This window comes from Rhinatrema bivittatum, chromosome 1, assembly GCF_901001135.1.
Source record: "Rhinatrema bivittatum chromosome 1, aRhiBiv1.1, whole genome shotgun sequence".
Lineage (NCBI taxonomy): Eukaryota > Metazoa > Chordata > Amphibia > Gymnophiona > Rhinatrematidae > Rhinatrema > Rhinatrema bivittatum.
In genome coordinates this window covers 571,626,753-572,182,784 of record NC_042615.1, presented here as the reverse complement: position 1 = coordinate 572,182,784, position 556,032 = coordinate 571,626,753, and the positions used below count along the sequence as shown (strand labels likewise).

General features: G+C 46.5%; 2 protein-coding genes across 2 annotated transcripts; one reads left to right on the top strand and one right to left on the bottom strand.

The window, feature by feature from the left end:
- Positions 1–76,174: 76,174 nt before the first annotated feature.
- On the bottom strand, positions 76,175–422,186 carry HABP4 (hyaluronan binding protein 4). The gene is made up of 8 exons (XM_029617782.1): positions 421,809–422,186; positions 339,180–339,330; positions 280,803–280,964; positions 280,563–280,634; positions 185,606–185,689; positions 121,539–121,704; positions 87,619–87,807; positions 76,175–76,788 (listed from the first exon to the last, which is right to left on the bottom strand). The coding sequence occupies exons 1-8, from the start codon at positions 422,092–422,094 to the stop codon at positions 76,732–76,734; spliced, it is 1,167 nt and encodes a 388-aa protein (XP_029473642.1). The 5' UTR covers positions 422,095–422,186; the 3' UTR covers positions 76,175–76,731.
- Positions 422,187–486,702: 64,516 nt separating this feature from the next.
- Positions 486,703–553,025, top strand: ZNF367 (zinc finger protein 367). The gene is made up of 5 exons (XM_029617755.1): positions 486,703–487,565; positions 518,453–518,603; positions 530,454–530,573; positions 532,226–532,364; positions 552,683–553,025. Exons 1-5 carry the CDS (start codon positions 487,164–487,166, stop codon positions 552,906–552,908), a joined length of 1,038 nt encoding a protein of 345 aa, XP_029473615.1. The 5' UTR covers positions 486,703–487,163; the 3' UTR covers positions 552,909–553,025.
- The last annotated feature ends 3,007 nt before the right edge of the window (positions 553,026–556,032 follow it).

Sequence of the window (556,032 nt, the reverse complement as noted above, 5' to 3'; positions counted from 1 at the left end):
CTCTTGCTTCTACCCACAAGCTAGTACTGGAACTTTTGTTACCTCTGTCCCATGTATAAAATTTCCAGTTTTAATAAGACAGCAAGAGTTTAGTTAATACACCTTTCTCCATTAGGAGGTAATAGCTGATATCTTCATTTACATGGGTGCTAAGCAGTAGCTACAGTTCTCCATCCCCCCCTTTTTTTTTTGTGCCTATACCTCTTTCCTGCATAAGCAGTAAAGTATGTGTACACAATTGCAGGTAACATTTTCTTTGCTGAGTGCACATTACTTGTGGCCCCATCCTAGTGAAAATCATAGCAACCAGTTGTAGGACTTCTTTCACTATTGCAGAACTGACCAAGTGGAGCTTATTTTAGAGGCAGCTACTAGCACATCCTCCCTTCTGAGAGCATAACTAGAGCTTCCATTGCACTGCTAGCCCCAGATAAAGACTCATGGTTCAAGAAGTGAACCCATATCACCTGCAAACTAATAGCACTACATCTGTGTCATTGTACAGCTTTTGCTGCCTGCCTTTAACTGAAGAAAAAAAAACAGCCTTTCCTGAACTTTGTGTTGAAAGAATAAAGAGAGAGAGCCTGGGGCTGAGCTTAAGAATAATAGGCTTAGCAAAGAAGAATAGGATAAGGTAGACCAGGATACTTGGTTTGTCTTCCCTTTCACCTGAAAGCTGAGCAGTAAGCCTTAAGGACAATATTAAAAGGACTTTCAGTAATAGGACTTGCCATGACAAGCAAACATGTAATAAGCCAGATAGAAAAGGACTTAAGCACCAGTAGCCACTAGCACACAGTTAAACGCCTTCAGCACTGCACCTACAAAGGCCACCCACTTAACTGATGCAGATGTGGGACTGAAGATAAGAGACTCAATCCAGTGAGAAAGTAGAGGATCAACTTGCTGGTGGCTGAAAAGAATCAATAAGTACTGCTATTGGGGTATATTCTTTAGTGTGTTTGTGTATCTATTAAATAGCTAGTCAGAAGACAGGCAGAAATACCAGGAGTTTTGTGTGTTTGTATTAAATAGCTAGTCAGAGGACGGGCAAAAACTAGAAGTTTGCATGCTGGTCTTTCCCTCCCACCCACCCTTAGCTCACCCTGTAATTTATAGGCAAGTGACACTAAAAAGCAAAAAATCTGCTTTTTAAATTCAGAAATTCCCCACACCTTATCAAGAGTTTAATCATTCCCTTGTAGGTCACTGCCAGATAAATAGGGGCCGATTTTAAAATTTAAGCACGTGGGTACATTTGTGTGCTCTACCTGGCACACACAAATGTGCACCTGATTTTATAACAATCGTGCGCATGTTATAAAGTCAGGTCAGCGAGCGCAAGGGGGTGCACACTTGTGCACCTTGCGTGCGCCAAGCCCAGTGGCTTTCCCTGTTCCCTCCAAGTCCGCTCTGAAATCAGAGCAGCCTTGGAGGGAACTTTTTTTTACTCCCCCCCCACCCCCCCCCCCACCACCACCACCTTTCTCTCCCTTTCCCTATCTGACCCACCCCCCAGCCCTACCTAAATCCCCTCCCCACCTTATCTTGATGAGTTCCGCCTGCCTCTGGCAGCGCCGCCGAGCCTATGCAAAATAGGCTCAGCGCACACTGGTAGGTTTTCGGGGGTTACGTGTGTATCTTACGCGCGTAACCCTTTGAAATTCTACCCCATAGTGAATACACTAATACATTTAAAGGACCCTAACTGTTCGTATTCCTACTCCCATAGCAACCTAAACTTAACTAAGAACTGAACAAATTTAAGATGAAGGCAGCAGTCCAGCAGGAAAGGGGGGGGCTTCCCAGTCTTTTGTAGCAAGTGTCACGTAATTTTTTTTTTACTGGCCAGTGAGAAGTTGTATTTGTGCACCTAGTGCAAAGAGCTCCTGTTTCTCAGATAGAGAGTCAGATCTCTGAAGGCTAGAGTGGCAGACCTGGATAAGCTAAGGCAGATAGAAAGGTATATAGATGAGACCTTCAGGGAATAGTAGCCAAGTCCCAATTCTAGTCTGGCAGCCCTGGTGCTGCCTTGGAGAAGGAAGGTCTTCTGATTGGAGAGTATCAGTCTGGTACAGCAGGAAATGATCCTGTAGCAAGGACCTGCTCTCCAGGTGGTGCATTGTCCTCACACTGAGGATTTGTCTCCCAGAGCTACTGCCCAGGAAGGAAGGATTAAGTCGTCAGTCATAGTTGAGTGGCCGGTGGGTGAGAGGATCGCCTGGTAACATGCCCTACCTGGTGTGAAGGTCGTGGACTTCACGTGTTACCTAGATAGGATTTTAGACAGTGCTGGGGAGGAGCCGGCTGTCGTGGTACATTTAGGCACCAATGACATAGAACAATGTGGGAGGGAGGATCCGGAAGCCAAATATAGGCTCTGGTAGAAAGCTGATATTCAGAGCCTATAAGGTAGCATTTTCTGAAATGCTCCCATTCCACCCGCAAGTCCCCAGAGGCAGACAGAGTTCCGGAGACGATGCAAGGAAGAGGGATTTAGTTTTGTAAGGAACCGGGCAACCTTTTGGGGAAAGAGTCTTTACCGAAGGGATGGGCTCCACCTTAATCAAGGTGGAACCAGGTTACGGGCACTAACCTTTGCAAAGGAGAGAGAGCAGCTTTTGAACTAAATCAAAGACGAAGGCCAACAGTCATGCAGCACATTGTGCAGAGGGAGGTATCCTCAAAGAATACTAATGAAGCATTAGAGTTAGGGCATTCCCTCAGAGAGGTTCCAATAATAAGAAAAGTAGTCCAAGTGCCTATCATTAAAGATTCACCTGAGCTTACAGATTCCAATTTATCCTGTCAACTGAAAAGCAGAATGTTAATACAAAATGTTTGTATGCTAATGTCAGTGTCTAAGAAGATCGGAAAATTAAGAATGTTTAGCAGTGAATAACAGATTTAATTAGTATCTTAGAGACATGGTAGACGGAGGATGGGATAGTGCTATACCAGGGTACAAATTATATCGCAGTGATCGAGAGGAGCAATGTGGTGGTGGGGTGGTGCTTTATATCTAGGATGCCATAGAGTCCAACAGGATAAAGATCCTGCAAGAGACTAAATGTACAATTGAATCTTTGAGTAGAAATCCCTTATGTGTTGGGGAAGAGTATAGCGATGCTGTCCACCTGGCCAAAATGATGAGACTGACAGTAAACTTCTAAGAGAAATTAGGGAAACTAATAAAAGTGGTAGTGCAGTAATGGAGATTTCCGTTACCCCAATATTGATTAGGTAAGTGAAACGGGACATGGTAGAGAGAGAAAGTTCCTGGCTGGAATAAATGACATTTCTATGGAGCAACTGGTTCCAGAATACAGCAGAGAGGGAGCAATTTTAGATCTAATTCTGTGTGGAGCACAGGAGTTGGTGTGGAAAAGGTAGTGGGGCTGCTTGCCAGTAGTGATCATAATATGATCAAATTTGAATTAATGACTGCAAGGAGGACAGTCAGTAAATCCACGGCTCTAGCACTATCAAAAGGGAAACTGATAAAATGAGAAAAGTAGTGTAAAAAAAAAAAAGGTGCAGCTATAAAGGTGTGTGCAATAGGCATGGAACTTGTTAAAAAAAAAAAAATAATAAAAATCTTAAAGTGCAGTCCTGATGTATTCCATCCATTAAGAAAGGTGAAAGGAAGAAGATCAAATTATTGTTGCCATGGCTAAAAACTGAGGTGAAAGAGGCTATTTTAGCCTCTGTTGCTGAAGAAATTAACCCTCTTCTAACTAACGGGTCGATACTCTAAGGCCGCGGTAGAAACAGTGCGGCAGTGTCAGGCGCACCCTCGTTCCCCGCACGCACAGTTCTCTTCACCTACCGCTCTATACTCTCTTCTAATTACATGCAAATGCATGCCGCGGCTGCGAAGCCTTAGGCAAGCGTTAGGCCCGCGCAACCCATTTTACTGTATAGAGCGCCTATACAGTATCCTGGGTTCGCGGGCCTAACGCTTCACGGCCGCGCTGGTATCTGTCATTTCAAATGTCATTTCAAATGTCATTTGAAATGACAGGTACCAGGAAGTGGACAGTTATGTTCCCCGATGCTCGGCAAACTATCCCCCAGCCCCCGCTCACCTGCCCTGGCCCCGTCCGGTCTCCGGTGCAGCCCCAGTCCTGTCTCCTCCTCCCGAAGCAAAAAAAAACAAAACAAAAAGTAGCAAGGCTCGGGCCTGCTACGATAGTCCCTTCTCCCTTCTCTCCTCCCGATTTCGGCGCTCAAGGCGGTCGGGTGGGCGTGCATTCATCCAGGCAGAGGGAGCCGGCGGCGAAAGCAGCCTCCGGCTCCCTCTGCCTGGATGAATGCACGGCCCCCGCCGGCAGCGAATGAATGCCCGTGCGATTTCGGCGCTCAAGGCGTGACGTCACGTCATGTGACTGCCTTGAGCGCCGAAATCGCATGGGCATTCATTCACTGCCGGCGGGGGCCGCTGGATGAATGCACGGCCCCCGCCGGCAGTGAATGAATGCCCGTGCGATTTTGGCGCTCAAGGCATGAGCGAAATCGCACGGGCATTCATTCACTGCCGGCAGGGGCCGCTGGATGAATGCACGGCCCCCGCCGGCAGTGAATGAATGCCCGTGCGATTTCGGCGCTCGCACGGGCATTCATTCACTGCCGGCGGGGGCCGCTGGATGAATGCACGGCCCCCGCCGGCAGTGAATGAATGCCCTGCGATTTCAGCGCTCCCGAAATCGCACGGGCATTCATTCGCTGCCGGCGGGGGCTCATGCCTTGAGCGCCGAAATCGCACGGGCATTCATTCACTGCCGGCGGGGGCCGTGCATTCATCCAGGCAGAGGGAGCCGGAGGCCGCTTTCGCCGCCGGCTCCCTCTGCCTGGATGAATGCATGCCCACCCGGCCGCCTTGAGCGCCGAAATCGGGAGGAAGGGAGAAGGGACTACCGTAGCAGGCCCAAGCCTTGCTACTTTTTCGGTTTTTGGGTTTTTTTTGCTTCGGGAGGAGGGGACAGGACTGGGGCTGCACCGGAGACCGGACGGGGCCAGGGCAGGTAAGCAATGTTTTTACACTTTTTTTACACCATGTTTTACACTTTATTCCCGTTTTAATTTTCGAACACCACACTAACACCAAGTAGAGGGTAGCGGTAAACTAACAGGTTAAGGACGCGGCAAAATAGCGGGTTACCAAGGAGATAATCTGAGCGCGCGTCACAGTATCTGAGGGGAATAGCTAATTCCTTCATTATACAGCTAATTCGTTCATTTACATATATACATGCTGCGTGCGGAAAGGGTTATGCGTCTGTTTTAAGAAGCGCTAAGGACGCGTGAAACTGGAGACTGTATAGCTGAATCGCCTTACGCGTCCGAATTGTGCGCTCCCAGCACGTTACAGACGGGAAATCTTCAACCGTACGTTACAGTATCGACCTGTAAGACAGTCAAACATTCCAAGACACTCCAACCTTGGGACAATAGTAATATCAGGCACAGTAAATGCATTCTCACAGGACAAGCAGGATGGTAGTCCTCACATATGGGTGACATCACAGGATGGAGCCCAATCGCGGAAAACTTCTGTCAAAGTTTCCAGAACTTTGGCCCCTACTGGGTATGCCCAGCATGACACTAACCCTGCAGCCAGCAGGGGTCACCCTTCAGTCTTCTTTTTTATCCGCGCAGCAGTAGCCTCTCGGTAAAGGAGCTTTGAAGAGATTCCTGACAGGAATTTTCCTCACAGAATTACTAAAAGTTAAATTGACTGCAGGAGTCCCTCCTCTAACTTTTGTCAGTCCGTGGTACTCTGGTAAGTTTTTATCCGTTTCCCGTCGATTACCGTCGAGTTTGGCCCTCGCGGCCTACTGGCCGTCGACCGTACCGCGACTCAATTTTTTTCAATGGCCATGGCGTCTGGGTTCCGTCGGTGCCCGGACTGTACTCGCACCATGTCTATCACAGACCCCCATAAAGTCTGTGTAATGTATTTAGGACGCGAGCACGATGTCTTAACCTGTACCAAATGTGCCCTAATGACACCGAAAGGTCGCAAGGCCAGAATGGAGAAGATGGAACTTCCGTGCTCAAACCCCAACTTCATCCATTGCATTGACGTCGTCAGAACCGGCACTATTGACTTCGCGCCAGCATCGACCACCGACCAGCATCGACGACTTCTCGGCCATGGACCCCCTCTACTCCCCCTCAGGATCGAGGGGATCGCAGAGAGAAACATAGCCATCGACACCGTAAGACTCTGACCATCGAGGGAGCGAAATCATCAACTTCGCCGTTGTCCGAGCCGCTGTCGAAGAAGCCCCGACCAGGAAAGGCACCGACCATTCCTGCGACCGGGTCTCCGAGGCAACCCTCACCTGATCGGGAGCGTGACTCCGCCTTTAACGGTGGTCCCTCCGGCTATGCCTCTGCCTCCTTCTTTTGTTCTGGAGCCAGGGCTGCTTGCTCCAAGTCTCCCAGAAGAACTGGACCGGATGGTTCAGGAGGCCATCGACAAGGTGATGCAACATCTTCAGGTTCCTACGGCACCGACTGTGGAACCAATCATCGACCCGATTCCGGCAGAGCTATCCAGGATGGAAGGCCTAATGGCCGCCTTTCCATCCATGGATCCCGGGTCTCCGATGGTTCCGTTGTCCTCCCCACTGACGGCATCATCGGGAGGAGAAACACTGTTCCGCATTCCTCCATCCGCAGTTCTGCCTCAGCCATCGATGCCTATACGTCCCTCGCCACTGACCTGTACATCGGTGCCGATATGTCCATCGGTGCCACCGAGTCATCCATCGATGCCATCATCGGTGCCTCCGATAATTCCTCCGATCCCTTCAGAGCCTAGACCAGGACCTTCAGGTATCCAACCACCCTGTCCCCCTCTACTTCCTAGAGGGAAGGGTGTTGATCCTTATGATACCTGGGGAGATGATACCTCATCAGACACCGATGACTTACCTTCACCACCTTCACCCACTGAGAGTAGAAAGCGTTCTTCTCCAGAGGACCTCTCATTTATAAATTTTGTGAAGGAAATGGCTGAATTGGTTCCCTTTCAATTACAGGCGGAACAGGATGATAGGCACCAGATGATGGAGTTACTCCAATTCCTGGATGCCCCCAAGGTAATAACCTCTATTCCCATCCATCAAGTTCTTCTCGATCTCCTCAAGAAGAACTGGGAAAATCCTGGATCAATTGCTGCAGTACACAGGAAGCTAACACTACTTATTTAGTGCAGTCAGCCCCAGGTTTTCAGAAGTCACAGCTTGATCACCACTCCGTTGTGGTAGAGTCTGCACAAAAGAGGGCAAAAAGGTCAAAACCTTACTCGTCTGCTCCTCCTGGTAAGGAACAGAAATTCCTAGACAACATTGGTCGCCGAGTATTCCAAGGGGCCATGCTCATCTCCCGAATTGCCGCCTATCAGCTTTATATGACCCAAGATAACAGGGTCATTTTTAAGCAGATAGAGGATTTTTCAGACTCCCTGCCTTAGCAATTCCAAGAACAATTACAAACCCTTGTAAGCAAAGGTTTTGAGGCAGGCAAGCATGAGATTAGAACATCTTATGACATTTTTGACACCTCTACCAGAGTGTCGGCAGCCGCTATTTCAGTGAGACGGTGGGCCTGGCTCAAGTCTTCTGACCTTCGCCCAGAAGTGCAAGACCGGTTGTCCAACCTACCTTGTGTGGGAGATAACCTGTTCGGCGAACAGATCCAACAGACGGTGGCAGAATTAAAAGACCATCATGAGACCCTAAAACAGCTCTCTTTGATGCCTTCTGACTTCTCCTCAAAGCAGCCCTTTAGAAAGGACTCTAATAAGTTGTTCTACCATCCAAGGAAGTCCTACCCACCACCAGCCAGATCCCGTGCTACGAGACCTTATCAAAAACCTCAGTCTCACCAAACCCGAAAACAAAAACCACAAGCAGCTCCCCAGCCAGGGCCTGCTTCAGGATTTTTACTTCCACTTAGAGAGCAGCAGGCAGATTCTTCTGTCGCACATACCAGTGGGAGGTCGACTGTGCCACTTCCACAACATGTGGCATTCAATCACATCTGACCAATGGGTATTGGCAATCATAGTCAGGGTTACCATCTGAACTTTCTAGCCCTGCCACCGGATTCCCCACCTCTACAGACATGGAGAACATCTGATCACTCCATTCTTCTGGATCAAGAGGTCTCCCTCCTTCTCCAGTCAAGAGCAATAGAACCCGTTCCACACTCTCAGCAAGGCCTAGGGTTCTATTCCCGGTACTTCCTAATCCCCCAAAAATCGTCCTGTTCTAGACCTACGGGCCCTCAACAAGTACCTCCAGCGAGAAAAGTTCAAGATGGTCACCTTGAGCTCACTTCTACCTCTTCTACAAAGAGGAGACTGACTCCACACTCTGGACCTCCAGGACGCATACACCCATATTGTGATAAGTCCAGCTCATCGCAAATACCTGAGATTCCTAGTAGGCCTCAAGCACTATCAATACCGAGTGCTTCCATTCAGCCTTGCGTCTGCACCATGAGCCTTTACAAAATGCCTTGTAGTCGTCGCACCATTCCTCAGGACACAAGGTGTTCATGTCTACCCCTATCTGGATGACTGGTTAATCAGGGTTCCCACTCAGCAAGCTGTTCTGTCGTCTCTCAATCTAACCTTACACACTCTAATTTCGTTAGGATTTCTCGTCAATTACGACAAATCCTACTTAGTCCCATCTCAAACCTTATCGTTCATTGGGGCAGACTTGGACACCTTGCAGGCAAAGGCTTTCCTGCCTCGACAATGAGCACTGACTCTCGTGTCACTTGCTCACCAGCTGCAGTCTCAATATGCTGCAACTGCATGCCAATTTCTCGTCCTGGGACACATGGCATCCTCAGTCCATGTCACACTAATGGCCCGCTTGGCCATGAGACTCATGCACTGGACTCTGAGGTCTCAATGGACTCAAGCTATTCAGCCTCTGTCGGCCATTGTCCACGTCACCAACTCACTCCATCTGGTGGAAAAATCTGACTTATCTCCTCCAGGGATTGCCCTTCCAGGTTCCGAATCCTCAAATCATTCTCACCACCGATGCTTCCAACCTCGGGTGGGGAGCCCACATAGCTGATCTGCAGACACAAGGCTCTTGGTCTCCAAAGGAAGCCAAATACCAAATAAATTTCCTGGAGCTTTGAGCAATAAGATATGCTCTCAGGGTATTTCGGGATTGCCTGTCCAATCAGGTCATCCTAATTGAGACAGACAACCAGGTGGCCATGTGGTACATCAACATGCAGGGAGGCACAGGCTCCTTCCTTCCTTCTGTGTCAGGAAACTACACAGATATGGGCGGAAGCCCTCTCCCATTCGATGTACCTCAGGGCCACCTACTTGCCGAGAGTGGACAATGTGCTGGCAGACAAGCCGAGTCGCGTCTTTCAACCGCACGAGTGGTCTCTCAACCCCTTGGTAGTGAACTCCATCTTCCAACAATGGGGATATCCTCAGATAGACCTCTTTGCGTCCCCTCAGAACCGCAAAGTGGACAACTACTGCTCCCTCATTCACAGCGAACACTCTCAGCCCAGAGACGCATTCTCCCTCTCATGGGCAACCGGTCTGCTTTATGCATTCCCTCCACTTCCTCTTCTCTCAAAGACTCTCGTGAAGTTACGTCAGGACAAGGGAGCCATGATCCTGATAGCACCTCACTGGCCATGCCAAGTGTGGTTTCCAATACTTCAGGATCTCTCCATCCGCAGGCACATTCCTTTGGGGAAGGACCCGCTCCTGATCACTCAAAACGACGGGTGCCTATGCCATCCCAATCTTCAAGCCTTGTCCCTGACAGCATTAATGTTGAAAGGTTAATCCTTCAGCCACTTAACCTTTCAGATCCAGTTTCCCATGTCTTGATTGCTTCGCGAAAGCCTTCCACGAGAAAATCTTACTCTTACAAATGGAAAAGGTTCATGTCATGGTGCTCTTTTCAGTCCCTTGACACCTTTTCCTGTCCATTCCCGAAGTTTCTGGACTATCTCTGGCATCTATCAAAGTCAGGTCTTAAGACATCTTCCATTAGAATGCATGTCAGTGCGGTAGCCGCCTTCCATAAAGGTGTCGGGGATGTCCCTTTATCAGTACAACGCCTTGTTACACGCTTTTGGAAGGGCTTGCTCCACATCAAGCCTCCACTGCGTCCCCTGGCCCCTTCTTGGGACCTTAAACTGGTTTTGGGTTGGCTCATCAAACCACCGTTCGAGCCTCTTCACTCCTGTGACCTTCGATATTTCACATGGAAAGTGATTTTCCTTTTGGCTATCACTTCAGCTCACAGAGTTAGTGAATTGCAGGTTCTAGTTACCTATCCGCAGGATCGGGCGGTATTCCGCACTCACCCTAAATTCTTACCTAAGGTAGTCTCTGATTTTCATCTAAACCAATCTATCATACTACCTACCTTTTTTCCCAGGCCCCATGCCAACCCAAGAGAATAGGCTCTGCATACCCTTGACTGTAAACGGGCTCTAGCATTTTACCTAGACCTTACAGCTGCCCACAGGGAAAGCACTCAATTGTTCGTCTCTTTCCACCCTAACAAGTTAGGGAAGCCTGGTTGGCGGACTGCATATCCTTCTGCTATCAACAAGCGGGCATTCCATTTCAAGACCGTGTTAAAGCATACTCTGAGGGCCATGGCGACTTCAGTAGCATACCTACGATTGGTGCCGCTTCCTGACATTTGCAGAGCTGCAACCTGGAATTCTCTCCACACCTTTGCAGCCCACTATTGCTTGGACAAAGTCGGAAGACAAGACTCCATCTTCGGCCAGTCTGTCCTTCGTAACTTATTTACAATGTAACGTACCTACACCCTTCCACCTGCCCGGTGGGGTTCAGGATGCCCTCTACCAAATTCCACCCCAGTTGGTTGTGCCTGTTGCACGCCTTTGGGTACATTTGGTGCATGTTCAGACATCCTCAGCTCGGTACTCACACATATGTGAGGACTACCATCCTGCTTGTCCTGTGAGAAAGCAAATGTTGCTTACCTGTAACAGGTGTTCTCACAGAACAGCAGGATGTTAGTCCTCACAAAACCCGCCCGCCGCCCCGCAGTGTTGGGTTCGTAACGTTTTGTTTTATTTTTCAGCACTGCCTGTAGCTTTCAAATAAGACTGAAGGGGGACCCCTGCTGGTTGCAGGGTTAGTGTCATGCTGGGCATACCCAGTAGGGGCCAGTCAAAGTTCTGGAAACTTTGACAGAAGTTTTCCGTGATTGGGCTCCATCCTGTGATGTCACCTGTATGGGAGGACTAACATCTTGCCTATTATAAAGCATTGAAAGATCACACTAAGAAGGAATTTTATTCTAAAAAAAAAAATCCAACCATAATCCCAAAACATTGTTCACCATAGTTCAAAATTTGACAAAAAACACTCTCTTCCTGAAAACAGCTGCAATGAAAATGCAGAATTTTTCAAACAGAAAATTGCGAATTTAACTACAAATATCAATTCCACTCAGAATCAACAAATTAGGCTTACTCCTAGAGATATCCCTAAATGGTCAGTATATGAGGAAACTTCCTCTATGGAAATTGAAGTATTAATCAAAAAACTTAATCCCGCTCCACACCCTATAGACAGCATTCCTATCTTGTCATTAAAACCAATTGCTCAACCTATTTCTATGGTCTTAGCACCTATAATTAATCACTGCCTCAATAAAGGAAATGTTCCTGAACTCATAAAATGTGCAATAATAAAACCAATTCTTAAGAAACATAACCTTGACTCAACCAATTTAAATAACCTACAGGTTAATCTCAAATCTCCCCTTCGTCGCTAAAATCCTAGAGAAAGTAGTACAGAAGCAACTTACTGAACATCTTGAGAATAATATCTTATATCCCCCCCTACTGCTTAATTTATCTCTTTCTGATCATGATCGGTTAATGTGTCCTTTTGTAAGAAATAGTATTTGGTTCTAAGGTTACATTGTTATGGTTTTACTTTTATTTTATTCTTTGTACATTGTTTTATTGTTTTATTGTATCGCCCACCTGAGTTCTTTGTAAACCGGCATGATGTGCTGCACGAATGTCGGTAAATAAAAGTTAATAAATTAAAAAAATAAATAAATAAATAAAATATCCTTCACAGTCCTGTTTTAGAAAACAGTGCACTGAAATTTTACTGCTAAATTTGTGACACAATACTCAGGATTTGACAGCGGCCAAAAATTCCTGCTTGTTCTAATAGATCTATCAGCAGTGTTTGATATGGTTGATCATAATATTCTAATCGATAGACTTGCAGAAATTGATCTAGCAGATACCACCTTGCAATGGTTCTCATCCTACCTAAGCAGCCGGTCTTTTCAAGTAAAAATTCATAATTCCATCTCAAAGAAAATAAATTTAGAATCCGGACTACCGCAGGCGTCATTTCTTTTGACCATGCTGTTTAACATTTACATGTTACCAATTTGTCATCTTCTAGCAGACATGGGACTGACTTAACATTTATGCAGACTATTCAATTTTTAGTTCCAATTCAAGACTCCATTGAAAAGGCATTCAAGACAACTTCCATGTACCTATCTGTAATTAAAACTCTATTCCCTGTACATACCTGGATCAGTCCAGACTCCTGGTTTTGCCCCCCCTCTAGCAGATGGAGACAGAAGTTTATCAAACAAAACTCCGCCTTATATAGGCTGGTGCCACCTAGAGTCTGGCAGTATTCGTCTGTCTCCAGCAGGTGGAGGAGGTGCAAAACCTACAGCCTGTGATTTCAGGCCTAGTTTGTGTTTGAGACAGGGTAGTTAGGTGTTTTAAAAAGAAGAAAGAAAGAAAACAAATTTGAAGACAGCAGCAGGTTTGATTAGGACCGCAGTGAGTTGCCTGCAAGTCCCGGTTATAGCCTCCCAGGGAGTGGTAAGGTCCTGAGGGGACCATTTCTCCCTGGTTTCAGAGGCAGCTGAGGTACTGGGTGGTTAGCCACTATTGCCAGCTTGTGGAGGTCGCTGGGGGTGATACCGGGGAGTCCGGCTCACTCCCCCCAGCTTGATCCAGGACCCGGAGGCCTTTGGTCGGGTATTTAAATTTTTTTTTTAAAAAAAGGTTCTTCTTGAGGGAGATCACATGACACCTTGACGGGAGCAGACGTGTCTTCCCGTCCTGGAGCGTAGGCTCGTCCCATCCACCCACATCCTGAGGCTAAAATTGATTTTTTGCTGATTGCCCGGAGGGTGCTCGGTTCCCTGTCTCCTAGCGACTACTTGAAGAAGGGGCATGGCGGCGAGAGCTGGAAAAAAAGAAAAAGATCGCGACAAGGCCCGTACGCTGGACCCGATTCCAGAAATGGCCGCCGACGCGCCCGAGACGGGAGCGGGAGTTTCGGGCTCCACGGCAGAGCTGACGGCGGCGGTGTTAGCGGCTTTAAATCCGGAATTAAAAAAAATTTCGGCTCAACTACAGGAACTTACTGCGGGGATGGCGAGTATTGACCGGCGCTTCTCTGAAGTGGAGGCCCGGATTTCTTCCAACCAAGATGGCCTCCACGTGGTACAAACAGAGCTGGCTGCCCTGAAACGGACCGTGGACACTCAAGCACAGAAATTAGAGGACCTTGAAAACCGCTCCCGCAGAGCTAATTTAAGGTTGGTGGGGCTACCGGAGACTCTCGCCGAATTTCAGCTGCCCAAGTTCCTTGAAGGTTGGCTCCCGTCTGCGCTGGATCTCTCGGGGCTTTCGGGCACCCTCCGGGTTGAACGTGCACACCGGCTTGGCCCTAAACGCGACGATTCTGCTAGGCCCCGGGTGGTGATCGCGAAAATACTCAATTACTCCCACAAAGCAGCTATTATCCGTGCGGTGCCCTATACTGATATTTCAGGACTTTTCGTTGGCGGTTTCCCAGCAGCGCAGACTGTTGGCGCCATACTGCTCTCAGCTGTACAAGAGGGGCATTCGGGCTGCGTTGCTTTACCCTGCTCGGCTTCGGGTGCCCACGCTGCAAGGCATAAAATGGTTCACTGAGGTGGAGGCGGTTCAGCAGTATCTTCAATCTTTACCTGAGCCCACCTCCGGGGCTGTTTAAAAATCTGGTATATGCACATGGAGTGCACGACTAAACTGGTTTGGGTTCCGTTCCTGTGTGGGCCTTGGACTGCAGCATAACTAAACTGTGTTCAGCTCTGCTTTGCAACTGGCCCCTGGGGACTTTGGGTTTCTCTTATTTGTATAATCTGGGGTTGAAGCTCTGCTCCGTTTGGGGATGCTGAGGGGGCTGCTTCCATGTTCATGTTTTATTGTTTGTTGATGTGGTTTGAGCTGTTGGGGTGATCTAAGGGCTACTGGGCTCACACATAGGGGGGAGGCAGTACCAGGACGGGGGTGGTATGTCTTTACCTTGGTTAGGTTGGTGGTGGGGAAAATTTTACTGTCTTGGTTTTGGCTGGGAGCGGTGGAAACCAGGGGTTGCGGTGTTATTTTTGGGCCTCTGACTATCAATGGTTAGTTTTTTTCCTATCTTTCTCATTCTTTGAATGGGATGCATAGATGTGGGTGGATGGGAGAGACTGGGCTCCTTGTCCAGGGGATCTTCACCTACCAGTAGATGGTGGGACAGGGAGAGTGTGTTTGTCGGCGGGGTAGGGGGGGGGTAAAATGCGGGAGGGGGGGGGTTTGATAGGGGGAGGGGGGTGGGTAGGGGAGGGGGGACGACAGCAGAGTTCATGCCATATGGAGGGAGATTTCAGGAGGGTTGCGGTTGGAGCTAGTTCTCCAGCGAGCACATTTCTCGAAGGGGTGGGCCCAGCTGGGAGACGTACCCCTTCTGCATTGTTGGACAGTTTTTGTGCGAAACTTTGGTTTTGGGATCCACCATGAGTACGCATAATTTTCGTATTTACTCCTGGAATGTGGGGGGAATCAATTCACCTATTAAAAGGTCTAACATTTTACAAGCCCTGAATAAAAAAAGAACTGACTTGGCCTTTTTACAGGAGACGCATTTAACGGATACTGAGCATGTTAAATTAAAGCAACGATGGGTGGGGGAGGTGTACTATGCGTCTGGGACTTCCCACTCTGCAGGGGTCGCAGTATTACTTCGGAGATCTTCCCCGGTGCAGATTCTTAAACAAATCAAGGACCCGGAGGGGCGCTACATAATTTTGGAAGGGGTTTATAATCAAGCTCCTCTGATTCTCTGCAATGTATACGCGCCTAACGTGTATAGCGCTTCCTTCTACCAAAAACTTCAAGCTCTCTTGTTGCCGTACATGGATGAGATGTTAATCGTGGGAGGGGATTTCAACGCGGTTAGAGATCCTTCTCTGGACAGGGATTCTACGGCGCAGGGCCGTTGTGGGCCTAGCAAGGGGATTACATTTTTAGAGACCTCCCTTCACCTGGTAGAGGTTTGGAGGATGTTACATCCCACTGAGAGAGAATTTACGCACATCTCTCGGGCCCATGGCTCCCACTCGCGGCTGGATTATTTTTTACTCAGTTCACATAGCTTTTTTCGGGTGGTGGACGCGGGGATTGAGGATGTGGTTTTATCGGACCATGCCCCTGTTTGGTTGGCTCTTGCGGCAGCTAGACCACAGTCTCGTACTCCCCTGTGGCGGTATCCGTATTATTTAGCGGAGGATGTACACTTCCAGGCCCATTTGAGAGCATGTTGGGATGCCTTTGAAGCCTCCAATGCTCAACATAAAGATGATCCTGTCCTCTTTTGGAATACAGCGAAAGTGGTGTTAAGAGGTGAGATCATTTCTTATGTCGCCCACAGGAAAAAAACACTAGATAAACAGCTCATCCAGTTGACAACACAAATGCAGAGGGCTAAACGAGAATTGCTTGCTGGTCCTTCGAAGGTGCGTAGAGATCATTACTTGGCCCTGCAGACTTCTATTAATACCCTTCTGCATCAACGAGCGAAGAAAAGTTTGCTTTTCTATCAATATAAACTATTTCAGTTTGGCCAAAAGTCCGGTAAAATGTTGGCCCATTTGGTTAAGTCCGCTCGGGGGTCCCGGCACATACCAGCGATAAGGAATGCTAGTCAGCAATTGGTGACAGATGGAGACGATATTGGACGGGTTTTTCGGCAGTATTATGCCCACTTATACCAATCAGGGGGCTGGGCGGAATCTAAATGGGAGGAATTTGGGGACTAGAGTCACTTTCCCTCTTTGACAATAGAGCAGTGTGGGCATCTTAATGTCCCCTTTTCGGAAGCAGAGGTCTCCAGGGCGATAATGACGATGCATAAGTTAAAGGCTCCGGGACCTGATGGGTTTAGTGCAGAGTTCTTTAAGTGCTTAATCGGGCCCCTGACAAAAACTCTGCCTACTGTCTATAATGTGCTAGTAGAGCGGGGTGCGTTTCCTCCCAAAGGGAATCTTGCTTATGTCACCTTGATTCCTAAGGCGGGTAGGGATCCGTTGCTTCCTGAATCTTATCGGTCCATCTCGTTACTAAACGTTGATCACAAGCTTTTGGCCAAAATCCTAGCAGAGCGCCTGGAGAAGGTTTTCCCAGGTTTGATACAGCCGGGACAGGTGGGCTTCGTTAGGCAGCGCTATGCCATTCGGAACCTGAGACAGGTGGCTCTGGGAATGGCTCTTTGTCAGAGGGTGGAGGAGCCTTATTTGATCACTAGTCTAGATGCCAAAAAGGCGTTTGATAGGGTGGAGTGGGGCTTTATGTTCCATATTCTAAGAACTATGGGGTTCAGTGGTTTCTTTTACCAGGCGGTGGCGCTTCTTTATAGTGCCCCGGAGGCCTGCATCCAATTCAATGGGAGATTGACTGATCCCTTTTCGGTTGGCCGGGGCACTAGACAGGGGTGTCCGCTATCCCCCATGCTTTTTTTGATTACCTTGGAGCCCTTTTTACTGGCCATACAGGCGCACCCGGGTATTAGAGGGATACAATTTCGGGAGGGGCCGCACAGGGAACTGTTTAAATATGCGGCTTTCGCTGATGATGTCTTATTGTTTCTTACCACACCACAGCGTTCTTTGCAAAATCTCCTTGGTCTTTATGGTCAGTATGCTGAACTATCTGGCATGCGGGTCAACTGGGAGAAGTCTGAGGCGCTGGCTTTCCCGGATGCCCTTAAGGAGAGATGGGAGGGGCCCTTCCCTTTGAAATGGGCGCGTGGGTCTATTAAATATTTGGGTATACATATCACGACTGAGGTGCGGAATATCTATTCTTTAAATATTGCCCCTCTACTGAAAGCGACCCAAGAGAAATTGTTGGCGTGGCGTAATTTACCGCTTTCCTTGGGGGGGAGGATAGCTCTATTCAAAATGGTGATCTTACCTAAATGGCTGTATGTGTTACAGACATATCCCATGTTGATACAGCGCAGAGATCTCGCTCGGGTAGACCAACTATTACGTCATTTTATTTGGAAAGGGGGGAGAGCTAGAATATCTCTGTCCTGGTTAAAACGGCCCTGGGCGGAGGGAGGTATGGGACTCCCGAATTTACATTATGGGTGGGCGGCGAATTTGCGTCTGATCAGAGGCTGGCTCCTGGGGAGGTCGTCATTTATTAATTTAGTGGCGGAAAATACATTTACTAGTCCACTGTCTCTAAGTTATGTACTGATGGGCCGGGGGGACAAATTATCTTCACTATTGACGCATCATCCCCTGGTCTTTCCGTTGCGAAAGACATGGGCACATCTTACTAAGATTTTAGGGCTCAGTACTCACTGTACCTATTTAACCTCCTTGAGAGGTAATCCTGATTTCACCCCTGGTTCTACGACTACCTGTTTTGTTGACTGGCGGGCGCGGGGAGTGGAATATGTGGGGCATGTCTTTGACTCCGATGGACGCTACATGACCTTTGAGACTCTGCAGGAGTTGTACGGCATTCCCAATAAACATCGTTTTGGCTACATCCAACTGAGTCACTATATCCGCACTCTGGGGGGGTCGGAGCAGCATCTGGCGGCTTTTAATGTCCTCAATGAAGTCCTGCATTTTGATGCTCCTACGGAACCTTCCCTCTCCATGTATTACAAGGGGTATGCCAGGCGGGCTCGCTTTGATACCTACGCGCTGTCTGTCGCACGTTGGAACAAGGATGGGAGTTTTCAATTGACGCCCCGTATTTTGGCGGGCAGCGTGAGGGGGGTACTACCTGTCACAAGTAACATGTATTTCCGGGAAATGCATTTTAAATTTCTGTGTCTGGCTTATGTCTCACCGTATATGGCCTTTAAATTTGGGGTCAGTTCCACCGCTGGGTGCCTGCAGTGTGGAAATGAGAGGGGCACCTTGGCGCACATGTTCTGGGCCTGTTCACACACGCAACGATATTGGCACCGAATTTCTGCTTATCTGGAGGGTCTGGTGGGAGTGCAGTTGCCCTTCTCCCCATATTTATGGCTGTTTCACTGTGTCACTAAACACCTGGTACCTAATGCTGGACTTCGTACTTTGTTAAAGAAAGCCGGATTAGTGGGGAAAAAAATGCTTCTTCTGAACTGGCGAGATGCTAAAGGACCCTCCTTTTGGACCTGGAGAGTACATTTTCATCGGCTGATGGAGTTCGATAACATGTCATCTCGGACCTCCTTGAACAGTCGTCGGCTGTTTCTACAGACGTGGGACGCTTATATTCAGCATCTGCCCCACAGAGCTAGGAGTTTGATTCTCAATAGTGGATGTTAAACATGCTGGACTGCAACCTGAGAACTTTGGCTCTACGGCATTGAACTCTGGGGGGCTACATTGGGGGGTGGGGGGAGGGGCATTCGGCGGCTAGGATATTGTGACAAGCTACTGGAGCTCAGTTGCGAGACTGGGGTGCCAGGGTGCTAGTGAAGTGGGTTATACTGCCGCGGGGGGAGAAAATGATAGTGGTATCATTTGCCTGTATAAGATGGACACGTTATATTTGTCGCTTGGACGTGGCTTGTTGCCTGTATGGTGTTCCATACATGTTGTATTTGGAGTTGGTGCACCACTTGATAATAAAAATATTTTACATAAAAAAAGGTTCTTTTCTCTGGCTCGACTCTCCCTCTTCTCCGATCGCGGGGAGGACACTTTGTGCACCGTTTCGCTGCTTTCTGAAGGAATTAGGGGAGCTTGTGTACTAGTAGCATGCTGCGCCGGGCCGCATGTAGGGCCTGCGGCGCCACGCGGTCGTGCGCACGCAAACTGTCTCCCGGGGGGAGAGGGAGCCTCTACGACCCAGGGCAGGGTCTATTTGCTAGTCCAGACAGTGACAGGTGCCTTTGGGGAGCTACAGCCCCTGGCCTCCGGCCGTTCCCACGAAGCGCAGGAACGGGCACCATTTTAGGTGCCTTGGGGTCAGTGTCAGAAGGTGCGGGTGCCATTTTGGCTCCGCTGTCACAGCCAGTCTCCGGGGCACAGACGGCACTAGAGGAGGCAGATTCTCCTCCGTATTTGTCCCCACAGCACAGGGTCCCTGAGGGGGGGTGGATCTGTGAGGCCGGTCTTGAATAACACTGGGGGCCCAGATGGGGAGGGGGATGACTTGTCCTCAGATTCTTCATTTTCCTCTGAATTTATTTTGCTTATGAATAAGGCCTTTAAGGCCCGGAAGGTGGGGGAAAAGAGGCCTCTTAGGCAGGGCTCCCTATCAGGGTCCCAGAAGCGAGCCAAGTCCGACCAGGATCCCTCAGGGGGTCCACGTTCCTTTGGCACCTGGACTCCGATGGTGGATCCAGATACTTCGTCTGACTCGGAGGACCAGGACGACCAGGATTTGCCCGCCCTGCCCCCGAGGAGGGTTGAAGGGGAGGCAGAGAACCCACAGGGTAGCCTGCGTGGTGCCCATGGGGCGGACGGCGATGACCCGAAGGTTGTTCGTCTGTTTAGAAGAGATGAGCTGGGGCCACTGATCCTGGCTATCCTCTGTTAGTTATCCAGCTGCCCCAAGAAGAGTCTCAGTTGGGGGCTATGGACCCAGTGGTGTTAGGCCTGAGGGGTCCACCGTCTGCTTTCCCTTTCCACTTTTCAGCTACAGATTTGCTCTTCAAGGAGTGGGACAAGCCGGATGTGGGCCTTAAGGTGGCAAAGGCTATGGATAAACTTTACCCCCTGCCTGAGGAGGCCTTGGAACTGTTAAGGGTTCCTAAAGTGGACGCAGCGGTGGCTGCGGTTACAAAGAAGATGACCATCCCGGGGGACCATCCCGGGGGGACGGCTCTGAAGGATTTACAGGATCGCAAACTAGAGGTTCAGCTCAAGAAGATCTTTGAGGTGTCCGCTCTTGGGATTCGCGTGGCAATGTGCTGTAATTTTTCCTTACGTGCCGGCCTTCGCTGGGTCCAACAATTGTTGACCAATGAGTCGCTTTCCCAAGAGGAAGCGCTCCAAGCTGGGCGACTCAAGGCGGTGATTGCATACAGTGCGGATGCCTTTCATGATTTGCTTCACACGTCAGCCAGGTCTAAGGCATCGGCCGTGTCAGCGAGACGTCTGATGTGGCTTCGCAACTGGGCGGCAGATGTGTCCTCCAAATCTCAACTGGGATCTTTGCCCTTTAAGGGCAAGCTCTTGTTTGGAAAAGAACCGGAGGATCTGGTTCAGTCATTAGGAGAGAATAAGGTGCATTGGCTGCCGGAAGATCGTCCGAAGCCCAGGGGGTCCTTTACTTCCAGGTCTTGATTTCGTGGAGCTCGGAGACCTAGGACTTCCAGGGGCTCAGGTTCGTCCTTTCGACACAATGCCAACAAACAGCAGACGTATTCTCAATCCTTTCGCGGCAGATGATTCGGTAGACCTGGTTCTGGTCAGACGGGGGCTAGCGGCAAGCCCTCACAATGATGTGCGGCTGGTCCATTCCTCGGTTCCAGTATTGGGGGCAGATTGTCTCGGTTTTACGGGGAATGGGCCAAGATCATATCAGATCAGTGGGTTCTCACAGTGATAAGACTCAGTTACGCATTAGATTTTGTATGCCGGTCCCACTAGTGGTTTCTGGTCTCCCCTTGCGGTTTTTCCCTAAAATGCAAGGCAGTAAAGGCCACCCTACTGCGTCTTCTCGACCTCTGCGCCATTGTTCCAGTTCCCTCGGCGGAGCTTCGCCGGGGGCGTTATTCCATTTACTTCATGGTACCAAAAAAAGAGGGAATGTTTCGACCCATACTCAAATCTCAAATGGGTCAACAAGTGCCTACATATTCCTCGGTTCCGTATGGAGACTCTGCGGTCCGTGATTGCGTCTGTTCTACAGGGAGAGTTTCTGGCGTCCCTCAATCTCACAGTGGTGTATTTACACATCGGGATTCGGGCTGATCACCAGAGGTTTCTGCGGTTTTCCATATTGGGTCAGCATTATCAGTTTCGGGCACTACCTTTCGGTCTGGCCAATGCTCCCAGGACGTTCACCAAGATTATGGTAGTGGTAGCACAATTGCACAGGGGGGAGGCTTCTTTGTCCATCCGTACCTGGACGATTGGCTGATCCGTGCAAAATCGGAATTACTCTGCCAGCAGGCGATTCACCGAGTTCTTCAGTTGTTGTGGTCTCTCGGCTGGGTAGTCAGTGAGTGCAAGAGCCGGCTTGCACCTTCCCAATCGCTGGAATTTTTGGGAGCTTTATTCGACACCTGGCTAGGGACGGTATCCCTTACGGAGGAATGGGTGTGCAAGCTACAGGTACGGGCCTTGTTATTCAAGCCAGTCCCGACAGTTTGGGATTACTTACAAGTTCTAGGATCCATGACCTCAACTCTGGAATTGGTTCCTTGGGCTTTCGCTCATATGCGGCCTTTACAGTCAGCATTGCTCTCCCAATGGAACCCAGTTTCAGAACAATTTCATCTCCCTTTGCCTCTGATGGATTCAGCGTGGGGCAGCCTGGACTAGTGGTTAATACTGGTAGTTCCGTCCTGGACTGTGGTCACTACAGACACCAGCTTGTCTGGTTGGGGAGCGGTTTGTCTGCAGAAGTCTGTGCAGGGTCTGTGGTCCCAGGAGGAAGCTCACTGGTCTATCAATCGACTGTAGACCAGAGCGGTGAAATTGGCTCTGCAGGCATTTTTTCCGCTCCTTCGGGGAAAAGGCGGTCAGAGTCAGTGGCATTGGAAGCTCAGCTGTTGATGTCCTGGGCGGAGCAGAACTTATCCTGCATCGTGGCTTCTCATATTTCCAGAGTGGAGAATGTCCAAGCAGACTTTCTCAGTCGCAATCATTTAGACCTGGGAGAATGGGAGCTAGCAGATGACGTGTTTCAAATCATTTGCGCCCAGTGGGGCACTCCGGCAGTGGACCTCATGGCCACGTTCAAGAATACCAAGGCGCCTCGTTTCTTTGCTCGTCGCAGGGAGAGTGAGTTGGTGAATCCCCATGTATGCCGGCAGCCGGGCGGGATGCTGAGTCCATCTGCATACACTAAGGAAAACGAGATTATCAGGTAAGTAATCTCTACATTTCCTAGCGTGTAGCAGATGGACTCAAAACAAGTGGGATGTACAAAAGCTACTCCTGGACTGGGCGGGAGGCTGCCCGAGGACCGTTTAGGATTGCCCTCGCAAATGCTGTGTCCTCCCTGGCCTGGACGTCCAGACGGTAGAATCTGGAGAAGGTATGGAGGGAGGACCACGTCGCCGCTTTACATATCTCTGCAGGCGACAGCAGCTTAGCTTCTGCCCAAGAGGCCGATTGTGCTCTGGTAGAATGAGCCTTGACCTGTAGAGGCGGTGGTTTTCCCGCATCTATGTAGGCTGCCTTGATAACGTCTTTAATCCAGCGGGCGATGGTTGGCTGTGAGGCCGCTTCCCCTTGCTTCTTCCCGCTGTGCAGGACGAACAGGTGGTCCGACTTTCGTACTGCTTCTGACATTTCCAGGTATCTGGACAGCAGTCTGCCGATGTCGAGATGGCGTAGCATTCGACCTTCCTCCGACTTCTTCAAACCTTCCGTGGTAGGCAAGGATATGGTTTGGTTGAGGTGAAAGTGTGAGACCACTTTGGGTAAAAAGGATGGAACTGTGCGAAGATGGATAGCCTCTGGAGTGATTCTGAGAGAGGGATCACGACAGGATAGTGCTTGTAGCTCTGAGATGCGGCGTGCTGAACACACAGCCAGCAAGAACACCATCTTCAAGGTTAACAAACGGAGGGACAGGCCTCGAAGGGGCCTGAAGGCTGATCCCGCCAAAAATTCCAATACTAGGTTGAGATTCCACAAGGGCACTGGCCACTGCAGTGGCGGGCGAATGTGTTTGACTCCCTTTAGGAAACGTGAGACGTCTGGGTGGTTGGCAATGGTGTTGCCATCACTCCTGGGACCGTAGCAAGACAGCGCTGCTACCTGAACCTTGATGGAGCTGAGGGACAGACCCTTCTGAAGTCCATCTTGTAGGAAGCCCAAAATGATAGGAATCTTAGCGGCATGCGAATTGGTGCCATGAGTGTCGCACCAGGCTTCAAACTCTCTCCAGATCCTGATATATGTTAGGGATGTGGAGAACTTGCGTGCTCGGAGGAGTGTATCTATAACCGGCTCCGTGTATCCCCTTTTCTTCAGTCTAGCCCTCTCAATGGCCAGACCATAAGAGAGAATTGAGCCGGATCCTCGTGGAGGATGGGACCTTGCCGCAGCAGGTCCCTGTAGGGAGGCAGAGGTAGAGGGTTCCCTGCCAGTAGTCTTCTCATGTCTGCGTACCAGGGTCTTCTTGGCCAGTCTGGGGCCACTAGAAGAACTAGGCCACTGTGTCGCTGAATCCGGTGTACAATGGCGCCCAGCAGGGGCCATGGAGGAAAGGCGTATAGCAGGATCCCCTGAGGCCACGGCTGTACCAGGGCGTCTATCCCCTGGGCTCGAGGATCCCGCCTGCGGCTGAAATATCTGGGAACTTGAGCATTGGACCTGTCCGCTAAGAGGTCCATGGCTGGTGTCCCCCATTGATCCACAATTATCTGAAAGGCTGTGGGTGACAGCTGCCACTCCCCCGGGTTTAGGCTTTCTCTGCTGAGGAAGTCTGCCGTCGTGTTGTCCTTCCCGGCAATTGGACGGCGGAGATGTCCTGAAGATTTGCTTCTGCCCAAATCATCAGGGGAGTTATTTCCAGGGACACTTGTTGGCTTCTGGTTCCGCCCTGACGATTGATGTATGCCACCGTGGTGGCATTGTCCGACATCACTCTGACCGCTCTGTCGCGAAGTCTGTGGGCAAATCGCAGGCACGCTAGCCTGACTGCCCGTGCCTCTAGCTGGTTGATGTTCCACCTTGACTCTTCTCTGGTCCACCGCCCTTGGGCGGTGAGTTCCTCGCAGTGTGCTCCCCATCCGTTCAGGCTGGCATCTGTGGTGAGCAGAATCCAGGTTGGGGAGGACATTCTTGACCCCCGGCTTATATGGCCTGGCTGCAACCACCACCGTAGCTGATACTGCACTCTGGCCGGTAGAGGTAGGCGTACGGTGTAGTTCTGTGATCGTGGGATCCATCGAGATAGAAGGGCGCGTTGCAATGGTCTCATATGAGCCTGCGCCCATGGCACCACCTCCAGAGTGGATGCCATGAGGCCGAGGACCTGTAGGTAATCCCGAGCTGTGGGCCGGCTGGCGCTCAGCAGGGCCTGCAGATGACTCTGGAGTCTTGACTTTCTCTTGGAGGTCAGGCTGACCTTGTCTTCTCGGGTGTCGAATTAGACCCCTAGGTATTCCAGCGACTGGGACGGCTGTAGGGAGCTCTTGTTTATGTTGACTACCCATCCGAGGCTTTCCAGAAGAGCTATAACTCTGTTGGTTGCCCGGTGGCTCTCCTCCGGTGACTTTGCCCTGATCAGCCAATCGTCCAGGTAGGGATGGACGAGAATTCCTTCCTTCCTGAGTGCCGCCGCCACTATTACTATGACCTTGGTAAAGATTCGTGGCGCGGTGGCTAACCCGAAGGGTAAAGCTCGGAGGTGGAAGTGCTGATTCAGGACTTTGAAGCATAAATAGCGCTGGTGATCCTGATGGATTGGGATATGTAAATAGGCTTCTGACAGATCTAGGGAGGTGAGAAACTCCCCTGGCTGTACTGAATTCTTGACAGACCGTAGAGTTTCCATGCGAAAGCTGGGGACCCGTAGGTGTCGGTTGACTGACTTGAGGTCCAGGACGGGCCTGAAAGTGCCCTCCTTCTTGGGTACTATGAAATAAATGGAATAATGCCTGGAATTTATCTCTCCTGCAGGTACTGGGATTATGGCTTTTAGGGCCAGGAGCCTCTGTAAGGTCACTTCTAGTGCCACTGCCTTGAGCGGTGAACAAGGAGATTCCACAAACTTGTTCGGCAGAAGCCGAAAGAAATCCAGGTAATATCCTTCTCGGATGATGGCGAGGACCCACTGGTCCGAAGTAATCTCGACCCACCTGCGGTAGAAGAGGATTAGCCTGCCCCCTATGGCTACTACCCCCGTTGGGTCGGCTGATTGTCATTGTGGGGTGCGGCCGGGGCCAGAACCCGAGCCGGTTCTCTTCTTGTTGTGCTTAGTCCGAAAGGACTGGTTCCTGGCTTGTGAACGAGGTACTCGATAGAGAGTCCTGTAAGGGTGGAAGCGCTGCAAGTTTCTACCTCTAGATGGTCTAGAAAAAGAACGCTGGCTCCTCCTCGCCCTGTCTTCTGGTATACGGGGTAATGGAGAGGCACCCCATTTAGTAGCCCAGTTCTCGAGATCACTGCCGAACAGTAAGGAACCCTTAAAGGGCATTCTTGTGAGTCGTGTCTTGGAGGACGAGTCAGCCGCCCAATTACGTAGCCAAAGCTGTCTCCTGGCTGCCACTGAGGAGGACACTCCCTTGGCTGCCGTACGGACGAGGTCGGAGGCTGCGTCAGTGAGAAATGTGAGAGCTGATTCCATGTCTGCTCCCTGGGTGTTGTTTCTCGCCTGTGATAAACAGGAACGCGTCACCATGGTGCAGCAGGTCGCGATTCGTAGGGACGTGGCTGCTACCTCAAAAGCTTGTTTCAGAATGGTGTCCATGCGTCGGTCATGCGAATCCTTGAGGGCCGCCCCCCCCTCAACCGGAATGGTGGTGTGCTTCACTATTGTGTTAACTATGGCGTCTACCTTGGGGCACGCCAGCAGCTCCTTGGACGCCGGATCCAGAGGGTACATGCCTGCCAAGGCCCGACCCCCTTTGAATGAGGCCTCCGGCGCCTTCCATTCCAGATCGATTAGCTGCTGTGCTGCTTGTAGGAGGGGAAAATGGTGAGCTGGTTGGCGCAGGCCCTCTAACAGGGGGTTCATTTTAGGGTCCCCTGGGGTGACCTGGCCCGGAATGGCCAGTTCCGATAGGCATTGTGAGACCAGGCCTGAAAGATCCTCTTTCCGAAAGAAGCGCCTCATGGTCCGATATGGCTCTATCTCCGAGGGAAGTTCACCCTCCTCGGGGGGCTCCTCACTGTCCTGGGAGCAATCCGAATCCCCATAATCGGGGCTGTCGGGAGGCGAGTGGCCGCGCCTAGGTCTCGAGGGGCCAGGTACCAGATCCACCGGGACGGAAAGACCTGTTCGAGGAGCAGACTGCATCTGGACAAAGGCGTGAATCCCCTTGAATAATTCCACCCAGGAAAGCGAAGCCGGATCTGGCCGTAGGGGCACCAGGTCTCTCGATTTCCCTGGTTGCTCGCCGTGGCCTGCTAAGTCCAGCGTGCTCCCTGAGGAACTGCTGGGCTGGGGCCGGTCCTGTCCTGGAACTCCCATGGCCTCCTCACATTGGGCACAAAGTGAGTCTGCTTCCTCGCTCTGTGTGGCTCTGAGATTGCATGCTGAGCAGAGGCTTAGAGCTTTCATGCCAGATTCTGGTGGTGCCGGCTCTGTAGCCGCATGGGCTCTCTTATGCTCCATTCGCCTGAAATTCGGTGTCGCCCAATAAAGTGCGCCTAACAAGAGCGCTTGATAGCATGCGCCTAGAATGGGCGTCTTATAAACGTGCGCCTATACACGGGCGGCTTATAAATGTGCGCCTATACACGGGTGGCTTATCAATGTGCGAACGTGCGCCTATCGCGTGCGCTAACGACGTGCGCCTATCGCGTGCGCTAACAACTTGCTCATCGGCGAAGGTGAGTAGGCAGGCAAAAATGGCGACCTCCTTGGCGTGCTGCCTCGTAGGCAGGCCCAGTTAATCCACACTTCCTCGGAGACCAAGTAAAGATATACGCCTTACCTTGTCTTCGGCGCTTCCCGGCTGCGACCCGGGCGGTCTCCGGCTGCGGGGGGAGAGGGTGAGTACCTTCACCGCCGCGCATAAGGAAGTGTGCCCGCTGCCTCTAGGCCGCTCCCGAACCCATCTCACTCGGGGGCCAAGTCCACGCCAGGACCGAGGCTGCCTCCAGGCCGCGCCCGAACTCGTTTCGCTCGGGGGCCAAGCAGCGCCCGAGCCCTTCTCACTCGGGGGCTAGGTCCCTGCCGCGAACCGGCCACCGGACCGAGGCTCTTACCTCCGAGGGACCACGGAAGTCAGCTCGGGAAACTCAACTGGGTGAGTGACCGCCTGGTATCGCCACAGGAGTGCGGGGCTTGTCTTCAATAGGTTTCTTCTAGGAATTTAGTCGTTAGAATTTGGAAACACGCTCAGTGAGCGTGAGGTAGCTCCAAACTGCTTTGGAGACGGAAATTACTGATTTGTGGCACTTCCTGTGGGGGTATATGTACCCGTGCTGACGTCAGATCCATCTCCAACTGCTAGCATGAGCACACTATACCCACTAGGGATGTGAATCGTGTCCTCGATCGTCTTAACGATCGATTTCGGCTGGGAGGGGGAGGGGAATCGTATTGTTGCCGTTTGGGGGGGGTAAAATATCGTGAAAAATCGTGAAAAATCTAAAAATCGCAAAACCGGCACATTAAAACCCCCTAAAACCCACCCCCGACCCTTTAAATTAAATCCCCCACCCTCCCGAACCCCCCCCAAATGAGTTAAATAACCTGCGGGTCCAGCGGCGGTCCGGATCGGCAGCGGTCCGGAACGGGCTCCTGCTCCTGAATCTTGTTGTCTTCAGCCGGCGCCATTTTCCAAAATGGCGCCGAAAAATGGCGGCGGCCATAGACGAACACGATTGGACGGCAGGAGGTCCTTCCGGACCCCCGCTGGACTTTTGGCAAGTCTCGTGGGGGTCAGGAGGCCCCCCACAAGCTGGCCAAAAGTTCCTGGAGGTCCAGCGGGGGTCAGGGAGCGATTTCCCGCCGCGAATCGTTTTCGTACGGAAAAATGGCGCCGGCAGGAGATCGACTGCAGGAGGTCGTTCAGCGAGGGTTCCGGCGCCTCGCTGAACGACCTCCTGCAGTCGATCTCCTGCCGGCGCCATTTTCCGTACGAAAACGATTCGCGGCGGGAAATCGCTCCCTGACCCCCGCTGGACCTCCAGGAACTTTGGCCAGCTTGTGGGGGGCCTCCTGACCCCCACGAGACTTGCCAAAAGTCCAGCGGGGGTCCGGAAGGACCTCCTGCCGTCCAATCGTGTTCGTCTATGGCCGCCGCCATTTTTCGGCGCCATTTTGGAAAATGGCGCCGGCTGAAGACAACAAGATTCAGGAGCAGGAGCCCGTTCCGGACCGCTGCCGTTCCGGACCGCCGCTGGACCCGCAGGTTATTTAACTCATTTGGGGGGGGTTCGGGAGGGTGGGGGATTTAATTTAAAGGGTCAGGGGTGGGTTTTAGGGGGTTTTAGTGTGCCGGCTCATGATTCTAACGATTTATAACGATAAATCGTTAGAATCTCTATTGTATTGTGTTCCATAACGGTTTAAGACGATATTAAAATTATCGGACGATAATTTTAATCGTCCTAAAACGATTCACATCCCTAATACCCACTTATTTTGAGTCCATCTGCTACACGCTAGGAAAAGCCCTCTTTCCTGCTGGGAGTCACGTGGCTAAAAAGTGACCCACCTAGTCTGTCTCCCAGGGTAGGGAGAGAAAGCAGGGGTAAAATTTAGGAAAGTCCTGTGAAGGCTGAGAGGGGATTGATCAACAAAGACTCTGCAATAAGCAGTTCCTGTTGTAAGTTTTATTATACTAAGAAAAATGGAATAAAACAAAACAATCTTTAAAAGAACACATTAACAATAAGCCATAGAATTGATACTTACAATCTTGAAACCAATTTTTCTTATTAAACAGCACTTCAAGCAAAGGTACTTTTATATACTTTTACATAGGCTTAAACAATTAAACTTTTCAGCCAATTCAGACTTTTTCTTTAATGCAAACTGCTTTTAATATTCTTTTGCTTATAGGGCCTTATACCATGTCCAACTAAGAATCAAATAAGTATTGTCCCTGAATACCTCCTTGCTTTACTCCAACCATGTGTACTTTCAAACTGATATGTTAAGAAAATGATCCTTTGTATTTTTTTTTTTGTTCTTTACAAGTCCTTCACATGCTGAGTTCCTTGGGGTAAGTTTCTTTGTGTTTTTTGATGCTTTACTACTAAGCTCAGGAAATGGTGCTACACTGGCCAGATCTGCTGTGTATGTCCTGGGTATGGATATGTACACTTATCTCTGGTAACCCATTCAGGCAGCTACTCCGGCACAATGGTCTCTGATAGCAGGCACCTCTGGGGGATAGGTCTGATGGCAGCAGGGTCGGTCTCTCCTTCAGGATTTCCTACTCCTTGACTATACCAAATCACTAAATCCCTGGCCCTGAAAATCTTTCAGCAAGCTAATTAAACTCATTTGCTAGCTAAACAAAATTAAAAAAATAAGCAAAAATTCGGTCTTGAATTTTCTTAATTCTTAAGTGGAACAGCACACATTCAATTTTACAAGTTCCCACCCTTCCCTCTATTAAGGACAGGTAAAGTACCACCACATTCCTGTCCAAGTCTTTATAATTAACTGTCCTATCCCCTTAATTTGGCACAGAGGACCTGAAGTAATTTCCGATCAAAAAGCTATTGTGCCTCTTTCAATTTCCTCATGAAAATACTAACACTCATATTATAGCACTTACCTATTTTCCTTTAAATTGGTGGCTGGGTGCTCTATGTTTATTTTCGTTTGTTTTTTTTTTCCTGTGGTTAGGCAGAGCCAATATGGCACCTTTGCACTAGTCCAGCATACCTCTTTTCTCCTTTTTTCAAAAAGCTTTTTATCCCAGCCTGCAAATCCCTGCTTTGGTGCCATCAGAAAAATAATGCCCCTATCGAAAGTCTTCACAAATCTTATACCTACACTCACCAGCCTTCTCCATTCCATGGCCAGTCATTTTTTGTAATTCTTGTTCATATTTTTCAGTGGCTGTTGTGTCTCAAATATCCCCAAGAGCAAGTCACCCGACTCCCCTGGTGTCCTTATGCTGGGCATTGCACTCCCTTAAGACCACAAGGCTATCCCATCAGGCTACTGTGATTGATAGGATTTCCTCCCCCTTTGTTGTAAGAGCTAGGGGGGGGGGGGGAGAACAATGAGCTGCAAGCAAAAACCTGGACTGGATTCCTGGGTGGAACTGAAACTATGGCACAGGGGCATCCCTTACCCAAACAATGTACCAACACACTTCTGTACAGGTGATGGGGGCATTACATTGGGCACCCCCATCACTAAAATTGCCCCAACTGTTTTAAATTGTTTGCCCTCGAGGACTGCTTTCCAGGTGTTCACAGTCTTCTAAGCACACAGTAGTAGGGCTCTTCCACAGCCCATTGCTGCTGACCGTGGCTACAGAAGGAAAAACAAAAAGCCTGGTTTTTATGTTTAATCTCTTTTATTGATAATGCAGCATAAAGTACAAAGCAAAAAAGGCATGGAAGTGCATGGTTCTGTACATACCATATCCAAAGAAAACAAACATTATAATTTTCAGATAGTATAATCCCTCACCCCCCCCCCCCCCACCTCATATAAACTGTAAACAATTAGAATAAGAAATAGGAATAAATCATCTAAACATTCAAAGCCTAAAGTAGATAATCAGAATGTCTATGTTATGACAGAGACTTAGAAAATCATTTAGAAGCAGGCTCTTTGCTTTATGAGTTAGAGACCAAACTTGTAGGAATTAATTCTTAATAGAAGCTTGCACAGCTCCCATCCTTTCCATAAGTGCCAAAATTATGCAGGGCATTTTGCCAGGGTTGGTAGCTAGGCAGTGAAGATTCCCTCTGATAATGGAAAATTGTCTTTTTGGCTAGCAGAAAACATTTCCTAATCCATAACATTATATATTTCTTTACAGAGAGCAAACAATATCTTTGACTAAAATAAGTTCAACTTTACATAGTATAGCCAAGCCTACCATCTGTGTCAAATAAAACATTTTAATCCAAAATTTGAGTAAATGTACAAGACTAAAAAGAATGCCTAAAGTACTTTGGGTCCCATTACATTTTATATAATGGTCAGTTTGGGATAACTTTGCTAGATAAGCATGATGTTGTGAAATATATCATCTTGTAAGAAATGTATATTGCATTTCTCTTTGAATTATGTTGCTGGAAATAGTTAATAATTGTAAAGCAATGAGAGAATTTTTTTTTTAACTCTTAGCTGTAATTGTAAATCTATGTTCAATAAAGAAACATCTATTAAGCTTGTTTCAATAATTTATGCAATGACAGTGTTGATTGCACAGGTACAGCTAGATCAAACACCACTGCAGGGAAATACAAGGCAAAGGGCTTAAGCCCTGAATATAATACCTGACTTGTAAGTAGACATAAAAATCTGTATGATCCAATCCAAATAGATTTTGCAAACCTGAGAAACTGAAAAGGCCCTTTTGATTCCAGCAATGAAATACCCCAGGATACTCCAGAAAAATGTCATGAAATCCCTATCAAAGGTAGGTATAGGGAGATTGTACAATTAAGGCAAAAGTGTCTGCAAAACCATCTCCAGTCTTGCACAAATACAGGACCAATACACTTGAACAAAAAGTGATTGGAAGTCTCCCAAAAGCAGAATGCAGAGAATAGTGCAGACTCAAAGGGTAAATCAAGGAAGTTTCTATCTCTATTGGTGTATAAGAAGATGCATGCATTAACCAGTCACCTACAGTATATAGTGGAGACCAGCTGACAGATTATAGTATTTTAAATTAGATAAGCACAAATCACTTTGAGTTCAGGGTTTCATCAATGATTTCAAAGTCACGAGGCCTCCCTTTATTTCATAAATATATTCTGAGATTCTTATGAATTAATATTGCATCTTGGCAAGAACAAAGTGAGAATAAACCAAATGCATAAGTCCATTAGGATAACACCATCATTCAAAAAGATTAATTTTTCCAAAGGCAAAGGAAGAGCTCCAACACGTCAATAACTTGTCTATTGTCATTGAAATATTAGTTCTAGGGATCAAATGAGGATCTTTAGTAATAGTTACTCCAAAATAGCAAATGGAATTTCCACCCAATGAAAGGGAAATAAGGCAATCCAATTAAGGGGATCAAAATTATCAACTGGCAAAGCTTTAGATTTACCTATAGCAGAGTCATCTTATTAATCAGGTATGCATAATCAATGCTTCAAACATTCCTCTAACTTTACACAAACTTTAAGAAATTACAGGACCATCATATTAAGCACTCTTGGTCATTCTTCCAATAATATTGTGAACAACCTTAAGATAAGTAGACTAATTTTATTTGCAAAGAAAAAGACAAAAAATGTTGTACATATTGGACCTATAATTAGAAGTAAAGCAACGAAGGTCGCATGACTGGGAGTGCTTAATATGATGGTCCTGTAATTTCTTAAAGTTTGCATAAAGTTGGAGGAATGCTTGAATCTCTTATTGTGCATACAAAGCTTTAGATTTATCCAAATTAAGCTTCAACCTTGATAAGTCCCATATATTTCAAATTCTTCAAGTACTATAGGTAGGGTTAGTGGAGGATTAGATGATATGTGTATAAGGATATCAGCAAAAGCAGTAATTTTACAAAGGTATTGACCTAGAGCTAATGGTTCCCAAACCTGTCCTGGAGTCCCCCCAGCCAGGTTTTCAGGATATCTGTAATGAATATGCAGGAGATAAAATGTGCATGTTATCTCATAAAATTAGGCCTTCTGACACAGGCCTGCTGAACCAATAAAAACACATTTTGCTTTCTGCTCTGTCTTCCTGCAGCCAGAACGTTAGGTGGCATTTTCTAGTATTGGGACACTGGATGCTTCAAGCAGTTCAATGATAACCCCCAACTCAAATGCCTCCTAGGGAAGTACCCCCACTGGAGCTTGAGCTGGCAGCACCACTGGTAGAGCAGGATGGTCCACATCAGGGCTTGCCATGCAGAAGGGTACACAGGCTCTACAGGGAGCAAATCTTTCATCCCCGCACCACACATTGCTGGGGATGCCAGAGAACCATGTGGTTAAGAAGCATAGCCTGACTTGTCAGACTATCATGTATTTATGTCCAAACTCAGAGAGGATCTCGATCCACTCACAGAAAGGACTCATGCTATACCAGGCTTAACCAAACTTTTGTGCACCCTGCATTTTATGGCATTTGGCTCATTCCAAACAAAAGTTGGGAGTCATCAAGGGAATGTCACAAACATCTTTTTCCCACTGTCTGTGCCAGCTCAAAAGAGATGTATGCTGCTGCATTTATAATTAAATAATATTTCTTCATGAAAGGCAGGACTTGCTGACAGGCTTTTATGCCATTACACACTTTCCACATTTCTGGGAGCTATAAACTGCACTCATGTAACCCTTATCCCACCCTGTGGAAGGGAGGAGGTCTACCACAATTGAAAGCTCTTCCACTTCATCATTGTCCAAGAGGTTTGTGATGCTCGAATGCACATCCTTGATGTAGTGGCCAGCCACCTGGGAGCTGCACATGATTCCTTTATACTTAGGCAATCTAGACTTTTTGATGAATTTAAAGACAGCCTTTATGGTGATGGTTGGCTAAGAGGTAAGAGCTGTGCTTCATTCTATCATCCTTCAATCTATGTGGGGATCTGTCAGGTATGTGAAAGCATCAATTATATGAGATGGGTCTTGCTCATTTATTGAAATAAGTACAGTGGGCCCTTGAGTTACGACTGGCTCAGGTTACTTACAACTCGAGTTACGACCAATATTCAAGTTACAATGAGGGGGGGGGGGGGGAGGGAGAGAGAGAGACTAGCGATAATGCCCTCATACTAGGTAGCTATTTATACCCCTATATGAGGCCCACCTAGTTACTCGAGGTGAGGTGTAGGTATTGGTTAAGGGGTTAGGGGCAACTTTGACATGCAGAGTGTGACATACGAACAGAACAGTGCACTCTTGTGAAGATTTGATGACCTTCAGAGCGAGGAAACTCACCCAAAGATGAGATTTGTGCAATGTTCTCTCAACCTAGCTTGATGTTACCCAGGTAGAGAGTCCATATGCAGATATCATAAAATGAAATGAAATTTATAGCCTCAGTAGGTTACCAAAGTGCAGGAGGGAGTCTGTAAACAACTGTTTGATAATGTGTGTGTGCATGTGTTTCTATATTAGGAGATCTGTCTGCTGGTGATGTAGCACTTCTGCAGTGTGAAAAAACTGTCTTGCTGTAGAATATTTGGAAGGTAGCACTACATGTCATATAGGCATATTGATAACCACCACACGAGTACAGTTGGGGTACCTGTGCTCATGTTTCAGGACAAATGGTATATGTACAATGCCAGAGACAGCAAGAAAGACTTGTCGCCCTAGGAGGCCCAACCTAAAGGTAGTCAGCAGATCATTTGGTTATCCTGATGATTAGTGTAGGTAGGACAACAAATTAAAAGACGTAACGCAAAATAGCCAACAAGATAAGTACACAAATGGCTAAGATTTGGAAGTCAGAAAGGTAACAGTGACACTAAAGAAACCTTATTTTGGGTCATGGTGGAATCAATTTATTGTCAGATATCAGACTTTTATATGCCAACACTTAGCTACTGCTTAGGACCCCTTATCAGACAGAATTGTGGCCTCTGTGATTGGTTGGGTGATGGAATGTATTAGGTGTGTGTGTGCGCGCGCATGCGCACACGCTGAATGTTTCAGTGAGAACTGTGATGTGTAAGCCTGTGTCAGAGTAGTGTAGGTCTCAGTGTTTTTCTCCTTCGCACACCAATGCATAAACCAGAATGTACAAAGTGTGTGTGCACCAAATTAGCACACACTGGCTTTATCCAAAAGCAATCATGTGCTTTCTCTCTTTATGATCAAAGCAACTGGTATGGTCATGTGTAAGCACTTAGAAAATGGCCTCACACATGGTAGCTCTACATTCCACCTTGGCATGACCGTGTTAATTCAGCTGGGGGGTGGGGGTTGAGAACATTGCCAGTGGAGAAGGTACAGAAAAGGGCTACCAAAATGATAAGGGGAATGGAACAGCTCCCCTATGAGGAAAGACTAAAGAGGTTAGGACTTTTTAGCTTGGAGAAGAAACGGATGAGGGGGGATATGATAGAGGTGTTTAAAATCATGAGAGGTCTAGAATGGGTAGATGTGAATCAGTTATTTACTCTTTCAGATAATAGAAAGACTAGGGGGCACTCCATGAAGTTAGCATGTGGCACATTTAAAACTAATCAGAGAAAGTTATTTTTCATTCAATGCACAATTAAACTCTGGAATTTGTTGCCAGAGGATGTGGTTAGTGTATTTAGTATAGCTGTGTTTAAAAAAGGATTGGATAAGTTCTTGGAGGAGAAGTCCATTACCTGCTATTAAGTTGATTTAGATAATAACCACCGCTATTACTAGCAACGGTAACATGGAATAGACTTAGTTTTTGGGTACTTGCCAGGTTCTTATGGCCTGGATTGGCCACTGTTGGAAACAGGATGCTGGGCTTGATGGACCCTTGGTCTGACCCAGTATGGCATGTTCTTATGTAAGAACTCTGATATCTTGCGCCATTTTGAGAGCCGAGTATGAAATAGTCTTGATATCTGGCTGTATTAGCCACATCTTTACAACTCCCACAATATAGATTGTGAATTGCACAACAGGCAGAGTGCTACATACATTTGAGGCAAAGTGGCAGCTGAGTGTGTAATGTTGTGATCTGGATGATGTGGGTGCTCATAGGCCCTTAGTTGCAGTGGAACACTTTGGGACATATCACACAAGAAATCATTATTCCTGTTCTAAGTTTTTTATTTTTGATCATAGGCAGGCTTTAACAAGTATAAAACTGTAACATGACATTTTTGCTACAACCTTGTACTTATTTTCCTAGACAGTCAGATGCTATAAGCCAGATAAAAAATGCAGAAGAACTGAATCACAGGGTCATATAAACATATCTAGAACTAGAACAAGGACAAGGCCAGTTGACATTCCATCAAAGTTATAAAAAAAACCATTCTTAGAACAAACACAAGGCCGCTAACCCTGCAAAATTCCAAGAAAACATTTAGATACGAGATAAGAATTAAATTACTATATGGCTATTCAAATTATTTTTTTTATAATATAAAGTCAATTATAGAAATTTTAGACAATTAACAACCTAATTAGGGGTTGGAAATAGACAACCTTAAATTCCATATAATGCTTTGTCATCAGTAAAATCATTTGAGGGGACTTTATACTGGTGCCTTGTATGGCATTCTGCCTCTCTATAAGTACCTTATTATTTAATATTTGTATTAGATAGCATTTAATAAAAAGTTTTTCTCTACAACTATTGGTTCTAATAATCTATTTTCAGAGAACCACAACAGATAGTGACCCAGATGGAACCTAGAAGAGTGAGGGTGAAATTGCCCACTTGGCTGCTCTGTTTAAAGGAAAGGGCACAATGGTCTTTTCCTTTACCTTTGTCCTCTTCTCCACTGCCAGCTGACTTTCTCTCTTCTCTACTCCAGAAAGGAAATCATTGATTTGAGTTTTGTCTTGCAAAGCCACAGCTGGAGAAAACTTTATTAGGATAAGATTTAAGATACAGGTTAAGATTTAAAGATTTAGACAGGGATGTTATCTTCACAATCCTTTCTGGTGGCTATAAAGAATCAATAAGTTCTGCTTGGGGAAATTTTAGAACTTAAAATTTGTGGGGAGAAGTAAACTATTGGGGTATATTCTTTAGTGTGTTTGTGTGTCTGTATTAAATAGCTAGTCAGAAGGCAGGCAAAAACCAGGAGCTTTTATGTTTGTATTAAATAGCTAATCAGTGGGCAAGCAAAAACCAGGAGTTTGTGTGCTTGTCTTTCTCGTCCTCCCACCCACCCCTAGTTTACCCTTTGGCCAGATGGATGGTAGTATACTACCATCCATCTGGCCAAAATGATGAGAAGTACAGTGAAATGCAAAGAGAAATCAGGGAAGTTAATCAAACTGGTAGTGCAATAATAATGGGAGATTTTGAAACCAAATGGTTAAGTCATCATCCTTTTCAACAATATCTTGTGACATGGAAGCGTTATATTGATGACGTTTTTGTCCTATGGAGAGGGGATGAAGATTCTTTCAATGTTTTCATGGAATGGCTGAATTCATGCAATTCACATTTGAAGTTTACTTCTAATATTGAATCATCTTCTATCACCTATTTAGATATACAAATCACTTTAATTGAAGGAAGATTTGTTACGTCTCTATCGCAAAACTGTGAGCTCTAATACTTATCTACACTACACAAGTGCCCATCCGATGAATTTAAAGACAAATTTGCCTATGAGTCAGTTCATAAGAGCCAGACGTCTCTGTACAACAATAGCTGATTTTGAAGTTCAATCTCAAATTTTACAAGATCGTTTTTTGGCCCGTGGTTACCCTAAAAAATGCATCCATAAGGCTTACCATCGAGCCAAGTTCTGTCATCAGGAATGGTTATTTTTACCACGGTCCACAGACACTGAATCTCGCCATACTTGTGTACTTCCGTTTTCTACATTTGCTTTAGAAATACGCCGCTCCATCTTGAGGAATTGGCATGTTTTACAACTACAAAAAATTTTGAAATTCCTCCACGAATAACTTTTTCACGAGCCGCAAATTTAAGACATGTCCTAGTAAGATCTGATAGCTCACTGGATTCAACACGCTCTGAATCCTTTACCGGCTCACATCAACCTTGTCAAAATTGTTCTGTTTGTAGTTAGTCAATGAATATTCAGCAGATTTTGATTGTCAACTCTGGATACAAAATTTTTTTGAAACATACTACAACTTGCAATTCATCCATGGTGGTCTATCTAATAAAATGCCCGTGCCAGCTCCTTTATATAGGGAAGACAAAAAGAATGCTTAAAACCAGAATGATCGAACATCGATCTAATATTAAAAATAAAAGAGAAGATGAACCACTTGTGACACATTGTGCTGAATTTTGACATTTCTTTTCAGATTTACTTTTTTGTGCTATAGACTCTGTTCCTTTACACTGACGCGGGGGTGACCGCGAACGTCTGCTCCTACAATCGAAACAGCGTTGGATATTTCGTTTAAAATACGGTTACCCCGATGGGACTTAATGCTGAATTGGGATTTACATTCATTTTTAGGATAAATCATTTTATTTTTCATCATAGTAACTTGCTACCACTGTCTACCTTGATAGGACCTCGCAAGAATATACGTCATGAATAATTTGGCGTAATTATTGACGTCATGCCATTGCAGGTTATTTGAAGAGACGCTAGACTCGGTTTCGATCCCTCCTCCTGGTTCCGTTTACAAACGCTGAGACGTGATGTCCTGATGAATGGGTAGCACATTTAAACTAAGATAAGTACTGCCTTTTCTACCTTCTATGTGACAATATTTTATACATGTCATATTAATTGTTTTGATAGGATAAAGACTCTGTTACAGTTGCCTTCCATTTGCCCCTGAAGAAGCTTAAGGGTGAAACACTGGCCGTGTTGGGCTACTATATGTCAAAGTAACAAATTAAGAGTCTATATTTAAATGATGGAGGAACTATTTTTAAGAAAAAGAAAGAAAAAACTTTATAAAAATATTGTTCAAAATAAAGATATAAGAAGGTGAATGATTGAGAGGACCGGTTGGTGCCTGGTTTAAGTCACACAATGTCAGGCTTGCTGACACCTTCTGTAGCTATCACTAAGAAACTGATTTGGTCTCACCTTGATTTTGTCAGATTTAATTTACCCCAATATTGACTGGGTAAGTGAAACATCAGGACATGCTAGAGAGGAAATTCCTGAATGGAATAAAAGACAGTTTAATGGAGCAATTGGTTCAAGAACAGAAGAAAAAGGGAGCAATTTTAGATCTAATTCTCAGTGGAGCACAGAATTTGGTGACAGAGGTAACAGTGGTGGGGCCGCTTGGCAATAGTGATCATAATATGATCAAATTTGAATTAATGACTGGAAGAGGGACAGTAAGTAAATCCACTGCAATATCACTAAACTTTCAAAAGGAAAACTATGATAAAAAGATAAAAATAGTTAAAAACAAAACAAAAAAACCCCCTGAAAGGTGCAGCTACAAAGGTTAAGAGTGTGCAACAGGCATGGACATGGTTAAAAAATATCTTAGAAGCACAGTCCAGATGTATTCTACACATTCAGAAAGGTGGAAGGAAGGTCAAACAAATGCTACCATGGCTAAAAAGTGAGATTTTAGCCAAAAGATCAACCTTCAAAAATTTGAAGAAGGATCCATCAGAAGAAAACAGGTCAAAGCATAAGCATTGGCAAGCTAAATTAAGACACTGATAAGACAGGCTAAGTGAGAATTTGAAAAAAAAATTTGGCAGAAGATGCAAAAACTTATAATAAAACTTTTTTTAAATATATCCAAAGCATAAAGCCTGCAAGGGAGTCAGTTGGACGGTTAGATGGTTGAGCAGTTAAAGGGGCACTTAGGGAAGATAAGGATATCTCGGAAAGACTACACAAATTCTTTGCTAAAGTGTTCACTGAAGAGAATGTTGGGGAGATACCTGTTCCAGAGACGGCTTTCAAGGATGAATATTCAGATGAACTGAACCAAATCACGGTGAATCTGGAAGATGTGATAGGCACGATTGACAAAGTGAAGAGTAGTAAATCACCTGGACAAATGGTATACACCCTAGGGTTCTAAAATAACTAAAAAATAAAATTTCAGGCCTATTTCAATTAATTTGTAACCTATCATTAAAATCATCCATTGTACCTGAACACTGGAAGGTGACCAATATAACCCCAATATTTAAAAAGGGCTCCAGGGTTGATCCGGGAAACTGTAGATCAGTGATCCTGACTTCAGTGCTGGGAAAAATCGTGGAAATTGTTATAAAGAATAAAATCACAAAACATTTAGATGGATACGGTTTAATGGGACACAGCCAGCATGAATTTACTCAAGGGAAGTCTTGCCTCACAAATCTACATTTTTTTTGGAGTGGTGAATAAATGTGGACAAAGGTGAACCGGCAGATGTAGTGTATTTAGATTTTCAGAAGGCGTTCAATAAAGTCCTGCATGAGAGGCTTCTAGGAAAACTAAAATGTCATGGGAAAGGAGGCGATGTCGTTTTGTGGATTACAAACTGGTTAAAAGACAGGAAAAAAAAAAGAGTAGGATTAAATGGTCTGTTTTCACAGTGGAAAAAGGTAAACGGTGGAGTGCCTCAGAGATCTGTACTTGGATCGGTGCTTTTTAATATATTTATAAATGATCTGGAAAGGGTATGACAAATGAGGTGTCAAATTTGCGGATGACACAGAATTATGCAGAGTAGTTAAATCTCAAGCGGACTGTGATCAATTGTAAGAGGACCTTGTGAGACTGCAAGATTGGTCTTCCATATGGCATATGAAATTTAATGTGGATTTAAGTGCAAGGTGATGTATATAGGGAAAAACAACCCTTGTTGTAGTTAGGTTCTATTTTAGGAGTTACTACCCAGGAAAGATAGTTAGGCGTCATAGTGGATAATACATTGAAATAGTTGGCTCAGTGTGCTGTGGCGGTCAAAAAAACAAATTTAGTAATTATTAGTAAGGGAATGACAAATAAAATGGTGGATGTCATAATGCCTCTGTATCGCTCCATGGTGAGACCAAACCTTGAATACGGTGTGCAATTCTGGTTATCACATTAAAAAAAAAAAAGATATAGTTGTACTGGAGAAAGTGCAGAGGATGACCACCAAAATGATAAGGGACATGGAATGGCTCCCAATGAGGAAATGCTAAGAAGTTAGAGCTGGTCAGTTTGGAGAAGAGACGACTAAGGGGGGATATGATAGAGGTCTACAAATTCATGAAAGGACTTGAACTGGTTAATGCAAATCAGTTATTCACTCTCTCAGATAACACAGGTCTACATCAATTTTGCTGACTACAAGATAACATGTGATTGTTATTTATTTATGAACTTTTCTTTATCGACATTCGTGGAACACATGCTGGTTTACAATGAACAAAAAGGAGGAAAATTAAAATAAACAGGGAGGGGGAGAGGGGGCAGGCAAGATTGGAAGACTGAAAGGAAGACTGAAAACATAGGAACTGCAATAAAGACTGAAAAACATAGAACTGCGAACAAGAAGAGCTATATACAATGGGATTATATACATCTACATACATCTTGTGTAGCACTATATATGTCTGTAAACATCTTATCAGTCAAGGTTGCTATTATCAATATAATTATTTCGGAGGTGGAGATGGCTGAAGGGAAAGGTAGGGCAGGGGAGGAGCTAGAATTAAGGAAGGGGCATAGGGATGAAAAGGGGAAGCCGAGCCTGGAGGAGCTGATCAAGGGAGACAGTCTATGTTTTTATTACTATGTATTTTAGTGTGCTGAATCAAAAAATCACATCAGTTTAGTCTAGTCACGTCTGGTTTTTCCGCAAAATGCTGTCTACTCAAACTCTTATAGCAATAATGTAACATTATTATTTAGATATGCTGAATACGCAAAAAGATAACTAATGCGCAGAAAGACATGCTCAATACGCAATCGGTATAACCAATAGGAAGACTGCTTATTAAACAGTTTAAAACTGCTGACGTCTGCATTTTATGGCTATATAAGCAGCGTGAAAACCGACGGCAGCATTCAGTCGTTCAAGAGGCTTAGAAGTCGCAGCAAATTTAACTCTGTTAAAGCTGTTTTTGTTGAATATGTCATCCAACACTCGAATAGTTCATGGACGGTGCCGGAATGATCCTGATATATTCTGTTACATTTGTAGTTGTTTTACAACACCCAACAAAGGACAAATATACCTGACTTTGTACAAAAAGCTTATCATGCATATTTCAGGGTTAAACTGGGTGACCAGGACAAACCTTGGACACCACAAAGTGTGCAGGACATGTGTTGAAAACCTGAGACAGTGGACTAAACATCAGAGAAAAAGCCTCAGCTTTGGCGTTCCAATGGTGTGGCGAGAGCCCCAAAACCATTAGAGAGAAAATTTCTCCCTAACAATTAAAATTTACACAACTATTGCTCTCTTGGTTAGACGATAGACTCGTTTTTTGCATGAAACAAATATATTACGTGCTATCGCTTCTTCAGAACTTATTACCCTTGATATTCGACTTTATAATCTTTAATCAAAGATTTCTCACTTGTGAAAAAATTTGATGTATTGAATATTTTTTGACTTCATATTTGGAATCAGCACCTTTCATTTGGGTAAAATCAGCAAAAATAATTAGGTCAGCAGAAAACGTTTTTTCAAATGTAGACCAGTGTAATAGGAGGACTGGGGGCACTCCATAAAGTTAGCAAGTAGCCTATTTAAAACAAATTAAAGAAAATTCTTTCACTCAGCACATAGTTAAGCTCTGGAATTCAGTGCCAAAGGATGTGGTTATGGCAGTTAGTGTAATTGGGTTTAAAAAAGGTTTGGTTAAGTTCCTAGAGGAAAAATCCATAAACTGCTATTAATTAATAAACAATAGTAGCTTAAGATCTATTTAATGGTTGGGTACTTGCCAGGTACTTGTGACTTGGATTGGCCACTTTGGAAACAGGATGCTGGGCTTGATGGACCATTGGTCTGACCCAGTATGGCATATCTTATTTCTTATGTACCAGTTATCCCACTCATGTTGAGATGACCACAGTGGAGGAGAAGCAACACTTCCTGAGAGAGAGTAAACAAGAACGAGCTACCAGGGAGCAAAAGAAGCTGTCTGCAAATTCATTGCCACCACTTCAAGGCCTGCTTATGGATGGCCTGCGGGGATAGTCGTCCACTTGGAGACAGCACACCCAATCACATCCACTTTCAGAAGTGCAATTGCTCGCTCACAATCTGATCCAGGGGGTACAGCCCTACAAGGCTCATTCCCCTTTAAAATTAGCATCAGAGGCGCCCCATTCAAGATCAGACAATTCTTGAATAGCCTCCATAATAGGGAAGAAACAAGAGTCTTTACACCAAAAATCAAAATGGGATCTTTCTTTGGCTCAGAATTGGAATCAGCCCCACAGTTCACCCAGTAACTTCATAGTTCTATACGACTCCAGCCCCAGAGGAATTTTCCCCTTCCTCCAGGGAGTAAGGATCGGCTTAGTCATCCGTATCATGTGAGTTCCTACAGGCGTGACCTTGCAGCAGGTCTAGACGTACTTCGATGCTCGCCCACAGCACCAGGCGTGTGGGAAACCACAGCCTGTGATCCTGATCCATTAAGACTGGCCAGGGTTGATGTCTCACTTAAGGAAAGTACTGCAGCCCTTGAAAAATTCCCCCAGATACGTCAGAGGGGTCCATGTCAAAAACCACGTTGCGTCAGTCCTGTGTCCACTGAATTACCTTCCTCTGCTGACAAACTAGTTAGGGGAACCCCAAAAACAGGCAAAACCTCTGGCAGTTTTTTTTTTCCCATTCCCACATCATGCTGGGAAGGACTAGATGGAGACAATTCTCCCTGAGCCTCCAAACAGTGCTGACACAAGTTAGAGGAAATACTAGGTTGAGATGCCCAAATATGGCAAGCAGCACAAGGTTAAGGCGCTTAGGCTTCTTTACCATCAGCGCCAAGAATTTTCAGCACATTCTTACAGGCGTCTGAGAACTGTGTGCTCAGCTGTGCTTGCAATAGGTGCTTGAAAAACTAGGTGCTCAAAAATTAGGTGCCTAATACACCATTCAGGCAGACACTCAACTGAGCGCCTATCCAAGCACTCACTTTGTATGAAATTTGAGTGCCTATCTAGGCAACCTTAAAGCACACCACTTTGCGACCATGCAGGTGCCCCTACGTGCACAACTGAGTGCTCAGATAGGCACACAACCAGACACAGCTGGGCGCATTAGCGCAAACCAATGTACCTGAAGACGGCAGCTTTATGCACAGAGAAAAAGCATGCGAACGCTGCCATTGCCTATCACGTGGCAAACAATTCAAACCTGAGAGCTGGCCCTAGCCCAGAAGGCTGCTTAACCCAAGCTGCCTGAGTCCCCAAGTTCCACTGGAGGTGGGAATGTACATCGGATTGGCATGCTGAGCACGGAGACTGAAGTGAGCAGGAATCCCTAAAATCAACTCCCCCTTACCTCTCTTCTTTTTTTTTTTTTTTTTTTAACCTGAGCTCAGCGTGACCCGGCTGAGTACAGCATCTGTCTCCAGCTGCAGGGGGAGAGGGCACAGACCTTCACCACTGCACTTGGCTTCCTGCACCTGCTTGCCTTTCAGCTGTTTTTTTAAAAAAAATTTTAAACAGCTAAGTCCATGCCGGCCAAAACCAGCTACCAGACCAAGGCACTCATCTGAGGGAAAGATCTGAAGATATCACCTCAGGAAAACTCGACTGAGGGAAGGAGGGACTATAAAGTATTAGCACAGGAAAACAGGGCAATAAACTTTTTTTCTCCTTCCACAAAAAACTTAACACAATCCCCAGTAGAGAGATGTATGTCTACCATCTGCTGGAAAAGGAGAATACTGGCGGGCTTCTCAGTACAAGGGTATATATACTGTGACATCAGCTTTGCTCCGTCTCCATCTGCTGGTAGAGGTGCATAACCTACTGGTTGTGGATCCACCTATCTGAATGCTAAGAAAGTGGAAGTGGCAACTCAATTTCTACAGTACAGCTCTAATGTTAGAGCTGATACCAGCACAACAATGTAATGGCAAGATTGCCCAAACAGTCCATATTGAAAGAGTGCACTCAAAGGGGCCAGGGCAGCAAAGCTGACATAGCAGGCAGCAGGACCGTGGTTGGAGAATGTAGCATGGAGGCAGCATGACTGACTGTAGAATGCAGCATGGAGGTAGGAGGATGAGATGAGGAAGCAGAAGGAGGATGAGATGAGACAGCATCAGGAACATGACTGGAGATAGTAGCATGGAGGCAGAAGTACAGGCAGAGCATAGAAGAGAGCATATAACGGCAGTTGGAGGACAATGCTGGCACACACAGGACCCTCCAAGTCAGCAACATGGCACAGGGACTCTTCAGGCTGGATAGGCCTGGCTCTATTTGGAGTGAAAGTGAAGGGATGACATGCCACATTCCTTTCCCTCTGCAAGGCTTTTTGGAGGGTGGGGACAACATGTCCTCTCATCCCCAATCTCGGGCCAGTCCTGACAGCCAGGGACTGCTATGAAGAGTGGTGTACTCTTGGGAAGATGGTGATGGAATGGGGCCAGGCTGATTGCAGTTGCTACAGTGGTGTGGCCCTTGGTGATGACCACTGTTTGCTGCTGCAGGGCATGGATGTACTGTACCTGAGCCCTCCTCATTCTGATCAGATTTGCCAATATATTGTGCAGGTGCAGGCCATGCTCCTTTTAATTCGGTGTAATGTAGCATGCAGATCTCTATCCACAACTGCTGGTGCTGCTAGGAGTGGGGCTTCAGGTTGCTAAGGTGTTGTCTCTGGCTGCAATTCTGGCACTACTGGGCTCACACATTCTGATTGCTGTGTCTCAGCAGTGTGATGCTGCAGGACATGTGGGGTGCTGGAGGTAGCCGGTGATTCTGCAGCTGCAACCTCATTGCACTGTAGGCTAGTGTCCAAAGGTAGTGGGCTCCACCAGGTGCTCTTGCTCCTCCTCTGCCTCTCCTCCTTCATCCACTGTCTCGCTGCATCAAGCTGAAATGGCATAAGAAGGTCCTCCTCTGGACGACTGGGATCTGAGGCTTCATATGGCTGGAACCTGGGGCTTCCTGAGTGACATCTGTGGAAACAAAGGCGATGACATAAGTATGAATGCTAACAAGTGCATATATATATATACAGATTTGCATAAGATATTCATTTTGATTACATCATTATATATGAGCATCCAATGCAAAAAAGTGTTGATATCTGTAGCATACTTCATGATTACAGGTAGTGTCACACTTACCGGCCCTGGCTCAAGTTGTGTCCAGGGCCTCATTCATGCCCTCAAAGACATCCAGTCCCAGCCGTCGGTAACATGGAATAGACTTAGGTTTTGGGTACTTGCCAGGTTCTTATGGCCTGGATTGGCCACTGTTGGAAACAGGATGCTGAGCTTGATGGACTCTTGGTCTGACCCAGTTTTGCATGAAAAAAAAAAAAGTCACTCCTCCATGGGCATGCGGATTATGGGACAAAAGGCTCCTCCTCCAGTCTGACGTATGTACTTGTTCCTACTGGACACCTTGTTCTTCAGCTGTGCCTTGATGTCTCTGTAGCAGCGTGCTACCTGCTCTCTGGTTATTTTGATGCCAGTCCATTGGGATATGGCCGGCGCAATGGTTCTCCATATCTGGCTCTCAAGATCTTTAGAGCCTGCTTCCCAAAGAGCATGCTGTAGTTCTTGAGGGCACCTGCAATGAACTGCTCATTCTCCTCTACACTGAACTTATATGCATAGAGCCATGGACAAGTTGCTGCCTAGCTGCCCGAGAATTGGTTACCACTTCCATTTCTGGAGAGGCGATGTCACTCCCTTGACTCTCGCTCCCGCTCACCTACCTTCCTCCCCCATCTCCTGCACCTGCCCTGACAACTCCCCCATCCTCTGTCCTCTCTCTCAGGCCCTACCCAGACATCCTCATTCCTCCACACTCTCTTGCCTAAATGCTTAATGAGGCATCAAAGACAGAGAACTTTAGCACAGGGGAATGTGTAACTGAAACATGCGATGATAGCTGGATCAACATTACTACGGCTACTAGACCATACACCCTAACTCAGATTTCATGTAAGCTGAAAAACCGGTATGCAGAGGAGAAAAAAATCATCCCAGGATGAGGAGGAAGCAAAACATGCAGATTCAAAAACTGTGAGCTCAACAACACTGCACCTAAGAGGTGGATGGTAGTGGTAACTTAACTCATTTATTTTATGTAGATTTTTTAATATTCTGCTTTTCGCACTTTTTTCAGCACTTCAAAGTGGATAACATTTAGGTACTGTAGGTATTTCCTATCCCCAGAGGGCTTACAATCTAAGTTTCTATTACAGCCTCAGGGATTGTTATATGCAGGGTTCCCAGGCTCCCACAATTTCATGGCTATAATAAGGGCCACAAAATCCAGCCCTTACTGAGGGGCATAGCAGCATCCATCTGCCGACCAGACCTGTTATCCCAGGAAAGCAGAGTTGCTTACCTTTAACTTGTGTTTTCCTAGGAGAGCAGGATGTTAGTCCTCACACATGGATGACATCATCGGATGGAGTCCTGCACTGGAACTTTGACTGAGCATACTGAGCATGCCCTAATCCATGCGTCGACATGGGGTCCCCTCTTCAGTCTCGTAAAAAAAAAAAAAAAAAAAACAAATCTGAGAAACCCAACTCCTCAGGGTGGTGGGCAGGTTTTGTGAGGACTAACATCCTTCTGTCCTAGGAGAACACCTTCTATGGGTGAGCAACTCTGCTTTTTCCTAGGACAAGCAGAATTGTACTCCTCACACATGGGTGAATCCCTAGCTACAGGCTGCTTCCCAACACAAAAGGGGGGACCAAGAAGCACCATCCAGGTGCCAATGGGCACAACAAATCACAGTGCTGTTGGTAACAGAGGGGTAGACAGCATGGACCCAAACAAAGGGCCCTAGGCAGGGAGAGTCGGGTTCTACACCTAAAAGAGATTCCGAAGGACAGACTGGCCAAACCTGTCACATTAGGCATCCCTACCCAGACAGTAGTGAGATGCGAATGTGTGGCGAGAACTCCACCTTGAAACCCTGCAGATCTCCTCCAAGGGAACTGCTCAAATGTGGACCACTGATGTTGCCATGGCTCTGACAGAACGAGCCTTGACATGACTCAGAAGATGCAGTCCCGCCTGGTCACAACAGAAAGAGATGCAGTCTGCTAGCCAATTGGATAGTGTATTTGGCAATGGCAACTCCCAATCTATTCCTATCAAAGGAAATGAAAAGTTGGGTGGACTGCTTATGGGCTTCTGTCTGCTCCAGATAGAAGGCTAAGGCTCTCTTGCAATCCAAACTATGCAGGGCTCATTCGCCTTGCTGCTATTAAGGGCTGGGAAAGAATGTTGGCAGGATGATTGACTGATTAAGATGGAAATCTGTCACTACCTTAAGCAAGAACTTAGGGTGAATACGCAAGACCACCCTATTATGATAAAATTTAGTATAAGGTGGATAAATCATTAAGGCCTGGAGCCTGCTGACCCTGCATACCGAAGTGACTGCCACTAAAAATATGACCTTCCAGGTCAGGTACTTCAGGTCACAGGATTGTAGCGGCTCAAAAGGAGCTTTCATCAGTTAACATCACACTGAGGTCCCAAGACACAGTGGGAGGCCTTAGGGGAGGCTTCAATTGAAGCAGGCCCTGCATAAAGCGTACAACTATAGGCTATACAGAGATGGGCGTACCATCTATATATTGGTGGCATGTGCCAACTGCACTGAGATGAGCTCTAACGGAGTTGGTTTTTAAGCCAGTCTTTGATAGGTGTAGCAGATAGTCAAGCAGTTTTTGTGTGGGGCAGGAGAATGGATCTAGGGCCTTCTGCTTACACCACATGGAAAACCTCCTCCACTTCAGTCCGTAGGACTTTCTAGTGGAAGGCTTTCTGGAAGCTACCAGGACCCGAGACACATCCTCAGAAAGATCAATTGGCTGCAGGATCAATCTCTCAACATCCAGGCTGTGAGCAACAGGGCCTGGAGGTTGGGATGCCGCAGCCTGCCCTGAACGAGTGGAAACCCTAACAACTGAAAAGCAGGTTGTTAATACAAACAAAAAACACACTTTGAAATGTCTGTATGCCAATGCCAGAAGTCTAAGAAGTAAGATGGGAGAGTTAGAGTGTACAGCAGCAAATGATGATTGACATAATTGGCATCACAGAGACTTGGTGGAAGGTGGATAACCAATGGGACAGTGCTATATCAGGGTACAAATTATATCGCTATGATAGGGAGGATCAACTTGGTGGGGGTGTGGCATTTTATGTCCGGGAGGGTATAGAGTCCAACAGGATAAAGATCATACAAGAGACTAAATGCTCAGTAGAATCTATATGGGTAGAAATCCCATGTGTGTTGGGTAAGAGTATAGTGATAGGAGTATACTACCGTCCACTTGGATAAAATGGTCAGACAGATGATGAAATGTTAAGAGATATCAGGGAAGCTAACCAATTTCGCAGTGCAATAATAATGGGAGATTTCAATTACCAAAAAACTTTATTAAAGTTCCAACGAGAAGAAGTAAATCAATATACAGATGGCAACTCCATGAGTTAAGTGGAAGGCATATTACAGCGGTCCCCCGACACGGTCCCGTGTTTCGCTAGGCTGCATCGGGAGGGACCCACACGAAGGATATTATCTAGACATAAAAATATATATAAAAGTCACTATACATAGGTGGTGAAACGGCTGTACCTATAATAGCAAACTGTACACATACCTTCTAGCAGTAGTCAATGGAGCGCGAACGCCCTCACATTTGACAATCATTTAAAGGTGAAAAAAGGCGCGAAAGCAGACAGTCTCGCGAGAGCTGTCAAAGGAAATCACAGCGGTAGAGTCGTCGACTCAGTCGAACAGATACCACTCAATATCCTTGTTGAGTCCTTTCGGGGAAACCGTGTCCAGAGTGAAAATCCATTTCTGTTCCCTTTGACCCAGAATCTCGGAGAAATCACCACCCCTGATGGGACGGTGAACCACCTCGAGAACTGAGAAGGAAAGATCAGAAACGGAGTGGCCGCGTTCCGACCAATGTGAAACCAGGGATTCATCTAATCTACAGAGACGTATATTTGAGCAATGCTCTATCATCCGAGTCTTGAGCATCCTGGTGGTCTTCCCAACATACAAGAGTGGACAAGGACATTTAATAACATAGACAACTCCTTTTGTCACGCAGTCAGAATCCATTCGTACTTTGAAAAAACGGCCAGTAAGGGGATGCACAAACCCGGAGGTTTGCTCAGTATGACAACACTTGCTGCAATGTCCACATGGCCTGTGTATGGCATTAGTAGAAGGGGTAAAAACAGCTGAGGAAGAGGCAGTGTGTACAAGCCGGTCACGTAGATTTTTGCCCCGCCGAAAGGTGAAGCGCATGGGGCTCTGCAACAAGTCAGAGAGTGCTAATGAAGTCCAGTGTCGGTTCACTGTCCCATCAGGGGTGGTGATTTCTCCGAGATTCTGGGTCGAAGGGAACAGAAATGGATTTTCACTCTGGACACGGTTTCCCCGAAAGGACTCAACAAGGATATTGAGTGGTATCTGTTCGACTGAGTCGACGACTCTACCGCTGTGATTTCCTTTGACAGCTCTCGCGAGACTGTCTGCTTTCGCGCCTTTTTTCACCTTTAAATGATTGTCAAATGTGAGGGCGTTCGCGCTCCATTGACTACTGCTAGAAGGTATGTGTACAGTTTGCTATTATAGGTACAGCCGTTTCACCACCTATGTATAGTGACTTTTATATATATTTTTATGTCTAGATAATATCCTTCGTGTGGGTCCCTCCCGATGCAGCCTAGCGAAACACGGGACCGTGTCGGGGGACCGCTGTAATATGCCTTCCACTTAACTCATGGAGTTGCCATCTGTATATTGATTTACTTCTTCTCGTTGGAACTTTAATAAAGTTTTTTGAATAACTTGGTGGTGACAAAATTTATCCTGCACCAGTGTACTTTGATACTTGCGGATGTGCAAGGTTTTTGCTTCTTCTTCTTTTAGATTTCAATTACCCCAATATTGACTGGGTAAATGTAACATCATGACTTGCTAGAGACAAAGTTCCTGAATGTAATAAATGACTGCTTCATGGAGCAATTGGTTCAAGAACCAACCAGAGAGGGAGCTATTTTAGATTTAATTCTTAGTGGAACACAGGATTTGGTGAGAGGTAACTGTGGTGGGCCACTTGGCAACAGTGATCATAACATGATCAAATTTAAACTAATAACTAGAAAGGGGACAATAGGTAATCTGAAGCTCTAGCACTAAACTTTCAAAAGGGAAACTTTGATAAAATGAGGAAAATAGTTAGAAAAAAAACAGAAAGGTGCAGCTGCAAAGGTTAAAAGTGTTCAACAGGCATAGACATTGTTTAAAAATACAATCCTAGAGGCGCAGTCCATATGTATTCCACACATTAAAGGTAGAAGGAAGGCAATAAGGTTATAAGGTGAGGTGAAAGAGGCTATTTTACTGGGGGGTGGAGTCAAGATGGCGGACACAGCGGTCGCATAGCGTTCCTGCTCCAGCGTCTTTTTTGCCTTTATAACTATTTCATTATAATTTCTGTGGAAGAAAGGAAAAAAATGCCTGCTAAACGTAAGGGGAGACCCAGAGCTTACCCCTCTACCGGCGATCCCAGCTGGATAGAGGACAATCATGCAGTGCGTCGCTGCTTCTGGGGCAACAGGGCTGAGTGCTCCGGCTGTTGAGCCCCAGAAGGGAGCTGGGGACTCGACCTCGGAGGTTTCCCTCAGTCCGCTAGTCGACCGACCACCACCAGCTGCATGAGCAACATCGACGCCACAGCTGCCTGAGAGCCCCGAAAGGTTAACTCTTGGTATGCAGCTTGAGGGGGCGGTGCCTTTGGAGGAGCGTGTGCAGACCTCCGTGGAACACGGAAAGACCTCACTGTGTGAGAGTGTTTCGGGAAGGAGAGAGGAGCAGCCGTTTACCAGGGGAGAGGCCTCGGGACTGGACGCCCTTTCCCCCACCTTGAGAGAGGTAATAGCAGAGAAGCCACAATAGTCACTTTAGACTGCTTGTGGAATTTATCATCAGCAATGGCAAAGGCCATAACAGACTGCTCTCTTAAAATTAATTCGGTATCAGTCAGCTAGACATTTTAAACAACAGCTTTGATGGTTATAAAAAAAGAAGTCTCTGGAAAAATAACTGAATTGGAGACAGGACTGAAACAAGTTAAAGATGTACAGACTGTATTGGTACAGGATTGTGGGATGATTAAAAGAAAAATGGAGAAAAGTGAGAATACACTAAGACATTTAAAATTGAGAATCATCAATTTTCCCAGGTTTGTAGGAGAATTGCCTAGGATAACCGTGAACCGGTATATATGTGATATTTTGGAGATTCCCGCTGATAAGACTCCACCCCTGGAAAAGGTCTACTTTCTCCCTATACGAAACAACCAGCATATACCACCAGCCCAGAACATGTTTGAAAATTTGACTGAGTTTTTGGAATCATCTACCTATGAAGTTGCTGAAAAATCAACTTTATTGATTTCTTTTTTCAATGAAAATGATATGGGAGTACTTATGAGGGCATATTTTAAAAAGATTAATGTACCTTTTATGGGATCCTGTCTGCGTATATTTCTAGATTTGACAAAAGAGACTCAACAGAAAAGAAAAAGCTTTCTAGCTTTAAGACAGGAGGTTTTAGATCTAAGGGCCTCCTTCATACTAAGGTCCCCATGTAAATGTGTCCTTAAGTACAGAAGGGAGAGTTATATTTTTTTTCATTCAGAGCAGTTGAAGGCCTTTGCTGATGCTAAGAAGCTGGAACATCAGATGAGTGGTGACTCAAATAGTTTAAGTAGAAATACATGAAGCATGTTGTCTTATTTTCATTCTATAATCTGGTTTTCCTTATAGCTCCCTATTTTGCGCAGTATACCACCCCCCACCAGCTATAGTGGTCTAACGGATGTATTAATCAAAGTTTCTTATTTGAAAATATTTTATTTGCTGAAAATTTTCAATCTTGTGTTAATGCAACATGTTTCTGTAAAAGTAATCTTTGTAAATGTTTGATTTAATAATTTAATAAAGAGTAAATTAAAAAAAAAAAAAAAAAGAGGCTATTTTAGCCAAAAAAACATCCTTCAAAAATTGGAAGAAGGATCCATCTGAAGAAAATAGGATAAAACATAAGCATTGTCAAGTTAAGTGTAAAACATTGATAAGACAGATGAAGAGAGAATTTGAAATGAAGTTGGCCATAGAGGTAAAAACTCATAATAAAACCTTTCTAAATATATCCGAAGCAAGAAAACTGTGAGGGAGTCGGTTGGACCATTAGATGACTGAGGGGTTAAAGGGGCTCTTTGGGCAGATAAGGCCATTGCAGAAAGGCTAAATGAATTCTTTGCTTCCGTGTTCACTAATGAGGATGTTGGGGAGATGGTTTTCAGGGGTGATGAGTCAGACGAACTGAATGAAATCACTGTGAACCTGGAAGATGTAGTAGGCCAGATTGACAAACTAAAGAGTAGCAAATCACCTGGCCAGATGGTATGCATCCTAGGGTACTGAAGGAACTAAAAAATGAAATTTCAGATCTATTAGTTAAAATTTGTAACCTATCATTTAAATCATCCATTATACCTGAAGACTGGAGGGTGGCCAATGTAACCCCAATATTTAAAAAAGGCTCCAGGGGCAATCTGGGTAACTATAGACCAGTAAGCCTGACTTCAGTGCCGGGAAAAATAGTGGAAACTATATTCAAGATTAAAATCTTAGAGCATACAGAAAGACACGGTTTAATGGAACACAGTCAACATGGATTTACCTAAGGGAAGTCTTGCCTAACAAAAATGATTCATTTTTTTGAAGGGGTTAATAAACATGTGGATAAAAATGAACCAGTAGATGTAGTGTATTTGGATTTTCAGAAGATGTTTGACAAAGTCCCTCTTGAGAGGCTTTTAAGAAAACTAAAAAGTCATGGGATAGGAGGTGTTGTCCTTTCGTGGATTACAAACTGGTTAAAAGACAGGAAAAAGAGAGTAGGATTAAATGGTCAATTTTCTCAGTGGAAAAGGGTAAACAGTGAAGTGCCTCAGGGATCTGTACTTGGATTGGTGCTTTTCAATATATATATATATATATAAATGATCTGGAACGGAATACGATGCATGAGGTTATCAAATTTGCAGATGATACAAAATTATTCAGAGTAGTTAAATCACAAGCGGATTGTGATACATTACAGGAGGACCTTGCAAGACTGGAAGATTGAGCATCCAAATAGCAGATGAAATTTAATGTGGACAAGTGCAAGGTGTTGCATATAGGGAAAAATAACCCTTACTGTTGTTAGATTCCATATTAGGAGCTACCACCCAGGAAAAAGATCTAGGCATCATAGTGGATAATACTTTTAAGTTGTCAGCTCAGTGTGCTGCAGCAGTCAAAAAAGCAAACAGAATGTTAGGAATTATTAGCAAGGGAACAGATAATAAAACGGAAAATGTCATAATGCCTCTATATCGCTCCATGGTGAGACCGCACCTTGAATTCTGTGTACAATTCTGGTCGCCGCAGTGTTTTTGTAATTGCCAGGTTCTTGTGGCCTGGTTTGGCCTCTGTTGGAAACAGAATGCTGGGCTTGATGGACCCTTGGTCTAATCCAGCATGGCAACTTCTTATGTTCTTATGAGTCGGCCAATGAGGGGCTATGAGGATCATAGTCCCTCAATCCTCGTGAAGCTTCAAGAGAGTCTTCATAACTGGAGGAATCAGACGATTATACGTACACAGGACCCTTGCCCCAATATCGGCAAAGACATCTGTTGCAGGGGGACATGAACAAGTCCATCTCCGGGAGTGGACTCCAGGAGTGGACTCATGGAGTATGCCTTCATACTCCATGAGACCACTCATGGAGTATGAAGGCATAACTAAGCCTGTTTGCTATCACATTCTCCTTTGCGGATAGATACAGAGCCCAGGACCAAATCCGGACAGCTTCCTGACACAGGAGGTATGATCCTGTGCCTCCCTGCTTATTGATATACCACATAGCAACTTGGTTGTCTGTCTGTATCAGGACAATTTTGCTGGATAGCCAATCTCTGAAAGCCCATAGCACATACCTGATCGCCCGGAGCTCCATAATGTTGATTTAACATTGTGCTTCCTGGGCAGACCATAAGCCCTCAGTGCAGAGCCCCTCTACATGAGCTCTCCACTCCAAGGTGGATGTACCCGTGGTTAGGACAATTTGGGTAGGGGATTTTGGAAAGATATTCTCCATTCCAAATTCGAGAGAGCCCACCACAGGACAAAGAGTCCTGGAGAGGCGGAGTGACTTGGATGCGAGCCCAGAGGTTCTGCGGGGCCTGGTGCCTCACGACCTCAGGGTCCATTGGGTTCTGCACATGTGTAAACATATCAAGAAAGTGACATGGACAATTGCGGCTATGTGACCCAACAGCCTCAACATGTGCTGAGCTGAAACCTGCTGGCTCTGTTGAATTACCACCGTTATGGACACCAAGGTGACTACCCTGAATCATGGCAGGAAGGCTTTTGCCTGAGCCATTTCTAGCAGGTCTCCTATGAAGTTCAATCGAGGTGACAGGCTGAGTTGGGACTTCGGGTAGTTGATGATGAACCCTAGTGACTCCAATACCCACATGGTCAAGCGCAAGGACCGAACTGCCCCTGCCTGGGAGGTGCTCTTGACCAGCCAATTGTCCAAGTAAGGGAAAACATGCACTCCCAGTCTGCGGAGGTGTGGCCCCACCATGGCCAGACATTTTGTAAAGACACCTGGGGCTGATGCTAGTCCAAATGGCAACACACTGTACTGGAAGTGCTGTTTTCCCACCATAAATCTGAGATACTTCCTGTGTCCCGGGAAGATCTCGATGTGAGTGTATACATCCTTTAAGATCAAGGGAGCATAGCCAGGCCCCTTTTTGCAGGAGGGGAATCAGGGTGCCCAGGAAAACCATCTTGTACTTGTATTTTTTGAGAAACCTCTTCAAGGCCCTTAGGTCTAGGATAGGACGGAATTCCCCCGTTCTCTTTGAAATCAGGAAGTACTAGGAGTAGAATCCCTGCCCTCTTTGCCCTGGTGGGACAGGCTCAACTGCTCTGGCCATTAAGAGCACAAACAGCTCCCAAAATAGCACCTCCTGATGTGCTATTGGCGCCCAAAATGAGCATGGGGGGGCAATCTGGCAGGACACCCAAGAGGTTTAATTGGTGCTCTTGATGGACATTGGAAAAGAGATTATACTGGGCCACTGATCCACAAAGAACTGTAGCCTGCCCCCAACCAGGGGTTCAGTATATCGAGTACAGGTAGCTGGTTTATACTCCATACGATCCCCGTCCCAGGATTTGGCTGGGAAGCAGGCTGTGGCTTGGGAGCTCTCTGTTGCTTGGGATGATCCCGTGAATTCACCCTCTGTGAACGGGAGTGAGGGGCTGGAGGATAGTACTTTCTCTGGTGGTATAAAGACTTCCTCTGACTGTGCCTCATGGATCTCTTGGCTGAGGAGGGCAGGTCTGAAGTGCTGGTGGAGAGCAGTTGGAGGGTCTCATGGTGATCCTGCAGTTGGGCCACCGCATGCCTCACCTTATCTCCAAAGACATTCTCTCCTGTGCACTGCAGGTTAGCGAGTCTTTCCTGTACCTGTTGAAGAAGGGGCTCAGTAGGAGGGCTTTAACATACAATTGTCTGGGATGAGTGAACAAAACCCTAAGATAAGTAAAACAAGTACTTGTATAGAAATGGGAAAAAATGGCAATATCTTGACAACTATGTGCACGAATACTCATAGTATGGAATAAAGTTACAGATCTAGAAGCAGTCATTGAAGATGCTGATTTAAATGTAGTGGTTTTCTCAGAGACTTGGTATACAGAAAACCATGACTAGGATCTAGTTATACTAGGCTACAATTTATTCAGAAAGGACTGGGTAAGGAAGGAAGGGAGGAGGCATGGCATTATAAATATAACATTTTTAAAAATAATTCTGTTTAATTTAAGGATTTATGGGGTAAGGAGGCAGCACTGTGGGTTAATTTGAAAAGAGGGAATGGAACATATATTTATATTGGGGTAATATATTAGTCCTGGGGAATTCTGTGCTACTGCAGAGCACAGAATTTGCAATTCTGCGCAGAAAATGGCAGAGGAGACCCCAGCATGCCGCGAATGGAGCGTGCGAAAATGAAGGCTGCCGTATACCGCGGGACGCGCTCCGCTCACAGTGAAGATGAAGGCCCTGGTGCGCGTTCGCAGCAAAGATGAAGGCTCCCATGTGCCGCGGAGTATGCTCCGTTCGCGGCGAAGATGAAGGCCCCAGTGAGAGTGAATGTGTGTGTGAGAGAGGGGAGGGGAGGGGAGGGGTTTGAGAGAGGGGAGGGGTTTGAGAGAGGAGAGGGGAGGGGTTTGAGAGAGGGGAGGGGAGGGTGAGAGCAGTGAGGTGAGCAGGAGGGTGTGAAAGAGAGCATGGGAGGTGAGAGAGTGCGGGGGGGGGGGGGTGGGGGATGCTTGAGTGTGGGTGCCATAGAGATATTGGGAGCTGGTGTGTATGTGAGGGTGCTAGCCTGTGTGAAGGGATTGTGTATGTGTGAGACAGAGCCTGTGTGAAGGGGTGCATGAGAGAGACCATAGGTAGCCTGTGTGAGGATGTGTGTGTGAGAGAGAGAAAAGGAGCTTGTGTGGGTGTGTATGCAAGAGAGAGGGACTCTATATGAGGGGATGTGTGTGTACGAGAGAGTGAGGGAGCATGTATGTGTACTAGACAGAGGGAGCCTGTATGTGAGAGAGGGAGGGACAGAGGGAGCCTGTGTGAGGGGCAGTACTGAGAATGGGATCAAACTTTGGGAATGGCAATCGAGTGGAAGGGGTTGAGCCTAGAGGTGGAGGGGAGAGATACTGGCAGGTGGAGGAGTTGGAGCCTGAGAGGGCAAAGTGGCCAGGGGAGTCAGGAGAACGAGTGGAAGGGACAATCTTACAGTGAATTTCTAAGGAAATTCTGCTCAAAATATTTAAAATTCCGCATCTCTAAGTAAAGCAAAATTGCTTACCTTGTAATAGGTGTTATCCCAGGACAGCAGAATGTAGTCCTCACATATGGGTGACATCGGTAATGGAGCCCTATGACGGAAAACTTTCTGTCAAAGTTTCTAAAAGCTTTGACTGACACTGGCACACTGAGTGCACTGAGCATGCTCAGCATGCTATGATCCCTGTGTCCACAGGGGTCTCCCTTCAGTCTCGTTTGTAGCATTATGCGAAAGCGAAAATATAAAAGAAAATAATAAAACGTATCGGACCCAACTCCGCGGGGTGGCGAGTGGGTTCTGTGAGGACTACATCCTGCTGTCCTGGGATAACACCTATTACAAGGTAAGCAATTTTGCTTTATCCCAGGACAAGCAGGATGCTAATCCTCACATATGGGTGATTAGCAAGCTAGAGGCTGAGTCATTTTGTAGTGAAGCAACAGTGAAGAATTGTTGGTGAAAATGAGGCAGCCGAAGATCACAGCAGGTTGGATGTAGAAGGAGCTGGGAATATATTGGAAACAAGTTCTGTAAGACAGATTGTCTAAAGGCCGAATCTTGTCGTTTTTCTTTGCCCTAGCAATAAAGAGCTGCAAAGGTGTGAAGGGAACTCCATGTTGCAGCTTTATATATGGTAATAATGGGCACTGAATGATAGTGTACTACTGATGTAGACATAGCCGTTACTACGTGTGTTGTTACTCGCCCTTGGAGAGGAATGTTTGCTTTTTCATAACAGAATTCGATACAGACTGTTAGTCAGTCGGAAAGAGTCCGCCTTACTACCGCGACTCTTGGTTCATTTTATGTGAAAAGAAACAAGAGTTGGTTGGATGTCCTATGGACTGCCGTGCAGTTCAGGTAAAAAGCTAGTGCACGTTTTCAGTCTAAGGTGTATAAGACTCTTTCTCCCTGGCTAGAGAGAGAGGTCTTGAAAAGAAAGTAGGCAAGATTATTGACTGATTAAGTGAAAATCTGTTACTACTTTTGGTAGGAATTTGGAGTGAGTGCAAAAGACTACTGTGTCATGCAGGAACCTTATGTAGTGTGAGTATGTGACGAGAGGTTGCAACTCACTGACCCTCATAGCCGATGGAATGGCAACTAGAAAATGCTTGTTAGGTAAGAAATTTCTAGTCGCAGGAATGTATCACACTAGGTCCCATTTAATGACCAGTGGTCGAATGGGGGGCTTAAGGTGAAGTAAGCCTCTCATAAACCGACATACTAGGGGTCACGCTGTTATTGGTGTATTCCCTATTTCCTTGTGATATGCCGCTATGGCATTTAGGTGTACTCTTACAGAGGATGTCTGGAGACCATAATCCGAAGGTGATATAAGTAATGTAGTACAGAAGGAGTGGGGCAAGAAAAAAGGTGAAAACCTGTTTGTGTGCACCACTTGGTAAATCTATCCACTAAAAGTGGTAAGGTTTACGTGTGGAAGGCTTTCATGAAGCTACGAGAACTTTAGAGACTTGTGTTGAAAGATTAAGTGGTTGCAAAATTTCAACATTCAAGCTGTCAGGGCAAGAGTTGATAGGTTGGGATGACGCAACTTGTCCTGATTCCAAGTTACGAGAGTGGGCGCTGTGCCCAGGCGAATTGGTCTCTGATCGAGAGGTCGAGGAATATGGGAAACCATACTTGTCGAAGCCCATATAGGGCTAAGAGGACTATTGTTCCTCTGTCCTGTTGTAGGTTCACGTGAGTTTTGGCTATGAAGTATGGGAAGCATACTGGTCTCGGGCAGGACGAGGGCCTGAGGAACAGTGAACTCCGTCCCGGCTCAGCATGATAAGAGTGTTGGTTATGAGAGGTAGCGGAAAAGACACATTTAGGAGGCCCTTGATGGAAGAAAGGCGTAAATGTGAATGCAGTGGAACCATGTGTAGGTAGTAGAATCTATGCACCGTATGGTTCGATTCGGAAGCAGAGGGCAAGTTTGGTTGACCTCCGCTCTAGAAGGTTTCTCTCGCTATACATGTCCAAGACCATTCGAGAGGATGGACCTATCTGGAGAAGGTCTGCTAGTGCGTTCAGTAAGTGTCTGAGAACAGTGGCCCGAGGATGCATAAAGTAAGCAAGGGCTAAGGATAAAGCTGTGCAGCTTCATTGCAGAGCAGCTAGGATGTTGTGTATGCTTGTATGTTGGAAAGCACATTGTCCCTATGCTGTCTGTCTGTATGCACAAAGAATTGTTGCAGAGGCAGTATTAGAAGGCATAAGGGTATAACTCATGGTACAAGATCCAGGAAGTTTATGCGTAACTGCTTGGAGCGGAATAGATGCATATTGGGTTGAGAAGATTTGTGGTCAAACTTTCAACTTGAAGTAAATGCGAGCATGAGCAGGAATAGACTAGGTTATGCAGCTGTTCATGCAAGGAAAGCGTGAATGATGTTGGACTCAGTAGAGAAACAGCAGTCACCGCTATTGAGTCAATGAAATACCTCAGTTGCGAAGCTGGTGCCACCGGCAGAGCTTGGAATTGTAAGATTGTTGACTCACCATGAGGCACATAGAAAGAATAGAGATAATGTACTTGCTGTGTTTTGGAAACATGGTAACTAGAGATACCATTTTACCTGTGCCTTCTGAAGAAAGTTGGTATTTCTGAGGTCCAGGATGGGCAGAGAGTAACTACTTTCTGTTGAAAGAAAGAATAATGTAATTAAAACGCCCCAACCCCCCTCTGCGCTTTGAAGCGTGTAGGGGAGTGTACCGGGAACCTGCTCTGATATCCGGCTAGTTGGAAAACTGGGAGGTGTCCAACTGGAGGGGTTGATGTAATGTGGATATCAGGTATCCTCCCACGGGAGTGAGAGCGGTAAAGTCTTACCCGCATTTCTGAGTGCTGTACAAGGAGACATCGAGACCCATATCAGGCTTCGAGGTGGACTTGTAGTTGAGGCAGCATGTGCTGGATCTCGTGTTTAGCAGAACAGTAAATGCACCTGGAACTTTGGTACTGAAACAGGAACCAAAAGCTAGAGCATTAATCAGTGCAGAGCCACATTGCTGAAAAAGGGAGGAAGCCCTGATGCAAACCCAAACAAAAGAAAGAAAGAGAGGTTCTTCTGGTATTGTGGCTGACATAGCTGGCATAGCGATGTGTGACACTAATACAGTTCTTGGAAAGTACATGACCTAGAACTTTTCTAAGCATGTGGCCAGAATTAGAGAACACATTTCAATGGGAATGCCGCAGAAGCAGGTACTTACCATCCAACGTGAACCGCCAAAGGATGAGCCGGTGAAGATTGCTGGCTCCGTGGATTTCCAGAGTCCTCTAGCCTGTGGACGTTAACGTCCGTCTCAACTCTGATACCTGGTATTGTGGCGCAGGTATAGAGGAGACAAGGCTGGGCGTAGCTGGTGCTTAGACCGTAATGAGCAGAGGGCCAGAACCCTGCACCGATGTCGGTGGGGTACGCCTGGGAACCCGATTGATGAACTCATGAACCCAACCATTGTCGCAGCGGCTCGATGTCTCTTGACGCCAGTGCAGAATTCTGCGGACCTCGATCCGGTGTTTCTGGAGCAGGAAGGACTGGCAAAACTGTGCGGAACAGTGCCATTGGCAGTGGTGATGTTGCTCGGTCCGAACATTGGCCAGCATCGAGAAGAATAGCTGCAATGCATTGAATGGCGTCGGTGGCGATGAATGCCATGGGTGCTCGACCTGGTCATTCCCCAGTGCCAAGATGGAAGCCCTCGCTGTCCTGGATGGCGATCGATGATGGCTGTCAGCATGCCTGCTCTGCTCCTGATATGGGGCTTTAATAAGGACCCAAAGCATGGAGCACTATGCTCAGGGGAGGGCATTGTGTGGCGGTGTTATGTCGACATTGACGGTAATCGAAAACATCGCTGGTTTCGGAAAAAATTATATGGGCATTGACGGAGTCAATGACTGCATCCATAAAAACATAGAAGGTGCCGATGGGAATGACGTGGGTGTCGAGATCATTTGATGTATGGAGGCGGGTGCCGACAAAATCTGCGGTATGGCCACGGGCATCGACGGTATTGATTGGATCGACTCGGGCAACAATGATGCCCATGGCATTTATGTCACGGACATGAGCACCAATGGAATCAATGTTGACATGGATGCCATGCATGGAAGACAGCCTGGCATCGATGCCATGCATGGAAGACAGCCTGGCATCGATGGAAAACAGCCTGGCATTGATGCCATGCATGGAAAAAAGCCTGGCATCGATGGAAACAGCCTGGCATCGATTGAAAACAGCCTGGCATTGATGCCATGCATGGAAAAAAGCCTGGCATCGATGGAAACAGCCTGGGATCGATGCCATGCATGGAACAGCCTGGCATCGATGGAAAACAGCCTGGTATTAATGGCATCCATAGTAGAAGGATGGCATCGATAGAAATGACCCCCAACAGCTATGGAAGTGCCCCGGGTAGCGGTGGCATCAACCCGATTATGGATGGCAGCGACGAGACAAAGTGTTCGTCGATGGCATCCATTCTGGCAACGCTAGCACTGATAAAAGCTAAGGAAATAAATCAGTGCCATGTATAAACATAGATGGCACTGATAGAATGATGTAGGGAGGATGGCATCAGGGTACCGCAGGGGGAGGGGTACCTGTGGCATCTGAAACCGTAGGATGGCCTGAAGGGGGTACAGACGGTAGCGATGGGGTATTACTGCGCGAAGGTACTGAGGAAAGTAAAGGACCTGAATCTACAGGGGCCCTGGCGGCACCGGTAACCGTGGAAGTCCCTGTCCCACTAGTGTTAATAGCCAAGCAGAATGTCACAGAGGGACACTGCAGGCTATGTGTGACTAACTGAAAAATAGGGAGAGGGAAGGCTGCAGTCAGTTGGCAGCCAGAAAGGTGACAGGAACCGACTGAAAAAATATGACATAGTACTCACCGAACGTCGAATTAAGTCAACGCGGAGGGAGACCCGTGCAGGGAAAAGTGTTTGTGAAGTAAAAATGTAAATCTTTTATGAGGAAAAAAGTGTTAGAATTTCTCACAGAGCTCCAACTGCTATGCTTACAGCAGAGCGGAAAAAAGAAGACTGAAGGGAGACCCCTGTGGACGCAGGGATCATAGCATGCTGAGCATGCTCAGTGCACTCAGCGTGCCAGTGTCAGTCAAAGTTTTTAGAAACTTTGACAGAAAGTTTTCCGTCATAGGGCTCCATTACCGATGTCACCCATATGTAAGGACTAGCATCCTGCTTGTCCTGGGATAAAGTATGATCCTGGAAAGTATTTTTAATATTTTCAATAACTGTGCCATAGAAAACATGGCAAATATTTTCATGGATGCTAATTCACAACAATCTTGCCGCTCTTCTGGCCATATCTGTCCACCCAGGGAAGCGCCTACCTCTGATACCGTGAAAAGCGCTTTCTAAGCTGGTCACTCTGAAGTCAAGATAGGCATTCAGCCAGGCGTTTATTAGGCCGTTCGTGCTCTTCTGTTCGTGGCAGAAAAATCTATATGATCGGGCGCCCAGCTAATCTTGCTGCTCAAGTACTCTTCTGGCCATGTATCTGGCCACTTGGGTACTGAGCTAGGCACTCAGCTCAGCACCTACCTAAGCTGGCCACTCACACACCAAGATAGGTGCTCAGCAAGGTGGTTTTCAGGATGCTCGGACACCAACATAGGCTCCCCTGAATCAGCACCTACACTTAACTCGTGCTCTGACCATGGCGGTAAAAAACCTGCATTAAAAAACCTGCACTAGCATGGCTCCCTGTATTGCCTATAATTAGCTAATTGCCTCCTTTGCATGCCATTAGCATGCATTCACGCAGGAAAAACCATGGGTCTGTAAGCGCGTTCATACATGCTTTTTCCCCTGCACACAAAACCCTTATTACATCCCTGTATAGGGTTTTGCACAGGAAAGCAGAGTTGCTTACCTGTAACAGGTGTTCTCACAGGACAGCAGGATGTTAGTCCTCACATATGGGTGACATCATAGGATGGAGCCCAATCACGGAACATTTTTGTCAAAGTTTCTAAAACTTTGACTGGCTCCCACTGGGCATGCCCAGCATGGCACCAACCCTGCATCCAGCAGGGGTCCCCCTTCAGTCTCTTCTTATAGTAAAAAGTACGTGCGAAAAATAAAATAAGAAAATGTAAACGAACCCAACACCATGGGGTGGCGGGCGGGTTTCGTGAGGACTAACATCCTGCTGTCCTGTGAGGACACCTGTTACAGGTAAGCAACTCTGCTTTCTCACAGGACAAGCAGGATGGTAGTCCTCACATATGGGTGAGTACCGAGCTGAGGATGCCCGAGTAATGTACCATATGTACCCAAAGACATGTAACAGGCACAACAACTGGGGTGGAATTTGGTAGAGGGCATCCTGAACCCTTAATGGGTTGGTGGAAGGATGTTGGTACTTCGGTTCACAAATAGGTTGTGTAGCACAGACTGGCCGATGATGGAATCTTGTCTGCCAGCCTTGTCTAAACAGATGTCAGCAAGCGGCACAGAGCGTAGGTGCACTACTGATATTGCCATGGCCCTGATAGAGTGTACCTTGACACAGTCTTGAAGCGGAATGCCTGCCTGCTGATAGCAAAAGGAAATACAGTCCACTAACCAGGAGGAGAGAGTCTGCTTACCCACAGGTTTACCCAAATTTATGGAATCGAAGGAAATAAACAATTGAGTGGATTTTCTGTGGGCAGCTGTATGGTCTAGATAGAAAGCTAGAGCACGTTTACAGTGAAGGCTGTGCAGAGTCTGTTCTCCTGGATTTGAATGGGGCTTGGGAAAAAGTGGGTAGTATAATGAATTGATTAGTATGAAACTCCGACACTACCTTAGGCAGAAACTTAGGGTGAGTGCGGAGTACTACCCTATCATGCAGAAGTTTAGTGTAAGGCGGGTAGGTGACTAAGGCCTATAACTCACTAACTCTGCGAGTGGATGTGATCACCAAAAGAAAAATCACTTTCCATGTGAGATAGCGGAGATCAAAGGATTGGAGAGGCTCAAACGGCGGTTTCATGAGCCGCCCCAAAACCATGTTGAGGTCCCAGGAAGGGACCGGAGGGCGCAGTGGAGGTTTAAGGTGGAGCAAGCCCTTCAAAAAGCGTGTTACAAGGGGTTGTACTGAAATGGGTACATCCCCGGCACTTTTATGGAAGGCGGCTACCACACTGACATGTACCCTGATAGAAGTAGTTTTGAGGCCTGTCTCTGACAGGTGCCAGAGATAGTCCAGAAACTTCGGTGTGGAACAAGTGAAGGGATCGATGGACATGGAAGTATACCATACCGTAAGCCTGTTCCATTTATAACGAAAAGACTGCCTTGTGGAAGGCTTTCGTGAAGCTACTAGGACACGGGAAACCGGCTCTGAAAGGTTAAGAGGTTGAAGTATTAACCTTTCAACATCCAGGCAGTCATGGAGAGGGCCTGGAGGTTGGGGTGACAAAAGGCAGCCTTTGTTCTGAGTGATCAGAAGCGGGTCCTTCCCCAGAGTAATGTGCCGGTGCACTGATAGTTCTTGGAGAATTGGAAACCAGACCTGGTGTGGCCAATGAGGGGTTATCAGAATCATTAGTCCCTTGTTCCTTCGCAACTTCACGAGTCTTTGAAATGAGTGGAAGTGGAGGGTACGCATAAAGGAGACCGCTGGCCCACGAGAGGGAGAAAGTGTCTCTTGGCTGAAGGTGTTGGCTGCGAGTTAGGGAGCAGAAGTTCCCTACTTTGCGGTTGTGGATCGACGCAAAGAGGTCTATGTGTGGGTAACCCCAACATTGGAATAATGCGTCCGCTACAGTGGGGTTGAGGGACCACTCGTGCAATTGAAAAGTCGACTCAGCTTGTCTGCCAACACATTGTCCACTCCTGGCAAGTAGGTGGCCCTGAGGTACATCAAGTGGAAAAGGGCCTCTGCCCATATCTGTGCAGCTTTCTGACACCGGAGATAGGAGCCCGTCCCCCCTTGCTTGTTGATGTACCACATGGCCACCTGGTTGTTGGTTTGAATCAGGATGACCTGGTTGGAAAGGTGATCCTGAAAAACCCTGAGCGCATATCTGATTGCACGAAGCTCCAGGAAATTTATTTGGTGTTTGGCTTCCTCTGGAGACCAAATGCCCTGATTTTGCAGGTTTCCAACATGTGCACCCCAGCCGAAGTTGGAGGCATCTGTTGTCAAGGTTATTTGAAGTTCTGGAACATGAAATGAAAGGCCTTATAGCAGATTGGATTGGTTTGCCCACCGAGCCAGTGATAAGTGGAGCTGTTTGGTGATGACGACAATGGTGGACATTGGCTGAGAAGACTGAATCCACTGCGATTTTAGAGTCCACTGCATTACTCTCATGGCAAGGCGGGCCATGGGAGTGACATGCACCAAAGAGGACACATGACCCAATAAGATCAGAAAGTGACGTGCAGTTGGGTGTTGTCGAGATAGATGTAGACATGGACACTGACTCCTGAGAAAGGCAGCAACCACTATGAGGCACTTGGTGAAGACTCATGGGGCAGGATGCTAGGCCGAATGGTAACACTCGATATTGGAATTGTTTTGGGCCTACTAGGAACCGCAGGAATCTGCGATGTGCTGAGTAATTGAAATGTGTGTGTAGGCATCCTGGAGGTCTAGAGAGCAGAGCCAGTCTTCCCTTTGGAGAAGGGGAAGAAGAGAACCCAAGGTCACCATCTTGAGCTTTTCTCTTTGTAGGTATTTGTTTAAGGTGCGAAGATCCAGTATTGGGCAAACACCACCTGACTTTTTTGGTATCAGGAAATACCGGGAATAGAACCCCTGCCCCTTTTGGGAGAGGGGCACTGGCTCTATTGCTTGGGACTGGAGGAAGAGGGAGACGACCTGCTCCAGGAGTGATGAGTGGTTGGATGTTCTCCACGTCAGCCGAGGTGGGGAATCCATTGAAACAGAGAGAAAGTTGAGGTTGCAACCCTGAGTTACTACAGCGAGTACCCACTGATCTGTGGTGACTGGGTGCCATGGTCTGGAGAATTGGCACAACCGGCCTCCCGACGGGAATAGCCAGAAGTGGAGGCTGGGTACTGCTCTCTAGGAAGGAGTCAAAAGCCAGACGCTGGACCTGGCTGGGGGGCTGGCTGTGACTTCTGTACTCAAGGTTGCCTGGATTGGCCTTTTTGGTAAGGCTTAGTAGGCTGACCCCTGGATGCCGGGGGATAGTATCTCCTTTCCCAGTAGACTTGTCTCTTGGAGTCTCTCCTAAAAGATCTTTTGGAAGAGGAAGAGATCAGAAGGCAGTAAGGAGAGCTGGCGCAGAGTCACTTGGTGGTCCTTGAGCTGCGCGACTGCTTCTTGAATCTTTTCTCCAAAAAGATTATCCCCCGCACAGTGCAAGTCAGCTAACCTGTCCTGTACCTCTGGTCTGATGTCTGAAGACTTTAGCCAGGCCCATCTCCTTGCACTAATTCCTGCTGCTGATACTCTGGAGGCGATGTCGAAGATATCGTATGCCGACCGTACTTCATGTTTGCCAGCATCTAGGCCTTTTTGTGCTAGGGCATGAAATTGGTCCTGGAATTGCAGATGTAAGACTTCAGCAAATTCCTGAATCTTCGTGATCAGGGTCCTGTTGTATTGGGTCATGTACAATTGATAGGAAGCAATGCGAGATATGAGCATTGCGCCAAGGAATACACTCCTTCCAAATGCATCCAGGAATTTTTGTTCTTTTCCTGGAGGAATGGAAGAATGAGGTTTGGAGTGTCGTGCCTTCTTCTGGGCTGACTCCACAACCACTGTGGGATAATCTAATTGAGTTCTCTGGAAGCCAGGGGCTGACTGAACTAGGTAGGTGGCATCTGCCTTACGGTTGACAGGTGCCACAGAGCCAGGGTGCTCCCAATTTCTCTTTAAAAGGTCCAAGAGGATGTCATGAATAGGGATAGACATGATTTCCTTAGGAGCATCGAGAAACTGGAGAAGCTCCAGCATCTGATGCCTAGAGTCCACTGGTGGAAGGGCACCGATTAACGCAGCCATTCTTGCCAATAGCGGTGCAAGCGCCATAGGTATCTGATCGGTGGCCGGATCAGGAACCAGCATCGATGGAGGTTTGAACCCCTGGAGTGCTTTACCAATGGCCTCTTGGATCATCCGATCCAATTCCTCATGGAAACCTGGGGCATGGATACCTGGTTCTGGAGTAGGAGGCAGCACTGGCGTAGCCGAAGGGTCCACAGGTGAAAGTGGAATCGTGACTCCCGGCATCTGTTCAGGTGGGGAACGCCTTGGTGACCAAGAGACAGAAGAGGATGGGGCCTTTTCTGTATGGGACTTCTTTATCGGTGGCTCAGATGACGTCGATGCCGAGGGCTTGCCTATATCAGTGGCCTGAGCTTTACGATGGCGGTGTCGATATTGTTCTCCTCGGTCTTTTTCCTGAGGAGGAACAGAGGGGGGTCGACACCCGCGGAGTCGAAGCTGGTCGGGCAGCAGCGGTTTCCCGATGCTGGCGTGAAGTAGACGGCACTGGTTCAGACAACGTCGAAGCTATCGATGGAGTCGGGGTTTTTGACCGAAAGAGAAGTCCCATCTTCTCCAGCCAAGCCTTGCGACCTTTTGGTGTCATTTGAGCACATTTGATGCAAGTAAGGACATCATGGTCGGACCCCAAACGCATCACACAGACCGGGCGAGGGTCAGTGATGGACATTGTTCAAGTGCAGTTGGGGCACCGACGGAAACCCGATGCCATGGCTTTGACAAAATTTAGCCGCGGTGCAGTCGATGGCCGATAGGCCGCAAAGGAAAAACTCGATGGGAATCACCCGCAAGCAGGTAAAGAACTTACTGTTCGACCGCGGAGCAAAGATATCGATAAGGGGACCTCTGTGGGGTAGAAATGTTTGAAATTTTTTGATAAAGTTCCGTGAGGAAAAATTCCTGTCAGGAATCTCTGAAGAGTTCCTTAACCCGCGTGGCTACTGCTGCGGGGAAAAAAGAAGACCGAAGGGGAACCCCTACTGGATGCAGGGTTGGTGCCATGCTAGGCATGCCCAGTGGGTGCCAGGCAAAGTTCTAGAAACTTTGACAAAAGTGTTCAGTGATTGGGCTCCATCCTGTGATGTCACCCATATGTGAGGACTACCATCCTGCTTCTCCTGTGAGAAAACACTCATACAAACGAGTACATCCACACACAAACCCACAGCAGCTTCAGTGCACCTTATTACGTTGGCCCCAATGTGAATTAATCTTCACAGCACTCGTCTATCAGCTGGCTGATATATTTTTGTTGGTGATTAGAGATATACCCATGCAAGAAATTATATTCAAAGGTGATGATTCAGAAGACCTGAAACAGATCTCAATGAACATGGAAGATGTACTAGGGCAAATTGACAAAAAAAGTAGCAAATCACTTGGACCATATGGTATACATCCCAGAGTGCTGAAAGACCTGAGAAATTAAATTGTGGACCTGCTATTGGAAATTTGTAAACTATCAGTATCATTATCTATGGCTGTTCTGCCGAGCCTTCCCTGCCTCTTGTCCAACAGCCTGACTTGAATCGTGCCAGTAATTTTGTAAATAAAATAACGTTCCAGTAATGATGTAAGGAAATAAATGCTAAATCATGTTACAAGTTACCACGAGGTTGGCTCCTTGCCCCTCACATATTCTCTTGTATATTGCACTTTATCTTCGTTTCCCCCTTTCTTGTTTCCTACTCCCAGTTAAGGCATCCTTGTTATAATGTAACTTTATACTCCTTCAATTTATCTCTTGTTGTTTGGTTTGGTTACAGTTACTGCATTGTTTGATGTAAACCGAGTTGATTTGTATCAAGAAAGTCGGTATATAAAAGCCTTAAATAAATAAATAAACAAATAAATAAATAAATAAATGGTATCTGAAAAGTGGAGGATTGTGAATGCGTCGCCCAATTTTTTAAAAGGGGTGATTCAGGAAATTACAGACCAGTGAGTCTGATGTCTGTGCAGGCAAAATGGTAGAAATTATCATAAAGAACAAAACTGCTGAATGTATAGATAAGCACGGTTTAATGGGACAAAGCTAACACTGATTTAGCTAAAGGAAGTCTTGCCTCACAAGTCTGCTAAATTTTTTTTAAGGGCATAAACAAACATTTGGATAAAGTTGAGCCAGTTGATATAGTGTATCTGGATTTCTAGAAAGCATTTGACAAAGTCCCTCAAGAGAGATTTCTTAGGAAATTAGTAATGGGATAGGGGGCAGTGTCCCATATTGTGTATTGTCAACTGGTTAAAAGATAGAAAGCAGAGAGTAGAGCTAAATGGTAAATTTCCCAACGGAAAAAGGTGAATAGTGGAGTGTCCCAGGATCTATTCTGGGACCACTGCTTTTTAATATATTTATAAACAACCTGGAAATGGGAACAAGTGAGGTGAACAAATTTGCCGATGACACAAAATTATTCAAAGTTGTTAAATCGTAAGAGAATTGTGAGAAATTTCAAGAGGCCATTTTATAACTGGGAGACTGAGCATGCAAATGGCAAATGAAATTTATGTGGGCAAGTGCAACGTGATCCATTTAGGGAAGAGTAACCCAAATTATAGCTACATAATGCAAGGTTATTAGAGTAACCCAAATTATAGCTACATAATGCAAGGTTATTAGGCATCACCACTCAGGAAAAGGATCTAGGTATCATCATTGAAAATACATTGAAATCTTCTGCTCAGTATACAGCAGCAGCCAAGAAAGCAAATATAATGCTAATGATTATGAGAAAAGGAATGGAGAATAAAACAAAGGATATCATACTGCCTCTGTATCGTTCCATGGTGCGACCTAATCTTGAGTATTGTGTGCAGTTCTGGTCACCATATATCAAAAAAAGATATAGCAGAATTAGAAAAGGGCGACAAAAATGGTAAAGGGGATGGAACAATTCCTCTATGAAGAAAGGCTTCAGCTTGGAGAAGAGAAAGCTGAGGGGTGATATAATAGAGGTCTATAAAATAACGAGTGCAATGGAATAAGTAAACAGTTGTTTACTCTTTCAAAAAAGTACAAAGAGCAGGGGACAAACAATGAAGTTACTGGGATGGAACAGCTTCCCTATGAGGAAAGGCTGAAGAGATTAGGGCTGTTCAGCTTGGAGAAGAGACGGCTGAGGGGGGATATGATAGAGGTCTTTAAGATCATGAGAGGTCTTGAACGAGATGTGACTCGGTTATTTTCACTTTCGAATAATAGAAGGACTAGGGGGCATTCCATGAAGTTAGCAAGTAGCACATTTAAGACTAATTGGAGAAAATTCTTTTTCACTCAACGCACAATAAAGCTCTGGAATTTGTTGCCAGAGGAGGTGGTTAGAGCAGTTAGTGTAGCTGGGTTCAAAAAAGGTTTGGATAAGTTCTTGGAGGAGAAGTCCATTAATGGCTATTAATCAATTTTACTTAGGGAATAGCCACTGCTATTAATTGCATCAGTAGCATGGGATCTTCTTAGTGTTTGGGTAATTGCCAGGTTCTTGTGGCCTGGTTTTGGCCTCTGTTGGAAACAGGATGCTGGGCTTGATGGACCCTTGGTCTGACCCAGCATGACAATTTCTTATGTTCTTATGGGTAATACATTTAAAACTAATAAGAGAAAATATTTTTTTACTCAATTCTTAATTAAGCTCTGGAATTCTTGCCAAAGGATGTGGTGAAAGCTATTAGTGTGGCTGCTTTTAAAAAAGGTTTGGACAAGTTACTGGAGGAAAGGTCAATTAACCATTATTAAGAAAGAGTTGCTGAAATCCACTGCTTATTCTTGGGATAAGCAACCTGGAATCTATCTACCCCTTGGGATCCTGCCAGGTACTTGTGACCTGGCTTGGCCACTGTTGGAAACAGGATACTGGGCTTGATGGACCTTTGGTCTGAACCAGTATGGCAAGTATTATGCTCTGTGAGAGTGTAAGTATCCTTTAGATTGAAAGAGCACAGCCATACCCCATTTTAGTAGAAAGGGGATTAAGATGTCCCGGAAAATCATCTTGAACTTTTCCATTTGGATAAACCTGTTCAAGGCCCTTAGATCTAGGATGGGATTGAGTCCCCGTTTTCTTCGGAATCAGAAGTATTTGTAGAATTCCCGCCTTCTTTCTCTGGTGGAATGGGTACCACCACATTGGTCTGTAAGAGAGCAGTTTTTTCACCAGTTCTTCAGGTGACGAGTGACCCCCAACAAGGATAAATTTAATCTGTACTCTCTTCTGATAATGCTGAAGACGCATATGTCTGAAATTACACTGTACCACTGGTTTATGTAAAACCACAGCCTATCTCCAATGGGAAAGTCCTCTGGCATAGTACTGGGGATGCTGGCTATGCTCTCTGCAGATCAGTCGAAACCTCATCCCAGGTGTTAACTGGGTTATTGTCTGGGGCTTGCAGTGGACTGAGGGGCAAAGAATAGCATCTCCTTGGTTGGAAGGAGTATTGCCTCTGCCCAACTCTTGGATACCTCTTAGATGTAGAAGCTGGGTTTGGAGTGCCAACAGAGAGCTGCTGGAGTGTTGCACAATGGTCTCAGGTCCACATAACTGCTTCCTTCCCCTATCCTCAGAGATTCCTTCCTGTATACAGAACATCAATAAGTTTTTCCTAGGCTTCTGGTTGAGATCTGAGGCTCATAGCCAGGTGAGTCTGCAGGCACCAATCCCCACAGAGGACCCTCATTGCCATATAAAAATATCGAAAGTCAAGCGGACCGTGTTTTTTTCCATACTTCACTTCCTTGTCCATCAGTGACTAGAGGGCATCTTGCTGCTTTTATGGAAGCTTCTCAGCATCTTCACCTGCTTCAATAGGTCCTGCATGTATCAGCCCTTAAAGATTTGGTAGGAGGCTAAGCGGGCACTTAGCATAGCCCCCTGAATTATTTTCCTCCACAAGTTTCCCCAGCAGCATGGAAGAATGAGTCCCAGAACTCTTGGCTTTTTCAAGAGTGGATTCAACCACTATATATCAGTGTGACAGAGGTCTCTTATTGATTCCAGGAATCTTCTGGACAATATAAAACATGTCCACCTTCTTATTGACAGAAGCCACAGAAAGGGGGGGGGGTTCTCTTACATCCTCAACTGCACCTCCTGAAGGATTTCATGGACTGGGACTGCTATGACCTCCTTGGGGGTGGGGGCTCCACGAACTGAAGGATGTCCAACTTTTTGTTTCTAGTCTCATCCTCAGTCTGTAAAATAAAGGGAGTGGTCTCCACAATTCTTCAGACAAAACCTGAAAAGAAGTGATTCTCAGGGGGAAATTCCTTCTCTGTGCGGGAGGAGAGTCGTCAGAGGGGAGAGACCTGTAAACTCTTCTTCACAAGGTTCATCGGATTCATAGAGTACTCAAGAGTCTGATTCTCCCTGGTCTGCTGGAGCTGAGGAATCTTAAGGCACCCAATCCTCAGTCAAAGTCCCCATGGGAGGTGCTCTTAGCTGTTTGGGCCAGGATCCTAAGGAGTCTAGACAGTCCTGAGGAGCTGGAGATCAGCAACAGGGCAGTGGATATTGACCCGGATCCCAATCCAGGAATCAACATCAATCCTGGCACAAATGCCTCGCCACCGGGCAGCTGAAGAGAATCAAGCAATGGCTGGAAGAAGGTCATGCCCGCTCTGATGACCTTGATGCCACAATACAGGGGGGCTCTGCAGTGTCTCTCACAAATCCTGCTGGATCTTCTTAACCAACTACTCCTCAAAGACAACAGATGCCAACACTGACTGGGAGGCAGAAGTAGCAGCCATGTCCTCCTCGTAATCTGTTGCTGACACTAGGGCTTTAGGAGGCTGTGATGAGTCACAGGAATTTTGAGAGAAAACACTCTCCTTGTCAAAGGACTGCTTGAGGGGTTCTTGGCAGATGCTGGTCTGTCCCCATTCCTGGTATTTACAAAGCAACACTTCTTTGGCTTCTCTTATGTCTGGCACTGAACTCATCGATGCCAGTGATGAAGAGGCAGAACTCAACACCTTTTTCGAGCAGAAGAGCCACTAGCCTGTTTCCTATCAGCCACCAGCATTAAGGGAACAGATAGTCCCCCTGACAATGACAATACCTCCACAGACAAAGATCAGAGGTTACTTGATGTTGATGCCTTCAATGCCAATACTGGTGGATTGGTCATGTAATACCTGAAATAATTCTCCACCAGTTCTAATTGGGCCATGAACGTGCATTTAGCACACATGGACATCACGTGATGCCCCCAGGCACAAGATACATCTATCATGGAATCTGTGAAAGTCATAGTCCTGCTACACTGGGGGCATCACTGGAATCTGCTAGCTAGATATATTCAACTGAAACATGGAAGCAAAATCAAGCTCAATGGTGGTGGTGGAACGATGTCCCCCAGCCACCTACAGTGCATCGAACAAAACAGACTAGAATTAAAGAGAACGCTTGTAAAACTTATCTAAAGAACTATTGCATAAGAAAATCTTGGGGCTCCATTGTTAATGATCCTACTACTAGAAAATACCTAAAAGCCTAGAAGCAGGAGGAGTGAGGCAAAAAAACATGACCTGAGAGCTCTGCAGAAAAGAAAGACTGAGGGTCCCCAGGGTGGACACATGACATAATGAATGTGTAAGTATACTCAATGCCATCCATATGTGAGGGCTGCCATGCTGCTTGTCCTTGGAGAATAGTATAATTAAGCTAGTATTCTTCTTAGTGTTACAAACTTTCAACTGTTAAAATTCTGAACATCTGGCTGTATGGAATAAAACATTTGTCCATGGGCGCACTTCCCTTTCCTCCTCATTCACCACCAGACTGAAACCTGGTTTCTCCCCTTCTCCCCATACCCCAGGTCCAATCCCATTAGCATCCTCCCACAGGCTGGATCCAGCATTATTCCCCCAACTCACTTTAGAAGTCTTCACTACACAGCAGCAAGCTGAATTCTGCAGCTTCTCAGCCCAAAACTCACCCCCACCCTTCACTGCATCACAGGGACTCAAAGAGAAGTGGCTGGAGACTATTCTACCCAGCTCAAGACAGGCTCATTACACATCAGGTCCTTGGTCAGTGTGCACGTATGATTTAGTGCAGTGGTGAACTTTCATTTTACCAGTAGTGGAACAGGAGGAAGATAAGCATAGATTACAATCACCCAGAGGTGGTGATGAAGGTTTCAGCTAGCTCAGTGGTTGATCCAACCGGCAGTAAGGCAGCATGACAAAAAGATACTTAGCAGCAGCCTGGCAATCCTTCACACTGTTTGCAGGTGATACCAGCAGCAAACGCATTCTCCAAGGCCAGCCTATCAACAAGAAGGATGCTGCAGTAGCACCAAGATACAGGCTGGCTGAGCAAGTCTTCACACTCAGGCTCACTCACAGCAGAGGTGGTGGAAGATTGGATACTCCAGTTGAGAGGGCTAGAAAACTTCCTTCCCCCTCCCCCCCCATTAGCAAACCTCCCTCCCCATGTGCTAGTCTCGCTCTAATAGTGCATACTGCTACTGTTCCTAGTTATGTTATGTTATATTATCCAAGTTGTTCACTCCCTTGTTCATTGTAAGACATATGTTGTCATTGTTTTCTACTTGTTATAATGTAAACCGGAGTGATAAGTAATTCTGTTACCTGAACTTCGGTATAAAAAAAAGTTATAAATAAATAAATAAATAGAATATATTTATCCCACCCAGGCATCTAGAGAGCCCAAATATCTGTAAGGTCCAGAAAAAATACAAACAGCGGAAACTATAGTTCTTCGTTCAATTTGCCCTTCTACATATGCTGTCACTATGGGTTTCTTTGGTACATTTATATCTGTTAATTGAAAGTTACCTGCCAAAACAGTACATTACTTCAATATAATCTATACAGCTTAAATAGTATGAATAAAATATTGCATCTGAGGGCTCATCACAATTCCTAAAACACTTGAACCTGCTCAACTGAAATATACTACAGATTATGTCAAAAAATGTGCACATAAACAGTATTCTGTAAAGAAATAAAAAAGAAATGGTCCTTGGTGTTTTCAGAACATAACAGAACAAACTGAAGGGGGGAAAAAAAAAAGCACCATTTGCACATGCAAAGTGAGCAGATACATTTTTATTTGTTCTAAAGTGCCTAAATCACAGTATAACTACATAAAATACTCCAAGGTACATTTTTATCTAACACTGAAGAAGGGGAAAGCAGCTTTCAAGTGTCTACACGATGTTGCTACATAATCCAAATAATGGATTTTTATTACACAGCTTACATTCCACTTCATTCAGTGCTTTTGAGTAAATTCAGTATTATCCATATATACATCTAGCTCTTTTAAACAGTGCTCATAAAGTTTAAATCCATTAAATAATACCATAAACCTTCACATACTCCTTCCAAAATGGAAGTGCTGGATCAGTAGCAAGAGTCCAATGGACATGTTGAAGTTCACCCCATGTGTGTGTGAATCCTACCTCCCCCCGCCCCCCCCCTCCCAAAAAGTGCAATCAATTCATACAAGGAAAAAAGTAACATCCATTCCATGTCCTGAAGATGTGGATACTCATCTTTCCCCACACTAAAGATAAGCCATTTCACATTGTCACGGCTATACCAAATTCACCAACCCGGGGAATACCAATCAAGACCAGAGATCCACTTTAAGCTAAAGCAGGAAAGTCCTCAGGGTCATCAGGGTTTGGCGCAATTATCTGCACCTACAATGGAGATAAAATAAAAAGTGTGAATCCTATGGGCCAAACAAGAATTATGATATTCCTGAAGAGTAATTATACATAAAAACAGGATAATTGTATACAAATCACAAAAAACTTTAAACACAAATCAATTCTAACATATATAAGGAAACATTTCAATGCGAAATATTTCAATTCAAAACAAATCCTAATACAAATTTAATCTTATAAATTACTAATACAAACATTTAAATTATCAAATATATCAAATATTTATTTTAAATTTTATATAACCATATCCTATAGTCTTGGCGGTTTACAGTTAAAAACATATATAATCAATATATCTCCTAAAATAATAAAACCAAAAACACTACAATAAAGCAGAGTTGCTTATCTGTAACAGGTGTTCTCTGAAGACAGCAGAATGTTAGTCCTCACACATGGGTGACATCAGATGGAACCCCGATGTAGAAACTTTGTATAGGCTCACTGAGCATGCCCTACACCACGCATCCACGCGAAGTCCGTCTCCAATCTTGTAACATAGAATTATAATTAAAATAAAAAATAGGAGAAACCCAACTCTGGGGCGTGGCAGGCAGGTTTCATAAGAACTAACATCCTGCTCCCCTCTGAGAACACATGTTACAGGTAAGCGACTTTACCTTCTCCGAGGACAAGCAGGATGGTAGTCCTCACACATGGGTGAATCCCTAGCTATAGGTTGCTCCCCAACACAAAAAGAGGAAACAGTCATCCACCTAGGTGCCAATGGGCACAACAGTACTATTGGTAACCGAGGGGAAGGCAGCCTGAATCTAAACAATGGGCCCTAAGTGGGGAGAGTTGGATTCTACACCTCAAACAGCTTCCAAAGGACAGACTGGCCAAACCTACTGTCCTGTCGGCCTTCTCTATTCAGGCAACAGTTCAATGTGAATGTGTAGAGAGAACGCCATGTCACAGTCTTGCAAATCTCCATGGGAACTGCTTGCAAGTGGGCCACTGACACTGCCATGGCTCTGACAGAATGAGCCTTTATGACCTCCAAGATGCAGGCCCACCTAGGTATAACAGAAGGAGATGCAATCTGCTTTCTCACAGGACAAGCAGGATGGGTGAATAGCGAGCTGAGGATGCCCGAGCAATGCACCAAATGCACCCAAAGACGTGCAACAGGCACAACAGGGGTGGATTTGGGTAGGAGGGCATCCTGAAAAACCTGAACGGGTCGCTGGAAGGATGTTGGGAAGTTAAGCTGAGAATAAGTTGCGTAGAACAGACTGGCCAAAAATGGAATCTTGCCTGCCAGCCTTGTCTAGGCAATAATGGGCTGCGAAGATATGGAGAGAACTCCAAGTAACAGCCATACAGATGTCGGTAAGTGGTACCGAATGGAGGTGCGCCACGGAGGTCGCCATGGCCCTGATAGAATGTGCTTTTACATATCCTTGTAGCGGAAGGCCTGCTTGCTGATAGCAAAAGGAAATACTGTCCGCCAGCTAGGAAGAGAGGGTCTGTTTGCCCACCGGATTACCAAATTTGTTTCTATCGAAAGAAACAAATAGTTGAGGGGACTTCCTGCAGGCTGACGTGCGCTCCAGACAGAATGCTACGGCACGTTTACAGTCCAAGGAATGCAGAGAGCCTGTTCTCCTGGGTATGAGTGAGGCATGGAAAAGAAAGTAGGTAAAATGATGGATTGATTGAGGTGAAAATCAGAGACTATTTTTGGCAAAAACTTAGGGTGTGTGCACAGCACTACCCTGTCATGCAGAATTTTAGTGTAAAGTGGGTAGGTCACCAATGCCTATAACTCACTAACTCTGCGAGCTGATGTTATGGTTAGGAGAAACAGAACCTTCCATGTGAGATAATGAAGGTCGCATGAGTGGAGAGGCTCAAATGGAGGTTTCATGAGTTGTCCTAACACGATGTTAAGGTCCCAAGCTGGGGCCGGGGGTCGCAGTGGAGGATGTAGATGTAGTAAGCCTCTCATGAAGCGCGCTACCAAGGGCTGAGTTGAAATGGAGGCATCTCCTACACCTTTATGGAAAGTGGCCACCGCACTGATAGGTACCCTAATGGAGGAAGTCTATAGACCAGACTCTAAAAGCACAAAGGGAGGCGGTCTAAGAAAGCAGTTAGGAAGAAAACAAGAGTTAGACGCCAAGGTCTTTTTCAAAACTTTATTGTAGTGGAGACGTATGAATTCTTTCAGCCCGACTCTGGCAGAGTTTCGCCGTTGACAAATGGCTGCCTCAGGGGCTAAGAATAAACAAAACATTTTAATTAAAACAATAATCCATAAAAACTCACATTAAATATGAACAAACAATAAATATTCATAAATAACATTAATATCAAATGAAACAAATAAATAAAAAATATAAACTAAATAAATGAGAATAAAAATGACAACAGAATTCTGATTCTAATGGTGACACTGATCTGAAATATTAAAATATGGAGAGGTAAAAATCTTATGTACTATTTAAGACATCATAATTCCCCTTTTTTAAAAAACATTTTTTTATATATCAAATTGATTAACACAGTCTGCCCATATTTTGTACAAATTATCTAAGAACTTTTACTGAAAAACCTTTTAACATAAAATAATCAATGGAGTAAAAGAAATTAAAATTTTGTTACCTCAATTTAGTTGGATGGACCCGGAGTAAAACATTCAAAATCTTGTGTACCACACTTATATGTGATCCGCTGTATTAATTCTAAAAAGGTGTATATGAAAATCATGATTTGTGCTATTTTTTAAAAATTAATTTAATGCCAAGTATGTATTCCTAATTCTACTAACCTTATTAATTTATATGAAATTCATATTCTTGTTAATGCAATGCATTTGTTGGGGTTCCAACTCAAACATCAAATTAGTTCTATACTGCGGTTAGTTGTACTATATTAATGAAAGAGATATTGTAAAAATAGAAAAATACCATGTCAAACACCACTTTAGTCTATGTACATTACTAATTATGTTTGGTGTAATTGATGAAGAAATTAGTTATCAATAGAATAAAAAATCACAAAGTGGTAGACTATTGTGGATAACTTTTACTGTTTACATTTATCTTAAACTTCATAATTGTTTCCCCATTATCATTAAAATAATTGCAACCAGTTTCACTGTGGTTCCTTTATACTGTAACACCGCATTATTGAGGACGAAGTGTCAGCGCTAGTGCTAATCGCATTTATTCACTTATTCCAAACTAAATTCAAGAACAGAAATTAATAGAATAGTAGTGTCTAATTGAGCAGTGTGTTCACACGTAGTTAATCGCAGACAGGGATACATGAGGAGGAAAAAGTTGAAAAAAATAAAAATTCATATGAATTATATACCATTAAATAGTGAGCGATTACCAGTGCCTTGTCATGCCGATTTATTTTGATCTATATACTAATCTTTAAACACTTACAACTAACTCACTGTAAATCTATCCTGATCTCTAACCGTTTGACTTTGCCAACTGCAAACCATGAAACCTTTCTAGGGACGTAGTAGTGCTGTATAAGTAAACCAAACAGTGCCATACTCATGATAAAACGCCAGGTGTACAAATCTTAATGTAGGAAGCACTACGATTTGCACGAGCTAACCTCTACATAACAAAATATGAAAAAGATTTTTTTAACAGAACATGAGTTCACAGCAAACATCATCCTATGGAAAAGGTTTATTGATGATGTCTTCTTATTATGGAAAGGTCCCACAGAAGTATTGAATCGATTTTTTATCTGGCTAAACACTTTGGATAATAATTTGAAATTCACCATGCTATTTGACAAAATGACCATTCTGTTCCTAGATATTAAGATCAGTAAAATCAATGGCGTATTCATTACTGATATATATAGGAAACCAACGGACACGAATAAACTATTACACTACAAATAGGTCTCTATTAAAAAATTTACCATATTCTCAATTTTTAAGATTACACAGACTTTGTGCAAATGATTCTATATATCATAAGAGAGCAGCTGAAATGAAACAAAGGTTTATAGAAAAACAATATCCAATCAGATATATAGATAATGGCTATAAGAAAGCACTTGCCCAGAAAAGATCAGACCTGCTTACAAAGAAAGTTAAAAAAATCACCAATAGAATAGTATGCCCTATTACTTATACACATATGTCACATCAGATTATTTCCGTTCTAAAAAAATATTGGCCCATTATTCAGGTACTGGAAGTTTTTAAAGATAAAGAATTAATGGTGGCAAACAAACATGACAAAAATCTCAAAGATATTCTGGCTCAGTCGGCTTTACCCATTCACACATCGCAAGACATCAGACCACCCGGCCACCGCCCATGCGGACATTGCTCTGTTTGTAAAGTAAATTTTAAAACAACCCGGTTAGATATTCCAGGACAGCAGAGGAGTTACAAGCTTAATTCCTTCACAAATTGCAAGAGTAAAGGGGTAGTATATGCAGCCATCTGCCCGTGTAGTAAGCTCTACATAGGGAAAACTCAGAGTTTTTAGTAAGAGAATAATTGAGCATAGAAGCAGTATTAGCCACCGTGTGATCTCGAAGCCCCTAGTAGATCATTCCATAGAGCATGAATACAAATTTGAGGATTATACATTCTGCGTAGTTCAAAAACCTACATTAAATTGGAGAGGAGGAAATTTAGATCGTTTACTGTTACAGTTAGAGCAGAAATTCATATTTGATTTTGACACCATGGCACCGAAAGGACTGAATGCTGAAATAGATTATTCAGTTTTTCTATAATAAATTGCAATACTATGTGTATAATTCCCCTTTTTTTAAATAAAATTTTTTTTTATTACAATGAATTTTTTTTTATTAATGTTGTTTTAAAGATTGATGCATTAGAATGATTTTTATATAATAATTTTTAATTTTTCAGTTTGTCCAAAAATAAAACTTTTTACATTCCCTTATATTGATTTTTACCTTTTGAAATACATAAAATTTGGACCTGGAGTTATTAATTTTTTTCATAAGCTAATCAAATTTATTTATAATATGTTGAACTAGACAGAAGATACATATATAAATCATAAATATGATCCACTTTTTTTTTACATTGTAAAGATTTTCAAGAAGGTGGTGGGTTGAATAGGCATAAGTGACACACAAAGTAATGATTGATGTGCATAAAGTCCATATCAACGATATCACTCGGATAAGACAGTGACGTGTCTTCACCTGATTGACAAGGCTTAACTCCGCCCCTCACCTGAAAGGCTCAATACCGCCCCTTTTTAAAAAAATAACTTTTAATAGTAAAGATTTATTATAGGACTATATTTCATAGTTCTATTGCTGAACTTTAATATTGATATTAAGGTGCTTTAGTAATTTTTAAGATCGGCAATTTGAGTAAAAGCCGATTTTGGCGCCAAAATTGGTTTTCAAAGATGGCTTTGTGAGAGAACCCAATAATTGCTAGTCAGAATAGGGACAAGCGTTTTGACACGGAGTTAAAGGTATTTGAGATGACATTGCTTATTTTGAGTGTTTCGTCATGAATGTCTAGTAATTGTTTTAAAACATAATAATATGGTTTAAATGGTAAATGCGAGGTATTCACTAGTGTATGAAAGATACATTTTTATTTCAAGCTCGTGCAAATTGTAGCACTTCCTACATTAAGGGGGTCATTTTCCAAGGAGTTACCGCAGTGCACGACATTTCCAGACAGCCTGTTTCAGTATCCTGGGGGGGGGGGGGAGAGAGAGAGAGAGAGAGAGAGAGAGAGAGAGAGAGAGAGAGAGAGAGAGAGAGAGAGAGAGAGACTTGCTATAATGTCTACTCCCTAGACAGGTATTTGTAACCCTATGGGAGGCCCACCTAGTAACTCGAGGTGGGGATTAGGTATGAGTGTAGGGGGTTGGGGCCACTTTCACATTCAACATGAGACGTACGAACAGAACAGTGGTCTCTTGTGAAGATTTGATGGCCTTCGGAGTGAGGAAACTCACTCCAAGATGAGATTTGGGCAATGTTCTCTCCACCTAGCTTGTTGTTGCCCAGGTAGAGTGTCCATCAAGCTAGGTGGAGAGAACATTGCCCAAATCTCATCTTGGAGTGAGTTTCCTCGCTGCACAAAAAAAGCCTCATTTGCATGGGAAACACCCCTTAATGCATTACCAATGCGATATTGGAAAATGAGGCCCTAAGATTTGTACACCTGGCGTTTTATCATGAGCATGGAATGTTTGGTTTACTTATACGGCACTACCACGTCCCTAGAAAGGTTTCGTGGTTTGCAGTTGGCAAAGTCAAATGATTAGAGATCAGGATAGATTTACAGTGAGTTAGTTTTAAGTGTTTAAAGATTAGTATATAGATCAAAATAAATCAGCATGACAAGGCACTGGTAATCGCTCACTTTTTAATGGTATATAATTCATATGAATTTTTATTTTTTCAACTTTTTCCTCCTCATGTATCCCTGTCTGCGATTTCTATTCTTGAATTTAGTTTGGAATAAGTGAATAAATGTGATTAGCACTAGCGCTGACACTTTGTCCTCAATAATGTGGTGTTACAGTATAAAGGAACCACAGTGAAACTGGTTGCAATTATTTTAATGATAATGGGGGAACAATTATGAAGTTTAAGATAAATGTAAACAGTAAAAGTTATCCACAATAGTCTGATTGCAGCTGGAATGGGATGGTCTCCGACCTGTCTTTCACAAAGTTGGAGAAAGACAGATCTTCTGGAGGAGATTTTAGTCTGTCTTCTGGAGGTGAATGTTCTGAAAGCATCTCCTCATCTGTAGAGACATCCGTGTCTCTATCAGTTCCAGTGTCTTTTGGATGACCTGTTTGTTGTGGCCTGAAAGGCATCGACAGCAGAGGATGAGGTATGGAAGGAAACACCGGAGATTGTGGATGTAGAGGTTTAGAAATCCCTGAAGGTCCAGGAATTGGTCTGGTATGGTGCATTCATCGGTGTCTTGAGGCTTTTTGGAGACGGCATCGATTAAAGTGTCTAACTTTTGCATCAGAGGTTGAAAAATAGAAGGCTCTGGAATCAGCATCGACGGTTTCATGGGAGGAATCGATGCTGGCGTCTGAACCGGCATCGATGGCATCGGTGCCGGAATGGACGGTGACATCGGTATCAAGGGCAAAAGATCTGTCGGTACCGGAATCAGTGTCAATGGCATTGCCGGTGTCAATGGCTGTGGCCTTGGTGGTATCGCCTCGAGGAGTGTGTCTTGTACTGCTTGACGAATATATACGTCAAGTTCCGCCCGCATGGTTGATGAGATCAGAGCAGCCATGGGAGGAGGCGGTGGTGGCGATGCCAGTACCTCTTCAGAGCCCTGAAGAGGCACGGTTCCCTGCACCGGTGCCGGTGGGGATCGCCCTGGTATAGAAGGCCCCGGAGACTCCACATCCAGCCGAGGACGTGTCCATCGATGGTCCTGCGGGCACTGGATCGATGGTCGATGTGTGGCCTTCGATGACTATGTTTTTCTTTGTCTTGACTTTTCACTGCCGGACTTCGATGCCTTTGAAGATGGAGAGGGGGAGGGGATGGAAGCATCTCCCGCCTCACCTGGGACTCGTTTCTTCAGCACTACCTTCCGAATCGATCCGGCCGGAGACTATTGCGTGGAGGACAATGCTGAGGGTAACAGCTGAATTTGGAAAAGCTGCTCCATCTTCTCCATCCGGAGTTGACGTCCCTTCGAAGTCATACCGGCACACTGAGGGCAAGACTTGACATCGTGGTTCCCGCCGAGGCAGAGCACACACTCTTGGTGTGGATCCGTTATGGACATGGTTCTAGTGCACTTAGGGCATTTTTTGAATCCCGAAGCCATTTTTGGTCAGACAGCCGTCGACGACCATGGGACGGAAAATCGGTGCGGAACCAACGAAGTGAGGAAAAAACTGTACCGCGATGGTATATAAAGGGAGATTCCTTGCGGCTAAAAGTTTTTCCGATCGTTTTGAAAACTTTTTAAGTGTGGAGAAATTTACCACAGGACTCCAAATTAACCGCGAGGCTAACGGCTCCGTGGAAAAAAGAAGACTGAAGGGAGACCCCTGTGGCAGAAAGTATAATGGCATGCTGGGCATGCTCAGTGGGCACTTTGGATGCCAGTCAAAGCTTTATTAAACTTTGACAGAAGTTTTTCCGTATAGGGCTCCATTACCGATGTCACCCACATGTGAGGACTAGCATCCTGCTTGTCCTGGGATAATGGCCTTATCTTTCCTAAGAGCCACTTTAACCCCTCGGTCATCTAATGGTCCAACCGACTCCCTCACAGGTTTCTTGCTTCGGATATATTTTTTAAAGTTTTTATTATGAGTTTTTGCCTATATTGCCAACTTCATTTCAAATTCTCTCTTCGCCTGTCTTATCAATGTTTTACACTTAATTTGACAATGCTCATGTTTTATCCTATTTTCTTCAAATGGATCCTTCTTCCAATTTTTGAAGGATTTTTTTTGGCTAAAATAGCCTCTTTCACCACCTTTTAACCATGACTGTAATCGTTTTGCCTTCTTTCCACCATTCTTAATGTGTGGAATACAAATGGACTGCGCCTCTAGGATTGTATTTTTAAACAATGTCCAAGCCTGTTGAACACTTTTTAACCTTTGCAGCTGCACCTTTCAGTTTTTTCTATTTTCCTCATTTTATCAAAGTTTCCCTTTTGAAAGTTTAGTGTTAGAGCTGCAGATTTACTTATTGTCCCCCTTCCAGTTATTAGTTTAAATTTGATCATGTTATGATCACTGTTGCCAAGTGGCCCCACCACTGTTACCTCTCTCACCAAATCCTGTGTTCCACTAAGAGTTAAATCTAAAATAGCTCCCTCTCTTGGTTGGTTCCTGAACCAATTGCTCCATGAAGCAATCATTTATTACATCCAGGAACTTTATGTCTCTAGCAAGTCCTGATGTTACATTTACCCAGTCAATATTGGGGCACTACCACGTCCTGATGGTCTTGTATAAGATTTTGAATATCATCTGGTCCCTCCCGATGCAGCCACCGCGAAACACGGGACCGTGTCGGGGGACTTTAAGCTTCTTGTTGTTACACTAACGGAGTTGCCACAGTGAATGTATTATGAATGTTCACAATAATAAAAATATGGTTTATTGATCGAATGGAACTGTATCTCTCTACTTGCACCAGTGTTCCTAGGCAATTGAAATCTCCCATTATTATTAACGCTTCTTACTTTAACACCAACAGTCCTGCTGACCAACCTAACTTTTGTGTAGTAATTAAATTAGGCACAGATAGTTAACAGAAAAATTCTAGGTACAGCTGCCTTTTTTTTTTTTTTTTTTTTTTTTTAAATTAAACAGACCTTAAAAGCCTAGGCTCAAAGGCAATGGGTAACTTGCACTGAGCAGCAGTTAAGAGCATAAGAAATTGCCATGCTGGATCAGACCAAGGGTCCATCAAGCCCAGCATCCAGTTTCCAACAGAGGCCAAAACCAGGCTACAAGAACCTTGCAAGTACACAAACACTAAGATCACCCCATGCTACAAACCTATCAGCTCTGGTATGGTTGTATTAGGCTTCCAAGACACTAGGATAACCTACATTGGATGAGCCAAACTTCAATGAGGATAGGAAGGCCAGATGTTTTGGACAATGGCTTCACTAGTTTTGGTAACTCTCTGGATTATTAGAAAACTTGGTAAGACATGGGAGGAGACCAGGGTATTACAATTTAATGTTGGTGTTGCAAGAAATAGGCCTGAAATGGCCTACCAGTGGAGGTGGCCAGTAGTTTAACAGCTTCTGGACATGCTTGGGACTGACATGGTTAGCAGTGGTAGGAAACTGAGTGAAAGTTCAGGTAAAAAAAAAAAAAAAAGGGATGAGATAGTGTTGGATTGAGTATAACAATTTACATGCTCATCTACCCAAAAGAGAAGAATCACACAACTGGGCAGACTAGATAGCTAATTTAGTCTTTCTGTTCTTTCCTATTATGTCCTTACTAGAAAAGCTCTGGAAAATACATTCTACTTGATGCCATACTGGATCACATAACCCAATGGTGTAACTGAATTGCTTGTTTTCAGAGAAATAAAGTAAGCAAATCATAATTCAATTTGCTAATATTCCTGCAAAATCTAAAAATGCTTTAAAATGTATGTCAAGTACCTTTCAAAATGTTACTTTACATGCAACTTAGTTATAAAATATGGTTATAGCAAAAAAATGCACTTTGTGGAAAAACGATTAAATTAAAGATGCCTGACCAGTGATGTAAAGCAATTTGATTTAAATTAAATGCACCCTGCAAGAAGGCTTGACGTTAAACAAAATAATCTTTGCAACACCAAAGATTGAAACACCTGAAAAAAAATTCAGCAGCAGCCTAAAATGGTGGAAATCTGTTAGAAAGCTCTCAGATGAGAGGAGAACACAAAAGATAAGAAGCAATAGTCTAACATGTAGGAAAGCCCAGGCATGCTCAGCTTTGGTTAGAACTTCTGGAAAAGTCCTCCATGCCAGCACAAGATAGAATTGTATGACCTCTGTGAATCATTCCTGCTTATTAAAGAATTAATTAGTAATATAGCTTAAAATATTGTAGAACTGAGGTCACAGATTACCTCCTCACCATAGAATTTGAATGTAAATATGTTGAAATGGTTCAAAAAACTGATTTAAGATCATGTAAGAAGCTGAAAATCAAATTTAAAACAGAAATTTGCAACAATTGAGGTATGTTCATAATGTTGGGAAATCATATCCTACTTGTTTCCTGCTCATATGAATATCATTCCTGGGCCAGCAACTAAAGAAGATTTTCGTAATAAATTACATATGCTTACCACATCGGGAGTACAATCAGTCCTCAATTCCTCTGACCTTCTGGCTCGTCCACGGCCTCCTCGTGCACCACCCCTGCTTCCACGACCAGGACGGGCAAGGCTGCCAAAATTAATATTCAGTTGGGAAGTTATGTCATTAGCAGATTTACGGAAATAGTGATGGTCCTCTTCCTCCTCCTCCTTCAGTATCTGCAAAAACAAAGACATATTTACTCAGGGCATGAAGCTTCAGAACGCACTAACCAAATAACAGTTGCTTCCTTGTAAAAGATGTTTGAAGACAGAATCTCACTAGTATTAGACTGGTGACACCACCAAATGGCACTGAAAATTTTTTCCAGTGCTTCCAGAAAAAACATGAAGACTCCTGTAGGTATGCCGCACAGGCACTTCAGTTCTGCAATTAAGCTAATGAGCTCAACGCCAAAAAGAGATGAGGAAGCTGCATGTGTATCAACTGCTGTCTTCACAGAAAACATATTACAGATAAACAACTATTTTCTCCAATATATAGGCAATTCATCTAACCACACAGATGGGACTCCCTAGCTAAGTGTTAATTACAAAAAAAACCAAAAAAAACCAAAAAAAACCTACCACCACCTTGCCAAAAGGGTGGAACAAATTTTTCGGTGTGTTAAAACTATCCCCCCCATTTTTTTTTTTTTTTTAGACACACAATAACCCTACATAATAAATGAGCCCTACTGAGGCTGGAGATAGACCATATTGAAATAAATAATTAGACACATGGCTGGTGGCAGCATTGGAGAGATTACTTACCTGATAATCTCGTTTTCCTTAGTGTAGGCAGATAGACTCATTACAAATGGGTATAGTGTGCTCGTGCTAGCAGTTGGAGACAGATCTGACGTCAGCACGTGGTACATATACCCCTGCAGGAAGTGCAGCAGCTCAGTAATCTTACTTGCAAAAGCTTCATGGATATATGTGTGACTGACCGATTGATTAACCAAACATGATTAACCTGACCGATGATAGTAGCTGGAGACCGCCAGTGTTCTCAACCAGAAGGAGTAGACACCCGGCAGGGTGGATGCCCTATGTAAGAAAACATGGCTTACCTTGAACCGGTGAAACCCCATGTATATCGGCAGCCGGGCAGGATGCTGAGCCCATCTGCCTACACTAAGGAAAACGAGATTATCAGGTAAGTAATCTCTCCATTTCCTAGCGTGTAGCAGATGGACTCATTACAAATGGGATGTACAAAAGCTACTCCTGGACTGGGTGGGAGGCTGCCCGAGGTCCGTTTAGGATTGCCCTTGCAAATGCTGTATCCTCCCTGGCCTGGACGAACAGACGGTAGAATCTGGAGAAGGTATGGAGGGAGGACCACGTTGCCGCTTTACATATCTCTGCAGGCGACAGCATCCTAGTTTCTGCCCAGGAGGCCGCTTGGGCTCTGGTAGAGTGAGCCTTGACCCATAGAGGTGGTGATTTTCCCGCTTCTACGTAGGCCGCCTTGATAACTTCCTTGATCCAGCGAGCAATAGTCGCCCATGAGGCCGCTTCTCCTTGCTTCTTCCCACTGTGAAGGACGAACAGGTCTTACGTACTGCTTCCGACATTTCCAGGTATCTGGACAGCAGCCTGCCGATGTCGAGATGGCGCAGTATTCGACCTTCTTCCGATTTCTTCAAACCTTCCATGGTTGGCAAGGATATGGTTTGGTTGAGGTGGAAGTGTGAGACTACCTTGGGTAAGAAGGAAGGAACCATGCGAAGATGGATAGTCCCTGGGGTGATCCTGAGAAACGGATCGCGGCAGGACAGCGCTTGTAGCTCTGAGATGTGGCGTGCTGAGCATATGGCCAGCAAGAACACCATTTTCAAGGTTAACAAACGAAGGGACAGGCCTCGGAGAGGTCTGAAGGCGGGTCCCGCTAGGAATTCCAAAACTAGGTTGAGGTTCCACAGGGGCACTGGCCACTTCAGTGGCGGGCGAATGTGTTTGACTCCTTTCAAGAAACGTGAAACGTCTGGGTATGTGGCAATGCTGTTGCCGTCACTCCTGGGGCCGTAGCAGGATAGCGCTGCCACCTGAACCTTGATTGAATTGAGGGACAGACCCTTCTGAAGTCCATCTTGCAGGAAATCCAGAATGATGGAGATTCTAGCGGCATGCGGATTGGTGCTGCGAGTTTCGCACCAGGCTTCAAATACTCTCCAGATCCTTATATAAGTTAGTGATGTGGAGAACTTGCGTGCTCGGAGGAGTGTATCTATTACCGGCCCCGAGTATCCCCTTTTCTTCAGTCTAGCCCTCTCAATGGCCAGACCGTAAGAGAGAATTGAGCTGGATTCTTGTGGAGGATGGGACCTTGTCGCAGCAGGTCCCTGTGAGGGGGCAGGGGTAGAGGATCCCCTGCCAGTAGTCTTCTCATGTCTGCGTACCAGGATCTTCTTGGCCAGTCCGGAGCCACCAGAAGAACCAGGCCTCTGTGCCGCTGAATCTTGTGTATAATGGCACCCAGCAGGGGCTATGGGGGAAAGGCATATAGCAGGATCCCCGGAGGCCACGGCTGCACCAGGGCGTCGATCCCGTGGGATAGAGGATCCCGCCTGCGACTGAAGTATCTGGTACTTGAGCGTTGGACCTGTCTGCTAGTAGGTCCATGCCCGGAGTCCCCCACTGATCCACAATCATCTGGAAGGCCGTGGATGACAGCTGCCATTCCCCCGGGTTTAGGCTTTCTCTGCTGAGGAAGTCTGCCGTGGTGTTGTCCTTCCCGGCGATGTGGACGGCGGAGATGTCCTGGAGATTTGTTTCCGCCCAAGTCATCAGGGGAGCTACTTCTAAGGATACCTGTCGGCTTCTGGTTCCGCCCTGTCGGTTGATGTATGCCACCATGGTGGTGTTGTCCGACATCACTGACTGCTCTGTTTCGAAGTCTGTGGGCAAATCGCAGGCAGGCTAACCTGACTGCCCGTGCCTCTAGTCGGTTGATGTTCCACCCCGACTCTTCTCTGTTCCACCGCCCTTGGGCAGTTAGCTCTTCGCAGTGTGCTCCCCAGCCGCTTAGGCTGGCATCTGTCGTGAGCAGGGTCCAGGTTGGGGAGGACATTCTTGACCCCCGGCTCATGTGGCCGGGCTGCAACCACCACCGTAGCTGATTCCGCACTCTGGCTGGTAGAGGTAGGGGTACGGTGTAGTTCTGTGATCGTGGGCTCCACCGAGATAGGAGGGCGCGTTGTAATGGTCTCTTATGAGCCCGCGCCCATGGTATCACCTCCAGAGTGGATACCATAAGGCCGAGGACCTGTAGGTAATCCCAAGCTGTGGGCCGGGTGGCGCTCAGCAGGGCCAGCAGACGATTCCGGAACTTTGATCTCCTCTTGGAGGTCAGACTGACCTTGTCTTCCTGGGTGTTGAATCGGACTCCTAGGTATTCCAGCGACTGAGAAGGCTGTAGGGAACTCTTGTTCAAGTTTACTACCCATCCTAGGCTTTCCAGAAGAGCTATAACTCTATTGGTTGCCTGGTGGCTCTCCTCCTGTGACTTTGCCCTGATCAGCCAATCGTCCAGGTAAGGATGGACGAGGATTCCTTCCTTCCTGAGTGACGCCGTCACTACTATTATGACCTTGGTAAAGGTCCGCGGCGCGGTGGCTAACCCGAAGGGTAAAGCTCGGAACTGGAAGTGTTGGTTCAGGACCTTGAAGCGTAAATAGCGCTGGTGATCCCGATGGATTGGGATATGCAAGTAGGCTTCCGACAGATCTAGGGATGTGAGAAACTCCCCTGGCTGTACTGAACTTTTGACAGACCGCAGAGTTTCCATGCGAAAGCTGGGGACCCGCAGGTGCCGGTTGACTGACTTGAGGTCCAGGACGGGCCTGAAAGTGCCCTCCTTCTTGGGCACTATGAAATAAATGGAATAATGCCCAGAATTTATCTCCCCAGCAGGCACTGGGATTATGGCTTTTAGGGACAGGAGCCTCCGCAAGGTAACTTCTAGTGCCGTCCTCTTGAGGGGCGAACAAGGAGATTCCACAAACTTGTCCGGCGGGAGCTGAAGAAGTCCAGGTAATACCCTTCTTGGATGATGGCGAGGACCCACTGGTCCGAGGTAATCTCGACCCACCTGCAGTAGAAGAGGGTTAGCCTGCCCCCTATGGCTGCTACCCCCGGATGGGTCGGCTGATTGTCATTGTGGGGTATGGCCGGGACCCGAACCCGAGCCGGTTCCCCTCTTGTTGCACTTAGTCCGAAAGGACTGGTTCCTGGCCTGCGAACGAGGTGCTTGGTAGCGAGTCCTGTAAGGATTGAAGCACTGAGAGTTTCTACCTCTGGATGGTCTAGGAAAAGGGCGCTGGCTCCTCCTTGACCTGTCTTCTGGTAGACGGGGTAACGGAGAGGTGCCCCATTTATTGGCCAGTTTCTCGAGGTTGCTGCCGAACAGGAGGGATCCCTTAAAGGGCATTCTCGTGAGACGTGTCTTGGAGGAGGAGTCGGCCGACCAATTACTTAGCCAGAGCTGTCTCCTGGCTGCCACTGAGGATGACACTCCCTTGGCTGCCGTACAGACTAGGTCGGAGGCTGCGTCAGTGAGGAACGAGAGAGCCGATTCCATCTCTTCTCCCGGGGTGTTGTTCCTAGCCTGTGATAAACAGGAACGCGTCACCACGGTGCAGCAGGTCGCAATTCGTAGGGACATGGCTCCCACCTCAAAGGCTTGTTTCAGAATGGCATCAATGCGCCGGTCATGTGTATCCTTGAGGGCCGTCCCCCCTTCCACCGGAATGGTGGTGCGCTTCACAATTGCGCTAACTATGGCATCTACCTGGTGGCACGCTAGCATCTCCTTGGTTGCCGGGTCTAAGGGGTACATGCCAGCCAAGGCCCGACCCCCTTTGAATGAGGCCTCCGGCGCATTCCATTCCAGATCGATTAGCTGCTGTGCTGCTCATAGGAGGGGAAAATGGTGAGTCGTTTGGCGCAAGGGTGTTCTCATTCTAGGTTCCCCTGGGGTGTCATGGCCCGGGAGAGCCAGTTCCGACAGGCATTGTGAAATCAGGCCTGGGAGATCCTCTTTCAGAAAGAAACGCCGCATGGTCCGATATGATTCGATCCCCAAGGGAAGTTCTCCCTCCTCGGGGGGGCTCGTCATCTTCCTCAGAGCAATCTGAATCCCCATAAGTGGGGCTTCCGGGTGGCGAGTGGCCGTGCCTAGGCCTTGAGGGTCCAGGGGCCGGGTCATTCGGTACGTATGGACCCGTTCGGGGAGCAGACTGCATTGTGACAAAGGCATGAATCCCCTTGAATAATTCCACCCAGGAGAGCGAAGCCGGATCTGACCTTAGGGGCACCAGGTCTCTCAGGTTCCCTGGCTGCTTGCTGCTGCCTGCTAGGTCCGGGGTGTTCCCTGAGGAACTGGCAAGTACGCTGGGCTGCGACCAGTCCTGGCCTGGAACTCCCAGGGCCTCTTCACATTGGGCACATAGGGAGTCTGCTTCCTCGCTCTGAGTGGCTCTGAGGTTGCATGCAGAGCAGAGGCTTATGCCTGATTCTGGAGGTGCCGGCTCCGCTGACACATGGGCTCTCTTACGCTCCATCTCGTCTGTGAACCCAGCTGGAGTCTACGCTTTGTAATATGCGCGAAAGATGTGCGCCTACCAATCTGCGCCTGTCCACGTATCAACGTGCGCCTATGAACGTGCGCTTAACAACGTGCGCTTAACAACGTGCACCTATCAACGTGCGCCTAGCAATGTGCGGTTAGCAACGGGCGCCTATCAACATGCGCTTAGCAACGGGCGCCTAACAACGTACGCCTAAGTACGTGCGCGTAGCAACATGCGCCTATTGCACGGTAACGAACCAGGGCAGAAGGCAAGCAGGCAGGCAAAATGGCGACCCCCTTGGCGGGTTGCCCCGTAGGCAGACTCTGCTAATCCTCACTTCCTCGGAGACCAACAAGTAAAGATGTACGCCTTACCTTGTCTTCGGCGCTTCCCGGCTGCGACCCGGGCGGTCTCTGGCTGCGGGGGGAGAGGGTGATTACCGTCACTGCAGCGCTCGAGGAAGTGCACTCGCTGCCTCTAGGCCACACCCGAACTCGTCTCGCTCGAGGGCCAAGTCCACGCCGGGACAGAGGCTGCCTCTATGCCGCGCCTCTATGCCTTCTCTCTCGGGGGCTAGGTCCCTGCCGCGAGTCGGCCACCGGACCGAGGCTCTTACCTCCGAGGGGACCACGGAAATCGCCTTGGGAAACTCAACCGGCGGAGGGACCGAATGGTATCACCGCAGGAGTGCGGGGCTCGTCTTCAGGTAGGTTTCTTCTATGAATTTAGTCGTTAGAATTTGGAAAAACGCTCAGTGAGCGTGAGGTAGCTCCAAACTGCTTTGGAGACGGAAATTACTGAATTGCTGCACTTCCTGCAGGGGTATATGTACCCGTGCTGACGTCAGATCCGTCTCCAACTGCTAGCACGAGCACACTATACCCACTTGTTTTGAGTCCATCTGCTACACGCTAGGAAAGAACCTTTTTGTTGTGGAGGCAAGGGGCAGGGGGGTCAGAGGAAAGTCTCCTCAGCTATAAGAAATGCTTTCTTGGTGCTCTACTCGGATACCTCCTAATTAGCAGGATGGGTCAGGAGTGGAAGCAAACAGAGTCTGAAGCATTGCACAATTGGCTTTACTCTGAGCCACCACTTTGTTGACCTTATCCTCAAAGAGATTCTTCTCAGTGCATGAGTGGCATGTCCAATAATCTTTCCGGAGCAGAGATGTGAGGTCCACAGTCAGGGAAGTCTGAATTTTTCAATACCCACTGTGGAGACTATCTGTCATCTCAAAACCAAAGGTCAACCAGACCATGTGTTTCCCATATTCCATACTTGCCCCCAGTATTTCAAAGTCAACAGTTATACTGTTTGAGGAAGCTGCCTTGCTGCTTTTTTCATCTTTGGAATTTCCTATGAATACTGGCTGCCTTGCCCCCCAAAAAATGGAACAAGCTACTATCCCTTCACCTTGAAACAAACAACATTGTCAGAAAACAAAATAAGGTACAGCTATTCACCCAGGGCTTCTTACATTTCTGACATACTTTCTCCTTGGCTACCAGACCTATCATTAAAGACTCTTTCCCCTAAGGACCTTTATTTTAGCATGTATTTATATATCATTCTCCTTCTTACAGAAACATGCATCACCACTTTATACTATTATGGTTCAACTCATCTATGAGTCAATCTCCTTGGACACACACTGACAAACCAATCTACCTCAAACATCAAATCTGATTACTACACACTCTGGCTTTAATTCTGTACAAATTGTATATTGTGAACCAAGATTCAACTGTAATCGTGACTAATCTTGTTGAAATCTGCCTAGTGACTATTAATTGGCAAAAGGTGGCATATCAAATACCTACAAATAAAGAGCAGATAGGATGCAATGTAGGCACTGAGCAAAGCTCCCCGAAAAAAAAAAATCATTCTTCCTAAGAGATTACAGGGTTTTAGAATCTTTCACCAGAGGAACGGGTTCTGGACCTATTAGCTTTTTTGAGAGTGGATTTGACTACTACAGATTGGTGTGGCAGCTCCCAAATGCTGCTTTTCACATTTGGGAGCCTTCATGACCAGATATATCATATGGGTAACAGAATGGATTAGACGCCAGGTAGTCCAATTCTGAGCTTTATTTGAATGGAGACGTGATCTTTACATGTATGCCCGACTCAGGCCGAGTTTCGCCCCCCGTAGGGGCTGCCTCAGGGCCTGTATATAGTGAATTGTAATGGATAATCAAAATAATATTACACAGTATCTCTGTGGTCTGTTCTGCCAATGCAGGAACTCAAAGCAGTCACGCTCTAAGTTTGTTTTAGCCGGCAGAGCAGGGGCGCGTTCCTGCCGTCAGAAGTTATATTAAACAAGCGGTGAATTATTCTGAGGAGACTACGATCACAGATTGTCTCCGCTCAACAAGCAGCAATGTCTCCGCTTGTTTAATATAACTTCTGATGGCAGAACGCGCCCCTGCTCTGCCGGCTAAAACAAACTTAGAGCGTGACTGCTTTGAGTAGTCTTTCTTTTTTCTATAGTAAGTTCCCGCATCGGCAGAACAGACCACAGTAGATATTACATGAGAATTATTATTAACCAAGATGGAACCTCCCTCAGACCCAGTCACCAAGGGCTCCATAATACCACTCAGACCAGCCACTGCAGTAGTAGCTAGGTTCCCAACCGCAGATCTTTCATTAATGCGCAAGGGATTAGCTGGAGGTCATTTTCCCTTTGGACTTAGAGTTACAGTTTCCAATTCTCTGCTCAAATTACCTTGCAGCAATGAATTGGACCTTATGACATGCTAATACATAGGCCCTTTAAAGGGAGTAAAGCTCTGAGATCAAAAATGTTTCCCCTTCCTTTTTTCCCCATATTATACACGGTAAAAAAACTAGGCATAAGGGGCACGCTCTTTAGCATACCACTGTTCAACACGTTAAGTAGCCCCCGGAAGTCAGGTGACTCGAAACTCACAGGTGGTCAGATAACGCTTGCGGCACTCCCGCCCAGGATCAGAGATTCGGGTAAGCTGCTGTCCCTGACTGCTAGCATGTTTTAATGGTGAGGTGAAAGAAGCAATTAAAGCCAAAAGGAAACCAGGCAAGAGTATAAGCACTGGCAAGTCAGATGCAAAACAGCAATAAAGGAGACAGTTGGGCCGTTAGGTGATTGACTTGGTCTTCACACATTTTTGTAACATACCCAACACCTGAATGGGTAACTTTAATGGTGATAATTCTGAGCAACTAAAACAAATCTGTGATAAGGGAAGATGTAACAGACAAAACTGACAAAACCCAGAGTAACAAATAAGAAAATTATTCCTCACCTGCTAATTTTCGTTCCTGTGTAGTACCATGGATCAGTCCAGATGGTGGGTTATGTTCCCCGTCCAGCAGATGGGAGTCAGAATAAAAACAACTCGAGAGGGGGCACTATATAAGCCCCTCCCCTTTCCTCAATCTTCAGTAAACTAGACTAGCAAAGCCAACAAGAGAGGAGATAGAGGGATCAAGTAAAGAGAAGCCCGAAAACAAGGCCAAAAAAGTGAAATTTGACTAAACATTACCCCAAAGGGAACTTGCCAACAGAACGTGAACCATAACTAACACTGGAAAAAATCCCAGGAAACAGAGAGAAGTAACAGAAAGACTGACCTTCGAGAGGAGTCAACAATCCCAACTGAGAAGAGAAAAACCCCGTAAAATACAGGGAGGGCATCTGGACTGATCCATGGTACTACAGGAACGAAAATTAGCAGGTGAGGAATAATTTTCTTTTCCCTGTACGTACCAGGATCAGTCCAGACGGTGGGATGTACCAAAGCTTCCCTTACTATGGGTGGGCCACAGACAGCCTCGCTCGAAGGACTTTATCCCCAAAAGAATCCAAACCTGGCGCCCGGACATCTAAACGATAGTGGCGCGCAAAGGTGTGGAGAGACGTCCACGTGGCTGCCCTGCAGATCTCCTGGGGAGATACCGAAGAACTTTCCGCCCAGGAAGTCGCCTGGGACCGAAGTGAATGTGCCCGAACAGAAATTGGAGGGATTTTCCCGGCCCCAAGATATGCGGCTGAGATCGCCCCTTTAAGCCAACTGGCAACAGTTGCTTTGGAGGCCAGATGACCCTTCCGAGGACCCGACCAGAGTACGAATAAGTGGTCCGAGAGATGAAACTCGTTAGTGACCGATAGATATTGAAGGAGACACCTGACATCAAGCTTGCGGAGTTCCCTGGGTTCCGTCGAAGCGAAGGAAGGCAAATCGACAGATTGGTTACTATGGAAAGCTGAGACTACCTTTGGTAAGAATGACGGGACCATGCGTAAAGAGACTCCTTAGTCAGTAAAGCGAAGATATGGCTCACGACAAGACAACGCCTGAAGCTCCGAAATACGACGGGCCAAACAGATAGCCACCAGAAATATTATCTTGAGCGTGAGATCCTTGATAGAAGCAGACCTAAGAGGCTCGAAAGGCGGCCCGCTCAGTATACGAAGTACTAAGTTAAGATTCCAAGACGGACAAGGCGGTCTCGAGGGTGGCTTCAGGTGTCTAGCACCTTGCAGAAAACGTACAATATCTGGGTGAGCCGACAGCCTTGAGTCCTGCCCATTGTGCAGGAAAGCCCCTAATGCCGCAACTTGTACCCTAAGTGAATTATAGGCTAACCCCAAATCCAGACCGGCCTGCAAGAAGGAAAGGACTTGCGTCACCGAAGCAGAGACCGGACGAATAGAACGCTCCTGGCACCATACTTCAAAGACTTTCCAGACGCGCATGTAAGTGACAGAGGTAGACGTCTTGCGTGCCCTTAGGAGAGTGGAAATCACTCCCTCGGAGTATCCACGCCGTCTCAACTTGCGCCTCTCAAAAGCCAAGCTGCAAGACAGAAGCGATCTGCCTGCTCGAAAAATATAGGACCCTGTCGCAGTAGGTGGAAGAGATGATTGAGCCGCAGGGGTCCCTCCGTCACTAGATGAAGAAGGTCCGCAAACCAGGGCTGTCGGGGCCATTTCGGTGCCACTAGAATGACTGGACCCAGATGGCTCTCTATGCGACGGAGAACCTTCCCCACCAGGGGCCACGGAGGGAAGACATACAGTAAGATCTTCCGAGGCCACGGTAGAACCAGGGCATCGACTCCTTCCGCCCCGTATTCTCTTCGTCGGCTGAAGAATCGAGGGGCCTTTGCGTTTGCGGCCGTGGCCATGAGGTCCATGTGAGGAGTCCCCCAGCGGGAGGTTATTAGACTCATTGCTTCCTTGGAAAGCTCCCATTCTCCGAGATCTAAGCACTGTCGGCTTAAGAAGTCCGCCTGTATATTGTCCACGCCCGCAATGTGAGAGGCTGCCAGACGACTCAAGTTGACCTCCGCCCACTGCATCAGTCTGTCCGCTTCCAGTGAGACGTGACGGCTCCTTGTGCCCCCCTGACGGTTGATGTACGATACCGTGGTCGCGTTGTCTGAAAGGACCCTGACCGCCCGATGGCGGACCAAGGGAAGAAACTCCTGCAACGCCAGGTGCACCGTTCTCGTTTCCAGACGGTTGATGGGCCACCGGGACTGTTACGCTGTCCAAGTGCCCTGAATGGAATCCGCCCCGCAGACTGCTCCCCAGCCGGTCAGACTTGCGTCCGTGGTGACGACCACCCAGTCTGGGACCTCCAGGGAGACCCCTCGTGCTAGGTGGCGAGGAACCAGCCACCAGCGGAGACTGAGCCTTGCAACAGTCTGTATTGGGAGAACCTCCTGAAATTCCCGCGACACTGGCTTCCAACGGGATAACAAGGCCCACTGAAGAGGACACAGATGCGCAAACGCCCACGGGACTAGGTCTATGGTGGAGGCCATGGACCCCAGTACCTGTAGGTAGTTCCATGCTGTGGGTGCCTGGAGAGATTGGAACTGGAGGATCTGTTCACGCAAGGCATGTGCCCAGTCCTCGCTTAGAAACACCTGTCCCAGATTTGTATCAAAGCGCGCACCCAGAAAATTCAACGACTGGGATGGAGAGAGACTGCTCTTGGGAAAGTTGATGATCCACCCTAGGGACCGAAGTAATCGCACCACCTTGCTGACCGCTTGGACCCCCTCGGTGCGAGATTTTGCCCGGATAAGCCAGTCGTCCAGGTAAGGGTGCATCAGAACCCCATCTCGGCACAGGGCTGCAGCCACAACCACCATAATCTTGTAAAAACCCGTGGAGCTGTCGCCAAACCAAACGGGAGTGCTTGAAACTGAAAATGCTGTCCTAGAATTTTGAAACGAAGATAGCGGTGGTGCGCCCTGTGAATCGGGATATGCAGGTAAGCTTCCGTTATATCCAAGGATGCGAGGAATTCCCCTGGGTGGACCGCTGCCAGTACTGAGCGTAGAGTTTCCATGTGGAAACGTGGGACCCGGAGGTACTGGTTGACAGTCTTGACGTCCAGGATGGGCCGAAAATTGCCCTCTTTCTTGGGCACCACAAAAAAAATGGAATAATGACCCCGGCCCAGTTCGGCAGCAGATATTGGGGTAATTGCCCCCAAAGAGAGAAGACGGTCGAGAGTTTGCCGGACTGCTTCTCTCTTGAGAAAAGAGCCGCAGGGGGAGAAAAGAAACCTGTCTCTGGGCGGGTGGACAAAATCCAAGGCATAGCCGGAGGGGGGGGGGGGGATAAAAGAAACGAGGTACAGACCTGGCAGCAAGCACCTCATGACTCAAAAGGCAGAAACCAGCTGAGTCTCCTCAGAAAACTAAATTGTTTCAAAATTATACCTTTTACTTATTTACTTGATCCCTTTATGAGAAAAAAGCAAAACAGAAAACTAGAAAACCTAATCTCCTGCACTGGGGACCGCAGAGTCCCCTGCTCACATCTGCTGGAGTCAGAAGAATACTGAAGATTGAGGAAAGGGGAGGGACTTATATAGTGCCCCCTCTCGAGTTTTTTTTATTCTGACTCATCTGCTGGATGGGGAACATAACCCACCGTCTGGACTGATCCTGGTACATACAGGGAACACCAGGACCAGATGGCATCCACCCCAGGTCTTAAAACTTGACATGAAATTACAAACCTGCTGCTAGTAATCTGCAACCTATCACTTAAAACAGCCACAATACCTGATGACTAAGACTGCTGATTTTTAAAAAAGGTTCCCGAGTGACCCAGGAAACTATAGGCCAATGAGCCAGATGCCTATGCCAGGCAAAATGATAAATGCTATTCTTAAAAACAAAATCACTGGCCATACAGACAGAAATGGCTTAATGGGGAAGTCAACATGGTTTCAAGTAAAGGGAAGCTTTTCCTTACCAAACTTTTGGTTTATTTTTTTTTTTTAATAGGCATAACAAACATTTAGATCAAGGTCAACCAGTTGATATAAGGTATTTGTCAAAAACCCAATGTTCCCACTTTCCAGGTGGGGAAAAAAAAAGTCATTGGTGGAATACCACAGTACTGGGTCCTGTGCTGTTAACATTCATAAAAGATATGGAAAATGGAATGACAAGTGAAGGGATCAAATTTGAAGATGACACAAAATTATTAAAAGAGCAGCAGACTGAAAGAAAACACAGAAGGACCTTGTGAGTCTAGGAGGCTGGGCATCTGAATGGCAGTTGAATTTTAATGTCAAAAAGCACAAAGTAATGAACATAGGGAAAAATTATTCCAACCACAAGCGTACAACATTGGGTTCTGTATTGGGAGTTTCCACCCAGGAAAGGACCTTAATTTCCTTGGAAACATTTTGAAATCCTCTGCTCAGTGCGCGGTGGAGATAAAAAAAAAAAGAAGTTAGGAATAATCCGAAAAGAAATGGAGAATAAAATAGAAAATATCATATTATCTTTATTGATCCATGGTGCACACATTTGAGTACTGTGTGAAGTTCTGATTGTTAGATCTAAAAAAAACAGACGTAGCAGAACTAGAAAGGGTGCAGTTGATGCCAACAAAAATGATAAATGGGATGGCACAGCTCTCCTAAGATGAGAAATTATGCATGATTAAGATGTAATAGCTTAATAAAGGATAGTTATTTACCCTTTCAAACAATACTAAAACAAGGGGATGCTCCATAAAACTAACAGAAGATTTATAACAAATCATAGAAAGTTTTATCAATCCGTGTATAATCAAGCTGTGGAACCTGCTTCAATAGGATGTGGTCAAGGGGGCCACCATAGCAGGGTTACTTTAAAAGATCCAGGTTTCGAACTCCACAGCCCCAGTTCCAGAGGCCCCACACCCTTTGCAGTTGAAGAGGTCTGGAAGGCTCATCTGCATACTGCTCCCAGCATCCCCGGGGAGAGGACTCCAGAGGTCACAGTGAATGATTCAGGTTTCAAACTCCACAGCCCCAGCTTACAGAGGCCCCACACCCTTTGCAGTAGAAGGACTGGAAGCGTGTGCCCAGCAGCACGCAAATCTCAAACCTGTCAGTCCTTTGAGTGAAGATCAACTTAATGGTGGTTGAAGAGGATTGGTAAGCATAGCCTTGGAAATTTTTAGGACTTAAAAAAAATTTGGAGAGGTTTAATAGTGGGATATATTCTTTTAGAGTTTGTGTGTTTGAGATAAGCAAGCCAGAGGGAGTTAATTTGAGTGTGTCTTTCCCTCCCACCAACCCCTAACTCAACCCTTGATTTTTAGGCAAGAGACACTTTCTCAGTAAAAATCAATCAAGCTCTTTTCTAAATCATACTATTGCACCAGCCCTTATTGAGAGTTTAATCATCCCCTTGTAGGGATATACCTATAAATTTAAAGTACTCTAATTCCAACTCCCTTAGCAACCTAAACTTAACTAGGAACTCAACAAAATTAAGATGAAGGCAGCAGTCCAGCAGCAAAAGGGGGGCTTTCCAGTCTTTTGCATAGAGTGTCACATGTATGATTTTTTTCCCTGCCAGTGAGAGATCATATGTGTGCACCCGCTGCAAAGAGCTCCTGGCTCTCAGAACAAGTCCAATCTCTGGAGGCTAGAGTGGCAGACCTGGAGGAGCTGAGGCAGACAGAGAGGTACATTGATGAGACCTTCAGGGACATAGCCAAGTCCTAAATCCAGTCTGGCAACCCTGGTGCTGCCTTGGATCAGAAAGGTCTCACAGAGGAAGTGACGTCACATTGCAAAATGGACATCTGAGCCCTTTTCTCCATCCCCTCTACGCAGCATTTAATGATTAAGTCTAACAGCCCTTTGCAAAATCTGCTTAAAGCAGCTGAAAACACTGTCTCTCAGAGCACACATGTCCAGAAAGAAAAAAAACCGGTGGACTTAGATCATTTTTCATATGATACCAGGGGATCCAGATTTACGGCCTTCGCGGATGAATCTGGTACCAGAGGCCTGGCGCAGCATTCGGATGTAGGAACAGAGGGAGCTCCGGATTCATCACTTAGGGCAGACAGTGACCAAGTCCGATTTTATAAAATGGTTTGATGGGCTCCGGGGTTGATATCCGATCCCTCCGTGATGATATGCAGGCCAATATGGAAGGTCTCCGTGCCGACCTGCAAGACCTTGGGAATCGAGTGGAGGAGGTGGAGGTGAGCAGGCAGCTTACCGCACATACCGCCAAATTTGCCAGCATACAGAAATGGCAGGAGGAAGCAGCCCTTAAAATGGAGGATCTAGAGAATAGATTCAGGCGGGTCTACATCCGGATCCGAGGGATGCCAGAGACCCCAGAATTTGCTGATACAATGATGGTGGCCCCAAAAATCTGCAGGGCCCTCCTGGGCTTGGATCAGGGACAGAGTCAAGCAGATCATCTCAGAGTGGATGTAGTGATTGAACGGGCACATCAGGCCCTGGGGAACTCACCGTGGAACACCCCGAAAGACATAATTGCATGCCTGCACAGCTTCCTGATTAAAGAGGATATCATGCGGTGTGCTCAGCGAGTCAGTCCCTTCAGCTGGGAAGGCCACGAATTACAAATTTATAGTGATTTGGCGCCAGCAACCTTGCGCAGAAGGAGAGAGCTGCAACCGCTTACCCAAGTGCTACGAAAAGAAAATGTGTGGTACCGATGGCTTTATCTTTGGGGCCTGGCATTTACCCTCCACGGAATCACCTCCCAGGTCAAAACAATGGATGATGTGATCCCTATCCTGCAAGAGGCGGGCATAGTCCTGGTCCATGGGGAGATACCATCCACCCGACCCAATCTACAGGCTCAACCCAAATGGCAGCGGGTGGCCAAAGGGGGTCGGCGCCTCACTAGGCATTCTTCTAACGCGGACAATATGAATAAAGAGAAGCCGGTGTGAATTTCTTGTTGGACTCCATTTTCTCACCCTGGCGAGGAAATGGCGAGGAAGAGTGCTTCCTATCCGGGACCACCTCGATTCGCAAGCTCACATGGGTTGATTTTTGCATAGTTGCTGACCCGTGGCGGCAGAGCTGAAACCTACCAGCTGGATTTGCTGACTGCCTGGTCACACACTTCCAAGGATTTCAAATGGGAATCCTCTAGGGGTTTTGACATAGTTCCAGTTAGATTGTTTACTGGTTAAAAACGAAACGTTAAAGCTAGATATCCACACTTCCACGACTGTGGCTGGGCACTCTGCTGATATACAGTTTTAAGGAGCAATTAGCAGAGTGGGGGGGGGGGGGTGTCAAGAGGGCAATCCTCCAGTGGTTAGAAGTCTACTAGAACAGTAGACAGGGATTTAGGAGGGCAAGTAAGGGAGAGGGGGGAGGGAACAAGGAGGGGAGGCCGAGAGGGGGAGAGGGAAAGGGGATGCATCGCAGTAGGTGGGAAGGCAACTGGGGTCATTAAGAGGTAGTCTGAAGGGGAAGAGACACAGCCAGGCACTCATGTTAGGCGGGCATATCCTAATAAGTATTTTTCAGCTATATGAGCTAGAGCGGGGGTGGGGGTGGGATCATCTGTGCTGAATGGCTCAATATAAATGTATTTCTTTAAATGTTAAGGGCCTGAACTCTCCCTATAAGCGACAAATGCTCTTTAAGGAGCTCAATAGATTACAAGCCTCCATAGCACTGGTCCAGGAAACACACCTTCGGTGGCGGGATGAGAGATTGTTTTACTTGAAAAAATACCCAACACAATACTTTGTCCCTGCCACCCCTCAAAATAAGTACCAGGGGGTGGGGATCCTCTTTTCTCAACATCTTGTAGTAAGAGTATTGGATCACTACAGGGATCCAGAGGGGATATTTCTGACATTACGGATTATTTTGGATAACTCTCAGCTGACAATAGCAAGTATTTATTGCCCCCCCCCCCCCTCCCCTTTGCAGGCTGAGACACTGCGAGAGGTGAGCCACCGATTAGCGGCAAACCAGGGGGAGGGAGTGATTCTAGCTGGGGATTTTAACGTCTCCCTGATCCCAGGCTGGACACATCAGAGCAGACTCCTGGAGGTCAAGGGAACATTAGGAGAGTCTCAAAACAATTAAAGGGCCCGCCAATTAGTGGATATCTGGTGGTTACGCTACCCCCATAGTAGGAACTACACCTTTTATTCACACCACATAATTCCTATACTCGTATAGATCGATTTTTAATATCTAAGGATCTTATAGCTCGAACGGGGGCCGTGGATATAGAGTGCATTACTTGGTCTGATCACGCTCCCATCTTGTGGACGCTGCAGAGGGTTTCAGGAAAGAAAGCCCGTAAATTTTGGTGCTTAAATGACTATCTGTTGAAGATCCAGTCCTATCAGGAATGGGTGGGAGAAGTGTTGGAAGATTATTTTTGTATAAATGGGGGGGGGGGGGGGGGGAAGGAGACCTCACTTGTGTCGCAGTGGGAGGGCATAAAAGCGGTACTCTGAGGCCACCTGATAGGTTTAGGCCACCTATCATAAAAAAACAAATGAATCAAAAGTGGGAGGCTTTAATGGCTGATCTAGAGAGATTGGAAAGCAGACAAAAGAAACCCAGGAGACATGCAGGTGGGGACTCTGAGTAAGTTGCGGGAGGAGATTGCGAGTTTAGATACTGCGGCAATCGTTCATATATTGGATCTTCTTAAACACTATTATGAATTTGGGGATAAACAGAGCACGCAGGCTGCGTACCAAACGACTTAAAGAATTGATATATCGTATAAAAGTAAGCTCTGGGGAGATGCTTACCGACCCTGCGGACAGACATAGGTTTCAATCATATTATGAGGAACTCTATACTATGGAAGTCAGGGCGACAGAGGAGGACATTTCCTCGTACCTGGCTGGGATCGATCTCTCTCATCTGTCTACCGGTGACCAGGTTGTTTTAGGGAAACCCATCTCGGAGCTAGAAGTGGATTGGGCTATCAAGGATTTAAAATCTGGGAAAGCTCCGGGAGTGGACGGGTTTACCCCCCTTTTCTATAAAAAAATACAGGACAATCATAAGGGGCCCTTTAGCGCAAATGTTTAACTGTCTTAGAATGGGGGGCATTTGTTTCCATACGGAAATGTGGCGGGTATTACTATCCTCCCTAAACCGGGGAAAAACCCCCACCCAATGTACCTCCTATAGGCCTATATTGTTAATATAGATCTCAAGTTATTGGCCAAAAGTTTAGCTTTTCATCTGAGAGGGAGTATTGGGGAATTAATCCATGTGGACCAAGCCGGATTCATCCCTGGCCGTACGACAGCAGATGATATCCGGAAATTAATAAATCTGATATATAGTTCACAATGAGCAGGAACACATGCGGTCTTCTTTACCATAGACGCCGAGAAGGCTTTTGACTGCGTCTACTGGCCTTTTCTCTTTGCGGTACTAAACAAGATGGGCCTCGGGGCCCTTTCTCTACGTGCATTAGGGAACTTTATAGAGAACCTCTAAGCTTGCTTAAAAATCAATAGTGGCTACATGCAGCATTTCCCAATCCACCGGGGAACAAGGCAAGGGTGCCCTTTATCCCAGCTTCTTTTTGCTCTCAGCCTGGAACCTCTAGCGGCGATTGTTCTTCAGGCCTCAGATATTCACGGAATCTTGGTGGGCCCGCATCAATACAAACTCTCCTTATACGCAGACGATATGATTTTCTCATTACCTCAACCTTTGTCCTCTCTGCAAGGTGTGTGGCATAGGCTGGAGACTTATGGATGTCTCTCCAGGTTTCGAGTGAATCCTGATAAATCTGAAATTCTACCTGTCAATCCTACTAGCGACATCGAAACCGAAGGGAAACGTTTGTTTCCCTTCTGCTGGACAAAGGGCCCCATCAGATATTTGGGAATTAATCTGGGACTGGACCTGGAAGGTATAGCTAAACTAAATTACCACCCTTAGGTGAGCAGCCTACTAGGGGATGTGGATAAATGGACCAGACTATACCTTTCTTGGTTTGGGAGGATTCATACTATAAAAATGAATGTTCTGCCTCAGTTGGGATACATCTTTCAAGCTCTTCATTGTCTACTCCCTACACAGGTTTTGAAGCCGTTACAACAAAAGATGTTTTTCTTTATCTGGAATCAGAGACCACCTAGGGTAGCCAAGGAGGTATTGTATCAAAGCCGTAGGGATTTGGGGGGGGTGGGGGGTCTGACTGCCCTCATTAGTTCAATATGTAGCATCCCAACTTAGGCATGTGATTGACTGTCACAATTTAGGCACTACTAAACAATGGGTGGCAATAGAGCAGGTCCTAGCAGGTGGCCCTCCTTTGTACACATTGTTCTGGTCAGGGGGGCCTTGCAGTGCGAGAACTTAAGGCCCTTCTGCCCCCCTTACAAAGTACATATACTATTTGGAAGCGTTGGCAATATAGACTCGTGGAGGGTCGGCTGTACTCAGTCTTCACCTCCTTTCGGTATCTAAGAGCTTTTGACGCAGGGCGCTCTAACCCAATATTTTGACATTGGGAAATGAAAGGTATTGGTAACCTGGGGCAGGTATGGCAAAATGGCATGGTGCCCTTTGCGTAGTTGCAGCATACTTATGGCCTCCCTGAGGTGGACTTTTTAGCCTATGCCCAGTTGAGACATTTTATTGTTAAGAGTGGGGCAGCTTTGGATCTACAAGGTGGTTGATCTCCATTTGTGGGGTATGATTTCTAAGGTATATCAGTTATTGGTGAGACCAGCAAATGCAGCGGCACACTTAATGGCATGGGAACGAGACCTGGGAGGTATTTGAGACAAGGGTAAATGGGAGGAGTGTTTCCGTAATTTAGGGCAGACCTCCATGTCAGCGGCTATGATGGCAAATCGACAAACTTTTGTATCGTTGGCACTACTCTCCAGCCCAAACAGCCCGATGGCTGCTGGCAACAGTGCTCCTATATAGGCTCATTTATATACATGTGGTGGCAATGCCCACTGATCCATACATTCTGGAGAGACTGCCAGGAATTGATGAAGGATGTTACAGGGGTAAAGGTCCCACTCTTGGTGGAACACTGGTTATTGGGGATCCACTGTGAGGCCCTTACGGAAGACCAACAGTCACTATTTATGTATGTGATTACTGCTGCACGTTTATTGGTGGCTACCCATTGGAAAGCCCCTGTGATCCCAACCAGACAGCAGCTCCTTGCTGACTACTATTTATCTTATCGAAAACTTGACGGCTGTTCGGAGGGACACGCTCCCGAAATTCCACAGGATCTGGTCTCACCTAAAACCACTCCTTCAGAATTAAACTGGTCCTAGAGAAGTAATCCCACTTGCAGTTGGCATGGGGTGCTGGGTAGCGACAGGGGGAGAGGGAGTGTAGTGGGAAGGGACAACGTAGGGACAGGAAGAGGGGTGAGGGATAGGTTTCCTGTGAGGGGAGGGAAGCATTCATGGGGAGGTAGATTCTTGATATGCAGAATTAATTCTATGTATCTGTCTATTAGAATTCCTAATTATGAAACCTGGAATTGGTGCTTCCCCACGTAATAATACGATCAGTTACATAGAAACATAGAAATGACGGCAGAAAAAAACCCAGCAAGCTTCCACACTTATTTTCCCATACTTATCTGTTTCATCAACCTTGTTGGTAACTGTTTGATTCAAATTTCCTGCCGTCCCCTTCATTGATGCAGATAGCAATGTTGGAGTTGCATCAAAGGTGAGATAAGGCTTATGATTAAGGGTAGTAATCGCCGCATCCAGCAAGTTACCCTGATGCTTGTTTGCCCAGACTGCACATATTGTTGAGATTACTTACCTGATAATCTCCTTTTCCTTAGTGTAGACAGATGGACTCAGAACAAATGGGTATAGTATGCTCGTGCTAGCAGTTGGAGATGGATCTGATGTCAGCACGGGTATATATACCCCCCACAGGAAGCGTAGCAACTCAGTAATCTTCCTTGCAAAAGCTGTTATGGATATATGTGTACTGACGATCAATGAATTAGTGAAACAGGATTCCCCTGACCGATTGATAGGAGCTGGAGACCACCAGCATTCACAACTGGAAGGCGTCGACACCTGGCAAAGCGGACGCTCTTATGTAAGCAAAATGACATGGCCTACCTGGAATCGGTGAAACTCATGTAACTGGCAGCCTGGGCGGGATGCTGAGTCCATCTGTCTACACTAAGGAAAAGGAGATTATCAGGTAAGTAATCTCAACATTTCCTAGCGTGTAGCCAGATGGATTCAGAATGAATGGGATGTACAAAAGCTTTACTCCCAGCCTGGGTGGGAGGCTGCTTGAGGACCGTGTAAGGACTGCCCTCGCAAATGCTGTGTCCTCCCTGGCCTGGACATCCAGATGGTAGAACCTGGAAAAGGTATGGAGGGAGGACCATGTCGCCGCTTTACATATCTCTGCAGGCGACAGCATCCTGGATTCTGCCCAAGATGCTGCTTGGGCTCTGGTAGAATGAGCCTTGACTTGTAGAGGCGGCGACTTCCCGGCCTCTACGTAAGCTGCTCTGATAACTTCTTTAATCCAGCGGGCGATGGTGGGCCGAGAGGCCGCTTCACCTTGTTTCTTTCCGCTGTGCAGGACGAACAGATGGTCCGTCTTTCGTACTTCTTGTGTCAATTCCAGATATCTGGGCAGCAATCTGCCGATGTCAAGATGGCGTAGTAAACGCCCTTCTTCTGATTTCTTCAAACCCGCCATGGTAGGCAAGGATATGGTTTGGTTGAGGTGAAATTGTGAGACCACTTTAGGTAGAAAGGAGGGAACCGTGCGAAGATAGATAGCCTCCGGAGTGATTCTGAGAAAGGGATCACCGCAGGACAGTGCTTGTAGCTCAGAGATGCGGCGTGCGGAACACACTGCCAGCAGAAACACCATCTTCAAAGTTAGCGAACGGAGAGACAGGCCCCGAAGGGGTATGAAGGTGGATCCCGCGAGGAAATCCAAAACTAGGTTGAGGTTCCACAGGGGCACAGGCCACTTCAGTGGCGGATGAATGTGCTTGACTCCTTTCAGGAAGTGAGAAACATCTGGATGCGTGGCAATGGTCTTCACATCCCTCCTGGGACCGTAGCAAGACAGCGCAGCCACCTGAACCTTGATGGAGCTGAGGGAGAGACCCTTCTGAAGTCCATCTTGCAGGAAATCCAAAACAATAGGGATTGTGGTCGCATGTGGATTGGTGCCGTATCGCATCGCAACAGTCTTCAAATATTCTCCAGATCCTTACGTAGGTGAGGGATGTGGAAAACTTGCGGGCTCGTCGGAGTGTATCTATCACAGGCTCCGAGTAACCTCTTTTCTTCAGTCTAGCCCTCTCAATGGCCAGACCGTAAGAGAGAATTGAGCCGGATCCTCGTGGAGGATGGGACCTTGACGAAGCAGGTCCCTGAGAGGAGGCAGGGGGAAGGGGCTCCCCTGCCAGTAGTCTTCTCATGTCCGCGTACAAGGGACTTCTTGGCCAATCTGGTGCCACTAGAAGAACTAGGCCCCGGTGCTTCTGAATCTTGTGGATAAGGGCGCCCAGCAGAGGCCACGGAGGAAAAGCGTATAGCAGAATCTCTGGAGGCCATGGCTGAACCAGGGCGTCGATCCCGTGTGAGAACGGATCTCGCTTGCGGCTGAAGTATCTGGGTACTTGAGCATTGGACCTGTCCGCAAGTAAGTCCATGTCTGGAATCCCCCAGTGATCCACAATCATCTGGAAGGCTGTGGGCGACAGCTGCCATTCCCCCGGATTTAGGCTTTCTCTGCTGAGGAAGTCTGCCGTGGTGTTGTCCTTCCCGGCAATGTGGATGGCGGAGATGTCCTGAAGATTTGCCTCTGCCCAAGCCATCAACGGGGCTATCTCTAGAGATACCTGTTGGCTTCTGGTTCCGCCCTGGCGGTTGATGTATGCCACTGTGGTGGCGTTGTCGGACATCACTCTGACTGCTCTGTTCCTCAGTCTGTGAGCAAATTGCAGGCAGGCTAACCGGACTGCTCGTGCCTCTAGACGGTTGATGTTCCACCCTGACTCTTCTCTGTTCCACCGCCCTTGTGCGGTGAGTTCTTCTTAGTGTGCTGCCCAGCCACTCAGGCTGGCATCTGTGGTGAGCAGAGTCCACGTGGGGGAGGACATCTTCGACCCCCTGCTCGTGTGGTTGGATTGCAACCACCACCGTAACTGGGTCCTCACTCTGGCCGGCAGAGGTAGGTGCGTGGAATAATTCCGGAAGCGGGGGCTCCAGCGAGAGAGCAGGGAGCGTTGTAGAGGTCTCATATGGGCCCTTGCCCAGGGTACCACTTCCAGGGTGGAGGCCATGAGGCCGAGAACCTGCAGATAATCCCAAGCTATGGTCCGGCTGGCTCCCATCAAGGACCGGAGACGCGTCTGAAGTTTTAACCTTCTCTTGGTAGTAAGACTGACTTTGTCTGCCTGGGTGTTGAACTGGACTCCCAGGTATTCCAGTGATTGGGAAGGTTGTAGGCAACTCTTGTTGAGGTTGACTACCCATCCCAGGCTTTCCAGAAGGGCGATTACTCTGTTGGTTGCCCGATGGCTCTCCTCTCGTGATTTTGCCCTGATCAGCCAATCATCTAGATAGGGATGGACAAGGATTCCTTCCCGTCTGAGCGCCGCTGCTACCACTACAACCACCTTGGTGAAGGTCCGCGGCGCCGTGGCTAACCCGAAGGGCAGAGCCCGGAATTGGAAGTGGCGTCCCAGAACCTTGAAGCTTAGGTAGCGCTGATGATCCGGATGGATCGGGATATGCAGGTAGGCTTTTGATAAGTCTAAGGCCGTGAGGAATTCTCCTGGCTGTACTGCGGTCTTGACGGAGCGCAGAGTTTCCATGCGAAACCTCGGGACCCTTAATTATCGATTGACTGACTTGAGGTCCAGTACGGGCCGGAAAGTGCCCTCTTTCTTGGGTACCATGAAATAAATGGAATAGTGTCCAGAATTTATTTCCCATGCAGGTACTGGGATGATAGCTTTCAAGGACAGGAGCCTCGCCAGGGTAGCTTCCAATGCTGCCTTCTTGTGTATGGGACACGAAGATTCCACAAACTTGTCCGGAGGGAGATGATGGAAGTCCAGATAATACCCCTCTCGGATGATGGCGAGGACCCACTGGTCCGACGTAATCTCGACCCACCTGGGGTAGAAGAGGGTTAACCTGCCCCCTATGGCTCCGTTCCCCGGATGGATCGGCTGATTCTCATTGTGAGGCGCGGCTGGGACCTGAACCCGAGCCGGCTCCCCTCTTGCGCTGCTTGGCCCGAAAGGACTGGTTCCTGGCCTGAGGACGAGGTGCCTGGTAGCGACTCCTATAGGGAGTGAAGCGCTGGGAGCTTCTACCCCTGGAGGGCCTTGGAAAGGCACGCTGGCTCCTTCTGAACCGATCTTCTGGCAGTCGAGGTATGGAGAGGCGCCCCATGTGCTGGCCAATTTATCCAGGTCGCTGCTGAACAGGAAAGAACCCCTAAAGGGCATTCTGGTGAGGCGTGTCTTCGAAGGAGCATCGGTTGACCAGTTCCGTATCCAGAGCTGCCTCCTGGCAGCTACGGAGGATGAGACCCCCTTTGCTGTCGTACGGACTAGGTCGGATGCGGCATCCGTGAGGAATTAGAGAGCTGACTCCATGTCTGTTGCCGGAGCATTGTTCCTAACCTGTGACAAACAGGAACGCGTCACCACTGTGCAGCAGGTTGCGATCCGCAAAGATAGAGCTGCCACCTCAAAGGTCTGTTTCAGGATGGCGTCCAGGCGTCGGTCATGAGCCTCCTTGAGGGCCGCCCCCCCCTTCAACTGGAATGGTAGTGCGCTTGACCACAGCGCTGACCAAGGCATCCACCTGAGGGCACGCCAGCATCTCCTTGATTGCCGGTTCCAGAGGGTACATGCCCGTCAGGGCCCGACCCCCTTTGAATGAGGCTGCTGGTGCAGCCCATTCCAAATCTATCAGTTGCTGTGCTGCTTGCAAGAAGGGAAAATGTCGAGCTGGAGGACGAAGACCTTCCAGCAGAGGGTTCTGCGTAGAGGGCGCCGCAGTGCTGGGACCTGAAATATCCAACTCTGCCAGGCACTGAGATACCAGGTCGGAGAGATCTTCCTTGGGAAAGAACCGCCTCATGGTTCGATATGGCTCAATCCCTGAGGGAAGTTCCCCCTCCTCCGGGAGTTCGGACTCGTCCTCCGAGACATCAGGGTCCATCTGAACCGGACTGCTCGGAGGCGGGTGCCCATGATAAGGGCGCGAAGGTCCAGGGGCAGGATCAGCTGGAGTAACAACCGCAGCGGCCGCAGCAGCAGCAGGGCCTGGATGGGAAGCTGATTGCATCTGTACAAAGGCATGGATCCCCTTAAAGAGATCCACCCAGGAAATGGAAGCGGTCTCTAGCCGTCGGGGTACCAGGTCCCCCGGGATCCCAGGTTGGTCGAGACTGCCCGCTAGATCTGGGGTGGCCCCAGGGGAACTGTCAGCAAACCGTGGTTGAGAGTGGTCCTGGCCCGAAGCTCCCACTGCCTCCTCACATTGGGCACAAAGGGAGTCTGGCTCCTCGCTGTGCGTGGCTCTGAGCTAGCATGCTGAGCAGAGGCAGAGAGCTTTCACGCCGGAATCAGGCGGCGCCGCCGCCGGAGACATTGGGCACAAAGGGAGTCTGGCTCCTCGCTATGCGTGGCTCGAAGCTGGCATGCGGAGCAGAGGCCGAGGGCTTTAATGCCTGAACCAGGAGGCGCCGCCGCTGAAGACGCTGAGGCGTTCTGTTCCATTGAAAAAGATGCGCTTAATATAATATGCGCTCAATAATATGCGGCAGCAATATACGCTCAATACAACAGGCGCTCAATAATATGCGGCAGCAATATGCGCTCAATACAACAGGCGCTCAATAATATGCGGCAGCAATATACGCTTAATACAACAGGCGCTCAATAATATGCGGCAGCAATATACTCTCAATGATAACCAATATGTGCTCATTAGTATGCGATTAGCAACATACATTCAATGCTATCCAATGTGCGCTCATTAGTCTGCAGTCAGCAATATACGCACAATGATATACAATATGTGCTCAGTAGTATGCGGTCAGCAATATACACTCAAGGATATCCAATATGCGCTTAAGCATAGACAGGCGCCTATCATGGGCGCTCAATACCTGAACAAGGCAGACAAAATGGCGACCTCCACGGCGTGCCACATGCAGGCAACGCCGCCGATCCTCGTTCCTCGGAGACCAAAAAGTAAGAGATGTACGCCGTACCTGATCCTCGGCGCTTCCCGGTTGGAACCCGGGCGGTCTCCGGCTGCGGGGGAGAGGGGAAATACCTTCACCGCCGCGCTTGAGGAAATGCACCCGCTACCTCAAGGTCCACGCTGGGACCGAGGCGCCTCTTCCGCCACGCCTGAGCCCTTCTCGCCCGGGGGCTAAGTCCCTGCTGCGATTCGGCCACCGGACCGAGGCCTAGACCTCCGGGGGATCGCGGAAATCACCCCGGGAAACTCAACTGGGGGAGGGACCCCAAGGGTATCACCGCAGGAGTGCGGGGCTCGATGTTCCTGTAGAAATTTAGTAAGAAGAATATAGAAAGTAGAAAATAGAAAGTAGATTGGAAACACGCTCAGCGAGCGTGCAGGCTCTCCAAACTGCTTTGGAGACGGAAATTACTGAGTTGCTAAGCTTCCTGTGAGGGTATATATACCCGTGCTGACGTCAGATCCGTCTCCAACTGCTAGCACGAGCATACTATACCCATTCGTTCTGAGTCCATCTGGCTACACGCTAGGAAATGATGCTTTGTTGAATGTTGTCTGAATGTAAATCCTTTTTTCCTCATTACCCCCTACCGATGAAGCAGAGAGCAACGCTGTATATGCTTTCAAAGTGATGTATTAGACTTAATTGGTTTAGGATAGTAACCGCCGTAATAAGCAAGCTACCCCCACCCCACGTTTATTGTTTACCCAGATTAAGAAGTTCAGTACTTGTTGGTTGTTGTCTGAATCCAAATCCTGTTTTCCACAATTCCCCCTGCTGTAGAAGCAGAGAGCAATGTTGGGGTTGCATTAACCGTGCAAAGGCTTTTTGAGTAAGGGTAGTAATCACAAGGTAGTAGCCAACATTCCAGCAAGCCACCCCCATAGCTCTACTCTTCATTCCCATCCTCTAGCCTTTATGGTTCCAGTGTTTATCCCATGCCCCTTTGAAATCCTTCACAGTTTTAGTCTTCACCACTTCCTCCAGAAGGGCATTCCAGGCATCCACCACCCTCTCTGTTGAATATGTTTATTTAATAAAAATTGTCAATAATAATAAAAAAAAAATAAAAAATAAAAAATAAAAAAAAGGTCTCACAGTTGGACAGCATTAGTATGGTATACCAGAAAGTGATCCTGTAGCAAGGACCTGCTCTCCAGGTGATGTGTTGTCCTCTCGCTACTGCCCAGGAGGGAAGGCTTAGGTCAGTCTTCATAGTTGGTGAGTCAATTATTAGAAATGTAAATAGCTGAGTGGCTGGTGGACGTGAGGACTGCCTGATAACCTGCCCGCCTGGTGCAAAGGTAGCGGACCTCATGCGTCACCTATTATAGACAGTGCTGGGGAGGAGCTGGCTGTCATGGTATATGTGGGCACCAATGACATAGGAAAATGTGGGAGAGAGGTTCTTTAAGCCCAATTTAGGATTTTAGGTAGAAAGCTGAAATCCAGAACCTCCAGGGTGGCATTCTCTGAAATGCTCCCTGTTCCACGTGCAGGTCCCCAGAGGCTGGTAGAGCTCCAGAGTCTCAATGGGTGGATGAAACAATGGTGCAGGGAAGAGGGATTCAGCTTTGTAAAGAACTAGACAACCTTTTGGGGAAGGAGGAGACTTTTCTGAAAAGACAGGCTCCACCTTAACCAAAATGGAACCAGGCAGCAGGAGCTTTCAAAAAGGAAAAAGAGCAGCTTTTAAACTAGAACAAGGGGGAAAGCCAAAAGTAACTTATCAGTGCATGGTTCAGAGGAATGTATCTTTGAAGGATACTAATGAAATAGGAAAGTTAGGGCATCCCAACAGAGGTTCCAATAAATGCAAAAGTAGCCCATTGCCTATAAGTAGTGAATCACCTGAGCTAAAGAATTCTAAATTATCCATATCAACTGAAAAGAAATTTGTTAATAGAAACAAAAAGCACACTTGGAAATGTCTGTATGCCAATGCCAGAAGCCTAAGAAGATGGGAAAGTTAGAATGTATAGCATGAACGAGACAGACATAATTGGCATCTCAGAAACCTGTTGAAAGTAGGATAACTGATGGGTCAGTGCTATATCAGGGTACAAATTATACAGCAATGATAGGGAGGATCAACTTGGTGGGGGTGTAGCACTTTATATCTGGGAGGGTATAGAGTCCCAACGGGATAAAGATCATACAAGAGACTAAATTCTCAGTAGAATCTATATGGGTAGAAATCCCATGTGTGTTGGATAAGAGTATAGTGATAGGAGAATACTACTGTCCACCTGGACAAAATGATCATACAGAATATGAAATGCTAAGAGAAATCAGGGAAGCTAACCAATTTGGCAGTGCAGTAATAATGAGAGATTTCAATTACACCAATATTGACTGGGCAAATATGTGCTAGAGACATAAAATTCCTGGATGGAACAAACAACTGCTTCATGGAGCAATTGGCTCAGGAACCAATGAGAGAGGAGCTATTTTAGATTTAATTCTTAGCTGAACGCAGGATTTGGTGAGAGATGTAACGGTGGTGGAGTCACTTGGCAATAGTGATCATAACATGATCAAATTTGAAGTAATGACTAGAAGGGAGATAATATGTAAATCTACAGCTCTAACACTAAATTTTCAAAAGGGAAACTTTGATAAAATGAGGAAAATAGTTAGAAAAAACTGAAAGGTGCAGCTGCAAAGGTTAAAAGTGTACAACAGGCATGGACATTGTTTAAAAATACAATCGCGCAGTCCAGATGTATTCCATGCATTAAGAAAGTTTGGAGGAAGGCAAAACGATTGCCGGCATGGTTAAAAGGCGAGGTGAAAGGCCATTTTAGCCAAAAAAAAAAATCCTTCAAAAATCGGAAGCAGGAGCCATCTGAAGAAAATAAGAAAAAGCATATGAACTGTCAAGTTAAATGTAAAACACTGATAAGGCAGGCTAAGAAAAAAATTGAAACGAAGTTGGCCAGAGAGGCAAAAACTCAAAAACTTTAAAAAATATATACGAAGCAAGAAACCTATGAGGGAGTCGGCTGGTCCGTTAGATGATCGAGGGGTTAAAGGGGCTCTTGGGGAAGATAAGGCCACTGCAGAAAGACTAAATGAATTCTTTGCTTCTAATTTTACAAATTAGGATATTGGAGGGATACCAGTTCCGGAGATGGTTTTCAAGGGGGATGATTCAGATGAACTGACCAAATTACTGTGAACCTGGAAGTTTAGTAGGCCAGATTGACAAACTAAAAAGTAGCAAATCACCTGGACTGGATGGTATGCACCCAGGCTTCTTAAGGAACTCAAAAATGAAATTTCAGACCTATTAGTTAAAATCAGTAACCTATCATTAAAATCATCCATTGTACCTGAAGACTGAAGGATGGCCATTGTAACCCCAATATTTAAAAAGGGCTCCAGGGACGATCCAGGAAACTATAGACCAGTGAGCCTGACTTCAATGCTGGGAAAAATAGTAGAAACTATTCTAAAGATCAAAATCACAAAGCATATAGAAAGACATGGTTAAATGCTGAGCTTTCCAAACTGTGTGTCGCGACACATTAGTGCGTCGCCTGCAGTGTGAAGGTGTGTCGCCCAGTCCACATAGCAGCAGGACCCGCGGAAGGAGTGAACTACAGCAGGAAGATCGCCGGGGCCGTGGTGGAGCTTACCTCACCACGGCCCGAAAAGGGTCACGTTCACTCCTCCTCCTTCCTGCTTGCGTACCCCGGAAGAAAAACGTTGCCAGAGCCACGTGGGCAGAAAGGAGGGGCAGCATCTGCTGTGTACAGAAGAAGAGCAGCGTTAATGGGCCGCAGCATATCCCACGTCGCGGTGGCCCAAGAAGAGGAGGAAACCCGGTAATAGGGCCACTGTGAGAATGAGAACCTGATTGTATGTTTGAGAGAAGACGACAAATTGAGAGAAAAGAAAAAAAAAGACCCTGTAAAAGGAATTGGCAAAAAAACAAGAAAGGGAAGGTGGAAAAAAAAGCCTGTTACAACCGATTAGAAAACTAAGATCAGACAGCAAAGGTAAAAAAAAATTTCAATGTACGAGATCAGCATGGAGGAAATGGAATCCCGCAAATAATTAATACCAAGGGGCCTGCACAGAGGAGGCAGCAGAACGGGCTTCAGTGCCAGAAGCAGCAATCAGCACCTCCCCAAATAGCCACATGGCAGCAGTGACAGCGTAGCAGATGAATGAGAGAGGCTCTGAGGTTGCTGGCAAAAGAAAGAGAGGAGGGTCTGCCTTCAGTGTGTGCAAGTTTATGAATAGGAGTCTGCCTGGGGGTGAATGTGTGTGAATGTATGCGTGCCTACCTGAAGCTGTATCTGTGTATGAGAATGAATGGGTATCTTCCTGGGGTTTGTCTGTGTGAGAATAGGTGCCTGCCTGTGTGTGGTGTGTGTGTGTATGAGAATAAGTTGGTGCCTGCCTGCCTGGGGGTCTCTGTGTGTGTGTGAGAATGAATGTGTGCATGCCTGGGGGAGTGGGGAAGGAGCGGTGTGAGAATGAATGGGAGTTGCCTGGGGGTCAGTGTGGGTGTAACATTATGTAATCCACAAAAATGTATGTATATATTTAAGGAAACATACATACATTTTCAAAATACGTTTTGTTCTTTAACCTCTGGTTTGCTAGTAGACAATTACTGTGTCGTGAAATTATGTTTGTCTAAAAAGTGTGTCACCAACATTTATTTATTTATTTATTTATAGGCTTTTCTTTGCCGACATTCGTAAGGCGCATCATGCCGGCTTACATAGAACTGAAAAAAGGAGGAAATACAATGAACAGAATAACATATCATATTTAAAGCAAATGGTGCAAATTAAGAGCAAAATCAACAATATGTTTATATAGTAACATCAAGAGAACTGAATAGGGAGGGTGGTGAGGTAGAAAGAGGAAAACTTTGTACAAAACTAAAACAACTTAATCTTCATCATTGAATACATAAAACAGGGGTTACAAAGGTGTAGAGAATTTCAGGGGGAGAGGGTAAGGGGCACAAATGAGGGGAAAAGCGGAGGGGATGAGGGCACATGAGGAGAGGGGCGGCGGGGAAGGGCTGGCAGTGAAAGTCTTAGAGAGGTCCATTTAGGAGAGGTCTACGTAGCAATCGACTCGGGGTATGCCTGCTTAAAGAGCCATGTTTTGACTCCTTTTTTGAATTTGTTGAGTGACGGCTCTATTCGGAGGGAGGGAGGAGGGAGTTCCAGAGGTAGGTGCTAGCTATGGAGAAGGCCCTTTCTCTGGTGAGGGAGAGATGCGCAGCCTTCAGGGAAGGAATGTGTAGGGTACCTGCATGAGCACTTCTTGTGGGGCGGTTGGAAGTGCGGAAGCGAGGCATTTCTTCCAGCCAGGTGTGATTGAGTTTGTATAATGAGCTGTGAATAATGGTCAGTGTTTTGTATTGTGAGCGGAAGGAGATAGGCAGCCAGTGCAGGTCTTTTAAAATTGGAGTAATGTGTTCTGTTTTGCGGGTGTTAGTTATGATTCTGGCCATGGGGTTTTGGAGAATCTGGAGTGGCTTGATTGTGGTAGCAGGGAGGCTGAGTAGTAGGGCGTTACAGTAGTCCAGTTTTGAAAGCATAGTAATCTGGATTACAGTTCGGAAGTTGTTGGTGTGGAGCAGAGGTTTAAGTTTCCTGAGGACATTTAATTTGTAGAAACCTCCCTTTATGAGGGATTTGATGTAAGGTTTAAAGTTCAGTGGATGGTCGATAAGGACGCCCAGGTCTCTTACAGCCTGTAATTTGTATTGTGGAGCAGTTGTGTTCTGTGGTGTATTGTATGGAGAGCAGTCAAGATGGGTGGAGATGAGTAGTTCTGTTTTTGCTGAGTTTAGAGCTAGGTGTAGGTTGGATAGCATTGATGTTATTGAGGTGAGGTAAGATTCCCAGAAGTGCATGGATTCTTCAATGGATTTTTGGATTGGGATAAGAATCTGCACATCGTCTGCGTAAAGGAAAAATTTGAGGCCTAAGTCAGATAGTAATTGGCAGAGGGGTAAGAGGTATATATTAAATAGGGTTGAAGATAAAGATGAACCTTGGGGGACACCTTGTGTGATTGGGATGTGTGAGGATTGGTGTCTGTCCATTTTTACTACGTATTCTCTGTGGTTAAGATAAGAGGAGAACCATGATAGTGCGGTGTCAGCAATGCCTATTTCAGCCAGGCGGGTCAATAGGATTTGATGATTGACTGTCTCGATCGCTGCCGAGATATCTAGGAGGGCGAGCAAGTATGAGGTTCCATGGTCCATACCTTTGAGGATGGTATCTGTCATTGATAGTAGTAGGGTTTCTGTATTGCGGGCTTTACGGAATCCAAATTGTGAGGGGTGGAGGATGTTGTAGTCTTCTAGGAAATCGGAGAGTTGTTTGTTAACGACTCTTTCCAAAATTTTTGAGATGAAAGGCAGGTTGGAAATGGGTCTGTAGTTAGACAGGTCTGAAGGGTCAAGGTTTGGTTTTTTAAGGAGGGGTCTTACTACAGCAAGTTTGAGTGGGTCTGGGATGCTACCATGTGTGATGGAGCAGTTGATGAGTTCAGCAATGAGTTTTACAATAGTGGATGGGATAGCGAGGAGAGTTTTTGAGGGAATGGTGTCTAGGAAGTGGGATGCTGGTTTCATCTTCTTTAGAATGGTTTCAATTTCGGCATTTGTTATGGGGTCGAAGTTTCTGAGTTTGCTCTTGTTGTCAAAGCATGGCGGCGATGCAGGGGAGGGCTTGGTGGGTAAGCGAGTGAGGATGTTGTCAATTTTATTCTTGAAGAACGCTGCTAGTTCCTGACATCTGTTACTTGGATTGTCCTCGTAAAGAGGGGTTGTAGCGGGATTAGTGAGGTCTGTGACAATTGTAAGTCCATGAGCCTATCAATCGCAAGTCCATGAGCCTATTAAGCACGAAAGTCCATGCCTATCAATTCAACGCAAACGCACTGTTCACTTTTGTCACATGAAAAGTTTGGAAAGCTCTGGTTTAATGGAACACAGTCAGCATGGATTTACTCAAGGCAAGTCTTGGCTCACAAATATGCATCATTTTTTTTAAGGTGTTAATAAACATGTGGATAAAGGTGAGCCAGTAGATGGATGGAACAGCTCCCCAATGAGGAATGGCTAAAGAGGTTAGGGCTGTTCAGCTTGGAGAAGAGACGGCTGAGGGGGGGATATGATAGAGGTCTTTAAAATCATGAGAGGTATATAACAGGTAAATGTGAATCTGTTATTTATTCTTTCAGATAATAGGACAACTAGGGGGCACTCCATGAGGTTAGCTCGACGCACAATTAAGCTCTGGAATTTGTTGCCAGAGGATGTGGTTAGTGCAGTTCGTGTAGCTGGGTTTAAAAAAAGATCTGGATAAGTTCCTGAAGAAGTCCATTAACTACTATTAATCAAGTTGTCTTACAGAATAGCCACTGCTATTACTGGCATCAGTAGTTTGGGATCTAGTTTGGTACTTGCCAGGTACTTGTAGCCTGGATTGGCCACTGTTGGAAACAGGATGCTGGCTTGATGGACCTTTGGTCTGACCCAGTATGGCAATTTCTTATGTTCTTATTGCTATCCCTAGGAGAAAGCAACAGGAAATAGATCAACTTTATAGGATGTGTTAGGTACTTGCGATGCAAACTGGCCACTACTGGATTCAGGATGCTAGGCTGAATGGCCCTTGGTCTGACCCTGCATGATATTTCTTATGACATAAGACTCTGCACACTGTTCATCTTTAAAAAATTAGAATTTAGAAAGCAGAATTCCATCTCTCAATGATACTTACTTCATTTTTATACTTTGACTTGTGAATTACCACAGCTTTAGAAAGGACAGAGGAATCTGGTTTACGGATGTTAAACTCTGGTTTAGGGCGAACTTGCTCCTGAAGAGACTTCCACTCATCTAGAGACATTTCATGAGTCATTTCTTCAACCAACTCTCCATCAACTCTATAATTTTTAAATGTGTTAAAAAAAAAATTAAGAGTGTTTTAAAACATCATCTTGGATTGCTCAAGTATATAGTTTTTTTTTAAAATGTCAAATTTCTTTAATTTCTTTAAAAAGTTGAGCTCTAATAGAGTCATGCCGTACAACACTTATAGAAAGGTACTTTAGGCTACTTCGCAATATAATTGTGCCCACAGAAAGCATACTTGCTTACCTGTAACAGGTGTTCTCCCAGGACAGCAGGATGTTAGCCCTCACATATGGGTGACATCATCAGATGGAGCCCTCACGAAACACTTTTGTCAAAGTTTCTAGAAACTTTGACTGGCACACTGAGCATGCCCAGCATGCCAGTAACCCTGTGGCCACACAGGGTCCCCCCTTCAGTCTCATTTGTAGCAAAAAAAGTATGAGCGAAAAATAAAACAAAATGCTATCGAACCCAACTCCGCGGAGTGGCGGGTGGGTTTCGTGAGGACTAACATCCTGCTGTCCTGAGAGAACACCTGTTACGGGTAAGCAACTCTTTCTCCCAGGACAAGCAGGATGATAGTCCTCACATATGGGTGAATAGCAAGCTACAGGCTGACTCATACGAAGCAGGCCAACCTGCACACAATATATGCAACAGACACAACAACTGGGGTGCTATTGGCAATGATGAGGCAGCCTGAAATTCACAGCGTGTCAAGGTAGGACGAGTTGGGTTTTTACACTGGGAATATGTTCCGTAGGACCTACTGGCCAAAGACGGAGTCTTGTCGCCCAGCCTTGTCAAGACAGTAATGGGCTGCGAAGGTGTGGAGAGAGCTGCATGTTGCAGCCCTGCAGATGTCAGCAATCGGTACTGAACGGTAGTGTGCTGACGTTGCCACGGCCCTGACTGAGTGCGCCTTCACTCGTCCCTGAAGTGGAAGGCCTGCTTGTTGGTAGCAGAATTCAATGCAGTCTGCCAACCAGTTGGAGAGAGTTTGCTTGCCCACCGCAAATCCAAGTTTGTTTTTGTCAAAAGAAACAAAGAGTTGGGTGGACTTTCTGTGGGCCGTAGTGCTGTCTAAATAAAATGCCAGAATACGCTTAAAGTCCAAGGTCTGTAGAGCTCGCTTACCTGGATGAGCATGAGGCCTTGGAAAGAAAGTGGGCAAGACTATGGACCGATTTAAGTGGAAATCGGTTACCACCTTAGGAAGGAATTTAGGGTGAGTTCGGAGAACCAACCGGTCATGGAGGAACCTTGTGTAAGGTGAGTAGGTCAACAAGGGCCTGTAACTCATTTACCCTGCGAGCAGATGTGATTGCTACTAGGAAAATTACTTTCCATGTAAGATATCAGAGTTCTCAGGAGTGCAGTGGCTCAAAAGGAGGATGCATGAACCGTGCAAGTACCACATTGAGGTCCCATGCCACAACCGGTGGTCGTAGAGGCAGCTTAAGATGTATTAAGCCTCTCATGAATCGACTCACCAGGGGTTGAGCCGTTATCGGGGTATCCCCTACTCCTCGATGGTAAGCAGAGATGGCACTGAGGTGTAGTCGTTTCGAGGAAGTCTGTAGGCCAGATTCCGAGAGGTGCCAGAGATAATCCAAGAGTGCTGGGGGCAAGAAAAGGGGTTAAGATCCTTTTGTGTGTTCCACACAGTAAACCTCTTCCATTTACAGCGGTAAGACTTCCACGTGGAAGGCTTTCATGAAGCTATGAGGACTTGAGAGACGCTAATAGAAAGGTTGAGGGGCTGTAATATCAACCTTTCAACATCCAGGCTGTCAGGGATAGGATTTGGAGGTTCAGGTGGCACAACTTGCTGTGATTCTGTGTTATGAAGTTGGGCGCTGTGCCCAGGCGAATGGGTTCCTGGACAGAGAGGTCGAGAAGTATGGGAAACCAGATTTGGCATGGCCAATACAGGGCTATGAGTATCATTAAGCCTCGGTCCTGTTGTAGCTTCACGAGAGTCTTGCTTATTAGCGGAATCGGAAGGTATGCATATAGCAGGCCTGTGTTCCAGGGATGGGCGAAGGCATCCATTGTTGGTACTCTTTGGTCCATGTAGAGAGCAGAATCGGTCCACTTTGCGGTTCTGGCTGGGCGCAAAGAGGTCGATATCTGGTTGACCCCACTGGTGGAAGATTCTTCCCGCAACAGAGAGATCCAGAGACCACGCGTGGGACTGGAAACTTCAGCTGAGGTGGTCCGCCACTGCATTCTGTGTGCCTGCCAGGTAGGTGGCTCACAGAAGAATTGAGTGCGACAGGGCTCATGCCCAAATCTGCACCACTTCTTGGCAGAGCAGATAAGAGCCCGTGCCCCCCTGCTTGTTCCGGTACCTCATTGCTACTTGGTTGTCTGTTTGAATCAAGACTACCTTGTTCGAGAGGTAGTCCCTGAATGCATAAAGGGAATACTGCATCGCTCGAAGCTCCAGAAAGTTGATTTGATAGGTCGCTTCTGCCTTTGTCCAAGTCCCTTGTGTTTGAAGGCCTTCAACATGGGCTCCCCAACAGAGGTTGGAGGAGTCCGTGGTTAAGGTCACTTGAGGAGCCAGTTGCTTGAAGGGAAGACCTGTTTGTAGTTTGGCTTTGTATGTCCACCAAGCAAGGGACAGATGAAGCCGGCTGGTTACGTGTACAAGAGACGAAAGTGGCTGAGTGGCTTGGTGCCACTGAGTTTTTAGAGTCCATTGAGTCAGTCTCATGGAGTAACATGGACTGTTGATGCCATGTGGCCTAGTAATGTGAGCAATTGGCAAGCCAAGGCTGTTTTTCGACTGCGGATAAAGCTTGCAAGGTTGGACAGCGTGGTTGCGCAGACGGGTAAGAACCCTTTGGCCACTTCGGTGTCAAGTTCTGCTCCTACAAAGGAGAGATGGTGAGACGGTATCAAGTGGGATTTCGGATAATTTATCAGAAACCTCAATGAGTGCAGAAAGTGGATAGTGAGATCGAGTGAGTCGAGAGCTCCTTGCCTGGATGGGCTTTTTATGAGCCAGTCGTTGAGATATGGAAAGACATGGATGCTCTTGCGGCGTAAGTGTGCAGCCACAACTGCCACACACTTTGTGAATACTCTGGGCGCTGAGGCTAGGCTGAATGGCAGTACCCTGTATTGGTAGTGCCCGTGACCCACTACAAAATCGCAGATATTTGTGATGAGGGGAAGATGGCTATATGGGCGTAAGCGTCCTGAAGGTCCAGAGAGCAGAGCCAATCCCTTTGTTGTAGTAGGGGGAGTAAGGTGCCAAGGGACACCATTCTGAATCGTTCTTTGTGAAGAAAGATGTTTAAGGAACGGAGGTCCAGAATAGGGCGGAGGCCTCCGGTCTTTTTTGGGATTAGGAAATAGCGGGAGTAGAACCTTATCCCTTGATGAATGAAGGGAACCGGTTCTATGGCCCTGGCATACAGAAGGGTCGAGAATTCTGATTAGAGAAGGGTTATGTGATTGTCCCGGCTCCACGCTGGACTGGGTGGGGAGTGCGGAAACAGTGGGTTATGATAGACAGTACCCATTGGTCCGTTGTAATCGGTTGCCACCAGGTTACAAAGTGGCAGAAACAGCCTCCTACCGGTAAACTGAGTTGTGGGTTCAGGGGAAGGCGGCTGCTGCTCTCTGGAAAGGAGTCAAAATCCAGTCGCAGGACCAGCTTGTGGAGCTGGTTGCGCTCTAGGAGTTCTTGTTTGCCGTGCATGTCCTCTCTGAAGGGCCCGAGCAGGTCGTGCCCTGGACGTGGGAGGATAGTACCTATGTGGTCTATAAAATTGTTTCCTGGTGTCCCTACATATGGCCCTGTGGGTTATGGAGGGTACCTCTGAAGTGCCAAGTGGACAGCTGATGCAGGGTTTCATGGTGGTCCTTTAACTGGGCCATTGTGTCTTGAATTTTGTCTCCAAACAGGTTTTTTCCTGTGCATGGTAGATCTGCAAGCTTGTCCTGCACTTCCAGGCATAGGTCTGAAGCCTTAAGCCAAGCTCAGCATCTAGCACTGATACCCGCTGCAGACTCTGGAAGCTGTTTCAAAAAAGTCGTAAGCAGCTCTCACCTCATGTTTACCTGCTTTCAAACCCTTTTGTAGGATGGAACTTAAGGTTTCTTGATGTTGTTGAGGTAACGTGTCAGCAAATTCCTGGACTTGTTTCCAGAGATTTGTTATATTGGGTCATGTATAATTGGTATGCAGAGGAAGTCAAGCCAGGGACTGAAGCTGAAGACAAAGTCATGGACGAAGCCGGGTCAAAACCAGAGGTCAGAAGCAGATACCAGAACCAAGGGACAAGACGGAGGACAAGTCAGGAGACAAGCCGGGTCGAAGACAAAGTGTAATCCAAGGAACGCAGCAACTAGCAGTCAGGTAACCAGGAGCCTCGTTGCAAGGCGAGGATCCCATCCCAGCTGCAGGGTAATATACCCTGCAGCGTCTGACGTCATCCTAGGGCTGTCCTTAGTTTCCCGCGCTGGCCCCTTTAAGAGAAGAGCCCCTGCGTGCGCACACGCCTAGGGGGCGGGGCCAGCGACGGGGAATCGGCGGAGTCTCCCTCACGATGGGGATGCCGCGGCAGGCTGCAGAACGGGCCTGGGAGGCCGAAGACGGACTCGAGCGGGCCGGGCCGGCCCCAAGGTGGGTGGAGGGACCGGGACACGGCCCGGTCCCGCAACAGTACCCCCCTCCTACGCCCCCTTCCTGGGGGCCTGGGTTTGCCTGGGTAATCCAGATGGAACTGACGGAGGAGGCCTTTGTCCAGGATGTTGACGGCGGGCTCCCAGGAATTCTCTTCGGGACCATAACCCTCCCAAGAAAGAAGGTACTCTCAATGCCTGTGATGAAACCGTACATCAAGCACATCTTTAACCTGATAGATGGCATCCTCCTGTGCCTCAGGCGTGGCAGGTGTGGGCGAATTCTTGTGATACGGAGAGAGGACCAAGGGTTTCAACAAGGAAACATGGAAGACGTTGCGGATCCTGAGCATGTGTGGAAGATGAAGGCGATAGGAGACTGCCCCAATCCTGTCCTTAACCGCGAAGGGGCCAATGTACTTAGGAGCCAACCTCACGAAGGAAGCCGTAAGCGAAGGTATTTAGTACTCAGCCACACCTTCTCTCCAGGAAGGAACACTGGGGCTGGTCATCGCAAACGATCGGCCACTTTCTTCATAATAACCACTGCACGCTGGAGTCTCTCCCGGGTGGATTGCCAGATCTGGCGTAACAGTCGGGCGGTGGTTTGTACGGTTGGAGACGGCACATCTACTGGTACTGGTAAAGGGGGCCGCAGACGTCTGCCGTAAACCGTGTAGAAGGGGGACTTGCCGGTGGAAGAGTGCTTGTGGTGATAAGAGAATTCTGCCCACGGAAGCAGAGCCACCCAGTCATCTTGCAGGTCTCCCACGAAGGAACGAAGAAACGTCTTCAAGGTCCGGTTTACCCGTTCTACTTGACCGTTAGCTTGGGGATGGAAGGCGGTGGTGAAGTCAAGCTGGACCCCGAGCTTCTCACACAGTGCTCGCCAATACTTCGCCGTAAACTGAGAACCCCTATCCGAGGCGATGTGTAAGGGGAGCCCATGAAGGCAAAAGATATGTCGTGTAAACAAATTTGCCAGTTCAGGCGCTGAGGGCAGTTTGGAGAGAGGCACAAAGTGGGCCATCTTAGAGAATCTATCTATGACAACCCAAATCACCGTCTTCCCCTTTGAAGCAGGCAGATCTACAATAAAGTCAGTAGATAAGTGGGTCCATGGTTATGCGGGGACCGGCAGAGGCTGAAAAAGGCCCCAGGGGCGGCCGACAGGAGTCTTCTGTCGGGCGCAGGTCGGGCAAGAGTTAACGTAGAGGCGAACATCCCTCTTAAATTGGGGCCACCAATAATACTCAGAGAGTAATTCCTGGGTCCTGGTTACTCCCAGATGGCCGGCTGTTAGAGAGAGTCGTGTGCCCAGGAAAGAACCTTCTTCCGCAGTCTGAGAGGTACCACAGTCCTCCCCGTCAGGACCGGGTTGGAGGCCGCGAGGAGCACTTTGGCTGGATCAAGGATGTACCGAGGTGGGTCTGGCACATCCTCCATTTCAGCTGTACGGGAGAGAGCGTCCGCCCAAACATTCTTATCGGCCGGCCGGTAGCAGAGGAGAAAATCGAAGTGGCTGAAAAAGAGCGACCACCTAGCCTGCTGGGGATTGAGGCACTGGGCACGGCACAAGTACTCCAGGTTTTTATGGTCTGTCTATACAATCACCGGCTGTTGGGCCCCCTCCAACCATTGGCGCCACTCTTCGAATGCCAATTTAATGGCTAGTAATTCTTTATCCCCTATTCCGTAGTTCTTTTCTGCCGGCGAGAACTTCCGGGAGAAGTAGGAACAAGGCAGGAGCTTCCCCCCTGGAGACACTTGACTTAGAACGGCCCCGACAGCAATGTCGGAGGCGTCCACTTCCACGACGAACTGTCGTTGGGGATCGGGGTGCCGCAGGCATGTATCCTGGAGAAATGCCTCCTTCAGTTTCTGGAAGGCCTGTATGGCTGCCGCTGACCAGTTCCTTGCTTCTGATCCCTTCTTGGTAAGGGCCATCAAGGGTGCCACCATCTGGGAGTAATGTGGGATAAATTGCCAGTAGAAGTTGGCGAACCCGAGGAACCTCTGCAGCGCCTTCACCCCCACCGGTTGAGGCCAATCTTTGATGGCAGCGACCTTCTCTGGGTCCAAATGGAACCCCGTAGAGGACACAATATACCCTAGAAAGGGTAACTATTCCTGTTCGAATAAACATTTCTCGAACTTTGCGTAAAGCCGATTATCACGTAACTTCTGTAACACCCGACGAAAGTCCTGGCGGTGTGTCTGTAGAACCTTGGAGTAGATGAGCACGTCATCTAAGTACACAATTACTGAGGTGTGTAACATCTCTCGTAGAACCTCATTCATGAGGCTGAAACACTGCTGGGGCGTTGCAGAGACCGAAGGGCATGACCTGGTATTCATAGTGTCCGTCCCTTGTGTTAAATGCGGTCTTCCACTCATCTCCCGGCTGAATTCTCACTAGGTTATATGCTCCGCGAAGGTCTAGTTTGGTAAATATCTTGGCCCCCTGCAGTCGGTCCAAGAGTTCCGGGATCAAGGGCAGAGGATACTGATCCCGCCGGGTAATACTGTTCAAGCCCCGGTAATCTATGCAGGGTCGGAGGGACCGGTCTTTCTTCGCCACGAAGAAACCTGCCCCGGCTGGAGACATAGACTGTCGGATGAACCCCCGATCCAGGTTCTCCCGGATGTATGCCGACATGGCTTGAGTCATGTCGGCAAGACGGACTCGCGCGGGCCGGCCCCAAGGTGGGTGGAGGGACCGGGGCACAGCCCGGTCCCGCAACAAGTGACTTCTGTTCCTTACCAGGAGCAGCAGAGGAGTGTGGACGGGATCTCTTAGCCTTCTTTTGGACTGATTCCACCACTACAGAATGATGGGGCAAATTGGCTTTTATGAAAACCTGGGGCTTGCTGGAACAGGTATGTAGCAAATGTCTTTCTACTGACTGGAGGCACAGTTCCTGGATGGTCCCACAGGTGATGGACCCTGAAATTAATCTAAAACACATATTGCTAAAAGTAAAAGAAGGCTATGCTAAAATCATGATCCTCAGAAAACGTAAAACCGTTCCTAACTCCTGCAGATTTCAGAACAGTGCTTCAGGCACTAGTTTTTGCCAGTACCGATTACTGTAATGCAGTTTTTCTAGGACTCCCAAATATAACAACAAGACCACTTCAAATTCTACAAAACACAGCAGCGAGAATACTAACTGGAAAAAGAAGAAGAGACCATATAACAAACTCTGGCCGAACTTCACTGGCTACCCATAGAACAAAGAATAAAATACAAAGCATTATGCACCATACATAAACTAATACTTGATGAAAAAGCGGACTGGCTAAACACTGCACTACAGGTACACATACCACACAGGAACCTTCGTTTAGCAAACAAAGCTCTCTTAACCATTCCCTCAGTCAAGACATTGAGACTAACCCAGGTAAGAAAAAGGGCATTGTCTTTAGCAGGACCCACACTCTGGAACACAATGCCTTTGGAGATCAGATTACAGAAAGACCCCAAAACATTCAAGAGAAGTCTAAAGACATGGCTTTTTAAACAAGCCAGTTATAAAGAGACCAGAGAATAGAAAATACACTGGAATAAACAGAAGAGCACCGGCACACAGCACTATTCTCATAAATGTGCATTGCAATATTTTAACAAATTGAGTGCACAATGAATGTAATATAACAGTAAATGTGATTTTTTTTTACTTGTAAAAGTTCCTTCTAGGTACACCTGGCAAGAACCTACATCACTAAACATTTGTATGTATTTTTATGATTTAGTGTAACCGAAAACTTAATGGCACCTGTTAGAATGTACTATAGTACGCTTACTCCAAACTTACTTATGTGCCTACATGTAAACCATTGCAATGGTATTTAACTTAGTAACTGTATAGAAAAGACTTTAAATAAATAAATAAATGCAAAAGATCAAGAAGAACCTCATGCACTGGTATTGCCATTACCTTTGGAGCATCTACAAATTGTAAGGCCTCCAGCATCTTGTGGTGTGTGTCTTCCTCTGTCACCAGTGGAAATGGGATAATTTCAGACATATCCTTGACAAAGCTAGCAAAGGAGAGGTCTTCAGGAGGAGATCGATGCCTTTCTTCTGGGGGTGAAGGCTCTGAGCGCAACTCATTGGAAGCTTGTGGGTCCGACGATGTTGCGTCCGTCGCTGCTCGACGCCCTCACTCCACCCTCTTTACCTCTGTGGCGACTCCCTCCGGGTCTGATGGACGGCTGGCTGCCACGGCTTCTCCATGCCATCTCCCTCTGGCATCCCCGGACCGGCTCGATGTTGCAGATCTGCCATGTTGCCTGATGACCTAGGGCGCCCGCTCTGATTGAAGTACCAACAAGGGCGCGAACCTCAGGGGCATCCCCCTGAGATGATGTCATCCGCTTCCAATATTTAAAGGTCTCTAAATCACTATCTAATCGAGTTAGCAAGGGGATTGCTTCGGCTTTACTCCCAAGCTACTCTGCCTCTTCGGACTTACCAGAGGTATCCGCTCCTCGGGGGCCTCGCTCTTTTTTTACTTTCAGATTACAGATAGGAACCGGTACTCGCTCCTCGAGGGCCCATGTTCCTGGACACTCTGAAGATTCTCTACTGCCTGGAAGCTATCGCTGCAACAAACAACTGTGAGTTATCATCGCTTTCTCAGAGCTTTCCCTGGAACCAGGCACTCGCTCCTCGAGGGCCTAAACCTTTCCAGCTCCTGAGCTTCATTGAGACCTTATATGAGTTTTATCATCTAGTTCTGTTCATGAACCTTGTCTACTCTACCTACTCACTTTCTACAGTTTCTCAACAGCTCAGCCATCCTGGATCGCGGTTCCAGTGCCTGAGGGACTACAGCCCTGCCGGGCATATCAGCTCACTACTGCCATCTCTGGTGGTTTCCAAAAACCTGTTTAATAAAAGAACTAATGTGTGTGTCGCCATACTCAAGCCTAGCCAGTGGTCCCTCTCAGGGTATTCTACCGGGGGCGTGGTCATCTGCCACCGGCCCAGGGATTCACCACTACTATCTCAGATTCATAACAGACTGCTAACTCCTCACGGAGAACCCTAACAGATTGCTACTCACAACATAGCGGAATATACAGAATCTGAGACACTACAAGATAGCTGACTCCTCCTTCTTAGGAGCCATTCATTCAGATTGCTCCTCCCATCTAATGCCCAGCTTTCTTAACAGCTTTACATCAGATTGCTACTCCTTAGCAGATTTCCAACAGATCCAGAACAGACGATGCCTCCTCCCAAGGATCGTAGGGAGTTTCTTCCTCACCTGCCGGTGTTTCTGAGGAAGGAAGGATGCCAGAGCCTAGAGGGCGAGAAGGCATTCAGGGAGGCGGCGCCGGTATAGAGGGCATCGAAGCAGATGAGGTGTGAGTAGGCACAGACAGTCCCGATGGCCCTGGAACGGGCTCCAGCATCGGTGGATCCTATGCCGGGATTGGGCCAGAAATCCCTTCTTCATCCTCTGAGGAACCCGGTATTGGAATCGGGACCTGGGGAGGCCTCGATGATAGACTCGATGCCAGCGTGTCCAATGGTATGGGCTGAGTCGGCAGGGTGCCAATGTGGGTGTCCAGGTGCTCGAGTAGCGGTGCGAACATAGAGAGCACCAGTTCCGATGCCGGTAAGGGGGCCGGTGCCGGTGATGACAAAGCCTCGGAGGGCACTGAGCACTGCCTCTTGGACCAGTCTGTCCAATTCCTCCCTGAAGGCTGGCATTGATAGCACTGCGCCTGGCGTAGGAGGCAGGCTAGGTGTTACTGGACGCTCCACAGCGATCTGTGGAGGCTCAGTACCCAGCACTGATATCTGTAGGAATGCTTCGAGGTCCCAGGTCCAGAGGAGTATGGGGGCTCCTCTCCCCAGGTGGCTCGGTGGGAATCGATGCCACTGCAGTATCTGTGCCGGCACCGGGCAGAGATGCACGTCTGTGCCGGTGACTATGTTTTCCTCGGTGCTTGGTCCGGTCCCTCTCCGGCACAGAGGACGATGACGCTGATGCCTTCGAGGGTGTTGGTGACGGACGGTCACCCGCACCACGATGATCCTGGCAGGGCGTCTCAGAGGTCGAAGGACCCTCTCCGGTCGGAGCCACTTGAGCTGGAATCGATGGAGCAGAGTATTTCAACGCAAACAAATGCTCCATCTTGTCCAGTCGAGCGTGCCGGCCTTTGGGGGTCATCTGAGAGCAACTGGGGCATCGACGTATGTCGTGCGAGGGACCTAAGCACAAAACACAAACATTATGCAGGTCTGTTATGGACAAGGTCCTCAGACACTCGGGGCATTTCCTAAACCCGGTCGCCATGCCGAAAAAAATGGCAGGCGCACGGTCGGTGACATTTGGGCACTGAAAGGTAAGCCACCGGGAACCAACCGCAAAGCATGGGAAAACACTTACCGAGTGTTGGAGGGAATGGAGCGCAATCAGGGACCCCGGTGAGGGTGATTTTAAGAAGGTAAACTTCAAATATTTCCGTGAGGAATTTCTCACAGAGCTCCTAACCACGAGGCAACTTGCTGCGTGGAAAAAAAAAAAAAAAAGAGACTGAAGGGGGACAAAAGTATTGACAAAAGTATTCCTTGACAGGGCTCAATCTGATGTCACCCATATATGAGGACTACCATCCTGCTTGCCCTGGGGAGAAATTATAATGCAATGCAATGTTTTATTACTTGCACATCTTACCACAATAAGTCCTCAAGAAGCAGAAAAATTTGAATGACAGGCAATAATAAAACTAAAGTGTAATTGCACAACATTAACATACTATATAACTTAAAGACCCATGCTTCTAGTAATCAACATTTTATAAAAACAGTACTATAATACATTTTTAAATCAGAAATAAGAATAGAAACATATAATACTAAGATAAGGTTTAAAGGTTTAAGGTTTATTTATTTTTTATACTGTCATTTCAGTAACACCATCATAACGGTGAACAATAAATTAAAGTAAGAAAGTACAGTACATAAACATACTATAAAACTTAAGTCAGCAAAGCATAGATACTAAAATAGACTTTAAATTAATTAAGACAGAAGCTAAAATACAGTAAAAACAAAATAAAATGAACTACAGTAATGCCTTTGTTCTGCTGTCATGATTCTGAGTAGGCACATTTAAACAGCCATGTTTTAAGGTCTGCCTTAAATTTCTTGATATCTGTTTGCAGTCTAATTTCTTCTGGCAAAGAGTTCCATAATTTTGGACCTGCTATCGATATTGCTCTTTCAAGAACTTGACAGAGTTTTGCCGATCTGATTGTAGGTACTGTTAACAAATCTTTGTTGGCTGATCGTAAGTTCCTTTGAGGTACATGAATATCTTTATAAATGGAAAATATATATACTTGCCTGAACATTAAAAAACAAAAATAAAAATAATTGCAGGAAAAACAAAATGATATAGGAAGGGTGGTACTACTAGCCATTTGGAATTCTGAAACATTACACAGTATTCATATCCAGTAAAAGTTTAATGCACTGACCCTATCTAAGCTAGTGCGTTTTATTATTTTGGGGTGTGAGGCCATTCCTCATTGGGTTTTATAGAATAATGGATAATGAGTTATTGCTCATGTCTGAGACAAAATATAGGTGGATAAGGAATAGGCAGGCACAAGAAGAGGATTTATCTGTAACTTAGGAAATTGATTTTATATAACTAGTAATTTTATGGATGGGGCAGGAGTTGAGGATATTGTACATTTGAGAATATTGTTAAAATTAATATTTATGAGAGATGTATAAATGAGTAATCTTTTTGAGGATGAATATTGTTAAAATATGGAGTTTAAGATATATGAATTTGCATGTGCTAAATCTGTTTTAATCCATATTGAATGAGTGCAGTATTTTGGTTACTGAAGAAAGCAGAGTTGCTTACCTGTAACAGGTGTTCTCAGAGGACAGTAGGATATCAGTCCTCACACAGAGGGGACATCATCGGATGGTACTCAGCATGAAAAACTTATGTCAAACTTTCTAGAACTTTGACCACTTCAGTAAGCATGCTCATGCATGCAATATAACACAGCCCCGCAGGGTCCCCAGTCTTATATTAAAGAATTAAGAGTAATAAAATAAAAATAATAAGAAAACAGATGTAGTGGAAATCCAACTCTGCTGGGCGACAGGCAGTTTGTGAGGACTGATATCCTACTGTCCTCGGAGAACACCTGTTACAGGTAAGCAACTCTGCTTGCTCAGAGAACAAGCAGGATGGCAGTCCTCACACATGGGTGAATCCCTTGCTACAGGTTGCTCCCTAACATAAAAGGGGACCAACAAAACACCAAAATAAGTGCCAACAGGCACAACAAAAAATTATTTGTTGGTAACAAGTGGGAGGGGCAGCCTGAAAAAGAAAGAATGGGCCCTAGGTGGGAACAAAGTTGGGATCTATACCTCAAATAAGTTCCGAACCTACCATCATATCAGCCATCCCTATACAGATGTGAATGATTGGATGGAACTCCATGTTGCATCCCTGCAGATATCCTCCATGGGGACTGTTCACAAGTGGGCCACCGAGTGGGCCAGAGTGAGCCATGACATGGCCCCCAAGACGCAGTCCCACCTGGGCATAACAGAATGAGAGTGAGCCAAATCAAGAGTGTCTGCTAGGCGACAGCGATACCCAACTTGTTCTGATCAAAAGAAACAAAAGGTTGGGTGGACTGTCAATGGGCTTCTGTCCGCTCCAGATAGAAGACTAAGGCCAAAGTGTGTAGGTGTTTGCCTTGCTTTGAATGGAGCCTGGGAAAGGATGTTGGCAGGACGATGGACTCGTTAAGATAGAAATGAGATACCACCTTAGGTTGCGTACATATAACCACCCTAGGTTGCGTACATATAACCACCCTGTCGTGAAAATACTTAGTGTAAGGTAGATAAGGCACTAAGGCCTGAAACTCACTGACCCTGCATGCTGAAGTGACAGCCACCAAAAATATGAGGTTGCGTACATATAACCACCCTGTCGTGAAAATACTTAGTGTAAGGTAGATAAGGCACTAAGGCCTGAAACTCACTGACCCTGCATGCTGAAGTGACAGCCACCAAAAATATGACCTTCCAGTATAGATACTTCAGGAAACATGAGCACAGTGGCTCAAAGGGAGCTTTAATCAGCTGAGCCAACACCATGTTTAGGTCCCAAGAAACAGCAGGAAGCCTTAGGGGAGGTTTATATTGAAGCAGGACCTGCATGAAACTTACAACTATAGACTGTACAGAGATGGGTTTACCATCTATACCACGGTGATATTCGCCAATCGCACTCAGATGAACTCTAATGGAGTTGGTCTTTAAACCAGCTTCCGAAAAGTATAAAAGGTAGTTAAGTAGTTTTCTGGGGAGCAGGAGGAAGGATCTAGAGCAGGGATGGTGAACTCCAGTCTTCAACTGCCACAATCAGGCCAGATTATCAGGATATCTACAATGAATATCAATGAGAAAGATTTTCATGCACTGCCTCCACTATATGCAAATCTATCTCATGCATATTCATTGTGGATATCCTGAAAACCTGGCCTGTTTAAGGCAGTCTAGGACTGGAGTTTGCCATCCCTGATCTAGAGCCTTCTGCTCACTCCACATGGAAAACCTACTCCACTTAAGCCCTTAGCTTTCAGAAAGCCTTCCACTAGAAAGTCCTATCAGGACCAGAGACATATCTACTGAGAGATTGAGGCAATATCAACCTCTCAACATCCAGGCTGTGAGAGTCAGAGACTGGAATTGATATGGTGCAACCTGCCTTGATCCTGGGTAATGAGATCGGGGGGGGGGGGGGGGGGGGGGGGCGAGTTCCAGCCTGATCAGTTTCCGGATGGACATCTTCCAGAGGAGTGGAAACCAAACCAGTTTTGGCCAATGTGAGGCAATGAGGATCATAGTTCTTTAGTCCTCACAAAGTTTTCAAAAGAGTCTTTGCTACCAGCTGAGCTGGAGGATACATATGCAGAAGACCCTCGCCCCAATGGTGAGTGAAGGCATCTGAGGCTGGTTTGCCCCATGGTTTGTACAGGGAGCAGAACTGAGGAACCTTCCTGTTCCAAGGGGCTGTGAAGAGATCCATATCTGGGCTTCTCCAGAGGCGGAAGATCTGATTTGAGACTCCTTGGTCCAGAGACCATTCATGGGATCTTTAAGTGCGATACAATATGTGCCCTATCACATTCTCTATTCCGGCCAGATATATGCCCTGAGCACCATTCCGTGGGAGAACAACCATGACCAGATCTGGACTGTTTCCTGACATAGGAGGTTCGATCCCTACCTCCCCGCTTGTTGACATATCACATTGCTACTTGGTTGTCTGTCTGTATCAATACAATTTTGTTGGACAGCCAATCTCTGAAAGCCCACAGTGCGTACCTGATCGCCCAGAGCTCCAGAAATTTGATTTGGCAGAGACTTTCCTGGGCAGATCATAAACCCTGGGTGCTGAGTCCCATCTATATGAGTTCCCCAGCCCAGGGTAGACATCTGTGATAAGGACAATTTGGGTGGAAGGACTTTGGAAAGACACTCCTTTCCAGATTCTAAATTTCTTGCCACCAGGACAAAGAGGCCCGGAAGGATGGTGTAAATCAGATGCGATCCTAGAGGTCCTGAGTGGCTTGTTGCCACTGTGACCTTAAGGGCCACTAGGCCTTTTGCATGTGCAAAATGTGCCAAGTGAGTGATATGTACTGTAGTGGCCATGTGGCCCAACAGCCTCAACATGTGCCATACTGATGTCTGCTGGCTGTTGAATTCTCACTGCAATGGTCATCACGTTGATGACCTGTTGCAAGGGCAGGAAGGCCTTGGCCTGAACTGTGTCTAGCAGGGCTCCAATGAAGTTCAAATTGGTGAGATGGGATTTGGGGAAATTTGACAACGAGCCCTAGTATCTCCAGCACCCAGGGGCATTTCAAGATGGCATCTGAGTGAAGGATGTGTTTTGTTTGACCTCCATTCCTGCTTCTATATTACCTCAAAACGCCTTCTACCAAGAGAAACGGGAAACTAAGGGAGGCTAGCCTAGCTGCCCCCTTGTCGGGCCTAATACAGCAGCGAATAGACTGGTTCCTTACCTCTGCATCACTTTATACCAAGTGTGGTTACCTTGGCGGTCACAGACGTTGAATGAACACCATTACTACCGGACCTTTTAACATCTTTGAATCCTGGAGAACAAACCCCCCGTCCACCATACCGCGACTCACTGGGCAAGTTGGAACTGCTCCATTTTCAGATAGACTTGGTTTATGATGACTTGGTTGCTGGAGCATTTCCTCCTTCGGAAGCCACAAGACTTGGGGCGGAATGTTTAGTGGCACCTTTGCTGCTGCTAGGAGAATACCAAACCTTGGAGGAGGAGAGTTTGGGTCAAGGTTTGCCTGCCCTGACTTCAACAGGGCAGGCAAACCTGCCTGGTCAACTTTGGTTGAGGTGAACTTTCTGGGAATTATGAGCTGTCAGAATTTCCCAGAGAGGAAGGGTTGGGTAAGCATACTCCACAGGGTTAATCTTGTTAAACCCCCGCTAATTACACTAGATACTGTGTGGGTGGCCCTGGTGTCATTAGAAAATTTTATTTCTTCTCTGGTTTCCTCTACGGCTGATATTCATCGGTGTATCCAGATTTCAGATTCCACAATTACCTCTCAAAAAGAGAAGCTAGAAGATTTGGATCAGCAGGTCACCCAGTTATACAATGTTCAAACTGGCTTGGTCCACAGAGACTTTGTGCATGCAAAGAAACTTGAAAATTTAGGGAAAAAGCCACTCTTTACTTAAATTTGAGAGTTTTGAATTGTCCCCGTATTAAACTTGTATCACCAATGGAACAATTTAAAAAATATATGCTTGAGGTATTAAAAATGTCTTCTCAAGCACTTCTGCCTATTGCAAAGGTATTGGTGCCCAGTGAGAAGAGATGGTATATCTGCAAGTGATCCCCAATGTTTACCTATGAGTACTGATTATATGCTTTACTGGAAGATTCAGGAGAAGTCCAAGTAGAGTGTAGAGATACAATATTTGTGAATTTTGTTTTTCCTCAAGACTGACTTAGTACTGAGGCTTTTTTTTCATCAGAATAGGAACGTGCTATTCTATGAACAGAAAGTATAGATATATCAAGACATAACTAAATCTACACAAGACTGTAGGAGAACATTTTTATTGATGCGCCAGGAAGCCTTAGATTTAGGGACAGTTAGTTTACATTATCCATTCAAATGTATTCTTAGTCAACAATGCTTGATACATTTACTTTGAGCCATCTCAGTTGAAATTTTTTAAATTCTCTCAAATTACCTGTAGATGCTGTTAATTAACCCTGGTTGTCGTATGCAATGAGTTGATGCTTTTCCTTTTCACATTTCCCAGTTTCTTTTTTGCTCCTTGTGGAGCCTTGTCCCCCCCCCCCCCATTTCCTAATATCATGACCTTGTTAATTATTTTCTACAAGTTTGTTTTATTTGCCTTATGTTAGATTTGACTGCATAGCCCTAATCACTTAACATGTTTTCTGTTAAATGTGTGTGAAATTGCAATTAAAATAAATAAATAAATAAATAAACTTCAGTACCCAGACAGGCAATATGGACTCCTTGGTACCCTGTCCGAGAGGTGCTCTTTACCACCCAATCATCCAAATATGGGAAAACAAACTCCAAGTCTGTGAAGTTGCGACACCAACATGGCTAGGCATTTCATGAAAACATGTGAAGCTGACCCAAGTCCAAATGGCAGAACACAATGCTGGAAGTGCTGTTTTCTCATCATGAATCAGAGATACTTCTGGTGTTCTGGGAAGATCTCGATGTGTATATAGGAGTCTGAGATCGAAGGAGCATAACCAGTCCACTTTTTGCAAGGAAGAGGGATCATGCTGCCCAGGAAAATAATCTTGAATTTTTCTCTTTTGATGAACTTATTCAAAGCACTTAGGTCTAGGATGAGACAGAGGCCCCCAGTTTTCTTTGATATCAGGAAGTACTGGGAGAAAAATGCCCACCCTCTTTGCCTTGGTAGGACGGGCTCAACCACCCTAGCCATTAATAGGGAGGACAGATCTTCTACTAGTACCTTCTGATGTACTACCAGGCTTCAGAATGCGCTCTGGGGGCAATCTGGTGGGGTACCCACTAAATTTAATTTGTACCCCTCACGAATGCTGGAAAGAACCCACTATTCTGAGGTTACACTGTGACATCAGGTTCTATTGGGCTCTGCGCATGTGTAAGTGTTCCAAGGGAGTGACATGATGGTTTCAGCCATGTGGCCCAACAGCCTAAACATGTGCCAGGCTGACACCTGCTGGCTCTGTCGCAATGGTCAAGGCAATGGTCCTCTGGTGAGGCAGAGACGCCTTGGCTTGAGCTGTGTCTAGCAGGGCTCCTATGAAGTCCAACTGAGGTGACTGGCTGAGATGGGACTTTGGGGAGTTGAGAATGAACGCCAACACCCGAATGGTCAAGCGCAAAGACCTGACAGCCCCTAAGATGTGCCCTTGACCAGCTAATCATCGTCCAGATACGGAAAGACTTGCACTCCCAGTCTGCGGAGGTGCGCAGCCACTATGGCCAGGTATTTTGTGAAGACCCGGTACTGGAAGTGCTGTTTTCACCACCACAAACCAAAGATACTTCCGGTGACTGGGGAAGATCTCGATATGGGTGTATGCTTCTTTTAGGTCAAAGGAGTATAGCCAGTCCCCTTTTTGCAAAAGGGGGAGGGAATCGGATCGTCGCGGTTTTGTTTTTTTTAAATATCGTGTAAATCCTAAAACGGGGGAGGGCGGGAAAACCGGCACACTAAAACAACCCTAAAACCCACCCCGACCCTTTAAAATAAATCCCCCACCCTCCCAGGGGTAGAGAGATCAAGTGCAAGTTTGTGGTCACCTTTCAGTATGAAGATCTAACATTAGATGGCAAAGGAAAGCAAAATTGCTTACCTTTAACTCAAGTTCTCTGTGAAAAGCAGGATAAATTCATTCATATTTGGGCATCATCCTCCAATGGTGCTGAGAACAGAATGTTTTACTAGCTAGAATTAGAATGGCCTAGAAGGCCTTTCTACTCATGTACAGCTTGTATAACATAGCTGTATGCAACACGGTCCTATCAGTAATGTATCAAACTGCTTTGAACCTGGACTAAACAATCTATAAATGTTTTAAATAAATAATATTTTTGAAATTCAAAAGGAGGTGGAAGGGTACATATGCCTAATTTAAGCTGTTATCCATGGGGGATCATCAATTACAGATAAAAGCAAGTTTGCTTACTGTAAATGGTGTTTCCGTAGATAGCAGGATGAATTAGCCATGCTGTCATGGGAATTGTCCATCAGGGCCCAGGAGGCAGAGCTTTGTACTAGAAATAGAGCTTTGCTCTGTACAGCTGCGCGTGCCTTCCCGCACAGAAAAACAGTCTCTCCTCCGTCTGTGATGTAGCAGTTGGTTAAGAACTTGCTGACTATCAAGGGAGGTGGGTGGGTCAGCATGGCTAATTCATCCTGCTATCTACGGAAACACCGTTTACGGTACGCAAACTTGCTTTTTCCTGTTGATAGCAGGGCTGAATTAGCCATGCTGTCATGGGAGTCCTAAGCTCCCAATCACGCAGTTAACGCACGGTTTGCAAAGACACTGTTTGTCCTCATTTCCTCCTCTGTCCTCTGTTTTTTTTTTGTTTTTTTTTGCAGGATCCCAAGCATGGATAGTCAGTTGTACATCAGGAGGATATCGTCTGTAAAACCACCTTCCCCAGGTTGGCGTCATTCGACGTCTGTTGGTCTAGGCAGTAGTGTGACATGAAGGTATGTAATGAAGACCACGTCACCGCCTTGCAAATGTCTATTGTAGGTACTTGCGCAAGATGAGCAAGTGAGGTGGACATGGCTCTCACTTGGTGTGCCTTCGGGTGAGAAGGTAAGCGGAGGTTCCTTTTGTGGTAACAAAACTGAATGCATTGGGCAATCCAGCTGGATATAGTCTGCTTGGCTACTGGAAGCCCAAGCGCATTTGGATTGAAAGAAACAAACAATTGTGACACCCTAGTCTCCGACTATGTGCATTGTTTATAATACGCCAATGCCATTTTGCTGTCCAAAGTGTGCAACAATCTTTCCCTATCGTTCTGATGTGGTTTGGGGAAGAACGTTGATAACTCGATGGATTGATTCAAATGGAATTGAGTGATTACTTTCGGTAGGAATGATGGATGAATTCGAAGTACTACCTTGTTATGAAAGAACTGCAGGTATGGAGAGTAGTGTACCAACGCCTGTAGTTCACTCACTCTACGGGCTGACATGAGAGCGATGAGAAATACCACTTTCCAGGTAAGGTATTTGATGTGAGCCTCCTCCATTGGTTCAAATGGTGCCACCATTACTTGTTCTAGCACCAGGTTGATATTCCACAGAATCGGAGACTTTGCAATGGGAGGTCGGAGATGAATGAGGCCTTTCAGAAACCTTGAAATGAACGGATGAGCAGAAATGGGATGTCCGTTATATGGTCTGTGGTAAGCGGCTATGGCACTGAGGTGTACTCTGATCGACGAGGCCCGCCTGATACAAGGAGTGAAGGTAATCTAGTAATTTTTCCGGAGAGCAATCCAAGGGAGGTATCCCCTTCAAGGAGCACCACGTCATATACCGCTTCCATTTGAAACTATAGTTTTCTACGGATAGAGGGTTTCCTTGATGCTAGAAGAATGGTTTGCGCTGAGCGTGATATACCTTGTTCACTCCATAGGAACCGTTCAATCTCCACACCGTCAGGTGTAGGGAGTTGTGCATGGGATGTACCAGGGGACCCTCGTTTTGCATCAGAAGGTCTTCCCTGACTGGCAGTAGTATGGGATCCGCTACTGACAGATGACGTAGATGAGTGTACCACGGTTGTGACGTGGCCACACATGTGCGATCAAGATCAGTTGTGCTGCATCTTGTATGCACTTTTGTATGGTACGTGTTATGAGAGGAATCGGAGGGAATGCATACATGAGGGGTTCCGTCCATGGTAGAAGGAATGCATCCTGAGCTATCCAAATGTTGCTGGCCCACACGGAACAAAAACGCAGAAGTCTCGTGTTGAATTCTGTGGAGAAAAGGTCCATGGTCGGTACCCCCCACGTCTGGAACATGTCCACCACCTGTTGGATGAGTGTCCATTCGTGTGGGTGAAATATTCTGCTGAGGCAGTCGGCTTGAGTGTTGACCGCTCCCTGCAGGTAAGTGGCTTGCAGATATATGGAGTGTCGGGCCACATGTTCCAGGATTTGCAGGGTTTCCCTGCAAAGGGACCAGGAACCAGACCCTCCTTGTTTGTTGATGTAGTACATCGCGACTTGGTTGTCGGTGTAGACCATCACTCTGCGGCCTCTTAAGTACGGAAGGAACGTCTGTAGAGCGTTTTTTATTGCCCTGAGTTTTAAAAGGTTGATCCGTAGGACCTGTTCTTGTGGCGACCACAGGCCTTGTGTTTGTAGGTGGTCCAGATGTGCCCCCCAGCCCTTCCGGGAAGCATCTGTGGTAAGGACTGTATTGTGCTGGGGAGTGGAGAACAATGCTCCCGTCCGTAATTTCGTCCCTCTGAGCCACCACTGTATATCCCGTAGCATTGCCTGAATGAATTTCACCTGGGTTGATAGCGGTTGTGTGTGCTGCTTCCATTGTCTTGAGTCCCCATTGTAGTCGACGTATGTGGAGTCGTGTATTGGGAACGGTGTAAATGGCCGTCGCCATGTGCCCCAGGACGGTTAGTATTTGTCTTGCGGATGGTGTCCTGAGTAGCCTTGTGGTTCGAAAGAGGTGGCACATGTCTAGCCTCCTCTCTCTGGGTAGGAACGCCCTGGCTCGGATTGTGTCGAGAATCGCTCCTATGAACTGAATAGATTGTGTCGGAACGAGAATGGATTTCTGATAATTGATGAGGATCCCCAAACCATTCAGGAAATGAATTGTTTGATGTAGGTCATTGTTGAGAATCTTGGGTTCGGAAGCCACAATCAGCCAATCGTCCAAATAGGGAAAAATCGTTATGCCCGTTGACGAAGGTGGGCCACCACCACTGCCATGCACTTGAAGACTTTGGGGGCCGCTGAGAGTCCAAAGGGGAGTACCCGATACTGGCAATGTAGATTCTGAAATTGGAACGACAGGTATTGCCATGACGACTGGTGCATTGGGATATGCGTATAGGCATCTTTCAAGTCTATGGAGCACATCCAATCCTTGGGTTTCAGAAGCGGTAGGATTGTTTTCAGGGAAACCATCTTGAATTTCTCTTTGACCAAGTGTTTGTTCAATTCTCTGAGATCCAGTATGGGCCTCATGCCACCGGATTTCATGAGAATTAGGAAATATGGTGAGTAGAACCCCTTGTCGCGAGTCCGAGTTGGAATTCGCCGAATCACTCGCTGGTGGAGGAGGGATGTGATTTTCTGTTGTAACTGCGGTTGCTGACCCCGGGCTTGGGGCAGTAATAGGTGTGGTAGATTGTGTTTGACTTTGAAGTGGAGTTGATATCCCTTACTATTTCCAGAACCCATTGATCCGTCGTGAAGGCTTCCCAGTACGGTAGGCATAATATAATCCTGCCCGGCGGGTGTGGTGGCAGCAATGATGGCAGCGGCACTAAAAAGAGGATGTCGATTTCGCAGTTACCTGCAATTGTTGAGGTGGTTGTCTTTGCTGTCTTGGTCTTCCTCGTCTGGGGAGAGGAGTTTGCGATGTTGCCCGCTGTGGGGGGTTGTAGGGTACCAGCCGGCTCTGCTGGTACGGACGAAAGGGTCGCCGAGTATATGACTGTCTGCGGGTAGGTGCGTAAAACCTCCGTGGTGTGAAAGATGGGTTGTGGGTTAATGATTGGACCTCCACCACCTGGTCCTTGAGGTTGGCCACCGACTCCTGAAACTTATCTCCGAAGAGAATATCCCCCTTACGTTTGCCAGTCGTTCGTGTAGTTCTCTAATGGCACTGGACCTGAGCCAGGCCATTCTGTGGGCAGCGATAGCAGACGCTGAAGTGTGTGCAGCCAACTCGAAATCCTCATACACCGTCCGGAGGAGGTGACAGATCGCTTCTTCCAGGTTTTGAATTGGCAGGTGTAATGCCTCTGGGGCCGCATCGAAGTCTGGTAGCGCCCCTTTCAAGGTCTGCAAACTCTCGTACAGGTACTGCACCAGATAGAATTGGTGCTGGCTTATCTGAGCAGAAAGCATGGAAGATTGGTACACCTTTTTCCCCGAAGTTGTCCAAGAGGCGCTGCTCCTTTCCCGGCGGTGCCGAGCCATGTAATTTGGATCTCTTGGTTCGTTGCATCGCTGATTCCATGACCAGCAACAAGTGTGGCAGTTGAGGTGGAGAATAAATGTTGAGATTACTTACCTGATAATCTCCTTTTCCTTAGTGTAGACAGATGGACTCAGAACAAGTGGGTATAGTGTGCTCGTGCTAGCAGTTGGAGACGGATCTGAATTCAGCACGGGTATATATACCCCCACAGGAAGTGAAGCAACTCAGTAATCTTCCTTGCAAAAGCTGTTATGGATATATGTGTACTGATGATCAATGAATTAGTGAAACAGGATTCCCCTGACCGATTGATAGTAGCTGGAGACCGCCAGCGCTTCCAACCGGAAGGCGTCGACACCTGGTAGAGTGGACGCCTTATGTAAGAAAATGACATGGTGTACCTTGAATCGGTGAAACCCGTGTACACTGGCAGCCGGGCGGGATGCTGAGTCCATCTGTGTACACTAAGGAAAAGGATATTATCAGGTAAGTAATCTCAACATTTCCTAGCGTGTAGCCAGATGGACTCAGAACAAGTGGGATGTACAAAAGCTTTACTCCCGGTCTGGGCGGGAGGCTGCCTGAGGACCGTGTAGGACCGCCCTCGCAAATGCTGTGTCCTCCCTGGCCTGAACATCCAGACGGTAAAATCTGGAAAAGGTATGGAGGGAGGACCATGTCGCCGCCTTACATATCTCTGCGGGCGACAGCATCCTAGATTCTGCCCAAGAGGCCGCCTGCGCTCTGGTGGAGTGAGCCTTGACCTGCAGAGGTGGTGACTTCCCGGCCTCTACGTAGGCCGCTCTGACAACTTCCTTGATCCAGCGGGCGATGGTGGGCCGAGAGGCCGCTTCCCCTTGCTTCTTCCCGCTGTGGAGGATGAACAGATGGTCCGTCCTACGTACTGCTTCTGTCTTTCGTTCTGTTTCTGTCATTTCCAGATATCTGGGCAGCAATCTGCCGATGTCAAGATGGCATAGCAAACGCCCTTCTTCTGATTTCTTCAAACCCGACGTGGTTGGCAAAGATATGGTTTGGTTGAGGTGAAATTGTGAGACTACTTTAGGTAAGAAAGAAGGAACCGTGCGAAGATGGATAGCTTCTGGAGTGATTCTGAGAAAGGGATCACGGCAGGACAGCGCTTGTAGCTCTGAGATGCGGCATGCGGAACACACCGCCAGCAAAAAAACCATCTTCAAAGTTAGCGAACGGAGAGACAGGCCCCGAAGGGGTCTGAAGGTGGATCCCGCGAGGAAATCCAAAACTAGGTTGAGGTTCCACAGGGGCACTGGCCACTTCAGTGGCGGACGAATGTGCTTGTCTCCTTTCAGGAAGCGGGAAACATCTGGGTGCGTGGCAATGGTCTTGCCCTCCCTCCTGGGACCGTAGCAAGAAAACACAGCCACCTGAACCTTGATGGAGCTTAGGGAGAGACCCTTCTGAAGCCCATCTTGCAGGAAATCCAGAACAATAGGAATTGTGGTTGCATGTGGATTGGTGCCATGAGTGTCGCACCAGGCTTCGAATACTCTCCAGATCCTTATGTAGGTGAGGGATGTGGAAAACTTGCGAGCTCGGAGGAGAGTATCTATCACCGGTTCCGAGTAACCTCTTTTCTTCAGTCTAGCCCTCTCAATGGCCAGACCATAAGAGAGAATTGAGCTGGATCCTCGTGGAGGATGGGACCTTGACGTAGCAGGTCCCTGAGAGGAGGCAGGGGAAGAGGCTCCCCTGTCAGTAGCCTTCTCATGTCCGCGTACCAGGGTCTTCTTGGCCATTCTGGTGCCACTAGAAGAACTAGGCCTATGTGCTCCTGAATCTTGTGTATAAGGGCGCCCAGCAGGGGCCACGGGGGAAAGGCGTATAGCAGAGTCCCTGGAGGCCATGGCTGAACCAGTGCATCGATCCCGTGAGAGAACGGATCCCGCTTGCGGCTGAAGTATCTGGGTACTTGAGCATTGGACCTGTCCGCTAGTAAGTCCATGTCCGGAGTCCCCCACCGATCCACAATCATCTGGAAGGCTGTGGGGGACAGCTGCCATTCTCCCGGATTTCGGTTTTCCCTGCTGAGGAAGTCTGCCGTGGTGTTGTCCCTTTCGGCAATGTGGACGGCGGAGATGTCCTGGAGATTCGCCTCTGCCCAAGCCATCAGCGGGGCTATCTCTAGGGACACTTGTTGGCTTCTGGTTCCGCCCTGTCGGTTGATGTATGCCACCGTGGTGGCGTTGTCGGACATCACTCTGACTGCTCTGTTCTTCAATCTCTGAGCAAATTGCAGGCAGGCTAATCGGACTGCCCGTGCCTCTAGGTGGTTGATGTTCCACCCTGACTCTTCTCTGTTCCACCGCCCTTGGGCGGTGAGCTCTTCGCAGTGTGCTCCCCATCCGCTCAGGCTGGCATCTGTGGTGAGTAGAGTCCACGTGGGGGAGGACATCTTCGACCCCCTGCTCGTGTGGTCGGACTGCAACCACCACCGTAGCTGGGTCCGCACTCTGTCGGGTAGAGGTAGATGCACAGTGTAGTTCTGTACACGTGGGCTCCACCGAGAGAGGAGGGAGTGTTGTAATGGTCTCATATGGGTCCTTGCCCATGGTACCACTTCCAGGGTGGATGCCATGAGACCGAGAACCTGCAGGTAATCCCAAGCTATGGGCCGGCTGGCCCCCATCAAGGACTGTAGATGGGTCTGGAGTTTTAACCTTCTCTTGGTGGTTAGGCTGACTTTGTCTGCCTGGGTGTCGAACTGGACTCCCAGGTATTCCAGTGATTGGGAAGGCTGTAGGCAGCTCTTGCTTAGGTTGACTACCCATCCCAGGCTTTCCAGAAGGGCGATCCCTCTGTTGGTTGCCCAATGGCTCTCCTCTCGTGATTTCGCTCTGATCAGCCAATCATCTAGGTAGGGATGGACAAGGATTCCTTCCCGTCTGAGCGCCGCTGCTACTGCTACGATCACCTTGGTGAAGGTCCGCGGCGCCGTGGCTAACCCGAAGGGCAACGCCCGGAATTGGAAGTGTTGTCCCAGAACCTTGAAGCGTAGGTAGCGCTGATGATCCCAATGGATCGGAATATGCAGATATGCTTCTGACAAGTCTAAGGCCGTGAGGAATTCCCCTGGCTGTACTGCGGTCTTGACTGAGCGCAGAGTTTCCATGCGAAACCGCGGGACACGTAAGTATCGGTTGACTGACTTGAGGTCCAATACGGGCCAGAAAGTGCCCTCTTTCTTGGGTACCATGAAATAAATGGAATAATGCCCAGAATCCATTTCCCATGCAGGTACTGGGATTATGGCTTTCAAGGACAGGAGCTTCGCCAGGGTAGCCTCCAATGCTGCCCTCTTGTGGATTGGACATGGAGATTCCACAAACTTGTCCGGAGGGATGTGATGGAAGTCCAGATAATACCCCTCTCGGATGATGGCGAGGACCCACTGGTCCGACGTAATCTCGACCCATCTGGGGTAGAAGAGGGTTAACCTGCCCCCTATGGCTTCGACCCCTGGATGGATCGGCTGATTCTCATTGTGGGGTGTGGCCGGGACCCGAACCCGAGCCGGCTCCCCTCTTGTGCTGCTTGGTCCGAAAGGACTGGTTCCTGGCCTGAGGACGAGGTGCCTGGTAGCGACCCCTATAGGGAGTGAAGCGTTGGGAGCTTCTACCTCTGGAGGGCCTCGGAAAGGTGCGCTGGTTCCTCTTGGACCTGTCTTCCGGCAGTCGAGGTACTGGAGAGGCGCCCCATGTGCTGGCCAGTTTATCTAGGTCGCTGCCGAACAGAAGAGACCCCTTGAACGGCATTCTAGTGAGACATGTCTTAGAAGGGGCGTCGGCTGACCAGTTCCGTATCCAGAGCTGCCTCCTGGCTGCCACTGAGGAGGAGACCCCCTTGGCTGTCGTACGGACTAGGTTGGAGGCGGCATCCGTAAGGAACGAGAGAGCTGACTCCATGTCTGCTGCCGGAGCATTGTTCCTGACCTGTGACAAACAGGAACGCGTTACCACTGTGCAGCAGGTTACGATTCGCAAAGACAGAGCTGCCACCTCAAAGGTTTGTTTCAGGATGGCGTCCAGGCGTCGGTCATGAGCCTCCTTGAGGGCCGCCCCCCCCCCCCCTCTACTGGAATGGTAGTGCGCTTGACCACAGCGCTAACCAAGGCGTCCACCTGGGGGCACGCCAACATATCCTTGATTGCCGGGTCCAGGGGGTACATGCCCGACAGGGCCCGACCCCCTTTGAAGGATGCCTCCGGTGCATTCCACTCTAAATCCATCAGCTGCTATGCCGCTTGCAGGAAGGGGAAATGGCGGGCTGTGGGACGAAGACCTTCCAGCAGGGGGTTCAGCGTAGATGTTCCCGTGGTGCTGGAGCCTGGAATAGCCAACTCCGTCAGGCACTGAGAGACCAGGTCGGAGAGATCCTCTTTGGGAAAGAACCGCCTCATAGTTCGATATGGCTCTATCCCCGAGGGAAGTTCCCCCTCCGCGGGAGGTTCGGACTCGTCCTCCGAAACATCAGGGTCCGCATGAGCCGGACTGTCCAGAGGCGGGTGCCCGTGATAAGGGCGAGAAGGTCCAGGGGCAGGGTCAGTTGAAGCGGCAGCAGGGCCTGGACGGGAAGCTGACTGCATCTGCACAAAGGCATGGATCCCCTTAAATAAGTCCACCCAGGAAATGGAAGCGGTTTCTAGCCGTCGGGGTACCAAGTCTCCCGGAATTCCTGGCTGTTCAGGACGCCCCGCTAGATCCGGGATGGCTCCTGGGGAACTATCGGTAAACCTCGGTTGAGACGGGTCCTGGCCCGAGGCTCCCACTGCCTCCTCACATTGGGCACAAAGGGAGTCTGGCTCCTCGCTCTGCGTGGCTCTAAGCTGGCATGCTGAGCAGAGGCCGAGAGCTTTCACGCCGGAATCAGGAGGTGCCGCCTCTGAGGACGGCGGGGCGTTTAAATGTTCCATCGCGGCTTGCGAATGCAGAGCGCCTGTGCTTATGCCGCTAAATCAGCAATATGCGCTCAACAATAATATGCGCTCAATATACAATATACGCTCAATAATGTACAATATGCGCCCAATAATATGCGGTCAGCAATATGCGCTCAATAATATGCGGTCAGCAATATGCGCTCAATAATATACAATATGCGCTCAATAATATGCGGTCAGCAATATGCGCCCCTTAACGAGGCAGACAAAATGGCGACCTCCACGGCGTGCCACAAGCAGGCCACGCCGCCAATCCTCGTACCTCAGAGACCAAAAAGTAAGAGATGTACGCCTTACCTGATCCTCGGCGTTTCCCGGCTGTAACCCGGGCGGTCTCCGGCTGCAGAGGGAGAGGGGAAATACCTTCACCGCCGCGCTTGAGGAAATGCACCCGCTGCCTCTAAGCCTCCGAACTCGTCTCGCCCGGGGCTAAGTCCACGCCGGGACCGAGGCGCCTCTCAGCCAGGCCCGAGCCCTTCTCGCTCGGGGGCTAGATCCCTGCCGCGATTCGGCCACCGGACCGAGGCGTAGACCTCCGAGGGATCACGGAAATCACCCCGGGAAACTCAACTGGGGGAGGGACCCGAGGGTATCACCGCAGGAGTGCGGGGCTCGTCTTCTGAGAAATTTGTAAGTAGAAAGTAGAAAATAGAAAGTAGATTTGGAAAACACGCTCAGCGAGCGTGCAGGAGCTCCAAACTGCTTTGGAGACGGAAATTACTGAGTTGCTTCACTTCCTGTGGGGGTATATGTACCCGTGCTGACGTCAGATCCATCTCCAACTGCTAGCACGAGCACGCTATACCCACTTGTTCTGAGTCCATCTGGCTACAAGCTAGGAAAACTGGGATTTTTGCATGCGGAATTTCAAATCTAATTTCCTTGATACCGGTGCTGTTGTGTAAGGGGACTCCCACATTTTCTCTAACACGGAGTCAAGTACCTTGTGCAACGGAAGTGTGGCAGGTTTATTTATTTATTTAAACACATTTCTATACCGTCTTTCACAAATAAAATTTGACCAAGACTGTTCACAAAATTGAAATATAAAAAAAGAGAATAAAAGAAAAATAAATATCTAATTAAATAACCATATAAATAACCATTAAGCATTTCCCTGAATAAATACTTATGGTAACCTACATGGACCAACACCCCACCGTTGCGTCCTCTTGCCGCCTCACAAAGGAACTGTTTTCTGCCAACTGCGCTCTTATATAACTTGCCTAATCGACCCCTCTGTGTAAACTGTATATAATTTCACCATGTGTAAATTTAAAGTGTAAATTGTATTTAATTTTTACCATGTAAACAACTACTCCCTGCTCACTGGCATGGCTCTTCAGTTAGAAATCGTTAATCTATCCCTTTTTTCTAACAGCCCTGTTTGACATTCCTTGTTGTAATGTAACTTTTGCTTTCAGTGTTAATTGGTTTACCCCCGAGTTCATTGTAAACCAGTACGGTAAGACTTGGTCTTGAGCATCGGTATATTAAAAGAATTTAAATAAATAAATAAATAAATAAATAACTACGCAAACACAAAAATAAAAGTAAAATATAATATAAACAAAAGTAAAGTAATAGGAAAAAAAATACAATGTATACTTATAAACCCTACTTCTTAAAATAACTATACTAAATTTACAAAACAAGTAAAAGTCAGAAAATTAGAATAAATCTAAAATATCCTAAAAATTTACACATGGTTAGCCGCAGCAAAAACAAAGGTTTCATCATGTCCTGCAAAGGCCATCTTAAATAGATAAGTTTTTACTGCCTTCTTAAATTCATTGAGATTCATTGTGATTGTGTTCCGCCGGAACATCAAAAATTTTTAGGATTCCCAGTGTTTCCGCCCGTGGGTCGGGTACCTTCTGTACCTCTAGATTGAGAAGGGTTCCCATCTTATCCAGGAATTTCGGGTAAGAGATCTTCCGGAGGCGAATACGGTTCCACTGAGTCCTCTGGGGGATCGGAAGGGTATCTCGTGGATAACGATGGGGACGATGGCGGTGATTCTGAGTCCCCTACCATGGGTGACTTCACCCTTCTAGGGGTTATGGGTGCAGGTGGGAGAGGAGCCTGTGGGGAGAGACCTTTGGGAGTCTCTGCGAAGGATGTGCTCGGTTCCGGTTCTGCTTCCCTTTGAGGAGAAGGGGACATGCTTACCTTAGAAGACGGCGAAAGGTAGTGGAGCCTAGGACTTCAAAGAAACCCACTAAGGCAGTGGAGAGCTGTGAGAAAGCTTCCTTCATCTGTGGGGGCATTTTCGGCTTCCGGTCTGCGCCACTGATAGGTGGTGCAGTGGGTGTTGTCCCCAACTCCAATCTTCGCTTCTTTGGCACTGGCTGATCTGGATCCAAGTCATCCGTGCCGTGATCGGAGCCCTGCGATTGAACCGGCAATTTCCCTACCAGGGAGGACGAAGACGAGGATGTGAGTCGGACATACTCCTCTTCCGAGTGAGTCTATGATCTGCCATACCCCACACTCCTCGGTGACCCAGACCTGACCGACACCCTAGGACTAGGGTGCCCTTGTCTCGGGGAGGTTTCGGCCGATGTACTAAGTCCTGCCGGAGTCCGGTGCTTCGGTTTTCCTTGATTTCTGTGTTTCTCATCCCTCCCCTGGTTGTGTGGGGTATGTGGGGACGTGCGCTGGCTCTTCAACGGCGACTCAGGTGTTGCTGACCGGATCCCGATGATATGTGCCACCTTTGTATGGCGTTTTGGGTGTTCTGTCCCAGAAATTGCTTGTGTGTCGAATGCTTCAAGCTCTGAGGCTTCGGCCCCGAACCTTTCGACACTCCTTGCGTCAGTATCAGTGCAGAGTGTGTCGGCGCTCTTGCTTCCAGCGCTGTTTGGAGCATCCACCCTTTGGCGCGGTCTTCGGCGCATGCTTTGTCTTGTGCACCGATCCCGGCGCCCTGCGACTCGACTCTTGCCTCGAGCGCCGGTGATGCCGATGTCGCCAATACTGCCAATGCACGGCTGACGCTCTTCAGCACCAGCCGGTTCGAATCTCCTCCGCCGTGCGTCGTGACTAGTTTTGCCCCTCAGCCTTGCCACTGTGAGTCGCGCCGATCCCAGCTTGGACTCCGGGCACGATGGCCAGCTTCCAGGCCTCCAGTCCTGGAGGTGGAAGGTTCAACGGACGCTGCTCTCCTTATCGGGGTCATCCGGGCCAGGTGATGAGTGGGCTTCTGAAGGTGTGGCACCACCCGATCCTTCGCTCCGAAGCGATTGAAGTTTTTGGGCCCTCTGCTGGCGAGCACGCGGCGACATCCTGCCGCAGTGCTTACATGTGGCCTGCTGGTGATCCGGCCCCAGGCACCTGTAGCACTGATCATGTCCATCGGTTATGGACATAATCTTGCCACAAGTGCAGGGCTTGAATCCCGAGGGTCTCGGCTCTTTTTTTTTTTTTTTTAGACATTCTTCTTCTTTTCTCACTTTTTGCTGAGAAGAACTTCAGCTCCGCATGCGCTCCCATGCGCAGAAAAACAGACTGAGGAGAGTGTTTTTCTGCGTGGGAAGGCACTCGCAGCCATACAGAGCAAAGCTCTGTTTCTACTACAAAGCTCCGCCTCCTGGGCCCTGATGGACAGTTCCCATGACGCATGGCTAATTCAGCCCTGCTATCAACGAGAAAACCACGTAACTTTCTCCATGGGAAAAGCAGGATTAACAGCTACATGTATGTGCTTCCAAGCTAAGGGTTGTCTTTAAGTCCCTTTTCTGGACTCTCCTTAAGGCAACTGGCAGAAATGGGCAAACTGTGGGAAAGAGAAACAAAAAATTGTGTTCGTTTTTAAAAAGATTTTATTGGCAAAATTTACTATTACAACGAAAGACAGTATCCAGACAGTAGCAAGAAGTAAATATATGAACTGAACTTCAAGCAGCAGCTTTATATATTTCTTCAACAGAAGTAGAGCCAAACAGCTACAGAACCTACATTGTGTTCTTTTACATGACCTTCTAGACAGAGGTCTGCTTTGTTAAAGTGAAAGGAGATACAGTCCAAAATCCAATTTGTACTTTGTGTGACTGCTAACTCAGGACCGTTAAGGTGAAATGACAAACAATTAAGCCTACTTTCTAATACCTTTGGTTGGTGGTGGGGAAAGTTGAAAATTGTATATGCTCTTCAGAACTGCTTGACAAACTGCTTCATGATGTGAAGCATCTTCTAGGAAATAATAAGCAGTGAAAGTATGGAAAGATGACCAGGTGGCAAATCCTGCAAATATTTTCTATCACAACAAAAAGGGGCTAAGGAAGTTGCTGTTGCTATGACTTGATGGGCTTTAACTCTGTCCTTATCTTAATCAAGTGTAACAATAAGAGATGTAATCAGAAATCCAGGTGAAGAGAGTCCTTTTTGTAACTGAAAAACCCTGCCTGACTGAACTGAAGATGACGACAATTATGACTGTCTTTTCTAAATAGAACAAAGCAGCTCTTCCAACCAACATAGAGCCTGTTTGCCTTTATGGGTGTATGGTCTTGGAAAAAATATTGACATTATGTTTTAAGTGAAATTAAGAAACCACTGTTGGTAGAAATTTAGGATGAGTTTTCAAAACTATTGTAGAAAATGTGGGTATATGGAACATAGGAGACTAGTGCCTGCAACTTGCTCACTATCCATGCAAAAATTACAGCTATCAAAAACAAAACCTTCCAAGAAAGGAATTTCAGTTCTGCTGATGCTAAAGATTTGAATGGTAATTTCATGAGCTGTGCCACAACTATGTTTGGATTCAAAGCAGTAGAAAAATCTCTAATTGGATGTTTAAGATAAGATAGGCCTTACATGAATCTGGCAACTGAAGGTTGCTGGGAGATAGAAATTGCTTTCAAATTCTCATAGTATGTTTCTATAGCGCTAAGATGAACTCACAATTTTCGATCCTGAGTCAGAAAGGCTTAAGATATATTAAAGTAAGAAATAAATAGGACACTTAAAGGGATCCTGACTGATCCATAAACACTAGATAGAACAGAGGTGCTTACCTTTAATAAGTGTTCTCCAAGGACAGCAGGATGCCAATACTCATATATGGGTTATCATCAGATAGAGCTCGGCCCGGAACTTTGATCTCAAAGATTCTACAGCTTTCAAACATGCCCTACTGAGCATGTGCAGCTGTCCCTCAAGTCCATGAAAAGCAAATGTTGCTTACCTGTAACAGGTGTTCTCACAGGACAGCAGGATGTTAGTCCTCACATATGGGTGACATCACAGCTTGGAGCCCAATCACGGAACACTTTTGTCAAAGTTTCTAGAATTTTGACAGGCCCCTACTGGGCATGCCAGCATGGTACTAACCCTGCAGCCAGCAGGGGTCCCTCTTCAGTCTTATTTAAAAGCTATAGGCAGTGCCGAAAAAGAAAATAATAAAACTAACCCAACACCGCGGTGTGGCGGGCAGGTTTCGTGAGGACTACCGTCCTGGTGAGAACACCTATTACAGGTAAGCAACATTTGCTTTCTCACAGGACAAGCAGGATGGTAGTCCTCACATATGGGTGAGTATCGAGCTGAGGATGTCCGAACATGCACCAAATGTAGCCAAAGGAGTGCAACAGGCACAATAACTGGGGCGGAATTTGGTAGAGGGCATCCTGAACCCCACCGGGCAGGCAGAAAGGTGTCGGTACGTCACGTCGTAAACAGGTTACGCAAGAAAGACTGGCCGAAGATGGAATCTTGTCTTCCAGCTTTGTCGAAGCAATAGTGGGCTGTAAAAGTATGGAGAGAACTCCAAGTAGCAGCCCTGCAGATGTCAGGAAGCGGCACCGATCATAGGTGTGCTACTGAAGTCGCAATGGCCCTCACAGAGTGTGCTTTAACACGGTCTTGGAGTGGAATGCCCGCTTGCTGACAGCAAAAGGATATGCAGTCCGCTAGCCAGGAGGAGAGAGTCTGCTTACCCACAGGCTGCCCCAATTTGTTAGAATGGAAAGACACAAATTGAGTGTTCTTCCTGTGGGCAGCTGTACGGTCTAGGTAGAACGCTAGAGCCCGTTTACAGTCAAGGGTATGCAGACCCTGCTCACCTGGATTGGAATGGGGCAAGGGAAAGAAGGTAGATGGTATAATGGATTGATTGAGATGAAACTCTGATACTACCTTAGGTAAGAATTTAGGGTGAGTGCGAACTACCGCCCGGTCTTGCAGAAGTTTAGTGTAAGGCGGATAGGTAACTAGGGCCTGCAATTCACTAAATCTGCGAGCCGAAGTGATTGCCAGAAGGAAAATCACTTTCCATGCGAGATAGCGAAGTTCACAGGATTGGAGAGGCTCAAATGGTGGTTTCATGAGCCAACCCAAACCCAGGTTGAGGTCCCAAGAAGGGGCCGGAGGATGCAGTGGAGGTTTGAGGTGAAGCAAGCCCTTCAAGAAGCGTGTTACAAGGGGTTGCACTGAGATAGGGACATCCCCGACACTTTTATGGAAGGTGGGTACCACACTGACATGCATTCTAATGGAGGAAGCTTTGAGACCTGACTCTCACAAGTGCCAGATAGTCTAGAAACTTCGGGATGGGACAGGTAAAAGGATCAAGGGCCTGAGAAGAGCACCATGACGTGAACCTGTTCCATTTGTTGGAATACGATTTTCTCGTGGAAGGCTTCCGTGAAGCAATCAAGACATGGGAGACTGAATCAGAAAGGTTAAGTGGCTGAAGGATTAACCTTTCAACATCCATGCTGTCAAGGACAGGGCATGAAGGTCGAGAGAGCAGAGCCAGTCTCTTCTTTGAAGAAGAGGAAGCAGGGAGCCCAAGGTTACCATTTTGAACTTTTCTCTCTGGAGGTACTTTTTGAGGGCTCGTAAATCCAGAATTGGACGAACGCCTCCCGATCTTTTGGAGATTAGAAAGTACCAGGAATAGAATCAGAGGACTTGCTGAGGCCATGCTACTGGTTCTATTGCTCTGGACTGGAGTAGGGGGACGTCTCCTGTTCCAGGAGAAATGAATGGTCGGATGTTCTCCACGTCATTAGAGGTGGGGAATCCGGCAGGATGGAGAGAAAGTTGAGATGATAGCCTTGAGCAATGATTGTTAGGACCCAGTGGTCCGAGGTGATTGATTGCCACATGTTGTTGAAATGGCACAAGCGGCCTCCCACTGGGACATCTGGTAATGGAACCTGGCTGCTGCTCTCTATGTGAAAGTCAAAAACCAGAAGCAGGGCCCAGTTGGGGGGCTGTCTGTGGCTTTTGCTTCCGAGTTTGACGAGACTGTGATTTGAGGAATGGTCTCGCAGAGCGGCATCTGGCTGCTGGCAGGTAGGACTTCTTTGGTCTATAAAAAGACTTTTTAGAGTCCTTCCGGAAAGGCTGTTTAGAAGGATAATCCGAAGGGAACAGAGAGAGCTGTCAGAGTCTCATGATGGTCCTTTAGTTCAGCCATTGTCTTTTGAATCTGCTCGCCAAAAAGATGGTTTCCAATGCAGGGGAGGTCAGACAACCGCTCTTGTACTTCTAGACGAAGGTCGGAAGACTTAAGCCAAGCCCATTGTCTTGCTGAAACAGCTGCTGCAGACATTCTGGTTGCAGTGTCAAAGATATCGTAACATGATCTAATCTCATGTTTGCCTGCCTCCAAACCCTTATTAAGTAGGGTGTGGAACTTATCTGGAAGTGATTGAGGCATGGAGGTTGTCAGGTCTTGAAGTTGCTTAAAAATGACTATTATATTGGGTCATATATAGTTGGTAAGCAGCAATTCGGAGGATCAGCATTGATCCTTGAAAGACTCGGCGACCTATGGTATCCAAAAACTTCTGTTCCTTGCCAGGGGGAAAGGAAGTATGAGTTTTGGACCTTTTTGCTTTCTTTTGCGCAGATTCAACCACCACAGATTGGTGATCCAATTGAGGCTTTTGAAAACCTGGAGCTGACTGTACCAAGTAGGTAGAGTCAGTTTTTCTGTGGACTGGTGCAACGGAGCCAGGATGTTCCCAGTTCTTTTTGAGGTCAAGAAGAACTTGATGAATGGGGATGGAGGCGATTTCCTTGGACACATCCAGGAGGGAGCAAAGCTGAATACTGTGACCACATAGCTCCCATGACCAAACAGCTTCATAGAAAAAAGACTGAAGGACTTTGCCTAGGGGGCAGAGTGATAATTTCAGCTGCCCATGCTCAGTAGGGCTTGTTTGTTTCTGGAGCTATGGAAGGGGTTTGGGGAAGAACTCAGAGAAGCCCTTGATTCCATGGGATTGAAAAAGCATCCATTGCTACACTTTACCTTGATGATCACTTGGTGCAGTAGGTGGGTTTGTTGCTGAGTGGCATAAAAAAAGATCTATAGTATTAGTGTCCCACAGTGAAACAGTTCCTGTGCTATATGATACAATGTCCATTCATGTGGTTGTAGTTGGCAACTTTAGACACCTATCAAATACATCTCTTGAGAAATTGCACATTTCTGTATCTTTTAAGTCTTTTGACAAGATTGAAAGAGCCTGTTCCTCCTTGTTTGTTGATATAGAAATAATCAAAACCTGTCTATTTAGTCAAGCCGTCTCCTGAACGCTGCAATTCTACTCATCTTAGAAGGTATCCTCCCTTAACTATGAAAACAAAATTTTATTTTTATGTGCTGTGCTCATTTATCTTAGTGCCAGGTATCCACTCTCTAATAGATACCACACCGACTATGGATATAAAAAAAACTTGCTGACATAGCCTACCATACAATAGCCAAAATCATTAACCTATCCCTTAAAGAAGAAATAATGCCAGACATTCTAAAAAGCGCTATTGAAGAAAAAGAACAACGGCCCAAATATCTTAAATAACTACAGACTAGTCTCAAACCTACCCCCCTCCTTGCTAAAGTAATAGAAAAAACGGTACAGAAACAACTAGCTGAACACCTAGAAAACAACAACATACTTTATCCCTCTCAACACGGCTTTAGAAAACACTACAGCACTGAGACACTGCTAATCGCACTCATGGATAATGTACTACGAGGATTTGATAGTGGGGAAACACTACATAATGATACTACTGGATTTGTCAGCAGCATTCGACACAGTAAACCACACCATACTTTTAAAAAGGCTAGAAGAAATAGGTCTGCAAAACAAAACACTGGACTGGTTCAGATCCTAAACAGATTTTTTCAAGTACAGATAAAAAAATAAGACATCACACAAAATCAAACTAAAAACAGGAGTACCTCAGGGTTCAGCACTCTCAGCAACACTGTTTAACATCTATATGTTACCCTATGCCACCACCTGGCAGGACTTGGTATCACCCACTACATATACGCAGACGACATTCAACTAATTTTACCCATAGACTAAGCAATTGATAAAACGCTAAACCTAGCAATGATGTACCTTGATATAATTAAACAATTACTAAGCCAAATGGAGCTAGTAATAAACATCGAAAAAACTGAGTTTATATACCTAGAACGGAAAAACATGGAACTGATTCAAAACCCCATCAAACTTAAAAATAATCAGAAAGTGGATCTAGCCGAGAAAGCTCAAAACCTAGGATTAATAATTGACATGGAACTTAGCCTTAAACAACACCTATCACTGAAAGTTAGAGAAGGCTACGCCAAACTTATGGTCCTCAGGAGGCTAAAACCACTACTAACCCAAACACACTTTAGGACAGTTCTTCAAGCACTGATTTTCACTAGTACAGACTACTGTAACACTATTTCTGGGATTACCGTACTCGACAATAAGACCACTACAAGTCCTACAAAACTCTGCTACCAGAATACTCACTGGCAAGAGCAAAAGAGATCACATCACTCTGACCAAGCTACAGTGGTTACCAATAGAGCAGAGTGCAATATAAAACATTATGCATAATTCACAAACTAATCAATGAAGAAAAAGCTGACTGGTTAAACACAGCGCTTTGCTTACACGTACCCCAGAGAAATCTGAGATCAGCCAATAAAGCTCTACTAACCATCCCCTCGGTAAAGACAGCAAAACTAACACAAGTTAGAGAGCGAGCACTATCCTTGGCTGGTACAACATTATGGAACACATTACCACTAGAAACAAGATTACAGAGTGATCCAAAACTCTTCAAAAAAAAAAAAGCTTAAAAGCATGGCTATTCAGAAAAGCATTTTACAATGAGAACGGAGAATAAGAAACAAAGAACAAGGTTACCGAGATGCATGGTCTCACATTCTTTTATTTTTTTTATATACTCAAATGATATATAAAAAGACTCAAGACATGGCTATTCGGTCAAGCATTCCCTTAACTTAGTCTTCCACAGCTCCCATAGACTGTTTTCATACTGTTGACGTCCAGAACCTATGCTCCTGTTTTTACTCATCAATAAGAAATTTCTCCCTCCTCCCCCCCTCCACGAACAACCTTCCTTCCCCCTCCCCCCCCCCCCCCCATGTGCTAGTCTCGCTCTAATAGTGCATACTGCTACTGTTCCTAGTTATGTTATGTTATATTATCCAAGTTGTTCACTCCCTTGTTCATTGTAAGACATATGTTGTCATTGTTTTCTACTTGTTATAATGTAAACCGGAGTGATAAGTAATTCTGTTACCTGAACTTCGGTATAAAAAAAGTTATAAATAAATAAATAACGTTAGAGAACTTCAGTTTAAGCACATTCTTGAATGATTTCCCTATTAATCATATAAATGGACTAGATCCATGTCACCTATCTTATAACTTATATTATATAAGCATGTACAGACACTGTAATGGCACTTTCATAGATATATTTTTTAACCAAACTAAAGAAAATGTTGCTTACCTGTAACAGGTGTTCTCACAGGACAGCAGGATGTTAGTCCTCACATATGGGTGACATCACAGGATGGAGCCCAATCACGGAAAACTTCTGTCAAAGTTTCCAGAACTTTGACTGGCCCCCTACTGGGCATGCCCAGCATGGCACTAGCCCTACAGCCAGCAGGGGTCCCCCTTCAGTCTTATTTAAAAGTTACAGGCAGTGCCGAAAAATAAAATAATAAAACGTTACGAACCAAACACCGCGGGGTGGCGGGCGGGTTTCGTGAGGACTACCATCCTGCTGTCCTGTGAGAACACCTGTTACAGGTAAGCAACATTTGCTTTCTCACAGGACAAGTAGGATGGTAGTCCTCACATACGGGTGAGTACCGAGCTGAGGATGTCCAAACATGCACCAAATGTACCCAAAAGCGTGCAACAGGCACACTAACTGGGGTGGAACTTGGTAGAGGGCATCCTGAACCCCACCGGGCAGGCGGAAGGGTGTTGGTACAACACGTTGTAAATAGGTTAAGAAGGACAGACTGGCTGAAGATGGAATCTTGTCTTCCGGCTTTGTCCAAGCAATAGTGGGCTGCAAAGGTGTGGCGAGAACTCCAGGTGGCAGCCCTGCAAATGTCAGGAAGCAGCACCGATCGTAGGTGTGCTACTGAAGTTGCCATGGCCCTCACAGCGTGTGCTTTAACATGGTCTTGAAATGGAATGCCCGCTTGCTGATAGCAAAAGGATATGCAGTCCGCCAACCAGGAGGAGAGAGTCTGCTTACCCACAGGCTTCCCTAACTTGTTAGGGTGGAAAGAGGCAAACAATTGTGTGCTTTCCCTATGGGAAGCTGTACGGTCTAGGAAGAACGCTAGAGCCTGTTTACAGTCAAGGGTATGCAGAGCTGTTCTCCTGGATTGGAATGGGGCCTGGGAAAGAAGGTAGGTAGTATAATGGATTGATTAATGTGAAACTCCGAGACTACCTTAGGCAAGAACTTAGAGTGAGTGCGGAGTACCGACCGGTCCTGCAGAAGTTTAGTGTAAGGCGGATAGGTAACTAGGGCCTGTAATTCACTAACTCTGCGAGCTGAAGTGGCTGCCAAAAGGAAAATCACTTTCCATGTGAGATAGTGAAGAGGCTCGAATGGTGATTTCATGAGCTGACCCAAAACCAGGTTGAGGTCCCAAGAAGGGGCTGGAGGACGCAGTGGAGGCTTGTGGTGAAGCAAGCCTTTCAGAAAACGTGTTACAAGGGGTTGTACTGATATAGGAACATCCCCCGATACCTTTATGGAAGGCGGCTACTGCACTGACATGCATCTGATGGAAGAAGTCTTTAGACCTGACTCTGATAAATGCCAGAGATAGTCCAAAAACTTCATGATTGCACATGAAAAGGGGTCAAAGGACTGAGAAGAGCACCATGACATGAACCTTTTCCATTTGTAAGAGTAAGCTTTTCTCGTGGAAGGCTTCCGTGAAGCAATCAAGACATGGGAAACTGGTTCAGAAAGGTTAAGTGGCTGAAGGATTAACCTTTCAACATCCATGCCGTCAGGGACAAGGCGTGAAGGTTGGATGGCGGAGGCACCCGTTGTTTTGAGTGATCAGAAGCGGATCCTTTCCCAAGGGAATGCGCCTGCGAATGGAGAGATCCTGCAGTACTGGAAACCACACTTGGCGTGGTCAGTGAGGTGCTATCAGGATCATGGTTCCCTTGTCCTGACATAACTTCACAAGAGTCTTCAAGAGAAGAGGAAGTGGAGGGAATGCGTAGAGCAGACCGGTTGCCCACGAGAGGGAGGCTGTGTCTCTGGGCTGAGAGTGTTTGCTGCGAATGAGAGAGCAGAATTTCTCTACTTTGCAGTTTTGAGGAGACGCAAAGAGGTCTATCTGAGGATATCCCCATTGTTGGAAGATGGAGTTCGCCACCGAGGGGTTGAGACACCACTCGTGCAGTTGAAAGATGCGACTCAGCTTGTCTGCCAACACATTGTCCACTCCCGGGAAGTAGGTGGCCCTGAGGTACATCGAGTGGGAGAGAGCTTCCGCCCAAATCTGTGCAGCTTCCTGACACAGAAGGAAGGAGCCTGTGTCTTCCTGTTTGTTGATGTACCACAGCGCCACCTGGTTGTCCGTCTGGATCAGGATAACTTGATTGGAGAGGTAATCCTGAAATGCCCTGAGAGCATATCTGATTGCTCGAAGCTCCAGGAAATTTGGTGTTTGGCATCCTCTGGAGACCAAGAGCCTTGTGTCTGCAAATCAGCCACATGGGCTCCCCATCCGAGGTTGGAAGGATAGGTGTTGAGAATTGAGGGTTTGGAGCCTGAAAGGGCAAGACGTGGAGGAGATTGATCTGATTTTTCCACCAGACAAGAGACTGACGGAGTGAGTCGGTTACATGGACAATGGTCGACAGGGGCTGAATGCTTTGAGTCCATTGAGACTTTAGAGTCCACTGCATGACTCTCATGGCCAAACGGGCCATTGTTGTGACCTGAACTGAGGACGCCATGTGTCCCAGGAGGATGAGAAAGTGGCATGCTGTCGCGGCGTGCTGAGACTGCAGCTGGCGTGCAAGAGGCACGAAAGTAAGAGCTCGCTGTCGAGGCAGAAAAGCCTTTGCCTGCAAGGTGTCCAAGTCTGCCCCAATGAACAACAAGGTTTGAGATGGGACTAAGTAGGATTTGTCGCAGTTGACGAGAAATCCTAATGAAAATAGAGTGTGTAAGGTTAGATTGAGGGACGACAGAGCAGCTTGCTGAGTGGGGGCCCTGATTAACCAGTCGTCTAGATAGGGGTAGATGTGAACACCTTGGGTCCTGAGGAAGGCTGCAACTACTACGAGGCATTTTGTGAAGACTCGTGGTGCAGACGCTAGGCCGAATGGAAGCACTCGGTATTGATAGTGCTTGGGACCTACTAGAAACCTCAAGCATTTGCGATGAGATGGAGTTACCGCAATATGAGTGTATGCGTCCTGGAGGTCCAGAGAGCAGAGCCAGTCTCTTCTTTGTAGAAGAGGAAGAAGCGAGCCTAAGGTTACCATCTTGAACTTCTCTTGCTGGAGGTACTTGTTGAGGGCCCGTAGGTCCAGAATAGGACGAACGCCTCCCAATTTTTTGGGGATTAGAAAGTACCGGGAATAGAACCCTTGACCGTGCTGAAAGTAGGGTACGGGTTCTATTGTCTTGGACAGGAGAAGGAGGGAGACCTCTTGATCCAGAAGGATGGAGTGATCAGATGTTCTCCACATCGGTAGAGGTGGGGAGTCTGGTGGCACGGAGAGAAAGTTCAGATGGTAACCCTGAGCAATGACTGCCAGTACCCATTGGTCTGAAGTGATTGAGTGCCATATGTTGTGGAAGTGGCACAATCGACCTCCCACTGGTATGTGAGGCAGTGGAATCTGGCTGCTGCTCTCTAGGTGGAAGTCAAAAACCTGAAGCAGGGCCTGGTTGAGGAGCTGCTTGTGGTTTTTGTTTACGTGTTTGACGAGACTGTGCTTTTTGAAAAGGTCTCGTGGCATGGGATCTGGTTGGTGGTGGGTAGGACTTCTTCGGCGGAAGAATAACTTTTTAGAGTCCTTTCTGAAGGGCTGTTTAGAAGAATAGTCAAAAGGCATCAGAGAGAGCTGTTTCAGGGTCTCATGATGGTCCTTAAGTTCCGCGCCACCGTTCGTTGAATCTGTTCTCCAAACAGATTATCTCCTACACAAGGCAGGTCGGATAACCTGTCTTGTACTTCAGGGCGAAGGTCAGAAGACTTGAGCCAGGCCCACCTTCTCACCAAAATAGCAGCTGCAGATACCCTAGTAGCAATATCAAAGATATCATAAGATGATCTGATCTCATGCTTGCTGCCTCAAAACCTTTGTTTACTAAGGTTTGGAGCTATTCTTGAAACTGCTGAGGCAGGGAGTCCATCAAGTCTTGTATCTGCTTAAAAATGACCCTGGTTATATTGGGTCATATAGAGCTGATAAGCGGCAATTCGGGAGATGATCATTGATCCTTGGAAGACTCTGTGACCAATGGTATCTAGAAACTTCTGTTCCTTGCCAGGGGGAAAAGAAGTGTGAGGCTTTGATCTCTTTGCTCTCTTTTGTGCAGATTCCACCACTACAGATTGGTGATCCAATTGTGGTTTCTGAAAGCCCGGAGCTGACTGCACTAAATAGGTAGTGTCAGCATTCCTGTAGACTGGAGCAATGGAGCCAGTATGTTCCCAGTTCTTCTTTAGGAGATCCAGAAGAACCTGGTGGATAGGGATGGAGGTTATTACCTTGGGAGCATCCAAGAATTGGAGCAACTCCATCATCTGATGCCTATCATCCTGTTCAGTCTGTAATTGGAAGGGAACCAATTTAGACATTTCCTTCACAAAATTTATAAAGGAAAGGTCCTCTGGAGGAGAACGCTTTCTACTTTCAGTGGGTAAAGGTGGTGAAGGCAAATCGGTGTCTGGTGAGGAATCATCAGTCCAGGTATCATAAGGTTCAGCACCTGCACCTCTAGGATGTAGAGGGGGACGAGATGTAGGATACCTGAAGGTCCTGGTCTAGGCTCTGAAGGAATATTCGGAGGCACCGATGAAGGCATCGATGGATGGCTCGGTGGGGCAGACGGGCGTATCGGTGGCGATGGACGTATCGGCATCAATGGCTGAGGCAGAACTCCCGAAGGAGGGATGCGAAACTCTGTTTCTCCTCCCGAGGACAGAGTGAGCGGGGAGGGCACCGGCGCCATCGGTGACCCAGGGTCCATCGGTGGAAAAGCGGCTATGAGCGCTTCCATCCTGGAGAGCAGCGGTGCCAACGCTGCCGGAATCGGGTCAGTGATCAGTTCTGCAATCGGTACCGGTGTCGGAGGAACCTGGAGTTGTTGCATCGCCTTGTCAATGGCTTCCTGATCCATCCGGTCCAGTTCTTCTTGGAGACCTGGAGCAAGCAGCCCCGGCTCCGGAACAGAAGAAGGAGGCAGAGGCATAGCCGGAGGGACAACCGTTAAAGGCAGAGTCGCGGCTCCCGATGCCCCATCGGGGGAGGGTTGCCTCGGTGACCCAGTCGCCGAAAAGGTTGGTGCCTTTTCTGGCCGGGGTTTCTTCGAAGGTGGCTCAGACGATGGCAAGGTTGATGATTTCGCTCCCTCGATGGTCCGAGACTTTCTATGCTGGTGGCGATGTTTGTCTCTACGATCCCCTCAGTCTTGAGGGGGAGTAGAGGGTGTTGAAGGCAGAGATGTCGTCGATGCAGGACGGTCACCGGTCGGTGGACGATACTGGCGCAAAGTTGACGGTGCCGGTTCAGACGTCGATGCAATGGACGGAGTCGGGGTTTGAGCACAGAAGAGAAGTTCCATCTTCTCCATTCTGGCCTTGCGACCTTTTGGTGTCATTAAGACACATTTGGTGCAGGTCAAGACATCGTGCTCTCGTCCAAGGCACATTACCCAGACTTTATGGGGGTCTGTGTTGGAAATGGTGCAATTACAGTCCAGGCACCGACGGACCCCCGATGCCATGGAAAAAATTGAGCGCGGTATGGTCGACGGGCCAAACCAGACGCTAATAGACGGAAAAATGGGTAAAAACTTACCGGAGTACTGCGGCTTGAGAAAGTTAGAGGGACCCCTGTGGGGCAAATTAACTTTTAGTAATTCCGTGAGAAAAATTCCTGCCAGGAATCTCTGCAGAGCTCCTTAACCGCGTAGCTACTGCTGCGTGGAAAAAAGATGACTGAAGGGGGACCCGGCTAGCTGCAGGATTAGTGCCATGCTGGGCATACCCAGTAGGGGCCAGTCAAAGTTCTGGAAACTTTGACAGAAGTTTTCCGTGATTGGACTCCATCCTATGATGTCACCCATATGTGAGGACTACCATCCTGCTTGTTCTGATAGAAATATATGTGCCTCTATGTAAATCATTGTGATGGTACATTACTAAATGACGGTATAGAAAAGATTTTAAATAAATAAAAATAAATAAATATGAAATCAGTGTATAACATGTATTCCCACCTAAACAGTTTTGCGTTTTTCAATTTCCAGTTTTGTGTTATGTCCTCTCTCCTTACTCAGAGACATATATACTGCAATTCACATCTTTCTTTGCAATTTTATGACTTTACTAGGAATGAGAGAATATCAACTGGAAAAAAAAATAAAGCAGATCCCCATATTTGTTTATCGAATGAATCAATACCAGTTTCTCCTTTAACCAGGGACTGAATATTTTTAAAGCTATGAAATTTGCCTTCTATTCTAGATATGGAATCTTTCCTGTGGAAAATAAGTTCCCTGAGAACAAAGGTTCCTCTAAAGAGCTCCCTATTTTTGACTGTAGGCATAATGTTGAGATTACTTACCTGATAATCTCGTTTTCCTTAGTGTAGACAGATGGACTCAGAACAAGTGGGTATAGTGTGCTCGTGCTAGCAGTTGGAGACGGATCTGACGTCAGCACGGGTACATATACCCCCACAGGAAGTGAAGCACTTCAGTAATCTTCCTTGCAAAAGCTGTTATGGATATATGTGTACTGACGATCAATGAAATAGCGAAACAGGATTCCCCTGACCGATTGATAGTAGCTGGAGACCGCCAGCATCCCCAACCGGAAGGCGTCGACACCTGGCAGAGTGGACGCACTCATGTAAGAAGTGATAAGGCTTACCTTAAATCGGTGAAACCAATGTATACTGGCAGCTGGGTGGGATGCTGAGTCCATTTGTCTACACTAAGGAAAACGAGATTATCAGGTAAGTAATCTCAACATTTCCTGTCGTGTAGCCAGATGGACTCAGAATAAGTGGGATGTACAAAAGCTTTACTCCCGGACTGGGCGGGAGGCTGCCTGAGGACCGTGTAAGACTGCCCTCGCAAATGCTGTGTCTTCCCTGGCCTGGACATCCAGACGATAAAACCTGGAGAAGGTATGGAGGGAGGACCACATCGCCGCTTTACATATTTCTGCAGGCGACAGCATCCTAGATTCCGCCCAAGATGCTGCTTGGGCTCTGGTAGAATGAGCCTCGACTTGTAGAGGTGGTGACTTCCCGGCCTCTATGTAGGCCGCTCTGATGACGACTTTAATCCAGCGGGCGATGGTGGGCCGAGAGGCCGCTTCTCCTTGTTTCTTCCCGTTGTGAAGGACGAACAGATGGTCAGTCTTTCGTTCTGTTTCTGTCATTTCCAGATATCTGGGCAGCAATCTGCCGATGTCGAGATGGCGTAGCAAACGCCCGTCTTCTGATTTCTTCAAACCTGCCGTGGTTGGCAAGGATATGGTCTGGTTGAGGTGAAATTGTGAGACTACCTTAGGCAAGAAGGATGGAACCGTGCGAAGATGGATAGCCTCAGGAGTGATCCTGAGAAAGGGATCACGGCAAGACAGCGCTTGTAGTTCCGAAATGCGGCGTGCTGAACATACAGCCAGCAAGAACACCATCTTCAAAGTGAGAGAACGGAGAGACAGGCCCCGAAGGGGGTCTGAAGGTGGATCCCGCGAGGAAATCCAAAACTATGTTGAGGTTCCACAGAGGCACTTGACCACTTCAGTGGCGGACGAATATGCTTTCCTTTCAGGAAGCGAGAAACATCTGGGTGCGTGGCAATGGTCTTGCCATCCCTCCTGGGACCATAGCAAGACAGCGCTGCCACCTGAACCTTGATGGAGCCGAGGGAGAGACCCTTCTGAAGTCTATCTTGCAGGAAATCCAAAACAATAGGGATTGTGGTCGCATGTGGATTGCTGCCGTGAGTGTCGCACCAGTCTTCAAATATTCTCCAGATCCTTACGTAGGTGAGGGATGTGGAAAACTTGCGAGCTCGGAGGAGAGTATCTATCACCGGCTCCGAGTAACTTCTTTTCTTCAGTCTAGCCCGCTCAATGGCCAGACCGTAAGAGAGAATTGAGCCAGATCCTCATGGAGAATGGGACCCTGACGTAGCAGGTCCCTGAGAGTAGGCAGGGGAAGGAGCTCCCCTGCCAGTAGTCTTCTCATGTCCGCGTATCAGGGTCTTCTTGGCCAATCTGGTGCCACTAGAAGAACTAGGCCCCGGTGCTTCTGAATCTTGTGGATAAGGGTGCCCAGCAGGGGCCACGGAGGAAAGGCGTATAGCAGGGCCCCTGGGGGCCATGGCTGAACCAGGGCGTCGATCCCTTGAGAGAACGGATCTCGCTTGCGGCTGAAGTATCTGGGTACTTGAGCATTGGACCTGTCCGCTAATAAGTCCATGTCTGGAATCCCCCAGTGATCCATAATCATCTGGAAGGCTGTGGGCGACAGCTGCCATTCCCCCGGATTTAGGCTTTCCCTGCTGAGGAAGTCTGCCATGGTGTTGTCCCTTCCGGCAATGTGGACGGCGGAGATGTCCTGAAGATTCGCCTCTGCCCAAGCCATCAGCGGGGCTATCTCTAGGGACACCTGTCGGCTTCTTGTTCCGCCCTGATGGTTGATGTATGCCACCGTGGTGGCGTTGTCGGACATCACTCTGACTGCCCGGTTCCGCAGTCTGTGAGCAAATTGCAGGCAGGCTAACCGGACTGCCCGTGCCTCTAGGTGGCTGATGTTCCACCCCGCTTCTTCTCTGTTCCACCGCCCTTGGGCGGTGACTTCTTCGCAGTGTGCTCCCCATCCACTCAGGCTGGCATCTGTGGTGAGCAGAATCCACGTGGGGGAGGACATCTTCGACCCCCTGCTCGTGTGGTTGGACTGCAACCACCATCGTAACTGGGTCCGCACTCTGGCTGGTAGAGGTAGATGCACGGAGTAGTTCTGGAAGCGGGGACTCCAGCGAGAGAGCAGGGAGCTTTGTAGAGGTCTCATATGGGCCCTTGCCCAGGGTACCACTTCCAGGGTGGATGCCATGAGGCAGAGAACCTGCAGATAATCCCAAGCTATGGGCCGGCAGGCTCCCATCAAGGACCGGAGACGCGTCTGAAGTTTTAACTGACTTTGTCGGCCTGGGTGTCGAACTGGATTCCCAAGTATTCCAGTGATTGGGAAGGCTGTAGGCAACTCTTGTTGAGGTTGACTACCCATCCAGGGCTTTCCAGAAGGGCGATCACTCTGTTGGTTGCCCGATGGCTCTCCTCTCATGATTTCGCCCTGATCAGCCAATCGTCTAGGTAGGGATGGACAAGGATTCCTTCCCGTCTGAGCGCTGCTGCTACCACTACGACCACCTTGGTGAAGGTCCGCAGCGCCGTGGCTAACCCGAAGGGCAGAGCCCGGAATTGGAAGTGGTGTCCCCGAACCTTGAAGCGTAGGTAGCGCTGATGATCCAGATGGATCGGGATATGCAGGTAGGCTTCTGACAAGTCTAAGGCCGTGAGGAATTCTCCTGGCTGTACTGCGGTCTTGACTGAGTGCAGAGTTTCCATGCGAAACCTCGGGACCCGTAAGTATCGGTTGACTGACTTGAGGTCCAGTATGGTGCCCTCCTTCTTGGGTACCATGAAATAAATGGAATAGTGCCCAGAATCCATTTCCCATGCAGAATCCATTTCCCATGCAGGCACTGGGATTATGGCTTTCAAGGACAGGAGCCTCGCCAGGGTAACTTCTAACGCCGCCTTCTTGTGGCTTGGACACGAGGACTCCACAAACCTGTCCGGAGGGGTGTGATGGAAATCCAGATAATAGCCCTCTCGGATGATGGCGAGGACCCACTGGTCCGACGTAATCTCGACCCATCTGGGGTAGAAGAGGGTTAACCTGCCCCCTATGGCTCCGTCCCCCGGATGGATCGGCTGATTCTCATTGGGAAGCGCGGCCAGGCCCTGAACCCGAGCTGGCTCCCCTCTTCTGCTGCTTGGTCCGAAAGGACTGGTTCCTGGCCTGAGGACGAGGTGCCTGGTAGCGACCCCTATAGGGATGAAGTGTTGGGAGCTTCTGCCTCTGGATGGCCTTGGAAAGGCGCGCTGGTTCCTTTTGAAACTGTCTTCCAGCAGTCGAGGCATTGGAGAGGCACCCCATGTGCTGGCCAGTTTATCGAGGTCGCTGCCGAACAAGAGAGAACCCCTAAAGGGTATTCTGGTGAGACGTGTCTTCGAAGGAGCATCGGCTGACCAATTCCGTATCCAAAGCTGCCTCCTGGCAGCTACAGAAGATGAGATCCCCTTGGCAGTTGTACGGACTAGGTCGGATGCGGCATCCGTGAGGAACGAGAGAGCGGACTCCATGTCCGCTGCTGGAGCATTGTTCCTGACCTGTGACAAACAGGAACACGTCATCACTGTGCAGCAGGTTGCGATTCGCAAAGATAGAGCTGCCACCGCAAAAGTCTGTTTCAGGATGGCGTCCAGTCGCCGGTCATGAGGTTCCTTGAGGGCCGCCCCCCCCCTTCAACGGGAATGGTAGTTCGCTTGACCACCGCGCTAACCAAGGCGTCCACCTGAGGGCACGCCAGCATCTCCTTGATTGCCGGATCCAGGGGGTACATGCCCATCAGGGCCTGACCCCCTTTGAATGAGGCCGCTGGTGCAGCCCATTCCAGGTCTATCAGTTGCTGTGCGGCTTGCAAGAAGGGGAAATGGCGGGCTGTAGGACGAAGACCCTCCAGCAGAGGGTTCTGTGTAGATGGCACCGTAGTGCTGGGGCCTGTAATAGCCAACTCCGCCAGGCACTGAGATCCTAGGTCGGAGAGATCTTCCTTGGGAAAGAACCGCCTCATGGTTCGATATGGCTCAATCCCCGAGGGAAGTTCCTCTCCTCGGAGGGTTCAGATTTGTCTTCTGAAACATCAGGGTCCGCCTGAACCGGACTGCCCGGAGGCGGGTGTGCTTGCCCATGATAAGGGCGCGAAGGTCCAGGGGCAGGATCCGCTGGAGCAGCAACAGCAGCAGCAGCAGGGCCTGGACGAGAGGCTGATTGCATCTGTACAAAGGCATGGATCCCCTTAAAGAGATCCACCCAGGAAATGGAAGCGGTCTCTAGTCGTCGGGGTACCAGGTCCCCCAGGATCCCAGGTTGGTCGAGACTGCCCGCTAGATCCGGGGTGGCCCCTGGGGAACTGTCAGCAAACCTCGGTTGAGACTGGTCCTGGCCCGAGGCTCCCACTGCCTCCTCACATTGGGCACAAAGGGAGTCTGGCTCCTTGCTGTGCGTGGCTCTGAGCTAGCATGCTGAGCAGAGGCAGAGAGCTTTCACGCCGGAATCAGGAGGCGCCGCCGGAGACGTCGGGGCATTCGAATGTTCCATTGCGCGCTGAATAATATGCGCTCAATAATATGCGGTCAGCAATATACGCTCATTACAATATGCGCTCAATAATAAGCGGCAGCTATATACGCTTAATACAATATGCGCTCAATAATATGCGGTCAGCAATATACGCTCAATACAATATGCGCTCAATAATATGCGTTCAGTAATATACGCTCAATACAATATGCGCTCAATAATAAGCGGCAGCTATATACGCTTAATACAATTTGCGCTCAATAATATGCGGTCAGCAATATACGCTCAATACAATATGCGCTCAATAATATGCGTTCAGTAATATACGCTCAATACAATATGCGCTCAATAATAAGCGGCAGCTATATACGCTTAATACAATTTGCGCTCAATAATATGCGGTCAGCAATATACGCTCTACAATATATGCTCAATAATATGCGTTCAGTAATATACGCTAAATGATGTACAATATACGCTCAGTAATATGCGGTCAGCAATATACGCTCATTACAATATGCGCTCAATAATAAGCGGCAGCTATATACGCTCATTACAATATGCGCTCAATAATATGCAGTCAGCAATATACGCTTAATACAATATGCGCTCAATAATATGCGGTCAGCAATATACGCTCAATACAATATATGCTCAATAATATGCGTTCAGTAATATACGCTCAATACAATATGCGCTCAATAATAAGCGGCAGCTATATATGCTTAATACAATATGCGCTCAATAATATGCGGTCAGCAATATACGCTTAATACAATATGCGCTCAATAATATGCGGTCAGCAATATACGCTCAATACAATATGCGCTCAATAATATGCGTTCAGTAATATACGCTAAATGATGTACAATATACGCTCAATAAGAAGCGGTCAGCAAATATGCGCTCAATACGATACAGGCGCCTATCATGGGCGCTCAATACCTTAAACAAGGTCGACAAAATGGCGACCTCCTCAGCGTGCCGCATACAAGCAACGCCGCCGATCCTCGTACCTCAGAGACCAAAAGTAAGAGATATACGCCTTACCTGATCCTCGGCACTTCCCGGCTGGAACCCGGGCGGTCTCCGGCTGCGGGGGGAGAGGGGAAATACCTTCGCCGCCGCGCTTGAGGAAATGCACCCGCTGCCTCTAGGTCCACGCCGGGACCGAGGCGCCTCTCAGCCCGACCCAAGCCCTTCTCGCTCGGGGGCTAGGTCCCTGCCGCAATTCGGCCACCGGACCGAGGCCTACACCTCCAAGGGATCGCGGAAATCACCCCAGGAAACTCAACTGGGGGAGGGACCCAAGGGTATCACCGCAGGAGTGCGGTGCTCGATGTTCCTGTAGAAATTTAGTAAGTAGAAAGTAGAAAATAGAAAGTAGATTGGAAACACGCTCAGCGAGCGTGCAGGCTCTCCAAACTGCTTTGGAGACGGAAATTACTGAAGTGCTTCACTTCCTGTGGGAGTATATGTACCCGTGCTGACTTCAGATCCGTCTCCAACTGCTAGCACGAGCACACTATACCCACTTGTTCTGAGTCCATCTGGCTACACGACAGGAAATTGTAATTTGAAATTGCAGTTAATGAAAAACTGGATTCTTCAGATTTGCAGGATCCATGCACCATGCCAGAGAACAGATGAACACGTATATAATCACTTTGTAGGAAAGCAGTTATAGGTACTGGTTCCACTGACACTTCAAGTGTCAATGAGCATGTCATTTTGAAATTTGCAAAAAGGATGTGGTTCAACATTTTCATGAAGAAATGGGCTGAAATCTGTTTCCAATTTGAAAGTTAGGATTATTTGGTCACTGCATGTACTCTCTGCTGAGAGAATGCTTTTTCCCTTGTGTAGTATCTGGGCAGGCTCCTATGAAGCCTAGAAGAGTTGGATCTATATTGAATTTGGGGAACCTGATTATGAATCCTAGGGATTAAAGGGAGTCCATCGCTCGTAGAAAGGAGGAATGAGCTTCTTACAGGGTATGGATGGACATGTGCCAATCAGCTAAATATGGAAAAACAAATACACTGTTCTTTCTTAGATAAACAACCACCACTGAGAGACATTTTGTGAATACCCTGGGTTTCACAAAGTCCAAAAGGGAGAACAAAATGCTAATAACGATAGTTGGCTATGACGAAAGGAAGCAATTTCCTGCAAGCTTTGTGAATCTGAACCTATGTAGGCATCTGAGATCTAAAGCAGTTAGCCAGTCAATATTCAACTAAGGGAGGATGGTCCTTAGAGAGTTCATCCTGGGAACTTCTTGGGTTTTAATCCATCCGTGGAAAGGAATTTATTTTAATGAATTCATTCCATAAGTATTTTTTTTTTTTTTATCGTGAATGAGAGATTTAAAAACATTAAACTATTTTTGCACTGGTTAGAAATGAACACATGACTTTCTATCTATCAAATCTTTTACTCCTTTTTGGTTGGATACTTAGAGACTGCACCATCTATTTAAATAGTACTGTGATGGTTTTGTTTGTCTCTGCATTTAAAATCTTGAAAGAAGGCTTTGTGCCACCACTTAAGCTTTTGTGTGAAAGGACACCAAAATTGTGCAGAATTTTTTCATTTTATAGATGTTCTAAAGGATCGCTGATGCATCTATTTAGGTGAAAGCAAATGTTGCTTACCTGATGTAACAGGTGTTCTCACAGGACAGCAGGATGTTAGTCCTCACAAATGGGTGACCGAGGATGGAGCCCAACCACGGAAAACTTGTCAAAGTTTCTGGAACTTTGACTGGCCCCTACTGGGCATGCCCAGCACGGCACCAACCCTGCAGCCAGCAGGGGTCTCCCTTCAGTCTTGTTTCAAAGCTACAGGCAGTGCCGAAAAATAAAATAAGAAAACGAACCCAACACCGCGGGGCGGCGGGCTGGTTTCGTGAGGACTAACATCCTGCTGTCCTGTGAGAACACCTGTTACATCAGGTAAGCAACATTTGCTTTCTCACAGGACAAACAGGATGGTTGTCCTCACAAATGGGTGAGTACCGAGCTGAGGATGTCCGAACGTGCACCAAAAGTACCCAACGGCGTGCAACAGGCACAACAACTGGGGTGGAATTTGGTAGAGGACATCCGCACCCCACCGGGTAGGCGGAAGGGTGTTGGTACGTCATGTTGGAAAAAGGTTACCAAGACAGATTGGCCGAAGATGGAATCCTGTCTTCCAGCTTTGTCCAAACAGTAGTGGGCTGCAAATGTATGGAGAGAACTCCATGTAGCAGCCCTGCAGATGTCAGGAAGCGGCACCGATCGAAGGTGTGCTACTGAAGTCGCCATGGCCCTCACAGAGTGTGCCTTAACACGGTCTTGAAAGGGAATGCCAGCTTGCTGATAACAGAAAGAGATGCAGTCCGCCAACCAGGAGGAAAGATCCTGCTTACCCACAGGTTGCCCTAACTTGTTAGGATGGAAAGAGACGAATAATTGAGTGCTCTTCCTGTGGGCAACTGTACGGTCTAGATAGAAAGCTAGAGCTCGTATACAGTCGAGGGTATGCAGAGTCTGTTCCCCCCGGAGTTGGAGTGGGGGCCTGGGAAAGAAAATAGGTAGTATGATGGATTGATTAATATGAAACTCTGAAACTACCTTAGGTAAGAATTTAGGGTGAGTGCGGAGTACCGCCCGGTCCTGCAGGAGTTTAGTGTAAGGCGGATAGGTAACTAGGGCCTGTAACTCACTAACCCTGCGAGATGAAGTGATAGCCAAAAAGAAAATCACCTTCCATGTGAGATATTTAAGGTCACAGGAGTGAAGAGGTTCGAAAGGTGGTTTCATAAGGCGACCAAGAACCAGATTAAGGACGTAAAGGTGGGCTTCAAATGGAGCAAGCCTTTAAGAAAGGCGTGTTACAAAGGGGTTGTACTGATATAGGGACACCCCCGATACCTTTATGGAGGCGGCTACCGCACTGGCATGCATTCTAATGGAAGAGGTCTTTAGACCTGATTCTGACAAATGCCAAAGGTAGTCCAAAAATTTAGGAATTGGACAGGAAAGGGGATCAAGGGACTGAGAAGTGCACCATGATGTGTACCTTTTCCATTTATAGGAATAAGATTTTCTTGTGGAAGGCTTTCGTGAAGCGATGAGGACACGAGAAACTGAATCCGATAGGTTAAGTGGTTGAAGGACTAACCTTTCAACATCCATGCCATCAGGGACAAGGCTTGAGATTAGATGGAGGAGGCATCCGTCGTTTTGAGTGATCAGATGCGGGTCCTTTCCCAAGGGAATGTGCCTGCGGATGGAGAGATCCTGGAGTATGGAAAACCACACTTGGCGTGGCCAGTGCGGCGCTATCAGGATCATGGTTCCCTTGTCCTGACGTAGCTTCACAAGAGTCCTTCGACAGAAGAGGAAGTGGAGGGAATGCATAAAGCAGACCGGTTGTCCACGGGAGGGAGAATGCATCCCTGGGCCGAGAGTGCTGAGTCCGAATGAGGGAGCAGTAATTGGCCACTTTGTGGTTCTGAGGGGACGCAAAGAGGTCTATGTGGGGATAACCCCATTTCTGGAAAAGAGAGGTCGCTACCAAGGGATTGAGTGACCACTCGTGTGGTTGGAAGACACGGCTCAGCCGGTCTGCCAAAACATTTTCTACGCCCGGCAAGTAGGTGGCCCTGAGGTACATGGAACGGGAGAGGGCTTCTGCCCAAATCTGCGCAGTTTCCTGACAGAGAAGGAAGGAGCCTGTGCCTCCCTGCTTGTTGATGTACCACATGGCCACCTGGTTGTCCGTCTGAATCAAGATTATGTGATTTGATAGGCAATCTTGAAAAGCCCAGAGAGTGTATCAGATTGCTCGAAGCTCCTGGAAATTTATCTGGTGTTTGGCTTCCTCCAGAGACCAGAATCCTTGGGTTTGTAAACTGTTTACATGGCCTCCCCAGCTGACATTGGAAGCATCGGTGGTGAGAATTATTTGAGGATCTGGTGGATGAAAGGGCAAGCCTTGGAGGAAGTTGGATTGATTTGTCCACCAGGCAAGAGACAGACGAAGTGCATCGGTGATGCGGACAATGGTTGACAGAGGCTGAGTGGCTTGGATCCATTGTGATTTCAGAGTCCAATGCATGACTCTCATGGCCAGACGGGCCATTGGAGTCACATAAACTGAGGCCATGTGTCCCAGCAGAATGAGGAATTGGCGAGCCGTTGCTGTGGGTTGAGACTGCAACTGGCAAGCTAGGGACACAAGGGTTTGAACACGTTGATGAAGAAGGAAGGCTTTTGCCTGTAAGGTGTCCAAGTCTGCTCCAATGAAGGATAAGGTTCGAGATGGGAGTAAGTAGGATTTCTCGTAGTTGACAAGAAATCCTTAGGAAATTAGAGTTCGAATTGTCAGGGTCAGGGAAGACCGAGCGATTTGCTGGGTTGTGGCCCTGATCAACCAATCGTCCAAGTAGGGGTAGACATGGACGCCTTCCTTCCTGAGGAACGCTGCAACCACTACGAGACATTTGGTGAAAACTCGCGGTGCGGATGCTAGGCCAAATGGGAGCACTCTGTATTGATAGTGGTTTTGGCCTACTAGAAATCAGAGGTATTTGCGATGAGACTGAGTTATCGCAATGTGGGTATAAGCATCTTTGAGGTCTAGAGAGCAGAGCCAGTCCTCTCTTTGCAGCAGAGGGAGAAGCAAGCCCAGGGTTACCATCTTGAACTTTTCTCTGTGAAGGTACTTGTTGAGGGCCCATAGGTCCAGGATTGGTCGAAGTCCTCTTGACATTTTTGGGATCAGAAAGTATCTGGAATAAAACCCTAGTCCTTGTTGCGAGAGAGGAACGGGTTCTATAGCATTGGACTGGAGGAGAAGGGAAACTTCCTGCTCTAGAAGAACAGAATGGTCGGTAAGTCTCCACACTTGCAGAGGTGGAGAGTCCGAAGGAAGAGTTAGGAAGTTTAGATGGTAACCTTGTGCAATTATCGCTAGCACCCATTGATCTGTGGTGATGCGATGCCATTTTTCTGTAAAGTGGCTTAGTCCGACCTCCTACTGGTATGTTTGGTAGAGGGATTAGGCATCTGCTCTCTAAGTGAAAGTCAAAACCCCGACGCAGGGCCTGGTTGCGGAGCTGTTGTGGGCTTTTGCTTTCGAGGTTGGCGAGGCTGAGGCTTTGATACGGCCTCGTTGACCTAGACTTGGTGTGTGGGGGATAATACTTCCGTGGACGGAAGAATGACTTTTTAGGTTTCTTCTTAAATGGTTTAGAAGGGAAGTCAGAAGGAATCTATGAGAGCTGTTTAAGGGTCTCGTGATGATCCTTTAATTCAGCAACTATTTGGTGAATTTGCTCACCAAACAAATTATCCCCTAAACAGGGCAGGTCGGAGAGCCTGTCCTGAACCTCCGGGCGAAGGTCAGAAGACTTAAGCCAAGCCCAGCGTCTTGCTGAGATGGCTGTAGCAGACAGTCTAGTGAAGCATCGAAGATGTCGTAAGATGTTCTTATCTCATGCTTTCCAGCTTCAAATCCTTTAAGTACGAGGGTTTGAAGGTGTTGTTGGAATTGTTCTGGTAAGGTATCTGAAAATTCTTGTATCTGCTTAAAAATGACCCTGTTGTATTGGGTCATATACAGCTGATAAGAAGCTATCCTGGAAATGAGCATGGCCCCTTGGTATACTTTTCTGCCTATACTATCTAGGAACTTGTTCTCCTTAGTAGGAGGTATGGATGAGTATGGCTTCATTCTTTTAGCTTTCTTTTGAGCTGACTCTACCACCACAGAGTGGTGGTCTAGCTGAGGTTTTTGAAAGCCAGGTGCTGACTGTACCAGGTAAGTAGAGTCAGCTTTTTTGTTTACTGGAGCAGCGATCCAGGAGTTTCCCAATTCTTTTTAGAAAGTCCAGAAAAAACCTGATGAATTGGAATGGAAGTGATGACTTTTGGGGCATCCAAAAAATTGGAGTAACTCCATCATTTGGTGTCTGTCATCTTGTGCTGGACTGAAGCGGAAAAGGGACCAATTCCGACATTATCCCTTCACAAAATTGGGTGAAAGAGAGGTCCTCGGGGGGAGAACGCTTTCTGCCGAGGGACGACACGGCATCGATGTAACCACTTCCCGAATGAGGAATTCGATACGGTGTTTTCTCCACCAGATGAAACTGGCATCGGGGAGCCGCACCGGTGCTGTTGGTGACCCAGGTATCAACGGAAGGGCGGTCATGAGCGCTTCCACCCGGGTGAGCAGCGGTGCCAGCGCTGCTGGAATCGGGTCGGTGACTGGTTCCACTCTCGGTGGCGGAAGTCGGTGCCGAAGGAGTCTGGAACCGTTGCATCGCTTTGTCGATGGCCTCCTGGACCAGCCGGTCCAGTTCTTTCCCGGAGACCTGGGGTAACAATACCCGGCTCCGCGGAAGAGGGAGGCTGAGGCTGAGCCGGAGGGACCACCGTCACCGGTGGAATCACGGCTCCCCAAAACCCCGATGAATGGGGTGAGGGTTGCCTTGGTGTCTCAGAAACAGAAGTGGACGGTGCCGCCCTCTGATCGAGACTTTCTTCGGTGGAGGCTCAGACGGTACCGAGGTCGATGACTTCGATTTCCTCGACGGTCCGAGACTTGCGATGTCGATGACTATGCTTTTCCCTCAGATCCCATGATCCTCGGGGGAAGGGAACGGGAGTTGATGGTCGTGGAGACGTCGATGGCAGAGACTGTCACACCGGTAGGTTGCCGATGATGGAAGGACTTCGACGTGCTGGTTCTGAGGACGTCGATGCGATGGACGGCGGAGTGTAAGCATGGAACAGGATTCCCCATCTTCTCCATTCTGGCTTTGCGACCTTTTGGTGTCATAAGAGCACATTTGGTGCAAGTCAGGACATCATGCTCACTCCCTAAACATAATACACAGACTCTGTGAGGGTCTGTGATAGACATGGTGCGCGTACAATCTGGGCACCGACGGAACCCCGACGCCATGGCCATTGACCAAACATTTAGCCGCGGGACGGTCAACGGCCAGCAGGCCGCGAGGGGCCGAACTCGACGGTAATCGGCGAAAAAACGGCAAAAAAAAAAACTTACCGAAGTACCGCAGGCTAAATTTAGATAGAGGGGGGGACCCCCTGTGGGGCGAATTTTACTTCAAAGAAGTTCAAGAAGAAATTCCTGTCAGGAATGTGGTAAGAGCTCCTTAACCGCATGGCTACTGCTGCGCGGAAAAAAAGAAGACTGAAGGGGGACCCCTGCTGGCTAACAGGGTTGGTGCCGTGCTGGGCATGCCCAGTAGGGGCCAGTCAAAGTTCCAGAAACTTTGACAGAAGTTTTCCGTGGGTTGGGCTCCATCCTCAATGTCACCCATTTGTGAGGACAACCATCCTGCTTGTCCTGTGAGAACACTGGCTATGAACATTTTTTTAAATTTGCCCTAGATAAAAATCAAAATTTTAGATTTTTAAGACTTATGTCTGAAGTAAATCAGACTGGGTGAGCACTGCTCATCCATGTTTTTTTGTAGTCTTCCTCTTTATACTGGCAATGTTATATGTATTTGTGAAATTTCCATGTGGCTAGTGTTTAACGTTGTACCCCGTGGAGGTTGTGTTAGCTTGATTTAGAAATTCATTGATATTATCAGGGGTGCCTGAAATATTTATGCACAACTGTATACTGATCATAAAATGTTGGCAAGAACATAGGCAAGCAAATAAAATGGTGTTTTGAAATAGTTTCCTGCCAGTGAGATCCAATGTTTGTGGATCATTGTCTGGAGGAACTGAGAAATGTACTCTTGCCCCACTGAATGGTGGGGCAGCTGAATCTTTTCAAAACCAGGATCTGTTTGAACCTGGTATTATGCCTGCTTATTTACTGGGTAGGGGGGAGGGGGTGGAGCAACAAGTGGGGTTTCCTAGATTTTCAACTGTAGCTCTCTTAGTATTTGAATTTAAATGTGTTATTTTTGCAAAAATGAAGATATAGTAAGAGTTTGAATAGGAGCTCTAGATTCCCCTTCTGTCTGCAGTTCAAACAAAGATTGAAAAGAAGAGAGTTTCTGGAGGTGCAAGTGCTACTTTTTAGGGGAGACAATGGGTCAGAAGCTAGACCTGAAGAGTTATCAATATCAAAATCTAACAGTATAGCTCAGTAATCAATGCCCTGAGTGATCTGACTCCAAAACAGATGAAACCAGAGGCATTAGTAACATCTGCCTCTAGAGTGTGCTCCTAGAAGCCACCTTGTTAGGAACTTGAGAAGATGCCTCTCTTTCATGGACTTCTGTGTTGCATAGTCAGTGGTGTGGAGGTGGATTGATGACAACCTTTCAACATGCAAGAATGTGGTTGATTTAATTACATTTTTATTTATATTCAGCTCATGCTTTTTCCACTGACAACTCAAGACAAGTTACAATCAGGTAAAGTAAGGTATGCTCCCAATTCCTAGAGGGCTTACAATCTAACTTTGTAGCTAAGGCAATAGAGGGTGAAATGTCTTACCTAAGGTCACAAAGAGCATCAGTGAAATTTAAACCCTGACTTCCCTGGATCTCAGCCCACTGCTCTAACCAATTAGGCTACTCTTCCACTATATAAAAAGGATTCCAGTGCAGTTTCAACCTTTATGTTGGAAGGTATTTAAGCAGTTGGCATTGAAACTTTAAGGAACTTAGCTAAACATCAAGCCAGGAGATCCAGTATCATTTTATTCATATCTTTTTCATATATTACCCAAGACGATGACTCAAACCATTGCTGAGGATAGCACATCCTCCTGTGCAAAGAACAGAGACAGACATTGTGTACACAGGTCAATGCTGATAACTTTGGAGGTATGGACTCATTGTTGAAGGGATCATCTCATGTCTAGACCTCTTAGGACAACAAACCTTCATGATTATGCAAGACCTCATTGCACAAGCAGAACCACTAGAAGCAGTTGCTTGGCCTAGATAGCTCTTATGCTAAACTCTGAAGCTTTGCCCAAGGGAGTATTCAAAGAATGGATGTCCTTAAAGTTATATTTATCAGCCTAACACCTGAGCATGAAGAGGAGACAGCCTTCAATATCTACGGTTCATTCGATGAATGAGTTGAAGCGAAAGCCTTTGATGTCAGTTTATTTATTTATTTATTTAGAATTTTTATATACCGACATTCTTGAAAGAAGATATCAAATCATGTCGGTTTCCATTGAAACTGAACAATCGCAAGTGGCGTTACATTGAAACAAATTGTCAGATAACAGATAACATTATAAGTAGAACAAGTCTTATAAGTAGAAACAATCGCGGCAGTGACGTTAAAATAAAACAAGTTGTCAGATAACAAATAACATTATAAATAGAACAAGTCTTTAAGAACAAAAACAAACCAATGGTGGATGTGAATGAGAACAGAAAGCAAATATAAATATAGATAGAGCATATAAATATGGAGCATCAAAGCAGTGATAATAGGCGTTTCACAAATAAGGTGTCTAAGGATGGAGGGAGGTAAGAGGAGGAGAAGGGAAGGGCTAAGTGGCATTGACTCATGCTCAGGTGGACATGTTAATGTGGTCAGGGCCGAGAATGTGTCTCTCTGAAGTCCAGTTATGTCCTTTGACCCGTGTCTGAGTGTTCTTGAGACTCCGGGAACGCTTTTCTGAAGAGCCATGTTTTGAGGTGTTTCTTAAATGTTTGAAGACAGGGTTCTAGACTGATCTCCGGAGGTAGTGAGTTCCAAATGGTGGGCCCGGCTGTAGAAATGGCGCGTTTTCTAAGAGTGGATTTGACCGGTGGTGCGTATAGAGCTCCTTTATAAGCATTTCTGATTGGTCTGTCGGATGTGTGTATGCGGAGTTGAGAGCTTAGATTAAGATGGGTGATGCCGTGAATGTCCTTGTGAATCATCAATAAATGTTTTGAAGGTGATCCTGGATTTTATGGGAAGCCAGTGGAGGCCTTGTAGTATAGGTGTGATGTGGGCTCTTTTGTTTGAGTTAGTGAGTAACCTAGCCGCAGCATTCTGGACCATCTGTAAAGGTTTAATAGTAATCGCAGGGAGGCCTAGAAGAAGAGAATTGCAGTAATCTAACTTAGTGAGGATGATAGACTGAACTACTAGCCGGAAGTCGCTGAAATGCAGGAGAGGTTTAAGATTTTTGAGGACTTGAAGTTTAAAGAAGCATTCTTTAGTTGTGTCAAAATTTCAAAATCAGTAATGGGTTCAGAATGGTCTAGAAGTAATCTGAAGTCAAAGTCCAAGTTTTATAGCCCAGGAGACATTTCAGAACAAATTAAATAATTTAGATCACCATGTTAAAGTCCTAGACAGCACATACATTCAGCATGGCAGTTAAGGGCATTCATAGTCATGCAAGACATTATTTAAACCTTGTGGGTTGAGTCAAAAGAAAATGGGGTCTGCTAAACTAAAATTAAAGGACAAATGTTTATATAATTGAAGAGGACCTCAGACCTTTCTTAGACAATGCATAAAAAAAAAATTAAAGAAAAAAGTGCATGGAAGCCTTGTCAACAAAGTGAGAAGATGGGCTTGTGGAACACAAGCCCATCTTGTTCCATGGACTGAGGAGGCCTTGCAGTGTGCAACTGCATGCTATTGGCAGTGCATGAGCAGAAAGACCATGTAGGCCTTTCTAGTTCTAGCTAGTAAAATGGTCTGTTCCCGGCTCCATCAGATGACATCACCCACATGTGGCTAATTCATCCTGCCTGTTCATGGAGAAAGAGACCAATTGATCCAGTCCATGCTGCTAAGAATATATCCCAGTTGCCAGTCACAGAAGTTTAAACACCTGTAGAATATTAGTTCTTTTCCAAAGTCAGTTTGTGTGTTCCACATTGGTTGTCTACTATCCTGGATAAATGAGCATAAGTTCTCATACTTGATCCAAACCCAATCACCCCCCATGTCTTACTACCAAAATTTGTAATAATCTAAACAGCCTCCAAAATCGAGGATGTTAACTTGAATATTCAGCCTTCCAAGTTCCTGTGGCCTTGCCTCATGGTACCCGACCCTATCAACTACTAGCACTGAATCAGTTTCTGGGATGTTACAACCTGCTGGTAGCAACTTAACTATCCCAATGGACTACAGTGTTTCTCTAATCTGCTCCTTGCTTTCATCTTATTTATTTAAATGTTTTGTATACAGTCACTCCTTGTGAAGTTCACAAGATCATAACGGTTTACATAAAAATATTCATAGATAACAACAACATACAAGGTAAACGCACATATATAATAAAGGATTATTAACAACATATAAACAATTCCAAAGGGATATTTTCCAGAGCATCTTATTTATCAAATAGGTGATGTGAAAGCTAAGATGTAGGCATTTTTAAAGAGCCAGGTCACGCTTGAAATTTTCTATCCAATGTTGCTCTTAGTTCTTCAGGTATGGAGTTCCAGAGTTTTGGGCCAGCTACAGATAACAGCCTGATTCTTGTTTGAGTCAAATGAGTACCCAGTCACCACAAACCTGCCAGCATCAACCAAGATAGGATCTACAAAGTTGTAGCTTGCTGGTTCCAATCTGACTACCCCATGGCCTACAGCATGGTTAGGCAAGGTTGAACTACATGCATGAACTTCAGTTTTAAAAATTCACCAATATAAGAAAGAGGAGAAACCATGAATTAGTTACTATCCTTAACGAAAGACATGGGGGTAAACCTGCATGGAGCGCCAGTTAGTACCCTTAAAAACAAAGTTCTTGCTGGACAGACTAGATGGACCACTTGGATCTTTATCTGCTGACATTTACTAAGGTGAATAAAGAATAAAAAACAAGGCTCAGTTTTCTTTTACTCTTCATATGATTTTTTTTTTTTTTTTTTTAACTACTGGTACATCACATCAATCAGTTCATGCTGTTATACCTTCAGTATGCCAGGTAGCTAATACAAATGATTGTTGTACTTAAATCTATGCAATGCTTTTGTAAACTGTACTAATGTCTTTTTTTTCATCTTTAACTCTAGAAGTTCAGATTTACAGCAGTCAGAGCAGATAGTTCTGCATCCTCTCTGCAATTGTGTTGCTGAGACATCTGTACTCTGTAAAGTTGAATTACACTAAGAATCCATGCACATCTCATTTTTGTTTTTAAATCTTAAAGGCCAGGTTCTAAGATATCTGGGATAGATCCTTAACTACAAAAATGAAGATGTAAACAGAGCAGGCCAATTGATCCTCATCTGTTATAATCTACCATCTTATTATTATAAGCATCATTAAACAATATTGCATCTTTTTTTTTTTTTTTTTTTTTTTAGAGGAACCTAAGATCACTATATACCTCACTCAAACCCCAAATACACAGCACCACAATTTTTAAGAGAGAATGAATGTACTTCACATAATCTTTTTTTCTGTTATAGTTGGAAAAAAATTTCTCAATTCAATGCGATTCACTAATGAAATGTAATTTTGAATTTGATATTCTTTATTTATATTAGTGCTCTAATTAAATATTTTTGTATTTGGATAACATATAAAAACTGAAATGAGAAACAACCTACAAAACAAAATATATCAGCAAGATCACCTTGCCCCTCAAATTCTCATTAGTGGAAGACCTAAAGAAAAGATGGTAAAAGGAAGCCGAGATGGTGAGGAACAGGCAACTACTCCTTTTCTATTACTATTAAGAGAAGACAAGCCCTCCTATGATGCAAACACTACTATATAATGTAATTATCCTCTGCAGAAATTAAGTCCTGCTGAATCTTCTATTTTCTGTATTGTGTGAACTAAGCCTCATTTCCATTTCATTTTAATTTATTATGAACAATTCTCTCAGCAAGAGTGCACCTGTCTGTCTCAATAAATCTAAACTATATCTGGAAAAGTGGGAAAAGAAATGCTGCTACAATGGCACTTTCATCCTGACAGAACAGTAGACATAGAACTAACGTTTCCATTTAAAAGACTGGCTGTAATTTTTCCTCTCTGCTTCCCCCTCCCATCAATCCAAATGCTAAACAGAAAATACTCTGGCCAGCATTAGCTCTTTAAAAATAAGATATACTTGGTCTCAGATTCTCCATCAGGCAATTCCTGGTGCTCCTCCATTTCTGCAGTCTCTTCCATTGGTGTGGTCTGCTCCATACCACTGCAGAATAAGCAAACGTCTGTCAAAATGTTTGTTTAGCTTCACTTAATAAAAAAAAACAACCCAGACATACCCTTAAAAAGTAAGGTCCACTAAAGTATCTTGCACAGAAAAATAATGATGTTTTTCCCCCTAGCAATTCTCATTTTTCTATTGCTTTTGACTATATACTGCATGCTTAGCTCCATGTCAGGTGGTATACCTGGTATCTGAGAGAGAATAGATTACCCTTGCTTGTACTGTAAATAAAGTTTAAAGAAAATGACATTGTAGCCTCAAGTTTGCAGCCCATTTGCTGTTTCAGCAGCCAGTTTCTAATCCTCTGTTCTCCAAGATAGCCTTTCTGTATCAAACCACTGCACTAGAAATAATTACAGTTATGTTCACGCTCCTCCACCCATCTTTGCTCCCATAATGCGACATCACAAAATCCAAGGCTTTTAAATTTGAATAGGAAAATTAGTTTCTTACCTGATAATTTTCGTTCCTGTAGTACCAAGGATCAGTCCAGACTGCTGGGTTATGCCTCCTCTCCAGCAGATGGAGTCAGAGAGAATACTGAAAGCACCCTCTAGATATACTGGTGTGCCACCTGCGATCCCTCAGTATATGTGATATCAAAGCAGAAGTAATGAATTAACCACTTCCGACAATGCCCTCAAAAATGTTTTACTCCCTTGTAATTATTTATTTATTTACTCAAAGACTAGATCAAACAGAAACCTCCTGGAAGCCATAGAAAACCAGGTATAACCAGTACAACACAAAAGAGTGTACAGGACAACACTAGAGAACGACAAACTTACCATTAAAACTGTTCCAAACATAGCGAACATAATCTGCAAATGAAGAATATTAGAAGACGAGCGGACTCTCAGAACTGTGGGCAGGCGTCTGGACTGATCCTTGGTACTACAGGAATGAAAATTATCAGGTAAGAAACTAATTTTCCTTTCCCTGTACGTACCAGGATCAGTCCAGACTGCTGGGATGTACCTGAGCCGCCTTAACTGGGGTAGGACCCTGAGAGTCCCGCTCGAATCACGCTGCTCCCAAAGGACTGTGCGGACGGACCACGGACATCCAGCCGATAATGCCTGGAAAACGTATGCCATGATTTCCAAGTGGCCACCCTGCATATCTCTTGACAAGAGACCAATTGATTTTCAGCCCACGAAGTCGCTTGAGAACGCAAAGAATGAGCCTTAAGCCCATCCGGAACAGGTTTACCGCAACCAATATACGTGGACGCAATAGCGCCCTTCAACCAGCGTGCGATTGTAGTCTTGGACGCCTGAAGCCCCTTCTTGGGCCCATTCCATAATACAAAAAGGTGATCCGACCTTCTAAAGTCGTTGGTAGCCTCCAAGTAGCGCAAAAGGACCTGACGGACATCCAAACGCCTCAAGTCTTTACCTTGAGAAGACCGCAGCTCCTCTTCCAAAAAAGAAGGCAACTCAACCATCTGGTTAACATGAAACGATGAAACCACCTTAGGCAAGAAGGAAGGTACGGTCCCGTAAGGAGACTCCCGACGCGGAAATACGCAAGAACGGTTCTCTGCAAGAAAGAGCCTGTAGCTCCGAAACACGACGGGCCGAAGAGATGGCCACTAGGAAAACCGTCTTGAGAGTAAGATCCTTTAATGAAGCAGTCTTGATAGGCTCAAAAGGTGCCGCACACAGGCCACGGAGTACCAAGTTCAAGTTCCAGGAAGGACAAGGAACCCACACCGGAGGTCGCAAATTCCGAACACCTCGCAAAAAATGCGCAACATCAGGGTGACTTGCAAGAGAAAACCCCTCGACCTTGCCTCTTAAGCAGCCCAACGCCGCAACCTGAACTCGAAGCGAATTGTACGCCAACCCCTTCTTCAGGCCATCTTGCAGAAATGAAAGGATGTGACCCACGGACAAATGACGGGATGCAATACTTAGCGCAGCGCACCATACTTGGAAAATCTTCCAAACCCTAGCATAAGTAAGCGTAGTGGAAGACCTGCGCGCCCCAAGAAGAGTCGAAACAACAGCGTCCGAATAACCTCTCTTCCTCAACTGCTTCCGCTCATAAGCCAGGCCGCCAGACAAAAGTGATCTGCCAGATCGAAAAACACCGGACCCTGACGGAGAAGATTTGACTCAGACGTAGTGGACCGTTGACCGCCAGGTTGACGAGATTCGCAAACCACGGACGGCGCGGCCATTCCGGAGCTACAAGAATCACCATACCTTGGTGATCCTCTATGCGCCGTAACACCTTTCCCACAAGGGGCCACGGAGGAAACACGTAAAGAAGGATTCGACGGGGCCACGGAAGCACCAACGCGTCCGCGCCTTCCGAGCCGTGTTCCCGTCGTCGGCTGAAGAAACGCGCCGCTTTCGCATTTAGCCGAGTCGCCATCAGATCCAAGCGTGGAGTCCCCCAACGCTGGGTGATGAGATGCATCGCCTCCGCCGACAGCTCCCATTCTCCTGGATCTAGATGCTGTCGACTGAGGTAATCTGCCTGCACGTTGTCCACGCCGGCTATGTGGGTGGCTGCGATCCGCGACAAGTGTCGCTCCGCCCAGCTCATCAACAACGCCGCCTCTGTCGCCACCGCCCGACTCTTTGTGCCACCTTGCCGATTTATGTACGCCACTGCAGTCGCATTGTCCGACAGAATCCGGACCGCTCGGCCGCGCACGATCGGAAGGAGGCGGCGCAAGGCTAGACGTACCGCTCTGGTCTCCAAGCGATTGATGGACCAAGTTGACTGGAGCGCTGACCAGGTGCCCTGGACTGCTCGGGACTGGCAGACCGCCCCCCAGCCGGAAAGGCTGGCATCCGTCGTCACCACTATCCAAGACAGAGGCTCCAGGTCCACTCCCTGCAGGAGATGACCGGGAGATAGCCACCAGGAGAGACTGGAGCGGGCCGGGTCCATCAAGGGCAGCTCCAGGCCGTAATCCTCGGACCTGGGATCCCAACGAGAAAGAAGTGCTGTTTGTAACGGCCGCATATGCGCAAAAGCCCACGGCACCATCTCCATAGTAGACACCATATAACCAATGATCTGTAAATAATCCCAAGCCATAGGAATGGGAAGGTCCATCAGGCGCCGCACCTGTGCCATGAGATTGAGCACGCGTTGATGTGGGAGAAAGACCTTGCCCTCTAGGGTATTGAACAGAGCGCCCAAAAACTCCAACTGTTGGGTCGGCTCTTCGCGAAGTTGACTACCCAATCCAACAACTGGAGTTGACGCACCACCAAGGAAACCGCCCGTTTGCAAGACTCCTGCGACTTCGCCCGGATGAGCCAATCGTCGAGATAGGGATGTACAAGAACTCCTTGACGACGGAGGGAAGCCGCAACCACTACGAGAACCTTGGTGAATACCCGAGGAGCGGTCACCAGCCTGAATGGAAGGGCACAAAATTGGTAATGACACCCCAACACCATGAACCTCAAGTATTTTTGATGACGCTCTCGGATACCGATGTGAAGATACGCCTCGGTCAGGTCCAAAGAAGCCAAAAACTCTCCCTTGTGGACGGCCGCAATAACAGACCGTAGCGTCTCCATCCAAAAATGAGGCACGCGTAACGCCTTGTTCACGCCTTTTAGATCCAAGATCGGCCTGAAGGTGCCCTCCTTCTTGGGAACCAGGAAGTATATGGAATACCGACCTGTCTTGACCTCGTCAGGTGGGACCGGGACCACCGCTCCCATGGCTTGCAAGTGGTTGACAGTTTGAACTATAGCCTGCTGTTTCTCCGGAGGACCGCACGGCGATATCATAAAAAGATCCCGGAGGGAACGTGCAAAATCCAACTCGTAACCGTGCCGATCCACGTAGAGTACCCATTGATCCGAAGTTATTTTGACCCACTCCTCCCAGAACCGGGACAGCCGACCTCCGATAAAAGGAACGGAGGAATGGGTCTGCGCGCCTTCATTGAGCGGGCTTGCCAGTAGCGAATCCTTGCGAGGCCCCTCCCCGCGGAGGCTGCCTACCACGAAAGGAAGAAGACCAGGACTGGGACCTTGTGGCCTGCTGCTTCTGGGGAAAGGAACCACCTCTACCCGTACGGAAACGCCGTTGACCCCGGAAACGAGCCCTGGCATTCCCGAAGGACCGAGACTGACGGGGCTTATCCTCGGGCAATTTGTACACTTTGTTATCTCCCAGGTCCTTAATGAACTGATCTAATTCCTCGCCAAATAGCAACTTGCCCTTAAAGGGAAAGGAACCTAACCTGGCCTTGGAGGTGGTGTCTGCCAACCAACGACGGAGCCACAACAACCTCCTTGCTGAAACTGCCGAGGACATAATTCACGCTGAGGTGCGCAGCAAATCATATAAAGCATCCGCTGTGTAAGCGACCGCAGCTTCAACACAATTTGCCTGCTCCGCCTCAGCCGGAGGAAGCTCCTGCGTGGTCAGGAGCTGTTGGACCCAGCGCAGGTTGGCCCTCTGGACGAGGCTGCTGCACGCGGCTGCCCGGACACCCAAGGCCGCCACGTCAAAAATGCGTTTCAAGGGGGCGCTGTAGAGCGCGCGTAGGAGATGGACGTGTGAAAGCGGAGCTCTCTTCACTGCCCTACTAATACCCTGTCCCGGAGCGCTACGACAACACGAAAACACTTGATTTATACGTCTGAAGGAGTCGAGATCCGATTTAAATGGCTACCAAACGAAAAACCGCGGATCTTAAACAGTATGGATTCCAAAAGCAAGTGCCGGACCCACCTTCTGAAGACGAGGTACAGACCGGCGGCCATCTTGGTACTGCGAGCGGCGGGGAAGAGTCGGCCCCGTTGGGCCCCGCGATTCAACTTGCAGATATCCCAAGCCGAGACGAAATACGTGGCTGGTTCATCGAGCTTCGCAATGATCTCAAGCAGCATAAAGCGGACCTTATGGCTACCATGACGGAGCTGAAGGATGATATGGTGGCGATGGGCACCAGGATAGATGAGCTCGAGACTCGGACGGATGGACAGGCTTCTAAGATGGCGTCATGCGTCACGCAGTGCACACAACTCCAGAACGAGAACCAGGCAATCTTAGAGAAATTGGAGGATCTCGAAAATCGCACAAGACGAAACAATATTAGAATACGAGGGGTCCCGGAAACAGAGGCTTTTACCGATGCTGTGGAAACCGCAAGTAAAATCTGCTCCTTTTTTCTTACCAAACGCACTGCCACGTCGGAGAAGGCTGTTGCCGAGCCCCATCCGGTAATTGCCCTCGAACGCGCGCATCGAGCCTTGGGCCCGCGGGCTGACAACCGAACCCGAGACATTGTTGTTTGCCTGAGCAGCTTCGCGCAAAAAACGCAGATTTATGAAGCGTCGCGATCTCAGCCTACATGGCAATGGGAGGGAGCTGATATAGCTATTTATCAGGACTTGGCTCCCATGACCTTAAAAAAGCGATTCGACCTACGTGAAGCTACGAAAGTATTGCGGGGAGCCCAGGTGCGATACCGGTGGACTTTCCCGTTTGGGCTCTCTTTTGCTGTGCAAGGGGTCACCTACCGCATTAAAACCCTGCGTGAAGCGGCGGAGGCATTCAAGACTGCGGGACTTCCGGTCACCTTTACCATACCTGCCTCAGGCATTCTGCAGCCGGAGAAGGATACTCAACAGCGCTGGCAGAGGGTAACTAACGGCCGTAGGCGACTTCGCCGCCAGCCTGTGGAACAAGGCCATACCCTGGATGAACAAGGGTGAACTTATGGTATACCTGAGGAGATGACCTCTATGACTTTCTACTTGCAGGGGTCCCATATGGGAGGTTCATGAGATTTGCAGTGCTTCGCTTGTTGGTGACATTGTGTTGTGCTATACACTATTGCTATGCCGGTTCGTGTTAAACAATAGCATTAGTAATGACTGTTAAATATTAACGCTGTTTTCATATTGTTCAGATTTCCATTTTAGCTATGAGGGACGGTGGGGTGGGGGTGACCAGATGAGAGAGGGAGCTAGCTTCATGTTGGTCTCCATGTGCGCTGGAGCCCCCGCGGGAAGGGGATGCTGCCAAGATGGTTGGGCAGATATTACACCCGTAGCGGGGATTTTTGGGTTTCAATGTCGAAATATGCTTTTTCTAAACTGTGAATGCCTTCTATTTAGTGTGACGTGCTATGCTATGCTACTGGGAATTGCTCACTCTTTTCTTAATGTAGGGAATATCTTATGGTACAATGATTAAACTTTTAACTTTGAATGTCAAGGGTCTGCACACTCATCGGAAACGCCAATTACTGTTCCAAGACCTAGATGCCCTACGCGCAGACATAGTTCTTCTACAAGAGACCCACCTTCGGCGACACCATGTGAAACTTATGAGACATAAGAACTACCCCACGCAGATTTATGCTTCTTGTACACAAGGTTCCAAATACACGGGAGTGGCTACACTAATCTCTACGTCGGTGGTGCATGAGGTGCTGCATCGCTATGAAGACCCGGGAGGACGCATTTTACTGGTGACCCTCAGAGTAGGTCCACTAGTACTTACCATTGCTAATGTCTACGCTCCCAACACCGCTCAGTTACAATTCCTACGGCATGTAGAGGAATGCCTATTGCTTCGTTCAGATCATCAGCTGGTAATGGGCGGCGACTTCAACCTAACATTAAAGCCTCACCTGGATAATTCGCGTATGGGGTCTTCGTCTGCAGGGGCGGCCCGGCGTGAGCTCCTGCACTTACTGGATAAATGGAATATTGTGGATATATGGAGACAGCGCTTTCCGACCTCTAGACAATACACCTTCTACTCTACGGCCCATGCAACATATACACGTATTGACTATCTTTTTGTGGATAAAAGATTACAAAATGATATCAAGCGGGTGGAGATAGAGCCCATAACATGGAGTGATCATGCCCCTGTGTGGCTGGATGTCGATCTAAAAGATACTGCCCGAGGGACGCAATACTGGCGCTTAAACGAGAGCCTCTTGGATGATGATTCCTATGTAAAAAAGTTGGAAGACCTCCTCCGAGACTACTTTCGCAACCAAGATCATACGGAGACCTCTTCTATGGCGGTCTGGGATTGTTCTAAAGCCTTTGTTCGAGGAGAGCTGATATCTCGGGCGGTTTACTGTAAACGCAATACGGAGAAACAAAGGCAGCAACTCCTCCAAGAGATAAAATCCCTATCAGAACAGCACATGTTAACTCCAGCAGATGCTGTTTACAAAAGACTAACCAAGGTGCGTAATGACTTACAAGCCTTAGACAATGCGAAAATATCTCATGCATTGAATATCACCAAACAAATATATTTTGAAGGAGGCAACAAGGCTGGACGCCTGTTAGCCCGGCGGCTTAAGGGCGAATTGCTCCGTAATAGCATAGCCAAGATTAAATCTTATATGGGCACTTTAGTTACGAACTCTCAGGATATTCACCAATGTTTCACAAGTTTTTACGCAGCCCTCTATAAGGCTCGAGTAGACATCTCCTCGGAATCTATTGATGACTATTTGAGTAATACGCCTATACCCACTCTGACAGGGGAGCAGCGAGACCGGCTGGATAAACCTATTACTCTTATTGAAATTCAACAGGCGATCAAAGCTCTGAAGGCTGGCAAGGCCCCAGGCTTGGATGGACTGACCAGTAAATACTACAAAACTTACACCACCATCTTGGCTTCCTCCTTGGCGACGGCCTTTAACGCCCTCCGTGACAGTGAGGTCATAAGTTCGCATTCTAACACGGCCGGCATATCGGTTATAGCGAAACCAGGCAAGGACCCTACTCTCTGCGGATCCTACCGGCCGATCTCGTTGATCAATCTGGACCTTAAGTTGCTGGCTCGTATCTTAGCAGAACGTCTCAATTGTCTCCTTCCCGACTTGGTACACCCAGACCAGGCAGGGTTCATACCCGGCAGATCGGCGTCTGACAATGTACGTCGGGCTGTAAATCTCCTTTGGTGGGTCCGTAAGGAAAACATCCCATGCGTGCTCCTTGCAGTCGATGCTGAAAAAGCGTTCGACATGGTGCACTGGCCTTTCTTGTTTCATACCTTGTCAAAAATGGGGTTTGGCAACTATTTTCTTCAATGGCTTAGACAGTTATATAACCAGCCGTCAGCACGAGTAAAGGTTAATGGAGGTTACGGTCCCAGTTTTCACATAGAGCGAGGCACCCGACAAGGATGCCCTTTGTCTCCCTTGCTTTTTGCTCTTTTTTTAGAGCCATTCGCTACGATTATACGAAATACTGATAGTGTATCTGGAGTGACACTTGGACACCACCAGTATAAGTTGACTCTCTTTGCGGATGATATCCTTTTTACTCTTACGCAGCCCAAAACAACGCTACCGGCGGTATTGACAGCCATCCAGAAGTTCAGCTCCGTTTCCGGCTTCAAGGTTAATCTGGACAAATCCGAAATCCTCAATATTAATGTGCCTAACCTCGACGTACAGGAGCTCCAGCACCGGTTTCCATTCCGTTGGACATCTAAACCGCTAAAATATTTGGGAGTCTACCTCGGAGCGGATGTGGATAAGCTATATAACCTTAATTATGCACCACTGTTTAAAGCTGTTGAGAGGGATCTCCTTCGTTGGTACAGGGATCCGCATTCATGGCTGGGACGTATTGCCATCATCAAGATGAATGTTTTGCCCAGATTCCTTTACCTTTTCATCACGCTTCCTGTTTACCTCACATCTGGTATACTGAAGAAACTTCAACGGACAATCTTTGACTTCATCTGGAGAAAAAGACCCCCTCGGGTAGCCAGATCTGTTTTATATCGATCTAGAGATGGTGGGGGTTTGGGCGTCCCCAATTTAGAGTGGTATTACGCGGCGGCCCAATTGAGGATAATTCTGCATCTTCACGCTTCAGCTTCAAATCCCACACCCTGGCAGTCCATCGAAAGCCATCTTATTGGTAATGTCCCACTTACTGCACTTTTCTGGCAGCCCCGGAACACTTGGCCCTCCATTTCGGTCATGCCTCCTCCGTTGGCACTTACACTAAAAATTTGGCTACGCTGGAAACAGAAGCTGGTGGGAAACACAGACTATCACTCACTTTCAGCCTTATTTTATCATACTGGGTTCGCTATCGGAATGCCTAAGCAAGCGTTTCTACTTTGGAAGAACCTGCGCTTAAATACCCTGGGGGCTCTACTGTTTGAGGGCCGTCTACATACCTTTTCTACCTTAGCGGCAAAATATCCCACCATGGAGTTCCCTATCTTGGAATATTTGCAATTGGCTCATTTCATAAAAGCAGAATTACTTCCCTCCAGTCACTTAGCTACTAAAACGCTGTTTGAGTCCTATTGTATTAATGCTCGAGATGTCAAGAAGGCGGTTTCCAAGATTTATATGCTATTGCGGGGGCCCCAGAATACTAAGCTTGAATGCTCCCTGGCTTGGGAAAGTGAGCTGAATATTAATTGGAGCTTGGAGGAGTGGGAGGCTATTTTCTCACAGGTGCGTAGGTGCTCCATATCAGCCCACCATCAGGAACACTGTGTAAAAATGATATATCGCTGGCATTATGTGCCCACCCGTCTGCATAAAATGTACCCCAATGTGTCCAGCAATTGCTGGCGGAATTGCGGCCATACCGGTACTTACTTTCATGTATGGTGGAATTGTCCAATTATAACACCATATTGGTTGATGATACAAGCTTGGATTACTCGGATGTTTGGATGCACCGTACACGTGGGCCCGATGCACGCCCTTTTAGGTGATCCAATAGGGAGTCTATCCCCGCATGGTCAGCGATTATGTCAACAGATTTTTATCGTTGCTAGGATTGCTCTGGCAAGTTACTGGAAGAGTTCAAATATTCCACTGATGAAAACAATTGTTCGACGCCTTCACCAGGTGGAAGTTTTGGAACAACTAACAGCCACACGCCATCGTCGTTTATCGATCCACCGAAAAGTATGGATACCATTTATGGACTGGTCTCAGAGTGGCGGTGTTGTTTGACACTCCCGATGGGTGCCGACCTGATGACATTCACTAATATATTCCCATTTAGGTTAGCCTTGATGCTATACAGTTTAGTAGATCACTACCGCAACCAGGCTTACCTGTATTTGTAATCTATTGTGATGCATTTCCAGCTCTTTATTCACTATACTTTAGCTATGCACTGGACAAACTTTGTAGATTTTTGAAAGTTCTTAGCATATTTGGCATCAGGGGGGGATGGGGAATAGAGCTGTACAAATTGTATGTGTTTCATTTAGCTTGACGTATGTTTCAATTGTTTTCAATTTGTATGCTACTTGTTGTTGCTTATTGTTATGCTAATAAACGCTTTTAATACAAAAAAAAAAAAATGCGTTTCAATAAGACCTCCAAGCTTGCGGTCTTGGAGATCCTTCAAGGCTATTCCCCCCATAACCGGGATAGTCGTATGCTTGACCACGGCCGTGACAGCTGAATCCACCGCGGGCGTCTTAAAAAGATCCAAAGATTCCGCGGGCAAAGGATATAATTTTTCCATGGCCCTGTTTACCCGCAGCGAAGCCTCCGGCAGTTCCCATTCCCTTGAAACAATCTGCAAAACCTTGGGATGTAAAGGGAAAGTCTGAGGGGGGGCCCGAAGGCCTGCCATAGCAATATCCCTCGTGGATGTGTCCGCATTGGGAGGTGGAGCTGTCAGCTCCAGCTCTTGCAGGACATGTAGGATGAGGAAACTTAACTCATCCTTCCCAAATAAACGTAGCACCTGGGGGTCGTCCCCCTCTACGGACCCCTGATCGTCCGCTGCCTGAAAATCCGGTGCCCCCGGAGGATCCGGAGCGGCTCCCGAGTCCCCCGAACTCCCGGCCCCCCCCCCCCCCCCGCGGGCGGGTGACATGTGTCCCTGTGGATCCCAGCCCCGGCGGGGTCTCCTGATTCAAGGAAGTCTTGGGGACCTTCGGGGGAGAGGGACCTTCGGGGGAGAGGGACCTTCTGCCTCCCAACCAGACTCTGCCTGTAAAAAAGCTTTGTGCATTAGAAGCACAAACTCAGAAGAAAACAGCACCGACCTTTTTAAATCGTTTTTCTGGGAGCCTGGGGGAAGGAGGGATCGAATGTCCTCCAAATCGCACCATGGGCGCGGTCTCAGGTCGGGGAGAGAAGGAGGAGGGGAGTTTTCTTCTTCCGAAGCAGACAGGTCCGCCTGCCGCGTGGCCAAGATGGCCGCCGCTCTCCTCCCCGAAGGAGGAGGGGCCGGAGAACGGCTGCTCGGAGCTGTGCGCTGCCGCGACGCCGGGGAAAGAGAAGAATCGCTGCGGGCAGCACTCGGCCCCCGGGAGGGTCCCTCGCCCCCGGGAAGACATCGGGAGCAGAGACCCTCCCGGGAGAGTCGCACCTCCGCCCTCCCACAGGCCGAAGAGCGCTGCATCGCGGCGGCAGAGGAGCTGACAGAGAAAGCGCGCCAAAAAGAAGGTAAGTAAACCTCACCAGAAAATCGCGCCGGGTGACACAGCCACCCCCCTCCGGAGTCCTTAGAGGCACTGGCAGGCTCACCGACTGTCACCAAGTGGCTCCAGAGCAAGGACTCTTTTTTTTTTTTTTTTTTAAACTTGCTCTCCTTCTTAAACCCCCTTCAGGGCTGGAGCCCTGGAAAATGGGGGGAGGGTGACCGGCCCACCGGTGAACTCTCCCCCAGCCTCAGGGACCCGCTATACCGGGGAACTTAAGAGGGCAGTGCCCTCTGTGCCTGCCTCGCTCTAAGCTCCTGCACTGCAAAAGATAGTGAGAGAAAAGACAGTCTGAAAAAGAACAACACAACAAGAGAAGGGAAGAGACTAATTGATCTTGTCCCCAAAGTACTATTATTATGGGGTTTTGTTTTTTCCCAGTACCGACAAACTGACCAGGCCAGGACCGCAGGTTATGCCTCTCAATCTGCTGGAGTCAGAGATTATACTGAGGGATCGCAGGTGGCACACCAGTATATCTAGGGGGTGCTTTCAGTTTTCTCTCCGACTCCATCTGCTGGAGAGGAAGCATAACCCAGCAGTCTGGACTGATCCTGGTACGTACAGTGAATGGCCTGTTCATTATTATTTAAAATAATTTCTCTCAAAACAAACAAAAAATCCTGACACACATTAATCTTGTGGAATGGCTCCGTGCCATGTCAGTGCTGCACATTGCCATGAAAAGAACTTGAGTTCAATTCCCAGGTCAGCCAGGGATAGAGATACTGCACAGGCAGTGTTCACAGGCCCTGTAGGGAGCAGGCTGCCACTGCTCAACAGCAACACCTAGTAGACATAGGATCCATAACTGCAAGGAAATAGGTCTTACCACATTTTAAAATTTTACTGAGGATAGGGTTTTAATTTACATCCTATTGCAAATTTTGATTACCCTTTCCAGGTAGTCACATCACTTGAAGACAGAAATACAAGTCTATACAAACATGTTAAAATACAATTAACACTATAGAAGAGAGTATAGCGCTATGAAAGTTCATGGATCCTTGTTTTAAAGGATTCAATAAATCAAACTTGAGAAAATGAATTAAATCAACATATACTTCATTTATTAATTTGCTTGCAGACACCTATTTAGAATGCATATACAAGGTAGATGCATACAAAATTCTAGCAATCATACAGCACACATTACACCCTCAGAAAGCATGTTACTTACCTGCAGCAGGTGTTCTCCAAGGCCAGCAAGATATAAAGACTTACAAGGTAAGGTGATGTTAGACAGAACCCCAGTCAAAGCTTAACATCATAGCTTGCAGAGCTTTCAAAAGCTCTTCTTAGCATGTACAGCAGATGTGAGCAAACAGGGGGACTTGAACAACCTTGAAAGGGGGTACAACTAAACAGGTAAGAAAAAATGACTATGTGGTTGAGTCTCAGTGCCATGGAGGAACTGAAAACTCAGGAGGAAGAGAACTGCCAGAACAGTGACATCACTGTATGACTGCCATGCATCTTTCTGTGGGCGAAGGAGAAGAGCTGCTGTCATGGGCCCAGTGGGAAGCTGCTTATTCTGTACAGTACTGGACATGAGAATAGCCACTGCAGTGATCCACAACTTAGCATGACCTACCATCCTCAACCCAGGAGGAGTTCCCTGCTAGGTCCCTACACAGGGAGAGAGATCCCAGCTGTTGCCTGCAAGGCGAAAAGAAATGATGAGGGTGGGGATAGGAATGGGTAAAGAAGCCAGAGAGAATTAGGACGTGGAGGGGAGAGAGGGAAGAGGTGGGAAAAACATGTATAAAGTATAAAAAGTTTAGCAAATCAAAACATCGGAAAATAAAAAATATGAGTATACTAAGCAAGTTTGATCATAAACAATGTTTTCCATAGATAGCAGGATGAATTAGCCATAACATGTGGGTGACATCATCCAGAGACATTAAATAGACTTCTCTCATATAAGCTAGTAGATCTTTTGCTTCACTGAGTATGTGCAGGAATTTGTTGCCTCATGAGCCCCTACAGTTGATTTTTGAGCTAAGTCTAGCTAAGTACTTGACTGTCTAGGGAGGTGGGTGAGTATAGAGTTTGACTAATTCATCCCATCTATAAAAACACTGTCTATGGAAAGCAAACTTGCTTTTTCCATCTATAAGCAAGGCCCAATTAGCCATAACATGTGGGGAGTCTCAAGCTGAGGGCTGCAGCAGATAGTTTAGTTCCTAAGCAACCCAATCCCCATTGTGGAGAGTAGACTACTGGGTGAACAGGCTATAAGAATATAAGAACATGCCATACTGTGTCAGACCAAGGCTCCATCAAGCCCAGCATCCTGTTTCCAAGAGTGGCCAATCCAGGCCATAAGAACCTAGCAATTTCCCAAAATCTAAATCTATTGTTGCTAGTAATAGCAGTGGCTATTTTCTAAGTCAACTTAATTAATAGCAGGTAATGGACGTCTCCAAGAACTTATCCAATCCTTTTTTAAACACAGCTACACTAACTGCACTAACTACATCCTCTGGCAACAAATTCCAGAGTTTAATTGTGCATTGAGTGAAAAAAAACTTTCTCCGATTTGTTTTAAATGTGCCACATGCTAACTTCATGGAGTGCCCCCTAGTCCTTCTTTTATCCGAAAGCGTAAATAACCGATTCACATTTACCTGTTCTAGACCTCTCATGATTTTAAAAAATCTGCTGCAGCCCTCTATCATATCCCCCCTCAGCCGTCTCTTCTCCAAGCTGGAAAGTCCTAATCTCTTTAGTCTTTCCTCATAGGGGAGCTGTTCCATCCCATTTATCATTTTGGTCGTCCTTCTCTGTACCTTCTTCATCGCAACCAAATCTTTTTTGAGATGCAGTGACCAGAACTGTACACAGTATTCAAGGTGCAGTCTCACCATGGAATGACAGAGACATTATGACATTTTCCGTTTTTATTCACCATTCCCTTTCTAATAATTCCCAACATTTTGTTTGCTTTTTTGACTGCCGCAGCACACTGAACATGCGATTTCAATATGTTATCCACTATAACGCCTAGATCTCTTTTCTTGGGTGGTAGCTCCTAATATGGAACCTAACATTGTGTAAGTATAGCATGGGTTTTTCCCAGCGATAGCAGGCTGAATTAACCATGCTGTCTGGGCGCGTCGCGACCGGATGAGAAGGCGGAGTTTTCTCAAAGAATACAGTTTTGAACTCTGTACGGCTGCATGGTGAGGTTCCCGCGTGATTGCCAATTTACCTCAGTCTTTTCTCTTCACTCGTCTTCACTTTTTTCCACATTTTTCAAGTTTTTTCTCCTGTTTCTTTGGCAGCGATGGCTCCGAAACCAACGAGGTTTAAATACTGCCAATGCGGGAAAATTATGTCCATAATAGATGGACATAATTATTGTTATATTTGTTTAGGCCTGGAGCATGACCCAGCCTCATGCCGAGACTGTGGTCGGATGTCGCCCCGGGCCCGAAGACAGCGGGCCGAAAAAATCACGCGCCTCTGATCACCTCACTCTTCGCCGAGCCCGGCGAAGAAACTTAAAACTCCAGCAAGAGGATCAGCATTGCTGGAGGGTGCTTCGGCCAGGTCGATACCACCACTAGGGCCATGGGAGGAGGTCGAGGCCTCGACTCCTTCAGTGAGAAAGTCCAGTCATGCGTCACTCGGGTTACAGGGCTCTGTACCCGCTCCTAGACACCGAAGCACTCGGAGCATGGGAAATGAAGACGGAGCAAGCGCATGCCGCACTGGCGCAGAGACCGACGCACGGCGCATCGACGCCAAAGCCAATGTACGGCTCATCAATGCACGACGCATTAGAATACGACGCATGGTGCATCGGATTCTGCATCTGGAAGAGCTGTATCACTATCTGGGTCATCTCACCATGATGTTCGCAAACGAAAACATGCCTGACATCACCAGCATGGTGATGCAAAACACCATGACCCACCTACAGCTTCACTATCTGCCTCTACTCATGCTCCACTACAAGAACACCATACCAAACAAAAGGCAAAGAAAATAAATCTCCAAACGCCTGAATCTACACGAACGGTCTCTGACGTAGAAGTGGTTTCCCACTCTACTAATGTTTCTTCCGATGCTGATAGTTCTAATTCGGATTGGTCCTCTCTTACTAGATCTCATTCCCTCCATCATCCAGAGCCGCGCCATCCTTCTCAGGACTTGTCTCTGGGAGCGCTGCCCCCACCTCCAATGCCACTTCCAATGCCTTCACAACATACCCTAGCATCAAAGGCGATGTCACAAATTTCTCTGGCTTTGAATACTTTCTTCCAAGATCTGGAGGCCGCGCATCCCCAGATTCCAGGTCCATCTTCACCAATCTCTCCTTGACGACTACCAACTATCCCACCTCCAAATCAACCGGAAAAACTGATCCCAATTCCAGATCGACCGGATTCTCCACACTCACAATGGTCTACGTCGTCACCATCCTTATCTACAGGATTTCCATCAGATCCTCCCAAGGGCCTTCCAGAACCTTATTCTCCTCCAGAAGATTTATCCTATGCTAAATTCATCGAAAAAGTAGGATCTCTCTTAAATATTGAAATAGGAAAGGTTCCTGACCCTTGTGCTGAGGTTCTAGGGATTCTAAAGATTTTTGAAATGCCACCAGAGCCAACAGCTCTACCACCACATGCTGTACTAGATGCGGTTCTGCATAAAATGTGGGAGAAACCCTTTACCACAACAGCTGCCTCAAGGAAAATGGACTTAAAATACCGAATGAGAAATTCCACGGTCTATGAGTCCACTCAATTACCCCACAACTCTGTAGTAGTAGAATCTGCACTACTACGTGCCAAAAGATCAAAACTTCATACAAATTCACCACCGGGAAAAGACCATAAATCCCTGGATGATTTTGGCTGTAAGGTGTACCATTCGTCCATGCTGGCCACAAAGAGCCAACACCATCAATTCTACGTAATCCAATACCTTTTTGAATGTCTACAGAGATTACGTCCCATATGTTTGGCTTCGGATAACTCCTTACCACAGCCATTTACAGACATGGAGGAAGGTCTTCGACATTTACTCCGTTCAGTTTATGAGTCATTCGAATCATCGGCTAGATCCTCAGCTATGGCAATAGCAGCACGGTGCATGGCATGGCTAAGAGCTAGTTCAATATGTGATGATGTCCATGACAAGTTGGTTGATATCCCTTGTCTGGGTGACAATCTTTTTGGTAACAAATTTGGGGAAACGGTTAACCTTCAGAAAAGAACAGAATACTGCGCTTCAATCTTTGACATCAACAGACCCTCCTGCTTCTTCAAAAAGATTCTACCCTTCATTCAGAAGACCTTATGCAAAGGCACCTTACAATATGTATAGATCACAGTATTATCCCCATCAGCGTTACCAACCACAAACTTAACCCTCACATGGACGTCCTCGCCAACCAAGGGCTCAAAAACCAACTCCAGCAGCACCTCCAAAACAATCAATCTTTTTGAGCTACCCCAAGCCACCTCCACCACACTACATAGGAGGCCGCCTTCAACACTTATGCCAGTTGGGAGGCGATTACTTCAGATTGATGGGTATTAAACATCATAAAAGAGGGTTACAGATTAAATTTTCTAACTCTTCCAACCCTTCCTCAAGTTTCTCCTCTAAAGAATACATCACAACACTCCCAAAAACTACAAGAACAGTTAGTCACTCTACAGTTACAGAACTCAATTCAAATAATCCCAGTCTCCTTGAAGAATCGAGGGTTTTACTCCCCATATTTTCTCATTCCAAAAAAGTCCAGAGGTCACTGACCAATCTTAGATTTGTGAAACCTCAAACACACACATTCAAAATGAAAAATGAAGTCTCTCAAGAGTATTCTTCCTCTTCTACAACCCAACGACTGGCTATGCTCCATAGACCTGAAGGATGCTTATTCCCATATACCCATGCACCCTTCCCTCCTGCCATTACCTTTGCTTCCAAGTTCAGAACAATCAATATCAATTCAAGGTTCTACCCTTTGGCCTTTCCTCAGCCCCGAGGGTATTCACAAAATGCTTAGCGGTGGTGGTGGCTCATCTCTGACAGCTCTCGATACAGATTTTTCCCTATCTCGACAACTGACTCACGCATGCCAAACAATCGTCTTCAGACGTTGGGATTCATAATCAATTACAAAAAAATCCCATCTGAAACCAACACAGGTTCTACAGTTCATTGGGGCGCTCATCATTATGGTGCAACAGAGGGCTTACCTACCCCAAGACAGGATTCAAACTCTGTCCTCTCTTGCTCAACGTCTATTCAATCACATGGATCGGTACACCAAATTCTTCAACTGCTGGGCCATATGGCAGCGGCCTCCACGTAGTCCCATATACAAGACTCCACATGCATCGCCTACAATGGGGACTCAAGAACCAATGGTCACAGTTCTGGCAACCACGCTCGACCAGAGTATGACCTACCAGACAAATGCGCACAGACATTCAATGGTGGATGAACACCAACCACCTGTCCTCGGGAGCACCGTTTCACTTGCCTCCTCACCAAATCACTCACCACGGATGCATCCCGGAAGGGCTAGGGAGCCCATTTAAATAACTTAAAAACTCAAGGCCGCTGGTCTCTTCAAGAGACCAACTATCAGATCAATCTCCTAGAGCTTCGAGCCACTTGGAAAGCACTTCAAACCTTCTCTACCCAACTTCGAAGAAAACATCTCATGGTATATACAGACAATCAGGTAGCCATGTTCTACATCAGGGGTCGGGAACCCATGGCTCGCGAGCCAGATATGGCTCTTTTGAGGGCTGCATCTGGCTCGCAGACAAGTGTCGCTACACTTTCCAGTCCCCCGCTGACCCAGCTGCTCCCCGGTCCTCCTCCGCCCGGGCTTAAAATGCTGTCAGCCCTGACGGAACGCGGCAGGACAGCTGGAGTCAGCGGCACCGGCGTGGTCTCTTCTTTCCGCCCCCCCTCTCCCCCCCGCAGCCCGGAAGAGGAAGTGGAGAGCATCGGGTGCGTGCGCGGCAAGAAGAGGCCACGCTAGTGTCCGACGAAAAGAAGACTGCAGTGCGGCTCGGAGGAAAATGAAGAGCTTCAACCACGGCCGATGGGACTCCGCTTCCGCGAGGGCTGAAAATGAAGGAGGTTAGCGTTGGGAGGAGGCTGCTGCTGCCGCGAGTTCCCGGGGTGGGGGTGGGGGAGAGAGAGAGTGAATGAGCGAGCAAGCATGTGTGTTTGAGATCCTGTGTGTGTGAGTGAGAGATTGCATGTATGTGAATGATTGAGAGCCTATATATGTGAAAGAGAGTATGTCTGTGATTGAGAGCCTGCCTGTGAGAGAGAGCATGAATGTAAGTTTACCATTGGGAACCTGTATGTGTAAGTTTGTGATTGAAAACCTGTTTGTGTGAAAGAGTATGTGTGTATGATTGAGATCCTTTGTGTGTGAGAGAAATCATGTGTATGTATGATTAAGAGCCTGTGTGTATAAGTAAGAGAGAGAGATCATGTGTGTCTGTGTGTGATTGAGAGCTGATTTAGGTGAGGGAGCATGTGAGTATGTGATTGAGAGCTTGTGTGTAAATGAGAGAAAGAGATGACATGTTTGTAAGCATGTGAATGAGAGTGTGTGAGAGAAAAAGACAGCATGTATTTATGTGATTGAAAGCCTGTGTGTGTGTAAGCGTGAAAAGATAGACAGCATGGGTGTAAATGTGTAATTAAGAGCCTATATAAGTGAGAGAAAAAAACGTGTATATGTGAGTACTGAGAGCATGTGTGTATAGGTGTGTCATTGAGAGCCAGTATGAGAGAGAGCGCTGGTATGTGACTGAGAGAGGAGAAAGTTCCAAGCAAACCACCCCGCCTGCTGCTAATTCAGAACAATCTCAGGACACCTGGATATCAAACGTTCCCAGGTATGCAGAGCAAAAAAACTTTTGTATCCTTATTATTTTTTCATTACTGGGTCTTTGTGTCTGCTATTTTGAAATATTTTGTTGGTATCTGGAAATGTTTTATATGAGTTTTTAATTATTGGATATTCCACTCATCAGCTGTTTCGAAATATGTTCTTTTTGTTAGTACAGTTTTACTGCTGATGATTTTATATTTCTTGATTTGTTTTATAAGGATGGGTGATGTTTCTTTTTTCCTTTGTTACACTGCATACAGAGACTCTGGCTTGTTGCAGTTTCCAATTCAGTTTTTTCTGCATGCTTCTTGTTATGCATTTTGGTCTCTTTATTCTATGTTAGGTGAGGGACAGCACGTGATTCAGGTGAGGTTTTCTGCTGGCGTGTAGTTTCTGTGTAGGACTCTATAGCAGCCTGACTTGGTCCGTTTTCCTAATAGGAGATGTATTGGTGTCTTAAGGCCTGGTGTAATATTTTCAGAGACTTATAGTACTTTAAAAGTGTGATCTTACATAAAATGCACACATTTACTTGTATTTAGTTTTAAACATATTGTATGGCTCTCATGGAATTACATTTTAAAATATGTGGCATTTATGGCTCTCTCAGCCAAAAAGGTTCCTGACCCCTGTTCTACATAAACAAGGAAGGAGGGTCAGGTTCCTGGATTCTCTGTCGGGAAGTGCTTCACATACTGACTTAGGCGATATCCAACCAAGTCTCAATATAAGCTACTTACATTGTCTAGTCCAGGAAGGTAACAGCGGACCGCCTCAGTAGAATTTTCCATCCACATGAATGGACCTTGAATCGAGAGGTGGTGTCGAGCATATTTCAAAGGTGGGGCTTTCCAACCATAGACCTTTTTGCCACAGCAAGCAACTGGCAAATACAGGCATTTTGCTCCATCTACCCAAGTAAACTTCGTTATGCTCCAGATGCTTTCCTCATTCCATGAACGGAAGGCCTACTCTACGCTTACCCTCCCATTCCACTAACATCAAAGACAATACAAAAATGCATCAGAGATGCAGCGGACATGATTGTTATAGCCCCGTCCTGGTCAAGGCAACCATGGTATGCGTATCTCATGCGACAATCCATTCGCCCACCAATTCTACTGGAAAATCATCCCCAACTCCTAACTCGGGGGGGGGGGGGCGGGATCTCTTCTTCATCCGATGCATCAATCCCTCCATCTGACAGCATGGAGATTGAACGGCACATACTAAATCTAGGACTTCCATCTCAACTTGAGGACGTTCTCATTGCATCCAGAAAACCGTCCACCAGGCGTAACTATGCCAGGAAATGGCGTCGTTACTCAGAATGGTGCAGACCAAAAAGTCTAGACCCTTACTCTACAACGATAACATCTCCTGGAGTACCTCCACACTTTTCGCAGCAGGTCTAGCATATACTTCAGTTCGAGTGCATGTCAGTGCAATTGCAGCTTTCCATCATACTCATAACAGACTACCCATTTCCAACCACCCTTTAATCTCCAGATTCATGCATGGCATACTGCATCTTAAACCACCCGTCACGAAGCCGCCTGTACCATGGAATCTCAATATCGTACTGGAACAATTAATGTTAGACTCCTGTCATGTCAAATACCTTACTTGGAAAACAGTATTCTTGGTGGTGGTAACATCATAATGGAGAATAAGCGAACTACAAGCCTTGGTTCACTACTCTCCTTACTTAAAGTTTTTTTATAATAAGGTCACCCTTCGGCCACATCCTACCTTCCTTCCTAAGGTGGTATCAGCTTTTCCTATTAACCAGTCCATTACTCATCCAATCTTCAAACCTAAGCCTCATGCAAATGACAGAGATAAACTTCTCCACTCCTTAGACTGTAAGAGAGCGCTGGCTTATTACAAACAAAGAACACATTCTGAATCCAGACCATCTCAGCACTTCCTCTCCTTCAATCCAAATTCTCTGAACCAACATGTCTCCAAGAGAATGCTGGCGAGTTTGTTGTCCCAATGTATAATGTTTTGCTACAATAAGCGCAACTTGCCATTGAATACGAGACCAAAAGCACACAATATTAGAGCAACTGCAACGTCAGTTGCACATTACAGAAATGTTACGCTGATTGACATTTGCAAAGCGGCAACTTGGTCTTCACTCCACACTTCACAGCACACTACTGTCTAGAACAGCAGAGCTCTTCTGATGCAGCCATGGGTTCAGCAATCCTGTCAACCCTGCAACCTAAATAAGACTGTCTACTTTTTTTTGTATTAAAGGGTGGTGTCCTGACCTACACAAGCAAAACAACTCGATACCACCCGGGAGTTTGGGACTCCCAGACAGCATGGCTAATTCAGCCTATCGCTGGGAAAAAGCAAGTTTGCTTACAGTAATCGGTGTTTCCGTAGATAGCAGGATGAATTAACCATGCGTTCCCGGTCCACCTCCCTAGATAGTCTACACAAACTGAATCCATCTTTTTTTTTCTATGTACTTCTCGCTTTGTTACAAGAGACTGAGGTAAATCGGCAATCGCGCAGGAACCTCACCGCGCAGCTGTACAGAGTTCAGAACTCTGTACTCTGAGAAAACTCCGCCTTCTGATCCGGTCACGACGCTCCCAGACAGCATGGCTAATTCAGCCTGCTATCTACGGAAACACCATTTACAGTAAGCAAACTTGCTTATTTTTCCCTATATGCATCACCTTGTACTTATCCACATTAAATTTCATCTGCCATTTGGATGCCCAATTTTCCAGTCTCACAAGATCTTCCTGTAATTTGTCACAATCCGCTTGTGATTTAACTACTTTGAATAATTTTGTATCTGCAAATTTGATTACCTCACTCATCGTATTTCTTTCCAGATCATTTATAAATATATTGAAAAGTACGGGTCCCAATACAGAATCCTGAGGCACTCCACTACCCACTCCTTTCCACTGAGAAAACCATCCATTTAATCCTGTTTCCTGTCTTTTACCCAGTTTGTAATCCACGAAAGGACATTGCCACCTATCCCATGACTTTTTACTTTTCCTAGAAGCCTCATGAGGAACTTTGTCAAACGCCTTCTGAAAATCCAAATACACTACATCTACTGGTTCACCTTTACCTACATGGTTTATTAACCCCTTCAAAAAAGTGAAGCAGATTTGTGAGGCAAGACTTGCCTTGGGTAAAGCCATGCTGACTTTGTTCCATTAAACCATGGCTTTCTATATGTCCTGTGATTTTGATATTTAGAACACTTTCCACTATTTTTCCTGGTATTGAAGTCAGGCTAACCGGTCTGTAGTTTCCAGGATTGCCTCTGGAGCCCTTTTTAAATATTGGGGTTACATTAGCTATCCTCCAGTCTTCAGGTACAATGGATGATTTTAATGATAGGTTACAAATTTTTACTAATAGGTCTGAAATTTCTTTTTTAAGTTCCTTCAGAACCCTGGGGTGTATACCATCCGGTTCAGGTGATTTACTACTCTTCAGTTTCTCAATCAGGCCTACCACATCTTCTATGTTCACCATGATTTGGTTCAGTCCATCTGAATCATTACCCATGAAAACCTTCTCTGGTACGGGTATCTCCCCAACATCCTCTTCAGTAAACACTGAAGCAAAGAAATTGTTTAATCTTTCCACTATGGCCTTATTTTCTCTAAGTGCCCCTTTAACCCCTCAATCATCTAACGGTCCAACTGACTGCATCACAGGCTTTCTGCTTCGGGTATATTTTTAAAAGTTTTTACTGTGAGTTTTTGCCTCTACAGCCAACTTCTTTTCAAATTGTCTCTTAGCCTGTCTTATCAATTATTTAACTTGCCAATGCTTATGCAATATCCTATTGCTTCTGTTGGATCCTTCTTCCAATTTTTGAATGAAGATCTTTTGCTAAATAGCTTCTTTCACCTCACCTTTTAACCATGCCAGTAATCGTTTTACCTTCCTTCCACCTTTCTTAATGTGTGAAATACATCTGGACTGTGCTTCTAGGATGGTATTTTTTTAACAATGACCACGCCTCTTGCACACTTTTCACCTTTTTAGCTGCTCCTTTCAGTTTTTTTCTATTTTTCTCATTTTATCAACATTTCCTTTTTGAAAGTTTAGCATGAGAGTCGTGGATTTGCTTACTGTCCCCTTTCCAGTCATTAATTCAAATTTGTTCATATTAAGATCACTATTGCCAAGCGGCCCTATCACAGTTACCTCTCTCACCAAATCCTGTGCTCCACTGAGAATTAGATCTAAAATTGCTCCCTCTCGCGTCGGTTCCTGAACCAATTGCTCCATAAAACTGTCATTTATTCCATCCAGGAACTTTCTCTCTCTAGCCTGTCCCGATGATACATTTACCCAGTCAATATTGGGGTAATTGAAATCTCCCATTATTACCACACTACCAATTTGGTTAGCTTCCCTAATTTCTTAGCATTTCACTGTCCGTCTCACCATCTTGGCCAGGTGGACAGTAGTGTACTCTTATCACTATAGTCTTCCCCAACACACAAAGGATTTCTACCCATAAAGATTTGATTGTGCATTTAGTCTCATGCAGGATGTTAATCCTGTTGGACCCTATGCCATCCCAGACAAAGGGCTACACCGCCTTCTGGGTGCTCCTCTGTCACTGTGATATAATTTGTACCCCAGTATAGCACTGTCCCATTGGTTATCCTCCTTCCACGACTCTGAAATACCAATTAAGTCTATGTCATCATTCACTGCTATACATTCTAATTCTCCCATCTTACTACTTAGACTTCTGGCATCAGCATACAAACATTTCAAAGTTTGTTTTTTGTTTGTATTTTCATTCTGCTTTTTAATTGATAGATATAAGTTAGAATTTTTTTTAGCTCAGATGAGTTTTTTTTTTTAGTTATAGGCACTTGGACTACTTTTCTTATTATTGGAATCTCACTATCTGGATGCCCTAATACTAAAGCATCATTAGCATCCTTTGAAGATACCTCCCTCCAAACCATGCTCTGCTGAGCGAGTATCGGCTTTCCCCTTCGTTCTAGTTTAAAAGCTGCTCTATCTCCTTTTTAAAGGTTAGCACCACCAGTCTGGTTCCACTCTGGCTAAGGTGGAGCCCGTCCCTTCGGAAGAGACTCCCCCTTCCCAAAAGGTTCCCCAATTCCTTACAAAACTGAATCCCTCTTCCTTGCACCATCGTCTCATCCATGAATTGGGACTCCGGAGCTCTGCCTGGCTCTGGGGACCTGCATGTGGAACAGGGAGCATTTCAGAGAATGCTACCCTGGAGGTTCTGGATTTAAGCTTTCTACCTAAGAGCCTAAATTTGGCTTCCAGAACCTCCCTCCCACATTTTCCTATGTCTTTGGTGCCCACATCTCCCACGACAGCCAGCTCCTCCCCAGCACTGTCTAAAATCCTATCTAGGTTTCGCGTGAGGTCCGCCACCTTCACACCAGGTAGGCATGTTACCAGGCAATCCTCATGTCCACCAGCCACCCAAGCTGACTACATTCCTAATAATAGAATCACCAACTATGACAGCCGACCTAACCCTTCCCTCCTGGGCAGTAGGCCTTGGAGAGAGATCCTCAGAGCGAAAAGACAATGCATCACCTGGAGAGCAGGTCCTTGCTACAGGATCCTTTCCTGCTGCACCAGGTTGATGCTCTCTGATCACGAGACCTTCTTCCTCCAAGGCAGCACCAGAGCTACCAGTCTGAAGTTGGGACTTGGCTACTATGTCCCTGAAGGTCTCATCTATGTACCTCTCTGTCTGCCTCAGCTCCTCCAGATCTGCCACTCTAGCCTCCAGAGATCGGACTCGTTCTGAGAGACAGGAGCTCTTTCATCGCATGCACATGTACAATTTCTCACTGGCGGGTAAAAAATCATACATGTGACTCTCTATGCAAAAGCCCCCCTCTTGCTGCTGGACTGCTGCCTTCATCTCAGTTCCTAGCTACGTTTTAGCTTACTGTGGGAGTAGGAATGTGTCTAATTAATGTCCTTTACTTGTATTAGTGAATTCACTATATGTCTGGTAGTGGCCCTACAGGGGAATGATCAAACTCTCAATAAGGTGTGGGGAATTCGTGAAGTGAAGTTAAAAGGCAGTTTATTCGCTGCCTTACTATTAAAAGCAAAAACACACTAAATATTCCCCAGCAGTAAACTTCACCCCAATACTTTTAAAAAAGAATTTCCCCAAGCAAAACTTACTGATTCCTTTCAGCCACCAGCAAGGTGATCCTCTCCTCTCAATGCTCCCACTGGATTGCAAAAATGCTTGTCAGAATTTACTATCAGTCTTTAAGAGATTGTCCAGACAGTAATGGGATATTAAAGGTGTGAATGACAATCATGTTGCACCTATGCAAATGTCTTCGAGAGGCACGGCTCACAGATGAACTACTGATGCAGCCATGGCTCTAACTTGAAAAACCTTGATGGAATCTAATTTGAATGCCTGTTAACATAGTACTGTGTATTGCAGTCTGATAGCCAGTTGAACAATGTACTTTGGCCACTGCTATGCCCAGGCTGTTGGGATCATAAGAGACAAATAGTTGATAAGCTTGATGAGGTATTCTTCTTTTGTAGTAAACCAAATGTCTTTTTCAGTCCAAGGTATGAATGGCTCTCTTACCCTTCATGTACATGCGGCTTTGGGAAGAACATAAATAGGACAATGGCTTGATTTATATGGAAAACTGACAACCTTTGGTAGAAGCTTTGGATGGGTGCAGAGCACCACTATTTTGAAAAATTGCATGTAAGGAGAAAATGAACTAAAGCCTTAAGTTCACTGGTCTTTCCTCAGTGAACACTGAACAGAAAATTTTTTTAAGCAATTCTATTATTTTCCTCAACAGCCTCCGCATAGTCATCTTCTCTGAACATCACAATGATGCGTTTCCATTTTCTCCTATCACTAACTTAGAAGTCTTGTCCCCTTGTTTTACCATATTAACTTTTTTCTTCCATTTGTACAGGGTAGCCCATGGAAAAGTAGCCCGCCTCCAATACGAGTGTCACGCAGGCAGGCTACTTTTCCATGGGCCACCTTGTATTAATGGAAAAAAAAGTTTATAGGGTAAAACAAGGGGACAAGACTTCTATTTTGCTCTCCTGACTACTTTCCCATCTTCTTACCTTTTCCAGATATTGTTGCCTGTCTTCCTCTTTCTGTGATCTCTTGTAGTTCCATGTACGCCAACTTTTTTTTCTTACTTTTTCAGCAACTTTAGAAAACCATACTGGTCTCTTTTTACTCTTATATTTATTTCATTTTACAAAGGTAAGAGGGAAAAAAGAGGCTGCTATGGTTTTCAGGAACTATCTCCTCAGGTCAGAGGAGCTGTTTCATAGCTGCCCGCCCCCTCCCCCTGGCTCTTTTTTTTAAATCAAGGTTCTCACTATTAGGGTTATTGGAGGTTATACATGTAGAAGACCCATCACTCCAAAGAACAACAAGTGTCTGCAACTAAGCCTGTCTAATTGATCTCTTCCTGAACCAGAAGACTGGTAATTCCTGAATAACAGACAAAAAGAACCACCCTACGTGTGCCCCATTGGAGAAGATTGCCAAACCCAGGCCTAGAGATCACTTCTGGGTGTCCAGGTGATAGTCTGCCTGCCAAATGTTGTCCTTGCCTACCAATTATGTGGCCTTCAGATCCACTCTGAGAGACTGCCCAATTCCACATTTTTATTGCTTCCCAACAAGAGCATATCTTATCTAAACAAGCAAGAAGGACTAGCACTACCAGATTATCTAAATGGACAATGACAATTTTGTTGGCCACCTAATTTCTAAAAGCCTTTAAGGACATTCAATACTATCCTTGATGCCAGAAAATTTGTGTACAGTGTGAAGCTTCCTCTAAATGAGTTCTCCATACCAGGCTGGATGCATCTTAAGTGAGAATAATTTGGTGAAGAAAAATGTTTGAAAAGCTTGTTTGAAGAGCCAGGTTTTTAAATTTTTTCTAAAGGTTTTGCTGTTTCTTTGTAATCTTAACTCCAAGGTCATGGAGTTCCATAGTATGGGTCCTGCCAATGATAGCACCCTTTCTCTTACTTGTGTTAGTCTTGCTGTTTTGACTGATGGAATGGTTAGGAGTGCTTTGTTGGCTGATCTTAGGTTTCTGTTAGGGACATTTATTTATTTATTTAACCTCTTTTTTATACCGACATTAAAATACACATCATATCGGTTTACATTGTAACGAAAGGTTGAAATTACATGGAACCGGGGAGGGGAGAACTGGGAGATATGTGAAAGAGAGAAGGGGCTCTAGAGAGCCTGAAAAGTCAAGCAAGGGGAAGGGGGATAAGGGGATGAACATATTTACAAACATTGCTCATAGTCAAGAGAGTGAACATAATTACATAATTACAAAAAATTACAAAGAGGGGGGAGCGAGGGGGGTGGGTGGGGGCAAGGGGCAGGAGGGGGGAACGGTTAGTCTGGGAAGGCCTGGTGGAAGAGCCATTTTTTGAGCATCTTTCTGAATTTCAGGGGGCAAGGCTCCAGTCTGAGGTGGGATGGCATGGCGTTCCATTGTGTTGGACCGGCAATAGATAGGGCACGTTCCCTGGTTGCCGAGAGGCGGGCCCTCTTGAGGGGTGGAACCTGAAGGGTGCAAGCAAGGTTTGCTCTGGTAGGGCGGGCGAATTGAGAGAGATGGAGAGGTTCGCTGAGCCATGAGGAATTGTCCTTGTAAATAGATTTGTGTATAATGGTGAGGGATTTGAAGAGGATGCGGAAAGAGATGGGTAGCCAATGCAGTTCCTTTAGTACAGGGGTTATATGGTCTGTTTTACGTGTGTTGCTAAGGAGTCTTGCCGTGGTGTTTTGAAGTATCTGGAGGGGTTTGATAGTGGAGTAGGGGAGTCCAAGATAGAGGGAGTTGCAGTAATCCAGCTTTGATGAGAGGGTGGCTTGGATGACTGTTTTGAGATCGTGTGTGTGAAGTAGGGGCTTGAGTTTTCTGATGATGTTAAGTTTGTAGAAACCGCCTTTAAGGACAGAGCTGATGAGATTTTTTAGGTTCAGAAGTGGGTCGATGAGGACACCAAGGTTTCGGACGGCGGGCTGTGAAGTTAAGGAGAGGGTCTTGGGGTCGTTGGGGGGGAGGAGCTTGATGGTTGTGGATGAGGAGGAGCTCAGTTTTTGAGGCATTTAGTGCGAGTTGAAGGGAGGTGAGTAGAGAGTTGATGGATGATAGGCATTCCTCCCAGAAGCTAAGGGTGGCGGAGATAGTTTCATGGAGGGGAATGATAATCTGGACATCATCAGCATAGATGTAGAATTTAAACCCAAGGTCTGAGAGGAGATGACAGAGAGGTAGGAGATAGATGTTAAAGAGGGTGGAGGAAAGGGAGGAGCCTTGGGGTACTCCTTGTGTGAGAGAGAGTATAGAAGACTGAGTTGCCTAGTTTCACAGAGAAGCATCTGTTAGCCAGGTAGGATTTGAACCATAGGAGGGCGGTGTCGGAGATACCTATGGTTATGAGGCTGGAGATGAGGAGATTGTGGCTTATCGTATCAAAGGCAGCTGAAATATCTAGGAAGGAATGAGAAAATTGTGTCCCTGGTCCAGGCCAATGAGTAGGGTGTCAGTGAGGGAGAGTAGGAGAGCCTCTGGGGTCAGGTTCTTGCGGAAGCCAAATTGGGATGCGTGAAGGATGCAGTTGTCTTCTAGGTATTCCATAAGTTGGGCGTTTACTACTTTCTCCATAATTTTGGCGATGAAGGGAAGGTTTGAAATGGGACGGTAGTTGGAGGGGTCTTTGGGGTCTAATGATGGTTTCTTGATGAGGGGTTTGACTACTGCGTGTTTTAGTGTGTCAGGAACTGTACCAGCGGATAGGGAGCAGTTTATGATGTCTGCTAGGGGTTGAGCGATGATGTTGGGGATGGAGAGGAGTGCTTTGGTGGGGATAGTATCGGAGGTGTGGGAAGCAGGCTTACTTTTTTTGAGGATGGACTCTATTTCCTTGGGGGAAGTAGGGTCCAAGGTGTTTAGTATGTACTTTAGGGGGGGTGGTTGTTCGTTGGGCGTGCAATTACTGGGTGAAGGAGTCAAGGGCATTGTGGACGTGGGGGGAAACCTACGGAGTAAGTTGGCAATTTTGTTTTGGAAAAAGTGAGCTAGCTCTTCACATTTAGCACCAGTGTCCACATCAAGAGTGGCTGGGGTGGTAGGTTTGGTCAGAGCTGCAACATAGGTGAATAGGGTCTTTGGGTTGAATGAGTATTGATGTATTTTAGCGGCGTAGTAGTCCCGCTTGGTTTTTTGGATAGCAAGGCGGTAGGTGTGTAGGTAGGATTTGTAGGAGGAGGCGTTCAAGGGTGTGGGGTCTTTGCGCCAAGTTCTTTCTTTGAGTCTGAGGTCGTGTTTCATATGGCATAGCTCAGGATTGTACCAGGGTTTTTTACTTGAGGGTGCGGGGTGTTGGCTGCGAGTGATCAGGGGACACAGGTTGTCGGCTATGTCTCGGGTGAGGGTGTATGCGAAGGGCTGTGTTCAGCCAGTCTGCTTTTTCGTTATGTATTAATTTATGTATGATGCATAGTATTTATATGTTGCCTAGTTTACTGTTATCTGTTATTTGTAAGGGCTCCGCCCAATGGTTTTTTGTTCACTGTAAACCGATGCGATGTGCGAACGGTCATCGGTATAAAAGAAACGTTAAATAAATAAATAAATATTTTGTACTGTATTCTTTGTTCAATGGGAAGCCAGTGTAATTCAGCCAGTGTTTCGGTGATGTGGTCTCTTTTACTTTTGCCAGTCAAAATTCTTGCAGCTGTGTTTTACAAAATTTGTAGTGAGGTGTATGGTAGACCCAGTAGAAGGGCGTTACAATAATCAGTGCTTGCAAATATCAATGCTTGTAGTACTGATCGAAAGTTGGCGGATGTTAGAAGTGGTTTAAGTCTTCTGAGAACCATGAGTTTGGCGTATCCTTCCTTTAACTTTTAAAGATATATGTTGTTTTAAGCTTAATTCTGTGTCAATTATTACTCCTAGGTTCCTTACTTTCTCTGCTAATATTATTTGTTGGTTGTTATTGAGTGTGATTGGGCTCTGTGTGATCTCCATATTTTTTTTTTCGTTCTAAATGTAGGAATTCTGTCTTCTCTATATTAATTACTAACTCCATTTGGTTTAGTAGCTGTTTGATGATATCTAGATACGTTAGCTATGTTTAATGTTTTCTCAATTGTGTCGTGAATGGGTAATATTAATTATACTGTCACCATGTGGTCACCCATCAAATACCTCCCCAACCCCCTTCTCTTCCTTATCACTGGAATGCCTTTTATGGCTCATCTATGGCAGCCACACTGCTTTATATTTTCAAATATCTTCTGCTCATTTGAATTCTGACGGAGAGTTTTTGCTCTGGAAAACTAGTCAAGCAATGAATTTCATCCAAAAAAAGCAAGTTTGCTTATTGTAAACTGTGTTTTCCATAGATAGGATGAATTAGTCATTAAATATGGGTGACATCCAACTGCAGTGAAAGGACTTCTCTCCAAGCTTGTAGAGCTTTGAGCTCTACTGAGCATGTGCAAGAAGTCTCACCAGGTGTAGTCTTGTTAGCCTCCTCAGTCAGAAACAGAGCTGAATCTAGCTATGTAGTGGACTTTCCAGGGAGGTGGGCAGGCATTTAATTTCTAATTCATCCTATGTAAAATACCATTTATGATAAGCAACATTTCTTTTTCCATTGATAAGCAGCTGAATTAGCCAATACATGTAGAGAATCCCAAGTTAAGGGTTGCAGCAAAGTGATTACTTAGTAAGCAACCCGGACTCCACCATAGAGTGTCCAAATTTGCTATCCTTTCCTGAAAGAATATCCAGACAGTAATGAACTGTAAATGTGTGGATTGAAGACCATGTTGCAGCTTTGCAGATATCTTCGATGAAACCAACTAACCAGTTGGATAGGGTTTGCTTGGTGACTGCTATCCCCAGACAGTTAAGGTCATACAAGACAAAGAACTGGTTAGTTTAACAATGAGACCAAGTACATTGTATATAATATGCCAAGGCCCTTTTGTAGTCCAGAGCAATGCTTCTTAATTGGTGTGTCGAGACACATTAGTGTGTCGCCAAACACAGGCAGGTGTGTCGTTTCTCCCAGTGTCCCACTACCCCGTTCTACTTTCCTTCTCCCTTTTTCCAGCCCCCGCGGGCCAATTGGAAGCCTCCTTTCTTCCTACCCCCATTGCCCAATGGGAAGCCTCCTCCCTTCTACCTACTAGTGAGAGTAAAAAGAAGGGAGGAAGCCTTTGATTGGCCGGTGAGGCAGGCATCAGAATGCCCGGGGGTGGGGTGGGAGGAATACAAGTGTTGAACTCCGACGAAGCAAGGCCACCATGGGAGCCCATTCCCATGGCGGTGAAGAGGAAAACCTGACCCCGGCGGAGCAAGGCCACCATGGGATCCCATTCCCGTGGCGGCGAAGAGGAAACCTGACCGAGGCCACCACGGGAGCCCATTTCCATGGTGGCGAAAAAAGGCCCGTCGGAGTAAAGCCGCGGCGGAACTGGAGCCCATCCCTGCAGTGAAGGAAGAAGTTTTTGGTGCGAACTGGTGTTGGTGTGTGTGTGTGTGTGTATGCCTGGGTGAGAGCTTGTGTCTGTGGGTGTGAATGGGTGCGAGAGCATGTGTGTGATTGAGAGTGAGACTTCTCAGAAAAATGACTGATGTGAGAGACCCCAAATGTGTGTGTGAGTGTGAGTGAGTGTGCGATTGCGAGTGTGTATGTGTGTGACTTGTTGTGGGCGCTAAGGATGAGGACTATGAGGACAGAGCTTCAACAGCCCTTGCTGCTTCTGGTGACTGCTATTGGCCTGGAAGGGAAAGGAGTAGGAGAGTTGCTGGAGAGGGTAAGTAAAGGTGGCTTTTTAAATTTATTTTTCTTGACTGCCATTTTAATTATTGGGTATTATGCGATGTCTGCTGTTTTGAAATATTTTATTGATATTTGAACATGTTTTAATAATTTTTATGCATTTTTAATTGTTGGATATTATTCTGTTCAGCAGCTGTTTTTTGTTTTGTTTTTTTTTAACATTTTTAGTATAGCTTTATAATTATTTCGGTGTGGGGCTCTAAAGCAGCTTGGCTTATTATGTTTTCCCAACAGGAAATGTATTAGTGTTTAGGGCCTGTTTTAATAGTTGTATTTCTTAGATAGAATTGTTACTGTTGAGTGTGTTCCATAATACAGGTGTAACTTTGTGCGGGTTAGTTTGTGTGCATTATTGCAAATCCTGAGAGTCTGTTAGGTGCTATATTTCTCTTTCCATTTCTCCAGGTTCGCACTGCATGCAGAGTGGCTTTTTTGGTCTTCCTTTCCAGTTTCTGTCTCCATATTTATAATTTGTGGTTTTTCTGTACTTGGTGAAGGGTGTGTGACCGAGGTGAGGTGTTTAACTAGCATGTAGGCATTTGTATCAATCTTATTTGTTGTGTTTTTTCCATAGGAGATGCATTAGTGGTAAATTACTGTCTTTTCATAAGGAAGGCTATTTTGCCTGGTAATACAAGGAGTTTGTTTTGCTTTTACTGGGATGTCATCAGAAGCAGAATATCTTTTTTGTATGGAGAGTTGTACAGGGTAATGCCCTAGATCTGCTCTGTACTCATTGCTGGGGGTTGAGGGGATTCCTGTGGATGCAGAGTGCATGTTTACATTTAGCCCCGTGATAGTCACATGTTCAGTGTGTCACGCATGTGAGAACCATCTGTCAAGTGTGTCCCGGCCAAAAAAAGGTTGAGAACCACTGGTCCAGAGTATGGAGGGTTTTTTAGCCCTCATGCCCATGAGATCTTAGGAAGAAGATAGGTAGTACTATGAATTGGTTGATATGGAAAACAAACTATTTTCAGTATAAACTTCGGGTGGGTGTGAAGAACCACTCTATTGAGATAAAATTGTAGATATTGAGGGTAGTGGATGAGAGATTGACATTTGCCAACTCTTCTCCAGGAACATAACACAGTAATGACAGCAGAAAAAGATCAGTGCGCTACACTGAGATCCCACGGAAAAGGAGGTTTCTGTATTAGAGGTTTAACCTGCTAGAGACCTTTCATAAAGCAAGATATAAACAGGTTGGTGGAGATCAGTCTGTCATCTAGCAAATGGCACTCAGATGGTCTTTCAATGAGGAAGCGATGCAGCCCTAGTTAGAGGTGAAAGCAGGTACTGTAAGAGTTGTGGAGGCTCACATGAAAAGGGATCTAAAGCATGCTGCTTGCATCATATGGAAAATCTCTTCCATTTAAAAGGCATAGCTTCTTCTGGCTGAATATGTTCTTGATTTTCAACAGTTAACAGAGCTGTTCAATACTATGTGCTCAGCATCCAAGCTGTGAGGTAGAGCGCTGAGAAATTGGAATGGAAGAGCAATCTGTCATGAGGCAGAAGAGCAGAATCTGACCCTAGAGGTATGCATACGAAATATGACTGGGCCACAATGGTGCTATGAGGATTAGGCAGGCTCGGTCTTGAAGGACTTTCTGCACTGTTTTGGCAAATAGGGGTATCGGTGGAAAAGCGTATATAAGGCTTTGGCCCCAATCGATTAGAATAACTTGTGCTAGTCTGTGATCACTTGACAGAACTGAAAATTGACTTGGGTTTGCATTGTGCTGCGATCTAACAGGTCCACTGACAATATACACCAAAAGTTGAAGAGTTTGTTTGCTACTGATTGTTGTAGAGACCAGTCATGAAGTTGAAATACTCTGCTCAGGCAACCCAATAGAGTATTGGAGATGTCTGGTAGATAATTTACTTGAAGGACTGCTGGATGTCATTCCGCCCAGTTCCAGATCTTCAGTGCTTCTCAGCAGAGATCACAATCCCACTGGAGGCACTGTGCTGGTTCCAGGTTTGACTTCTCAAAGATTTTTTGGAATCCCAAGCTGTATAGGAGGCGATTTGTCAAATCCAGGGAGCAGAAAACCTCTTCTTGTGACTGAGCAGTTATCAGCCAGTTGTCGAGGTATGGGAAGGCTTGTATTCTCTGGTGACATTACCATTACCACAAGGTACTTTGTGAAGACTTTGGGGGCAGAAGATAGGCCAAAAGGAAGTACTTTGTATTGGTAGTAAAAAGAATCCATTTTTTGGAATCATAGGTAGCGACAATGTGCATGATGAATTGGGATGCGAGTATAAGCATCCTCAAGATCCAGAACACATTTAATTTTGAATGAACAGAAAAACTGTGCTGAGACAAATTCAAGATGAATTCTCCCCAGGGATATTCCTCTTGAGAAGCCTCAAGTCCAGAGTGGGTCGTGGTCCCGAGTTCTTGGGAATGAAGAAATATTGGGAATAGAAACTCTGTGCATGTTGGGAGACAGATCATTTTTACCACTTGGTATTCTATTGATTGTACTTCCAGGCAAAATTGGGGTAGATGAGAATGATCCAGATGGGAAAGTGAACAGTGAAGAAAGAATGGGAGCTAGAAGAAATGCAATTAGCATTCATAATGCACAATTTTGAGAATTCATGAATTCATCTCACTACTAGAAGTGAAGGGAAAGGATTGTTCAAAAGAAATCAAAACTAGGCCCTTCTTTAGGTGGGCCCTGCTGTGTGTTTTTTTGGTTGATGGCATTTACATTTCCTAGGTTTAGATGGAAGCTGCTCTTGATTCTGGGCTGGAAGAGGTGGAAGCCAGTACTGCTGAAAAGGCCAATAAGGCCATCTATAAAAATAAGGGCTTTTCTATGAATATTAAGACATCGTAATGGAGTGAGATGTTCTTCCGCCATTGAGAAAGACCGTATTGCCACATTCTGGTCTTTAATCTGGGAGACTTTCTCAGAGCTTCTCCCCAAAAAGGTTCTCTCACAAGCACATTTCTCATTAATGTCCTCACAGACCAAACTTGCTCATAATGACGCCATGTGCCACACTCCAATGGAAGCTGCAGAAGTACATGTGGCAGAATCCAGAGGGAGTATTGAGAGAAGAAGATTTTGCTGGTGGCTGAAGAGGATATGCAAGTATTGTGTTGCGTCCGGTCGCAGACTGCTGTTACCGCTCTGCCTCACCTCTTTTTTGCCTCTCCTCCTCCTCGGGTAAGATGGCTGCCTCTGGTGCCGAAACCCTCAGCATCTCCAACTCAGCTTGGGCATCCTCGTCCGCCATGATCCTTCCCGTGGCCTCCTAGGGTGCGCGCATGCTGCCAACGCTTATCTACATATCATGGCAGGAACCTTGGGGGCGTCCCCACCGCATGACATAAATACCTCCGGGTATTTAAGCCTCCACTTTACCGCTAATGAACGAGTTAGCAAGGACTTCGGTTTAGCTACTCTGACCGCTTCGAAGCTGCATGCTTAGACTCCTCGCTACCCTCCGGGGTATCTCGCACCTGAAGAATCTTTGGGCACCAGCTCCTCGGGGGTCTCTCTCTTCTTTTACAGGATCATCTGTGCTACCGGGTACTCGCTCCTCGACAGCCTATCCAGCTCAGAGTATCCTACATCATGGACCTCGGGTCCCACCTTCACCATCTACCAGGAGGATTTCTGCACTACTCTTCAGTGAGTACCTCTATGATCCAGCTCTCCATTTCCACCCACCAGGTTCGGCTTATCCCGCTCAGCGGAACACTACCAACCTTGTACATCTGAGTGAGATTCTCCATCTGAGGCTGTCAGAATGTATTGGCACCTTGCTGGACTACAGTGCCATCTCTTCCTGCCTTATTACCATTTATCTACAGCAGTACAATAAAGCTTTCCATCTACAGTGTCTGCTCTCTGAGTCTAGCCTATCACAGTGCTTCCCCACGGGGCTCCTCCCCATGGGAGGAGTAGTCTCCACTGCGACTAAGAGTCCACACTATCCCACAAACCCAACATATTGCTAGCTGGGCAATATTGTAATTTAAAAGTTTGGGGAGAGGTGAAATTGTGGGATAAACTAACTTCAAGTGTATGTGCCCTGACTAAAATACAGGAAAAGTAATTTCTTTTAGTATGTGTGCGTAAATTAAAAAAACAATACACATGTATATATTTATTTATAGAGTTTTATATACCGTTATTCGGGAAGCCATCATAACGGTTTACAAAGTGAATAAATTTTTAACAAAGAGGTTTTGAGATATCATAATATGTTGTAATTACAATAATAAACATAACATAACCAAGTAAGTCTCTGAAGATATAAAGTTGAATGTGGAGGGAGGATATTTCAGATGAGAATTAAGGTTAAGAGTTCATTTGAGAGTTGGTCTGTGTAGATGATTGTGGATCTATGAAGAATTTACGAAACAGTAAAGTTTTTAGGTCTTTTTTGAAGGTTTTGATATTGTGTTGAGATCTTAGGTCTTCAGGTAGTGTGTTCTAAAGATTAGGGGAGGCGATGGAGAAGGCTCTCTCTCTTGTTGTTGCTAGATGAGCATCTTTGACAGTGGGGATTGATAAGAGGTTTGAATTGCTGGATCGTAGGCTTCTTGAGGAGTTTTGAGGAGTTATATTAAGGGTGTTAAGTCCTTGATGATCATTGTTAAGAATTTTATGGATGATAGTCATGGATTTGTAAGCGATTCGTGCAGTGATGGGGAGCCAGTGAAGAGAGGACAAGATGGGCGAAATATGGTCATTTCTTTTTGTTCCAGTTAGGACTCTAGCAGCAGAGTTTTGAAGTATTTGAAGTGGTTTGAGGGATGAGAAGGGTATACCAATTAGAAGGGAGTTACAATAGTCGAAGGTGGAGAAGATAAGTATTTGAAGTACAGTTCTGAAATCATCAGTGTTGAGAAATGGTTTTAAATGTCTTAGGGTTAGGAGTCTGTGGTAACCTTCTTTGGTTTTGTTTGATATGTGGTTCTTAAATGATAAGTCTTTGTCGATGATGATTCCTAGGTTCCTGGAGTGGGATGTAAGAATTATAGTTGTCATATGTTTGTCATGAATTATCAGGGTGGTGGAGCTGGGTTTTGTTTTTTGTCCATCAATATAATTTCGGTTTTGTCAAAATTGATAATGAGTTTTAGGGAATTTAGGAGATGTTTGATAGAGATTAGCAGATCTGATGTTTTTCTGTAGGTGTCTTCAATTGATTTTTGTATATATGTATATGTATATGTATATATATATATAAAGAAGACCAGGGAGCTAGGTAAGTTCTTTTCTAGTGTCTCCTGTGGAAGCATTGAGAGAAGATCATTTTGCTGGAGGCAGAAGAGGATCAGTGCATATTGCTTTAGGAAATTTTAGGACAAAAGTTTGGGGGAGAAGTGAAATAACAGGATATATTCATTAGTGGGTGTGCACACCTATAATAAAAAAAAAAAAAGCCTAAGGTAAGTATCCTAGTGTTTGGTTTTTTTCCTCCCTCCCACCACACTCCAACCTCTAAGCACACCCTTTGATTTACAGGCAAGAGAAACTTTCAGTTAGACTTTTACCTAAAATACGGGACTGTTCCAGCCTTTATCAAGAGTTTAATTATTCCATTAGAAGTCACTACCAGGGCGATGTGACGTCATCCGGAGAAAATGGACGCTTGAGCCTCCTTCTTTGCTCCTTTTCCCCGGCAAACTTGATATTTTACCCCTCAAGAGCGACTGATTTGGACGGGAGGCATCAGAATCAGTTACCTGAACACGAGGCAACATGACAAGCAAGAAAAAGCAGGTTGAACTAACTCATTTTTCGTTTGATGTGGGCGGATCGAGATTTGAGACCTTGTCCAACATGGTCGACAGCGGAGGCCGATGCAGCAGCTTCAGCGAAAGAGCGTGTGAGCCCGCACAGCGAAGAAGGCCTGGACACGCTGCCAAAGCAAGACTTTAATAATTGGTTCCAAGATTTAAAACAAGATATTTGGACTTTACGGGGCGACTTTTGTGCGTCTATTGCGGATCTCCGGATGGATCTGAGAGATCTGGGCAAAAGAGTGGAGGACGCAGAGGCCTTGGTGGAGGAGCAAGGGACAAAGCTTCCTGCATTGGCGACCAGAATGACCAAATATTATCAGAAACAGGTGTCTCTAAAATTGGAAGATTTAGAGAAGGGATCGCGACAGTCCAACTTTAGGATAAGGGGGCTGCCGGAAACCCCTTGAGTATACCAATGCTATGGAGGTGGCCCAGCGGATATGCTTTGCATTGCCAACTGCCGCGGAAGAATCAGGAGCCAACCCAAGTCATTCGGGAGTTGTGATCGAGAGGGCACAGAGTCCTGGGAAAGGCCCCGCGCAGTGTTCCCAGAGACATAATAGTGTGCATGCACAGCTTTCTGGTTAAGGAACGGATCATGAAAGGTGCTCGAAAACTTACATCTTAAGTGGGAAGAGCATGAATTTACTATATTCAATGATATAGCTCCAGCAACGCTAAAAAGAAGGAGAGAGCTTCATCCATTAACAGTAATTCTGCAGAAAGAACGCATCCGGTATCAGTGACTATATCAATGGGGCCTGGCGTTTACTATTCAAGGGATAACATCTATAGTTAAAACAAAAGAGGCCTTTACTATTTTGATGGCGGCTGGGATACCAACCCTACCCATCGAGACTCCACGGGTCCGAGAGGTTGCGCTAGTGGCCCCTAAGTGGAAGACAGCTGGGCCTGGAGGGAGACACCTCACTAGACATTCCGGAGGACAGATCACTCAGGCCAGGGAGATACCGCCATGAGCTTAGAGACTCTCCTCCCTTGAACCGAGTAGGGGAGCAGAGCTCTGACAGATGACACTGCGATGCTGGAAGTGGTGACTTACTGATTAATGATCGTCTCAGACAGCAATTATAAACCTTCCTACTCTGGAAGTATGGGACCTCAGGAGACATTATGGTGAATCCCTACGTTTGCCTGGGTGGTGAACGAGAGGACCAGTACTGGTGCTAAGGGTTATTTTTCTATCTCAATATCACATTGCTCTGGTTTTATTACGTTATAGCCCCTTCCCTCTTTATAGGGGTCTACAGGTTTAGTGGACAGGGAACGCCTGGGGTTAGTGGAGGGGATGGAAGGGGGGTTGGGGAAGGGGCGGGTCAGGATGGTAGATGGCGTCTTCGAGTGGTCTCTGGATATTTTTTCACTAAAGGTAGGGATGGACAGCTATATGGGGAGGTGGCAGAAGACCCACTGACGGGGAGGAAGTGGAAAAGGAAGGTGAGGGGGGGGGGGGAGGGCTGCGAGATTTTGACCATGGGTAGTATAACATTTGTGACGATGTTAAGGGCTTGAACTCCCCTTTCAAACGCCAGATGCTGTTTAGGGAATTGGCTCGCTTGCAACGGTGGCATTTGTCCAGGAGACTCACTTGCGTCGTAGAGACGAAAGATTGCTGGCCTCCAGTAGATTTCCCCAGCAGTTTCTGGTGGCCTCCACAGCACAAGGCAGATATTGTGGGGTAGGGATCCTGTTTGCAAGCCATGCAGTAGTGTGGGTTGATCAATGTTACCGGGACCCCAACTGCCGTTTTATTATTCTCCAGGCCACTATAAATGGTAATAACTATATCTTGGTGAATGTATACTGTCCAAACACTGCTCAGAACCTACTTTTGGACGAGATAAATGACAGGCTGGGGAATTTCATGGATGGCAGTGTTATTACAGCAGGAGATTTTAACATGACAATCTCTCCCACGCTAGATACTTCTATGGGCCTGGGGGGGTGGGGAAAAAAGAAGCTAATATCCAAATGGCATCTGGTAGATGTATGGTGTTTGCCGTTTCCCGCTGGCAGGAATTATTCCTTTTATTCGCGTCCTCATTCTTCATATTCACGGATAGATATGTTTCTAGTATCGAAAGATCTGGTAGCTTGCACTTTAAAAGCTGAAATAGAAAGTATCATGCAGTCAGACCATGCCCCGGTATGGTGGAAGATCTCTCCTGAAAATAAACAAGTGGGTAAAAAATTCTGGAGGTTAAACGATATGTTATTAAAGGAGAAAAAGCAGGTCTGGCAGGTTGGTCAAGCAATAGAGGAGTATATATCCACAAATCCGATAGATGAGTCTTCTCCAGTCTCAGTATGGGAGGGCCTAAAAGCAGTTGTCAGGGGGCACTTGATAGGGTTGGGCTCCTTTCTCAAAAGGGAAAAAAACTAGGAGCAGGGCAACCTTGCTGAAGGAACTCCAAGCCCTGGAGCAGCAACATAAACGTCACCAGCATCCGGATATTATTCACATATTGGACCAAAAAAAGAAAGTTACAACAGCTAGACATGGATAAGATAGCGTATCAATTAGATTTGGTAAAACAGCAATATTATGAGCACGGGGACAAAAATAGCAAACTGCTAGCAAATAGGCTCAAAACTAAGCAATTACGAATGCAAATATTCCACATTAATGATGCCCATGGGAATATGCTGCATGAGGTTAGGGCAATCTGAAATCGATTCAATTTTATCAAGAACTATACTCTAAAGAAACAGTTGCCTCAGAGGAAAACATTTCTACTTTTCTCAATAGAGTGGACATCCCATGTCTCTCTCAGTGCTCAGCAGCAAATAGGGTGTCCAATAACAGAGGTGGAAGTGAAGAGGGCGATCAAGGATTTTAAGTTGGGAAAAGCACCAGGGATTCACAGTTATACCCCATTGTTTTATAAGAAATTTAAGCCTCTCCTAGAGGGACCCCTGACTCAATTCTTTAACTGTATCAGAGAGGGGGGGAAGCTATTACCTTATGGTAATGTGGCGGGGATAACAATACTGCAGAAGCCGGGCAAAGACCCAACCAATTGTGGTTCCTACAGACCAATCTCGCTCATAAATATTGATTTGAAAATACTAGCAAAAATTTTGGCTCTGCGTCTACAGTGAGCCATTGAGACTTTGGTTCACTCCAATCAGACGGGTTTCATGCCAGGGCGAACCACGGCTGAAAATATTAGGAAAATTTTAGACCTGATATACTGTGCCCGGTTGAGAGGGGACTCGGCCATTTTTTTGACTATAGATGCAGAGAAGGCCTTCGACCGGGTACACTGGCCTTTTTTATTTGCACGATGGAAAAGATGGGATTGGGGGGAGCCTTCTTGTCCTCGGTAAAAGAGTTGTACCGGGAACCTGCAGCCTGCTTAAAGACCAATGATGGCTATACCGAGAATTTCCCCATTCAGAGGGGTACTCTGCAGGGATGCCCTCTTTCCCCTCTCCTGTTTGCAAAGAGTGTGGAACCCCTGGCTGCCATGATCCGTAGCACGCAGGATATCAGGGGTATTAGGGCTGGGAAGAATCAATATAAAATTTCTCTATATGCGGATGACATTCACCTTGAGCCAACCATTGGGTTCCTTACTACTGGTCATGAAGAGGATGGAGTATTTTGGTTCTGTGTTGGGTTTCCGGGTGAATGTGGATAAGTCTAAAATTTTTCCTATAAATTTGGGGATGGAGGAGGAAAACCTTCTGAGGGCAAGGCATCCATTCAGGTGGTCAGCCAGACCTATCCAGTATTTAGGGGTAAATATCAGCCCAGATTTTCAGGATCTCTATCGCATTAACTATACTCTATTGCAGACACTGCAAACTGATTTAAGTCATTGGGAACACAAACCTGTCATGGCTGGGAAGAGTCTCAGCCGTGAAAATGAACATTCTCCCGAGATTAGGTTACCTTTTTCAGGCTCTCCCTTGTGGTGTTCCCTGTGCAGTCATTGCAGCATTTCCAGAAAATAATTTTTTCCTTCATTTGGCAGAGGAGGCCCCTCAGGGTGGCCAGGGGAGTACTTCACCGTCCAAGACTGGAGGGAGGCTTGGGGATACCGAAGATATTGAAAGTTTATGCCGCATTGATTGCCATTCACCCAGCCCCGGCAAACAATGGACTCAGACAGAGCAAGCTCCATTACAGAAGGTTCCCGTGCATGCATTATTTTGGCTGAAGCAGGTGCCAGCGGCGGAATGGGAATGGTTATCGCCCTGCCATAAGAACACGCTGCATATCTGGTACAGGTGGAAAAAGGGGCTGGTTGGCCCGCCTAACTATACAGGGCTTATCCCAATCCGTTGTGGGGTGATGCTACCAGCGGGGGCTCAACACCGCACCTTCTATAAATGGGAGGAGAAAGGTTGAGTTATTTGGCGCAAGTCTGAGCTAATGGTCAAATACTCTCCTTTCCAGAATTACAGAGGATATATGGTTTAGAAGATAAAGATTTCCTGGTTTATGCCCAGCTCTGTCACTTTAGGTGTTCGGAGGAGGTCCTGAGGATTTGAAGAGAGGGCAATCACTGTTTGAAGGCTATTGTGCCATGGCAGACAAGGTGCCAAAAGTGGTCTCCAAGGTTTATCAGCTCTTGAACAAATAGACCTCCTTTAAGACAAAACATATGGTAGCATGGGAGAGTGACCTGGGCGAGGACTGGCAAAATGAGAAGTGGGAAGAATGTTTTCGATATTCGGGCAAATCCTCTCTTTCGGCGGCTATGACAGAAAACAATTATAAGCTATTGTATAGATGGTATCTCACCCCTATCAGAGTGGCTAAATGGTCCCTGGCTATGCAGCCCTCTTGTTGAAGGAATTGTAATATGGTAGGTACATTTATACATGTGTGGTGGGGGATGTCTAAAAATTAAGCCATTCTGGGCTGAGTGTCAGCGCCTGACGGGCAAACTTCTGGATACCTCGGTATCCCTTCGGCCAGAGGAGTGGCTGTTGGGGCTACCCAATAGTGATTTACCCCGGGGACAGCAAGGCCTGTTCTCCTTTATAGCTGTGTCTGCCAGGTTGCCTAATTGTGGCAAATTGGAAAAGTGAAAAATTCCTACGAGGGGACAGCTGATAACTAAGTTGCAGAGAGTGGCCTACATGGAGAAACTAACTGCTATCCATAGAGATAACATCTTAAAATACAATAGGATTTGGTCCCCCCTATATAAATGATTGGGCCATAGGGTCTAGTGCTTTGTGAAATTTCAGGTCAGAGACCTCAGGGCTTTATGTGTCTAGGTGGGGGAATGGGAGGGAGGGGGAGTGGAGGGTGGGAAAATAAAAAAGGGAAAAATTGTTATGGACCCTGCCCGCGGGTCCCCCCGCGAGCAGGTACTGTTCACCTCTCTGCTGCCTGACGCAGCTGGTGCCGCAGGAGTCAGGTCTTCAGCGCGGCTGGAGCCGCGGACCTTGTGCTTTCCTGCAGCCCGGAGGCCGCCCATCGGTTCTCCCTCCATTGCAGTGTGCCGCGGACTTTTCTCCTCCCATGCGGTACGGAGTCGCTGCCGATGTTATCGCATACTCCGGGGCTGCAGGCCGCAAGCCCCGGGCTGGAGTAGCGGCTGGAGCTGCCCCCGGGCCTCCTGCAGCGGCTGGAGATGCTGCCATCATCAGAGCCTGCTTCTCAGGCCTGCCCTGCTTCGTCACGACGTCAATGCTGTGCAGGCCGCTGTCCACGGTCCTGCACAGCCAGCTTCCTGTTCCTCTAGGCGCACGGCCATGCCCCTCTACAGAATTTAAAGGGCCAGACACAGGAAGTGTGCTGGCTCCACCTAAGGACTGATTTCCTGCTCCAGCCCTATAAAGGGCTGCTCCGTTACTTCAGTCTTCGCTTTGCATCGGAGTTACTTCACTCTGGAGGCTCCTGCCTGCCAGAGCTCAGTCAGGTCTTCTTCGTGGAGCTCCTCTTCGTTTCGTCTCTTCATGTCAAGTCATTTTCGTGCCTGAGGTCCCCATCCAGGTGTCCTGGTGTCTCGTCTTGATCTTCTGCTTCCTGATGTCCTGCTCCTGTGTCTTCAGCACTCTTGAGCCTTCTGGTCCTGTCAGGCCTTGCTTCCTCGGATGACGTCTTTCCCGAGCGTGGAGTGGCCTGCAGGTGGAATTCGTTCCTGTGCTCCTGAGCCGTCATATCCTGCCAGCCTTTGCGGAGCTCCGGATGACTTATGGCTCTGAAATTCTGCCTTGGCTGGATTCTTCCCTGCGCTTGTCCCGTTCTCAGCGTGGTCCGTGACCAGCCTCCTCGGGCTGTGTAGGGCGCGTAGTGGGACACGGTGGTCCGTGACCAGTCCCGCAGGTAGACTGTGTAGGGTGCCCTGAGAGAGTGCCAACGTTCACCCTCCCAGCTCTTGTCTAGTCCTGGATGCAGTTGCATCAGTCTTGGTATCATGTCAACATCTTGCTCCTGATGTCGTCGCATTGACCATTGGTCCGTGATGTCTTCGCATCAGTCTTGGTGTCATGTCTTCTGCCAGCCCTCGTCTCTGATGCCGTCCACATCAGCCTTGGTGTCATGTCTTCGTCTGCGAATCCATGGCATCGACCTTGGTGTTATGTCTTCATGTCAAGCCCCGTCTGCCCTTGTCCTCAGGCCAGGCCTGCTGCTCCATGCCGATCGAAGCGGCAGGTCCAAAAGGGCTCGGAATGGTCGGAGGACCATTCACATTCCAACATCCTCATGTTGGCCTTGGGAGCTTGCAGGCCTGGCAGAGGGTAAGACTGTCAGCCATGCTGGAACACACAGTCAACCCTCGGTTTGGTCCTGGATCCGTTTGGGGTCGGGCTGAGGCCCAAGGGCACACTAAACACCCCCCCCTTCTTGACAAAAATGTGGACAATTGTGCTTCTTATTGCCTTGGATCATGTATTCTGTATTTTGTTTGGCTATATGGGAAGAGGCTGAGACCCATCAGCTGGCCGGGTTTGTATGTATATGGCTTTATTTTCATTGGTGTGTTCAACAATTCTTCACAATAAAAATGTAAATTACAAAAAAAAAAAAAAAAAAAAAAAAAAAGGTCACTACCAGATTAATATGGAATACACCAATAAATTCAAAGGACTAATTTACTCATTCCTACTCCCTTAGCAACCTAAACTTAACTATGAATTCAACAAAATTAAGACGAAGGCAGCAGTCCAGCAGCAAGAGGAAGGAATTCCTGACTTTTGCATCAAGTGCCATATGTATGATATTTTACCTATTGGTGAGAAATTGTATGTGTGCACCCGACGCAAAGAGCTCCAGGCTTTCAGAGAATGAGTCCAGTCTCTGGAAACTAGAGTGAAGACCTGAGGCAGCAAGAGATGTATATAGATAAGAACTTCAGGGACACAGTAGCTGACTCTCAACTCGAATCTGGCAGCCCTGGTGCTGCCTTGGAGAAGGAAGGTCTCCTAGCTGGAAAGCATCAACCCTGGTGTAGAAGGAAGTGATCTTGTAGCAAGAACCTACTCTCCAGATGATGCATTGTTCTCTGTCACCATGGACAGATCTCCCAGGCCTACTGCCAAGGAGGAAAGGGTTAGGTCAGCTATTATAACTGGTAATTCGGAATGTTAATAGCTGGATGGCTGGTGGACGTGAGGATAGCCCGGTAACTCACCTACCTGCTGAAAAGGTGGTGAACCTTACATGTCATCTAGATAGGATTTTAGAACTTGCTAGGAAAAGCCAAATCTCATGGTAGATGGTAGGCAAAGATTTGATTTACCCTATGGTAAAGTCAGACAGTTATTTAGAAATTAATGATAGAAAGTTAAGGATGGCTTATGTTAATGCGCAGTCAAGAAGGAAAAAGTATTGAAATTTTAGAAGTTATTGAACAGAATAAATTCGATATTTTTTACATTACAGAATCATGGCACTTAGATTCTGATACAGTATTGTTGCAGAATGTGTGTTCATTAGGGTACAGTTTCATGAGTTCAGCTAGTGTAGATAGAAGGGGGGTTTGTGATCTTGAGAGATACTGTGAAGTATGAAAGGTTGGTAATGGATTGTCCAGTTGGATAGGTGAGATCTTCTGGAAGGTAGGAGTGATCTGGAGAATTAGGCAGAGGATCAGATGGTATTCCACTAGAGTCCTCATCTGAGCCAAGAGGTATGGGCTCACTTGTCTAGGACTCCAATGATGAAGGTGGCAAATCGAGGGGGGAAGGAGAAATTACTACTTACCTGATAATTTCCTTTTCTTTAGTACAGACCGGTGAATCCAAAACCAGTGGGTTATGCACCTCTACCAGCAGATAAAAACGGAGCAAGGCTGACATCACAGTATAAATACCCCTGCAGTGACATTAGACTGCCAGTGTTCACTGAAAAAGTGAACTGTGGACAAACTGAACTTGATTATTAACAGATAACCATTCCAGCACTCAGCCAACAGGAAAACACTGTGCTCAGACTGAGTATAACACTAATCTAGGGACTGGATTGAAATTTACCAGTACTCCCTGGAACATACACAGTCATGCAGGACCACCATAACATAACCGTTTGGCAGCCAAGGGTGGGAATTTGGATTCACCTGTCTGTACTAAGGAAAGAGCAAGTTTGTTCACCCTAAACAGTGTTTTCCGTAGATAGCAGATGAATTAGCCATGCTGTCTGTGACGACCTCCGTGCCACTAGGTGGCGGAGCTCTCAAAGCTAAAAACTGATCTTTGACAGTGAGGCACACTTGCTTCCATGATCCCGCACTGCCTCAAGTCTCCTCAGTCTGTATCAAAGTAAGACGAGATGCAAAGTGAAAAACTGTCCAGTAAAGCGGGAGGGTCAGCATGGCTAATTCATCTGCTCAGAGAAGATTCATTCACTTCTCCTAAGGGCAGTCAGTACTTCTATCCTGAAGAATATGTTCTGTTTTTCTTTTATATATATATATATATATATATATATATATATATATATATATCTTTCTTCTTTTTGTATTATCTATCATTTTAACAGAAAAACGTTGAGGAGAAGAAGAAGAGAGAGAGGGAGAGCTAGAGTTCCGCACACTCAGTCGCGCGGGGGAAAACAGACTGAAGAGACTTGAGGCAGCGTGGGATCATGCAAGCAGGCGCGCCTTACTGTCAAAGATCAGTTTTCAGCTTTGAGAGCTCCGCCACCTAGTGGCACGGAGGACATCCCAGACAGCATGGCTAATTCATGCCGCTTATCTACGAGAAAAAGGAAATTATCAAGTAAGTAGTAATTTCTCCTCTCTTAGCGTACAGACAGGTGAATCCAAAACCAGTGGAATATACCAAAGTTACTCCTGAACAGGGTGGGAGGCTGCCCGCGAACCAATCAAAACCGCACATGCAAAGGCTGCATCCTCTGGGCCTGCACGTCCAAGTGATAATACCTGGAAAAGGTGTGTAAAGAGGACCACGTTGCAGCTTGGCAAATGTCGATGGGAGACAATCTAATCTCCGCTCATGACACTGCCTGAACCCTAGTGGGATGAGCCCTAACCTGAATAGGCAATGGCTGCTCAGCATCCACATAAGTGGCTGTGACTACCTCCTTAATCCAGAGGGCTACTGTAGCCCGCAATGCCGGCTCACCCTGCTTAATCCCACCATGGAGTACAAACAGACAGTCCGTCTTCCTGATAAGTTCAGAAACTACTAAATACCTCAAGATGTGCCTCTCGAAATCCAAGGGCCATTAATAGGCGATATTCCTCCACATCTCTTTCCCTGTCCAGAGACAGCAGGAAAATAGACTGATTCAAGTGAAAATCTGAGATCACTTTTGACAAAAAGGAACAAACAGTTCGCAGCTGTATCTCCCCTGGAGTCACTCATAGAAACAGCTCCCGGCAAGAGACAACCTGTAGTTCAGATACTCGACGAGCAGAACAAATTGTCACAAGAAACACTGTTTTTAAGGTTAGTAACTTCAAGGAAAGATTCACATCAGTCGAAAAGTAGGGCCCGCTAAAAAATCCAAAACCAGATTAGGGCTCAAGGGCACCAGTAACCACAAAGGAGAATGAAGATGCTTCACTTCTTTCAAGAAATGGGTCCACCATTCACCTGACCTCAGAAACAGACAAGAGTCACCACCTGTATCTTTAAGGAGTTAAGGGCCAACCCTTTACTCAAGCCATCCTGCAAAAATTCCAAATTTAGTGGAATCTCAACCTAACCCCTCAAGCTTCACACCAAGCCTCAAACACTCGCCAAACCTGTACATAGGCTAAGTAAGTGGCGAAGTTTCTCGCTCTTAGCAAGGTGGTAATCACCACAACAGAATATCCAAGCTTCAGCAACTGAGCCCTCTCAAGGGCCATACCATAAGACAAAAAGGAGACGGATCTTCGTTAAGGACAGGCCCATGCCATAGCAGATCCCTGTATGCCAGAAACCAGAGGGGAGACTCCACCAGGATCCTTCTCAGATCTGCATACCAAGGTCTGCTGGGCCAATCTGGTGCTGCCAGAAGCACCATACTCCTGTGACTCTCAATCCTCTGAATCATTCTGCCCAAAATGGACCACGGGGGAAAAGCATATAGTAGCTTGCCTTCCGGTCACTCCTGCAAGAGAGCATCGATGCCCAAAGACTTTGGTTCTCGCCTGCGACTGAAGAATTGAGGAACCTTCGCATTGTGAGAAGTCACCAGCAGGTCCTGAAACAGAAGTCTCCAGCAATCCACCATTAGCTGAAATGCCTTGATTGACAATTCCCATTCTCCTGGTCCAGACTGTCTACTGAGAAAATTGGCTCCTACATTGTCTTTTCCTGCAATGTGCGAGGCCGAGATCTCCTGAAGATGCACCTCTTCCCATTCCATAAATTTCACTATTTCCTGCGACACTTGCTGGTTCTTGGTTCGTCCTTGCCAACTGATGTACACCACTGTCATTGCATTGTCCGACATTATCTGAACTGCTCAACCCTTCAATCTGTTGCCGAACCATAAGCATGCCAACCAGACCACAGGGGCTTCCAGCCAATTGATATTCCAGTGAGACTCTTCTGCACTCCAGTGTCCTTGCACTGTCAGTTCCGGACAGTGAAACCACAACCCTGGAGGCTCGCATCTGTCATGAGTACTAGCCAGTCCAGTGATCTTAGGGAAACCCCTTTCCTTAGATCTGCTTTTAACCACTACTGTAGATGAGAGAAGACCTCCATTGGCAGGTGAAGCCAAATTGAAAACTCTTGAGACTGTGGGCTCCAACAAGGCAGCAGAGTGCACTGAAGAGGACACATATGCGCCCTCGCCCACAGCACTACCTCCAGTGTTGCTATCAACAACCCGAGCACCTGAAAATAGGTCCATACTGTCAGGCGAATTGTGTCTGTCAACAGCCACACTTGTGCCATCAGCTTCTGAATACCGCCCTCCGGCAGAAAGATCCTGCCAACTTTCATGTCAAACTGAATACAAAAATACTCTAGCAACTGTGCTGGCTTAAGATTGCTCTTGGCCAAGTTCACGACTCAACCTAGTTCTTGCAACAAGGTCACCTTGCACGAGACCTGGAGGCTCTCTTCTAGAATCTTGGCCCAAATCAGCCAGTCATCCAAGTACGGGTGTACCAGGATCCCATCTTTTCTCAACTCCACCACCACCACCATAACCTTGGAAAAAGTTCTGGGTGCGGTGGCCAAACGAAAAGGTAGCACTCGAAACTGATGACATCCCAAAACCGCAAAACGCAAAAATCGTTGATGCTGTAGTTGTATGGGAATATGCAGGTACGCCTCAAACAAATCCAGAGACGTCAGAAACTCCCCCAACTGCCATTATCACTTAATGTAAGGTTTCCATGCAAAATACGAGTCACATGCAAATGACGGTTGACTCCTGTGAGATCCAGAATGGTCCGAAAGGATCCCTCCCCTTCTTGGGTACAATGAAATAAACGGTATAACGGGCTCTGGAACCAGAGCCTTGACAATGTACACTCCACTGCCTGTCTCTTCTGTGGAAAGTTGCAGGGAGACACCGTGAACACGTCCTGAGTCACACTGCGAAACTCCAGCTCACAGCCATCCTGTATCACCTCCAGAACCCACTGGTGTGTCGTGATCTCGACTCACCTCCAATAAAAGAGAAAGAGTAGACCTATCTCCTTATCCCGGAGGAGGGTCGGCACACCTTCACTGGGAAGCTAGGGGTGCTCCACTACCTGAGCCTGCACCGCTATCTGGGCTTCCTGGGACAAAAGGACTGAGGTCTACAAAAGGTTGAGTCCTCTGAAAGGCCGCTTCTCTGTAGGGTTGAAAACGTCTGAACCCCCTACTACAACCTCTTGTGCTGAAGGATTGCGGTGCCCTTTTCTTCTCCTCTGGCAATTGAGGAACCAGGGACTCACCCCACTTATTGGCCATCTTCTCCAGCTCACTCCCAAATAAGAACAAGCCTTTAAAAAGCAACTTCGTAATGTTAGACTTCGAGGTTATATCAGTCGACCAATTTCTCAGCCATAGCTAAGCCTAGCCATTACTACTGAAGCCATCTGGCTGAAATGCGGACCAAATCGCAGCCCACATCTGCCAAAAAGGAAGCTGCTGGTTCCATCACTGCCTTGGAATTTACATCAGATTCATCGATCTCCTGAAAGAGCAGTAAACAAGAGCAAGCAACCAGGGAATAACTGGAAGCTATCTGCAAATTCATTGCCATTGCTTCAAAGGCCTGCTAAAGGATAGCCTCAATTCTCCTATCCCGTGCATCCTTTAAGGCCGCTCCCCCTTCTATGGGAAAAGTCATCCACTTGGTGACAGCACACAAGCATATATCCCTTCAGAAAATGTAATTGTTCTCATGCAGCTGGATCCAGGGAGTACAGGCCTTCCAAGACTAATTCTCCTTTGAAATTAGGTTCTGGGGTACCCCACTCAAGATCAATTAATTCTTGAATAGCCTCCATAATAGGAAAGCCATAATGAGGATTTATGCAAAGAAATCAAAATGGAATCTTTCTTTGGCTCAGACATGGATTCAACCCCAGGTACTTCCAGCAACTTCAATGTCTGGGAAATCAAAGCCAGTAACTCATCTTTATGAAAGAACTGCAATATAGTTCCTATACGGCTCCAATCCCGGTGGAACTTCCCCATCCTCCAGGAAATAAGGATTGGTCTCATCATCCGTACCATCTGGGTCCTCATCGGGAAGTCTGGCAGCTAATCTAGGCATACCCCGGCACTTACCCACAGCACCAGGCATGCAGGGTTTCACCGCCTGTGGTCCAGAACTGGTAACAGTGGTTGGGGGTCGAGGACTGCACCTGAAGAAAAGACTGTAGTCCTTGAAAAAAATTCTACTCAAGAAAAGACAAAGGGATCCATAACAAAACCAGGGGGGCACCTGTCTTGAGCCCACTGGGCTACCGTCCCTCGCTGAAGAACCAGTTAGGGGAGCTCCAAATTTAGGTGATCCTTCTGGCAGCTCTTTTCCCAGACCCACAACAGGCTGGGAAGAACCGGGCTTAGTAAAATCAGACAGAGGCAATTCCCTCTGAGCCTCCAAGCAACGCGACACAAGTTAGAGGGAACACCAAGCTGAGATGTCCAAATATGACAAGCAGCACAGAGGGTAAGGCACTTTGGTGATGCCTATAGCTAAGAAACCTGTCTATCAGTATGCTCCAAAAAGCAACCGAGGATTGTGCTTCCAAAATTTAGGCGTTCGATACTGTACCTTGATGGGCGCTTCAAAACTGAGCTCTCACGAGCTCACATGGTTTGCACACACAGATAAGCTTCTGAGTGGGCACACATGCATGCATGAAACTGGATGCCCAACTAGGTACACAATTAGATGCACACCTGGATGCACTCACGCAATCTGTTGGAACTGAAGGCAGCAGCCTAATGTGCAGGAAAAAAAAAAGTACGTGAAATGCCGCTGCGGCCTACCATGTAGCAACAAGAGTAGAGCCTAGCCAAAAGACCACTCAATACGCCAGCCTGCCCACATCCCCCAAACTCCACAGAGGCAGGAACGAATGCCAGAATGGTGCGCCAAACTGACACTGAAGGATAGAGGAGCCCCTACAAAAACTCACTCTTTTTTTTTTTTTTTTTTTTTAAACAGCTAAGTCCACACCACCTGAAAACTAGCTACTGGACCAAGGCGCTCACCTGAGGGAGGGATCCAAGGATGTCACCTCAGGAATTCTCGACTGAGGGAGGGACCATAAGGTATCACTACAGGAGAGGGGGGCAAATTAAATTTCCTTTTTTTTTCTCCTTTTAAAACGTAAAGCAATCTCCAATAGAGAGATGCAAGTCTGCCATCAGCTGGAGATGGGGAATGCTGGTGGGCTGATATCACTGCAGGGGTATATATGTACTGTGTTGTCAGCTTTGCTCCCTTTCCATCTGCTGGTAGAAGTGCATAACCCACTGGTTTTGGATTCACCTGTCTGTGCACTAAACTCCAGTTGAGGCCTCACAGGAGTGACCTGGTACCTAGCTTCCAATCAAGTAGATTCTGCTGCATCTGAGTGGGTCAATAAAGAGCTCCTAATCTGGGGGTCTGATGAGATCAAACCTATTGGTGAGGTTGGGACGCCAGTCTGTGAAATTGCTAATGTGACAGTTGAATGGAAAGGCTGAAACATTCAGTCTGCCTCCTTCAAAAGAGAAGTAAAAACACTCATCAAGCCTGTAATCTGGTCAAGCAACTGTTGTGTCCTCTGACTTGGGGTAGATGGAGATATATCCTCTTCCGACACAAAGTTAGGTTCTTGCATTTAAAAAGGTAGTCTATGAGGACAGGACTAGAGAACTCACAGGATTCTATGTTTCTAAATGAAGACCTTCCACCACCAATCTAGGGGGTGTCAATGCGCTGGTTATTGGAGGACATAAGAGTAATCTCACACCTTACCCCGCAGATCTTGGATAGCTGGTATAGCAAGTGTTGCTTACCTGTAACATGTGTTCTCACAGGACAGCAGGATGTTAGTCCTCACATATGGGTGACATCACAGGATGGAGCCCTGTACGGAAAACTTTTCTGTCAAAGTTTCTACAAAGCTTTGACTGACACTGGCACACTGAGTGCACTGAGCATGCTCAGCCTGCAATTATCCCTGTGAATCACAGGTATCTCCCTCAGTCTCGTCATAGCTAAAAGCGCAAGCGAAACTAAAATAAAAGCAAAAACATATACAGACCCAACTCCGCGGGGTGGCGGGTGGGTTTCGTGAGGACTAACATCCTGCTGTCCTGTGAGAACACCTGTTACAGGTAAGCAACACTTGCTTTCTCACAGGACAAGCAGGATGGTAGTCCTCACATATTTATTAATTTGTTGAGTTTTATATACCGTCATTCGGTAGAGCCATCTTAACGGTTTACAAAAATATACATTTTTCTTAGCAGTTGTGCAACAATAAAAAAACAATTTGAACAATATCAGAAATAAGCATGTCAAGTCCAGAGAGCATTATTAGGTTGGAAGAGGAGGGTATGCAGTTCAGGGTGAAGAGAATGTATTAAGAGGGAAGTCCCCAGACTAATCGGTCTTCGGATGGACAACTCCCAGATCATAGTCCCTTGGTCCTCGCTAAGCTTAAAGAGAATCTTAGTCAGAGGAATCTGAGGATATGCATACAGAAGACCCTTGCCCCAATAGTGGGCGAAGGCATCTGAGGATGGTTCACCATCTGACCTGTGCAGGCAGCAGTACTGAGTCATCTTCCTGTTGCAGGGGGATGCAAACAAGTCCATATCTGGGTTTCCCCAGAGAGGGAAGATCCAGTTTGCCACCCCCTGGGGTCCAGAGATCACTCTTGGGGTATGAAGGCACAACTCAGTCAGTCTGCTATCACGTTCTCCATTCTGGCCAAATACTTGGCCCTGAGTACCATTCCCTGAGACAGGCACCAGGATCAGATCTGGACCGCTTCCTGACACAGGAAGTACAATCCTGTGCCTCCAGCTGTCTCTGTTTGGATCAGGATAATTTTGTTGGATAGCTGATCTCTGAAAGCCCAAAGTGCGAACCTGATTGCTTGGAGCTCCAGGAAGTTGATTTGACACCATGCTTCCTAGGTGGACCATAGGCCCTGGGTGCAGAAACACTCTACATGAGCTCCACACCCCAGGGGAAAGCATCCATGGTTAGGACAATTTGAGTAGGGGGATTTTGGAAAGATATTCCCCGTTCCAAATTTGAGAGAATCTGCCACGAGGAGAAAGAGTCCCAGAGAGACGGAGTGACTTGGATGCGAGCCCGGAGGCTCACTGTGACCTCAGGGTCCACTGGGCTCTGCGCATGTGTAAGCGTGCTAAGGGAGTAACATGGACCACTGTGGCTGTGTGGCCCAACAGCCTCAACATGTGCTGAACTGAAAGTTGCTTGGTTTTGTTGAATCACCGCCACTATGGACACCAAGGTGACCGCCCTGCATCGTGGCAGTAAGGCCCTTGTCTGAGCCGTGTCTAGCAGGGCTCCTATGAAGTCCAATCGAGGAGATGGGCTAAGGTGGTATTTCAAGTAGTTGACGAACCCTAGTGTCTCCAACACCTGGATAGTCAAATGCATGGGCCGATTGGCCCCTGCCTGAGAGGTGCTCTTGACCAGCTAATCGTTCAAATAAGGGAAAACATGCACTCCCAGCCTGCGGTGGTGCGCCCCCACCACTGCCAGATATTTTGTGAAGACACATGGTGCAGATGCTAATCCGAACAGCAAAACTCTGTACTGGAAGTGCTGTTTTTCCACCTCGAATATGAGATAGTTCCTGTGACTTGGGAAGATCTCGATGTGAGAGTGTATGTGTCCTTTAAATCGAGGGAGCATAGCCAGTCCCCTTTTTGCAGGAGGGGAATCAGGGTGCCCAGGGAAACCATCTTGAACTTTTCTTTTTTGAGAAACCTCTTCAAGGCCCTCAGGTCTAGGATGGAAAGGAGTCCCCCTGTTCTCTTTTGAATCAGGAAGTACCAGGAGTAGAATCCCTGCCCTCCTTTGCCTTGGTGGAACAGGTTCAACCGCTCTGGCCATGAAGAGGGCGGAGAGCTCCCTTAACAGAACCTCTGGATGTTTTATTGGCCCCCAAAATGGGCACGAGGACAATTTAGTGGGACACCCAATAGGTTCAAAATGGTACCCTTGACTGACGACAGACAGAACCAATCTGCGAAGAACTGTAGCCAGCCCCCGGCATCTTGGGTACAGGTGGCTGGTTCATGGTTCCTATGATCCAGTCAAAACCCCATCCCAGGATATGGCTGAGGCTCCAGCTGGGGCTTAGGAGCTCTCTGCTGCCTGGGGTGGCTGAGGGAGCTCACCCTCTGTGAAAGGGAGCAAGGGGCCAGAGAATAGCACTTCCTCTAGCAGTAGAAAGTCTTCCTCTGACCCTGCCTCACAGACCTCCTGGGTGAGAAGGGCAGGTTTGAAGTGCTGGCTAAGAGTTGCTGGAGGGTCTCATGTTGATCCCGCAACTGAGCCATCACGTCTCATCTCCAAACAGATTCTTTCCTATATACAGTAAGTCAGCGAGTCTTTCCTGTACCTCCGATTGGAGATCAGAGGCCCGCAGTCATGCCATTCTGCGGACGCAGATTCCTGCTGCAGACTCTTGATGCAGTCTCGAAAACATCAAAGTTGAACGAACCTAGTGTTTTCCACACTTCAGGCCTTGATGCACCAGCAATAAGGTGTCTTGCTGCTGTTAAGGCAGTTGCTCAGCGCCCTCCTGCACCTGCTTCCAGAGGTTGTGCGAGTAGAGCTGGTAAGAGGTGATGCAGGCAATGAGCATGGCCCCTTGGAATACTTTCCTTTCAAGAGCATCCATCGCTCTGTGATCCTTCCCCGGAGGTGCCGAGGCATGAGGCCAAGAGCACATGGCTCTCTTGAGAGCGGATTCGACCACTACCAATTGGTGCGACAGCTGACACTTTTCAACTGCACTAGTGTGTTGGACGAGGTAAGCCCCCATCCACCTTTCTGTTTACAGGAGGTACCGTGAGGGGGTGTTCCCAGATCCTCAGCAGCAATTCCTTAAAGATCTTGTGCACCGAGACCAACATGATCTCGTTAGGAGCCTTCATGAAAGCAAAATTGCTTACATTGTAATAGGTGTTCTCAGGACAGCAGGATGTAGTCCTCACATATGGGTGACATCATTGATGGAGCCCTATTGCGGAAAATTTTCTGTCAAAGTTTCTAGAAACTTTTGACTGGCACTCTGAGCCCACTGAGCATGCACAGCATGCCATGATATTCTCAGCCAAAGGGGTCTCCTTTCAGACTCGTATGTAGCAATAAGCTTTAGCCAAAAATAAAATAATAAAACGTATCGGACCCAACTCCGTGGGGTGGCGGGTGGGTTTTTTGCTTTATCCCAGGACAAGCAGGATGCTAGTCCTCACAAATGGGTGATTAGCAAGCTATAGGCCGAGTCATTTTGTAGTGAAGCAACACTGAAGTATTATTGGTGAAAATGAGGCAGCCGAAGATCATAGCAGGTTGGATGTAGAAGGAGTTAGGATTATACTGGAAACAAGTTCTTTAAGACAGATTGTCCGTAAGCTGAACCTTGTTGTCCTTCTTTGTCCAAACAGTAATGAGCTGCAAAGGTGTGAAGAGAACTCCATGTTGCTGCTTTACATATATCAAGAACTGGCACTGACCGATAGTGTGCTACTGAGGTTGACATTGCTCTTACTGAATGTGCCTTTACTCGTCCTTGGAGAGGAAGGCCTGCTTTTTCAAGCAAAACTGTATGCAATCTGCTAGCCAGCTGGAGAGAGTATGTTTACCCACTGCTTTACCCGGTTTGTTTGGATCAAAAGAAACAAAGAGTTGAGTGGATTTCCTGTGGACTGCAGTGCAGCCTAAGTAATATGCTAGCGCACACTTACAGTCCAAGGTATGTAAGGCCCGTTCTCGTTGGTGCGAATGAGGCCTTGGAAAAATGTGGGCAAAACTATGGATTGGTTTCAAGTGGAATTCCGTAACTACCTTGGGGAGGAATTTTGGATGTGTCTGGAGAACCACTCTGTCAAGTAGGAATTTTGTATAGGGTGAGTATGTGACAAGTGCTTGTAACTCACTAACCCTTCTAGTCGATGTAATGGCTATGAGGAAGATAGTCTTCCATGTGAGAAATTTAAGATCACAGGAAGTCATGGGTTCAAAAGGAGAACGCATGAGCCTTGTTAAGACCAGATTCAGGTCCCATTATGTGATAGGTGGCCAAATTGGTGGTTTAAGTTGAGTTAAACCTTTCATCAACCTACTGACAAGAGGATGTATGGATATTGGTGCATCTCCCATCTTGTTATGGTAAGCTGAGATTGCACTTAAATGTACTCTTATAGATGATGTCTGGAGACCAGAATCTGAAAGATGGCATAAGTAGTCTAGTAGATAAGTTGAGGGGCAGGAGAAAGGGTCAATACTCTTTTGCATGCAGCACAAAGTAAACCTTTTCCATTTCAAAGAATAATTCTTTCGTGTTGAAGGTTTACATGAAGCTATAAGCACTTGAGATACATTGGTTGAAAGATTGAGTGGTTGTAAGATCAAGCTTTCAACATCCACGCTATCAGGGATAGGGACTGAAGGTTGGGATGGCGCAACCGACCCTGATCCTGAGTTATGAGGTTGGGAGCTACACCCAGGCGAATTGGTTCTCTGATTGAGAGGTCTAGATGTGTAGGAAACCATACTTGTCGAGGACAATACGGGGCTATGAGTATCATGGACCCCTTGTCCTGTTGTAGCTTCACTAGAGATTTGGTTATGAGCGGTATCGGAGGATACGCGTATATAAGGCCTGAGTTCCAAGGGCGAGCAAAGGCGTCCTTGGCTGGTTGGTGTTTATGCCTGTGCAGAGCACAGAACATGTCCACTTTGTGATTCAGCTGTGATGCAAAGAGGTCTATTGTTGGTTGCTCACAACGTTGAAATATCCCAGTCGCTACTAAGGGATCCAGGGACCATTTGTGTGGTTGGAACTGACAACTGAGTCGATCTGCCACTACGTTGTGAATGCCTGCCAGATAAGTGGCCCGGAGAAACATTGAGTGTGTCAGGGCCCAGTCCCAAATCTGTGCGGCTTCTTGACAAAGGAGATACGAGCCCGTACCTCCTTGTTTGTTGATGTACCACATGGCTACTGTGTTGTCCGTTTGGATCAGAACAGTTTTATGTGAAAGGCAGTCCTTGAACACATGCACAGCATAACGTATAGCTCGAAGCTCAAAGAAATTAATTTGAAATGTTGCTTCGAGTTTTGTCCAAGTACCCTGGGTTTGGAGATTGTCTACGTGAGCTCCACAACCTAAGGTGGATGCATCTTTAGTTAAGGTTATCTGTGGGACTGGTTGTTGGAAGGGCAGGCCCTTGCGTAAGTTGTCCTTGTTCGCCCACCAAAGTAGAAATGATTTTAACTGGTGGGTCACTTGAATTGGAGAGGACAGTGATTGAATGGCTTGGATCCATTGTGACCTTAATGTCCATTGGGTTATTCTCATGGCTAGTCTTGCCATAGGAGTGACATGAACTGTGGAGGCCATGAGGCCTAGTAAGGTTAGAAATTGATGAGCTGTTTCTTGTTTCTTTGAGTGTAACGTGTTTGCCAATAGGGAAAGTGTTTCTGCCCGATCCTCTGGTAGAAAAGCTTTTGAAAGTATGGTGTTCAATTCTGCTCTTATGAATTGAAGCAGGTGAGACGGAATGAGATGGGACTTTTGATAATTGATGAGAAAGCCCATGGAATGAAGTAGAGTAATTGTTCGACTGAGAGAAGCCAGAGCTCCTTGTTGAGATTGACTTCTGATGAGCCAGTCGTCTAGATAGGGGAAGATATGGACACTTTCCTTGTGTAAGTGTGCTGCTATTACTGCCAAGCATTTTGTGAATACTCTGGGAGCTGAGGCAAGTCCGAATGGTAGTACTCTGTACTGGAAATGTTTATGACCCACCATGAAGCGCAAATACTTGCGATGAGGAGGGAATATTGGAATGTGAGCGTAAGCGTCTTGTAGATCCAGAGAACAAAGCCAATCTCCTGTTTGAAGAAGTGGAAGCATGGTGCCTAGAGAAACCATCCTGAACTTTCTTTCTTCTGAAATTTGTTGAGATTTCTGAGGTCTAGGATGGGACGTAGGCCTCTGGTTTTCTTTGGAATGAGGAAATAACGGGAGTTGAATCCGCTGCCCTGCTGAGTCCGGGGCACCGGCTCTACAGCTTTGGCTCTTAGAAGGGTGGATAATTCCACTTGTAAATGGATTATATGATTTTCGCTTAGTGTAAGAGGTCTTGGAGGAGAATCTCTTGGAATGGAGAGAAAATTCAGTTGGTAACCCAATGGTTGTAAAAGGAGGATACTCGGCCTCCTACCAGTAGATCTGTTTGAGGGTTGTAGAGATGGCTTTGGTCTCTGGTGATCGCCTCAAAAGCCTGCAGCCGGTCCCGTCTGCGGTGGGGGTTGAGGCCTAGCAGCTCTAGGTTGAGATCTTTGCTGCAGCCTAGAAGATCTGCCTCTTGATGCTGGAGGGTAATAATGCCTCTGTCTGTAGTAGGGTAGTCGAGATTCCTTCCTTGGAGGTCGACGAGATGATGGCGTAGCAGAGTCCTGTGGAACTGACGACAGTTGACTCAGGGTTTATGTGTTCCTTTAGTTGTGCTACAGCATCCTGTACCTTAGAGCCAAAGAGGTTGTCACCAACACATGGCAAATTTTTTTCTTGGACCTCAGGCCTGAGGTCCAAGGCCTTAAGCCATACCCAGCTATGCGCACTTATACCAGAGGCCGCTATTCTGGAAGCTGTTTCAAAATTATTATAAGCAGCCCGGACTTCGTGCTTGCCAGCTTAAAGTCCTTTGTGTATGATTGTTTGGGCTGCTTCTTGATACTGCTGTGGTAACAAATTTGAAAAATCTTGCATCTGTTTCCACAGGTTTCTCTGATATTGCGCATTGTATAACTGATATGACGCATTTCAGGGAGCCATGCTAAACACAATTCTTGTGTTTAGCATGGCTCCCTGAAAAATGTTTCTGCCCAAGGAGTCCAGGAATCTATGATCCTTGCCTGGAGGAGTGGAGGAATGAGGCCTTATCCGTTTATATTTCTTTTGTGCAGACTCCACAACAACTGATTGATGTGGCAGTTGTGCTTTCTGGTAGCCGGGGGCAGATTGTACCAAATAAGTGGTGTCTACTCTCTTATTTATGGTTGGTACTGAGCATGGGTGCTCCCAGAGTCTGTGCTGTAAATCTAGGAGAACTTCGTGGACAGGGATAACCAAGACTTGTTTTGGGGGGGTCCACGAACTGGAGGACCTCCAGTGTTTGCTGCCTTGTGTCCTCTTCAGCTACCAGAGTAAACGGTATGGTGTCTGCCATATCCTTAAAATTTGTAAAGGATAAATCCTCCGGTGGAGATTTCTTTTGTTCTTCTGGAGGAGAAGGATCAGACATAAATCCTTCAGAAGAAGAGTCTGTATACCTGTCGTCCCAGGTATCATATGGGTCATCTTGACGTGGAGACGTTTGAGAAGACCTTGGTGGACAAGAAAGCCCTGAAGAACCTGGCTGTGGATCATCTAATGGTATCCGTCCAGGGACTTCTTCTCGTGGCTTGGATGGAGTCGATGGAAGAGCACCGACTATTTCATCGAATATTTTCATTAGAAGCTGGAACAGTGCAAACTCCGGATGTCCTAGAGCCCCAGGTGACATTGGCATCGATGGTATCGGGTTGGGCATCAGCAACAATGGTTGCCTCGGTGTAGACTTCGGTTGTAGCACCTGCATCGGTGGGATCGCTGGCATCGGTGCAGGTACCGGCCTCAGTGAGGGCACCGGCATCAGTGTATGCACCGGTATCGACGTCTGCTGATCCTTCAATGTTTGGAGCACCGCTTGACGGATGAAATCCGTCAATTCCTCCGTGGTGGCTGGTGTGGGTAGAGCAGCTACACGTGGTGGCAGTGGAGGTGTCGATGGTCCTTCCACAAGGTCCTGTGGAGGTTCGATGATCGGTGCTTCGATATGGGGTGAAGGCCTCGGCGAAGGCACCGGTGTTTCCTGGAGTCTAGGCCGTTTCGCGATAGATTCCTCCGGAGAGAGAAGCGCCTCTGGTATGTATGGGTGTCGGGTGCCGATGGCAATGCCTCGGACCGTGTTCCATCGCTGAATTCGTTGATGCTATCTATGGTGTCGGCAATGAATGATCCCCCGAGCCTTCCGTACGATGCTTTTTTAGTAATATACGTTTGGAGACTCCGGCCGGAGACAATTGAGTCGATGTGGAAGGGGATGGCAGAAGCTGTAGATGGAATAAATGCTCCATCTTTTCTTGACGGGCCTTTCTTCCCTTCGCAATCATTTTGGCACACTTGGAGCAGGTTGTTACGTCGTGTGTTTGACCTAAACAAATGACATACTCAAGGTGTGGATCTGTAATGGACATTGTCCGATTACAGTTGGGACATTTTTCAAATCCCGTGGCCATATTCTTTTGCCGACAGCCGTCGATGGAAATGAAAGAAACATGAGAAATATTTTACTCCAAAGAGTAAAAAAGAGACTAATTTTACTCAGCCGGTGGTAACACGAGAGACCCCGATATGGGAGAGAATAAATGCTTTTTAATCTGATTTTTAGTCAGAAACTGTGAGAAAACACACAGGCTCCTGCTCCGCGATGCCCACAGAAGCACGGAAAAACGACGACTGAAGGGAGATTCCTGTGGCTGCGAATATCATGGCATGCTGGGCATGCTCAGTGGGCTCAGAGTGCCAGTCAAAAGTTTCTAGAAACTTTGACAAAGTTTTCCGCAATAGGGCTCCATCAATGATGTCACCCATATGTGAGGACTAGCATCCTGCTTGTCCTGGGATAACTGGAGAATTTTCAGCATCTTGAGCCTGTCAATCCTCCTCATCATCATCAACTGAAAAGAGATGGAAACTGCCATTGCCCGCACAAAACCTGTGAAGGTCAAGTCCTCTAGTGGAGACCTTCGTTTCTCTGCAGGAGACGGGTCTGAAGGGAGACCCTCCAAGTCCTCAGAGGAGGATTCTGCAGCGTCATTCCCCCAGGCGTCATATGGGGCCACATTCTCACTGTAATCCACAGGGTATGAGGCCCTAGCTGCTCGGCCTTCGTCCAGAGACATGGACATCAGCAGCACCAGCAAAGCTGGACTGGGACTGCAAGCCTCTGTGTCCCTGCCGGCTTCGATGGAGCCTTCTCCTCAGAGGAACCGGCAACAAGCACCATTATCTGTCAGGGGAAGCATCGGTGCCCTGCCGCTCATCAACTACCTCCCAGAAACAGACACCAACTAGATCAGGTAACACACCGATGAGCACATTAAGCCATTCCTGCAGTGGTTCCAACAGGGAAAGCGCAGGCATCAGCACCATCTGTGCTACCAGCTCGATGCCCTGCAATGCCTGCTCCACTGCAAGCTGGACTCTGCACTCCAACTCCTCCTCGAAAGTTGCCGATGCCAAAACTGGCTGTTGCTGATCCACCTCAGATTTCCCAAGGTAGAAAAGCAACAGGCACCAGGACCGGTGGAGACCGTCGTGGACCCCCAGCATTGATGGAGAATGGTCACTCTTCACCATGGGGTCACTTCGGGAGCATCGCAGAATGAACCGGCGCCTTCCCAAGCCCGGCACTGTATATCGAAGGTGACCTGTGCTGATGCTTCCTCGGCTTCCCTCATTGCTAAGCTTGGTCTTTTCCCAGTGCCGAGGTCGATGATGAACCCACCGTCCTTGACCTGGAATACAGCGACAGGAGCCTGACCCTGGTGCCCCTAATCCGCTGGCGGCATTGACGGAACAGATGGCCCTGCTGATGTCGATGGCTTGGTGTCTATTGATGTGGCTCCAAAATCCATCAGTACAGATGCCGCCAATGCAGATGGCTTGGACTTCCTTGACCCGAAGAGTTCCTCCATCTTATCAAGTATGACGTCCCTTAGGGGTCATCTGGGTGCACAAGCAACAATCCCAGATGTCGTGCGATGCCCCCAGGCAGAGGACACACACCTTGTGGATGCCCGTGATGTACATGGTCCTCGGACACTGGGGGCATCAACAAACCAGAAGAGACCATGACAAACGAAAAGGGGAAAGCCAAGAGACTGTGACTGCAGGCAATCGAAGCCAATGGGCACTGGGGCACCACTGCCACAGGAGAAACGAAAGTGAAAATAAATTTACCAAACTGCCAAAAAACCTGACTGAGGAGTCTAAGGGAAACTGAGAGCAAGCCGGCATTGAGGAAACACGCAAAAAACAAAAAATAATCAGTGAAAATGTTTTCCAAGACAATTTCCTCAAGAAAAACCAAGAGCTCGCTTAACCACGAGGTAAGAGCTCCACAGAAAAAAATGAGACTAAAGAGGGACCCCGCGTGGATGCGTGGTTTAGGGAATCCTGGGCATGCTCAGTGTGCACAAAGTTCCAGAAACTCTGACATAAGTTTTCCTTGCCAGGTTCCATCTGATGATTTTACCCATGTGTGAAGACTACCATCCTGCTTGTCCTAGAAGAATCAAATGTATTCACATTTCCATCTGTGTCTATACATTATCTCCTAAACTATTCAACCTACAGCAAACACATTTTCAGGATATGTACATCTGTTTAAAGCTAGAAACCAAAATAATGCTTTCCCATGGATTTAGCACAAAATGTAAAAAATAAAACACTTATATGAATTACTTATTGTATTTCTAATGTAGTAGAAAAGAACTTAGCTTTTGATACTACGCAGGCATGAAATTCCTGCAGGTATAACCCTACTGTTCCATTCATGATTCTATATTCCTGCAGTGACATCAGAAGCCAAGTTCCAACTGGTGCAATATTATTAGAATTACAAACACCACGTTAAGCACAAAATAGGAGAGGGATTGATTAACAGGTGCTGTTTCCAAAAGAAAAACTTCCTACAATATGTAATTACCATAATATTCTTAAAAAAAAAAAAAGACACCTCATATACCAGTGTTCCACAGAGTTCTAGATTTAGTATTTAAATGGGAAACTGAACATGTAAAATTTGACCTATTTGTGCAAATAGGCTGACAGACCATGAAAATGTATAGGCACATGGACCAAATACTGATATGCACTCAGCTTGCATTTGAAACCATGCACAATTGAAGTTTTTTGTTGCAACATGAATCAAAGTAATTACTGTTTTAAGTTCCAAACTTTTTTTTCAAAGTATTAGAAGCACAAAATTTCAAAGCAAAACTAAGCTATACTATGATTAAACAATAAGACATACATCTCCAGGTCTAGAAAAGTTATTGAACCAAGCAGAAGTAAAGCAGAGTTGCTTACCTGTAACAGGTGTTCTCCTAGGACAGCAGGATATTAGTCCTCACACGAGTGACATCAGATGGAGCCCGGCATGGAAAACTTCTGTCAAAGTTTCTAGAACTTTGACTGGCACACCGAGCATGCTCAGCATGCCTTAATCCAGTGTTTCCCAACCCTCTCCTGGAGGCACACCTAGCCGGTCAGGTTTTCAGGATTGCCGCAATAAATATGCATGAGATTGATTTGCATACCCTGGGTCTCCAATGTATGCAAATCTCTCTCGTGCATATTCATTATGGATATTCTGAAAACCTGACTGGTTAGGTGTGCCTCCAGGAGAGGGTTGGGAAACACTGCCTTAATCCACACTTCCACGTGTGGACCCTCTTCAGTCTCATAAAGCAAAATTGCTTACCTTGTAATAGGTGTTTATCCCAGGACAGCAGGATGTAGTCCTCACATAAGGGTGACGTCATTGACGGAGCCCTATTGTGGAAAACTTTCTGTCAAAGTTTCCAGAAACTTTTGACTGGCACTCTCAGCCCACTGAGCATGCACAGCATGCCATGATATTCTCAGCCACAGGGGTCTCCCTTCAGTCTCGTATGTAGCAATAAGCTTTAGCAAAAAATAAAATAAAACGTATCGGACCAAACTCTGCGGGGTGGCGGGTGGGTTTCGTGAGGACTACATCCTGCTGTCCTGGGATAACACCTATTACAAGGTAAGCAATTTTGCTTTATCCCAGGACAAGCAGGATGCTAGTCCTCACATATGGGTGATTAGCAAGCTAGAGACTGAGTCATTTTGTAGTGAAGCAATACTGAAGTATTGGTGAAAATGAGGCAGCCAAAGATCACAGCAGGTTGGATGTAGAAGGAGTTGGGTTTATACTGGAAACAAGTTCTTTAAGATAGATTGTCCGTAGGCTGAATCTTGTCGTCCCTCTTTGAACAAACAGTAATGAGCTGCAAAGGTGTGAAGAGAACTCCATGTTGCTGCTTTACATATGTCAAGAATTGGCACTGAACGATAGTGTGCTACTGAGATTGGCATTGCTCTAACTAAATGTGCCTTTACTCGCCCTTGGAGAGGAAGGCCTGCTTTTTCATAGCAGAACTGTATGCAATCTGCTAGCCAGTTGGAGAGAGTGTGTTTGCCCACTGCTTTACCCAGTTTGTTTGGATCAAAAGAGACAAAGAGTTGAGTGGATTTCCTGTGGACTGCAGTGCAGTCTAAGTAGTACGCAAGCGCACATTTACCGTCCAAGGTATGTAAGGCCCATTCTCGTTGGTGAGAATGAGGCCTTGGAAAGAATGTGGGCAAAACTATGGATTGGTTCAAGTGGAATTCCGTAACTACTTTGGGGAGGAATTTTGGATGTGTCCGGAGAACCACTGGCAAGTAGGAATTTTGTATAGGGTGAATACGTGACAAGTGCTTGTAACTCACTAACCCTTCTAGCTGATGTAATGGCTATAAGGAAAATAGTCTATGTAAGAAATGTAGGATCACAGGAAGTCATGGGTTCAAAAGGAGAACGCATGAGTCTGGTTAAGACCAGATTCAGGTCCCATTATGTGACAGGTGGCCGAATTGGTGGTTTAAGATGAGTTAAACCTCTCATAAATCTACTGACAAGAGGTTGTATGGATATTGGTGCATCTCCCATCTTGTTATGGTAAGCTGAGATTGCACTTAGATGCACTCTGACAGATGAGGTCTGGAGACCAGAGTCGGAAAGATGGCATAAATAGTCTAGTAGAGAAGTTGTAGGGCAGGAGAAACGGTCAATGTTCTTTTTCGTGCACCACAAAGTAAACCTTTTCCATTTCGAAGAATAATTCTTTCATGTTGAAGGTTTACGTGAAGCTATAAGCACTTGAGAAACAGTGGTTGAAAGATTGAGTAGTTGTAAGATCAAGCTTTCAACATCCTCGCTGTCAGGGATAGGGATTGAAGGTTGGGATGATGCAACCGACCCTGATCCTGAGTTATGAGATTGGGGGTTACACCCAGGCGAATTGGTTCTCTGATCAAGAGGTCTAGAAGTATGGGAAACCATACTTGTCGAGGCCAATACGGGGCTATGAGTATCATAGACCCCTTGTCCTGTTGTAGCTTCACTAGAGTTTTGGTTATGAGCGGTATTGGAGGATACGCGTATAGAAGGCCTGAGTTCCAAGGACGAGCAAAGGCATCCTTGGCCGGCTGGTGTTTCTGCCTGTGCAGAGAGCAGAACTTGTCCACTTTGTAATTCAGGTGTGATGCAAAATGTTGAGATTACTTACCTGATAATCTCGTTTTCCTTAGTGTAGACAGATGGACTCAGAACAAGTGGGTATAGTGTGCTCTTGCTAGCAGTTGGAGACGGATCTGACGTCAGCACGGTTACATATACCCCCACAGGAAGTGAAGCTCTTCAGTAATCTTCCTTGCAAAAGCTGTTATGGATATATGTGTACTGACGATCAATGAAATAGTGAAAACAGGATTCCCCTGACCAATTGATAGGAGCTGGAGACCGCCAGCATTCCCAACCGGAAGGTATTGACACCTGGCAGAGTGGACGCACTCATGTAAGAAGTGATAAGGCTTACCTTGAATTGGTGAAACCAATGTAGACAGGCAGCTGGGCGGGATGCTGAGTCCATCTGTCTACACTAAGGAAAACGAGATTATCAGGTAAGTAATCTCAACATTTCCTGTCGTGTAGCCAGATGGACTCAGAACAAGTGGGATGTACAAAAGCTTTACTCCCGGACTGGGCGGGAGGCTGCCTGAGGACCGTGTAATACTGCCCTCGCAAATGCTGTGTCCTCCCTGGCCTGGACATCCAGACGGTAGAACCTGGAGAAGGTATGGAGGGAGGACCACGTCGCCGCTTTACATATTTCTGCAGGCAACAGCATCCTAGATTCCGCCCAAGAAGCTGCTTGGGCTCTGGTAGAATGAGACTTGACTTGAAGAGGCGGTGACTTCCCGGCCTCTACGTAGGCTGCTCTGATAACTTCTTTAATCCAGCGGGCGATGGTGGGCCGAGAGGCCGCTTCACCTTGTTTCTTCCCGCTGTGAAGGACGAACAGATGGTCAGTCTTTCGTACTGTTTCTGTCATTTCCAGATATCTGGGTAGCAATCTGCCGATGTCGAGATGGCGTAGCAAACGCACTTCTTCAGATTTCTTCAAACCTGCCGTGGTTGGCAAGGATATGGTTTGGTTGAGGTGAAATCGTGAGACTACCTTAGGCAAGAAGGATGGAACCGTGTGAAGATGGATAGCCTCTGGAGTGATTCTGAGAAAAGGATCACGGCAAGACAGTGCTTGTAGCTCTGAGATGCGGCGTGCTGAACATACAGCCAGCAAGAACACCATCTTCAAAGTTAGAGAACGGAGAGACAGGCCCCGGAGAGGTCTGAAGGTGGATCCCGCGAGGAAATCCAAAACTATGTTGAGGTTCCACAAAGGTACTGGCCACTTCAGTGGCGGTCGAATGTGCTTGACTCCTTTCAGGAAGCGAGAAACATCTGGGTGCGTGGCAATGGTCTTGCCATCCCTCCTGGGACCATAGCAAGACAGCGCAGCCACCTGAACCTTGATGGAGCTGAGGGAGAGACCCTTCTGAAGTCCATCCTGCAGGAAATCCAAAACAATAGGGATTGTAGTCGCATGCGGATTGGTGCCGTGAGTGTTGCACCAGTCTTCAAATACTCTCCAGATCCTGACATAGGTGAGGGATGTGGAAAACTTGCGAGCTCGGAGGAGTGTATCTATCACTGGCTCCGAGTAACCTCTTTTCTTCAGTCTAGCCCTCTCAAAGGCCAGACCGTAAGAGAGAATTGAGCCGGATCCTTGTGAAGGATGGGACCTTGACATAGCAGGTCCCTGAGAGGAGGCAGGGGAAGGGGCTCCCCTGCCAGTAGTCTTCTCATGTCCGCGTACCAGGGTCTTCTTGGCCAGTCTGGTGCCACTAGAAGAACTAGGCCCCGGTACTTCCGAATCTTGTGGATAAGGGTGCCCAGCAGCGGCCACGGAGGAAAGGCGTATAGCAGGGCCCCTGGGGGCCATGGCTGAACCAGGGCGTCGATCCCTTGAGAGAACGGATCTCGCTTGCGGCTGAAGTATCTGGGTACTTGTGCATTGAACCTGTCCGCTAGTAGGTCCATGTCCAGAATCCCCCAGTGAGCCACAATCATCTGGAAGGCTGTGGGGGACAGCTGCCATTCCCCCGGATTTAGGCTTTCTCTGCTGAGGAAGTCTGCCATGGTGTTGTCCCTTCCGGCAATGTGGATGGCGGAGATGTCCTGAAGATTCGCCTCTGCCCAAGCCATCAGCGGGGCTATCTCGAGGGACACCTGTTGGCTTCTGGTACCGCCCTGTCGGTTGAAGTATGCCACCGTGGTGGCGTTGACTGACATCACTCTGACTGCCCTGTTCCTCAGTCTGTGAGCAAATTGCAGGCAGGCTAACTGGACTGCCCGTGCCTCTAGTCGGTTTATGTTCCACCCCGACTCTTCCCTGCTCCACCGTCCTTGGGCGGTGAGTTCTTTGCAGTGTGCTCCCCATCCGCTCAGGCTGGCATCTGTGGTGAGCAGAGTCCACGTGGGGGAGGACATCTTCGACCCTCTACTCATGTGGTTGGACTGCAACCACCACCGTAGCTGAGTCCGCACTCTGGCTGGTAGAGGTAGATGCATGGAGTAATGCCGGAAGCGGGGGCTCCATCGAGAGAGCAGGGAGCGTTGTAGAGGTCTCATATGGGCCCTTGCCCAGGATACCACTTCCAGGGTGGATGCCATGAGACCGAGAACCTGCAGGTAATCCCAAGCTGTGGGCCGACTGGCTCCCATCAAGGACCGAAGACGCGTCTGAAGTTTTAATCTTCTCTTGGTGGTGAGACTGACTGTGTCTGCCTGGGTGTCGAACTGGACTCCCAGGTATTCCAGAGATTGGGAAGGCTGTAGGCAACTCTTGTTTAGGTTGACTACCCATCCCAGGCTTTCCAGAAGGGCGATCACCCTGCTGGTTGCCCGATGGCTCTCCTCTCGCAATTTCGCCCTGATCAGCCAATCGTCTAGGTAGGGATGGACCAGGATTCCTTCCCGTCTGAGCGCCGCTGCTACCACTACGATCACCTTGGTGAAGGTCCGCGGCGACGTGGCCAGCCCGAAGGGCAAAGCCCGGAACTGGAAGTGGCGTCCCAGCACCTTGAAGCGTAGGTAGCGCTGATGATCCTGATGAATCGGGATATGCAGGTAGGCTTCTGATAAATCTAAGGCCGTGAGGAATTCTCCTGGCTGTACTGCGTTCTTGACTGAGCGCAGAGTTTCCATGCGAAACCTCGGGACCCGTAAGTAACGATTGACTGACTTGAGGTCCAATACGGGCCGGAAAGTGCCCTCTTTCTTGGGTACCATGAAATAAATGGAATAATGCCCAGAATTCATTTCCCCGTGCAGGTACCGGGATTATTTATTTATTTATTTAGAAACTTTTATATACCGGTATTAGTGGGGACATCATACCGGTTCACATATTAACAAAAGATTTAGAAGTACATTTCAACAGGGGAGGCGAACTGGGCAGGGGGTTAACCTAGAGCAGTAGGGAAAATAGATTAAACAACAAGAAATCAACAAGAGGTCATAACAAGAAGACAACAATGTACATTATGGCTTTCAAGGACAGGAGCCTCGCCAAGGTAGCTTCCAATGCTGCCTTCTTGTGGATCGGACACGAAGATTCCACAAACCTGTCTGGAGGTAGATGATTGAAGTCCAGAAAATAACCCTCTCGGATGATGGCGAGGACCCACTGGTCCGACGTAATCTCGACCCATCTGGGGTAGAAAAGGGTTAACCTGCCCCCTATGGCCCCGTCCCCCAGACGGACCGGCTGAATCTCATTGGGAGGCGCGGCCGGGGCCTGAACCCGAGCCAGCTCCCCTCTTCTGCTGCTTGGGCCGAAAGGACTGGTTCCTGGCCTGAGGTCGGGGTGCCTGATAGCAACCCCTATAGGGAATGAAGCGTTGGGAGCTTCTGCCTCTGGAAGGCCTTGGAAAGGTGCGCTGGTTCCTTTTGAACCTCTCTTCCGGCAGTCGAGGAATAGGAGAGGCACCCCATGTGCTGACCAGTTTATCAAGGTCGCTGCCGAACAGGAAGGAACCCATAAAGGGCATTCTGGTGAGGCGTGTCTTCGAAGGAGCATCCGCTGACCAATTCCGTATCCAGAGCTGCCTCCTGGCAGCCACAGAAGATGAGATCCCCTTGGCTGTTGTACGGACGAGGTCGGATGCAGCATCCGTGAGGAACGAGAGAGCAGACTCCATGTCTGCCGCCGGAGCATTGTTCCTGACCTGTGACAAACAGGAACGCGTCACCACTGTGCAGCAGGCTGCAATTCACAAAGACAGAGCTGCCACCTCAAATGTCTGTTTCAGGATGGCGTCCAGTCGCCGGTTGTGAGGTTCCTTGAGGGCCGCCCCCCCCTCAACTGGAATGGTAGTGCGCTTGACCACCGCGCTAACCAAGGCATCCACCTGAGGGCAGCCAGCATCTCCTTGATTGCCGGATCCAGGGGGTACATGCCTAACAGGCCCCGACCCCCTTTGAATGAGGCCACTGGTACAGCCCATTCCAGATCTATCAGTTGCTGTGCGGCTTGCAAGAAGGGAAAATGGCGGGCTGTAGGGCGAAGACCTTCCAGCAGAGGGTTCTGTGTAGATGGCACCGTAGTGCTGGGGCCTGTAATATCCAACTCCGCCAGGCACTGAGATATTAGATCGGAGAGATCTTCCTTGGGAAAGAACCGCCTCATGGTTCGATATGGCTCCATCCCGAGGGAAGTTCCCCCTCCTCGGAGGGTTCTGATTCAGTCTCCGAGACATCAGGGTCCGCCTGAACCGGACTGCCCGGAGGCGGGTGTGCTTGTCCATGATAAGGGCGCGAAGGTCCAGGGGCAGGATCCGCTGGAGCAGCAACAGGAGCAGCAGCAACAGCAGGGCCTGGACGGGAAGCTGATTGCATCTGTACAAAGGCATGGATTCCCTTAAAGAGATCCACCCAGGAAATGGAGGTGGTCTCAAGTCATCGGGGTACCAGGTCCCCCGGGATCCCAGGTTGTTCGAGACTGCCTGCGAGATCCGGGGTGGCCCCTGGGGAACTGTTAACAAACCTTGGTTGAGACTGGTCCTGGCCCGAGGCTCCCACTGCCTCCTCACATTGGGCACAAAGGGAGTCTGGCTCCTCGCTGTGCGTGGCTCTGAGCTGGCATGCTGAGCAGAGGCCGAGAGCTTTCACGCCAGAATCAGGAGGCACCGCCGCCGGGGACACCGGGGCATTTGATTGTTACATTGCGCGCTGAAGAATATGCGCTGAATAATATGCTGCAGCAATAAGCGCTCAATACAATAAGCGCTCAATACAATAAGCGCTCAATACAATATGCGCTCAATACAATATGCGCTCAATACAATATGCGCTCAATACAATATGCGACAGCTATATACGCTTAATACAATATGCGCTCAATAAAAAGCGACAGCTATATACGCTTAATACAATATGCGCCCAATAATATGCGGTCAGCAATATACGCTAAATACAATATGCGCTCAATAATATGCGGTCAGCAATATACGCTTAATACAATATGCGCTCAATAGTAAGCGGCAGCTATATACGCTTAATACAATATGCGCTCAATAATAAGCAGCAGCTATATACGCTAAATACAATATGCGCTCAATAATATGCGGTCAGCAATATACGCTCAATACAATATATGGTCAACAATATGCAATATACGCTCAATACGAAGCGCTTAATATGATACAGGCGCCTATCATGGGCGCTCAATACCTGACCAGGGCCAACAAAATGGCGACCTCCGCGGCGTGCCGCATACAGGCAACGCCGCCGATCCTCGAACTTCGGAGACCAAAAGTAAAAGTTGGGCGCCTTACCTGATCCTCGGCGCTTCCCGGCTGAAATCCGGGCGGTCTCCGGCTGCGGGGGGAGAGGGGAAATACCTTCACCGCCACGCTTGAGAAATGCACCCGCTGCCTCACAAGTCCACGCCGGGACCGAGGCGCCTCTTAGCCCACCCAAGCCTCGCTCGGGGGCTGGGTCCCTGCCGCGATTCGGCCACCGGACCGAGGCCTAAACCTCCGAGGGACCACGGAAATCACCTCGGGAAACTCAACTGGGGGAGGGACCGAATAGTATCACCGCAGGAGTGCGGGGCTCGATGTTCCTGTAGAAATTTAGTAAGTAGAAGGTAGAAAATAGAAAGTAGATTGGAAACACGCTCAGCGAGCGTGCAGGCTCTCCAAACTGCTTTGGAGACGGAAATTACTGAAGAACTTCACTTCCTGTGGGGGTATATGTACCCGTGCTGACGTCAGATCAGTCTCCAACTGCTAGCACGAGCATACTATACCCACTTGTTCTGAGTCCATCTGGCTACACGACAGGTTGCCCCCAACACTGAAATATCCTGGTTGCTACTAAGGGATCCAGGGACCACTCGTGTCGTTGAAACTGACGAGTGAGGTGATCTGCAACTACTTTGTGGATGCCCGCTGGATAAGTGGCTCGTGGAAACATGGAATGTGTCAGGGCCCAGTCCCAAATCTGTGCGGCTTCTTAAAGGAGATATGAGCCCGTATCTCGTTTGTTCAGGTACCACATGGCTACTGTATTGTCCGTTTGAATCAGAACAGTCTTGTGTGAAAGGCAGCCCTTGAACGCATGCAGAGCATAACATTTAGCTCAAAGTTCCAGGAAATTTATTTGAAATGTTGCTTCGAGTTTTGTCCAAAGTACCCTGGGTTTGGAGATTGTCTATCTAAGCTCCCCAACCTAAGGTGGGGAGCATCTGTAGTTAAAGTTATCTGTGGGACTGGTTGTTGGAAGGGCAGGCCCTTGCGCAAGTTGTCCTTGTTCGCCCACCAAAGTAGAGATGAACGTAGCTAGTGGGTTACTTGAATTTGAGAGGACAGTGGTTGAATGGCTTGGATCCATTGTGATATTAATGTCCATTGGGTTATTCTCATGGCTAGTCTGGCCATAGGAGTGACATGAACTGTGGAGGGCATGTGACCCAATAACATGAGAAACTGATGAGCTGTTGCTTGTTTGAGTGTAGTGAGTTTGCCAACAAGACTAGTGTTACTGCTCGATCCTCGGGTAGAAAGGCTTTTGAGAGGATGTGTTCAATTCTGCTCCTATGAATTGAAGCAGGTGAGACGGGATGAGATGGGACTTTTGATAATTGATGAGAAACCCCATCGAGTGAAGTAGTGTAATCGTTTGACTGAGAGAAGCCAGAGCTCCTTGTTGAGATTGACTTCTGATGAGCCAGTCGTCTAGATAAGGGTAAACATGAACACTTTCCTTGTGTAAGTGTGCTGCTATTACTGCCAAGCATTTTGTGAATAATCTGTGAGCTAAGGCTAGTCCAAATGGTAGTACTCTGTACTGGAAATGTTGATGACCCACCATGAAGCGCAGATACTTGCGGTGAGGAGGGAATATTGGAATGTGAGCGTAAGCGTCTTGTAGATCCAGAGAACAAAGCCAATCTCCTGTTTGAAGAAGTGGAAGCATGGTGTCTAGAGATACCATCCTGAACTTTTCTTTCTTCAGAAATTTGTTGAGATTTCTGAGGTCTAGGATGGGGCGTAAGCCTCCAGTTTTCTTTGGAATGAGGAAATAATGGGAGTAGAATCCTCTGCCCTGCTGAGTAGAGGCACCGGCTCTTCGGCTCTGGCTCTCAGAAGGGTGGATAATTCTGCTTGTAGATGAATTATGTGATTTTCGTTTAGTGAAAGGTCTTGGAAGAGAGTCTCTTGGAATTGAGGGGAAATTGAGTTGGTAACCTCGAGATATTATTGAGAGTACCCATTGGTCTGTTATCTGTAACCAATGGTTGTAAAAGGAGGAAACTCTTCCTCCTTCTGACAGATCCGGTTTTGCGTTGTGGAGATGGCTTTGGTCTCTGGTGGTGGCCTCAAAAACCTGCAGCCGGTCCGGTCTGTGGTGGAGGTTGAGGCCTAGCAGCTCTAGGCTGCCTGGGTTGAGATCTTTGCTGCGGACGAGAAGATCTGCCCCTGGATGCTGGATGGTAATAACGCCTCTGTCTGTAGAAAGGCTTTAGAGATTCCTTCCTTGGAGGTCGGTGAGATGATCCGTGATGGACATAATTTTGCCACATTGGCAATATTTGAAACCAGACGGCTTCGGAGCCATCTGGGATGGGAATTCGTGAGAAAAAAAAAACGCGAAAATTCGACGAAAAAATATCCAGTCAGAGAAAAAATTCGCTAAGAGAAAAATCCCCGCGTGCGAACAGCTCTCGGAAAAAAAAAAACTGAAGAGGTGAGCAAACCGCGCGGGAAGACGACCGCGCAGATGCACAGAGTTGAAAACTCTGATCAGCTAAGAGAAACTCCGCCTACCCGGGATTGCGGCGCTTCCCAGACAGCATGGCTAATTCAGCCCTGCTATCGACAGGAAAAAGTGTGTACACTCTTGATCCCTGCGTCCTCTGCGTGTCCGTCAAGCCCTGCAGTCACAATCCAGCTGTTATGTGCCCCCTTTTTTTTTTTGTATACATTTTGGTCCTAGGAGGGCTCAATTAACACAACTGCCATGTGGCCCTGTGCAGCCACAGCAATGTCTTGGTATGTTTGGTGCTCCCTCCAACGCAGCGGGTCCAGTCAAAAGTATAAGGGGGAGAGAATACATCCACTCTGTCACTAGAACAGGGGCATGTCGCCGTCCGGTTGGGTGCAGACTGACTACATCCATAGGGGAGGGCGAACCCACATCAGTCGCAGAGTATTGCATGGTGAGATAGTAGAGAGCATGCTCAGCTGGATCTTCCCACGCATTAGGAGCATCAACAGCTGGTGATCAATATCTCCATTCTGAATTCCAACCTGTGGTTTTTTGGGTTTTTTTGCATGTTGACTTACTGCGGGGCAGGCAGTGCCAACGCATCGCTGTCACAGCGCGGCGCCGATGCTTCGGCTCCCGGCACGGGCCTCTGAGTATGTGCCCATGCGTTCGCTCCCCGGTGAATATTGTGCCGGCCCCACGGCGCACGTGCCAGCTCTCCGGTGCACACACCCGATGCACCAGTGCTTCAGGCCAACGGTGCAGGCGCACCTCGACGCTGCGCCGGCTGCACAGCGCGCGTCCTCTCTGCGCCGAATTCATGGAGCACATCCTCGTTGTGCCGGCTCTGACTAAGTCAGTAATGCGCAGGCTTCATTAGTGCGTCGAGCCTGCGATTTCAGCTGGGCCGTCGATGCAGAGCTGGACGCACCGGTTCTACAGCTCTGCCGTGCACCTTTTTTTTTTCTCTTTTTTTTTTTTTGAAGTAGAGGTAGCTGTTAGCGCCGCGACAAGACCGGGGATCCCAGTGTGCCGAGTCTGTAGTCTGGCGCTTCTTCCTCCAGGAGCCTGGTAAGTGGAGCAACAGCTCCATAAAAGTCAAACGCTACTCCCCCCCAGTCTCCACTCGGTACCAGCCCGGGAGACCCGGGGGGTAACCGAGGAGATGAATAGGCCCAGTAGTCCGGTGAAAGTGGGGGAGGAGGTAGTGCCCTGAGATGGTAAACAATCTCATGAGGGCATCCTGAGGAGGAATTTTTTTTTTTTTAATTGTAGAATCTTCATCTTTTGTTAATTTTGATAAGATGGGGATAGCAAATGTTGCTTACCTGTAACAGGTGTTCTCACAGGCCAGCAGGATGTTAGTCCTCACATATGGGTGACATCATCAGGATGGAGCCCAATCACGGAAAACTTCCGTCAAAGTTTCCAGAACTTTGACTGGCCCCTACTGGGCATGCCCAGCATGGCACTAACCCTGCAGCAAGCAGGGGTCCCCCTTCAGTCTTATTTGATAGCTACAGGTAGTGCCGAAAAAATAACACAAAACATTACGAACCCAACACCGCGGGGCGGCGGGCAGGTTTCGTGAGGACTAACATCCTGCTGTCCTGTGAGAACACCTGCTACAGGTAAGCAACATTTGCTTTCTCACAGGACAAGCAGGATGGTAGTCCTCACATATGGGTGAGTACCGAGCAGAGGATGTCCAAACGTGCACCATATGTACCCAACGGCGTGCAACAGGCACAACAACTGGGGTGGAATTTGGTAGAGGACATCCTGAACCCCACCGGGCAGGCGGAAGGGTGTTGGTACGTCACGTTGGAAATAGGTTACGCAGGACAGATTGGCCGAAGATGGAATCTTGTCTTCCGGCTTTGTCTAGGCAATAGTGGGCTGCGAAAGTGTGGAGAGAACTCCAGGTGGCAGCCCTACAAATGTCAGGAAGCGGCACCGATTGTAGGTGTGCTACTGAAGTCGCCATGGCCCTCACAGAGTGTGCTTTAACACGGTCTTGGAAAGGAATGCCTGCTTGCTGATAGCAAAAAGATATGCAGTCTGCCAACCAGGAGGAGAGAGTCTGCTTACCCACAGGTTGCCCTAATTTGTTGGAATGGAAAGAGACGAATAACTGAGTGCTCTTCCTGTGGGCAACTGTACAGTCTAGGTAGAACGCTAGAGCCCGTTTACAGTCAAGGGTATGCAGAGACTGTTCCCCTGGGTTGGAGTGGAGCCTGGGAAAGAAGATAGGTAGTATGATGGATTGATTAATGTGAAACTCCGAAACTACCTTAGGCAAAAACTTAGGGTGAGTGCGGAGTACTCCCGGTCCTACAGGAGCTTAGTGTAAGGCGGATAGGTAACTAGGGCCTGTAATTCACTAACCCTGCGAGCTGAAGTGATAGCCAAAAGGAAAATCACTTTCCATGTGAGATATTTTAGGTCACAGGAGTGAAGAGGTTCGAACGGTGGTTTCATGAGCCGCCCGAGAACCAGATTAAGGTCCCAAGAAGGGGCCGGAGGATGTAAAGGAGGCTTGATATGGAGTAAGCCTTTAAGAAAATGAGTTACGAGGGGTTGTACTGATACAGGGACATCCCCGACACCTTTATGGAAGGCGGCTACCGCACTGACATGCATTCTGATAGAAGAGGTCTTTAGACCTGATTCCGATAAATGCCAGAGATAGTCCAAAAACCTTGGGATTGGACAGGAAAAAGGATCAAGGGATTGCGAAACACACCATGATGTATACCTTTTCCATTTAAAGGAGTGATCAGAAGCGGGAGCGTTCCCAAGGGAATGTGCCTGCGGATGGAGAGATCCTGGAGTATGGGAAACCACACTTGGCGTGGTCAGTGAGGTGCTATCAGGATCATGGTTCCCTTGTCCTGACGGAGCTTCATGAGAGTCTTCAAGAGAAGAGGAAGTGGAGGGAATGCATAAAGCAGACCGGTTGCCCACGAGAGGGAGAATGCATCTCTGGGCTGAGAGCGCTCGCTCCGAATGAGGGAGCTGTAATTGTCCACTTTGAGGTTCTGAGAGGACGCAAAGAGGTCTATTTGGGGATAATCCCATTGTTGGAAAAGAGAGGTCGCTACCGAGGGGTTGAGCAACCACTCGTGTGGTTGGACGATACGACTCAGTTTGTCTGCCAAGACATTGTGTACTCCCGGCAAGTAGGTGGCCCTGAGGTACATCGAGCGGGAAAGCGCTTCCGCCCAAATCTGCGCAGCTTCCTGACACAGAAGGAAGGCGCCTGTGCCTCCCTGCTTGTTGATGTACCACATGGCCACCTGGTTGTCAGTCTGAATCAGGATAACGTGATTTGATAGAGAATCCTGAAAAGCTCTGAGAGCATATCGCATCGCTCGAAGCTCCAGGAAATTTATCTGGTGTTTGGCTTCCTCTGGAGACCAAAATCCTTGTGACTGCAGATCGTTCACATGAGCTCCCCAGCCGAGGTTGGAAGCATCGGTGGTGAGAATGAGTTGAGGATCTGGCAGATGAAAAGGCAGTCCCTGGAGGAGATGGTTCTGATCTTTCCACCAGGTGAGAGACAGACGGAGTGCATCGGTGATGTGGACAATGGCTGACAGAGGCTGAGTCGCTTGAATCCATTGTGACCTCAGAGTCCAATGCATGACTCATGGCCAGGCGGGCCATTGGTGTGAGATGGACTGAGGACGCCATGTGTCCGAGAAGGACAAGGAATTGTCGAGCTGTTGCTGTATACTGAGACTGCAACTGGTGAGCGAGAGATACGAGGGTTTGCACTAATTGATGAGGTAGACAGGCTTTTGCCTTTCTGGTGTCCAAGTCTGCCCCAATGAACGACAAGGTTTGAGATGGGACTAAATAGGATTTCTCGTAATTGACGAGAAATCCTAGAAAAATTAGAGTGTGTAGGGTCAAATCCAGGGACGATCGAGCAGCTTGCTGGGTTGGAGCCCTGATTAACCAGTCGTCCAGATAGGGGTAGACTTGAACACCTTCTTTCCTGAGAAAAGCTGCGACAACCACGAGACATTTGGTAAAGACTCGTGGTGCCGATGCTAGGCCAAATGGAAGCACTCGGTATTGATAGTGCTTTGGGCTTACTAAAAACCTGAGATACTTGCGATCAGCTGAAGCTATCACAATGTGGGTGGGTCCAGAGAGCAGAGCCAGTCTCCTCTTTGTAGAAGAGGTAGAAGCGAGCCCAAGTTTACCAGCGGGAAAAGGGGACGTAGGTGCAGAATTGGACGAAGCCCCCCGGATTTTTTGGGGACCAAAAAGTACCGGGAATAGAACCCTAGGCCTTGCTGTGAAAGAGGGACGGGTTCTATTGCTCTTAACTGGAGAAGGGAAACCTCCTGCTCCAGAGGGACAGAGTGGTCGTTTACTCTCCATGCTTGTAGAGGTGGTGAATCCGGTGGAAGAGCAAGAAAGTTCAGGTGGTAACCATGAGCAATGATTGCTAGCACCCATTGGTCGGTTGTGATTGATTGCCACATGCTGTGAAAGTGGCACAATCGACCTCCCACTGGTATGGCTGGCAGAGGGATTAGGCTGCTGCTCTCCAAGGGAACGTCAAAAACCTGAAGCAGGCCCCGGCTGGGGTGCTGCTTGCGGCTTTTGCTTCCGGGGCTGGCAGGGCTGAGATTTCTGATAAGGCCTCGTAACTCGGGAATTTGTTGGTGGAGGATAGTACTTCCTTGGGCGGAAGAATGACTTCTTCGAGTCCTTCTTGAAGGGCTGTCTAGAAGGGAAGTCAGAAGGTATCGATGAGAGCTGTTTGAGGGTCTCATGATGGTCCTTTAATTCAGCCACTATTTGCTGAATCTTTTCACCGAACAGATTATCTCCTATACAGGGCAGGTCAGAGAGCCTGTCTTGTACTTCTGGGCGAAGGTCAGAAGACTTGAGCCAGGCCCAACGTCTTGCCGAAATGGCAGTTGCAGACACTCTAGTGGAGGTGTCGATGATATCGTAAGCTGTTCTTATCTCATGCTTTCCTGCTTCAAACCCCTTGTGGACAAGGGTTTGAAGATGTTCTTGAAATTGGTCAGGCAGGGTTTCAGAGAAGTCCTGTATTTGCTTGAAAATGACCCTGTTGTATTGGGTCATATACAGCTGATAAGAAGCAATCCTGGAGATAAGCATGGCCCCTTGGAACACTCGACGACCAATATTGTCGAGGAACTTGTGTTCTTTGACAGGAGGGGTAGAAGAGTGTGGTTTTGTCCTTTTTGCTTTCTTTTGAGCCGATTCCACCACAACTGAGTGGTGGTCAAGCTGAGATTTTTGAAAGCCAGGGGCTGACTGTACCAGATAAGTAGTGTCAGCCTTTCTGTGTACTGGGGCAATGGATCCAGGATTTTCCAAGTTCATTTTGAGGTCAAGAAGAACTTGATGAATGGGAATAGAAGTGATCACCTTAGGGGCATCCAGGAATTGGAGAAGCTCCATCATCTGGTGCCTATCATCTTGCTCCGTCTGAAGCTGGAAAGGGACCAATTCTGACATTTCCTTCACAAAATTAATGAGAGGTCCTCTGGAGGAGAACGCTTTCTACTTTCAGTAGGAGAGGGAGGTGAAGGTAAGTCATCGGTGTCTGTGGAAGTATCATCACCCCAGGTGTCATAAGGATCAGTAGGCTGACCTGTAGGACGAGAAGGGGGTTGAATACCCGAAGGCCCCGGCTGAGGCTCCGAGAAAATCGAAGGCATCGCCGGGGGCACCGTGGACGGCCTGGAAGGCATCGGTGCCGGTATCGAAGGCATCGATGGCGCAGATGTGCGTATCGCTTCCGATGAATGAATCTGTGGCGAGGGACGACATGGCATCGATGGCTGAGGCAGAACTCCCGAAGGAGGGATGCGAAACTGTTTCCCCTCCCGATGAGGCTGTCATCGGGGAGCGCACCAGGGCCATCGGAGACCCGGGAATCACTGGTGGAAGGGCAGTCATGAGCGCCTCCATCCGGGATAGCAGCGGTGCCAGCGCTGCTGGAATCGGGTCGGTGACCGGTTCCACTCTCGGTGCCGATGTCTGTGCCAGAGGGACCTGGAGCCATTGCATCGCCTTGTCGATGGCCTCCTGGACCAGCCTGTCCAGTTCTTCCCGGAGACCTGGGGCAATCAGCTCCGGCTCCGTGACGGAAGAGGGAGGCTGAAGCACAGTCGGAGGGACCACCTTTACAGGCGGAATCGCGACTCCCAAACCCCGATCAGGTGAGGGTGGCCTCGATGTCCCGGTCGCAGGAGTGGTCGGTGCCGTTCCTGGACAGGGCTTCTTCGATGGTGGCTCGGATGGTGGCTCGGTCGATGATTTCACTCCCTCGACGGTCCGAGACTTACGATGCCGATAGCGATGTTTCTCCCTTCGATCCCCTCAATCTTGAGGGGGAAAAACGGGAGTCGATGGCCGTGAAGACATCGATGGCGGGCGGTCACCGGACGGTTGTCGATGTTGGTGCGACTTCGACAGTGCCTGTTCCGATGACGTCGATGCGATGGACGGCGTCGGGGTGTGAGCACGGAAAAGGAGTCCCATCTTCTCCATTCTGGCTTTGCGACCTTTTGGTGTCATGAGGGCACATTTGGTGCAAGTCAGGACATCATGTTCACGGCCTAAACACATTACACAGACTCCATGAGGGTCTGTGATAGACATGGTGCGAGTACAATCCGGGCACCGACGAAAACCCGACGCCATGGCCATAGAAAAAAATCGAGCCGCGGGACGGTCAACGGCCAGTAGGCCGCAAGGACCAAACTCGACAGTAATCGACAAAAAAACGGCGAAAAAACTTACCGGAGTACCGCGGCCAGACAAAGTTAGTGGAGGGACCCCTGTGGGGCAAAGTTATTTTAAATAAGTCCGTGAGGAAAATTCCTGTCAGGAATGTGTTCAGAGCTCCTAAACCGCGAGGCTACTGCTGCACGGAAAAAAGAAGACTGAAGGGGGACCCCTGCTGGCTGCAGGGTTAGTGCCATGCTGGGCATGCCCAGTAGGGGCCAGTCAAAGTTCTGGAAACTTTGACAGAAGTTTTCCGTGATTGGGTTCCATCCTGATTATGTCACCCATATGTGAGGACTACCATCCTGCTTGTCCTGTGAGAAAGTCTCTTTCAACCAGTGAGACAAAGAGGTTTTAGACGCCTTCTCTCCCTTTTTAGCTCCCCCTAAAAGGACAAATGATCAGAGCGACGGAAAGAGTTAGTGACCTTCAAGTATTGCAACACAACTCGTTGCACATCCAAAAGATGGAGTTTTCTTCTCATCGAGGGCTCCTGAGCCCAAACCGGGCAACTCCACTGTTTGGTTCACATGAAAAACAGACACCAGCTTAGGAAGGAATGAAGGCACCGTCCCGCAGACACCCCTTATCTGACTAAACCTGGAGAAACGGCTCACGGCAAGAAAGCGCCTGCAATTCCGAAATCCTCCTAGCTGAAAAAATAGCTACCAAAAAGACCGTCTTCAGGGTAAGGATCTTCAAAGACATCCGACCCAGAGGCTCGAAAGGTTCCTTGCAAAGGCCTCGCAATACTAGATTGAGGTTCCATTCCGGACAAATGCTACGCAGACGCGGACGGAGATGCTTGACTCCCCGCAGAAAACGCACTACATCCGGATGGGAAGCCAAAACCTTCCCCTATACTCTTCCCTCAGACAACCTAAGGCTGAAACATGGACTCAGAGAACTATGGGCCAACCCTTTGGATAAGCCCAACTTCAAAAACGACAAAATATGAGAGACGGAAACCTTAAGAGGGTCCAACCCCTGTTGTCCACACCAAGTCTCAAAAACCTTCCAGACTCTGGAATAGGCCAAAGAAGTAGAAGGGCGCCGCGCTTGAAGAAGGGTAGCAATAACTGGTTTGGAATACCCCCTCATATGCAATCGCCTCCTCTCAAAAGCCAGGCCGCGAGACAGAAGCAATCCTCCCGATCCGAAAATACGGGACACTGACGAAGCAGGTCCGGGAAGTGGGTCAGGCATAGCAGTCCGTCCACTGCCAGACGTAGCAGATCTGCGAACCAAGGACGACGAGGCCACTCTGGAGCCACAAGTACTACTGACCCCGGGTGACCTATCCGCCTGAGAATCCTCGCTATGAGAGGCCATAGAGGGAAGACATACAGGATGACACCGGTCAGCCACAGGCATACTAGGGCATCGAGCCCCACCTCCCCTGACTCCCTCCGACGGCTGAAGAACCTCTCCGTCTTGGCATTGAGACTCGTTGCCATGAGGTCAAACTGAGGAGTCCCCCACCGACCGCAGAGAAGACCCCAGTCTCCCGGGGACAGCTCCCACTCCCCTGGATCCAATTGCTGACGGCTGAGGTAATCCGCCTGGAAGTTGTCCACTCCTGCAACATGCAAGGCGGCGGCGATCCCTTCGAGATGAAGCTCTGCCCACTCAAACAACAGCTGAGCCTCCTGCGCTACAGCGGGACTCTTCACTCCCCCCTGGTGGTTGATGTAAGCCACCGTGGTCGAGTTGTCTGAGAAAATTCGCACCATCCGAGCGCGGACCAAAGGTAGAAATGCCACCAGAGCTCTAGGCACCGCTCGTCTCCAGCCAATTGATGGACCTCACCTGCTCAGACGTCGACCAGACGCCCTGAGCAGACTTGCCCAGACAGACCGCCCCCCAGCCCCGAAGACTGGCGTCCGTGGTGACCACCACCCAATCCGGAACCTCGAGAGGCATTCCCTTCTCTAGATTGCTCCACGTCATCCACCAGGCCAGACTGGACCTGGCCGACTCCGGCAGAAACAGGGACAGAAAGTATTGTTGCAACCGAGGACTCCAGCGGGACAACAACGCTCTCTGCAGGGGCCTCAAATGAGCAAATGCCCAGGGCACCAGTTCCAAAGTGGACACCATCTATCCCAGGACCTGTAAATAATCCCAGACCTTTGGCAGCGACAGATGAAGTAGACGAGCTATCTGTCCCTGAATCTTGTTCACCCTGTCGTCAGTAAGAAACACTCTGCCCCGCTGGGTTTCGAAGCGGGCTCCCAAGTACTCGAGGGAGCAAGAGGGCACCAGATGACTTCTCCACATTGATGATCCAGCCCAGAGATTCCAAGAGTGACCTCGCTCAGTCTACGGACCGCACACACTCCTCCTGTGACTTCGCCTGGATCAGCCAGTCATCCAAATAAAGGTGCACAAAAATCCCTCCTGTCGCAGGGCCGCAGCCACTACCACCATCACCTTCATGAAAGTTCGCGGGGCGGTGGTCAGACTGAAGGGAAGAGCTTGAAACTGGAGGTGCTGCCCCAGGACCATGAATCTGAGGAACTTCTGGTGTTCCTGCCGAATGGGAATATGAAGATAAGCCTCGGTGAGGTCCAGGGACGCCAAAAATTCTCCTCTTCGTACCGCTGCAATTACGGTACGTAACGTCTCCATCCGAAAGTACGGTACGTTCAAGCTCTGGTTGACCTTCTTCAGGTCTAGGATGGGGCAAAAGGTGCCCTCCTTTTTTGGTTCCACGAGATAGATGGAATATCTGCCTTGTCCTTGTTCGGAGACCGTTACTGGCACCACAGCCTCCAGACTTAACCGCTAAAGTGTTTCCTGGACAGCTGCCCGTTTGCTTCGGGAAAGACAGCACGACTCCAGAAAAACAGACCGTAGAGGACGAGAAAATTCTAATAATGCGCAACCTTCGCTCACCACGCCCAACACCCACTGGTTGGATGTTATCTTGGTCCACTCCCCATAAAACCAGGCCAGCCTGCCCCCGATCACCAGGGACGAGGAGTGGACCTGCCAGATCTCATTGGGAGGACTTAATGCCACCGGCTCCCTTGGTGGATCTGCCTCTAGATGTTCTTCCAGTGCCCCGAAAGTCTGTTGTCTATGTGAGGACTGTCTATGTGAGGACTGTCTCGGAGCCGACGACCCTGAGGGCCTAGCCGGACAAAACTGCCTCAACTCCCGAAAACGAGGCCAAGAGGAGAAAGGCTTCCGGACAGAATTTCGACCCTCCGGCAGTCTATTGTCCTTCGTCTCTCCTAAAGACTTCATAAGACAGTAGAGATCCTCAATTTTCCCTGAAAGGGCAGATTACACAGCTGCGATTTTGACGAAAGATCCGCCGAGCAATTTCGCAGCCACAAGTGACATCTGGCTGCCACCACAGACACCATACCGTGTGCCGTGGTCCTTACTAGGTAATATAAGGCATCGGCTCCATAGGCGATCCCCGCTTCCAGGCGAGCCGCCTGGATCAGGGAAAGAGTCCCGGAGGTAGTCTGCTCCTGCAGCTTCTAGATCCAACACAAACAGGCCCGCTGCATCAGACTGGCACAGATCGCCGCTCGCAGGCCCAGAATCTCAAATGCCCACTTGAGGTGCACTTCCAACTTCCGATCCTGAATGTCGTTCAGAGCAGAAGCTCCAGCAACCGGGATAATGGTGGTCTTGGTGACCGCCGAAACTGCCACATCCACCTTTGGAACCTTGAGGACATCTAAATGTTCCTGCAACAGTGGATAAAGCTTGGACAAGGCTCTGCCTACTTGCAGCACCGAGTCCGGGGAGTCCCATTCCCGGTTAATCAGCTTCTGGATCTTCTTCGGAATTGGGAAGGCGCTGGGAGATCTTCTTAGGCCATCCAGCACCGGATTAACCCCTTCGGCATCCAAATCCTCCAGAGTGAGCTTGATCCCCAATTTCTCCAACACCCGGGGGATAAGCGGGCGAAGCTCCTCTCTCTTAAAGAGACGGATCACTCGCGGATCACCCCCCTTAGCCTCCGGACCCTCAGAGACCCCCTGATCCGTCCTACAGTCTCCTGGGTCCTGGGGGGACCCCCTGCTGGGTCCTCATCTCAATCGGCCCCCGAGAAATTGTCTTCATCCTCCCAAGATTCATCCGAATCAGACTCCAACCGTGCCGGGTGACCTTCACAGGGCAGGCTCCACAATCCCACGGATCCCTGAGAAGTTACCTTCATCCATTTAGCAAAGTCCACCGGGCTTTCCTTCACACCGCGCTTGCCTGCATGCCTACCTAGCCAGGAAAGCCTTGTGCAGTAAAAGCACAAACTCAGGAGAAAACCCCCCCCCCCCCTCCCGGGGCTCCCGAAGGTCTCTTGGGGCTGCTAGGACCAGAGTCATCTGGGTCCTCCTCCCTCGGCTGAACCATGGGGGAAAGAAGCGGCACGGACGCCCCGGAGCCCCGGGAAGAAACCCTCATATCCGGCTCCGCTTCCGTGGCCATAGCCACTCCCTCCTGTGCTCCAAGCGCCGCCGCTGCGGTCCGCAGATTCCTCTGCGGCTTCGTCCGCTTTGCCGATGCCCCCTCCTGCACACTCCGCGCAGAGAAGGTGGTCATTAAGGGAGGCCGACCGAACTCCGCAGGCCTGGCAGGCCTCCCCGAACTACTTGTCTGACATAAGCGCAAAAAAAAAGCAAAAAAAACGCCAAAAAGCAAATAAAAGCAAATTCCTCGCAAACCGCGCAGCAACATGGCCAGGCCTGAGAGGGGGAAGGGCGCACCATGCAGCAGCTGCCTAAAACTGAAGAGGGCATACTGCCTCCAGAAATTCCCGCTGGCACGCACAGAAGGCCGCTGACGCAGCTGAAAACTGCGCAACCCGACCGGCAGAGCCACTTCTCCCCGACCTGGGCCACCTTCCACTGTCGGTTCCCCTGTTCTGCCTCAACACATCAAGGCCCGCTCCCGACGATCCCACCGGGCCGGCTGCCTGACAGGCAGCCGAGACACTACGTTTGAGCCGCCACTGCTAGCAAAGCAGGCACTTTTTTTTTTTTTTAAACTGTCTAATACTGTCTTAAAGGCCCACACGCAACAGAAAAAATCCCTCAAAGCAAAAAACCAAGGGTTCTTCCCTGAACTCCTGGACCGGTGGAGGGGCTTCGGTTCCCACTGATGGAACCAGACCACTGGCTGTCAGAGATCCTGTGGTTGCGGGCGGAAACTGGGTAGGAATATCGAACCCCCCGTTTGCCCGGCTCAACCCAAGGGATGGCCCTTTTTCAGAAACCTGGCACCTCGGGGAGCAAATTTGCTCAAAATATCCAGTCAGTCAGGACTGCAGGGTTAGCACCTCTACCATCTGCTGGAGGTAGAGAAATACTGAGGGACTGCAAGAGGCACTCTCGTATATGTGGCAGTGCCCAAAGTTTTGTTCTCTACCTGCATCTGCTGGTAGGGATGAATAAAACCCACTTGTCTGGACTGATCTAGGTATGTTCAGGAAAGACCTGAGTGTGCCCAGAGACCGGCCGGAGAGTGGGAGGGCACAGTGGTGCCACCGGCCTCGAAGGGCCTTCCTCATCTGAGGAGCCATGAACGATGGCAGCCTCAGGCTGAAGGAGGAACAGTGCCCCATGGGGTATCTGTGGCCCCCGGGGCACCAGAGCCAGCTGAGTACAGAGGACACCGAGGAGCAATAGAGGTACTCCAGTAGCGGCTCCAGCAGGGATGTCGATGTCACCGGCGCCAGCACCTGCTTGATGTCCTGCAGGGTTCGATCCACCGCCAGCTGCACCCTATGCGCCAGCTCCTCCTCAAAGGTCAATGACATGAGGACCGGCTGAGAGGGAGGAGGGGTGGCATGACCATCCTCAGAGTCTCAAGGGAGGTCGGTACCCACACCAGAATCAGTGGGGACCGCCTCGGAGCCCCGGCATCGATGGAGGGAATAGCCTCCTTGCCTCAGGGATGCTTTATTTTATTTATTTATTGGTTTTTATATACCGCCGCTCAAAGATATCACGTCGGTGTACAGATAACAAAACAAAATACGCCGTAGTGTTGTACATAGAACAAGTTAATAATAGTTGAGAACTAATACATAAGCAACTAACAGTAGTAACAAAAAGTATCTTAAAAAGCAAAACTTATAGAGGAACCAGTTATAACTTAAAATAGAGGGAAAATCGAGGACGGTGACGTCACGAGCTTGAATGGCAGCCTGAACACGGAGCTCCGGCGAGCCTAGCGCAAACTGTCAGCTTAATCAGCATCCATCCTCCGTCTAGCTGCACATACACGATCTTAAATAACGCGGCTATACATTGGAAGCATGACCGCAAAAAAAAAAGGTGCTGATCTCAGGCAATTTTCCTATACCAAGGGAGAAGTGGGATCTGGGGCCTCCATGGAGGGAGACGTCGCAGCGCCGCTGGCTATTGAAAGTGCTCCCGGCGACTTCGCACCGGATGACCAGCAACCCCCTGACTCGCTCATGCCGACAAGAACCGAATTCCGGCAATGGTTCCAGGACTTGCGCCAGGACATGAAAAATAATAAACGGGAAATGCTGGATAAAATGGCGGAGATAAGGGAGGAAATGGCGGACATCGGCCGGCGAGTAGATGACTGCGACGTGCGGCTAGAGGGGCAAGCAATTAAAATTGATAAACTTCAACTTCAGGGTGTCTCTCTGCACCAAACGACAGTGGAACTAACCGCTAAGCTAGAGGACTTGGAAAACAGGAACAGAAGGTGCAACCTGCGCTTTCGAGGAGTCCCAGAGACGGAGCAATATACTGATTGTGCGGCAGTGATTGATTCGCTGTGCCGATTTTTTCTGGCCCAGACGCAGCCTGGAGGGCAAACGGACGACCCTGTAGTGGTGGACATTGAACGCGCGCACCGTACACTGGGACCCCGGGCCGGCAACCAGCCGCGAGATATTATCGCCTGTTTCCTCCGCTTCCCGCTCAAGGAGAGAGTTCTGACGGCGGCGCGCAAGCAAAAATCGTGGGAATGGGAATCCCATCAAATTTCAGTCTTCGCTGATTTATCCCCCCTCACATTGAAAAGACGCCAGGAATACCAACCAGTGACTACCGTGATGCGGCAGGAAAATATGCGCTACAGGTGGCTGTTCCCGGTGGGGATTGCGGTCACCATTAAGGGCATCACCACGAAAGCTAACAATGTGGTGGACGCGGCGGCCATATTGTCTTCAGCGGGGTTCCCGGTCAAGATTACTGCGCCTTTGCCACAGAGGGAGGCACCGGAGCGACCTCGCTGGCAGCGGGTGGAGAATGGCGGTCGCCGATTGAGACGGAACAACAGCGGATCCACACATCAGGAGGGCGACTGAAAGACTGCACCTTACTATTGGCGAACATTTTCTCAAGTTCCAGGTTGATGGGCCGGGAGGCGGGCTGATTTCTTGATGTTATGCTTCGTTTGTTTTCTGTTGAGCTTAGCCGGGTTGGCGATTTCACTATGACAGAGCACAGGGATAATAGCTCCTACTTGTGCTTAATTGTTCTTCAAAGTTCATACCAGTTTGGGGGGCGGGATGCTGGTTGTTTTTAGAACTGCGGGCACTACTGGAGTTGGGGGTTCACTGCCATTCTGATATCACTGTTCTCATACGCTCTCCTGACGGGGCAGGTAGTGTGTGGGCCCATGCAGGAGGGAACAAGAAGGGGGATGGGAAAGGGGGGGGAGGGGTTGGGTTGTGTGATTCTATTTGGGATGGTAGAGCTGGGGGCGTTGAGCTGTGGGTACCAGGTTTGTACGAGCATTACTGCTGAACCAACATGTCAGTGCCCTTCTCCAACGTATGGATGCAGACAGCCCAGACCTGAGCGGGGTCCGTTAGCTGAGATTTTTTGCACAGTTACATGATGGCGCTACGACTTTTTTCCCTTAATGTTAAGGGACTGCGAACCCCTCGCAAACGTCACTTACTCAGACAGGATATCCAAGACCAGGGGGCAATGGTGATCTGCCTCCAAGAAACGCATTTAAAGAAGCGCTACGAACACCTCCTTAATTGGCCCCTATTCTCACATACATACTTCTCAGCGGCTAACAAGACGGCCAAATACGCGGGAGTCTGTACATTATTTAGACAGGGACATGATTTATATTGCGTAGACATATTGGTGATGAGCAGGGCAGATACCTGCTAGTCTGTTTTGACTATCAGGGCACCACCTTCACCTTGCTGAACTTATACCCACCTAACACTGATCAGAAAAGCTTCTATCAAAGGATGGATGCTCTGTTGGACAGAGAGGGAGAGGGAGTGATCATTGTCACGGGTGATTTTAATTTGACCCTAGATCCCACACTCGACAATTCAGGGGGCGGTGTAGGGGGTACTAAAGTGCATAGGAAGGGGTTGAAATCCTTAATGTCCAAATGGGATCTCGTGGATGGCTGGAGGCAGATGCATCCTCTGGCCAGAAACTACACTTTCTACTCCCCTCCTCATCATACATATTCGCGCATCGATTACTTTTTGCTAGACAAGTCACTCATGAACAGGATGGGAGCACTGGAGATTCATTCAATCACGTGGTCAGATCATGCATCCATCACGGCGGAAATTAAGTCAGCTCCCGATGCTACCGGGTTTAAATCCTGGAAATTAAATGATTCCTTGTTAAGTGATGAGAATTTCTGTACTCAAATTCAGGAGGCTATCACGGAGTACCGGGGGACCAATGAGGGGGGACCGGCCCTTTTGTGGGACTGCTTGAAAGCGGTGTTACGGGGTAGATTTATTTCCAGAGGCACATACGTTAAGAAAAACCAACAGGAGAAACAAAGAATAATGGGGGAGATAACCCGTCTCGCTCAGGAGCATAAACGGACGCTCTCCACACGGGTATATAGGCAATTACAGCAATCGAGGGACGATCTGAGGGCGCTGGCAGACGCCGATCTGGCAGCTCGTCTGTTTTTGATGAAGGTTGAAACGTATGAGTGGGGCAATCGCTCAGGGAAACTGTTGGCCCGGTTTTTGAAACACAGGCAAACACAAAATCAAATATTAGCTATCAGAAACTCCGCTGGGGAGATCCTAACGTCCCCCCCAGCCATACGCAGTAGATTTCAGGAATTCTACGGGAATCTGTATACCGCCTCTACACGAGCTACCCCCGACCAGATCCAGGAGTATTTGGATTCTATCCAGCTCCCCTCACTGGGAGAGACTGAGCGTGCTGCTCTGGATAAGGAAATTACCCTTATTGAAATTAAGCAGGCCATAGGAGACCTCAAGGCTAATAAAGCACCGGGCCTCGATGGCTTTACACCCCAGTTTTATAAAACATTCTCCAACTCCTTATTGGAGCCTCTACGAGAGCTGTTCAATTCCTTGCGGGAGGGAGGGCAACTATGGCCTGGCTCAAATGTAGCGGGGATTACGATCCTGGGGAAGCCTGGGAGGGATCTTTCTCAATGCGGGTCATATAGGCCCATCTCTCTCCTCAACGTAGACCTTAAATTACTGGCCAAAATCTTGGCAAACAGACTAAACAGTGTCATGAATAAGTTGGTTCACACCGATCAGGCAGGCTTTATACCGGGACGGATGGCAGCCGATAACATCCGTAAAATCAATGACCTGATGTGGTGGGCTCGTAAGGAAAATCTGCCCCTGGTCTTGCTCTCAGTAGACGCGGAGAAGGCCTTCGATATGGTGCATTGGCCCTTTTTATTCTCCACCTTAAAGGCCATGAATTTTGGGGACAAGTTTCTAACCTGGCTACAGCAACTTTATCACCTGCCTACTGCGAGGGTTAAAGTTAATGGGGTGTACTCAGAGGCATTTCATATCCAAAGAGGGACAAGGCAGGGCTGCCCTTTATCACCATTGCTATTTGCCTTGTTTTTGGAGCCCATGGCTACTAGGGTACGTGGCAATTGCTCGGTCCATGGTATAGAAATAGCGGGTATTGATTACAAGATGTCTCTGTTTGCCGACGACATCCTGTTCACCCTGACGGATCCGCTTCCCTCGTTGAAGGGGGCTCTCGGGGAACTTACTGATTTTGGGGCGGTATCTGGTTTCAAGTTAAACATTGAAAAATCCGAATTGCTTAATGTAACGTTACCTGCCCTTGAGCTTGAGACCTTACAAACTCAGTTTAAATTCCGATGGGCTCCTACCAAAATCAAATACCTTGGGGTGTATCTTAGCAAGGATCCAAGTGACCTTTTTAAGCTTAATTACACACCCCTTGTACACCAGATTTTCACTGATTTGGATCGGTGGTCCGGACTTTATCTTTCCTGGTTTGGCCGCATAGCGGCAGTGAAGATGAATCTCCTTCCCCGTCTGGGCTACTTATTTCAGGCACTGCCCATCCTTCTACCCAAAGAGGTGCTTACCCGCTGGCAGAGACGGATATTCTCCTACATTTGGAAGAGGCGACCGCCTAGGGTATCTAGAGGGGTTATGTATAGACCGAAGGAAAGGGGAGGTTTGAGTGTTCCCCACCTACAATGGTACTATGCAGCGGCCCAACTTCGGGCTATATTTGACTGGAATCGCAAAGGGGAGCAAAAACAGTGGGTACACATTGAGCAAGTCCTGTATGGTGGGATCCCCCTCAGCTCGGTTATATGGCAGCCCGAGGCCACACTTCTACCCCGGGGAACCATAGCGGCCTCGACACAGACCACTCTACAGGTGTGGTCTCAATGGCGCAGACAATTGACGGGAGACAGGCGATATTATTACAGCTCTTCCCTTCGGACCAACCGCTTGTTTTCCGTGGGGGCAGCCCATGGCCCTTTCCAGCGGTGGTCCAGGAAGGGAATTACACACTTTGGGCACCTATGGGACGTGGATGGATTCGTATCCTTCCCCACTTTACAAGGCCAATATGAACTAACCGATCGGGATGTGTACCCTTATTTACAAATTCGTCACTTTTTTATGACTGAATCGGTGGGTCGGGAACTGGCTCTGGGCAGAACGCAATTGGAGACCTGGTGCGATCAGGCTGACACCCTGCGGAAAGCTATTTCCCAGGTGAATAACTATTTAAATAAAGACCCACAGCAAAAACCTGCTTTCATGAGGGCGTGGGAGAGGGACTTGGGACGAATCTTAGAAGAAGATGCCTGGGATCAGATCTTTCTCTCTACTAAACGGGGCCTCCCTTACTCACAGTTGGCTGAAAACCGATATAAGATCCTGCTGCGATGGTACTGCACACCGGTCAAAATTCGTAGATTCAACCCCCAGTATAGTGACCGCTGCTGGAAGGGATGTGGCCAGGAGGGTTCGTTTTATCACATGTGGTGGTCATGCTCATATGTACAGCTCCTATGGTCCGGGGTTACTCAATTAATTAGGAATATTTTGGGGATAGCGGTCACCCTCACTCCTGAACAAACCCTGTTAAACTTGCCATATGATGTGTCAGTGGAGCAGGGGAAGTTGATCACATTCATTCTGTCAGCAGCCAAATGCGAGGTGGCCTCGGGGTGGCGGAAGGCCGGACCACTATCGATGGGACAGGTCTCCTCTAGACTACATAAATTGTTTTGCATGCATGGCAAGATGAGGCGTCCCAAACCTCGAGACGGGAAAGCCCGCCCGGATCTGTGGTCCCCCTACAAGGCGTGGCACGAGGAAAAGGCGAGGGCCGACTTACCGCATTAATACACATGTCATTCTGTATCGCACTCATTGGAGAACCGGTTGCAGCTATTGAGGTCTCTCCAGTCTGACCATCCTAGTTCTATTTTTGTGTCTCTTTCGCTTAGATCACACACGGGGGGGGGGGGGGGGGGGGGGGGGGGGGGGGGGGAGATGCCTTCAAAAACTCATGATGTACTCATGTTTATCATGCCTGTTCCATTGCAATTTCGATTTGGTAACTTAATTTTTCATGGTTCATGATGTTCACTTCTACTGTTGTCATTTTGTACACTCAATAAAACTTTTAATACAAAAAAAAAAAAATAGAGGGAAAATCAAGGGGGTGGGGCAGGAGGGGAGGAGGAAAAAAGATTGGGAATGCAAGGCTTTGAGGGGCGTTGCATCTGAGAAGAGGCACTAGAGTGGAGTAAAAGGCATTATAAGAGCTGCGTAGCGATTATATACAAGCATATATAGGGTTACCACGGGAGAAAAAGAGAAGAGGGAGGGGGAGGCGATACAAGAAGGATAATGTCTATTATGACTGAAGGGATGGGTAGAAGGTGGTTGCGGAGGAGCAGAGAGGGATCATGTGTAGGCTTGGGTAAATAACCATGTCTTGAGTTTTTGTTTGAAGATCTTTGGGGACTGTTCAAGACGTAATTCAGTAGACATAGGGGCTTTAGGGGCATCGCAACAAGAACCGGTACCAGCCCGAGCCCAGCTATGAGCATCAACAGTGACCGGTGTCTATGCTTTCATGATTTCCTAGGGTGCTCAACTCGGTCTTTCCCCAGTGCCGAGGTGGAAAGCAAAGATCCAGATGTCTTCGACCTAGAGGAGACTGAGGAGGGTTGATCCCCAGCGGGGTTTGATGGCAAGGAATCTGTGTCCATTGGTTCCCCACAATCCTTTGGTATCGAAGACACAGACATCAAAGGCTCAGACCTTTTAGAGCCGAAAAGCTTCTCCATTTAGTCGAGGCGGTCCCACCAACCCTTGGGGGGGTCATGTGATCACAAAGCTGGCAACCCCAAACATCAGGGGATGCCCCCAAGCAGAGGATGCACACATCAACGATGCCATAGCAAAAAAACAGGGCCAGCGAACAGTCGATGGTCTGTGGGCTCCCGAAGGACGCTGCTATGGGGAACTGACAGTGCATTGAAGATTTACCGTGCAGCAGCACAGACTAAAGCAGGGGGAACCAAGAGGAACCTGGCGCAGGAAAAAAGACAATTAGCCAAAATGTGGAAGTTTTCCACTTTTTAAAAAACACAAGCTCCAAGACCGCGAGACGACAGCTCCACAGAAAAAAGACTGAAGAGGGACTCCACGTGGACGCATGGATTAAGGCAGTGTGCCAGTCAAAGAAGTTTTCCGTGCCAGGCTCCATATGATGTCACCCATGTGTGAGGACTACCATCCTGTTTGCCCTAGGAAAATTTCTGCTGTTCCAATTTGCTTCCAAATTTCTATTAATACATTTTGCTTTAAAAAAAAGTATCAGCAAAACTAGCAATACTTGTAGTGAAAATAATGAGCTCCATAAAACTGAGCACAGTACACATTAAGAACAAAGTCTCTTAAGGCTTAGCCAAATGATCTATGAAGACAGCAAACTTATCTTTAAAAAAAATGGGCATACAAATATAAAAGTCACAGAAGTAATGTAGACTAACCCTAAAGTTATTTAACTTGATTTTGAAAGTTCTTCCCATCTACAATGGACACAAATATGTGCTGTACCTCAAGTCATCTTTAACTGTTCCCCAGTTGCGAGCTCCATTTCCACCCCTTTTGTCTTCTGCTCTGATTCCTCTAGAAACAGAAAAGTATTCTTTTAATTCAAAATGTTCTATCAATCTTGCATCCTAAAAGCAGTAGTAAATCTCATTCCTAGAAAAGCCTGCATGTACATTAGTGCCTACATTGTTATAGTGGACCTCTAAAGTAGCTGAGAAATGTATTATTTATCAGGATACTCACGCTCTGTCACTTCCACTGTGCCTTTCAAATTCCCTCTTCCCTCTTTGGTCTAAACCATCAAAGTTTCGCATTAATCCACCACCTCTTCCTCTGCCTCGTGTGCTTCCTCTCCCCCCTCCACGGCCCCTCACTGGTCTGTCTCTATCAAACCAGTCAACTGGTCTAAAAAAAAAGAAAAATAGAGACGTTTGTAATTTTAAACACTGAACTATACATCTGTAAAAATGTTCTGATGTTTTCAAAAGTCAAAGGTTCTCTAGCTTTCTAGCAGATAATTATTACAGTTAACACCATCTGCATATTTTCCTATTAGTACAATATAGCTGTAGCTTTGCAGTTGGAAATCATGTACTGGCAAAGAAAATAATTTGACAAGGATATTAGTGACAATCTTGCATTGGTTACAAATATGTTCAGCATCGACTAGAGGGTACAGAATGAATGGAGACATTACCATAAACCCATATTGCCAACAGGAAAGAAAAAGAAAACAAGACAGTGAAAATGAGCCAAGTGAAGCCAACTTCAGGGTATTCCTCATTGGTTATTGTGCTAATGGATAATCAGATTCTTAGATATTTAGTTACAGCATTCATCAAATCTGACATCTTGGCAATGGCATTACAAAATTTGAGAGGGAAGGAAGAACAGAATGGCAGTTGAATAACTGGTTTCATGACATTTTTTCTGTAAAACCAAGACAAAACAGTTATGCTTAAAACAAATATTAAGAACTTAAAGTTGACCAAAAATTATATATAAAATACCAGTTTCAAAAGAAAAGTGTTACACGGCATAGCCATGTGGTCGACCCCACTTTGTGTGTCTGCTTCTTCGGCTATGATACCTTAGGGAGGCGCCTGGGCCGTCTTTCCTGATCTGGCCTCAGATGCTGAGAGACGCAGGCGCTGGTGGGCCTCCAGGAGCTCGCCCCCGCCTCTTAAAGGGGCCCAGGACCAGGAAGTGTCCCAGCCCTGGGAAGTGACGTCAGAGGCAGCCTCCTTCTTAACCCTGGGCTCCGGCTGCCTGCTTTGCCTTGCAACAGGTCTCCTCAGAGTGCCCTGGTGCCTTCGACTCTGATTGCCTTCTGGACTGCCTGCCTGCCGCCCATCACTGACTCGGATTGCCTTCTGGACTTTGCCTGCCTGCCCCGACCTTGGATTACCTTTGGACCTAGCCTGCCTACCGCCTGCCTCCGACCTCAGATCGTGCCTGAACTCCATCCTATCAGGTGAGGGTCTTTCCAGTTTCTACACCTTGATTCCACCTACCGACGGTGATGACCGTCACCTCGCTGGTGGATCCACCTCACCTCGGCCTAGGGTCCACACTCCAGCTGGCAACAGCCAACAAAAAGTTACACTATTTTGAAAATTAACTGTTCACCAAAACTGAGCATTTACCCTGAAACTGTTATAGTTTTAAAATTAGTTCCACCATGATTCAGATTTAAACTCATTTTATATTTTTCTGTGGTTATTTCTGTTGCTCAAATTATCCCATGGGAAAATTGAATTGGGTGGTGCTACACCAGATTGTAATACAATAAATCGTGAAACAATAACCTGCTTCATATATTGAAGCAGGTTATTGTTTCACAGGTAGGCCCCGCAGCGGCCCACCTCCCTCTGACCCGCGATTGAACTTACCCCGGTCTCACTGCTCAGGCCTCTCTGCGCTCTGCAGGCCCGATCCTTCGCACCCCCACCAGACCCCGAAGGAGTATGCAGTGACCCCGGCTCCTCCTCGCATCACCTGGAAGAAAGCTCCCACTTAAAACTGCCTCTATCACTTCTCTCGCTCCATCACCGCGACAGACCTTGACCCTGCCCACCGACACTCTCTAGGCGGCGACGTGGGACCGAAGCTGTACCTAAACAGGAGCGTGCCTAAGGCGTGGCGCGACGCAGGCCTAAGGAACGCGACAAAGGGGCCTGCCCCTTAGTGCGCCCTTTCTGCAGCCACCGAGTGCGTCAGTCTCTCTCGCAACTCACAACACTCCGCTTCCCCTGTAACAACCTCCCGCATCTTAACTCGGATCTCCGCCAACAAAACCACCATGATGCAAACATTTCCTATCCCTATTATTTCCCACCCTTACCTTAACAGAGGGAAACTATCACTCCCACTTATCGCCCAAAGAGATCTCTTATTCCTATCATGACCTCTCCCCTCACTCAGTTCCTGGGTCTCTCTTTAATCACGCTAACACTTATTAACTCACAATCCCTTACAAAAAAACCCCACATTCTCAACGACTACCTGTTAGATTCGGAACCAGATATCTATGCCATCACTGAAACTTGGTTGCAACACACAGATATAGCTCTGAAACCAATTGCTGCTACATCTCTATGATATATTCTCATTACCCAGACTTAAAAAAAAAAAAAAAAAGAGGGGGCGGATTATTGTTAGCAGCTAAAAAAAGAACTCAGATTATCTCCTCAAACCTTGAAATCGACTTCTAAACTAGAAATTGGTCTCTTCAAATCTAACCAATTACAAATCTGCCTAATCTATGCCCCCCCTCCCAGGGCTTCTAGAGTCTGACCCTTCTCCCCTCATTGAAATCATAGCTAAACACATTAACACGGACTCCCCCGCTATTATATTAGGAGATTTCAACATCCATGTGGATTCTCCTTCACCGACCCCTAACTGCGAAGCTCTCATATCCTCCTTCATGGCCATGGGTTTCCAGCAAATTATCAATAAACCCACTCACAAAAGCAGGCCACACCTTGGACCTCATTTTCATAAATAAATCCATCCTGCCTGCTGCCCCTCCCTCTTGTACCCCATCCCTTGGTCAGACCATTCGATGATCTCCACTGAACTGTCTATAAGGAAAAATTAGACTCTCCTCGTCCCCAAAACAACTATCCACTTCAGGAAACCATGCTCCATGGACGACATCGGCTCCCGCCTCTCCATGGACCTACTAAACCTGGACCTCTCCAATGCTGATGCTGCTACGACCTCATGGCTCAACATCACTAACTCCGTAGCAAACAAAATATGTCCCATGACAGCTAAGGAAATTAACCCAGCCCGACAGAACAAAAAACCTTGGTTCTCTACAGAACTTAAGAAGCTTAAACAAGACCTACGACACAAGGAACAACGATGGCGCAAGGATCCCACACCCGCCTCACAGACTACTTACAACGCCTCCATGAACTACTACAGGATCACAATACTACGCACCAAGAGAGACTACTACGCCAATAAAATCCATAACTTTCTCTATGACGCAAAGGCCCTATTTTCATATGTCTCAGTACTCACTAAACCCGTCCCACCAACCATCCCAGACGAAGAAGCCCAAAATAAATCCATCGAATTGGCTATTTTCTTCGAGAGGAAAATCAACAACTTACTCACCCCACTGACCACATTAAACAACCAGCCGCCTCCCCTCTACAACCCACCCCCATCTATCCATAAACCCTGATTTGAATCCTTCGAACTCACATCTTCCCTTGAAATCGAATCCTTACTCAAGTACATGAAGCCTTCTTCTCATCCCTACGACCACCTACCTACTAAACTCTTACTTACCATACCAAACACCATAGCCAAGCCTCTAGCAGATATTGTTCAGATTACTTACCTGGTAATCTTGTTTTCCTTAGTGTAGACAGATGGACTCAGGACAAATGGGATAGTATCCGCGTGCTAGCAGTTGGAGACGGATCTGACGTCAGCACAGGGGCGTGTATATATCCCCACAGGAAGCGCAGCTGTTCAGTAATCTTCCTTGCAAAAGCTGTTAGGGATGTGTGTACTGACGCTCAATGAAAAGTAAAGAAAAAAGTGAAAACAGGCCTCCCCTGACCGATTGACAGTGGCCGGAGACCGCCAGCCTTCCCAACCGGAAGGCGTGGATATAGGCAGAGTGTACGCTCTTAGGAACACAAAAGTCAAAGGCGTACCCGGAATCAGTGAAACCCATGGACACAGGCAGCTGGGCGGGATGCTGAGTCCATCTGTCTACACTAAGGAAAACAAGATTACCAGGTAAGTAATCTGAACATTTCCTGGCGTGTAGCCAGATGGACTCAGGACAAATGGGATGTACCAAAGCTTTACACCCCGCCTGGGCGGGAGGCTGCCTGAGGACCATGCAGTACCGCCCTCGCAAAGGCCGAGTCCTCCCTGGCCTGGACATCCAGACGGTAGAACCGAGAAAAGGTATGGAGGGAGGACCATGTCGCCGCTTTACAGATGTCCGCCGGTGACAGCATCCGGGATTCAGCCCAAGACGCCGCTTGGGCTCTGGTAGAATGAGCCTTAACCTGTAGAGGCGGAGCCTTCCCAGCCGCCACGTAGGCGGCTCTGACCACGTCTTTAATCCAGCGGGCAATGGTGGGCCGAGAGGCCGCTTCACCTTGCTTCTTCCCGCTGTGTAGGACGAACAGATGGTCTGTCTTCCGCAGGTCTTGAGTCATTGTCAGATACCTGGGCAGCAATCTGCCGAGGTCGAGATGGCATAATAAACGGCCTTCTTCAGATTTCTTCAAACCTACCGTGGTAGGCAAGGATATGGTTTGGTTAAGATGAAACTGTGAAACCACTTTAGGGAGAAAGGAGGGAACCGTCCGAAGATGGATAGACTCCGAAGTGATACGTAGAAAGGGGTCACGGCAGGACAGCGCCTGTAGTTCAGAGACGCGGCGTGCGGAGCATACGGCCAGCAGGAATACCAACTTCAGGGTTAGAGACCGTAGAGACAAGCCCCGAAGGGGTCGGAAGGTGGATCCCGCAAGGAAATCCAGAACCAGATTAAGGTTCCAGAAGGGTATAGGCCACTTTAGTGGCGGACGAATATGCTTGACGCCTTGCAGGAAACGAGAAACATCAGGGTGCTTGGCGATAGTCTTGCCACCTCTCCTGGGTCCATAGCACGATAGTGCCGCTACCTGAACCTTGATGGAGCTGAGGGAGAGACCCTTCTGAAGCCCATCCTGCAAGAAATCCAACACAATAGGAATAGTGGCGGCATGTGGACTGGTGCCATGAGAGTCGCACCATGCTTCAAAGATTCTCCAGATCCGTACGTAGGTGAGGGAAGTGGAAAACTTGCGAGCCCGGAGGAGTGTAGTAATCACAGGCCCCGAGTAACCCTTTTTCTTCAGTCGAGCCCTCTCAATGGCCAGACCGTAAGAGAGAACTGAGCCGGATCCACGTGCAGAATGGGACCTTGACGTAGAAGGTCCCGGAGAGGAGGCAGGGGGAGAGGCTCCCCTGCCAGCAGGCGTCTGAGGTCCGCGTACCAGGGTCTTCTCGGCCAGTCCGGGGCCACCAGAAGAACTAGGCCCTGGTGTGACCGAATCCTGTGGTTGAGGGCACCCAGTAGAGGCCACGGGGGAAAGGCATATAGAAGAGTCCCCGGAGGCCACGGCTGGACCAGAGCATCGATGCCGAGCGAGCACGGGTCGCGCCTGCGGCTGAAGTATCTGGGTACCTGAGCATTGGACTTGTCTGCCAGTAAATCCATGGCCGGGATCCCCCAGTGATCGACAATCATCTGGAAAGCTGTGGGGGACAGCTGCCACTCGCCTGGATTCAGGCGTCCCCTGCTGAGGAAGTCTGCTGTGGTATTGTCCTTCCCGGCAATGTGGACGGCGGAGATGTCCCGCAGATTCGCCTCTGCCCAAACCATGAGTGGGGCGATTTCCAGAGATACCTGTCGGCTTCTGGTTCCGCCCTGACGGTTGATGTAGGCCACCGTGGTGGCGTTGTCGGACATCACCCTGACAGCTCTGTGCCGCAGCCGCGGAGCGAAACGAAGGCAGGCCAGTCTGACTGCCCGGGCTTCCAGGCGATTGATGTTCCATGTGGACTCCTCCCTGTTCCAACGCCCTTGCGCAGTGAGTTCTTCGCAATGTGCTCCCCAGCCGCTGAGGCTGGCATCCGTGGTGAGCAAGATCCACGTGGGCGAGGACATCCGCGACCCCCTGCTCAGGTGGTCGGACCGCAACCACCACCGCAGCTGGGTCCGAACATGGACCGGCAGAGGGAGGCGCGTGGAATAGGCTCGGTGATGGGGGCTCCAGCGAGAGAGCAGGGAATGCTGTAGTGGTCTCATATGGGCTCGTGCCCAAGGCACCACGTCCAGAGTGGAGGCCATGAGACCCAGAACTTGCAGATAATCCCAAGCTAACGGCCCGACTGGTTCCCAACAGATACTGGATACGCTGCCGAAGTTTCAACTGTCTCTTGGACGTAAGACTGACCGTGTCCGCCCGAGTGTCGAACCTTACCCCCAGATATTCTATGGACTGGGAAGGCTGTAGGCAGCTCTTGCTGAGGTTGATGACCCAGCCCAAGCTTTCCAGAAGGGCGATCACCCTGTCGGTTGTCCGCAGGCTCTCCGCTCGGGACTTCGCCCTGATCAACCAGTCGTCTAGGTAGGGATGGACCAAGATCCCGTCCCGCCTGAGTGCCGCCGCCACAACCACGATCACCTTGGTGAATGTCCTCGGGGAGGTGGCCAACCCGAAGGGGAGAGCTCGAAACTGGAAGTGGCGGTCCAGAACCTTGAAGCGGAGGAAGCGCTGATGATCCGGATGTATCGGAATATGAAGATAGGCTTCGGACAGGTCCAATGCCGTGAGGAACTCTCCGGGCTGGACTGCGGCTTTGACGGAGCGCAGAGTTTCCATGCGAAACCTCGGCACCCGTAAGTACCGATTGAGGGATTTGAGGTCCAGCACAGGCCGAAAAGTGCCCCCTTTCTTGGGTACTATGAAATAAATGGAATAGTGTCCAGAATTCACTTCCCAGGCAGGCACTGGGAGGATGGCGTTCAAGGTCAGGAGCCTCGTCAGGGTGGCCGCCAATGCTGCCTTCTTGAGCGGGGAACATGAAGACTCCACAAACTTGTCCGGAGGAAGATGATGAAAGTCCAGATAATACCCCTCTCGGATAACTGCGAGGACCCACTGGTCCGACGTGATCTCGACCCATCTGGGGTAGAAGAGGGTCAACCTGCCCCCTATGGCTTCGTCCCCCAGATGAATCGGCAAATTCTCATTGTGGGATGCGACCGGGACCCCCGCCCGGCCCGTTCCCCCGTCTGCACAGCCTGGACCGAAAGGACTGATTCCTGGCCGGAGGACGCGGCGTCTGGTAGCGCCCTCTATATGGAACAAATCGCTGTGAACCCCTGCCCCTGGAGGGCCGGGGACCGGAGCGCTGTCCCCTCCTGGACCGGTCTTCTGGTAGGCGAGGCACAGGAGAGGCACCCCAGGAAGCGACAAGCTTATCAAGGTCACTGCCAAACAGAAACGAGCCCTGAAAGGCAATTTGGTGAGGCGAGACTTGGAAGGGGCATCAGCGGACCATGGCTGGATCCATAGGTGTCTCCTGGCGGCCACGGAAGACGAGATCCCCTTAGCCGTGGTTCGAACCAAATCCGATGCGGCATCGGTGAGGAAGGAAAGAGCGGGCTCCATGTCAGCCGCCGGAGCGTTGTTCCGGACCTGAGACAAGCAGGCACGAGTGACCACCGTGCAACAGGCCGCAATCCTCAAAGAAAGAGCTGCCACCTCAAAATTTTGCTTCAGAATGGCGTCCATCCGCCTGTCCTGGGGCTCCCTGAGGGCCAAACCCCCTTCCACAGGAATGGTAGTGCGCTTGACCACAGCGCTAATTAAGGCGTCCACCTGAGGGCATGCCAGGAGGTCCTGGAGAGCCGGTGCCAATGGGTACATGCCTTTCAGGGCCCGGCCCCCTTGAAAGGAGGCCGCCGGTGCTGCCCATTCCAAATCAATGAGTTGCTGAGCTGCCTGCAAGAAAGGAAAATGGCGGGCTGTAGGATGAAGACCTTCCAGCAGGGGGTTCTGCGCAGAAGGAATCGAAGCACTGGGTCCAGTGATCTCCAACTCCGCCAGACACTGAGACACGAGGTCCGAGAGGTCTCCTTAGGGAAAAAGCGCCGCATAGTCCGGTATGGCGCAATCCCCGGGGGGAGGTCCCCTTCGTCCGGGAGTTCGGACTCGTCCGGTGATGAACCTCCAGGTCCGAGTGATCGGGACTGTCCAATAGCGGGAGGGTCCCGCTCCCGAGAAGGCTGCGAGGGTCCCGGAACCGGAATCCCTAGAGGCTGCCATCATGGCGGCAGCCGCAGTATGCGCCGGAGACGCCGCCCCCCGCAGGAACCGCAGCAAAACGCCGGAAGAACAGAGCGCAGCAAGGACCGTAGGGGCAGGACGCGAAGCCGTCTGCATCTGGACAAAGGCATGAATTCCCTGAAAAAGATCCAACCCAGGAAATGGAAGCCGCCTCAAAACGCGGGGGGGTACCAGATCCCCCGGGATTCCCGAGCGGTCGAGACACGCCTCCCAATCCGGGGTAGCCGCAGGTGAACTATCAAAAAACTGTGGCTGAGATTGGTCCTGGCCGGAGGGTCCCCCGGCCGCCGCACATTGGGTACACAGGGAGTCGGGGTCAGTACCGCGCGTGGCACGAAGGGTGGCACGCGAGCAGAGGCCCAGAGCTGAAAGCGTCTAGGGCAAGTGGCGGCGCAGCTGCGGCCCGCGGCTGCGAGCTGATCCATGAGCAGAATATAGCAAGCGTGCGCTTCCTATGCGGCAGCAAATAGGCGCAGGCTCTAGAACAGGCGCACAATAGCAATAGGATGCGGCAGCAATAGGCGCTGAATAGAGCAAGCGCACAATAGCAAAGGCAAGCGGCAAGCAATAGGCGCTGAGCAAAACAAGCGCACAATAGCAATAGGAAGCGGGCAGCAATAGCGCTGAGCAAAAAACAAGCGCACAATAGCAATAGGAAGCGGCAGCAATAGGCGCTGAGCAAAACAAGCGCACAATAGCAATAGGAAGCGCCGGCAGCAATAGGCGCTGAGTAGGAACAGGCGCCCAATAGCAAGAGTATGCGACAGCAATAGGCGCTGAAAAAACAGCCGCACAATACGAAGCAGGGTAGCAATATACACCTAAGGGCAGTCAATAGGCATACAGCAGCAATATGCGGCACATACGCACAGTGGTAGCCAAGAAGCAAGAACAAGGAGGAGAGGAGAAAAAAAAAAAAATAAAAGCCGCGCCCATTACAGGCGCGGAATACCTGAGTAAGGCCACAAATGGCGTCCTCCACAGCTTGCCACGCCGCCGGTCCCTCTAGATAGCGGAGACCTGGGTGATGAAGAGACGTACGCCGTACCAAATCTGCAGCGCTGCCGGGCAGGATCACAGGCGGTCTCCGGCTGCGAGGGGAAAGGGCCGATACCTTTCACCGCCGCGGTTGAGGCACTGCACCCGCTACCTCGTCCACACCGGGAGCGAGGGCCTCGGCTGAACCGAGGACTTACACCTCCGGGGGACCACGGGAGTCACCCCGGGAAGCTCAACTGGGGGGCACGGCCAGAACGGCCCCTGAGGAGCGCGGGGCTCAAAAAGGTGTTGAAGAAAGGTAAAGTAGAATCTAGAAGAGAAGAAAACAAAAATGAAAGTAGTCTTGGAAAGCACGCTGAACCAGCGTGCAGGCACTCCAAACTGCTTTGGAGACGGAAATTACTGAACAGCTGCGCTTCCTGTGGGGATATATACAAGCCCCTGTGCTGACGTCAGATCCGTCTCCAACTGCTAGCACGCGGATACTATCCCATTTGTCCTGAGTCCATCTGGCTACACGCCAGGAAATATAAATTGCTCCCTCTCCCAAGGAATTGTTCCCGACTCCTTGAAACTTGCTCACTCAAACCTCTACTAAAGAAACCCAACCTGGATCCAGCTAACTCCACAAACTTTCATCCCATTGCCAATTTACCATTTATCGCCAAGCTATGGAAAAAATTAGTCAACAACCAACTTTCCAATACCTAGACTTCCACAAACATTCTCTGCCCTTCCCAGTTTCGGATTCCGGAAACGCCTAAACATGGAATCCCTCCTGATCTCACTAACAGACAACATCTTAATGGGCCTAGACAAAGGCCAATCCTATCTATTGGCTCTACTCGACACTTCAGCAGCTTTTGACACCGTGAACCATTTAATCCTCATCAACCAACTTACAGACATCGGCATCTCTGGTACCGCCCTCAACTGGTTTAAATCCTTCCTCAACAATAGGAACTACAAGGTCAGAATAAGCAACAAGGAATCCCACCCCATATCCTCCACTCATGGAGTACTGCAGGGATTGTCTCTCTCCCCTACACTGTTTAATATTTATCTGCTACCCCTATGCCAGCTCCTCTCAAGTCTTAACCTGACACACTTCATTTACACTGACGACATGCAGATCTTGATCCCCATCACAGATCCTATCTCTAAAACCCTTAACTACTGGAACAGCTGCCTTCACTCCATCAACCTTCTCCTCTCCAGCCTCAACCTCAACACTTCCAACATGGAGCTCCTCGTCATCTCTCCCAATGACAGCAACCCACTCGTCAGCAACCTCTTCATACCTTCAGTGAACCATGTGAGACCTCGGTGCTATTTTAGACACCCGAATGAACTTCAAAAAATTCATAAATAATACTACAAAAGAATGCTTCTATAAGCTACACGTACTAAAACAGCTCAGACCCCTCCTCCACTTTCATGACTATTGCTCAGTCCTACAAGCCATACTGTTTTCAAAAATTGATTACTGTAACGAGTTACTCCTCGGCCTTCCTGCCTCAACAAAACCATTACAGATGCTCCAGAATGCCGCAGCTAGGATCCTAACCAACTCAAGGCGAAGAGACCATATCACTCCTATCCTCAAAAATTTACACTGGCTTCCGATCAACTTTAGAATCCTGTATAAGTCCCTGACCATTATATACAAAACCATCTACGTTCAATCCACACTCCAACTCAAAATTCCACTCAACATTCACTCCTCTACGAGACCGATCAGGACGGCATATAAAGGAGCTCTTCATGCTCCCCCTACTAAATCCACACTTCACCCCTCCATTCGGAAACGTGCATTCTCCACCGCTGGACCCTCTCAATGGAATTCATTACCACCTGAACTTCGTCTGGAACAATGCCCATTCACCTTCAGAAAGAAACTGAAAACCTGGCTTTTCAAACAAGCCTTCCCTTGATTGGCCACACTTCAAATAAGGATCGTACAAAAATCTTCATTTATAATTTCCAGTCAGAACTACACTGATCCATAAATAACTCATTATTTTTGCTGCTCTCTTGCTCTAAACCTGTAATAATGCAATCCTCCCCGCTAGATCCTCAGCCCTCTGTTCCCCCTTCACCCACCTCTTCGGTCTCCTAACCCATTCCCTCCTTATCCCTCCTCCCCCAAGACTCAACAAATTCCGTTTTTCTTTTCATCACTCTGTATAGATTTAATCACCCCTTGAAGAACTGTTTGAGTGCCATCCAGGTCTCATGCCAAGTTACTATTTAAATTGCTTGTTTACTATTGCTTGTTGTCTACCATTTTTAAAATTTTAAAAATTTTAATTGCTTGTCGCTTACTCTATCTTAGCACTATGTTAAGCTAATTCTACCTATCTTAGTTTGTCCTGAATTCATCTCCCTGTTTTTTGTAACTTTCACCTATATCGCTGGTTATACTTTGTTTCGCTGTAAACCGGTACGATAAGACATGTGTCTTGAGTATCGGTATATCAAAAGAATTAAATAAATAAATATATTGTACCTCTGTCTTTTTATCCTTACATTCTAGACTGTCATGAAAAACACTGCTGAGAAAACACAAACAGAAAAAGATGCCAGAGAAGGACTAAGAACAATCTAGTTAGCCCAATGTATTTTCTGGTGCAATTACCACAGACCTCAATTGATCTCTGGCTTTCAACTTCCTTGCAAGAATCTTCTGTGCTTATCCCATGCTTTCTTGAAATCAGTTACTGGTTGTGTGTCCATTTTACCACAGATGCCAGTCCATGCATCATGAGTGTCAGAAAGGGGTGGGTCACAAGGAACACAGTCCCTACCAGCAGATGGAGGTAGAGAACAAGATTTTGGGCTCTGATATATGAGTGCGCCACCTGCAGTCCCTCAGTATTAATTGATACCCAAGCCAAGATAAGTAAAATAAAGAGCGAACGAGGCTCCCAACATGGATACCCCTGACCAACTAGATAACAATGCAGAAAACATTAAACTGGGAACTCAAAGCCAAAAAAATTGACAAATCTGCTTGCAAATAACTACAGCAGTAGACCAATCAGTCTTTCGGCAGAGATTCTCAGGGTGGGCCTCTGGACTGATCTGTGGTATAGCAAAATTGCTTACCTTGTAATAGGTGTTATCCCAGGACAGCAGGATGTAGTCCTCACATATGGGTGACATCAGTAATGGAGCCCTATGTACGGAAAACTTCTTTAAAAGTTTCTATGAAACTTTTGACTGGCACCAGAGTGCCTACTGAGCATGCCCAGCATGCCATGATATTCCCTGCCACAGGGGTCTCTCTTCAGTCTTGTTTTGTAGCAATTAGCGTTAGCCAAAAATAAGATAATAAAACGTATCGGACCTAACTCCACGGGGTGGCGGGTGGGTTTCGTGAGGACTACATCCTGCTGTCCTGGGATAACACCTATTACAAGGTAAGCAATTTTGCTTTATCCCAGGACAAGCAGGATGCTAGTCCTTTACATATGGGTGATTAGCAAGCTAGAGGCTGAGTCATTTAAGGTGAAGCAACAAGTGAAGTATCGTTGTTTGAAATGAATCAGCCGAAATCACAGCAGGTTGGATGTAGAAGGAGTTGGGGTTATACTGGAAATAAGTTCTTTAAGACAGATTGTCCATATGCTGAATCTTGTCTTCCTTCTTTGTCTAAACAGTAGTGAGCTGCAAAAGTATGAAGAGAACTCCTTGTTGCGGCTTTACAAATGTCCAGAATAGGTACAGAGCGAAGGTGCGCCACTGAGGTTGACATCGCTCTGACAGAATGTGCTTTTACTCGCCCTTGAAGAGTAAGGCCTGCTTTTTCGTAACAAAATTGTATGCAATCTGCTATCCAATTTGACAAAGTATGTTTACCCACTGGTTTACCAGGTTTGTTTGGATCATAGGATACAAATAGTTGACTGGATTTCCTTTGGACTGTAGTGCGGTTTAAATAGAAAGACAGTGCGCGCTTACAGTCCAAGGTATGTAAGGCTCTTTCACCCTGGTGAGAGTGAGGCCTTGGAAAGAATGTTGGTAAAACTATAGATTGATTGAGGTGGAATTCCGTGACTACTTTTGGAAGGAATTTTGGATGAGTACGGAGGACCACCCTGTCATGTAGGAACTTCGTAAAAGGTTCGTATGTGACTAAAGCTTGTAGTTCACTGACCCTTCTAGCTGATGTAATGGCTATGAGGAATACAGTTTTCCAAGTAAGATATTTAAGGTCACAGGTATCTATGGGTTCAAATGGAGAATGCATAAGTCTGGTTAATACTACGTTCAGGTCCCATTGTATGCTTGGGGAATGAACTGGAGGTTTAATGTGATTTAGGCCTCTCATGAATTTACTGACGAGAGAGGCTGTGTAGAGATAGGTGTGTCTCCCAGCTTGTTATGATAAGCTGAGATTGCACTCAAATGTACTCTTACAGATGAAGTCTTAAGACCAGAGTCTGAGAGATGGTATAGGTAATCTAGTAGTGAGGTAGTGGGGCAAGTGAAAGGATCTAGTGCTTTCTGAGTGCACCACAAAGTAAACCGCTTCCATTTATAGGAATAGTTCTTTCTAGTGGAAGGTTTACGTGACGCTATCAGCACTTGAGATATAGTGGTTGGAAGGTTGAGTGGTTGTAAGATCAAGCTTTCAACATCCATGCTGTCAGGGACAGGGATTGAAGGTTGGGATGGCGCAGCTGACCCTGTTCCTGAGTTATGAGATTGGGAGCTACTCCCAGGCGAATTGGATCCCTGACTGAGAGATCTTGAAGTGTGGGGAACCATACTTGTTGAGGCCAATATGGGGCTATGAGTATCATGGTCCCCTTGTCCTGTTGTAGTTTCACTAGCGTTTTGGTTATGAGCGGTATCGGTGGATACGCATATAACAGGCCTGAATTCCAATGGCGAGCAAAGGCGTCCTTTGGCAGGCTGTTCTGCTGCCAGAGGAGTGAGCAGTAATTGTTCACTTTGTAGTTCAGATGGGACGCAAAGAGATCTATAGTTGGTTGACCCCAGCGTTGAAATATCTTGGTTGCTAGCGCTGGGTCTAGAGACCACTCGTGTGGTTGGAAGTGTCGGCTGAGGCGATCCGCTACTGTGTTGTGGATGCCCGCTAGATAGGTGGCCCGTAGAAGAATTGAGTGTGCTAGGGCCCAGTCCCAAATTTGAGCTGCTTCTTGACAAAGGAGGTAGGAACCTGTTCCTCCTTGTTTGTTGATGTACCACATGGCTACTGTGTTGTCCGTTTGGATCAGAACAGTCTTGTGTGAAAGACAGTCCTTGAACGCATGTAGTGCGCATAGCATATAGCTCGAAGCTCCAGGAAGTTTATTTGAAAGGAGGCTTCTTGCTTTGTCCACGTGCCCTGTGTCTTTAGATGACCAATGTGCGCTCCCCAACCCAAGGTGGATGCATCTGTAGTTAAGTCACTTGTGGAACTGGTTGCTGGAAAGGTAGGCCTTTGAGCAAGTTGATCGTTGATGTCCACCAGGAGAAGGGAAGATTTGAGGTCTTGTGTTATCTGAATGGGAGTGGACAATGGTTGAATGGCTTGAATCCACTGAGATTTGAGTGTCCATTGCATTAGTCGCATGGTCAGTCTGGCCATGGGAGTGACGTGAACTGTTAAGGCCATGTGTCCGAGTAGGGTGAGGCACTGATGAGCTGTAACTCGAGACTGATTGCGAATAGAGTGCGCTAGGAGAACGAGCGTTTGAGCACGGTCTCTTGGAAGAAAAGCTTTTGCTGTGATGGTGTTGAGATCTGCACCTATGAACTGCAACTGGTGAGATGGTGTGAGATGGGATTTCTCGTAATTGATGAGAAATCCCAAGGAGTGAAGCAAGTTTATTGAGCTGGAGAGAAGTGAGAGCTCCGCTTTGTGTTTGACTCCTGATGAGCCAGTCGTCTAAGTAAGGAAATACATGCACTCTTTGTTTGTGAAGATGTGCTACCGCTACTGCAAGACACTTTGTGAACACTCGAGGTGCTGAGGCTAGGCCGAATGGTAGCACTCGGTATTGGAAGTGTTGACCTTGCAGCAGAAATCGCAGGTACTGTCGATGAGGAGGAAAAATGGGAATGTGAGCGTAAGCGTCTTGAAGATCCAGAGAGCAGAGCCAATCTCCTTTTTGAAGAAGAGTTAGCATGGTGCCTAACGATACCATCCTGAATTTTTCTCTCTCTAGAAATTTGTTGAGATTTCTGAGGTCCAGGATAGGACGTAGGCCCCCAGTTTTCTTTGGAATGAGGAAATATCAGGAGTAGAATCCTCTGCCCCACTGAGGCCTGGGAACTGGTTATATGGCCCTGGCTCTCAGAAGGGTGGACAATTCTGCTTGCAGGATTGTGGAGTGATGAGTCACTGTCCAAGATGAAAGAGGAGGATTTTCGTTTGGTACAGTGAGGAAATCCAAGCGGTACCCTTGAGCTGTAACAGAGTACCCATTGATCTGTTGTGATGGAGGTCCAAGTTTGATGGTAATAAGCTATTCGACCTCCGACTGGTATGTGTGGTAGAGGATTTCGAGAAGGGCTTCTGCTCTCTAGGTGGTTTTCAAAAGCCTGATGTGGATGCAGTTGGCGCAGGCTGCTGGGGCCTAGTAGGCCTCTGTCTAACTTGAGAACGCTGAGAAGGGCGTGGTTGTCTCGCTCTGGTAGCAGGAGGGTAGTATCGTCGAGGGCGATAATATGGTTTTCTCACTTCTCTTCTAGGAGGCCTCCTAGAAGGTTGATGTGTCTCCTGAGGAAGTTGAGACAATTGTTTTAGGGTTTCTGGTGTGGTCTTTTATGGTCGCCACTGCCTCCTTGAGCCTTGTCTCCAAAAAGGTTTTCACCTAGACAAGGTAGGTCTGCTAACCTTTCCTGCACTTCTGGCTTTAAGTTCAGAGGATTTTAACCAGGCCCCCATCTCCGAGCCGTGATACCCAAGGCTGATAAACGGGAGGCCGTTTCGAAGCAATCATAAGTGGCTCTCACCTCGTGCTTGCCTGCTTCTAGGCCCTTATGCACGAGACGGAAGAAGAACCCTCTTGAAACTGGTCTGGAAGTTGTTGAGAAGTGCTTCAACCTGTTTCCACAGGTCACGCTGATACTGGTTCATGAATAATTGATAGGAGTTTATCCGTGAGACCAGCATTGCTCCTTGGAAGATCTTTCTTCCTAAACTGTCTAGGAAACGACTGTCTTTGCCTGGAGGTGTGGAAGCATGTTTCAGTCTCTTAGTCTTTTTCTGGGCTGATTCAACCACTACAGATTGGTGTGGCAGCTGAGATTTTTGAAACCCTGGAATGGGTTGGACGAGATATGTGGCATCAGCTCGTTTAACTGCTGCCACAGAGCCAGGGTGCTCCCACATCCGGTACATTAGCTCTTGCAGGACTTTTGCACTGGAATAGCTAGTATCTCTTTAGGAGGATCCACGAACTGAAGGACCTCCAAGGTCTTTCTGCCTAGTGTCTATTCAGAAAGGAGCGAGAAGAATGGAATAGTGTCAGACATCTCTTGATGAAGTTAGTAGAAGTAAAGATCTTCTGGGGGTGATTTCCTTCTGTCTTCTGGTGGTGAAGGTTCAGATAAGATATCTTCTTCAGATGAGATATCGTCCCCTGAGTCAGTACCAGTATCCAGTGGATGACCTGATGGTCTAAGAGGCTTAAAAGGAACCTCAGATAGTGGTGTATGTGGTCTCATAGGTGGGATAACCCCTGATGGACCAGGTACTGGTTCTGGAAGTGTATCTGAATCCAAACCCTGAGGTGAAGTAGAAAAAACTTGAATTAGTGAATCCAATTTATCCATTAATGATTGAAAAATGGAGGATTCTTGAACTGGCATCGATGGTGGTATCTGTGCCGGTGGCCGAATGGGAATCGACGGCATCGGCGGTCATACGCAGGAACCGGCGGCATCATCGGTTGTGGTGATGGTACGGCCGGAATCGGCATCGAGGGTACCGGTACTGGAACGGGCGATGTCATCGGAATCGGTGTCGATGGCATCGCTGGCGTAGAAGGCTGAGGTCGTGGCATCGCCTCGATGAATGCATCTCTGACCGCTTGACGTATATATACATCAAGTTCCGCCCGCATGGATGGTGAAAACAGAGCACCCATGGGGGGAGGCGGTAATGGCGATGCCGGTACCTCCTCAGGGCCCTGAGGAGGCATGGTTCCCTGCGCCGGAATCAGCGGGGATCGCCCTGTCGATGACTCCGAAGCCTGATCCTGGAGCCGAGGTTTCTTAGCAGTTGCACCGCTTTCTGTCGATGGCTCACCGGGTATCGAGGTAGCAGATGCCATATGCGGCCTACGGTGGCGATGGCAATGCTTTTCCTTTTCGCGGGCTTTTTCACTGCCCGATGTCGATGCCCTGGACGATGGTGAGGGGGAGGAAAAAGGAGCATCTCCCGACTCACCTGGTAGACGCTTTTTCAACACGACTTTTCGAATCGACCCAGCCGGAGACGATTGTGTTGAGGTAGATGGAGCTGATAAAAGCTGTATTTTAAACAATTGCTCCATTTTTTCTAGTCGGAGACGACGGCCCTTTGATGTCATGGTTGCATATAAGGGACAAGCCTTAACATCATGGGATTCACCAAGACAGAGGACACAATCCTGGTGAGGGTCCGTAATGGACATGTTCCTGGTGCACTTGGGGCACTTTTTGAAACCTGAAGCCATTTTGGGGCCGGACAGCCGTCGACGGCCAATGACCAGGGACAACAAAGTTGTCGAAAAATGGAACGGAACCGCGAAAATCCAAAAACTTACCGCGACGGTGTTTACTAAGGGGAGACCCTTTGTGGCTGAAGTTTTCTAAACTTTTTTTCAAAGTTAAAGTTGTGGAGAATTTCCACAGGACTCCTAGAGACTGCGAGGTTAACTGCTTCGCGGAAAAAAGAAGACTGAAGGGAGACCCCTGTGGCAGGGAATATCATGGCATGCTCAGTAGGCACTCTGGTGCCAGTCAAAAGTTTCATAGAAACTTTTAAAGAAGTTTTCCGTACATAGGGCTCCATTACTGATGTCACCCATATGTGAGGACTAGCATCCTGCTTGTCCTGGGATAATACAGGTACGAAAATTAGCAGATAAGAACCAATTTTCCTTTTCTGAACATACCCAGATCAGACCTGACAAGCGAGATGTACCAAAGCCCTCTTATACTGGGCAAGAACCTGAAAGACCAGCTCGAAGAACACTCTCCCCAAAAAGGGGCCGTCTCTGGGGCCAGCATATCCAAATGATAATGCTTGGTAAAAGTGTGCAATGAGGACCACACCGCAGCTCTACAGATCTCCTGTGGAGACACCAGCTGACACTCAGCCCAAGATGTTGCCTGAGCTCGAGTCGAATGTGCTCTAAGCCCCACTGGAACCGCTCTTCCTTTGGATACATAAGCTGGAGAGTTCGTCTCTTTCAACCAACAAGACAAAGACGCCTTTTCGCCCTTCTTCGCTCCTCCAAACAGGAGGAACAAATGATCCGAACAACAAAGCATTAGTGACTTTCAAGTAACGCAATACCACTCGTCTCACATCCAAAAGATGAAGCTCCCGACCCATCGAGGGATCCCTATCCCAATTCAGAAACCCAGGCAACTCCACGGATTGGTTCACATGAAAAACCGACACCACCTTAGGAAGAAACAAAGGCACGATTCGCAAGGCACCTTATCCGACGATATCCGGAGGAACGGATCACGACACGAAAGCGCCTGCAATTCCGAAATCCTTCTAGCCGAACAGATAGCTTCCAAAAAGACCATCTTCAAAGATACCCGATTCAGAGGCTCAAACGGCTCCTCACAAAGGACCCGTAACACGAGATTAAGATTCCATTCCGGACAAATGCGCCGCAGAGGTGGATGGAGATATTTGACTCCTCGTAGAAAACGCACTACATCCGGATAGTATGCCAAGGCCTTCCCTGGACTCTCCTCTGAGACAACCCAAAGCGGAACCCTGGACCCGAAGGGAACTATGGGCTAATCCTTTGGATAAACCCACCTGCAAAAAAGACAAAATATGGGACACAGACACCTGAAGAGGGTCCAATCCCTGTTGTCCACACCAGGTCTCAAACACCTTCCATACCCTGGAATAGGCTAAAGAGGTAGCAGGGCATCTCGCTTGGAGCAGCGTGGTAATTACTGGTTCCGAATACCCCCTCACGCGCAATCGCCTCTTCTCAAAAGCCAGGCCGCAAGACAAAAGCGATCCTCCCAATCGGAAAATATAGGACCCTGATGCAGGAGATCTGGTAAATGGGTCAGGCATAGCGGTCCATTCACTGCCAGCTGCACCAGATCCGAACCACGGACAGCGAGGCCATTCCGGAGCCACCAGAATCACTGACCCAGCGTGGCCCTCTACACGCCTGAGTACCTTTGCTATCAGCGGCCACGGAGGAAAGACGTACAGAAGGACTCCGATCGGCCACGGACATACGAGGGCATCGAGCCCCACCACCCCGGACTCCCTCCGGTGGCTGAAGAACCTTTGCGTCTTGTTATCGAGACTCGTTGCCATGAGATCGAACTGCGGGATTCCCCACCGTTCGCAGAGAAGCTCCCAGGCCCTCAGAGAATTCCCACTCCCCAGGATCCAACTGCTACCGGCTGAGGTAATCTGCCTGGACGTTGTCCACTCCTGCGACATAGGAGGCGTCAATTCCTTCGAGATGAAGCTCTGCCCACTCAAACAGCAGCTGAGCCTCCTGTGCTACCATGGGATTCTTGGTTGCCCCCTGGCGGTTGATGTAAGCCACCGTGTTCGAAATGTCTGAGAAAACTCGCACCATCTGATCATGGACCAAGGGTAGAAACTGCTCCAGAGCTCAGCGCACCACTCATCTTCAGGCGATTGATAGACCATGTCTGTTCTGACGTCGACCAAAGACCCTGAGCAGATGTGCCCAGACAAACTGTCCCCCAGCCCCGAAGACTTGCATCCGTGGTGACCACCACCCACTATGGGACCTCGAGAGGCGATCCCCTTATCCAGATTGTTCCATGTCATCTACCAGGCCAGACTGGCCCTGGCCAACTCCAGAGCCAGGGGTAGGAAATATTGTTGCGACTGAGGATTCCAACAAGACAACAAGGCTCTCTGCAGAGGCCTCAAATGGGCAAATGCCCAAGGAACCAGTTCCAATGTGGATGCCATCAAGCCCAGGATCTGTAAGTAATCCCAGACCTTCAGCACCTGTAGACGAAGCAGACGCGCTATCTGCCCCAGAATTTTGTTCACCCTGTCATCTGTAAGAAACACTCTGCTCCGCTGGGTGTCGAAACGGGTTCCCAAGTATTTGAGGGAACGGGAGGGGACCAGATGGCTCTTCTGCACATTGATAACCCAGCCTAGAGATTCCAGGAGCGACCGAACTTTGCCCACGGACCGCACACATTCCTGTATCAGCCAATCGTTCAAGTACGGGTGCACCAGCAATCCCTCTTGTTGCAGCGCTGCTGCCACTACCACCATCACCTTTGTAAAGGTCCACGGGGCGGTGGCCAGCCCGAAAGGCAGCGCTTGAAACTGATAGTGCTGTCCCAGAACCATGAATCTGAGAAAATTCTGGTGCTCCTGACAGATGGGGATATGCAGATAAGCCTCGGTGAGATCCAGAGACACCAAAAACTCTCCTCCCCGTACCACCGCAATTATGGTGCGCAACGTCTCCATCCAAAAACGTGGTACCTTCAAACTCTGGTTGACTTTCTTCAGGTCAGGGATAGGTCAGAACATGCCTTCCTTCTTGGGTACCATGAAATAGATAGAATATCTGCTTTGTCCCTGTTCGGACACTGGCACCAGTACAATTGCCTCCAGATTTAACAACCGCTGAAGCGTTTCCTGGACCGCTGCCCGCTTGCTTCGGGAAAGACAACGCGACTCCAGAAAGACCGACCGCAATGGGCGAGAAAATTCTAAGGCGTAGCCATTTCTCACCACGCTCAACACCCACCGGTTGGAAGTGATCTTGGTCCACTCCCCGTAGAACCAGGCCAGCCTGCCCCCGATTACCAGAGGCGAGGAGTGGACCTGCCAGATCTCATTGTGAAGACTTATTGCAACCCACACCCTGGGTGGATCCGCCTTTAGATGACCTTCCAGCCTCTCAAAAGTACTTGCCTATGCGAGGACTGTCTTGGGGCCGAGGCCTCCCGAGGGCCTTGTCTGACGAAAACGTCAACTCCCGAAAGCAAGGCTGAGAAGAGAAAGGTTTCCGGCCAGACTTTCGATCCTCTGGCAGCCTATTGCCCTTTGTCTCTCCCAGCGACTTCATCAGACGATCGAGGTCCTCACCAAACAGCAGTTTCCCCTGAAAGGGCAGATTACAGAGCTGCAATTTTGATGACAGATCCACTGACCAGTTGCGTAGCCACAAGTGTCATCTGGACACCACCACCGACACCATAGCGTGGGCCGTGGTTCTGACCAGGTCATATAAGGCATCCGTGCCATAGGCAACCCCTGCCTCAAGGCGGGGGCCACCTGGACTGGAGAAAGAGTCCCGGAGGCAGACTGATCCTGCAGCTTCTGGATCCAACAAAAACAGGCCCGCTGCATCAGACTTGCACATACCACCGCCTGCAGGCCGAGCCCCAGGACCTCAAAAGCTCGCTTGAGATGCACTTCCAACTTCCGATCCTGAACATCCTTCAGAGCGGAAGCTCCAGCCACCGGAATAATGGTCGTCTTATTTATTAATTAATTAATTTTTAATTTTTATATACCCACATTCTTGTATAATATACAAATCATACCGGTTTACATTAAAACAGGAGATGCAGGAAAAAAGTTACCTTTGTCAAATACATTTAACATTAATAACAATGAAAATTGTTAACAAGGGATAACAACTATGAAAAAAGAGAAAGGTACACAAAAGTGGAAGAAATATAGACGTTAAAATGAAAAAAAACGAAAAAAGGTAGCACCAAGGGTTGCATGAAGGGGTGTACAAAGGGGAGTGCCCCTTTGTCGCGCCCCTTCGGCGCGAGACGCCAGGTGGAATGGCGCCGTTTACCGGCTCGATGCTGGGCTGGATGACATCACAAGGGGGCAGGTCTCATGCTCACTGTTTTTCTTCATAGCGATCTCCATTCACATTTTAAAGCTGATTTTTTTCATTTTTTTGAGCTTTTCTCTTCAGTGAAGCATCTCAAAAGTGCCCGGTGCTGGTGGGCAGCCCCCTCCGCCTCAGTGCCAGGTGGAATGGCGCCGTTTACTGGCTCGACGCTGGGCTGGATGACATCACAAGGGGGCGGGTCTCATGCTCACTGTTTTTCTTCATTTTTTTAGTGACTGCCAAACTGCCACATCCACCTTCGGAACCTTGGGAATGTCCAGATGGTGCTGCAGAAGCAGATAAAAGCTTGGTCATCGCTCTGCCAATTCGCAGACCCGAGTCGGGGGAATCCCACTCTCGGTTGATCAATTTCTGGTTTTTCTTCGCAATTGGGAAAGCACTGGGGGGGGGGTCTCCATAGGCCATCCAGAACCGGATTAACTCTTTCAGTATCTGAATCCTCCAGGGTGAGCTTAATCCCCAGCTCCTCCAACACCCGAGGTATAAGCAGGTGAAGCTCCTCTCTCTTGAAAAACCGGATCACCCGCAGATAAAGCAAAATTGCTTACCTTGTAATAGGTGTTATCCCAGGACAGCAGGATGTAGTCCTCACATATGGGTGACATCGGTAATGGAGCCCTATGTACGGAAAAACTTCTTTAAAAGTTTCCATGAAACTTTTGAATGGTACCGGAGTGCCTACTGAGCATGCCCAGCATACTATGATATTCCCTGCCACAGGGGTCTCCCTTCAGTCTTGTTTTGTAGCAATAAGCGTTAGCCAAAAATAAAATAATAAAACGTAAGGGACCCAACTCCGCGGGGTGGCGGGTGGGTTTCGTGAGGACTACATCCTGCTGTCCTGGGATAACACCTATTACAAGGTAAGCAATTTTGCTTTATCCCAGGACAAGCAGGATGCTAGTCCTCACATATGGGTGATTAGCAAGCTAGAGGCTGAGTCATTTTGTGCTGAAGCAACAGTGAGGTATTGTTGTTGAAATGAATCAGCCGAAATCACAGCAGGTTGGATGTAGAAGGAGTTGGGATTATACTGGAAACAAGTTCTTTAAGACAGATTGTCCATATGCTGAATCTTGTCTTCCCTGTTTGTCTAAACAGTAGTGAGCTGCAAAAGTGTGAAGAGAACTCCATGTTGCTGCTTTGCAAATGTCGAGAATAGGTACAGAGCGAAGGTGTGCTACTGAAGTTGACATTGCTCTGACTGAGAGTGCTTTTACTCGCCCTTGAAGAGTAAGGCCTGCTTTGTCATAACAAAATTGTATGCAATCTGCTAGCCAGTTAGACAGAGTATGCTTACCCACTGCTTTGCCTGGTTTGTTTGGATCATAGGATACAAACAGCTGACTGATTTCCTTTGGGCTGTTGTGCGGTTTAAATAGAAGGATAACGCACGCTTACAGTCCAAAGTGTGTAAGGCTCTTTCTCCCTGGTGAGAGTGAGGCCTAGGAAAGAATGTTGGTAAAACTATTGATTGGTTCAAGTGAAATTCCATGACAACTTTAGGAAGGAATTTTGGATGTGTCCGGAGGACTACCCTGTCATGGAGGAACTTTGTAAAAGGTTCATATGTGACTAGCGCTTGTAATTCACTGACCCTTCTAGCTGATGTAATGGCTATGAGAAATACCGTTTTCCAAGTTAGGTATTTAAGGTCACAAGTATTTATGGGTTCAAAAGGAGAACGCATAAGTCTAGTTAAGACTACGTTCAGGTCCCATTGTATGCTTGGGGAATGCACTGGAGGTTTAATGTGAGTTAGGCCTCTCATGAATTTACTGACGAGAGGCTGTGTGGAGATAGGAGCATCTTCCAGCTTATTATGGTAAGCTGAGATTGCACTTAAGTGTACCCTTACAGATGATGTCTTGAGACCAGAGTCTGAGAGATGGTAAAGGTAATCTAGTAGTGAGGTAGTGGGGCAAGTGAAAGGATCTAAATCTTTCTGAGTGCACCACAGAGTAAACCGTTTCCATTTGTAGGAATAATTCTTTCTAGTGGAAGGTTTACGTGCAGTTATAAGCACTTGAGATATAGCGGATGGAAGGTTGAGAGGCTGTAAGATCAAGCTCTCAACATCCATGCTGTCAGGGACAGGGATTGAAGGTTGGGATGGCGCAACTGACCCTGTTCCTGAGTTATGAGATTGGGAGCTACTCCCAGGCGAATGGGATCCCTGACCGAGAGATCTAGCAGTGTGGGGAACCATACTTGTCGAGGCCAATATGGGGCTATGAGTATCATTGTACCCTTGTCCTGTTGTAGCTTCACTAGAGTCTTGGTTATGAGTGGTATCGGAGGATACGCATATAACAAGCCTGAATTCCAATGGCGAGCAAAGGCGTCCCTTGGTAGGCTGTTGGACTGCCAGAGGAGAGAGCAGTAATTGTTCACTTTGTAGTTCAAGTGGGATGCAAAGAGATCTATAGTCGGATGACCCCATCGTTGGAAGATCTTGGATGCTATTGCTGGATCCAAGGACCATTCGTGCGGTTGGAACTGACGACTGAGGCGATCTGCTACTGTGTTGTGGATGCCTGCTAGGTAGGTAGCCCGTAGAAGAATTGAGTGTGTCAGGGCCCAGTCCCAAATCTGTGCTGCTTCTTGACAAAGGAGATAAGAACCTGTCCCTCCTTGTTTGTTGATGTACCACATGGCTACTGTGTTGTCCGTTTGGATCAGAACAGTCTTGTGTGATAGGCAGTCCTTGAACGCATGCAGCGCATAGCGTATAGCTCGAAGTTCCAGGAAGTTTATTTGAAAAGAGGCTTCGAGCTTTGTCCACTTGCCCTGTGTCTTTAGATGACCAATGTGTTCTCCCCACCCTAAGGTGGATGCATCTGTAGTCAAAGTCACTTGTGGAACTGGTTGCTGGAAAGGTAGGCCTTTGAGCAGGTTGTTCATTGATGTCCACCAGAGGAGCGCAGATTTGAGCTCTGGTGTGATGTGAATAGGAGTGGCCATTGGTTGAGTGGCTTGTATCCACTGTGCTTTGAGTGTCCATTGTAGAAGTCGCATGGTCAATCTGGCCATGGGAGTTACATGAACTGTGGAAGCCATGTGCCCTAGAAGAATGAGGAGATAATGAAGAGATATTTTCGAAATGTTGATATGACCTTTAGAGGAACGCAGATTCGTGCATTCCCAGATTTTCCTCCTGTAACTCAGGAAAGAAGTCGAGAATTTCTTGTTATGAGAGCACAGGTTTTATTTATTTATTTATTATTTTATTTATAATTTTTTATATACCGCCGCTCATCAAAGATATCACGTCGGTGTACAATGAACAGGAACTTACGCCGGAGCGTTATACATTTAACAGATTTAACAGATTTAACAGATTTAACTTACGCCGGAGCGTTATACATTTAACAGATTGTACATTTAACAGATTATATATTTAACAAGTTATATATTAAACGAAAGTATGTATATAAATATTTAAATATAATAAAAGTAGAATCTATTAAAAAACACAGAACTATACTTTGGGGGTATATTAGTTGAGGTAAGTTAAACAGAACTAGGGAGCAAAGGGATTCTAGTAAATTGGGGCTGAGGTAAGGGAAAAGGGTTAGGAGGAGATGTAGCAACGGGATTCTAGTAAATTGGGGCTGAGGTAAGGGAAAAGGGTTAAGAGGAGATGTAGTTCTACATTAGATGTAGTAAGAGGGGGGAGAAAGCATTTCAAAAGTAGTTAATAGCAATTGTAAAGAGAGGTATTTACAGTGGGAACAGAGGTAGGAGAATTAGAGATGGTGTCTAGACAGGGGGAGAAGGGTAGAGAAGGCAGTGAGAAAATGGGAGAGGATCAACATATATATTTCACGTATAGGCATGTGTGAATAACCATGTCTTGAGTTTTTGCTTGAATGTTTTGGGAGATGGCTCAAGGCGCAGTTCAGTGGGCATAGTATTCCATAACAAAGGGCCAGCAAAAGAGAACGCTCGTGCTTTGGTGGAAACATGGTTATATAATTTAGGTGAAGGGGTTTGTAATGTGGCGAGGTATTGATTTCTGGTGGGTTTAATAGAAGATTGAAGTTGTATTGATTTATTAAACCATTTCATTTCAGGATTGTGGAGGGCTTTATGGATAAGTGTTAGAGTCTTGTAGTGTATGCGGGATTGAATGGGGAGCCAGTGTAATTCCTTCAAAACTGGCGTAATATGTTCCTTTGAGTTTGTGTTAGTAAGGATACGGGCTGCAGTGTTTTGCAGGATTTGTAAGGGGCGGATGGCATTTTTAGGTAGGCCTAGGAGGAGTGAATTACAATAATCTGTTTTGGAAAACAGCATGGCTTGTAGAACTGTCCGGAAATCAGATGCATGAAGCAAAGGTTTCAATTTTTTGAGTGTATGTAATTTGAAAAAGCACTCTTTAAGGATTGTACTGATAAATTTTTTGAGGGTTATTTGGTCATCAATAATGACTCCTAGGTCTCGGACTTGGTGGGAGAAATGTATGTGCGTTGATGTTATAGGTGAGGTGGGAGAAGCATGTAATGGGGTGGGAGGAGAAATGATCATGAGTTCAGTTTTAGTGGAATTGAGGGCAAGTTGTAAGGAGGTTAAGAGATTATTGATAGAAGCAAGAGTAGTGTCCCAGATTTCAAGGGCTTTAGATATGGATTCCGTTACTGGAATAAGAATTTGTACATCATCAGCGTACAAAAAGTGTGGAAGCTTAAGGTTGGCGAGGAGATGGCAAAGCGGTAGAAGATAGATATTAAAAAGGGTAGATGAGAGTGAAGATCCTTGCGGGACTCCTTGCTTTAAAGGGATTTCTTTAGATAAGTGATTGCCAATTTTGACTTTATAGTTACGGTTGGACAAGTAGGAAGTAAACCAGTTATGAGCAGTACCAGTTATTCCAATCTCATGTAGGCGTTGGAGAAGAACTTGGTGGTTAACGGTATCAAAAGCCGCTGAGATATCTAGAATTACTAGCAGCTGAGGTTGATTTCTATCTAGGCTTTTGAGAAGGTAATCATTCAAGGATAGGAGAAGAGTTTCAGTGCTATGTAATTTGCGAAATCCATATTGTGAGGAAGAGAGGATATGGTGTTCTTCTAAATAGTCACTAAGTTGACGGTTGATAGTTTTTTCTAGGATTTTAGCAATAAATGGGAGGTTAGAAATGGGGCGGTAATTAGCAAGGTCTAATGGGTCTAGCTTAGGTTTTTTTAAAGTGGGTTTAAGGATGGCAAATTTAAGAGAGTTGGGCACTTGCCCAAGTTCGATGGATGCATTGATAATGTTAGAGATAGGGCTGGATATTAGATCAGGGACAGTGAGGAGGAGTTTTGTGGGGATGGTATCAGATGGATGAGATGAGGGTCTGGCTTTTTTGAGTAGGGATTCAATTTCAGTTGTTGCTGTATTTTCAAAGGTTGTTAGCTGAGGTGCAGATTCTTTTGTGTGACAGAGATTATAGGATTGGGGCGTGTGGGAATTGTGTGGGAAGCGTGACATAATATTGTTAATTTTGTCCTGAAAATATGAAGCGAGCTGTTCACATTTTATTTTGGCTTCTTCTTCTGGAATGATGTTTGGAGTGAGGTTAGTAAGTGAGGTGACATATTCGAACAGCACTTTTGGATTGAATTGATATTGGTGTATTTTACCTGCGTAGTAGTTCTTTTTAGCATTATTGATCATTTCACTATCCATCTATCTAATTCCTCTCTGCCACCTCATCTCCAGTCTTGGAATAACTTTCTTTCTGTACGCCGACGACATTCAGTTCATCATACCTGTCACCAACTCAATAGAAGACGCTCTTCGCACAGCTGCCAAACACCTAACCACAATTAGAAACATGCTCAACAAGTTAAAATTATGCCTAAACATGAATAAAACTGAATGTATCCTCATTGGAAGAAACGTCTCAGACCAAACCATTGCCCACAACTCTCTTCTAATCAACAACATATCCATACCTCTAAAAAGCTCAACAAAGGACCTCGGCGTATGGATCGATAAAGATCTCAACCTAAAAACACACATAGCAGCCAAAACCAAGGAAGGTTTCTATAAACTTCATGTACTAAAACACCTAAAGCCGCTCCTCCACCATCAGGAATTCCGAACAGTTCTACAATCCCTGATCTTCAGCAGCTTAGACTACTGCAACTCAATGTTATTAGGTCTCCCCAAATCCACCTTAAAACCGCTGCAGTTACTGCAGAATGCCGCTGCAAGAGTACTGACCGGAAATAAAAAATCGGATCACATCACCCCAATACTAAAAAGCCTACACTGGCTACCAATCATTCAAAGAATTGAATACAAAACCCTGACGATCATCCATGACGCTTTACACAATTCAGTTAACTCCGCAGTCAGTAAAATGTTCCACCCCCACAAACCTCAACGGAACACCAGAACTTCTGAAAAACGTCTACTCGAAATACCCACATATCCCATGGCTAAGCTTACTAACACCAGAAATAGAGCTCTCTCCATAGCGGGGCCTAAACTCTGGAACGCCCTACCATGCTACCTCACCACTATCATCGAAAATAAATCATTCAAAAAAGAACTGAAAACCTGGATCTTCAGCCAGACTTTCAATGATGATTTAAGCAATCCACAATTGTGATGCCTCATGCTTCCCATCCTTCTCCCCTCTTCTCTTCTCCGCTTACCTACCCCTTCCTCCTTCCATTACCTACCCCATCCCCCCCTCATTTCCTACTTTTCCCATTCAGACGTTCTTGTATTCAGAGCACGAGTTTGTACATACCTTCCTCGTTTTTCGTTTCTATTTTCTTTTTCGTTATTTGAATTAAATTATTTTTTAGTTATTCCTGTTACTTCCTTCTCCATATGCTAGTTGCATATACTTTTGTTTCTCAAATTGTTCTATGTATCATTGTTTCGTTCCAATGTAAACCGGGGTGAAGGCATGTGCTAAACCTCGGTATATAAAAGCTTCAAATAAATAAATAAATAAATATAGTTTTGCAGCGAAGTTTTGTATCGTGCGAGTAGAATTGGTGTGGGTTCTTTACGCCAATTTTTTTCAGCTTTTCTAAGGGCTTGTTTTAAGTCTTTTAGTGTGGGAGTGTACCAGGGTTTTTTTGTATTTTTCTGAGAGGAGAGTTTTTTTGTAATGAGGGGGCAAATGGTATTAGCAACTGAGAGAGTGTATTCATTCCATGATGTTAAAGCAGTGTCAGCATTTGAAAGATTAAGATTAAGCTGAGTGTTGGATAGAGCAGTGGTGAGCTCATCTCTATTGCAAGTTTTTTGGCTTTAGGATTTTCTTATGTATTAAAATATCCTTGCAAATGTGTCATAAAATCTTCAAAAGATTGCTATATTTTTTTGTACCCGGAACAACTAAAATCGTTCCTAAATGCAAGGAGGTCAGTTGTTACCTCCGGAGTAAAGCCAAATGAAGGATCAAGTAAATAAGTAACAGTCCTTGAATTACGTTAAAGCCAATTCTTTATCTATTTCTTTGTTTAAATTCTTCCAGAATTCTGCCCCCTATTTTCAGTTTCTTTAAGGGGAAGTGGATTATACTGAGATCATTTGTAATATTTAAGAATTTATTTTCTATAATGTTTGTATAAATGCATTTCCTTTTCAATAAGCGGTTTATTTGACTTGCTGTAATGTTTAAAAGTGAATAAAAAAAAAAAAAAAAGAAGAATGAGGCACTGGTGAGCTGTTACCTGGAATTGGTTGCGAAGATTGTGAGCCAACAGCACAAGTGTTTGAGCACGGTCTCTTGGAAGAAAAGCTGTTGCTATTGTACTGTTTAGTTCTGCACCTATGAACTGTATGAGATGAGTTGGTGACAGATGGGATTTCTGATAGTTTATGAGAAATCCCAAGGAGTGAAGCACTTGGATGGTGAGCTTGAGAGAAGTGAGAGCTCCTTCTTTTGATTGACTTTTGATGAGCCAATCGTCCAGGTAAGGGAACACATGCACTCTGTGCTTGTGGAAGTGTGCCACTGCTGCAGCCATGCACTTTGTGAATACTCGTGGTGCTGATGCAAGGCCGAATGGCAGCACTTTGTATTGAAAATGCTGATCCAGTACCCGAAAGCGCAGGTACTGGCGATGAGGAGGAAAAATGGGAATGTGAGCGTATGCATCCTGAAGATCCAGAGAGCAGAGCCAATCTCCCCTTTGAAGAAGAGGCAGAATGGTGCCTAGGGATACCATTCTGAATTTTTCTTTCCTGAGAAATTTGTTGAGATTTCTGAGGTCTAGAATGGGACGAAGGCCTCCTGTTTTCTTTGGAATGAGGAAATATCTGGAGTAGAATCCTCTGCCCTTTTGAGGCCCAGGAACTGGTTCTATGGCCCTGGCTCTCAGAAGGGTGGATAATTCTGTTTGAAGAATTATGGAATGTTGATTTATTGTGCAAGAGTGAAGTGGTGGATTTTGCATTGGGATAGTTAAGAAATCCAGCCTGTAACCGTGAGTCGTGATGGATAACACCCACTGGTCGGTGGTGATGGAGGTCCAATTGTTGTGGAAGTACTGTATGCGACCTCCTACTGGTGTTTCTGGGAACGGGTTGATCTAGCTGCTGCTCTCTGGGGCTTTTCAGAAACCAGAAGTGGTTGCCGTTTGTGGAGGTGGTTGAGCCCTGGCAGGCCTTTGCCTAGGCTGCTGGCGTTGTGTTGGGCGGCTAGCTCTTGGCCTACCTGCTGGGGGGTAATATCGACATGGGCAATAGTAAGGCCGTCGAGTATCACGCCTTGGAAATTTCCTGGCAGAAGGCTGGGTGTCTTGTGATTGGGACGACAACTGTTTCAAAGTTTCAGTGTGGTCCTTTAGGGTTGCCACAGCTTCTTTTATTTTCTCACCAAAGAGATTGTCCCCTGAGCAAGGTAGATCTGCCAAATGTTCTTGAACCTCTGGGCGCAGATCTGAGGCTTTGAGCCATGCCCATCTTCTTGCTGCAATACCTGATGCTGAGAGTCTTGCAGCAGTTTCAAAACAATCGTAGGTTGCTCGAACCTCGTGTTTTCCAGAGTCCAGGCCCTTATGAACTATGTCCTGTAAGGATTCCTGATATTGTTCAGGGAGAGAGAGAGAGAGTTCCTGAACCTGCTTCCAAAGGTTCCTTTGGTATTGGTTCATGTACAGCTGGTAAGATGAAATTTTTGAGACCAGCATTGAACCTTGAAAGACTTTTCTTCCTAGGTTATCCAAGAGCCTACTCTCTTTCCCAGGTGGTACAGAGGAGTGAGATTTTTGCCGCTTTCCTTTCTTTTGAGCGGATTCCACGACCACTGATTGGTGGGGCAACTGTATTTTCTGGAACCCTGGAATAGGTTGCACCAGAAATGTTGATTCAGCTCTTTTGTTTACTGCAGATACTGAACCTGGTTGCTCCCAAATTCTATATTGTAGTTCCTGGAACACTTCATGAACCGGGACTGCTAACATCTCCTTGGGAGGGTCCACAAACTGGAGGACTTCCAAGGTCTTCTGACGTGCATCCACTTCGGTTTGAATGGGAAAGGGAATGGTGTCAGCCATCTCTTTAACAAAGTTGGTAAAAGAGAGGTCCTCAGGAGGAGATTTCCTGTGGTCATCTGGCGGAGAAGGCTCTGAAAATATTTCTTCATCAGATGAAAATTCAGAGCTGGTGTCTATAGGAGTCTCATGTGTATGATGAGGTCGAGATGGTAAGACTAGAGAACAAGGCCTTGGGGGTCTGGGAACTCCAGATGGGCCTGGAATCGGTTCTATTGGAATCTTCTTATTGAGGATGTCCAGTAATGTGTCCAGCTTGGTAAAAACTGGATGTAATCCGGATATATCCTCCTTGGTCACTGGTGCTGGCATCGGAGATATCGGTGCGGGCACCGGTGTAGGTACCGGTGGTATCGGTAGATGGATTGGTGGAGGTACCTGTGGTATCGGTGGAGGTACCGGAGTAGGCATCGATGTCAGTTCCCATGCCCTCGTCGGTGTCTGCGGCATCGATGGTGATGGCTCTATCAGTATCGGTGGAGTTATCGCATCACAGAGCCTGATGCACCGCTTGACGGATAAAGGCGTCAAGTTCCGCTCTCACAGCTGGTGATAACAGAGCAGCTGTGGAGGGAGGCGGTGTTGGCGATGCCAATACAACCTCAGAGCCCTGAGGAGGTATGGAGCCCGTCACCGATATCGGTGGGGATCGCCCTTCACTAGGCCTCGGAGCCTCAGTCCCCGTCCGAGGTTTCTTTGCCGGCGAGGCCGTGTCCTCCGATGGATTTTCGGTCACCGTTACCTGGCGTCTCCGATGCCGGTGGTGGTGCTTTTCCTTTTGTTTTTCGCTCCCCGAGGTTGATGCTTTTGACGACACTGAAGGGGATGGCGTTGAAGCATCTCCAGCCTCCGGACGTTTCTTCTTTAGGGTTAACTGACGTACGGAAGCGGATGGAGAAGAATGCGCTGAGGTCGAGGGCCTTGGAAGCAGTTGGATGTTGAATAACTGCTCCATCTTTTCGGCCCGAAGACGGCGACCTTTCGCTGTCATTTCCGCACATGATTTACATGTTTGGATATTGTGGTCTTTGCCGAGGCAAAGAACACATTCGAAGTGAGGGTCGGTAATAGACATAGTCCTCACGCAGTTTGGGCACTTTTTGAAGCCCGAGGCCATGGCGCCGGACAGCCGTCGACGGCGATAAGCCGAAAAATATCGTTTCCGGCCGGGAATAGACAACGGAAAAAAGTTATAGGAAGGGAAACCCTTGCGGACAGAGTAATTTTTTTCCGAAAAATACGAATTTTTTTGCTAGGTGAAAATCACCTCAGGACTCCAATTTAGCCCGCGATGCTAACGGCTTCGTGGAAAAAAGAAGACTGAAGGGAGACCCCTGTGGCAGGGAATATCATAGCATGCTGGGCATGCTCAGTAGGCACTCCGGTGCCATTCAAAAGTTTCATGGAAACTTTTAAAGAAGTTTTTCCGTACATAGGGCTCCATTACCGATGTCACCCATATGTGAGGACTAGCATCCTGCTTGTCCTGGGATAATCACCTTTAGCTTCCGGACCCTCCAAGATCCCCTGTTCAGTTTTAGAGTCCCCTGGGTCCAGAGGGGGACCTCCAATCGGGTCCCTATCCTGATAGGCCTCCAAGGAGACCTCATCCTCCTGCTTAGACTCGTCCGAATCTTCCGAGTCCGATTCCAATCGCGCTAGCCGTCCCTCGGGAGGCAGAGTTTGCGGGCCTGCGGAACCTTTAGGTGGGACATTCCCCCACTTTGCAGAACCCATCGTGCCATCTGTGACACAGCACTTACCTGTCTGCCTAGGCAGGAAGGCCTCGTGCACTAAAAGTACGAATTCGGGCAAACCCCCGGGGCCCCCGAAGGGCGCTTGGGGCTGCTAGGGCCCGAGACATCCTTTTCCCCCCAGGTCGAACCATGGGAGACAGGAGTGGCAGGGACCCCCTGGATCCCCGGGGAGAAGCCCCCCTATCCAGTTCCGCTTCTGTGGCCATAGCCACTCCCTCCTGTAATCCCAAAGCCACCGCCGCGGTCCGTGAATGCCTCTGCGGCTTTGCTTGCCTTTCAGATCCCCCTCCAGCACACTCTGTGCAGAGGAGGAGGTCATTCAGGCCGACCAACGGGCTACCACAGGCCCTGCAGGTCTCTCTGAGCTGCTTGTCTGTCATAACAAGCAACAAGAAATAAAGCAAGGCAAAATAAAAATCCAAACAGCGCGGCCTAGCGATCCGGGCCGCGCTTCCATGCGGCCCGGATCGCGAGGGGGAGGGGCGCACCACGCGGCAGCTGTCAAACCTTGAAGAGGGCGCACTGCCCCAAGAATTTCCCGCCGGCGCGGTGAACAGGCTGCTGCCGCAACTGAAAACCACGCGGCTCATTCGGGAGTACAGCCAGCCCCCACCGGAGTGAATCTGCCCCGACCGGGACCACCCTCCTCCGAATGATCCCCCGATCTGCCTACTTACTGCCCGGCCTGCACCCGATCTCACCGAGGATTTCAGCCTGCTAGGCCGCACAGCCTACCCCATGCTTCTGCTGTTGCATTCAGCCTGCTCACATGTGGCTGCTGTTGCAAAGGCAGACAGCTGCCAGTTAATTTTTTTATTTTTTTTTACACAACAAAGATTTAAAGGCCCAGACACACAGGAAAGCACAAAAATAAAAGTAAGGGTACTTCCCTGTCCTGGGCAGGTGGAGGGGCTTCAGGCCCACCAAGGGAACCAGACCACTGGCTGTCAGTGGTCCCAGGGTCGCAGTCTGAAGCTGGCCAGAGGCCAGAGGCTCAAACCAAGGGACCACCCCTTCTGCAGGAGCCTGTCATCTCGAGGAGTAATTTTCCTTAAAATATCCAGTCAGTACTGCAGGGTTAGCACCTCTACTATCTGCTAGAGGTAGAGAAATACTGAGGGACTGCAGGTGGCACTCATATGTGGTAGTGCCCAAAATTTTGTTCTCTACCTCCATCTGCTTGTAGGGATGAATAAAACCCGTTTGTCTGGACTGATCTGGGTATATTCAGGAACAAGGAATCCTGTGGAACCCCACACAGCATGAAATGTGAGGCAGATAAAGAATACCCAATAATAACATTGCATTCTAGCCTCCAAGACTTAACCACAGCCAGTATTTCCCAACCTTTCCAAGACCAAGGCACACCTACATTAACAAAAACATTGATATGGAGAGGACTACTATGGTCAAAAGAAAAACGAGGAAAGCACTGAAAGCCCCACTAACCTCTTCCAATTTTTAAAACAAACAGTGTGAGAGAGAGGGTGGAAACACACATGAACTCAACACATTGCACCAGCTCCCTATACAAGAGCAGGAGAAGGGAGAAGTCAGCCTGATGCAGGCAGCTGGCTTGGTTAGTTGCACTGGCTGCCAGAGCTCCTTCACTGTTGCTGCACCCAGCATTCAGAATGAGTTACATCTAATCTAGGAGCCACCATGCTATATCTTTTTTCATTTCTGCGGTCAGCGATAACCTCTGCGTCAACGGTTGTGAATGCTGTTTCCATTGGCGCTTTAGACCCCATTGTAGGAGTCTCCTGTGTAACCTGGTGTTGGGAACCGTGAAGTTCGCCGCTGCCATGGGGCCCAGAATTACCAAGACTTGTCTTGCTGACGGCCTCTGAGTATGTTTCAAGGTGTGTAGAAGTTGACGGAAATGTGATATTCTGTCGACTGGGAGGTATGCTCTGTTGCACGTAGTATCCAGGCATGCGCCTATGAACTGCAACTGTTGTGATGGTTGTAGGTGTGATTTCTGAAAATTGATCACCAACCCTAGTTCTTGCAAACAGTGTATCACCCGATGGAGGTGATCCAGTAAGATGTTTGGAGTTGAGGCTATTATGAGCCAATCGTCCAGATATGGAAAGATGGTTATACCTTGTTTCCTGAAATGAGCCACCACCACTATCATGCATTTGGTGAATACTCTGGGTGCAGCCGAAAGGCCAAAGGGAAGAAACTTTGTACTGGTAGTGTTGATGCCTGTAGCGAAAGCATAGGTAACGCCACGAGGATGGATGGATTGGAATGTGCATGTAAGCATCCTTCAGATCGATGGAGCACATCCAATCGTTGGTCTGAATGAGAGGAAGAATTGACTTCAAAGACACCATTTTGAATTTCTCCTTGATGAGAAATTTGTTCAATTCCCTTAGGTCTAGTATGGGGCGAAGTCCCCCCGACTTCTTGGGTATGAGGAAGTACGGAGAATAAAATGCTAAATTGGAGTGTGGGTGGATTTGTCGAATTGCTTGTTGTTTGCGAAGTAAAGCAATTTCCTCCCCCAGTTGTGGATGGGAACTGTGAGTTTTGAGTTTGGAAAGATGAGGCAAGATGGGTTTTGTGACAAATTGTAGTTGGTAACCTTGACGTACTATCTCCAGAACCCATTGATCTGATGTTATTGTTTCCCATGCTTTCAGGCAAGAACAAATTCTGCCCGGAGGAGCTTGATGTTGTGGTGGCGGCTGAGTAACTAAAAAGACGAAGTCGCTTTTGCTGTAGCAGTCGGCTGTTGTGCCTGCTGTCTCTGGTTACGTGGTTTACCTCTTCGTTGATTTGATGTATTGTTTTGTGGAGCAGGACGCTGGTAAGACGGGTATGGCTGGGTACGAAAAGATTGATAACATCTATAGGGTCTTCTGGCATATGGTTGCCTACGAGTGGATCCCACATAACGACGTGTAGTCGAATAAATAGAATTCGATGTTAGAGATTGTACTGCTAGAGCTTCTTCTTTTAATTTACTCACTGCGTCCTGAAATTTTTCTCTGAACAGATTCTCTCCTGTACATGGGAGGTGTGTTAGTTTTTCGTGCAAGTCTTCACGTATCGTACTTGAACGTAACCATGGTAGTCTTCGGGCTGCAATGGCTGTTGTAGATGCCCTGGATGATGTTTCATGTTTTTCATAGATTGACCTCAAGAAGTGTCGAGAACACTCTTCCATATCATGAAGAGGCTGAGGTATCTGTTCCGCCATTGAGGAATGTATACCTTTCATAGCTTGCATGCACTCATATAGATATTGTACCATGTAGAACTGATGTTGCATAATTCGTGCAGTTAATATTGAGTTATGAAATATTTTCCTGCCAAACTCATCTAAATATTTGTCGTCTTTCCCCGGTGGGAAAGTGGTATGCAACTTTGTTTTCTTGAACCTTTGCAACGCCGACTCTACTACAATAGATGCGTGAGGTAATTGCGGTAGAGTGTATAGTGATGCTTTCTTCATACGAAATTTTATGTCTGTTTTCCTGCAAACGGCTGCAATTGTATAAGGTGTTTCCCAGGATTTTTGTAAGACTGAATGCAGGATTTCTTGTGGTGGAAGAGATGTTGGTTCCACTTGAGTATCAAAAATCTTCAGACCACCAAGAGTTTCTGTTCTAGTGTCTGTTTCTTCTTGGACCTCTAGATGTAGAATGGTACCCATTTTTTCTAGGAATTTTGGGTATGTAAGGTCTTCAGGAGGGGAATACGGCTCCTGTAGTTGGTCCTGCTGATCCGACAGACATCCCACCGATGATGATGGGGATGTTTGTATTGAAGGAGAATCAAAAGATGTATCATGTACCTGATTTGGCGAGGCTGGTTGGTTTATCATGGGAGATGTCGGTGGCTCTGCCGACTGCTCTTCATGAGACTGTGCTTTATGTTTCGTAGCATTGTCATCATCAATATTAGTCATTTTGAATGATTGCAGCGTCTCATAAAATCCTGCTAACGACTGAGACAATTGAAAAAATGCTTCTCTTGTATGTGAGGGCATTGTTGTGAGGCCCGATCGCGATCGCATGCGATCGGGCCTCCCTACCTCTTCCCCGCAGGTGGGACGGGGTTCCTCTTCCGGGGGTCCGCGGAGCACAGGCCGCAGCGTGACGGCGTCCGGCCGTCAGAAGACAGCATCAGGAGAGCCGCGGCTGGCCCCGCCCCTTAAAGGGGCCAGGCCGCGAAGACGAGGCCGGCCCTGGAAATGGACGTCAGCTGAGAGGGAGATTTAAACTCCCTCAGTGAAGACTTGGATGCCTTCACATCAGGTCTTGTGGTTTGCTGTGGTTCGTGCTGTGTGTTTCCTTCTGACCCCTGCTTTGTTCCGGTTTTGCCTTGCCTGCCGCCTGCCTGGACCTCGGATTGGACTCTGACCTTGCCTTGCCTGCTGCCTGCCCGGACCTCGGATTGGACTCTGACCTAGCCTTGCCTGCTGCCTGCCTTGAATCCGGACTGGACTTCATGCTGCATTGACGGTACTCAGTTACTGACCCCTGCCTGGAACTTGGACGTTGTTCTGATTGTCTCTGGCCTGTACCCTGTTATCGCTGAGGCCCAGCAAGGGGTACTGAGGGGTTGCGGTACCAGGACTTCCACCTTCCGGAGGCGTAAGGCACCTAGTTTCCTCAGGTGGGTGTCTTCTCACTCCGGGTCAAGGGTCCACAGACATAACAGGCATTACCATACGAATGTCTTGTTGTAGTGGGATAGATGTTTGCGGTGAAGCTGGAACTTCCCCATCCTTTTGTATTTTATTGACTGAAGTATTTCTTAAGTCTTCCGAATCTGAAGAAGTGTTAGAGGAAGAAATATGTACCACTGCTCTTTTTAAGTAGGCAGTAAATGGCACTTTACGAGATGATTTAGAAGTCGAAGGACTTATCTCCCATGTAGCACTCCTCTTTTTTAATTTTTTAAAATGGGAGTGACTTGAGTACTTATGATAGTCATCAGATGATGAATGAGTATCTGTGGCTTCAGCCTCCGAAGAAGGGCTGTGTGAAGAGTATCGTTTTCATTTCAACTCTGTCCTTAAGTTCTGAGGTGAATAATTGTGGTTTATATGCGCAGATTTTGATCTATGTGCTGATTTAGATTTATGCGCGGATATAGAGTTATGTGCGCGTATGCGCAGTTATAGACTTATGCGCGCTTGTAGATCTGTGCGCGGAAGTAGATTTGTGCGCGGTTGTAATTGTATGCGCGTATCTTCTTGATCCCGCGCACACAGGGGTTATCAGCGCCGATGTGTTCGGCGCCGTGCGCATACGTTTTTCTGCAGTCGGCGCTGTACGCGTAAGTTTCTCCGGCGCCGTACGCGTAAGTTTCTCTGGCGCCGTACGCGTATGTGTTCGGTGCGGTGGTTTCTTCTGCGCCATGTGCGCCGGAAGCACTAGGTTGTGCGCAGACTCCGTCTTCGGCACAGATATGATATCATGCGCAGACGGCGCCATAGACGCAGAAGTCGTCGGCGCCGAGGTTTCCTTCTCCGATTATGTATGTTGCGGCTCTATAGGCACTGAGGATTTCTGAGAATCCATTGGCCTTCGTCTTTTTGGTTTTCCCTTACCTCCTAGAGTGGAGGATTTAGGATCCGACGAAAAAGTTTTCTGTTTTGAAGGAGCCGATGAAGGTAACGGGCCAGGCGATGAGTGAGCCTCTGATGGCTCTCATGAGGCAAAAAGTTCCTGAAGCCTATAGGCCCTTTGTTTTAATGCTCTAGGTGACATCCTATAGCAAAACTCACAATCCTCTCGATTGTGATGTGGTCCGAGACATTTGTAACAGCGGTCGTGTCCGTCCGTGACCGACATTTTACCACAAGTACAGGGTTTGAAACCCGGCATTTTAAATCTGTTTTTAAACTGAGGAGATATCAGCTCCGCGTGCGTTCCCGCTCGCGGAAAAAACAGACTGAGGAGATTCCATTACTTTCCTGCGCGGGAACACACGCGCAGCCGCAGAGAGCAAAGCTCTGTTCTCTGCTTTGACAAGCTCCGCCTCCCGGGCCTGATTGACAGATCCCATGACAGCATGGCTAATTCAGCCCTGCTATCGACGGGAAAAAAGAAGATACAATAAGAACATTAACAGGTGCGGAACGAAAAACGTTGCAGTTACAATAAAACAGGGAAATACACAACTGGGAGCAGTGAAAAGTTGATAGGAATTTAACAGAAAAAAATTTACAAATTTATGGTATTTACTAAATTATGGAATTTCGCAGAGATATTGTTTACCATGTTAAGGTAAAGTCTGAGAGTCGGTTAATGGAGAGTTAAGGTTCAGTTGGGGTCTGGAAAGGCTTTCTTAAAATAGCCACGTTTTGAGTCTTTTCCTGAATGTTGGAAGGCAGGGTTCCTGTCGCAGATCCGGTGGAATGGAGTTCCATAGAGGTGGTCCTGCTGTGGAGAATGCCCTATCTCTGAAAGTTATATGCTGAGAGGTTTTGGTGTGTGGTACCTGTAGAGATTCTCTATAGGACTCTCTGATGGGTCTGGAGGAGGTACGTTTTCTGAATGGGAGTTGTAGGTTGAGCGGAGAGTGTTGATGGATAGCTTTGTAGATAGAGGTAATGGACTTATATATGATTCTATAGTGAATTGGCAACCAATGTAGGTCTATGAGAATTGGAGATATGTGATCTCTTCTCCTAGTGTTTGTCAATATTCTGGCTGCCGTATTTTGAACCATCTGAAGAGGTTTAGTGTGAGATGAGGGTAGACCTATTAATATAGAGTTGCAATAATCTAACTTAGAGAAGATGATTGCTTGCAGGACTGTTCTGTAGTCGTGAGAGTGGAAAAGTGGTTTTATTCTTTTTAAGAACTGAAGTTTATGAAAGCAGTCATTGGTAGTTTGGTTAATAAAGGATTTTAGGTTTAGCCGATTATCAATGATAGCTCCTAGGTCTCTTACTTGAGGTGTTTGTAAGTTGGCTGGTGGATTTGTAGTGATGTTACTGTTTTCCGGGGATATTAGAAGGAGTTCGCTTTTTGAAGAATTTAGGATTAAGTTTAGGCTGGAGAGGAGGCCGTTGATTTCTAGAAGGCACTTTTCCCAGAATTCTAGAGTTTTTGTGATGGATTCTTTAAGGGGGATGACGATCTGGACATCATCGGCGTATAGAAAGTGTTTTAGGTTCAGTTTGGTTAACAACTGGCAGAGAGGGAGAAGGTAAATGTTAAAGAGCGTGAGTGAGAGGGAAGAGCCCTGCGGAACTCCTAGAGAAGAGGGATAACGCTGAGATTCTTTGTTGTGTATTTTGACCTTGTAGCCTCTGTTCAAGGAATGTTTTGAACCAGGCCAGTGCCGTACCTGTTATGCCGATGTTAGCTAACTGATTTAAGAGGATGGAGTGGTTAACAGTATCTAATGCTGCCAAGAGGTCCAGGAGGATCAGTAAGTAGGCATGACCTTTATCGAGGACCATGATGAGGTAATCTGTCAGGGATATGAGTAGTGATTCAGTACTTAATGATTTTCAGAAGCCATATTGAGTAGGGAACAGGATTTTGTGGTCTTCGAGGTAGTCCGATAATTTGGTGTTAACTAATTTTTCCATTACCTTGGCTAAGAAAGAGAGATTGGACGAAAGTTGGTAGGATCTTTAGGGTCTAAGTTTGGTTTATTTAAGAGCGGTTTGATGGATACAATTTTGAGGTAGTCTGGATAGATTCCTTGGGATAAAGAACAATTGATAATGTCTGCTAGAACTTTGGAGATGGTGTATGGGATTAGAAGCAGCAGTTTGGTCGGGATATGGTCAAATGAATGTGATGAGGGTTTCATTTTCTTCAGTACTGATTGGATTTCTGAAGTTGTGAAGGGTTCAAATAATTGGAGAGAAATGTCTTTGTTGGGGTAGAGATATGTGCTGGATGGCGCAGAGGTATTAGACTTCAGCTGAGTTAGAAGATTAGAGATTTTATTGCTGAAGAAGAGGGCCAACTCATCTGCTTTTTCTTGAGCTTGGTTGAGTGGAATGTCAGGTACATTGATTTGAGTTAAATTTGATACGTAAGCAAAGAGGGCTTTTGAGTCGAAAATAAGGTGATGGATCTTAAGAGCGTAGAAATCCCTTTTTGTTTTTAATGTAGAGCACTTGTATAGGTGGAGGGCGATTTTGTAAGCGGAAAGGGTGGTCGGTGATGGTGCTTTATGCCATTTGCTTTCTTTCTGTCGAAGGGAATGTTTGAGTTTTTGAAGTTCTTCGTTAAACCATGGTTTTCTTTTGGACGTGTTATGTTTGAGTTTTTTTGTTGCCAGTGGACAAAGTTTGTTTGCTGCCGTTTCTGTTATATTGGACCAGGAGTGGAGGGCTGAATTAGGAGTGGAGACGTCTATGAGAGGGAGTTCTGAGACTAGGTGTTTGTGGAGGTCATCGGAGGAGCAAGATTTCCTGTAAGTAAATTGTGGTTGAGGGACGTGATATTTGCTCGTTTGTGCCAGTGAAATGGTGGTAGAGATTAATGTATGGTCGGACCAGGGGACTGGTTTGCAGACAGGTTGTGCTGAGCGTGAGATGCCCGAGTTCACAAAAATGAGATCCAGGGTGTGACCCGCTCTATGGGTAGGTAGGTTTGTTGATTATCTGCTTGAATCCCATGGCAGACATGGCGGTTAGGAATGTTTCGCAGTTGATTGAGAGAATGGGGTCGTCAACATGTAAGTTAAAATCTCCAAGGATTATGGCTGGGGACTCCAGATTTAGGTGTGACGCTGTTAATTCCAGAATGGGTGAGGCGTCAAGAGTCTAGAAGGCCTGGGGAGGCATAGACTAGTAGGATTTGCAGATGGTCTGATTTGAAAAGGACTGTTTCAATTTTAGTGGGTGATTTAACTGGATATTGTGCAAGTCTCAGATCTTTTTTGGCTGCTAGGAGAATACCTCCGCCCCTTTTTTTCCCGTCAGGGAATGGAGAAAAAATCGTAGGATTGTGTTGGAAGTTGATTTATTAGTGTAGTGTCCATATGTTTAAGCCAGGTTTCTGTTATGGCGCAGAAGTACGATTTGGTATGGTAGCGCAGGTACAGAGGAGACAGGCTGAGCGTGTCTGGCGCTACCACAGTAATTTGTGGAGGGGCAGAACCCCGCACCGGTGTCTGTGGGGAATGCCTCGGGTACCGGGCAGCCATTATGACTCATGAACCCGGCCCTCTTTGCAGCGGCTCGATGTATCGTGACGCCAGTGCAGAATTTGGAACTCGGTCCGGTCATTCTGGAGCACCGAGGACTGCCAGCACTGTGTGGAACAGTGGCGGTGGCAGTAGCGATGTTGCTCGGCCCGGGCATTCTCCAGCACCGAGTAGGATAGCACAGATGTCTTGGATGGCGTCTGTGGCGGAAGATCACTGTGCCGGTGACAATGAGTGCCACGGTGCTTGGCCCGGTCTTTCCCCAGCCTCAAAGTGGATGCCCTCGCTGACTTGGATGGCGAATAATGAAGGACTGTCAGCATGCCTGCACTGCTCCTGGCACTATGTAGTGTCGTAGGCTGATACGGGGCTTTAGTTAAGAACCCAAAGCATGGAGCACTATTTAGGCGAGGGCATTGCGTGTAGGTGCTATGTCAGTTTTGACGGTATCGATGGCGGCATAGAAGTGGCCTCGAGGGTATCGTCAAAAATATACATGAAAAAATATCGATGGCCCAGGCAGAGCAACGATAACAGTGACCGAGGCACAGACGGCATCGGCATCGATGGAAACGATGGGGCATCGAAGCGACATCGATGGCATCAGGAAATTGATACCCGCATCGATAGGAACGACGAGGGCATCGATAGGAACGACGAGGACACCGATGGAACCGACCCGGGCGTCGATGGCACCGATGGAATCGACCCGGGTATCGATGGAACTGACCTGAGCATCGATGGAAAAATCAGTACCATGGATGAAAACACTGATGGCACTGAAAGAATCGATGCTGGGATCGATGGCATAAACGGACTGCGGGGGGAGGGGTGTCGATGGCATCGAAAAAGGCAGGACGGCCTGGATGGGGGTACCGACCGCATAAAGGTACAGAGGTATGAATTCGACAGAGGCCCTGGCGGCAACGATAACCATGGAAGTCCCTATCCCACTAGCGCTAATAACCAGGTAGAGGGTCACAAGAGGACACTCAGGCTATGTGGGGCTAACTGTGAAAACATAGGGAGAGGGAAGGCCGCAATTCAGTTGGTAGGCTGGGGAACCATAGTGAGGTAACCGGAACCGACCGAAAAACAAGGCATAGTACTCACCAAGCGTCAATTAAATGTATGTGAAGGGAGACCCGTGCAGGGAAAAAGCGTTTGTGAAGTAAATGTTTAAGTGTTTCCGTAAGGAAAAATTGTGAGAATTTCTCACAGAGCTCCTAACCCTATGCTTACTGCAGAACGGAAAAAAGAAGACTGAGGGAGACACCTGTGGCTCACAGGGATAATTGCAGGCTGAGCATGCTCAGTGCACTCCGTGTGCCAGTGTCAGTCAAAGCTTTATAGAAACTTTGACAGAAAAGTTTTCCGTAACAGGGCTCTGTCCACTGATGTCACCCATATGTGAGGACTACCATCCTGCTTGTCCTGTGAGAAACTGCATTTTACATCTATTACCACTTATGTCTAAGTTCACAAAATATGAAAGAAACCTTAAAACAGCAACAACTTTAAAAGCTGCAAAAGATTTTAAATCACACACATCAAACCAATAGAAATATAAACTTCCACATGAATGAGTAGTATGGTTAGTGTCTTTCATTTTCAGTTTAAACCAATTTTCAACCAAAACATCCCAGATTTTCCAAAAGTGACAATTGGTTTAAACCAATTTTCACCCTTATTTTAGGCTGATTAAAGAGCCGTTCCAGAGCTGCAGATGCAGCATCTTAAGGCCTCCAGTAACTGCTGGAAGCCAGTGTGGGCCAAAACATCTGCAGCGTTTCAAATTCCATCCCCCAACAATGAAAGCGTTCACCTTCCAGTGCTGCTGATGGGCTGTTTCAAGTTTTGCTTCCCCCCTTCCTCCAGCAAATAGCCAAAGCACCTGCTGCTTGGTATCGCCAATGCATTTGAATTTGGTTATTATCTGTGCTTAGAACCAGGGCATTATATTTGCCAAAGCTAGTGCACTGTCTGTTAAAAAGAAGCACAAGTGAAATAGAAATTTGGGAGTGCTGTTAGTCTGCTTTAATTGTTCCAGCCATTAGTTCAGAGCAGACCCTTCCTCCTCAGCCAGTGTTTGTGGGGGAGGCAGTAATTGGATTAGGATTGCCAGAGTCTCATGTGCTTTGGGAACTGAATCACTTTGGAGCTGGGATCTTCATGAGCCAGAGCCTTTTCTGCTAAAGTTAAGTACAAAATTGGTTATTATCTGTGCTTAGAACCAGGGGCATTATATTTGCCAAAGCTAGTGCACTGTCTGTTAAAAAGAAGCACAAGTGAAATAGAAATTTGGGAGTGTTGTTAGTCTGCTTTAACTGTTTAGGAGGAGTGGCTCTTTATGTCAGAAACAATATCCAAGCATCGGAGCTGCAAGGAAGATGGGGCAATGAAGAAGCACTATGGGCCAACCTAAAAAAAGATGGGACATCCATTTTTATTGGAGTGGTTTACAGGCCTCCAAACCAAAAAGAAAAGCTGGACAGAGATCTGGTTGAAGACATCCAAAAGATGGGAAAGAAGGGAGAAGTGGTGATCGTTGGAGACTTTAATATGCCAGATGTAGACTGGAGAATCCCATCTGCAGAATCTAATAATAGTAGAGAAATAGTGGATGCCCTGCAAGTAACTTTGTTCAAACAAATGGTTATGGAACCCACGAGAGAAGGAGCTATACTTGACTTAGTGCTCACTAATGGAGATAACGTCTCTGATGTCCAGGTGGGCGCCCACCTCAGCACCAGTGATCATCAAACGGTATGGTTTAATATCACAAAAAAGATACGGAAAAGAAGCACAAAAACCCGAGTTTTGCAGTTCAAAAACACAAACTTTGATGAAATGGGGAAGTACCTGGAGGAAGAACTAAAAGACTGGGAGAATGTGAGAGATGTGGATCAACAGTGGACCAATCTAAAAGGAGCAATTGCCAAGTCAACTAATCTATATGTTAGAAAAGTAAAGAAAAGCAAAAGAAAAATGAAACCTATCTGGTTCTCAAAGGAGGTGGGTGAGATAAATAAAGGCTAAAACCAGCTCTAAAACCAGCTCTAAAACCAATATGGTTTTCGAAAAGCTGCAAGCACAGAAACACTACTTCTTGCACTTTCAGACTTCCTCCTCGCCGGCATCGATAAAGGCAAAGCATTTTTACTAATCCTCCTCGACTTCTCGGCGGCCTTTGACACCGTCAACCATTACCTCCTCTTAAAACAACTAGCAAATATTGGAGTGACAGCTACTTCACTAACATGGTTCAAAACCTTCCTGGAAAACAGAGGATATAGGGTCAAAATTCACAATACAGAATCCCAATATCACCACTCCACCAGAGGGGTGCCACAAGGTTCATCCCTCTCACCCACCCTATTTAATGTATACCTCCTACCACTCTGTCAACTACTCACAAAACTATGCCTTAAACACTTCCTCTTCGCGGACGACGTACAGATTGTGATCCCTATAAAAGATTCAATCTCGTCAACAATGGAATATTGGGATAGTTGTTTACTAGAAATCAAACACCTCCTTACCAGCTTAAACCTAGTCCTTAATGCGTCGAAAACGGAATATCTCCTTATAGCACCTGAAAACAACATCACGCTCTCAAAGCCACCTACCCTCCTACAAACCACCCATGTAAGAGATCTAGGAGCCATCCTAGATAACCGTCTTAACCTCAAACCATTCATAAACCGAACTACAAAAGACTGCTTCCACAAATTACATATTCTGAAAAGAATAAAGCCACTTTTCCACGCGCAAGATTTTAGATCAATCCTGCAAGCAATAATCTTCTCCAAACTAGATTATTGCAATTCTCTACTACTAGGCCTCCCAGCTTCTTACACCAAGCCTTTACAAATGGTACAGAACACAGCAGCTAGAATACTTACAAACTCCAGGAAAATCGACCATATCTCCCCCATCCTCAAAAACCTTCATTGGTTACCGATCCACTTCAGAATTATGTACAAAACCATCATGATTATCTACAAGAACATCCATCAACACACTCAACTTGACTTACAAATCCCTTTTAAAAAATACACAGCCGCCAGACCCATCAGGGAACATTACAAAGAATCACTTCAGGTACCTCATGCCAAAACTTACCAACATAAATCCTACAGTTCAAGAGCTCTTTCATCAGCAGGTCCAATCCTCTGGAACTCCATCCCACCGGACTTAAGAAAAGAACCATGCGCCCCAACTTTTAGGAAGAGACTAAAAACGTGGCTTTTTAAAAAAGCGTTCCCAGAACTGGATTAAATTCCCCACCCATCAGCACAAACACAAAGTTAGTGAACTGTAATAAACCCACTAACTTCATACGCAGTCACAGCATCTTATTATTATAATTCACAACAGCATCATATTTGATCATTTTTGCTACTCATCTATATTTTTATACTATACATATTTATTAATTGATACAGTTGGATAAAATGTTAATATTCTTCCTTCAATTTCCTCCCCTTTCAGATCCTAGTTATTTTTCCCTGTTTTTTGTAACTTTCTCACATCCTAAATATTGTTATTATACCTGTTAAGTTTCATTCTATATGTGACGTTGAATTGGGAAATGTTTTACTATGTTACTCTCTGCCTTTACTCACATTGTTAATTGTAAACCGGGTTGATGTGATTCCATCATGAAACTCGGTATAATAAAAATAATAAATAAAATAAATAAATAAAAGAACAGCGTTCAAGAAATACAAAAGATCCCAAAGGGAGGAGCACAAAGAAGAATATCTGGTAGAACTGAGGGAGACGAAGAAATTAATCAAGAGAGCAAAAAGTCAAGCAGAAGAGAGGATTGCCAAGGAAGTAAAGAGAGGTGACAAAACATTTTTCAGATACATCAGTGAAAAGTTCAAAGTAGTATAGTGAAATTGAAAGGTGGAAAGGATCAATGTGTGGAGAGAGACGAAGAAATGGCAGAAATATTAAACGAATACTTCTGTTCTGTGTTCACTAAGGAGGACCCTGGAGAAGGACCATCCCTAGTTAACAAGATACTGGAGGGGAGTGGAGTAGATGTAACTCCATTTACAGTAGAAAATGTATGGGAAGAGCTGGAGAAACTGAAAGTGGACAAAGCCATGGGGCCTGATGAGGTTCATCCCAGGATACTGAGGGAGCTCAGAGACGTGCTGGCGGGTCCGCTGTGTGACCTGTTCAATAGATCCCTAGAAACGGGAGTGGTGCCGAGAGATTGGAGAAGAGCGGTGGTGGTCCCGCTTCACAAGAGTGGGAACAGAGAAGAGGCTGGTAACTACAGACCGGTTAGCCTCACTTCGGTGGTGGGAAAAGTAATGGAGTCACTGTTGAAAGAGAGAATAGTGAACTATCTACAGTCGGGAGAATTGATGGACCAGAGGCAGCATGGATTCACCAGGGGAAGATCCTGTCAGACAAATCTGATTGACGTTTTTGACTGGGTAACCAAGGAATTGGATCAAGGAAGAGCGCTTGATGTCATCTACTTGGATTTCAGCAAAGCTTTTGATACAGTCCCGCACAGGAGACTGGTGAATAAAATGAGAAGCTTAGGAGTGAGTGCCGAGGTGGTGGCCTGGATTGCAAACTGGTTGACGGACAGAAAACAATGTGTGATGGTAAATGGAGCTCTCTCTGAAGAGAGGGAGGTTTTAAGCAGTGTACCACAAGGATCAGTGTTGGGACCAGTCCTGTTCAATATATTTGTGAGCGACACTGCAGACGGGATAGAAGGTAAGGTTTGTCTTTTTGCGGATGACACTAAGATCTGCAACAGAGTGGACACGCCGGAAGGAGTGGAAAGAATGAGACGGGATTTAAGGAAGCTGGAAGAGTAGTCGAAGATATGGCAGCTGAAATTCAATGCCAAGAAGTGCAGAGTCATGCATATGGGGAGTGGAAATCCAAATGAACTGTATTCGATGGGGGGAGAAGGGCTGATGTGCACGGAGCAGGAGAGAGACCTTGGGGTGATGGTGTCTAATGATCTGAAATCGGTGAAACAATGTGACAAGGCGATAGCTAAAGCCAGAAGAATGCTGGGCTGCATAGAGAGAGGAATATCGAGTAAGAAAAGGGAAGTGATTATCCCCTTGTACAGGTCCTTGTTGAGGCCTCACCTGGAATACTGTGTTCAGTTCTGGAGACCGTATCTCCGAAGAGACAGAGACAAGATGGAGGTGGTCCAGAGAAGGGCGACCAAAAAGGTGGAAGGTCTTCATCGAATGACTTATGAGGAGAGATTGAAGAATCTAAATATGTACATCCTGGAGGAAAGGAGGAGCAGAGGTGATATGATACAGACTTTCAGATACTTGAAAGGTTTTATTGATCCAAAGACAACGACAAACCTTTTCCGTCGGAAACAAATCAGCAGAACCAGGGGTCATGATTTGAAGCTCCAGGGAGGAAGACTCAGAACCAATGTCAGGAAGTATTTCTTCACGGAGAGGGTGGTGGATGCCTGGAATGCCCTTCCGGAGGAAGTGGTGAAGACCAGAAGTGTGAAAGACTTCAAAGGGGCGTGGGATAAACACTGTGGATCCATAAAGTCTAGAGGACGTAAATGAATGTGGGGAAAAAAAAAAAGATTTGCATTCACAAAAAAGCAGGGAGTAGCTTGCTTTTTATGGCAGTTACTACCCCAAATCAAATAAGCCTGATACTTCACTTTCAATGCATATCCAGCATAGTTCTTTGCTTCAACGGCAGGGGAGGAAGTCTTCAAGCATATCCAGCATAGCTCTCTGCTTCAACGGCAGGGGAGGAAGTCTTCAAGCATATCCAGCATAGCTCTCTTCTTCAACGGCAGGGGAGAAAGTCTTCAAGCATATCCAGCATAGCTCTCTGCTTCAACGGCAGGGGAGAAAGTCTGACACTTCAAGCATTTCCAGCATAGCTCTCTGCTTCAATGGCAGGGGAGAAAGTCTTCAAGCATATCCAGCATAGCTCTCTGCTTCAACGGCAGGGGAGAAAGTCTGACACTTCAAGCATTTCCAGCATAGCTCTCTGCTTCAACGGCAGGGGAGAAAGTCTGACACTTCAAGCATTTCCAGCATAGCGCTCTGCTTCAACGGCAGGGGAGAAAGTCTTCAAGCATATCCAGCATAGCTCTCTGCTTCAACGGCAGGGGAGAAAGTCTTCAAGCATATCCAGCATAGCTCTCTGCTTCAACGGCAGGAGAAATGAAGAAAAGTGGATCTATATACAGACAACCAACAAGGATTGAATTACATAGTCGGGGTAAACAAGCATGGGTGTAGCTTGCTTATTGCGGCGGTTACTACCCCTAACTAATTAAGCTAGATATTTCATTTAGATGCAGCTCCAACACTGCTCTCTACATTAATGGTGGGGGTGGAAGGGTAATAGAACCAAAAGGTTACTAAGAGCCAAGAGAAACAGATAAGTATGAAAAAAAAAAGAGAGTGTGAAACTTGCTGGGCAGACTGGATGGGCCGTTTGGTCTTCTTCTGCCGTCATTTCTATGTTTTTATACGGCCATGCCCACCAGAAGCACTTAACCAAGGACTCCCTGGCCTTAGGAAAAAAAAAACAAAAAACAGTACTGCAGAGCATGGGAACCTCAGAAAAGAAAATTATTCCTTACCTGCTAATTTTCGTTCCTGTAGTACTAAGGATCAGTCCAGACAGTGGGTTATATCCCCCGTCCAGCAGATGGAGTCAGAGCAAACTTCGGAGGGTGCTGGCATATAAGCTGGTGCACCCTCCACCGATCCCCAGTATCGAGAATATCAAAGCCAAGACAGAACACTTGACAAACAGAGAAGGATGGATCAAACAACTTCAAAATTAAACCTGTGTAAACGGATAACCAATGCAACTTGCAAGGAGAACTGTCGAAGTAAGAAGAATAACGGAACAACAGACCGAAGGAGAGCGAGGGACAGGAGAAGAAACGTACACGAGCAGCCGTCTTACCATGACCGAGCAAAGCCCGGGTGGGCGTCTGGACTGATCCTTAGTACTACAGGAATGAAAATTAGCAGGTAAGGAATAATTTTCTTTTCCCTGTACGTACCAGGATCAGTCCAGACAGTGGGATGTACCAAAGCTTCCCTAAACTGGGTGGGTCCCTGAAGACCCTGCTCGGAGCACCCTGTTCCCAAAGCAAGCAGACTCACATACCGGTAATTGCAACCGGTAATGCTTCGAGAAGGTGTGCAGTGACTTCCAAGTCGCTGCTCGACAGATTTCCTGAATCGGAACGTGTTGAGACTCTGCCCGGGACGTGGCCTGGGCACGCAAGGAATTAGCCTTGATCCCCACCGGGGGAGCTTTACCGGTTCCAATGTAGGCAGAGACTACCGCTTCCTTGAGCCACCGAGCTATAGTGGTCTTTGATGCTTGAAGCCCTTTCTTGTTTCCAGACCAGAGCACGAAGAGATGATCGGATGCCCGGAATTCGTTGGTCACCTCAAGGTAGTGCAGGAGAATGCGCTTTACGTCTAGACGCCGGAGCGACTTGGGGGCATCCGACGGGAAGGCTGGCAGCTCCACCCACTGGTTCAAGTGGAACGAAGAAACTACCTTAGGCAGGAACGAAGGAACTGTCCGAATGGAGACTCCCGAGTCCGTGAAACGCAGAAAAGGCTCCCTACAAGAGAGCGCCTGAAGCTCAGAGATGCGCCTCGCCGAGGCTATGGCTACCAGGAATACCGCTTTCAGGGTGATGTCCTTGAGAGAGGCCTGCCGTAGCAATTCGAAGGGAGGCTCCCCGAGGGTCCGGAGAACCAGATTGAGATTCTAGGAGGGTTAAGGGAGATGCACCGGCAGCCGCAGGTGCTTGACCCCTTTGAGGAACCTCGAGATGTCCGGGTGAGACGAGGGATCCGTCCTTCCCGTGGTGCGTGCCAGGGAGGCTAACGCAGAGACTTGCACATGCAGGGAATTGTAGGAGAGCCCCTTCTCCAAACCCTCCTGGAGAAAAGCTAGGATCTGTTGTAGCGAAGCTGTGGTCGCGGAAGCCCCGTGTCCGGAACACCAGCACTCTAACGTGACTGATGATGAGGTCTTACGCGCCTTGAGGAGGGTGTCTACAACGGTGACTGTGTATCCCTTGCGCAGGAGGCTCCGCCTCTCAAAAGCCAGGCCGCGAGACAGAAGTGTTCCGCCTGATACGAAAATACCAGTCCCTGGTGAAGCAGCCGCGGCAGGTGCGAGAACCAAAGGAGCCCGTCCACCACCATGTTGAGGAGGGCTGCGAACCATGGGCGCCGCGGCCATTCCGGAGCCACGAGGATTACCGCCCCTGGATGATTTTCTATCCTCCTTAGAACCTTGCCCACCAGTGGCCACGGAGGGAAGACGTACAGAAGGAGCCGGGGCGGCCAGGGGAGGACCAGGTCGTCCACCCCTTCTGCACCATGATCCCTTCGACTGAAGAACCGAGGAGCCTTCGCGTTGGAGGACGTTGCCATGAGGTCCATGGAGGGCATCCCCCAGCGCCGTGTGATGATCAACATCGCCTCGTTGGAGAGAACCCATTCTCCGGGGTCCAGCGTCTGACGACTCAAGTAGTCCGCTTGAATGTTGTCTACCCCTGCAATGTGTGAGGCCGCCAGGCGGTCGAGGAAACGTTCTGCCCAGGCCATGAGCCGTGCCGCTTCGAGAACCACTAGACGGCTTTTGGTGCCTCCTTGTCGGCTGATATAAGCCACCGTGGTCGCATTGTCCGAGAGGACCCGAACCGCTCAGTGTCGAAGCAGAGGCAGGAAATGCATGAGCGCCAGACGTACCACTCTGGTCTCCAGGCGGTTGATCGGCCACGTCGCCTGTTCCTTTGTCCACTGCCCCTGGGCCGAACTTCGGAGACAAACAGCCCCCCAACCTGTCAGACTGGCATCGGTAGTGACCACTACCCAATCCGGCGACTCCAGAGGGCAACCTTGAGCCAGGTTCCTGGGTTCAGCCACCAGCGCAGGCTGAGCCTGGCAGTCAGCGGAAGAGGGAGTACCGCTTGATAGTCCCAAGAGACCGGCTTCCACCACGAGAGCAGCGCCATTTGTAGAGGTCACAGATGCGCAAAGGCCCACGGGACTAGATTGATTGCAAAAGCCATTGATCCTAGGATCTGGAGGTAATCCCACGCCGTGTGAATCGGAAGAGATTCGAAGTGAAGGATTTGCTCCCTCAGTGCTTGAGCCTTGTCCGGGCGTAGGAAGACTTTGCCCTGAGCCGTGTCAAAACGCGCCCCGAGGAAGTCCAACTGCTGAGCTGGAAAGTAAGCTGCTCTTGCCGAAGTTGACCACCCAGCCAAGAGACTGGAGGAAATAGACTACCCTGTTGACCGTCCGCTGCCCCTGCGAGAAGGTCTTCGCCCAGATGAGCCAATCGTCCAGGTAAGGGTGTACTAGGATGCCTTCTCGCCGAAGCGTGGCTGCCACTACCACCATGATCTTGGTGAAAGTCCTGGGTGCGGTCGCCAGCCCGAAGGGGAGGGCCTGGAACTGAAAGTGTTGGCCCAGTATCTTGAAGCGAAGGAACTTGCGATGGGCCGGCAGGATCGGGATGTGCAGATAGGCCTCAGTCAGGTCCACGGAGGCTAGGAACTCTCCCTGATGCACCGCCGCGATGACTGAGCGAAGGGTTTCCATACGGAACCGGGGTATCCGGAGCACCTTGTTGACTTCCTTGAGGTCCAGGATGGGCCGGAAGGAGCCATCCTTTTTGGGCACCACGAAGTAAATGGAATAATGCCCCGAGCCCACCTCTCCGAAGGGGACGGGCGAGATGGCTCCCAAGGCCAGAAGTCTGTCCAGCGTGCTCCGTACTCCCAAGCGCTTGGGACTGGACCTACAGGGCGAAAAGATGAACCTGTCTTTGGGGAGCCACAGCAAATCCAATGCGTAACCGTGTCTTAGAGTATCCAGGACCCACTGGTCCGTAGTGATGTTGGCCCACTCCTCGTAGAACAAGGCTATTCGCCCTCCAATCCGAGGTAGAGAGGAGTGGGCCGTCCTGGCATCATTGGGGAGGCTTGCCAGAGGCTCCCTGCGCCGAGTCCCTGGGCGATCTGCGGCCACGATTGTGACCTGGCTGAGGGGTTTTCTTGGGCCTTGCTGCCTTGAGCTCCGAAATCGCCGCTGAGCACGAGGACGGTTCCTGGAAAAAGACGACGACGAACGATATGGTCGTTGACGGTCCTCGGGTAGTCTGTGTACCGAATTCTCCCCCAGGGATTTGATGATCTGGTCAAGATCCTCGCCGAAAAGGAACCTACCTTTGAAGGGTAGGGCCCCCAGGCTAGATTTGAACGAGGCGTCCGCCGCCCAGTTCCGTAGCCACAACAGGCGCCTGGCGGAAACTGCCGAAACCATAGTCCTCGCCAGGACCCGCAGCAAATCATGAAGGGCATCGGCCCCGTGAGCAATGACTGCCTCTAGACGATCCGCTTGCGCCGCCTCCTCCGGCGTCAATTGCTGGGAAGTGAGGAGCTGCCCACCGAAGACCAGCTCTCTGGGTAAGAGAGCCGCAGATAGCTGCGTGGACCCCCAGCGCCGAGACTTCAAAAATCTTCTTGAGGCAGACTTCCAATTTCCTGTCCTGTAGGTCCCGGAGGGCCGTTCCCCCCGTTACCGGGATCGTGGTTCTCTTTGTGACGGCGGAGACCGCCGAGTCGACCTTGGGTACCTTAAGCAGGTCCAGGAAGTCGCCGGGAAGAGGATAGAGCTTGTCCATCGCCCTGCCGAGCCGGAGGGACGCCTCCGGCGTGTCCCACTCCCGCACCAGCAGGTGGAGAAACGACTCATGGATTGGAAAAGTCCGTGCCAAGGGACGCAGTCCCGCTAAGACAGGGTTCCCTTTCGTGCTAGCTGAGGCTACGGAGGGAGCCGGGGGCCCGGCGGCTCAACGGGGGGATCGAGGTCCAATTCCTGGAGGACATGGGGAATGAGATCCGACAGTTCTTCCTTACGGAAAATCTGTAGCACCCTCGGGTCGTCACACTCCAGGTGCGCTGCAAGGAGCGCGTTGTCATCCGCCGTCGACGCCGGGTCACTCCCTGGGTCCGGGGCTGGAGCCACCCCATGCAGCGGAAGGGCTAGGTGAACCCTGGGACCCCCCCCCACGGCTCCCGGATTGGGGCCCGCCGCACCCCCCCCCCCCCCCCCCCCGTCGGCTGCAGGCTCTGGAGATACACCTGGTGCATGAGGACCACGAAGTCGGCCGAAAACCCGGCTGGCGGCGGAGGGGGGGTCCCTGGGGGGGGGGGGGGGGGACCCGGGTCCCAAATCGGCGTCGAGTGCAGTGAAAAATCCTGCTGAGTCTCCTCAGCATCCGAATCCATGCAGCTCTCCAGCTCCAAAATGGCCGCCGCTCCCGCCAAAGAAGGGGGCGGGGCCGTCCCGGGGGCCGCGGCGCTCCAAGCGCGGCGGCAAAGAAGCCAGGGGAGCTAGGCAGGTCTCCCCCCCAAGGAGACATCTGCCGCCGGAGCCATCCCGCGATCCGCTCTGCCCCGGGCCGCCACAGGAAGGGCACCGAACGCGCTGCATCGCGCAGGCCCAGGGGGGAATCACCGGCGCCGAGGCCTGGATCTGGGGAAAAATCACGCCACGGGAGGAGCGGGCTCGTGCCGCCCAAGCTCAACTCAGCCAACCCTCCCCTCAGGAGCAGCAGGGGAATGATGGACCAGAGGCAGCATGGATTCACCAGGGGAAGATCCTGTCAGACAAATTTGATTGACTTTTTTGACTGGGTAACCAAGGAATTGGATCAAGGAAGAGCACTAGATGTCATCTACTTGGATTTCAGCAAAGCTTTTGATATGGTTCCGCACAGGAGACTGGTGAATAAAACGAGAAGCTTGGGAGTGAGTGCCAATGTGGTGACCTGGATTGCAAATTGGTTGACGGACAGAAAACAATGTGTGATGGTAAATGGAGCCTTCTCTGAAGAGAGAGCGGTTTTAAGTGGTGTGCCGCAAGGATCGGTGTTGGGACCGGTCCTGTTCAATATCTTTGTGAGCGACATTGCAGACGGGATAGAAGGTAAGGTTTGTCTTTTTGCGGATGACACTAAGATCTGCAACAGAGTGGACACGCCGGAAGGAGTGGAGAGAATGAGACGGGATCTAAGGAAACTGGAAGAGTGGTCGAAGATATGGCAGCTGAGATTCAATGCCAAGAAGTGCAAAGTCATGCATATGGGGAGTGGAAATCCGAATGAACTGTACTCGATGGGGGGGGAAAGGCTGATGTGCACGGAGCAGGAGAGGGACCTTGGGGTGATAGTGTCTAATGATGTGAAGACAGCGAAACAATGCGACAAGGCGATAGCAAAAGCCAGAAGAATGCTGGGCTGCATAGAGAGAGGAATATCAAGTAAGAAAAGGGAAGTGATTATTCCCTTGCACAGGTCCTTGGTGAGGCCTCACCTGGAGTACTGTGTTCAGTTCTGGAGACCGTATCTACAAAAAGACAAAGACAAGATGGAAGCAGTACAGAGAAGGGCGACCAGGAAGGTGGAGGATCTTCATAGGATGACGTACGAGGAGAGATTGAAGAATCTAAATATGTACACCCTGGAGGAGAGGAGGAGCAGAGGTGATATGATACAGACTTTCAGATACTTGAAAGGTTTTAATGATCCAAAAACAACGACAAACCTCTTCCGTAGGAAAATAATCAGCAGAACCAGGGGTCACGATTTGAGGCTCCAGGGAGGAAGATTCAGAACCAATGTCAGGAAGTATTTCTTCACGGAGAGGGTGGTGGATGCCTGGAATGCCCTTCCGGAGGAAGTGGTGAAGACCAGAACTGTGAAAGACTTCAAAGGGGCGTGGGATAAACACTGCGGATCCATAAAGTCAAGAGGCCACCAATGAAGAGTGGGTGACTCGCCAGAATGATGGCTATTGACACAATACCCTTATTAAATAAACATACACATGCTTACTGTGACTCCTACATCGCTCTAAGCTTCAACAGCAAGAGGTAATGGAAAAAAGGATTTGCACTCATAAAGAGGGGAGTAGCTGGCTTGTTACGGCGGTTACTACCCCAAACCAAATATGCCTGATACTTCACTTTCAATGCATATACAGCATAGCTCTCTGCTTCAATGACAGGGGAGAAGAATAACTGATACTTCACACATCCAGCAGAGCTCTCTGCTACAACGGCAAAGGAGAAGAAAAAGGGTTCGCACTCAAAACGCGGGGAGTAGCTGGCTTGTTACGGCAGTTACTACCCCAAACCAAATGTGCCTGATACTTCACTTTCCATGCATATCCAGCATGGTTCTCTGCTGCATCGGCATGGGAGAAAGACTGATACATCACGCATTTCCAGCATAACTCTCTGCTTCAACGGCAGGGGGAAAAAAAAAAACAAAACAAAAAACTGATGCTTCACGCATATCCTGCATAGCTTCAACGACAGGGGTGAAGAAAAAAAAGGATTCACAATCACAAAGCGAGGAGTAGCTGGCTTGTTACGGCGGTTACTACCCCAACCAAATGTGCCTGATACTTCACTTTCAATGCATATCCAGCATGGCTCTCTGCTTCTACAGCAGGGGAGAAGAAAAAAAAAACCAACAAGAGCTGTACAACATAGTCTAGGTAAAACAAATAAGCATGGGTGTAGCTTGCTTATCGCGGCGGTTACTGCCCCTACTACCCCTAACTAATCAAGCTAGATATTTCACTTGCATGCAGCTCCATCACTGCTCTCTACATTAATGGTGGGGGTGGAAGGGGAATAGAACAAGGAGCTAAGAGTAACAGATAAGAATGAGAGAAAAAATGTGTGAGGCTTGCTGGGCAGACTGGATGGGCCATTCGGTCTTCTTCTGCAGTCATTTCTATGTTTCTATGTTTCTATATGTCGCCGCGGCCCCTGGGAATGCTACGTCGCAGGGCCAAGGGGGGAGGGGTCCAACCGCGGTACGAAGTAGAGGAGAGGCTGGCCCCACCAGCATCCACCTCCTCAGTCCAACTGCAGAAGCTGCAAAGCAAAAAATGACAGCCAAAAACTTACCACCGAAGGACAGAAGAGGAAAGAGGACAAAGAAAGAAACGCAGTCCTGCTAGCAAGCCAACCAGGGCTGCAAGGCCCGGGCAGGGAGCTCAGAGAGACCCCCCCCCCCGAAAGTGAAAACTTTTTTTTTTTTTTTAACCCAGACCTGCTTGATGCTATCCTTAAAGGGAGAAAGAAGAATAACAAATGTGGAACAAAATCCACTAACTAGGGGAAGCAATGGTTCCCCTCCTCACATCTGCTGGAGTCAGAGAGATACTGGGGATCGGTGGAGGGTGCACCAGCTTATATGCCAGCACCCTCCGAAGTTTGCTCTGACTCCATCTGCTGGACGGGGGACATAACCCACCGTCTGGACTGATCCTGGTACGTACAGGGAATACATGCTGCTGAAGGAGAGGGGAGATATTTGGAGCCACCACTAGGAAGGATGAATGCAGTTGCCAAGGTGGGGAAGAGGAAGAGTCTCAATAGGGATGTCGGGAAAGAAAGGGACATGCTAGTTAAGAGATTGGGTTAGAGATAGGGATGCTGCTGAGTGGGAGAATCTGCTTAATACTATTTTCTTGGCTTATATCCACTCAGATATTCACCCAGAAAAATGGGTCACATTTTTCCACTGATTTTCTCCTGTTTTTGTTCTTGTCATAATAAATCCTGATAAATTCCCAGGAAAAATTTAAAAAATAACCGAAAATGAAGGTCCCTAAGTGTGGTATACATACTTTTCTACCGAAAATTCCACTGGTCTATCCAAATCATTGGAGCGGAACTCCCTGAATGCAGTCCTCCGTTCAGCTCTATCTAGTTTAACTTCTGCTCCCCAGTTTTCATTCTCACCTCCCCGGTCCACTCTTTTAGGAGGCCGCTTCTGACCTATAAGGAAAGGGAGAAAATACATTTTCAGAGACTTCAAACAAGGAACAAGAAAGCTCAGCTTTCAGCATATCATTATACACAGATTTTCACCATTGAAGATCATGAAAGTACAGTGGCTTGCAAAAATATTCAGCCCCCTAAAAGTCAGATTTGTGAGGATTACAAATGACACAGTGTTCCAGACAGTATGTTTATTGCAAACCATTATGCTCTTAAGAGTAAATTTTCAAAGTCACAATTTATTATTTCTCTGAATTTGTTTGGAAAATAAAATTAAAAACTGAAAAATCCTGCTTGCATAAGTATTCAACCTCTTCTGACTAGTACTTGGAAGAACCACCTTTTGCTACAACAACAGCTTTAGGCGTATTAGGGTAAGTTTCTAATAACTTTGAACACTGTTTGGAAGTAGATTCTTGCCCATTCTTCCTGACAGATTTAATCCAAATTGGTTGGATGATGCTAATGGAATGCAATTTTCAAATAGTAGCACAAATTCTCGAGTGGGCTTTAAGATCATGAGAGGTCTTGAACGAGTAGATGTGACTCTTATTTACAATTTCGAATAATAGAAGGACTAGGGGGCATTCCATAAAGTTAGCAAGTAGCACATTTAAGACTAATTGGAGAAAATTCTTTTTCACTCAACGCACAGTAAAGCTCTGGAATTTGTTGCCAGAGGATGTGATTAGTGCAGTTAGTGTAGCTGGGTTCAAATAAGATTTGGATAAGGTCTTGGAGAAGACGTAATTTCTTATGTTCTTATGGACTGTAATCTGGACTTTGACTTGGCCATTCTGGAACATTCACCTTTTTGCTCTTTTACCACTCATGCTGCTTTGGCCTTGTGCTTGGGATCATTGTCCTACTGAAAGATGAACTTTCTCCCGTTTTAGTTTTTTAGCAAACCGAAGCAGGTTGTCTTGCAGTTTCTCCCTGTATGTTAACACCATCCATTCTTCCTTCAATTTTAAGAAGATGCCCAGTCCCCACTGAGGAAAAACATCCCCACAACATGATGCTTCCACCCTATACTTCACTGTTGGGATTGTGGTTGCTGAGGAATGGGCAGTGTTAGGTAGAGCCACACTAATACAGTAAGTTTAAAATAGCCAAGCAGCCATGGACGCGGCCATTTTAAAAGATGCGTGCATATATACACACACCTTATAAAATCGGCTGAACGCACATAAATGTGCACACCATTTTATATGGATGAGTGCATATGGCGCTTCTACCGCATAAGTGGAGGGGATTTTAATATATATGCACGCCGACACAATTACCAGTTAAATCAGTTCATTCCTGCTTAGGAAGTCTTATCCTTTAACTTACCAAAAACCCCCTACCTGCCGTAACCTTTAAAACCTCACAGACTAGCCTAGTTTTTCTTGTTTTATAACTTACACGCCAACTACAGCAGAAGTAAAGTTACACGGTAGGACACCCTGGCATGCACTTGTGCATGTAAGTACTTACACGATAAGTTTCCATTTAAATTCCCAGAATACTCAGGCCCCGCCCCTTTTTGGACTTTTTCTTTTGTGCGCGTACCAGAAGATATGCGCATCCACGGACTCATAATTACACGCGCCACACACCAGCCCAAGAGACATGCATATCTCCCTGATTTGGCGCGTGTAAGGCTTTTAAATCTACCCCATAGCATTCTGAATTTTGGCCAAAAAGCTCAATTTTTGTCTCTAACCACAATACTTTATCCCACAGTAACAGAAATGACAGCAGAAAAGTACCAAATGTTTCATATAGTTTGCCCAGCAAGCTTAAGTTAGTAACTACCATTCTGCAGATTACTCCCATGTTTCTCTTACAGTTATTAACTGCCGCTCTGTGCAGTTATCCCCAAGCTTTATAATATCCCATAAAAATTGCAGCTAGTAACAATTTTACTAGGTGATCAGCTTTCTTGAAAATTCAGACAGTGCTGCTTGACGTGCTTTGCTTATGAACTTGGACATAGAAGTTCTGTGCTTTTTCCCTTAAGCCTGCGTATCAGTATCCCAGACCATAGAAATTGGGGCCCTCTGTTGTCAACTAAATCCAATTCCTCTTTTCCACCCTGCCATCTAAGCAGGGAGCAATGTTGCAGTTGCATTAAAAGCATCAAGGCATATTTGGCTACGGATAGTATTCTCCATGCCATCTGCTAAGGGTAGTAACCGTCATACCAGCCAGTTACTCCATTTCTCATTATTGTCCTCTAGCCTTTAGAGATCCACAGCGTTTATCCAATGTCCCTCTGAATTCTTCGACAGTTTTTGTCTTCACCACCTGCTCCAGAAGGGCATTCCAGGAATCCTCCACCCTCTCTGTGAAAAAATATTTCCTGACATTGGTTCTGAGCCATCCCCCCTGGAGTTTAATTTCATAACCTCAAGAGTTCTAGCGGTTACACATTAAGGTGGAAAGAAGGCAAAACATTTACCGGCATAGTTAAAAGGTGAGGTGAAAGAGGCTATTTTAGTCAAACGATCATTCAAAAATTGGAAGAAGGGTCCAACTGAAGAAAATAGGATAAAGTATAAGCATTGGCAAGTTAAATGTAAGACACTGTTTAGACAGGCTAAGAGAATTTGAAAAGAAGATGGCCATAGAGGCAAAAACTCACAATAAAATCTTTTTTAAATATATCCGAAGAAGAAAGCCTGTGAGGGAGTCAGATGGACCATTGGATGATCAAGGGGTTAAAGGGGCATGTAGCGAAGATAAGGCCATCGTGAAAAGTCTAAACAATTTCTTTACTTGAGTGTTTACTGAAAAGGATGTTTGAGAGATACCTGTTCCGGAGAAAGTTTTCATGGGTGATAATTCAGATCAACTGAACCAAATCACAGTGAACCTGAAAGATGTGGTAGGCCTGATTGACAAACTGAAGAGTAGTAAATCACCTGGACCAAATGGTATACACCCCAGGGTTCTCAAAGAAGTAAAAAAATGAAATTTCAGAAAAGCAAGTTTGCTTACCGTAAACGGTGTTTCCGTAGATAGCAGGATGAATTAGCCATGCTGTCATGGGAGTCCCAAGCTCCCGATCACGTTGTTCATGCTATGTATGTTTGTACGTGTTCATGAACAGTGTGGCAGTCACTGTGTTCAAGAGGATAGAGTGTGGAAGATTGCGTGCCCTATCTTCGCATCAGCGGCTGCTTGTTGATCAAGGCAGTAGTGCGATGTGAAGGTATGGAGCGATGACCATGTAGCTGCCTTACAAATGTCTATGGGTTGTACATGTTGAAGGTGTGCCAAGGAGGCCGCCACTGTTCTAACTTGGTGAGCTTTGGGAACAGAATGTAGCTGTAGGTTCTGTTTGTAATAGCAGAACTTGATGCACTGTGCTATCCAGCTGGAGATGCTGCGTTTAGCCACCGGTAGTCCAGGCGCCTTTGGGTCGAAAGAGACAAAGAGTTGAGAAACACGGGAGTCCGAGTTTGTTCTTTCTTTGTAGTATGCTAAAGCTCTTTTGCAATCTAGTGTATGCAATAATTTTTCCCTGTCATTTGCATGAGGTTTAGGGAAAAAATGGGTAGTTCTATGGTCTGATTGAGATGGAATTGAGAAACCACTTTTGGTAGGAAAGACGGGTGAGTTCGAAGAACCACTTTTTGGTGATGAAACTGTAAATACGGAGAATAATGGACCAAGGCCTATAGTTCACTGACTCGTCGTGCTGATGTTACAGCAATCAGTAACACTACTTTCCATGTGAGGTATTTAATATGTGCAGAGTCCATGGCCTCAAACGGGGAAAGCACAAGTTGTTCAAGAACTATGTTGAGGTTCCATGGAACTGGAGGTTTGAAAATCGGAGGACGAAAGTGAGTTAACCCCTTGATGAAACGAGATAGTAAAGGGTGATTGGAAATAGGAATATCGTTAAGTGGTCTGTGATATGCCACTATGGCACCGAGATGAACCCGAATGGATGACGTTGCAAGACCAGCTGTATACAGTGTATGCAGATAATCCATGAGTAAAGCAAAATTGCTTACCTTGTAATAGGTGTTATCCCAGGACAGCAGGATGTAGTCCTCACATATGGGTGACATCGGTAATGGAGCCCTATGTACGGAAAAACTTCTTTGAAAGTTTCCATGAAACTTTTGAATGGCACCGGAGTGCCTACTGAGCATGCCCAGCATGCTATGATATTCCCTGCCACAGGGGTCTCCCTGCAGTCTTGTTTTGTAGCAATAAGCGTTAGCCAAAAATAAAATAATAAAACGTAGCGGACCCAACTCCGCGGGGTGGCGGGTGGGTTTCGTGAGGACTACATCCTGCTGTCCTGGGATAACACCTATTACAAGGTAAGCAATTTTGCTTTATCCCAGGACAAGCAGGATGCTAGTCCTCACATATGGGTGATTAGCAAGCTAGAGGCCGAGTCATTTTGTGCTGAAGCAACAGTGAGGTATTGTTGTTGAAATGAATCAGCCGAAATCACAGCAGGTTGGATGTAGAAGGAATTGGGGTTACACTGGAAATAAGTTCTTTAAGACAGATTGTCCATATGCTGAATCTTGTCTTCCATGTTTGTCTAGACAGTAGTGAGCTGCAAAGGTGTGAAGAGAACTCCATGTTGCTGCTTTACAAATGTCCAGAATAGGTACAGAGCGAAGATGTGCTACTGAAGATGACATTGCTCTGACTGAGTGTGCTTTTACTCGCCCTTGAAGAGTAAGGCCTGCTTTGTCATAACAAAATTGTATGCAATCTGCTAGCCAGTTAGACAGAGTATGCTTACCCACTGCTTTACCTGGTTTGTTTGGGTCATAGGATACAAACAGCTGACTGGATTTCCTTTGGGCTGTTGTGCGGTTTAAATAAAAGGATAACACACGCTTACAGTCCAAAGTGTGTAAGGCTCTTTCTCCCTGGTGAGAGTGAGGCCTAGGAAAGAATGTTGGTAAAACTATTGATTGGTTCAAGTGAAATTCCATGACAACTTTAGGAAGGAATTTTGGATGTGTCCGGAGGACTACCCTGTCATGGAGGAACTTTGTAAAAGGTTCGTATGTGACTAGCACTTGTAATTCACTGACCCTTCTAGCTGATGTAATGGCTATGAGAAATACCGTTTTCCAAGTTAGGTATTTAAGGTCACAAGTATTTATGGGTTCAAAAGGAGAACGCATAAGTCTAGTTAAGACTACGTTCAGGTCCCATTGTATGCTTGGGGAATGAACTGGAGGTTTAATGTGAGTTAGGCCCCTCATGAATTTACTGACGAGAGGCTGTGTGGAGATAGGAGCATCTTCCAGCTTATTATGGTAAGCTGAGATTGCACTTAAGTGTACCCTTACAGATGATGTCTTAAGACCAGAGTCTGAGAGATGGTAAAGGTAATCTAGTAGTGAGGTAGTGGGGCAAGTGAAAGGATCCAAATCTTTCTGAGTGCACCACAGTGTAAACAGTTTCCATTTGTAGGAATAATTCTTTCTAGTGGAAGGTTTACGTGCAGCTATAAGTACTTGAGATATAGCGGATGGAAGGTTGAGAGGCTGTAAGATCAAGCTCTCAACATCCATGCTGTCAGGGACAGGGACTGAAGGTTGGGATGGCACAACTGACCCTGTTCTTGAGTTATGAGATTGGGAGCTACTCCCAGGCGAATTGGATCCCTGACTGAGAGATCTAGCAGTGTGGGAAACCATATCTGTCGAGGCCAATATGGGGCTATGAGTATCATTGTCCCCTTGTCCTGTTGTAGCTTCACTAGAGTCTTGGTTATGAGTGGTATCGGTGGATACGCGTATAACAGGCCTGAATTCCAAGGGCGAGCAAATGCGTCCTTTGGTAGGCTGTTCTGCTGCCGGAGTAGAGAGCAGTAATTGTTCACTTTGTAGTTCAGGTGGGATGCAAAGAGATCTATTGTCGGTTGACCCCAACGCTGAAATATCTTGGTTGTTAGCAATGGATCCAGAGACCACTCGTGTGGTTGGAAGTGACGGCTGAGGTGATCCGCAACTGTGTTGTGGATGCCTGCTAGGTAGGTGGCTCGTAGCAGAATTGAGTGTGCTAGGGCCCAGTCCCAAATTTGAGCTGCTTCCTGACAAAGGAGGTACGACCCTGTGCCTCCCTGCTTGTTGATGTACCACATGGCTACTGTGTTGTCCGTTTGGATCAGAACAGTCTTCTGTGATAGGCAGTCTTTGAATGCATGAAGCGCATAACGTATAGCTCGAAGCTCCAGGAAATTTATTTGAAAAGAGGCTTCGAGCTGTGTCCACTTGCCCTGTGTTTTTAGATGACCAATATGTGCTCCCCACCCTAAGGTGGATGCATCTGTAGTCAAAGTCACTTGTGGAACTGGTTGCTGGAAAGGTAGGCCCTTGAGCAGGTTGTTCATTGATGTCCACCAGAGGAGCGCAGATTTGAGCTCTGGTGTGATGTAAATAGGAGTGGACATTGGTTGAGTGGCTTCTATCCACTGTGCTTTGAGTGTCCATTGTAGAAGTCGCATGGTCAATCTGGCCATGGGAGTTACATGAACCGTGGAAGCCATGTGCCCTAGAAGAATGAGGCACTGGTGAGCTGTTACCTGGAATTGGTTGCGAAGATTGTGAGTCAACAGTACAAGTGTTTGAGCACGGTCTCTTGGAAGAAAAGCTGTTGCAATGGTAGTGTTTAGTTCTGCACCTATGAACTGTATCAGATGAGTTGGTGACAGATGGGATTTCTGGTAGTTGATGAGAAATCCCAAGGAGTGAAGCACTAGGATGGTGAGCTTGAGAGAAGTGAGAGCTCCTTCTTTTGATTGACTTTTGATGAGCCAATCGTCCAGATAAGGGAACACGTGCACTCTTTGCTTGTGGAGGCGTGCCACTGCTGCAGCCATGCACTTTGTGAATACTCGTGGTGCTGATGCAAGGCCGAATGGCAGCACTCTGTATTGAAAATGCTGATCCAGTACCTGAAATCGCAGGTACTGGCGATGAGGAGGAAAAATGGGAATGTGAGCGTATGCATCTTGAAGATCCAGAGAGCAGAGCCAATCTCCCCTTTGAAGAAGAGGCAGAATGGTGCCTAGGGATACCATTCTGAATTTTTCTTTTTTGAGAAATTTGTTGAGATTTCTGAGGTCTAGAATGGGACGAAGGCCTCCTGTTTTCTTTGGAATGAGGAAATATCTGGAGTAGAATCCTCTGCCCTTTTGAGGCCCAGGAACTGGTTCTATGGCCCTGGTTCTCAGAAGGGTGGATAATTCTGTTTGAAGAATTATGGAGTGTTGATTTATTCTGAAAGAGTGAAGTGGTGGATTTTCCATTGGGATAGTTAAGAAATCCAGCCTGTAACCGTGAGTCGTGATGGATAACACCCACTGGTCGATGGTGATGGAGGTCCAATTGTTGTGGAAGTACTGTATGCGACCTCCTACTGGTGTTTCTGGGAACGGGTTGATCTAGCTGCTGCTCTCTGGGGCTTTTCAGAAACCAGAAGTGGTGGCCGTTTGTGGAGGTGTTTGAGCCCTTGCAGGCCTTTGTCTAGGCTGCTGGCGTTGTGTTGGGCGGCTAGCTCTTGGCCTACCTGCTGGGGGGTAATATCGATGTGGGCGATAATAAGGCCGTCGAGTGTCACGCCTTGGAAATTTCCTGGCAGAAGGCTGAGTCTCTTGTGGTTGGGACGACAACTGTTTCAAGGTTTCAGTGTGGTCCTTTAGGGTTGCCACAGCTTCTTTTATTTTCTCACCAAAGAGATTGTCCCCTGAGCAAGGTAGATCTGCCAAATGTTCTTGAACCTCTGGGCGCAGATCAGAGGCTTTGAGCCATGCCCATCTTCTTGCTGCAATACCTGATGCTGAGAGCCTTGCAGCAGTTTCAAAACAATCGTAGGTTGCTCGAACCTCATGTTTCCCAGAGTCAAGGCCCTTATGAACTATGTCCTGTAAGGATTCCTGATATTGTTCAGGGAGAGAGAGAGAGAGTTCCTGAACCTGCTTCCAAAGGTTTCTTTGGTACTGGTTCATGTACAGTTGGTAAGATGACATTTTTGAAACCAGCATTGAACCTTGAAAGATTTTTCTTCCTAGGTTAGCCAAGAGCCTACTCTCTTTCCCAGGTGGTACAGAGGAGTGAGATTTTTGCCGCTTTGCTTTCTTTTGAGCGGATTCCACGACCACTGATTGGTGGGGCAACTGTATTTTTTGGAACCATGGAATAGGTTGCACCAGATATGTTGATTCTGCTCTTTTATTAACTGCAGATACTGAACCCGGATGCTCCCAAATTCTATATTGTAGTTCCTGGAACACCTCATGAACCGGGACTGCTAACATCTCCTTGGGAGGGTCCACAAACTGGAGGACTTCCAAGGTCTTCTGACGTGCATCCACTTCGGTTTGAATGGGAAAGGGAATGGTGTCAGCCATCTCTTTAACAAAGTTGGTAAAAGAGAGGTCCTCAGGAGGAGATTTCCTGTGGTCATCTGGCGGAGAAGGCTCTGAAAATATTTCCTCATCAGATGAAAATTCAGAGCTGGTGTCTATAGGAATCTCATGTGTGTGATGAGGACGAGATGGTAAGACTGGAGAACGAGGCCTTGGGGGTCTTGGAACTCCAGATGGGCCTGGAATCTGGTCCATTGGAATCTTCTTATTGAGGATGTCCAGTAATGTGTCCAGTTTGGTAAAAACGTGATGTAACCCGGATATATCCTCCTTGGTCACCGGTGCTGGCATCGGAGATATCGGTGCGGGCACCGGTGTAGGTACCGGTGGAGGTACCTGTGGCATCGGTGGAGGTACCGGAGTAGGCATCGATGTCGGTTCCCGTGCCCTCGTCGGTGTCTGCGGCATCGATGGTGATGGCTCTGTGGGTGATGGAACGGGTATCGGTGGGGTTGTCGCATCACTTAGAGCCTGATACACCGCTTGACGGATAAAGGCTTGAAGTTCCGCTCTCACAGCTGGTGATAACAGAGCAGCTGTGGAGGGAGGCGGTGATGGCGATGCCAATACAACCTCAGAGCCCTGAGGAGGTATGGAGCCCGTCACCGATATCGGTGGGGATCGCCCTTCACTAGGCCTCGGAGCCTCAGTCCCCGTCCGGGGTTTCTTTGCCGGCGAGGCCGTGCCCTCCGATGGATTCTGTGTCATCGTTACCTGGCGTCTCCGATGCCGGTGGTGGTGCTTTTCCTTCTGCTTTTCGCTTCCCGAGGTTGATGCTTTTGAAGACACCGAAGGGGACGGCGTTGAGGCATCTCCCGCCTCCGGACGTTTCTTCTTCAGGGTTGGTTGACGTACGGAAGCGGATGGAGAAGATTGCGCTGAGGTCGAGGGCCGTGGAAGCAATTGGATGTTAAATAATTGCTCCATCTTTTCGGCCCGAAGACGACGACCTTTTGCTGTCATTTCCGCACATGATTTACATGTTTGGATATTGTGGTCTTTGCCGAGGCAAAGAACACATTCGAAGTGAGGGTCGGTAATCAAAATAGTCCTCACGCAGTTTGGGCACTTTTTGAAGCCCGAGGCCATGGTGCCGGACAGCCGTCGACGGCGATAAGCCGAAAAATATCGTTCCCGGCCGGGAATCGACAACGGAAAAAAGTTATAGGAAGGGAAACCCTTGCGGACGGAGTAATTTTTTTCCGAAAATACGAATTTTTTTCGCTAGGTGAAATTCACCTCAGGACTCCAATTTAGCCCGCGATGCTAACGGCTTCGCGGAAAAGACTGAAGGGAGACCCCTGTGGCAGGGAATATCATAGCATGCTGGGCATGCTCAGTAGGCACTCCTGTGCCATTCAAAAGTTTCATGGAAACTTTCAAAGAAGTTTTTCCGTACATAGGGCTCCATTACCGATGTCACCCATATGTGAGGACTAGCATCCTGCTTGTCCTGGGATAAACATTACAACACATGTCTGCTGTTCTGGTTGTTGTCATATGGCTAACCATTTTCCTCACAGGAGGTCGGCGTGGGGCGGCAACAGGGCCGGAGAGCCTAGGCTGGGGGGGCTCTAGGGTTAACAATAATACTGAACTATTATCTCTTCTGTATAATTTTCCCTCTGAGTAGACCATGATTCCTTCCACACTGAGATTAGCGAGTCTGAATGTGAATGGGTTAGGTAATCTTACCAAAAGGGCAAAAGTATTACAACACCTTCGCAGAAACAAAATAGATATCGCCTGCCTTCAGGAGACGCACCTGATGGCAGCAGAAAAGTAAAAAGTTGTGCCGTGACTGGGTGGGGCAAGCCTTTTACTCGCCGGCAAATGGCAAAAAAGCAGGGGTGGCAATGTTATTTCATAAATCTTTACATTTCCAATTAATTTCTGAGTTAGCGGAACCTGACGGCAGATACAATATAATCATGGGCTAGCTAAATGGCAAACAATTAACATATATAATGTATATGGACCTAACTCAGTGTCCCCTGTTTTTTTTTTCCCCCACTATCTAATGGGTCGGATAATGCAACATATGAAGGGCTGCCTCTTTGTACTTGGGGACTTTAACACGGTAATGGGTCCCCGTGTGGATCGGTCCACTAATCCTGATGTTAGAAGGAACAATAATACCCCCACATGTCTAGCCAAATTCTGTAAGAGCAGTCAACTTTTAGATTTTTAGAGGAATTTACACCCTGAGGAGCGGGACTATACTCATGTTTCTAAAGCCCATAAGTCCTTATCACGTATTGATTATATTTTTGGAGTCCAATCTATCTTTCCGCATGTTAAAGAGATGCACATAGGGCAAGCCAGTGTATCAGACCATGCACTGATATGGGCAGATATCCAAATAGGGGTACAACCCCAGCTCACTAAAAGGTGGCGATTTCCTGCATATATGACAGATGACATGGACTTCCAAAAATATCTCCAAGACAAGTGGTCACTTTTTAATGAGGCCAACGACCTGCACAAGGATGGCCCACACTTATTTTGGGAAACAAGCAAAGTTGTTATGAGGGGGGAAATAATTTCATATTTACGATCAAGAAACAAGAAACTGAATTCTAAAATATTACAATTAGAAACGGCGTTACAACTAGCTAAACAACAGATGATTAGCCATCCATCTCCCACGAATATACAATCCTATCACTAAATACTTGGGGAACTACATGGATACCTACACCAAAGGGCTATGAAGAGTTTTCAGTTTGCAGAACATAAATTCTTTAGATTTGGGAATAAAACTGGAAAATTGCTAGCAAATATGGTAAGGGTGCGACGTAGTAGGGCCCACATTGAAAAACTGAGGACTCCACGAGGCACATGGGTTATACGTGAAACAGAGATTGGGGAAACACTACGTACATTTTATGCTCAATTATATACGGAAGATAGAGTAAGAAGTCCAGCTGAGGAAGAAAAATTTTTCCAACAATTAAACCTCCCTCAATTAACGCTGCTGCAATTGGAAAACCTTAACAAGCCGATCACACCATTAGAATTATCCCGAGTAATTCAATCCAGTAATATAGGTAAGGCCCCAGGACACAATGGGTTCTCTTATGATTACTTTAAAATTCTACACAGCCAAATTTCGGAACATTTATGTAATTTCTTCCAAGAAGGGGTGGCTAAGGGTAGATACCCATCTGATTTCAACAAAGCATATATTACTGTGCTACCCAAGCCAGGCAAAGACACGATGCAGGCAGCGTCATAGAGGCAGATATCACTGCTTAATTGTGACCTTAAGTTGCTTGCCAATGTGCTAGCTTCCCGCTTAAGTACAGTGCTTCCTCATCTCATCTCGAGTAATCAAGACAGCTTTGTCCAAGGTCGATTGGCCAGTTCCCACATAGTAAACTTAACCTCCGCAATGGATTACTGCTTATCACATCATATAAATTCTATAGCTGTTAGTTTCGACTCGGAAAAGGCCTTCGATAGGGTGGCCTGGCCCTACCTATTTTCAGTATTGGGCAGATATGGATTTACAGGACACATTCTCCAATATTTTCGACTCCTTTATATGAATCCTACATCCCATTTACTGGTTAACGGAACCATTACTAAACCCTTCACACCTCAGAGGGGAGTCAGACAGAGGTGCCCCTTGTCACCACTATCCTTAGACCCTCTACTGAGAATTATAGCAGCAGATGAAGCAATTAAGGGGCTAGAAGTTGAGAATACCTCATAAAATTGTGGCATTTGCGGACGATTTACTCATTTTTCTAACAGAGCCAATGATCTCTCTTCCACATGTCTTAGAACACCAAAATAAATTTGGCTCATTTTCAGGCCTAAAGATCAATAGAGACAAATAGGAAGCAATGCCCGTATTCGGTGGTTTAAGACAGGCTTGGGGTCTGGGGTTTCCACTGCATTGGTCTGGAAGCCATCTTAAATATCTAGGAGTTCTGATACCTTTAGACATCACTAAAATTTACCAAACAAATATTCGCCCCATGCTGCAAAATCTCAAAGACCATTTAGCGAGGTTGAAGCAATTGCCATTATCACTCACAGGCAGGATCCAACTGTTTAAAATGAATGAACTACCGAGGTGGCTTTATGTATTACAGATGCTCCCCATTTGGTTACACAAGTCTGATCTCTTGGAGATTCAAAAGGCTCTTCGGAATTTTATATGGCAAGGACGCAAAGCAAGAATAGCATTGAGATGGATTTGCGAACCCTTATGTAATGGGGGTCTGACATGCCTGGATTTTAAAAAGTATAAATTCATATGTATGCTGCGCCATATTAAAGATTGGTTTGCGGGGTCCTCTTTTCATTCATCCACATTACATCTGCAAGCATGGTTCCAAGGGGCAGCCTTGACAGCCCTCATACAAATACAAACAACCTTCATCCCAGCTAGGGTGGAGAAAAGCATGGCACAGTTTGCAAACACATATGGGTACTCAGTTTAACCTGACAACTTTTTTTTTTGAAATTTAAGGTTTATTAGAGAAAGATAATACCGACAATACAAAACCATACAGCATCTGTGAAGCATGTACAATAACAAAATTGACAGTAGAATAGATGCAATAAAGACTTACAACAGATTCTCTGCTTTTCTCAGTTATTGTGTAAACATATCCCCTCCCTTCTGTTCCCCTCACCCCCCACCCTTCTCCCCTACCATCCCTGGGAGCTCCTGCAAAGGTAGTATGAACAAATAACATAAGAGAAAATCAAACATAAAAGGAAATCATAGCTTCTTCTGTTGTTGTTGCCATGTTAGGTATAAAGACCAGGTACGCTGAAAGGCCCCTATTTGTTTCCGACGGTGCGCCGTAATCTTACTAAGGGTACAAACCTTTGCCACCCGTGACTGAACCTGCAATAATGTAGGTACACCCTGAGACTTCCAGTGTAAAGCTATCTCACATCGAGCAGAGGTGACCACCAATCTAACAAAACGCTGTAAGGCCGTGTCGAGCTGTGGATAGTCTGAGTTAAGCAGGGCAACTATGGGGGTTAGAGTAATAGAAACATGCAATATGTCTGAAAGCCACACAGCCAGTCCCTGCCAAAACTGGGAAACAGCAGCACACTCCCACCACATATGATAAAAGGAACCTCGCTCCCCACAACCCCTCCAGCACCGATCCGAGGCCGTGGAATAAATTTTATGGAGTTTAGCGGGGGTATAATGCCACCGATAAAGGAGTTTGAAACTATTTTCCAAGTAGGAGGCTGAGATAAGACCCTTACACCCCACTGTAAAGATAGTGTCCCAAAAGTCGTCACCCTGCGGGGACCCCAGATCAGCCTCCCAGGCGGACAGGTATGTTGGGCGCGTTCCCATACCCTGAAGGAGCAGCTTATTAACCTGACAACTTTTATCCCAATTTGCGGCAATCCACAGTTTGCACCTGGAATTAACAACCAACTATTTTGTAAGTGGGGGGTTGTAGGCTTAAAATATCTAGGCCAATTAGTCAACACTTCTCTAAAGCAAGTGTACAGCTTTCTGGAACTTCAGACTAAATACGGATTACCTAATTCTGATATGTTTGCTTATATGCAAGTTAGACATATTTTAGCAATAGGATTACAGAGCTACCCATTAGCAGATTACAGATTTCTAGAATCTTTGTTCCTGGGTCCTTACGTAGGCAAGCCCAAGTGTACCTTTTTTGTACGAGCCTTAAAGCAATATAAACCAGTTCCGCTGCATGAGGTTATAGCCCAACGGTGGAAATGTTATCCGACTTTGGAAATATCTGCCATGGATTTTAAGGAATACTTGAATCACATACCTAAAATTTCTGATAACTCCAATATAAGGGAAATACAATTTAATTTCATATGGCAATATTACTAATCCCAGCAGAAGGCCTTTCACTTGAAAATTTGCTCCTCTCCCATGTGTCTGAAGTGTGCACATACACATGGCAACTATTTCCATTGTTTCTGGATGTGCCCTAAGGTGAAAACATTTTGGAAAGCAATTCAAGCTATGTTTTCCCAATGTTATGGAAATCCTATCCCAGATGATCCTCAGTTCTGGCTCTTTGGGAAGCTCCAAAATGTACGGATTAATTCCTAATATGCAAAGGAGATTTCTTGAAATAGCGGCGATACAAGCCAAACAAGTCATACTATCTTTATGGCTCTCCACAGATGCTCCTGTGCACCAAAGGTGGTTAAATAAGATGTTAAAAGTGGCTAGTTTTGATAGCATCACAGCCCAACAGGGCTCAGAAAGCAAAAAGAAACAAAAAGAATTTATGGGCTCCCTTTCTTTCCAAATTCTCGGGATCCACACAGGGGAACCAACAACCTTAGGATAAAATGGTTAGTCTATTATGGGAACCCCTCAGTATTGGTATAGGCCTGGGTGAAACTCTTGAATTGGGACTACAAACGAGTCAAAATTGTCAGCAGCACGACAGTTAAGAACATTAAGACCAGAAGAGGAAATAAGTAGTGATCCATCACAGACATAGCCGACTAAGCACTATTGACAGCAACCAAGGTACAGAACGTTACAGACAGTTACAGTTACAGAAAATTCCAGATTATTACTGAATATCCAGAATACACAGGAGAAACAAACGATGAGCTAGTGAGGTAAGGGGTGAGGGGGAAGGGTAAGGAGGGAATAATTGGGGTACACCATAAGCGATTATAGATATTGAATGTAATCCTGGGATATTTGATTAACTTATCAAATATACCTTGATGATATTACTAATCACCTGTTTATTGTAGTCTTACACTAAATTTGATGAGAGGCAATATCCAGTCAAATTTTAAAGACCTAAAGATCCCAGAAACGTGTTGATCATATTCCCAATACATCACAATACCTTAAACATTTTTTTGTCAAGAAATGATTAAGTTGTTACGTTAAGTTTATTTTCTGGTTGCCATTCTGTTCTTGTTGGTCAAGCTAGGGGTTGCTATACTGTTGTAAACATTACGGTAGCGTTGATGTATGATTTCTGACTCTTCATGATTCTTTCTGATGCCAATATGTATTTTACATGTTTATTTACATGTACTTGCCAGGTTCTTATGACCTGGATTGGCCACTGTTGGAAACAGGATGCTGGGCTTGATGGACCCTTGGTCTGACCCAGTATGGCATGTTATGTTCTTAATAAAAAATATATTAAAAAAAAAAAAAAAAAAAAAAAAAAAAAGATTTGTCTTGCCGAAGGTCTGTGTGTTAAGTTCAGAGAATGTAGGAGTTGACATCTGCTGCTTCTTGTCTTCCGGCACGTACGCTCTGTTTCGTCTGGTGTCCAGACAAGCCCTGATGAATTGTAGAGTTTGAGTTGGCTGCAGATGTGATTTCTGAAAATTGATTACAAGTCCCAACTCCTGTAAGCAGTTTATTACCCGGAGGTGGTCGATCAAGATGTCCGGAGTCGAGGCTATTATCAACCAATCGTCCATATATGAAAAGATTGTCATACCTTGTTGTCTGAGATGAGCCACCACCACCATGCATTTGGTGAAATCTCTGGGTGCAGCCAATAGGCCAAAGGGAAAAACCTTGTATTGGTAGTGTTGATGCTGGTATCGAAAGCATAGGTATTGCCAAGAAGATGGATGAATCGGAATGTGTGTGTAGGCATCCTTCAAATCTATTGAGCACATCCAATCATTGGGTTGAATTAGGGGTAGAATGGATTTCTATGATATCATTTTGAATTTTTCTTTGACCATGAATTTGTTGAACTCCCGAAGATCAGGTAGTGGGCGAAGGCCTCCAGATTTCTTAGGAATGAGGAAATATGGGGAATAAAAGCCTGAGTTTCGGGCTGTCAGGGAAATTAGTTGTATTGCTTGTTGTTTGTGCAGTAAGGCAATCTCCTCCCCGAGCTGGGAAGGAGATATTTGTGGTATTCGAATTGTGAGATGGGGCAATGTGGGTTTCGTTGTAAATTGGAGTTGGTAGCCATGTTTTACAATCTCTAGAACCCATTGGTCTGACGTTATATTTTCCCAGGCTGATAGGTGAGAGTGGATTCTGCCAGGGGGTTCATGGTGCTGTGGTGGCGGCTGTGGTCCTAAAAAGATTGTGTTGACTTTACAGGGGCTGCAGGTTGTTGGGCTGGCTGCCTCTGGTTCCGTGGTTTGCCCCTTCGCTGATGTGGATGTTGTTGTTGCGGTTGCGGATGCTGATGCTGATATGATTGATAAGAAGGTGTCCTGTATTGCTGGTAAGATCTATACAGTCTGTGAGAGAATTGTTGTCTACGAGCAGTGCCGAAATAACAGCAAGAAGAAAACTGGGATGGAGTCATTAAGGATTGAACCGCTATAGCTTCGTCCTTAAGTTTATTAACTGCATCTTGGAAATGTTCTCCAAATAAATTGTCTCCTGTACATGGGAGGTTGACGAGCTTTTCATGAAGATCTTCTCTGATGGCACTCGCCCGAAGCCATGCCATTCTGCGGGCTGCAATGGCTGCAGCGGCTGCAGCAGGCGCTCTGGAAGATGTCTCAAACCCTTCATACACTGCTCATAAAAGGTGTCTAGAACACTCTTCCATATCATGGAGAGGTGGTGGAATCGGTTCTCCGTAGATGTAAGTATACCTTTGGTTGCTTGGATGCACTCATACATATATTGTACCATATACAACTGATGGTGCTGTATGCGAGCATTCAACATTGCGTTCTGGTAAATACATCTCGCACACTCGTCTAAACACCGGTTATCGCGTCCCGGTGGGTAGGAGGTGTGTGTTTTCGATTTCTTAAACCTTTGCATCGTGGATTCGACCATTAGTGATGCATGTGGCAACTAGGGCACAGTGTAGTGAGAAGTTTCCAGTCGATAGCAGGGCTGAATTAGCCATGCTGTCATGGGATCTGTCAATCAGGTCCGGGAGGCGGAGCTTTACAAAGCAGAGATTTAGATTTTAGCTCTCTGCGGCTGTGCGTGTGTTCCCGCGCAGGAAAGTAACATTCTCCTCAGTGTTTTTTCTGCGAGCGGGATTTCACGCGCGGCTGACCTCTCCTCAGCGTTTTCTTATTTTTCTGAAATGTCAAAAAAGCCGGGGTTTAAACCCTGAAACTGTGGCAAGGTGTCGGTCACGGATGGCCATGACCGATGTTACCGATGCCTGGGGCCAGAGCATAAATTACAAAATTGTGACTTTTGTGCTCGAATGTCCAAGAGCCCAAAAACAATGGGCCTACAGAATACTTGAACTTTTCACTTTTTCCAAGCCATCGGAGGCTCATTCTTCACCTGGTCCCTCGTCAACGGCGGCTCCGTCAAAAAAAAAAAAAAAAAAAAGAGCGTCGTCGTGGGATCCTCAACCCTCCAGGCTTGGAGGTAAGGACTTACCGAGAAGACATAGGCCATCGGATCCGAGAGGACTGAAAGAGCCTCTGCGTTCGGCGCAGGAAACAATGGCGCCTAAAACTTCGGCACCGAAAACTTATTTGCCCGACGTACCTTCTGCGCCCAAATCACCACTGGCGCAAAACACTTCTGCACCCGAATAGACATCGGCGCACAGGATATCTGCGTGCACAGCGCAGAAAACATGCACATAAGGCACCGAAGACATCTGCGCGCATATCGCCGGAGACCTCTGCACGCTCGGCGCCCACTTATGCGCACAAGTCGCCATATGCGCACAACCTGCAGAAAACATCGGCGCACATGGTGCCGAAGACATTGCCGCACCCGACAGCAAACAGTTCGATGCACAATGGACTACAAAAGTCCAAGCAATCATATCATTCAATACCACATGGGGTAAAACAAACATCAGTCCCCAGATGTATCTCATTCCACCTCTTCAGATTCTAATTCTACAGAGGTGAAGTCAAAATGTATCAGATGATCGCCGTCGGGAGGTGGAATCCACAGAGGATTGTCTCGCCATCATAGGCGATCACATCACAAAGCTGTGGAGACAAGAGATACATGGGCAGTGAGCCCTTCTACTTCTAGGTCATCTCACCCATGAAATGTAGATTCCTTATCTCGTAGACAAATAATACAAATCAATTCCTCTGCTGCATCTACATCCTCAGATAATTCTGTTAGGACCACAGAGGACAATATGGGGAACAAGTATGATGTGCCAACTGCTTCCCCTGTAACTCCTCCGGTACAACCTAAAGCAGGTGAACTACCAAAACAATCTGGTCGTTCAACAATGCCTCCTCAAACAAGAGAGGCATTTTTTCAATTATCCCAATCTTTGGCGGGGTTTTACGAAACTCTTCAATCATCCTTTAAGATGTCTAACGAACTATCAGTGAGTTCCCCGGAACACAGTATACATACTTCCAGGGAAACGTTGGTGGAGCCTCCGGCATCCCCAATGACAAACTGACCAATTTCACCAATTCAACAGCAAGATACCCCTATAGATTCTTTGTCTCCGCAAACATCCCCATTTTCATCTACCGGATTCCCATTGGATCCACAGGAACAACCATAGGAACCGTACTTTCCTCCAGAGGACCTGATATACCCAAAAGTTTTAGAAAAATTGGGCACAATACTACATCTGGAGGTCCAAAAGGAGACAGACCCTAGATCAGAAACCTTTGGTCTCCTAAAGATTATCGATGCTCCGGGAGAACCAACATCTCTACTACCACACGAATTATTACATAATGTCTTACAGAAGTCATGGGAAACCCCTTACTCTCTATCAGCGGTTTCCAAGAAAACGGATATAAAATTCCGTATGCAAAAGACATCGCCTTACTCTATACCACAACTGCCACATACTTCAATTGTAGTAGAGTCGGCAATGCAAAGATTCAAAAAAGCAAAGTCGCATACCTCATATCCACCAGGCAAGAACAACCGGTGTTTAGATGACTTTGGCAGGAAGATGTATCACAACTCAATGCTGAATGCCCGCATTATGCACCATCAATTTTACATGGTACAATACCTATATGAGTGCATACAAGCCACAAAAGGTATGCTTTCCTCGACGGCAGATTCAATTCCACCACCTCTTCATGACATGGAGGAGTGTTCTCAACACCTTCTGCGGTCGATATATGAGGCATTTGAAACATCTTCTAGGGCGTCTGCGACAGCCATCGTAGCCTGTAGGATGGCATGGTTACGCTCTAGTACGATACGAGAAGATTTACACGAGAAACTGACGAACCTCCCGTGTACAGGAGACGACATGTTTGGGGAATGGTTTCAAGAAATAGTCAGAAAATTAAGAGAGGAAGCTCTAGCAGTCCAATCCTTAACATCACAACCTCACTACTCGACCACGCGTCGTTATGTGGGATCTACACGCAGATAATCCTATAAGCGTAGGCCTTACAGGTCTTATCAATCCTTTCGTACAGTCATATCCATCTTACCAGCGTCCTCCGCCACAACAACAAAACAACAACATAGGGGTAAACCACGTACCCAAAGACAGCAAGCACAACAACCAGCTGCTGCAGTAAAATCAACGTCGTCTTTTTAATAACCCAGCCACCACCACTACATCAAGCACCACCTGGCAGAATTCATTCTTGCCTGGCAGCCTGGGAGAGAATAACAACCGATCAATGGGTTTTAGAGATAGCCATGTTGTACTATCAACTCCAATTTACCACAAAACCCATACGACCTCACCTTTCCACTCTAAAGAGTCAAAGCTTCCAACCACAACTGGGGGAGATTGCTTTGCTTCACAAACAGGCCATTCGAAGGATTTCCCCGAAAACCCGACAGATGGGGTTTTATTCCCCATACTTCCTCATACCCAAAATGTCGGGTGGCCTTCGTCCCATACTAGATCTACGGGAACTGAACAAATTCCTGACCAAAGAGAAATTCAGGATGGTATCGTTGAAATCGATCCTACCTCTGATTCAACCCAACGACTGGATGTGTTCCATCGATCTGAAGGATGCTTACACACATATTCCAATCCACCCATCCTCTTGGCGTTACCTATGCTTTCGCTACGGTCATCAATACTACCAGTACAAGGTTCTTCCATTTGGACTATCTGCTGCATCCGGGGTTTTCACCAAATGCATGGTTGTGGTGGTGGCTCATCTCAGACAACAGGGTATGACCATCTTTCCTTATCTGGACGATTGGCTAATAATAGCCTCGAACCCAGACACCTTACTTGATCACCTCCGATGGGTGATACAGTGCTTACAGGAATTGGGGCTAGTGATAAATTTTCAGAAATCACATCTCCAACCAACACAACGACTACAGTTTATAGGAGCAGGCCTGGACACGGTTCGCAACCGGGCATATCTCCCAACAGAAAGAATACTACAAATACGTCAACTTCTCTACTCATTGAACAGCACTCAAAGGCCATCGGCGAGACAAATTTTGGTATCCTCGGCCACATGGCGGCGGCTATCTTCACGGTGCCCAACACCAGGCTACACATGAGACGCCTGCAATGGGGACTAAAACGTCAATGGAAGCAACACTCACAACCGTTGACACAGAAGTTATCATTGACTTCCGAGATGAAACAGGACATAACATGGTGGCCCCTAGACTCCACCCTGCCCAAAAGAGCATTATTCAGTCCTCTTCCTCACAACGCAGTCTTAACCACAGATGCGTCTCACAAGGGATGGGGAGCACATCCCGAGATTTATGAGACCCAAGGGTTATGGACAATCTCCAAGCAGACCCTACAGATAAATTTATTGGAGCTCAGAGCAATTCGCAATGTGTTACAAGTGTTTCAAGATCCCTTAAAGGGCCGCAGGGTCATGATATACACAGACAATCAAGTGGCAATGTTTTATATCACCAAGCATGGAGGGTCCGGTTCATGGCCCCTTTGCAAGGAGACCCTGACAATCTTCAAACATGCTCACCAACATTGCATACATCTGCAAGCAAGTTACCTACCAGGAGTAGCAAATACAAGAGCGGACATGCTAAGTCACATCTTTCACCCTCACGAATGGACACTCAATTCGGAGATAGCCCAAGACATCTTCATGCAATGGAGGATGCCCTCGATAGATCTATTTGCAACGGAAAGCAACGCTCAGGTTCCCAAATTCTGCTTGATAAGACCAAGGCAGTTCAAGATCGCCCAGGATGCCTTCCTCATTCCGTGGACGAAGGCCTCCTGTATGCCTTTCCTCCCATACCACTCATAACACGGACACTTCAAAAGTTCATAACAGACAAGGCTCAACTGATACTCATAGCTCCAGCCTGGCCAAGGCAACCATGGTACAATTTCCTTCTCCGACTGTCCATCACGGACCCCATTCGGTTACCGAATCACCCAGATCTTCTCTTCCAAGATCAAGGAACGCTTCTACACCCACTACACTCATCACTCCATTTGACAGCATGGAGATTGAGAGGCTCCTTTTAACAGAACAGGGAGTTTCCACTTCAGCACAATCCATTTTGTTAGAATCCAGGAAACTCTCAACAAGGAAAAACTATAGTTATAAATGGCAACGATACTCGACCTGGTGCACTTCTAAAGGTGTACCACCATTAGACTGTTCACCTGAGTTACTCATGGATTATCTACATACACTGTACACAGCTGGTCTTGCAACATCATCCATTAGGGTTCATCTCAGTGCCATAGCAGCATATCACAGACCACTTAACAACATTCCTATTTCCAAACACCCCTTACTATCTCGTTTCATCAAGGGGTTAACTCACCTTCGCCCTCCGATTTCCAAACCTCCAGTTCCATGGAACCTCAACATAATTCTTGAACAGCTTATGCTTTCCCCGTTTGAGCCCATGGACTCAGCACATATTAAATACCTCACATGGAAGGTGGTGTTACTGGTTGCAGTAACATCAGCACGACGAGTCAGTGAATTACAGGCCTTGGTCCATTATTCTCCGTATTTTCAGTTTCATCACCAAAAAGTGGTTCTCCGAATTCATCCGTCATTCCTACCAAAAGTGGTTTCTCAATTCAATCTCAATCAGAACATAGAACTACCCATCTTTTTCCCTAAAACTCATGCAAATGACAGAGAAAAACTACTGCATACACTAGATTGCAAAAGAGCTTTAGCATACTACAAAGAACGAACAAACTCGGACTCCCGTGTTTCTCAGCTCTTTGTCTCTTTCGACCCAAAAGCGCATGGACTACCGGTGGCTAAACGCACCATCTCCAGCTGGATAGCACAGTGCATCAAGTTCTGCTACGACAAACAGAACCTACAGCTACATTCTGTTGCCAAAGCTCACCAAGTTAGAGCAGTGGCGGCCTCCTTGGCACACCTTCAACATGTACAACCTATAGACATTTGTAAGGCAGCTACATGGTCATCGCTCCATACCTTCACATCGCACTACTGCCTGATCAACAAGCAGCCGCTGATGCGAAGATTGGACAGGCGATCTACCAATCTCTATCCTCTTGTACACGGTGAATACCACACTGTCCATGATCACGTACAAACATATATAGCATAAACAACGTGATCGGGAGCTTGGGACTCCCATGACAGCATAGCTAATTCAGCCCTGCTATTGACAGGAAAAAGCAAGTTTGCTTACCGTAAACGGTGTTTCCGTAGATAGCAAGATGAATTAGCCATGCTGACCCACCCTCCTCCCTGGCAGTCACCGTCTTTTCAACTACAATACAGCTTAATCACAGACTGAGGAGAATCTGTTACTTTCCTGCGCGGGAACACATGCGCAGCCGCAGAGAGCTAAAATCTAAATCTCTGCTTTGTAAAGCTCCGCCTCCCAGACCTGACTGACAGATACCATTACAGCATGGCTAATTCATCCTGCTATCTACTGAAACACCGTTTACGGTAAGCAAACTTGCTTTTTTCCGCATTCAGAAATTTAGGTCAGTCTTTCTCAATACAGCAGAGAGTGAAAACGGTGTTTCCTAAGATTTCTGTAGAACGCTGTGTAAGACGTCTGCTCTCCTGGAGCATCAAAGATCTTTAGAAGACCTATAGTTTCTGCCCTGTGATTAGGAATTTTTTGGACCTCCAAGTGCAATATTGTACCCAACTTTTCCAAAAATTCAGGTTAGGTCCTCAGGTGGGGAATATGGCTCCTGTGGCTGATCTGGTGGGTCGGATGGGTACCCAAGTAGAAGTTGGTGAAGTTTGTGGGGAAAGAGTCCACTGGCGTTACCGGGTTCTGAACTGGTGAAGCAGGGAGAAATCCGGTTTGAGACGACAGAAGTTCCACTTACGGTTCCCTAGAAGTTGTACTGTTTGCGGTGAATCTACGGAAGGTTCTGTAGGCATTTTGAAGGATGATTGCAGGACTTCAAAAAATCCTGACAATGTTTGGGACAGATTGAAAAATGCCTCCCTTGTCTGAGACGGCATTGGTTGACGACTTGGTTGTGACGGTGGTGGTAATATATCCCTTGTGCCAGGTTCCAAAGGGATGGGCTTTGGTGCTTTATGCTGAACACCTTCTTCCTGTTTTTTCTTTTTAGGGAATGTTTGTCCGATGCGTGTGATGGTTTTGAAGCTCGTGTATGTGATGAACTAGATGCCAAGGGCATCTAGTTCATCATTAGGTCCCAACTATGAGCTGTCTTGACCGCCTTATGTCTTCGTTCATGGTGGGATTGTCTATGATGACGACCAGCAGAGGTTGTCCCATGCTTTTCTCGATGGGGGGTTTCCCGGTCGGTGAAAGTAGTCTATGTTTGATGTGTTGTTCCCTAGGTCTCGATGTTGGAGACAATGAACTGTGGGAGCAGTTGGGTGTCGATTCCATGGAGGTAGAATGAGAGGCACTTGGAGATTCATGTCTCCGTTTTAATGGTGATTGGATTGTCTGAGACAGATGTGGCGCCCGATGGGATGGCCTGTGCGCTGGCTTCTGCGCCATGTGAGGCGGTTCTGGCACCATGTGCATCGACTTGGATTTTAGACACCGTCTTAGACGCTGGTGGCGTCTCCCTTGGCGCCGCATGCGCCATCTTTGGCGCCGGCTGTTCCGGTCTTGACATGGTGTGGCGCCTGCTTCGGGAATGGCTCAATAAGTTTGGGCCTCGACACTATTTTTCTTGTCGAGGCCAAATCTTTCTCCGACTTTTGTGGATCAGGTCCCTGAGGATGTCGCGATTCCTCCTTACCACCAGGCCTGGAGGGTTTGGGGTCCCACGACACGGCCCTCTTCATCACTGGAGCTGGAAATTTTGACGGCCCCAGTGAAGAGTGCGCCTCAGAAGGCTTATGAAGGCCTTGAAGTTCTTTCATCTTGTAGGCCCGTTGTTTTTGGGCCCTCTGTAACAGAGCGCAAAATTCAGTCTGACTGTGATCTGGCCCAAGGCATCGATAGCAGTGGTTGTGTACGTCCATGACAGACATCACTTTCCCACAGGGTAAATTATAAAACCCTTTGCACTATACATAAACTAATCCATGACGAAAAAGCTGAATGGCTAAACACAGCACTCAGTGTCCACGTCCCTAACAGAAACCTGAGATCTGCCAACAAAGCCCTCCTAACCATCCCCTCAGTAAAAACTGCAAAACTAACTCAAGTCAGAGAAAGAGCACTATCATTGGCTGGACCGTTAATATGGAACACCATGCCCATAGAGATAAGACTACAGAGAGATTTCAAGACTTTCAAAAAGAGCTTAAAGACATGGCTCTTTAGAGAAGCCTTTCCACAAAGAGAGCGAGAGAGAGAAAAACGCTGATAGCCGTACACTTAAAATCTTCATACAGCACTAGCACACTATGATTGTATGTCATGGTTTTGTCTATTGCAACTTTTAAATTAAATGAATAATTTAACAGTCTTTATCTTAAGTCACAGGTCAGATTAATCACTAAACTCTTAGCCATTACTATGAAACAATGTTACCGAGATCATCAGGCACCTCCATTACTAATAATTGGAACAATTTACTATATGTGCCTATATGAAAACCGTTGTGACGGTATTCTACTAAACGACGGTATAGAAAAGAGTCTAAATAAATAAATAAATCTACAGGGTTTAAACCCAGATTGTTTTTTTTGTTTTTTGTTTTTTTTAGACATTTTAAACCTAACTGAAAAAACTACAGAGAGGAGAAAAAAGCTCAGTGTGTGATCCCGCGCGCGGAAAAAACAGACTGAGAAGAATCTGTTACTTTCCTGCGTGGGAACACACACGCAGCTGCAGAGATCAAAAACTCTATCCTCTGCTTGGTAAAAGCTCTGCCTTCCGGGCCCTGAATGACAGTTCCCATGACAGCATGGCTAATTCAGCCCACCTATCAATGGGAAAATGTTTGCGCAGAAGTTCAATCTTATCTAGAGTATTTGCTAATGTTCCAATTGAGGAGTTCATTGGGATCGTTGGCATTCTGGTTATTGATAAATGGGATGAAATTTTCTGTAAAAAGTTCCGGATCAATGTATTTGTGTTTCATGATGGAGACTGGGGAGTGTAATACTGATTTTTCAGATTGTTTAAGTTTGATTGTAAATTTTATAATATGGTGATCTGACCATGGGATTGGTGTGGAAGTAAGGGAGTATCAATCATAGGAAAATGTCGAGGGATTTAAAAATATTAAATTGAGTGTGTGGCCTGCTTTATGGGTTGGAGATGACAAGATTTGTTGCCACTCGAGTGCAGTCATGGTGTTTAGGAAGTAATCGGTTGAAGTGGATATAGGTATTGCGTCAGCATGAAGGTTGAAAATCGCCTAATATGATTGTTTTCTCTGGATTGGGCAGTGAGGTTGCAAAGTATTCTAACAGGGGTGCCGAATTATTGGTTAAAAATCCGGGGGTGGGCGCAATAAGTTACACAAATGTTGAAAGCTTGATTTTCAAGTAATAATAGTTCAAAGGCTGAAGGAAGGTCAGGATAATGAGCGGAGAAAGTGATAGGTGATTTGTGAAATATTACTATTTCACCACCACGTTCAGAAGGGCAGGGGAGATGCTGGAAAGTGTAGTTAGGTGGCAAGTAAGGTTTAAGAGCAAGTCATCACTTGTGTTTGTCCAAGACTCAGTTATACATAAGCAGTCACAGGAATAGTCCTCTAGGGTATCATATACGAGTGTAGTTTTTTTCTTAATGGATCTTATGTTTATCAAAATCAGCTTGATGGGTGTGGAAGGAGAAATTTTTTCCATATTAGGATGTTTAACCAGAGGTATGTGGACAAATGCAGATTTAGGTCTTGGCATAGCATATCTATCATGCAAAGGTCCATATCTTCCCTGCCCTGTGATAACTGGGATGTACCTGGAATTACAGGAAAAAAGTAGTAAAATAAGAGGGAGAGAGTGACTGAGCGCCGGAGCACTCATTTGCCCAAGAAGGAGCGCACAATCATCTCCTTCGTGTGCACTCCAAAGGTGGGCGCCTCCGGCATTCCGGGCCCGAATTTAAAAGGCCGTGACTCCGCCCTCCTTACCTCTATGGCGACTCCCTCCGGGTCCGATGGACGACTGGCTGCCGCGGCGTCTCCATGCAGTTTCCCTCCAGTGTCCACGGACCGGCTCGATGTTGCAGATCCGCCATGTTGCCTGATGACCTAGGGTGCGCGCGCTCTGATTGAAGTAACAGCAAGGGCGCAAATTTCAGGGGCGTCCCCCTGAGATGACATCATCCGCTTCCAATATTTAAAGGTCTCTTATTCACCTTCTCAGTTAGCAAGGAGAGGATTCGGATACGGATTCGGCTAAGTTTCCTCCAAGCTACTCTGCCTCCTCGGACTTACCAGAGGTACCCGCTCCTCAGGGGCCTCGCTCTTTTCTTTACTTTCAGATTACAGATAGGAACCGGTACTCGCTCCTCAAGGGCCCATGTTTCTGGACACTCTGAAGATTCTCTACTGACTGGAAGCTATCGCTGCTACAAACAATTGTGAGTTACCATCGCTCTCTCAGAGCTTTCCTGGAACCAGGTACTCGCTCCTCGAGGGCCTAAACCTTTCTAGCTCCTGAGCTTCCTTGAGACCTTATGTGAGTTTTGTCATCTAGTTCTGTTCATGAACCTTATCTACTCTACCTGCTCACTTTCTACAGTTTCTCAACAGTTCAGCCATCCTGGATCGCGGTTCCAGTGCCTGAGGGACTACAGCCCTGCCGGGCATATCAGCTCACTACTGCCACCTCAGGTGGTTTCCAAAACCTGTTTAATAAAAGAACTAATGTGTGTCTGTCTCCATACTCAAGCCTAGCCGGTGGTCCCTCTCGGGACATCCTCCCGGGGGCGTGGTCATCTGCCACTGGCCCAGGGATTCACCTCTACTATAAGAAACATAAGAAAATGCCATACTGGGTCAGACCAAGGGTCCATCAAGCCCAGCATCCTGTTTCCAACAGTGGCCAATCCAGGCCATAAGAACCTGGCAAGTACCCAAAAACTAAGTCTATTCTATGTAACCATTGCTAATGGCAGTGGCTATTCTCTAAGTGAACTTAATAGCAGGTAATGGACTTCTCCTCCAAGAACTTATCCAATCCTTTTTTAAACACAGCTATATTAACTGCACTAACCACATCCTCTGGCAACAAATTCCAGAGTTTAATTGTGCGTTGAGTAAAAAAGAACTTTCTCCAATTAGTTTTAAATGTGCCCCATGCTAACTTCATGGAGTGCCCCCTAGTCTTTCTACTATCCGAAAGAGTAAATAACCGATTCACATCTACCCGTTCTAGACCTCTCATGATTTTAAACACCTCTATCATATCCCCCCTCAGTAGTCTCTTCTCCAAGCTGAAAAGTCCTAACCTCTTTAGTCTTTCCTCATAGGGGAGTTGTTCCATTCCCCTTATCATTTTGGTAGCCCTTCTCTGTACCTTCTCCATCGCAATTATATCTTTTTTGAGATGCGGCGACCAGAATTGTACACAGTATTCAAGGTGCGGTCTCACCATGGAGCGATACAGAGGCATTATGACATTTTCCGTTTTATTCACCATTCCCTTTCTAATAATTCCCAACATTCTATTTGCTTTTTTGACTGCCGCAGCACACTGTACCGACGATTTCAATGTGTTATCCACTATGACACCTAGATCTCTTTCTTGGGTTGTAGCACCTAATATGGAACCCAACATTGTGTAATTATAGCATGGGTTATTTTTCTCTATATGCATCACCTTGCACTTATCCACATTAAATTTCATCTGCCATCTGGATGCCCAATTTTCCAGTCTTACAAGGTCTTCCTGCAATTTATCACAATCTGCTTGTGATTTAACTACTCTGAACAATTTTGTGTCATCTGCAAATTTGATTATCTCACTCGTCGTATTTCTTTCCAGATCATTTATAAATATATTGAAAAGTAAGGGTCCCAATACAGATCCCTGAGGCACTCCACTGCCCACTCCCTTCCACTGAGAAAATTGCCCATTTAATCCTACTCTGTTTCCTGTCTTTTAGCCAGTTTGCAATCCACGAAAGGACATCGCCACCTATCCCATGACTTTTTAATTTTCCTAGAAGCCTCTCATGAGGAACTTTGTCAAACGCCTTCTGAAAATCCAAGTATACTATATCTACCGGTTCACCTTTATCCACATGTTTATTAACTCCTTCAAAAAAGTGAAGCAGATTTGTGAGGCAAGACTTGCCCTGGGTAAAGCCATGCTGACTTTGTTCCATTAAACCATGTCTTTCTATATGTTCTGTGATTTTGATGTTTAGAACACTTTCCACTATTTTTCCTGGCACTGAAGTCAGGCTAACCGGTCTGTAGTTTCTCGGATCGCCCCTGGAGCCCTTTTTAAATATTGGGGTTACATTTGCTATCCTCCAGTCTTCAGGTACAATGGATGATTTTAATGATAAGTTACAAATTTTTACTAATAGGTCTGAAATTTCATTTTTTAGTTCCTTCAGAACTCTGGGGTGTATACCATCCGGTCCAGGTGATTTACTCCTCTTCAGTTTGTCAATCAGGCCTACCACATCTTCTAGGTTCACCGTGATTTGATTCAGTCCATTTGAATCATTACCCATGAAAACCTTCTCCATTACGGGTACCTCCCCAACATCCTCTTCAGTAAACACCGAAGCAAAGAAATCATTTAATCTTTCCGCGATGGCCTTATCTTCTCTAAGTGCCCCTTTAACCCCTCTATCATCTAACGGTCCAACTGACTCCCTCACAGGCTTTCTGCTTCGGATATATTTTAAAAAGTTTTTACTGTGAGTTTTTGCCTCTACAGCCAACTTCTTTTCAAATTCTCTCTTAGCCTGTCTTATCAATGTCTTACATTTAACTTGCCAATGTTTATGCTTTATCCTATTTTCTTCTGTTGGATCCTTCTTCCAATTTTTGAATGAAGATCTTTTGCCTAAAATAGCTTCTTTCACCTCCCCTTTTAACCATGCCGGTAATTGTTTTGCCTTCTTTCCACCTTTCTTAATGTGTGGAATACATCTGGAATGCTTCTAGAATGGTATTTTTTTTTTAACAATAACCACGCCTCTTGGACATTTTTTCTTTTGTAGCTGCTCCTTTCAGTTTTTTTCTAACAATTTTTCTCATTTTATCAAAGTTTCCCTTTTGAAAGTTTAGCACTTTCAGATTCATAACAAATTGCTAACTACCAGCATAGCGGAATATAACAGAATCTGAGACACTACAAGATAGCCGACTCCTCCTTCTTAGGAGCCATTCATTCATATTGCTCCTCCCATCAACGCCCAGCTTTCTTCACAGATATAACAGATTGCTAACTCCTCACGGAGATTCACAACAGATTAACTCCCTAGCAGATTTCCAACAGATTTCTAACAGATTGCTAACTCCATGGATCTGGCACATCTCTCTGCATTGCAGGCTATACCGGGCCTGGCCCAACACATCTCAGAGCAGCAAGAAACTTTGGAGAAACTTACTGCATTTCATCAGCTAAACACAGACGACACAAGGCACAGCTTCTAACCAAGGTGGTCAGTTACAGGAGGTAACTTTGAAGACTGCTGTACCACTGGCGGCTATTCGCTTTTCCGGAGAAATCCAGAAGACCCGGGGCTTTCTGAACCAGTGCTGCATGCACTTCACCTTACAGCCAACTTTATTTCCCACGGCTTTTTCGAAGACCACCTACATCCTGTCATACTTGGATGGGAGAGCACTGTCGTGGGCATCTACCTTGTGGGAACACAAGGACCCTAATTTTGCAGGACATAGAAGGATTTATGGACTTGTTTAAATCCGTCTTTGATGACCCTGCTCGTAATTCTGTTGCCGGGTTTGCTTTGGTGGACTTGAAGCAAGGCAACAGATCATTGACTGAATTCGCCATAGAATTCAAGACTCTTGCAGCGGAACTTCGCTGGGACCCCAACTGTCTAAAGACTCTCTTTTGCAAAGGCCTGGATACCCGCTTAAAGGACGAGCTGGCCGCTTGCCAGATACCTGACTCGCTGGAAGAATTGGTAGCCTTGGCCATTCTGATTGATCACTGGCTCCGATACAAGGTGAAGGAACTCCGGCCTAGGGTGTTACTTGGGTTGAAACAGGCTAGTACTACCACTGCACCTCGGATGGTTTCAGTAACTTCTGCTATTGATAAAGATGAACCGATGCAACTTGGTTGTGGACACTTGACCTCCAAGGAGAGAAGATTTCGGAAGAAACACAGCTTGTGCATGTACTGTGGTCAGCCCAGCCATGATGTCCCTACATGCCCCATTCGTCCGGGAAACGGACGGGCCTAAGTCCCGCGGGAGGACTGTTCTTGGGCCATACTGCATTTTCTCCTCTGCCTTCTCTTCCAGTCTCCGTGATCTGTGAACAGACTACGGTTCAGACTCCTGCCCTGATGGACTCATAGACAGGAGGCAACCTTATTCTCAGACGTCTAGTGGAAGACCTGAGGAGTCCCTTCGTCAAATTAGAAGATCCATTATTGCATCACAATTTGAAGTGGGCTTTGGATGTTCCTTTACAGCACCCACTTCTCCTGAAGGTCTCAGTGACGTCAACGGCAGTTCAACTCATGGCTGCTGATATTCATAGCGCCTTCTACGTTCACTTTGGCTCAAAAGGCATTCAACATCTATCCGTATTCACGGATTATAAACTTAGAGATATCTGTCACGTTCCATCCATTCGGAGGTTGTGTCTGATGAGCCACAGCACATATTTGATCCGAAGAAGATATCTCTGGCAACCAGCTAGTCTGTTTCCGCTGGTAATGCCACCACCTTCTATAGAAGTGGTTTTTTGGACGTACCCCAAAATCGCCACTTCCGCTGAAGCCTCACAGTGACGTCCATAGCAGCTACTTGTTACTGCTGAATTCTACCTCATCTCTCATCCAGAAACTTCTACTGGAGAGTCATCTTTAGAAGTGGATTTTGGACCTACCCTAACATCACCACTTCCACTGAAACCTTCAGTGACGTCCACGGCAGCTCAATCCATTGCTGCTATCATCAATAACACGCTGCAAAATTCTTCCAAATCTCGAGATCCACCAGTCATCAATGCAGAAGATGACTTAGAAATTAAGATCAAAGAGATTCTGGATGTTCATAACACATATATAGCAGGAAATGTGGTCATCGGCGGCTGACATTATCTTGCCACAGGAACAAAATTTGAATCCTGGACGAGGCATGTCCCTGGATGTTGTCCTGATGATTAATCCTTTTTTTTTCTTTTTTTAATATAACTTTTTCCTCACAGAAACATTTCAGTCCCTCAGGAGAGTAGAGCTCCGTGTGCTAACCGCCACGCAGAAAAAAAAAACTGACTGATGAGCCTCAGGCAAACCTGAAGAGATACAAGAGGGAGCACCTAGCTGAAAGACTTTACTAGTCTTAGAGAGCTCTGCCACCTAGTGGCTCGGAAGACATACCCAGACAGCATGACTAATTCAGCTGCTTATCTACGTGAAAATGCTACACATGTGTAATATGAAAAAGTATTGCTAAATATGATTGAAAACAAAATCTACCTTTTTACAAATTTGTCATATTATGATTCTGAATGATCTAATGAGTAGAGAGAAGTTGCTTATGATGTCATATTGTTATGAAGCCTACTTCCTGTTCTGTTAAGGATGAATCTAATGGGGGGGGGGAAGGCAGGAAGATGGGGGGCTGGGGTTTTGTTGTCAATGGGGAGGTTTGTTTGTGTTCACTTGGCGATGGATAAGAGCTCACCATCACCAAGGTGAAATGTATTAAAATGCAATAAAACAGATATAAACATTAAAAAAAGAGACAGTCATATCAACCATAACATTTGTGGTCAGATGGGAGTAAAACCCTCAGAGCAGAACTTATTTTTTTTAGTGCAGATTCAGCAGTTTTATTTGCCTACACTGAAAGAGAACAGAATCAACAATTCGCTGGGGTCTTTCAATAAAAGGATTGCAAATGCAGTTTGATCACCAATTTAAGGATGAATGTCTCTCTTTCAGTGGTAGTTAAACAATGACAAGTTACAGTTACAATGACTTCCCACAACAAAATGTTAAAAAAAAAAAAAAAATTAAGAATCACAGAAGAAAAATAGGTCCTTACCTGTTAATTTTCTTTCCTTTCGTCCCATAGATTAGTCCAGACAAGTGTGTTTTTCCCTCTACCAGCAGATGGAGACAGAAGAAAAGCTTTACTGTACTGCTGGTAAATAAAGAGTGTGCCACCTGCAGTCGCTCAGTATAAACTATAACTAGTTAATGAAAAATCTCCCTTTAGTTTGAGCAGGGGAAAAGTACAAATCAGCAATTGCAATTCAAACTGGAGAAACTCCTCCAACAAGAGGAATTTGAATACCAAAACAAAAAAAAAAAAAAAATTCAGAGCTATATACATATACAGAGATAAGATCTTCAGAAACACAGAGTGGATTCTGGACTGATCTGTGGGAATCAAGAAAAGAAAATCAGCAGGTAAGAACCAGTTTTTCCTTCCTTATCTTCCAACAGATAAGTCCAGAAGAGTGGGATGTAGCAAAGCTTTTCTCACCTGAACAGGAAACCAAAGATCTACTTGCAGCACATTTTCATTAAAACTGCTGAGCTTGGAGCTTGAAAATCCAGCCTGTAATGCTTGGTAAAAAAAAAAGTGTAAAGTTGACCGAATCTCCACCGAATCACCGCCTGCAGTGACACCAACTGACATTCATCCCAAGACACAGCTTGCACTGTAGTAGAAGGAGCCTGAAGCCCAACAGAAATCTATTGCCCCTTGCAAATGAAGGCAGAGACTATTGCCTCCTTACTCCATCTGGCTAAATGCCTTCTCCCCTTGTTGCAACCACTAAATAATACAAACAAATTAGCTGACTTACAAAAGCTATTTGTGCCTTTCAAATACTTTGAGAGAGCCCTGCACACATTCAAAACATGAAGTACTCTGGCACAGGGAAATGATGATTCAAACTTTTGAAAAGCAGGCAATTCCACAGATTGACGAATTGAAAGAAGAAACCACCCTCAGTTAAAAAAAAAGAAAAAAAAAAAGACGAATTACCATTCTAATGAAATCCCAGCCTCCAAAAACTGGAGGAAAAGGATCCCCGCATGACAACACAGCTCCAAAATATGCTTCGCTGAGCAAACAGCTACCAAAAAGACAGTCTTCAAAGTAAGATCCTTCAAAGACTACTTTTACAATAGTTCAAAAAAAAAAAAAAAAAACAAACTTACACAGCAAAATAAAATTAAGGATCCACCAACAACCCACCGAACCTTAAGATTTGCACTCCTGTGAGAAATCTCACTACATCCGGGTGCAAGGGCAGAGAAGCCTTATGCACCTGGTCAGTGTTGCAACTTATACCATAAGAGAGCTCAAGGATAACCCTTTCTATTAATCCATCCGCAGAATGGAAAAGGATCCGTGGGACAGATGCCTGAAGCAGGGCAATCTTCACATATGCCAAAAGTCAAGGGTTTGAAGCAAGGTTGTGATGAATTCTTCAGAATAACCATTTATTCTCAAAACTCTCTCAAAAGGACAGGCTGTGAGACAAAAGCGATCCACCTGATCCAAGAAAATCAGACCCAGATTCAATAGACTGGGAATATGACCCTGCTGAGATTTGCAGATGAGCGGGTTATAAATTTTTATAAATGACCCAGCCTTAAGGCCCCGTTTACTTGAGTTTCATTAAGTCTGCAAACCACAGTTGCCTGGGCAACTCCATCACCCTCGTTCTGATGTTTTTCTATGCGCCTGACTACCCTGCCTATCAAAGGCCAAGGAGGAAAAACAAAGCAAGATTTCTTGAGATCACAGCTGAGAAAGTACACTGACCCAATCTCCCATTTTTGACTGAAGAATTGCGCAGCGAGACTCGTCAGCATTAAAATCTACCTAAGGAAATCCCTCAAATGGCCTCAATAAGTAGCACCGCCCTTTGCGCCAACTTCCACTCCCTGAGGTCCAGAATATGCCTTTTCAGAAAATCCACTTGCACACTCCACTCTGGCCACATAAGATGCTGACAAGACTTCCAGATGTCATTCCGCCAAATGGAAAAATATCCCACCTCCAAGAACACCACCAGGCTCCTGGTTCCTTCCTGTCCATTTATACATGCCACTGTGGTTGCACTGTTGGACAAGACCTTTACTGCCCTGTTGTGGTCTAGTGGAAGACAGATCATTAAAGCCTTCCTGATCACTTTTGCTTCCAAACAAATTATGGATTATGAGACTTCTGACCCCAGCCACAGGTGCTGTGCTGTCTGTCCCTTTCAAACGACTTCCCAGCCTTTCAGACTGGCATCAGTTGTCAAAGATCCAATCTGGCATTTCCAACTCCACTCCTTTAAACAAATGGTCCTAAGAGCGCCAGACAGAAAGACTTTCTGGCCTCCCCAGAAAGGGGCAACCTGATCTCTAAGTTATCTGACTGGGGACTCCACCTTGACAAAATGACCCTCTGTAATGGCCTCATGTAAGCAAAATGCCCAAGGTTACCAGCTCTATCAAACACCATGGAACCCAAGACATGAAGATAATCCCAGATGCTGAAATTACTCTGGTGCAACAAGTGATTGAGCTGTTCCTGTAGTTTCAGCATCCCATCTAATGGAAGGAACATTTTGTCTACATCTGTCTCGAACCATGCCCCCATGTACTCCAAAGTCTGTGATGGATGTAGCTTATGCTTGGCCAAATTTATGACCCATTCTAAGATTTACAGCATCTCTACCACCTTGCGAACAGTTTGCTGATAGATATCCCTCAATTGTGCCTGAATAAGCCAGTCATTCAAATAGGGATGAACCAGAATACCTTATTCCATACAAGGTCGCAACTATTATCTCCATCACATTGGAAAGAAGCGTGAGGCGCTGTTGCCCACAAGGTTGCAGTCACTACTTCCATCACCTGGAAAGAAGCATGAGGTGCTGTTGCCAACACAAAAGTAAGCATTTGAAACTGAAAAGGCCTGCAGAGCACCACAAACCTGCGGAACCTCCGATGATCTCTTCAAATGGGGATGTGAAAGTAGGCTTCACTCAGATCCAAGGATACCAGGAATTCTCCTTTTCAGAACATGGCAATCCCTGAGCACAGAGTTTTTATATGGATGTGGGGCACTTGTAGGGATGCATTCAACTTCTTTAGGTCCAGAATAGGTAGAGATGTGCCTTGCTTTTTGGGCCCCACAAAGGTACTTTCCTTCTGGCACTACAAAGTAAATGGAACAACCACCTTAATCCCATTCCCCCTTCAGAACTGGAACAGAAGATGGGTCAAGGTGATCTTCACTGCCTCCCCTCTTTGCCAGAGAAGAACATGACGAGACCATGAATGCGATGACCACCGTGCAAAATAGCCCTTACGAGATGACGACGATGAGAGTAGACCTTCTGGACCTCACTGGGACCTCTTAAGACCTTCAGACCTCTTCTCAGAATGACATCATATGGATTCACAAAACTTAAGACTATTAGGAAAACACCTAACCAACCTGTCCAGATCCCCTTCGAACAGTGATTTGGACCAAACATGAACTGCCAAATTATGCAATCAAAATAAACACCTAGCCAAAACTTATGAAAATATATTTCTGACCAAAGTCTGAACTAAATCGTAGAAGGCATCAGAGACAAAATGCTAATCCAGCCTCTAGCCCAGTGATGACGAACTCCAGTCCTCGAGTGCCACAAACAGACTAGGTTTTCAAGATATTTACAATGAATATGCATGAGAAAGATTATGGATATGCAAATCTCTCATATCCACATTCATTGTGGATATCCTGAAAACCTGGACCGCAGCACTCAAGGACTGGAGTTCCCCATCACTGCTCTAGCCTCACCACCTGCTGCTCAGACATGCTGTCCTCTCTAGAGGACACTGGAATCCATCCAGCCAAAGACAAAAACTCAAAGGCCCTCATGAGCTCACTTAATCTTCGTGTCTTGGATATCCTTTCCACACTACAATTGGAAATGTCTGCTTCATGACCACAGACACTAATGCATCACTCTAGGATTTTCCAGTGCTCCAAGGTGACCTCAAGAAGGCAATACCACTTAGTCATGGCTCTATCTATCCTCAGCCCAGCCTTCAGAGAGAGTGTCCCCTACTTATAGAGCAGGGCTTTCCCTGTTCTGTGAAAAGGAAAGGCTTTAGCAGGAACCTTAAGACCCTCCAACAGGGGATCTTCCTCTTCCTGCTCCAGTGACGCATACTTATCTTTTTGGGTTTTTTTTATATTCTACCTTTCAGCCACTTTACAGCAGATTACATTCAGCTCATGCACCAGCAGCACTCAAGTACACACAATTGTCAACGCCTCCCTTGGACTAGCCTAGGAACATCTACCTCTGTCACAAGGAGCTCATTTTCCTCTCAAGGACTGGTTCGCTGCCCATATTTATTCCCTCTGAACGCTTTCCCAAGGAATTCTCCCCAGAGTGAGAGCCTAAATCCATGCAATTTTCAATTCTAGGGTGCGTAGGAGGAGGGTCAGAGACATATCCTGATTAACAGTCTTGTGCAAGAGCACAACAAATTCAGGAGAAAGGGCCTCCTCAGAAGCCAGCTCCAAAATCTCCTTAACAGCAGAACTCCCTTCTACCTTTTCCTGCAGCGCTCTGGAGCCCGTCCCACCAGATGAAAGACTCGAAAAGTTTGCAACTAGTCCAAAGCTTTCTCCTTCACAAGCAGGATAAGGACCCAAAACAGCCACCATATCTGCTCAACACAGATCTCCACCAGGGCAAGACATGCAGAGAAACCACTGCCTGCTTGCCACTTGTGGCTCATCTGCCTACAGATCCTTGGAGGAGTTCCCCCAAATGGCCTTCCATTTGGGGGAACTCCTCCAGAACACGAGCAACCTAATCCGGAAGCCAGGATCAAACTGGCCTCACCTTGTCAAGTAGGACATCTTCCCACACCCAGTGGGAGCAACTTCAGTAGTGCTGCAGGACTAATCTTCCCATGCTCAGGGCTAACATTCAATGGCACCACAGGTTTCATCTTCCTACACACAGCAAAAGCAACTATAAGGGCACCAAAGGACCACAAGCTGAACCCAGCCAGTTACTCCCTCTTCCTCCTGCGACTAACACAGCCTGCCATCATCCCACATCACAAAAAAGGCTACCTCTTACTCCTCCTGCTGTAGCCAACAAATTTGGAGCACCTCTTTTTTTTCAACTTAACCAAACCAGCCAAAAACAAAAGTAAAGTATTAAGAAATACTTCCTTGTCAGCTTTTTTCAGGAGCCCACAATGGAGGAGAGGGAGAAGAATGGGGAACCTGCACCACTGGGAATCAAACCTCTCACACTTAAAAGGGCAGAAGCACACCAAGGACCACCGAACCCCCTGCTTGCCCACACTCAGCCAGTCTTTGCAGACTTGCCCACTCCTGGGAGTAAGGTTTTTCACAGATCATCCTACTGCAGGTTTGGCACAACCATTATCTGCAGGAGACAGAGAAATATTGAGCAACTACAGATGGCACATGTCTTATGTAAAAGCAGTACAAGCAAGTTTGCTTACCGTAAACGATGTTTCCATAGATAGCAGGAAGAATTAGCCATGCTGTCATGGGATCTGTCAATCAGGTCCAGGAGGCGGAGCTTGTCAAAGCAGAGAACAGAGCTTTGCTCTGCGGCTGCGCGTGTGTTCCCGCGCAGGAAAGTAACAGAATCTCCTCAGTCTGTGATTAAGCCTTAGTGTAGTCGAAGACTTGGTGACTGCCAGGGAGGAGGGTGGGTCAGCATGGCTAATTCATCCTGCTATCTACGGAAACATCATTTACGGTAAGCAAACTTGCTTTTTCCCCGTCGATAGCAGGGCTGAATTAGCCATGCTGTCATGGGAGTCCTAAGCTCCCGATCACGTTGTGTATGATATATATGCTGCACGTGATCTTTAATAGTGTGGCAGTCACCGTGGACAGGAGGACAGAGATTGCAGTAATGCTTGCCCTATCTTCGCATCAGTGGCTGCTTGTTGATCACGGCAGTAGTGAGATGTGAAGGTATGAAGCAATGACCATGTAGCTGCCTTGCAAATGTCTATGGGTTGTACATTCTTAAGGTGTGCCAAGGAGGCTGCTACTGCTCTGACTTGGTAAGCTTTAGGAGTAGAATGTAATTGTAAAGTCTGTTTATCATAGCAGAATTTGATGCACTGTACTATCCCAGCTGGAGATGCGTTTAGCCACTGGTAATCCAGGTGCCTTCGGGTCTAAGGAGACAGAGTTGAGAAACACGGGAGTCCGAGTTTGTTCTTTCTTTGTAAAAGAGCTTTAGCACACTACAATCTAGTGTGTGTAGTAGTTTTTCCCTATCATTTGCATGAGGTTTAGGGAAAAAGGTGGGTAATTCCATGGTCTGATTGAGATGGAATTGTGAAACCACTTTTGGTAGGAAGGATGTGTGAGTTCGGAGAACTACCTTTTGGTGATGAAATTGCAAAGATGGAGGATAATGAACCAAGATCTGCAACTCACTAACTCTTCGTGCTGATGTTACTGCAACCAGGAATACCACTTTCCATGTGAGGTATTTTATGTGCGCAGAGTCCATGGGTTCAAATGGGGACAGCATGAGCTGTTCCAAAACTATGTTGAGGTTCCATGGAACTGGAGGTTTAGATACCGGAGGACGAATGGGAGTTAACCCCTTCATGAAACGAGACAGTAATGGGTGATTGGATACAGGAATATCGTTAATTGGTCTATGATAGGCGTTCACCTCAGCGCCATTGGTGCTGAGGTGCACTCTGATGGATAATGTTTCTAGACCAGCTACATATAGTGTATGAAGATAATCAATGAGCAACTCCGGTGTGCAGTCCAATGGTGGTACACCTTTGGAAGTGCACCAGGTAGAGTAACGTTTCCATTTGTAGCTATTTTTCCTGGTTGAGAGTTTCCTGGATTCTAACAAAATGAGTTGTGCTGAAGTGGAAACTCCCTGTTCTGTCAGAAGGAGCCTCTCAATCTCCACGCTGTCAAGTGTAGAGATGAGTGTAGCGGGTGTAGAAGTGACCCTTGATCTTGGCAGAGAAGATCTTGGCGATCCGGTAATCGAATTGGATCCATGATGGATAGCCGGAGAAGGAAACTGTACCATGGTTGCCTCGGCCAGGCCGGGGCTATAAGTATCAGTTGAGCTTTGTCCGCTATGCACTTTTGAATTGTCCTCGTTATGAGTGGTATGGGAGGAAAGGCGTACAGGAGCCCTGTCGTCCACAGAAATAGGAAGGCATCTTGAGCGATCCTGAATTGGCTTGGTCATATCGAGCAGAATTTGGGAACTTGAGCATTGATCTCCATCGAAGGTGTCCCCCACTGCATGAATATGTCCTGGGCTATTTCTGTATTGAGTGCCCATTCGTGAGGATGAAAGATGCGGCTTAGTCTGTCCGCTCTTGTGTTTGCAACTCCTGGTAGGTAAGTTGCCTGGAGATGTATGCAATTTCGGTGAGCATGTTCGAAGATTATCAAGGTCTCCTTGCAAAGGGACCATGAATCGGACCCTCCTTGTTTGTTGATGTAAAACAATGCGACTTGGTTGTCAGTGTAGATCATGACCCTGCATCCTTTCAGGTGGTCTTGGAACACTCGTAATGCATTGCGAATCGCTCTGAGTTCCAATAAATTTATTTGTAGGTTCTGTTCCAAGATTGTCCATAACCCTTGTGTTTCGTAAATCTCGAGGTGTGCACCCCAGCCCTTGCGAGACGCATCTGTGGTTAAGACTGCGTTGTGAGGAGGAGAACTGAACAATGCTCCTTTGGACAGGGTGGAGTCTAGGAGCCATCATGCTATATCCTTTTTCATTTCAGCGGTCAGCGAAACCTTCTGTGTCAATGGTTGTGAATGTTGTTTCCATTGGCGTTTTAGTCCCCATTGCAGGCGTCTCATGTGTAGCCTGGTGTTGGGAACCGTGAAAATCGCCGCCGCCATGTGGCCCAGGACTACCAACACCTGTCTCGCTGATGGTCTCTGAGTATGGTTCAATGTATGTAGAAGGTGACGGAAGTGCGATATTCTGTCAGCTGGTAGGTATGCCCTGTTGCAAGTAGTGTCTAGGCATGCTCCTATTAACTGTAACTGCTGTATTGGTTGTAGGTGTGATTTCTGAAAGTTGATCACTAATCCTAATTTCTGTAAGCATTGTATCATCCGATGGAGGTGATCTAGTAAGATTTTGGGAGTTGGGCCGATTATGAGCCAATCGTCCAGATATGGAAAGATGGCTATACCTTGTTGTCTGAGATGAGCCACCACCACTATCATGCATTTGGTGGACACCCTGGGTGCAGCAGATAGTCCAAAGGGGAGAACTTTGTACTGGTAGTGTTGATGTCTGTAGCGAAAGCATAGGTAACACCACGAAGATGGATAGATTGGAATGTGTGTGTATGCATCCTTCAGGTCGATGGAACACATCCAATCGTTGGTTTGAATCAAAGGAAGGATGGATTTCAACGATAACATTTTGAATTTCTCCTTGGTAAGAAATTTGTTCAATTCCCTTAGGTCTAGTATGGGGCGAAGGCCCCCCCGACTTCTTGGGTATGAGGAAGTATGGGGAGTAAAATGCTACTGATTTGGAGCCTGGGTGAATTTGTCGAATTGCTTGTTGTTTGCAAAGCAAAGCAGTTTCCTCCCCTAGTTGTGGTTGGAGGTCGTGAATCTTGAGTGTGGAAAGATGAGGCAATATGGGTTTTGTGACAAATTGGAGCTGGTAACCGTGACCTATCATCTCCAAAACCCATTGATCGGATGTTATTCTCTCCCAGGCTTCCAGGCAAGAACGAATCCTGCCGGGTGGAGCTTGATGTGGTGGCTGAGTAACTAAAAAGATGAAGTCGCTTTTGCTGCAGTAGCCGGCTGTTGTGCCTGCTGTCTCTGGTTACATGGTTTACCTCTATGCTGATTTGAAGTATTTTGTTGTTGAGCAGGATGCTGGTAGGAAGGGTATGTTTGTGTACGAAAAGACTGATAAGATCTATAGGGTCTCCTGGCATATGACTGCCTACGAGTAGATCCAATATAACAACGTGTGGTCGAATAATTAGGATGTGATGTTAATGATTGTACTGCTAGAGCTTCTTCCTTCAGTTTACCTACTGTATCCTGGAATCTCTCCCCAAACAGGTTATCTCCTGTACATGGGAGGTTTGTTAGTTTCTCGTGCAAATCTTCACGTATTGAACTTGAACGTAACCATGCTAGTCTGCGGGCTGCAATGGCTGTTGCCAATGCCCGGGAGGATGTTTCATATGCTTCATAAATCAACCTCAAAAGGTGTCGAGAACATTCTTCCATGTCATGCAGAGGCGGAGGTATCTGATCCGCAGGTGAGGAAAGCATACCTTTTTTAGCTTGCATGCACTCATATAGGTATTGTACCATGTAGAACTAATGGTGCATAATTCGGGCATTCAACATTGAGTTATGGTATATTTTCCTGCCAAACTCATCTAAATATTTGTTGTCTTTCCCTGGTGGGTATGAGGAATGTGACTGTTTTCTTAAATCTTTGCATCGCCGATTCCACCACAATCGAAGCATGAGGTAATTGTGGTAGAGAGTATGGTGATGTTTTTCTCATAAGAAACTTTGTCTGTTTTCCTGGAAACTGCTGTGATTGCATAAGGCATTTCCCAGGATTTTTGTAAGACTGAATGCAGGAGTTCTTGTGGTGGAAGAGATGTTGGTTCCCCTGGAGTATCCGAAATCTTTAGGAGACCAAGGGTTTCTGCCCTAGGGTCTGTTTCTTTTTGGACCTCTAGATGCAGTATTGTACCCAATTTTTCTAGGAATTTTAGGTATGTAAGGTCTTCCGGAGGGGAGTACGGTTCCTGAGGTTGTTCCTGCAGATCCGACGGGAATCCCGTAGATGATGGGGATGTTTGCGGTGAAGGAGAATCAAAAGATGTATCCTGTGTATAATTTGGCGAGGCTGGTCAGTTTGTTATGGAAGATGGCGGCTCCACCGACGGTTCTCTATTAATCTGCATTTTGTGTTTCAGAGAACTGTCAGCAGCAATATTAGTCATTTTGAACGATGACTGAAGAGTTTCATAAAAACCTGCTAAGGATTGAGACAATTGATAAAATGCCTCTTTTGTACGAGGGGGCGTTGTTGGACTACCATCTGGTTCTCGTGAGACACCTGCGTTAGGATGCATTGGAGCATTCTGAGGTGAAGTATTAGATACCTTACGGTCGTTTCGTATTTTATCGCCCGTTATGTTCCTTGAATCCTCTGAATCTGTAGAAGCGATAGAGGAAACAACCTGTATTACCTCTCTATGTGAGAAGGTATTGGAAGGTGGTATATGAGATGATTTAGAAGTCGAAGGGTTTATTTCCCATGTAGCACTCCTTTTTGCCAACTTTCTATGGTGGGAGTGTCATGAGTGCTTATGATAATAGTGAGACGACGAGTCTGTATGACTTCTATGTGAAGACGGTGACCGTTTCCTATGTTTTATTGTAAATTCTTTGGAATCAGCTCTCGAAGAAAGGGATGTACCTGAACGAGGTGAAGTTATTGGTGGAGAAGCTGAAGACGACCCTTGTGAAGGGTTACGTCATCGTTTCAACTCATTCTGTAATACATGAGATGAGTGATCATGTCTCTTATGCGCGGATTTAGATTTATGCGTGCATATCCTTCTGTTTCCGTGAGCGCAAGGGTTATTGGCGCCGATGTCTTCGGCGCTGTGCACATAGGAAAATTAGTTCTTACCTGTTAATTTTCGTTCCTGTAGTACCACGGATCAGTCCAGAGAGTGGGTTGAGCCTCCTTTCCAGCAGGTGGAGACAGACTAAAACTTGCAGGATGCCCTATATCAGGACAGAGCCTATCCTCTCACCCTTCAGTATAACGTATGTCAAAGCATAAAACAATAAACCCAAGAATAGGATCAAGCAAGTAACCAAAAAGCTCAACGGAGCAAGCATAGATTAATGTAGAAGCATGGTATACCTATATGCTCTTGCATAAACTTGGTATAAAATAGCCACCAAGGCTTCCGGTGTAAATGCTCAGTAATCTTGCACAAAGGAAAATATGAAAATCTGCAGACCTGCAAGAAAACAAGCTTCGAGAGGACAGAAGACAGACAGGGAAGGGCATCTGGACTGATCCATGGTACTACAGGAACGAAAATTAACAGGTAAGAACTAATTTTCCTTTCCTGTACGTACCCGGATCAGTCCAGACAGTGGGATGTACCAAAGCTTCCCTAAACTGGGTGGGACCGAGACAGTCCCGCTCGAAGCACTTGCCGCCCAAAGGAACCGAACACCGGGGCGCTGACATCCAGATGGTAGTGCCGAGCAAAAGTGTGCAGAGACTTCCAAGTGGCAGCCCTGCAAATCTCCTGCGGGGAGACAGACTGACTCTCCGCCAACGAAGTAGCCTGAGAACGGAGAGAATGGGCTTTCAGACCTTCAGGAAGCGGAAGACCCTGACAAAGATATGCCAAGGAAATGGCTTCTTTCAACCACCGCGCAATCGTGATCTTAGAAGTCTGTTTACCCCGGTTGGGACCACTCCAAAGGACGAAGAGATGGTCCGATATACGGAAGTCATTGGTGACTTGAAGATAACAAAGCAAGACTCGCTTGACATCCAGCCGACGGAGGTCACCCCCAGCCGTACCCGCAATCTCCTCCGGAGAGAACGCAGGGAGTTCTACCAACTGGTTGATGTGAAAGGCGGAGACAACCTTAGGCAAGAAGGAAGGAACCGTCCTGAGAAAGACCCCGGAATCAGAAAAACGCAAGAAGGGCTCCCGACAGGACAGCGCCTGAAGCTCAGAAATAAGACGAGCAGAGGAAATAGAGACTAGAAAGACAGTCTTAAGAGTAAGATCCTTGAGCGTAGCGTGGCGAAGAGGCTCAAAGGGGGCCGCACAGAGAGCACGAAGGACCAGGTTGAGACTCCAAGATGGACACGTGGCCCGGGAGGGGGGCGGAGGTGTCTAACACCCTTCAGGAAACGAATCACGTCCGGGTGAGCAGCTAAGGCATGACCGTCCACCCTACCCAAGAGAGAGCAGAGTGCAGAGACTTGAACACGTAAGGAACTGAAGGAGAGACCCTTAGAGAGACCCTTCTGAAGAAAAGAAAGAACCAAAGGGATCGAGGCGGAGCGCGCCGGGACACCCGCCTCCGTACATGCGTACTCAAAAACCTTCCAGATGGGCACATAGGCCAGAGAAGTCGACTGCTTCTGGGCTTGCAGCAGGGTGGAGATGACCTCCTCCCTATAACCTCTGCGCCTCAGGCGACACCGTTCAAAAGCCAGGCCGCTAGACAGAAGCGATCGGCCTGGTCGAAAAATACAGGCCCCTGCCGGAGGAGACGAGGGAGATGATTGAGGCGCAGGGGCCCGTCCACCGCTAGATTGATGAGATCCGCGAACCACGGCCTTCGCGGCCACTCGGGAGCGACGAGAATCACCGGACCCCGGTGGAGTTCGATTCTCCTGAGAATATTTCCTACCAGAGGCCACGGGGGAAACACGTACAGAAGGACGTCCGTTCGCCAAGGGAGAGCCAGAGCATCCACACCCTCTGCGCCGTGCTCCTGCCAGCGGCTGAAGAACCGATTGGCCTTGGCATTGCGCAGAGTCGCCATGAGGTCTAGATGAGGAGGACCCCACCTGTCCACTATCAGAGCCATGGCCGCGTCCGAGAGCTCCCACTCTCCCGGATCGAGCGACTGCTGGCTGAGGAAGTCGGCTTGAACATTGTCTTTTCCCGCGATGTGAGAGGCCGCAAGGCACTGTAGGTGACGCTCCGCCCAGGCGAAGAGGCGGCTGGCTTCTAAGGCTACCAGGGGACTGCGAGTGCCCCCTTGGCGACTGATGTAGGCGACTGTGGTGGAGTTGTCGGACAGGACTCGTACGGCCTTGCCGCGGATCAGGGGAAGGAACTCCTGAAGGGCCAGGCGGTCTGCCAAAGTTCCCAGTCGATTGATGTGCCAGCGCAACTGAGTCTGGGACCATGTCCCCTGGGTGGACTGAGAAAGGCAGACGGCACCCCAGCCCAACAGGCTGGCATCCGTGGTTACTATCGTCCACTGTGGAGCTTGAAGAGGCATCCCCTGCAGGAGATGAGGAAGAGACAGCCACCACTGTAATTCGTCGGTAGTAGACTCCAAGAGCGGAAGGACTACGTGGAACTGCTCAGACACTGGTTGCCAACGAGACAGCAAAGCTTTCTGTAACAGACGCATATGAGCAAAGGCCCAGGGGACCAGATCGATGGTAGAAGCCATGGAGCCCAGGACTTGGAGATAATCCCAGGTTGTCAGGGAAGATAGCGCAATCAGATTCTGGACCTGATCGATCAGCTTGAGGGCTCACGCCCGAGGTAAGAATACCTTGCCTACTCGGGTGTCGAAGTGTGCTCCCAGAAATTCCAACTCCTGGGAGGGCTGAAGCTTGCTCTTGGAAAAGTTCACTATCCACCCGAGAGAGGCAAGGAGCTCCAAGACGTGATCCACCGCCCACCGGCAAGAGGTCTCCGACTTAGCCCTGATGAGCCAATCGTCCAGATAGGGATGGACGAGAATCCCCTCCCGGCGCAAGGCCGCTGCCACTACTACCATGACCTTCGTGAAGGTGCGAGGAGCGGTCGTGAGGCCGAAGGGGAGAGCTCGAAACTGGAAGTCCTGGTTGAGAATGTGGAATCGGAGATACTTCTGGTAGTCACGGTGGATGGGAATATGAAAATATGCTTCTGCGAGATCGAGGGAAACAAGGAACTCTCCGGGACGGACCGCCGCAATGACCGCCCGTAGGGTTTCCATGCGGAAGTGGGAGATCTTGAGGGCCCGACTGACCCTCTTGAGGTCCAGGATTGGGCGGAAGGACCCGTCCTTTTTTGGCACGGTGAAGTAAATAGAATACCGGCCGGCGCCAATTTCCCCTTTTGGGACTGGGACCACCGCCCCCAGATCCAGAAGCTTGGAGAGAGTCTGAACCATCGCGTCCCTCTTGGCCCGGCCGCAAGGGGAGAACAGAAAGAGATCTGGAAGTTCCCTGATGAGGTCGAAAGCGTACCCGTCTCTGATAATGTCGAGGACCCACTGATCCGACGTGATTTTGACCCATTCCTCGAAAAACAGGGAGAGGCGTCCGCCGAGGTAAGGGACCGAAGAATGGGTCGGCTGACCTTCATTGCGTGGTAGGTTTAGCGGTGGTACGCACAGGCTGGCCCTCGCGAAAAGGCCGCCTGCCACGAAAGGACTGCGACCAGGACTGCGCACGAGAAGACCCCCTCGCAGCACTGCCCCGCCTGCGAGAAGCAGAGCGACGCTGACCCCTGAAGCGAAAGCGAGAGTCCACGAAGGACCGAGAAGACTTAGGGCGGTACTCTGGAAGCTTATGGACCTTGTTGTCAGCCAAGGAGTCCATTAGCTTGTTGAGGTCCTCGCCAAAGAGCATCTTACCTTCGAAGGGAAGCGTGCCCAGCCGGGTCTTCGAGGACTGATCAGCCGACCAGTGGCATAGCCAAAAGGAGCCTCCGGGCAGCCACTGCCGAAACCATCGCCTTCGCCTGCACACGGACCAAATCGTAGAGGGCGTCTGACACGTAAGCAATTACCGCCTCCAGATGTTCGGCTTGTTCTGCCTCACCTGGCGGAAGCTCCCGGGCGCAGAGTAACTGTTGGACCCACTGGAGGCCCGCCCGCATCATGAGACTGCTACAGCAAGACGCCCGAACCCCGAGGGCTAGGACGTCAAAGATGTGCTTCAGGTGAGCCTCCAGCTTACGATCTTGTGAATCCTTCAAGGCCGTGGAACCTTCCACTGGAATCGTGGTGTGCTTGGCCACTGCAGAAACATAAGAATCCACCGATGGATATCGCAACAGCTCTAAGCCCTCTTCCGGGAGGGGATAGAGCTTATCCATCGCACGCCCCACCCACAGCGCACCCTCAGGAGCCTCCCATTCCCGCAGGATAAGGAGCTTAAGCATGGGGTGGAAGGGAAAGGCCGAGGCCGGGGCCCTCCCAAAACCGGGTTCATATCCTTAGGGAGTGAGGCCATGAGATTATCCACTGAGGGACTTTCCAGACCCAGCTCCTCCAAAACAAAAGGGAGGAGGGGCTCTAACTCCTCCTTACGAAAAAGACGAAGGGCTCTGGGGTCATCCCCCTCTGGGGGGGGGGGGGGCATCCGCCGAATCCGAGGAAGCAGCGGGGTCCGAGGACCCGGGGGGGGCACCCCCGGGACCACCCGCACCCGAACTGGTCCCTGAGGCTCCGCGGCCGGTCCAGTGGTCAACGGCGCTGAATGAGGGATGTTTGGCGGGGGGGGGGGGGGTGCAAAGGGGGGGCTTTCATCCAGCTCATGCAGGCTAGCTAGATAAGATTTGTGCATGAGGACGAATCCGCGGAAAAAGGGACCCTGGATTTGCCAGGGGGGGGGGGCGAGGGAAGGTCAGGACCCCCTCCTGGGGACCCGCGGGGGCCAAATCGGGGGTTAAATCAAAAAAATCCGGCCCCCAAGCCCCAGGGAGCACTGAAATCGGCCCAGATGAAAAATCCAAGATGGCGGCCGTTCCGGGCTCTGCCTACCCGGGAAAGGCCTAGCCATGCCGGGAGGAGTGGAGCCCCGGGCTAGATTTGCTTGTCCTGCTGAGGAGGGACCTTCCCCACCCGGCAGGCAAGCAGTGCAGAGGCCCGGACGCGAAAAACGCGAAGAGGACAGCCCACAAGAAAGACAGGCTGTCAGTCGGGACATAGCTAAACCTCGGCTGAAGAAAAAAAAGTTGAAAAAAAGCTTGATTGATAGCCTGCACAACAGGAGAGAGCAGGCGGGAAACCTGCTGCCTTCCTGCTTCTCTGACTGCCGGTTCTAGCCCTACTCTGACCAGAAAAAAAAATCAAAAAGCTGGTCAACTGCTGCAAATAAGTTAGAGGTAAGTGAGTACCTGCAACTTATTAAAAGTTTAACACCTTTTAACTTTTTTTTTTTTTTTTTTTACTGAGCGCAGCAGCGGGTTCAAAACCCTCTCGGCAGCCAGAGGGGGAACGAGGCCCAGAGAGCGTCGGTCCCCACACCTGGAAGCATACACGGACTCAGGACTATGCAGGGAACCCCCTCCTGCAAAAGGGGACAAGCCCCCCTGAGCCGGGCAAGAGCTGGGAGACGGACGTCTCCCACACAAAAAAACAGAAAGCACTAAAGGCGGCAGAAATTTCCTTCAGAGATCCTTTTTTTTTTTAAAAACAAGAACCAAAAGAAGTACTTGCTTGAGCCTAAAGAGAAAGAAGAGGCTGACTAGCCTACAGCAGAGAACCGAAGGGGAGATGCTGCACCTGCTGGAGACAGACGAATACTGAAAGGTGAGAGGATAGGCTCTGTCCTGATATAGGGCATCCTGCAAGTTTTAGTCTGTCTCCACCTGCTGGAAAGGAGGCTCAACCCACTGTCTGGACTGATCCGGGTACGTACAGGAAAGACACAACTGGCGTCGAGCGCGCGCAGGTGAAGTCTGCACCGTACGCGCAGATGTTGACGGCGCCATGCGTGCAACAAATCCCTTGGTTGTGCGTTCCGACATCTTCAGTGTCTTGCGCGCCGATATCTTTGGTGCCCTGCACGCAGCATTCTTCTGCGCCGTGCGCACAGGGTTCTTCGGCGTCGTACGCACAAGTGTCGTCGGTGCCATGCGCATAAAAGTGTTGTGCGCAGATCCCTCTCCAGGCGCTGAAGTATTATGCGCCGATACTTTTTTATGCGCATACGGCGCCTTAGGCGCAGAAGGTGTAGGCCCCGAGGTTTTTGGCGCCAATATGTCCTGGAGCGGCGCTTCTGGCTCTGTGGATTTTTGACAATCCATTGGCTTTTGTGTTTTGACATCTCCTTACCTCCAAGAGTGGAGGATTGAGGATCCGACGAAGATACTCTCTTTTTCGAGGGAGCCGATGAAATCGGCGGGCCAGGCAACAAATGAGCCTCCGATGGTTCCGTTGAGGCAAAAAGTTCCTGAAGCCTGTAGGCCCTTTGCTTCAATGCTCTGGGTGACATCCTTGAGCAAAATTCACAATCTTCCCGATTGTGATCTGGTCCTAGGCATCGGTAACATCGGTCATGGCCGTCCGTGACCGACATTACCTTGCCACAATGACAGGGTTTAAACCCCGATTTTGACATGTTTATTATGTTAACGCTGAGGAAAAGAACAGCTCCGCGTGTGATCCCGCTCGCGGAAAAAACAGACTTAATCACAGACTGAGGAGATTCCGTTACTTTCCTGTGCGGGAACACACGTGCAGCCGCAGAGAGCAAAGCTCTGTTCTCTGCTTTGACAAGCTCCGCCTCCCAGACCTGATTGACAGATCCCATGACAGCATGGCTAATTCTTCCTGCTATCGACGGGAAAAGTAAAGCTGTTCTGTCTTCATCTGCTGGTAGACGGAAAAAATCCACTCATCTGGATTCATCTGGGCGACGATTAGGAAAAATTTTTTTCATGTTTTCTATTTTTCTTCTTTCCAGTACAACCAGTCAAGCCACACAAGTCTCTTCCTGGTGGCTAAGAAATGGGAAAGGAAAGCTCCTCCGTGTTCTCTACCTCCCTCCAAATGAGGCAGCAGCCATAATCTCTTACCCTATAACCAGTCAAGTATACAATCTAGCCACATCATACCAACCCTGAAGTACTGGTTACCTGAGCCACCATAGCTATCTAACTATAATAAAGAGGAAAGCTGCCTCATGCCAGTATGCAAACTGAGCTCCACCTCCTGTATTCTCCAGCTCCATCTCTCTGTATTGTCCAATCCACTCTACCACATATAGAAAATGAGCTCTGCCTCTCTCAGCAGTGGTACTCTCCAGCTGACCCTCTCTCTCTCTCTGAATTCTTAGATCCCTTCTCTACCACCACACAGTACACCCGAGCTCAAGCTTGCACTCTCTATCAATTATGCACTTCCTGATGCGGATGGTATACACCCCAGGGTTCTGAAGGAACTAAAAAATGCAATTTCAAACCTATTACAAGTAATCTGTAATCTATCACTAAACTCATCAGTTGTACCTAAAGTCTAGAAGGTGGCCAATTTAACACCAATATTTAAAAAGGGCTTCAGAGGTGATCCAGGAAACTATAGACCAGTGAGCCCAACTTCAGTGCTGGGAAAAATCATGGAAACTATTATAAAGAATAAAATCACAGAATATATAGTCAGACGATTTAAAGGGACACAGCGAATGGAGAGATTACTTACCTGATAATCTCGTTTTCCTTAGTGTAGGCATATGGACTCATTACAAATGGGTATAGTGTGCTCGTGCTAGCAGTTGGAGACGGATCTGATGTCAGCACGTGGTACATATACCCCTGCAGGAAGTACAGCAGCTCAGTAATCTTCCTTGCAAAAGCTTCATGGATATATGTGTGACTGACCGATTGATTAACCAAACATGATTAACCTGACCGATTGATAGTAGCTGGAGACCGCCAGTGTTCTCAACCAGAAGGCATCGACACCCGGCAGGGTGGATGCCCTATGTAAGAAAACACGGCTTACCTTGAATCGGTGAAACCCCATGTATATCGGCAGCCGGGCGGGATGCTGAGTCCATCTGCCTACACTAAGGAAAACGAGATTATCAGGTAAGTAATCTCTCCATTTCCTAGCGTGTAGCAGATGGACTCATTACAAATGGGATGTACAAAAGCTACTCCTGGACTGGGTGGGAGGCTGCCCGAGGTCCGTTTAGGATTGCCCTTGCAAATGCTGTATCCTCCCTGGCCTGGACGTCCAGACGGAAGAATCTGGAGAAGGTATGGAGGGAGGACCACGTTGCCGCTTTACATATCTCTACGGGCGACAGCATCCTAGTTTCTGCCCAGGAGGCCGCTTGAGCTCTGGTAGAGTGAGCCTTGACCCGTAGAGGTGGTGGTTTTCCCGCTTCTACGTAGGCCGCCTTGATAACTTCTTTGATCCAGCGAGCAATAGTCGCCCGTGAGGCCGCTTCTCCTTGCCTCTTCCCGCTGTGAAGGACGAACAGGTGGTCCGTCTTTCGTACTGCTTCCGTCATTTCCAGGTATCTGGACAGCAGCCTGCCGATGTCGAGATGGCGCAGTAGTCGACCTTCTTCCAACTTCTTCAAACCTTCCATGGTTGGCAAGGATATGGTTTGGTTGAGGTGGAAGTGTGAGACTACTTTGGGTAAGAAGGAGGGAACCGTGCGAAGATGGATAGCCCCTGGGGTGATTCTGAGAAACTGATCGCAGCAGGACAGCGCTTGTAGCTCTGAGATGCGGCGTGCTGAGCATACAGCCAGCAAGAACACCATCTTCAAGGCTAACACACGGAGGGACAGGCCTCGGAGAGGTCTGAAGGCGGGTCCCGCTAGGAATTCCAAAACTAGGTTGAGGTTCCACAGGGGCACTGGCCACTTCAGTGGCGGCCAAATGTGTTTGACTCCTTTCAGGAAACGTGAAACGTCTGGGTGTGTGGCAATGTTGATGCCGTCATTCCTGGGGCCGTAGCAGGATAGCGCTGCCACCTGAACCTTGATTGAACTGAGGGACAGATCCTTCTGAAGTCCATCTTGCAGGAAATCCAAAATGATGGGGATTTTAGCGGCATGCGGATTGGCGCTGCGAGTTTCGCACCAGGCTTCAAATACTCTCCAGATCCTTATATAAGTTAGTGATGCGGAGAACTTGCGTGCTCTGAGGAGTGTATCTATTACCGACCCCGAGTATCCCCTTTTCTTCAGTCGAGCCCTCTCAAGGGCCAGACCGTAAGAGAGAATTGAGCTGGATCCTCGTGGAGGATGGGACCTTGTCGCAGCAGGTCCCTGTGAGGGGGCAGGGGTAGAGGATCCCCTGCCGGCAGTCTTCTCATGTCTGCGTACCAGGGTCTTCTTGGCCAGTCCGGGGCCACCAGAAGAACTAGGCCTCTGTGCCGCTGAATCTTGTGTATAATGGCGCCCAGCAGGGGCCATGGGGGAAAGGCATATAGCAGGATCTCCTGAGGCCATGGCTGTACCAGGGCGTCAATCCCCTGGGATAGAAGATCTCGCCTGCGACTGAAGTATCTGGGTACTTGAGCGTTGGACCTGTCCGCTAGTAGGTTCATGCCCGGCGTCCCCCACTTATCCAGGATCATCTGGAAGGCCGTGGACGACAGCTGCCATTCCCCCGGGTTTAGGCTTTCTCTGCTGAGGAAGTCTGCCGTGGTGTTGTCTTTCCCGGCGATGTGGACGGCGGAGATGTCCTGGAGATTTGCTTCCGCCCAAGCCATCAGGGGGGCTATTTCTAAGGATATCTGTCGGCTTCTGGTTCCACCCTGCCAGTTGATGTATGCTACCGTGGTGGCATTGTCCGACATCACTCTGACTGCTCTGTTGCGAAGTCTGTGGGCAAGTCGCAGGCATGCTAACCTGACTGCCCGTGCCTCTAGTCGGTTGATGTTCCACCCCGACTCTTCTCTGTTCCACCGCCCTTGGGCGGTTAGTTCTTCGCAGTTTGCTCCCCAGCCGCTGAGGCTGGCATCTGTAGTGAGCAGGGTCCAGGTTGGAGAGGACATTTTTGACCCCCGGCTCGTGTGGCCGGGCTGCAGCCACCACCGTAACTGATGCCGTACTCTGGCCGGTAGAAGTAGATGCACGGTGTAGTTCTGTAATCGTGGGCTCCACCAAGATAAGAGGGCGCGTTGTAACGGTCGCATATGAGCCCTTGCCCATGGTACCACTTCCAGAGTGGAGGCCATTAGGCAGAGGACCTGTAGGTAATCCCAAGCTGTGGGCCGGGTGGCACTCAGCAAAGTCTGTAAACGATTCCGGAGTTTAGATTTCCTCTTGGAGGTCAGGCTGACCTTGTCTTCCTGGGTGTCAAATCGGACTCCTAGGTATTCCAGCGACTGCGAAGGCTGTAGGGAACTCTTGCTTGTGTTGACTACCCATCCTAGGCTTTCCAGAAGAGATATAACTCTGTTGGTTGCCCGGTGGCTCTTCTCCGGTGACTTTGCCCTGATCAGCCAATCATCTAGGTAGGGATGGACGAGAATTCCTTCCTTCCTGAGTGACGCCGCCACCACTACCTATTACCTTGGTAAAGGTCCGCGGCGCGGTGGCTAACCAGAAGGGTAGAACCTGGAATTGAAAGTGTTTATCCAGGACTTTGAAGCGTAAGTAGCGCTGGTGATCCCGATGGATTGGGATATGCAAATAAGCCTCTGACAGATCCAGGGATGTGAGATACTCCCCTGGCTGTATTGCACTTCGGACTGACCGCAGAGTTTCCATGCGAAATCCTGGGACCCTTAAGTGCCGGTTGACTGACTTGAGGTCCAGGACGGGTCTGAAGGTGCCCCCCCTTCTTGGGGACGATGAAATAAATGGAGTAATGCCCAGAATTTATCTCCCATGCAGGCACTGGAATTATGGCTTTTAGGGACAGGAGCCTCCCCAAGGTAGCTTCCAGCGCCGCCCTCTTGAGGGGCGGACAAGGAGATTCCACAAACTTGTCCGGAGGGAGATGAAGGAAGTCCAGGTAATACCCTTCCCGGACAATGGCGAGGACCCACTGGTCCGAAGTAATCTCGACCCACCTGTGGTAGAATAGGGTTAAGCCTGCCCCCTATGGCTTCTTCCCCTTGATGGGTCGGCTGATTCTCATTGTGGGGTGCGGCCGGGACCCAAACCCGAGCCGGTTCCCCTCTTGTTGTGCCTGGTCCGAAAGGACTGGTTCCTGGTCTAAGAACGAGGTGCTTGGTAGCGAGCCCTGTAAGGGTTGAAGCGTTGAGAGCTTCTACCTCTGGATGGTCTAGGAAAAGGGCGCTGGTTCTTCCTTGACTTGTCTTCTGGTGGACGGGGTAATGGAGATGCGCCCCATTTATTAGCCAGTTTCTCGAGGTCGCTGCCGAACAGGAGGGATCCCTTAAAGGGCATTCTTGTAAGGCGCGTCTTGGAGGAGGAGTCGGCCGACCAATTTCGTAGCCAGAGCTGTCTCCTGGCTGCCACTGAGGATTACACTCCCTTGGCTGCTGTACAGACTAGGTCGGAGGCAGCATCAGCGAGGAACGAGAGGGCTGATTCCATTTCTTCTCCCGGGGTGTTGTTCCTGGCTTGTGATAAACAGGAACGCGTCACCACGGTGCAGCAGGTCGCAATTCGTAGGGACATGGCTGCCACCTCAAAGGCTTGTTTCAGAATGGCGTCCATGCACCGGTCATGTGCATCCTTGAGGGCCACCCCTCCCTCCACCGGAATGGTGGTGCGCTTCACAATTGCGCAAACTATGGCGTCTACCTTCGGGCACGCCAGCAGCTCCTTGGTTGCTGGGTCCAGGGGGTACATGCTAGACAAATCCCGACCCCCTTTCAATGAGGCCTCCTGCGCATTCCACTCCAGATCGATTAGCTGCTGTGCTGCTTGTAGGAGGGGAAAATGGTGAGCCGTTTGACGCAGGCCCTCTAGCAGGGGGTTCATTCTAGGTTCCCCTGGGGTGCCTTTGCCCAGGATAGCCAGCTCCGACAGGCATTGAGAGACCAGGTCTGGGAGATCCTCTTTAAGAAAGAAACGTCTCATGGTTCGATATGGCTCTATCCCAGAGGTAAATTCTCCCTCATCGGGGAGCTCGCCCTCTTCCTCAGAGTAATCTGAGTCCCCATAAGTGGGGCTTCCGGGTGGCGGGTGGCCGTGCCTAGGTCTTGAGGGTCCAGGGGCAGGGTCATCCAGTACGTATGGGTCCGTTCGGGGATCAGAATGCATCTTGACAAAGGCGTGAATCCCCTTGAATAATTCCACCCAGGAGAGCGAAGCAGGTTCTAGCCTTAGGGACACCAGGTCTCTAGGGTTCCCTGGCTGCTCACCGCGGCCTGCTAGGTCCGGGGTGTTCCCTGAGGAACTAGCAATTACGCTGGGCTGGGACTGGCCCTGGCCTGGAACTCCCAGGGCCTCCTCACATTGGGCACATAGGGAGTCTGCTTCCTCGCTCTGTGTGGCTCTGAGGTGGCATGCTGAGCAGAGGCCTAGAGCTCTTATGCCTGATTCTGGAGGTGCCGGCTCTGCGAACGCATGGGCTCTCATACGCTCCATCGCGTCTGTTATCTCTATGCGCCGGCTCCCCAGCCGAAGTATGCGCCTTGTAATATGTGCGAAAGATGTGCGCCCAGCAACGTGCGATCAATGAGTGCCCAATTATTTTCGGGCGCCTATCATACGCGCCCGTCGCCTATGCGCTTAGTCTGGTCTAAGCGCTAGAGCGAGGCGGCGAACCAGGGCAGATAGTGACGGTGAGCAGGCAGGCAAAATGGTGACCTCCTTGGCGGGCTGCCACGCAGGCAGACCCCGCTAATCCTCGCTTCCTCGGAGACCAGCAAAAGTAAAGATGTACGCCTTACCTGATCTTCGGCGCTTCCTGGCTGCGACCCGGGCGGTCTCCGGCTGCGGGGGGAGAGGGTGATTACCGTCACCACCGCGCTCGAGGAAGTGCACCCGCTGCCTCTAGGCCGCGCCCGAACCCGTCTCGCTCGGGGGCCAAGTCCTCACCGCGAATGGATCGGGACAGAGGCTGCCTCTATGCCGCACCCGAGCCCTTCTCACTCGGGGGCAAGGTCCCTGCCACGAGTCGGCCACGGAATCACTTCGGGAAACTCAACTGGGGGAGGGACCCGAGGGTATCACCGCAGGAGTGCGGGGCTCGTCTTCAGGTAGGATTCTTCTATGAATTTAGTCGTTAGAATTTGGAAACACGCTCAGCGAGCGTGAGGTAGTTCCAAACTGCTTTGGAGACGGAAATTACTGAGCTGCTGCACTTCCTGCAGGGGTATATGTACCACGTGCTGATGTCAGATCCGTCTCCAACTGCTAGCACGAGCACACTATACCCATTTGTAATGAGTCCATCTGCTACACGCTAGGAAATATGTATTTATCCAAGGGATGTCTTGCCTCACAAATCTGCTACTTAATTTTGAAGGGGTGAATAAGCACATGGATAAAGGTGAACCAGCACATGTGGTGTATTTGGATTTTCAGAAGGCGTTTGACAATGTCCCTCATGAAATGTTTCTAAGAAAGTCATGGGATACACCTCCCATGACTGGCGCCTTGGGCAGCCCTGCGCTGCCCAAGGCGCCAGTCAACTGCTGACCTGGACCACTCGCCGGCACTCTGTCTGAAATGCCCCTACTAGCCCTGGTAACCGCTTCCCCCCCATTTTGCTGTGACATTAAGCCTACAGTATGCACATTTAAGAACATAAGAACATAAGAAAATGCCATACTGGGTCAGACCAAGGGTCCATCAAGCCCAGCATCCTGTTTCCAACAGTGGCCAATCCAGGCCATAAGAACCTGGCAAGTACCCAAAAACTAAGTCTATTCCATGTAACCATTGCTAATGGCAGTGGCTATTCTCTAAGTGAACTTAATAGCAGGTAATGGACTTCTCCTCCAAGAACTTATCCAATCCTTTTTTAAACACAGCTATACTAACTGCACGAACCACATTCTCTGGCAACAAATTCCAGAGTTTAATTGTGCGTTGAGTAAAAAAGAACTTTCTCCGATTAGTTTTAAATGTGCCCCATGCTAACTTCATGGAGTGTCCCCTAGTCTTTCTACTATCCGAAAGAGAAAATAACCGATTCACATCTACCCGTTCTAGACCTCTCATGATTTTAAACACCTCTATCATATCCCCCCTCAGTCGTCTCTTCTCCAAGCTGAAAAGTCCTAACCTCTTTAGTCTTTCCTCATAGGGGAGTTGTTCCATTCCCCTTATCATTTTGGTAGCCCTTCTCTGTACCTTCTCCATCGCAATTATATCTTTTTTGAGATGCGGCAACCAGAATTGTACACAGTATTCAAGGTGCGGTCTCACCATGGAGCGATACAGAGGCATTATGACATTTTCTGTTTTATTCATCATTCCTTTTCTAATAATTCCCAACATTCTGTTTGCTTTTTTGACTGCCGCAGCACACTGAACCGACGATTTCAATGTGTTATCCACTATGACACCTAGATCTCTTTCTTGGGTTGTAGCACCTAATATGGAACCCAACATCGTGTAATTATAGCATGGGTTATTTTTCCCTATATGCATCACCTTGCACTTATCCACATTAAATTGCATCTGCCATTTGGATGCCCAATTTTCCAGTCTCACAAGGTCTTCCTGCAATTTATCACAATCTGCTTGTGATTTAACTACTCTGCACAATTTTGTGTCATCTGCAAATTTGATTATCTCACTCGTCGTATTTCTTTCCAGATCATTTATAAATATATTGAACAGTAAGGGTCCCAACACAGAACCCTGAGGTACTCCACTGTCCACTCCCTTCCACTGAGAAAATTGCCCATTTAATCCTACTCTCTGTTTCCTGTCTTTTAGCCAGTTTGCAATCCATGAAAGGACATCGCCACCTATCCCATGACTTTTTACTTTTCCTAGAAGCCTCTCATGAGGAACTTTGTCAAACGCCTTCTGAAAATCCAAGTATACTATATCTACCGGTTCACCTTTATCCACATGTTTATTAACTCCTTCAAAAAAGTGAAGCAGATTTGTGAGGCAAGACTTGCCCTGGGTAAAGCCATGCTGACTTTGTTCCATTAAACCATGTCTTTCTATATGTTCTGTGATTTTGATGTTTAGAACACTTTCCACTATTTTTCCTGGCACTGAAGTCAGGCTAACCGGTCTGTAGTTTCCCGGATCGCCCCTGGAGCCCTTTTTAAATATTGGGGTTACATTTGCTATCCTCCAGTCTTCAGGTACAATGGATGATTTTAATGATAAGTTACAAATTTTTACTAATAGGTCTGAAATTTCATTTTTTAGTTCCTTCAGAACTCTGGGGTGTATACCATCCGGTCCAGGTGATTTACTACTCTTCAGTTTGTCAATCAGGCCTACCACATCTTCTAGGTTCACCGTGATTTGATTCAGTCCATCTGAATCATTACCCATGAAAACCTTCTCCATTACGGGTACCTCCCCAACATCCTCTTCAGTAAACACCGAAGCAAAGAAATCATTTAATCTTTCCGCGATGGCCTTATCTTCTCTAAGTGCCCCTTTAACCCCTCGATCATCTAACGGTCCAACTGACTCCCTCACAGGCTTTCTGCTTCGGATATATTTAAAAAGGTTTTTACTGTGAGTTTTTGCCTCTACAGCCAACTTCTTTTCAAATTCTCTCTTAGCCTGTCTTATCAATGTCTTACATTTAACTTGCCAATGTTTATGCTTTATCCTATTTTCTTCTGTTGGATCCTTCTTCCAATTTTTGAATGAAGATCTTTTGGCTAAAATAGCTTCTTTCACCTCCCCTTTTAACCATGCCAGTAATCGTTTTGCCTTCTTTCCACCTTTCTTAATGTGTGGAATACATCTGGACTGTGCTTCTAGAATGGTATTTTTTAACAATGACCACGCCTCTTGGACATTTTTTACTTTTGTAGCTGCTCCTTTCAGTTTTTTTCTAACAATTTTTTCTCATTTTATCAAAGTTTCCCTTTTGAAAGTTTAGCACGAGAGCCTTGGATTTGCACACTGTTCCTTTTCCAGTCATTAAATCAAATTTGATCATATTATGATCACTATTGCCAAGCGGCCCCACCACCGTTACCTCTCTCACCAAGTCCTGTGCTCCACTGAGAATTAGATCTAAAATTGCTCCCTCTCTCGTCGGTTCCTGAACCAATTGCTCCATAAAGCTATCATTTATTCCATCCAGGAACGTTATCTCTCTAGCGTGACCCGATGATACATTTACCCAGTCTATATTGGGGTAATTGAAGTCTCCCATTATTACTGCACTACCAATTTGGTTAGCTTCCCTAATTTCTCTTAGCATTTCACTGTCCATCTCACCATCTTGACCAGGTGGACGGTAGTATACCCCTATCACTGTAGTCTTCCCTGATACACAAGGGATTTCTACCCATAAAGATTCAATTTTGTATTTAGTCTCATGCAGGATGTTTATCCTGTTGGACTCTATGCCATCCCGGACATAAAGCGCCACACCTCCTCCCGACTGCTCCTCTCTGTCATTGCGATATAATTTGTACCCCGGTATAGCATTGTCCCATTGGTTATCCTCTTTCCACCATGTCTCTGAGATGCCAATTAAGTCTATGTCATCATTTACTGCTATACATTCTAATTCTCCCATCTTACTTCTTAGACTTCTGGCATTAGCATACAAACATTTCAAAGTTTGTTTTTTGTTTGTATTTTTAATCTGCTTTTTTAATTGATAGGGATAAGTTAGAATTTTTTAGCTCAGGTGAGTTTTTAGTTACAGGCACTTGGACTACTTTTCTAATTATTGGAACCTCACTGTCGGGATGCCCTAATTCTAATGCATCATTAGTATCCTTTAAAGATACATCTCTCCGAACCATGCGCTGCTGAGCGACTATCGGCTTTCCCCTTTGTTCTAGTTTAAAAGCTGCTCTATCTCCTTTTTAAAGGTTAGCGCCAGCAGTCTGGTTCCACCCTGGTTAAGGTGGAGCCCATCCCTTCAGAAGAGACTCCCCCTTCCCCAAAAGGTTTCACCTTCTTGTGACTACCTAACATGCACTGCTACCTGCCTGAGATGCATATCACAAAAATAAACATGCTGGGCTGCCTAACATTTGGGTGCTATCTATCCTATATACAAGCAGGTAAATACTAGGGATGTGCAATCGTTTTTCCCGAATTAGGCAATGTCAACAAAATTGCCTAATTCAGAATGGTTCGGGAGAACCGAAAAATGATTTTTTCCAAAATTTTGGAAAAAATTCATTTTTGAGTTAGCGCACACTAACCCGAAAAATCGGGGCCCCCGAAAAAAAAAACCCCGAACCACAGGAAAAACTAAATTCCTGCAGGGGGGGGGGGCCCGAAATGAAGCCAGACACAAAATCTTTACCCAAAGCACATCTCTATTAAATACACAATGACCACATATTCTTGTCGCCATACAATTGACTAACATCCACTTAATATTAACCAAGCTGAAATTTCCCAATTAACAAGGAGAGTGGGTGGGTAGGTACGCCGATGAGGAAGAAAGAGGGCAAACGCACCACCGTCAGGGATCTTTAACAGGGGCCGCGATGTCATCAGTGTGCGACCTCTCGCGGCCCCTCCCCCTTGCTGGCCAAGAAAGGGGGGAGGCAGCAGCATACACGGCCAAGGGCTGTCACGGGGGCAATAAAATAGTCTTCCTGCGACATTTCCCCTCCCACTGACTCCATCCTGGCCTGCCGCCGTCGCGCAGGCGGCAGAAGGAAAAGAGTGCGTGCCGCAAGGAGGATTCCGGCGGGTCTCCACATGCACCACCAGGTTACTTGTGGGCTCCATGCACGGAGCACGAGCCCGCTCATGAAACAGAGTAGGATTAAATGGTCAATTTTCAAAGCAGAAAAAGGTAAACAGTGGAGTGCCTCAGGGATCTGTACTTGGACCAGTGCTTTTTAATATATTTATAAATGATCTGGAAAGAGGTATGACAAGTGAGGTGATCAAATTTGCAGATGACACAAAATTATTCAGAGCAGTCAAATCACATGCAAATTGTGATAAACTTCAGAAGGTCCTTGCAAGACTGGACAATCATTTAGAGCAGTGGTTCTCCACCTTTTTTGGCCAGGACACACCTGACAGATGGTTCTCACATGCGTGACACTGAACATGTGACCATTACGGGGCTAAATATAAACATGCACTCTGCATCCACAGGAATCCCCTCAACCCCCAGCAATGAGTACAAAACAGATCTAGGGCATTATCCTGTACAACTCGCCAAACAAAAACGATATTCTGGTTCTGATGACATCCCAGTAAAAGCAAAGCAAACTCCTTTTACTACCAGGCAAAATAGCCTTCCTTATGAAAAGACAGTAATTTACCACTAATGCATATCCTATTGAGAAAACACAACAAATAAGATTGATACAAATGCCTACATGCTAGTTAAATACCTCACCTCGGTCACACACCTTCACCAAGTACAGAAAAACCACAAATTATAAATATGGAGACAGAAACTGGAATGGAAAACCAAAAAAGCCACTCTGCATGCAGTGCGAACCTGGAGAAATGGAAAGAGAAATATAGCATCTAAAAGACTCTCAGGATTTGCAATAATGCACACAAACTAACCCACACAAAGTTACACCTGTATTATGGAACACACTCAACAGTAACAATCCTATCTAAGAAATACAACTATTAAACCAGGCCCTAAACACTAATACATTTCCTATTGGGAAAACAGAATAAGCCAAGCTGCTATAGAGCCCCACACAGAAATAATTGTAAAGCTATACTAAAAATGTTTCCCGTCGATAGCAGGGCTGAATTAGCCATGCTGTCATGGGATCTGTCAATCAGGTCCAGGAGGCGGAGCTTTACCAAGCAGAGATTTAGATTTTAGCTCTCTGCGGCTGCGCGTGTGTTCCCATGCAGGAAAGTAACAGATTCTCCTCAGTCTGTTCTTTCCACAAGCGGGATTGATTTCTCCTCAGCGTTTTTATTATTTTTTCTTACAATGTCAAAAAAGTCTGGGTTTAAACCCTGTACCTGTGGCAAGGTAATGTCGGTCACGGATGGCCATGACTGATGTTACCGATGCCTGGGGCCAGAGCACAATTTAAAAAAATTGTGAATTTTGTGCTCAAATGTCCCCAAAAGCCGAAAAACAGCGGGCATATAAAATACGGGAACTTTTCAGTTTTTCGGAGCCGGAGGCTCATTCTTCGCCTGGCCCCTCGACAACCACGGCTCCATCTCAAAAATGAGCGTCGTCGTGGTATCCTCAACCCTCTAGGCTTGGAGGTAAGGACTTGCCGAGTCGACATAGGCCATCAGATCAGATAGGACTGAGAGAGCCTCAGAGATCGGCGCTGGAAATAATGGCGCCTGAAGACGTCTGCGCACATGGCGCCAGAGCCATCTGCACGCACATCGCCGGACACTTATGCGTGCTCGGCGCCGGAAACAACGGTGCCGAAGACTTATGCGCACAAGTCGCCATATGCGCATAACTTACAGAAAACATCGGCGCAATGGAAAAGATACTCGATCTGGTGCATTTCTAACGGTGTACCACCATTAGACTGTTCACCTCAGTTATTCATGGATTATCTACATACACTCTACACAGCTGGTCTTGCAACATCATCCATTCGGGTTCATCTCAGTGCCATAGCGGCATATCACAGACCACTTAACGATATTCCTATTTCCAAACACCCCTTACTATCTCGTTTCATCAAGGGGTTAACTCACCTTCGTCCTCCGATCTCCAAACCTCCAGTTCCATGGAACCTCAACATAGTTCTTGAACAGCTTATGCTTTCCCAGTTTGAGCCCATGGACTCAGCACATATTAAATAACTCACATGGAAAGTAGTGTTACTGATTGCTGTAACATCAGCACGACGAGTCAGTGAACTACAGGCCTTTGTTCATTATTCTCCGTATTTACAGTTTCATCACCAAAAAGTGGTTCTTCGAACTCACCAGTCTTTCCTACCAAAAGTGGTTTCTCAATTCCATCTCAGACCATAGAACTACCCATCTTTTTCCCTAATACTCATGCAAATGACAGGGAAAAATTACTGCATACTCTAGATTGCAAAAGAGCTTTAGCATACTACAAAGAACGAACAAACTCAGACTCCCGTGTTTCTCAACTCTTTGTCTCTTTCGACCCGAAGGCGCCTGGACTACCGGTGGCTAAACGCACCATCTCCAGCTGGATAGCACAGTGCATCAAGTTCTGCTATGACAAACAGAACCTACAGCTACATTCTGTTCCCAAAGCTCACCAAGTTAGAGCAGTGGCGGCCTCCTTGGCACACCTTCAACATGTACAACCCATAGACATTTGTAAGGCAGCTACATGGTCATCGCTTCATACCTTCACATCGCACTACTACCTTTATCAACAAGCAGCCGCTGATGCGAAGATAGGGCATGCAATCTTCCAATCTCTATCCTCGTGTACACGGTGAATGCCACACTGTTCATGATCACATACAAGCATATATACCATAAACAACGTGATCGGGAGCTTGGGACTCCCATGACAGCATGGCTAATTCAGCCCTGCTATCGATGGGAAAAAGCAAGTTTGCTTACCGAAAACAGTGTTTCCGTAGATAGCAGGATGAATTAGCCATGCTGACCCACCCTCCTCCCTGGCAGTCACAGTCTTTTCGACTAAACTACAGCTTAATCACAGACTGAGGAGAATCTGTTACTTTCTTGCGCGGGAACACACGCGCAGCTGCAGAGAGCTAAAATCTAAATCTCTGCTTGGTAAAGCTCCGCCTCCCAGACCTGATTGACAGATCCCATGACAGCATGGCTAATTCATCCTGCTATCTACGGAAACACCGTTTACAGTAAGCAAACTTGCTTTTACAAAACAGCTGCTGAACAGAATATCCAACAATTAAAAACTCATAAAAATTATTAAAACATGTCCAAATATCAATAAAATATTTCAAAACAACAGACATCGCATAATACCCAATAATTAAAATGGCAGTCAAGAAAAATAAATTTAAAAAGCCACCTTTACTTACCCTCTCCAGCAACTCTCCTACTCCTTTCCCTTCCAGGCAGAAGCAGCAAGGGCTGCTGAAGCTCTGTCCTCACAGTCTTCCTTAGAACCCACAACCAGTCACACACACACACACCCAATTAGACCCCCACGACCAGTCTCTGTCTGTCTCTCACACAGAAATACATCACCACACTGACCAATCTTTCTCTCAATCACACACAAATGCTCTCGCACCCAGACACACCAGCTCTCAGCCAGGCACCCTCTTGCACCCAGGCACACCAGCTCTCAGCCAGGCACACCAGCTCTCAGCCAGGCACACCAGCTCTCAGCCAGGCACCCACTTGTACCCAGACACACCAGCTCTCACCAAAAACTTTTTCCTCCTTCACTGCAGGGATGGGCTCCAGTCCCGCCGCGGCTTTACTCCAGCAGGCCGCCTTTTTTCGCTACCATGGGAATCGGCTCCCGTGGTGACCTCGGTCGGGTTTTCCTCTTCGCTGCCATGGGAATGGGCTCCCATGGCGGCCTTGCTTCGGAGTTCAAAACTTGTATTCCCTCCCACCTCACCCCCGGGCATTCTGATGCCTGCCTCACTGGCCAATCAAAGGCTTCCTCCCTTCTTTCTACTCCCACTGGTAGGTAGAAGGGAGGAGGCTTCCAATTGGCCTGCGCGGGGGCAGGTAGAATAAAGGAGGCTTCCCATTGGGCAATGGGGGTAGGAAGAAAAGAGGCTTCCAATTGGCCCATGGGGGGCTGGAAAAAGGGAGAAGGAAAGTAGAACGGGGTAGTGGGACACCAGGAGACGCGACACACCTGTCTGTGTTTGGTGACACACCAGTTGAGAAGCGCTGATATAGAAGATGAAATATAACATGTACAAGTGCAAGGTGATGCATATAAGGAAAAATAACCCATGCTGTAGCTACACATTAGGTTCCATTTTAGGAGTTACCACCCAGGAAAAATCTGGGCATCATAGTTATTACACTGAAATCATTGGCTCAGTGTGCTATGTTGATAAAAAAAAAAAAACCAGAATGTTAGGAACTATTAGGAAGGGAATGGCAAATAAATTGGACAATGTCATATCATCTCTGTATCACTCAATGGTTAGACTGCACCTTGAATACTGTATGCAATTCTGGTTGCCACATCTCAAAAATGATATAGTTGCACTGGAGAAAGTACAGAAAAAGGAGACCAAAATGATAAAGGGGATGGAACGACTCCTCTACAAGGAAAGGCTAGAGAGGTTAGGGCTGTTCAACTTGGAGAAGAGACGGCTGAGGTGGGGATATGATAGAGGTCTACAAAATTATAAAAAGACTAGAACGGGTAAATGTGAAACGGTTTATTCTTTCGGATAATACAAGGACTAGGAGGCACTCTATGAAGTTAGCAAGTAGCACATTTAAAACAAATTGGAGAAAATTAATTTTTCACTCAACACACAATCAAGCTCTGGAATTCGTTGCCAGAGGATATGGTTACGGTAACTAGTGTAGCTGGGTTTAAAAAAGGTTTGGATAAGTTCCTGGAGGAAAAGTCCATAAACTGCTATAATTAGGGAATAGCCACTACTTGTTGTCAGCATTAGTAGCATAGGATCTATTTACTGTTTGGGTACTTGCGACTTGGATTGGTCACTGTTGGAGACAGAATACTGGGCTTGATGAACCCTTGGTCTGACCCAGTATGGCATTCTCTTACGTTCTTATGTACATAGTAATGTCGGCAGAAAAAGGCCAAATAGTCCATCCAGTCTGCCCACCAAGCTTCCCAAGGTAGTAGTAATTGCTACTCTGTGCAGGATACCCCCATGTTTCTGTTAAGGGTAGCAACTGCCATTCAGGGGCGGATTGCAGGAAAATATCAGCCCAGGGGATTTTTTTCAAAACCAGCCTTCAGGGTACCTGACTCCCTTGTGCACTTTCCTTGCAGTATATGCATCAACAGGTCCCACAAGCATGCCAAGTCAACCCTGGAAAATTGCAGAATTGACCCAAAATAAACTTCATATTTTTCCTAAATAACTAAGAAGTAAAGTATAATCTAGACCAAGGGTGACCAAACAGATCCCCCATTCCATCCGTGCAAATTGATTGGGCCCCCACATGTATGCATATTTTTATGATTAGAGGCTCGGAGACCGAGAGATATCCTACATTCCTAGTCTGGTCAACCAATCAGTCTTGAACCAGTCGCAAGTCATGAGACAACCATGCTGCTAGCCAGTGTCAGACACACACACATGCTCTGTCACACAAACAGATTTTTAGATTGCAGAAACTTTATTGGCATATATACACTGACACACACTCTCAGACCTTCTCTTGCACTCACGCTCTCTCTCTGACATACCCACACACAGAGCAAGAGTGTGCTTGTGCGTCTGTGCATGTCTCACTCAAACTTGCTGGCGACACTGCAAATATTACACCAGGTCCTAAAATCACCAATACACCTATTAGGAAAACAGAACAAATCTAGCTATTATAGATCCCTACATAGAAACTATATGATAGCAGAATACCTCACCTCATTCATATCTGCAGAACAGAGACAGACCCTCACCAAATGTAGAATAAAGAGATAAAAGTATAAATAGAAACATGCAGACAAAAACTGTAACAACCCAGACTCCACAGGCAGTGCTTCAATGGAAAAACAAACACCATTCCTCATTAAATGTCAAATAAAATCAAGAAATATAAAATCATAATAGTAAAACCAAACTCATAAGAAATATGTCAACGCAGCTGATAAATAGAACATCCAATGATTAAAAATATAACATTTTTTAAAATTCCCAAACATCAATAAAATATTTCAAAAAGCAGACACAAACACCACCTAATAATTAAATCTAAGGCTAAAGAAACACACTGTTCTCCATACCTGGGAACTTTATGGATTCCAATCACCCTGAGATTGTCATGGATTAGTCAGGAATGGGAGAAATGCATAAACTCTCTTATATACACACGTTCATTCTCTCACACATGCTCACTGGCTCACATGCTCTCACTCACGCTCTGGCTCACACGGTGTTCAATGACTCATTCTTACAAACACATGCTCGCTCGCTCACGCTCTTACATATGCCCACTGGTTTAAATAATCCTCTTGCTCACACATATGCTCATTGGCTTGCTTGTTCTCTTTTGCTCATGCACACATGCTCACTGGCTCACTCGCTTACGCACATGCTTTGGAAACCACAAATCCAACTGGGTTATGCAGTGCAACAATGGAAAAACAGAATCATTCCTCACAAAACATCATGCAATATGTCAAAACAGATGACAAACATCCAATAATGAGAAAAATTCACATACATTTTTTCTAATATTTCACAAACACCAAATATTTCAAAACAGCAAATAGGAAATAACACCTAAAAATGTAAAATTATAGGATTAAAAAATCTCCAGCTCTGGAATCTTGATTTACAGTCATCCTCAGATTGTTATGGATTGGCGGAAAGGGGGCCATGCAAACTTTATCCTCTCTCTCCCACTCACGTCACATACACAGTCTCTCTCGCACTCACTCACATACACAAGCAAGCTCTCTCTCGCACTCACATAAACACGCAGATTCTCTCTCATACACATACAGGCTCTCCCAAGCACATACAGACTCTCTCTCATATATACACAAACACATTCGCTCTCTCCCCCCTTCTTTTGGGCCTTGTTTAAGGCACTACTGGACAGCCAACTGCTGCTCACTGCCGGAGGGGAGGTGGGAGGAGACCACAATAGCAGCGCTGTTCCGTGGGGGGGTGGAGAGAAGCACATGCCCCGCAGACGCAGACCTCTCTTCTGGCCATGGTGAGATAGGCTCCATTGTGGCCTTGCTTAGAAATTCTTTGGGCTGCAACGATTAAGTTCTGTCACGGCCCCACAGGCCTTTCTTCTGGCCACAGTGAGAAGGGCTCCACTGTGGCCTCACCAAGTCTTTCTTCTAGGCTGCAGCAACCTCTCTTCTTTCACCGCACCCGGAAACTGAAGAATCACGTGACTAGAGAGACCGGTCGACCAGATGCCTGATCCCCTGATTGGCCAATCCACCCCGACTGCCACTCCTTGCAATTACCCCCAAACTTTATTTTAAGATTAGTAATATTAGCAATCAAAACCAATAACTGAATTTATGTTAGCAACATTTTTACAGGCTAAGCAGCCTTCTTGATAATTCATATAATGCTGCTGCTTGAACATGTTTTGCTTTTGGACTTTGCCACAGAAGCAGTCCTGTGCTTTTTCCCTAATAATGTCTGTGTATCAGTCCCCTGGACCATATAGGTCAAGGCCCAGTGCTGGCTGTCATCTGAATTGGATTCAGACGACAGCCAACACTGGGCCCTAACTTTCACGATTTCAAACTTAATAGTAAAATTCTGTGGAAGGATGGGTAAATACTTCACAGTATTTCCCCATTCTTGGACAGGCTTTCACTACTAATCTACCATATAAATGGGCTTGGACTGACGTGCCGCAAATGCGCAGTAGAGAGCAGCTCTACTGCGCATGCGCGAGAGCACGTTGGTCAGAGGGAAGCCCAGCGGACAGCTGTCTTGGAAACGGCGAGGAGGAGCAGCGGCGGCAGCACAGGAGGTCTCCGGGGGGGTGTGTCTCTCTCGCGCAGGGAGAAGCAGCGGCGGCAGCACAGAGACAGAAATGGGAGGTCGCCGGGAGTCTCTCTCTCGCCTCGAGAAACATATCCTGGACAATCAATCATTTACCGAAGCTCCTTCAAACATGGCTGCCAACGGAAAAATAATTTTAAAAAGAAGTTTAAGAAAAGCGCTGGCAGTGGGGTGCAGGAAGTGGACGCTCAGCTGACAAGCATCTGTTTCCTGAACCCCTGGCACATGCACGGGTTAGGAAGATGGAGGCTAATAAAGTCAGTGTCCATTCTCCGAACCTGACTACCGGCACCAGAAGGAGTGTATAAATCAATATTAAAGTGTCGGGCACTTAATATTAATTTATTCACTCCTTCACTTATTGCCCATTGGTCCTTTTCACTGACATCTGTCAGTGAAAGAACCAATCCCCTTTCAGGACAGCCTTCTGATTGTGCGCCCCTAGCGCTTCCTTAACAGCACGAGCCCTAATTTAAATATTGCATCGTGCCCCCAGGAGAGGTGCCTGGGGGCGCGTTATGAAAGCAGGCGCTAAACACACAGCGCCCGCTTTCAGCGCAACGTTTTTTGCATCGGTTCCTTTGTTAGCTACCTTGGCTACCAGAGTTCCTCCACTGCTACTGTTTCCAATACTCAGACATATCCAGTGCTCAGTGCACGCTGTCCCTGGGGAAAGAGTCTAGAAGGACAAAGGAGTCAGCTCAAGAGTAGATTGCAGGTACTGTGTGCAGAAAGCGGAGCTCAGCTCTCCGTGCCCTGCATGCTGCACTTTAAGTACCACACTGCAGAGTCTATGCTGTAGCTAGGGAGAAGCAGCATGCATAATTACACGTGTTCTCAGAAAGGAGATCCTATTTTATTTATTAATTGGCATTTTTTTTTTTAAACCACAAATGGACTCAATGCAGATTACACTAAATTTAAAGTAAGTTACAACAGTGTTAAACCAACAAAATGGGCCAGATTTACATGCATGGGGGGGTTACGCGTGCCAGCCCTATTTTATAAAGGCCCGGCGACGAGCATAAAGCCCCGGGACGCGTCTAAGTCCCGGGGCTTTGAAAAAGGGGTGGGGAGGGGCCAGAGGCCTCCAGCACAGCGGCCATTTGCTGTGTCGGAGGATTGTATGCCGGCAGGCGCAAAAGGTAGGATAGAGAAGGGGGATGGGAAGGATAGAGAAGAGGGAGGGAACGGGTGAAGGCTGTGGGCATCGGCATGCACAGGGTGCACAATTGTGCACCCCCTTGCACGCACCGACCCCCGATTTTATAACATGCGTGCATGATATAAAATTGGGCGTCCATGGGGAGACCACATGATGCGGTGAGGTCGTCTTTACCTCACACTCCGGGTGCCTCTCCCCTACAACACGATGTTGTCCACCAAAGGCAGTAGCCTTTGGTGGACAACATCGTGAGTGGTCTTGATTAATAGGAAAAACAAGCCACCAGCTAATCGATCAAGATAGCGCCAGGTTGGGACGGCATGTCTACCCGCCTGCCGCAAAAAGATAAAGACAAACCTGCTAAACAAGAGGCCAAAATGGCCGCCGCCATACCAGCAAGCCCTGAAGCCGCACGAAATGAGGCATCGACGGAGTCTATCACGTCGGCAGTGGTAGCTGCACTCAATCCCCGATTTCATGAAATATCATCGCAAACAGCAGAGGTCAGAAATTCTTTGGCTGACTATAATGCGCGCATACACATGGTGGAGGGTCGCATACACCTGATGGAATAAGACATGCTTGCACTCCAAGTGAAAGTGGCAAAATTGGAGAAATCAATAGCTGAGCAAGAAATAAAAATAGAATTGGAAAACCGGTTGTGTCGGGCGAATTTACATTTTGTGGGCCTCGAAGAACATATCCTGGACAATCATTTATCAAAGCTCCTTGAAACATGGCTGCCGACGGAATTAGGTCTCCCCGACCTGTTGGGACAGATGCAAGTGGAAAGGGCACATAGGATCGGGCCCAAACACCCTGAAAGGAAATCTCCAAGAGTGGTAGTGACAAAAATTCTAAACTATTCACACAAGGTGCACCTACTGCAAGCTTACCATAAAAAGAAGTAGTTACAACATGAGGAGAAGAGGCTGCTCATTTTCAAGACATTTCTAATAATGTGGCGCAACTTCGGAAGGCATTCGCGCTGTATGCACGAATCTGGTAAATTGACAGATCCGATTCGTAATTCATTATCCAGCAAAACTCAAAATATGGACCGAAACAGGGATCAAGTTTTGACACACCCAAGGAGGCAGACAGTTTTCTACAAGGCCTCCCGACCACCACCACCTGAGCACCGCAACAGCGATTCGTGACGCCATTCAGTCGCGCGGCAGAGTCTGTAAGAAGGCCAGGAAGTCTACCCCAATTGTGACAATAGGCTTAACACTTATGCTACCGTGGTTTCAGGACCAGGGTGTTATGATTCAGCGCTTAGCCACCAGTTTATTAGGTTAATTCTCAACATCGTTCATGGTTATGCCGGTACCTGGGCAACAGAAAAAGTATGAAGGGAATCCTGTTCAGCACTGGGAAACCCTCTAATTCACAGCGGGGTTTGTTCTATAAGGGGGAGAGGCACCCACTCGCTCTCAGTGTGATCTCCGTTGAAAGGTAGGAATCCCTTTGTTCTATGGTTAATATGGGGAGGGAAGAGATGGGAAGGGGGGAGGGGTGGGAAGGGAGGGTGGGTAAAGAAAAGCTTTTAGAAGCTATATTAAAGAGCTGTAAGAAGTATGTAAAGGTTACAATCAATACTATATGGCGGCGATTGAGGGAGACCTTGTATGTGCAATTTCCTAGTTTGCCTCTTAGTTACAGTAGGTTGATGTATGGGATGGGCATTGCAAGGCTGTGTAGCCTCTTATACCCGGTGTGTGACTGTCTCACTCCCACATTATATTGTAAAGATGGCTGATGGGGTAAAATATCTCTCATGGAATGTAGCGGGTCTGGGAACCCCGGTAAAGCGGGAAAAAAGTTCTGTCATATCAATAGACTAAAAAGGTACAATCATTTTTCTGCAGGAGACGCATATGAGAGCCAATGCCCATTTAAAACCTAAAAAGAAAGGGTTCAATCAGATTTTTGTAGCGCATGGGTCTTCACATAGTAGAGGAGTAGCCATAATGATTCACAAAACTATAATTTCAGCAACAAAAGACCTTTGCGGACCCTAACACGAGATACCTAATAATCGAAGGACTCCTGTTTGGTAAAGCTATCATTTTAGCTTCGATATATGGTCCTAATCAATATGATCACCACTTTTTTTCGGACATTGTGACCAAAATTCTGTCTTTGCAGCAAGCACCCATTGTGAAGGGAGGCGATTTTAACTGTGTGGCTGATCCCACACTGGACCGCTACTCTACTTCACAAGGGAGACCATTAGGCCCAAACAAAGGCATTCCCTTCCTATGCGACTCCTTACAATTATTAGATTCATGGAGGTTGTAGAACCCTGGAAGCAAAGTTTACCCATCAGGCAAGAGCGTCAGATACCAGGTATCGAATTGATTACATTTTAATCTCTGATTTTATATTTCCACAACTCCAGAGCTCGGGCATTGAGCCCCTAGTTATTTCAGACCACAGCCCAGTATCCTGCTGTATGCGTAAACGGGGAGTGTATAGGGATCCAGTGACCTGGAAAATGCCGGTATGGCTAATACAAGATAAAAATTTTAGAGAATTTTTACCCGCTAAATGGAAAGATTATTATTTAATAATATTCAGTCTACCCCTATTCTATTCTGGGAAACCTGCAAAGGTGGTATTGCGGGATAACATTATTGAATACTCCATTCGTCAAAAGAAGGAATTAGACAAGCAAATTTTAGAATTGACAGCGAAATATAATAAATACAAGAAAGCTTTAATATACAATGCCACTGCGGCCGCACAAGCAGACTATAATTTAATTAGGTCGGAACTTAATGAGTTACTACATAGAAGGGCGACCTCCTCCTTGTTTTCACTCAGACACAGTCTATATCTATATGGGAATAAAGTAGGGCGGATGTTATCCCAACTTGTAAGAGGGGAGAGGAAATCCACACACATTGCACAGCTTAAAGACCCCTCAGGAAAATGGGCTACCAAAGCAGAAGATATAGCTACCCTTTTTCTTAACTATTACAGAGAGCTATATAGCACAGATAGAGAGGATTTAGTGAAGAGGGACGATTTTATGCAATCTCTCTCCTTGCCCAGTCTTACCAGTGAGCAGTTGTTACAACTCAATTGTCCAATCCAGGAAGGGGAGGTTCTAGCAGTAATCCAGAGCTTACAAAGTTTCAAGACTCTGGGGCCCGATGGGCTTTCCCCCTTTTTCTATAAGACTCTCAAGCCTGAGGTATGTAGTAGCATGTCCGCATTATTCAATACCATGGTACACCAAGGCATGATGCCGGAATCGTTACACATGGCCACTATAATAGCTCTTCCTAAACCAGGCCGAGTCCCAGATTCCCCTACGGCGTACAGGCCAATATCTCTATTTAACGTGGACATAAAAATATATGCTGAAGTACTGGCCAATAGTTTAGTGGACATACTTCCAGTGTTGGTTTCGCCAGGGCAGGCAGGATTTGGAAAGGGTCGGAGATCCAGTATAAACATAAGAAGGTTGGCACAACATCTGTCAACACAGGAGTTTGTAGACCAAGTGCTGGTAGGGTTTGATGCCGAAAAAGCCTTAGACAGGGTGTCGTGGTCTTTTCTCCATCATACCCTGGGAAGGATGGGCTTTGCGGGCTTTTATCAGGCAATACAAGTTCTTTATTCGAACCCAGGGGCATGAGTCATGGCGAATGGCTGTTTGTCTAAACCCTTCTCACTAACCAGGGGTACGCACCAGGGATGCCCAATGTCACGTTTGCTGTTTATACTATCGCTGGAACCATTAGTTCACATGCTACAGCAGATCTTAGATGAAAATACCACTTGGGTTGGACAGAAATTGCCCGACATTTCTTTTTGCAGATGATATCCTGCTTTTTGTCCCGCAAGCGCCCATTCTTCTCCCAAAAATTTTGAAATCGTTTGAGGATTTTGGATCCTTTTCGGGTCTCAAGCTGAATCTGGGCAAGTCCAAGTTGTTGGACATCTTGGGTCATTTACGACCCAAGTGGCCCAATATCCCCCTTCGATGGGTGGACAACACTCAAATATCTGGGAATCTATGTAATGGGGAACCCTGCTCACTGGTACACCAAGAATATCCCTCCAGTTATAGAGAAGATAAAGTTGACGGTGAGTTGGATGGAGCTATCCATAAATAGTGCTATCCATCCCTAATGGGATGGATAGCACTATTTAAGATGGCACTGCTCCTTAAACTTCTCTGTTTTACAAACCCTGCCCTTAGTTATTTCAGCTGCAGATATTCATAGCCTTAATCGAATTTGTACAGCCTTTTTATGGCATAACCATAAAGCACGGATAGCATTGAGAAAACTGATGATTCCAGTCACCCAAGAAGGCTGGGGATTCCCCAATAGCTATCTTTATAATTTGGCATGTGCACTCTGATCAGTTGCGTACTGGCTATGTGGGAGTGCCTGTTTTTCGGATACCATTTTGGATTGCCACTTGGCAAACCCGATAGATTTAAGGTTTGTGCTTCACGCTACTTCTAACGAACTCCCAAAGCAATTGCGCACTATTACACTGGTAACATGTAACACTGTTACACTGGTAACATACGCCAGGTATGGCTGGCGTGCCAGGTGCCTGCGGATGACATTATCATGGAAGGTTTCATTACTGTTACCCATATGTGGTAACCCTAAATGTATCCCAGGTAAACGGGGCCAGTTTTTCCAAAATTCATCGCAGCAGGATATTGGTACGTTTGCTTATCTCGTAGACCCACAAATCCAAAAGTTATATACTTTTACTAAATGCCAGGAATTGTTTGGCTGAAAACCGCAGGCAAGTTTCATGACCAAGTTTTTTGGAACAATGAGTACAGGCGAGAGAGCGGGTCCCTTTCAAAGAGTGTTGACCTTATTTAAATCACGGAAACAATTACAAGAGGCGGTACCCGGTAGAGTGCTGTGGGTATTGTCAGAGCTCTAGAGTCGAGACCTGGGTATTAAGATAGTAGAAGATGATCTCTTAGAGGCGCTCCAAATATATCAAAGCGATGCCAGCAGCTACTGAAGGGAGCAGTACTTGCGCATAGTGCATAGAGTTATGATCTCCCCGCTTTGAGCGTACCAAATGCACAGTCCCAAATCCTGCATGCCCTAAATGCTCTGAATCACCCGCATCCGTAACACACAGACTTTGGTCTTGTCCTCAGATACAAGTTTTTTGGACTAAAGTGGGTCAATTTATGACTACATTGGTGGGGGGCTTGTTACCACTTACTGCAGCAATGGCAGTCCTCGGCGTGGGTGAGCTGGGGACTGGAGAGAGCATAATTGTTTGCTAATCTGTAAAGCCGTGGGACAAGCGAGGAAACACATACTTTCCAACTGGATACAGCAAAAAGCACCAACCGTGGACTTTTGGCATTCTGAGATATTCATCCTGCTACAACTGGATTTCGTACTTAGCTCCTGTCAACTCGCAAGAAAGGGGCTTTCACAAAAATCTGTGGACCATTTGTACAACATCTTCCGAGTGAATGGCAAGGCAAATTCCAGGAAATCTCCAGTTAAGCAGACAATTTACCGTTTAATACCTGCCTACTAAGACAATACTTGTTTAATATGCTGTTTAGGTACTCATTAATCAGCGACTTCTTGCACTCTATAATCGTTTTGTTGGAGAGAACGGGGTGGGGGAAATAAGCATTCTGGCAGGTGCGGTTATACTGTACCTGCTACATTTCTACTCCAATTGTTACTTTATTATGTATGTTTAAAATTAATAAACAAATAAAAAAAATTGGGCGTCCATGTGTGCGTGCCGGGTAGCGTGCGCACATGTACACCCGCGCGCCTCTTAAAATCTACCCCAATATTAGTTGAGGATCTATATATTTAAGACAGATTCCTAGTTAGGTTTTTTTGTTTAAGTACCACCGCTATAGTCTCTTGTTGCGAGATGCTGAGAGCAGAGCCCAGGAGCTGGCTTGATCTGAACATCAGTCAGTGGTGACTTTTCTATTGCACATCTGATCAGGTCTGAAGGTACACTTGTTGGGAAATACTGATTTAAAGCTACATTCTCATGGGTGTAAAGCGCTATATACTGTCCATAAAAAAAATTTTCTCTTCATTTTATTTATAAAGTTATACAATTATAACAAAGCATTAACATTCTGTAATATAAATAAATGGAGTATTTGCACAAGTAATAATAAAGAAAAGAAAAACCATTTAACACATGCAATCTCCATATCAAAAAATTCCAACTTGGAAATGAGACAGAAAGTCACAGTGTGTATTAAGAAATTCAAATATAATTAAGAAAACAGGCTTAACATAGATTTGACAGCAAATATACTAATGCCCTATTGAAGAGACACTGGAGAAGATGTCACAGGTTTCCTAGATTCCAAAAATTTTTAGTTGCTGACAAAATAGTTTTAAAAAATTATAGAATATTACAGCTTGTAAAATGTTTATGTTTACAAATATATCTTGTTCTTTTGTTTTCTCAAAGTGGCAATATTCTTTATAAGCCCTGTTCTAACCTGAATTCCCCTCTCTTGCATAGGTTTCGTTTTTCCCATTTATTTTATTTGGACATTGTATACCATCACTTAAACACTGCTACTGTTCAGTTGCTTTCCATTTAGTCTGAACAAAATTCAAAAATACATTACAACAGCTGCAATAAGGCTGGGCTAAACATGATGTAGTAAGAATTGTGGTGAAATCAGCACTAGTTGCCTGTGTGTATTTTTTTTTTTTTTTATCATGCATGGTAAAAGTAGGTGCCTCGGCAGGATTTAATAAAAGATGGATATGCAATGAGATACACATAGAAAAATCCACAAGATGGCCGACTGAGAGGACACGCTGGTGTGAGCTCCTGAGTTTTTTTTCCTCGTTTGTTGAATTTTCATGCCGCATACTAAGCGGAAAGCAAGGGTGCGGGGAGGGGAAACCTCCTCTACCCCGCTGGAAGCTTCGCAACCGCGTATCGGGAGTTTCTTTCCGGCGATCCCACCACTTACGCCGAGCGGGCTGGCCCTTGAAGGACCGGAGCAACAGCATGGTCTGACCCTTCGGGCCGACGAAACTTCTCTGAGCCCGGCTCGCCCATCAGACCGGCACCACCAGGCCTTGAGCTGGATCGTGAGAGGATTGGAACCACCGATTCCACGGGTGACTTCTCGCAGGGAATCTGAGTGGTTAAGCAAGGAATACCATCTAGAGAACTTTCAATCATGGAGAATGCGACTACAGCACAGCCCCTACCAGGTAATGGTCGGGGAGAGGATGCGGGAAATGTCGCAGTAATAGGAATCTCAGGCCTGGATAATGGTGCCGGGAAGGCTAGAGGAGGAGAAATGGAGAACCGTGAAACTCTGGGACTGAACTTATTACTTCAGCCTACCTCTGAGGTGACCTTAACTGCGGTCTGGACGGCGCTGCAGTCAATTGAGAAGTTAATACTGGGACTCTCAAAAGATGTAACTGAGATTAAAAGCCAAACTCTTTCAAATGCGAACCAAATAATGGCGCAAAAGCAAAAGAATGAATTAGTAGAAGCACGTCTGGTAAAATTTGAGAAAATACAGGAAACTGTGATCAAGAAAGAATCTGAGGTTGACAGAAGGCTCAAGAAAATTGAGAATAATTTGAGATCTCACAATTTAAGGTTCACAAATTTTCCTATTTTGAAGAATGTTTCCCCGGTGGACATATTTAGATTCTATGTTGCTCAGATTTTGAAAGTACCGGAGGAGATAAAACCGGTTATAACAAAAGCATACTATTTACCATATAAAGAAGTGGCCACAGGAAATGTAGAAGATCAATCCTTGCCAGATTTGACTACTCTTCTAGAATCATCTTTAGAACTGACAGTTTCAAGGAGGAGACCTTTATTGGTCACCTTCGCTTTTCTCATGGACAAAAACAATATATTTAAATATTTCTTCAGGAACCGACAAGCCATGTTCTTTGGACATAAGATTTGGTGCTTTCCTGATCTTGTTAAGAGCACCCAAGATAGGCGAAAGTTCTTTTTGAATATGAGGCCAGAAGTATTACAATTGGGAGCGAGGTTCAAATTACAGTTTCCTTGTAAATGTCTTGTATTCTTTCGTGATCAGAATTATGTTTTCTTTGATCCACCCCAACTCAGAGATTTCATTGACTCCCATTCTCAAGCTCCCCAGTAGTTAAACAACTAGTATGATGGGCATAAGTAAATTTAGTGGTGGTACCTCTCATAAGTCTATATGTTTAGTATAGTTAAATGAATATTTCCCCAATGTAATGCTCTTTGTTTAGGGGCTCTCCCATATTTCTTTTATTTTATAAAGTGCAATTAGGGGAATATAAAATTTGTTTTTTCTCTATTTCGTTTATTTAGAAACAAGAGTTGCTAATATGCACTTTGTAAAATTGCCATCAAGTGTTAATACTTGTATAAATGAAGATGTATTTAAAATTGCATAAATAAATAATAATAAAAAAAAAAAAAGAAAAATCCATGCTAAAGTAAAATATACGCACTCAAGGCCCTATGTAATAAACCGCGCAGAAACACGCATCAATGTGGTGGCCCACAAGTGATTCATAGGTCAAAAGTCTTCCTCTTTCATAAAACAGTAAAGAAGTTAGTGATCCAAGAGTGGGGCTGAAGGTGGGTAGAGCATGTTCCGTCTCCGACCCCATGGCAGCTGTACCAGCAGCCTGTAAGCACAGGAAACAAAGCAGAGATTTTTTCAGCCGACCCGCAAAACGTACCATAGCATCCAGAAAAAGTGAAGGTAATTCATGATTATCTCAGAGCTGCATGGTCACACAACCATACTAATGTCAGTAATGGAATAAATTGGCCTCCAGACATGCTTTAATTTAACTCCTGTCCTGAGCCAGATGCCAAAAAACCTGCGTACAAAAACCCACACTAACTGATGCAAGACTCCCTTTATATCTCATGAATAGTTAATTGTCTCATAAGAACATAAGAAAATGCCATACTGGGTCAGACCAAGGGTCCATCAAGCCCAGCATCCTGTTTCCAACAGTGGCCAATCCAGGCCATAAGAACCTGGCAAGTACTCCTTTGCTTGCACAAAATCAGCCAGTTATTAAGAGGGTTTATGCGCTCATTTTTCTTACGCTGAACATATTACTTACACACGTAAGAATAGCAGGGGAAAAAACACACGCAGCCACATGCAAGTACACGCAAAAACCCGCTGCAGCTTTAGCGCAGTTTATTACATCGGCCCCACTAAGATGTAAAAACTGCTCGAGTGTGTTGGGGGGATAACTGAATGAAGGATTAGGTATCAGAGAGGATAGGTTTGAGTGAACTGGAAATCCAAAGCAAGTGGAAGCTGGTGAGCCAAAACAAGGTAGAACTTCTATTTCTGTCACCATTAAACAGTTATTTCCCACTATATTTACAGGTGGGTATCGAATGCCCTTGCATGAGCCTTTTAGACTTAGTTCCACAGAATTCAACAAGAAGCTGGAGGGCCGCCAAAGACAAAACCTCTAATTCTTAGCGCTCATTAGCTGCCACAGAAGAATGCTTCAAAAACAAAAAGGCCAGTTCATTTAAACCAACATAAACCCACACATGCTAACACGGCTATATGTAAAATTACAGCATCCATAGGCAGGGGACTCAGGGTAAAGAGATTCTCCTCTGGAAATCAGAAAGCAGGAGTTGTCTCAGTTTTCAGGCACTTTCAGAATTTGGCGCCCTAGGCACGCGGCTATGCGTAAATCCGGCTCTGCAAGCTAACAAATATTGCATATCTCCCTCAAGTCTTTCAATGAAACTAGTAATTTATTAAGTGAAAGGATTAAGTAAAAGTACCAAATTATCTCAACATAAGTCTCTGAAGTAAGTTCATTCAAAGCAATACAAACAAGGATTTGGTATAGGAAGAAAAAAAAAAAAAGAAGTAAATAAACATGGATTTCCACCTTATCCAAATCAGCATGAAAAACAATTACACAGCAAGCAGATTAGACAATACAGATTTACATATAGCAGAAATGTCTTCATGTAGCAGTTAACCTCAATGAAAAATGTATCCAATGGCTAAACTGGTGACTGCAATAAGCATTTTAAACTATTAGAGATAACAGAATACATAGCAGATAGCTGTTTCTCTGCTCTGAATCATCTAAACAGCAACATCATGAAAGGCGCCCCAGCACGGATGGGGTGCCGCCACCGCTGTGCCAAGGCCGAGCTTACCAATGGGTGGAGGGGAATTCCTCCTCTTCAGCAATGGCTGTGGGTAATGACGCCAGCCACTTTGAGCTAGCACCATGTGTGGGGCTCCTGGCCGTCGCGCCAGGGGCACGCTGCTTTGTTATCGCTCCCCCCCGCTTGATCCAGCAACGGGTGTGATGACATCATCGGGATGCATTCCACCACCAGGCCACACGATTGGCCACAGGAGTGACGCAGTGTCATAGGCCAAAGGGTAAAGACCAGCGGGAAACTTAAAAACCCACCAGCTCCCCTTAGTCCGGTCTTTTCCTGCCTTGTCCCGGCGCGATCCCCCGCCCAACCCACCCTCTTTATTAGCTAGAGTGAATTGTTAGTTAGCAATTATGATAGTTCATTGTGATGTTGTTGTGGCGGCAGTCCTGAAAGAATATTGTAACATTGGGGGGGGGGGGGGGGGGACTGTAAACAAAGCAAGGAGGTGCCGGTAAGAAAGGGGCCTTGGGACCACCTCTTGGCGATTGGCCATGGACGATGAATGTCAGGCCTGGTGATTGGGCCTTGACAAATTGACAGTCAGGCACGTTTGCGAGGGGCTCCAGCAGGGCCTGCTGCATGGTGGCCCCCTCCAGTAACGGCACCCAGATGCCAGTCAGGGGCTCACAAGCAATGCGACCACCCCCCTCACATTTCCACTTGGGCGGAGGAAAACGGAGATATCGGCTCCTACCCTGTGGTTAGGCAATGGCAGCAGGACTCTGCACCTAAATTAGACTTCCCTGTTAGGGTACTCTAATAAACAGCGGAAGCCATTTGCATCCCAGTTATGACTCAGGATTTCACTGTCTCTTGTGTAATGTAGGGTGTCCGGCCTGGCTGGGCGGAACAGAACCCACGGGCATCCAGGCTGCCAGATTATGTTTTATATGGGGAAACTTCTGTGGCATTTATTTTCAAAGCTGGAAAGTATCATGTAGTCAACATTGAATAAAGCACAAGTTTTCCTGTAAAACTCACTCAGAAAAAGTGGAAAAAATACAACCATGCAAAAGTTATACATTAACTAAGGCAACAACAAACTTATGGATAAGCATAAATAGATTAAACCTTGCAAAAGGCTTTCGCAGACATAAATAAGGTTACCCTCTCTCTGCTTTCAAACTAATAACCCCTAAAAGCTCTGCCTTTCACAAAGAAAATGATAAGACTAGCCACAAAGTTAACTCAACACCAGACACCACATAGCAATCAAATTTGAGACTGATCATACCGCATTTTATATCCTGGCACAGCAGGCAAAACTAACCAATCTGGAGATGCTCCCCCATGTAAATCTGCAGAAGCTAGTGTCCAATTAATACTATTACAGAGATAAATGATGTGGTTTGTGCTTGTTTTACATTTAGCGTTTTGTTTCTGTATGCCACGCTATGCAGTTTATAGATTTGCACAATATTTGTTAAACGTTATCTGTAAGTCGAAAGAGATGCTCGGAAGTATAAAAGTTAAGCATCTTATCCTGCAGGTACATGCGACCTCAGACTGGCCACTATTGGAAAAAGGATAGGGGGCTTGTTCACCCTTGTTCTAACCCACTATGGCAGTTCTCACAGCCTAGCTTTCTAAGTCATCCCACCACATTTATTTTTTAAGAAATCCAAAACGAGACTTAAGACTAATAAACTATTCAAGAGACCTGAACGATACAAGAGCAACGGAGCTATACGATAGTCTCGGAACTGGAAAGCACACTCTCTCTCTCCCCTCTAACATGCCCCTCATATACGCCATGCAATCAGCCGCAGATTCTTGTGTAAGGAAAGTTGGAAAGATTCATGGGCTTGCTTGGGATTTTTTTTTTTTAACTCGCGTCACAAAAAAATGTACTGTAAAACCAGTTGTGCCAAAAATGAAGTAACCAAAATGAGTTATTCAATGAAAAACAGCGAGCGTTTTACATCTCTTCACAGCATTGGTACTTTCGAATAAGAAAGTAAAAGGGAGAGTGGGGTACAAAAGTCAGGAGGCAGAGAAGGAAACTGGGGCGGTGCTGAAACTTGCCGGCAGTTCCCGCCTGGACCTCCGCTGTATGTATGTGTGCGTGTGTCCCCGGCTCTCCTGCCTCCTACCAGGGGGCTGTGCCTGTGTGGGCGGCTGCTGGATCTCAGGAGCCGGCGCTTTCCTCTCTTTCTGCGTCTCCCTCTTGCCAGACCTATGCCCGCCTCCGTCCCTCTTGGCGCTGGCAGCCACCGCCACCTCCTGCCGCCGGCGGCGCCTCTTCTCCTCCTCGGCCTCCCGCAGGACATCGTACGGGTCCGACTCGTCGTCCAGCAACTGCTGGAAGCGATTGGCCACGGCGCAGCCGAAGCCCTCCTGCATAGCAGCGGAAACGGGACTACTAAGAGCACCCTTCATGCCGAGTCTAGTGCCAGTTACTATCGCTTTCCCCCCCCCACCCCCTCACAAACAAACGAGTACAAACGCAACCGACCACCAAGGGGAGGGAAACAACGGACAGCTAGCCCCTCCCCCTCCACCATCCCCTGAGCCCACGCGCGACACAAAACCCGCCTCCCCTGCCGGTTTCCCGTCAATCATCTAACGCAGCTCCATCCCCGCAGGATGCTGCCAGCCAATCGTGGCCTCTGTTTAGTCACGCCGCCTGCTGCACGTGCAAGCTGCGACGTAGTCGAGGGGTGGAGTAGGGGTGAGGGTGAGTGTTTTGGTGGAATCCTGACGTATTTGTACACGCTCAGCTAGCTACCGTGTTTCCCGCTGCGCTTATTAATTATTCATGAGATTCCTGGTTACGGGAACCCGTGGATTTCTGCTGCAAACTGCTGCCAGCGATAGGGGAAGGGATGAGGTTTAGGGCTTGGTTGAATAGGAGTTAACGTGTATGTATATGCAGGGATTAATCTGTAGATAAAAAGGAAGTGGAACTATGGAGCGGGTTGAGGGTGGGGAGGCGAATTGGACCGGAATCATCGTTGAAAATACATTGAAATGTGCTGCTCTGTGCAGCAGCAGCCAAGAAAGCAACAAGTGCTGGGGATTATTAGGAAAGGAATGGAGAATAAAACAGAGAATATCATAATGCTTCTGTATTGCTCCATGGTGCAACCTCATCTTGAATATTGTGTGCAGTTCTGGTCACTACATCTCAAAAAGGATATAACAGAATTAGAAAAGGTACAAGAAGGCAACCAAAAAGGTTCAGGGGATGGAACAATTCCTCTATGAAGAAAGGCTAAAGAGGTTAGGAGTCTTCAACTTGAAGAAGAGAAGGCTGTGAGGAATTATGATAGAGGTCTATTAAATAATGAGTGGAATGGAACAAGTAAACATTAATCAGCTGTTTACTCTTTGGAAAAGTACAAAGACCAGGGGACACATAATGAAGTTATGAGGTAATACATTTAAAACTAAAAAGAGAAAATATTTTTTTGCTGAAAGCATAATTAAGCTCTGGAATTCTTTGCCAGAGAATATGATGAAATCTAATAGTGTAGCTGCATTAAAAAAAAATGGACAAGTTCCTGGAGGAAAAATTCATTAACCATTATTAAGGTAGAGTTGAAGAAATCATAAGAACATAAGATATGCCATACTGGGTCAGACCAAGGGTCCATCAATCCCAGCATCCTGTTTCCAACAGTGACCAATCCAAATCACAAGTACTTGGCAAGTACCCAAACATTAACTAGATCTCAAGCTACTATTCCTTATTGATTAATAACAGTTTATGGATTTTTCCTCTAGGAACTTATCCAAATCTTTTTTAAACCCAGTTACACTAACTGCCATAACCACATCCTCTACCAATGAATTCCAGAGCTTAACTATGCAGTGAGTGAAAAAGAAGTTTCTTCGATTTGTTTTAAATGAGCTACTTGCTAATTTCATGGAACGCCCCCTAGTCCGTCTGTTATTTGAGAGAGTAAATAACTAATTTACATTAACCTGTTCTAATCCTTTCATGATTTTGTAGACCTCTATCATATTCTCCCTCAGTCGTCTCTTCTCCAAACTGAACAGCTCTAACTTCCCAAGCCTTTCCTTGTAAGGGAGCTATTCCATGTCCCTTATCATCTTCGTCACCCTTCTCTGCACTTTCTCCAGTGCAGCTATATCCTTTCTGAAATGTAGCAACCAGAATTGCATGGACTATTTAAGGCGCGGTCTCACCATGGAGCAATACAGAGCCATTATGATATCTTCCGTTTTATTTGCCATTCCCTTCCTAATAATTCCTAAAATTCTGTTTGCTTTTTTGACTGCCACAGCACATTGAGCTGATGATTTCAATGTATTATCTACTCTGACACCTAGAACTCTTTCCTGGGTGGTAACTCCTAAGATAGAACCTACAATTGTGTAACTACAGCAAGAGCTATTTATCTTTATCTTTATTTAAATTTGTTAATCGCCTAAATACTAGATGATGTACAAGTAGAAAATACATACATCAAATTTTAAACAGAAATTGTACAAATGCATCACAACCACAATCAGGCATGTTACGAGATATCAAATAAAATACTAAAACATCATCCAGAGGACAAATAGAATGCCTGCCTAAATAGCCATGTTTTCAAAAGAGTTCTTGAAGGTCTTTAAACTGTCTGCCAAATGCAACAATTCAGGAAAAGAATTCCAAAGAACCGAGGCTGCAATCAAGAAAGCACAGTCTCTAGTTCAGCAAAGCCTGGCATGTAGGGATGAGGGCAGATCCAGAAGACCCCTTTGGGAGGAGCAAAGTTGACGGGTAGGACAGTACAGGTGCAACAATGCATTACACCCTTGGGTAATAGTAGAGAAGATCAGTTTAAAAGTAATTACTGCAACCTTGTTGTTATGATATCGAGGTGTTTGGTGGATTCTTAGGGGCAACAGTGATAGTGACTCCCATGGGGATCCTGGGATCCTGGTACCTCGGCCGAGTCCATGGCCTTGCAATCTGTTGTGAGTGAATGGTTTAGTGGACCCTTGGTCCGACCTGTGAGAGACTGGGGAGAGGTTTACTATAGTCTCTGGAGAGTGACAGGTTGGGAGGCGGATACCAGGCAGGAGCTGGAGGTGAGGTTCACCCTGGAAGCCGGTACTCCCCAGGGAGGAGCCCGTGGGAGCCCAGCCACTGGGACTTAGGTGATTCACCCTGGAAGCCAGTACTCCCCCGGGAGGAGCCCGTAGGAGCCCGGCCGCTGGGACTTAGGAGATCACGGAAGCTGGAGCAGGCAGGCAGGGATCAGGAGACAGGCAGGAACTGAAGCAGGCTAGGACTGAAGCAAGCAGGAACTGAAGCAGAACTGGCTACTGGAACCAGACAGGAGCTGAAGCAGGACTGGCTCTGGAACCAAGCTGGAACTGAAGCAGAACAGGTTACTGCAAGCAAGCCAGACAGAAGCAAGTCTTGGGCACGGAGCGAAGCAAGTCTCAGGCAGGAACGGAGTTGCTAACGCAATAGCACACTCCGGGGCACGGAGCAACAGAGAACCGCAAGGAACCCTGTTGCAAGGCAAAGTCCTGGGCTCCGCGGCGGCCTTACATAGGCCGCGGCATCTGACGTCATGGATAGGGCGGAGCTTCCAGTGGTGGGAAACGGCCTTCATAAGCGCGGATTGCGCGCGCGCGCCTAGGGAGAAGGCATCCAGGCAGGGCTTCTCGGCGGCGTCCACCCCTGGGGATGCCGCAAAACAGGCCGCAGACCCTCGGAGACGGGCCGGGACCAAGGAGGTAAGGGCCTAGTCGCGGCTACCGCAACTGGGACCGCAACAAAAACAATAAAATTAATACATAAAACCATTAAACGTTTCATATTTCTCCAGTTTAAATACTAAAATGAACAATTATTCCATTCAACATATGTCCCTCAACCTGGCACTAAGGTAACTTCTTGAGCCTAAAATTCCTAAAACCTCGGTAATAATTAATTGCTTAAATGTATATATAAAATTTCCTGACCTAAAATCCTTAATCTAGGCTACAAAAGCACTATTTCCTATACTGACTCATATTCTTGAAATTATTAATAATTCCCACAATTAATCTTAAATCAAATTTTCAAGGCAGTTCTCTCCTAAGGTTAATCCAACTGATTTTGAGTGGGGTCAGTTGCTGGTACCATTTGTTTCATTAATCGCCTGTTCAAATAACCAGGTCTTTATCAATTTTTTTAATCTCTGTATGCTAGGTTCTGTTCTGATGTCAAGAGGCAAAGAATTCCAGATTTTCGGACCGGCCAGGGATAATGTCCTTTCTCTGACTGTACTCAAATGTGCTATTTTTGGTGATGGTATCATCAACAATGCTTTTCCCAGAGATCTTAAGTTTCATACTGGCGTATGAATATGGAAGGAGGCTTTTAGCCATTCAGTGTTTTTGCCATAGACTGTTTTATGAATTAACAGTAAACATTTGTATTGGATTCGCGACTGAATTGGTAACCAATGTAATTCTCTTAAAACAGGGGAAATATGATCATATTTCTTCGTATTGGTCAGTAAGTGGGCCGCCGCATTTTGCAGTAACTGCAACGGACGGACAGTTGAATTTGGTACTCCCAATAATAAGGCATTACAATAATCAAGTTTGAGTGAAATAAGTGCCTGCATGACGGTACGAAAGGCCTTTATATGTAAAAAAGGTTTCAATTTTCTTAATATTTGTAGTTTATAGAAGCCATCTTTAGTTATGGCTTTTATTGATGCTTTCATATTCAGCTCTGAGTCAAGAATAGGGCCTAAGTCTCTTGCTTCATATTTAATACTATGAGACGGCGTAAGTGACTTTATTTCTGATTCTATCTTCTCTGTTATTTTATTACACATATTCAATATTCCTGTTTTTGAGTTATTTACTGATAGGGACATATGGGAAAGAAGTTGTTTTATAGATTTAAAATATACTTCCCATACCTTCAATGTAGATTGAAGTGAATCGTTAATGGATAATAAAATTTTGACATCATCTGTGATTAAAAAATGTACCAACCTTAATCCAGCTAAAAACCTACACAAAGGGGCCATATATACATTAAAAAGTGTTGGTGACAAGGAAGAACCCTAAGGAACCCCTGTCTGGAAGTTAACTAAATCTGATTCTGATATGCCTAATTTTACTTTAAATGATCTATTGGTTAGATATGAACGAACCCAGGTGAGGGTTGTGTCTGTAAGTCCAATTTCCTGGAGTCTTACTAACAGGGCGTCATGATTGATAGTGTCAAACGCCGCTGATATGTCCAGTAGAATCAGCAAATATGATTTATTCTGGTCAAAACCTCTTTGAATAGTATCTGTCAATGAAATTAATAAGGTCTCTGTATATTGAAAATTCCGAAAGCCAAATTGTGATGGGAAGAGTGATTGGTTGTTTTCAAGGTGTTCCATAAGCTGTCGATTTACTATCCTGTTTCCCCGAAAATAAGACAGAGTCTTATATTAATTTTTGCTACCAAAGATGCACTAGGCCTTATTTTCAGGGGATGTCTTATTTTTCCACGAAGAAGAATTCACATACCGGTATATTGTTGAACAAAAAAATGAACTCACTCCTCGAGGGCCTGCTCTCCCTGCCTCGGTGCCTGTATTCAACTACTTCTGCCTGCTGGGATCATTTTTAACTTGCTTCCTTTTCTCCATTGGGAAAAACTGAAAGGTGGAGGCTGCTGCTGACTCAAACCTAGAAAATGACCACTGATGTTACTGAATCCTGAGAGAACGGGGCGTTGAGCACATTGTCCATTTCCATCCATTCTTCTCCATTCATTTGTTGATCTTTGAGAGAATGCAGAAGAAAGGAAACTCAGGCTAATCTGATTAATTTGATTCCTTCCTTCTTATAGCAATTTGTATGAGATTTTATTAATCTAGATGTCCAATTATATCACCAATATATAGGGCAGCTGCTGAACAAAACAAAACAAAGCTTGCATTCTCTTCCCTTTTGGGCTTGCGTGCTCACAGAATCACAGATTGACTGAAAAAGAAGAGTGACGCTCTTTATACAGTAATTTTAAAAAATGCAAGCTGCGTCTACGGTAAGAAGCGTCCGTGAAGCGATAGGCCCGCGCAACCCATTTTACTGTATAGAGCGCTATACAGTATCCTGGGTGCGCTGGCCTAACGCTTCACGGACACGCTGGTACCGGTATCTGTCATTTCAGATATCATGACATTTGAAATGGCAGGTACCAGGAAGTGGATGGTTCTCCTACACTTGGGATTGCCAGTCCTCTCTCCTCTCCTCCCGAAGCAAGCAACGAAAGCGGAAAAAAAAAAAAGCGAAAAAGTGAAAAAAATAAAAGTTGCAAGAGAGAGAGGGGAGAGAGGACAGGCAATCCTACGGTACGCTCGGGATTGCCAGTCCTCTCTCCTCCTCCCGAAGCAAGGCGCGAAAAGCAGCCTTGCTCCGGGAGGAGGGGAGTGTACGGTAAAGCAACGAAGTGACTTATTTTTTTCACAGCCCTCCTCCGGAGACAGATCGCAGCTCCCCTGCCTCCCGGAGGCGAAGATGGATGCCTGCACGGGCGAAAGCGGCCCCTGTGCGTGCGATTGGGCCGCTCAATGCATGACGTCACTGCTTTTCGCGCCTTGCTCCGGGAGGAGGGGAGAGGACTGGCAGTGTACAGTAAAGCAACAAAGTGACTTACTTTTTTCACAGCCCTCCTCCGGAGACGGATCACGGCTCCCCTGCCTCCCGGAGGCGAAGATGGATGCCTGCACGGGCGAAAGCGGCCCCTGTGCGTGCGATTGGGCCGCTCAATGCGTGACGTCACATGCCGTGACGCCAAACGTCGTGACGTCACGCATTGAGCGGCCCAATCTGTAGCAGTGATAAAGACACATCAGGCAGGATTCATGGTGAAGCGTGCTCTCGGCTTCTGGGAAGCCTGCTCTTTTATTGTAAAATGATCTCATAGCATTGCATATGATACATACGTCATATATTTTCCTGCTACAATGTTTTCCACCATAAATGTTTGTGCTGACCTTTTACTAAGTAGGCGCAAGTGGGCAGTAGGTGCAAGCGGTTAGTCTTCAGGCAGGGAGGGGGGAGGTCATTAGCTGGTCATGAGGCAGTTGTACTGAACTATCTAGGTGTGAAAGGCAAGTAGGTCAAGAACTGTTCTGGGGCTGCAAAAAGCTTGCACTAGATATGTTTCCTGCAGACAGATCTCCTGTTAGCTGGTGACAGGAAATCTGTTTATTTGCTAAAGCTTACTGCGGTCGGAGCATGACATTTTCTTTACACTAAGCGTAGGCCGAGGGAAAAACAGTTAGAAGTGGTAATGGAGTTTTTTCTCTCTGACGTGGTTTTCCAGCAGCCAGAAAAGCCAAACTCCTAACCCCCACACCAATCGCACGTACAGGGGCCGCTTTCGCCCGTGCAGGCATCCATCTTCGCCTCCGGGAGGCAGGGGAGCCGCGATCCGTCTCCGGAGGAGGGCTGTGAAAAAAGTAAGTCACTTCGTTGCTTTACCGTACACTGCCAGTCCTCTCCCCTCCTCCTGGAGCAAGGCGCGAAAAGCAGTGACGTCACGCATTGAGCGGCCCAATCGCACGCACAGGGGCCGCTTTCGCCCGTGCAGGCATCCATCTTCGCCTCCGGGAGGCAGGGGAGCTGCGATCTGTCTCCAGAGGAGGGCTGTGAAAAAAGTAAGTCACTTCGTTGCTTTACCGTACACTCCCCTCCTCCCGGAACAAGGCTGCTTTTCGCGCCTTGCTTCGGGAGGAGGAGAGAGGACTGGCAATCCCGAGCGTAGGATTGCCCGTCCTCTCTCCCCTCTCTCTCTTGCAACTTTTTTTTTTCGCTTTTTTGATTTTTTTCCGCTTTCATTGCTTCAGGAGGAGGGGAGAGGACTGGGGCTGCCCCGGAGACCAGCACCCATGGACGTGGCCAGGGCAGGTGAGCGGGGGCTGGGGGAAAGTTTGCCGCCTACTCTTACCCCTGCCTCTAACGCAGGGGTAAGGGTAGGCGATAAGTTAGCAGGTTAATCGCGCGGCAAAACGGCAGGGGCATGCGTTACTGTATGGGAGGGAATACCGTAGCTAATTCGATCGTTTACATGTAATATGTGCTAGGTCTTACTTTCGGGGGAGGTCTTATTTTTGGGGAAACACGGTACTTTCTCTAATAATTTGGCCAAAAAAGGAAGTATGGAAATAGGCCGGTAATTAGTCATAACTTCCGGGTCGAGCTGGCTTTTTTTTTAATATAGGCTTTACTACAGCGCATTTCAGGGAATCTGAAAATGTACTCTCTTCTAAGGATATATTGATAATATCGGCCAACGGTTTGGCTATGATATCAGGAACTGTTTTCAGTACCTTTGTTGGTATGGCATCCAGAGGGTGGTTGGCAGGATTGATCTTTTTTATAAGGTTGATTACCTCCAAGGAGGATACCGTCTCAAAAGATGACCAAGTAACCGAGGGATTACGAGGTAGAGTAATGCTCTGATAGGAATGCATATTTAAATCATTCAATATATTCTGGATTTTTTTAATGAAAAAGGAGGCAAATTCATTGGCCTTGTTCTTTGGATTATCAAAAGAATGAGCATTGCCCCTAGGTTTGGTAAGTTCTGATACATTCTATTATTATTGGGGAAGATTTTAATTTAACTAGATATCCCTTTTTAGACCATAGTGGGAGGGAAGGCGTAGTATCCAAATCAAATAGGGCAGGCCTCAATGCTTTGATGATGGACTGGGGTCTTATTGATATCTGGAGGTTACTACATCCTACCAAAAGAAATTATACTTTTCACTCCAAGGCCCATAATATATACTCCCGGATTGATTTTATTCTGGTAGATAAGGGGTTAGTCAATAGAATCCAGCATACTGCTATAGAACCCATCACGTGGTCGGACCACGCAGCAGTTTGGGCTAAACTGAAGATAGAGTCTAGTCTAGGCTCGAAGAGGACATGGAGACTGAATGAAAGTCTTCTGGATGACGCTCAATTTTGTTCGACATTGCGGAAAGAGATGGGCCAATACTTAGTGGAAAATGATACAGGCAAGTGTTATGCTCAGGCTTGTGAACCCTTGGACCGACGTGAGGATAGTATACCTGAGGAAGTGGATCCGTAGGTTCTCCTGTCGGATGGCGAGGCAGAGCAGAAGATGCGACCAGCTGACCCTCGGCACTGGAGACTGAGGCGACTGTGGAAGTAGACGAAGAGTCGTGACGTCAAGGAGAGGAACGGAGTCTTCGCCACTGGAAGTCCGCGGTCCCCCCAGGAGGGGCCTGTAGGGACCTGGACCGCTGGGACGTAGGTGGGCCCTTGGAGGCGATGGTCCAGAAGAAGTCCGAGGTCAAGTGCCAGAGGGTCGTCACTTACCAGTCCGAGGTCTTACACCAAGGGATTGCCGCTTGCCAGTCCGAAGTCATCACCAGGAATCACCGCTTGCCGGTCCGAAGTCACACACCAGGAATCACCGCTAGCCAATCTGAAGTCAGGAACCAGGAACACCAAGACGAGACAGGAACAAGGATCCGAAGTACAAGAACTCACGAAACAAGCAGACCTGACTACATGGGACGTTGCCAAGTCAAGGAATGGGCAGAGGAATCTTCCCTTTATACTTCCTCTACTCTGGCCCATTAGAAACAGCTGTGAGTAGTTAAGGGGCCTGGCCCCTTTAAATCTATGGAGGGGGCGTGGCCTCGCACCTAAAGATGGTGGCGGCCATCTTGGATTTTCTCCGCGGAGGAAACACTGCCGGATGCAGCAAGGGAGGAGCAGGGACAGCTCCCCACCCGGTGGCCATCTCGGGGACCCGTGCTGGAGCGACGGGCACAGGGTCAGATACTTCCCCCGGAGCTGCCGCAGCAGTTCGCCATTGCGGGCAAGGTAGGGGGCCGCGGTCGTGGCCTTCCATGGCTGCGGAACACAACAGCAAATTGAAGAAAGGCATAGTCTGGGAGTGTTTTAAAACTGTGGCTAGAGGCCATTTAATAGCTCGGGCTACCTATGTGAAAAAAGATCATGAGAAGAGAAGGGAAAATCTCCTATATAAAATTGGAAAATTGGATCTTAGGCATAAACACATCCTTAATCAGGCCCTGGGATGACAGTTAGATGGTTTGCACAGGGAGCTTCATGAGCTGGATGTGAAGAATATATCTTCCAATAAGATAAAGCAAAACAAGAACATTTTGAGGGAGATAATAAAGCCAGTTGGATGTTAGCACGATCTCTTAATGCTCGGATTATGCAAAATCAGATTCTGAAAATCAAAGATAGGGACAAATTGTCACAGTTAATGATCTTATTAGAAATCGATTTTCCCAATTTTATAAGGAACTATATCAAGCTAGGCAAGATATCACCCAATCTAATATAGACACCTATTTGGAGGGGGTGAATTTCCCTCAAGTGAACACTCGAAGCTTGGAGAGTTTGAACACTAGTATAACGGGGAAAGAAGAAGAAGAGGTGATTCGAGAATTGAAGATGGGCAAATCATCGGGCTTGGATGGCTTCACAGCTGGTTTTTATAAACAATTAATTACAGTAGTAGCCCAGCCATTAGCTAAGGCGTTTAATGACCTTCTGGCTGAGGGAAATATCAATCCGGAGGTTAACAAGGCGGGAATTACCATTCTGCTTAAGCCAGGGAGAGATGCTACCCTATGCGGGTTGTACAGACCCATTTCTCTCTTGAATATTGATCTAAAAATCTTGGCAAAGAGGTTGAGCAGACTGGCAGGGATGCTGATCCACCCAGATCAAACGGGCTTTATTCCCGGAAGGTTAGCCGCGGACAATGTCAGACGGGTAGTTAATTTGATATAGAGAGCCAGAGAAACTCAGACCCCCCTTGGGCTACTTACAATTGACGCTGAGAAAGCATTCGATCAAGTACATTGGAACTACTTATTTACAGTACTTCAATGGTTTGGGGTGGGGGAGAACTTTATACAATGGATTTGAAAATATATTCCAACCCAATTGCTTGATTGTTGCGATTGTTGGTCTTCGACGGCTTTGCCCCGCCTACCTCTCACAACTTGCGGCTCCTCCCGTTCACCTCGGACTACTGGCGGCCACGGCGTCTGTTTGCCGTCCTCTCCGGCGTCCCCGGACCGGCTTTGGTGCTGCCTCCCACCATGCTCCTCCATGGTACCTTAGGGCGTGTGCGCGCACGCCGCCCTCATCTTTATTTCCACATTGGCGCGAACCTCAGGGGCGTCCCCCTGATATGACTTCACGCTGCCCGGATATTTAAGCCTACAGTATTTGCTAGCACATCGAGTTAGCTACGGTAACACTACGGATGGGATTCGCTCTCCATACCGAAGCTGCTCTGCCACTCCTGCGCTATCTGGAACTCTTATACCCGTCGGGGTTACTAATGGGGTACCCGCTCCTTGGGGGCCTCTTCTGCTTCTTTCAGGTGGTATCTGGAAACCGGTACTCGCTTCTCGAGGGCCCATGTTCCCTGAGTCGCTGCCTGCATCTTCAAACCTTTCTACTAGGAAGACTTCACTAACAGTTTCCATCTGTGAGTACAACTACCATCTATTCCACAGTACTGCTTCACTGGAACCAGGTACTCGCTCCTCAAGGGCCTGCCCTCTGTTTCGATGCCAGACCTCTCGTCTCGTGGAATCTCTGATAATTCTATGTGAGTACAATACAACTGAGTCTGTCTGCTCTAAGGGATCAGGTACTCACTCCTCGAGGGCCTTCTCCCCCTGTCTCGGAGCTTCTCCTAATTCTACCTGGGACCTTGAATGCTTCTTATTGTGTACTCATAACTCTCAGTCTCTTTCCACTACATCACTGCCTAGCAGAGGACTCACTGTTCCAGCGTTCTGTGGGAGACCTGCCCAGCCGGGCTCAACATCCATTACTCACTAACACAGATTTGTGTCTTTTATTAAACAGTTTTGGAAGCCACCTCCAAAACTGTTTAATAAAAGATTCAAATCTGTGTTAGTGTGTCCAGAGTGCAGCCTGACACTGTGGTCCCTCATGGGACTGCCCCCCGTGGGTGTGGTCAGCTGCCACAGTGTCCAAGGATCCACCCAAAAATCAATAATGATAACATTGATTAAGGTTAATGGGGGATATTCTCCTCCTTTCCCAATCTGCAGAGGCACTAGACAGGAGTGTCCCTTATCCCCATTGCTGTTCGCGCTATATCTAGAACCGCTAGTGATCAAACTACGGAATGCGGCGGGAGTTCAGGGTATTTGCGTAGGGGGAGAGGAGTACAAACTATCAACATTCGCGGATGACGTTTGTTTACTGTGGCAAATCCCATTCACTCTCTACCAGCTCTCATGGAGGAGCTGACTCATTTTGGCTACCAATTAAATGCAGAAAAATCTGAGTTCTTGAACATTACCATACCACAGGAACACATGGCGGAAATCTGCAGTAAATTCCCTTTCAAAACTGTTTCCACCGGGGTGAAATATTTAGATGTTTTGCTGGGTGATTCGCTGGATGATTTGTTTAAGCTCAACTATGAGAAAATATGGGGGTTGAGCTTCAAGCCTGGGGAAGACTACCGTTGTTGTGGTTGGGATGGATTAATGTTGTAAAAATGAACGTTCTCCCCCATCTTAGTTATTTATTCCAAACTGCCCATCCCGATTGCTGACAATAGGCTCTTTCAATGGCAACGTAAGTTGTTTCATTATATTTGGAATAAACGGCCTCCTTGCGTGAGCAGAACAGTCTTGCTGTTACAGGACTGGGCCGTGCCCCGATCCCTCCTCTTACCTCCAGGCTGGCCCGGCCCGCACGGACGCTCCCTAGGCCACATAGGCCTGATACGCGGCCTGCTGCGGCTCTCCCTGTGCGAGGGAGACGCCGCCGGCCCGACGTGCTTGGCCCCGCCCCCTAGGCGCGCGCGCGCCCAGGGGCTGGAGTCTTAAAAGGGCCAGCGCGGGAAACCTACAGGGGACGCCCCGGATGACGTCAGATGCTGCAGGGTATTTAAACCCTGCAGCTCCATCAGGACGGAGCCTTGCAACGAGGTTCACACAGTTCCTCTGTGTCTCTAGTTGCTGCATTGAACTCCAGTTCGTCTCCACTGACTCTTGACTCCTGGCTTCTGACCCGGCTTCGCCTCCTGACTTCGTCTTCAGCTTCTGCTCCTGGTTTTGGTTCGTCCTCTGACTTCTGGCTTTGACCCGGCTCCGTCCCACAACTCCGTCTTCTGCTTTTCTCCCTGGCTTTGGTTTGGATCTCTGACTTCTGGCTTCTGACCCGGCTTCGCTCTTGGACTCTGACTTTGGCTTCTTCCATCACCTCAGGTATCCGGTACTTGCTGGCCCAGAGGATTCTCCTAAGTCCCAGCGGCTCGGACTCTCTTGGGCTCCTCTCGGGGGAGCCGCGGGCTTCCGAGGGTGAAGACTCTTCAGCTACCTGGGCCCAGCCGACCTTCATCCATCTCTTCAGCCGCAGCCCGGATCCTTGGTCGCATAGGGTCCCACCTAAGTCCAAGAGGTCCGGGTCCCTACGGGCTCCTCCTGGGGGGACCTCGGACTTCCATTGGTGAAGCCTCTTCCGAGTCTCTTCCGTGCCGCCTCCCAGCTGTGACGCTCACTGTGGGCCTCCGCAGCATACCATCTACTGTCTCAGCCAGCCCAAGGGTCCACGACCGTAACACTTGCTTTATCCTAAAAGGAGAGGTGGTTTGGGGGTCCCTTGTCTTAAAAGATATTATCTGGGAGCTCAGCTCAGGGCTGTTATAAGTTGGCACCTGAGCGATCAAGACAAACGATGGGTGGGCTTGGAGGCAGCGCTAATGGAGGTGGGCTCAATGGCAACTTTAGTATGGCTCCCAAAAAGAAGCAGAATGTTTGAGGGGTATTGTGAGAAGGCACGATTCGTGTCGAAAGGAATCTCAAAAATATACAATATGCTATTTTTAGATCCACCCATGCCTCCAGCCCATGTACGAGCTTGGGAAAATGATCTCTGAAGAACTATAGAAGATGAGGAATGGGATGTATGCTACAATAATATTCAGAAAAATTCTATATCAGCAGGCATTATTGAACTGGGATATAAACTGTTATACCATTGGTATTTACATCCAACTAGACTTGCTAAGTTTTCTGTTTCTGTGAGTCGGAAGTGTTAGAAGTCTTGCTGTTTGGATGGAACGTTCTTCCATATGTGGTGGGAATGCCCTAAAGTCACTAAATTCTGGGATGCCATATTAAATTTGATTTCTGATATAGAGGGCACATGGATGTCTTTAGATCCTGCTTTGGTCTTCTTGGGTATTCCACCAGTGGATACAGGAATTCCTCTATCTTTTATTGGTCAACAGGTGATGACAGCGGCAAAGGGAGCAATAGCCTACTCTTGGAAAGATCCACAGCTGCCATTAATCCAAAAAGTGATTCAAAGATTACAAAAGGTATATTACTTAAGCCAACTTACAGCAATACGCCATAAATGGGTGCAAAAATTTGAGAAACTGTGGCAAGTTCAAAGACAGTTTGAAACCTTTAGCATCGGAAAACTCAGATGCGTATTTAGGTGAGGGAGGGGTGAGGGGGAGGGTTAGAGGTTAAAATATATTAAACAATGTATGGGAACAGTCAGTGTTGGATTGTTATGATAGCATTGTTACAAAAGACATTATACAGATAAGTTTGCCTTTCACATGAACTGTCACACATTTTATTGTTATACACATTTATGACTGTCCACATTGCTATATATCTCTCAATAAAAAATTGTCAATTAAAAAAAAAAGAAATAGGAAGCCAATGCAAGTCTATGAGAACTGGAGTGATATGATCTTGTCTGTTCCCTATATGCATCACCTTGCACTTGTCCACATTAAATTTCATCTGCGTTTGGAAGCCCAGGCTCGCAAGGTCCTCCTGCAATTTATTATAATCTGCCTGAGGTCTAACTACACTGCATAATTTTTTGTCATCCACAAATCTGGTCACCTCACTTATCGTACCCATTTCTAGATCATTTATAAATATATTAAAAAGCACCAATCCAAGTACAGATCCCTGAGGCACTCCACTGTACCTTTTTTCACTGTGAAAATAGACCATTTCATCCTACTCTCTGTTTCCTGTTTTTTAACTAGTTTGCAGTCCACGAAAGGATATTGCCTCCTATCCCATGACTTTTTAGTTTTCTTAGAAGCCTGTCATGAGGGCTTTGTCAAATGCCTTCTGAAAATCCAAATACACCACATGTGCCGGTTCACCTTTATCCATGTGCCTTCTGAAAATCCAAATATACCACATCTACTGGTACACCTTTTCCACATGTTTATTCACCCGCTTCAAAAAAATTAGGCTGTGTCCCATTAAACTGTCTAAATATTTTATGATTTTTTTCTTTATAACAGTTTCCACGATTTTTCCTGGCACTGAAGTCAGTCTATAGTTTCCCAGATCACCCTGGAGCCCTTTTTAAATATCGGGGTTACATTGGATTTTAATGATAGGTTACAAATTAATTGAAATAGGTTTGAAATTTCATTTTTTAGTTCTTTCAGAACCCTGGTGTGTATACCATCCAATCCAGGTTATTTGCTACTCTTCAGTTTGTCAATCTGGCCTAACACATCTTCCAAGTTCACCGTGATTTGGTTCAGTTCATCTGAATCGTCACCCTTGAAAACCGTCTCCGAAACGGTTATCTCCCCAACATTCTCTTCAGTAAACACTGAAGCAAAGAATTAGTTTGGTCTTTCCGCAATGACCTTATCTTCCCTAAGTGCCCCTTTAACCCCTCGATCATCTAATGGTCCAACTGACTCCCTTGCAGTCTTTCTGCTTTGGACATATTTTAAAAAGCTTTTATTATGAGTTTTTGCCTCTTTGGCCACCTTCTTTTCAAATTCTCTCTTAGCCTGTCTTATCAATGTCTTACATTTAACTTGCCATTGCTTATGCTTTATCCTGTTTTCTTCTGATGGATTCTTCTTCCAGTTTTTGAATGAAGATCTTTTGGCTCACTTTTTAGCTATGCTGGCAGCTTGAGATATGCAGCTTAGAATCTATCTACTCCTTGGGATCCTGCGAGGTACTTGTGGCCTGTCTTGGCTACTGTTGGAAACAGGATATTGGGCTTTATGGATCTTTGGTCTGACCCAGTATGGCAAGTCTTATGTTCTTATGTTATGTTCTTATGATATGTGAACACATCCAGTAGTGGTAGAAGCAGTGGACTGTCCGGCATTCATGTCCTTTCTCTGTCTTGCCTTTCAACTGTGTCAAGACACTGCACAATAATCAAGACCATGTGACTGCTCATCTCACGGTAAGCAGCTCCTACACTCTGCTCTGTTTTCGCTGGGGCCAGAAATGATTCTGCCAGCACCAGCTCTGTTCCATTTCTGCAGGAAGCTGCAAGTGATTTACACCACTATTTCTGCTCCATTTCTGTGAGGGATCCAGAACTTATTTCCTGAAAAGTATATGGGAGAATGCTATTCTGGGTTTTTCCACCACAAATTAAACCATGATTAACAGACACAAAAAGGGGTTGAATTAGGGTTGCCAATTGCCTGGTTTTGGACTGGACAGACAGGTTTTCAGCTAATGCTGTATAGTGTCCAGGCAGACGTACTGTCCGGACAATGAAAATCTGGTTTTTGCAAGAGGCTCCTTCTTTTTCCCAGTTTCCTGGTTATAGGGAAATGCAGGGCTGAGAGATGAGCTGTGCTCCTGCCTACTTGCCTCCTTTCCTGTGTTGTGATTGGGTAGGATGGAGAGAGCTGGCGGGGCACAGCACAGCCCTCAGTTCCCCCTATTTTTATCAGTAGTCATTAGGGTGGGGTGAGGTGCCCCACTCTGGCCACACAAAGAAACATATACAGTCTACCAATAAAACAAAATGCCTAGAATTATCAAAGACTATATACCTTTCAAGGAATCTAAAAAGGTAAGGGAGACAGGGGGATCAGGGAATTCAGTAGAGTCAGTCTGCCGATCAACATACTCTGCGCAAAGGCAGAAGGGAAGGGTGTTCCAACTCAAAGAAGCATATACAGTATACCAGTAAAACAAAATGCCTAGTATATTCAAAGACAATCTACCTTTCAAAGAATCTAGAAAGGTAAAGGAGAGGAGACCAGGAAGTGCAGTAGAGTCAGTCTGCTCATCAACACACACTTCCCAGTGGCAGAAAGGAATCACTGATGTTCAGCCAGTGTCCTTTAGCTCATCATCACAGACCTGTCCCACAGAAGAAGGGGGGAGGAGTGCAGTAGAGGATAGAAAAAAGAACCAACCAAAACTAGAAGCCCCAATACCTTACCTAGTTTGGGTCCTGTGTTTTCCTGCCTCAAACCTTTTCAGGAAACCAGAATCTAAGTTCTGTTAGAAAAAAATAAACATCAAGATTCCCTGATGTGTGTACAATGCCACGAGGAGATACTGGAACAAAGGATCCCAATGTGGAGCGGATTTAACAACGAGAGAACTCCTTGCTAACTTAGCAAGTACACCAGCGGGTTGACGTCATCGGGAGGGGACGCTCCCGAGGTTCCCGCCATGATGTATACAAAAGGAGGCCCTGCGCGCGCGCGCGCACACACACGCACATCTAGGGAATTCCGGAAGTAAGATGGAGGTTGGCAGCGCCCACGCTGTCCCGGGAACACTGGGGAGGTCAGCATTGGTTAGCAGAGGCCGCCATTCTCCCAATAATTGATGGTGCAGGGAAAAAAGAGGTGAACATGAGAGGTTGCAGCTGCCTGCGACTGACGGGCGCAACATTTGTGAGGCCTTTTGTAGGGCTGAAGGAATGATGTCATTGCTGGGTGCCGCAGAGTCTTCCCACCATGGGCCCTTTAAATTAGATGGGTGCATGCGGACTCCTAGGGGGCAAGATGACAGTGACATCTGTGTCGTGTGTTGGGTCCGGGTGTTAACGTTTCCAACTGTGGTCGCCCGCGGTTGGCCCCTGCTCACCTTCGCCGCAATGCCGGGACCGTCGGAGCTGCGGAGGCGGCGGCGGGAAGACGTCCCCAGGGAAGGCCCAAAATCTCCCCAGGCTGAGTGTGCTCTCTCGGGAAGGTCAGCACGGAAGACGCACGCGCCGACCTCCCCTCTTTAGCATCAGGCCAGCCCTCTTCTGGGTTCCAGCTGGCCAGCCCTCCCCTAGGCACGCGGCCATGCCTCCTCCCTATTCTTAAAGGGGCCTGATCACTAATTGCTTTCAACTGCCTGATAGACCTGGGGAATACATAGAGAGGCTTCCTCTTCCTGTCCTTTGACTTGGCAACGAGTCTGCTCACTCCTGTGAGTCCTGTGGTTCCTTTGGTAGCCTTCTTTCTGCTTCTGTTCCTGGACAGATCTCTGGTATTCGACTTTGAACCTGCAAAACGATGATTCTCGGGGATTCGACTTTGGATTGGCAAGCGGCAATTCTCAGGAATTCGACTTCGGACTGGCAAGCAGCGATACTCTGATATTCGACTTCGGACTGAACTTCGACAGGTCTTCCTTCCTCAAGGGCCCACCTAAGTCCCAGCGGTCTGGGTCCCTACGGGCTCCTCCTTTGGGGTAGCCTGGAGGATTCTCCCATACTATATCAACGACTTAATCAAGTTCCTCATCAAAACCTAGTGTGTAGGTAATAACCATCACCTTTAATTGCATTTGCAGCAGCCTGCGCTAAACTGCAAGGGAGTTTCCCACTGTGTGAGGGGAAGTCCCAGGAGCTCTGTGTCCCAGCTCATGGTTAACTTGAATATCTGGACACTGTAAGAAAAGCTTGTGGATATTTTTCCACTTTGCTACGTGGTGTAGGGGTTTTTTTTTGGCTGCAACAAAACCATTAGAGTTCCAAGTAGGCAGATCATTATTAAAAGATCATGCCAAATACATGCTATCTGTGACAATCAATATAGGTTTAAATTCTTTCTGAGCCTGTTTGAAAGCAAAATTTAAAGCTACTATGTCTATACCCATACCAGCATTGTTTTTAGCAGAATCATGTGAATTGATGGCTGGGCCATCTATGTAAAAAAACTGACTCATATTCTACCAGAGAATGGAGAGGTATTAAATGCTTATCTCCCATTGCCTCTTCTACAGGGAGTGACTATAAATCTGACAAGGTTGTGTATAATGAAAAATCAGCTGTGGATCTTCAAAGAGAGCTAGCCACTTCAACCACCTGTTCTGCAAGGTCTTCCTGCCACAAAATGGTTGGCATTGCAGTTAGGTAGGCAAAACTAAGGGAGAGTAGATAAATATCCTCTATCCCTGTGCCAGATCTTTTCCCTTCAAAATCCCTTTAAAATTGCTGCCATCAATTTTTCTAATAGGGAAAACTTTTTCTCAGCTGGTGTAAATAACCAGGATGCAAATTGCACTAGTGTTTCTGTATCATGGTTTTGGAAATATACATATCCAGCTGTGCTTGAAATATATACTCCCATATGGAATGCTTGAGCAGGATCATGCTCGGAGAGCACGGCAGCATGATTCAAACCATCTATCAAGGATGTTAAACATGCTTGTGCTTCAAGAGTCCAATTAATTAGTGGTCCTCCCTTAGCATCAGTTTAAATTGTATAGAGAGGTGCTATTTTCACTCAAAAATCCCGTACAAAACTTCTACCAAAATTTAAAAACCCTAATATAGATTATAATTGCCTCAGTGTGGTTGGAGGCTGCAGTTGAAGCAATTTTTCTTTAAAGCTAGTGGTCAGACCTCTGCCTTTTGATTTTGTGAATCCCAAAAAATCTACCAAACATTTTCCTACAGAGGATTTTTTAAGGAAGAAAACATATCCAGCATCTCTTAAAATTAACCAGACTTGTGATAAAGTTTCTAAATGCTCAATTTCAGTGTGATCAGTAAAACAGATATCATCTACATAAACTGCTACAAAAGGAAAGTGTTTTAACAGGTTTGCAACATCTGCTGAAAAAATAGCTGAGGGAGTTCAGACAAACTGAGCACCACCCCACATAAAGACTGTTAACCATTGACTATCAACTGTGATTGGTACAGCCCAAAACACGTTAAACAAGTCCAACATAGTTTTATAGATATACCTTGGAAGTTGTAGCAAAATGCTGCTAGAATGACAATTCTGTTCCCAGTGTTATGCGTGCCATCCGCGGCAGACCCACGGCACGGGCCTCTCACCTTTCCACAAGGACTCCAGCCTCTGGTTCCTCCTCACTGGTGGCGGTGGGCTGCCAGCTCTGCCCTCGGGCCTCCCCCGGCACCTCCAGCCCTGCGACAGTCTCCAGCCTTCCCGGTCCTGATGCTACTACTCGTCGGGCCTCTCCGCGTCGCCCGCGGAGAGATGCCACCACTCACGCTGTACCCCTCCCTAGCGCGCGCATGCATCACTGATCCTTATGTAGGGACAGCGGCAGAAACCTAGCAGCGGCCCCGGATGATGACGTCAAACTATTCACAGTATTTAAACTCAGGCTCCGCTCCCTAGCGTTGCCTTTGCAACAGGTCTCCTCACTGTGTTACGGTTTAGCGGTGTTTGGGTGGATTCTTGGGTACTGTGGCAGATGACCACTCCCATGGGGAGAAGCCCCGTGGGGAGTCACAGTAATGAGCTAGACTCAGGATGCACAAACACAGAATTAGATCTTTTATTGTTGTTATGGTTAATGGTGTTTGGGTGGATCCTTGGACACTGTGGCAGCTGACCACGCCCACGGGGGGCAGTCCCATGAGGGACCACGGTGACAGGCTATACTCTGGACGCACAAACACAGATTTGAATCTTTTATTAAACAGTTTGAATGACCACCAGAGGTGGCGGTAGTGAGTAGTGGTGTAGAGTCTGGCTGGGCACGTCTCACACAGAACGCTGGAACAACGGATCCTCTGCAAGGCCGTGCTATAGTGGAAAGAGACTGAGAATTATGAGCACACAATAAGAATAACATTCAGAGTCCCAATGTAGAAATAGGAGAAGCTCCGAGGCAGGGAGAGCAGGCCTTCAAGGAGCGAGTACCTGATCCCTTAGAGCAGAGAGACTCAGTAGCGTTGTACTCACTAAGCAGTAACAGAGATTCCACTAGACGAGAAGTCTGGCACTGGAGCAGAGAGCAGGCTCTCGAGGAGCGAGTACCTGGTTCCAGTGAAGCAGTACTGTGGAAAGAGATGGTTTCTGTACTCACTGATGGTAACTGTAAGTTAGTTCTTCCAAGTAGAAGGGTAGAGGTTGCAGGCAGCGACGCAGGGAACATGGGCCCTCGAGGAGCGAGTACCGGTTTCCTGATAGTACCTGAAAGAAGCAAAGAGGCCCCCGAGGAGCGGGTACCCCGTTAGAGACCCCGAAGGCTAGTAAGAGTTCCAGATAGCGCTGGAGTGGCAGAGTAGCTTAGGAACGGAGAGGGAATCCCATCCCTAGGAAATCCTGTTGCTAACTCAACGAGCTAACAAATACTGTAGGCAGATATACCCGTAAGTCATGATGTCAGAACAGGGGGACACCCCTGAGATTCGCACCAACGTAGAGTTAAAGATGAGGGCGGCGTGCGCGCACGCACCCTAGAGGTACCTTGAAAGAGAATGGCGGGAGGCAGCACCAAAGCCGCTCCGGGGATGCCGGAGAGAACGGCAAGCAGACGCCGCGGCGGCCATCAATCCAAGGTGAGCGGGAGGAGCTGAAATTAGAGAGAGGTAGGTGGGGCGAAGCCGTCGAAGACCGATGGACGCAACAGTTGTACAGCTGAAGATAACCACCAGAGGTGGCAGTAGTGAGGTGATCCAAAGGTAGCAGACCAGGGACCCTTGGCAGAGGGAACACATCTCACTGTAGATGAGACAGACTGATGATTAGATACTCACTAGATGGTAGCTGTAAGTTTGGTGATTCCACCGGGCTGAAGTAGATGGTAATAGGCACCGAGACAGTGAGACCAGGCCCTCATGGAGCGAGTACCTGATCCCTGTAAGGCAACTGAAAGGAAAGCAGAGGGCCCCCGAGGAGCGGGTACCCAGGTTAGAGAATACCCCGAAGGGCATAGGGCTTCCAGCGGTAGCAAGGAAGCAGCAGAGTAGCTTAGACCAGATGAGTCCAATCCTTGCTAACTCCACGAGCTAGCAAATAAGTGTAGGCTAAATACCCGGATGGCATGACCTCACTAAGGGGGATGCCCCCGAGGTTCACGCCATAGCTGTAATAAAGACGTGGGTAGCACGCGCACCCTAGGAGGCCTTTGGGAGAAACATGGCAGGAGGCAACGCCATAGCCGTTCCGGGGACGCCGGAGAGTGTGGCTTGCAGACACAGCGGTAGCCATCTTCCCAAGGCTAGTGGGGAGAGCAGAGAAAAAGGTGAGGCACAAGGGTCGAAGCCGTCTGAGACCGACGGACGCAACAGTACCCCCCTTCAAAGGAACCCCTCAAGACCTCCTATCTGGTCTTCGTTTCTGAGGATGCATTCTGTGGTATTGCTGAAGCATCTCGTTATCCGTGATATTAGCCAAAGGTTCCCAAGAGTTTTCTTCAGGTCCACAACACTCCCATGACAGGAGGTATTCCCATACTCTGCCTCTCTTTCTGACATCAAGGATAGCATCTACCTTGTATTCGATGTCTTCTTCTGCATCAATAAGTGTAGGTTCAGGTGTCTTGGTTGAGAACTCACTAAGGACTAGTGGCTCCAATAGTGAGACATGGAACACATTATGAATCTTCAATGCTGGTGGAAGTTTCAGACTGTATGTAAGAGTACCTAGTCATCGGAGAATGGGAAAGGGTCCAACATAGCGTGGAGCAAAACGAGCTGATGGTAGCTTGAGTCTTAGATGTTTTGTAGATAGCCAGGCTGAAATTCTGGAGCCTTGTCATGATGAGCATCATAGCCTTTCTTTGCTCGTTTTCCTGCTTTACGGAGCATCTCTTTGGTTTTAGTCCATAGTTGTTGAATATATTTGGCAGTAGATTGAGCTGCCGGGGATGACACTGAAAGTGGAAGTGGTAAGGGTGGCATTGGTAGTCATCCATAGACTTCAAATGGTGTTGATCCAGTTGATGTTGCTGGATGAGAATTGATGGCGAATTCATCCCAGGGCAACAATTCAGCCCAGTCATTTTGATGAGTACCCACATAAGCGCGCATGAACTGCTTGAGTGTCCTATTCATTCTCTCCATTTGCCCATTAGACTGAGGATGGTAAGGAGAGCTGAAGTCGAGAGAGATATCAAACTTCTTGCACAATGCCTTCCAGAACGTAGCTGTGAATTGGTCTCCTCTGTCAGAGACGATGTGCTTTGGCATGCTGTGTAGGCAAAAGATGTGAGTGAAGAAAAGCTTTTCAAGCTCCATGGCCATGGGCAAGCCAGGGAGAGCCACGAAGTGAGCCATCTTCGAGAAACGATCCACTGTTACCCAGATGGGGTTGTTTCCTCCTGAAGGTGGTAAGTCTACCACAAAGTCTGTGGCGATGTGTGTCTAGGGCTCATCTAGCACTGGCAAGGGTTGGAGTAGGCCCCAAGGATGACCAGGTGGCGGTTTCTGTCTGGCACAATTGGAACAAGAAGCAACGTAGGAGAACATATCTTCCTTCATAGTGGGCTGCCAGTAGTACTTCTGTAGTTTTGCCAGAGTTCTGCTTTGACCAGGATGTCCAGCCAGTCTAGAGTCATAAGCCCAAGCTAACAGCTTTTTTCTTAGGTTCTTGGGTATGACGGTCTTACCCGCAGGTACTGGGTGAGTAGCTGACAAGATAACTCTTTTCAGGTCGATGATATGTTGGGGTTCATCAGGTATGTCCTCAGAGAGAAATGAGCGAGATAGGGCATCTGCTCTGATGTTCTTATCTCTAGGGCGATATTTCAGCACAAAGTCGAATCTGTTGAACAGGGACCATCTCGCCTGCCTATGATTTAGGCGCTGAGCATGGCGGAGGTACTCCAGATTTTTATGATCTGTGAAGACTGTGATCTGATGTTGTGCACCTTCAAGCCAGGGGTGCCACTCCTCGAATGCCATCTTTATTGCCAGTAATTCTTTATCTCCTACGCCGTAGTTCTTCTCTGCAGGCGAGAAGCGACAGGAGAAAAATGAGCATGGGTGTAAGGTCTTAGAGTCACCGGCCTGGCTTAGCACGGCCCCTACCCCTGGTTGGTTCCGGATGTCGGAGGCATGGCTTGCTCGAGAAGGCACCTTTCAGTTTCTGGAATGCTGTTACTGCCTCCGTAGACCAATTGACGACGTTGGCACCTTTCTTAGTCATCGCTGTGAGCGGAACAGTTAGTGAGAAGTAGTTCTTGATGAATGTTCTGTAGTAGTTGGTAAATCCCAGAAATCATCTAAGAGCCTTTAGACCTGTGGGTTGTGTCCATTTCTTAATGCTCTCCAGCTTCTGTGGGACCATCTGGAAGCCTTGATTGGAAACAATGTACCCTAAGAAAGTCACTGATTCCTTGTGGAACTTGCACTTGGACAACTTGGAGTACAGGCGATTCTCGTGGAGTCTTTGCAGCACTCTTTTGACATCTTCCAGATGAGTGTTCATGTCCTGGAAAAATATCAAGATGTCACCTAAGTATACAACGACACATTTGTAGAGTAGATCACGCAGAATGTTGTTCATCATGTTTTGGAAGACAGGCCAAAGGGCATCACTAGATATTCAAAGTGACCATCCCGGATATTGAAGGCTGTCTTCCATTCATCGCCAGAGGGGATGCGAACTAGGTTATAGGCTCCCTTGAGATCAAGCTTGGAGAATATCTTGGCTCCCTGTAGTCTATCAAATAGCTCTGAGATGAGTGGTAAGGGATAGTGGTCTTTCATAGTGATCTCGTTTAGACCTCTGTAGTCAATGCATGGATGCAACATTCCGTCTTTCTTCCCCACAAAGAAGAAGCCTACGCTGGCAGGAGACTTGGAGGGTCTTATGAAGCCTTTCTGAAGGTTCTCCTGTATGTATTCAGACATGGCTTTGTTTTCTATCATGGAGAGAGGGTAAACCCTGCCTTTGGGTGGTTCAGTGTTAGGCTTCAAATTGATGGCACAGTCGTAGGATCTGTGTGGAGGGAGTACGTCTGCAGCTTCTTTGGAAAATACATCTTGAAAAGATGCATACTGAGGCGGCAACCCAGGCATCAATGGGGTAGTTGGCATGCAGGGTATAGGAGCGACCTCCATCAGACATTTACCATGGCAATCTGGACCCCAACGCGAAAGTTCCAGAGTGGCCCAATTGAATTGAGGCACATGCTTCTGCAGCCACAGTAACCCCAATACTATAGGGTGCATGGCCTTCTCTAGGACAAAGAATGGAGAGCACTGGTCCGTAAACTCACAGGTTCAGTGAGCTGGGTTAATTCGCACGGTAAGGGCCCCCTGTGAATTGAAGACAGGAGTCACAGTACTGGGCTAGACTCAGGATGCACAAACACAGAATTAGATCTTTTATTGTACAGCTGATATATACCACCAGAGGTGGTAGTAGTGAGGTGATCCAGAGGTAGCAGTCCAGAGACCCTCGGCAGAGGGAATACATCTCACCAAGTTGGTATAGGGAGATCCAGGTGTAGGTTTCCCAGTACGGCAAAGCTGTAGATGAGACAGACTGATGATTAGATACTCACTAGATGGTAGCTATAAGTTTGGCGATTCCCCAGGCTGAAGTAGATGGTAACAGGCACCGAGGCAGGGAGACCAGGCCCTCGAGGAGTGAGTACCTGATCCCTATAAGGCGCATGAAAGGAAAGCAGAGGGCCCCCGAGGAGCGGGTACCCAGGTTAGAGAATACCCCGAAGGGCAGAGAGGGCTTCCAGCGGCAGCAGGGAAGCGGCAGAGTAGCTTAGACCGGACAAGTCCAATCCTTGCTAACTCAACGATCTAGCAAACAAGCGTAGGCTAAATACCCAGATGGCGTGACGTCACTAGAGGGGGACGCCCCCGAGGTTCGCGCCATAGCTGCAATAAAGACGTGGGTAGCGTGCACACCCTAGGAGGCCTTTGGGAGAAACATGGCGGGAGGCAACGCCATAGCCGTTTCAGGGACGCTGGAGAGCACCGCTTGCAAACGCGACGGTAGCCATCTTCCCAAGGCTAGTGGGGAAAGCAGAGAAAAAGGTGAGGCACAAGGGTTGAAGCCGTCTGAGACTGACGGATGCAACACGCTGGTCGAGTACTTGTTGCTACTAAGAGATTCGTCTCTTCCCTGCGTTCCTGTTCCGTGTTGTTCCTGGGTCCTGTTTCCTGTTCTGCTTATGCTTCGGATTGACTACATGGATTTTGACTTTGCTTCGCCTGACCACACTCCAGCCTATCTCCAGACCCAGACCTCCGCTTTCGCCTGACCACGCTCCAGCTTATCTCCAGACCCAGACCTCCGCTTTCGCCTGACCACGCTCCAGTCTATCTCCAGACCCAGACCTCCGCTTTCGCCTGACCACGCTCCAGCCTATCTCCAGCTCCGACCTTTGCTTCTTCCGACTAAGCTATTGACTATCTCTGTGATCAGACCTCAGCTTTGCTTGACTACGCTATGACTATCTCTGTGATCAGACCTCAGCCTTGCTTGCCATTGCCTCTGGATTGCTGCCAGCCCTGACTCAAGCCTACCATTGGATGCCTCTTCTGTCTACTTCCTGGACTTGGATTTATCAGGCTTCAGCCTACCTTTGCTCGAGTGCCCTCTGTCTGCCTTTGTTCCATTGGTGCCCGAGTTTCCAGGTCATTATCCAGTCATTATCCAGTCAAAGAACTATATTATCCCTCGCCTGCTGAACCCACTTCTCTTGCAACTATACACAGAGGCCCACCTAAATCCTGCCGGCCCCGGCTCAACCCGCAGGGAACGAGGGCTGGTATAGATGAAGCTCCAGTGGCCTCTGCCTTTCAGCCTACTCCACCTGCCGAAGGTGGGACCCGTAGGTCCTTACCTACGGGTTGCTTCAACCCCACTTCGGCCCACGGGTCCACCTCCAACGGAACAAGTTGCAAAAGCCATGGACTCGGTGGAGCCGCATGCCCTCCAGGCCATCCCAGGCCTGGCATCCAAGGTACAAGAATAGCAGCAGTTTCTTGAGGCACTGGCCTCTTCTATGGATCGTCTTCAAACCCGGCTTGATGCCCTCACCAATAATCCAGTGTCTACCCCGACTCCTCCTCATCCATAGCCATCATCATCGATGCCTCGAGCTTTGATGGCCCTACCAGCGCCCCCACACTTCAACAGTGACTCCAGACTCTGCAGAGGGTTCATTAACCAATGCTTTATGCAATTCGCTCTGCAGCCCTCCGTCTTCCAGGATGACTTGACCAAAGTCACCTTCATCCTATCTCGTCTCGAAGGAAAGGCGCTGGCTTGGGCTTCCCTCCTATGGGAACGCTCGGACTCCCTCCTAAGGGAGTTGTCTCAGTTCGTGGCTGTGTTTCGATGGACCTTCGATGATCCTGGGCGGCATGCCGTGGCAAGCACTAGCTTACTACATCTCCATCAAGGTCAAAGAAATCTCTTTGACTATACCATCGAGTTTTGGATTTTGGCTTCTGAGCTCGCCTGGCAGGAAGACTGCCTGCGAGCTATCTACCTGCTTGGGCTTTCCTCGCAGCTAAAGGAAGAGCTGGCTGCAAAGGAGCTCCCTTCCTCCCTCGAGGACCTTATAGACTTGACAGGCCAAATTAACCGTCTCCAAGAGCGTCACCGGGAGAGTCAGATGCCCAAGAAGCCCTCTCGGGTTCGATCCCGTTCGCCAACAACCACTAACCCAGGGTTGGAGATAGCATGGGCGTCCCCGTCCGCCATGCTTCTTCCTGAGGCCTCCTAGGACACGCATGCACACGTGCGCACACTGCTTACACTTTTGAATACATCATGGCGGGAATCTCGGGGGCGTCCCCACCGCATGACGTCAGTACCTCTGGGTATTTAAACCTCAGGTCTGCTCCACTACAACGAGTTAGCAAGGACTTTGGTTTTGCAACTCTGACCGATTCTAAGCTGCTCGCTTGGATTCCTCACTACCCTCCGGGATATCTCGCTCCTTCAGAATCTCTGGGTACTTGCTCCTTGGGGGCTTCTCGCTTCCACCTGCCCTGAAGGGTTCAACTGCCTAACCTTAAGGACACCCGCTCCTCGGGGGTCCTGTCTGCTTTCTTTCAGGAACCTTCGGCACTCCTAGGTACTCGCTCCTCGAGGGCCTATTCTACCCAGGGTATCCTGCACCTCAGACCATGGGTCCTTCTCTACATGCTTCTATCAAAGGAAGTTTATCAGCACTGCAACGTTGTGAGTATCCCTATGCTCCAGCTCTTCCTATTCCACCCTTCAGGTTCACGGCCTATCCTGCGCTGCGGAACACTACCGGACCTGTGCTACATCTGGGTGAGACCATCTACTACAGAGACTGAGCTTACTGCGATATTACTTGACTACAGTACTGCCTATTCCTTGGGCAAGATTCAACCTTATCTACAGCAGTATAATAAAGTTTTCTTTCCTCAGTGTCTGCTTACTAAGAGTCTAGCCAATCGTTGTGGTTCCCCACGGGAGGAGTCATCGCCACTTCGACCAAGAGTCCACAAATATGCCACAAACCCAACAGATTGCTAACTCCATGGACTCAGCTCAGCTCGCAGCTCTGCAGGCCATTCCTGGCCTAGCCCAGTGGATCACTGAGCAACAAAAGTCTCTGGAAAGCCTGGCTGCTGCCTTCAACCAGTTACATGCACAACTGAATACTTCAGCAACTCCAGTGAAAGAATTGCTGTCGCCGGTGGTGACTGTCAAGACTACCGTACCGCTATCCATGCCTACCCACTTCACAGGTGAAGAACGGATGTGTAGAGGGTTTGTTAACCAATGCAGTATGCATTTTTCTTTACAACCTACCCTCTTTCCCACAGAAGCTTCCAAGACTAGCTATATCCTATCTCTACTAGAAGGAAGAGCCTTGGCTTGGGCTTCACCGTTAAGGGAACGTGAAGATCCTATCCTGAATGACCTATCAGGATTTCTGAAACTTTTCAAGCTTGTCTTCGATGATCAGGAGCGCCAGACCGTCACTGGATCTGCTCTGCTTAATCTCCAGCAAGATAATAAGCCGCTTACAGACTATGTGATCGAATTCAAGACTTTAGCATCCGAACTACACTGGGACACTGGATGTTTACGTGTTATCTTCATGGAGGGCCTCAACTCTCGCTTAAAGGACAAACTGGTGGCTCGCAACCTGCCTGATACCCTTGAGTCTCTTATGGAACTGGCTGGGAGAATTGACCGCCGTATTCGAGACCGAACTCAAGAGGTTAAGAGCCCTCAGAAGCCTGTCTTGGGAGCTAACCATCCTAAACCTGTGCCAATTGCCTCAAGCCTCCCAACTGCTTCCTTAGAAGAAGATGAGCCTATGCAACTAGGACAAATTCATTTAACTTCTAAAGAAAGACGCTTTCACAAATGCATGGGGTTATGTGTGTACTGTGGCCAATCAGGCCACGCCGTCCAAACCTGTCCCATCTGTCCGGGAAACTGACAGGCCTAGGATCTGCAGGAGGACTTCTCCTAGGCCTCAACGCTCCAACTCCTCCATTATTTCTACCAGTCTTACTTTTCTGTGGAAGCCTTGAATTTCAGACCCTGGCCCTCATAGACTCTGGTGCTAGAGGAAATTTCATCTTAAAACGCTTAGTAGAACATCTACGGATTCCTTCCTCACCAATAGCTAAGCCATTGCTATTATCTTCAATCCAATTCCTGGAGAGGTTTCATTAATTACCCAGGCCATTGGCCTGCGAACCGGAGCTTTACACTCTGAATCCATCTCCTTCCTCGTATTGGAAAAGGCCATGCATCCGGTGGTACTTGGACTGCCCTGGCTGCAAGATCATATGCCACAGTTCAATTGGGCAACGCTGGAATTATCCCGGTGGGGCCCTGGCTTTCATGGCCAGTGTCTTGCGGAAGTCTCACCGCTAATATGCATGCCCACTACACCATTGTTACCAGGCTTACCTACACAATACACCTCCTTCCAGGATGTCATCTCTAAATAAGCTCAACCACAAATTTTAGAGAGACAACATATTAAACCTATTTAATTTGTGGTTGAGTCTACGACAGTGATATAGAGAGTTGTATTACGCTTTGTGTTGTAATACCGTCTCTAAATAAGCAGCAGATATACTTTCACCTCACAGAGTTTTTGACTGCACTATAAACCTGAAACCCAATGTGGAGCCTCCAAAAGGAAGAGTTTACCCTCTTTCTGCAACTGAGACTAAGGCCATTTCCGCCTATATACAAGAGAACCTTCAAAAGGGATTCATCAGACCCTCCAAATCCCCTGCTGGTGCAGGTTTCTTTTTTGTGGGGAAAAAAGATGGCACCTTACGTCCCTGCATTGACTACAGGGGTCTAAATGAAATTACCATCAAGGACCGGTATCCCCCACCCTTAATTTCTGAACTATTTAACAGACTCCAAGGAGTCAAGATATTTTCTAAATTGGATCTCAAAGGAGCTTACAACTTGGTGCGTATTCGTGAAGGAGACGAATGGAAGACAGCTTTTAACACCCGCGTTGGACACTTCGAATATCTCGTCATGTCCTTCGGAATAAGTAACGTGTCTGCAGTCTTTCAAATATGATGAACGACATCTTACGGGACTTACTATATCAATGTGTAGTAGTGTACCTTGATGATATTTTGATCTTCTCACAAGATCTACAAACACATCAAGAGGACGTTAAGAAGGTTTTAAGATGCCTGCGGGAGTACCACTTATACGCCAAACTAGAAAAGTGCAAGTTCCACAAAGAGTTTGTACCCTTCCTGGGCTACATTGTTTCTAAAAACGGGTTTCAGATGGACCCCAAGAAATTAGAAAGCATCCGGGATTGGCCCCAACCTACAGGCCTGAAGGCACTGTGCCGCTTCTTGGGCTTCACGAACTACTACCGTTCCTTTATCAAGAACTATTCATCATTGATGGTCCCTCTCACTGTTATGACCAGAAAGGGAGCCAATCCTGCCAACTGGTCTCCTGAAGCCATATCAGCCTTTCTGACTCTCAAAGAGGCTTTTCAATAGAAGCCATGCCTCCGCCATCCAGATCCGCATCGCCTATTCATCGTTGAGGTCGATGCATCGGACGTCGGCGTGGGAGCGGTTTTGAGTCAGTACAGCGAATCCAATGTGCTCCATTCCTGCTCCTTCTTCTCAAGGTGGTTCTCGCCTGCCGAAAGAAATTATGGAATCGGAGACAAAGAGTTACTCGCAATTAAGCTAGCCTTTGAAGAGTGGCGTCCTTGACTGGAAGGCGCACAACATCAGATAGTAGTGTACACCGATCACAAGAACTTGAAGTACCTCAGACATGCACAACGACTCAATCACCGTTAAGCAAGATGGTCACTGTTCTTTAACAGATTCAACTTCCTTTTGAAATACCGTCCGGGAGAGAACACCCAGGCTGATGCCCTATCACAATCCTTCTCCCCTCAGGATGTGCCTGACGAACCCCGTCATATTATTGACCCCGGGAAGGTGGTTCTTGCAACCACTCATGTTGTACCCGCTGGGAAGACGGTTGTGGCTAGAAATCAAAGGAAAAAACTGTTGAAGTGGGTGCACTTTTCCCGCCTGGTCGGCCATCCTGGACAGAGTCGTACCTTGGCCATGTTACAATGGTATTACTGGCGGCCAACCATGAAAAAGGATGTACAAGCTTATGTGGGTTCTTGCGCTGTCTGCCCCAAGCAAAAGCCGCCAGCTGGATGACCTTGGGGTCTGGTTCAACCCTTGCCAGTGCTGGATGAACCCTGGAGCCATATAGCAACCGATTTTGTGGTAGACTTACCAAATACCATTTGGGTCACAGTTGATCGCTTCTCCGAGATGGCACATTTTGTAGCCTTATCAGGATTACCCTCTGCCGTGGAATTAGCATATTCTGTCCGACAGAGGAGTACAATTCACTGCTAAATTCTGGAGAGCCTTATGTCAAAGGTTTGACATCTCCTTGGACTTAACCTCCGCTTACCATCCGCAGTCAAATGGACAGACTGAAAGAATGAACAGAATGCTTAAACAGTTTCTATGGTCCTACGTTAATTCAAGACAGAGTGACTGGGTAGAACTGCTGCCTTGGGCAGAATTTGCTATCAACTCACATCCTGCTACATCTACGGGGTCTTCTCCCTTTCAACTCGTCTATGGACGACAACTGCTTCCTCCTCTGCCAATTCCCTTATCAGTGGCTTCTCCGGCCGCACAGGTGACTGCAGCAGAGTTATCTCAGCTTTGGAAGCAAACGAAGGATCTGCTCCTTAAGGCAGGACAGAAAGCAAAAAAGATCTATGATGCTCACCATTGAGAGGCACCTCAGTTTCAGCCAGGAGACAAGGGCTGGCTGAGTACCAAGTTCCTCTGTCTTAAAGTACCTTCAACACGTTTTGCGGTTCGCTATGTAGGACCCTTTGCAATCCTTTGGCGCCTGGGAAATCTGAGGTACAGTTTGAAACTACCTCCATCAATGAGAGTATACAATGCCTTCCATGTCTCTCTGTTAAAACCTTTGATGCTCTCAGAGTTCTCTAAGAAGACACCAGAACCCAAGAACCTGGACACAGAGGACGACATTGAGTATGCTGTAGATGACATCTTCGATGTTCGTAAGAGAGGCAAGACGTGGGAATACCTCATCTCCTGGGAGGGTTATGGACCAGAAGAAAACTCGTGGGAGCCTCTGGCCAACATCATGGATACAGACATGGTATGTCAATTCCATCTCGCACACCCCCAAAAACCCAGACCACCAGGAAGAGGACCTGGAGGGGGCCCTTTGAAGGGGGTACTGTTGCGTCCGTCGGTCGCAGACGGCTGCGACCGCTCTGCCTCACCTCTCTTCTATCATTCTCCTCCTCCCTTGGAAAGATGGCTGCCTCCGCTGCTGGTTGCCGAATCCCTCGGCGTCTCCAAGATGGCATGGGTGTCTCCGTCCGCCATGCTTCTTCCTGAGACCTCCTAGGGCACGCCCGCACACACTGCCTAAGCTTTTGAATACGTCATGGCGGGAACCTCAGGGGTGTCCCCACCACATGATGTCAGTACCTCCGGGTATTTAAACCTCAGCTCCACTCCACTACAATGAGTTAGCAAGGATTTCTGTTTTGCTACTCTGACCGCTTCTAAGCTGCTCACTTGGATTCCTCACTACCCTCCGGGGTATCTCGCTCCTTCAGCTCTGGGTACCCGCTCCTCAGGGGCCTCTTGCTTCCACCTGCCCTTTGGGGTTCAACTGCCTAGCCTTAAGGACACCGGTTCCTCGGGGGTCCTGTCTACTTTCTTTCAGGAACCCTCGGTGCTCCTAGGTACTCGCTCCTCGAGGGCCTAGTCTACCCAGGGTATCCTGCCCCTCGGACCACAGGTCCTTCTCTACATGCTTCTACCAAAGGAAGTTCATCAGCACTGCAATATTGTGATTATCTCTATGCTCCAGCTCTTCCTATTCCACCCTTCAGGTTCACGGCCTATTCCGTGCTGTGGAACACTACCGGACCTGTGCTACATCTGGGTGAGACCATTTACTACAGAGACTGTCTGAGCTTTCTGCGATACCACTGGACTACAGTACTGCCTATTCCTTGGGCAAGATTCAACCTTATCTACAGAAGTATAATAAAGGTTTCTTTCCTCAGTGTCTGCTTACTAAGAGTCTAGCCAATCGTTGTGGTTCCCCACGGGGCCCCTCCCCATGGGAGGAGTCATCGCCACTTCGACCAAGAGTTCACAAATATGCCACAAACCCAACACCAAGTTCATTCTTTAGATTTATCTGGAAACTTCAAGCTCCCTGGGTGGCTAAAGGGGTACTTTATCTCTCCAAAACAAAAGGGGGCCTAGCAGTCTTTGTTGTCACAAGATATTATGTAGCCACACAGCTGAGAGCTGTCTATAAGTGGTCCTCTCAGGATATTGTTAAGCCTTGGGTATGTATAGTATAATCATGCTTAATAAGAGGCACATTATACTTTCAAGTTTGGGGGATGCCTTCATTGGGGGAGGGAATCCTTCATGAGGGGAGGGAATCCGTTTACGTGTCATACACTCAAACTTTGGATTCAGTGGAGGAAATATTTAACAGGGCATTCCTCATTATCTCCACTACTGCCTCTAGGTTTATATAAGGGGGACTTATATGTTCCCCAGTCTCTGGCATTATATTGTAGGTGGGCACAGAAGGGACTGTGATGCTGTGGTCCATTATTTGTAGATTCCAAGATGCTTTGTTTGAAGAGTTAAAATTGCAATATAATTTAGAGTCTTGATTATTATTGTTATATACAACTGAAACATTGCTTATTCCATTCTAGCACTTATAATCAAGTGGTTCGTGACCATTTAGAGTTTGATGCATTTTTTTCAAAATACCCTTGAGTTTAATTTCTAGGATATATTGTTTGCTTCTTCCCTTAGATAGCTTTCAGAGTGTGCATGTGCAGGGATGAGAGAAAGACTGGGGTTATGTGTGGCATACTGTTTAGGGATGTGAATCGTTTTTTGACGATTTAAAATATTGTCCGATATATTTTAAATCGTCAAAAATTGTTAGAGGCGATATTTAATAGGAATTCCCCCGATTTATCGTCAAAAATCGTAAATCGGGGGAAGGGGGAAGGGGGAGGGGAAGGTGTAGGGCGGGAAAACCGGCACACTAAAACATCCCTAAAACCCACCCCGACCCTTTAAAATAAATCCCCCACCCTCCCGAACCCCCCCAATATGCATTAAATTACCTGGGGTCCAGAAGGGGGGTCCCGGTGTGATCTTTTACTCTCGGGCCTCTGGTGCGTTGTAGAAATGGCGCCGGCGCCATTTTGTTTTTTGTCCCCCGACGTCAGGAGCGTAGGAGATCGCTCCTGGACCCCCGCTGGACCCCCAGGGACTTTTGGCCAGCTTGGGGGGGCCTCTTGACCCCCACAAGACTTGCCAAAAGTACAGCGGGGGTCCGGGAGCGACTTCCTGCACTCGAATCGTTTTGCCGTACAAAATGGCGCCGGCCATACAGTGTATGGCCGGCGCCATTTTGTACGGCAAAACGACGTCAGGAGCGTAGATTTAGACCCGTCAGGAGCGTAGGAGATCGCTCCCAGACCCCCGCTGGACCCCCAGGGACTTTTGGCCAGCTTGGGGGGGGCCTCCTGACCCCCACAAGACTTGCCAAAAGTCCAGCGGGGGTCCGGGAGTGATCTCCTACGCTCCTGACGTCGTTTTGCCGTACAAAATGGCGCCGGCCATACACTGTATGGCCGGCGCCATTTTGTACGGCAAAACGATTCGAGTGCAGGAAGTCGCTCCCGGACCCCCGCTGGACTTTTGGCAAGTCTTGTGGGGGTCAAGAGGCCCCCCCCAAGCTGGCCAAAAGTCCCTGGGGGTCCAGCGGGGGTCCGGGAGCGATCTCCTACGCTCCTGACGTCGGGGGACAAAAAACAAAATGGCGCCGGCGCTACCTTTGCCCTGTCATATGACAGGGCAAGGTAGCGCCGGCGCCATTTCTACAACGCACCGGAGGCCCGAGAGTAAAAGATCACACTGGGACCCCCCCTCTGGACCCCAGGTAATTTAAGGCATATTGGGGGGGGTTCGGGAGGGTGGGGGATTTATTTTAAAGGGTCGGGGTGGGTTTTAGGGATGTTTTAGTGTGCCGGTTTTCCCGCCCTCCCCCGATTTACACGATATTTAAAAAAACAAAACCGCGACGATCCGATTCCCTCCCCCCCCCAGCCGAAATCGATCGTTAAGACGATTGATCACACGATTCACATCTCTAATACTGTTATGCTCTCCTCCTTCAGAGGGGAGGAGTTAGCAATCTGTTATCGCTCACTCCGCCAGGAGGGCGGAGTTAGCAATCTGTTCTGCTTTCTTCCTGAAAGGGGGAGGAGTTAGCAATCTGTCATGATCTGCTCCTCCAGAGGGGAGGAGGTAGCTACCTGTAGTGCTTACCCTACCAGGAGGGCGGAGTTAGTAATCTGTTAGCAAACTGCTGTTAGATGCTACTGTAAGGGAAGGAGGTAGCAATCTGTTATGGATCAACTCCCCAGGGAAGAGGAGTTGGCAAGATGTTCAATGATACTCTTCTGAGGAGAGGAACTAACAATAGATATATTGTACTTCGCTACTGAGATAGCAATCTATCATGCCTCCCCTACAGAGTAGTAGGGGTGTGAATCGTGTGATCGATCGTCTTAACGATCAATTTTGGCTGGGGGGGGAGGGAAATCGGATCGTCGTGTTTTTATGTTTTTTAAAATAGTTAAAAATCGTAAATCGGGAGAGGGCGGGAAAACCGGCACACCAAAAAAAACCCTAAAACCCACCCCGAACCTTTAAAACAAATCCCCCACCCTCCCGAACCCCCCCCCCAAATGTTTTAAATTACCTGGGGTCCAGTGGGGGGGTCCCGACGCGATCTCCAGCTCTCTGGCCACAGCTGCGTTGAGAAATGGCGCTGGTGGCCCTTTGCCCTTATCATGTGACAGGGCAAAGGTAGCGCCAGCGCCATTTTGGTTCCTGGCCCCCCCAAGCTGGCCAAAAGTCCCTGGGGGTCCAGCGGGGGTCCGGGAGCGATCTCCTGCACTCGTGACGTCGGGAGCCAGGAACTAAAATGGCACCGGCGCTACCTTTGCCCTTTCACATGATAAGCGCAAAGGGCCACCGGCGCCATTTCTCAACGCATCCGTGGCCAGAGAGCTGGAGATCGCGTCGGGACCCCCCCACTGGACCCCAGGTAATTTAAAAACATTTGGGGGGGTTCGAGAGGGTGGGGGATTTGTTTTAAAGGTTCGGGGTGGGTTTTAGGGTTTTTTTGGTGTGCCGGTTTTCCCGCGCCCTATTTAACGATACAATACAAATGCCCCTGACGATAAATCGGAGGCATTTGTATTGTATCGTGCACTCTAACGATTTTGAACAATTTTAAAATTAACTGACGATAATTTTAATTGTTCAAAAACGATTCACATCCCTACGGAGTAGCAATCTGTTATATATAAGCTGCTGGCAAGTCCCATAGAAAGAGGAGTTAGCTATCTATATAATACTTCTGTGAGCGGTGTTAGTGGTCGGTAATGGTTGGCTCCCACAGAGTGACAGTAGTGTAAGGAATGACCACTTGGAGGAAATGGTGAATCCCTGGGCCGATGACAGATGACAGCGCCCCCAGGAGGAGATCCTGAGAGGAACCACTGGCTAGGCTAGAATATGAAATAAACACAAATAGTTCTTTATTAGGCTGGAAGCTGAACCACCAGTGGTGGCAGTAGTGAGTCGATGTGTCCGGCAGGGTTGAAGTCCTTCTGAAATCAGGGAAGCAAACCAATTTGGCAGTGCAATAATAATGGGAGATTTCAATTACCCCAATATTGACTGGGTAAACGTAACATCAAGACTTGCTAGAGACATAAAGTTCCTGGATGTAATAAATGATTGCTTCATGGAGCAATTGGTTCAGGAACCAACAAGAGAGGAAGCTATTTTAGATTTAATTCTTAGTGGAACGCAAGATTTGGTGAGAGAAGTAACGGTGGTGGGGCCACTTGGCAACAGTGATCATAACATGATCAAATTTAAACTAATAACTGGAAGGGGGACAAAAAGTAAATCTGCAGCTCTAACACTAAATTGAAAAAAGGGAAACTGATAAAATGAGGAAAATAGTTAGAAAAAAACTGAAAGGTGCAGCTGCAAAGGTTAAAAGTGTTCAACAGGCTTGGACATTGTTTAAAAATACAATCCTAGAGGCGCAGTCCATATGTATTCCGCGCATTAAGAAAGGTGGAAGGAAGGCAAACCGATTACCGTCATGGTTAAAAGGTGAGGTGAAAGAAGCTAGTTTAGCCAAAAAAGCATCCTTCAAAAATTGGAAGAAGGATCCATCTGAAGAAAATAGGATAAAATATAAGCATTGTCAAGGTAAGTGTAAAACATTGATAAGACAGGCGAAGAGAGAATTTGAAATGAAGTTGGCCATAGAGGCAAAAACTCATAATAAAAACTTTTTAAAATATATCCAAAGCAAGAAACCTGTGATGGAGTCGGTTGGACCATTAGATGACAGAGGGGTTAAAGGGGCTCTTAGGGAAGATAAGGCCATTGCAGAAAGACTAAATGAATTCTTTGCCTCCGTGTTTACTAATGAGGATGTTGGGGAGATACCAGTTCCAGAGATGGCTTTCAGGGGTGATGAGTAAGACGAACTGAACGAAATCACTGTGAACCTGGAAGATGTAGTAGGCCAGATTGACCAACTAAAGAGTAGCAAATCACCTGGACTGGATGGTATGCATCCTAGGGTTCTGAAGGAACTAAAAAATGAAATTTCTGATCTATTAGTTAAAATGTGTAACCTATCATTAAAATCATCCATTGTACCTGAATACTGGAGGGTGGCCAATGTAACCCCAATATTTAAAAAAGGCTCCAGGGGCGATCCGGGTAACTATAGACCAGTGAGCCTGACTTCAGTGCCAGGAAAAATAGTGGAAACTATTCTCAAGATCAAAATCGTAGAGCATATAGAAAGACATGATTTAATGAGACACAGTCAACATGGATTTACCCAAGGAAAGTCTTGCCTAACAAATCTGCTTCATTTTTTGAAGGGGTTAATAAACGTGGATAAAGGTGAACCGGTAGATGTAGTATATTTGGATTTTCAGAAGGCGTTTGACAAAGTCCCTCGTGAGAGGCTTCTACGAAAACTAAAAAGTCATGGGATAGGAGGTGATGTCCTTTCGTGGATTACAAACTGGTTAAAAGACAGGAAACAGAGAGTAGGATTAAATGGTCAATTTTCTCAGTGGAAAAGGGTAATCAGTGGAGTGCTTCAGGGATCTGTACTTGGACCGGTGCTTTTCAATATATATATAAATGATCTGGAAAGGAATATGACGAGTGAGGTTATCAAATTTGCAGATGATACAAAATTATTCAGAGTAGTTAAATCACAAGCAGACTGTGATACATTACAGGAGGACCTTGCAAGACTGGAAGATTGGGCATCCAAATGGCAGTTGAAATTTAATGTGGACAAGTGCAAGGTGTTGCTTATAGGGAAAAATAACCCTTGCTGTAGTTACACGATATTAGGTTCCATATTAGGAGCTACCACCCAGGAAAAAGATCTAGGCATCATAGTGGATAATACTTTAAAATCGTCAGCTCAGTGTGCTGCAGCAGTCAAAAAAGCAAATAGAATGTTAGGAATTATTAGGAAGGGAATGGTTAATAGAATGGAAAATGTCATAATGCCTCTATATCGCTCCATGGTGAGACTGCACCTTGAATACTGTGTACAATTCTGGTCACCGCATCTCAAAAAAGATATACTTGCAATGGAGAAGGTACAGAGAAGGGCAACCAAAATGATAAAGGGCATGGAAGAGCTCCCCTATGAGGAAAGGTTGAAGAGGTTAGGGCTGTTCAGCTTGGAGAAGACACGGCTGAGGGGGGATATGATAGAGGTCTTTAAGATCATAAGAGGTCTTGAACGAGTAGATGTGACTCGGTTATTTACACTTTCGAATAATAGAAGGACTAGGGGGCATTCCATGAAGTTAGCAAGTAGCACATTTAAGACTAATCGGAGAAAATTCTTTTTCACTCAATGCACAATAAAGCTCTGGAATTTGTTGCCAGAGGATGTGGTTAGTGCAGTTAGTATAGCTGGGTTCAAAAAAGGTTTGGATAAGTTCTTGGAGGAGAAGTCCATTAATGGCTATTAATCAATTATACTTAGGGAATAGCCACTGCTATTAATTGCATCAGTAGCATGGGTTCTTCTTAGTGTTTGGGTAATTGCCAGGTTCTTGTGGCCTGGCTTGGCTTCTGTTGGAAACAGGATGCTGGGCTTGATGGACCCTCGGTCTGACCCAGCATGGCAATTTCTTATGTTCTTATGTTACTGGAATATAATCTCTGGGTTGCTGAGCTGTAGATAGAGACTAGAAGTAGTGAGTAGACAGGGTATACTGGATACAAGATGGTACACTCACAATAGTAGATGTCTGCAATGGTCTCTATGCCACAGAGAGTCTTCAGTATATTCAGGAACAGGAGCCATAGGCGAGCACCGATTCTATAAACAGTCTGTAATAAGAACTCACAATAGCTGTATATGAAATGGCTTCTAAAGACGAGAGTCTGTAAAGGATTCTAGGAACATGGGCCCTCGTGGAGCGAGTATCGGTTCTTATCTGCAATCTTGCCAATATAACTCACGATCTCCGTACTTGCGATAACGTCTGGACGGAAGGGAGTCTTCAGAGCTATAGGAATGTAGGCCCTCGTGGAGCGAGTACCGATTCCTATCTACAACAGAATTCACTGTGTTCACTTCTGCGATTGCTTCCAGGCAATGAGGAGTCTTTTGAGTATTCAGGGACGTAGGCCCTTGAGGAGCGAGTACCGGATCCCGTCTTGGCAATCTGAAATCAAGAAGAGAGAGCGGAGCCCCCATGGAGTGGGTACTCCTAGTAAGTTTGAAAAGGCCGAGCAGTGGAGGATTCCCCTCGCTGACTCAGATCGTTGTTGCAAGTATCGAGGACTGCCGAAGCAAGTCCTGTTGGAGTTCCTTGCTAATTCGTTAGAGGTTAGCAAACAAAGACCTTTTAAAGTGAAAATGGATGACGTCACTATGGGGGGACGCCCCCGAGGTTCGTGCCCTTGCTGGTACAAAGTCAGGAGCGCATGCGCCATTACATCATCAGGAACATGGCGGATCTGTAGCGTCAAGCCAGCCCGGGGACACTGGGACCAAGAGGCAGGGAGAAGCCGCGGCTGCATCTGTCCGTCAGAGCCGAAGGGAGTCACTCCCAAGGTAGGGAGGGTGGAGCGAGGGCAAGAAGAGGCATGAACGCAACAGTACCCCCCTTCAAAGGGCGATCTCCTTTTCGGGTACCAGTTTAAGTACCAGAGATGCACGAGGTGGAACTGATGAGCATCTCTTATCCAATAGGTCTAAGGATCCCAAAGATTTTTTTGGGGTCGAAGCCTTTTCAGGCAAACAAAATTCAGTCTCTGTTCAAACATCCAAGGTCTCAAAGTCTTGAGTTCAAGTTCGTATAACACAGATAGATGTAGATTTGAAGAATCTAGTAGAATGAATAATGACGTCAGCAGCAATGAGAGGGCTGCCGTGGACATCACTGAGGTTTCAGTGGAAGTGGTGATGTAGAAATTGGTCCAATATCCACTTCTGATGAAGCTCTTCCACAGGATGCTGGAAGAGAGATGTTGATAATACCAGCAAAACGAACAGGCTGATGGATGGATAAATCTTCATCCTCAGAATCAAACAGTGCTGTAACCCCCAGCACGACTTCCGAATGATCCAACGAAGTTGATGAGTAGAGACATCTTCTTCTTTCCTCGGAATCAACCAGTGCCATAGGTTATGGGCACGACTTCCGAGTAATCCTTAAGTAAAGTTGATGAATAGAGATATCTTCTTCTTCAGAATCAAACAGTGCTGTAACCCCAGCACGACTTCCGAGTAGGCCAATCGCAATACTGGTAGCTAGGGATGTCTTCTTACTTCGGAATCAGCAGTGCTGTAAACCTCCAGCATGACCTCCGAGTGGACCAACAAAAAATTGAGAAGTAGAGATGACTTCTACTTCGGAATCAACAGTGCTGTAGTCCTTCAGCATGACTTCCAAGTAGGTAGAATGTAGTAAATATTCTCAAATTTGTAATCCAAGAAGACATAGTAGATGAAGAGTGCCACCTAGCTATGGCGTGTATAGCAACCGCTATGACTACCAGCAGGATTTAGAAAAACTGCTGGTGATGTTGATAAGATCCTCAAAAGAAGTGGTGGTGAAAAGAATTGTCCAAGGCCCACTTCATAGTGTGATACAATATTGGATCTTCAGATTTACCACATGGACTCCTCAGGTATTCCACAAAACATCTGAGATGGTAGTTGTCTCTTGCCCCTGAGTCATTCAAGGCAGAGGTTCGAACCATCACTGGTTCAGGGTTCATCGAGACTGGACGAGAGAGTGGAGGAGATATTGCTGTATAGCCCAAGAACAGTCCTCCTGCGGGACTCAGGCTTGTCCATTTTCCGGACAACTAGGGCAAACAGAAACATCATGGCCTGGCTGACCACAGTACATGCACAGGCCGTTCTTCCTTCTATATCTTCTCTCTTTAAATGTCAAGTGACCACGACCAGATTCCTTCGGTTCCTTTTTCTCCACAGCAGGAGGTGCTGTTCCCCTTGTTAGTGCAGGAGCACTGGTTGGTTTTAACCCAGGTAACACCTTAGGCCGGAGTTCCTTCACCTTGTCTCGGAGCCGCCAGTCAATCCGAGTGGCTAAGGATATCAATTCTTCCAGTGAGTCAGGTGTCTGACGAGCAGCCAACTCATCCTTTATGCGTGAGTCCAGGCCTCTACAAAAGAGTGTCTTCAGACATCTGGGGTCCTAGTGCAGCTCTGCTGCTAGAGTTTTGAATTCAATGGCAAATTCCGCCAGGGATCTGTTGCCTTGCTTTAAGTCCACCAAAGCAAATCCAGCAACAGATATACGAGCAGGGTCATCAAAGACAGATTTAATCAAGTCCATAAATCCTTCTATGTCCTGCAAGATAGGGTCCTTGCATTCCCACAAGGTAGAAGCCCCCAACAAGGCTCTCCCATTCAAATAAGACAGAATGAAGCTGGTCTTGGAGAGACTTGTGGGAAACAGTGAAGGTTGTAGAGTGAAGTGTAAGCTGCACTGGTTCAGGAAGCCTCGAGTCTTCTGTAGTTCTCCGGAGAATCGAACAGGCACCGCCGATGGAACAGTTGATTTTAAAGTTACCTCTGGTAACTGGTTTTCTTATATAGAAGCTGTGCTTTGTGCCTTCTGTGTATGAAGCTGGTGAAAGGCTGCAGTAAGTTTCTCCAGAGTTTCTTGCTGTTCTGAAAGGCATTGAGCCAGGCCCGGTATAGGCTGCAAGGTAGAAAGGTGAGCCAGGTCCATGGGCTACAAACATCCAATACCTTGAGCTGAATCCCCAGGAGTACTGCTTCTCCAATTCTTTCGTGAAAGCCGAATTCACTGGAGTTAGTGTTTCAAATTTTTAGCCGGATTCACTGGAGTTAGTAATCTGTTATGCTCTCCTCCTCCAGAGGGGAGGAGTTAGCAATCTGTTATCGCTCACTCTGCCAGGAGGGCAGAGTTAGCAATCTGTTCTGCTTTCTTCCTGAAAGGTGGAGGAGTTAGCAATCTATCATGATCTGCTCCTCCAGAGGGGAGGAGTTAGCTATCTGTAGTGCTTACCCCGCCAGGAGGGCAGAGTTAAAAATCTGTTAGCGAACTGCTGTTAGATGCTCCTGTAAGGGAAGGAGGTAGCAATCTGTTATGGATCAACTCCCCAGGGAAAAGGAGTTGGCAAGATGTTCAATGATTCTCTTATGAGGAGCTAGCAATAGATATATTGTACTTCGCTGCTGAGATAGCAATCTATCAGGCCTCCGCTACGGAGTAGCAATCTTATATATAGGCTGCTGGCAAGTCCCATAGAAAGAGGAGTTAGCTATCTATATAATACTTCCGTGAGCGGTGTTAGTGGTCGGTAGCGGTTGGCTCCCTCAGAGTGACAGTAGTGTAAGGAATGACCACTTGGAGGAAATGGTGAATTCCTGGGCCGCTGGCAGATGACAGCGCCCCAGGAGGAGATCCTGAGAGGAACCACCGGCTAGGCTGAATATGAAATAAACACAAATAGTTCTTTATTAGGCTGAAAGCTGAACCACCAGTGGTGGCAGTAGTGAGTCGATGTGTCCGGCAGGGTTGAAGTCCTTCTGATATTGGAATATAATCTCTGGGTTGCTGAGCTGTAGAGAGAGACTAGAAGTAGTGAGTAGACAGGGTATACCGGATACAAGATGGTACACTCACAATAGTAGATGTCTGCAATGGTATCTATGCCACAGAGAGTCTTCAGTATATTCAGGAACAAGAGCCGTAGGTGAGCACTGATTCCTATAAACAGTCTGTAATAAGAACTCACAATAGCTGTATATGAAATGGCTTCTAGAGTACAAGAGAGTCTGTAAAGGATTCTAGGAACATGGGCCCTCGTGGAGCGAGTACCGGTTCCTATCTGCAATCTTGCCAATATAACTCACGATCTCCGTACCTGCGATAACGTCTGAACGGAAGGGAGTCTTCAGAGCTATAGGAATGTAGGCCCTCGTGGAGTGAGTACCAATTCCTATCTACAATAGAACTCACTGTGTTCACGTCTGCGATCGCTTCCAGGCAATGAGGAGTCTTCCGAGTATTCAGGGATGTAGGCCCTCGAGGAGCGAGTACCGGATCCCGTCTTGGCAATCTGAAATCAAGAAGAGAGAGCGGAGCCCCCATGGAGCGGGTACTCCTGGTAAGTTTGAAAAGGCCGAGCAGGAGAGAAGGATTCCCCTCGCTAACTTGGATTGTTGTTGCAAGTATCGTGGACTGCCGAAGCAAGTCCTGTTGGAGTTCCTTGCTAACTCGTTAGAGGTTAGCAAAGACCTTTTAAAGTGAAAATGAATGACGTCACTACGGGGGGATGCCCCTGAGGTTCGCGCCCTTGCTGGTACAAAGTCTGGGGCACGTGCCCTTACATCATCAAGAACATGGCGGATCCTTAGCGTCAAGCCAGCCTGGGGACACAGGGACCAAGAGGCAGGGAGAAGCTGCGGCTGCATCTGTCCATCAAAGCCGAAGGGAGTCGCTCCCAAGGTAGAGAGGGTGGAGCGAGGGCGAGAAGAGGCACGAACGCAACACATACAGAGCAGTGGGATTATTGTTATGCCATTATATCTCGGAGCTCTACGTCGACTATGGTGAGAGAAACCATTTATAAAATCTTATAGCAGTGGTATCTCAATCCTCAACTAAACAAACTATACCCCCATTATTCAAATAAATGCTGAAGGCAGTGTGGATCAGTGGGGACTTTCCTACATGTTTGGTGGACGTGCCCTAAACTTATTCCATTTTGGAAATGGGCAGAATCTATCATCTGAGAGATAACATCTATGAAATGTGACTTTGATTCCCAAATTTACCTCCTCACATTGTACCCTTCTAATTGGACCTATGCTCATGCTCGCTTGATAAATCATATTTTGTGTGCAGCTAGACAAGAAGTGGCCTTACACTGGAAAAAGACCAATCCCTCCTTCCTCATCTACAGTCTTACATAGGTTGTGAGATCTACATAATTTTTCATATATATATAATAAAATAAAATAAATAAATAAATAAATAAATAAATAAATAAATAAATATATGTCTGCTGTGGAATGTGACAAAGTCTCTATTCATATGATAATTTGGGAACAATTCCTGCGGTGGTTCAAGCAACGCCCATAACTGGGTTATTGGTTTTGACATGGACTTTGCATTGAATATTGAAAGTCAATGTATGACAGTTTTTTCAGTTGGCTTTGTATTTCATTTAGTTTACAAGATATTTGTGCTCCTTTTCATTGGGTTAGATCTCACTAGTCAGGGATGGTAGGGGGAATGGGTTATACAGTATTAAAAATTGTATTAACAGATTGACGCGTACTGTGTTGAGATTGATTTGTAATGAGTTATTATATGTATATTGTAACTGTTGATATTGCAAATAAAACTTAAATATATATATATATATATATATATATATATATATATATATATATATATATATATATATATATATATATATAAAAGAAATCTGTCAATTGTGTTCCATGAATGGGTCTAATATTCCACTGATCTACTGGGTTATCCTCTTCTAGTCAATGTCAGAGAAAACAAGTAATTTCTGCCATTGTATCATAATGTCCCAAAGCTGAATGGTTCCCATATTTACACATGAGCCTGTTCATGTCTCAGTATTTATTCTTCACTAATAGTCTTTTCTGGTATAGTTTTAATTTTCTCAACCTTTGCAGTAGGTTTGGGATCAGTACTTCCCTGTGTACCTGTCTTCGGACCTATCTTCGGGGATGGTTTGGTTTGATTTGGACCAGTAGACATGGGCTGTTAAAGTCTGGTTTGGTTCCTGGGGAACAATTTTCTGACTATCGCCTGTACAATGGAGGTTGGTACCCAGGATCAGCTCTATTGCTGAGAGGCATATACCCTAGGGCGAAGATCATGCCTTGGTGAGGGTTTCATTTCAGATGTACCCCCTTCCTTGTGGTTTAATCTCTTGGGGCCAGTCTCTAGGCTCCCTGGGCTGATGGTCATATGACACCTCTAGCTTCACACCTTGGCCACTGATCCTGCCTTCTGGATTGATTATTACGTCCCCTAGATCTTGGTTCCTCCTCGGGACCTCAAGGCCAAAGATACAAAATACTTCTGACAGTATCGGTTCTCTGTGTCTCGCTTTTCTGCATTTGTGGCTGTGATGCAGTACGACCTGGCCCGGGGCAGAAACAGCCGAGACACAGCCAAGCAGAAGCTAGTGGTACCAAACTTAGCCACCGGAGGGCGCTGAGGAAGGTAGCAAAGACTATACTTCCCAGGTTCCCTGAACCAACACCTGACCCCTGGCTGGAGCCTGAGCAGGAACAGGTGGAGGAAATTGGGACTGATCCCTATGACTCAGCAGAGTCTATGGAGGCTGAGGAAGAGGACGTGCCACCGTGGTGGAACTGGCCACAAAAGCCCGGCTCCTCAGTCTGAGGAGGAGGAGATGGAGGTAAGCTGGGGAGAGGAAAGCTCCAGCTGTTCCTCTATGGAGGTGGAATAACCAGGAGGTTGGGGGATGGTAAATCCTGTATTGCTGTTTGGATGTATGAGAAAGGCTGGAAGGGAATTGTGGTTTTAAATACTGTTACTCTGGGCTTGTAAGGTCAACCACGCATTAGTATAAGGCTGCAGCCAGCGAGCTACAGCACCACATTAAACTCTTTATTGATTAAGATCCTTTTTCTGTGTACTGTTTGGGAGTGCCAGGACTGGGTCTGGCACTCTGACTAGAGGCTGTGAGGAGTCCATAGCAGCGCTGTGCATGAGCTGTGCAAGTGGACGGGACGTGGCATAGGAGCAAAGCCGGAGGCCTGAAGCCCAGCAAAGCCTCACAGCATGCTGAGCGGATGGGCCTGATCGTGACAGTGGCATATCCGTCGATTCTCCTGTTCACTTCTGCCACCAGATGTGGAGAAGGTATTATACTTCTCAGTATATCCCAAAACATCTCAAAACTTCCTTGGGTAAATATTAGGCCCATCTTGAAGGCTATGCCTAGCCCATTTTTCTGATATATTGTTCTTAGGGTGTCCTCAAGCTTGGAAATAGGGACTACATACATTCACTTGGTGTATAGGTCTGAAACAGCTGCTTCTAAAGAAGTCAGTGTACATGAGCTGGGAACTAGTGCATTAACTATTCTCTGTCTGATATCAGGATTATTAACAGTCACCACACATTCAATTCCAGCAATCTTATTGCCTAGTCATACCGCAATATCTCTAATATTTGTGGGTGTTGATCCAATAACAGTCCTTATTTGAATGATAGGTAATGTAGCAATTACTGCCGGTGCAGCAACGGGTCTTACAGCGGCTGCTCCTACTACAGATCTCATCATTTCTCCTATAATGCTTCTTATTAATGCTATTTCATTTCTGCACTCATTAGCATTTAAATTAGCCACTCAACTGCTGTAGCTGGGGAATACCCTTCTGAAAAAGGATCTCCTGAAGTCCAAGGTTTGCTAGCAACTAGTCTGTGCCTGTTATTTGAGGCAGGAAAATCTAATGCTCCTCCTGTCCAGCCTGATAGTTAGTGCTGTGGCAGTAATCATTATAGAATGTCTATTTACTTCTCTAACTACTATTCTGCAAATAGGTATTTGTAATTGAACAGGGGGCTGTTGAACAGTATCTAGGGGAGGTACATACTGAAGGGTGCAATTCACTGCAAAATATTGGTGCTCACTTTGTAAAGAATTTGGCATCACACTAGATTTCACTACAGAAATCTGTCCAAGGAAATGGACAGATGGAATGCATGAATTGCACACTCAAGATCTTTCTTTGTGCCTATGCCAACAAGTGCCAGGACAATTGGGCTGCTCTCTTACCCTGGGCTGAGTTCTCACACAGTACCACATCAATGCAGCCATTACATTTTCTCCATTCCAAATAGTGTATGGGAAACAGCCATTACCACCCCTGTCACTCCCCGTGGCAGTGTCCTCACCAGCAGCCCAACTGTCTTCCCAACAATACTCTTATGCAGAAAGCCACTGACAGGGTCAAAAAAACTATGGATGCCCATAGAAGACCAGCTCTGTAATTTATAGTGGGCGAAAAAGTGTGGTTGAGTACACAACATATATGTCTGAGAGTGCCTTCAATGCATCTGGCTCCCCGCTATATTGGTCCTTTCCAATTGCTCTGGCAAGTAGGACCTATGACTTCAGCTAAGGCTGCCATAACATTGAACATACCTGATGTTTTCCATGTGTCCTTACTTAAACCTCTGATACTCATCTGGTCCTCTAAGGTGCCTCCAGAGCCGCAAAAAGCGATCAGTGATGACAATGTCATTTATGAACTCGAGGAAATTCTAGACTCACGCCAGAGGCAAAAAGCTAGAGTATGTCCTCTCTTGGAAGGGATATGGCCCAGAGGAGAACTTATGGGAGCCAGCTTCCAATATCTTGAATCACAACCTATTAAGGGACTTCCACTCTAGTCACCCCAGAAAATCAAGGCCCTCAGGAAGGGGGCTTAAGGGGGATACTGTTGGTTTGGTGGTCCTCAGGCATCCCCGCGAACTGCTGCACTCACCTCCAGCCCCAAGCCACCATTGATGAACCCCAATGCCAAAAAAGGCAGACATAGACAACTGTTGTTGTGGGTGTGGTCCCTTGGACCGAGAGGGAGTTGGCACAACCTGCAGGGTGGAGCCCTGCAGGTCCCCAGAGTCGGCTGGCGGATGAGGCAGTGGCCCAACTGGAGTTTCGCATATACCAGCCCACAAGGCCACCATGTGCAAGCAGGCTTGACAAGATGCAAGACAGGATGCCGCTGGTTTCCACTATGGCCAAGCCTGACGTGCACCAGCTTAAAGGACCTGTGGCAGAAAATCTCCTGCAGCATCATAAGCCCTGGCCTTAAAAAGGCCGTTCTCCCTGCAGACTTCGCCTCAGCAACAGGTCTCCTACAGCCTTGTAGTATGAGTTGCCTCAATGTTCCCTGCCTGCATTCCCATTTCTGGTCTTTGTCTTGTCTTCAGTTTCTGGTCATCAGTTGTCTTTGGTTCCAGTGGTCTTAGCTTCAGGTCCTCTTCAGTTCTGTGTTCCTCGTCTCCTTGCCTGCCCGTCTGTGCTGCTCCATGCCTCCCTGCCCTACCTATCCATCCCTCCTTCCCTCGGATGGATACTTGGTAATGACCACGGCTTGCCTCCTGGACTTCCTTGATTACTGCCTGTCACTGACTACTGTCTGCCTACTGGACACCCTTGATTGCTGCCTGTAACTGACCACTACCTGTTACTAGACATCCTTGAATGTCACCTGCCTTGACCCAAATCTGCCTTCGACTTCTGCATACCTTGACCTCATCTATAGATGTTTTGTTCACTGGCAGAGGCCCCCATCTAAGATCTGCCAATCCTGACACCTGAGAGCTAAACCTAAGGGGAATGTGGGCTGGTATATGCGAAACTCCAGTTGGGCCACTGCCTCATCCAACTCCAACAGCCGACTGTGGGGACCTGCAGGGCTCCACCCTGCAGGTTGTGCCAACTCCCTCTCGGTCCAAGGGACCACACCCACAACAACAGTTGTCTATGGTGTGATCTTTCTTGAGCGGTCAACCAGCTGTGAACCAGTTGCATGGGCTCCACCTGATTTTTAGGTTCGGAGAACCAAATCATGGGTGGAGAGAGAGGCCGCTGGAAGTGGGGTGCAAAGGGGACAGTGTGTCGAGTTTTATGCTCATGTGTTCTCTCCTGGAGTCTTTGGTCTATAAGCTCGGCCAACGTGATGAGCCGATCCAAGGAGGGATGCAGTTCCCGAGCTTTGAGCTCATCCTTAATGTGACCTGCCAGCCCTTGAAAAAAGATGGCTGTGAGACTGTCTTTACCCCAGTTCAATTCGTAAGCGAATGTCCTGAATTCTATCATATATTCCGAGAAGGTCCAGGAGCCCTAGTGGATCTGCAACATGTCCGTTGCTTGGGTGGTGTCCCTTCCTGGTTTGTCAAATACGAGGCAGAATTCATGAGAAAGCTTTCCAGGTTCTGGAGTATGGGGTCTTCGTACTACCAGAGGGGAGAAGCCCAAGCTAATGCAGTACCACCCAAGAGGGAGAGGATGTAGGTGATCTTAGTTTGATCATCAGGGAACATTGCAGCCTGCAGCTGAAAATGCATCCAGCATTGATTGATGAAACTGCAACATTGTTTGGGATCTCCCGTAAATGTAGGGGTGGCGGTAATGGTCTGGCAGAGGCAGGTGGCACCTGAAGAGGAGCTGTTGGTGTTGGTGCAGGTTCCCCCTCACAGCAGCCACTGTGAGAGCTAATTTTTGCAGGGCCACAGTTACTTAACTGAGTACCTGCTGCTGTTCCTGTAAGCACTGTGCCAGGTCTGGTATAACTTGGAGTGATGTCCGAGTCACCAGGACCATGGCCTCAGCAAACTGTCAGGATTGTGGACCCTTATGTTGGGGTAAGGTTGACGCAACCTACTGGGAAGGCCCTGTAGGCCCTCACCGCTAATTGGTGGAGAAGACAGCACAGAGACTGAGCTGAAGCTTCACCTTTATCTGCCTCTTTCCTCTTAGGTTGAGCCTTTGGGTTCTGGGACCAGAAAGTTTTGGGTGACAGTCTCTGAGATGTATGCTGAAGAGAGGCTCTGATGTCTGGTTTTGGTTGAGGCAGGCGGCAAGCAAGGATGGTCGTAGCCAAACTGTGATCCAGGCAGACGGCGAGCAAGGATGGTTGATGGTCACAAGCTATGGTCAGGGCAGGCAGCAAGCAAGAATGGTCAGGTCACAGGCTAAGGTCAGTTCCGAGAATCATTCTGAGGGCAGGCAGACTTGAAGACGAATACAAGGACAAGGAAAAGGCTGGATGAGATGAAAGACAAGCAGGGCCGGCGGAAGCACTAGGCGAACTAGGCGATCGCCTAGGGTGCTGAGCATTAGGGGGCGCCGAGCCGCTGATGGCCAATGGCCGCCGGTGGACGTCATCCCAATGGCGGCTGAGCGGTGAACTACTGCTATGCTGTGTGCCGGATACACACAGCAAGAAGATCGGCAGGACCGTGGTACAGTCGCGTCTAAACATGCTGGTGCTCCTCCTCCTCCTTTCTGCCCGCGCGGCCCCGGAAGAAAAATGTTGCCGGGGCCGCGCGGGCAGGAAAGAGGAGGAGCATCAGCCAATGCAGGAACTTCTCCTCCTTCCTGCCCGCGCGGCCCCGGAAGAAAAATGTTGCCGGAGCCGCGCGGGCAGGAAAGAGGAGGAGCATCAGCCAATGCAGGAACTTCTCCTCCTTCCTGCCCGCGCGGCCCCGGAAGAAAAATGTTGCCGGGGCCGCGCGGGCAGGAAAGAGGAGGAGCATCAGCCAATGCAGGAACTTCTCCTCCTTCCTGCCCGCGCGGCCCCGGAAGAAAAATGTTGCCGGAGCCGCGCGGGCAGGAAAGAGGAGGAGCATCAGCCGCGTGCAGAAGAGGATCAGCGCGGCTCGAGAAGACCGGGGCCGCTGCAGAGCCCATCCTGCAGTGGCCCGTGAAGAGGAGGCCCAGAGGTGAGAGAGAGACTGAGGGTTTGTACAGTGTGTATGTGTGCGTGTATGAGATGAGTTGAGAGACTGTGTGTGTGGGTGTGAGTGAAGACCTGAATGTTTGCAGAGACAGCATGGGAGAGCCTCTGTGTGTGTGAGAGACAGCATGTGATAGTGAGAGCCTGTGCTTGAGCAAGACAGCATGTGGGAGTGAGAGAGAGCCTGTGTGTGTGTGTGAGTCAGCATGTGACAGTGAGAGCCTGTGTGTAGGACTGATTGTATGAGAGAGAGCATGTGACAGTGAGAACCTGTGCTTGAGCAAGACAGCATGTGGGAGTGAGAGTTAGACAGGATGTGCAAGAGAGAGACTGTGTATAAATAATTGTATGAGGGACAGCATGTGAGAATGCCTGTGTATGTGAGAGAGAGAAAGCATGTGAGAATGAGAACCTGACTGTGTGTTTGAGGGAAGCAGACAGATGGAGAGAAAAGAAATATGTTATAAAAGGAATTGGCAAAAAAATAAGAAAGGGAAGGTGGAAAAAAAAAGCCTGTGACCAACCGATTAGAAAACTAAGATCAGACAGCAAATGTAAAAAGAAATAAATTACTTTTTACTGATTGGAACATGTAATCTTTGGGAATGTGCAAGAGTAGCACTTTCTCTATGCGGATCTCACAATGTATGAGATTGAAGGAGTCTGAACGCTTCAACCTGACAAAGGACTTCATGTACCAGAATTCCCTGCTTCATGACGGGTTTACTTACAGTCTGCAATACAGCTGTAATTAGGACATTAAGAAACTCTCTGTCAGCACATTGCACATTTTCATTTTTTTGGCTTCGCTGTTCTTATTCTCTGATAAGCTTTCACTGCTGTAACCTAGATTAGAACAATGGATGTATTATGTGATGGGCTGTATTACTGCAGACTCGCGAATTCCTTTCCAGAACTGCAAGTCCCAGCAGCCTCTCCTGCAGAACATGGGAGAAGTTTCACGAAAGTTCCAGGGTGTCGAGGGAGGGGGTCAGTAGCCCCTTCAGCCGGAATATGCTTGCTCAGCAATGCTTAGAACGCATGTGTAAAAGATAAGAACTGTAAAGTGCATAAAGGTTTGCTCCGAAGGGGGCGTGGCATGCAGTTGTACTAAGCCGTTGTCTTAGCTGCATCTTGCTGGCAATAAAAGTCTATCTTTACGGATCAGTTGTCTGGACCTCCTTACTGACGAAAAAGAGACGGTTACATTGGCGAGCCAGCCAGGAGGTACCGGAGACGCTATTTTAGCTCTCCAGAAGGTCCGGTAGTTTGGTGGCGGAGCAGTCCCCCTGATGCACCTGGTGAGTGGCCACCGCTGAGTTCAGCGATCAGGTTTCTGAGGGGATCGTTCCACAGAAATTCTGCCGGGACCTCTGGGTTGATGATCCGGGAAGAAGGCTTTCACGACGATCGGAAGACCCCTGCAGGCGAGTATTATGGGAATATGGAAATAAGTAAAGACTAGCTAGCTAAGGAAATAGCCCGGTCTTTTCTGGCTGACCGAGGGGGCCTTGATCACACCCCACGCAGTGTGTTAGTAGGAATTACATTCCGAAGACCACGCGGATGATATGTATGGAAATAATAAGTAAACGTATACGATAGTGGGAATAGGTTTCTTGTTGTGTGAAAGAGAGTGAATGGCCTCGCAGTTCTAGGCCGGGCTGACCGCGTCCTAGTCGGGGCGATTGTGACCCTTTGTGTCTGACGGATATGGACCCCTTACCTATCCGTCTTCCCTTCCCTCCTTTGTCTGTGAATTCTATCCTAATGGGAGGGAGCGGGTCGACTCCGTTAAAAGTCATGACTGAACACTATAGCGAAGTGTTCGATGAACATAAATGTACAAAACCCGGAATGATTCAACGATGCACCCATAAATGGCCCGGTTTCTGTGTAAATTGGCCTCCTACAGGAACTTTTAACTTCCAAACGGCCACACGGGTCCATAAAATAGTCATACGAGAAGGGAACCCGGGTTGCCCTGAGGATATACCATACATAACCGCGTGGATCGCAGTTATTGAAAATCCTCCATCGTGGGCAAAGAAGCTAGTAGAGGGAGCCGCCCTCGTAATGGTAACTCAAGTACGCAAAATGGGGAACCGGAAGTCCTCAGTGTCTGTCTGTCTGTAAGGTACCTGTAAAAAAAAAAAAAAAAAATTCTACTGTGGTAGATCGGTTAGACAAATTTCTTTTTGTGATCAAATGCATTATTTCTTTTGATAACTGCTATCTGTGAATTGCAAGCACATGTACCAGGGATTTTTTTTAATTGTTTTAAACCCTAATAAGAAGAGATTTTGGTTTACAGATGCTGCACAAGACTACTATACAACAAATTAATGTACAGTGTTAAGTTAAAATACTGATTTGATTACTGAGAATGCATTTACTGGTGTTGAAGTTTAGAACTTGATGGCAGTTAAGGGTTAACGGCAGAGATAATTACAGGAGAGAGGAGGGGATCGAGCCAGAGAGAGAAGAGAAAGGAAAAAAAAAAAAAAAAGGGACATTGGGCTAGCCTGGGTGAATGAAGACAAAGAGAAAGAAAAATTGTTTCGTTTGTTTTAACAGAACATTATTGAAAGTTAGTTCATGGTGTGCGTATGTGAATAAAGATAGAATTGTGGTATGTTAATTAAAAGAAAGGAAGATTGTAGCTCCGAGTTTCTGCTGATTAAATTTATTCTCCAAGGTCCTTGCTAAAACTGTCTGTAATCTGACAAAGGATTGCTACTTGCAAAGAAATACCAGAACCAAGGGTCCCTTACAAATCATTTAGTGCCTTATGATGCGGGCTATTTTTAAGACATTTTATAGCAGCAAATTCATTGCGCCTTCACTCGATACATCCACAGGTTAGTCAATTATTCTCTAATACCATGTTAATTATTGTTCTTACTTGTCTCCTATATATTATCTGTTATTTAAAAGTTACATTGGAACGCATGATAAAATATGAACTCTCTTTTGCTGACGCAGTTTATTTTGAAGCTGTCTCTGGGAAATTTAGAGAAATGATTAAGAATGGGTTCTTTGTTAAAGTTTTCCTTGTTGCTTCTTTGGCTAGCAGTAGTTAAATATGCAGAGCTACTCCCTGTTTTAAGGAACTGGCAAGATAAGACAGCCAAGCATGTGCAGCGCTGACTGTGGGAATTACAGGATGCCGTTTGTAAAAAAAAACAAAAACAAAAACAAAAACGGAGAAAACAAAGACTTAATATTAAAAATTTTGATTCAGTGGCAGGCGCAAGATAAGGATTATTGGAAGTTGTGGGCAAGAGAAGGGGCCACTATGCAAGATTAGGAACAAGAGCAAATATGAGTCGGCCCAAATGATAAAGTAGTGGCCCACACACACACACACACATATATATATATATATATATATATTGCAATTATGTTCTTTGACCACTGGTGGGGGCTGGGCTCTGGCTATTACCATATGTTCTTAGTGTTTGCAATGTAATTGGTACAAGGCTTCCAAGGGTTTGATCATCACTCCTGCACACCTAAAGCGCCCCCCCTGGATCCTTGCCTGCAGATCCAGGTTGACTTTATTGAATTAACCCAATGCCAAACTTACAAGTATGAAGGAAGCAATGTTTTGCAGCTTCTCAGCCTCGTCAGAATTGATTTGCCTCCAGGCGCAGGTCACCTATTCAATTTCCAGATGGACTGTGATCTTTTCATCGTATTTTGAGATGTATGGGAACAGGGATCAGGAAGAGAAGAAAAGGGGCCCGTCCCTGCAACCAGGAACTTAATAATAGACCTGACATCCGAAAGAACCTGCAGAAGGCCGAGGGCTTTGAGGGCATGAGCCTCAGCCAGTTAAAAGCTATAGCAGACCAGGTATGTGGAAATAGAGAAGTGGAAGAGAAAAGAGAGAAGCAAGTAGAGACATGAAGGAGAAAGTGACTGTTAGCCGCCGCTCTCGAGGACACGCGGACAGGAAGGAGCCAAGACAATGGCAGACCGCGAAGAGGAGGGGGAACAAGACCCCCCTTTGGGAAAGAATCAGTGTGCGTACTGCAAAAATGAAGGCCATTGGAAGAGAGACTGTGAAGAATGGCAAAAGAAATACGGGAGCCCTGCAGTGAATACTAACGACAAAAATGGACCTGCACCGACACAAAGGGGCCGAGGAGGAAGGAGATTGGACAACCCCCACTGGCAGATGGCGGGGGAGGCGACAAGGAGCATACAGCCTGAAGAGATCGGGAGGGAAGAATCCCCACTGACCCTCTGGTGGAGATCCACGAGGTAACACAACAAAAATCAGGGGCCTGTTGGACTCAGAGGCCAACGATCTGTCATGACTGCACCAATCGGCCCCCCCGACGAAAGAGACTGTTTCTATAGTGGGTGCCTCAGGTCAGGTACTCACTGCCCCTCTGCAGAAAGAATGAAGTATACAAGTAGGCGGGACCATGGTATCCCTTATCGGATGGAACCTGCTGTGTAAGCCTCAGACAACATTGAGATTTCAACCAACAGGGGAAGTTAAAGCCTCCTTCGGGGACCATCCAGTGATACTCATCTGTCCCCTCCAAGAAGAATGGAGACTACATCTTCCCATAGTCGAACGAACCATCGCACATCGATATGAAAACAACACCCCCCCTCAACAAAAACGAAGACAACTGATGGATAGTGTACCCCAAGTATGGTTCGAACAGATCCCGGGAGGAATAGCTATCGACGCTACCCCCATATGGATAGAGATGAAGCAGAATGCACAGGTGATTAATCAACCTCAATACCCCATTCCATATATGGCCAGAGAAGGAATTGAAGTACACCTGCAGAGACTGTATGATTTGGGAATTCTCAGGCGAATCCGATCTGCTTGGAACACCCCTCTACTGCCCGTAAAGAAACCCGGTTCTTCTGATTACCGACCTGTACAAGATTTACGGAAAGTGAACAATCAAGTAGCAGATCTAGTAGCCCTTGTACCAAATCCATACTCAATCTTGGCTCAAGTTTCCCCTACATCCAAGTGGTACAGTGTCATTGACCTCAAAGATGCTTTCTTCTCCGTTCCAGTAGCAGAAGAATGCCAGAAGATCTTTGCCTTCACATGGGAAAATGCACAAACTGGAATCAAGCAGCAGTACACATGGACTCGCTTACCGCAAGGATTTAAGCACTCACCCACGATGTTCGGGGAGCAACTGGCAAAAGACTTGAAGATGTACCAAGTCACGTATGGGCCAGTAATACAGTATGTGGATGACCTTCTGTTGTTTCGTGAAACGTATCACGAATGTGCAGTAGCCACTCTCCACTTACTAAAGACGTTGTACTCAAAAGGATACCGTGCAAGTAAAAAGAAGGTGCAAATTTGTGAATTGGAAGTAGAATACTTGGGATTCCAAATTCGGGAAGGTACCCGCTGTCTTGGAATATCCCGTACCAGTTCAATACGAGGTCAACCTGTACCCACTTGCAAGAAGGAGCTCCGAGCGTTCCTTGGAGCTGCAGGATACTGTAGGCTGTGGATTGCTAACTACGCTGTTATTGCCCAGTCCCTGTACGACAAGCTGCGGGGAAAGGAGGCAGAATCTCAGCCTTTTCAGTGGGAAACCCATGAACTGACAAGCTTACAACAACTGAAAGATGCTTTGATTGAACCACCTGCTCTAGGATTGCCAGATGTAATGAAACCATTCCATCTATTCGTCGATGAAAAGAAAGGCATGGCCATTGGGGTATTGACTCAAACTCTAGGAACATGGGAGCGACCTGTTGCATATCAGTCAAAAGGAATGGACAATGTTGCAAAAGGATGGCCTGGTTGCCTTCAAAGCATTGCTGCTGCATGCTTACTGATACCCGAAGCTGTTAAGCTAACATTTGGACAGACTTTACAAGTAACAACTCCTCTTACTATTCAAGGACTACGAGAGACCCATGGACCAAAATGGATGACTAATTCACGTCTCGTCAAGTATTAAGCCTTACTGTGTGAAACACCTGAACTTCAAATACAGGACAGCAAAAACTTGAACCCGGCCACTCTTATGCCGGCACCTGAACCAGTTGCCCATGACTGTGAAGAAGTCATGACTACAATACATTCCAGTAGACCAGACCTGAGGGATCAACCCTGGCAAGGAGCTTGGACTTTATTCACTGATGGGAACAGCCAAATCATTCATGAGATACGTTCTGCTGGATATGCTGTTGTATCCGAAGATGAAATCATTGAGGCTCAACCTTTTCCCCCAGGAACGTCTGCACAAAAAGCTTAACTAATTGCTCTTACTCGAGCTCTGCAGTTGGCAGAAGGAAAACTGTAAATATCTATACAGACTCTAAATATGCCTTTCTTACAATTCAAGTGCATGGAGCATTATAGAGGGAAAACAACTGAACAATCAGGCTTCAGGCAGTCCTGGAGCTCATTACCAACGACTGCTTTCGCTCTTAAACTCTGGGCAAAACAAAATACCAAAATTATGACTGCAGTGTACCAGAATAGATTGGTTTTAGATTATCCTCTGGCCCAGGAAGGAGGGTTTGTGGAACATTTAACCTCTCCAATTGTTGTTTACAGGTAGATGACCACAACAAGGTTATCCAAGACATCACTGATCGCATGGTCAAGATGGCACACATCCCTGTCCAGCAGTGGAATAGTGCTTGGGATGGGCCAATGGATTCCGTGGTTGGTTTTCCATGATCGATGGATTTAAGAGCTTGTTTGTTATCCCAGCCAGTTTAATTCTGTTTTGTCTTTTAGGACCCTGAATTATTCCTTTCTTGCTCATACCGCCTTCGTCGGGTGATGAAGGACATTGCTGAACGCAAAACAGCCACGTAGCTCCTGTTACTGTACATGTATTCCTCTGAGCCTATAGAACCTGTTTAACCATCCTCATGTTTTATCCTGGGCCATCTTCCCATACATGACAAGTTCGGGCTACAAAGGGGGGTGGAGCCATTAGGGCCCATCCGTCTCAAACCCGTGAAGAAACCATCGGACTGTTTGGGAAATTAGGGCCCCCTGAGAACTCAAATTGCTAATTTTTCTTGTTTCTGTTTCTTTCAGCTCCACAGTTGCGTTGTGAAGGTGTGATACTTTTCATAGAGAATGATAAGTATCAAAGGGGGGAATGAAGGAGTCTGAACGCTTCAACCTGACAAAGGACTTCATGTACCAGAATTCCCTGCTTCATGACGGGTTTACTTACAGTCTGCAATACAGCTGTAATTAGGACATTAAGAAACTCTCTGTCAGCACATTGCACATTTTCATTTTTTTTGGCTTCGCTGTTCTTATTCTCTGATAAGCTTTCACTGCTGTAACCTAGATTAGAACAATGGATGTATTATGTGATGGGCTGTATTACTGCAGACTCGCGAATTCCTTTCCAGAACTGCAAGTCCCAGCAGCCTCTCCTGCAGAACATGGGAGAAGTTTCACGAAAGTTCCAGGGTGTCGAGGGAGGGGGTCAGTAGCCCCTTCAGCCGGAATATGCTTGCTCAGCAATGCTTAGAACGCATGTATAAAAGATAAGAACTGTAAAGTGCATAAAGGTTTGCTCCGAAGGGGGCGTGGCATGCAGTTGTACTAAGCCGTTGTCTTAGCTGCATCTTGCTGGCAATAAAAGTCTATCTTTACGGATCAGTTGTCTGGACCTCCTTACTGACGAAAAAGAGACGGCATAGAGGAACTGGAAGCCCATGGGGCCTGCACAGAAGAGGCAGCAGAATGGGCTTCAGTGCCAATAGCAGCAATCAGCACCTCCGCAATAGCCATACAGCAGCAGTGAAGTGGCAGCAGAGGGATGAGAGAGGCTCTGAGGTTGCTGGCAAAAGAAAGAGAGGGGGTCTCTGCCTTTAGTGTGTGCATGTGTATGAATGGGAGTCTGCCTGGCGGTGTAAGTGTGTGAATGCATGGGTGCCTGCCTGAGGGTGTGTCTGTGTATGAGAATGTATGGGTGTCTTCCTGGGGTTTGTATGTGTGAGAATATGTGCCTGCCTGTTTGTGGTGTATGTGTGTGTGTGAGAATAAATTGGTGCCTGCCTGGGGGTCTGTGTGTGTGAGAATGAATGTGTGCATGCCTGGGGGATGGAGAGGGAGTGGTGTGAAAATGAATGGGAGCCTGCCTGGGGTTCAGTGTGAGAATGACTAGGAGCTTGCCTGTGTGTGTGTGTCTGTGTGAGAACGAGTGGGAGCTGCCTGGGAGTGTGTGTTTGTGTGTATGTGAGGGAGCCAGTGAGAGCATGAGTGTGTATGAGAAAAATCCAGGGGAGTAAGAGTGTGTGTGAGTGGGGGGGGGGGGGGGGGGGGGAAGAGAATGTGTCTTACACCCTGAGAGTGTGTCAGTGTCTGTGTCTGTGAGAGCGAGAGGTTATGGTTGGGTATAAGAGCATGAATGTGTATGTATGTGACAGTGTATGTGTGAGAGAGAATGGACATGTGAGTATGTGTGAGAGAGAGAGGATAACCTCCTAAGCCTCGACAATATCAGGGTGACTGGAAATCAAGAGCTCCCATGTATGGACAGCAGGGGCTTTTTAAATCCTTATTAGTTTTAATTATTGTGTGTTATTTGATATATGTGCTGTTTTGAAATATTTTATTGGTGTTTGGGAAATTGTAAAAAATGTATATGATTTTAATTAATAGAAATTCTATTTATCAGTAGTTTTAAAATATTTTATTAGTATGGTTTTACTATTATAACTGATGCTTTGTTTCTTGATTTTATTTGTTTTATGAGGAATGGTTGTTCTGTTTTTCCATTGCTAATACACAGAGTCTGGCTTCTTGGGGTTTCCATTTCAGTTTTTTCTAATTTGTGCTCCTTTATTTTGTATTCTGTATTTGGTGAAGGTCTGTCTCTGCTCTGTGTGTGTGTGACCATGATGAGAGATTCTGCTAGCATAGGGATCTATAGCAATTGGGTTTGTTTTGTTTCCTCAGTAGGTGGTGTATTGGTATTCTAGGACCCAGTGTAATATTCATCCTTGCTTATTCACAGGTAGGGTTATTGTTGTTTGAGTCCTTGGTGTTATTACTGTTATGATGGGATTGCAGTATAGATTTTGGGTGTCTCTTTTGCGGTGCTTTATGTTAGTTCACAATGTGTCTGGTAGTGGAAGGTGTTTGTGCTGCTGTTACTGTGAGGTGACACCAGAATTTGAAAATATCTTTTAGTATGATGAGCTGTAAGGGAAACATCCAAGCTCCATTGTTGGGGGAATTTCAGTGGATGCACAGAGATACAGAACTGGAGGTGCAGGATTTGTATTGACATTCTGTCCCTTCCTATATATTCCAGACTTCACTCTCATAATCCATATAGAATTAGTTGAATGAGGCTATCAAATAATTTTATAGTAGTTTTACTAGAAGTGTGAAACTGGCCAGCTTTTTAAAATAATGCAGAGGACCCTTTGGACTTTTTTTAACAATACTTTTTTTTATAACCAATTTTAAAGCAGGATCCATGCTATAGAGGTGGGTGTGATGAAGAAATGTCATTTTGGCTCCCCCCCCCACCCAAAACAAATTCTTCTGTCTAGAGATGCCACTGATTTTCTGTGGCACACAAATGCATTGGCCCCTGGGCGCCGGAGACCCTTGGTGCGCCACTGGGTGCGAGCCATATGGGGCTGCAAGTGGTGGCAAAGAGGAGTGGAGATTTGGCGGGCCGCAAGCAGTGCCCAATCTGCTCGCGACCCAGAAAACCCCAGTCAGCGGGCGTGATTGAGAATGAGGTAGGAGTCGGGGCCGAGACCGGGGGCGCAAGGAAGAAGGCTCGCCTAGGGCGCCAAATCCCCTTGCACCGGCCCTGAAGACAAGGACAAGTTGGTTGAGGCTGAAGACACAGGAGCAGCAACTCACATTCTTGATAGAGATGACCCATTGCTGAGGCACCGAGTGAAGCACATCCAGGGTTTAAATACCCCCTGATATCATCAGAAGGCACCGGCCTGCGCTATTCCCACCGCGGGGCCTTTAAATGTTGGTGTGCACCTAGAGGGGTTCTAGTGGTCGGCGTTGGCATCTCAGGCCGCGTGGGTTGGTGGCAGCAAGACTTCAGGGCCGGCCGGTGAGGAGTGAGCCAGCTCGTGGGGGCAGCCTGCGAGCAGGCAAACATAATACATGCATTACAATGTCACGTGTCTTTTTTGCAGATTTCTGGTTGCCGCTTTAGCAGTGCATGTAAATATAATTTGTGTATTATTTTAAGTGATATTTTTACCTCAGAAGCTGTACTTTGAGTGTATTTTTTCATGTAAAATCTATTTATGCTTACATTTTTAATTGTGTGTGGAGAGGGCCATGGGAAGGGCCCAGCTGTATGTATTGCCTAGGAAGCCTAATACCCTTGCAGCAGCCCTGGTCAAGAGTCACACACAGACAGGCCAATGCAGGTAGCTGAGTATTAAAACACCTTGTGCTTGACTTCAGCACACAGTTTTAGTGCTCAGCTTAAAATATGTCTTAACTTCCTGTTATGACCGTCAGCTGCGGCCGACCCAACTCACATCCTGCCATGTCTGGCCCTCCACTCCAGGGAAATTCGCAGCTCTGGCCAGCCATTGTCACTGTACTATTCCTGGCCCTCCTTGCTCCACATGGCGGCTGGGACGCCACCAGCCCATGCTCAGACCCTGGGCCTTCCTAGGCACGCGTGCGCACCATCTGTTCTCCTTCTAAAGGACCACTGGCGGGAATCTCTGGGCCGTCCCCGACTGATGACATCATTATCTTGGGATATTTAAGCACCTCCTTTGGCCTATGCAAACTGACTTGGTAACGAATTCCTTTGCCTAACTGGTGCTTGTTCCTATCTCTCCGGACCCGTGGTTCCTGCCTTGGATCTCTACTTGCTGATCTGGACTCTGGCTTGGGTACCCACTCCTCGGGGGCCTGCTTGCGCTTCCTTCGGAAGACCTGGTCTCCAGGCTTCCCCGCTCCTTGGGGTAGCTCCTGCGCTCCACCAGAGATCCTGCTAACTCGCTTCTCTGCTCCTCAGGGTTGCCTCAGCACCTCCTTTCAGAGATCCCATCTCTGCGCTACCCCACTCCTCGGGGCAGCCTCTACGTCACTTCACCAGAGACTTCGACTCTACACTTCCCCGCTCCTCGGAGCAGTCTCTACGTCATTACACCAGTGGCTTTACTCTACACTCCCTGCTTCTCGGGGCAGCCTACATCACTACATCAGAGACTTGACTCTGCGCTTCCCCACACCTCGGGGCAGCCCCTATGTCATCACACCAGAGACTCTGTTGCCGTGCTGTCCCGCCTCTCGGGACAGTCTCCGCATTACTCCTTCAGAGACCCTGCCTCCGCGCTCCCTGCTCCTCGGGTCCTGCCCAGCGCACCTCTGCCTTGGAGCTTCCTTCTCTGGTACATCGTATCATCAGTCCTGCCTAAGTACTGTGACTCCTTTTAACTGTGCCTCTCCGTCCCGCTCCTCAGGGTGCCTCACAGTATTTCTCAGTGCAGGTACCTGCAATCACTTGGCAGTGATGCAGGACGTCTTTACTGAACTATAGTCGTGTCCCTGCTGCAGCTGACCTCACCTCCTGACGGTGAGGACCTGTGGGGTCTACCCCTCAGGTAGCATCAACTTCCACCTCAGGCCAAGGGTCCATGAAACCCATGAATCCTAACACTCCCAATGCAATAAGCTAATGCTATGCAAATGCATTGGGAGCTAAAAAATGCACCTAAATTTTAAAATGTGCGTTTGGCACAGGCCGAACATACATTTTAACTTGGGGAGGTAAGTATCCTTGACAGGCCATTATTTGGGTAAGTAGCATCAGCCATCCTAACCACTTAGCTGGCTAAATACTGATTTATCAGGCTATCTTGCATGGTTTGCCACTACTGCCAGATAGCTAGTTAAATCAGTACTTATCCAGTTACGTGTCGGCAGCTGTTGGCACTTATCCAGTGTGTTCCTATTTTTTTTCTTTTTAAACCTTTATTCTTTTCAATTTCTTTTTTAGTAGCACTGGAATCTTAACTCCAGCTCTGACCCAGGAGTTGTTTCCAGTGCTAAAAAGGTGCACTGGACAAAAGCAATTGGTAGGGATGTGCATTCGTCCTGGTTCGGGGACCCCAAAACCAGAACTAAATTTTTCTGAAATTTCGGGAAAAATTCGTTTTCGGGTTGGTGCCCGCTAACTCCCATTAGTGCATGCTAAGGTAAAAATGTTAGTGCGCACTAATGGGGAGTTAATGCACACTAACCTGAAATTCGGGTCCCCCCCCCCCCGAATTTCAAAGGCCCGAACTGCAGGAAATATGATATTTCCTGCGGGAACCGAAAGGTTCGGGCTTTGCACACACTAATCAGGAGTACTGTTTAATACCCTCACTTGAATGGGATTTCTATGAGGGAGTGCTAAGCAGTACTCCCATTTAGGGACGCAAAACTCCTTGCTGCATGGGCAAGTTTTACACACAGAAAATGTGTACTCAAGTGCAGGCAAAAATGCACCTTTCAGCATTGGGTCTGAGAAAGTGTATATGGAGAGAAGATAACAGAACCCCAAACCACGCACAGGCAGAAAGAGGAAACCGAGACAACAGGAGAAAGGGAGCTAGCTAGGAAGGAGTGATATATTCCACAAATTGTTCAACATAGTATAACTGTGTTGACGGTCCTATGACAAAGAAAATGCTGTCTCCCATGGTTCGGGGAGCGGCCCCGATTTATACTCTAAACACACTGTCTGAAAAATCTTAATCAGTGGATCGGACAACCCATAGCATCTTTGCATATGCTAAAAACCTCCCCCTTGGCAGCTCTAGCAGTTTCAATTCCGGGAGAGCCACCTAGATAAACATGCAAAAAGTGCAAACAAAAAAACAACCCATGTGCTACCTGATCCCTTTAAATAGAGCACGTCACACCCATGAGAAAAAACAGACGTTATCATGCGCGCGGGAAAGACCTTTGATCTAGTCTTCTAAAATTAGGCGGGGAAATCACCTGCCACGCCCCACTTGCACGCGCGCGTCCCCGCTAGTCAACTAAGCGGCAATGATTCGCCCGTCAAACCGTATCTATGTCCCCGCCCTTGTCTACTCGTTGTCCAATCGCCCCAGAGTCCGCCTTAAAAAAAAAAGTCCTGCTGTAATTTTGACGTTGGCGGGCCGCACTGTGAGCGTTTTGCTCCGCTAGTTCTTCAAATCCTGTCTGGGACATAGACGATCTGGATCTTCCAATAACAGTCGAGGAGCCGCCGATATAGCCCCGCCTTTTCCCCTACACGCGCTAGCCGGGATTTGTGTTTTTCATACATTTTCACATCCTCTTTTCTCTGATTGGTTAGAGAAAGTGTCAATCTTGTAGCGCTCACACTCTGTCAGTCAGTGCGGCGCTGATTCGTTCTTCCCGGGCGCGAAATGTAACGCGGGAAAAAAAGGGAGACGCTTTTTTTTCGCTTTTTCTAGCTCTTGCATTTGGGTACCCGGTTGCAGGATACGAGAATCAGAGACCAGTCAAAGAGAAGTGAGGAGTCTGGCGTTGTCGCCGCTGCCTTAGCAACAGGCAGATCGGTGTGGTCGGTTGGGAATCCCCTGTAGGGATCGGGGACTGCCTCTTTGCAGCTGCAGCGGTTTCTCCCGCTAGCGACCTGAAGAGAGGAATCCACTGAGAAGGCCGCAGACGCTGCCTGCGGTAGCAGGAGAGCAGCTCCCGTCAGTCGTGATCGTGGGTCCTTTTTTTAAAATAATCTTCCAGGGAAGAGAGAGAAACAAGAAAATTATGGCTGAAAACCACCCACCGCCCTTACAGCAGCAACAACAGCAGCAAGTGATCTTTTGCCACGATTCTCCGAAGCGTGTGCTGGTCTCCGTCATCAAGACCACTACCCCAATCAAGCCCCGGCGGCCGGAGCCGCCACTGGCACCCACCAGCCCGGGCTTTAGCGACTTCATGGTGTACCCCTGGCGTTGGGGGGAAAACGCGCACAACGTGACGCTGAGCCCGGGTCCCACGCGCGCCGGGGATACAGCTGCTGCCGCCGCCTTCTCCCCATCAGCCGGTGGCGCCTCTGCCACCACCCCTTCCCCGCAATCCTGTGCGGCCGGAGGCTCGGGGAGCACAGCACCGGGATCCGGCCTGCACGAAGACCCCACCGGGAGCCCGGACAACGCCGCCTATAAGGTGAGGAGAGTAGCGGCCGCGATGTCACAGCTTATCTTGGAATGTGTTGTTATGACATGTTCATATTACGTTTGTGCCTGTCTATAGTTGTGGTACGGTTTCGCCTCGAAGACCGGAGAACTTCCAGTGTTTTTTTGTTTGGTTTTTTTTTTTTATATGGATTTCTCTGGCGGGAAGATTACTTTTTTGTTTTTAATACCCACCCGCTCTTTTACGATGTTGTTCCTCCGCCCTGCTGCTTTGCCGCCCCCCCCCCTTTAGTTTAGTTTTCCCGCAATGAATGGATTTTAAAATGAAATCACTTCCGGCCGTCAGCTGATCGCTGAGGTAGCGGCCGCGCGCCCGCGCGTGTCGAGGAAGGCAGGTGTTACTAAGCGGAGCGGTGGGGAGGCGTGGCTGCGGTGTGCGTCTGCGTAGTGACTAGGCGGGAGCAGAGGGAGGGTGCGCGCGCGCTTGCTTGCTTGATTCTGGAGAATGAGGAGCGTCCGACGCCTTGTGATAACCCTCTATAAAATAAATGAACTGGAGGGTACAAGAAGTCTGGTTTTATTGTATTCTTCCTTTTGTTCTGTACGTTGGTTGTCACTTTGCAATATGGTACTGTACCTCCAATGTCTCTTGAATAACAAAAAAAATAATTTAACTTTAAAGTCGTTTTAAGCGCAGTAGAGAGCATCCCTCGGAGGGAAAAAAGTGGCTTGAGTGCTGGCGATGGGGTAAACATTTGCAGCAGGTTGCATTCCGACCCCTAAATGCCATTCTCGGAAACTGATACTTGGTTGAGTTGGCAAGGTTGTTTATTTCGCTTTGAACATCACCACAACATTTTCATTTTGGTGTATTTTTTAAACTTGTGTGGAAATATTAAACACATTTTGTAAAATAAGCAGCGTGACTCACATATAAGATATTGGTTACTATTCAAATACTTATTTTATTTTAAAAGGCTTATATACCACACTATGGGGCAGATGTAATAACTACCACCTGTTTTGCCGTGGGTCTTATGAGTGCGGGTTTTCGTCACCACATGTGACTGAAGATACTGCTTCTGTGGGATGTAAAAAAAAAAAAATTATGTAATTTTTTTATTACATCAATTTTTTATTACATCCGGACCATCACTCTGGAACTCCATCCCCACTAACCTTTGCCAGGAGCCTTGCCTGCCAACTTTCAGAAAAAGATTGGAAACTTGGCTTTTCAAACAAGCCTTCCCAGAGCACATCTGAATCACAACCACCTATTCAAAGAATGTAGCCACTCCGGTTCTATAAATAATTATTAATTTATGAGTTAACTTTCTACTGTATTTTCTCTTGTCCCAGTTCCAGTACCGATGTTTCAATGTAGCTGCAACTCCTCTGCACTAATTTCAGTTTTGTACTGTTTTGCACACCCTGTTCGAATGTAAACCAGCATGATGTGATTTTTTTCACGAATGCCGGTATATAAAAAAACCTAAATAAAAATAAAATAAATGATATGCACGCAGAAATCCGCGCACATACAGAGGAATGTGCGTACCTAAGCATGCTAAGGGCCTATGTAATAAGCAGCTGTATCCGTGCTCAAAATCCGTGCCGATTAATCTGCACATAAAAGCGAGCAAGTGAACGGGGTCCCCTTTTAAGTGAAAGTATGACCCTGGAAAGTAATTTTAATATTTCAATTAACTGTGCTGCAGAAAACATGAAAAATTATTTTCATGGATGCTAATTCACACTGGCATAGCAGTGAGATAGCACCCAAGCATCCAGAGAGGTGCTCACCTGATATAGGCACTCAGCTAGGAGCGAATATGGACACTTTGGCGTCCAGAAAGGCGCCTAGCAAATGTTGCTGCTCAGGCGATGAGCTAGGCACTTGGTCGCGAATCTATACAATCAGGTGCCCAGAAAAGCGCCTAGCTAAGCTGGCCACTCAGATGCAGAGATAGGTGCTCAGCTAGGTGGTTTTCAGGACGCTCGGGTGCTGATACTTAACTCATGCCCTGACCATGGTGGTAAAAAACCCTGCATTAGTGGGGCTCCCTGCATTGCCCATGATTAGCTAATCGCCTCCTTTGCATGCTATGCTATTAGCATGCATTCTTGCAGGAAAAAGCACAGGTCTGTAAGTGAGTTCATACACGCTTTTTTCCTGCGCACAAAACCCTTATTACATACCCGATTAGGGTTTTGCGCGGAAAACAAGAGTACAAACCCATGGCAGCTTCAGCACATCTTATTACACCGGCCCCTTTATTAAAGAATGCCCAAGGTGGTTTACATATCAAAGTATACATCAAATTAAAATAACATAAAACAAGACAAAAAAAATTTAAGCATTGGAGTAATGAAGTATATATACAATTCAAGGAACCCATAAGGTCTAAGGTTTTGCATGCCGATTAGAGAGAAAACCTTCATTAGAATGCCATTTTAAATAAGGCAGGTTTAGGCTTTTTGTAAAGTTTGTCAGAAATGTTTCATACAGTATCTGGCAAGAAATTCCAGAGGCTATGTCCTGCGCTGGAGAGAACTCCATTTCTGGTAATGTCCAGTCTTGCCAGTTTAGGGGTGGGCATTTCCTGCAGGTTCTTATTTGAAGATTGATATTGATAGTTTATAAATTTGGAGTGCAGTACTTATCCAGATGGAGGAATCGTTATGTAGTAGTTCAGATATCACAAATGTAATCAACAAAGTCCAAAACTAGAAGCTCCATAGTCAATACACAAAACTCTTCACATCTATATTCAAATATTTTCAAATATCTGCTGCTGTGAAAGAGACAAAAGGCATATTTCTTGCCTGCAAAGCTATTAGGCATATTGTTTTACCTGAGAAACACCAGTTAATGTTTGCTGTGTTTTCATATAATTAGTCTCTATTAGTTTCTTTTTAAAACATTTTTGTGCAAAAACTGTAACAAGATTCTAGACAACTTTAGTATCACTGGTAAAGACAGCTTCTCAGGTAAAAACAAAAAACAACTTATGATGGTTTCTTTCACAGTAGCAGATATCTGAATATACAGTAGCTTGCAAAAGTATTTGATGTCACCCCCCCTAAAAGTCAGCAGATTTATGTAAATTACACACAGATTGTTCCAGACAGTATATTTATCACAAGTAAGCTCAAAGTAAATTTTAAAAGTCACAATTCATTATTTCTATGCATTTTTTGTGAAATAAAATTAAAAACAGAAAAAATGCTGCTTGCATAAGTATTCAACCCTGTGCTGCGGAAGCTCCAAGTTTACACAAATGAAAGATATTGCTCTAACAGTTTATAATTGGCCTCAACTTGTGAATCATTTAAAATAGGTCAGCTTTTCTGAATAAAAGACGCCCCCTTAATTCCAGTACCATTGGTCAGACTACTAATTTGAAGGAAAGCTGTGAAATTGAAGACCAAAGAGCATTCTAAGCAAATTAAAGATAAAGTTATAGACCTGCACAAGATAGGAAAAGGCTACAAAAGAATATTCAAGTGCTTGGATATCCCAGTGAGCACTGTTGGATCAATTGTGAGGAAATGAAAGCTGCATACCACCCAGACACTGCCTAGAGAAGGCCATCCCTCAAAACTCAGGGTCAGAGCAAGAAGGAGACTTGTGAGGGAAGCCACAGAGAGGCCAGCAATCACTTTGAAGGAGCTACAGAATTCAATGTTTGAGACTGGAGAGGAGGTATATCAGTCAACCATATCAAAAGCTCTGTGTACAACTGGCCTGCATGGGAGAGTGGATAGAAAGAAGCCATTACTGAAGAAAAACCACATCAAAGCATGTCTGGGAGTTAGCCAGAAAGCATCAGAGTGACCCTGCTAAAATCTGGGATAAAGTTTTGTGGTCAGATGAAACAAAAGTGGAGCTTTTTGGCCGAAATTCAAAATGCTATGTGTGGTCCAACCCCAACATTGCCCATTTCTCAACAATATCATGTTGGGGAGGGGGTGGCAGCATCATGTGGGGATGCTTTTCCTCAGCAGGAACTAGGTATCTTAAAATTGAAGTACAGATGGATGGTGCAATATACAGGGAGATACTGCAAGACAACCTACTTTGGTTTGCTAAAAGACAAAAACGGAGAAAGTTCACTTTTCAGCAGGACATTGATCCAATGCATAAGGCCAGAGCAACACGGGAGTGGCTGAACAACAAAAAGGTAAATGTTCGACAATGGCCCAAGTCAAAGTCCAGATCTCAGTCCAATCAAGAATCTGTGGCACTATTTGAAAATTGCAGTCCATAAGCTTCATTCAACCAACCTGGAGCAAATCTGTTAGGAAGAATGGGCAAAAATCACTCCCAAACAATGTGCAAAGCTGGTAGAAATTTACTCCAACAAACGTAAAGCTATTTATTGCAGCAAAAGGTGGTTCTACCAAGTACTAGTCTGAAGGGGTTAAATACTTAAGCAGGCAGCATTTTTCAGAGTTTAATTTTATTTTTTCAAAAAATGCAGAAAAATAATTGTGGCTTTGAACATCTGGAACAATCTGTGTAAGTGTCATTTGTAATCTACATATCTGAATTTTAGGGACGATTGAATACCGTTACAGCTCCTACAGAATGCTGCCGCCCGCATTCTCACAAATACTCACCGTCACGACCACATCACCCCAGTCCTTAAATCCCTACACTGGCTCCCAGTATCCTCCAGGATAATCTATAAATCCCTCACACTCATACACAAAGCCATTCACAACCAAAACATGCACTGGTTCCCTGAACATCTCCACTTCCACAGCACAACCAGACCAACTAGAAAACAGCACCAAGCCAAACTCCTGACACCCTCCCCCAAAGTCATCAAACATGCCACGATCAGAGAAAGATCATTCATTATAGCAGGCACGTCCCACTGGAACAAAATGCCACCCCACCTACGCCAGGAACCTTGCCATAAAAAATTCAAACAGAATCTCAAAACCTGGCTCTTCAAACTAGCATACCCCGACTAACCATCCACGCCCTAAGTTACATACCCGACCCTCACGCCCCCCCCCCTCTACGGACACCCCTCTAATGAACCTTACAACCTTGACCCCCCATCAACCCCAACCACCTCAACCCCACCCCCTCCCACTTCCCTATTCCCCATCCTCCCCCTACCCCCCCATATCCGCCTACTTACCTGCCACCTTGTGAATAATTAGAGAACCTATTTTCCTTCAACCTCCTTAAGAGTCACCTCTCCTTACCCGCCCTCTTCCCTATCACCTTGTGAATAGTTAAAGAACCTTTTCTCCTCTACTCAAGAGTCTTCATCTGAATAATGAACAGAAATTCAACTTGTGAATAGTTAAAGAACCTTTTTTTTTTTTTTTTTCTAATGTTTATCCTTATCTATTCTAAATTTTTGTAAAGCCTGTTGCTACGTTACGTTACACTGTGAACCAAGGTGATGTTTTTAACGTGCCCCGGTATATAAAAAATTCTTAAATAAATAAATAAATATTTTTGCAAGCCACTTTATATGAGAAGAGAAGTGTGTGTAGTTTAATATAAAGTTCTGAAGTTGATATTTAAATCCGGAATGTCACAGGGAGCCAGTGTAGGGAAATTTAAGCTAGTAATCTTCAGTGAAATACAATTTAAAATAAATCCGTAGAAGGAGTTAGAGCAAAACATTTGGAAGGAGGGACATTCAGAGTAAATACTACTTTACTGAGAAGGTGTTGAATGGATAGCATTGTCTGCTAGCTGCTGGGGGAGGTACCTGGCCTTAACTATGACAGAATTCAAACTCGAGACATCCAGAGGGTAATGGCAGTCCTCCAGGCCGATGCAATAATCTGCGTGCTAACAAATTGTGCGCAGAAAACCAGTGCACAATGTTAACACTTAAATTCAATTTTTTAATGCCTGATGCAGTAAGTTAATGTTAAGCAAATGCATTGGGAGTTAAAACGAAAAGCACATCGAATGTAAAATGTTTGTCACAGGCTGAACACACACTTTTAACTCGGGAAGCGGGTAGGGGCGTTCCAGGCCAAAGCAGTCCTGTTAGCTGCTGCTGCCACTGTTTATCCAGGTAAGTATAATTTTATCCTTTTAAGTGGCAGGGGCCACCACTTAGACAGATAAGTCCATATTTATCTGGCTAAGTGGCGGAGGTAAGCCTGATAAGTTGAGACTTCATTTTTTTTTATTTTTATTTTTTTTCCATTTTAGATGGTTTTAAATGCCAGCATAGTAGCACTGGAAACTTAAACTCCTGAGTCAGAGATGGAGTTGTTTCCAGTGCTAAGACTGCATTTGGTCAGCACATGTCTCTGCATTAGGCAGTACTGCTTAATGCCCTCATTTGCTTGGGATTTCATGCAAGGGCACTAAACAGTACTTCCATTTTAGAATGCACATTTTGTGGGCATAAACTCTGAGTGGAGGAGTAGCCTAGTGGTTAGAGCAGTGAGCCACGAACCAGGAGACCAGGCTTCAAGTCCTGCTGTCACTCCTTGTGACTTTGGGCAAGTCACTTTACCCTCCATTACCTCAGGTACAAACTTACAGGCTGTTGGGAATGAGAGAGTAAGGTACTCTGACACACTATTTATGACATCATTTATTAATGTGACATCATGGTAATATACGTTATTTACAGAAAGTTATTTACATACCACATGATTGCATATGCCATCCAGCACCCTTCATGTCATCAGCCTTGTATCGAGGAGTCGTCAGGTCAGCAAAGGCGAGAAGGGGGTTTTCAGTGTCCAGCACTCTATACATCTATAGAGGCAATATCTCCTACTCCCGCCGGACGCTGGAAAGTCCTGCTCTTTTATACTGTGCCGTAAACAAGTGTGCGTGCGAGAGAGAAATGATTGATCACTATCCCCCCATGTTATGTGTCAACAGTTGCTACTGCCCACTCGGACTCATCCTGTCTCTGGCATGTAGGCGATTGATCAGACCGCCTTATTCCTGACAGGGAGCCAGAAAGCTGAGCTGCACAACCTGTTTAACAAGAACATGTTTATCCTACACAGGCCTGTGCGCGCGATTCTGTATTTAAATTAGGTGGTGCGGTAGAAATGGGCAAAAGGAGGCGCTAGGGACACTAGCGCGTCCCTAGTGCCTCCTTTTGACCCGGAGCGGCGGCTGTCAGCGGGTTTGACAGCCGATACTCAATTTTTCTGGCGTTGGTTCTCGAGCCCGCTGACAGCCACGGGTTCAGAAACTGGACGCCGGCAAAATTGAGAGTCCGGTTTTCGGCCCGACAGCCGCCGGCCCATTTAAAATTTTTTTTTTTCATTTTTTTTACTCGTCGGGACCTCCGACTTAATATCGCCATGATATTAAGTCAGAGGGTGCACAGAAAAGCAGTTTTTACTGCTTTTCTGTGCACTTTCCCGGTGCCGGCAGAAACTAGCACCTACCTTTTGGGATGGTGCTAATTTCTTAAAGTAAAATGTGCGGCTTGGCTGCACATTTTACTTTCTGTATCCCGCGAGCATACCTAATAGCGCCCTCAACATGCATTTGCATGTTGAGGGCGCTATTAGGTGCCGCGGGTTGGACGTGCGTTTTCCGCCCCTTACTGTACTGTATCGGCCTGTTAGATTGTAAGCCCTCTGGGGTTAGGGAAATACCTACAGTACCTGAATGTAATCCACTTTGAAGTGCTGAAAAAAGTGCGAAAAGCAGAATATAAATATAAATAAAATAAAACTCCTTGCTGCATTTGCAGTAAGGTTTAAGGCCCACAAAATATGTGCTTTACTGCTGATAAAATGAATGCACCTCTTTGCATCTGCCTGTGAGTGAGTAGGCAGAGTTGTTTGGGTTCATCAGAGGACCTTTCAGCCAATAATTTGTTTTTGTTATGTTAATGTACATACTAAGGGTTTAAGCAAGGCCAATAAAACTTTTATCCTTCATGAATGTGCCCTCAAAACAAAGGTTAAAGCATGCGCAGTATATAGTGCGGGAGCCAACTATGCTTTCTTCTCATTCCTTGATTATCTGGAATAGATAAGTTTCACTAATTTTGTGGTACTTATTTTTTTTTTAAACATTCAGTTGACAGCTTGTAATTTTACTGAAAACTTTATAAGGTCATATTTACAAGTATTGGAGTCCCCCATTAGGGTTGAAAGATATTTAAAAATGGTTGGGTACCAGTCAGGAGAAAACATTTTTTCTTTTCTTCTTTTTGTTTTCAACTGGAGACTTGCTCTTTTTTTCTATGTCATGAACAATATCCATCACACAACAAAACCCACACACACCAACTGGTGTACTCTAGTACACACCAATGTCAACAACCAAAAATGAACAGTGTACTAGTTAGAAAATTAATGTAACACCCAAAACGCCAAACACATTTTTGTAAGACCCTCTATTCACGGGTAGACATATCATGTGTACAACTCGTTTCTCATGGAATGTCTACCCGTGAATAGAGGGTCTTACAAAATTTGTTTGGCGTTTTGGGTGTTACATTAATTTTCTAACTAGTACACTGTTCATTTTTGGTTATGAACAATATCCAAGCACTTGAAATACAGGGTATTTGGGAAAAGAAGGAAACATTGTGAGTTGGCACATCTACACTGGTGTAGTCTACAGATCTCTGACTTAAAATGAGGAACTGGATTTATATCTGGCTGAAGACATCTGAAAGGTGAGAAGTAAAGGTGAGATGTTGCTTGTCAGTGATTTTAATCTGCTGAATGTGGATTGGAGTATCCCTTCTGCAGAATCTGCAAGAAGTAGAGACATTGTGAATGCTTTTCAAGGGACTCTGCTTAGACAAATGGTGATGGAATCCACAAGGGAGAAGTAATACTGGACCTGGTATTTGCAAACTGAGACCGTATCTCTAATGTCTAGGTAGGTGCCCACCTGCGCACCAAAGATCCTCAGATGGTATGAACTGGTATAACACACATGGAGAGAAGGCACATGAAGATCAAGGTCTTAGATTTAAAAAATATGGACTTTGGTAAAACGGGAATGTATCTTGAAAAGGAATTAGACGGCTGGGAGAAGATGGGGGAAGTGGAACAACAGTGGACTAAACTGAAAAGAACTATAACAGTAATAAATCTTTATGTAAGAAAAGTAAATAAAAGGAAAAAGAAAGTTGATGCGATTCTCCAAGAAGGTGGCTGAAAAAAATAAAGGCTAAAGGATCAGCAAGCAAAAAGTACAAAGAAACTCAAAAAGAGGAACACAGGGAAGAATAACTGGAGAAGCTGAAAGAGATGGAGAGAAATCCAGGATAGCAAAATCTCAACTGTTAGAGAGGATCACCACTGAGTTAAAGTGAGGTGTCAACACTTTTTAGATATATCAAAAAGGAGAAAGGCCAGTGGTGGTACTGTAAGACTGAAAGGAGATAAGGAACAGTATGTGGAGAAAGATGAAGCAATATAAAAAAATTAACTATTTCAGCTTTCTTCATTAAAGGAGACCTTGGAGAAGGACTGTTGTTGGTTGGCAAGAATACTGATGGGGATGAACTAGATACCTGTTTACAGAGGGAAAGTGTGTAGGTGGAACTAGACTTTGGGGTGACAGTGTCTGGTGATCTGAAGACAGCAAAGCAATGTGACAAGATGGTGGCTAAGGCCAGAGGGATGCTGGGCTGCACAGAGAGAGAGGTATAACCAGCAGGATAAAGGAGGTAATAATGCTCTTGTACAGATCTTTGAGTCTGAACCTGGAGTACTGTGCTCGGGTCTGGAGTCTGTATCTCAAAAAGGATAGAAATGGGGTGGAAGTGGTCCAGAGAAAAGTGGGGTCTGCATCAAAAGCCATACAAGATGAGACTGAAGGACCTGAATATGTATACCCTGGAGAAGAGAGACAGAGGAGAGATGGTACAAACTTTTAAATACATACATTATATTAATGATGCATATAAATCAAACCTTTTCCACTGGAAAGAGAGCTGGGGGAAAATGCCTAAACAACACTGGGAAATATTTTTTCATGGAAAGTGTGGTGGATGTGTGAAATGATCAAACAGAAGACAAGAACAGTAATGGAATTCAAAAGCGTGTGGGATAAACACCGTGGATAATTGGTGGCTAAAAGATGGACATGAAGAAAAGGGAAAACTTTTTGTTCCCCCAAGGACAAGCAGGATGGCAGTCCTCATACAAACCTGGATTTGTCAATAGGCACACTAGGCCGGTGCCTAAGACAGCAGAAATCTGGGGGATAGCGGGCTATCTGAAGGTTTGCTGCCTTTCAGCTGTGCTGAATCTCACTTGGCAGAGAACAGCCCTTTGTTTCCTCATCTAGCCTCTCCCCTCCAGGCAGTATGCAGGGAACAGGAGAACTTGTAACAGACAGAACAAAGGGGAATCCCTTTGGGGAGATTAGGAGGGTCTGAGTAGAGATCATTTGGAGGGTGGGAAGAAAGGCTGGAGGATGAGGAGGATCAGCTGGGGGGCATACATCTGTGTGTGAGAGAGAGAGAGAAACAAGGGTAGGGGGCAGTGTTCGTATGTGTGAGACAGAGTATATAATTTCCAAGTGTGTGGGGGTATGTGTTGCGTTCGTGCCTCTTCTCACCCCTCGCTCCACCCTCTCTACCTTGGGAGCGACTCCTTTCGGCTCTGACGGACAGTTGCAGCCGCGGCTTCTCCCTGCCTCTTGGTCCCGGTGTCCCCGGGCTGGCATGTCGCTATGGATCTGCCATGTTCCTGATGACATAAGGACACGCACGCTTTCCAGACTTGTACCAGCAAGGGCGCGAACCTCAGGGGCATCCCCCCGTAGTGACGTCATCCATCTTCACTTTAAAAGGTCTTTGTTTGCTAACCTCTAACAAGTTAGCAAGGAACTCCAACAGGACTTGCTTCGGCAGTCCACGATACTTGCAACAACGATCCGAGTCAGCGAGGGGAATCCTTCTCCACTGCTCGGCCTTTTCAAACTTACCAGGAATACCCGGTCCACGGGGGCTCCGCTCTCTCGTCTTGATTTCAGATTGCCAAGACGGGATCCGGTACTCGCTCCTCGAGGGCCTACATCCCTGAATACTCGCAAGACTCCTCATTGCCTGGAAGCGATCGCAGACGTGAACACAGTGAGTTCTATTGTAGATAGGAATCGGTACTCGCTCCACGAGGGCCTACATTCCTATAGCTCTGAAGACTCCCTTTCATCCAAGACATTATCGCAGGTACGGAGATCGAGAGTTATATTGGCAAGATTGCAGATAGGAACTGGTACTTGCTCCACAAGGGCCCATGTTCCTAGAATCCTTTACAGAAACTCTTATACTCTAGAAGCCATTTCATATACAGCTATTGTGAGTTCTTATTACAGACTGGCTATAGGAACCAGTGCTCGCCTACGGCTCCTGTTCCTGAATATTCTGAAGACTCTCTGTGGCATAGAGACCATTGCAGACATCTACTGTTGTGAGTGTACCATCTTGTATCCAGTATACCCTGTCTACTCACAACTTCTAGTCTCTCTCTCTATAGCTCATCGACCCAGAGATTATATTCCAGTATCAGAAGGACTTCAGCCCTGCCGGACACATCGACTCACTATTGCCACCAGCCTAATAAAGAACTATTTGTGTTTATTTCATATTCTAGCCTAGCCGGTGGTTCCTCTCAGGATCTCCTCCTGGGGGCGCTGTCATCTGCCATCGGCCAAGGGATTCACCATTTCCTTCAAGTGGTCATTCCTTACACTACTATCATTCTGTGGGAGCCAACCACTACCAACCATTAACACCGCTTACATAAGTATTATATAGATAGCTACCTTCTCTTTCTATGGGACTTGCCAGCAGCCTATATATAACAGATTGCTAACTCCTTAGCAAGATCCATGACAGTATGTCATGTTAGAGAGGGGATGCAAGGAAGAGCAGGACCAGAACATGGTAGGAATACCACCCTGCTCTCCCCACCCAGTGCAATTAAAATCTTCCCTCCTTTGATCTTGGATTCTATCCACCAGATCCTGGAACCTCTTTTCCTTCCTTCCTACCTCTCCCTTCTGCACAGATCCTGGAATCTACTTCCTTTTCTTCTTCCACATCCCGGATTCCTAATTTTCCCCACAAGTGGGTAATGCAATCTACCAGCAGATGGAGACAGTAAAAGCTGACATCATGGATATATAGCCCTGCCACTGTCATCAGCCCGCCAGTGTTCTCCATCTCCAGCAGATGGTGGACATGCATTTCCCTACTGGGGATTGCCTCTTTAAAAAAAAACAAAAAAAACGAGATGACTGGGTGGCACCTCTTGCCTCCTGAGGTGATGCCTTTGGGTCCTTCTTTCAGTTGAGAGCCTTCAATCCGGTAGCATTTTTCTGGTGTGGATCTTACCAGATCCGTCTTCTCGGCCTTGGTGTTCGGCGTTCCAACTCACGATTCTGTGGAGTTAGTAAGGTGTGGATGCAGCACAGAATTGGTATGTTGTACAGTCCTTTTGGGCTAGGCCCTGCTTCCAGGCTTCTTTTCTCGGGTTGCATGGTAGGTCTCTGTGGTTCCTTCATGCCTTTTTGTGTGTGTGATATCAGCGTGCACATGTGCACCTTCTGTTGTGCACGTACTTAAGCGGGCCTGTTGGTGTGCAAGCTTGAAGAACGGCATGCACAGTTAAGTGCGTAGCTGAGTGCTTATTGTGTGCTTAGCTGTGCATGTATCTAAATCATGTACCTGGCTGAGTAGCCATGGCGCTGGCATCAAAGAAGTCTATGCGCTTAGCTATTTGTTTTGCATGCCATATAAAGGCAATACATCCAGAGCTTTGTGTGAGCCTGTGTTAGCACTGCCTGGATGGTAGAGGTGATTTGCCCCCTACTGATTTTGCCAACGCTTGTCCAACCCTTCGGTCTGAGGGGAGTGGGGCTGGAGGTGATAAGTATGTCCCTTTCTTTGGTTGAGTTAAATAAAGATCTAACTTGGACATTCCTTGGTGTCTAATCCACAGTATTGCCTAAACGGCTTTCTTAGACAACCTACCCTCCTGTTTTATTGGTCCTTTCTTTGGTTGACCCACTGACAGATATGTCTTCGACAGAGTCTCACTCACAGGATGTCAGGCTTGGACATATGGAGCCTGGTATGGACCCATCCTTCTTTTCCTGGGTGGAATCTTTCCAGGGACTACAGACCTTTCTGCAGAGATGGTAATGCTTTCTAAATCATGATCATATGCTCGGAGTCCCCCTTTGTCCGCCACCATGTGCAAACGCTGTGGTGCAACAATCTCTGGCGATGTTCATGTGGATATGGATCAAGATGATACTGATGATGATTTGGGTTGCTCCCCTCTTAAGGAAAAGGAAATTCCCTGGATTTACAGCCACATAGTACTTTTCTCCGTTTCTTTCATAGGGATGAGTTGCCAGGTTTGATTTCTCAGACTCTGAAGACGCTTGGGATGGCTGGGAGTGACTCTTCAGGTGTTCAGAAGAACCACCCAGTATTGGTCACCCTACACAAGGTTTCATATTTTTCACCTCCTGGATGTGATTCAATAATTAATTGGCCTTAAATGGAGTGTACCAGGAGCAAACTTTAAAGGTGGATTCACAGGCAAGAGATCAGTTGCAGTTCCCAAAGGTGGATGCATTGGTGTGTTTAGTCATTAAGTGAAGCAGCATTCCTGTGGAAGAGGGGCAGCTCTAAAGGATACTTGGGATAGAAGGATTGAAGCTATCCTTAAGCAAGCCTTTGAGGCCATGACAATGAACTTGCAAATTGCTTCTTGTTGTTCCCTGGTGGCTCAAGCTACTCTGCGTCTCTCTCAGGAGTCTGGGGGAACTGTTTCAGATGGAAGAGCAGTAATAGAACTGGGGGCAGCCTTCTTAACTGATGCGGACTGTGACCTTGTTCGTGCTGCCGCCAGAGGGGTTGCTTCCATAATAGCAGCTAGACATCAGCTGTGGCTGTGCAATTGGGCGGCAGACACTATTTCTAAGTCTAGTCTCACCAAACGGCTCTTCAAGGGTTCTCTTTGTTTGGCAGTGATTTGGAGAAGAAGGCAAATAGATGGGGAGAAGCATAGGTCCTTCTTTTGCAGGAGGATAAGAAGCCAGCTTCATGGCCTTTTTGGGCAAGGGGTTGCTCTCAAGATTTCAGGTGGTTTCGTCCTTATAGGGGAGCTTCCTCTCAAAGACCCCGTCCCTTCGGTAGATCTCAGTCCTTTCGTCCCAGAAGGCCTCGGAAGAGTGTGGGCTCCGGGAGTGGAGCCACTCTATCTTCCCAATGAAATTTTGTGGACTCACCTGCTGGTACAGGAGAGAGATTCTGAAGTGATTCGGGATGGCTATCCTCTAGAATTTCTTCGCATTCCTCTGTATGCCTTTATGATCTCTCTGTGCAACTCCCCTCAGAAGAGGGTAGCAGTGGAAACTACTCTGAGAAGACTTTTGGACCTGAAAGCGGTAATGCCTGTTCCTGAATCGCACCAAAAGACTGGCCAATATTCCATCTATTTTGTCGTAACCAAGAAAGAGGGGTCCTTTCGACCCGTCTTGGATCTCAACGGAGTCAATAGTTATTTTTCTGAATGAAGACTACACTCCATAATAATGGCAGTACAATCAGAGGAATAACTCGCGTCTCTGGATTTGATGGAGGCATAACTGCATATTCCCATTCGCCAGGAATATTGACAGTTCCTAAGATTTGCCATTCTGTGATGTCATTACCAGTTTCAGGTTTTGCCTTTCGGGCTGGCCACGGTCATGGTGGTAGTAGTGGCAACCTTGCGCAAGGATGGCATCCTAGTTCACCCATGTCTGGATAACTGGTTGATTTGGGCCAAGAGTGAGTGGCAGAAAGTCACTGGGCCTTTCATAAGGTGGTCTCTTTATTGCAGGACCTAGGCTGGGTGGTGAACTTGGCCAAGTGCAGTTTACAGCCTTCTTAGATGCTGAAGTATCTCGGCGTTCACTTTAATACGAAGCAGGTCAGAGTGTTTCTGCCAGAGAATCAAATTCAAAAGTTGATTGTTCAAGTTCAAACTCTGAGAAGAACTGCTCACCTGACAGTGTGGTCTTATCTTCAGGTCCTAGGTTTGATGGCAGTCACATTGGAGGTTGTTCCCTGGGCGAGGGCGCATATGTGATCTTTTCAATGCACATTGCTTTCCCTCTGGACTAAACAGTGATGCTTCTCATATCATTGGAGGTAAGCGTCCAATTACAGTAGTGGTTGCAGGTGAGTCAACTCAGGAAGGATGTTTCCTTGGAGACACTGGATCGGTTAGTGTTCATGAGGGATGTCTGCCTCCTGGGTTGGGGGTTCACTGTCAGGAGTTGATGGTGCAAGGTTGCTGGAATGCCGAGGAACGGCAGTGGAGCATCAACCGATTGGAAGCATGGGCGGTACGGCTGGTATGTTTTCCATTCACTGAATGTCTAGAGGCTCAGGTGGTCCGGATAATGTCACAAATGCGACAAGTGGCTTACATCAATCATCAGGGTGGAGCCAGAAGTCAACATGTTTCAGAGGAAATAGATGCAGTCATGATATGGACAGAGGAACATCTAGACACATCCGACTCCCACATTGCTGGAAAGTACAATGTACGAGCCAACTTTCTCAGCAGGAAGAATTTGGACCCAGGAGAATGGGAGTTAGTGGATGATGTATTTCAGCTCATAGGGGCGCGCTGGGGCTGCCTGACCTAGACTTGCTAGCAACTTCTGACAACGTGAAAGTTTCGTGGTTTTTCAGTCTCAGATGAGATCCAAATGCGCTGGGCATCGATGCTCTTGTTCAGGTGTGGCCTCATGGCAGTCTGCTGTATGACTTCCCACCCTGGTCTCTGCTAGAATGGATCGATCAGAAGGTGGTGAGTGAGGTTGGCACTGTACATTTGGTGGTTCTGGAATGGTGCTGATCTGCAGAGATTGCTAGTGGGTAGTCCTCTCAGACTGCTTCCTCGGAAGGATCTGTTGCAGCAGGGACCCATTCTTCATGAAAATCTGGGTTGATTTTTGTTTTACTGTTTGGCCCTTGAGAGGGCTAGGCTGTTGAAGCATGGTTATTCACTTGTTGTGATTTCTACTTTACTTCAGGCCAGGACATTTTGTATTTCTCTGGCCTATGTGAGAGTTTGGAGAATTTTCGAGGTCTGGTGTACAGAGTGAGGTTCTCAGCCTCTCAAAGTGGATATTCCGTTGATTTGGGTATTTTTACAGGGATAATTGCATAAAGGTTTGGCACTTAACACCTTGAAGGTTCAAGTGACAGCCCTCGCTTGTTATACGGAGCAAGTCAATGGTGGGCCCTTGTCTTCCTATCCAACGTGTCCCAGTTTTTCAAGGGAGTTTAAGCATCTTGGTCCTCCCTTGTAAATGCTGGTGCCTCTGTGGGACCTTAATATGCTCCTGAATTTCTTGGTGGGTCTGACTTTTCAGCCACTACATAGAAACCTAGAAATGACATCTGAAAAGGACCAAATGGTCTATCCAGTTTGTCCCTTATGATAGTATCTGTTGTGCCATGAAGGTTACCCCCATGCTTATTGGTTTCCTAGACCATAAAAGTTTGGGCTCTTGTTGGTTGCTTTTAGAATCCATTCCCCTTTTCTCCTTGCCATTTAAGCAGAGAGCCATGATGGAGATGTATCTAAAGTATGAAGGCTTATTGGTTAAGCGTAGAAACTGCTGCACCAGCAAGTTACCTCCATTTTCTTCATTTACATTCTCTAGCCTTTAGGGATCCACAGTGTTATCCCATGCCCTTTTGAATACTTTCACAGTTTGTCTTCACCACCTCCTTCGGAAGGACTTTCAGGCATCCACTACCCTTAGTGAAGAAATATTTCCTGACATTGATCCTGAGTTGTCCTCTCTAGAGTTTCATTTTGTGACCGCTAGTTCTACTGATGTCTTTCAGACAGAAAATATTTTATCAAATGTGCATCACTAAAACCTTTCAGGTATCTGAAATTCTTTATCATATCTCCCCTGCACCTCCTCTCTTCCAGGGTATGCATATTCAGATCCTTTAGCCTCTTCTCATGCAGACCACACTTCATTTTGGTCGCTCTTCTCTGGACTGCCTCCATCCTTACTTTGTCCCTCTTGAGATATGGATTCCAGAATTGAACACTGTACTCCAAGTGAGGCCTTACCAAGGACCTGTATGAGGGCATTATTACCTCCATTTTCTCACTAGTTATTCCTCTTTCTATGCAGCCCAGCATTATTCTGGCTTTAGTTATTACCTTGTCACATTGCTTCACATCTTCAGATCTCCAGACACTGTTACCCCAAGATGCTTCTCTTGGTCCGTGCACATCAATTTTTCACCTCCCCCCCCCCCCCCCCCCCAATCACAAAGAGCTCTTTTGGGTTACTGCATCCCAGATGCATGACTCATCACTTCTTGGCATTGAATCTCAGCTTCCAAATCTTCAACCACTCTTCCAGCTTTCTTAAATCCCTTTTCATTCTCTCTACTCCTTCAGGCATGTCTGCTCTATTGCAGATCTTAGTATCATCTGCAAATAGACACATTTTACCATCTATTATAAGTAAGTTAGGGGTTCTGGGGACCTGCCTGCTACAGGACCTTTCCAATTGCCCTCCCGCTTTACTTCATGATCCTAAGTTCAGGAAAAAGACAATATGTTCTCCTCAAAAATAGACTTTATCAGATTTGGCAGGATTTAGCATTAGAAGATAACAATTCCTGTCTCTAACATTCTGGCCACTAAGCATCAATTTACCCTAAAGAAAGTTCTGTACCATGGGTGGTTTCAAACATGCCATAAACCTTAGCCTGGTTAATATATCAATACTTATGGCTAACTTACTTACCCCTGGTCCCAATCTCAGATGATATCTCTCTGTTCACCTCTGAAGCAGTCGTTGGCTGGAGGTCTGAAGAATGTGAGCAGGGGAGAAGGCTTGCTTCCTGGGTTGACACTGGCAAAGTGGGCAATCCAGGAAGGGGATTTGCTTCTGGGTCTGGTACTAGCAGACCTGCTGGGCTGCTCTCTGCTCCTCATCGCCTCAGACTTCATGTCACTCTTTGACCCTAATCAGGGCGTCCCCTCTCTCCAGTCTCCTGGCCACACCTAGTCTTCTCCCTCCTTGATAGCAGGGGGTGCTGGGTTGCTTTGGGTTTGCTCCTTTCCTTTGGGTTCAACCTCCCTTTTTTCCTTATTTTTCCCCATCTTATACTTTCCAGCTGATAAATATCCATAATATGCATAATCATGTGGTGGGTACAGGGTTTTTGCTCCATTTCTTCAGGGGAGGGGGTCCTGCCACGTATGCTAAGCTGTATGCCAGAGTCAGCGTTGTCTCCGTTTCAGAGTGGCCCCCTTCATCCAAGCGTGGGGGTCCTTCTGATCTTTGGAGTTCCCTTGACTGGTCCGTGTCTCCTGCTTATGAGCTTAAGTGGCTGCATTGTCCCTCTACTTTGGTTTTATTTGCACAGGCTCTTACAAACAGGCAGATCTTGATAAATATCCTTTAGTGCTTGTTTAAAGTTATCATCTGGCCAAAGTTTCTTTTCTTTAGCTGTGACAGTATTTTGGGGGCCTGTCAGCATACCTATCTGCCTCCTTGGCTATTATGATTCCTTTTAGGTGCTTTCAGTGGTAAAACATGGGATATCTCCCTACACTATCCCTTCTGCAATGTCGCTCACAAAAATATTGAACAGAACCGGTCCTAAAACTGAACCCTGTGGCACTTCACTTAACATGGTTTTCTCTTAAGAGTAGGTTCTATTTATCATTATTCTCTGTCTCCTATCAGTCAACCAGTTTGAAATCCATGCCACCACCTTGGCACTCATTCCCAAGCTTCTCATTTTATTCACAAGTCTCCTGTATGGGACTGTATCAAAAGCTTTGCTGAAATCCAAGTAGATCACATCAGTCATTCTTTCTTAATCCAATTCTCTAGTCATCAATCAAAAAAAAAAAAATCAATACAATTTGTCTGACAGGACATTCCCCTGGTGAATCCATGCTATCACGGATCCAGCAACCCTCCAGATAATTCACTATTCTTTCCTTCAGCAGAGTCTCCATTAATTTTCCCACTACCGAGGTAAGGCTAACCAGTTTGTAGTTTCCAGCCTCCTCTCTGCTATCACTCTTGTGAAGCGGGACCACCACTGCTCTTCTCCAATCCTATGGCACCACTCCTGTTTCCAGGAATCTATTGAATAGGTCCTTCAGCTGACCCACCAGCACATCTCTGAGGTCTCTCAGTATCCTGGAGTGTATCTCATCTGGCCCGATGCCTTATTCACTTTGTTTGCCTAGCTCCTCCCATAATTCTCTTCTGTGAATGGAGTTTCCTCGTCTACTCCATGCCCATCAACAGTCTTATTAACCAGCAACTGTCCTTCCCCCATGGTATACTTTAGTGAATACCTAACTGAAGTATTTGTTTAATATTTCTGCCATTTCTTTGTTACTCTCTACACATTGCTCCTTGAACCCTTTCAATTTCACTATACCATTTCTGACCTGCCTTCTTTCACTGATATATCTGAAAACTGTTTTGTCTCTTTGCTTTAACTTATTGGCCATCCTTTCTTCTGCTTGATCTCTTGCTTTCCTTATTTCTTTCTTTGTCTCCCTCAGTTTTGCAGATATTCTTCCCTGTGTTCTTTTTTTTGGGATTCATTATACTTCTTGAACGCTATTCTTTTTGCCTTTATTTTTTCAGCCACCTCCTTAGAGAACCAAATTGGTTTCTTTTTTCATCTTACTCTTGTTTACGTTTCTAACATGTAGATTTGTTGCTTTTGTAATAACTCCTTTTAACTTGGCCCACTGTTGTTCCACCTAACCCATTTTTTCCCAGTCTTCCATTTCTTCCTCCAGGTACGTCCCCATTTTGACAAAGTCCGTATTTTTGAAATTCAAAACTCGGGTCTTTGTGTGACTTTGTGTGCTGTTCGCAAAATCACACCACACCGTCGGATGATCACTGGTGCTCAAGTGAGCCCCTGCCCGAACATTAGAGACATTGCCACTAATGATGGTACCACTAGATCAAGTATTACACCCTCTCTTGTGGGTTCCACTACAATTCGTTTGAGCAGAGCCCCTTGAAGGGAATCCACTATCTCTCTACTTCTCGCAGATTCCGCAGAAGCGATTCTTCAATCTATTTCCAGCAGATTAAAATCTCCAACGAGGAACATTTCGCCCTTCTTTCCCACCTTTTGGATGTCTTCAATGTCCAGTTCTTCTGTTTGAGTTGGTGGACTATAGATCATACTAGTAAAAATGGAAGCATCATTTTCCTTTTTTTTTTTTTTTTTTTTTTTTTTTTTTAAGGACAGTCCACAATGCTTCTTCTCTATCACACATCCCTTGCAATTCAGTTGCTTGTATATTGTTTGACATAAAGGGCTACTCCTCCCCCTCTTTCTGTACTTTATGGATGTCGTTTCTACCAAGGTCGTTGGTCCCCAGATGGATGATAACATTGATATCAGAGTTCTTACTTTCTTTTATAATTGTGTTCACCACATGGTTTGCATTTTTATTAGCTGAGGATCCTGGAAGGCATTTAATGGTTGTGTCCCCATCAAAATGAATTCCCAAATTGGTTCCTCTGATTGAATCTCCCAGCAGAAGCAGCTTTCTTTTATGACATTTGACCATGTTGAAGGGTTTGTGGGTGCATTGGGTGACTACTTCCCTTTCAGACCTCATTTCATATTCTGTTACTTGGATTTCTTCATTTTCCAGTGCAGAAAATGCATTATGTAAGGGTAACAGCAGGGAGAATGAGTGTCTCTTTATCACATGCCTTATTTTACCAGAACCCACTGTAATCCAATTATTCCTGGGATTCTGAATCCTAGATGTCAGACTTCTCTGTAGGAATGGGGGTGGATACTCAGGATGCTTCAAAGTTGGGGAAACTGGGTGTCTCAGAGTTGCAGGTCTTGTTCTACCTGGGTTTCTGAATTCTCTGCGAGTTGTGAGAGAGATTCTGGATACTATAAGGAAGGAGAGGTTATTTGAATCTTGTATAACATCTCTTTCATGTTTAAGAGCTCCTTATTCATGGCAGACAACCGAAGGGATATAAGCACCACAATTTTTCACTGAATAAAGGACATTTTCTAATAGTGATTAATAAGCTAGTTGAGTGATTTGGTACTTCAGGCCTATATTAATCAATTATCCTAGGTTCTTAGAAGAAATATTTAACAAGGATACACTCTAGGGGTGGGAGTAGCTTGGCGTGCCATGGCAGCGTCTGTTACCCACCTGCGTGCCGTGCTGGTGGTTGCGATCTGCAGGACTGCAACCTGGAGTTCTTGCTACACTTTTGCCGTACACTACTGCCTGGATAAGGACGGTCAACGTGACAGTAGTTTTGGTCAATCGGTCCTCCATAATCTTTTTCACTCATGAAACCCAACTCTGCCTACCTTAGTCCCTGGGTTGGATTCAGGCTGTCTCCCTAGTTGTTGCAGCATGAACTGTGCATGAGTTGTTGTGCATGTTGGCACCTGTTAAGTGCTTCTCCTTACAGTTGGAAGCAGCCTGTAGCTAGGGATTCACCCATGTGTGAGGACTTCCATTCTGCTTGTCCTAGGAGAAAGCAGAGTTGCATACCTGTTACAGGTGTTCTCCTAGGACAGCAGGATGTTAGTCCTCACAAAACCCATCCGCCACCCTGTTGAGTTGGGTTTCGTTGCTATTTTTTATTTTATTTTTTGGAGAATTCTGTTATTAGACTGAAGAGGGACCCACATGGATAGTGGCAAGCTGGGCATGCTCAGTGTGGCAGTCAAAGTTCTAGAAACTTTGACAGACGTTTTCCGGGCTAGGCTCCATCTGATGATGTCACCCATGTGTGAGGACTAACATCCTGCTGCCCTAGGAGAACACCTGTTACAGGTAAGCAACTTTGCATTTTCTGCTTTTGGGGCCCCTCAAGAATTAACACCTGCTCCAGGGCAGGTGTTAATTTTTGAGAGTAAAAAAGTGCGCATCGGGCACACTCTTTTATTTATTTATTTTTTGCATATGGGGTAATAGCTAATAGCCTCATCAACATGAATTTACATGTGATGAGCGCTTTGGCTTCATGCTGATTTGGATGCGTGTTTTGGACGTGCTAATCCCCATATTGCATGAGGGGTTTTGGACGCGCATCTAAGCGTCTGTAAAGCCATGTGCTCAGTCGAGCACGCTATATTGCATCAGCCTGTAAGTGGTCAAGCAAAGCCCAGACTTGAACCAGATATGAAATCTGTGGCAGGGCCCCCAAGATTCTCAGCCTCATGAAAAAAAAACAGCATTTCTCCTATGAATTACAAAGAAGCTAAGTAACACTGAATTGAAATATGTTACCGTTATAAGTAGCAATTGATGGGTCACTATTGGTGAATTCACAAGTGAAGAAGAAAAAATCATTATTGGACCTATGATTATAAATTTTGGCATTACAAAATCTTTGCTCACATGTAATGAGCGTTATGCCTATTTATGAGGCCCATTGATAATGATATAAAAAAAATCCGTAACACGGTGTTTTTTCTATTGTCCTATAGAAGTGGGACGTTTGGCTATTTTTCTGATCACTAATTGTTACACAGCTAAAATCCCCCGGTAAATTCTGTAGTGAGAGTTAAATATTTTTTGATCAGTTGAAAGCATACATTTCTTTCTATGAAAGGATTTCTTCATTTGGGGAATGCTATTGCAGTTTTGAATGCTGTACTAGTTTTTAAGCTTGCAACCAGGGCTGGAAAAGCATTCATATTTAATAAGCACCCTCAGAAAATGAAGTGTGTGTGTGATGGCTACAATGGTATGTTAGGTGGGTTTTTGTTTGTTTGTTTTTTTTTATTTATAAATATGGCTTCCTGCTGTGTGGTCAACAGTTTAAAGAGAAGCCAAGCAAAAATTGGCATTTTGCTGCCAAGTTGCTGCCAAACAATGCTTGCTAAATAACTAACGTGTTAAAAATTAACAGGGAGATGGCAGAATGTGGCATTTGTATTAATTAAAATATGCAGGATGTGTAAGTGAGATGTGAAGAAGAAAATGTGTATAAAAAAAAAAAAGTTTAGATAATGATAAGATGGTGTGCGTGCGGATGAAATTCTAGTACTTTGGTGTGCCAAAACGGTTTAAAAGAAGCAAGTATTCTTAGTCATGCAAGTGAGCTTTTACCATAGATTTGTTTATAGTTTAGGATCTAATCATTAAATTCTTGTTGAGATGTGATTTAAAGCAGGGTTGTAAACTGCAAAGAACAGGGACTGGTTTTTATGTGTATTGTACAGCGCTGTGTATGTCCAGTAGTGGCAAAGACACAGAGAAAAGGGAGAAGCATGAGTAACGCTTGGGATGGGAGGCAGTGAGGAGAGGAGATGAAGAAGACATTAAGAGAAGAAAAATGGGGAGGGTCTGAAAGAGGAAGATGAAAGATTGCAAAGCGGTGGCAGGAAGGTAGAGGGGCCTAGATTATTTTTTATTTATTTATTTATTTAGTTATCTATACCGGTATTCGAAAAACATTTGAGCGCAAGAGGTCAAGAATAAGGGTATTTTTTTATTAATCAATTAAAGGATAAGCAAAATCTTTACAAACATTCTGTTTGTTTCCATACGTTGCTAATGCTTTCCTTGTGGAAATCGTAAACCCCTGATAAATGGAGGCCTTGGTCAGGACTGAATGAAATACAAGTTGAGAATACACAAAACACGAGCTTTACAAATGGACTAAGAATTAAACCTTGTGAAATACATCTTGGGGAAAGGAATGTATACATTTTTGTGTATTGATTCATTTATATAAATGAGATGTACAGAGAAATTTAATATTGTATATTTTAGTTTATCTTAATCTGGTTGTTGAGGGTTCTGGTGATGTGTTACTATGAGGTGTAATTATTGTAACCATATGTAGGTGGTGTGTTTAATAGATTTGGATTTTATGCTTTTATAAGTTATAATAAAATTGTGTAATATTGGTTCAAAACATATTGTGCAATATACGGGCCATCTACCTACCCGGCATAGAAAATACCCTGGTGGATCACCTCAGCAGAGTATTCCATCCTCACAAGTAGTCACTACAGCAATCCCCCAGCTTTGCGGTCAACATTGGATTGATCTATTCATGACGGGACAGAACCAGAAATTAAATAGATTTTGCTCCTTACTACCCAACATGCTAAGTGAAACTCGAGTTGCATTTCTGCTGTCCTGGGGCACAGTCCTTCTATGTTTTTCTTCCTATACTACTTGTAGCTAGAACAGGTCAGAAGATTATGCAGGACCAAACTTCCATGATTCTGATCACACCAGCATGTCTCGAGCACGTGTGGTACACATATCATCTAATTCATCTGTTCACAAGATCCTCCCATATGTCTTAGAGACAACTCAAGTTTACTGTCTCAGGAGGGGGGCTGTCTACTTCATCCAGCACTTTGATCTCTCAATCTCAAGGCCTAGATGTTGAGCGTGCAGTTTTAACGCCTTGATCTTTGCCAGAACTGATACAGGACATACTGCTTTCAGCAAAGAAACCTTCCACAAGACACATTTGTTCATTAGATCCTGTCACCTGTGAGTCAAAATATCTGTTGTCTTACTTTCATTTTTTTTATCACAATCTGGCCTTGCGACAACATCGGTGGGAGTGCACCTTGGCACTATTGAGGCTTATCACTCTCCAGAAAATGGGGCACCTGTTTGGAGCATCCACTCAATTCCAAGTTCATGAAAGTCTTTTTAAAAGAACATCCACCTATTCGCAAACCATTGTCCTGGGACCTCAGTGTGGTTCTTGTCTACTTAATGCAATTTCTATTTGAGCCTCCAGAATCAGCATCTCTTAAGTATCTCACCTATAAAGTTGTTTTTCTGGTAGCAATCTCTTCCACATGGCACGTGAGTGAATTTCAAGCTGTGGTGCATTATCTACCATACATACAGTTCTTGCATGATAAAGTGGTACTCAGAACGCACTCAAGTGGTGTCTGCATTCCATATAAACCGGCGAATTGTGCTGCCAACCTTCTTTCCTTGACCTCATGCTCATGACAGTGAAAGTTCTGCGTACATTAGACTGCAATAGGGCTCTTGCTTATTATAAGTGTCACACTTATCTTCATTGGAAAACATCATAGCTGTTCATTTCATACAATTAAAACAGATTTGGGCATTGCCATGATGACTAGAAGGACCTTATCTAACTGGATTACGAATTACATTCAGCATTGCTATGCTTTAGTTGGCCTTGATCTCTCCAATTCAGTCAGGGCTCATCAAGTTAGAACAACAGCTTCCTTAATTGCGCAATTCACAGAGGTTCCTATTGAAAATATTTATAAAGCTGCTACCTGGTCATCAGTCATACATGCTTTCACACTATATTACTACCTGGCTAGCCTAGTAACATTCAGACTGTGTTTGGGCAGGCAGTGCTGCACCTTATTCCATGAAGATAATCTGCTCTCTATGATGGAGTCTGGGTTGCTTACCAGTAAATGCTCGCACTGCAACAGTCAGCTTGGGATTAGCCATGAGATGCCACCCTCCTCCCTGGAGACTATATTGCTGCTAGCTTTGACATGTTGAAGAGACTCTGAGGCAATGCCAGCACTGGAACTCCCACCTGTATTCAGTAGAGATCCAAGCTCTTCTAGCTTGGAAAGACAGTTCCATTCAGGGCCTCCAGATGAAGTCACACATTAGATCATGGCTAATTCATCCTGCTGCCTACGGAAAACACCATTTATGGTAAGCAAACTTGCTTTTCTCCTCTATCAAACATACTTTTTGTCTTTCACTTTTTAGTGGAGTTGGTTTTGCTTGTCATTGGAGAAAATGTTCTTTGCTATAATCCTTGTTCTAGTTAAATATTTCTAGTTTGGCTAGATGTTGACCTGACAAGGTAGCTAGTAAGAAACCACTTGTACACAAGTTTCTCAAAGACTGGCGTTACATTTATAGAGTGGCCACTGACGTATTCCCAGAATACAGAGTAAAAACCCTACTATGTTTATATTTAAATCTGTTTATTGATATTAAAATACAACAGTCAAAATGCTGTACAAATCCATCTCTTGGAATAGGCAATAAAAGTCAACTAGAAAAATTGACAGCGGCAAAGTATGACTTCTAATTCTCCTTGCTGCCGACATAAGAATAGTTGAATTTCAAGACAGTATGTTTGCTGTTTTTAACATAACGAACCAGAACAATATCTCCTACCCTTACCCTCCCTCTTCCCATCTCGTCTCCCAAATTGCTCCTCACCTAAGAGCTATCAGACTAAGAAACTAAAAAAACGCCATTCCCTAATCATTTATTCAAAATCCACTTACGAGCTTTGAGTTAAACTGTGAATATAACTGTCCCTGGTATTTAAGAAAGATCTCCTGCATTTGAAAGATGAGTGACTTGCCATGCTCTCCATGTGCTTCAAAGAGTGAAGTTGGTTCTGCCACATCCAAAAGATTGGGGGGGGGGGGGGTGTTCCTAAGACTCTCCACACAGAATTGATTTTTTTTTCTCATTCAAGAAGCCCTTCTAAGTAATAAATATTCACCTTTACACGTACAAGACACAGATGTAGTATCATCAAATAGTACTAAATCTACCTTACAAGGAACCACCGTACCATGAACATAAGAACATGCCATACTGGGTCAGACCAAGGGTCCATCAAGCCCAGCATCCTGTTTCCAACAGTGGCCAATCCAGGCCATAAGAAACCTGGCAAGTACCCAAAAACTATTTCATGTTAGCCACTGCTATTACTAGCAACGGTATTTTCTAAGTCAACTTAATTAATAGGAGGTAATGGACTTCTCCTTCAAGAACTTATCCAATCCTTTTTTAAACACAGCTATACTAACTGAACTAACCACGTCCTCTGACAACAAATTCCAGAGTTTAATTGTGTGTTGAGTGAAGAACTTTCTCCGATTAATTTTAAATGTGCCGCATGCTAACTTCATGGAGTGCCCCCTAGTCTTTCTATTATCTGAAAGACTAAATAACCGATTCACATCTACCCATTCTAGACCTCTCATGATTTTAAACACCTTTATCAGATACCCCCCCTCAACCGTCTCTTCTCCAAGCTGAAAAGTCCTAACCCCTTTAGCCTTTCCTCATAGGGGAGCTGTTCCATTCCCCTTCCATTCCCCTTCCATTCCCCCTGTTCCATTCCCCTTATTTTGGTCGCCCTTCTCTGTACCTTCTCCATCGCAATTATATCTTTTTTTGAGATGCGGCGATCAGAATTTTACACAGTATTCAGGGTGGGGTCTGTTGCGACCGTCGCTGCTCGACGACCTCATTCTGCCCTCTTTACCTCTGTGGCGACTCCCTCCGGGTCTGATGGACAGCTGGCTGCCGCAGTGTCTCCATGCCATCTCCCTTCGGCGTCCCCGGACCGGCTCGATGTTGCAGATCCGCCATGTTGCCTGAAGACCTAGGGCGCGCGCTCTGATTGAAGTACCAGCAAGAGTGCAAACCTCAGGGGCGTCCCCCTGAGATGACTCCAATATTTAAAGGTCTCTATGTCACTATCTAACTGAGTTAGCAAAGGGATTGCTTCGGCTGCTCTTCCCAAGCTACTCTGCCTCCTTGGACTTACCAGAGGTAACTGCTCCTCGGGGGCCTCGTCTTTTTTTACTTTCAGATTGCAGATAGGAACTGGTACTTGCTCCTCGAGGGCCCATGTTCCTGGACACTCTGAAGATTCTCTACTGCTTGGAAGCTATCGCTGCTACAAACATTTGTGAGTTACCATCGCTCTCTCAGAGCTTTCCCTGGAACCAGGTACTCGCTCCTCGAGGGCCTAAACCTTTCCAGCTCCTGAGCTTCCTTGAGACCTTATGTGAGTGTTGTCATCTAGTTCTGTTCATGAACTTTGCCTACTCTGCCTACTCACTTTCTACAGTTTCTCAACAGCTCAGCCATCCTGGATTGCTGTTCCAGTACCTGAGGGACTACAGCCCTGCCGGGCATATCAGCTCACTACTGCCACCTCTGGTGGTTTCAAAAACCTGTTCAATAAAAGAACTAGTGTGTCTGTCTCCATACGCAAGCCTAGCCGGTGGTCCCTCTCAGGATATCCTCCCGGGGGCGTGCTCATCTGCCACCTGCCCAGGGATCCACCCACAACTATATCAGATTCATTACAGATTGCTACTCCTTAGCAAGACGATATCTGAGACACTACAAGATTGCTGACTCCTCCTTCTTTAGGAGCCAATAATAACAGATTTCTACTCCTAGCTTGTCAACTAAGCTCATTCTTAACAGATTGCTAACTCTGCAGTCTAACAGCAGATTTATCACAGGGTCTCACCATGGAGCAATACAGAGGCATTATGACATTTTCTGTTTTATTCATCATTCCCTTCCTAATAATTCCCAACATTCTCTTTGCTTTTTTGACTGCCGCAGCACACTGAACAGACTATTTCAATGTGTTATCCACTGTGACGCCTAGATCTTTCTTGGGTGGTAGCACCTAATATGGAACCTAACATTGTGTAACTCTAGCATGGGTTATTTTTCCCTATATGCATCACCTTGCACTTATCCTCATTAAATTTCACCTGCCATTTTGTTGCCCAATTTTCCAGCCTCACATGGTCTTCCTGCAATTTATCACAATCTGCTTGTGATTTAATTACTCTGAACAATTTTGTATCATCTGCAAATTTGATGATCTCACTCATTGTATTTCTTTCTAGATCATTTATAAATATATTGAAAAATAAGGGTCCCAATACAGAACCCTGATGCACTCCACTGCCCACTCTCTTCCACTGAGAAAATTGTCCATTTAATCCTACTCTCTGTTTCCTGTCCTTTTAGCCAGTTTGTAATCCACGAAAGGATATTGCCACCTATCCCATGACTTTTTACTTTTCCTAGAAGCCTCTCATGAGGAACTTTATCAAACGCCTTCTGAAAATCCAAGTACACTACATCTACCGGTTCGCCTTTATCCACATGTTTATTAACTCCTTCAAAAAAGTGAAGAGATTTGTGAGGCAAGACTTGCCTTGGGTAAAGCCATGCTGACTTTGTTCCATTAAAACCATGTTCTATATATTCTGTGATTTTGATGCTTAGAACACTTTCCGCTATTTTTTTCCTGGCACTGAAGTCAGGCTAACCGGTCTGTAGTTTCCTGGATCGCCCCTGGAGCCCTTTTTAAATATTGGGGTTACATTTGCTATCCTCCAGTCTTCAGGTACAATGGATGATTTTAATGATAGGTTATACATTTTTACTAATAGGTCTGAAATTTCATTTTTTAGTTCCTTCAGAACTCTGGGGTGTATACCATCCGGTTCAGGTGATTTACTACTCTTCAGTTTATCAATCAGGCCTACCACATCTTCTAGGTTCACCGTGATTTGGTTTAGTCCATCTGAATCATTACCCATGAAAACCTTCTCCGCAACGGGTATCTCCCAAACATACTCTTTACTCAACACTGAAGCAAAGAAATCATTTAATCTTTCTGCGAAGGCCTTATCTTCTCTAAGTGCCCCTTTAACCCCTCGATCATCTAATGATCCAACTGACTCCCTCACAGGCTTTCTGCTTCGGATATATTTAAAAAAAGGCTGATCTTTGTCCATCCCCAGTCTCTGCAGCAGCTGATCTCTTTGCTTCCTGATTATAGGAAGCAACTATTATGGGGAAAGAGCAGCTAAGGGGACAAGAAACAAGCACGTGCCACATCGTTGTCCTGCTAGCTTTCTATTAATCTTCTGACAGTATTGTACTTCAAGAAACTGAGAGTAACTTGGGAGGGGATGCTAGAAAGGAATCGGAGGAGGAATGGAAAGATGGGAGGGGAAGTAGAAAAAGGAAGGCTGGAAAAAAAGGGGTGAGGAGAGAGTTGAAGAGGACCCAGGATGGAAAGGAACTTGAGAAATTGGTGGATAATATACCATATCATCTGCACCCCTCTCTTCTAATATTCTAGGTCTGCTTTTGTGTTCTATGTTTGAAATTGTCTTTTTTTTTTTGTTTTTTTTTGTGTATGGCCAGATTGAAGAGTAAGATAATTGTGTGTGTGAGTACATAGGGCAGTTTCTTAAATATATAAATAAAAGAACAGTCCTAAAACAGAATTCCTGGCCACTCTAGGCTCACGTGACCTGCAAGTTACACCTTCTGCTATCATTAGATTATGACAGCTATATGCAAGTAATTGCACTGCATCAAAAGATATGGTTATGATGATTAGTGTTGTAATGGGAACCATGGAAGTGTGCAAAATATTGACCTTGCTGGTCTATGATCATTATAAAATATCAGCTTTTAAGAGGGTGTTTAATCCTGGAGATGGGGGAAGACAGCTGTTGGTACTGTAGCAACCCTGTTGGCTAAAGGAGGAGCATCGAGGGTAAGGCTCAGAAAATAATTTCTTCCAGCTCTTCTGGTCAGCAAGAGCATGTCTCACCTGGGCATACCATATTGTGTGGAGATGGATGTGAAGAGAGAGGGAAAAATACAGGATACATAGAAAAACATTTTTTTTTCTGGTTTCTACCATTTCTGCTGCTGGAAGAAAGTAATAAGTATCTAGTAATTTTGAAGATTATTTCTTTGACAATTATAAAATGCCCTCAAATGTTTTGTAACCTGCTTTGAGTCTTCAAACAAAGAATAAGGTGCATGTTTAATAAACTGTGAAAATAAAGGACAGCTTTGTTATCAAACAGTTCTTATCCTATTCTTTCCTGATGTCTATCTTGCTTTAACATCACCAATCTCAAGTTGTAGCTCAGTAGATTGGTGACACGTTCTCGGTTTCTTTCTTAGCTGACATTCACCTATGGTGTTCAAGCAGAATTGTGGACTTTATTCCACCAGTTGTGGCGGATAGTACTATTTATTAATTTTTTTCAATTTTTTTGCAGTTTTACTCAATGTTTTGCTTTACTATGCTTGCAGGATGGGATCAGACGTGGCCGTCCACGAGCAGATACCGTCCGAGATCTAATAAATGAGGGTGAGCACTCATCTAGCAGAATCCGATGTAACATTTGCAACAGGGTATTTCCACGTGAGAAATCACTGCAAGCTCACAAAAGAACTCACACCGGTAAGTACTGAAGCGATTAGGCAGGATATTCATAACACATGAACAAGCAGTATTGCCTTACTAGAGCAGTAACACTTGGAGACCCGGTCTCTGATTCATCTGATCACAAACTGAGTGATTTCTGTAACTTCCTTTTGACTTAATTTGGTTATGTGCACTTTGGACCAGAGTGTGTTAGACCAGGTCCAAAGTGTATGCAACCAAATCTAAGTGTAATCCCCTCTTCACCGGGAGTCACTTCAGGTGCTGCAGGGTTGGGAAAACCTGCTGCAGACCTGGATCAGGATTCACCCAGTGGGTGATAGCTTCTACTAGAAGGCTCTCAAGCTTCATGTGGCTTGCAGTTCTGTGAATCTCTAAGTGTTACACAAAAAATTTATTATAGAATCTAACTTTAAAGTCCAGCAGAAAGGTAAAAAGAAATCAGCAAAATGGTCCACAAATTCAGGAAAAATTGATGTGAATCTGCTGTGATCTACGTGAGGAGATAGCAATCTGATGTGTTCTCTGTACGAAATTAGCAATCTGTTGTCAAAGCTGTGTAGAGAAAGCTGGGATTTAGCAATCTGTCAGAAAGCTCTGTTGTTAAAGTTGGTATTAGCAATCTGTAGTTATTTAGAATAGTTGTGGGTGGATCCTTGGACCAGTGGCAGGTGACCATGCCCTCGGGGGAAATCCCGAGAGGGACCACTGGTCAGGCTTAGTGTAGGAGACAGACACACACTAGTTGTTTTATTAGACAATATGGTAAACCACCAGAGGTGGCAGTAGTGAGCTGGAAGCGCCCGGCTGGGCTGTAGACCCTCAGGTATTGGAACAGCAATCCCAGGGTGGCTGAGCTGTAGAGAAACTAAGACAATGAGTAGGCAGTATATGCAGAGTTCTGGAACAAGTCCTTGATGATAACACTCACACAATAGTCTCTTAAAGCAGCCCAGGAGATGGTATACATTAGGTCCTCGAGGAGCGAGTACCTGTACCCAGGGAAAGCTCAGAGAGATAGATGGAAACTTACAATGTTTTAAGCAGCGATGACTTCTTAGCAGAAGTGGTATGCAGGAGCAAGTCCGGGACATGGGCCCTCGAGGAGCGAGTACCGGTTCCGGACTGTGACCTGCAAAGAAAAAGAGCGAGGCCCCTGAGGAGTGGGTACCTCTAGTGAAGTCCGAGGAGGCAGAGTAGCTAGGGTCGCGGAGAGCGAATCCCTTCCGCAGCGACCAGGAGGAAGCAAACCCCTTGCTAACTCGTCTTGTTAGCAAAAACTGAGACCTTAAATATCTGGAGCTGGTGATGTCATCTCAGGGGGACGCCCCTGAGGTTCACGCCAACGCTGGTACATCGGTGGGGCCACGCGCGCGCCCTTAGGCATCTGGTCAACATGGCGGCTTGCAGCGTGGAGCCGGTCCGGGAACGCCGGAGGAGGACGGCCTGGAGACTCCGCAGCAGCAGCTAGCCTTCCATCAATCCTGGAGGGAGTTGCCAACGAGGTAAGGTGGGCGGTGCAGAGACGTCGGACAGCGACGGACACAACAAAAATAAAGAACAGCTTTTCAAGACAGTCCAGCAGTTCAAAAATAGTTGCTTGCTTTGGCTTGTCAGTTAAGTACAGTCCTAATGAAGATTTTCCCTCTCAGGTCCCAAATAAGGCCTCTCTCTCCTTTAGGCCCCATGAAGAACAGGAAACCACTTCTCTTAACCCATGCTACCAACGTAGGACTTCCCTGGACTGGATGGTGGTCTCCTGGATTAGGGGTTCTGTTTCTCCCAGTTGGTTTTTAGCCCTTGCCAGAAAAAAAGTCACATGTTCCCCAGAGGATCAGAATATCTTCAGATAAACAAGACCTGAACTCCTCAGGACCAGGTCCAGACTCTAAACATGCCAGGACTTATACTCCTTCCTATGACTTATTTAACCATGCTTTATACCATCTTCAAAAACCCATCTCCTTTAGTGGGGAAGGACCTCCTTTGCATCGGTTCTTAACTTGCATCTCTCTGAACCTCCCCTTGCTGGAAACATCCACATGTTAAAACAGCACTATAAGGACACCTGGCAGGTATCGTATATAAGCGAAAGAAAGTAACATAATTTGCTTCATGGATCTCGATTTCCATAATAATATAGCCTCGATAAGGGTAGCTTGAATCACTCAGTCCCTAGATGGCCAATCCCTCTACTGGATGTATGGATAGATGAGTTTCATACCATTGGTTGAAGATGATAGTGATTTGTGACCCATTGTCCAATAATGCCTTCACAGGCTTGGACCTAATTAGTTTCTTTGGAATGTTAGGATCTGCTGAGACAGAACCAACAGAGTATATGGCGGAGCTTGTTAAATTATGGGGCCTCGGTTGCTCCCTTGCTGGGCCCCTCTGAGGTTTCACAGGGGCTGTATGGGATGCATTAACTTCTGCACCACCAACTTCATTTTTTGAAGGGGTTAATAAACATTTGGATAAAGGTGAACCGGTAGATGTAGTGCATTTGGATTTTCAGAAGGCATTTGACAAAGTCCCTTATGAGAGGTTTCTAAGAAAACTAAAAGGTCAGGGGATAGGAGGCGATTTGTCCTTTCGTGGATTACAAACTGGTTAAAAAGACAGGAAACAGAGAGTAGGATTAAATGGTCAATTTTTTCAGTGGAAAAATGAAAAACAGTGAAGTGCCTCAGGGATCTGAATTTGGACCGGTGCTTTTCGATATATTTATAAATGATCTGGAAAGGAATACGATGAGTGAGGCAATCAAATTTGTAGATGATATAAAATTATTCGGAGCAGTTAAATCACAAGCAGATTGTGAGAAATTGCAGGAGGACCTTGAGACTGGAAGATTGGGCATCCAAATAGCAGATGACAATTAATGTGAACAAATGCAAGGTGATGCATATAGGGAAAAATAATCCTTGCTGCAGTTACACGATGTTAGGTTCCATATTAGGAGCTACCACCCAGGAAAATGATCCTAGGCATCATAGTGGATAGTACATTGAAATCATCTGCTCAGTGTGCTTCAGGAGTCGAGAAAGCAAACCGAATTTTAGGAATTATTATGAAGGGAATGATGAATAAAACAGAAAATATGCCTCTATATTGCTCTATGGTGAGACTGCACAATTCTGGTCACCATATCGCAAAAAAGCTATAGTTGCGATGGAGAAGGTACAGAGAAGGGCGACTAAAATGATAAAGGGGATGGAACAGCTCCCCTATGAGGAGAGGCTGTAGAGGTTAGGGTTGTTCAGCTTGGAGAAGAGAGGGGGGCTGAGGGGGGATATGATAGAGGTGTTCAAAATCTTGAGAGGTCTAGAACAGGTAAATGTGAATCTGTTTTTTTACTCTTTCAGATAATAGGACTAGGGGGTAATCCATGAAGTTAACAAGTAGAACATTAAGCTCTGGAATTTGTTGCCAGAGGATGTGGTTAGTGCAATTAGTCTAGATGGGTTTAAAAAAAGGTTTGGATAAGTTATTGGAAGAGAGATCCATTAACTGCTATTAATCACATTGACTTAGGGAATAGCCACTGCTATTACTGGCATCAATAGCATGGGATCTACTTAGTGTTTACTTGTAGCCTGGATTGGCCACTTTTAGAAACTGGATGCTGGGCTTGCTGGACTCTTGGTCTTGACCCAGTGTGGCAATTTCTTAGGTTCTTATGTTCTGGATTCCTACAGGATCTGGCCGTATGACACTCTTGCCAAACTAGTAATAAAAGTACGCCCCAGATACTCTCCCACAAGAATGGCAAGCTGCCTAATTCACTGGAATCCTTTCAAGGCCCCTCAAAGTCTGGGATGACTGATCAGTAAAATCTGGCCCCAGCACAGGCCTTAATGCTAGCTTCCTCTTCATCCGGGCAAGCCAGTCCACACCAGTGGCTTTTGCATTCCAACCAGCAGGTGAAGACAGAGAACAGATACTTACTGACGTCACACTCATATAGCTCTGCTTAGACACCAGCCAGCCAATTTTTCTCTATCTCTACCAAGTGGTGGACATGCATCCATGCTTGTGGATCTTGGCTTGCCTGGATTGAACAGGCCAGTTTGACATCCTGTGATGAAAGCAGTAGATTCCTCCCTCAGTTGAGTGTCTGAGAACCAATAACAGCAGACAAGCAAAAATTCAAAAAAAGGACAGGTGTGAGGTGAAGGTTGCTGCCTTAGCCCTCTTCCGGGCTGCAAAAGAGATCTGGTAGGGTAAGGAGGCCTTGGGCTCAGCCCTGTTGTATAGTTCTCTTCTCTGTCTGGTTCAACTCTCTTCCTGCCTTTCTTTTTTATTTTGCCAGTTTTGTTTGTGGAAAGTTTATTGGCAGAGGGGCATCATGCTGTCCCATCACTGACTATTGGGCACCAAGGATGCTGATTATCTTTAAGGGGCATCAGGGGACATCAGAGGCCTAATAAGTGCTAGGGTTGCTGTCAATGTACTTGCCATAGCTGCTGGCAAGGGATGCCATCAAGCTCGCAGCATCAACGCCCTCTGACATATAGGTGAGCTGAGGGGAATAGTCGATGGCAGTCATCGGTTCCTTTGGGCACAGATGTGACGTGTCAGGCCGTGTTGGGACTGCAGAGCCTCTGCTTGCAGGCACCCCTGGCATCCTCTGTACTGCTGGTCTATCGATACCTTTGGGTACTGTGGTCTATTGGTTCCGCCAGGCTGTTTTATATCCATGGGCACCTGGGGCGCTATATACCGACTTACTGATCAAGACACGGTCAAGCGCCTTTGATGCCCTGGGTGCAGCATCGTTTGGTGCCATTGATGCGATCCATCACTGGTGAATGAGAGAGCGCTATGGGCTCTACGGATGCCGTCGCCATGGTAGGCACCAGTAGATGCAGTCAGATGCCACAGGACACTACCGCGGAATACTTTGGGCACCGTCTAGCTCCATGGACTTCACTGCTGCCGTTCCATGAGGGAAACGGTGGTGAGCCATTCCTGATGCAATTTCAAGGGCTGTGTTCAGCCTCTTGGAGCATTATCAGGTACTGGGGGTACCAAGAGGGCGATGCTATAGAATGGCAACCACTAATATGCCATAATCAGAGCCCCATTGGTACCAGGGACACAGTCATCACACTGTTCCTCTTCACTCCATTGGGAGTTAGTGTGACAGTGGAGCGCAGCATATGCGGTTGGATTCTGCAAGGGTCATCTACCCCAAGCGCCTCAAGCACTAGTAGACTGCATTCTCTCTGTCTTTGCAGTGCCCAGCCATGCCAGTGTTTTGCCATCGTCACGTCAAGGTATCAGCCTCCTCGTCTGTTCTTCAACATAAGGTGCTAGGGAGAACCCGCAAGAGAGGTACCATCACACACACACACACACACTCTGTGTCTACTTTTTGGCAGCTCGCAGCCACAGACTCTTAACAGGTTGTTCTGTGCCGTGGGATTCTAACTACAAGCACAGTGAGTGGGTTCATAGGCATGCCACTATCTGTAGGGTGGGATACCACTGTATGAGTACTGGACAGGGTGCTTTTACCACAGAGGGCACTTTCTTTCAGGGGTGGGTGTGTGTGTGTGTGTGTGTTTTTCCCCCTCATGGCGAGCACAACAGGTTGTCTGCCACAGCCATAGGTCTGACCTAAGACTGTGTTCCTGGTCGAATCTCTAAGGGAGTGGGTGTCAGGAGTCTTACCCTTCCTTAGAAGAGGGCTATGTCTTTCCACTCCTCCCGTGTTAGAAGCTCCTGGGCTCTGTCCCCTGCAGGTTTATCGCCGAACAGAAGCCTCAGATTTTTGAATCTGTGCATCTCCTTGTAGGCCAGGACAGGGGGTCAGCAGCGGCAGTCATTGGACTGTTTTGCTGGGGGGGGGGGGGCCTCCATTGATTACCGTGGTGGCCTACCCCCATCTGAGGGTGGCTGCAAGTGGTAGATTTGGTCACTTCAAAACGTCAGCGATTGAAACCCGACTCTCACCTGAAGAGTTGGAAAGTTTTTCAGGATCGGGAGGCCCCAGTTCCCATTGTTTTCCTGTCCCTTCAGGAAGGGGAGATACGATATGAGTTCCTCCCCTTGAATGTCTGGTTAACCACCCTTACAGTGGGTGTCCCTCATTTTCTGTTTCCCGGAGAAGGGATATTACTGCTCCTGACTGGCAGTCACTCTCTGTTCTTCATGGGATCCACGAGCCGGTCAGGTGGTAGTACACGTCTTTAGGTCGTTCTAAGGTACAGCAGGTCTATTTCACAAGGGAGCCATTCCAGATTCGGTCTCCCTGTCGTACTAGGAGTCTCTTCTTCGAGGTAGCTCCTCTGTGAAGATTAGGGGTTTCTCCCGTCCAGGAGTCACCTTTGATACCTGCCGAGCTCAATGGGCATATTTTGTGGAGGACCACTATCACCAGTCATTCTTGCCTGTGAGGACCCTACCTTGGTGAGCAGGGTTCTAGTCTATCTGATTGGCAAGTATGCCTTTTAACCTATCACCATATCCATGGCTGAGAGAGTTGTGGGACGAGGGACCCTGCAACAGCGGTGCTATTCTTCGGTTGCTGTGGCTTGCAAGCTATACTTCCTCATTTTTAGGGATAACCCTGCAAGCAGACAGGGGGAGTCCTGGTTTATGCAGTGCTTGTTGCATTTACTGGACTGTGTGCTTCCTTGGGGGGAAGTATATATAATCACGACTGAGGTATTAATATCTGAGCCAGACTGGTGGGCATTCTTTTCGAGATCGCCCTAACCCTGCCCTGGTACCCTTAAGGTTTCCAAGCCGGTGAAGAAATTCTGTTCTACAGGAGTTTGCACTTGCAGCACCCCAGCTTCCTGTCTCTTGGAGTGTTTCTGGATTCCTTCCCTGGGGGATTCGCTTTCAGTTTCAGCTGTTCCAAGCAGGCTGAGGGCTCTATAGTGGTAGGTAACTCCCTACTGGAATCGGCAGTGAGCTATTCGCTTGGGTTTGAGATGTACAACCTAGCGGCTTGTTCTTACCCCTGCAGTCCAGTGGTCTGCCTCCGTGTGTGCTTTGCTCCTACCGACTTCCAGTTGGAATGGGGGGGAGGGGGGGGAATAAAAGCTAGGGCATTTGTAGTATATCTCAGTGGATACCGGCAGGGAAAGATACAGCACTTTTTCCCCTTTATTTTCACCAAGTTCTGGCCAGTATTGCCTTTTAGCTTTTCTCAGGTCCCTGGGTTGTCCAAAGGGTTTTCCTGCTCACCTGAACTGCTGAGACAGGATGGATAGCCCTGCCCCTGACAGGGTGCAGTGTAGGTGAGCTTCAGGCCTAACTTATCTCCCTGTTCATGGGTTTTGGCTAGCGATCCCATTCACGGATTGCCTTTCATCCCCTGACACTCTTGACGCTGTCCTGTATAGTCAGCAATATCTGGTACTTTGGCACGTAGGGTCTGTCACAGACCCTGCCATTTGTTGCTGATTATTCTTCCGAGCATTGCTTGGGTTTTTCTGCCCATTGTGCCTATCAGCCAAACGTGGGGCCCACTTGTGCAGATGTGTTCTGTCCTTCAGATGTTAGTGGACCTTAGTTTCTTTTTGGAGAGCTGTCAGGCCCCAGTTAGTTTTTCAGTTGAACACTAAAGGAAACTATGCGGTCTTTGTCCAAGTGTTCTTTTCTCGTTTACATCTGAAGACTTTTTCTTGTATCCAGGAGGTTCTAGACCTGCTGTCGTCAGGGTTTCCTGATACGAAACCCTGCATGTAATGTTTTCTGTGATGCGGAGTATGTTTCTTGCTGGCATTTCCATCACTCCCCTGCTGTAGGCACCTCTTTGCATATTGGGGTTTTGTGTCTCAGTATTTTCTATGGTTTTCTCTTTGTAGAGCCCAACTCTTTTCCTGCCTAGACCCCTTGTGGGTCAGCTGCCTCACAGGCAAAAAGGAGAGAGGTGGTGCTTTCAGCACTGTGCAGTTTCCTGCTTTGTCCTGCTTGGACTGTCTGTAGCGTAGGAATCATTCAAGTGCAGGGACTACCAACCTGCTTGTCCTCGGAGAAAGCAGAGCTGCTTACCTGTAACAGGTGTTCTCGAGAACAGCAGGAGGTTAGTCCTCAGGAAAGCTGTCCGCCACCCTGCAGAGTTGGTTTTTCCATCTATGAGCTATATCATGGACTTGAGGGACTCTGCCTAGGGGGAACAAACCGGGGAAACTGGTAATTGCGTCTGTGCGAGTCCCTTATAAAATCCCCCCACTTAAGTGGTAGAGGCAGCATTTACGTGCGTTTATATAAAATTGTGCGTGTATGTATGCATGTTCAGCCTATTTTATACCATGCTTGCATATACACATGTATGTTATAAAATGGCCACATCCTTTGCCATGAGCTGGCATACACATGTACATGTTCACCCCCCACGGCTGTTTAAAAGTTACCATGTCTGGATAATTATGGTCCTGGCATTTTGATAATTTTTTTTTTTTTTACTTCCTATGTAGCTGTTATATCAGATGGATCAGGTACTATGACTCTCCAAAGGCTCTTAGTTTTTAAATGAATCTTAAATCTCTAGGTTGGATAATTGCTGGCATTCAGCCTTTTCTAGGTAGGATGCTGTTGAACAAATCTCTGCAATTCACAAAAATCCTATGTATGGTTTTCTCTCTGCAACTTGCTATCTGCTTTTTATTTGGGGATAACCCACAGCCAAGCAAACTGATACAATCTTTTGTCTTTCTGGTTTTCTCTTTATCTTTTGCATAGTCTGAGCCCTTAACCCATTTTTTGTTTGAGAGATCTGGTACACCAAGTAAATTTAAATAAAAGAATGCTGTCTCAAAAAACCCCAAACAAATCAGGTTTACTGTAGGAGCAGTAAAATAGCACTTCTTTCTTAACAAACGGGCCGATTCAGTAAAGTCCGCGGGAGAGCGGGCAAATGCCCACTCTCCTAGTGCGCGCACAGGCCACTCTCCTGTGTGAGCGATTCACTACTCAAATTAGGCCCGGCGGTAAAAACAGGCAAAAGGAGCGGCGGCTGTCAGCGGGTTTGACAGCCGACGCTTAATTTTGCCAGCGTCGGTTCTCGAGCCTGCTGACAGCCACAGGCTCGGAAACCGGACGCCGGCAAAATTGAGCGTCCGGTTTTTGACCCAACAGCCGCGGGCCAACTTCAAAATTTTTTTTTTACTTTCGGGACCTCCAACTTAATATCGCCATGCTTTTCTGTGCACTTTCTCGGTGCCCGAAGAAATTAGCGCCTACCTTTTGGCTGCACATTTTGGTTTTTGAATCGCGCGGGAATACCTAATAGGGCCATCAACATGCATCTGCATGTTGCGGGCGCTATGAGGTTTGGGGGGTTGGACGCGCGTTTTCGGCCCCTTACTGAATAAGGGGTAACGTTAGTGCGTTGAAAACGTGCGTCCATTAGAGGGTTAACAGTGCGCTCCATTGGAGCACACTGTACTGTATCGGCCCGAAAGTAAGCAAGCAGCAACTCAGCTTGCACAAACAGGAAGCAAGTAAGTATGCAGTATGGAAGCCTTAATAGTTCAATACATTCACTACTAATAAACTCAGTTCAGTTCAGGTCAATGACCTGAAACATGTTTCTAAAACTCTATGTACAATTATAATCAGAAGATTATAAAACTAGATACTTCTATAGCACCAAATGGATTAGTTTTGTTATGCAAATATATTAAGTTCAACTTTCCAACCTCACTGATCTATTTTTTTTTTTTTTAATTGGGTTTTGTATAAACAACAAAATGGCCTGAACAACAGGCAACAGCATATGTTAACAGTAAAATATCAAATATTCAGTACAACATTTCCCATATTCCAGACTGGTTTCTACTCCAGATGCCCGTCAATACCATTGTAGGAGTGGTCACATAGCCTGCTGTTAAATGTGAGCTACAATCGATCAGTTGCTTGGCATCCCCATCTTGCTGTACCCTCCTACTATCCCTCTCCCCCTTATCCTCTCTGCCACCCCCCCCCCCCTCATCTCATGACATATCTCCAAGAACCATGTCTTTGTCATGTCCCTGTGGGATTAATATGTACTTGTTATGTTGTAGGTGTCAGTCATTAAACGGTTTCCAAATTTTTTGCATCTCAGCCCATTTTTTTGCCGATGAGTTCTTAGCACTAAGAAATTCCTTGGTATATTTCTGGAGTAACAATTTAAACCAGTGGTCTGAATGCGGTGTCGATTCTGAGACCCAGTTGTTAAGTGCTGACTTTTCTTACAAAGTGTATTAATGTACCCGTCACCTCTGGCATCTGAGAGGGAAGGATTCCAAATAACCAGAGCATAGGATCATCAGGAATTTGTTGGGTTAGCATCCGCTGGCATTGCTGTATAATGCTCTGCCAAAACGTTTGTATTGTGGGGCGAGTCCAAAAAAGACGAGGAAAAGTACCAGGGCTTTGTTTACCTTTAATGCAGACTGGAGAGCTGAGCAAGTGTGCTTTAAATGCCTGGTCTGTGGTGAGATAAAATTGGCGTAGGAATTTGTACTGTAATTCCCTGTGTAAAACATTCTCAGACCAAGATGGTGTATCAGTAAAGCAGTGTTGAAAGTCGTGCAGTGTTAAAGAAAAGGCTGGCCACTGCTGCCATCGAGTGTGCTGTGTCTCCAGATCGGCTGGATTTGCTACTGACTGTAACGTTTTGCGAAACGGTGCTATAGAGGGTCTAGATGTGATTTCAGGCATCAATATTTTGTGCAGCAGTTGAAACTGTGTTGAAACCTGTAAGGTTTGAGCGTGTGTTCTGAGAAAGTGTTGGAGTTGGAGGTACGGGGAAATATTCTGTTGCTAAGTGTATAAAGCACTGTTGAAGTTCCTTAAAAGAGAAGAGTTTACCCGTGGTCAGAGAGTAACATTGAAAGATATATATTTTAACCCCTTACCCTTCCATTTGTGAAATATTGAGCTGTCTTGAGCTGGGGGGAATAAGGGGTGGTCACATATACTCAGCAGCGCCGACCGTTTTGAAGGGATTTTCACCAAGCTTTGCGACTGGATTGTACAAGGGGTGCTTGACCTATTGAGGCTGGCACCTTCACCTGGGGGGCTTGAACTGTATCGTTAAGTGAAAATGTGCCCAGCCACTTTTCAAGCTTGGTTTTCGGCCTGAACCTGGAGGAACCCGTAATAAAATCATGTAACTGTCTATTCATGCAGGCAAGATTATACATGCGAAGATAAAGACAATTTAGCCCTCCTCTAGTGAGTGGCTGCATAAGCGTAGCCAGCGAAATACGGGCCCTTTTACCATTCCATAGGAATTTCCTAAGCATCTGTCCTACTGTCACGCAGTCTTTTTTTTTTTTTTTTTTTTTTAATCAGCCAGATTGGCAGCATTTGTAACACGTAGAGAGCCACTTGGGAAGTATCATCATCTTAAACACTTGTATTCTACCAGAGAGTGATAATGGGAGGTTCTGCCATTTCTTCAAAAGATGGGAAGTATGTTGGAGAAGAGGTCCTATGTTTACTGTATATAAGTCTTTGTGATTTTTCGGGATTCTACTACCCAAGTATTTCATTGAATGTTCAACCATTTTAAAGGAAAGTCTCCCTTCCATGTGGCCTGCACCATACCACCCACGTCCAATGCTTCTGATTTATCCTTGTTGATACGTGGCCCCGCAAACCTACCATGTAAGGCTTGGAGTTGTAGCAGAGCTGCTAAAGAGGCCTTGTGGGTTTGTGACTTAGATTAGGATGTCATCTACAAAGGCAGCGATTTTTAAATTCAAGGGGACCTGGTGAATGCCCCTGGATTATGTGCGGTTGCGATGTTTTCCGGAGCAAGGGCTCTATGGCTAGAATGTAAACCTCGCTGATCTTAAATTTGCTAAACATGATGAGATTTAGGTTTCTATTCTGCTCCTTTGTCTGCTTTAACAGGTGAGAGGCCTTATCTCTGTGATTACCCAGACTGTGGGAAGGCTTTTGTACAAAGTGGGCAACTAAAAACCCATCAGCGGCTCCATACAGGAGAAAAACCCTTTGTTTGCTCAGAAAATGGTAAGTCATACGAGAAAATGGCAGCACCAGTAAATATTTGTCAAAGTAAATATGTGGGAAGAGAGTATAAGGGCTAAAAAGGCAGGGCATGTCGTCTTCTTTAGCCTAGTTTCCTAAGGAAGCTGACATAAGATCATTGTCGTCTTGATAACTTTTGAACTGTTGCAATATTTGTTTCAGATTTGTCATAGAAAGAGCACCCACCGACCCTGGCTCATACTTAGAATCTTTTTTCTATAGGGAATCAGGCCAGTTAAGTTCAGCTGAAATCTCAGGGAGGTCAGCGCACACTGAAGATATGGAGCATTTGTATTTATTTTACTGTTTAAAGTCTTTTATATTCCACTTATTATGGGTCCCATTACTATTTTTATTTATTTAGACAATTTTTATATACTTTTTTTTTTTTTTACCGGGGGTAGTCAAAACAGTTTACAGCTTAATACATACATAGTAATAATAAAAACATCACGTAGACAATTAAACAAAATATAACTAACGCCAGCAGAAAACAAGAGTTAAAAAACAAAAAGTAAAGGTAAAATAAATACAAGTAAATAAAAGAAAGAAATTAACAACAAATGAAACTGAGCCCGGATCTCGAGGGTGGGTCTAAGGACACGGGCAAAGGAATGGGGAAAGTAGTCTGAGTTAGTTCTGCGGGAATGTTTGAGGATTCAAAGTGTTAACAGCTGATTGCTTCTGTGAAATGCAGCTTCAAAAAGGTAGGTTTTTAGGCTCTTTTAAAATACTTTCTTGCTTTCGATATCTCTTAAGATATCTGGGATTGAGTACTAGGCATATTACAATAAATAAATTATACAAATAATACAATTTAAATCAATGAAAACATAAAACGATTAAACATGATAGAATTTATATTATAAAAAGGCTTTTTGAAAGAATAGTGACTTCATGGTTTACAAAATACCTTTGTCATCAAGCTTTTGTTGAGAATCTGGTACTAGATTCCAAAGATCAGGGCTGATGACAAAAAAGGCTCTACGAGTATCCTTCAGTCATGCTTTTCTAACCGAGGGGACATTTGAAAAGAAATTTCCGTTGAGAACATAAGGTCTGAGCAGGCTGATAAAGTTTGATTGAAGCTGGTTTTCCTAGTTTCCTAGAAAAAAGAAATCTGTAAATATTTTATTATGTCTTTATTACGCAAATTAGTATGATAAACATGGTCATAAGCATGGGCAAACTTCTGTATCAAAGAAAGAAATTAGGCATTATGAAATGTCCACACATCCCATTAGTAGTTTTTTCCCCTATTCATTTGATACTGGTGCTAAGTTTAAAGTCTGCCAATACAAAATACTTTGGAATTGAGAAACTGAGCAATGTGTGATGGTTTAGCCATTATTTAATCTATAGCTTAATGTTAGCATGCTTTTCTTTCTATGAATCAAGTTAAAGGAATCTTCCTGCTTTGTTAAAGGTTTTCAGTGGTTTTTTTCCCCCTCATGTATTGGTTAAAATTGTTGGCACGTTGAAGGTTTTTGCCTCAGTGCCAGCAAATGTGGAACCTTTTGCTAATATGGTGGGGAAAATACCAAATCGAGAGGTTAAAAGAGGGAAAAACTTGTTGAATGAATGCCTCTGCAATTTCCGCTAATCATTTTTTAAAAATTTTTGTTGGGTCACAGGATGTCTAAGTCGGTTCACGCATGCAAACCGCCATTGTCCCAAACATCCGTACGCACGATTGAAGAGAGAAGAGCCCACTGATGGGTTGAGCAAAAACCAGGATGCTGACAACAAGGCTGTTGCTGAGTGGCTGGCAAAGTGAGTTGACTTCAACTGCTAGCTAGGGTGATCATTGTGTTCCAGGTTATAAGAGATCTGTTTAAGAGCAATCTGACTGTCTTTTAGCATGGAAAAGTTTGAAGCAGGAGTGGAGTAAAAGGGACTGACTCTCCCGTGCATAATGACCATGCATGGAGTACTGTCAGGTAGACTGCGATCCCCTGCTGGCTGAGTACTAGAAGTGTAACCTGGGTGACCCAGCAACATTATTTTTTTCCCAGCAGCCGTGCAGCACATCTCCAAGTCTCCTTTTTTTGGGTCCAACCCTCCTCCTCTGCCCACACCCATTGAAACATCTTAACTCTCAAAACTAAAGACTTTCATTAGTCAGAGTGCCTTTTTCCCAAAGCTTCAAGTCATATTGGAAGAAAACATATTAAGCTTGGCCTATCAATTGTTTCATTTCCATTAAAAATATAAACTTTCTCACAGGACAAGCAGGATGGTTGTCCTCACAAATGGGTGACATCGAGGATGGAGCCCACCACGGAAAAACTTCTGTCAAAGTTTAACAGAACTTTGACTGGCCCCTACTGGGCATGCCCAGCAAGGCACTGACCCTGCAGCCAGCAGGGGTCTCCCCTCAGTCTTCTTTTTTCCGCGCAGCAGTTGCCACGCGGTGAAAGGAGCTCTTCTTACCACGTTCCTGACAGGAATTCGGTTTTTCTTTCCGAAGAAAAATTTGCCCCTCAGGGGTCTCCCTTCGACAAATTTTTGTCACCTTCGCGGACTCCGGTAAGTTTTTTGCCATTTTTCATCGACTGCCGTCGATTTTGGCCCTCGAGGCCTGTTGGCACTTACCGATCCCGCGGCTAAATTTGGCCCTAGGCCATGGCGACGGGGTTCCGTCGTTGTCCGGACTGTACCCGGACTATGTCAATCACAGACCCCCATAGGGTTTGTGTTTTGTGTTTGGGTAGTGAGCATGATGTCCTGACTTGCACCAAATGTGCCTTAATGACACCTAAGGGTCGCAAAGCCAGGATGGAGAAGATGGGGCTCCTCTTCCATGCACCCACCCCAACGCCATCGATAGCATCGACGTCATCGGAACCGGCACCGTCGAAGTTGCACCACCATCGTCAACCCTCCGGTGACCGTCCACCATCGATGACTTCTCGGCCATCGACTCCTGTCCCCTCCCCGGATGGGCGAGGAGACCGAAAGGACAAGCATCGCCATCGACGGCACAAGTCTCGGCCTGTCGAGGATCCACAGTCATCGACCTCTGAACAAGCCGAGCCACCGACTAAGAGGCCTCGATCAGACTTGGCACCGTCCACGTCTCGTTCGCAGGCATCGAGGAAACCCTCACCCTCTCGGGGTGTGGGAGCCGTGATCCCACCGGTTACGGTGGTCCCTCCGGCTCTGCCTCAGCCTCCCTCTCCCGTCGAGCCGGGTATTGTTACCCCTGGTCTCCGGGCAGAACTGGACCGGCTAGTCCAGGAGGCCATCGAGAAAGCGATGCAAAGGTTCCAACCTCCACCGGCACCGACTCCGGCACCGACTCCGCCACCGAGGAGGGAACCGTCCACCGAGCCTCTGGTGGAGGCGCTAGCACCGCTACTACACCGCATGGAGGCACTTGTACATGCCCTTCCATCGATGATTCCAGTAGCACCGACAGCGCCACCGTCTCCGACAGGATTCTCATCGGCAGGAGAAACACCGTTCCTGATTCCCCCTTCCGGGGTGGTCCCATCGGTGCCTTCTCGTATATCTCCACCGATTTATCCTTCGGCTCCATCGATTCCAAGACCGGCACCGGATTCCATCGGCAGCACCGAAGCCCTCGATGCCATTCCCAGTACCGCTTGCAGCACCGGTTCCTTCAAGGTTTCCTTCGATGCCTTCGGATCCTCAGCCAGGTCCGTCAGGGCTTCCACCCCCAAGTGATCCCTACGATACCTGGGGTGATGATACATCTTCTGACACAGATTTACCATCACCACCTTCTCCTACAGAGAGTAGAAAAAGATCTCCTCCAGAGGATCTCTCCTTTATTAATTTTGTAAAGGAGATGTCAGACATTGTACCTTTTCAGCTGCAATCTGAGACCGATGACAGACACCAGATGATGGAACTGCTCCAATTTTTGGATGCTCCAAAAATCATCGCTTCCATCCCCATTCACCAGGTGTTTCTGGATCTCTTAAAGAAAAACTGGGAATCTCCTTCATCTGTGTCACCAGTTAACAAGAAAGCTGACTCCACATACCTCGTCCAGTCAGCACCAGGCTTTCAAAAGCCTCAACTGGATCATCGCTCTGTTGTGGTTGAGTCCGCTCAAAGAAAGGCCAAGCGTCTAAAGCCACACTCTTCCACTCCACCTGTCAAGGACAATAAATTCCTGGATAGTGTGGGACGGAAAGTGTACCATGGAGCTATGTTGATTTCTCGCATAGCTTCATATCAACTTTACATGACTCAATATAACAGAGCCATCCTTAAACAGATGCAAGATTACGCTGACACATTACTGGACCAGTACCAGCCACAGCTTCAAGCCCTTCTTAACAAAGGGTTTGAGGCGGGGAAGCACGAGATCAGAACGGCTTACGATATCTTCGATGCTTCCACAAAAGTTTCAGCTACTGCCATCTCGGCCAGACGTTGGGCCTGGTTAAAGTCATCCAACCTTCGCCCAGAGGTCCAGGATCGTTTAGCGGATTTACCCTGCTTAGGGGACAATTTGTTTGGAGAACAAATTCAGCAAATTGTAGCTGAATTAAAAGATCACCACGAGACGTTGAAACAGCTTTCCTCTGTTCCGTCTGAGGTTTCCTCCAAACAACCACTTAAGAAGGACTCTAAAAAGTCGTTCTTTCGGCCACGTCGTTACTATCCTCCATCGGCCAGGCCTCGTCCAGCTCGATCCTCTACCAGACCTCAGCCACGTCAGCCTAGGAAACAAAGGCCTACTGTAGCCCCTCCTCCTGGGCCTGCGGCTGGCCTTTGACTCCCCTGTAGGGAGCACATGCCAAACCCCTCTTCCAGACATCCCTGTAGGAGGTCGACTGTACCATTTTTTACAAGCTTGGTTGCAGATCACCTCAGATCAGTGGGTACTAGCAATTATCGCACAGGGTTACCACCTCAACTTCATAACTCTTCCGACAGACTCCCCCGCCTCTTCAAGCGTGGAGTCTAACCACCCATTTGGCTCAATTACAACAGGAAGTATCTCTTCTTCTGCAATCAAATGCTATAGAACCCGTCCCTCCCTCTCAACGAGGGAAGGGATTCTATTCCAGATACTTCCTAATACCAAAGAAATCAGGAGGACTACGTCCCATTTTGGACCTTCGAGCCCTCAACAAATACCTTCAAAAAGAGAAGTTCAAAATGGTAACCCTTGGCGCGCTGCTCCCTCTGCTACAAAGGGGGGATTGGCTGTGTTCTCTTGACCTCAAGGACGCTTATACTCACATTGCAATCGCAAGATCCCATCGCAAGTATCTGCGCTTTCTGGTAGGCCGCGACCATTATCAATACCGGGTATTGCCTTTCGGTCTGGCATCTGCTCCACGAGTCTTTACCAAATGTCTCATAGTGGTAGCAGCATTCCTACGGAAGGAAGGTGTCCACGTCTACCCCTACCTGGACGATTGGCTAATCAGGGCCTCCACCCAACAGATTGCCCAGTCCTCCCTAATATTGACAATTCAAACACTCCTTTCCTTAGGGTTTCTTGTCAATTACGAGAAATCTTGCTTAGTCCCATCTCAAACCTTATCCTTCATTGGGGCAGACTTGGACACCTTACAGGCAAAGGCTTACCTTCCTCATCAGAGGGTTCACACCCTAATCTCCCTAGCTCGCCAGCTCCAGTCTCAAAACACTGCCACGGCTCGCCAATTCCTCATTCTCCTAGGTCACATGGCATCCTCGGTCCAAGTCACTCCCATGACCCAACTAGCCATGAGAGTAACACAATGGACTCTACGACACCAATGGATTCAAGCTTTTCAGCCTCTGTCCTCCATAGTCACTGTTACACAAGCGATGCGCCTGTCTTTAGCCTGGTGGACGACTCAGGTCAACCTCCTTCAGGGCTTACCTTTTCTCCCACCGGATCCGCAAGTAATCCTAACCACCGACGCTTCTCACATCGGTTGGGGAGCCCATGTGGACGACTTCCAAACCCAAGGGTTATGGTCAAAACAGGAAGCCGAACACCAGATAAATTTCCTGGAACTTCGAGCAATCCGCTATGCGCTCCGAACTTTCAAAGATCATCTATTCCATCAGATAATCTTAATCCAGACGGACAACCAAGTGGCCATGTGGTACATAAACAAGCAGGGAGGCACAGGATCCTTCCTTCTGTGTCAGGAAGCTGCGCAGATTTGGGCGGAAGCCCTCTCCCACTCTATGTACCTCAGGGCCACTTACCTGCCGGGAGTAGACAATGTATTGGCAGACCGGCTGAGCCGTGTCTTCCAACCACACGAGTGGTCACTCAACCCTCTCGTAGCGACCTCTCTGTTTCGAAAGTGGGGTTTTCCCCGCATAGACCTCTTTGCGTCCCCTCAGAACCACAAAGTGGACAATTACTGCTCTCTCATTCGGAGCCAGCACTCTCGGCCGAGGGATGCGTTCTCCCTCAAGTGGACAACCGGTTTGCTCTATGCATTCCCTCCACTTCCTCTTGTGTCAAAGACTCTCGTGAAACTACGCCAGGACGGAGGAACCATGATCCTGATAGCACCTTACTGGCCACGCCAAGTATGGTTTCCAATACTCCAGGATCTCTCCATCCGCAGGCACATTCCTCTGGGAATGGACCCGCATCTGCTCACTCAAAACGACGGATGCCTCCTCCATCCCAACCTCCAAGCCTTGTCCCTGACGGCATGGATGTTGAAAGGTTAGTCCTTCAACCATTTAACCTTTCAGATTCCGTTTCTCGTGTCCTAATAGCATCACGAAAGCCTTCCACAAGAAGATCTTACTCATACAAATGGAAAAGGTATACATCATGGTGCACTTCTCAGTCCCTTGATCCCCTTTCCTGTCCAATCTCGAAATTCTTGGACTATTTATGGCATCTCTCTGAATCAGGTCTTAAAACCTTTTCTATAAGAATGCATGTCAGTGCGGTAGCCGCCTTCCATAAAGGTATTGGGGGTAGTCCTATTTCAGTACAACCCCTGGTAACGCGCTTTCTTAAGGGCTTGCTCCATCTGAAGCCACCCTTGCGTCCTCCGGCCCCATCCTGGGACCTTAACCTGGTTCTTGGTTGTCTAATGAAACCACCTTTCGAACCTCTGCACTCCTGTGACTTGAAATATCTCACTTGGAAAGTGTTATTCCTTTTGGCTGTTACTTCAGCTCGCAGGGTTAGTGAATTACAGGCCCTAGTTACCTATCCGCCTTACACTAAGCTCCTGCAGGACCGGGCGGTACTTCGCACTCACCCTAAATTTTTACCTAAGGTAGTTTTGGAGTTTCATATTAATCAATCCATCATACTACCTATCTTTTTTCCCAGGCCCCACTCCAACTCTGGAGAACAGACCCTGCATACCCTAGACTGTAAGCGGGCTCTAGCTTTTTACCTAGACCGTACAGTTTCTCACAGGAAGAGCACTCAATTATTCGTCTCTTTCCATCCTAATAAGTTAGGACAACCTGTGGGTAAGCAGGCTCTTTCCTCCTGGTTGGCGGACTGCATTGCTTTCTGCTATGAGCAAGCTGGCATCCCTTTTCAAGACCGTGTTAAAGCACACTCTGTGAGGGCCATGGCGACGTCAGTGGCACACCTTCGATCAGTGCCGCTTCCGGACATCTGCAAAGCTGCAACCTGGAGTTCCCTCCATACATTTGCAGCCCATTATTGTTTGGACAAAGCTGGAAGACAGGACTCCATCTTCGGCCAATCTGTCTTGCGTAACCTTTTTCCAACCTGATGTACCAACACCCTTCCACCTGCCCGGTAGGGTGCGGATGCCCTTTCCCAAATTCCACCCCAGTTGTTGTGCCTCTTGCACACCGTTGGGTGCATTTGGTGCAAGTCAGGACATCCTCAGCTCGGTACTCACCCATTTGTGAGGACAACCATCCTGCTTGTCCTGTGAGAAAGCAAATGTTGCTTACCTGATGTAACAGGTGTTCTCACAGGACAGCAGGATGTTAGTCCTCACGAAACCCGCCCGCCACCCCGCGGTGTTGGGTTCGTTTTCTTTTTACTTTTTAGGCACTGCCTGTAGCTTTGAAAATCAGACTGAGGGGAGACCCCTGCTGGCTGCAGGGTCAGTGCCTTGCTGGGCATGCCCAGTAGGGGCCAGTCAAAGTTCTGTTAAACTTTGACAGAAGTTTTTCCGTGGTGGGCTCCATCCTCGATGTCACCCATTTGTGAGGACTAACATCCTGCTGTCCTGTGAGAACACCTGTTACATCAGGTAAGCAACATTTGCTGTATCAGGGCTTAATATTTCCAGTTGGCAAGTTACTTGCTAGTGCCAGGACTTCTGCTACAGCATAAGCAGACAAAAGGGATCATTGAATGCTTCTCATGAACCCTACCGTTCCTATCTCTTCCTACAGTTTCTAAGTTTTTGGCATGACTGCTGTGAGGAGGCAGTAGTAATTCTTGAACGATATGGTTCCTGCCTTCCTTCTGTGATTTGTGTGCTATAGCAGCAGCACAGTAAGTTTTAGTTTTTGTGACTTAAGCTATTTATGAAAGCATCTATACCAGGCAAATTCCCTTTATTGTACTGATGTGTTCATTAAACCAACAGCCTTCTCAGAAATGTGGGCTTTTGTTTTCTGTTGAAATAAGTAGTATGTTTTTCTATCAATAAGCAGGCTGAATTAGCCATTACATGTGGGTGATGTCATCTGGCGGCACCGAATGGACTCCTCTTCAAGCTAGAAGAGCTTTGACTCTTTTGAGCATGTGCATGAGTTCCTGCGCAAGTGTTGCCTCATGATTCTCTGAGGACAAGCAGGACGGTAGTTGTTACCCTTGGGTGACATCATCAGATGGCGCCCCAATGCAGAAAACTTTTGTCAAAATTTCTAGAACTTTGATTAAGCACACTGAGCATGCTCTATACCATGTGTTCACACGGGGTCTCTCTCCAGTCTCTCTTTTTCAATGGAGCTGTAAGCCTCGCAGTGTGAGTGAACTCGCTTTTGGATTTTTGGCCTTATAGGAAACTTTTCTTTTCTTGTTTTTTTGTGTTATTCTGTCGCCGGGTCCGTATTGGTGCCTTCCTGTAGTGTTCCTAGGTAGGGTTTTCGGTGATTCTGGTAAGATTCTGTTCGCAGTCGATTTCCCATGGCGGTGGTGCCTTGGTGCCCACCAGCCATCCTGAATAATTTAGTGTACTGCATAAGGGCAATGGTAGAGTGTTCTAAAGCGTGGGATTGAAAATGGAGAAAGAGCATTCATGGATTTTAGAAAGACGGACTACCTTTTGGTGAGGGGACATCCTAAAGAAATTGACTGGAGGACCAAAGAGTGTGAACTGGAGTTTGTATCCATAAAGCAGATGTAAGCCATAGAGAATTAATATTATATAGTAAGTTATGAATGATAACGGCAACTTTGTATTTGATGCATGCAGCGATGGGCAACCAATGTAAATCTTTCAAAATGGGAATGATATGATGACAAATAGGAGTCCCAGTAAATAGACAAGTGGTGGCGTTGTGGATCATTTGCATAGATCCAAGTGTGTTGAGGTAAACTGAAGTACTGGGAGTTAAAATAGTCTTTTGAAGGAAAGGTTAAAGCTTGGAGAACAGTATGCAAGCTTGTAGGTTCAAGAATGAGTTTTAAGTGGCATACCATTTTTAATTTGAAGAAGGAGTTTTTAACTACAAATTGAGGAATCATGGTGAGTCTTAGGTCTAAGATGATACCGATGTTGCGGACAGTGAGAGACACTATGTCAACATCTGCAAGTTGAAAGGAAGTTGGGATGATTACCGAGAACAATTGCTTCTGTCTTCTTGAGGATGCGGTAGAGCTTATTGGAAAGCCAGGAGTTGAACTGAAGAGAAAGGAATGCAAATTGAAGGATAAGAGGACCAGGTAGAACAAAGTGGGAAGAAAAACTGAATGTCATCTGCATATATTTTTAGGTGTCATCCAGTTGAAAAAATAAGCAGCACAGGAGTGTAAGGCAGATTTTGAAAAGTGCGGCAGAGAGCTGAGCCTTGAGGTACGCCAGAAATAATTGAGTACCAAGATGAAAACTTGTTAAGATGAATCTGCTGGGAACGGTTGGTGATGTATAAGGAGAACAATGTGAAAACAGAGCCACCTATATTAGTTTCTGAAAGACTGGAAAGGAGGATAGAATGCTCCAGGTTATTAAAAGTTGATGAGCTATCAAAAAGGAGCAGAAAATAGCAAGAACCTGAATTGAAGCCTCTGTGAATGGTATAAACACTAGAAATAAGTAAGGTCTCAGTACTATGGAATGATTTGAAATCTGAATTGGTGGTGTTCTAAAATGGTGTGTTCACCAGAAAAAATGGAGAATTGTTTTAATACAGAAGATTCAATGATTTTTTAAAGAAATGGTAGAGACGAAATAGGACGATAGTTGGAAAAAATAGTGGGGTCCAGAGATGGTTCCTTGAGAATAGGTTTCACAGATGCTTTCTTAAGAGAGATCGGTAAATGACCAGGAAATAAGAATGTCTATAACTTTTGACAGGTATAATACTATTTAATTGCAGCATTTGAGAAGTGCTGTGGTGCAGGAGTCTAGAGAATATGTAGTGGAAATAATGTTTTGAGACATTTCCAGTTGGGAAATAGCTGAAACTGTAACCTACAGGCGTTCAGAAGGAGCATTAAGGAAATAAAAAGAGAATCTAAGAATTTGGTAAAAGAGGCACTTAAATTCTGAATTTTTGATTGAAAGAAAGAAGCAAATGAATTGGCCAAGGTCTGATCTAGGGCTGACTTAGGGAACATGTGCATAGTTGAAGAAGGTAGAGTTAATGATTTAATAATATGAAATAGAGTGAAAACAATAGGAATCGGATGATCACACGAAGCCCTTTATTATGTGCCCGACTCTGGCCGAGTTTCGCTCGTAGAGCTGCCTCAGGGGCAACTACAACAAAACAATATATCAATAAATATCACAATTAGTGAATAAAGAAATTAAAAACATAGAAACATGTATAGGTGTACATACTCAAATCATATAAAAAAATACATGTATAAATGTATAAAAATGGATAGTATTAGAACATGTATAAATGTACTTATCAAATCATAAGATACATGTAGAATGTAATCAACAAACAATGTCCCTAAAAATATAAACTCACAAACATATATAATTGTAGGAACTCATGGATGATGCATGAATCAAACCTAAAATGTATTCAAACATTACAATAGTGTAGACAGAAAAAAATGGAATAAAAATAATAGAACTGGAGAGGCTGACTGATTCACATAGGAGTTCATGATAAAAGAATAAGTAAATTGGAGTCTGCATATATTATATCATTAATTGTATAAATATAGGTCTTACTTCAATTGGCAGGATTTTAACAATGCCTGCTGGGCTGCTGTCACATGTACACTGTCACAAAATCACGTACAGAAATATATTAATTCCTAGATAGAAATCAGAAATAAATATATCATGTCATAGAAACCATAACTAAACATTACTGAATATATCAAAATCTCTTAATTGTCTAATCATTCGATTAACTAAATAGCTGCATGTAATTGGTCAATAACAATTCATAATACATTGTAATAATAAATTAAGCACAAGCTTTTCAGCGTCAGATGCTTCCAATTTTTCAAACCAAACACACATCGTACTAAACACTCACTCAATCCATACAACCAAATGCAGTGCTAATCAGAAATAACTCTATGGCTTTTAATATCAATAGCTGCACACTAGCGCTTCCTCACATACAAGCAATAAAATAGCTTACTAACATTAAATACTTCTAACATTAGAACATATTCACATATCACGCTTATCACCCATTCTTGTCTGCAACATTCAACTCCAATCTAAATGACAATCATATATATTTAGCGCCAAAACATACCGCATCCTAAGCCGGCTCTCAACCGGACTATTATTTTCTAAAGGACAATTACGTTCTTGTTATTTTCATTTAAATTATGTAACTCACTATTTCACATACCATACAATTTACAAATGAACGCCAAACCCATACAATATTATCAGTGCGCTTCTCTTATACTTATACCTATTCATACCTGCGGAACGTACTGAAAATCATTCTGTTACTAACTGTTATGCTACCATTGATCACAGTCTAAGTACCAATTAACGCAAGTTAAGCCGTATTTTGGCGCCAAAATCATCAATTTGCGTGATCTATCAATCAAGGAGCGCACAGGCGCGTATTAGGATTTTAAGAATAGCACAGCACTCAAGTTGCATGATATGTCAATCATGGTGTGCACAAGCAATATTTAATTTTGAAATCGCATAACACTCAATTTGATCATGATCATTGTAAAAATAACCCAAACCTTTGTAGCGTCAGATGCTTACAATTTTTGAAACCAATCACACATCACACTACTAACCCACTCCATCTGACACAATCCTATGCTGTGTTAACCAAAACCAACTCTATGGATATTAATATAACTAGCTGCACACTAACACTTCCTCACGTACAAGCAACAATATCTTCCTAACAGTAAATACTTCTAACATCATAACACATTTCCATATCGCGCTTAAAATCCATTCATATCTGTGACATTCAATACAGCTTCAATCTAACAAACGATCCTCAAAAAAATACATAGCTTTATGCATCAAACCAATTAGCCACTAGCGCATATTGATAATTTTCAAAGCCTAACTGCCAAAAAAATATAACATTATATCAATGGTGTGGATCATAAAATGAAATCTAGCTATTTTATGATTATTGTGAAACACATCCTAAAACGGCTCTCAAGGATAAAAACGTTCTTGTTATTTACATATCTCACTATTGCACATATCACACAATTTAAAAGTGAACGCCAAGCACATTCAACACTATCAATACGCTTCTCTTGCATACATACCTGTTCGTACCTACGGAACGTACTGAACATCATTCTACTGTTAACTTTTAGGCTGCCAACAGTCACAGTATAAATAGCAAATATCGCGAGCTACGCCGTGTTTTGGCGCCAAAAACGTCAATTTGCATGATCTGTCAATCAAGGTACGCACAGGCGCGTATTTAGATTTTGAAAATAACACAACACTCAATTTACATGATCTGTCAATCAAGGTGCGTACAAGGACGTATTTAAATTTTGAGAATCGCATAATACTCAATTTGATAGATATTACACCATAGAAGACATTCTAAGGTCTATTTAAAGAACAAATTGCTATTTTACAACGTGCATCATATCAATATTGGTATTATATAAATTTATAATATGAGAAATGAAGGGCAGTGTAAGGATATAACGAATTTTTTAAAAACATAATGATATAAATAACCACACTCCAATCACAATTAAAACAGATAATATAAATGAATGACCTAAATATGTATAAAAATATTAAGACTCCAATTAAAAAATAAAAAATAAAAAATACTGAGTAAATACCAAAAAATGACACAGCAGATTACAAAATTGATAAAAGACAAATGAACAAAATAAAAAGTCTCAAAAATAAAGTACTCATGTACATTAAAGAAAATTAGTAGTCTTTTATAGATAAACTGCTAAATCAGTTTCACTGTTAAGACCATTTGGTGTCATGGTATTAAATTCGAAAATGAATCTCTGTTCATTTCTTAAAAGTAAATTGTTAAAATCACCGCCTCTCCAGTGTACCATTGGTTTTTGGATGACGCAGAACCTAAAATCTGAAAACTTGTGACCAGTTTCAATGCAATGTGTGACTAAAGGTTTTCCTTCGCTTAATCTATTTATCGCACTCTTGTGTTCAATGACCCTTTTATTAAATTGTCTGATTGTTTTTCCTATGTACCATTTTTTACAAGGGCAAATAGCTACGTAAATCACACCAGAGCTCTTACAATTTGTGGAATCATATAGCTTATAAATCTTGTTCGTATTATTAACCTCCAAGCTCTGCGTCTTAAGGTTCACATAGCAAACACTACAATTCCCACATGGGCGATGTCCTACTATTACATTCTGCTTTGATTTAATAATCGGTAGTGCCGATGGTGCTAGTAATTCTTTAAGATTTTTTTCTCTTTTATTGGCCACCATTATTTGTTTATCACTGAATGCTGGAAGAACTTGTAATATATGCCAATGTTTTCGAATGACTTGAGTAATATTATGCGAAAGACCTGTGAATGTGAGCGGACAGATTATCCTATTCTTTTTCTCACTTTTCTTTCCTTTCTTTAACAAAGTATCACGCTGTTGTTTATCTGCCTTATCGAAACACTCATTGATACAGTTCTCTGGATAACCTTTTTCTAAAAATCGTATTTTTGTTTCTTCAGATCTTTTTTTGAATGTCTTATTATCGGTGCATAATCTTTTTAAACGTAAGAATTGACTATATGGTAAATTTTTTATGAGTGATTTGTTGTGATGACTTTCATAAACTAAAAACTTATTTTTGTCTGTGGGTTTCCGATAAACATCATATGATAAACATGATGTTAAACATATGATAAACATGATGTTTATCGGAAACCCACAGACAAAAATAAGTTTTTAGTTTATGAAAGTCATCACAACAAATCACTCATAAAAAATTTACCATATAGTCAATTCTTACGTTTAAAAAGATTATGCACCGATAATAAGACATTCAAAAAAAGATCTGAAGAAACAAAAATACGATTTTTAGAAAAAGGTTATCCAGAGAACTGTATCAATGAGTGTTTCGATAAGGCAGATAAACAACAGCGTGATACTTTGTTAAAGAAAGGAAAGAAAAGTGAGAAAAAGAATAGGATAATCTGTCCGCTCACATTCACAGGTCTTTCGCATAATATTACTCAAGTCATTCGAAAACATTGGCATATATTACAAGTTCTTCCAGCATTCAGTGATAAACAAATAATGGTGGCCAATAAAAGAGAAAAAAATCTTAAAGAATTACTAGCACCATCGGCACTACCGATTATTAAATCAAAGCAGAATGTAATAGTAGGACATCGCCCATGTGGGAATTGTAGTGTTTGCTATGTGAACCTTAAGACGCAGAGCTTGGAGGTTAATAATACGAACAAGATTTATAAGCTATATGATTCCACAAATTGTAAGAGCTCTGGTGTGATTTACGTAGCTATTTGCCCTTGTAAAAAATGGTACATAGGAAAAACAATCAGACAATTTAATAAAAGGGTCATTGAACACAAGAGTGCGATAAATAGATTAAGCGAAGGAAAACCTTTAGTCACACATTGCATTGAAACTGGTCACAAGTTTTCAGATTTTAGGTTCTGCGTCATCCAAAAACCAATGGTACACTGGAGAGGCGGTGATTTTAACAATTTACTTTTAAGAAATGAACAGAGATTCATTTTCGAATTTAATACCATGACACCAAATGGTCTTAACAGTGAAACTGATTTAGCAGTTTATCTATAAAAGACTACTAATTTTCTTTAATGTACATGAGTACTTTATTTTTGAGACTTTTTATTTTGTTCATTTGTCTTTTATCAATTTTGTAATCTGCTGTGTCATTTTTTGGTATTTACTCAGTATTTTTTATTTTTTATTTTTTAATTGGAGTCTTAATATTTTTATACATATTTAGGTCATTCATTTATATTATCTGTTTTAATTGTGATTGGAGTGTGGTTATTTATATCATTATGTTTTTAAAAAATTCGTTATATCCTTACACTGCCCTTCATTTCTCATATTATAAATTTATATAATACCAATATTGATATGATGCACGTTGTAAAATAGCAATTTGTTCTTTAAATAGACCTTAGAATGTCTTCTATGGTGTAATATCTATCAAATTGAGTATTATGCGATTCTCAAAATTTAAATACGTCCTTGTACGCACCTTGATTGACAGATCATGTAAATTGAGTGTTGTGTTATTTTCAAAATCTAAATACGCGCCTGTGCGTACCTTGATTGACAGATCATGCAAATTGACGTTTTTGGCGCCAAAACACGGCGTAGCTCGCGATATTTGCTATTTATACTGTGACTGTTGGCAGCCTAAAAGTTAACAGTAGAATGATGTTCAGTACGTTCCGTAGGTACGAACAGGTATGTATGCAAGAGAAGCGTATTGATAGTGTTGAATGTGCTTGGCGTTCACTTTTAAATTGTGTGATATGTGCAATAGTGAGATATGTAAATAACAAGAACGTTTTTATCCTTGAGAGCCGTTTTAGGATGTGTTTCACAATAATCATAAAATAGCTAGATTTCATTTTATGATCCACACCATTGATATAATGTTATATTTTTTTGGCAGTTAGGCTTTGAAAATTATCAATATGCGCTAGTGGCTAATTGGTTTGATGCATAAAGCTATGTATTTTTTTGAGGATCGTTTGTTAGATTGAAGCTGTATTGAATGTCACAGATATGAATGGATTTTAAGCGCGATATGGAAATGTGTTATGATGTTAGAAGTATTTACTGTTAGGAAGATATTGTTGCTTGTACGTGAGGAAGTGTTAGTGTGCAGCTAGTTATATTAATATCCATAGAGTTGGTTTTGGTTAACACAGCATAGGATTGTGTCAGATGGAGTGGGTTAGTAGTGTGATGTGTGATTGGTTTCAAAAATTGTAAGCATCTGACGCTACAAAGGTTTGGGTTATTTTTACAATGATCATGATCAAATTGAGTGTTATGCGATTTCAAAATTAAATATTGCTTGTGCACACCATGATTGACATATCATGCAACTTGAGTGCTGTGCTATTCTTAAAATCCTAATACGCGCCTGTGCGCTCCTTGATTGATAGATCACGCAAATTGATGATTTTGGCGCCAAAATACGGCTTAACTTGCGTTAATTGGTACTTAGACTGTGATCAATGGTAGCATAACAGTTAGTAACAGAATGATTTTCAGTACGTTCCGCAGGTATGAATAGGTATAAGTATAAGAGAAGCGCACTGATAATATTGTATGGGTTTGGCGTTCATTTGTAAATTGTATGGTATGTGAAATAGTGAGTTACATAATTTAAATGAAAATAACAAGAACGTAATTGTCCTTTAGAAAATAATAGTCCGGTTGAGAGCCGGCTTAGGATGCGGTATGTTTTGGCGCTAAATATATATGATTGTCATTTAGATTGGAGTTGAATGTTGCAGACAAGAATGGGTGATAAGCGTGATATGTGAATATGTTCTAATGTTAGAAGTATTTAATGTTAGTAAGCTATTTTATTGCTTGTATGTGAGGAAGCGCTAGTGTGCAGCTATTGATATTAAAAGCCATAGAGTTATTTCTGATTAGCACTGCATTTGGTTGTATGGATTGAGTGAGTGTTTAGTACGATGTGTGTTTGGTTTGAAAAATTGGAAGCATCTGACGCTGAAAAGCTTGTGCTTAATTTATTATTACAATGTATTATGAATTGTTATTGACCAATTACATGCAGCTATTTAGTTAATCGAATGATTAGACAATTAAGAGATTTTGATATATTCAGTAATGTTTAGTTATGGTTTCTATGACATGATATATTTATTTCTGATTTCTATCTAGGAATTAATATATTTCTGTACGTGATTTTGTGACAGTGTACATGTGACAGCAGCCCAGCAGGCATTGTTAAAATCCTGCCAATTGAAGTAAGACCTATATTTATACAATTAATGATATAATATATGCAGACTCCAATTTACTTATTCTTTTATCATGAACTCCTATGTGAATCAGTCAGCCTCTCCAGTTCTATTATTTTTATTCCATTTTTTTCTGTCTACACTATTGTAATGTTTGAATACATTTTAGGTTTGATTCATGCATCATCCATGAGTTCCTACAATTATATATGTTTGTGAGTTTATATTTTTAAGGACATTGTTTGTTGATTACATTCTACATGTATCTTATGATTTGATAAGTACATTTATACATGTTCTAATACTATCCATTTTTATACATTTATACATGTATTTTTTTATATGATTTGAGTATGTACACCTATACATGTTTCTATGTTTTTAATTTCTTTATTCACTAATTGTGATATTTATTGATATATTGTTTTGTTGTAGTTGCCCCTGAGGCAGCTCTACGAGCGAAACTCGGCCAGAGTCGGGCACATAATAAAGGGCTTCGTGTGATCATCCGATTCCTATTGTTTTCACTCTAATACAGCCAACTGGATCGGTTTCCGATTTGTTTCTTGGGTCCATAATATGAAATAGTTCACAAGTTATTTAAGGATGCTTTGATTCTATTGCTGAAGGTAGAGCTGCTTGGCAGTATTGATAGTAGTGCAATATTCTGAGAGTAGTTGTTTATAAGCAAAATGATTTTGATGACTTATTTTTCTACCGGCGTACCTCAACACGATGGAGCAAGCACTTCTAGTCTTTCAGGGGCTGGGAAAACCAAGAGGCAAATTTAGTTTGCTTTGAATGCTGGGATTTCAATGGGGCCAATGTATCGGCTATATCTAGATTAGTCATGCCATACATTTAAAGAAACTCCAGATTGTTGGAAGAGTAGTTTAGTTAAGATATCAGTTATTCCTTATTGTTGTCAATGTGTCCATGCTTGGAAACCAATTGTGGGTTAGATTTATCAGAGTTTTGAGAGTTGGAGAACATAAGGGAGGTCTTTGAGATAAAAGATCTAGGCATCATAGTAGATAATACATTGAAATCGTTGGCTAAATGTGCAGCGGCAGTCAAAAAAGCTAACAAAATGTTAGGAATTATTAGGAAGGGAATGGGGAATTAAAAAGGAAAATGTCATAATGCCTCTTTATTGCTCCATGGTGATACTGCACCTTCAGTACTGTGTACAGTTCTGGTCACTGCATATCAAAAAAAATAAAGTTGTGATGGAGAAGGTACAGAAAAGGGCAACCAAAATGATAAAGGGGATGGGACAGCTCCCCTATGATGAAAGGGTAAAGAGGTTAGGACTATTCAGCTTGGAGAAGAATCGGCTGAGGAGGGATATGATAGAGGTGTTTAAAATCATGAGAGGTCTAGAATGGGTAAATGTGAATCAGTTATTTACACTTTCGGATAATAGAAGGACTAGGGGGCACTCCATGAAGTTAGCAAGTAGCACATTTAAAACTAATCAGAGAGAACTTTTTTTTTTCACTCAGCACACAATTAAGCTCTGGAATTTATTGCCAGAGGATGTGGTTAGTGCAGTTAGTGTAGCTGGGTTTAAAAAAGGTTTGGATAAGTTCTTGGAGGAGAAGTCCATTAACTGCTATTAAACAAGTTGAGTTAGAGAATAGCCACTGCTATTACTGGCATCAGTAGCATGGGATCTACTTAATGTTTGGGTACTTGCCAGGTACTTGTAGCCTGGATTGGCCACTGTTGGAAACAGGATGCTGGGCTTCATGGACCCTTACTCTGACCCAGTATGGCAATTTCATATGTTCTAATGGTCAGACTAGGGAATTGGGTATATGTGAATATTCCACAGGTGAGATGAAAAAAAGGCTGGATTGATGAATATTAAATCGCGCATATTGCCAGCCCTGTGCATGGGACCAGAAAGAATCTCTTCCCACCCACAGGCCATCATAGTTTCCAGTAACAGTTCAGTAGTATTTAAAAGGGGGAATAGAGTTAATGCGAACATTGATCTCTCCAAAATTGTCTTGGAAGATTTCAGTGTTCTGGGAAAGAATTAATTCAAAAACAGGGGAGATGTTATGTATTAGGAGACCGGGGAGGGGGGAGGGGGGGGGGCAATAAGCCAAGTAGACATTGATATCTTTAGAGGTTAATAGTAATTCATAGGAAATAGTATTAATTAAATGAGAGGTAAAGCAATAACAGTTAGTGTAGCGAGTTTTAAAAAAGGTTTGGATAAGTTCCTGGAGGAGAAGTCCATAAATTGCGATTAATCAATAGGGAATAGCTATCGCTTGTTGCCGTCTTTAGTAGCCTGGGATCTGTTAATGTTTGAATACTTGCCAGCTACTTGTGACTTGGATTGGCCACTGTTAGAGACAGGATACTGAGCTTGATGAATCCTTGATCGGACCCAGTATGACATATCTTACATTCTTATGTAACAAGATTTATGGATTTTCAGTAGGACTCCCCTGCACTGTTAGCTGCAGGGGTGGGGAAACGTGAATAACCTGTGGGACAGCATTGTTTAAGTAAAGGTGTATCCTAGTCCGATAGCAAGTTCAGTAATGTACGTACATCTGGCTGATACTGAGAAATTAGGTCCAGAATAATCAGGGATTTCTTGGAAACAGGCTGGGCATTAAGAAGCAAAATGGACAATGCGGCAGTTAGTTATTAGCTGAGATGGCAGTTAAAGCAGACCTGGTGGGAGGACCGCTCTGGTTTTGGATGGAAGAAAGGGCACCATTTCATCCATATCCGATGGCCACTGGAATCAGTTCCCTGATGGGAAAAAAAAAAAGCGGAACAGGAATGTGGGTATCACACGAAGGAGCCATAACAAGAGGAATGCTCCTGTGGGTGCAAGCGCCTCTGGCATTCACGGCCCACAGATAAGCTCAGCGTCCCTGGACGTTGGTAAGCTGGGGACAGGATGAACTCCCACTGAGCAGAGACTAAAGAGGAGGTTAGGACTTTTCAGCTTGGAGAAGAGACGACTGAGGGGGGATATGATAGAGGTGTTTAAAATCATGAGAGGTCTAGAACGGGTAGATGTTAATCGGTTTTTTACTCTTTCAGATAATAGAAAGACTAGGGGGCACTCCATGAAGTTAGCATGGGGCACATTTAAAACTAATCGGAGAAAGTTCTTTTTTACTCAATGCACAATTAAACTCTGGAATATGTTGCCAGAGAATGTGGTTCGTGCAGTTAGTATAGCTGTGTTTAAAAAAAGGATTGGATAAGTTCTTGGAGGAGAAGTCCATTACCTGCTATTAAGTTGATTTAGATAATAACCACCGCTATTACTAGCAACGGTAACATGGAATAGACTTAGTTTTTGGGTACTTGCCAGGTTCTTATGGCCTGGATTGGCCACTGTTGGAAACAGGATGCTGGGCTTGATGGACCCTTGGTCTGACCCAGTATGGCATGTTCTTATGTTGGACAGGTGGCACTGGCAAGTGGGCAATCCAGGTCCAAATTAGAGCAGCCTGATGGGTGGAAATGGGGCCTGGAGCAATCAGGAACATGTTGAGGTGGTGCCATTACTAAGTGAACTGCATGGCTTTGCATCAGTACGGTGTTTGTTACTGCTTCTGTTTTGACACTATATCAACAATCCTCGAGAAGCCTCTATTGCCATAGTTGATGATTGCCTGAAGAACACTGGTGTTGCTGATATTCGGATAGTTTATTTGAAAACTTACCGCTGTATCTTTTTACAAAAACTCACTTCATGTTTGAGGATGAATTGTTTCAACAGATTAAATATAATGGCCATGAGTGTCACCATGGCACCTTCCATAACATTCCTCCTATGTGATTACTTTTGAAAACAAATATATTTACATGTTGGAAAATTAGTGCATCAAGTTTTGAAAATGATACATTGATATATTTTTGTTTGTACTGATACACGAGAGTTGTTGGGCATTTTCACTTAATGGATAAATACCCTTGACCAATGCTTTCTTTCAGAAAAAAAGTTGCTGGTATTCACATGCAGGTTGCATGTCTTTTTTTTTGATTTTTGGGTTTTTTTGAGGGACCATAGGGAAAATCAAGCAGCTAGAAAAAGGTGCCAGTACTCTGTACCAGCAAGTCCTTGCCCTTGACTAATTTGCAGTTTACTCTTCAGAGTAATAATAGCTGCATTTCATTTTTTTGACACATTGATTTGTAAATTGGATTGAGGTGTCACCGCAACAATTTACAGAAAACCTATAAATCACAATCACATTACTACACAGTTTTTTTTGTATTTGGAAGTGTAATACCAACAATTTTTCCCCTTCATCTTGTATCAACCCAGAGCATTCCCCTTTTAATTCCTTTGTTTATTTGGAAACCAGTAAACAGATGTCTTTGTGGGAAATGTTCTCCGATATTTTCCTTCTGGTGGTTACAGGGAAGTGAAAGTAAAGCCAGAATAAAGCAGGAACTCGGCATTATTGTGACAGGGGGGTAAATGAGCAGACTAGATGAGCTTATCTATCATCATGCCCTATGTTTTGTTTCTTCCTGCTCCTGCACAGGTATTGGGAGAGCAGAGAGCAGCGAGCACCGACCTTGAAGACTAAACTTATTCCGAAGACGGACCAGGAGCAGCAGGATCCCATGGAGTATCTGCAGTCTGATGAGGAGGAGGAGGAAGAAAAGAACGGTGCCCGCCGCCGTCTGCAGGAGCAGCGGGAACGGCTGCACGGGGCACTGGCACTCATTGAGCTGGCAAACCTGGCTGGTGCACAGCTGCGTCAGTAAAGCCTTGGAACTGAACCTTACAGTGTATAAAGGATACTGCCTGGTGGTACTTAAACCAAGTAGCTCCCCCAGGCACCAAGCTAAGCACCTTATTTGCTTATTCTAGCTGCTATTCTGTAGAATTTATGAAGAATGTTGTTGTCTCACAACGTGAGGCAAGAGAATTGCACTTTTTTGTATGGTAAAAGATAGATGTAAAGTTTTAAAGTATTTTGTAAATATTGAACTGAGCAATACAGGGTGGATTAAAGTACATGGTGTGGAATACTAGATTTTACAAGCTTGATGCATTCAGTGAAAGAAGCCCTTATAGGGAGGCACTTGCTGAACTCAAATATGTTAAAGTATGAGCGTTGGCCATGAAAACTGAGAAATGTATTTCTAAAAATGTCAAAAGCCAGTTAAACATACTTAACAATGAAAGCTTTCTGAATAACAGCAGCATTGAAAGGGTAGGAACTAAATATAGAAGTGATCCTCATTTGTGGGAAGAGAAGTTGCTTTTGGAAATTAAGGATGTTCATTTTCATTATGGTGAATTTCATTTTAGTCTGTACACTAAATTTCAAAGTAGCGCATGCTAAAATGAAATAAAACTGAAAGTAAAAACTCCTTGGAAATTGTTTTTAAGAAGTCACCTGCTTCTCTTTCTCACTTTCTCTTGCTGTAATGACCAAATGTTCCCCTGTCTTGAAAGACTACTGGTCTTGGGGCCTCTAAGTAGCACTTAACCATTCCTGACAAAGCTGGAAAGTTTTTGGCATATTGAGAAACTGCAGAATCTGATTTGCTGAAAACAGAATGATTTAAGCTTGCAAAATCTAGACTCATTAAGTTCTGATGTTCTGCGCCCTGTGATGTGATTGGCACTTGCTTTTGTTTTTATAAAGGGTGTATTTAAAAGATGGTGTTGATAGTAAACTATTTTAGCTCTTGTTGGCGAACACTAAATTTTAATAGTGCTTTTTAGGATTATTAGTAAATACAAGCTTTAGTTTTGAGTGCATAAAACCACCTTATTGCTTTACTACAGGACAAGATTCCAGATTTTGTGTTCCCTAAATGTGGTGTAGCGAACAGTGGCGGCCTTCCTCCTTTAGACTGAAAACTTAGCTTTCCAAAATGTATTTCATATATGAGAGACTTTGGCTACACATAATATGTACTGAAATATTGATGTTCTGGAGCATAGAATGACTAGGGACCTGGAACAAGAGGGAAAAGTGAAGTGCTCTGCACCCCAGTTCATGATTATTCATGCGATTTACTTTGTGTTAGGCTAGAACCTCAAGTGCTCTTCTTTTCCTATGTGTAGACTATAACCCAAAGTTCAAGGACATAACTTCTGCTTTTATTTAACCCTCTAACAGAACAGTGCCTGAACTGTAAAAGTGCATCTGGTTCTTTTATACAGGGTGGCCCATGGAAAAGTAGCCTGTCTCCAATACCAGTGCACTGGAGGCAGATTACTTTTCCATGGGCCACCCTGTATATATATATATATATATATATATATATTTTTTTTTTCAATTATAAACTTTACTCCAGGAAGGAGAATTAGGCTATTCAAAAAAATTTTTTTTAAGCTTTTGTGGTATTTTGGCATTTACAATTTTTTAAAAATATAGGCAGCTTGCTTGCCGTTGCCTAGTTTGCTTAGGCATTGAACACTGTTGAAAAATGTCAGAATAAGAGAAAGTTGTGATGGGTAAATGTTCCTTCATTGGTTTGTTTATGGGAACAATGAGAAGGATCAGTCTTAAGTCTTAAAAGCAAATATGATTTGAAACTGGTATAGACATGGTTCAGACGCCTGATTTTTCTTGTATAGAAGTCTACAAATCTTGAGGTTCACTTTAACTGAGCAAGTTGTTACCCTGATTAGTATAAGCAATAGTTCTGGTTTTAGGCTTAAAATTCTTGTTCAAGCACTTACTTTTGGAGCATTGCAGTTATCTTCTGTGCGATACTTCTGTGAAATTTAATGTGCTGGTTCCTTAATTTAATTGCAGTAGCTGTCTGTAAATTTTTATATTTTTTGGCTCACCGAAGCAAAGCATTTCAAAATAACATTGACACAATTCTTTGTTATTGTCCCATTGACTTTATTTGACAAGCTGCAATGTACAAGAATAGGAGTCAGAGCTTTCAAATTAAACATTTTTATTTTATTATTATTATTTTTTAGCTAAAAGCATTTTGTGCCCCAACAATTGTTTTGACAAATATTCTGTTGGAACTATGTATAGTAATCTGAATGTTAAACTGTTGGAATATGTTCCTTATTTTCCCCATCTTTTTTTGTGTCTAGTTATCAAGAGAACTTTGTGTGGGCTCTCACATTTCACAGATAATTCTAACATTCAAATAATTTGAGATGATTTTTGAAGTGTGTTCTTCATTTTGCTCAGTTGTAGCTTGGCATGAGATACCAACATTAAGTATAAGAAATGCTGTCATTCTGAATATGCAGCACTGAATAAAATCCCATTTTAATTTAAGACCTGTTTATATACTAATTCTTAGTCCACTATAAAGTGGGCTCATCCATTCTGTTTGCTGTGGTTTTATTTGTGGTGTTTTAGGATGGCACACTTAACAGAAAAGGGCCTTATTCATATTTGTGCTGCTAGTGCACATTGCCCACAGCGGACAGAATGCACCAGAGAAGAATGGCTTAGTCCATTTTTCAGCTGTTTTTTTTTTTTTTTTTTTTTTTGGGCATGCAAAGAGCCTCTCTGTTGGGAGTTCAGGTTGGAATTTGACCCAAAAATGTGCTTCTTTATCTAAGTAGTAGCTCCTGTCAACACAGTTTTTAGAATTTAGATAATGCAATGAGCAGCTTTCAACCTGAAAAGCTTAAACAGTTCAACAGTACATTAAAATTTAGTTATAGGTTTGTGTTTGACTGTCAGGTCTCTCTTTCCATCCTTCCAATTTGTCAATAAATCTGCACAGTTTGCAAAAACAAAGCATTGAGGTAATCTGCCTTATTTTTATGCTGGTTACTGCTGTCGTGGTGCATGTGAGTAGTTTATTAAACTGGAAGTGTTTGGTAATGCTACATTGAAAAAAAACAAAAAATGAGGTCTCTTCAGCTCCAGTCTGCCTTGCTTTAGACCTC

Coding starts and splice junctions, on each gene's coding strand:
- HABP4 (XM_029617782.1), bottom strand. CDS start 422,094: ATGAAGGGTGCTCTTAGTAGTCCCGTTTCCGCTGCTATGCAGGAGGGC. Junction 280,635..280,802: donor CACAGTGGAAGTGACAGAGC/GTGAGTATCCTG, acceptor TTCTGTTTCTAG/AGGAATCAGAGCAGAAGACA. Junction 121,705..185,605: donor GATGGAGAATCTGAGACCAA/GTATATCTTATT, acceptor TAAAAATTATAG/AGTTGATGGAGAGTTGGTTG.
- ZNF367 (XM_029617755.1), top strand. CDS start 487,164: ATGGCTGAAAACCACCCACCGCCCTTACAGCAGCAACAACAGCAGCAA. Junction 487,566..518,452: donor CGGACAACGCCGCCTATAAG/GTGAGGAGAGTA, acceptor CTATGCTTGCAG/GATGGGATCAGACGTGGCCG. Junction 532,365..552,682: donor GTTGCTGAGTGGCTGGCAAA/GTGAGTTGACTT, acceptor GCTCCTGCACAG/GTATTGGGAGAGCAGAGAGC.